Source organism: Argopecten irradians, chromosome 3, assembly GCF_041381155.1.
Source record: "Argopecten irradians isolate NY chromosome 3, Ai_NY, whole genome shotgun sequence".
NCBI lineage: Eukaryota > Metazoa > Mollusca > Bivalvia > Pectinida > Pectinidae > Argopecten > Argopecten irradians.
The window spans coordinates 51,909,834-52,399,157 of record NC_091136.1 but is presented as its reverse complement, the minus strand read 5'-3'; the positions used below and the strand labels follow the sequence as shown (position 1 = coordinate 52,399,157).

The 489,324-nt window shown below is 36.4% G+C and overlaps 13 protein-coding genes and 3 long non-coding RNA genes across 22 annotated transcripts; 5 read left to right on the top strand and 11 right to left on the bottom strand.

The window, feature by feature from the left end:
• Positions 1-2,565: 2,565 nt before the first annotated feature.
• LOC138319001 (uncharacterized) lies at positions 2,566-30,468 on the top strand. Its single transcript, XR_011207940.1, has 4 exons — positions 2,566-3,094; positions 6,765-8,461; positions 9,879-9,996; positions 30,332-30,468. It is a non-coding gene; the product is annotated as an uncharacterized lncRNA (long non-coding RNA).
• LOC138318997 (uncharacterized) lies at positions 16,373-20,625 on the bottom strand. The gene has a single exon (XM_069261875.1). It carries the CDS (start codon positions 19,315-19,317, stop codon positions 18,820-18,822), a length of 498 nt encoding a protein of 165 aa, XP_069117976.1. The 5' UTR covers positions 19,318-20,625; the 3' UTR covers positions 16,373-18,819.
• Positions 22,489-28,180, bottom strand: LOC138319000 (uncharacterized). Its single transcript, XM_069261878.1, has 2 exons — positions 27,326-28,180; positions 22,489-24,587 (listed from the first exon to the last, which is right to left on the bottom strand). Exons 1-2 carry the CDS (start codon positions 27,820-27,822, stop codon positions 24,149-24,151), a joined length of 936 nt encoding a protein of 311 aa, XP_069117979.1. The 5' UTR covers positions 27,823-28,180; the 3' UTR covers positions 22,489-24,148.
• On the bottom strand, positions 28,190-31,760 carry LOC138318999 (uncharacterized). The gene is made up of 2 exons (XM_069261877.1): positions 30,845-31,760; positions 28,190-30,686 (listed from the first exon to the last, which is right to left on the bottom strand). Exons 1-2 carry the CDS (start codon positions 31,393-31,395, stop codon positions 30,230-30,232), a joined length of 1,008 nt encoding a protein of 335 aa, XP_069117978.1. The 5' UTR covers positions 31,396-31,760; the 3' UTR covers positions 28,190-30,229.
• Positions 31,761-35,134: 3,374 nt separating this feature from the next.
• LOC138318998 (uncharacterized) lies at positions 35,135-37,834 on the bottom strand. The gene is made up of 2 exons (XM_069261876.1): positions 37,084-37,834; positions 35,135-36,513 (listed from the first exon to the last, which is right to left on the bottom strand). Exons 1-2 carry the CDS (start codon positions 37,602-37,604, stop codon positions 35,961-35,963), a joined length of 1,074 nt encoding a protein of 357 aa, XP_069117977.1. The 5' UTR covers positions 37,605-37,834; the 3' UTR covers positions 35,135-35,960.
• Positions 37,835-48,203: 10,369 nt separating this feature from the next.
• On the top strand, positions 48,204-56,830 carry LOC138319728 (cryptochrome DASH-like). Its single transcript, XM_069262866.1, has 6 exons — positions 48,204-48,436; positions 50,320-50,492; positions 52,276-52,375; positions 53,463-53,581; positions 56,144-56,246; positions 56,732-56,830. The coding sequence occupies exons 1-6, from the start codon at positions 48,371-48,373 to the stop codon at positions 56,828-56,830; spliced, it is 660 nt and encodes a 219-aa protein (XP_069118967.1). The 5' UTR covers positions 48,204-48,370.
• A 5,491-nt stretch (positions 56,831-62,321) lies between these two features.
• On the bottom strand, positions 62,322-78,311 carry LOC138318996 (serine/threonine/tyrosine-interacting protein-like). 3 transcript variants are annotated; one of them, XM_069261871.1, is made up of 10 exons: positions 78,128-78,311; positions 72,436-72,468; positions 71,925-71,978; positions 71,353-71,450; positions 71,003-71,063; positions 70,273-70,349; positions 69,877-69,927; positions 67,324-67,396; positions 65,490-65,553; positions 62,322-64,483 (listed from the first exon to the last, which is right to left on the bottom strand). In XM_069261871.1, the coding sequence occupies exons 1-10, from the start codon at positions 78,170-78,172 to the stop codon at positions 64,407-64,409; spliced, it is 633 nt and encodes a 210-aa protein (XP_069117972.1). In that variant the 5' UTR covers positions 78,173-78,311; the 3' UTR covers positions 62,322-64,406. The 3 variants fall into 3 exon arrangements, with proteins under 3 accessions (XP_069117972.1, XP_069117974.1, XP_069117973.1); XM_069261873.1 differs by having other exon boundaries at positions 72,436-72,539; positions 78,128-78,309; XM_069261872.1 differs by lacking the exon at positions 72,436-72,468.
• A 188-nt stretch (positions 78,312-78,499) lies between these two features.
• On the top strand, positions 78,500-100,315 carry LOC138318994 (uncharacterized). 3 transcript variants are annotated; one of them, XR_011207939.1, is made up of 8 exons: positions 78,500-78,616; positions 79,992-80,123; positions 80,327-80,447; positions 81,388-81,518; positions 90,382-90,615; positions 94,862-94,916; positions 95,501-95,723; positions 98,218-100,315. XR_011207939.1 is itself a non-coding variant. In XM_069261870.1 (8 exons), the coding sequence occupies exons 2-7, from the start codon at positions 80,059-80,061 to the stop codon at positions 95,609-95,611; spliced, it is 717 nt and encodes a 238-aa protein (XP_069117971.1). In that variant the 5' UTR covers positions 78,500-78,616; positions 79,992-80,058; the 3' UTR covers positions 95,612-95,619; positions 98,218-100,315. The 3 variants fall into 3 exon arrangements, 2 of the variants coding, with proteins under 2 accessions (XP_069117971.1, XP_069117970.1); XM_069261870.1 differs by having other exon boundaries at positions 95,501-95,619; XM_069261869.1 differs by lacking the exon at positions 98,218-100,315 and having other exon boundaries at positions 78,575-78,657; positions 95,501-96,764.
• Positions 100,316-100,494: 179 nt separating this feature from the next.
• On the bottom strand, positions 100,495-346,948 carry LOC138318992 (ALK tyrosine kinase receptor-like). Of its 3 annotated transcripts, none has more exons than XM_069261865.1 (31): positions 346,734-346,948; positions 345,608-345,997; positions 318,648-318,798; positions 317,361-317,530; positions 281,545-281,776; positions 269,222-269,355; positions 265,916-266,050; positions 263,204-263,317; positions 261,777-261,904; positions 248,028-248,185; positions 247,715-247,809; positions 224,110-224,208; positions 218,737-218,763; positions 191,015-191,174; positions 168,837-168,996; positions 167,194-167,316; positions 163,977-164,130; positions 162,034-162,225; positions 161,154-161,249; positions 160,272-160,424; positions 152,662-152,784; positions 149,978-150,206; positions 148,629-148,719; positions 139,084-139,148; positions 137,830-137,959; positions 122,074-122,174; positions 108,505-108,597; positions 107,577-107,678; positions 106,929-107,063; positions 106,561-106,651; positions 100,495-105,119 (listed from the first exon to the last, which is right to left on the bottom strand). In XM_069261865.1, the coding sequence occupies exons 2-31, from the start codon at positions 345,840-345,842 to the stop codon at positions 104,478-104,480; spliced, it is 4,518 nt and encodes a 1,505-aa protein (XP_069117966.1). In that variant the 5' UTR covers positions 345,843-345,997; positions 346,734-346,948; the 3' UTR covers positions 100,495-104,477. The 3 variants fall into 3 exon arrangements, with proteins under 3 accessions (XP_069117966.1, XP_069117967.1, XP_069117968.1); XM_069261866.1 differs by having other exon boundaries at positions 218,737-218,754; XM_069261867.1 differs by lacking the exon at positions 218,737-218,763.
• On the bottom strand, positions 144,493-146,940 carry LOC138320158 (jerky protein homolog-like). Its single transcript, XM_069263209.1, has 2 exons — positions 145,086-146,940; positions 144,493-144,830 (listed from the first exon to the last, which is right to left on the bottom strand). Exons 1-2 carry the CDS (start codon positions 146,260-146,262, stop codon positions 144,493-144,495), a joined length of 1,515 nt encoding a protein of 504 aa, XP_069119310.1. The 5' UTR covers positions 146,263-146,940.
• On the top strand, positions 179,992-182,455 carry LOC138318993 (uncharacterized). Its single transcript, XM_069261868.1, has one exon. The coding sequence runs from the start codon at positions 180,847-180,849 to the stop codon at positions 182,350-182,352; it is 1,506 nt and encodes a 501-aa protein (XP_069117969.1). The 5' UTR covers positions 179,992-180,846; the 3' UTR covers positions 182,353-182,455.
• LOC138318991 (uncharacterized) lies at positions 324,078-326,000 on the bottom strand. Its single transcript, XM_069261864.1, has one exon. It carries the CDS (start codon positions 325,889-325,891, stop codon positions 325,406-325,408), a length of 486 nt encoding a protein of 161 aa, XP_069117965.1. The 5' UTR covers positions 325,892-326,000; the 3' UTR covers positions 324,078-325,405.
• A 78,291-nt stretch (positions 346,949-425,239) lies between the features above and the next one.
• LOC138318990 (zinc finger protein 665-like) lies at positions 425,240-438,767 on the bottom strand. The gene is made up of 3 exons (XM_069261863.1): positions 438,682-438,767; positions 438,360-438,419; positions 425,240-429,509 (listed from the first exon to the last, which is right to left on the bottom strand). The coding sequence occupies exon 3, from the start codon at positions 429,479-429,481 to the stop codon at positions 426,713-426,715; it is 2,769 nt and encodes a 922-aa protein (XP_069117964.1). The 5' UTR covers positions 429,482-429,509; positions 438,360-438,419; positions 438,682-438,767; the 3' UTR covers positions 425,240-426,712.
• A 3,974-nt stretch (positions 438,768-442,741) lies between these two features.
• Positions 442,742-444,433, bottom strand: LOC138320082 (uncharacterized). The gene is made up of 2 exons (XR_011208090.1): positions 444,238-444,433; positions 442,742-443,417 (listed from the first exon to the last, which is right to left on the bottom strand). It is a non-coding gene; the product is annotated as an uncharacterized lncRNA (long non-coding RNA).
• A 6,215-nt stretch (positions 444,434-450,648) lies between these two features.
• On the bottom strand, positions 450,649-461,327 carry LOC138320081 (uncharacterized). Its single transcript, XR_011208089.1, has 2 exons — positions 460,938-461,327; positions 450,649-451,370 (listed from the first exon to the last, which is right to left on the bottom strand). It is a non-coding gene; the product is annotated as an uncharacterized lncRNA (long non-coding RNA).
• A 17,413-nt stretch (positions 461,328-478,740) lies between these two features.
• On the top strand, positions 478,741-484,461 carry LOC138318989 (MAD2L1-binding protein-like). Its single transcript, XM_069261861.1, has 2 exons — positions 478,741-478,964; positions 481,401-484,461. The coding sequence occupies exons 1-2, from the start codon at positions 478,758-478,760 to the stop codon at positions 482,214-482,216; spliced, it is 1,023 nt and encodes a 340-aa protein (XP_069117962.1). The 5' UTR covers positions 478,741-478,757; the 3' UTR covers positions 482,217-484,461.
• The last annotated feature ends 4,863 nt before the right edge of the window (positions 484,462-489,324 follow it).

The following is a 489,324-nucleotide window of genomic DNA, read 5'->3' as shown; positions in this document are numbered from 1 at the left end:
ATACTGATAATACCGTGGTTAAGTGTTTTATGACACAATTTTATTTAAAACAAACAGACAATTAAGATGTATTTAAACAAGACCTTTATAACTACTACCGGTCCCATCCCCACCGTTATCTATAATATAGTCGATGTCACCCGCCAAGTCTGCCTCACTAAACCTGAATAATATTATAATGTCCAAACCCCAAGTATAAGGTGACCTTGGGCCCAGCATACAATGCTATCTTAAAGTGGGTCGTCCGATGACGCGATCAAATGTGCCCAGGAGTGATGAAAAAATGTATGGAACTATTCATACTACGTAATTTACAATACTACAGCAAATACCACAAAATATGTAGTGAGTGAGAGAATACACACTGGTGACTTTGTTACTCAGCCGTATAGAGGGGCCCATCCCACTCTGCCTCGGCGCAATAGTTTAATTCTTAATTTTCTCCTTTATAAATCATTTTAACACCCCACGAGCGTCATGGATATTACTACAAATGATCAGCTGTGACCTGGCAGTCAAATTGCGACCTGATGGGCGTCACAGATCTCAATATTACAGACTATGGATCAAAATATATATAATTGCTAACTTTCATCCTTGTAGCGTGTACGTTACATATCCTGCTCTATTATAGATCTTACTAACTAGCAGTCCCACAGGGAACTGACATCAGGTTTTTATTCATACGTCCATGACCGTTAATAGGACAATAAACTATTCAAACCGAAGTGAACTGATGTAGGGTCTGTGGTCCATATTAGTACAATTTATCATAACCAAACTAGTACACTTTATCATATCCATATTAGTACACTTTATCATATCCATATTAGTACACTTTATCATAACCATATAAGTACACTTTATCATAGCCATATTAGTACACTTTATCATATCCATATTAGTACATTTTATCATAACCATATTAGTACACGTTATCATAGCCATATTAGTACACTTTATCATATCCATATTAGTACATTTTATCATAACCATATTTGTACACTTTATCGGAACCATATTAGTACACTTTATCATAACCATATTAGTACACTTTATCAAAACTATATTATTACACTTTACCGTAGCCATATTAGTACAGTTATATGAAAAGTCCCAGTTGTAATCTTTTCTCAGATTGATTCATCTCTTGTTTATATAATACTAAATGGCGACCTTTTCTTCAATAGATGTTTTTCAGGTTATCATAGTTTAACAACAATTTTAAATGACTATGAAGTTATTTCTTGTAAAACAAACTTGACAAAACTTTACTAAGTTCTTAATTATTCCATTTTTATGCGGCCATGATAAAAGAAAATGTTCAACCTAATCATCTTTTAAATAACCGGGCCCTAAAAGCAGTTCACCTATTTGCCTTTCCATATCCTCATGTATAGAATGATAGGTTGATCATATTGTTTTATTTATCAAAAATTAAAAGACAAACGCTCCATGACTGTATTCGATGAAATGTTACAGTTGTGGATATAAGATATTAAAAAATATATATATATAACATTACATGCCTTTACTTGTTTAGATTAAAAACATGAGTCGTAATTATTTGAAGATTATCTTAATCTTCTCAGATGTATTCTCAATTTTAATCGTCTGATTAAATGTATTTTAGAAGTACCTTTCACAGTGGCTAAATACACGCGAGTTCAGGGGTAACTTAAAACATGTTTATTTTTTCTTTAATTTCGTTCGGAACTTGTGACGTTTTTGTGGGTAATACATATTTACAACTCAAAACATGTTCAGGGCTACGTTATAAAGAAAATGAAAGTATAATTACATGACAAATAAATAATATTTCGTTGTATATTACATAGTGTATGTAGTGATAGGTGTATTACATACACCTGTCAGCGAAAAAACATCCCAGGTTATGCCAGTTATTTTAGCAATGTGCTGCATGACCCAACAATTTAACAAACCACAACCTCTTTTTTGGGACTGCAGAATAGTCGGGTTACACTTTAATGCATGCGTATGTTTATTGTAAAAATTACTTTGAAACACGACCAATCGAACTACGCCAGCAAATGGGAGTCAGGAGCCTGATATATCGTTTAATAAGTGTGAAACTAATTAAAATATTTATTGAAAAAATTCACGAATTTCGGTTGTTGTTGTGTTTGTTTTATGAAATACCAGCCCGAAATTCACATATATACACCAAGATGTGTATAAATTACGGAAATCCGTTGTGACAAAATCTTATCCGGTTTAAGTCCTCTGCTATGAGGAGTGGGTAAACATTACATCCCGTGGTACTTAGCGGGCTTCCTCCGGGAAGACAGAACAAACTAGATAGGCAGGCTCGAATCTATTACAATGTTTGTAATTATGTATGTACAATTATTGTTACACCAATATAATGCTATTTGCACGAACGGTGCAGATTTTCAAACATACCACATGGTGATATGATATGTAATCTTATGTAAGTGAAGGGAAGTTGACGATGAGTTTCATTATCGTCTATTGTAACTATCGTCAGATTATCATTAATAGAAACATCTACATGTCAAGTACTCCTGTAACATGAGAGTCGACTGGTCAGCCGTTTTTTTATCGGACGTTATTTTGCTGACTGTCGACTCTCATTTCCGAAGGGTTATTTCTTTGATGCAGCTTCCGACGTCAGATGAAGGCGGAAGGAAAAGTGCAATAATATCAATATTTCTTGCTCTATCAGTGATAACATTGATGTGTACTTACAGTTTAGGTATTAATTATTCCATTTATCTAGGAAAACCATAACTTGAGGCCTCATAAAATAGTATTTTAGCGGATTAGATATGACGAATCCTTTCCGTAACATTTTGACCTAGATTTAAATATGGCGGCTGGGTACTACAAAAAACGGAACGTGAATTCAAGCGGGCAGAATGCAAGTAAAAGTAAAGGCAGATCAAGCGTTTTGGGGACTTTGCAATTGGTTTTTTCTATTTACCGGCCGGATCGCTTTCATCATGAAGTTTTGTCTGGGTCATGAAAGTTTACGTTAGGAGATGTAAATATTTGTTTTAAATGGATTTTACGGCTGATTTTGTCAAAATACTTGTTGATTTATGAAAAAGAGGTAGGTATTTGACATTGATGACGATTTAAATATGATTTAAACGTTTTATATTGTCATAATCCAAACTTTGAAAATGTTGTCCTCAGCATCGGGTAAATGGCCTATCGGAAGTTAGAGATTAGACACGACGTAATGTTCCAAAAGTGTCTCGTCGTGCTATACCTCTAACATTGTTGGAGTTCATGTCAAGATACTATTACAATTATGCAAGTCATATTCACTTGAAAAAATGTATTAAAGATATAAATTTAAATCTAGTAATATCTAATGTCCGTATCCTGCTCGATCAAATTAATATGTGACGTTGTTCACTGAACATTAATTCTCTGAACCCTTTGTCTTCCAAATTAAAATTTTGTCATTATCACTGGCGCACATACACTCGGTCCATTTCCAGATACAAAGATGACGTAACTTGCACTGCACCATGTTGTGATGTCATTATACATGCGCATTACATCAATGTTCGCAGAGAGACGCAAATGTTTCTTGTTAGTTTTAGTTAAAACACATTTTATGGTCAAAACAAAAGACAAAAAGATCGTCTAAAATTTTATAAAAATCTATAGATAAGGGACAACAGATCTAGACAATATTAATAGACAGTAAATACAAATATTGCTTTTATCATAAAATCAGCCATTTTATTCCTAATTATTGACTCTCTTCCACACACAAATCCTTCTTGCCTATATTTAAAAACTAGAATGATTTAGATAATGACACCTTACCCTATTTCTACTAACAAGTTAGCTCCTTTCCAGTATATCATTTCTCGTCAGTCATGTAATTTTAGTTTTGAAGAGAGTAAATTGAATATTATTCACATCATATTGAGGCATCAATATAGTACTTTTAGAGACAATGTTTTACGTTCTGATATAGATTAGTTTGTTTGTTTGTTTGTTTGTTTGATTAATTAACGTCCCATCAACAGCCATGGTCATGTAAGGACGGCCTCCCATGAATGCGGTTTGTTGCGTGTATGTTGTGCGAGGTGCGTGTTTTGGGAGACTGCGGTATATTCGTGTTGTGTCTTCTTGTATAGTGGAACTGTTCCCTTTTTATAGTGCTATATCACTGAAGCATGCCGCCGAAGACACCAGGCAACACACCCCACCCGGTCACATTATACTGACAACGGGCAAACCAGTCGTCCCGCTCCCGTTATGCTGAGCGCTAAGCAGGAGCAGAAACAACCACTTTTATAGACTTTGGTGTGTCTCGGCCAGGGGACAGAACCCAGAGCCTTCCTCACAGGGGCGAGCGCTCAACCAAAGGCCAAAAGTGAGGTGGTGTCAAGGGAGACTCTAAGAAGAACAAAGTAATTTAGGGAGAAAGAAAAGATAAGATCCTAAATTTAGTCGCCTTTTACGATCGTGCAATAGGGGCAGCAGGTACAAGATTAGTCTCACTGTACAAAATAGAAATCATTGTGAACATGCAAATCATTTTTTTATGTTCAAATTTAGTTAATTCGTGAAATTAATTACTATAATCTGGATTATAAACCTAATTCTTGGCGATGGAAATTTGACGTTGGAAACGTTATTGAGCGTGTGCAATCCATCTGGAGTGGAAGAATCAGATATGTAATATGGTATACATGGTGTAAAGCTTTTCCCAGAAAAGCCCATGTATCCCCAAACTACGTAAGACATCAGATTATAAGCTTTAAACATACAAACACTTTTAATATAGACCTATGATTATATTTAATCACAGTAAAGTTCTTTGAATTGTTTAATTTGTATATATCTAAGTCATCACTAATAATCGTTTGTATCTCAATGATAACGTGTGCCTAATCCTTAGTATACATGTTTAAAGTCAAGGTACATAGAACATTTAAGATGTGTTAGGGATCAAGATTAAAGTAAGTAAAAACCCTACTCAATACATGCTAACTGAGCTTTCCACCATTCTCTGGTATACACCTTGTACAGTAATATTACCAATGTGCCATCTACAGGTCCCTATAAAACTCCTATGAAATGGCCTTTGGACCTTCTGGTACGTCCAAATATATAAACCATTTTTAAAAAAGAAATCAATATGTTATTTTTTCACCAAAAAAAGTATTTTACATGTACTGTAAACTGATTTTGGACACTTCAATAAACAATATCATTGTTTTGTTCTCATATCCCTCTGGTGTGCATCTGTGTAATTAATACGCCATATCCATTACATATTACTGATATTAAATGTGCGCTATGTTTCACCACTGTGCTATTTTAATACAACTTTCCTGTCTTGGTGTAGAAGATACAATCTCTATGAATGTGATCAAGTTTTAAAATAGGTATGTAACGACACAATACGTTTTTAGGGAAAATTGTGCAAAAACCCTAAACATTCTTACGTTTGGAGGTTGTTTGGTCTGTTCGTCTTATCAGTATATATATTACAGGTAAATAATATAAGACTCTTTCATATGTGGATATGAAGGATAGGGATATTCTACCCGAGGGTCACAAAATGTTGTCAAACCCGAGGCTTGCCGAGGGTTTTGCAACATTTTGTGATCCCGAGGGTAGAATATCCCTATCCTTCATATCTACTTATGAAAGAGTATTTTCTTTCAAACCTCGACGTTTTATTGCAATTTTACAACTATAATATCCCGCCACTTTGAAATAAATTCGAAGAAATCCACGACTGGAAGTCAATTTACATACATGAAAAATAACGTGATATTTTCAACACAAATTCCGTTGCTTGCATCTTTTATAGTAAAATCAGTCAATTTTGTGAAGAAAAAAAAAAGTTAATTTTACCGTTTGTTGACGCCGTGACGTCACGAGGCTTTATTGCACGGGTAGTCATGCAATACAGCCTCAGGCGACATGAGTGTATTGCCCTAGACCAGCCGGTATTACACCTGTAGGTATGAAAGAATATATAATCGCGCGTGCTCCTTACCCCGGTCCAGGGTATCATTACCATAACAATGTATTTGAACCTTCTGACAGTGAACCAAAAGAGCGTATACCTACCAAGAACAAGATTCTCTACTTCTATATTTACATTTGCTTGTCACAATTACCATATAAACTAACCGAACATGAGTGAAGTGTATAGCCATATAATTGACATCCAAAAAGTGACCATTCTGACGTCAGTGTTTCGTCTTTACATATTCCAGAGTTAGCTCCCTTGCGGGTAGGTATCCATTGTGACTTCATAAGTTTGTGAGGGCAATTTACGTCGTTTTCTCCGAAGAGTATGACGTTACGCTTGCAAATACATTGACGTCACAATCAACACCTACCAACAAGGGCAGATAATTCTGTAATAAATAGATACAGAATATTAGTGACATGGGCACGGCAACTGATCAACGTCAAAATGGCTGCTCAAGGTCATAGATAAAATCATGTTGATAAACAAGTTTTCTTGGTCTAACCTCAACAACTTGACAAAGACCCCCAAAATGAGTAAATAATTTAACCATAAGTATCGGGTATATATCGATGCCAGAGCTTTGTAGACAAACTTTACAATGCGCGCTGATAATCTTTATGGCATTTCTACATTGACAGTATATTGATTCAATAAAAATGCTTAAATAAATGTTGACAATTTTTACATAAAATGATTACACATAAAATTCTATACGAACAGGAACATACATGAAACAATATAATTGCATTGTATAATGTTTTAGTGGATACCCAGGACGAATGAGGAAGTTTGCTGGGATATGGTGACAGGAGGAAGCCAGGCTGTGATCTTTGGGACGGGGCCTGTAAGGGGATTACTCATACAGATGTGTCAGCCAGTGAGCAGATGTGGCTACAACGAGGTGTTAATCATGCTTAGTATACAGCCTCTTATAGCTCTCTGATACCATAACACTAACTCCACGATGTCATACACAAGATCGTTGTCTTAGATGTAATACTGACAATGGATTAGACTATATTGTGTGTCTGTTACAGATATAAGATTTATTTTATAGCTGTTCGATATAATGGCTCGTCATCCGTCGATATAAGTGACACATACTTGGATCACGGTGTAACTAGCATTATTGTCACAGTTATTGGTCTGATAGCATCACCAGTGACTCAGGGTTCATAGGTCAAGTCATCAAAGGGATTCTGGACCATTATTTCATAATTTAATCACCCTTTTCAGTATCGTTCAAAATATTCAATTTTTACCACGCACTACTTTTGCGTTTAAGCTTTAATAGTTTCTCTCGATTAATGATCAATGAGAAATTTGATCTGTAAAAATAATAATCGAAGGTAAATTATGTTTTACTGCTGCTATTGTATTCTTCAGACTTTATATATCATTTTCGTCGGATCATAATTCAGTTACAGATATTAAATGCTAAAGGGATTTTGGAACTTGACAAGAATAACGTGACTATCGGATCTGCAATGTATGTTTTGGTTACGGGCCACCAATCAAAAACTTCTTTCAATAAATCTATTTTGCAAGTTATCTGATAGACTAAACATTATATCATGTATACGTTGTCATTTCTTTAACATCATTTATATTGATGCTGATCTGCAAGGTTGGTAATTTACTGATAACGTTAAGAGATATATTTATGTAAACAAACAAATATAGTATCTGCATTGACAGTGTTTGAAAATGACCACTGAAATATAGAAAATTTGTTATTCACTTCACTATTGGAGCTTTTACCATATCCATGTACTTTTGTGTTTCCGATAAACTAATTTGCATAACTCTCTGAACAACATAAATAATGAAGTTTTTTCCAGAAATTCAGAAATGTGTGAGCATTTCTCAGAAACAAACAATATCTATTACTGTAAAGTGTAAACACAATTGTCAATTGCCTATGTATTTAACGTAATCCGGTCGATGGACCAGAGAGGTACTTTAAACCTTAAATCCTTGACGATAATGTGCTTATTGACCTTTGACATATGACATCTGGCTGAGACCTTCATCATATTTAAGATGACGTTACGTTGGCAATGTTGAGACGTGCTAAAGCTCCAGATCTGATTTTCACCAGAACTCATCTCGATTACGTCTTTATTCACGTGCTGAGTAAGACGGGGAAGTACGCATTTCCGGCTCTCGTGACACCTGTACAATTATGTCCTTATATAGAATATGCTGTCTAGGTTTACAGTGTAACATTTTTGTATTTGCATAAAGAAGATAAGGTAAAGTGTTTGTTTGTTTAAAGGCCGCCAGTCAATAAGCCCAACTGTACAACATATATTGCAAGATAAAGAGTAACCTACCCCGGGGTTTATAAGAACACGTATCTCATGATTGTAACTCCTTTAACAGCCATATAGAATTACGTCCGCATCGATGTGATTTGTTGGATTGTGCTTATTGAAGTCAAGGTAGATTTATAATTAGGTAGGTATAATTCCTTCTTGTTAAAACAAAATAAAAAGTAATGGCAAATAATGTAGTTCAGTTAAAAGTATTAGTCGGATTTGGTTTAGGCACCGAAAAGCAAAAATTGCAAATATGAGCAGATGTAGTGATGAATTCATTAACATGCATTTAGATTAGTAACTTTATGGAAACATACATCGAGTCAGAAATACCACTCTGATACATTCCCTCCACTTCCGTATTTGTACATCCGAAGAATAGGCCTATCATATTTAATTTTCGCAACCTTTCATTATCATTTAGATAGAAAAGGGTCTGCATAAGATGTCAGCGAGGTTTATTGAAACATCGCCAATTGTGCTCAAAAAAGTAATGCTGTAGTCAAGGCTGCCATGGCCAACCACAATCTATGACATTACATGATGCTCTACTAAGCTACTTATTCGTTATGGCCAATCTACATTAATTTCCTGATTCTAGTATCAACACTATGCAACAGCATTATTTGACTGCTATTTCCATTTCTAACATAGTCTTAAAAGGAACAATTGTCTTCAACCCTTAGCTAGATGCTATTCTGTAAAATCGAATCCCTATGAATATTCATTAAAATTGAGAAGAAAAAAAAATACAAATAATGTTCTTTCTTTTTTTCCAGACTGAAAAACATAATTAAAGAAGGTCCAAACATGATCACAACATTAACAAATTTTTATTTTGACCAATCAGGGGTGTTCACTTCTTTGACCAATCAGGGGTGTTTATTTCGGCATGGCAACAAAGCTTTTCAAAATTGTTAGCTATTAACCTTAATCATCTTAATTTCATCTATGAAAACCACGTATTTTGGAAGTGTTACAATGTCATTCAACATACCCCATAACACCTACATGTACCAATTTTCATTTTTATTTGACAACATCTTAATTTTAACCAATCAGAACTCGTCATTTTAATTACATGATAGCCAATTGCTTCGAAATGGTTACAATGATATCTACCATACCCATAGTCTAAATTTCCAAAACTCATCACAGGTTAAAGCACATTTCTTCACAATACAGTATCAAACCATCTAAATTTTCACTCAAGTCTACACTGAAATCGTAAAACTGTAAAGGGATATTAGGGTAAATTCACAAAGAAGTGTTCTTTGGCTACTTACAAGTGCTGTTTTCAAGACACTACAATACTTTTTTCGCGGGCCTTAATTTGGAAACTAATTAAGTCACAGAGAGAAAAGATCAAAACAGTAAATATGATGTTAGGTAAAATTGAGGACACACCTTTAACATGGTGAACTGAGATAAAAAAATCTTTGTTTCTAACAATTCTTCACATTTTTGTTGCGTTTGCTCAAAAACGCATTTCATTGTAAAATATTTCTTTTCAATTATTCTTTACGTCTGATATGAAACTGTGTACCTCATTCCAGAGCAGTAAATCAAGTTGTTAAGCCATTTTAACATATTATCTCTGGGCTTCGATGGGACAGTTGACCTCCACCACCTTAACATGGCAAGTCCTTAAATGGCCAACCCGACTGAACAAAGGTAGGAAATCAATATTAGTTCAGATTAAAACATTCCTTCACTACTTGTTCCTTTTATCAAGGTAAACATCATCAATTTTGAATAGCCACTTCAGACGAATGTTGTTGATTTTTTTAATCACAATGGCTAAATTTCGCAGATTTCCTTTTTTTAAATATCTGCTGATTAGATTATACAAATGATATACGAGATTTTGTATCCCTACACATTTCTCAGGTGATCACAATTCGCGAACGTTGTTAACCTCAAAAATGACTAAAATGCGTGAAAACTATATTGGAACTTTATCCAAAGGGAGGCTATCAGTATAGGTATTTCATCTCCAAACTGTATACCGATAAATGTGTATTTGAGCTACCAAATACCGAAATATTACAGTTCTAATAATGATAAAACATTTAACTCAGCTAAACGCAAGGTATCGATAAAATTAAAACTAATCAAACAGATACCGAAATGTCGTTAAATGTCCTAAAAATAATAATTAAAACTCATTAAACTGGTGTCTGTAAACTTAAAACTTATCATCAAAATCCTGAGCCGCGTGATATTACTTACTAAATATATCTGACAAATGCACGATAATTATTTCCAGGTTTAGGACTTAATCATTTAGACAGTTGTGTATTGTGTCATACAAAAAAACACAGAAACCAATATACATATGTATCTAAAATAAAAACCAAATATTTACATGGTACAACTGCGGTGGCCTTGTGGTTACCGTGGATTAAGTTCACCATGTAAATTACAGTAAATGATAACGTTGGTACACGTTTACTCGCTGGCATTTACATTTAATGTTGAGCAATAATCAACAAAAGAAAAACCAACAAAAGTTATTGAAAAACTCAATTAAAGATAAGTTGGAAATATTACTTAAAGATGCTCCACCGCTGACAAATGGTATTTTTCACTATCAAAAACAGGAGCAGACGATTTAGTATTTTTCTTCAGTTACAAAACTTACTTACTTTACACGATTACCACCATTGGAAAGTTTGAGCTTCTAATTTTACTTCATGTTGAAATTACAAAATATAATTGATTGCATCCCGAAAAAAATCCGTGGCACTATATCCTATATGGAATGAAGTACTGATTGCGCATGCACCAAAGGCAAAATAAATTATTTTATATTATTTCTTGTGTTAATTAGACATATATGTACATGATTAAACACTAATTATTGTTAAAGTGAGGGATATCATTTATGCTCTGTCGGCGGTGGAGCATCTTTAATTCTACGAGTTTATAATTCGTAATTACTCATTTATAGAAAATCTTGCCAATTTTAATTATATAGTGCTGTACGGTTAAAATCAGCTACAGAAAATGACTTTTCTCCAAAACAACAACAGTTCCAAGGTAACATTTAAATCCAACGAGCGAAGGTAGCGTTGTCTTATTTCACCATACCGACTACATTCTAGAACAAAATGTTTGCTGTATTCGACCATCTTGATAAAACCTGATAAATAGTATCAGAATCCTCATAATGAAGATATACAATTAATTGTACAAGTAGTAGTTACTTTAACTCTACTATTTACCTTGTATTTAATCTTTATGTCTCTGTTTTGAGGAATAAAAGAATTGATGATGATGATGATGATGATGGAGCTATACTCGGTAATCGTCGATTATGTATTTGAATACTAAAACTAATACACAGATGTTTTCTGTGAAAGTTGCTGATCAAGATATAATTTGAAAGCAGGAAATGGTGGATTTGAGCGAATTCCTTGTCTATTCCATTGATCTACAACAAAAAGAAGAAAAAATAACTTTTTAAAGGAGGTTTTTACATACATAGATATACTAAAAGTATGGTTTTCGGTATTCGGGTATGTAATGATAAAAAATTTCTAGAATTGAATCATTTTATTAACTTTCCCCCTATCAAATAAAATGATCCCTATTTATATTCATTTAATTAATTGCTTTTCAAAACTAAAAACTTAATTTTTCTTTATTTTCATACTAAATCTGGCATTATGATTGGCCTAAATTTTGTTTGCAAACTTTCATGAGAACTCACACAGTTTGTGAATAAAATTGCTTTCATACCCCGATGAAATTAAAAAATAGTGACACTTATGCTTAACCAATTTAGTTGCGCCAATAATTTATCTAGCTGCTTCAATATTTAACTCTTTTGTCTAGTTCGAAAGGTATATTTCCCACGAAATTATATCTACATACGAATGAATTATGTGGAAAAAAATTAGTTTGAAGGGTTTTTCTATCAAGTTTGAATTTTAGAAATCGCATAAAGTTTGTAGCCTCGAAAACCACAGTCTCTAACATGGGTAAGCGAGACTATAGGAATTATATATATATATAGTCGACATGATCCGACCACCTAACATTAGCAGGAAAATAGACTCAGAGGTTCTGCTGAGAGGCTGCGTCAATAATAGAGACATGGCTCATGTGTTATATTTAAGGTATTTAAGTCCTCTTTTATATCTGCAAATTCCTTGTGAGTTTATTAATGTTATTGAGTATATCTGATTTATGTGTGTAATATCCTTATCTTGTGACCAGATTCATGAGGAGGCGATCTGTCTCGGATTGGTAACAGTGAAAACTGCAAAAAGTGTTTCATTTGAAAAAATATAAACAAAAATTTACATCCGAATAACATACCAAAACGCGTGACATATTTATATTTTTATTTATGTACCTAGACCTGATATTTGGTCAGCACAAACCCGATCATATTAAGTTCAGTTAAATTAGGGTTTAACCGGGACAAAAATGCGACAGATTTTTTTTTGTTATTAAGTTTGATGCTTATAGTTTAACATGAATGTCTAACGTGACACTACCCAAATTGAAACGCTACCAAAAATGGAACACTTTTAAAACATGTGATACAGAATTTCTGTTTTACAAGTTAAACTAACAAAACCTGTCATGAATATTTGTAGAAGGAGAGACATTTGTACTGTTTAAATCATATATTTTCTCCTTCTGGAGTTTGTTTGAAAATTAAACTATTTGACTTCAAAGGTGGTCAAACATTCAATTAATTTTATAGATATCCACTATTCCAATTATGTATTTGAAAATAATTGCTGATGGAATTTTCTGCAGGTAAGGCCTATGAGATGGGCAACTCCACCGTTTTTTACGATCGGCTAATGTACCTTTGTATTTGCCTAGGGGTTTTTAGATATAATCCTAAATAGTTAAATATAAGAAGATAGATTCGATATGTTACAAAAGTTCAGATGGTTTGAGTACTATTTTGGAAAGAAAAATAATATTTAAACTTATATACTATTAAAACAAAACAAACCAGGTAAACCTGCTTATATTCATGTTTTCAAAAATCATATTAAAATATATCATTCGGAAAACAGGGTCATAGTAAACCATGATATTATGTTTAAACTTTATATTGATGTCAAAATATCATGTTTTAAAGAATACGCTTACAAGTTGTTAGGCAAGGGGAAATGGCTATAAACCGTAGGTTCCTTTGCCGTCAACATAGACAAAAAATGAGTTTCCAATCTCTATGCAGCATGCCTAAATAATCCTATCGGAGTGGCGTCCCCTGAGACTGCTAACCTTTTTTACAATTACTAACAACAGTTGCCTCCCTTTATATATGTACTGTACCTCTAACAATTTCTCACGATAATATTTGTAAATTTATTTGTCAAGCATTATTTTTCTTTCAAAATTTTATGATGAATACATGTATAGATATTGACAAATTCCCCGAACCACACACTCCAGTCTATTATTCCAGTCAAAATATCCAAAAAGCAGACGAAAATTTTGACAAAATGAATTTTCTTGATGTTAGAATGATGGATACCTGCACATTGACGAAAAAGTAATCATCAAAATTTTCCAATGAGAAATTGTTGTAATGAAAAATGTAGACACATTAAAATGACCAAAAAAAAAACCCCAGAAAACGCGAAAGTCGATTTATCAGCCAAGACATGTTTCGAAACCCACATTTAATGAAAATTATATATTTCTAGCTCATCTGTTCCATTTCTGTTAAATGCGAACACTATTTATTTCAATATTTAAAACACTCAATTTCTGTTTTATGTGTACTATTTATTCAATACTTACAACACTCCACTTCTGTTATATGTATGGACTATTTATTTCAATACGTAAAACATTCCATTTCTGTTATGTGTGTACACTATTTATTACACTCTATTTCTATTATGTGTGTACACTATTTATTACACTCTATTTCTATTATGTGTATACACTATTTATTTCAATTCTGAATTTGGCCAGGTTAACATGTTTAAACACTCGGAATTCCTTTATTTCTGGGACAATATCAATCAGATAACCAAAATATCTTTTCCCGAACTTGAATGCAATATAGATAAGAAGTAAACATTTGTAAAATTGAATAGTTTTAATGAAAATTCATAAAAAATTCTATTGATCATATTGGAAGGAATGATAAAATTAATTTAGCAAATGAAACCTTAAACATTGCAAAATGTCGTTATCTACAAGGTATGTACCGTATTTAAGATGGGCATGGCCGTTTTTAACCCAAACCTGCGAGAGAAGGTGACTTTCTTACGTGTCAGTGAAACAGCGATGTAACGTAGGACAACAAGAAAATGACGTTATGGTGGCAAATACCTACGTATTTACCTATTTTAAAGCAGTATTTTAAAGCAGTTTTAAAGCATGACTAAATGCAGCATGGTTAATACTAATTCGTGAAGTACGTATCACCAGTATCTTGCGGTACGTCAGATCAATTTAATACTTACTCTCATATCATTTCTTTTATATCATAGCTAGGCATTGTACCTACCTCGATGAATATAATAACATTTCTCCGTTTTGTCCTATATTCTTTGGTTGGAATATATAAATTCAGAGATCATTGAATATTGAATGTAAATACAAAACATAACAAGCCTCATTAATCAATTTACAAATTTAGTAACTACAATTGTAAACTATTATCTAATTTATTTTAAGATCAATAAGTATAAATTCTGCTTAACTTGCAGGTATAAGTACTTCTAATACATAAATGTCATAGAGCTACTATAGAACTATCGTTGGCGTAATTATAACTGTGATCATGATATCGGATAGTGTTAATATTATTACATCAAAACAGAAAGACAATGCGAAATCTGAATAATGAGTGAGAAAGTCATTTTTGTAATCTGTCTCTGCATTGTTAAATACATGTAGCTGGAAATAGACTGGGAAACTTACGTTTTTAACATAAGAAAGTTAAACATGTTAGAAATATTTCAATGTACATTGTAGTGGTCTTTGTTCAATCTATTGCTTTTAGTGATTTTGATGAAATGGCTTTAAACGCAAGTATGACCACCAATCACAAGTCTTTGTAAATCAGTTCTCCATTCTGAACATTGACCGTGTGGTCCGACACTCGTTACCCTTGTCATGATCGATTGTGTTATTACCAATCCACTACAATAGCTATAAATACATACATATATACCTCTACATTTATGTAACATACCTCACTTGTTTCGCAAGATCAACATTTTTTGTGTATGTTGCTTTCTTAGGATATATATTATTGCGGTTCCTGCGAATCAAAATATACACTGCTGCATTCCACAGCCCACCCGCATTACTAAAGAAAGTGCTGACGATGTAGAGTGAAACTGGACCTTTGTCAAACACCGTCCAACAACCGTACACGGCTATACCCCACCACTGAACAAAGAACGATATCAGAAACAGGACCATGTTCTTGGCAGCAACGTGAGTCCGTTTTATGGACGCGGTGGTACCTCCTAATGTTTTGGTAAGGCGATTGGTCTCGCTCCTTATTCTATACAACGTCAAACCGTATAAAACGGCGTTATGGGTGAAAACGAGGCACATCGGTAACGTTGTAAGGTAGAAGGTTATCTGTCTGGCAGTCACACTGTCAAAAAGGCAGCTGAAACAAAGACATACAAAATTATCCATACATGTTGTGAGCGCGGTCATATGCATATATCATTTACCATTATTCAGTCCTAAATTTACTTGAATAGATATCCCAACTCAACATTCTTAAATCAATTAATTTTACTAAAGATGATCTCTTCAGATTTGCAGATTCATTGATAAATTTTCCCAATGTATTCATTACGTCGTAGCAGCAACGTTACAAACAGCATCGTCATTTTCCCCTTATGGTCTGACAAAGTGAATTTTCAGCTAATGAAAATGCTCGTTACAGATATAATTGAATTATATATGGATAAGCAGTATGATGAGTTGTAACCCGTGGCCAATCACATCTGTACATACATTTGAACTGTAAAATATGTTCAAATCAATCCTCCAGAATTAATGGTTACATCGAGTGCAATGTGCTAACCCTATCTATTGAAGACCGAGCAAACCATTACATATTTTTATTTGTATACTTGACTAGAAGTCGTTTGATGACGTTTTAGATACGCACCGCAGTGTTTGAACATTCAGGTAACGTAAACCGATTAAAATTAATTATGATAGCATTACATCTGTCATGTGCGAGCAACCTTTCCGGCAATATAGTGGAGACAATGGTGGTTGGGCAGTGGATGAAAGTAAAAATCAAACGGTCACATGACCGCCGTATCCAGACAAGCCATTAGTAACCTTTAGTAAAGAATTGATCAATAGATGATATGCATTGTGTGCCTCCGACCACTCCATTGTCAGAGTAGTTAGTTATTATGTGGTGTGGCATTGATAAAATCACCATTTGTCGTTTGCTTATGATATAATCTCAAGACTACACTCATATGGCAAGACATTTAAAAAATAAAACAATATAATATAATATGATTGTGTTTGTAAAAGTGATATTTGATTTAACCGATCAAAACAATTTGAGTATTGAGAATTGCAATCTATCGTACACTTTTTATTGATTACATTACAAAAAAAGTACAAAATTGTTGGATAAGATAAAATCACTTATTTTTGTTCATATATTATATTATCCAAGTGAAAGCCCTGCGCCTTGTTTGCTATATAGATGGAAAAGGGGCTCAACGGATTCAACGTGAAAAACCGTAACATTATGACGGCCTAGTTCTACAGAAAATCAGACGTAGTTTGTTATTATATAACATTGTATTTTATTTTTGATTTTTAATAAACTGGATTTCATTAATGAAGATCAGTTCCGTCAACGTCTGTTTTCTTGCAACTATGATAATTTAAAATATCATTTGTTATGAAAACAGAAGCTTTTCATGAATTTTCCCCATTCAATGAGTTTGAAAGAATTATGCAGATTTACACTCGATAATCCCGGATAAGAGAGCGTGTGTGACAGTAATCTCTGCAGCATCGAGGATTGTAGAAAGCGGAAGTGTATTATATACACAGTTTGATTACATTACATCGCATCGTACTATAGGCGTTCAAATGACTATGAGAATTCGCAAATATATGATGAATTGGAAATGGGTGTGAAAAAGAGCAATAACAAAAATAAATAAAATAATAAAAACATATTAGAACATTATGTTACGTGTTGATTTTGTGATATTGGTCATAAAGATAGCTTATCATCTTTAATCCTCTGTTTACATTTACATATAACGTTCAATTCTGTATGAACACCCTTTGAAAGCCCAACATTGACACAGAGAAAGCATGATTATTACTATGTAAATGGTGATTAAGAATGATAAGAAAACCATAGTCACTAATCCCCTGGAGGGAAGAGATATACCCCTAGCATGGGTTAGAGAAAATCCGGCTCAGGATTTGACGCGGAAGGAACCATGTTCTTCATTGTTAAGGGCCAATCTCCGTGATTAACAGGCCTTTTACCTGAACGCCTCTCTCGAGCGGAATATTTTGTGATTTTTATATTCACTTGACCCAGATAGTCCAACTTTTATGTACATTAATGAACATAAAAGAAAGCAAAACAATGTGAAGCATACGTAATGCATGTATCTGGCCTCCTTAACGCAAAGGCGTTACCAGTGTTTGGTTGTTATGGAACACAACACACACATTAGGAATTACAGTACAGTAAAACAGCGAATCCATGGTTTTAAAGTAGTCATTTTCATTCCCCATTGATGATCTGCTCTGGTGAAAAGTCAACATTTTCTGATGACTAACTTTTTTTCTAATATAGATTTTTAAAAATAGGAATTCATACCAAGGATAAAAAGTTTTGATAACATGACACAGTTAACTCATCATATTTGCCCGGAATAGCTGTATATGTTAGCCCTATCCACTATTTTTTTTGTAAATGATGAAAATACCTCGTTTATTTTTACCATATTTGATTTCTTTCTAACAATTTGCAGTTCAAAAGAAAACAAGTTTGTTAAGTTTCTAAAACCATTATAAAATTTCACCTCTCAACGAATTGTAAGAAATATACCTTTTCAAAATGGCCGCCAAATTAGTCATTTCAAATTTGTATAGAAAAAAATCTAAAAACAATTTTTTTTACATATTTTCAATGTGGCAACTTGCTGCAAACTGAGACAATTCGTTTTTGAAAATCAGAAGAACGTTTTGATCAATGCTGAACGAGACTTCAACGAGACTGAAACCTCACCAGAGCAGATCCTTAGGGTTCTAATAGGATATATGTAACACGTGTATAGTAAACTATGTGAAGTGATTTCTTTCATCGGTCCCCACATGATCGTTACAATGGTGTTTTACTGTGCAATGTTTAATTTTTTATACATAACACGACACTTTCGGAAAGTCGCCTTTTCCACAGGATCGTTACAACGGTATTTTACTCTACAATGTTTAGATGTTTACAGTAACATGATATTCAATAACGTCTTTTCTTACTTACTAAGCACCGTTGGGGCCGATAATATTAGCGAGTAAAGAACTGACGCCAATGAGGAAAGGACACAGAACAACAGTGAGAAGCAATTTCCAGTCATATTTCCCAAACGAAATATTCTTATGTAGAAACATCAGAGTGAATATATTAACAGCAATGAACAAGACGAGGAAAACTTGTGCGAATCCTAGCTCCATGGACATCAGAGCATGAAGTCGACATATCTGTATAGGGTGGACATGGTTCCTTGTCACCACCATCTGGATGTGTTCAGCGGCGTGTATCACATTAAACGTGGCATCACAAATTCCCATGTAAACAACAAATCGCTCACTTTTGGTCCTCTCGAAGAAGCTTTTCGATTTCCGATCTCTTAGGGAATATCCTATGACAATTGATGCGCACACGAAGCTCATTGTCATGGACAAAAGAGCAGCCACGTGTATGGTGTAAAACTGACCAGTGTCCAAACCAAGAGGGGGTTCATCATAACCATTTCTCATCCTCAAAGTAGCAAGGCCAGTATTCACAACAAAAGCATGAAGGATTGCTGGTATTCCCTGGTGCCTACAGAATGAGTGTGTGAGGGATGTCAACCACAAAAGTCCAGTCAAGGAAGCGATGTATAAATGATAAACTTAACTTCGATGTTAGAATGAAACTGAATTCGTCGGCAAATGTGTACAAAACATACTTTCACGAAATGAAAATCACGTAGACTACATTATAACGAGCCTAGGTATTATGTGACCAGTAAATTGCTGGCTTGACATTATAGATAGAGAGTCGGTCTTCGTAAGTTATTGATTGTCCTTGATGTGTAGCAACCCTTCAATAATTACAACTACATTACAAACGCGCCTTTTCTCACAAGAGATTTAGTATGCGACTACAACATTTAGCTTGATTGGACTTTGAAATATAACCTATAAATAATGTTCGTATATGTCTTAAACCTACACGTATATTTCTATTTATATTATCTATAAAGATAAATTCGTACGTTAAATAGGGTAACGCCTGCAACAACATGTCCGACAAGCTGACAATCCTCAATCATATGATCGTCTCCCAATCCTTTTACTTTAATTAAATCGTTTTTACTAAATATCAATGTTAACAAAAGGGACATCCAGATCACGTTATTGCACAAGCATTTGTATTTACATTATTAATATCTAGTAACTTTAATTGCATGCATCGGACATGGAAGCGTTAAGATCACAAAACGCCCATCATCGTGTTTATTTCATTATGAATTTAATTATTCCTAGCATACAGTAAATAAATGTCGATTTAGGATCGTATTTCTTAGTTATTGGAGAGATTTGATGAAGTCATATTGAGGGAAGTAACTTTGATGGATCAGAGTGAAAAACGTTTTCTTTATTAGACATCAGCATCTTTGTGAGAAATACCTTCATCCACTTTCCGTAATTGTTAACGTATTCTCATGTGACTTGACGCTGACTTGACCTTGAAAGCATGGCTGGTGTCGTCAATGGGGCGGGCAACTTTCTCCTCCGAAGTACATGGTTCTGGAATTCTGTTACATTTTAGAAGTTTCAACACATGTTTTCTAGATAGGATTGTTCTGTTTTAATAAATAATGTATTAATTATTCTGTTCGTTTTAACATGAAAGTTATAAGATATTTTTTTTTCACACAAACATTTTATTCCCCAGACATGGTAACATTTGAGGGCTGCCAAGGTTGGGACCTTGGGGTCAGTCCTAATATAAATCATGTCCCCACACAGTGGCGCTCTCACTCACCTCACTCCTAAAAACAAAAACCACACACACACACACACACACACACACACACACACACACACACACACGTCCATACTTTTTAAACATTCTGTCAAATAAATTAGTTACACTAGTAAAATGATAATAATGAATAATTAAATATGTTCATGTTGTGTTTTTGTCAAGATGATAAATAAAATAATTTTCGCTTCATATACACACCTACAGCATCATCATACAAAGATTATATAAGTACATACACTTTCATACATACACACAATGTGCATACAAACAAGGTACCCGCAAATAGTCTACTTGTATATATAAGTTTTAGTGATATTGAAATTATGTATAGATATTACTAAGGAAGCAGCATGTTTTCTGGGAGTTTCTTTTTTCCTTAATATAAGAAATTTATTTTAAAACTCGATTCGTAAAACGCTATTAAATTCGTGCGATGATTTACAATTATTATCTCGGATTTTGTCCACAATGAATAACTCTATTGAGAAGCTAGTGCTGTATATATATTTTAAGTATGACTTATAAAATCGATCCGTGCCCAACACACTGAACATACCAAACAGGAAGATATACGGAAGTGCATTACTTACTTAACCCACATTGTTCGCTATAAGAACATAAGTTAATAGTCTGGGTTTTAAAGTTTGTGTGGGGGCATTAAGATACTTATTGTAGAGAGTTCTTACTAAGATATCTGAGAGAGGCGTAGTTTAGTCATTAACTTGTAACCTTGTTCAACCTTTCGTCAATGGAAAATTATGTAGAATATAGATCATAACAGTGACACTATATTTCCATGTTATTATATTTTGATGAGATAGACTAGCTCATTGCTTGTCTATATGTAATGTGGCTAGCTTCATCGTCCGACTTTCAATAGAGATATATTGACATGGTCCATATTTGACATGCAGGTATATGTTTTTATGAAGCAGACAACGCTTTCACTTCCGAGCTTTCTGGATCCATTCCCATGGTATATTTTAGTTCGTAGTTTCAGGATCTTTGTTTGTGCATACTTTGCTCTTTTTTCATTTACATTTTTGCATCCTATCTATCCGATGTTTTTCAATCGTATTTCTGTATGTAAAAACATTTATTGATGTTATCACACTACTAAATAAATAGTGTACTCAAGGTACCTGGTAAGTACTTAATGTTATAATGTAAATAGACTGCAGAACCATTTTCCCCATAAACGACAATATTAACATTTGTCACTGACCAGATTATCCTCTGATTAAACTCGTGGTATTTCCTATGCTTATTTATCACTTCTTAGGTCAACTGAACAGTAGTTGGTAGTTGTGCATGAAGCATGGCTAGGCCTTAAGAATTTGTAATGACCCGTTAATAGCCGTATAGTTTGTTGATTTTGGGAAAATCATTTTCAAATCCTGCTGTGCATTCTATGGCGTGATTAGGACCATCGCTCACATATTCAACCGCTATTTTTGTTCTTAGTTCAATGTGAATTAATTCTTATTATATGTTTTTTATGGAATAATGACCAAATGATACTGCCAAACATGTGTTAAAAAACAGAAGCGAATGTGATTGGCTGCCGGTTTACTCAAGTAAATGTGTAGTCGGCGGCATTACAAATGTGTGAAATAGAAGGGTCTCAGAGGTATTACTTTGTATAGCGTTGTTTAATTTAATAAATGGGATGTAACATGGGGGCAGTGGAATACATAATATCCCAATATATAGGTAGGTTTACGTTTTCCCGGCATTGCATGGACGATGTATTAGAAATATGGTCCCAATTTTGTTGTATTTTTTTTATAAATCAATGCAGTATATATATAGATTGTACAGTGTTTTGATTGCGTTAAAGGTTGTATGAACGCAATGGGATACAGACATATTCAATGTAGCGCGTTAGCGCTACATGTAGAATATGTCTGTACCCATTGCGTTCATACCACCTTTAACGCAATCAAAACACTGTTCAATCTTTATATTTACAAAAATAAGTCTAGTTTTACGTCAAATTTAAAACGGTGATTGTTGCTAAGTTGGGTAACTACGGTAGTCAGGATGACCGAAGATATAGTTCCGATTGTTGAATGTTATAGCTGCAGTTTGATTTGAAATATAATAATGACACCTTTAATTATTTTTAGATTATGTTTTTCCCCCGATTTGATAATGTATCAATAATGTTTTATTTCGAATAAAAATTGAGATAAGCGAGCCGTATGACTAACGGTATCGTTGTCAGGGTAGTGATGCGGTCTGAAGTGAAGCGAGGCGCCATTTTTGATTTTCAACCGAGGAAAGTAGCCTAGCCTTTTGATTAAATGGTATGACTGTCGAGCTGCTGAATGTTTGTAATGTATGTATCGGTCTACGTACGCGATATAGACTAAATCCTTCATAGTCACGACTTTTATTTTATTGTACGGATGATAGACAAGTGTTTGCATGGTGTGTAACTGACGTAACTCCTCGAACATTCCTGAGGAAAGCCCCCGGTTGTAGCCTCGACCAGCGATTCTTTTTGTTGTTTATTACCGTTACAATGCTTGAACACATGTTCTGTTTTAATGTCAAATACATTTTAATTGGATCTAATAACAACTCTTTAATATTATTTTGAATCCGACAACGAGAAAACTTTGTTGACACTTCACACAGTAGGCCAACCGAGTAGGCTAATGACGAGCATGATATACTTATTGTCTGTGACGCCTAAGGATCAGTCTTGAGACAAATAGAAGACCGAAATATTTTTTTAGTTTATTATTAATTCAAAGCAAATCTGTCATCTGAAAAGGTAAAATGTAAATTAAGTAATTAAAGATTATTTAGATTATCATATGACGCAAAATCTTACCGAAGCGTGAACTAGAAGTAGTCCGATCCTACTCTGGGTTTGTATTCATACGTCGTTGCGTTTACGCTAATTTGAACGCAACTCCCCTCCCATTGACTATATAGGGGCATATGTAAATACATCCTTATGAAATACATTTATGAGTTCTAAATGTTTTAATTACCAATGGTTTAACACCACTGAATTTATTAATATATATTTATATCGAAAAGAGTCGCCGAACAGTGCGTCATTATATGTTTAACGTTATTATTGCTAATGCTACGTAAACGTAGACTCCAGATAATTTAATGATAAATGGTTAGTACGTTATTGTGTGTACTACAGGATTAAAATGACGTGGATATGCACATTATCAACAGAATGTTATTGGAACAAATACAAATACAGTTTTAAAGTTTTATTATGTGATATTTGACAAAGAACAGAATTAACACAAATTGATAAAATACAATAAACAACTTTTTCATTATCTAAAAACATACCAATATGACTTGTATTCACATTAAAATAAGTAGAACTCGAACATTAAAAGAAATATACACTTCGTAATAGATATATCACTCTTTAGCGTATTGTATTTCATTCTAACGCTAAATACATGTTCTTAAACCATGTAAGATATCATATCAAACTAGGTTTCATGAAACATTTATCGAAATAAGCAAACCCATGCACCACATCTAGTAAGTTAGTAATAAAACAAAATACATTCATCTATCATTCCTTTTGCTCTTTCTTTGAATGTCGTTGACAGTTTTCGTCAGCTTGATATCCACCATTCTGCGACGTCTACGAATGATGATAAATACAATTCCGTTCCAAACGCCGCCCGCATTAGAGAAGAAGATATTGACAACATAGAGAGCGATAGGGCCCTCGCCGAACGCTATCCATATACCGTAGACAGACAGGGCCCACCACTGTACAAAGTACGATATCAGGAACAGAAACATGTTCTTAGCGGCAATGTGCGTTCTTTTCTTGGATTGAACTGCAGTCCCTAAGGTGTCAGCCAGCCGTTTTGTTTCCACCCTGATCCTGTACCACGAAAGACCATACAAAATGGCGTTGTTTACCAGTACTAGGCATAGCGGTAACGTCGTCAGATAGAAGTTCAGCTGTCTTGCCGTCACGCTGTCGAAGAAACAGCTGGAAATGAAATTTGAATAATGTATTTCCTCTGGTTCGGAGAAAAACCTAAATAGAACTATATATATCTGTATCTTCGTTGGTCCTAATATAAAAGCATAGTTTGTTGATACTAGAATACTTTTCTGTATAGGTCTTACTATTGATCGTACCTCATTACTACATAAATGCATTAAATTGATTTGTATGTTTTATGACAAATAGGTATATATCAACAAATTAATTGTGTCGTTTCTCATTTTTTCCAGAACCTGTCTCACATTTTCTTACATTTAATGTTCTCTTCCATTTAAGGCTTAGTAACAGCGAGGATAAAAACTGAAATTGTAAACCGACTCACCATTAAAATGTAAGTAAAGTATATTTGACCGTTTACACCCGTGATATTGCTTGAAAATCGTTACAAATATACAAATCCACAGCCACTTTTGACCGAGGAATTTCGTTTAACAGTCATACATCTGTCTATATGGTGTTGGGGCCAACCTTTCCATGGCCTTGTCCTCGTGAATAAGTTAGTTTTCGGGTTGGTTTCAACACTTTGGGATAATAGTTTCGACTTTTGACGTGAAACAACTGTACTGGCAGCAAGTGACCCTCGTTAACGTTTGTAGGATAGTTAACAATAAGAATTTGACAGGTAATCACTTTCGTACCGCTCGATACGCCCACCCAATTGTGTATCACATTTATTATAGGCCTATATCAAGCATTAAAGGTGTTCCACCGCTGATAAATGATGTTTTTTTCTCTATCATAAATAGAAAGCAGACGATTTAGTATTTTTCTTCAGTTCAAAAAATTACTTTCTTTACACCATTTTTATCATTGAAAAGTTTGAGTCTCTAATTTTACTTGAAGTTAAAAATATAAAAAATAATTAATTGCATCCCGAAAAAAATCCGTGGCACTATATCCTATATGGAATGAAGTCTGATTTTATATTATTTTTTGTGTTAAATAGACATATATGTACACGATTAAACACCAAATTTTGTTCAAACGATGAATATCATTTATGCTATGTCAGCGGTGGAGCATCTTTAAATCGACATTGTAGAGTATCAAATATCGGCGACATGTATGTCAAAACGGAAAAGGGATATTGATCGAAGCTGTCGAATCAATGTTAGAATCTGTCAAGAGGTATCGGACAATAAGTGCGAACATGTTCTCAATGTTTGATAGCTTCATTAAACATAAATTCCATGACATGATATCGTTTTAACGAAGCATGCAATCGATATCTGCGTTTGTTTCTGATATGATTGTAATGATATTATTATCCAACGGATCAATGACCATGATAAGACCTTATAAGACTTTATCAGAGTTATCTGCCCTTGCGGGTGGATATTGATTGTGACTTCATGAGTTTGCGCGCGTGACGTAATACTTTATTGCGTTCACAAAATAATAACGTAGCAATCAATACCTATCCGCAAGGGAGCTAATTCTGCAATATGCAAAGATGGAATATTTTAGGTGGAAAGTCCGCCATTTTGTATAATATCATCTTTATCATATCATCTTCTTTTGTAAAATGAAGACTGATTTCATGGAACCCTGACATATATTTCACACCAATATCTGAATTGTTAGATAATTACCCCGTCCGTATCAGCCGTGATCACCTATGCGCTCCGGACAAGCTAATCTAACAAATATGTATTGTGTGGAGGGAAGCAGATAATGCGTAGCTTTGGCATGTCTGTTCACACTTCTTGTAGCGCTAATGATGATTAATATGACACAAGTACCGGCGGAGCGACACAAAATGGCGGACTGGTGAGGTAGAAAAGTATCCCATTTGTTTCGCCAACGAAGTCGGATTTACGAAACTACTGTCGTCGCGTCGTCTTCGTTGGATTTTTGCATTAATTTTATTAGAAACATTAATCATAACATGTGTTTCCATTGCATATTTTGGTATATTGTGGTATTTTTGCAACTATTTTACAATCCATTCGTATCTTGATATTCATATATATATACCAGTACCAATATACGACATGTGCGACAGGGGTTTTGAAATTTGAAATCTAAGTGATCAAAATCATCATATCATGTTAAAATTAGAAAGGAATTTGTCTAATGTTTTGAGAAATGCGATAGTGATGTGTATAGTCCTGACTAGATTTCATAACCTATTGTGTGTATGATCAGCAGTCAAGTGTTGATTTCCCGTATAACCATGTCCGTCGTTGAATTAGAATAGGGTGAGCTGATCTTGTGGATTGGACCACAAAGCAAACGAATGCGATTCTATTTTCACTTTTCACTTAATAAGAAAACGGTTGAAATGTTTTCCATTTTCAATATTAAACAGATTTAGTATTGTCTTTAAGATTTGGTAGTTTAACATTCGTGTTAAAGTTCAAGTATGTATTCAAACAGGAAATACGTAATAGAGGCTAATTTAGTGTTGAGTTTTTTTATAGTTATTTTATGTGTTTTTGTTTGTTGTTGTAAAAGTGATGCCTATATAATTGTGTGTAAAATTTATAATTTTCAAAGCTCATAAGTATACAATTTTGAATTTATTTCGATTGATCTAAACTTATGTCGGCCTAATTACAGACGAAAATGAGTTGAATCCATTGAATTCCTGTAAGATCCACTATTCTCCTAACATTAAAACTAATAGAAAGTTTTATTTATAGACATTGCCATAAACATGGCACTGACCAAGTTAACATAAGTAATACTAATGAAGAAATTAATCAAACATAACTTACAAGGCCCCATTTGGACCAAATTTGTCAGCCGCCAGAATACCGACGCCAAGGAAGAAGGGAGCGAGGATAACTGTACTGGTGAGTTTCCAGTCATACTTCCCAAAGGATAAATCCTTGTGTAAAAACATCATGCAGAAAACGTTCACAGCCACAAAGATGACGAGAACAACTTGTGAGAGTCCTAGCTCAAGTGTCATGAAAGCGTGGAATTTACACAAATCTTTGGGAGTAATGTAATTTCTAGTTACCAACATTTGAATGTGTTCCGTAGAATGAACCAGATTGAAAGAAGCGTCGCACGCCGCCGCGTACACGACCAGTCGCTCACTTTTATTTCGGTCGTAGAATTTCTTTACTTTTTGCTGCTTAGCCGACATCACCATTATGGTAGAAGCACATGTGAAACTTGCGGTCATAGCGACCAGCGAGATGATATGAATGACGTAAAACATCCCACTGTCCAGTCCTTTTGGGGGTTCATCGTAACCATTCTTCATTTTGGTACTAGATGTGTTCTTCAATACCCGATATCCCGCTACTGTTTTTGCACCTTCTCGATTTAGAACTTAGTATGACCACACTTCAACCGATGGCAATAAGTCCGTTGTTACTTGAAAGCCATTTAATAACCCATATTTGTTATGTATCGATATTAGTTACTACAGTATATTATCAGCATATATAATAGCGTATCACCTCATATATATCCACGTGATAATAGCTAAGTTGAATGTACAAATTAGCTGGATATTGATCACTGTTTTCTTGTTCTTAGTGAGAAAATACACACTCACATCTGTCAAACGCTTACAAACTACCACAGGAACCTGCAATAGGTACAGTGTATACTGCATTTTCATCAAGGTCAAGCTTTGTTATGTTTTGGAAGTCTAAAGTAGATATCCTGGTAACGTCGTATACAATCATCTGGGCCCAGCTGTTCAAACGCGATTAAATGGGTAATCACATGATTGGTAAAATGTTCTTTTCTTATTTCCTGCAAACTTTTTATTACATTTTTCTCTAATATTGACAGGTATGTAGAGAATCAAATACTCATAAATAATTATGATTAAATGTAAATACCCTAATCACCTTTTGAAAGAGATCTGGGCCTTGATGAGTATATATTATTTTAGGGTATAATGTTAGCCCTGCATGTATGGCGTTAGAATTGTACCTGCTACCCCTATTGCATGATCGTAAAAGGCGACTAAATTTAGGATTTTTTCTCTTTCTTTCTAACATACTTTCTTAACCCTAACGTTTGTTTGCTTAAATACATAAATGTACATAAATGTCCTATTAACAGTCAGGTCTTGTAAAGACGACCCCCATGTATGCAAAGTGTTGCGTGTGTGAAGTGCGTGTGCTTTGTATTTTAGGAGACTGCGGTATATTCGTGTTGTGTTTTCTTTTAATAGAACAGGTACACCTCACCCGGTCACATTATACTGACAACAGGCAAACCAGTCGTCACACTCCCTTAATGCTTAGCGCTATCTACCAATTTTACAGAAGAAGAGAAAAGCTAACATGCTAAATTAAGTCGCCTTTTATGATCGTGCAATAGGGGCAGCAAGTACAATTCTAACGCCCTACCTGCAGTAACGCAGATGTCCTTATACATAGGTTCAGTGATTGCCAAAACACCTATGAAAAGTCACATAGAACACACAGATTCTACAATATATATTTATAAGTAGTATTTAATGTAAAATCTTTACCATAATTTTTTTATATAAAGCATATATCATTACCACAAATGTCATGTCAATCTGTACATTGAGTCAATTACATGAAGTCTTGTAATTACCCTTAATAAATGAAAATTAAAACATTTTTATTGAAAACTATAATTTACGTTACTGTGATTAATATTTACATTGTATGTTTCTAAAAGTTTTACTTACAATAATTAATTGACATCATCAATCCTGACGCATTACGATGTTCCTATGATCATGGCACACTCGAAAGGCTTATGAACAACTGAAATTTCATCATTCTTTTCGTTAAATTGTGGGAGAAAAGTAATCAAACATGTGACTGCCAAGTGGACAGGGATGTATCAACCTTCGTGTAAGATTTTAGCATTCTCCACTCAGCAAGCCTTGTGTTGACCATCCAAGATCTTCCATGAGATACCCTGTCCAAATGGCAGACCCATTAATCCGAAGTAAATGCGTGCATAGTCTACCTGATACATCTCCCTATAGTTAAAAGGTTCGCTTGCAATTGTATCTAAAAATTTTCACATTGTAGTAATTCGAACTATTTGAAGAAGTTGTTAACCAGCTGAGGAATGTGTAACTTTTAATCTCAGTACCTGCTTCAAATTATTTCAAAACTGATTCTTTTTTTATTGAAAGATACCATATTCAGTCTAAACCTTTACTATTAACTTGCCAACAATTTGTAAAGCATTTTTCTTCTCCATATGAAATCAACATGCTTTCGGTGTAAACGGTGAAAAGTATCCATTCGTGTTTGACTATCTATATTAGTGTTATCAATGATGTTTGCCTAACATCATGCCAGCATTGGCTCTTTATGAAGTTTGACTAACTCTAGTATGATCTATATGTCAATCTATGTACAAAATATAGACTTGAAGTTAATATTGTTCCAATGTATTTAAATGTATTTAAATTCAATTTAAAACGGAACACAAAAAATTCAAATAAGCCTATTTGGGGTCGATAGGTACGTGTATGGTTAACGTAATTTGCATTAGAAGGACCAACCGAAATGGCACGGAAAGCAAAATGGTTGCCCTATAAACAATGTTGGACGTTCGTAAACGTTAACAAATTTTGCTATGGTACTCTATCTATCTGTGTAACGCCAGTCTAAGCTTCCAGATGTACTTTATATGCTGATTTGATCGTTTCTCCTTTCAAATCAATCAACCCCCATGTGCAGTATTGCTGTGGTACTGCTAGTATCAACTCTCTTGTTTAAGTTTTCGATAGACTTCGTCTCTCCATTTTTGTCTCTTTGTAGGAACCTACGGCGTATGACGATGAACACCAACCCATTCAGGAACCCACCAATATTCGGGAAGGTTATAGACAAGTAGTAAACAATGACAGGGATATAAGGCGTTCGCAACTCCCATACGCCAACCAGAACCGCAGACCAATACTGGACAAAGAACGCCAGCAGAAAGAGGATCATGTTTCGCGCGGCGCGCCTCGAACGTGACGATATTCGGGAGCTTTCAAACTTGGTAGATCGAAATCGGAGACGGCAGTATATCACCCCATACAACACCAGGTTGACCGTGAAGACGATCAGTAAGGGGATTGTCACATACACCACATTCATCAACCTTCCTCTGATGGAATCCATAAAGCAGCTGCGATAAAAAATGGCAGATATCATAAGTTCATGTTCATAAATATAGTCAAAATAAAAGAAAATTAATGTATTTGATACGTTCAGTTTATCACATGCAATTGTAACTAATTTGCTTCAAAATACAGTGTAAAGGTTTATATAACAATCAAAACTTACAAAACTGTGTTTGATCCGAACTGATTCAAAGACACGGCAACAATAGATACTACCAGCGGTGTTCCAAAAGTCCAAATCAACAGGCGATGGTCATATTTCCCAAACGGAACGTCCTTGTTGAAAACAATTAAACAAAATGCGTTGATGGCTACAAGGTTAATCATCAAAATCTGCGCAGTCAAAAATTCGGAGAGCATAAATCCATAAAATACACAAAGTCCTTCTGGTTTCACGTGAGACCTGGTAATCAGTATTTGAGTATGGTCCAAACTGTGAGCGATATTGAAGAGGCCATCGCAAATAGCAATGTATACAACAAATCGGTCGCTCTTCGACCACGTAAAGAAATTCGTTTTTCGTTGTGTAAAGGACGCGGTTATCACAGTCATTGCACAGCTAAAACTAATGAAAATGCATAGCAAAGCTGCGATATGGATCCCATAGAAATGGCCTTGGTCAAACACGTCAAGATCATACCCACTACTGGGTACAAATGTAACCGACATGTTTCCGTTTGGTTGGTCCATGTTTGTGGTTGTACTTTTTTCCATGTTAAAACATATCAAATTGTAAGCTGAAATAAGATTTTTATGTAGATGTGTTTTAAATACACATGTGTATCGACTGCGTTACAGGGCCAATGACTATCAAAATCGTGATAGGTCAATTTTAGACCTAATCGCCTTGAATTTCCCAAAGATTCGTCATGGGTGTGTGGTAGGGAAATAAGCTCTAGGTCAAAGGAAATACGTCGGAAATAGTTACAGCTACAGAATCAGATAAAGAACATATTAAGCATTCCATGAAAAAGTAATTTCCTGTACACAAGATGGCAACATTTTTTTCGAATTTCCATTTAGTTCCCTCAAACGTCTAAATTTGCACTAAAATTAATAAAGGTCCAGGTATGTATAGAAAAGTAGCTGATTCATATGTCCCTGTTGAAGTAAGTACATCCGAAAGGAAGGCGTTGTGTAACATGATATGAAACACCTCCGATTCTATGTCCTACAAGGATTGGATGAGTAAATATTACGTACTTATTATCTAACTTGCTTCCGCGTATGGTAATTATTCTGGAACATTAATGTCTGGTATCAGTACCATAGAAAACACCACTGTGAACAGCTATGGGATTACCTAAACAAATAACGAATTCAATTTAAATGCGATTTACTTAGAGTACCATCGAAGTTTTTTTTATCTCCGTAACATAAAATATTTATTCAAGTTAATCCTTCAGCAGTCTGTTTTCTTGTGATTTATGTCTGTCCAAAATCTGGCCATGCCACTGTATGATTTTCTGTATTCTCGTGAGTGATGTCTTCCTCAACATATTTCAAATAATTCAATATAATTCAATATTGCTTGATAACGAACATTTTTATTGGCTTACAAATTTACTTTATCAGCCCATGAAGGAAAAAAAGTGTCGACAGTAGCCGAGACACTGGCGTAATTATTCCATTGGAAAAAAAAAGATAAATCGTAAATTGAATTATAAGGATTAATTTGAATATATATTTTACTATTTATATCACAAACCGCTATACAGTTTATTTGGAGTACACTCGATTTTTTGTGTTATATCTCCATAACATATTTTTTTTATTAAAGTTAATCTTTAACTAATCCATTTATGTAGAGGTGTTTTGTCATATTGTATGGGCTGTGACCTGCTTATTTCTGTGGGATGTGGGTGTTTGTGTTATGTTCGAGGTGAAGAAGCTCCACAAGTCTTCCACTGGTGTACGTGAAGCTACTATGTTTTGAATGTTGGTGGGTTCGTCATTTGTCGATATCTGCCGCCATGGTTACCGAGCTGGTAAAGTGGGCTTTCTTTCTATCTGTCTGGATTTTGGATGTTGCGGTATTTAGGCCACAGTATACAGTGTCATGATCCAAGAATCATGGTATCACTGGATGGAATATTGGTGAGTATAATCTAGGCTTATGATGCTCTTGCATCATTGCATCATAAGCTTATGATGCTCTAGGTCCTTCTGACATCTGTGATAGATCTTGGTCAACCAGGATGTTTCTTAACTTAAATGTTGTTGTGTGGAGTCGATGGCTTCATTGTTCTCGATGTCTAGTTCCATCCTGGTAGATTGAAGTCTAGACCTATGGTGGAGGAGTTGTAATTACAGCAATAACATTTACGCAAATCCCGTACGGCGACAGCGTCCTTTTCTTGGCTCATGGCTAAAGTACGTATTCTAATGTAATTCTTGGACGAGTAATTGTTTTTTTTTTAGTATTCCGTATTGTTTCAGTGGTATTAAACACTGACTAGAATTACTGGTACTGTTTGCGAATGCGCATATATAACGTTATTTCACATGGAAGTACACTCTCATTAGGTTTAGTGAATGAATCAAAGAAACGTCTCACTTCGAACGAAACTTAAGCCTTGCACTAAAATAAACCTTGTATTGTAAGATATTAACCATGTTTTCTCTATATCTGTTATTGTAGAATAAATACATAAAAGGGATATATTTCACTCCAGTCAAAGTACCAATTTTGATATTTTCAGTCGCTTTTGACAAATCGGAATGCGGCATTGAAAGTGAAAATATCATTTCGATCGTTATGTCATTAGTTCGTGAACAAAAATGCGTCATGATTTTACTTCGCACTCGTCAAAAATATCAAACTTTCGACCAAATCGATGAAATATAACTGGTATCCATTAAGAAACAAGGAATATCCTCTATATATCAAGAGCATAGTAGACACTTACTGAATGGGTATGAGGGAAATAGCACTTTTATGGTTCCCAGAGACACGAACTATTATCCTCATCGCACTTCTTTAAAAGGTACTTTTGCAATCCATACCTGATTGTAATCATGGATTTTTTAGTGTATCGGGATCCATCAACTATTTCTGTATTATAGGTTGATCGTCCAGTAGGGCTGTGGGTTATTGTATTAGAAATGTTTGATTTAAACAATTGATGGCATTGTAGAACACTCATCTATTGTGTTATTACAAATCATCATCACTAGAAATAAAAAACTTATTTAGAAAAATAGCATTTATTTTTCAAAATTCCCTTATTTTATTCATCATACTTTATATGTGAGAAAATGATAATCCGTACGCTTCGGCTATGATAGCGACACTGAATTAATATTCATTTTCTGAGACGTGGCGCCACATGTTGATTATTTCAAGTACTCGTTATATATGTTTTGGTATGAGATTAGGGATTTTATAAGTACAGTGCTCGATGTGGTACAGATAATTCTGATGTATACACTCTTTGAAAAATTAAAACGATATTAAACAGTCAATTGTTTCTATTGTTCAATTCATCGTTGTGTTGTTTTATTCAGGTGATTAAACAGTCACAAAAATAGCATGTTTTACTTTACTTGATTTTGCGGATTTTGTATATTGTTTTGTCCATGTAAAATATTTAGCTATACAGTTTATTATAAAATGTTTGGAATGAAAATGTAAATCTATTGTGATTTCGAGTGTACGTGAACTTTTTGGGTATCAAATATCTGAATGTGTGTATTAAAGAGTACATGCGTATATAGTCTAACATAAGGAAGGTATATCAGACAAAACATAATTGATTTGATATAACATAATCTCGAGATACATTGTGCATTGTGTCCAAAAACCTATTTGTATAATACCAAACCCTCGGTAATACATACAAAATTTGGGTCTATATTGATAAGTCCCTGTGTAGTCCGACTCTTCATTTCTTATCTTTGGGTTTCAGCTGATCAACCCCGTACTCCTTAAAATAAAACACTATAGAATCACAGAAGGATTCCAACTAAAGGAGAGGTATCTTATATATGAACAAAGAATAAATGTCCGCTTCTCAAACGCTAATGTTCAAATTTTGAAATGTGGAAATTTTATAAGGCTGTGTGTTGAATAAGGTCATCATGTGTAAGGACACGTATGTTATGAAACATCCTTTGAATTAAGAAAAAAATTTAATTTCGAACCCAAAAAGGGAGAGTAAGTACTGGGTAAAGGATATAGATACTGCAAGTAAAACATGGCATGTCATGTTGACAAAGCTAAGGTAGTAACCGGTAGTGGTTATCTATATAGGCCAGTGAGATACATATCCTATTGTCTGAGGCTGCTATTGACAATATATGATCAAAACAATATCTCAAAATATCAATTATTGCGCAAGATTATAGTTTTTGCGATATGTTGTTACACTCGTTTAATAAAGACGTTTCTAAAGCAGAATCCCCGTATATAATTTGAAACCTACGATTTATTGAAAGCTCCAAAACACAGAACTTTATGTTCACGAGATCCAATGAACTTTATTTAACGAATTCATATACAAAACATAAATTTTATACAAAATCTCCATCCCGTCTACAATTCGGTGCGTTCCTAAAACCCGTATAACAGTAAGCTACTGGATGTCTTACACGGAACACAGTTTGATCAAGCCTGTGGTTGAAATTCATGTAACAAGAGATTCCAGAAGGAACTCAGCGCCCACCATCGAATGCTTTACATGTATGATAGTAAAAGGAAATAGATAAATTTTATGTTTTCCCTTATCCTTTGAAGCATTTGATACACAAAGAGAAACAACACGTACATGCCACGTCAACATGGCAGCAAAATACCAGTGCTTCAATTATCAAAATTCATTATCGGTTCTAAAATGCAATACCGGTATGCATAACTAGGCACCAGAGGAAACCTACATATGAAATGGTACAGATCCCATTAGTTCTGCGAAATAGCGGTTAAACACACTTTATAGTTGTCAAAATCCATCATAGCTGTCTCTCAGCCATCTTGTTTTGGGATAGGTCCTAAAATTCAATATGCATAACAAGGCACCATGAGGAACCTACATATGAACATATGAAATTTTAGATAGAGATCCTTCGATACTGTCTGACAAATAGCGATAACGGGAGGGGGGCAGACCACGAAAGAAAGGCGATTTGAATACTAGTAATTTTATCATTTGTTGATGGTGGGCTGACTGAAAACATACGTAGGTATTCTTTAATCTGGCAAAATCACAAATGAGATTGAATAGATATATATATATTCCAACGTGAACTGTTCCTCTGTGTCACAGTAACGTTGACGTCTGTATTTATATAACACCATTGCGTACGTCCAATTGTCCTTTACATGCTGAAGTATAGTCTGACGCAAGTATGTTGTCTTTTGATTTGGCCAATTCTCCCTTCTGATTATTTACCCTAACATGTCTCAGTGCTGATGGACTGGCATCTCCTGATCTGTTGATCCTGTCTACCGAATTTTTCTCTCCGCTTTTGTCTCTTTGTAGGAACCTGCGGCGTATGACGATGTATACCAACCCGTTCAAGAAACCTCCAATATTCGTGAAAGTTGTCAAGAAATAGTAAATGACGATGGGGATGTTATAAGTAAACAACTGCAATGCACCAAACAGGGCAGCGGCCCAATACTGGACAAAGAACGCAAGCAGAAAGAGGATCATGTTTCGCGCCACGCGCCTCGTGCGTGACGACATCCGGGATCCTTGAAACTTAGAGGACCCCACTTTGAGGCGCCAGTATGTTAGTCCATACAATACCAGGTTGACCATGAACACGACCAGTAAAGGGATCGTCAGATATACTGTATTCATTAGTCTCCCTCTGATGGCATCCATAAAGCAACTGCAACATGTGAGATCATAATTAAAAGTACTTCATGTATTACAATATACTAGAGTAATAAATATGCTTACTAAATATCATACTCATACTTTGGTCATTTAATGAAAGATATGTTAATTTGCTTATAATGTACTTTGGTGTTATATATTATTTCTAATAACGGTCATCTCGTATAATTGGCATCATATTGCTTTAGCGCATGTCAAAGCGTTAACATTCAAAATCGCCAACATGCAAATATGACATTTTGAACACGCTAAATTTAGCCAAAATGTCAACAATCCAATCTGTCAACACTAAAAATGCCAATAATGCTAAGTTCTACATAATAAACGCCAACATGTTATACTGCTCTATCAGAGTTACTTCCCTTCGTTTCACATCGGGATGAAGCGAAGGGAAGTAATTCTGACATATGAGAATCGGCTAAATCCATCTAGGGTCTAACACTATATATATTTGAAAACTCACCAACGACGACAAGAAACCATCACGTTCTAGCGCCGAAGCGGTAACACTAGATGGTTGAAATCAGCATCAATCAATATTTAATTAAGTTACAAAACTTACAAGACTGTGTTTGGTCCGAACTGGTTCAAAGACACGGCAACAATGGATGCTATCAGAGGTGCACCGAAAATCCCAATCAAAAGTCGATGGTCATATTTTCCAAACGGAATGTCCTTGTTGAAAAACATTAAACAAAATGCGTTGATGGCAACGAGATTTATCATGAAAATTTGCGCAGACAAAAATTCGGATAAGATAAATCCATAGAATGCACAAAGTCCTTTTGGTTTCACGTGAGATCGAGTGACGAGCACATGCGTATGGTCCAAACTGTGAGCGATATTGAAGAGGCCATCACAAATAGCAATGTATACAACGAATCGGTCGCTCTTCGACCACGTAAAGAAATTAGTTTTTCGTTTAGTGAAGGAAGCAGTTATAACGGTCACAGCACAAAGAAAACTGATGAAAATACACAATAAAGCTGCTAAATGGATGCCGTAAAAATGTCCATGGTCATACACATCCAGATCATAACCGCTCCTCGGAGGTTTTGTCACGTTCCCGTCGGTCGTTTGCATGTTAGACTTCTATGTGCGATCGGGTCCTAGGTAAAGCTTCTCGGTTGGGTTTCATTACATACATGAATATTGTTATTTCTGTTCCTTTTATAAAATAAACACGTCCATTATCTCGTGTCACAATGGAACAGCATCTGCATGTCAAGGCCAATGACAATATACAGTCAAACTGAGTCTCCCGTGATAGGTCGTATCGAGAGTTAGTCAAGGGTCTCTGGAATAGATCGGTCATGTGGTGCGGAAATTAGAATTTCCGAGTCTGTCATCACTTAAATTCCTTCCTCTCCTTACACACAATGATTCAGTGTTATATCTTATAAAGTACTCTACAGTTGTCCGTGTACAAATCTTATGTCCAGTTAACCTATGGACCAATATATAATTACTGGCAGTCCGTGATGTCAAACAAAACAAGAAGCGTTTCCCAACAAAGTAGCACCAAGAAGATATACCTTGAATAACTCCTTTTTACATAATCACGCGTGTTATTTTGATATTTGTCAACATCATCACAAATAACTTTTTACAATAAAATTGAAAAAAGAGCCTCCTTCTCTTTTCTGGTCGTGTTATTATATTTCGACTAATTATCACAAGCCCTCCACATCTGGGTCGCGAGTTCGAATCCCATGGGGGGACAGTTGCCAGGTACTGACCGCGGACTGTGGTTTTTCTCCTGGTACTCCAGTTTTCCTCCACCAACAAACCTACCACGTCCTTATATGACCCGGGCTGTTAATAGGACAGTAAGATTATAAACTATGTTATTGTGATATTTGTCAACATCATTAAACTGCTTTAAAATGAATTGCAAAAATAGCCCGCTTCTCTTTTGTGGTCGTGTTTCGCTCTTAATATTATATTGAGTTTATCAGACACAATTAACTGCTTCTTGACAAACATCATTGCTACCTCACTGAACAGTAACCTGGCGGTCCAATCCATCCAAAGAGAAACAAGTTTAAATCGAAAGACTACATGTAATACCACACTAGTACAGACCGGGCATTTCTCATCGTTCCTGAAAGCCTAACTCGACTTTGTTTTATGGGTTTTTTAACATTTCTAACTCAGTGATGTCTCTGAATACCAATATAAATCACAGTATAGTACATCTTATCCATGGTAATAGTCTTGTTCTGGTTTTTATATCTAGAGTTACGGTCCTATATTTCAATCCGTCAGTGCGGATAGAATCAAAATTGGTTAGTACATTGGTCTGGTGTCATTTAAAGTTTTGGTTTCGGTTTGATTGCAAAGATATAACAAGTTTCTAAAAAATAGGAAATAAAAATATATCAAAATGGCTTTTTCCGTGAACGATGATTGAACAATATTTTTTTAATGTTAAACTGTCGTATTATTAAAACCGAGTAGTAAGTAATTGGCATCAACCAACATCATTAGAATTTGACTAGATTACAACATTAATGCAAAAAAAATATATATGTATTATGAAATATTATGTCAAATAAGCTGTTTTAACTTTATCTTAATTCTCTTAACTGATCAGCTATGTTCATGATTTTTATGGTATAGCACTATGATATAGCCACTTTACCATATCACTTTAATCCCATGATGTCGATTCCAATGTAAATAGATTAATAATAAATATAAATAGTGTTATTACATGGCGTATCTTTACTTATCTCTCAGAGTTACTGCCCTTCTGCTCTAAGGGAAGTAACTCTGGGACTAATTGAGTGAAACAATGGGGATACACCGATAAATCATATATATAATTAAAACTTCGTGAAGCCTTTTCGGTTTTCTTCGTTTATTGCAGACAATTATTCAACATTCAATTTGATCGAACGAGATGTTCGTTCAGGGAGTGTGGTATGAAGTTAATGGTTCAATGAATAAAAACAATTGTTTGAGTACATTTTAACCATCCATACCTTGGTTAGTTTTCTTGTTTAATATCTGGGGTTTCGATATCAATATTAAATGTTAAACTACTTACATCAAGTTATAGAATATATGCGTCGTATTTTACATACTCACTAACCAAGAAAAGCTTTTAATATGTTATTTATCACCAAAAGTAATTCTGATTTTGAGAACTACATTACTTTCAATACATAAGGTTGAATTTTACAAGAACAAATAAGAGCTGAAAATGAATTTGGCAGTACATTAATACATTATACATGTAATATGTATTGCATGATTTCTGTTTTGTAATTCTTAACGAGGGGAAATGTAATTTAGTTCTCTGATAGATCAGAATGCCCCCTCTCCCCAACCGGTAAAACTCGTTATATTGTTGTTTTTTTTCTCTTTATCTCACTTAATATCAATGCCATTCTAGGATTAAATATATTGATACTGTGCTTCGAAATAACCATAAATTTTGTAGTTTATTAATATAAAATTCTGTCCTGAAAGTCAGAAGAAACTTCAAACCGTTTCCATGTTTAGTCATTCGGTTGTTATTTTTGCATACGTATAATACAACATCTTATAATGAGTTAAAAACGACAATGCAAAGAAAAATAGTTTTACATAACCTGTATTAAACAAAAGTATTTTGCATACATAAACAGAGATCTCGCTGTCTAACACATGTTTCTGACATAAATAACAACAAAGAATTCAGAGATGTATCACGAATGTCCAAGTTCATATGCTTATTGTTCTAAAGTTATTATTTTTATTTCACAATGCTGATCCACAGCATGTTTATCACACGGCTATATCTGAGCACTACGTATGTTCAAGGATTTATAATATCACACATCGTAAACACTAGTCGCGGACAGCTGCGATAAAGTCAAATCCCATCTCCTCTGGATCATCAGTCTTGTTGACCTTGGCCTCACCCCTGTTGAAGGTAACATATAATTCACTAAATAGGTCATCACCATGGTAATGATATCGTGTGGTTGTAGACGGAGACTCGGAGTCATCTTCGTGCTTCCCATGCTTCAACTTATGGTGTGTTTTTGGACGCTGAAGTATACCGGTCGGACTGAGTAGGAGAAAGTCGATGTCGCGGAGAGCAATGGTTGATGAGGGCGACGATGAGTTGTAAATAGGGGTCAGAGGGCTAGGTGTCATATCGCCGATGATGAAAGGGTCATTTAACAAATCCGTCAGACTAGTGCGGCCATTAGACAAATAGTCCTCTTGTAAGGAGTTGGCTCTGTGCCCAACTGTAGGTGTATGATAGGCAGAATTCATCTCACTTGGTGCGTCTTCGAAAATTCCGCAAAACAGATCTGCTGAAAAAATAAAGAAATGAACCATGGTTAGATGTCCTCGGAAGCTCTTTAACACCTGCACTATGTAGATGCATGTATAGAATATCATCTAATTAACTCGGTACAACTACTTCTTAAGACTTTACCAGAAACATATAAATGTATATTCTGTATTTCTGAATTAAATGCTATCTTTAATTTAAGATTTTTTTCAGACGTAAAAAAACATCATTGAAATTTATTTAAAATGTTGTAACACATGCTATATGATATGTCTATGAACAATACTCGTTAAAGGTGCTCCACCGCCGACAGACCATAAACGATATTCATCATTTTAACAATAATTAGTGTATACGTGTAATTCTGTATGATATGTCTAATCAATATAAAACATAATATGAATTAATTTATTTGCTTTTGGTCCATGTGTAATCAATACTTAATTCCATATAAGACATAGTGCCACGGAATTTTTTCGGGAGGCAATTTTAAATTTATTTTTAATATTTTCATCTTGAAGTTAAATTAGAATCTCAAACCTTTCAATGGTGGTCATAGCGTTGAATAAGTAACTTTTGTAACTGAAGAAAAATACTAAATCTTCTTCTCCTATTTTTGACAGAGAAAAAAAACTATTTGTCAGCCGTAGGAATCTTTAAATGGTGTGTCTATTGTGATATATATTACTTTTCTTTTTTATTTGGACAAAGAAGTAATTCCAACCGTGTGGACAAAAATAAATTGTCAAATTTTCAAGGCTATCTGCCCCTTTATCAAGACACACAAAACGAACACGATTACATAATATGATACGAACAGTAATACGGGACAATGAAAGTAGACAAATATTAAGCAGAACAATAGTGCGCAATGAACCCCTCGCAAGTGGTAGCCGAAGGCCGGATCTATTCTTTTCATTGGAATTTACTAAAACATTAGCAATCAAAATACTGTAAGTACTGAAGGAGGCGTTGTTCAAATTCATGGAAAAGACATGAAATGTTCTCAATTTCAAAATTGTATGATACATGTATGTTGTTAATTAAGATAAAACAAATAACATCTTCCTCTAAGTTCATTCACATATTCTTCAATTATATTGTCCTAGTTTTAATGCATACCAAGTATAGTAATAACTACATCAGGTGTTTCTTAATTTTACTGCCATGCTGTATATTTTCTAGACTCTATCCTTGAAATAAATGTTATGACAATATATTCATCAGGTACTGATAATGAACTAAGTTATCCCGGTAATACTCCAACAAACTTTAACCCTTTTAGTCGTTTGTTTTAGATGATCCACCGCCAACAGAGCATAAACGATACTAGTTATTTGACAATATTTGATGTTTAACCGTGTGTGTGTATATATATATGTCTAATTAACACAAAAAAAGAAATATAAAATAATTCATTAACCTTTTGGTGCAAGCGCAGTCAGTACTTTATTTCATATAGAACATTGTGTCATGGAATTTTATCGGGATGCGATTAATTATTTTTAATATTTTTATCTAGGTTTAAACAATATTTTATTCAATTCAATAATGATTCAGTTCAATATACATGTCAAAAAGGTTGGAAATACAGAGATTTCAGAAACAAGTACGATGTACTTATGTTAATCCGTCTCCATATATATATAAAACTTATAAGCAAGAGGACAGTACTGATATTTTTATCTTGAACTAAAATTAGGAGCTCAAACTTTTCAATTATGGTAATTGTGTTAATTCTAAAGTAACTTTTGTAACTGAAGGAAAATACTAATTCGTCTGCTCCTGTTTTTGATAGAGAAAAAGTAGTTTGTAGGGGCGGAGCATGTACGATGTACACCTACCGGAGCAAAAGTCACGCATGTTCAACAAATGCAATACATAACCACTGAGGAGTTGGTGAAATTATTTTTAGTGAAGAACATGCATCTTAGAAGGTAAACACATTACTGTTCATGCATCTTAGAAGGTAAACACATTACTGTTAGAGCGATTTGAGTAGTTCTAGACAAAAAAAATCTGTATTACACCTGCAAGGGACAGGGTTCGGCATAGGCGGACAGTAAGCAATTTGGAACATTTCACAAACATTTCAATGCAGTGGGTTTTTCTGGCATATCATAGTAAAACAACAGGGATCTGAGAATTAGTTACAGATTATATAATCATGGACCCACCAGAGTGTCCTATATAGAGTATATAGTACTATGTAGAGTACGATTTTTATCGTTTTTAATCTAGACATCTAAAACGTCTAAAAATGGTCTTACGGCACTCTGGTGGGTCCATGATTATATAATCTGTAACTAACTCTCAGACCGCGGTAAATAAAACCAACTAATCTAATTTCTATTAAAACTGGTTTGTTTCCAATATATGTGCAAATTTCAATGTACTCTTAGACTTAATTGTCCCTTTAAAGGAATTGACAATACTAGACATTTCTAAAATTGCATGTAAGACAAGTTTATCATTCATAAGGACGAATTTTGATTTACTTAATAAAAACAAATATAATACTGAACAGGTTAAATATAGGGTCTTTAGCTACAGACGTTAGCTATAATATTGACATGAAGCTGTTCAAAATCACTTATTTGATTCCTGTGACTTTATTTGAATGATGGTCAACATAATCGAATAAATTATTTTGATATAATAAGAAGCCATGTACTTATGTTAATATTAAATGTTCTACAGTTCCTATAATTTATAAAGTCTATTGGCATCTTAGCTAATGACAAGAAGTCAATTAAACGTGTTTGCCTATTTGATCCCTGTGATCTTTTAGTTAAGTTTATTCACTTTTTGTAGTCATTCATACCAACATGTTACAAGCCCAAAGACCGGTCTGTATATATACCTCTTATTAATTAACAAGAATTTCTTGAAATATTTTAGACTATCTGACTCATGCGACCTCGAATAACTCTATGACAAGTTATTTTCATTTGAACAAACATGGTAGCCCTTCATCCTAGCTTATCACAGGCCTAATATCAGATATACATATGTAAGAAAAAACTTGTGTCCAATCCCATTGCATTTAAAGCATCACAATAAAACATGTTTGTTTTTCTGTGTTTTATTTTGGTAACAAAAAATATTCATCTATAATTCATTATCGAAATTCTACATTGACAAAGATATTTTAGCATTGACAAAGATATTTTAGCCAAATAGCCATATAACATAGCATATAATTACACTCACTTACATCAGAGATTTACATATAGTACTTATCTATCTAAATCTGTGCTTATATATAAAAAATTTGTTCATAGAACACCCATGTAAGCTTCAATATAGTTGATAATATACTACTAAAATTATATAATTAAATTAATTAATGCTTGTGGATGTAGATCACAATAGATAGACAGATAGTACCAGGTATGATCAGTCCTATAGTAATATTTGAAAAATACCAGGATTAAATTGACTTGCAATATCAATCTTTGTCAATCAGAATTAATAAGAAAGTGATTTATATATGTGCAATTTGATCAAATAAATCGCCCCTTTCGTTTCATTTTAAGAAACTATTATTTACCAGTTTTACCTTTTATTGACTATCATTAAAACGCAAGTCTTAAGCCTTCATTTACCGTTCCATAAGAAGTTCCATAAACATAATGTAAATAATATAAAACATGAAACATCATAAACATGTTTCTATAAGATTATACTAATAACGAAATTAAGATATTGTTGTTATTAAATCGAAGAACCGTTCTGCAATATGCAATCTCCATCATTCCATATCACGTCTGGTTCAATTGTTATATATATAGATATATTTTTATCATTATGATCTACTGTATATAACAGTTCTCTACGTAAGTTTTCAATACAAGTGAGGATGTGTGACAGGTTAGTCAATATAAATAGATATTTACCATTTTTTATTGTGGAAATTTCGACATCAAAGTCATCTTCGTCAGAAACCATCTTTGGTGTCGTCTGACAGACACACGATTCGGCGAGGTGTATCCTCAGTGCTGGCTGTGCTCGGGTGTCAGGGTCGTCCCAGCCCGGGAACATAGACATGTCTATATCGTATTCTAGATCACAGTCCACAGAGAGGGGAAGGACGGTGCTAGCATCCATCTGAGATAGCGACATTTTAATTGCTTACGGTTTTAATTATATATTTTAGTTTAAATATGATAATATCTAACTCGTCAGGTAAAGTTGTTTATCAGAGTGATACTAAATGTAATTATCCTAACAGTGGGTACATAAAGCGTCCTGCGCACCCTTCCCATTGGCCAAGATTCCCCAGGGGTGGGTCCTGTGACCCTTCCCAGTGGCAAAGACTCGCCATGGGGCGGACCGGGGTCTGGCTTCTTCGCTTCACCATGTTATTTCAGTTGTGATTTAGGATGTGTGTTTAGATCTGGTTGTCTTTTGATGAAAGTGATAGGCCGTTGTATCTTCAGCTGACCGATCGTGACGTAATAACGGTCAGTTCATATATGAAGGCGACGCCAATTAACACGCTAATTAACACTCGTTTACGCCCATCAAAGGCCCGACTGGGTAATTACAATTATAATTATACACAGACACCATAGAAAACTGTGATAGAAGCCAGTGACGATATCAAAGTTATTTCTGTGGAAAGAACATCGGAATCATACAATTCTCAAACTATTAAAAAAATAATAAAAACAAATATATAACATTATAGCCATGGACTATGTATATTCATTTATAAGAGAGAGACTCTTTTCCTTGATGTTGTAGACCTGTACGTTATTGAATACTTAGTCTACGTTAATTAAGTAAATAATCTTGCATCTTGATTATATAAGGCCTTTATTGTTTAAGGATGCTCCACCGTTAATAAATAATAATGGTATTTTTTCTCTATGAAAAACATGAGCAGAAGGATTAGTATTTTTCTAAGTTACAAAATTAATTTAATTTACACCATTACCACCATTGAAAAGTTTGAGCTTCTAATTTTACTTCAAGATAAAAAAATGATTATTTGCGAAAAAATAAACGCCTGCCCGTCTGTCCGTGACCGACAATTATAAAGAAGGGCAGATTCTGCCATGTAGCTGGTCTTTTGACCGGCAACTTTTTTGGTCCAGATAGAGTACTAGATATAAATAGCAATAGCATTGTAGACAGTTGAAGATCAAATTGTAAATTTGTAATTATGATACTCTGGTTTTAACCATCTTTGTTGAGAGCGTGAATTTTTAAACTACAAGGATGAATTTTAACTTTGTAAGGACCAGAAACTTGCAGTCAGGACCAGTAACTTTTAGGGTCAACCGGTCCTTAGGATCAGCTGGCAAAAATCCCCAAGGGAGAACACTCGGCACTTTGCACTATGCACTGGTTTTTGTGTGTCTTGAATTAAAAATACACTGTTGACAAAGAGTTTTTTGTTTGTTTGTTTGATTAATTAACGTCCTATTAACAGCTATGGTCATGTAAGGACGGCCTCCCATGTGTGCAGCATGTTGCGTGTATGTTGTGCGAGGTGCATGTTTTGGGAGCTGCGGTATATTCATGTTGTGTCTTCTTGTATAGTGGAACTGTTGCCCTTTTTATAGTGATATACCACTGAAGCATGCCGCCGAAGACACCAAACAACACACCCCATCCGGTCACATTATACCGACAACGGGCGAACCAGTCGTCCCACTCCCTGTTTGCAAAGCGCAAAGCAGGAGCAGAAACTACCACTTTTATAGACTTTGGTGTGTCTCGGCCAGGGGACAGAACCCATAGCCTTCCTCACAGGGGCGAACACTCAACTCAAGGCCAAAAGTGAGGCGATGCCAAGGGAGGTATTAGGAAAGATAAAGTCAGTTAGGAAGAAGAGAAAAGATCCTAAATTTAGTCGCCTTTTACGATCATGCAATAGGGGCAGCAGGTACAATTCTAATGCCCTATCTGCAGGGCGCACAAAGAGAAAGGCTGCCTTGGATTTGACAACAATTGATAAATACATAGCTATAACTTTCCTTCTGTTTTGAATAGTAATTCTAAAAATTCTTTGATAAGTGGCCTTAATAAAGATAAATTTATAATTACTGCTCTTCTTTTGGCTAACCCATGGCCATTGCAGATTCCAACCATTATCTTTAATCTTTTTGTTGTCATGTAATAACATTAACTTTAGAATTTATTTGTTTCTTGATCGCTTCAAAATCGGTATATGCCATGTCTATACATCATATATAGTTACCTGGCTCGTTTTATTTTTAAACGACATGTTTTAATACATGATTTTGATTCACATGACAAGCTGTAATACATTATGTATTACAGATGATCGTTTATTATTTTCAAGGCATGTGGAACTCTTGTTGACTTCAATTTCAATTTCAATTTCAATCCATTTTATTCCGAATGCAAACGATCATATAGGATTACCATAAACATACATATGACAACATATTAAATATGTGCAAGAAGGCGGAGAACACAGCCAATGTAATACAACACAAAAATATGATATACATTACAAAAAGCACATCTTATGTAAGAGAAACAGAATAAAAAAACCCCACACATTATAAAATATAGGTCTGAGCTCTAGATCTAATGTACCCAAGAAAGGCATTCAAGCATGACTCAGGTAAATCACCACGAGCACAGAGACTGGACAGTGCTCTAGTAGACGACTATTTTGAGCAGCGAAACAAGTGTATCGTATCAATATCAATATGATAATAAACACACTTTTATGTAACAAAGAACTTCAAAGTAATTTCACATTTAAAGTTCTGATGAAGTTAAGGAAAGTATTTATTACAATGCACCAAGGGCGTAAACCATCTCCTTGCAATAGTCCCAAGGATAATGAGCGAAAGTGCTAGGTACACCTGCTGCAGAGGATGATTTCATACCGGAAATTAAGTTTTTGCATGGGTAACCGTTACTACAAAACAATTCAATCATCTTGAAAAAAGATGGTCGACGATAAAGGTATGGTTTTGAATATTTTGCCTTTAGATCTAAAAATCTTGGACATAATAAAATAAAAATACAACATGTCATTGAAGGATAAAACGAGCCAGGTACCTACATTTGTATGTATGTACCGTACACTATGCGTTATGATTACGGTATTCGTTTGTTTATAAAAACAACTTTTATCAAATTGAATTTGTATCAGACAAATATCAAAATTCTGATTGCATTTGATTCATAAACATCAAGGACGTATATTTATAAATCCTTGATAAACATTTACAATTACTTGACAGCTTAGTTTTGCGTTCTTTGTGATCTCAATCGTCTTAATATATTGAGAATTGTTAAAAAAAAGCTAACCAGGCTTCTGTGAGAAGATTTTTACAGGTAGCAGAAACTAGAGTAGCCTCCCCTGACTGTTTCATAAACATTTCTTCGGAACATCTTGCTGCTAGGTTTATGGTCATTAGGCGATATAAAACTCCGATGAGTACCAAACAAGAATCACAGACGCACATGTTGTCTTTCATAACACCACGGAGCTGTGCACACCGACACGTGAAAGAAGCATAACGTCTACAGAACTTCGTAAAAAGAACAGAAGATCGGAAAAATGTCGACGAAAGTCAAAGTTATTGTTTGCCTACTTCGAAATGATTTGAGACTCCACGATAATGAGGTAAAATAAACGTAGCACTCGTCAGTAAAAGCACAGGCGTCTGCATCTGGTTTTGGAAAAATAAAATATCCTACCCTACTTTATGTAGGCAAGGATTTATAAGTGAGAAGGATTCGTGTCTGTCTCTTTACATTACTAAACACCACGCGAGACGCCTATGAACCGGGAATAAAAACCGTTTTTCTCAACAAATACTTGTCTTATCGAGTCAAACGAAACACCATTGTAAAGTTTATTAAATTTCACGACGTTTATAACTTGCTTTAAAGACGGAATATTTAGGGGATATGTCTTAAATTTTTGTTAAAAAAATCGACAGCTCATGAAATGACAGCACCGCTTCAGAAAGTAAGACGGTTACCCTCGCACCCGCAAGCTACATCAAAGGCTGCGCCGGCGGATATCAAAGGAAAATCAGTCGTCAGTGCACAAACACAAAAGCGCCTGCCTTGGACTTCCCCAAAACCCAGTGTGACTTATCCTTCTCATATACGTCCTTGATGTAGGGTAGAAGGGGTAGGTCATATAGTAGGGGTAGGTTATTATATTTTTATCAAACCAGAAGCAGACACCTGTGGCAAAAGTTTGTGTATTAAATAACTCGGTGTGGGGAGTCAGTCAGAAGGTGATATCTTTTCCGCTACAACAGTAGCTAGGGAGGGGTATGACCATAGGAAATGTTAAATAAAATGGGAACAGGAGAGAAGAAAATGTTGCGTCCAGACCGGGATTCGAATCCGGAACCCTCAGAACACTAGCCGAGTGCTCTACTGACTAAGCTACCTGGTCATCGATGGTCGACCCAGTCCAATCACACTACGCTCCTCCCTCCTTTCTCGAAGTTTTCACCCTCGAAGACATACGAGACCCCTCCAAACACCACCACGTACCATGGGTTGTTTAGTTGGGCGCCAATTCTGTAACAGGAGTGGAGAAAATGTAGCGGCCTGACTGGGATTCGAACCCGGGACCCTCCAAACACTAGCCAAGTGCTCTACTGACTGAGCTACCTGGTCGCCGATGATTGACCCAATCCAATCCCGCTTCACTCCTCCCTCCTTTCTCGAATTCTTCTTCACCCTCGAAGACATGCGAGACCCTTCCAAATCCACCACCATGGGTTATTTAGTTGGGCGCCAATTCTGTAACAGCAGAGGAGGAAATGTAGCGACCAGACCATGATTCGAAACCCGGGACCCTCCAAACACTAGCGGAGTGCTCTAGTGACCGACTGAGCTACATGGTCACGGATGATCGACCAAGTCCAATCCGGCTTCAGCTGATATCTGTACAAATGTTCCAGTACTCACTACTACTGGAACGTCAAGTATCTGAGAGTAATCGTAGGTGTGGTTTTATAGTCAGATAATTGATTGTTAGAGATATATCATCCTCAATATTCCAGGGGTTCCGATCACTTCCGATCCCTACACCCCTAGACTATCTCATTGTAAAGCTGAAGGAAGGGTAACAAACCTGAACGAATCACAGGCCTGCAAAAATTATTTTTGAAGACTACAAAGAGAGCAGTTGCAATATGTATAAGTTGTGAATGATTAAATCCAAACAAGGTTTGATGGCGCTGCCATTTCCTTCTTTGTCTATAGTAAAATGGCGTCATAAAAGTGACAGATGTACACTTAGATAGATTTATCAATAAATATGGCACATAAAATATTTTAGATAATTTATATAGGATGTGAAAATTGTTGTTAGCCAGTATATAGAATCTTGTTACGATTGAATGTAAAATAACAATTAAAAATTATGTAAATTTGCCCCTTCCTATGCCCCTGCTTACTGATTACAGATTTCATGGTACTATACAAGAACACAAATGTAGATCTCATGAGAGAATGGTAAATTTAGTGTTGTGCTTACAGGTGTTACACTGGGCATACAAGACAGCTGAATATGTATTGCCTCTATATTGCTTTGATCCACGGCATTTCCAAGGAACTTATCATTTCAATTTTCCTAAAACTGGTGCACACCGTGCCAAATTCCTCTTGGAGAGCGTCGCAGACCTTCAAAATACACTGAAGAAAAAAGGAAGGTATGTACCATATGGACAAACTTAGAATATTTCTTGGACTACTGCACAATTTAACAACACCTTAATGTTTAAGCTCTTTTCAAACAATTTCATGGCTAACGTTAATACTCAAAGCAATCAATTTTCCCATGAATCATCAGCAATTGAAACAGTCTAGCTGCCATCAATGATTCTTGATGATCCTCTATTAACTCAACTGTACACTTTAAATACATGTATATAATCTACCGTGAATCTCTCTCTATTTTCCAGCTTCGGCTATGATTTCACCACCACATTCCTGATTTCCATGATAACTAATCTTCAACTAGATTTAATTAACAACAGATAAATTAATCTAATCATCCTGTTAAGCAATCAAATCTCACATTCCTGATTTCCATGATAAATAATTTTCAACTAGATTTAATTAACAACAGATAAATTAATCTAATCATCCTGTTTAGCAATCAAATCTATATGCAATATAAGTAAATCATTTTCGATGTGTAATTTTGAAGAGACACATTGGAAACATTAACTGATCAGGGACATATTGTCACTATTGTGTGTTTTATTTTAAATAATTATCAAAATTTGATAAAAACCCAAAACACATGGATATTTTATACATGTATTTTACCTTTTTTTTGAAACTTTAACAAATTTTACATAATGTAAGGAATGTTGTATTAGACTAATATATGGACTTAACTTGATACGGAGATACACAAGTCGTGGATGATGCTTTAGCAATACAGATTCTACAGTTGCATGACTTCTTACCACTGTACCAGGAATTACAAATGTCTTGATCTCAATTGCTACCAAAATATATTGCACCTCCACCTTTAAGGACTAATAGGTCTTTATCATTCAAAATGAAAAAGAATGTTATAAATATTAATTACTAATACCATAACATAAAAACTGAAATTTACGCTTGATGATAGTTATATCTTTATACAGTGTAACTTCCCAAAACCGAACCTTCTCAAAACCGATCACCTCTAGAAACCAAATATGGATGTTATGTACGGAATGAATTTATCTTTATTAATAGTATATAAAACATCCCAAAACCGATCCCTCCCAATTCCGAATATCGGACCGATTTTGAGACCGGAATAGTCAAATGTAACTAAAATACACTTTTGAAAACCGGCCTTACCTGAGCGACACCGATAGATTGCATTGAGGTCTGATCAACCAACCGTGAAATACACACGTACCTGTACCATAGTTGTCGCATGTCATGCCCTGGGGCATATATACATATGTAAATGCTATAGGTACACGATAATTATATCCGAGATGGTGGTGTAATGATATAATCATGTCTATTGTTTAGATTTTTTAACCGAGGTCTACCACGTGCACGCGATTTGTTTACTGTCTATGAAAACAAGCAGAGCTAAATTATCTGCATGAAGAAGCGGTAACAAAGTCAAGATTGTTGTAATCCATTTCTTTTAAACGTATGATTCTCTCTTTTGTGATAACATTCACATTAACAATCAATATCGGTCTGTTTTGACGAACACTAGCCATACATGCGGTACACTAGTGTAAAAAAACGACTTCAGATCGATTAAATCCGGATCGTAATGATCGGTATTCGGTCCACTTCTCCAAACCGAACCCTCTCTAAACCGGCCGAAATTATATACACCGACCATGATCGGTTTCGGGAGGTTCCACTGTAGTTAGTGCTTGGTATTGTTGGGATTGAATGTTGTTGACTGTCAGAAGTGTTTATATAAGATATGATTAATTATATGCTCTTCATGTATTTTGTTGACAGTGGATTGGTGATCAGAATGGGAAAACCAGAGGAAATAGTACCACAAATAATTCAGACTGTTGGTGGAGACAAAGTGTCCTGTGTATGTTACCAACAGGAGGTAAGTACCACAGATCATACAGAATTTTGGTGGGGGACAAAGTGTCCTTCCTGTGTATGTAACCAACAGGAGGTTAGTACCACAGATCATACAGACTGTTGGTGGGGAACAAAGTGTCCTGTGTATGTTACGTACCAACAGGAGGTTAGTACCACAGATTATACTGACTGTTGGTGGGGACAAAGTGTCCTGTGTATGTTACCAACAGGAGGTAAGTACCACAGATCATACAGAATTTTGGTGGGGGACAAAGTGTCCTTCCTGTGTATGTAACCAACAGGAGGTTAGTACCACAGATCATACAGACTGTTGGTGGGGACAAAGTGTCCTGTGTATGTTACCAACAGGAGGTTAGTACCACAGATCATACAGACTGTTGGTGGGGAACAAAGTGTCCTGTGTATGTTACGTACCAACAGGAGGTTAGTACCACAGATTATACTGACTGTTGGTGTGGGACAAAATGTCCTGTGTATGTTACCAACAGGAGGTTAGTACCACAGATCATACAGACTGTTGGTGGGGACAAAGTGTCCTGTGTATGTTACCAACAGGAGGTTAGTACCACAGATCATACAGACTGTTGGTGGGGGACAAAGTGTCCTGTGTATGTTACCAACAGGAGGTTAGTACAACAGATCATACAGACTGTTGGTGGGGACCAAGTGTCCTGTGTATGATACTTACAGGAGGAAAGTACCACAGATCATACAGACTGTTGGTGGGTACGAAGTGTCCTGTGTATGTTACTTACAGGAGGTAGTTTTATGGAAAACTTAGGCAGACTTAATTAACACAAACATACATGATTATAAGAAGCATAGTACTTACCTTCTGTTGGTAACATATACAGAACACTTTGTCCGAATCAATCTCCTAATCATGCACAAAACCTTGAATCCATACATTTCTTGTAAACTATGGAAAAAATAATAATGCAATTCATGGTTTTTGGTCTTCATCAAAAACAAAAAAACTTTTTGTAAATTAACAACTACCCATGGTATTGTTTTTATAAATGATTTATACATGTGATATATTTAGTATATGACTTTATAATTTGTGTTACATTGTTTTTCATGAATAGGCCACCAATGAAGAGCTTGACGTAGAGTCAGGACTGCAGAAGAGTTGTGGGGTGAAAGTTCAAACATTTTGGGGTCACACATTGTACCATAGGGATGACCTTCCATACAAGGTTGAACAGTAAGTAAGACACCATCTTAGTGACTTCTTATCAGGCAATCAAGTCAACAATATACAGGCAACCAAGTCAACAATATACAGGCAACCAAGTCAATAATATAACAAGTTAAAGGTTAGTTCTTCAATTATCAGGCAACCAAGTCAACAATATAACAAGTAAAAGGTTTGTTCTTCAATTATCAGGCAACCAAGTCAACAATATAACAAGTAAAAGGTTTGTTCTTCAATTATCAGTCAAACAAGTCAATAATATAACAAGTTAAAGGTTAGTTCTTTAATTATCAGGCAACCAAGTCAACAATATAACAAGTAAAAGGTTTGTTCTTCAATTATCAGTCAAACAAGTCAATAATATAACAAGTTAAAGGTTTGTTCTTCAATTATCAGGCAACCAAGTCAACAATATAACAAGTTAAAGGTTTGTTCTTCAATTATCAGGCAACCAAGTCAATAATATAACAAGTAAAAGGTTTGTTCTTCAATTATCAGGCAACCAAGTCAATAATATAACAAGTTAAAGGTTAGTTCTTTAATTATCAGGCAACCAAGTCAACAATATAACAAGTTAAAGGTTTGTTCTTCAATTATCAGGCAACCAAGTCAACAATATAACAAGTAAAAGGTTTGTTCTTCAATTATCAGTCAAACAAGTCAATAATATAACAAGTTAAAGGTTTGTTCTTCAATTATCAGGCAACCAAGTCAACAATATAACAAGTTAAAGGTTTGTTCTTCAATTATCAGGCAACCAAGTCAACAATATAACAAGTTAAAGGTTTGTTCTTCAATTATCAGGCAACCAAGTCAATAATATAACAAGTTAAAGGTTTGTTCTTCAATTATCAGGCAACCAAGTCAACAATATAACAAGTTAAAGGTTTGTTCTTCAATTATCAGGCAACCAAGTCAACAATATAACAAGTTAAAGGTTTGTTCTTCAATTATCAGGCAACCAAGTCAATAATATAACAAGTTAAAGGTTAGTTCTTCAATTATCAGGCAACCAAGTCAATAATATAACAAGTTAAAGGTTAGTTCTTCAATTATCAGGCAACCAAGTCAACAATATAACAAGTTAAAAGTTTGTTCTTCAATTATCAGGCAACCAAGTCAATAATATAACAAGTTAAAAGTTTGTTCTTCAATTATCAGGCAACCAAGTCAATAATATAACAAGTTAAAGGTTTGTTCTTCAATTATCAGGCAACCAAGTCAATAATATAACAAGTTAAAGGTTTGTTCTTCAATTATCAGGCAACCAAGTCAACAATATAACAAGTTAAAGGTTTGTTCTTCAATTATCAGGCAACCAAGTCAACAATATAACAAGTTAAAGGTTAGTTCTTCAATTATCAGGCAACCAAGTCAACAATATAACAAGTTAAAGGTTTGTTCTTCAATTATCAGGCAACCAAGTCAATAATATAACAAGTTAAAGGTTTGTTCTTCAATTATCAGGCAACCAAGTCAATAATATAACAAGTTAAAGGTTTGTTCTTCAATTATCAGGCAACCAAGTCAACAATATAACAAGTTAAAGGTTTGTTCTTCAATTATCAGGCAACCAAGTCAACAATATAACAAGTTAAAGGTTTGTTCTTCAATTATCAGGCAACCAAGTCAGTAATATAACAAGTTAAAGGTTAGTTCTTCAATTATCAGGCAACCAAGTCAATAATATAACAAGTTAAAGGTTAGTTCTTCAATTATCAGGCAACCAAGTCAACAATATAACAAGTTAAAAGGTTTGTTCTTCAATTATCAGGCAACCAAGTCAATAATATAACAAGTTAAAAGTTTGTTCTTCAATTATCAGGCAACCAAGTCAATAATATAACAAGTTAAAGGTTTGTTCTTCAATTATCAGGCAACCAAGTCAACAATATAACAAGTTAAAGGTTTGTTCTTCAATTATCAGGCAACCAAGTCAACAATATAACAAGTTAAAGGTTTGTTCTTCAATTATCAGGCAACCAAGTCAACAATATAACAAGTTAAAAGTTTGTTCTTCAATTATCAGGCAACCAAGTCAATAATATAACAAGTTAAAGGTTTGTTCTTCAATTATCAGGCAACCAAGTCAACAATATAAGAAGTTAAAGGCCCCGATTTCTCGAAACAAACTTAAGTCAAAAACTGACTTCAGTAAAAAATATTCATATAAGTTATATAAGATAAAAAACTTAAGGTTTGACTTGAGTCGGAACTTTTGTGTCAAGAAATCGGAGCCTGCTGTATTTAGAGCTTTATTTGGGTTAATTTATTAGGAATACTCTGTTAACTGTGGGGCTTTGTGCTTTGATCTATATAAAAACAGGAAAACCAAATTTAAGCCGTTTTAAATTTTCGTGTTATGGCTATAATAAACATACTTGTATATATTATTCAAACATTTATAAAATTTGAGTTTAAATTTTTACAATCATAACATTAGTTCACAGAATTGCCAAAAAAATATCATCACTGTGAAAATGACCAGCTATACGGTACAGATTTGATAGGAACTATACATATCCAAAATAAGTAGCATATTTTATATAATTGTTTGATGATGGCTTTCAGTTTACCAGATGTCTACACACAGTTTAGGAAGAGTGTTGAAAGTCAGTCCCGTGTGAGGAAGTCGTTTACACTACCAGACCTGGTCCGACCCCTAGGGGCTGAGGTGTGGGGCCCCCAAAAGGGCAAATTTTCTTAATGTTAGCTGGCCCACTCCAATCTCAATGAAAATTGGTCTATAGGGGTTTAAATTAATGCCGAACAACATGCAAAACATTTTCATTAAGACTTTGGTTTTCCAAGATGGCCGCTGGCCCCTTACCAAATTTGGCCAGGGGCTACCAAGTTTGTTCAACGAATGACATTTACCTATTTCAGAAACTTACATATTCAACTAAGGAGTTCCTTGTATTGTTTATATTAATCGTTAACCAATACTTTATACTGTGACTTTGTTGTTTTGTGCAATGAGTCAGATGACCGTTAAGGCCCATGGGCCTCTTGTTTGAGCTATAATTAAGCTCTTTTTTTACCCCCAAATTTCAGCTATAATTAAGCTCTTTTTTAACCCAAATTTCAGCTATAATTAAGCTCTTTTTACCCCCAAAACATCATCTCCCAGCTGATACTAAATCCTTTTCTTGTGTACAGGGTGGAGGAGCTGGTAGAAAAGGCAGCAGTGAGCCCACAACACAGAAACAAAACAGGGGTATTGACTTCTACTTCAAAGGCGGCTCTCATCACAAATAAAGATGACTTCCAATTCCAAGGATTTCATGACACAAGTGATGGTGATGTAAGTCACACTATTACAGCAAGGAGGTATGGACAGTGGTAGCAACCACCAAATGGTGGCCTTCTAGACATTCTAGTAGCAGCCACAACAAAAGACTTGATGTTTGTCCCCTGTAGGATTTCAATTGGAATCTTTAATTAACATCCAAGAAAGGGAATCAAATGTGAAGCAAGGCATATGGTATAGATAGAAAAAACCCTTAAACAAGGATATTCCTATTGGGAGAGTTTCACTCAAAACAACTGAAGGAAGTGGTGGTCAAAGTTGAAATGGCACAAAAAAAAATAAAAAAAATAAATAAATGAAAAATTAAATTTCTTTTACATGCCACAAACATGGATGTTATTCTTTGGATCAGATGGCCCTGGGGTGCCCCTCTAGGCTGAACACATTATATTAACAATATACCCCACAGAACAATTGGATATACTGAGGTTGATAAATATCTACAATAGAACAAACAAATGTTGTCTATATTCTAATGCTGAATTAAAACATAGAACAGCTTCAGCACAGATTTGCCTGTGGAAGAGTTTTTCATTGATATATTTTGTTTTTATTACATACTCATTTCTGTAGACACATGTACTACTACCAGATTATTTATAATTTACAGGTTTCTTTATTCATGATCTTCCAAAAACTATTATTATTAGAGGCATTCAGTAGTTAATTAGTTAAACAGCTTCAATTGGAAACAGCAGATTTGAACAGGTATTTTTTTTGTTTTACACATATACATCAGTTTTGTTATAATAAAATGTGTTAATAAAAGTACACAAACTATTTCACAGCTGGTGTTTGTTATATTTAGATAATTAGAGTGAATAACTAGAAATATGTCTGTTAGACATTAAGTGCTCGCTAAATACTTCCTAACCTTAATTTCCAGTATGAAATCATCCTCTGCAGCAGGTGTACCTAGCACTTTCGCTCATTATCCTTGGGACTATGGCAAGGAGATGGTTTACGCCCTTGGTGCATTGTAATAAATACTTTCCTTTACTTCATCAGAACTTTAAATGTGAAATTACTTTTGTTACATAAAAGTGTGTTTATTATCATATTGATATTGATACGATACACTTGTTTTGCTGCTCAAAATAGTCGTCTGCTAGAGCACTGTCCAGTCTCTGTGCATGTGGTGATTTACCTGTGTCATGCTTGAATGCCTTTCTTGGGTACATCAGATCTAGAGCTCAGACTGATATTTTATAATGTGTTTTTTTTTATTCTGTTTCTCTTACATAAAGGTGTGTAGTTAAATAAATATTAATTAGAACTGCCGCAAATAAGGTCTTTGGTCACAGGCTTTAGTAAGCGATAGTGCAACGTACACCTAGAACCTAGGATGATGTGAAATAAATTAAATATGTAGCCGGTACTAAAAGTTATCCATTTCGTCACTTTCTTTTATTGACTATATATAAACCTGAATCGCATTGTATTGTTCCGGAAGTTTCCAAAGTCGATCAGATGCTTAGAATATCATGACTGATGCAAGAGTTTGTATGATACGCCGCTTGAAGTTTACACAAAACCAATGCATTTAGCACTGTATAATGTCACTATTGTTAATTTATAGTAGATTATTGCTGACAAGTATATCTTAATATATGTTTTTGAAAGTTTGGTGTCACTAAATCATGACGAAATCTATTAAACGGTATAAGACACTGACTTCCGGTATCGCATGTGCAGTTGGAATCTGCGCATAGCTAATGTACACGGACTCTACACCCGACATGCAAAATAATGATGCAAGTACCCTCGCACTAAAAATCAAAGTTTATCAAACTGCTAAATCAGTCTTGCAAAGTAGCTTGAATTTGCCTCAGATTGAACTCCCCTTACCTAGCAACCTGTAAATAATCACAAATGAAATATTAGATTATTAAATGTACAAGATACAAACCTAGATAAATATAGAAAACATGTACTGTAAGTGCACATTATTTTGTCAATGTCTGATTTTAGTGCTTTGTGCAGCAGAAATTCCACAAGATGTTTGATGCACATTGATTATTTTGCACATCATATTCATCACATGGATGAATAACAAAATTTGCAAATGGTGAAATCGTTTGAGGGTATTTGTCCAGGTTAGTGATTTATGACCTCAGTAGTGAAGAGAAAATTCCAATCTTATTCACATTTTATTACATTGATGGACACCAGCCCAAAAACAAAAAATACTTATGATTGCATATGTCAACTTCAACTTTATTGCTAAATGTATCATATTAGTACGAGTGGATAGTTCACAATGCATCTAGTGCATTTGATACAACAAAATATAACAACAAACAGTATTATAACATCATTATATCACATGACTCGCCACTAACCTCATAATCGTCAATCATGATAAGCTTGCATACATACATATCTAAAGTTTAACAGCAATTACAATGCGTGTTTCTGTTGGATTATTCTTTTTCCCTGTTCAGGTAAAATAAAACATGCAGTTGCAGTATGCACACACTGATAAAATTTGTCACAAACTTTGGATGGAGTAGACAACTTAAATAGGAAATATGACACAATAACAACTGGGCCTAGCAGCATAAAACTGTCTCGGACAGATTTTTTACTCAAGTTTATGTAAAATTCTGAAATAAGAAAGATGCTTGTTGTTATTTGTTTAGCTACTCCATTCCGTATAAGTTTGTTGTATGAACCACTGAAGTCAGTATTCCACCTACCGGAGATCAGGGTGCATGCCTATTATCATGACGATCATATTATCGTAATTCAAGTTTTTTTTTATGTATTTAAAAAAAAATCCAAAAACATCTGAAAACATGTAACCAAAATGATTGAATACAAATCTTATGATTTAGAAAATCACAATAATATGACCGTTATTGACTTTCAAGATAACGAGTTTCGACTGTACTTGAATTTTGAATCTGTTTGAGAATAGATTTATGGTGTCAGGCCCTGGATATATTACCACTCCTTGATGTTCACAATTCATTATTCCCGAATTAATATGTTTTGTTAAGCATTGTATGCTTTTTATTATTATACTAGGACATGTATGTACCATAATTTTCCTTCATATTACCTGTGGTCTATTCAATTTTTCTACATTAGAATTTTAAGACAGTCTTATGCAGGATTTCAAACTGAACAAGAGGCCCAAAGGGCCTTAACGGTCATCTGACTACCTTGGCAATAGTAAAATTAATTATATATGGTGTCACTTTGTCAGGACCATGTCAGGATCATTTTCAATTTCTTTCAACAAATTTTATTTCAAACAAGAGGCACAAGGGCCTTAACATATAGGAAATTAATTAGATATAGTGTCATGGTAGCCATCTTCGATTTGTGATCAACCAGAGATGTAACAATACTTTGTCGGGCCCATGTCAGGATCATTTCATGCAAGTTTCAGCCAAATCGCACCGGTAGAACTTGAGAAGAAGTTCGAAATATGTTTTCAAGATGGCGGCTGTGGCTGCCATCTTGGGTTTTGTATCAACCTAAAAAATAACAACACTTTGTCAGGACCATGTCAGGATCATTTCATGCAAGTTTCAGTCAAACCGCACCGGTAGAACTTGAGAAGAAGTTCAAAATGTGTTTTCAAGATGGCGGCTGTGGCGGCCATCTTGGATTTCGGATCGACCCGAAAAATAACAACACTTTGTCGGGACCATGTCAGGATCATTTCATGCAAGTTTCAGCCAAATCTCACCGGTAGAACTTGAGAAGAAGTTCAAAATGTGTTTTAAAGATGGCGGCTGTGGCGGCCATCTTGGATTTCGGATCGAGCCGAAAAATAACAACACTTTGTCAGGACCATGTCAGGATCATTTCATGCAAGTTTCAGTCAAATTGCACCAGTAGAACTTGAGAAGAAGTTCAAAATGTGTTTTCAAGATGGCGGCTGTGGTGGCCATCTTGGATTTCGGATCGACCCGAAAAATAACAACACTTTGTCGGGACCATGTCAGGATCATTTCATGCAAGTTTCAGCCAAAATTGCACCAGTAGAACTTGAGAAGAAGTTCAAAATGTGTTTTCAAGATGGCGGCTGTGGTGGCCATCTTGGATTTCGGATCGACCCGAAAAATAACAACACTTTGTCGGGACCATGCCAGGATCATTTCATGCAAGTTTCAGCCAAATCGCACCAGTAGAACTTGAGAAGAAGTTCAAAATGTGTTTTCAAGATGGCGGCTATGGCGGCCATCTTGGATTTGGGATCGACCCGAAAAATAACAACACTTTGTCAGGACCATGTCAGGATCATTTCATGCAATTTTCAGCCAAATCTCACCGGTAGAACTTGAGAAGAAGTTCAAAATGTGTTTTCAAGATGGCGACTGTGGCGGCCATCTTGGATTTTCGGATCGACCCGAAAAATAACAACACTTTGTCAGGACCATGTCAGGATCATTTCATGCAAGTTTCAGCCAAATTGCACCAGTAGAACTTGAGAAGAAGTTCAAAATGTGTTTTCAAGATGGCGGCTGTGGCGGCCATCTTTGATTTGGGATCGACCCGAAAAATAACAACACTTTGTCGGGACCATGTCAGGATCATTTCATGCAAGTTTCAGCAAATTGCACCAGTAGAACTTGAGAGAAGTTCAAAATGTGTTTTCAAGATGGCGGCTGTGGTGGCCATCTTGGATTTCGGAAACGCCGAAAATAACAACACTTTGTCGGGACCATGCAGGATCATTTCATGCAAGTTTCAGTTAATCGCACCAGTAACTTGAGAAGAAGTTCAAAATGTGTTTTCAAGATGGCGGCTATGGCGGCCATCTTGGATTTGGGATCGACCCGAAAAATAACAACACTTTGTCAGGACCATGTCAGGATCATTTCATGCAATTTTCAGCCAAATCTCACCGTAGAACTTGAGAAGAAGTTCAAAATGTGTTTTCAAGATGGCGACTATGGCGGCCATCTTGGATTTCGGATCGACCCGAAAATAACAACACTTTGTCAGGACCAGTCAGGATCATTTCATGCAAGTTTCAGCCAAATCGCACTAGTAGAACTTGAGAAGAAGTTCAAAATGTGTTTTCAAGATGTTGGCGGCCATCTTGGATTTCGGATCGACCCGAAAATAACAACACTTTGTCGGGACCATGGGATCATTTCGCAAGTTTCGTCAAATCGCACCGGTAGAACTGAGAAGAAGTTCAAAATGGACGATGCGCACGGTGGCGGACGATATGGGATCGACCCGAAAAATAACAACACTGTCGGGACCATGTCAGGATCATTTCATGCAAGTTTCAGCCAAATTGCACTAGTAGAACTTGAGAAGAAGTTCAAATGTGAAAAGAACCTAAAAAACGGCGGACGGCGCACGGCTATCGACGACGACGGACGAAACATGATGACTATAGTTCACTGACCCTTGGGTCAGTACATGCAGGCTATCGTGATGAGTTGTAAGTTTCTGATGTACACTAATTTCCATATTTTCAATGTTAATTTTATCATGGTTTTATATATCCATGTATAACCTGTAGGCAATCTGCCACTGCAGGTTATCTGTAAAATGTTTTTTTATATCATAAAAAATTGCTGATTTGTTTCCCATGGCTATACTCTGATGCGGGTAATACGCAGGAAATTACATTTATATGTTGAAGGCACTTAATTTGGTTATCTTTTGGCTTACTAGAGTCTATTAAGGCAAAGAAAGAAAGACCTGGCTTATAGTTACAATATGTAGAGAATGATCTAGATACCTATAAGTTAACTAATAGGTTACAAAATCTAAACACCACATATGCTACATTCCAAAACCATAGATGGAGAAAAAATTGTATTCAAATTTTGGATGAAATTTTGCACTTAGTCTGAGGATTTTCAATATTAAATTTTACTAAAAAAAAACTGACTACAAGAAGCATCACTATATATAGTATGCTATACATAAGTATATCAAATCACCAATTCTAGATTTCAAATAATTTCATAAAGGCTTGGTCATACTTGCACTAATAGTGTAGCATAAGGTACAAGGATACCAGTTAGTGTATCATAGCTTGACCTAATCTACTGTAATGTATCTGATTGCATAGACAAGCATACATCTACCCCTAAATTAATCCACGATTTAGCGTAGTGGGATTTTAAACTTGGAACATGTACAAAATTATGGTGCACTAGTCAAGGTTTGATATAGGAGCGTAACATAAAGTAATATAGAAAAATGTACCTTTGTGTAGCTTTATGTAATAATTAACAAATCATAACAAACAGATATTAAACATAGCATCACTGGTTTCATCCTACATTATGTTATACTACATTATCATACAGGTAGGCTGTAGTAGGCTTTGCCACGCTGCCATCACATACAAGCTATCACAGCATACCTCTACCCCCTCATTTTTTAAATATACTACAGTAGCTAATAAAGCAAGTATGACACTGCCTTCCAGTTGTTCTGTTTCATACAACATTGATATTGCTCATCGATTGTCTGATAAAGGTATTGCAATAGTAAAATCACCACAAAAAAGGAAAGTCATACTATAACAAAAGGTGTTTAAAACAAACATGCTTTAATAACAAATTCATGTTTATAACCTAGTAACTTCCATTCCTCATCAAGGTTTTTCTATACGATGTCTGATCAAAGTCAATCATTTATAATCACTTCATTATAAGCATAGTTTGTAACAAAATCACTTCCTTACAAATTATGCTTATAACGAAGTATTTTGTTCCCAGATGTTCGTTATAGAAAACATTGTTTAACCATGTTTAAGTATAAGTTTATAGAAAATTAAGAATACTGTGAAATCATTATTTTTTGAGAGGAATACATTTTTATCGGATTTCTTTTTTTTTTTAAACCCAAATCAACTAATTTACTTTCCCACGAAAATTTATCATTTTAATAATGTACACAAATGTCCGGTAAGTTCAGGTGTTCTTAGGATGATTACAATAAGGAGTAGGATAACAAGTTCAAAGCACCAGTCAAAGTATTGCTTATACAAAGATACTTATAGTTTCCACAATATTGTAGACTACATCCACCAATGAATAATTATTTGAGTCTATCATGAAATTAGCAATGCTGACACAATAATTGTAGCTGTGTTGTGTGGTAGAGCTTATTTCCGCCTAGGTGATCACACAGTACAGGTGAAAAAGGTCAATGGTATTTTCGACTGTAATTTGTAAGGTCTTCCCCACAAATTGAAGTGCCAATGAAACTGAAAAAAATTATAATCCACAAAAATGAGCCCAATGGAAATATTGAAATGATTTCACATTAACAATACTTATTCAAAGACCAACTTACAGAACAGACCTACTGATGAATGTGGTTGAATGGGGTCATTACAATTACATGTAACTTTAGATATATGTCTTTTAATATGCTCTGTTTCTCCTCTTGACTTCTCATATTTCAGCAGGTCGCATCGTACACATGAACACCCTGCACTGATCATAAAAGCCTTATGGCTTACATTGGCCTAGATTGACTGTCATCTCGGACCAGCTGTCATTGTACTGCCATCATTTTCTTCTCTTCTATTCATCCGTCATCAACTCTCATTTCTTTGAAATCCTCATCAGAGGAATCATCATCTGGATGCTTTCTCTTGAGGAAGGCTAAGCAAAAGACAATGCATATGAACATTACAGCTTGTGCATTCTCATTTTGCTCTGATTAATTAAAAAGTTTTCACATGTTAGTAATCATATCAAATCAGACTTAGAATAAACAACAAGAGGCCCATGGGCCTTAACGGTCACTTGATATTTGATACAAATTAGTTATGTAATTTTCTAGCCAACTGATGTCTTTTGTTCACGAAATAGGAACATTCATCTAATAGGTCTACATACAAAGTGTCATTAAGCTTGGTGCATAATTACTCGCATTACCGTGTTCACATGGTTCAATAATTATTATTGCAATGGGCAATAACTCCATAAATAAGTTAGAGTCAAATCAAGCTTATTTCAAAACTTGTTCAAAATATTTCCAATGTTAGTGTATATGCAAAGTTTCATTAAGCTCGAATCATATTTACTCAAGTTATCATGCTCACAAGATTCAATAATTATAATTGCAAAGGGCAATAACTCCATAAGTTAAAATTGAATAAAGCTGATTTTCAAACTCCTCTGAGATCTTTCCAATGTTAGTGAACATACAAAGTGTTATAAAGCTCGGTGCACATTTACTCAAGTTATCATGTTCACAAGATTCTATCATTATAATTGCAAAGGGCAATAACTCTGTAAGTTATGATCTAATCAGGTCGATTTTTGAACTAGTCCGACATCTTTCCAATTTGAGTCTAAATAAAAAATTTCATGCAGCTAAGTACATATTTACTCAAGTTATCGGGTTCACAAGGTCCAATAATAATTATTAATGAAAAGGGCAATAGCTCCGTAAATGACGGTTGAATAATGCTGATTTTCGAACTCATCCAAGATCTTTACAATGTTAGTATACATACTATGTTTCATAAAACTCAGTTTATATTTAAGTGATCCGTTCACAAGGAAATATTAACGGACGTCGCGCGGCGGATGACCACGGACAAAAGGCTATTGCATTAGGTCACCATGACCTATGGTCATGTGACCTAAAAACACAACTCACAATTATCTCTTGATCTGTCACCATATTGAAAGTTTAACTTTGCCCTATAGATGGGTTCGTATTCCTGTAAATCAAAGAAGAAAATATATACAAGAATATGAAGCAATTTGACCACACTATATATACAAAATGAATCTACAAGACAGTAATTTGAATTACTTTTAAATATAAGTTTTTTTTTTATAAATTTGCCCTTTAATTGACCTTGAAAACAAAGCAAGGTTATCACAGACCAATGCTCATTGGCTTGTGTTTATAATGTATCAAGTTATGTCATGTCTTCAAACTTTTAGGCCAAGATACAAGATCTGATGCATTGACTGAAGTATATAAAGCAGACTGTAAACTTAAACAAGAGGCCAAAGAGGCCTTGACGGTCACCTGTGTGCTGCTACAGAAAAGCATTGCAAAGTTGGTTCAAATCTATAAAAAGTATTGACGAATTAGAATAAACTTTAAAGTTGAACCTTTTAGAATTTTTATTTTTTGTTTTTCATTTTGATAGTGTATTATGTTACCAAACCTTATGCTTAAAATTACAATTTGCTTTGCCAACGTTAAACAACAAAACCAAACAAGAAGTCAGTCAATGTCAGTGATTTCATAAATTTCACTTTTTAATCTATGAAGATTATTTGGTTCCATCAAATCTGTGAATTCAGAATAAGTTTTTTGAAGTTTTAGCCTATTTGACCCCTTTTGGCCCCGCCCCTCTGGCCCCTGGGGGTCAGCCAGGCCTGGACAAATATGGATATGGTGTTAAATTCTATTTCAGGCTAATAATTCTAACCCAGTTTGACTAATTTCCTATGAAAACAAAGCAAATAATGTTCATAAATGTGTTTTTCCTATATAAACTATAGTAAATTTGACGCCCTACCCAGGGGAAAATCTGAGATCCCAGGGCGATGAAATTCACAATTTTTGTAAAGGGCCTTAAGACCTTCCAATCTATGAAGAGTATCAGGTTCCATCAAATCTGTAAATTCAGAAGAAGATTTTTGTCAAGTTTTAGCCTATTTGACCCCGCCCCTAAGGCCCCTGGAGGTCAGCCAGGACCAATATGGTTATGGCGATAAAATGCTATCTCAGGCTAAACATTCTAACCCTGTTTGACTAATTTCCTATGACAAATAAGCAAAAAACATTCATATATGTGTTTTTCCTATATAAACTATAGTTAACTTGACCCCCTCCCCAGGGGGAAACACGAGACCCCTATTTTTAGCCTATTTGACCCCTTTTGGCCCCGCCCCTAAGGCCCCTGGGAGTCAGTCATGGAAAATTTGTTAATAGAATTCAATGGCCATTTCATAGGGATAATTCTGACAACATTTGACTAATTTTCTATTATAAATGACCAAGTAATGCTCCAAAATGTGTTTTCACTATATAAACTATAGTAAACTTAACCCCCTCCCCAGGGGGAAACCTGAGACCCCAGGGTCATATAATTCACAATTTTTGTAGAGGGCCTTGAGACCTTTCTATCTATGAAGAGTATTTGATTCTACCACATCTGTGAGTGGAGGAGAAGATTTTTGAAATGTTAGTCAATTTTGCCCCTTTTGGCCCCTCCCACAGCCCCCTGGGGGGTGGGGGTCATATAATTCACAATTTTGATTGGCCTTATGCCTTCAAAGGGTTTGTGCCAAATTTCATTGAAATTGCTTCGGCGGTTTTTGAGAAGAAGTCGAAAATGTAAATTGTTTACGAACACACGACGGTCGACGCACGACGACGGACAAAAAGCGATTAGAATAGGTCACTTGAGACTTCGTCTCAGGTGACCTAAAAAAAAAAAAATAGAATATCTGACTACATAAACACTTACAGTTAACTGCTGAACAAAGCCTTCATTTGGGTTGATGCAGAAACGTCTTTGTTGTACAAATACAAATGCGTTACTGAAATATATATCAAGAAAATAAAGCAAATTAAGAAAATACAGTCATTGCTTGATCATTAATTGTACAGGAAACTGAAACATTGACCTATTTGATGTAGGTTATACATAGTCACAGTGATCTACTTCAGGTACATGATACTGCCTCTCCTTTATTACCAAATGAAGAAGTTTCAGCAGCAAGCAATATCAATTACAAGAGTGACTTTTTGACCAAAGTATAAAGGTCTAGTGAAGGTAATGTTGAACCTTAGGAATATCAAATACATCCATGAAGGTCAAAGGTCAAAATGCTTATTTTTGCATTGCCATACAGGTAATTACTTGTGTATGAGTCAATCAAAGCCTGTAGTCAAGGTCATGTGATAATATATACACAAACTTCTCATGGGATGATCTTAAAGGTGTAACTCATGGGATGATCTTAAAGGTGGGACAAGTCAAAATGGTCAACATCAAGCTTACAGGAAGAACAAGATCTAATTGTGATGGGTACCGTCACATAAAGTTCCCCCAATCTCCACAGAGCCTAATTTGACAAGAGTGACCTCCCCAGACTGATGGTCTGCAAAAATTACCCCCCCCCCCCAATAAATGACCTCGAAATAGTTTGATGTCACTAGTAACAGTATTATCTTTGACTTAAATGCAACAAAAATTAACTTGGACCTAAAACAGAACACTGCTGACTAGTAAATAAAGGGTGATAACTCTTACTGGTTTTGAAAAATTTGAAACAGTCCAAAATTTTGTTTTTTACTCATTATTATGGTATTTTCCACTTTAACAATTTATAATTTGATTTAATTTACATATTGAAACCGATTCCAGGCAAATCGGACCAGTTGTTAATATCTATAAGCAGTTCAATTTTTAACAACGAAAGGCTGTGGCTTCCATCTTTGATGCTGGTCGGAAAAAATGAAACCGGTCGACATGCAGGTCACCAGAATTGACCTCACAAAATTTCATGGCGATCCGATTTATAGTTTTCGAGAAAACTGTCGGACAAAGTCGCGACGGAAAAAGAAGAAAGAACCAGAAGAAGAAGAAGAAAAAGAAGAAGAATAAGAAATGGAGCAAACACATTAAGTTCCCCACTCTATTGGGGGAACTTAATTATCATCCATACATCCCATATTCATTATGAACTAAGCTGCTCCGAGGTACTTACCGAAATAATAACCATTATGTTTCCAGTATGTAAGCTTTAAGCTGCTCCTAGGCATTTACCGAAATGATAACCCATATGTTTCCATTATGTAAGCTGCTCCTAGGTACTTACCGAAATGATAACCCATATGTTTCCATTATGTAAGCTGCTCCTAGGTACTTACCGAAATGATAACCCATATGTTTCCATTATGTAAGCTGCTCCTAGGTACTTACCGAAATGATAACCCATATGTTTCCATTATGTAAGCTGCTCCTAGGTACTTACCGAAATGATAACCCATATGTTTCCATTATGTAAGCTGCTCCTAGGTACTTACCGAAATGATAACCCATATGTTTCCATTATGTAAGCTGCTCCTAGGTACTTACCGAAATGATTACCCATATGTTTCCATTATGTAAGCTGCTCCTAGGTACTTACCGAAATGATAACCCATATGTTTCCATTATGTAAGCTGCTCCTAGGTACTTACCGAAATGATAACCCATATGTTTCCATTATGTAAGCTGCTCCTAGGTACTTACCGAAATGATAACCCATATGTTTCCATTATGTAAGCTGCTCCTAGGTACTTACCGAAATGATAACCCATATGTTTCCATTATGTAAGCTGCTCCTAGGTACTTACCGAAAATGATACCCATATGTTTCCATTATGTAAGCTGCTCCTAGGTACTTACCGAAATGATAACCCATATGTTTCCATTATGTAAGCTGCTCCTAGGTACTTACCGAAATGATAACCCATATGTTTCCATTATGTAAGCTGCTCCTAGGTACTTACCGAAATGATAACCCATATGTTTCCATTATGTAAGCTGCTCCTAGGTACTTACCGAAATGATAACCCATATGTTTCCATTATGTAAGCTGCTCCTAGGTACTTACCGAAATGATAACCCATATGTTTCCATTATGTAAGCTGCTCCTAGGTACTTACCGAAATGATAACCCATATGTTTCCATTATGTAAGCTGCTCCTAGGTACTTACCGAAATGATAACCCATATGTTTCCATTATGTAAGCTGCTCCTAGGTACTTACCGAAATGATAACCCATATGTTTCCATTATGTAAGCTGCTCCTAGGTACTTACCGAAATGATAACCCATATGTTTCCATTATGTAAGCTGCTCCTAGGTACTTACCGAAATGATAACCCATATGTTTCCATTATGTAAGCTGCTCCTAGGTACTTACCGAAATGATAACCCATATGTTTCCATTATGTAAGCTGCTCCTAGGTACTTACCGAAATGATAACCCATATGTTTCCATTATGTAAGCTGCTCCTAGGTACTTACCGAAATGATAACCCATATGTTTCCATTATGTAAGCTATCACTAAAGCAGCACTGCAATAAAACATAAAATACTTCTATTGTCATGTACATATAAGTTATTAAGATAAAATAAAACGGTGTTACTATAGCAATCTTTTAATAAAGTCTAGGTTTTAGATTTCAAAAATTAAACAAAGATATCTTTAATACTTATAGGTATAGACTTTTCCACAGCAGGTACTTTGCAAGGTCATAGTGATATCTGTGCTCTGGAATCAATCTGACAGAAGAACAATTCCTATCCCTATATTGATGAGACTTTTCTCAAAACATAGAATTGGTGGCCGCTGCACTTTAGTTTGGAGTGTAGGTCTTTTATCTACTATCATAAATATCTTATGAACACTGTCAGCCTACCTTCTGGAGATTCCACCGTTTCCATGTACCAAAGCCTTCCCGCCACTTCGGAAACATTCATTCAAAAAATCTCTAACCTGAAAAAGATCATATTTACCACAAATCAGACAATTTCTCCTAGAGTTTATTGTGGTTCCTTGATTTCAGCTCTGTAAACATCCCACGAAAATGTTCAAGATTCTTGAAAAACATTCAAAAATTCAGATTCGGAAGCATAATGAATTCTTTCATATACAGATATTTTAACTTTCCTTTTGTATCATTTGCTTGGTAACAATTAACTGCTAGATATGGCAGATTATAGTTTTAAGCCAAACACTATGGATTATATTGTGGATATAATATATAAATAACTATAAGTCACGATTTGCATACAATGTCCATCGTTTCAAAAACAATTGTTGTGACATAATCTGCAATTTTACTACAATGTACAAAACAACTGTCTTGATATTCTTTCATCTCAGATCAACAAATAGCCAGTCCATGGGTTGTTGTCAGAGGTCGCAATGAACCTTGGGAGAAATTGCAAATCAGAGTGTAAATTTATACTGAAAACTTTAGACATATTTAAATGTTTGTCCAGAAGCAGTTGTAAAACTACCAACTATTGGTATTCATTCAGTAAGTTACATTATGATACACACAGCATTAATTGAACATTAAATTCATGACAAAAACACAGTTAATTTCTAGAGGTTTGTGTTTATCTGTACCCAAAGTTACTTACCTGAGAAAAAAACCTGATGATATTCTCAGTCATACAGTCAGCTATGTCTAACACAAGGTACCTGTAAGACATTCCTGTATGTGTTTTTATTTATCATCAATGAGAGAAAATAAATTTTACTTATTAAAGAAAGTAACAGATGTGTACATTTAATCTTATCTTATACAAGTAAAATAATAACATTATAATACTCATCAATATCATTATGAGACAAATCAAGATTAGTGTTGGATGACATCAATGTGTTTACAAGTGTCCTTACAAGTGTAGATTTGAACAAGTCACTTATGTGATTACTTTATATGCTGCAAAGCAAACATATGACAACATACAGCCGTCATAGAACTTACTTAAAATATTCTGGGAAGTTTGGTTTCACAAAGTTAGCTTCGATATTCTGCCTGATGCACACTATGTGTGTAATGCCATGTTGTTGTAAACACGGTAACTGAAAAGGACACAAAACTAGGTAAAAAGGTAAGTAACATATATAATTCTGTGACTTGTTATAAGTCACAAACAAAAAAGAATATACCGAAGTAAAACTTAAAGAAAGCACAAGAGAAAATGCTTAGGTAGTCCTCATTTAATTGATGTCCTGGTAAAGATCTTTTATGATTTTAATCAATTTGGCTTTGGGTTAATAATAACACAAACTAAACACCTGTATGGATCAGAACAATTGTCAGAATCTAGTGTTGTAGGAATCCCAGAGTTCCATGAAAAAAAGGACGGACCTACATGTATTAACCTGTAACATTATCATCTGTGTGTCAATATGAAAACATGGTAGGGAAAGGCATTGTTAATTATCTAAATTACTGGTACTTTATATCAAACAGATCCTAGTTCTCAGGGAGGTCTATGAACACTTTTGATCCTGATGAGCTTCCCCAGACAGTACAGACAAACCTTGACTAACCTGTGATTTCATGGCAGCTGCGTATGGCCCCAGGTATAGGTTTGGAACAATCTCCTGTTCATCAAAAAAAGGTCTGAATACATTAATATATTCAAGACAACTATTGATTAAAAACTCAAAAGTGATCTTTATAGCCAGGTGGTCTTTAAACACAGATTAAATTTGGTTGAAATTGGTCATATAGAGCCCTAAGTAACAGGGTCTTATATAAGAAGGTAGTCTTTATACAGATGTGGTCGCTAAAGCAGGTTTTACTGACATACTGTACTCTGTTATATGTAAATTCATGTTTAATAAGGAAAAATAAATAAGAAGCCTTGATTAATCTGTTCTTTTTAACCAATGATGCATCTTCGTTAATTTTTAGTATTTAAGATGCATTGTAATTCATATTCACCAAGATATAATGAGTTTATATAATATCCTTTGGGGAAATATTACAACATTTTACATGTGGTGTCATGAGTTTTATAGAACTGAATGTTAAGCTTTTAATTGTAGAAAGACTTACTTGCATCTGCCTTCTCATAACATATCTCCAGTCCTGTAAATCAATTCTACATCTTAGATATCGCAATATTAGATAGCATCTGGTGATGGTAAGCTAAAAAGCAACTGAGATGAAACAGTCTCATAATTTTCTATATAATTTAAAATTCTACTTTTCTTGATTTTATTGATTTCTGAAAAGAAATTGCAAAATAAAACAATCAAGAATGTACAGTAAAATAATTTCCTTGAATTTTTTATTATGGCCAATATTTTTTCAAATAACTGTAGGTCTAGTTCACCAACTTACATGAAGTTCTTATATAATACGCCGATTCCGGGATACAACATTCAGTCAGTTTAGTCATGTGACTTTCATCACCACGTGACTTAATATAGGGCACATTTGAAACAAAATGGCGGCATATGTAATGATTGTACACGGGTGGAAAATTACATATTGTGACAGAACATTTAATATTAATTATCAGAACAAATTGTATTAAATTTAATCCAAATATGCACGAAAATTAAATTTGGACACTTAATAAGGAAATGACATGTAAATTACCGCATCAAATGGAGCTGTCGCCTAGCAGTTGAAAATCAACGGTAGCTGACGTCTCACTCACATTTATTGTATAACTTACCTGGGTGCATTTTTCCAAAACTCAATAACAAATAAGAAACACAAAACATAACAGTTTATCTTAGTTCCGTTATCGAGCAAGTATTACCGACTATGACCTTTACCCGGACATTGATATTCTCTGCCTATAAGTGTCATCGTCATGGCGGAAAAATGTGCCCTAAATTTTTCGCGGTCACATGACCAAATCAACGTTTTCTACCTCCTAACCAGAAGAGTTCCTTGTATCCCGGAATCGGCGTATTACATGGATTTATATGTGAGAAGGATTTGTCACTGTCTCTTTACATTACTGAACACCGCGCGAGCCGCCTATGAACCGTGAACAAAAACCATTTTTCTCAACAAATACTTGTCTTATCGAGTCAAACGAAACACCAATATGAAGTTAATTAAATTTCACAACGTTTAGTACTTGCTTTAACGATGGAAGATTTAGAAAAAATGTCTAACATTTTCGTTAAAAAAATATGACAGTTCATGAAATGACCGCACTCCTCAGATAGTAAGACGGTAACCCTCGCACTCGCAAGCTACATCCAAGGCTGCACCGGCGGATATCAAAGGAAAATCAGTCGTCGCCCAACGTCACAGTCAATGCACAAACACAAAAGCTCCTGTGCCGTACTTGCCCAAAAGCCAGTGTGACTTATCCTTCTCATATACGTCCTTCTAAGGTGGTTGTTAATTGTAAACAAATCAGGATTTTTTTCTATGAATCATTTCTATCTGGTCTGTATTCAACTTATTCTTAAACTCTGGCACAAAAAAAGCACAAATTTAAAGGATGGAATATTGTACATCACTAACTTACTAACATACTGTTACAACAACAGGGCCATGTAAAGTCTCTATTTGAAAAAATAGCCAGAAATACAGTGTTTATATATATATAATTCAATTTTGCTTGTTACGAGCATTTTCATTGGCTTAAAAATATACTTTATCAGCCCATAAAGGAAAAAATGGCGTCGCCGTTTATAACGTTGCTTCTGATTGGCTAAGATGACGGCGTAATGATTTCATAGACAAAAGAGTCCAAAATGATTTTTGAATATTGAAGAGATTATCTTTAGTAAATTGAATTATAAGGAGTAATTTGAATATATTTTTTATGTTATGGAGATATAACACAAAAATCTGAGTGTACTCTCGTCATAAACCGCTTCACGGTTTATTTAGAGTACACTCAGATTTTTGTGTTATATCTCCATAACATAAAAAATCTATTCAAGTTAATCCTTAAAAGGATTAAAGTCTCTTTCTGGTGGTTCTATCGAAGGATAAAGTTGAGTAGGGTATCGATATTTGGAATGGACCGCAAAGCGGTCCATGAAACAAATATCGATACCCTACTCAACTTTATCCTTTCGCGGTCTATTCCAAATATCGATACCCTACTCAACTTTATCCTTCGATAGAACCACCAGAAAGAGACTTTAATCCTTATAATTCCTTATATTTACAGTCTTAACTATTATTTTCATAGCTCAAAATTTACCCTTAATAGTGTTTATGGCATTTATATGACTAAAATTGAATTATATCGTTTGGTTCCGACAGGCATTTGGAACAGCCACTCGAAGTGACGGAAATTCCCGCCAATTTATCAATGAACATACAAATAAAATGAGTTCCGTCTCATGAAACATATATCTGGGGTTTTCCCGGTATGAAACTATAAATCGTTTTATTTATCTGTTGTTAAAAACACCATGGTTCAAAGCACTTAGGTTTAATCTTTTACTTCGTATGATTACACACGCTTACACAATTCATAACGTGGCAGGATATTTAACGTAGTTGTGACGCGGCGTCAGATTCAAACCCCCTGTGTCAAGGAGGTGTGACAAACAGAGAGTTTCTTCAATTTTGTGATCACTTGAGTTCTACTTAATCAGTTCACGTTTGAAATTACTTAAATACACAAGTGTTTACATAGTTCCATGTCATTATTTCCGGACTTTGGAGATTTTCAAATGTATCGGACGTCGTTTCGAGGAACATGTACAAACACAGGTAGGCCCACTAAGTACTGTATTGTAAACGTTTACCGCTCTCAAATTGTTAGCTTATATTTATATTGTTGTTTCAAACACTTCAATAAATATTAGAGATATCTATTACAAGTATTGTAAAGCTACAATTGTAGGATTCCGTTTCATTGATATTTTGAAACACCCAAACGTACATTGTGTATGTAAGGCCTACTCTCGCCGATTCACAGTAGATAACGTACAGGACTTGTCTGTCCCCCGAGGTGAACAAAAATGCATTGTCGTGCTAGGTCGTTTTGCTTAAACTTATGCAACTCAAAGACTGATGTTGTCCTGACATATCTTCTCCATTTGCGTACAACCAAAGATGATAAAAATACAAATAGGATGTAGATCTACATGTTGTAGCGAACAACACAGACTCACCGACACACAATATGTAAACATTACGACGTCATTGGAATGTGCAAAACTGTACATTGTACAACATTGTTATTTATCATACGCACGGAAACATTGCTCAAAGAGGTACGGTAGTAACATAAACAATGTAGCTTTTCTACATTTTGTATTTACACATGCACATGTATATATGTGTTCAAACCTACTTGATACATGTACATGTTCAGCGAACGTACGTTCGGTACTGAAAACACCAAAAGTTTCTGATTTGTACCATCATAAATTCATCCGCGCGGCTCCAAATTGCGCGTGATATACTCAATTTATCGAGAAATAAATGTGGGAATATAGGTCACTCGCTTTATATATGATGTTAATTATTTTAGTGTGTGTGCCATAATTGCTGTGGTCCCTTTCCTTGTTTCTATCTGTTTGATATGACACCGGTAGGGTAGGGCTATGTATATAAACATTCCACGTGCGTTTCCGATTGTGTATTGTGATAGGCTTTCGTTTGTATCCTTGAGCAGTCTAGGTTATCTTGGTGTTTACCCTCGAGACTACAGGATATCGGTGAGTTGCCGGATGAGGTTCCGCGCTCTCTGCGCATATGCTATAGATTAGACCAATCAGAATGGGTGTGCGACATCGCAAATAAGACCATGGGAAGGGGGTTATAAAAGGGGCTGCACAGCTAAAATGGACGACTTGCATGGCCGGATAATCGGCCAACACCCAGGGGGAGACACCTCCCCTACCAGGCGTTGACAACAGTTGCCACACAGTGCTGATAACAGCACATGTACCTATGTACGTACTTGCGTTAGGACACTTAGGGTGTTAAACGTAGATTTGGGAGTGGGGCTGTTGTGGAGTTAGCTGGGAGGAGGGAGGGAATAGGAAGGGGTGTTGTCATCAGCTAGGCTCTCGGTAGGAACTTGTGGGGCTAGTGTTATCGTTAGGTACTCTCTGTAAATACTTCTTTTCTCTATTATTACTTTGTTATTGTTTACCTGTATATTATCTATTACTTAGTATAATGAATCTCCATTTAACCTTATACAATGTGTTTGTTGACATGTAATTAAATTGCTCGGCCACATCCTTCTGAACTTGGAATTGAGCTGTCTGTAATCAGCTCAACATGTGTGCGTGTCTCTACTCTCGGGATTCGTCTGCTGACCGGTGTCGTGGGGATTGTAAATCAAAACTATACGATCACTAGGGATGTCACGGTTCATGTTTTTTCAGCTCGGTTCGGTTTCAACTTTTTTTGATCGGTTTTCGGTTTTTTCGGTTCGGTTCAGGCAAATCTCAATTACACTTTTTAAGTCTATTTTCTATCAAAAGCAAGTTCTGCTTTAGATTTAAAGATGGTATATCACTTAAACAAATGGTTTTTTTTTTCTTTATCAAGATTTCACTTCTAATTAAAAACATATAATTTATTGCGCCCTGAAAAATTATCCACAGCACTATATCCTATATACATTGAAGTTCTAAAAGTGCATGCAGCAAAGAAATTCATTAATTATTCTATATCATTTTGTGTCTTAATTAGACATATAACATGATTAAATACCAATTTTTGTTCAAATATTGAGTATCATTTATGATCTCTCAGCAGTGGAACATCTTAAAAAAACATAATTGAACGTTTTCTTATCTTTTTAACTCTTTCAGTACTATTGACACATTAAACAGTCACAGAGAGATATATGTCCTCGTATCCTTTATGATACATTATTTCGTCACTAAAACTTTTCTCGTATCCTTCATGACGCATTATTATGTGATGATTGACATGTGAAAATCGTAAGTTTTACCGCAAATCAATACATCGGTATTATCCCAGAAAAATTGTTTTTAAAAAGTATTATGCATTTGAATTATAATAGAGATAAACATTATTACGTACCAGGTGCATGTTCAATCGTAAAATGGTTTAATTCACGGAATATTGGCCGACGGAAACGCGATTGTTTACAATCGGCAACACAATGGCGGCTTGATTTAGCTGCCGATATTCTGCGGGATTAATGTTATCGGAAAAATACATAATAAAAAATGATCAATTATAAAATATCAAACATTTAGTGAAATATATCATTTAGATATTATGTATGTGAAAAATCATGTCTGCAGACAGCAAAAAACGATCTTCTGAATGACTGAACTTGCACATGTGTTACACATATATGTCGGTCAACAGGTGTATTTCTCGGGATTCTGACAAACAACTTCGCCGTATTTTCAATGAAATAATCTGCAATACAGTTTATACACGTAAATTACAGGTATTATAGGACAGTTATTTTTTTAATGAACCGAACCGAAACTTAGAATTATCGTACCGAACCGAACCGTACGGTTGAATTTTTCGGTTAACGGTATTTTCGGTTAACCGTGACACTCCTAACGATCACACCTTTTGGGAACTAACGTCCCCTTGACGCTAGTCCGGGGAGTGGGGACGCGCTATTACATAAAGTTGATCGAGTAGCCTTTGGTTGAAATCAACGGGGTTTATACTATCAATTCACCACTGACTGTAAATATTTATATGTATTTCTGGCTATTTTTTTCGTATAGAGACTATACATGGCCCTGTGGTTGTAACAATAAGACAGTAAGCTAACTAACATTTGCAACTCTTGACAACTTACCACTGCTTCATAATTTGGAATCTGTGGGAACATAAAGTTATCCATGAAGCTATATTTTTCGTCTCATCAATTTGCGGCATTAGGGTAGGCATATCATTTCGTTAAAATGGCTATAGTCAGCATAACTACAAATTTAACGGATAGTGTGTTCCCTACTTTCTTTTTCTAAATATGGATTGTGTTCTACGTCATCATTTTAGTGTAGTTGTGTCTAAAACTGTAAAAGGACTTACAATCCGGAAATAATTATTACAACGAAACTATCGAAATTATTAGAAATTAAGTGATATAGGACACCTTAACAAATCATAAAGAGTAAATCGGACAGTTATTTTAATATGGAATTACTGTTTTACATTGGCCTATAGTGATATTTTCTTCCAAATATTTTTTTAACGGACTTTACATTATATCCTACTTAAAATATTAGTAGGCCTATGCCACTTCCGGAACTTATGTAACCCCCTCTGAAGGTTTCTTTCACGAAAGGTAAACAGACTAACTGGATACATGTAGCGTACTGGCTATAGGTAATGGTATCATATATTGACATGTTTTACTTTCCATTCACGATAAGTACTGTACAAACATGGTTTATAATAGAACGTTTTATAATAGAAGACATTGAATAATTGTAACGGTCTGATGTGTCAGGTCGGGTAGCACCGCTAAGAGTAAATCTCTGGCTATATAGCTAGATTTGACTACCTATACAGCCAAATCTGACAACACGTATAAGTAGACAATTGTAAATAAAAGTGACATACCTAGTCACAAAAGTGTACACATCTAAAACAGGTTGGGCACAACCCTGTATATGGGTAACAGTTACCTATTTGAGTAACAGTTACCTGTTTGAGTAATCAATAAGTTACCCAAATGTAAGAAAAATGCATGAAGTTGCTTTTAACTTTTTTATCAAAAAAGGGCGTAATAATTTTGACATGGCACCATTAATAACATAACATAGTACATTATCAATCAAAATGGGACAAACTTCGTTGTTTCAACTTTGGTAAAAGTCACTAAATAAACCACCTCCATTGCTTACTATGGTGCTAAAATAGAACACAGGTAAAACTCATTCAACCATGACATTTGCACTGAATTTCCCTGATAGCTATACATGAAAGTCAATGGAGAGCACCTAAATTGTCATCTTACAACAAAGTTAGACAACAGAATTTGATATTTCAATTTCATCCACAGAAACATACTGTCTTTTCGATAAGTTGTAAGGCATTCTAAAAACTATGACGCCCTTTTTTGATAATAATTTTTAAAACAACATTATGCGTTTTCTTTTCACATAATTACTCAATTGGGTAACTTATTGATTACTGCAAACAGGTAACTGTTACTCAAATGGGTTAAATTGTTTTAACTTGTAGATTAGTCCTGTCATGAAATTATTTTAGACATTAAGGACTTTTGTTTTAGATTTTGTCCTATAGTATGATTGCATTACTATATAATGTATAGAGGATCTTATATGAGTGACTATGTGATATGAAATTTATCAAAAGAGTTCAATGATTTGATATGCCATGAGCCTTTAAAGGAGTTACATATCAAATTATTCAATGAGTTTGATAAATTGCATATCACATAGTCACGAGTGTAGGATCCTCTATACATTATATAGTAATGCAATCATACTATAGGACAGTGTATAAAACAGTAGAAATCTGGCTGGGACGTGACGTTTCTGTCTACTGAAACAATCATGTGACATATCAAATCTATATGTGACGTCATAATAGTGTTACTACACATGTGCCTTATGATATTTATGACATGGGCATATGACATGGCTGGATGGGCCAGTTATATGATAAATATAATATATGCATATCTGTTTTAGACTTGTATGTTTTTACGTCCTGCTGGTTGGAGTTTAAAGTGTCATTATGGTGATGTGACCACAGAATATGCTTCACCGGAAAGGAAACCAATTCTTCAATAAACAATCAATGTTTCGTCTACATAAGCTACGGTAAGTAAATTATGGGTTTGAGTTTTTTAACTGATATTATGCATGTATCACTTGTAGAAACTGAAACTGTGTATAGATGAAATTATTGGACTTGTTAAAATTTTTATGTCTTGATTAAATTACTGACCATCACACAATAAACAATGAATATCCTTGTGTAGCTTCCTATTTAATTACAGACATGTTTTTACTTTTTTTGACAGGTCCTTGTCTCGTTTACATCATGTGCCACTCCGGGAGGCCTCTCTGTATGAGGTACTGGGTGTCAAAGAGGATGCTACTGATGTAGAAATCAAATCAGCCTATTTCGCTTTATCTAAAAAGGTGATACAATCAACCAACAGTGACAGTTTATACTGGTTGTCTAGACAATGAATCAGCATATTCATGTTGCAGACTTTTTCTTCTGACTTTCAAATAATGGTTTACATATTCATTAAGATTTTAATACAAAGAAAGGTTAATATGTTGAGTGATAAAGCACAGTAGATGGAAATTGTATGTAAGTTAAGCTAGAATTAAGCTAGAATTAGCCACCAATGTTTTATTTAAGTCTTTGTTTGTATGTTATTAACTTATATTTTTAGGTAATCTGACCCAAAGGGTCAGGATGACCTGTAGTCATCATGTTTCGTCCGTCATCATGTTTCGTCCACTGTCCTCCACTATGCCCTGTGCGTAAACTTTTCACATTTTGAACTTCTTCTCCAGTTCTGCCAGTCTGATTTGGCTGAAACTTGCCTGAAATGATCCTGACATGGTCCCGACAAAGTGTTATTATTTTTCGAGTCAATCCGAAATCTAAGATGGCTACCACAGCCGCCATCTTGAAAACACATTTTTAACTTCTTTTCAAGTTCTACGAGTGCAATAATTTATAAAGGAAAAACACATAAATGCACATTATTTTTTCAATTTTCGTAGGAAATGAGTCAAACTTGGTTAGAAATATTAGCCTGAGACATAGCTTAACATATCCATATCGGACCTCACTGACCCCCAGGTACTAGAGGGGCTGGGCTTAACGGGGTCAAAATGAGTAAAATTTCAAAAAATCTTCTGAATTCACAAATTTGACCTTATGATGAGCCGATATATATATATAGTGTTTATATGTCTTTGTTTCATTCTGTATCCAAACTCAGGTAAGCGATAAGGCCTATGGGCCTCTTGTTAAATGTTAATAACATGACCATAATCTAAATATTTTGATGTTTTAACATTGTATTTTGTAAAACATCACAGCATATGTTTTGGATTTCAGTTTCACCCAGATTACAACTTGGATTTAGATACAAAACTAGAGTTTATGCAAGTACAACATGCCTACAAAGTGTTGAGCAGTCCTCGACAAAGAACAGCATATGACAATGCCTTTACCTGTCTAACACAGAGGTAGGTTTTGTGGGTCATTTTTCAGTCTGCCTATAAAGACAATATAGTTAATGCATATGATACTTTTGTAGGTATACACGTATTGCTTAAGTATAGACATATAATGTGGAGAGTGTCATATAAATGTTATAAGGTCAGCTGACCCAAAGGGTCAGGATGACTTATAGTCATCTTGCTTCGCCCGTCCTTGCAAATGTTAAAGCACTACGCCTCCTTAACCGCAAAGTGGATTTCAACCATATTTGGTTCGAAACATCATTGGCAAAGGACAACAATTATTAGGTCATCTGACCCGAACGTCATCATGATTTGTCCGTCGTCATCCGCCGTGCGTTGTGAGCCGTCCGTCGTGCGTAAACTTTTTCCTTTAAAACGCTACTCCTCCTTAACTGCTATGCGGATGTCATCCATATTTGGTGTGAAACATTATTGGGGAAGGATCATCATATTTTATATAAATGAGCTTGGTCCGACCCCTAGGGGCTAGGGATGTCACGGTTCATGTTTTTTCAGCTCGGTTCGGTTTCAACTTTTTTTGATCGGTTTTCGGTTTTTTCGGTTCGGTTCAGGCAAATCTTAATTGAACACTTTTTAAGTCTATTTTCTATCAAAAACAAGTTTTGCTTTAGATTTAAAGATGGTATATCACTTAAACAAAAGGTTTTTTTTTTCTTTATCAAAATTTCACTTCTAATTAAAAACATAATTTATTGCGTCCTGAAAAATAATCCACATCACTATATCCTATATAGATTGAAGTTCTAAAATTGCATGCAGCAAAGAAATTCATTAATTATTTTATATCATTTTGTGTCTTAATTAGACATATAACACGATTAAATACCAATTTTTGTTCAAATATTGAGTATCATTTATGATCTCTCAGCAGTGGAACATCTTTAAAAAACATCATTGAACATTTTCTTATCTTTTTAACTCTTTCAGTACTATTGACACATTAATCAGTCACAGAGAGATATATGTCCTCGTATCCTTTATGATACATTATTTCGTCACTAAAACTTTGCTCATATCCTTCATGACGCATTATTATGTGATGATTGACATGTGAAAATCGTAAGTTTTACCGCAAATCAATACATCGGTATTATCTCAGAAAAAGCGTTTTTAAAAAGTATTATGCATTGGAATTATAATAGAGATAAACATTATTACGTACCAGGTGCATGTTCAATCGTAAAATGGTTTAATTCACGGAATATTGGCCGACGGAGACGCGATTGTTTACAATCGGCAACACAATGGCGGCTTGATTTAGCTGCCGATATTCTGCGGGATTAATGTTATCGAAAAAATATATTTAAAAAATCGTCAATTATAAAATATCAAACATTAAGTGAAATATATCATTTAGATATTATGTATGTGTAAAAAAATGTCCGCAGACAGCAAAAAACGATCTTCTGAATGACTGAACTTGCACACGTGTTACACATATATGTCGGTCAACAGGTGTATTTCTCGGGATTCTGACAAACAACTTCGCCGTATTTTCAATGAAATAATCTGCAATACAGTTTATACACGTAAATTACAGGTATTATAGGACAGGTATTTTTTTTAATGAACCGAACCGAAACTAAGAATTATCGTACCGAACCGAACCGTACGGTTGAATTTTTCGGTTAACCGCATTTTCGGTTAACCGTGACACTCCTACTAGGGGCTGAGGGGTGGGGCCCCAAAAGGGCGAATTTTCTTATTTTAAGCTTTAAAATCCTACTCCTCCTTCATCCTTGGATGGATTTCATCCATATTTGGTGTGAAAAGTATTGGGGAAGGACTATCATATTTTATATAAATGAGCTTGGTCCGACCCCTAGGGGCTTTTGGAGCCCCAAAAGGGCAAATTTTCTTAATTTTAGCTTTAAAAACCTACTCCTCCTTCATCCTTGGATGGATATCATCCATATTTGGTGTGAACCATCATTTGGGACGGACAATCATATTTTATATAAATGAGCCTGGTCCGACCCCTATGGGCTGAGGGGTGGGGCCCCAAAAAGGCAAATTTTCCTAATTTTAGCTTTAAAATCCTACTCCTCCTTCATCCTTGGATGGATTTCATCCATATTTGATGTGAAACAATCGGCAACACAATGGCGGCTTGATTTAGCTGCCGATATTCTGCGGGATTAATGTTATCGAAAAAATATATTTAAAAAATCGTCAATTATAAAATATCAAACATTAAGTGAAATATATCATTTAGATATTATGTATGTGTAAAAAAATGTCCGCAGACAGCAAAAAACGATCTTCTGAATGACTGAACTTGCACACGTGTTACACATATATGTCGGTCAACAGGTGTATTTCTCGGGATTCTGACAAACAACTTCGCCGTATTTTCAATGAAATAATCTGCAATACAGTTTATACACGTAAATTACAGGTATTATAGGACAGGTATTTTTTTTAATGAACCGAACCGAAACTAAGAATTATCGTACCGAACCGAACCGTACGGTTGAATTTTTCGGTTAACCGCATTTTCGGTTAACCGTGACACTCCTACTAGGGGCTGAGGGGTGGGGCCCCAAAAGGGCGAATTTTCTTATTTTAAGCTTTAAAATCCTACTCCTCCTTCATCCTTGGATGGATTTCATCCATATTTGGTGTGAAAAGTATTGGGGAAGGACTATCATATTTTATATAAATGAGCTTGGTCCGACCCCTAGGGGCTTTTGGAGCCCCAAAAGGGCAAATTTTCTTAATTTTAGCTTTAAAAACCTACTCCTCCTTCATCCTTGGATGGATATCATCCATATTTGGTGTGAACCATCATTTGGGACGGACAATCATATTTTATATAAATGAGCCTGGTCCGACCCCTATGGGCTGAGGGGTGGGGCCCCAAAAAGGCAAATTTTCCTAATTTTAGCTTTAAAATCCTACTCCTCCTTCATCCTTGGATGGATTTCATCCATATTTGATGTGAAACATCATTGGGGACGGACAATCATATTTTATATAAATGAGCGTGGTCCAACCCCTAGGGGCTGAGGGATGGGGCCCCCAAAGGGCAAATTTTCTTAATTTTAGCTTTAAAATCCTACTCCTCCTTCATCCTTGGATGTATTTCATCTATATTTAGTATAAAACATTATTGAGGAAGGATAATCATATTTGATGTAAATGAGCGTGGTCCAACCCCTAGAGGCTGAGGGGTGGGGCCCCAAATGGGCAAATTTTTTAAATTTTAGCTTTAAAATCCTACTCCTCCTTCATCCTTGGATGGATTTCATCCATATTTGATGTGGAACATCATTTGGGACGGACAATCATATTTTATATAAATGAGCCTGGTTCGACCATTAGGGGCTGAGAGGTGGGGCCCCAAATGGGGAAATTTTCTTAATTTTAGCTTTAAAATCCTACTCCTCCTTCATCCTTGGATGGATTTCATCCATATTTGATGTGAAACATCATTGGGGACGGACAATCATATTTTATATAAATGAGCGTGGTCCAACCCCTAGGGGCTGAGGGATGGGGCCCCCAAAGGGCAAATTTTCTTAATTTTAGCTTTAAAATCCTACTCCTCCTTCATCCTTGGATGTATTTCATCTATATTTAGTATAAAACATTATTGAGGAAGGATAATCATATTTGATGTAAATGAGCGTGGTCCAACCCCTAGAGGCTGAGGGGTGGGGCCCCAAATGGGCAAATTTTTTAAATTTTAGCTTTAAAATCCTACTCCTCCTTCATCCTTGGATGGATTTCATCCATATTTGATGTGGAACATCATTTGGGACGGACAATCATATTTTATATAAATGAGCCTGGTTCGACCATTAGGGGCTGAGAGGTGGGGCCCCAAATGGGGAAATTTTCTTAATTTTAGCTTTAAAATCCTTCTCCTCCTTCATCCTTGGATGGATTTCATCCATATTTGGTGTGAAACATCATTGGAGAAGGAAATCATATTATAAATGTGCCTGGTCCGACCCCAAGGGGCTGAGGGGTGGGGTCCCAAATGGGGAAATTTTTTTAATTTTAGCTTTAAAATTCTACTCCTCCTCCATCCTTGGATGAATTTTATCCATATTTGGTGTGAAACATCATTGGGGAAACACAATTATATTTTTAGCCCACCATCATCATTGGTGGGCTATTCAAATCGCCTTTCGTCTGTGGTCCGTCGTCCGTCCGTCCTTCCGTCCGTCCGTTCACAATTCTTGTTACCGCTATTTTTCAGAAAGTACTGAAGGGATCTTTCTCAAATTTCATATACAGGTTCCCCTAGGACCCTAGTTGTGCATATTACATTTGGGACCGATCGATGAACAAGATAGCCGACAGGCGGCCATCTTTGATTTTGATAGTTAAAGTTTCTTACTGCTATTTCTCAAAAAGTACTGAAAGGATCTTTCTCAAATTTCATATATAGGGTCCCCTAGGGCCCTAGTTGTGCATGTTGCATTTTGGGACGGATCGGTGAACAAGATGGCCGACAGGCGGCCATCTTGGATTTTGATAGTTAAAGTTTGTTACCACTATTTCTCAAAAAGTACTGAAGGGATCTTTCTCAAATTTCATATATAGGTTCCCCTAGGACCCTAGTTGTGCATGTTCCATTTTGGGACCGATCGGTGAACAAGATGGCCAACAGGCGGCCATCTTGGATTTTGATAGTTAAAATTTGTTACCGCTATTTCTCAAAAAGTACTGAAGGGATCTTTCTCAAATTTCATATGTCGGTTCCCCTAGGACCCTAGTTCTGCATATTGCATTTTGGGACCGATCGGTAAACAAGATGACCGACTGACGGCCATCTTGGATTTTGATAGTTAAAGTTTGTTATCGCTATTTCTCAGAAAGTACTGAAGGGATCTTTCTCAAATTCCATGCATAGTTTCCCCTTGTACCCTAGTTGTGCATAGTACATTAAGGACTGATCCATAATGCCTTTCGGGACTGATCGGTAAACAAGATGGCAAACCGGGCCACCATCTTAGATTTCATTGTTGAAGTTTGTTACCACTATTTCTTAGAAAGTACTATAGGGATCTGTCTCAAATTTTATATGTAGTGTGTTTGAAAAAAGTTTGAAAAGCAGGGAAAAGATACCTCTTTCCATTGTCAGACATAGATCATTCTTTGGTGGGCGCCAAGATCCCTCTGGGATCTCTTGTATATAAATGAGTCTGGTCTGAACCCTAGGAACTGAGGGGTGGGGCCCCAAAAGGGCAAATTTTCTTAATTTTAGCTGGCCCATTTCCTGTATTAAGGTTTCAGTCTCTGATCTCAATGAAAATTGGTCTATAGGGGTTTTAATTGATGCCAAACAACATGCAAACATTTTCGTAAAGATTTTGATATTCCAAGATGGTCGCTGGCCCACTTCCTGTTTTAAGGTTTCAGTCTCCGATCTCAATGAAAATTGGTCTATAGGTGTTTTAATTGATGCCGAACAGCATGCAAATATTTTCGTAAAGATTTTGGTATTCCAAGATGGCCGCTGGCCCACTTCTTGTTTTAAGGTTTCAGTCTCCGATCTCAATGAAAATTGGTCTATAGGGGTTTTAATTGATGCCGAATAACATGCAAACATTTGCGTAAAGATTTTGGTATTCCAAGATGGCCGCTGGCCCCTTCCTGTTTTAAGGTTTCAGTCTCCGATCTCAATGAAAATTGGTCTATAGTGGTTTTAATTGATTCAGAAGGGAGAACTTTAGGTAAGGACAATCATATTTTATAAAGGACCGAGGTAAGACCCATAGGGATAGTATGACCGAGGTCCAAAATGGGAGCTTTGCTGAAATTTGGCTTTAAAATCTGACTCCTCCTTATATTAATCCTTGAATGGGTTTCGACCATATTTGGATGAAGGGCTACCAAGTTTGTTCAACAAATGACATTTACTTTTTTCAGAAACTTACATATTCAGCTAAGGAGTTCCTTGTATTGTTTATATTAATCGTTAACCAATACTTTATACTGTGACTTTGTTGTTTTGGGCCATGAGTCAGATGACCGTTAAGGCCCATGGGCCTCTTGTTTTTTTGATGCTGTGAAACAGCATTCTTAGGTACCCTCGGCGAACCTGTGCACATCTAAACAATAAAACCACTCCGCGATGAAAATTAAATGTTGTTTTGTTCATTTAACATACTATTTGATGGTATGAATAAATCAAACCTTAGTATTCAAAAATATAAACTTTTAATTTGTACATACATATGCACCATAGACGGTGTGTTTTGAGTGTACAGTTATGATTTTGGTCTCACTACGCGTCATCTTGACTCCCGAAAATCATGAACAACGCCTTCTTCGATGTCTTCCTCCGCGGCAGACTTTCGGTTGATTTTGTATTGTGTATGTTTTTTCCAATATTACGTAATCCATGCTGCTGATCGATTAATGTAATCAAACATTAGGAAGATAATTGCAAAAGAAAGTTCTTATTACGTTTATAAAGCTTTTTTGTTGTGATTGCATTGATGAACTATATCTGATCATATTATTGCACAGTAAAAGTTAACAGTTTTGAGTCCGAGTGTCCTCCCTTGTTCTGTCACTGGTAGTTATGTCTTTTGTTTATCGAAAACTGTGTTATATTGAATGGGAAAAATTACAAAACTTATCAACATAAACTTACAAAATATAATGATAATATAGATCTATATATGTACGAGCAACTTGGTGACAAATGAACTTCTATTGCTGTGTAATCTATGCATGGTAGCCTTACAAAAACTTGTTTAAGTCCGATGAATTGCATTAAATTTTCTTGATGATAGCATTCTTATGAATTCAGAAAAATTTTTAGTGTTATAATAACCAACTAATGTACCTTTTATTTGGCAATAAAAGTATCTGGCCATAATTTATTATTAGTCAAAAGTGGACAAAGCAAAATTCAGGATAATATGTTCCAACTGTTAGGCTTACGAAGACTTGCTAAAGTCTGATGCATTACATGAAGTTTTCTAGCTGTACTAGCGTTCTTGTGAATTTAAAAGAAATCTAAGTGTTATACGTAACAAAATAATGTACCTTTTATTTGGCAAAGGTATCTGGCTATGATGTTATATTTTTCCGAAAATATTCTTAAATGTTAAGTGGATATTAAGATACGGATATGTTAACTTATTTTATTTTTTTTGTCTTTTAAGAGACATTGACGAATAAGATAATTTTAGTAATTACCGTATTCGACCCAATAAGCGCCCAGGGCGTTTAAAAAAATAGAAAAAATATGAAAAGGTGCTAATAAGACGGAATTATTGCAAATCTAGACAGTATTTTGTAGTTTTGGTCTTTATTTATGCGTGGACAATTGAAATCGAGGCATCGAAAATGGGGAGGGCGCTTATAGGGACATGTGCGCTTATTGGGTCGAATAAGGTAATAAAGAATTGTAAAAAATGACTCTCAGATTCTGACCGGATTTATTGGTGTTGAAATAATTATTTCAGAAATAATTTAAATATAAAATTTATTTCAGTTATTTTAGGAAAATGAGTTATTCAACTTATTGTTCTTGAAACAACTTTAAAATACATCATAAACTTCATAAAATAAATAAGGTATAGTCTACCGTATATATAAATATTTAACTCCAAAATTCAACACTGTACACTTTGTGTACTAAATTCAATATTTAAATGAAAAACCAATTTCTTTATTCCTTTGTTTGAGTCCTTCATTCATAGCATCTAAGAGTGGCCTTGGAACTTTGATTTATAAATGAGCCTGTTTCTTCCCCTAGGGGCTGAGGGACGGGGCCTAAAAAGGGGAAATTTCCTTAATTTTAGCTTTAAAATCCTACTCCTCTTTAACCGTTTGATGGATGGTAACCAAATTTGGTTTGAAACATTGTTGGAAAGGTCAATCATATTTTATATAAATGAGCCTGGTCCAACCTCTGGGAGCAGAAAGGCATGGCTTCAAATAGGAAATTTTCTTAATTTTAGGTTTGAAATCCTACTCCTTCATCCTTGAATGGATGGCAATGAAATTTAGTTCGAAACAATGTTGGGAATGACAATCATATTTTATATAATTGAGCCTTGTTCGACCCCTAGGGGCAGAGGGGTGGGCCTAAAAAGGGGAAATTTTCTTAATTTTAGCTTTAAAATCCTACTCCCCTTTCATCCTTAGATGGATAACAAACAAATTGGGTTTGAAACATTGTTGGGAAAGGACAATCATATGTTATATAAAGGGGCCTGGTCTGATTCTGAAGGGCAGAGATGGGGGGGAAAAGGCAAATTCAAGGTGGTAAAAGTACCATTGCATACAAGTGAGCAATACATGCCCATTTGGCTTCCTGTAAATACAGACTGCTATTTCTCTGAAAGTATTGAAGGTATCGTTCTTCAATTTAATATGTGTTTTGTAGGTGAAGTTTAAAAAGCAGAGAAAATATCCCTCTTTTTATTGTCAAACATAGATTTTTTTTTGTTGGTTCCAAGATCCCTCTTGGATCTCGCTAACAATACATTAAATGAATATTTTTCATCTTACATCAATATATCCACCCTACATTAAAAACTATAATGTGTTTCGTGTCACCGCTGTTTTTCTGTCGATTCTAGATAAGATAACATAGATAAGATTCCTTAATGAAATCAATGATGTTGATTGAATGAAAATGCTTTTAATCATATCACCATTACTGATGAGTCTGCAGGTTGAATATCATATTCAGTCTGTTTGATTTCAACAATAATTGAATTTTGTTTAATCTCTAAGCTTAGTTTCCATGTTTATCATGTTTTTCATTAAAAGAGGATAAGGGATGGAAAAGAAATGGCTGATATACATAGTCATTGGTTGAAAGCATTATGGTTAGCTAAATAGAAATTGTTTTTATATATTTTTACAGAGCAGTGTACCATGACATTTATCGCTCTCATGAACCAAAGCCTAGTCCTTGGGAATATGTCCGTACTCCAAGTCTATTCGAACAAGTCCAGCAGTTCCACAATTGTAGCAGAAATACAGCATCTGACCCACCACCTATCCAAAGAAAGGAAATGAGCCAGTGGGAAAAAAAGTGGAGGACCAATTATGTGACAGTCTTTACTGTCATAGCACTTACCTTCAGTGCTTGGGCTGGGTAAGTTTGAGAAACTTTTAATGCTTGGTCTTGGTAAGTGAAAGAACTTTAAGCATTAGGTCTTGTTAAGTGTAAACAACTTTAAATGCTTAGTCTTGGGAAAGTGTAAGAAACTTTTATTACTTGGTCTAGGTAAATGAAAGAAACTTTTAGTGCTTGGTCTGGGTAAGCTAAAGAACTTGTAGTGCTTGATCTGGGTAAGCGAAAGAACTTTTAGTGCTTGGTCTGGGTAAGTGAATGAACTTTTAGTGCTTGGTCCGGGTAAGTGAAAGAACTTTTTGTGCTTGGTCTGGGTAAGTGAAAGAACTTTTAGTGCTTGGTCTGGGTAAGTGAAAGAACTTTTTGTGCTTGGTCTGGGTAAGTGAAAGAACTTTTAGTGCTTGATCTGGGTAAGTGAAAAAACTTTTTGTGCTTGGTCTGGGTAAGCGAAAAAACTTTTAGTGCTTGATCTAGGTAAGTGTAAGAAACTTTTAATGCTTGGTCTGGGAGAGTGTAAGAAACTTTTTATACTTGGTCTGGGAGAGTGTAAGAAACTTTTTATACTTGGTCTGAGTAAGTGAAAGAACTTTTAGTGCTTGGTCTGGGAGAGTGTAAGAAAGTTTTAATACTTGGTCTGGGTAAGTGAAAGAACTTTAAGTGCTTGGTCTGGGTAAGTGAAAGAACTTTAAGTGCTTGGTCCGGGTAAGTGAAAGAACTTTTTGTGCTTGGTCTGGGTAAGTGAAAGAACTTTTAGTGCTTGGTCTGGGTAAGTGAAAGAACTTTTTGTGCTTGGTCTGGGTAAGTGAAAGAACTTTTAGTGCTTGATCTGGGTAAGTGAAAGAACTTTTTGTGCTTGGTCTGGGTAAGCGAAAAAACTTTTAGTGCTTGATCTAGGTAAGTGTAAGAAACTTTTAATGCTTGGTCTGGGAGAGTGTAAGAAACTTTTTATACTTGGTCTGGGAGAGTGTAAGAAACTTTTTATACTTGGTCTGAGTAAGTGAAAGAACTTTTAATGCTTGGTCTGGGTAAGTGAAAGAACTTTTAGTGCTTGGTCTGGGAGAGTGTAAGAAAGTTTTAATACTTGGTCTGGGTAAGTGAAAGAACTTTAAGTGCTTGGTCTGGTTAAGTGAAAGAACTTTTAGTGCTTGGTCTGGGTAAATAAAGAAATTTTAGTGCTTGGTCTGGGTAAGGGAAAGAACTTTTAGTGGTTGGTCTAGGTTAGTGAAAAAACTTTTTGTGCTTGGTGTGGGTAAGCGAAAAAACTTTTAGTGCTTGGTCTTGGTAAGTGTAAGAAACTTTAAGTGCTTGGTCTGGGTAAGTGAAAGAACTTTAAGTGCTTGGTCAGGGTAAGCGAAAAAACTTTTAGTGCTTGGTCTTGGTAAGTGTAAGTATAAGAAAATTTTAGTGCTTGGTCTGGGTTAGACCGAATATACGTACCCGTCCTACTATACCTTTCAGCTGGGTAAGAATTGGTGCCTATGTGTAGTAATGGAGCATTGCCTCAGAAAATCACTCGGGCACAATTTTCTGTACTTTTTTGTAAGGATTCCAATTATTTGAGGGTATACATGCATTTATATATTATTTTTGTCCAAAACAATCATTACGACCATTCTTTATATCTACTTTACTACTCATAAGGCGTCAAATTCATAATTTGTAGACTTGCCGTATAATTTTCTTTGGAAAAGGTCATCATAGTTATTTGTGAAAAAAGTAATGTCTGGCTGTGAATTTGATATTTATACAGTTCAGTTTTATTGCCTATTAGGTAAGTGATATAAAACAAGTACGATTTTATGCAAGCAGACGTTTTAATATTGATTTCCACTATCATTTCTTTGCTCCATTAGCAGTAATAGGCACCAACCGTAGCTCTAAAGACGACATCATTATCTGTCTGAAAGTCTTTTGAGCTACAATATTGCAGCTATTGGTGATGACACCTGCAAAGGAGATTGTGGATGAACACAGTTATGGATACTGTTTACCACCACAAGCGTAGAATTGGTGATTTTGGCTTAGTTTTTAGCTCACCTGTCTGACGACTTCTTCTTAATAACCAAACAGCCTAGGGACCTGATATTGGGCCTGTGGCATGCTGGGATGAAGGGCTATCAAGTTTGTTCAAATGAATGACCTTGACTTTCATTCGAGGTCACAGGGGTCAAATATACTAAAATCTTTTAAATGACTTCTCCTTAATAACCAAACAGCCTAGGAACCTGATATTGGGCCTGTCGCATGATGGGATGAAGGGCTACCAAGTTTGTTCAAATGAATGACCTTGACTTCCATTCAATGTCACAGAGGTCAAACAGGCTAAAATCTTTAAACAACTTCTTCTTTATACCCAAACAGTCTAGAGACCTGATATTGGGCATGGGACATGTTGGGATGAAGCGCTACAAAGTTTGTTCAAATAAATGACCTTGACTTTCAATCAAGGTCTCAGGGGTCAAATAGGCTAAAATGTTTAGATGACTTCTTCTTAATAACCAAGAAGCCTAGGGACCTTATATTAGGCCTGTGACATACTGGGATAAAGGGCTACCAAGTTTGTTCAAATGAATGACCTTGACCTTCATTCAAGGTCGCAGGGGTCAAATAGGTGAAAATCTTTAAACAACTTCTTCTTAATAACCAAGAGACCCAGAGACTTGATATTTGGCATGTTACATGCTAGGATAAAGGGCTACCAAGTTTGTTCAAATGAATGACCTTGACCTTGATTCAATGTCACAGGGGTCCAATAGACTTAATTTTAAATAACTTCTTGATAACCAAAAGGCACAGGGACCTGATATTGGCCCTGTGGTATGCTGGGATGAAGGGCTACCAAGTTTGTTGAAATGAAGGACCTTGACCTTCATTCAAGGTCATAGGGGTCAAATAGGCTAAAATCTTTAAATGACTTCGTCTTAAAAACCAAAAGGCATAGGGACCAGATATTGGGCCTGTGGCATGCTGGGATCAAGGGCTACCAAGTTTGTTCAAAAGAATGACCTTGACCTTCATTCAAGGTCATAGGGGTCAAATAGGCTAAAACGATCTCTTTTTAATAACCAAGATGTAAAGGGGCCTCTAATGGGCTTAGGGATGATATAAATTCTTATTTACTCTATTTGTTAAGTGTGAACCACACATGATTACCAAATTGCAGGTGAGCGATTCGGGCCCATTGGGCCCTTGTTTAGGTACCCATTAGAGCCCAGACGACATTTCGACCGGACAGGGAAATGTATACCTAGCATATTTGTCGTAAATTTCCCGATTCATCAAGCCATAACTTCGTCAAAACTTGGCCAATTTTGTTCATCAAGCACTCAATGGAAAGATAAATTATTTCTCTTTAAGGTAAGATATCCTTCAATGTTGTACAGAACCAATTTATTAAAATAATCACGGTTTTAAAAAAATAGGTCTGTTTTTCTCGACCACCGAGTTCATACCCTTGATACTATAATATATATATATGTATTCTGTTAGTTTTAAAAAATCGTGCCAGGTCCCTGTGGCTTAGATATGGTTTTCAAATGTTTATTGAATATTTTATTACAATGATTGGTTATTTAAAATGACAGGAAAACGTGGGGAATACCTACCCCAAAATTGATAAAAATAGACTGTCATATTCTATTTTTGGAACACAAAACGAAAGCTAACCGAAAGCGAGGTTATTATGAACAAAAATCTTGCTGACATGACAAGGAATATTAGTTTTCCACATTTTAAGATTATTTTCTTATTTACGATGATTGACAAATAAAGTTTAAGCCACATTTGTTAATATTTGTTATAAAACAATTTGTATATAGCGTAAGAATGATAAGTATGAAGTGGGAAGTTGCTCCTGTCTCTTGTATTTCAGCGATCCATTTGTATTTACCTACTTTCCCAATCGTGCATGTTACTGACTCTTGACATACTCTGTTTTCTATCGCAATTAGTTTGTGTTCGCTTCACCCACGTTTTTGACCCACCATTTTGTTTACATTCATTTATTGTGAGCAGTACATTGTGGGGGGTCACTAAAGTTCAACACTACAATTTTTATCACACTCAGTCTTCAAAATTCGACTGGGCTGGTTCAAAATTAAAAAAGATGGAATTTCCATTATATATATTTTATTTGATACATTTGTACAATAACTGATATATATTACTTCGTACGATATCTGACATGTCTTAATAATGTATTTTACTCAAATTTACATGGTTAATTTAGGCTCATGTCCCTTTAATTCCTACATATTTTGTTTCACAGGTATAGGCTATGGGAAAAGGTTGAAGGCCGAGAACTTTCCTCTAATGAATCACTAGTAAGTTTGTTTCTTTGTCGGTGGGAGAGAGTCTGCAAAAACTATTAATTGTACTTTGAATTTCTTCCAGTATGTTATCAACATTTTCCTCTAGGAGAAGAGATATTTTGAGATTCAGAGCTTGCATTTATTTAACAACGATCATTAGATTGTAGACTATTGAAATAAGTGAAATTGTCTTTTTATAATTGAATGCATCATTTCATAGGTTACCCATCACTCTTTACTGTTTCTTTTGACCTAGTTTTGCCAAGTCAGCAATCTTGACAGTTGCAGTTCATTGCCACAATTTCTCAAAAAATACTAAACAAACTTGAATGTTTCTCAGTGCTCATGATTAAGTTCCTTATTTACTAGTAAATAAGTCCCTGGACTGTTTTACTGCCTTGCTCAGTTTGTGATGTTTGATCCATTTTGAAACAAATCAGAAAACAACATGTAGTAAAGACAAACTGCCCTTTAATAGTACAAGTTTAATTAAATGGCATTGCTTGTTTTTGGACAGTTAAAGGTGACTGCCAGATTCAATGTAATAACAATGTGATTTTGATATCCATATTTATATTGATTGTTTGTCCTTACAGAAAAATGCCTACAGTACTGGTGTATCTCCCTTACGAGCTCAACAAGAGAGAAAATCAGCAGATCTAGCCCAGTTAAAGGACTTACCTAGGAGAGAAGGGGGAGATAAGTGAGAAATAAGGTGTATATAAGGACTTATCTAGGAGAGAAGGGGGAGATAAGTGAGAGATTAGGTGTATATAAGGACTTACCTCGGAGAGAAGGGGGAGATAAGTGAGAAATAAGGTGTATATAAATCGGCGAGGAGTTTTGAAAGGTGTTACAGGGACTGAGAGTGTTTTAAAAGTTGCATGTTTATCAGTATTAGACTGGTTCTAATTAAACTTGAGTAGCTGATATCACTGTGACCTGCCTGTGAATGTTTTCTGTTGTAAGCATGTACAAAGTAATGGGTAGCTCACTGATATTATAAATATGTGGTATCTTCTTGTAAACCAAACTGGAACCCACACCAGTGGAGTAAAGCACATTATGTCTAGAACAATACGAGTATTGACCTTTTCACGTGTATGATCTTGTCTGAAAGTAACTTTCTCTAATGAAAGGGGCTCTATGGTAGCTTTTTGTTGCCTTTGTATTTCTAATGGGAAGTAGAATTAAAACTATTTACTATGCTATGGAATTTTCAATATTTTTCGTTTAATTGAGGGATGTAGAACATAGTTTTAAGTAACATTTTGCTTTGTGGTGGTGAAGTCACCTAATTGTCCCATACTTTATGAACTACTTTATTTTCATGAGATACAAATACTTACTTTTGAATTCAAATGTGTCACACGTAATGGTATAAAACATATGTATGCATGAATGTGTAATTATCAGTAAGATTGATCCGTGATTGTGTAATTATCAGTAAGATTGATCCGTGATTGTGTAATTATCAGTAAGATTGATCCGTGATTGTGTAATTATCAGTAAGATTGATCCGTGATTGTGTAATTATCAGTAAGATTGATCCGTGATTGTGTAATTATCAGTAAGATTGATCCGTGATTGTGTAATTATCAGTAAGATTGATCCGTGATTGTGTAATTATCAGTAAGATTGATCCGTGATTGTGTAATTATCAGTAAGATTGATCCGTGATTGTGTAATTATCAGTAAGATTGATCCGTGATTGTGTAATTATCAGTAAGATTGATCCGTGATTGTGTAATTATCAGTAAGATTGATCCGTGATTGTGTAATTATCAGTAAGATTGATCCGTGATTGTGTAATTATCAGTAAGATTGATCCGTGATTGTGTAATTATCAGTAAGATTGATCCGTGATTGCAATAATGTAATTATCAGTAAGATTGATCCGTGATTGTGTAATTATCAGTAAGATTGATCCGTGATTGTGTAATTATCAGTAAGATTGATCCGTGATTGTGTAATTATCAGTAAGATTGATCCGTGATTGTGTAATTATCAGTAAGATTGATCCGTGATTGTGTAATTATCAGTAAGATTGATCCGTGATTGTGTAATTATCAGTAAGATTGATCCGTGATTGTGTAATTATCAGTAAGATTGATCCGTGATTGTGTAATTATCAGTAAGATTGATCCGTGATTGTGTAATTATCAGTAAGATTGATCCGTGATTGTGTAATTATCAGTAAGATTGATCCGTGAATGTGTAATTATCAGTAAGATTGATCCGTGATTGTGTAATTATCAGTAAGATTGATCCGGATGTGTAATATCAGTAAGATTGATCCGTGATGTGTAATTATCAGTAAGATTGATCCGTGATGTGTGTAATTATCAGTAAGATTGATCCGTGATTGTGTAATTATCAGTAAGATTGATCCGTGATTGTGTAATTATCAGTAAGATTGATCCGTGATTGTGTAATTATCAGTAAGATTGATCCGTGATTGTGTAATTATCAGTAAGATTGATCCGTGATTGTGTAATTATCAGTAAGATTGATCCGTGATTGTGTAATTATCAGTAAGATTGATCCGTGATTGTGTAATTATCAGTAAGATTGATCCGTGATTGTGTAATTATCAGTAAGATTGATCCGTGATTGCAACTTTATGTACTGTTTGTGTATTTGTGAATGTTTTGATAGTTATGAAGAAATGTTGTAAACGTGGAAATAAAGTGGTATACAGTGTGTATAATTGGATTTACTAAAGTGTAATCTTACCTAACTATTAATGTCATAACTTATAAATTACTTGTACATGTGAAATAACAGGTTAGTAATTTTATATTGAAAAGTACATGTCGTCCAAAATGAAAATTGACAGTCTTTTAGAAATTAAGCCATGTTATTTGAAATACAGTTTGTGTTACACATGGATGTGAAAGATATAATTTATAATAGTATCAATTTTACATGCCTTTACTTAGTGTAAGTGTGATATGTTCAGTATTGGACTATAATGTGATAGTTTGCGGTATGTTAAGTGATGTGATAGGTTATGATAGACAAGAACATGTGTGTTGTGTTTAGTTTTATAGAAGAGCGAGTCATTTTTTAGTAGACTATGTTTTATCATGAGCTTATGATTTTAGAGTAATCTGTATACTGAAGATTAATGTTGCATGGGTTATAGAAAATTCAGAATCCTCCAGAATATACCACTAAAATGCTGGTTCAGATAATAGCAGCATTCTTGTGCCAAACCATTACCATAAGCATTTATTAGCAGAATTTACTATACTCTTAAGGATGTGATGTAGTTTATAATTATACAACTTTATATTCTTACATCCGTCAGTTTGGTTGAATGGATGGACCCTTGGCATCAATTTGACTGAGTGTTTGTCCAACACCTGGCATCAAGAGAAGAATTGTTTACTTCTTATACAGGATCCAACACAGGACAGGAATTGGCAAGATTAAGATATCAGTGTTGTATCTTCCTTCTTAGTAAATACTTTTGATCTTGATGATGTTTATTACACAAGATTCAAGTTCTAACCTAAATGCTTACAGATACCTTTATGTGAATATACCAATAGATTTGAAAACAGATTTTTGTGATCTTTGTTGGCTTTTTTTTTTTAATTGTCTTTCTTTTCATCTTGAGATGAAATTTGAACGAGTCTCTAATGATGGTGGAGAGGTGAAAAAAGTGTGTTAATGTTATATAATGTTTTAGTTTTTTATGGAGTTGTACATCATGAAATAGATACACTCTACTACTGTCTTATCCAGATTTCAAATAATTCATAGAAGAAACCTATAACTAGTTTTAATCCTGAAAACAAGGACATAGTCATTCAGATCCCCCGCCAATGGAGATATCAATGCTGAAGTAAGTTTGATTGTGGAGACTTATGTGTATGAAAAAAAAAAAACAGGAAAAAGGAAGTTGAGCGGGGCTGCAATTGTTGAATCAGGTATACAGCCTTGACATTTATATTAGACTATATACACAAAGATGGGTGGAGTTTTGCAAAGTAACATTTTCCATTTACCATGATATTTTCAGCAATGTTTCCATGGTAACGGAAAAAGTGCAAAAAATGAAAACCTAAAAATACCAAAAGATACTACTAGACAATAAAAAGAATGTGTCTATGAAGTTTCGTGGAAATATCTCTGCTGGTTTTAGAGTTATGCTCCGGAAATGAACCTGCTAAAAAATATAATATTTTCAGCAATGTTTCTATGGTTACAGAAAAAAGCACAAAAAGTGAAAACCTTAAAATAGCAAAAGGCACTACTAGACCATAAGACCAATGTGTCAATGAAGTTTCGTGGAAATATCTCTCCTGGTTTTAGAGTTATGCTCCTGAAACGAAGCTTACACAAAAATCTGCCATTTTCAGCAATGTTTCCATGGTTACAGAAAAAAGTACAAAAAGTGAAAACCTTAAAATAGCAAAAGGCATTACTAGACCATAATACCAATGTGTCTATGAAGTTTCGTGGAAATATCTCTCCTGGTTTTAAAGTTATGCTCCGGAAACGAACCTGGTACAAAAATATGATATTTTCAGCAATGTTTCCACGGTTACGGAAAAAATGCAAAAAATGATAACCTAAAAATAGCAAAAGGCACTACTAGACCATAAGACCAATGTGTGTATGAAGTTTCGTGGAAATATCTCTACTGGTTTTAGAGTTATGCTCCGGAAACCATTCGTACGGACGGACAGAACCCATTTGTATATCACACGCCAACTTCGTTGGGCGGGGGATAATAAGTTTCTTAATTGTCATACAGTATTTTACATAGACATTCAAATTTGATGAGTATTTGTCTGGAATATTCTATGCATACTGTTAATTATATTATACTAGTACCAAATGGTATACGTTGTGTGTAGTTCGAAGCAACATTGTGATGTATTACCTGTAATTATTTAAAATCTAAGCATCTATATGTGGTATGGGATAGAAGTGTTGTATAATTGCATAGGTATGGTTTTATAGGTTATTACATGCAAAGATATAATAATTATGTTACACATCAGTGAATGATCTTAATGTGATGTGTCAATGACCAGTATGGTATGTACACTGTCACATTCATCAAACCAACAAACATGTAGCATGGCCATTTGTCTGATGATGACCAGGCACGGTACTTAAGTCGATGAAACATTACATGAAAACTATTCACTGGTTGTGTAGCATATCTTTATAAACCATACTCTCCAACCGGAGGAAAATGTCTAGAAATCATTTCGCACTTTGATATTTGCATTTAAGGTTATTTGAGTTGGAGGTAATAAGGCACTTATGTTATACATGTACCTATTTTTTTTCATAAACATTCAATTTTTAACGTAAAAAAGAGGTATTTTTATACATCAATTTTAATGCAGATATTATTTATGAATTTGAAATAAAGTATGCAATTCAAATCTTTTTTTGAGTTTTGATTTCAGAAATTGATCAATAACTGATACTTAGTCATGCTCACTCTCGAGTGTTTAAGTTGATGACCTGTTCAAGTCCTGCTCTGTTGTAGAGTTATCTCCCTTCATTCAGTAGACCTATAATGATGTTGAAGAAATCAGAAATTATACTCAACAACAACAGCTAACAAAACATAACCATTTATTATGTATTTTTACAATAGGCATTCTTCAATACAAGGTATAATGAGATAAATGTACAAACATCTTTGTTAATGTAAACATTTCTGAATTAAGATTTCAAAGAAAATAAAAATACTTTTTGTCCTTATACTAGCAAAAATAGAGATAGTAGATAAATGTTTGATCCTTAGAATTTATATCGATAGATGATTGCAGAAATGCATGGGTATTCACAGAAATGATATGCATTAACATGATATATCAGATATTCCATCCTATTTTAATAGTACAGGTGACAATTTCAAGATTATTGTTATTAAAGGACTTGAAGTGTCCTTTATGATTGGCTATGCGTCCTTTTTATGGACAATTATCAAGTAAAAACAATTACAAGATTATCTCCCCTTTGACTGACAACTACATGCACATGATCAGGAACATTCCTTCATTTGGAAATCAGGTACCAATATTGCTAAAAGCTGAAAAAATGGAGAGATGTCCCAATGGCTTTTAAATCATTTTCAAAATTGAGTCTCTAAAGTCAGTGGTTTTTTTTTTTTTTTTTTTTAGACAATTTGCACCTGAAAGACACTGTTTCAATTCTAAATGTACTTGTAATATATTATTACTAGAGAACTTGGACAGCTCACACAACCAAGGCAAGAAGACACCAGTATCTAAACCTCTATAAATATAGCTAGCAACACTACAAAGAACCCCAGTACCAGTGTAACTAGGTCATATCAACTATCACCTATTATTATAAGGAATGTAATGACAACAAATTAGATTTGTAACATTTAATTTTGATTTGATTTGACAACAGATGAGCCATTAAATGTTCTTTGTTTAACAAGAGATCCCAGAGGGATCTTGGCGCCCACCAAAGAATGATCTACGTCTGACTATCTTTTCTCTGCTGTTCAAACTTTTACTACATATTACTACATATTAAATTTGAGAAAGATCTTTTCAGTACTTTTTGAGATATATAACACTAACAAACTTCAATTATCAAAATCCTAGATGGCTACCTGTTGGCCATCTTGTTGACCGATCGGTTCCAAAATGCAATATGCAGGTCCTAGGAGAAGCTTCATATAAAATTTAAGACAGCTAGATCGCTTCGATCAGTACTTTCTGAGAAATAGCGGTAACAAACTTCAATTATCAAAATTCAAAATGGTGACCTGTTGGCAATCTTGTTGACCGATCGGTCCCAAAATATAATATGCAAAACTAGGGACCTAAAGGATCCTGCACATGAAATTTGAGACATATCCCTTCAGTACTTTCTGAGAAATAGCGGTAACAAACTTCAACTATCAAAATCCAAGATGGTTGCCTGGTGGCCATCTTGTTGATCGATCGGTCCCAAAATGCAATATGCAAAACTAGGGACCTAAAGGATCCTGCACATGAAATTTGATTCAGATCCCTTCAATACTTTCTGAGAAATAGCGGTAACAAACTTTAACTATCAAAATCCAAGATGGGGACCTGGCGGCCATCTTGTTAACGGATCGGTCCTAAAATGCAATATGCACAACTAGGGCCCTTGGGGAACCTACATATGAAATTTGAGAAAGATCCCTTAAGCCCTTTCCGAGAAATAGCGGTAACAAGAAATAATAACGGACAGAAGGACGGACAGACGGACGGAAGGACAGACGACGGATCACAGATGAAAAGCGATTTGAATAGCCCACCATCTGATGATGGTAGGCTAAAAATAATTTGAATGCAAGATTACAAGATGTTAAACCTGAGAAACCGGTTTTTGCTCATTTTGATTATTTTTTTTGAAGCTAAATGGGAAATGATAGTTAATGTATTCGCCATCATAAGTGCCCCTCAACTTTTCTGGAGAAGAGTTGAAGTTGTATAAATGCTCCCATACCATGAATTGAACAATGTTTTAAACATGTGATGCCTCTAACATCAGCATTGTTTCCCATATTGCATGAGATTGCAAGTCTTTTATATGTGAATCACGGCATTATACAACTCAAAGGATAAAAGGCATATACATGTTAACTGTAACAGATTAATGTTCGATAGGTAAAGAAAGATTTAAAATATGGCTGACTGTATTTGTCCATTGGTTCATTAATAAGCAACCTCCCCTTGATCGTGGAAAGCACTAAATACAAGAACAATACAATTAAATCACAATGGAAAAATATCTTAAGCAAATATTGTTACATTTTCACAAGTGTACAGATTAAATGAATAAATTTTTAAGTAGTTATTGTTTCAAATGTAAAATAATATCTTGGTAAACTCATACATTGTACAGTTGAAGGAGTTTTCGACTTATTTTGTTCGGGGTCCGTATTTTAGATGCGGCCTCCAATTGCTCTTAGTGGGGTGTGAGAATTGACCCGATTCGATCAATACCTTGCCATAGTGATTACAACAACATGGCGGAGGTGAGTGGTGAATTTGAAATTGTTGCAAATAAGAAGGCTAAAGCAGCCGTATGGCAGCATTTCGGGTTTCTAAAAACAAAGGACCAAGTGTTTCAAAGCAAGATTGTTTGCAGACACTGCAAAATTGCTTGAAATACAGCAAAAACACTTCAAATTTGAATGACCGTATGACAAGGAAGCACCCGTCTGTGACAAATGCGCTGTCTTATTCTAAGGCCGCTACATCAAGTCCCATAGATTTTAAACAGACAACACAACCCACTGATATCAAGATCTTTTTCCATAAAGTACCAGCAAATTCCCAAAGGCGAAGGAAATTACAGATTCCATTCTACAGTTCATTGTAAAAGACTTAAGACCGTTCAGTGTTGTACAGAATGAAGGGTTCAAAAACAAGATTATGACACGAAAACACCTCTATACACTCCGCTGAATATATAGGATAAACCCCAATCGAGGACTAAACAACAACTCTTGAACGTTAATTTATATGTCCATAATTACTTTCGAAATCTTGTTTCATTTACAGCACTTGAAAAAATATCCGGTTTGAAATGCTTACTGTCTTAATAAAGTATCAGAAAAGTTTGAAAAATTAGATTTTTTAAAGGCAAAATAACTATCGTGATAGTATCGCAATAGTCTCTAGACTATCGTGATAATATCGCAATAGTAATTTTACTATCGCAATACTAATTTTACTATCGCAATACTATCGTGATAGCCTTTTTGGCCACAATAGTCACCTCCAATCATATTTATAAGTCATATAATTCAAGACTGATCATCAGTGCACTTGAATAAATAGCATGTACAACAAGAAGCCCAGAGGGCCTGTATCACCTGGTTTGAAATATGCCAAGTAATGTTGTAAATGTTCTAAATACAGTTTCATCATTTCAAATCTCAAGGAATTAAATTTTCACCTCTAATTTCTATATTGGGCTCCTGGCACTCATTCTCCGCCAGGGGGTCAGAACCAAAATTTATATGAACTCTGTTCCGTATCCCCAGAGGATGTTTCTGGATAAATTTAGTTACAATACATACAGAATTCTATGACTAGTAGCAAATTAAAGGATTTACCTCTATTTCTCCTATTGGGCCCATCCCTCCTGCCCCTGGGGGTCAGAGCCAAAATTTATACAAACTCTGTTCCTCTTCCCTCAAAGATGTTTCTGACCAAATTTGCTTTCAATCCATATAGAACTCTTACGGACGCCCACCATGATATAGGCTCACAGGTCCTTTGGGCCAGGTGAGCTTATTAAATTCTACTGCTCTGTAACAAATAACGTATGTGTCCGGAAATTATAGAATCTTTGATACCCTGTTGTATGGATTATCTAAATCAGCTCACACATACAGTTTCTTTGAAAAGAAATTAATTGAACTGTTCTTCACTTGTGTATTATTTCAGAGATTGGTTAAAATATATCTTTCACCTATCAAACATGTACATACTACATTAATTGAGCATACATGCAATTCTCTAAACCGTTTTAGATATATAAAAAAGTGGCATTCACAATTGAAGATGGATTTATCTTGTCTCAGCTCTTTTTCATACTTCCTTTTCTCAGTCTTTCAAATATAGATGCAGCCATTTTACGATCTGTAGATTTGACACTGCTACTCTCCGACCTTGACCTTGTGTTACAATCGTTGTCATGACTACTCTGACTAGAGGCCTCGTCCTGCGACAGAAGAGGGCTACTTTCTGCTGAGAGGTGTTTCACATGAGCATTGTTTACTGACATATTGTTTGTTTTGGATGGCTTAGCATCCCCACACTGGGTTGTAGCATCCAGTACATCTGGACAAAAAGCATTGGAAGAATCGGACAAGGACTGATTACTTTTCTGATGAGTGGAACTCTCACTGGCTGATTTGGAGACACTGTCTGGTGGAGTTAGTCGGACCACCAGGCTAGAACACTGAAGTGCTGTATTGTCGTTGGGTCCATTATTGTTATCATTGAACATACAGTTCTTATCCTCCTGGTGACAGCTAGAAGGTGTGAGTAATGGTTCCCTGGAGTCGGATTCATGGACGTCCAGGTGGAATGTTTCCTCTGGAAGTGGCTGCATGGCCAGGGGAGGTAAATTATCTGGTGGACGAATTATTGTCCCCACTTTCTCTAAGGCAGGAATCGGATAAAATACAGGTAGTTGAGCATTGACAACATCTGGATTCTGCAAAAAAAAAAAAAAAAAAATAGACAAAAAAATGAAAACAATCATTTGCTTTGCTCTCTCCATTTGTATATATGCACATGTAATGTTAAAGTCAGTTTGATTTTTTTTTTAACTTTGCCAAAAAGTAGACATTCACACCAAAATTATTTAACTCAAAAGTATTAGAACCAGATAAAATGTAACCTTTGGCTTTTGTGTTCTGATGGATAGCAAGTGTATCATAACCAAGTCTCCAATAAACATCATAAAAGCCTTAATTAAGGCTTAAAACAATGTCAAGCAGGGATTCAATCCTCTCTACAACTGGAATTATATCATACTTATTCTAAAAATCCACTAAAATTAAGAGTTTTAGCCCTAAAAATACCAGAACTGGTTTAAATATCTGTCCATGTACTCCTACATTTCATTCTTACATCATTAACTACATGTATTTTAATAGCTTTCATTACATCTAAATGTACAACCATCAACCAGCTAGCTGCTATTGTATGTAATAGTCAAACTACATGGTTTTTTTGGTCTTTGTACATGTATGCATATTCACTTTGAGTCTATGTTTTGCCTCAGATCTGTAAACCCTTTTATTGCAACATGTAATTAGATTTTCTAAATGTCAACCAAACAAAAATGGGAATTTACTTAAAACAACACTTAAATTTGGGAGCTATGTCGATGTCTCCGGGGATTAAACAGCCAGAAAATTGATGAAATGTGAACATTTTTATTTTGAATTCTATTATACGTCAAGTATTTGTCACTTTGCATGCTTTTTTATTAAACAAGAAGCAAAAATATTTCCACAAAATGCTACAGATCAAATATCAGCGCATTCCTAATAATGGCCTTTTTGTTTTTAAGCGAAAGTCGTTCCAAAGAAATGTTACTATTGGCGAATAGAGTAGGACAATGTAGCACGATAGTATATATTGTCCTAACCCTTTGGTTCAGATGAACTAAAAAGATATTGAACAATACTGGCGAAAATCTCATTTGTTATCGTACAGAAAAAGCTAACCAAAAAGTCATGAGCTTCACATAAGAATGATGTTAGAATCCTATGCAAATTAGGTGAGCAATGTTACCTGAGGTTAGCTCTTGAAAAGCTCATCTGATTTGCACATGAGCTTTCTGAAAACTAACAAAAGCTCACATGATTTTTGGAAAGCTAGCAGACCATGTGAGCAATCTGAACTTAGAAAAATCAAAGGTACACACAAGTCTTAATACTGAAAAGCTACCATGTTAGCACTTGAGAAATTTTATGTGAGCTTTTTGTTTTTCTATCTTCATTCTGAAGAGTGGTCCAAGTTAACTAATGTAAAAGATCTTTGTTCCTGTCAAGAGTTTGAACTTCAGTTAAGCCATTTTTGTTGGTGTGTTGGTGTGGCTTTACTTGCATTGATATCCGACTGCAATATCAATTTCCAATAACTACCTGTATACATCTCTCCAAATGCTCCAGTAACTCAGTGAAGATAGGCCTGGTTTCTGGTATAGCTGCCCAGCAGATTGACATCAGTTGGTAGCTGAAACATTACAGGCAAATGAAACCTGTATTAAGGCTTATAAACAATTAATGTACCAATTGAAAGTTAATTTGAATATACACAAAGACATTTCAACAATGGTGAAATATGTTCGAAAATCCTGCATTAAAACAATATAATTTGATTACCATGGTATAAAATGGTGGAATATAATGTCTAAGACAACAGTATAAACCATGGTAATCTGTGTTGTAGTTGATGGGTAAAGGACAGTTGCCAGGTGTTCTTTGTGACAGGTACAAGTAGCAGTACTTACATGGGTAAAGGACAGTTGTCAGGTGGCTCTAACCTGCCACCTGTTGTCACAAATTGCATGACATCCTGATTTGTACGTCCCGGATAAGGCATGTAACCCATGGAAAAGATCTCCCACAACAAAATACCAAACGACCTGCAACATCAATTTTTTTCTTGTCTAGCAATCAAATAAACATTTAAGATTCTGATAGTACTAATAGGATTAGGATGATAAATGACATCCAATGATAGATTATATTGATGTGTTGTTACCTTATTTCATCCAATCAAAAAATCTTTTAAATGAAGATTCCGACTGAAATAGGTGGCTGTTGCCTTATGCCCACATACACATATTACAGAATTACTATGAACTCGAGGTGAAAAACCTCACAACACTTAGATAATTGGAAACATTATCTTCACTGGATATCTGTTTTATGCATGGTGACTTAAATTTGTGAGATGAGCATTATTAGACTTACAAGCCATTACAACAGAATACCCTATACACAATATTGTGTTAAATGTGATGTTATCTTTCAGCTTGTTTCCAAGCATCAGTTGATTATAGTTGTTAACTTTATAAAGGAAATATACCCCAGTAAATCATTTTGAGATCTCAATACAAGGAAATGATCTTGGAAATAATTTTAATAGATTTTACCAGACATCTGTCTTTGTTGTAAACAGACCGTCCAGGAATGCTTCCGGTGGCATCCATTTAATTGGCAGCATAGCTTTACCTCCTTTCTTATAGTAATCAGATCTAAAATCAACGTAAAAAAAAAAAACAGACAAAGTTAACGTAAATGTAACCTTGGAGCGATACGTAATGATAACCATGGAGTGAGACTCGTGTATTGGTAACCATGGAGTGAGACTCAGTTAATGGTAACCATGGAGTGAGACTCAGTTAATGGTAACCATGGAGCATGACTCGTGTATTGGTATTGATGGAGCGAGACTCATGTAATGGTAACCATGGAGAGAGACTCGTGTATTGGTAACCACGGAGTGAGACTCATGTAATGGTAACCATGGAGTGAGACTTGTGTATTGGTAACCATGGAGTGAGACACATGTAATGGTAACCATGGAGTGAGACTCAGTTAATGGTAACCATGGAGTGAGACTCGTGTATTGGTAACCATGGAGTGAGACTCGTGTATTGGTAACCATGGAGTGAGACTCGTGTATTGGTAACCATGGAGCATGACTCGTGTATTGGTATTGATGGAGTGAGACTCATGTAATGGTAACCATGGAGTGAGAATAAGTTAATGGTAACCACGGAGTGAGACTCGTGTAATGGTTACCATGGAGGGAGACTCATGTAATGGTAACCATGAAGTGAGACTCAGTTAATGGTAACCATGGAGTGAGGATAAGTTAATGGTAACCATGGCGTGAGACTTAGGTAATGGTAACCATAGAGTGATACTCATGTAATGGTAACGATGGAGTGAGGATAAGTTAATGGTAACCATGGCGTGAGACTTAGGTAATGGTAACCATAGAGTGATACACATGTAATGGTATCTATGGAATATTTCACCTCAGTCACATTGTTTTTTTAATTGCTTATGAGTTACCTGTATATATCTCTGGCCATACCAAAATCAGCAATTTTCGCCATCCTGTCTCCATTTTTACATGTAAGTAAACAGTTTCGAGCTGCAATGTCCCTGTAGAGAGAATAAAAATAAATAATAACACAATAAAACTAACTATATCATCATATAATCTTTTTCCAGTAGCAGTTTAGGTAGGAGATAAAGAGTCAAGAACATTTAATTCAAGGCAAAACAGGCAACTAGCTATCACAGTGATAAACGATGATAGAAGGTTCCTAGATCAACCTTTTACTCAACCACCATGAACACTTTATCTTTATGGCATTCAAATATAGGAAGATCCTACTTCTATAGGTAAATCAGCCAGTAAAATTTCCTTATAGAATTAGAACACACAGTGCCTATTCTAATGGATAGACAAAAGGAAGAATAGACAGATAGATAGACATGATGCAGACAAGGTGATTCTGCTTCAATAATCATCTATGGACTAACAGAATCCCAAATTCATGATATATATTAGACAGCGATATACAAAAGCGGAAGATTAGGGCTAGTCAGTGTAAGATTTGTGTGTGTCAGTCTTTGTCTTACCAAGTTAGTACTGGGTGACCAGCCAAAATCTTTTATTTAGGTTCAAATATTTTTATTTAATTGACAGACCCATGTCTTTTACCCACTATTAACAATTTTCTTGAAAACTGAGGCAGTTTTGAGTAAGTTTTCAACAACACACGTATTCCATTGATACAAAGATGTCACATTATCTATAAGTACAGTTAGAGACCCACAAAAATCAGGACATCGATAGTCTGGGAAGCTTAAACACAATCTAGATGGACATATCAGAAATCAGATTTGATAATTGACGATATGTAGATGAAATTGGACAGTCCAGAAAATTCACATTCCAACAGCTTGGACTATGGATGGAACTATCAGGACTATCGGAAGTCTGCTGTACATGCGAGTTGTACACAAGCAACAATAGAAAGGAAATCCTTGTAAAGTAAACTCCTTTCTCCATGTGTAATGGAGGGTCAATAGAAGAGTACAAAAATTGTATAATCAAAACAAATTATTTATTTTTTTTAAATAAGGTAGGTGTCTCACTGTGGCCGAGTGGTTTAGATGTCCCGACATATTACCACAAACCCTCCACCTCTGGATTATGAGCTTGAATCCCAAGTGGAAAAGTTGCAAAGTACCGAATGCTGGTCTGTGTATTTTCTCAGGACCGTTTTCCGGTTTTCATCCACCGACAAACCTGGCATGTCCTTAAATGACACTGGCTGTTAGTAGGACATTCAACTAATAAAACCAAAGCAAACAAATACGGTGCAATAATCATGCAGCTTTAAGCTTATAAACATGGCTATAAGCATGGCTATAAGCTTGGCTTACTTTTAATCTGCTTAGAATTTGCAATTGTTATTTAAGCATTGATGTCAAAACTTTTCAATTTCATCAGGATATGATAATAATTGTTTTTTCCCATAATAGTATAACAAGAAGAGGCCCAGAGGGTCTGTATCGCTCTCCTGGTTTATTTAGTATTATCAGAAAAAAACGTTTTTTTCCTCTTATTTGAAATAGCAAAATTGAAAAATGGCAAACCATTTGTACAATTTTGAATCCCCACTCCATAAGGATGCTACCAATGCAATATGAGTGTTATTCCAATGCTTGGTTTTTGAAAAAAAGTCCATTGTATGGAAATAGCCATATTTACACTTTTGGCCCCACCCCTCAGGCTAACGGATGTCAGCCCCACAATTTGTAGAATTTCACATCCCCGCCCATAAGGATTTAACAATGCAATACGCTTGCAATTTTTTATCACAATATAAAAAAAAGCCAAATTGAAACTTTATGCCATGCCCCTCAATTTTAAGTCCTCCGAGGTTTCAGCCCCACAATTTGTATAATACTGAATCCCTACCCAATAAGGATTCTACCATTGCAATATGAGTGCTATTGAATGCTTAGGTTCAGAGAAGTCGATTATATGGAAATAACCTAATTGACTCTTTGGCCTCGCCCCACAGGCCACCAGGGGGTCAGCCAAACAATTCATACATTGCTGAATTCCCACCCTATAACAAGAGGCTGATGGGCCTTAACGGTCATCTGACTATTGGCACAATACATCATAGTCATTTAAAGATTTTAGCCATTTTGACCCCTGTGATCCTGAATGATCATCAAGGTCATTTTTTTAAAAACAAGAGGCCCAGAGGGCCTGTATCGCTCACCTGGTTTTTTGTTAGTAATTATCACAAGAATCTGACAATTAGAAAAATAAGCAAAATTGACTCCCAAAGTTTAATTTTGAATCACAACCATACAATGATGCTATTGATACCATACAAATATGCTATCCAATACATAGGTTCAGAGACAAAGTAATTTATATGAAAATAGTAGCCTAATTGACCTTTTTGACCTCGCATCTATTGCCGTTTAAGGCCCCGGGGTCAGCCCTATCATTTGTACAATTTCAAATCCCAACCCTATAAGGATGCTACCATTGCATTATAAGTGCTCTTCCATTCTTAGTTGCAGAGAAGAAGTCGTTTATATGGAAATAGCTATATGGAAATAGCTAAATTGACCCCTTTTGACCCCACCCTTCAGGCTCCCAGGGGGGTCAGCCCCATCATTTGCAAAATTTTGAATCCAAACCCTATAAGGATGTAACCATTGCATTATGAGCGCAATCCCATGATAAGTTGCAGAGAAAAAGTCATTTATATGGAAATTGAGCACTTTTGATCCCGCCCCTCAGGCCCCCGGGGGTCTGCCCTATCATTTGCTCAATTTGGAACCCCCAGCCTACAAGGATGCTACCATTGCATTATGGGTGCTATACCATGCTTAGTTGCAGAGAAGAAGTCATTTATATGGAAATAGCCAAATTGACCCCTTTTGACCCCGCCCCTCAGGCCCCCGGGGGTCAGCCCTATCATTTGCACAATTTTGAATCCCAACACTATAAAGATGCTTCCATTGCATAATGGGTGCTATACCATGCTTAGTTGCAGAGAAGAAGTCATTTATATGGAAATAGCCAAATTGAACCCTTTTGACCCCGCCCCTCAGGCCCCCGGGGGGTCAGCCCTATCATTTGCACAATTTTGAATCCCCATCCTATAAGGATGCTACCATTGCATTATGGGTGCTATACCATACTTAGTTTCAGAGAAGAAGTCGTTTATATGGAAATAGCCAAATTGACCCCTTTTGACCCCGCCCCTCAGGCCCCCGGGGGGTCAGCCCAATTAATTGTACAATTTTGAATCCCCACTCTATAAGGATGATATCATTGCATTATGGGTGCTATCCCATGCTTGGTTTCAGAGAAGAAGTCGTTTATATGGAAATAGCCAAATTGACCCCTTTTGACCCCGCCCCTCAGCCCCCCCGGGAGTCAGCCCCATCATTTGTACAATTTTGAATCCCCACCCTATAACGATACTACAATTGCATTATGAGTGCTATCTCAAGCTTGGTTTCAGAGAAGAAGTCATTTATATGGAAATAGCCAAATTGACCCCTTTTGACCCCGCCCCTCAGGCCGCTGGGGGGTCAGCCTTATCATTTGCACAATTTTGAATCCCCACCCTATAAGGATGCTACCATTGCATTATGGGTGCTATACCATACTTAGGTTCAGAGAAGAAGTCGTTTATATGGAAATAGCCAAATTGACCCCTTTTGACCCTGCCCCTCAGGTCCCCGGGGGGTCAGTCCCATTATTTGTACAATTTTGAATCCCCACCCTATAAGGATGCTACCATTGCATTATGGGAGCTATCCCATGCTTGGTTTCAGAGAAGAAGTCGTTTATATGGAAATCGCCAAATTGACCCCTTTTGGCCCCACCCCTCAGGCCCACGGGGGGTCAGCCCCATCATTTGTACAATTTTCAGTTAGTAGCCCATAAGGATGCTACCAATTAAATTTTATTGAAATCCGACCAGCGATTATGGAGAAGAAGTCGATTGTTGACGGACGCCGGACGCTGGACGCCGGACGCCGGACGCTGCGGTATCCCATAAGCTCACCTCGGTCTTTTGGACCAGGTGAGCTAATAAATATGGTAGCCCTTCATCCCAGCATGTCAAAGGCCCAATATCAGGTCTCAGGACCTTGAATGAAGGTCAAGGTCATTCATTTGAACAAACTTGGTAGCCCTTCATCCCATCATGTTGCAGGAACAATTTGAGAACCCTGAGCCTTTCCGTTCTTGAAAAGAAGTTGTTTAAATATTTTAGCCTATTTGACCCCTATGACCTTGCTTGAAGGTCAAGGTCATTGATTTGAACAAACTTGGTAGCCCTTCATCCCAACATGTCAGGAGCCCAATATCAGGTCTCTAGGCCTCTTAGTTATTCAAAAGAAGTTGTTTAAATGATTTTAGCCTATTTGACTCCTGTGACCTTGAATGAAGGTCAAGGTCATTCATTTGAACAAACTTGGTAGCCCTTCATCCAAGCATGCTACAGGCCCAATATCAGTATCCCGGGCCTTCTGGTTCTTGAGAAGAAGTCATTTAAAGATTTAAGCCTATTTGACCCCTGTGACCTTAAATGAAGTTCAAGGTCATTCATTTGAACAAACTTGGTAGCCCTTCATGCCAGCATGCTACCAGCCCAATATCAGTACCCTGGGCTTTCTGGTTCTTGAGAAGAAGTCGTTTGAAGATTTTAGCCTTCTTGACCCCTGTGACCTTGAATGAAGGTCAAGGTCATTCATTTGAACAAACTTGGTAGCCCTTCATCCCAGCATGCTACAGGCCAAATATGAGTACCCTTTGGGTCAGATGACCTAAAACTACTACCATTGCAATATAAGTGCTGTTGAATGCTTAAATTCAGGGAAGTCATTTAAATGGAAATACCCAAATTGACCCTTTTGGTCCCACCCCTCAGGCCCCGGGGGATCAGCCCCATCATTTGTACAATTTTGAATCCCCACCCCATAAGGATGTTACCAATGCAATATGAGTGCTATCCAGTGTTTTGATTCAGAGAAGAAGTCATTTATATGATAATAGCCAAATACACCCTTTGGCCCCGCCCCTCAGGCCCCCGGGGGGTCAGTCACACCATTTGTACAATTTTGAATCCCCACCCCTATTAGGATGTTACCAATGCAATATCAGTGCTATCTAATGTTTAGTTTCAGAGAAGAAGTCATTTTTATAAAAAACAAGAGGCCCATGGGCCTTAACGGTCACCTGAGTTAGAATATATAATGAAACAAATTAAAGACATATAAACACTATATGCTGGGCCTTGAAGTTGGTCAGTGATTTATAAATTTGACTCTTTAGACTATGAAGAGTATTTGCTTCCATCAAACCTGTGAACTTAGAGGTATTTTTTGAAATTTTAATCATTTTGACCCTTTTTGGTCCTGCCCCTCTGGTCCCCCAAGGGGTCATCGAGGACAGATATGAATGTTAAAATGCTATATCTTCGGCCAATAATTCTTATCAAGTTTGACTAATTTCCTACAAAGATTGGGCAAATAATGTTCACAAATATGTTTTTCCTATATAAACTAAAGTAAACTTGACCCCCTCCCCAGGGGGTAACGTGAGACCTAAAGCTCATATAATTCACAATTTTTATAAAACACCTTAAGACCTTTCCATCTATAATTATTTGATTCTACTATATCCAGAATTTTAGAAGATTTTTGAAGTTTTAGCCTATTTGACCCTTTTTTTGCCCCGCCCCCTGCCCCCAGGGGGGCGGCCAGGACCAATGTGGATATGATATTAAAATGCTATCTCAGGCTAATAATTCTAACCAAGTTTGACTCATTTTCTATGAAAATTGAGCAAAAAAATGCTCATTAATGTGTTTTTCCTATATAAACTATAGTAAACTTGACCCCCTCCCCAAGGGGAAACAGGAGACCCAAGGGTCATGTAATTTACAATTTTTATAAACAAACTTTAAGACCTTTCATCTATAAAGTGTATTTGATTATACCATTTCCAGAATTTTAAAAGAATATTTTTGAAGTTTTAGCATATTTGACCCTTTTTTAGCCCCACCCCTCTGCCCCCAGGGGGTTGGCCAGGACCAATGTGGATATGATATTAAAATGCTATCTCAGGCTAATAATTCTAACCAAGTTTGACTCGTTTCCAATAAAAATTGAGCAACAAATGCTCATAAATGTGTTTTCCCTATATAAACCATAGTAAACTTGACCCCCTCCCCAGGGGTAAACGTGAGACCCCAGGGTCATATAATTCACAATTTTTGTAAAGGACCTTAAGACCTTTCCATTTATGAAAAGTATTTGTTTCTACCATTTCCAGAATTTCAGAAGAAGATTTTTGAAATTTTTGCCTATTTGACCCTTTTTTAGCCCCACCCCTCTGCCCCCAGGGGGTCGGCCAGGACCAATGTGGATATGATATTAAAATGCTATCTCAGGCTAATAATTCTAACCAAGTTTGTCTCGTTTCCAATGAAAATTGAGCAAAAAATGCTCATAAATGTGTATTCCCTATATAAACTATAGTAAACTTGACCCCCTCCCCAAGGGGAAACGTGAGACCCCAGGGTCATATAATTCACAATTTTTGTATAGGACCTTAAGACCTTTCTATTTATGAAAAGTATTTGATTCTACCATTTCCAGAATTTCAGAAGAAGATTTTTGAAGTTTTAGCCTATTTGACCCCTTTTGACCCCGCCCCTAAAGCCCCTGGGGGTCAGTCATAGAAAATTTGTTAATAGGATTAAATGACCATCTCATACTGATAATTCTGACAACATTTGACTCATTTCCTATTACAAATGACCAAATAATAAGCAAAAATGTGTTTCCCCAATATAAACTATAGTAAACTTAACCCCCTCCCCAGGGGGAAACTAGAGACCCCAGGGTCATATAATTCACAATTTTTGTTAAGGATCTTAAGACCTTTTTATCTATGAAGAGTATTTGATTCTACCACATCTGTGAGTAGAGAAGAAGATTTTTGAAATTTTACTCAATTTTACCCCTTTTGGCCCCTCCCACAGCCCCCTGGGGGGTGGGGACCATATGATTCACAATTTTGATTGGCTTTATGCCAAAGAAGGTTTGTGCAAAATTTCATTGAAATTGCTTCAGCAGTTTTGGTGTAGAAGACGAAAAATTGTTTATGGACATACGACGCACGACGGACGGCACACGACGCACGACGAGGGACAAAAGGCGATTAGAATAGGTCACTTAAGACTTCGTCTCAGGTGACCTAAACAAGAGGCCCATGGGCCTTAACGGTCACCTGAGTTAGAATATATAATGAAACAAATAATAAAACAAATGAAAGACATAAAAATACTATATGCTCTATTGCTGGGCCTTGAAGTTGGTCAGTGATTTATAAATTGACCTTTTTAGACTAAGAAGAGTATTTGCTTCCATCAAACCTGTGAACTTAGAGGTATTTTTTGAAATTTTAATCAATTTGACCCTGTTTGGTCCTGCCCCTCTGGTCCCCCAGGGGGTCATCGAGGACGGATATGGATGTTAAAATGCTATATCTTAGGCTAATATCTTAGGCCCATGGGCCTAATATTTGTTTCATTATATATTCTAACTCAGGTGACCGTTAAGGCCCATGGGTCTAATCAAGTTTGACTAATTTCCTACGAAAATTGAGCAAATAATGTTCACAAATATGTTTTTCCTATATAAACTAAAGTAAACTTGACCCCTCCCTAGGGGGTTACGTAAGACCTCAAGGTCATATAATTCACAGTTTTTATAAAACACCTGAAGACCTTTCCATCTATAATTATTTGATTCTACTATTTCCAGAATTTCAGAAGAAGATTTTTGAAGTTTTAGCCTATTTGGCCCCTTTTGACCCCGCCCCTACGGCCCCTGGGGGTCAGTCATAGAAAATTTGTTAATAGGATTAAATGGCCATCTCATACTGATAATTCTGACAATATTTGACTCATTTCCTATTACAAATGACCAAATAATGCGCAAAAAAGTGTTTTCTCAATATAAAGTATAGTAAACTTAACCCCCTCCCCAGGGGGAAACTAGAGACCCCAGGGTCATATAATTCACAATTTTTGTAAAGGACCTTAAGACCTTTCTATCTATGAAGAGTATTTGATTCTACCACATCTGTGAGTAGAGAAGAAGATTTTTGAAATTTTACTCAATTTTACCCCTTTTGGCCCCTCCCACAGCCCCCTGGGGGGGTGGGAAGCATATAATTCACAATTTTGATTGGCTTTATGCCTTAGAAGGTTTGTGCAAAATTTCATTGAAATTGCTTCAGCAGTTTTGGCTAATAATTCTAACCAAGTTTGACTCGTTTCAAATGAAAATTGAGCAAAAAATGCTCATAAATGTGTAAACTTGACCCCCTCCCCAGGGGGAAACGTGAGACCCCAGGGTCATATAATTCACAATTTTTGTAAAGGACCTTAAGACCTTTCTATTTATGAAAAGTATTTGATTCTACTATTTCCAGAATTTCAGAAGAAGATTTTTGAAGTTTTAGCCTATTTGGCCCCTTTTGACCCCGCCCCTACGGCCCCTGGGGGTCAGTCATAGAAAATTTGTTAATAGGATTAAATGGCCATCTCATACTGATAATTCTGACAACATTTGACTCATTTCCTATTACAAATGACCAAATAATGCGCAAAAAAGTGTTTTCTCAATATCCTTTCGACGGCCGGCAGGATTCGAACTTGACTCAATTTTGATAGTAGGTTATTACAAATGCCATCTATGAAAGCAGTTTGCATCTAGATTACGGTTTGATGCCATTTTCACGATGATAACAAACAGCACACACTACAAACAAGTAAAAACAGTCACCGGAAGTCCCCTAAAGGTCACCACGCCCGGGTCATGGAAGGCAGAAACCTGCGCGTGGGACTTTTTTTTTTTTTTTTTTGAAATCGGTGCTATTTTCCCCTTCCTTTCCCCTTTCTCTCTATTTTCTCTTACTTTGATATCTCTTCTATCGTTTAAGACCATCTGCATGTCTGTATCTTGATAATTAAGCTCACAACGACAGGTTTCCGGGCACACACTAAAATCCGGGTTTCAGACCTCAATTTTTGACTTATTTGGGCATGTTCAAAGGTGATTTGTGACGTCACTAATGCAATGACCGAATCGATATTGCCATGCTATATAGGGATGAACATCTTCTTTTCAAAAAACTAGTATTTTGTTTTCAACGGTCTCAGTGGGGCTCCAGAAGGGTGCATGAAACGGGGCAAATGCATAATTACGCATAAATACGTTACGGCCGTCCAAAGGATATAAAGTATAGTAAACTTAACCCCCTCCCCAGGGGGAAACTAGAGACCCCAGGGTCATATAATTCAGAAATTGTGTAAAGGACCTTAAGACCTTTCTATCTATGAAGAGTATTTGATTCTACCACATCTGTGAGTAGAGAAGAAGATTTTTGAAATTTTACTCAATTTTACCCCTTTTGGCCCCTCCCACAGCCCCCTGGGGGGTGGGGACCATATAATTCACAATTTTGATTGGCCTTATGCCTTAGAAGGTTTGTGCAAAATTTCATTGAAATTGCTTCAGCAGTTTTGGAGAAGAAGTCGAAAATGTAAATTGTTTACGGACATACGACGCACGACGGACGACGGACAAAAGGCGATTAGAATAGGTCACTTGAGACTTCGTCTCAGGTGACCTAATAAGCCAAATTGACCCCTTTTGGCTCCGCCCCTAAGGCCCTCAGGGGGTCAGCCCAATAATTTGTACAACTTTCAGTTAGTGCCCCATAAGGATGCTTCCAGTCAAATTTAGTTAAATTCTGACCAGCGGTTATGAAGAAGAAGTTGATTGTTGACAGATGGATGAACGACAGAGACCGCGGTATTGCATTATTTAATATTTATCCAGACCAGGTGAGCTAAAAATGAATGGTCAATCAGAAAGTAATAATTAGTATGAAAACAAGGACATAGTCATTCAGATCCCCCGCCAATGGAGATATCAAAGCTGAAGTAAGTTTGATTGTGGAGACTTATGTGTATGAAAAAAACCCAGGAAAAAGTGCAAAAAAATGAAAACCTATAAAATAGCAAAAGGTACTACTAGACCATAAAATGAATATGTCTATGAAGTGGAAATATCTCTGCTGGTTATAGAGTTATGCTCTGGAAATGAACCTGCTACAAAAATATGATATTTCCATGGTTACAGAAAAAAGTACAAAAAGTGAAAACCTTAAAATAGCAAAAGGCACCACTATATCTCAACCGGTTTTCCAGTTATGCTGCGGAAACAAACCTGGTACAAAAATATGATATTTTCAGCAATGTTTCCATAGTTACGGAAAAAGTGCAAAACATGAAAACCTAAAAATAGCAAAAGGCACTGGGCTAGACCATAAGAACAATGTGTCTATGAAGTTTCATGGAAATATCTCTGCTGGTTTTAGAGTTGTGCTCCGGAAACGATTCTTACACAAAAATCTGCCATTTTCAGCAATGTTTCTATGGTTACAGAAAAAAGTACAAAAAGTGAAAACCTTAAAATAGCAAAAGGCACTACTAGACCATAAGACCAATGTGTCTATGAAGTTTCGTGGAAATATCTCTTCTGGTTTTAGAGTTATGCTCCGGAAACGAACCTGGTACAAAAATATGATATTTTCAGCAATGTTTCCATGGTTACGGAAAAAATGCAAAAAATGAAAACCTTAAAATAGCAAAAGGCACTACTAGACCATAAGAAAAATGTGTGTATGAAGTTTCGTGGAAATATCTCTACTGGTTTTAGAGTTATGCTCCGGAAACCATTCGTACGGACGGACGGACGGAACCCATTTGTGGATAACTAAACAATATTTATACAAATTTGTGTGATATTCATGTCTGTGAAAAAAATAGTAATTAAAGCAAAACAAGAGGCCCATGAGCCTTAACGGTCACCTGATATTTGATACCAATTAGTTATGAAATTAACTAGCCAACTGATGCCTTTTGTTCATGAAATAGGAACATACATCAAATAGGTCTACAGTATAATTGCAAATTGCAAAGGGCAATAACTCCATAACTTGTAACAATTGAATCAAGCTGATTTTCAAACTCGTCTGAGATCTTTCCCCTGTCAGTCTACATACAATTTCATTAAGCTCGTAGCATATTCACTCAAACTATCACAATCACAAGGTCCAAAAGTAAATATTAGTAAATATTAACTCCGTAAGTTGCAGTTGAATCAAGTTTATTTTCAAATGCTTTTGAGATCTTTCCAATGTTAATCTACACACAAAATTTCATTAAGCTTGGTTTAAATTTACTCAATTTATTGCATTCACAAGGTCCAATAGTAATTATCATTGCATAGGGCAATAACCCTGTAAATTACCGTTGAATCATGCTGATTTTTTAACTTGTCCAAGATCATTCCAATGTAGTCTCCTCACAAAGTTTCATTAAGCTCAGTTTATATTTACTAAAGTTATCGTGTTCACAAGGTCCAATAGTAATTATTAGTGCAAAAACCAATAATTCCGTAAATTATAGTCAAATCAAGCTGATTTTTGCACTAGTCTGGGATCTTCTCAATGTTAGTCTACATACAAAGTTTCATTAAGCTTGGTTTATATTTACTCAAGTTATCATATTCACAAGGAAATGTTAACGGACAACGCATGACAACAGACAAAAAGACTATAGCAATAAGTCAACATGACCTATGATCAGGTGACCTAACAAAAGCTGTATAAGGCGAGCTTTATAGCAGAGATATGTGTGCCTTACCTGTGTATGGAGAGCTTTACAGCAGAGATATGCCAGCTTTACCTACGTATGGAGAGCTTTACAGCAGAGATATGTGTGCCTTACCTTTGTATAGGGAGCTTTACAGCAGAGATATGTGTGCTTTACCTGTGTATAAAGAGTTTTACAGCAGATATATGTGTGCTTTACCTGTGTATAGAGTTTTACAGCAGAGATATATGTGCCTTACCTGTGTATAGAGAGTTTACATCAGAGATATGTGTGCTTTACCTGTGTATAGAGAGTTTTACAGCAGATATATGTGTGCTTTACCTGTGTATAGAGTTTTACAGCAGAGATATGTGTGCCTTACCTGTGTATGGAATGCTTTACAGCAGAGATATGCCAGCTTTACCTACATATGGAGAGCTTTACAGCAAAGATATGTGTGCCTTACCTGTGTATGGAGAGCTTTAGAGCAGAGATATGTGTTCTTTACCTGTGTATAGAGAGCTTTACAGCAGAGATATGTGTGCCTTACCTGTGTATAGAGAGCTTAACAGCAGAGATATGTGTGCCTTACCTTTGTATAGGGAGCTTTACAGCAGAGATATGTGTGCTTTACCTGTGTATAAAGAGTTTTACAGCAGATATATGTGTGCTTTACCTGTGTATAGAGTTTTACAGCAGAGATATATGTGCCTTACCTGTGAATAGAGAGTTTACATCAGAGATATGTGTGCTTTACCTGTGTATAGAGAGTTTTACAGCAGATATATGTGTGCTTTACCTGTGTATAGAGTTTTACAGCAGAGATATGTGTGCCTTACCTGTGTATGGAATGCTTTACAGCAGAGATATGCCAGCTTTACCTACATATGGAGAGCTTTACAGCAAAGATATGTGTGCCTTACCTGTGTATGGAGAGCTTTAGAGCAGAGATATGTGTTCTTTACCTGTGTATAGAGAGCTTTACAGCAGAGATATGTGTGCCTTACCTGTGTATAGAGAGCTTAACAGCAGATATATGTGTGCTTTACCTGTGTATGGAGAGCTTTAAAGCAGAGATATGTGTGCTTTACCTGTGTATGGAGAGCTTTACAGCAGACATATGTGTGCCTTACCTGTGTATAGAAAGCTTTACAGCAGATATATGTGTGCATTACCTGTGTATGGAGAGCTTTACAGCAGAGATATGTGTGCCTTACCTGTGTATAGAGAGCTTTACAGCAGATATATGTGTGCATTACCTGTGTATGGAGAGCTTTACAGCAGAGATATGTGTGCCTTACCTGTGTATGGAGAGCTTTAAAGCAGAGATATGTGTGCTTTACCTGTGTATAGAGAGTTTTACAGCAGAGATATGTGTGCCTTACCTGTGAATGGAGAGCTTTAAAGCAGAGATATGCGTGTGTTACCTGTGTATAGAGAGTTTTACAGCAAATATATGTGTGCTTTACCTGTGAATAGAGAGTTTTACAGCTGAGATATGTGTGCCTTACCTCTGTATGGAGAACTTTAAAGCAGAGATATGTGTGCTTTACCTGTGTATGGAGAGCTTTACAGCAGAGATGTGTGCCTTACTTTTGTATAGAGAGCTTTACAGCAGAGATATGTGTGTTTTTTTACCTGTGTATGGAGAGCTTTAAAGCAGAGATATGTGTTCTTTACCTGTGTATAGAGAGCTTTACAGCAGATATATGTGTGCCTTACCTTTGTATAGGGAGCTTTACAGCAGAGATATGTGTGTGTTACCTGTGTATAGAGAGTTTTACAGTAGATATATGTGTGCTTTACCTTTGTATAGAGTTTTACAGCAGAGATATGTCAGCCTTACCTGTGTATGAAATGACACTCTTCTAGATGCTGGCAGCCCTTGGCAATATCTATGGACAGTTTGAGGAGGTCAGCCACAGTTAATGAAGAGGATACTGCTCCCTGTAAAAACATCCAACAGCAATCTAATAACCAGGTATTTGAGTATACTTCTATACGTCAGATCTCAATTAGTTATATCTTGTTATAGGGAAAACTAATTAGTTCTCCTTCTTTACCTCAGATAACTGTAACAGCATCAACTGGTGGATGTCAAAATTGTAATGACTGTTCCATACCAAAAACAATACTTATAATCCTGCATAAGGCAGAAATCAATGTCTGTTTTATAGAAATAGTACTTAAAAAAGAGGCCCATGGGCCTTTACGGTAATCTGACTATTAGCACAAAACAACATAGTCATTTTAAGATTTTAGCCATTTTGACCCCTGTGATCTTGATTGAAGATCAGGGTCAATTTTTTTAAAACAAATATGGCAGCCCTTCATCCCAGTATGTCACAGGCCCAATATCAGGTCTCTAGGCCTCCTAGTTATTGACAAAAAGTTATTTTAAGATTTTTGCCTATTTGACCCCTGTGACCTTGAATGAAGGTCAAGGTCATTCATTTGAACAAACTTGGTAGCTCTGCATCCTAGCATGCTGCAGTGCAGACCCAATATGAGTATCCTGAGCCTTTCGGTTCTTGAAAAGAAGTCATTTAAAGATTTTAGCCTATTTGACACCTGTGACTTTGAATGAAGGTCAAGGTCATTCATTTGAACAAACTTGGTAGCCCTTCATCCCAGCATGCTACATGCCCAATATCAGTACCCTGGGCACTCTGGTTCTTGAGAAGAAGTTGTTTAAAGATTTTAGCCTATTTGACACCTGTGACTTTGAATGAAGGTCAAGGTCATTCATTTGAACAAACTTGATAGCTCTTCATCCCAGCATGTCAGGGGCCCAATATCAGGTCTCTGGGCCTCTTAGTTATTCACAAAAAGTTGTGTAAAGATTTTAGCCTATTTGACCCCTGTGACCTTGAATGAAGGTCAATTCCATTCATTTGAACAAACTTGGTAGCCCTTCTTCCAAGCAAGTTGCAGGCCCAATATGAGAAACCTGAGCCTTTCAGATCTTGAAAAGAAGTCGTTTAAAGAATTTTAGCCAATTTGACCCCTGTGACCTTGAATGAAGGTCAAGGTCATTCATTTGAACAAACTTGGTAGCCCTTCATCCCAGCATGTTGCAGGCCCAATATGAGAAACCTGAGCCTTTTGGTTATTGAGAAGAAGTCGTTTGAATGAAAAGTTTACGCACGGCGGATGGCGCATGACAACGGACGGTGCATGATGGCAATAGGTCATCCTGACCCTTCGGGTCAGATGACCTAAAAACTTTTCCAAAACCTTAACCTTGTGCTTTCGGCTCATTGGGCCTTTTAAAATGACAAAAATCCAGCATTTACTGCCTTTCCATACCCATACATACATTTCCATGTACATACTTATACATTATAATGCTGACATTAATGTTGGTTGTTACAATTTTATTCAAATGGGGTCATTTCTAACATCTGTAACACAATATCATGTTGTTTGGCACTGGTTTCTGACTCAATAGACCTGTATGAATTGTTGTCAGTGATGGACGCAGCCATTGTACTCATCACTATCCTCCTTCAAATCTGAAGAGTTGTTGATTGGTTTCTATTCATAGGAATGACATCATTGAAACTAAATTTTATTGGCTGAGCTGACCCAAGGTGAAAGACTTGCAGCATTACTTAGTGCTATCAATCATGGGTCTCTTGAAGATGATCTCATGTATGTAATGATAACAGTACTGTATGATCGAATTTAGATAACTTTGGAAGTAGACAATAGCACAAATTCTCAAAATCCATTAAAATTCTTAATATATCACTCAAAAAGAACATAGAACCATTGTGATCAAGTTTGTCAAAAGGTAAAATTTAATGCAAATGTTGGTGTTGTCGCCACCTTTGCTACCGCCAGAAAAGTAATTCTTATAGTATCGCCTTCCTAATTGACTTCCTTCAAAAGCAAGGCAAAATCCATAGCTATAGGCATTGAACTGAGATTAAATCACAGCTATTTGGCACAGAATTAACAGAAAAATCCTCAAAGTAACGACAAAACCAAACAAATCACCGATGGCAATGACAGATAAGAAAATGAAATGTTCAAAGTAAAAAAACCACTACCATTTAGATTTTGGAACTGTATATTGTTTGATGTATCAATCATTTTATACTTATATCATGTACAGAATTCAGAAATCTTGTCAATAAAAACACATGGCCACTGACAGTCTAACCTACAAAATTCATTGGCAAACCTTTTACATGGAATTCTCTGGTTATTCTAGTCCTATAGCTCTGCTTGTAGATTTATGGACTTGTAATCTTTTTTCTTGCGTGCATGTTGTTATATATCAGGTATATGTTCCAAATAATCACTGTTCAGTCGCTCATATATTTATCAAGATTACATACCATCAATTTTTCATGTTGTTTTTTGTATTTTGCCTTGACACACTAAACTGTTTATGAGTAGTTTACTTATAAAATGAATAAGATCTTAATTGGTCCCCTGATTGTTAGAATAGTTAAACATAAATTTCAGATATCCAATATAAGGTACACGCATCAAACTGGAATGCAAATGAAAGTTACATTCAATGATAACATGTCAAAAAAGGGCATGTGGGCTAAAAAAATCCCACCAGGAATCTTAATTATACATTGAATCTTAATAATCATAATCCCCACTCTAATCATCATTATCAATGTTAATGGATCTAAAATAAAAGTCTGTCTTTGAAGTTTTTCAAAGCTCGGTTGTTTGAATATGTTATTCATTTCAACCAAACTTTAAATGGTATCCATCCATACAGCTTTAACCTACAAACACCCTCTACAAATACAGTGGAACTTGCTTGATACGAACTCGGATAATTCAACAACCAAGCCTAATACAAAGTACTTTGTCGGTTCCGACCGAATTCCTTCTTCAGCTTTGTTTAACAAACTCGGAAAATTTGATTTCGAAAAGCTTGAAAAACTTGAAACATATGATGTAAATTTTTGGTCTGAATGACAAAAATCATAAAATGTTTGTATAACCCAAATCAAGATTTTGTTGACAATGAGATCATCGAAAATGGTGATTTTTTTTCATAAACATGCCATGAAACGGCATTTCAAAAGCCGCTTGCAACTACAAAAACATGGAAAAACTGTTTTATGTTTAGCAATAACCCTACGTTATATTGTATGAGCAATCATCAGCGATAATCAATTGTCATAAGGCTGGTACAGATGGTGTCAGGATAATGTCCTTAGCGAGCTGGCAATCAATGTAGAGGAAGAAAGGAGAAGGAAAAGCCCAGAGTCAACACCTGGTGATATGAAGATATTTGTAAGGGAGGGCTAGACAGTGGAGCAGAAGATGGCAGCTACAACATCATTGCTGGATATAGGAAAGGACTGGGAGCTCAAAGTGGACCTGGATGGAAGGCTTGTTTTCCTAATAGTGGAGACTACATTACGTCCCGACATGGTTCTGGTATCTAATCAGTCCAGAGCTATCATTGTAGTGGAGCTCACAGTACCTTGGGAAGAAAATTGTGAAGAGGCTCATGAAAGGAAGAACTTGAAGTATGTGGATCTAACAGCAGACTGCAAAGAGAAAGGATGGAAGGCATGGCTATTCGCAGTCGAGGTTGGATGCAGGGGGTTACTAGCTCAATCAACAAACAGACTCCTGCAACATTTAGTAGTACGGGAAAGGGAATGTCATCAGCCTTGAGAACTGAGAAGAACTGGTGAAGCTGCTGTGAAAGCATCTTGCTGCTTATAGCACTGTCCGGTGTCAGGATCTATCGAGTAGTGGATTGGCCACCACTGCTGACCCACCAACTGGAGGATGTCGTGGTTTAGGGTTGAAACATCTGAGGATAGTTGGGGACCACCTGATGACGATGGAGACTTGGCAAGTGAGCACCGAGGGGCAGTAAACCAGGCATTTGAACCACATGGATGCCAGGAAGATGATGCAGCATTTAGATCAGCTGTGAGTGTAATATTGGGGTACATTTCTTACATAAACCTTTTTGACTGAAATGGCAATATGATACAAAACAGGTGCTTTCAGCTGCCTGTCACATGCATAGTGTGATCACTCGAGCAGGACTTAAATCTCTAGCCACCTCAGGCACTGTGTTCCAAACGCAATCACAACTTGGAGCTGTGCACAATCACAGATTTTATTGAGCGATTAAAATTTCTTAGGTGTGAACAATGTTAGTGCTTTGAACATTTTACTCGGCAAAATAGACTTTACACCATTCACCAGCCACCATCTTTTGATCATGAATTGACAGAATTACTTTCTACATAACTTCCTATGAACACAAGTGTCTCAAGTTATGTAAGTTATGTCTGTAGTTTAAATGTGCATGAAAAATTTGCTGAAATTCAGTTGATGAATCAATTTCGGTTTTATTGTTATAATTTTGTATCTACCATCGACGATTTTGATACCTTTTTGCTCACATCATTTTACGGCATGGAACAAGTAGATCTATTACCAAGTAAAGAGATCGTCAGTAGACTTATTTGGAACTTGCTTAATTCCAACACTCAGATAACTAGAAGTTTTATCATGGTCCCTGTATCCTCCCTTTGTGTTTGTATTAATCATGTTCCACTGTATCCTCCCTTTGTGTTTGTATTAATCGTGTTCCACTGTATCCTACCTTTCTGTACATATTAACCGAGTTCCACTGTTTCCTCCCTTTCTGTACATATTAACCAAGTTCCACTGTATCCTCCCTTTGTGTTTGTATTAATCGTGTTCCACTGTGTCCTCCCTTTCTGTACATATTAACCGAGTTCCACCGTTTCCTCCCTTTCTGTACATATTAACAGAGTTCCACTGTATCCTCCCTTTGTGTTTGTATTAACCGAGTTCCACTGTATCCTCCCTTTGTGTTTGTATTAACCGAGTTCCACTGTATCCTCCCTTTGTGTTTGTATTAATCGTGTTCCACTGTATCCTATCTTTCTGTACATATTAACCGAGTTCACCTGTATCCTCCCTTTCTGTACATATTAACCAATTTCCACTGTATCCTCCCTTTCTATACATATTAACCGAGTTCCACTGTATCCTCCCTTTGTGTTTGTATTAATCGTGTTCCACTGTATCCTCCCTTTGTGTTTGTATTAATCGTGTTCCACTGTATCCTCCCTTTCTGTACATATTAACCGAGTTCACCTGTATCCTCCCTTTCTGTACATATTAACCGAGTTCCACTGTATCCTCCCTTTGTGTTTGTATTAACCGAGTTCCACTGTGTCCTCCCTTTCTGTACATATTAACCAAGTTCCACTGTATCCTCCCTTTGTGTTTTTATTAACCGAGTTCCACTGTATCCTCCCTTTCTGTACATATTAACCGAGTTCCACTGTATCCTCCCTTTCTGTACATATTAACTAAGTTCCACTGTATCCTCCCTTTCTGTACATATTAACCAATTTCCACTGTATCCTCCCTTTGTGAACATATTAACAGAGTTCCAATGTATCCTCCCTTTCTGTACATATTAACCGAGTTCCACTGTATCCTCCCTTTCTGTACATATTAACCGAGTTCCACTGTTTCCTCCCTTTCTGTACATATTAACCGAGTTCCACTGTATCCTCCCTTTCTGTACATATTTACCGAGTTCCACTGTATCCTCCCTTTCTGTACATATTAACCAAGTTCCACTGTATCCTCCCTTTCTGTACATATTAACCAAGTTCCACTGTATCCTCCCTTTGTACATATTAAACGTGTTCCACTGTATCCTCCCTTTCTGTACATATTAACTAAGTTCCACTGTATCCTCCCTTTCTGTACATATTAACCGAGTTCCACTGTTTCCTCCCTTTCTGTACATATTAACCAAGTTCCACTGTATCCTCCCTTTGTGTTTGTATTAATCGTGTTCCACTGTATCCTTCCTTTGTGTACATATTAACCGAGTTCCACTGTATCCTCCCTTTGTGTACATATTAACCGAGTTCCACTGTATCCTCCCTTTCTGTACATATTAACCGAGTTCCACTGTATCCTCCCTTTTTGTACATATTGAACAAATCATTGGTAACTCTACTAAGGTGACCCCTATTAATACAGACAAAATGTGCAATTACTTCATGCAAGAATTAAATCACTCTCAATAATTTGTTTAAACAAGAGGCCCATGGGCCTTAACGGTCATCTGACTATTAGTACAATACAACACATTCGTTTAAAGATTTTAGCCTATTTGACCCCTGTGACCTTGATTGAAGGTCAAGGTAAATCATTTGAACAAACTTGGTAGCCCTTTATCCCAGCATGCTACATGCCCAATATCAGTACCCTGGGCCTTCTGGTTCTTGAGAAGAAGTCATTAAAAGATTTTAGCCTTTTTGCCACCTGTGACCTTAAATGAAGATTATGGTCATTCCTTTGAATAAACTTGATGGCCCTTCATCCAAGCATGCTACATGCCCAAGATCAATACCCTTGGCCTTCTGGTTCTTGAGAAGAAGTCATTTAAAGATTTTAGCCTTTTTGACCTCCAAGACCTTGAATGAAGGTCAAGGTCATTCATTTGAACAAACTTAGTAGCCTTTCATCCCAGCATGTTACAGGCCCAATATCAGTACCATGGGCCTTCTGGGTCTTGAGAAGAAGTTGTTTAAAGATTTAAGCCTTTTTGACCCCTTTGACCTTGAATGAAGATCAAGGTCATTCATTTGAACAAATTTGATAGCCCTTCATCCAAGCATGTCAAAGGTCCAATATCAGGTCTCTAGGCCTCTTAGTTATTGACAAGAAGTTGTATAAAGGATTTTAGCCTATTTGACCCCAGTTACCTTGTATGAAGGTCAAGGTCCTTCATTTTATCAAACTTGGTAACCCTTCATCCAAACATGCTGCAAGCCTTATATGAGTATCCTGGGCCATTTAGTTCTTGAGAAGAAGTCATTTAAAGATCTTAGCCAATTTGACCCCTGTGACCTTGAATGAAGGTCAAGGTCCTTCATTTGAACAAACTTCTTAGCCCTTCCTCCCAGCATTTTACATGCCCAATATCAGTACCCTGGGCCTTCTGGTTCTTGAGAAGAAGTCATTTAAAGATTTTAGCCAATTTGGCCCCCGTGACCTTGAATGAAGAGTAAGGTCATTCATTTGAACAAACTTGGTAGCTCTTCATCCCAGCATGCCACAGGCCTAATATCTGGTCCCTAAACCTCTTCATTATTCACAAGATGTTGTTTAAATGATTATAGCCTATTTGACCCCTGTGACCATGAATGAAGGTCAATGTCATTTATTTGAACAAACTTGGTTGCCCTTCATCCAAGCATGTCACAGGTCCAATATCAGTACCCTGAGCCTTCTGATACTTGAGAAGAAGTCGTTTAAAGATTTTAGCCTATTTTACCCCCGTGACCTTGAATGAAGATCAAGGTCATTCATTTGAACAAACTTGGTAGCCCTTCATCCCAGCATGCCACAGGCCTTATAACAGGTATCTAGGCCTCTTAGTTATTCACAAGAAGTTGTTAAAAGGATTTTAGCCTATTTGACCCCTGTGACCTTGAACGAAGGTCAAGGTAATTTATTTGAACAAACTTGGTAGCCCTTCATCCCAGCATCCTACTGGCCATATATCAGTACCCTGGGCCTTCTGGTTCTTGAGAAGAAGTCGTTTAAAGACTTTGGCCTTTTTGGCCCCTGTGACCTTGAATGAAGGTCAAGGTCATTCATTTGAACAAACTTAGTAGCCTTTCATCCCAGCATGTTACAGGCCCAATATCAGTAACATGGGCCTTCTGGGTCTTGAGAAGAAGTTGTTTAAAGATTTTAGCCTTTTTGACCCCTAAGACCTTTAATGGAGATCAAGGTCATTCATTTGAATAAATTTGATAGCCCTTCATCCAAGCATGTCAAAGGTCCAATATCAGGTCTCTAGGCCTCTTAGTTATTGACAAGAAGTTGTTTAAAGGATTTTAGCCTATTTGACCCCAGTTACCTTGTATGAAGGTCAAGGTCCTTCATTTTATCAAACTTGTTAACCCTTCATCCAAACATGCTCCAAGCCTAATATGAGTATCCTGGGCCATTTAGTTCTTGAGAAGAAGTCATTTAAAGATCTTAGCCAATTTGACCCCTGCGACCTTGAATGAAGGTCAAGGTCCTTCATTTGATTAAACTTCGTAGCCCTTCCTCCCAGCATTTTACATGCCTAATATCAGTACCCTGGGCCTTCTGGTTCTTGAGAAGAAGTCATTTAAAGATTTTAGCCTATTTGGCCCCCGTGACCTTGAATGAAGAGTAAGGTCATTCATTTGAACAAACTTGGTAGCTTTTCATCCCAGCATGCCACAGGCCTAATATCTGGTCCCTAAACCTCTTCATTATTCACAAGATGTTGTTTAAATGATTATAGCCTATTTGACCCCTTTGACCTTGAATGAAGGTCAAGGTCATTTATTTGAACAAACTTGGTTGCCCTTCATCCAAGCATGTCACAGGTCCTATATCAGTACCCTGAGCCTTTTGATACTTGAGAAGAAGTTGTTTAAAGATTTTAGCCTATTTTACCCTCGTGACCTTGAATGAAGATCAAGGTCATTCATTTGAACAAACTTGGTAGCCCTTCATCCCAGCATGCCACAGGCCTAATATCAGGTATCAAGGCCTCTTAGTTATTCACAAGAAGTTGTTAAAAGGATCTTAGCCTATTTGACCCCTGTGACCTTGAATGAAGGTCAAGGTCATTTATTTGAACAAACTTGGTAGCCCTTCATCCCAGCATCCTACTGGCCATATATCAGTACCCTGGGCCTTCTGGTTCTTGAGAAGAAGTCATTTAAAGACTTTGGCCTTTTTGACCCCCTGTGACTTGAATGAAGGTCAAGGTCATTCATTTGAACAAACTTGGTAGCCCTCCATCCCAGCAACCTACAGGCCAAATATGAGTACCCTGGGCCTCCCGGTTATTGAGGAGAAGTCATTTGAATGAAAAGTTTACACACGGCAGACGGCGCACGACGACGGACGGTTCATGATGACAATAGGTCATCCCATAAATGTACAATCCATTTTAGGTGATTGCACTGCTTTAGACACTGAGTGAATGTCTGGCTCATTAGTTTCTGCAGGGATCGAGCGTCATTATGATTTTTGTTTTTGTGGTAAATTGGAAGGAAGCCGAGTGTCAATATAGTTGTTTTTGAGAGTGCTGTATTCTACTGGCAATCAGCCCCTGTTCACTAGAAATAAATTTTGGGATTTTAAAAGGAGAAGTCTTATCACTGAATGTAGGCCTACGTTTTTTAATACCCCAGAGATGGCTTTTCATCAAACAGAAATGATGTGACAATACATCATATATATTTTGCCTGTAGTTTGTTGTGGTGTTGCTATCCATTAGCTTACAGGTTTAAAATAAATTTTTTGCTTCTATTCTTAAGGATTAACTTGAATAGATTTTTTATGTTATGGAGATATAACACAAAAATCTGAGTGTACTCTAAATAAACCGTGAAGCGGAAAAACATAAAAAATCTATTCAAATTAATCCTTATAATTCAATTTAATAAAGATAATCTGTTCAATATTAAAAAATCATTTTGGGACTCTTTTGTCTATGAAATCATTACGCCATCATCTCAGCCAATCAGAAGCAACATTACAAACGGCAACGCCATTTTTTCCTTTATGGGCTGATAAAGGAAATTTTTAAGCCAATGAAAATGCTCGTAACAAGCAAAATTGATTTATTTAAGATTAACACAAGATCCATGTTGGATCTTGACGCTAACCAAGGAATGATCTATATATGACAATTGAAAGAGGGATCTTTTCTCTGCCCTAGGGGAACCTACACATAAAATTTAAGAAAGACCCCTTCAATACTTTCTGGATAATAGCGGTAACAAACTTTAACTATCAAAATCAAAGATGGCTGCCTGGTATGGTGACCATCTTGTTGTCTGATTGCGGTCCCGAAATGCAATAAATTGCACAACAAATTTTGGTAGAAGGCTTGCGCTGTGAATCTACCCTCCATTTGGTCACAGATTGTAACGTTACTGGTTACAATGTTTCCTGTCAAGAAACAAATCTGCTTGAAGGCTCTCACTATTTTGGGAATACTAGAGAAAGGGACTTGCATTGAATGAATGGGGTAGTAGTCATTTGGGAAGGAAAGGAAGCCCAAGATTTGGATTTTGGGGTAAAGACAGTCACAGATTTTGACCATTGTTCCGAGACAGGTGTGAGGGTGGATTTCTGTGGGGAGGAATCCTTTGATGTGGAATGCTCCAGAGGGTCTGTATAGCTCAGGATGATTCATTTGATGTTATTGCTCAGCATGAGGAAGAGAAGACTGCTTATCTCATTGTAGTTTCCCCAAACCCATTTCTGTCTGCATATTTGATATTGTGCGCTTGTCTAGAAATCTCAGAGAATGTCTGAATACCGAAGACTGGTGGCACACGTGAATCATGGTTATATTTCACCATTTAAATCCAGATTGGTTAAGCCATTTAAGGACCTGGACGATGGAGGTTTGATAGAGCAGCAGTGCATGGCAGGTATTCTCAATAACTTCAACAATGGGTTGAATAGACTGCCAGATAATACAGCTCGTGAAAGGGCTATTGCGATTGGTAGTTCGATTTTGGTGCTGACAGTTTGAATCGATAGCATGAGTTTGAGCTGGAGAGTAGAAAATAGTGTTGAAATCAAAATGTCAATCGATAAAACGATCTTTGGGAAGGAAGTTGTTGATTCCCTTGTATTGAGATTGGGTCTTCTTGCAAGTGTATTGCCAGTCCGGTTTGGCCTTATAGGCTAATTACAAAAATACTACCATGCGATCAAGTTGCTCCTTTTTACCCTGTGTACAAAAAGATTATGAATAATAGGCTAGTTGTGGCTCAAATGGGATGGGTTGATGGAGTAAGCTTCATCTTGATGGTTGCTGGTACATGCATGCATTTCTTGCAAGAGACATCTTGTGTCCACATAGACATGTTCGAGTGGTGCCAGAACATTCCGTGCCTGTGATGTTCTGAAGTGTTGATAGGGAACTAGTGAACAAAGGTCTGTGCCGACAGCCTGGTCATAGGAAGGTTAACACAGATCACGAAGGAGCAAAGGCCTACGGAAATCGGGTCTATGGTGAGATTGCACCATTTGGAGAATGTCTCGCTTGGACGTTTTCGAAATTCAAAAAGGTGATGGTGCCAAGTGCAATGGTCCGCTCCAGCGTTGTCAGTCACCAGGTGCATACGGATCCCTTCTGTGTTCGAGGGGTGGGAGAGTTAGGGTTGCAAAGAGTTGGGTTTCACCTCTCAGGAGTCAACTTGCCCAAAGGTGATGTGCTGAATTCTGTGACCATTATCCGCGTAGTTAACACCAGGTCATGCTAGTATTCGGATGTATCATACGAACCCATACTCGTGTGACCATGACTACTCATATTGGCACTCGATGCACCACAATATCACTACACCAACAGGAGTTACAGCACAATTATGATCTCATAAATTCCCCTTTTGGTTGGTAAGGTTATATACTGTCGGTCCCAAGCAAACTTTTGTGAAATATTTGTGTATATATATGTCTGATAACACAACAATACAAAAAAAAAAATATCAGTCTATACTAAGATTGGACACCACCAGAAGAATCAATATATCTCGACATTGTTCTGCTGTTTTCTCTACATTCTCTACATTCAAAAACAAGGCACAGGAAGTGAGCCGGCTTGGAGAAAGCTGGGTTAGATCATCACATTTATAATACCACAATTTGCTGTCACTTGATGTAAGCCTCATTAGCCATACTAATCAAATTGTCTTTGATGACAGCTAGAGCAGTAGTTGACTATAACTGCGCCGTATGGCAAAACAGTGAAAGACTCTCAACTGTTATCATATGTTACGGAGGAAATCTTGCATAGTTTTGGTGTTGTAAGCTCATCAAAGGCCATTTGTATATGTTTTCTGATGTTATTAATGTTTTAAGAAACCTTTATGTTTTACTCAGGAAAGTTGTGGTCCTTTAAAGATAAACTAGAACTGTCGCCAGAAGAAGTCGGACTGAAGAAGGCCCTATAGTGGCTGAATATACATTCCATCTTAGATTATTTTGGCTTTTTATTTCGGATAATTAATATACTAGCTTTATACCGTTTTTCATCATTATGTCGCCAGAAAGGCCAACTAATTATATATAATATTCCCCGTTGCATAAATTTAGTAAAAAATCCATAGGGGACATTGCACCCCTATATAGTTTATGCAACTATTTTATGTCACGGTTCTGTGTACAAAATTTTAACAAAATCTGTGGAGTAGTTTAGGAGGAGTTCACCAGACAAAGTTGCGCCTGCAGACAGAGAGACAGACAACCTGATTCCAGTATTCCAGTATACTGCACTTTACTTTTTTGCAGGGGGGGGGGGGGGGGGGGTGGTGGTGGTGTATAATAACTTCTGAATATAACATGCTACAGTAGTTATGATATTACTAATAATGTAAAGACTCGCAAGATTATTTTTTTTTTTTTTTTTGCACAAGAATAATTAATATTGATGTGTAATTCCTAAAAACTTCTGATGGCAATTACAAAGGAGCCAGAGATTCAGTATTCATATGTTAAGGTTAACTGGGCAGTCGAGACGGGTGGCAACAATCATGTACCTGGGGCAGAAGCTTGTACCTGTTACAGCCCTCTTGATTTTAAGATAATGTATTTGAACGTATTCCTATACAACATGATATCAAAACTAGGATAATTTATGTAATTATTTGCTACAGGGGAAAGACATTTAATCTATCATTGGCGCCTATAATAGTGTGGTAAGTTGAGGCTGGTCTGAAGGCATGGTCAATATCAAAACCAGACTCAGTATTGATCGTACACTTGATTATAACGGTGATAAATAAACGTTGAGAGGGTTCATACTGCGGAAGAGATATTGTGTGATTGTCACTTTAAAGACAAACTCAGAATCCTTGATTGCATTTATCTTAAAGCTTCAAAATAAAGTTAAGAAAAATCATTTACATAAATGAAATGTGGTTGAAACTGGACAATAAATACTAAAGTTATCGAGCGGAAACTATGTTTTCAGGATTTTATACGTCCCGTAACTCTTGCAAATATTGACAGATTTTTACCAGGATCAAACCCATCTAAGATCTCATCGATATAAAGCAATACACCAAGTTTGGTTGAAATTGGACAATAAATACTAAAGTTAATGAGAGGAAACCATGGATTTATCTGTTTTGACAATTTTAAAGTCCCGTAACTCTTACGAATATTGACAGATTATGACCGTTATTGATCTCATCCAAGATCTCATTCATATAAAGCAATTTATAGAATTTGATTGAAATTGGACAATAAATCGAGCGGAAACCATGGATTTATCTGTTTTGACGATTTTAAAGTCCCGTAACTCTTGCAAGTATTGACGGATTTTGACCATTATAGAACTCATCAGAGATCTCATTGATATAAAGTAAGTTATAAAATTTGGTTCAAATTGGACCATAAATATCTAAGTTTTTGAGCGGAAACCATGAATTTATCTGTTTTGACAATTTTAAAGTCCCGTAACCCTTGCAAATATTGAGGGATTTTGACCATTATCAAACTCATCCGTGATCTCATTGATACAAAGCAATAAACCAAATTTGGTTGAAATCGGACAATAAATAATTAATGTATTGCACGGAAACTGTTCCAAGATGCCTCTGCCGACACAGTGATACCTAAGTGTCGCCCTTGCGTTGCAGGCGACACAAAAATAGTATTTCGATTTAACGAAATAACATTTGGTTAAAACGAAATATTATTTTGACAAAACAAAATAATATTTCGATAAAATGTTAAAACAAAATATTATTTCGATTAAACAAAATAAAATAAGTGTGTGGTATGTCAGTCAGGGGTCTCTAAAAAATTTAACAAAATCCAATATTTTTATTTAAGCTTGGTGAAATAGCCAAAAATTGAAACTGATTTGCAGTAAAATAGCTTACCAGAATTTAACAGAATATGAAGTTTCGCTTGTTACAGCAAGAATTAATGCTAAAAACGAATTCCACATCTTTGGTAAAATCACCTTGAATTTTGACCATGGTGCTAGAAACGTAATTCCAAGCAATCACTTGGACCAGTACATGAAGTTTGAATTTGATCAGCTAAAAAGGAGTCATTTAAAAAAAACCATAGGATTATATAGGCACTGGTCATTCCACTAGTTCTTACAGCCCAATATTGCTGCATGTACGCAACACAAAACTGAACTTTATCATGTTCTTTAATCATAAATAAAACATAAAAATGTCATATAGGCAACCAATATGGCATGATTTCATTTCTATTTGTGATTTTACGCCTACAAGTACTGTGTTGTAGTGTCTATATGGCGATCCGTTCTTTAAGACATCAGGAGAGAGTGAGACCAGTGGACCAAACATTCCACATAAATCAACCTATCATCTTCCTATTAGCCTAAGGTATAATAATGTGCACGAGTGATCAGATTTAGCCTGATTATTCCAGTACCTTGTCATGGACAGTCCAATGAATCACTTCCTAGGGAGAAATAAAACAGATCATGTCCTACTCTGTAGTCTGTACATGCAGCCACAATCACAGATATCACAATTATGTCATACAGAAGGAAAACGTATATTTTTGTTCTTGTGTAAAACCATTTTGATTCTATAAATAAGTGTTTCAGTAATGACATTAACACCTAAAATCACATCAAAGCTCTGCAAAATGACAAGAAAGTGCTTTTCAGGCATCCCCTTATTAAATAATATTGATTTCTTACTTTCTTTGGATCTCGTACGTGAATCCTGAATTATACTACCAATGGAGTTATAATCAATAGTACTGTACCTTCCAGTCAAATAACTCTACCCAGGTCTAACTTAGGGACCCTAAACATTTTATATGGTACCAATGGTAGAAATATACTGTAACTAATGGTAAAGATATCAAATGGTAGCCTTACAATTTCACACAATCAATTGTAGTCATTGCCAAATTTAGGCCAAATTTAGAAAATTCCTTTTAAAAGTGATCACATTGAAAAAAGTACATTGTAATGTACAACCTTTTGTGGTAATCATATGTCACCACTTTTCGCACCAGAAGCTTCACATTTAAATATGATTGGGAAAATTGCATCCAGACATTCCAGGTAATGAAATTAATATGGCAATTACTATTTTGAGCTTTTCAAAATCAATTTAGCTAAAATAATTGTGCTAATTTAGCTCAAATTATTTTGTGCCAAATAAGAAAATCAACTTTATGAATGAGACTTGTTTTCAGGCGAATCTACTGCAACATTAAACTTAAATCTATTAATTTGTTACCAGATTTGACTTAATTTTCCAAAACAACTTACTAATTGAGCTTTATCTATGGAAATGTTTACTATGAAGCTGGTCTAAACTGTTGATGCTGACCAATTTGGTTTGCATGACATCATCATGGCCAACAATTCCCTGTGGATTTACATGAAATGAATCTGCCTAAATAATTACATTTAAGTTAGGTCTACACTGAAATATGACTTTTACTTATTCTATTGACACAGAAAGACAACAAGGTTAGCTTTTATCACAATACTTCTAAAGATGCATCTACTTGGATAACCTACCGGCTTTGGACGACTCTCTCGTAGGAATGTTTTCAGGTCTCCCCCTTCTAGAAGCTCCAAGATGATGTAGCGTGGATGACTTTCAAAACACACTCCCAGCAACTTAACAATGTTTGGGTGACTGAACTTGCTGAAAAAAAATGATAAACAGTTTATGAGTTTCTATGACAAAAGAATGAATCCTCCATACTTCTCCCATTTCCTTTCTCATTAGCAGCCTGCCTAAGGAGATAAAACACTGATGACATCTAATGTGCTGTGGTGATGCAATTAGAAGAGAACAACATGAGGTAGTTGTAGAAAGGATGAAGAAATTTAGCTTATTTTAGAAGACATAAATGCCCTCGCCTCCATATATCAAGTTCACATAGACCAGAATGTGACAAAATGCATAGGTATATTTCGTCTTTGTATATTATCAGTTATCTGTCCTTGCAAGTAGGTATTAATTGCGACGCCATGTATGTTCCAGCACAATGTCATATTTTTCAGAGAAAAGAACATCAGTTTCGCTAACAAAATCATGATATATAAATTGATACTTTTTCGCAATGGAGACAACTCTGTATTATACTAAAAACTACTACATTTTGTATATGTCCGACCCATTTCATGATAGGGGCATAGAATATATAGCTAATGAATAAACTAATTACAAAGTAGTAATTAAATTTTTCTCAAACCTCGGACAGGGAAATCTTACATGATACCCAGTGCTAGATTTTTCTATCTCGTCTTATCTGTCTGGTACTTTTATGCGATTTTTGGCGGAATTTTACGCCATTCATGTAACAGTCCGCGCATGTGACATCATAGTCTCGAATCAGTTATGTCACACGCTTCAGACAATCAATATCATTAGAAATATGTACATACAGCATTTACCATGCATTGATATAACGTAACTATGATTTTACGCGGAATCACTAAATTCGAACAACAGATGAAACGGTCAATCGGCTTTGAACAAGGAGGCCCAAGGTGGGATAATTATACACTGAAGCGTTTATAGATAGTTTTATTATATCTTAGAGGTGCGAGAAAAAAACCTGTTATCTGTAAGTGATCGTGATATCTCAGTCGAGGGCTAAGATTTTGTAACATAATCCTAACCGAGGCGTTAGCAGAGGTTGGGATATTACAAAATCTAAGCCCGAATCAATTTATTAATATTAAAATTTAAAGCATGTTTTACACTTTCAAAACAAAAACGGGCTTGTTATGGTCAATGAACAGTAGACTTTATAGACATACCTCATAATCATTGCCTCCATCAGGAACTCCATCTCTGATTCTTCTGTACTGTACACAGGTAATGTCTGAGGAGAGAACATGAGAGACTCAGTTGATTTACTGTACACAGGTAATGTCTGAGGAGAGAACATGAGAGACTCAGTTGATTTACTGTACACAGGTAATGTCTGAGGAGAGAACATGAGAGACTCAGTTGATTTACTGTACACAGGTAATGTCTGAGGAGAGAACATGAGAGACTTGGTTGATTACTGTACACAGGAATGTCTGAGGAGAGAACATGAGTGACTCAGTTGATTTACTGTACACAGGTAATGTCTGAGGAGAGAACATCAGGGACTCGGTGCATTACTGTACACATGTAATGTCTGAGGTGAGAACATGAGTGACTCAGTTGATTTATTGTATACAGGTAATGTCTGAAGAGAGAACAAGAATGACTCGGTTGATTTAATGTACACAGGTAATGTCAAAGGAGAGAACATGAGTGACTCAGTTGATTTACTGTACACAGGTAATGTCTGAGGTGAGAACATGAGTAACTCAGTTGATTTACTGTACACAGGTAATGTCTGAGGAAAGAACATGAGTGACTCAGTTGATTTACTGTATACAGGTAATGTCTGAGGAGAGAACATGAGCGACTCGGTTGATTACTGTACACAGGTAATGTCTGAGGAGAGAACATGAGTAACTCAGTTGATTTACTGTACACAGGTAATGTCTGAGGAGAGAACAAGAATGACTCAGTTGATTTACTGTACACAGGTAATGTCTGAGGAGAGAACATGAGAGACTCAGTTGATCTACTTTACACAGGTAATGTCTGAAGAGAGAACTTGAATGACTCGGTTGATTTACTGTACACCGGTAATGTCTGAGGAGAGAACATGAGTGACTCGGTGGATTACTGTACACAGGTAATGTCTGAGGAGAGAACATGAGCGACTCCGTTGATTTACTGTATACAGGTAATGTCTGAGGAGAGAACATGAGTGACTCAGTTGATTTACTGTACACAGGTAATGTCTGAGGTGAGAACATGAGTGACTCGGTTGATTTACTGTACACAGGTAATGTCTGAGGAGAGAACATGACTGACTCAGTTGATTACTGTACACAGGTAATGTCTGAGGAGAGAACATGAGTGACTCGGTTGATTTATTGTACACAGGTAATGTCTGAGGAGAGAACATGAGTGACTCGGTGGATTACTGTACACAGGTAATGTCTCAGAAGATAACATGAGTGACTCAGTTGATTTACTGTACACAGGTAATGTCTGAGGTAAGAACATGAGTGACTCAGTTGATTACTGTACACAGGTAATGTCTGAGGAGAGAACATGAGTGACTCAGTTGATTACTGTACACAGGTAATGTCTGAGGAGAGAACATGAGTGACTCTGTTGATTACTGTACACAGGTAATGTCTGAGGTGAGAACATGAGTGACTCAGTTGATTACTGTACACAGGTAATGTCTGAGGTGAGAACATGAGTGACAGTTGATTTACTGTATACAGGTAATGTCTGAGGAGAGAACATGAGGGACTCGGTTGATTACTGTACACAGGTAATGTCTCAGAAGATAACATGAGTGACTCAGTTGATTTACTGTACACAGGTAATGTCTGAGGAGAGAACATGAGTGACTCGGTTGATTTACTGTACACAGGTAATGTCTGAGGAGAGAACATGAGGGACTCGGTTGATTACTGTACACAGGTAATGTCTCAGAAGATAACATGAGTGACTCAGTTGATTTACTGTACACAGGTAATGTCTGAGGAGAGAACATGAGTGACTCGGTGGATTACTGTACACAGGTAATGTCTGAGGAGAGAACATGACTGACTCAGTTGATTACTGTACACAGGTAATGTCTGAGGAGAGAACATGAGTGACTCGGTTGATTTATTGTACACAGGTAATGTCTGAGGAGAGAACATGAGTGACTCGGTGGATTACTGTACACAGGTAATGTCTCAGAAGATAACATGAGTGACTCAGTTGATTTACTGTACACAGGTAATGTCTGAGGTAAGAACATGAGTGACTCAGTTGATTACTGTACACAGGTAATGTCTGAGGAGAGAACATGAGTGACTCAGTTGATTACTGTACACAGGTAATGTCTGAGGAGAGAACATGAGTGACTCTGTTGATTACTGTACACAGGTAATGTCTGAGGTGAGAACATGAGTGACTCAGTTGATTACTGTACACAGGTAATGTCTGAGGTGAGAACATGAGTGACAGTTGATTTACTGTATACAGGTAATGTCTGAGGAGAGAACATGAGGGACTCGGTTGATTACTGTACACAGGTAATGTCTCAGAAGATAACATGAGTGACTCAGTTGATTTACTGTACACAGGTAATGTCTGAGGAGAGAACATGAGTGACTCGGTTGATTTACTGTACACAGGTAATGTCTGAGGAGAGAACATGAGGGACTCGGTTGATTACTGTACACAGGTAATGTCTCAGAAGATAACATGAGTGACTCAGTTGATTTACTGTACACAGGTAATGTCTGAGGAGAGAACATGAGTGACTCGGTGGATTACTGTACACAGGTAATGTCTGAGGAGAGAACATGAGTGACTCAGTTGATTACTGTACACAGGTAATGTCTGAGGTGAGAACAAGAACGACTCTGTTGATTACTGTATACAGGTAATGTCTGAGGTGAGAACATGAGTGACTCAGTTGATTACTGTACACAGGTAATGTCTGAGGTGAGAACATGAGTGACTCAGTTGATTACTGTACACAGGTAATGTCTGAGGTGAGAACATGAGTGACTCAGTTGATTTACTGTATACAGGTAATGTCTGAGGAGAGAACATGAGGGACTCGGTTGATTACTGTTCATTAGATTTATCAATTGAGTACAGTTGTTACGGCAGTAGCGGATCACTTTGCATAAAATCGCTGCAATTTTCGTTCACAAAACTTTTCATAATATAAACCATATATTTTCATAAAGAACATTTAAATGTCTATCAGATGTTAATAAAAAGAATTCATAGAACTGATCATGCAAAACGAAAGACGCAAAATAAAACCTACCGAAAAGTCGGCTATAGCGGATCAGTACGGCTATAACGGATCACGCCCCCTGGAGGGCCTCTCTGTCATGATTTAAGCGACAAGGGTCGTCTCAAAACCTAATTTTAAAGAGTAGTTATGACTGTGAACCGTTATTATAATTGCAAACTCGCTTAAACTGCAACCGGTCTTCATATGACAATCCTGAAAGGACGCATACAACGAGCAGCCAAACAGATGCGTGAGTACATTGAACAGCCTATTGACTTTTGTGACGTGACGTTAATCACGTTATTGTCCAGAGATCCGATGCAAAGATGTATTTCCATATCACTTCTCGTAAAATGTACTTGTAGCTCAATATATTTTGTTGTTCAAAGTCTCCACATCTTTATTTTAATTTGGTACATAAATACACATTTCTCTACCAAACCATTATCCGTATTGACTATAAGGAGATCATTTTAGCAGTAAAAACAAGACAAAATCTGTACAAGTTAAAGCGTAAATTAAATGTATTTTGTTTGAATAACGTTGTAAAACATCGTCACATTACCCGACATTTGTAAAGTTATTTATCTTCAATGTTTAATTCCATTTAGAAATTACAAAATAAATAAGAGCGCTGAATAATTAATTAAAAAAAAGTATACACATGCATGCATATGTTTAGTTTGATTTTATTTTTTTTTAATTTTCCAAGAGACTAACGGATGTGCATGCACTTTCCTTCAGGCATTTTAGACAGTGTTTCTGTTAACAGGTCCAAAACAAACACTCTGTTTGTATGTTGGATGGTGTAGTTACAGGGGACCACTACACCTCCCCCTTGCTCTTTTTGGGCTGGCCATGGCGAAAAACTGGGTATTGGATCCCCCGTCACTTCTGCTGTAATGCTACCGTTACCATCAAGTATCTCTCTAAATGTACCCGCCAGTGACCTTGGTACATGACCTACTGGCAGGCCTGCGACATCCTTTAGGTAGAGCTGTCGTGACCCATCCGTAAGTGTATCATGTAAGTTGGTTTCGTAGGATGTTAAAGGAGGAATCCATACTAGACACGCATTTTTATCTTTAATGTTAGTGTATTCTCTGTCTATGATAAGTGAGGGCGCTCCTGGAAACATAGGAGGCCTAATCTGATAAACATGGTAGCCTTTTATCACAGAGTTCTCCAACACGACTGTTGTTAGGGATATCTCCTCCTTGGTATTGGAACTTTGCTGAAAAAGAATGAATATCTTTTGATACTGATGTGTTCAATATGTTGAAATTATATTTCATTTAAAAATGTCATATCTGTCATATTTCCATTTAAACTGAAATCAAATGCATCAGTAAGTGATTAAATTTTGTTAATTTAAAGCCAATAGAAATGTGCAAGTTTCATTGAAGAATATTGAAAATTAGTAGACTCTATAGAATGACTTTTGTTTAATTGTATCTAATATAAATAGTCCGATGTATTGTTGTTAATGAATATTTCATAAAAGTTGAAGAAAAAAAACAAAAACAAAAAAACAACACACACTGTACAATCAGTAAAATTTAAATTTAATGTCATATTTCAATTCATCATTACTACTTTTCATATTTTAATGAATATGACTTGCAACAAATATACATCTTGTTGCCTTGATCAAGATGTCTGTGCCAATGGAGACCCACACGAGAGGTGGTTTTCATGGTTATCGGAGTTTCATGTTATGCCTACAGCACAATACAATGAAAAGCCAATAATACGATGTGTGTCAATGTACATGCATAGGTACACAGGTACTTGTAGTTAGTACAGCCTACCACATGGGCCTATAGACTAATCAACGACCCATCGTGCAGTCTTATGTTAGACGATCATCGACATTCTGGACACTGAAAGTGTTCATTGTGTTGGCCATCCTCATCAGAGCAGCAATCGGCATGAATCCATTTGTCGCAGTCATCGCACTGGATCCATGTTGAACCGTCACCAATGTCGATATCCTCCCCCCATGTCATGTGGCATCCCATGCACTGAATGTCTTCTTCTCGGACCATTTCTTTTGTCGTTTTGGTGTGTACCTGAACTTTTGATTTCTTTGATTGTCTGCTGGCTGATGCTTTTAGATAAGTTCTTTTAGCCTTTTCTTCCTTTTCAGCAAACACTCTAAGTTTCTCAATACCTTTCAGTGCCATTGTCCTGATGCACTCATTTGATGTTAAGTTGTCCGGCAATGCACTACTTAGTGTTTTTCTCTTTGGTGTTCTAGGTGAAACCTTCGGAAGGACAAGGGCCTCTTGTAGAACCGGGGATATGGGCTGCTGGCTTTGGTGTGGTTGTTCGAGTAAACTGGTTGCAGCTGCAGTGCTGGCTACAAATCCAGACCTGGTGTCTCGCACATAGGAATAGGAGAGGCTGTTGATACAGACTTTACTTTGAAATGCAGTTTTCTGTATGCATCAAAACAGGGCGAAAGTCCAGAGATGTCCCAGCCTTCATCTATCCTACATTGGTATCTGTCCTTTGTAGGAGTGTCGAGAACACTCTTCAGTGTATCCAATGCGTCCATGGCAGGGTTGGTAACTTCAGTCGTCTTATCAGCTTGTTCATCATTGTGTTCTGGTAGTGGTATGTCTTCAGTGGTGGAAAATGTCAAACTAGGTTTCACAACCTGGCAAGATATGACGGTACTGTCTACTGGATATATACCTGAAAAGAGGAAAGTCAATCGATAAAATAATAATCAATCGTATACCAGTATTCATATACATGTACGTAAATGATCAATTTACAAATATTTTCAAGGATGATTTTGGTCTTTATCAGTATATGAAAACAATTTATCATGACACTTTTGTCATTATTATGATCCCCATTATTATGATTCCCATTATGATGCATATGTTTTATATGTTACTGACACAAATATTAACTTTTATCAACAGTGCTGCTGTAAATACGTACCTGATGATCTGAAGCTGTTGATGACCGTCAATGGCTTGTAAAATAGAAGAAAGGCCTCCTTCAGTTTCTCTGCAAACGTTTGCTTGCCAATTGGACATCCCGGGTTCTCTCTGGTGTGCTTACGGACAACTTGATGCCATCTGGTTTTCAGAGGACCAAACACTCCTTTATCTAAAGGCTGCATCAGATGGGTGGCGTTGGCAACCAGTCTATACAGTTCTATGCCACGGCCTCGAGCGTCCTGGAACACAGATAGGTCAACATGACTGCTGACTCCGTCAACCAGAAGAACGACTGGCCTGTCCGTACCGGCATGTTCATCAAAATGAGAAAGAAAAGTCTTAAACGTGGCAGTGTCCATCCATCCTTTTTTAGTATAAGAAACTTTGCTCCCATCAATTCCTCCGGTCATTGGATTGTAACCCTTGGGTTTTGGCTCAGGATACACAAAATAAGGAGGAATGATATCACCGCTGGCATTCCCGCAAAACATCACCGTATGCCGCTGTTTACTGTGTCCTCCAGATACGTGGGGGACCTTATGACCGTTGCTCTTCAGTGGACCAATCACTCTGCCAGGCACACTTCCCATGCTGAACCCCGTCTCATCAGCATTCCATATTCTCTTTGGTTTGTCTAAGAGGTCGTGGTTTGATAGAAATTGTCTAAAGTTAACAAACCAGGTATCCAATTTGGTCTTGTTAACTTTAGCCCGGCACATTTCGAGAGGTGTCTCTTTCCTGGGCTCTACCACTTCGGCATTCCTGGCCATGAAGGCATAATACCAATCATGGCCAGGCCTACCATCCTTGAAATTATTTGGTTTTCCCTCTTTCCTAACAACTCCTTGCACGAAGTCCAAAAACTCCTGAGGTTTCAAACCCATCCCTCGCTCTGCCATCTCCCTCAACCATGTAGCCATAGCTACCTCCTCTTCCTTGTTAAATACAGGCCTAGGACCTTTCCTCTTGTCCACTTCAACTTCGCCCGAAAGCCTTCGTTGGAGAAAACCAAAAGAAAAACCATACTGCTTAGAAGCATCCCGCAATGATAACTTTTTTTGCTGTACCTCAAATAAGGCCTTCCTGACTCTGGTGCCTCTTCCAGGGGACAAGGGATATCCGCCTCGTAGTCGCTGGGGACGCTTTTCTGATATTTTCCTAGCCTTTCCCATCATGTGATTACTATAAAACAAACAAACTTCAATTATGAAATGACTTATATTTAGGTTAACTTCATGACAAAAATGTGTATTGGTAAGCAAATTATACTATTGTGAAAGAACTAGAGTCCTAAACTGAAGTGTGCTACTAAAACGATTTTGAATCAATGGCGGATCAAAAATAATTTAATGGAGTGAGGGCAGGAGGAGGTATGAATATATGTGATATTTGTCAGAGAGCATAAAAGTCCATATTATATGAATCAAAGTTCTATAATACGCCCATGATCATTAAAGGCACTACCTTTCCAAAAAGGGGAACATAACACGAGATTGTAAATTTTGTAGAGTTGCAAAAGTTATTAGCATACCGTTAATACTTCACTTATCATTATCCTCTGAACAATTTAAAGTGAATAGTCGGGCAAAGAAAACCAGTCTAAATGCGTTCATTGTCCTTTCAAAAGTTCAAAAAAAAACATCCTTGCCCGACTGTTCACTTTAATTAAAAAAAACAACAACTAAATGTTAATTTTTATAACGCGGGTCGTCTTATGTAATCCCGACTTCGTTATAATTACCTCACATTAGTTGACTATCACTGTGTCAGATGACTAAACATCGAAATAAATCTGCACTGTTAACATCAATTATTCAGTGAATTTTCTTATGTAAAAAAATTTTTTTTTTTTTTAAGAAAATTTTAATTTTTGTTTCGGGAAATTAGTGGGGCCTTTCAGGTGTATAGAAATTGCAATAGATTGTACTAATTAGTGTTTCATTTTTTATTCTAAAATATTATAAACTTCTAGAATTATATAAATGTACTTGATTTTTACAAACTTGTGTATTTTTATATTTTGTCTTGATATCAAAATTATTGATAATGTGTGATTAGTCTAGGTTGCCTTAATCATCTTTTAAAGAACTGTTTTATTAATAAATCAAATAAACTTAACAAGACATCTTGCAGATTTTTATTTGAATTCAAGCTCTCTGTAGAATTTTGTTTACAAATAATTTTAACAAAAGTGTTCCAATATTTCTTTTGTGAAGCGTCATTTCAAGACTTTTAATTAACATGTGGTGTAAGGGAAATAACTCTTCTAACTATTACATTCTTTTCACGTGTTTTTACGAATCGTCTCCAGAGGACAAATAAAGTTATTAACAATTGCCCTTTTGTTATTTCATTTATTTTGGAGTGGGTTAGGGCTCTGATAATAAGCTCTATATAAAGCTTGTCTACAACGGCGCTTTGTCGCATAATGAATAACCCAGTGCGTTTGAGTTTGAGACGCCCCCCTAAGAAAATATACGTCACAACCACGTCACATCCTGACAAGTGAGCGTTTTGCAAGTGACTAGATGTAGATATTTTGTGAGGAAACACTTTGGCAAACAATACTGTGTCGTAACAATTAGGATTTATATAATGTGTCGAGGATTGCGTGGATTATTCGTAACCAAGGACCATAGGCTGTCAATGACAACAGTGAGTGTTTACAAATATTACATGCATTGTTTAGGCTCACATGTGTTCGCAGCGACTAGACCAACTAGGCCACCGAAGGTAGCCACTGTAAAATGCATCATATTTGTTATAAATTTGAACAAGCACACACCATTAACATATGATGTTTCGACACTATTCATGAACAGTGAAAGAGTGTGCAACTTGCCTGCTAACAGAGATATTTAACCAACACGACCAATGTTTACATTCTATTTTTAGTGCAAAAACAATCACGTGACATTCTATTTTCAATGGGGCAACATTAGGGATAATTCATATTCAGCACTTGAGTTACCTGTTTGTTTCTCGTCGCGCTCCTCTTCTTAGCTATAATTCAGGTTCGAAATTCGAAATCGTGAATGCACGTGCTTGCTATGCATACGCCTGCGCACACGAAACACTGATCCGTTATAGCCGATAAATCTGACACAAGATATTAAATCATTACACATGTAAAGGATATGTTACATTACAAGTACATACGTGATTCTGAAACAAAACATCATCTTTCGTCAATTAATAAAAAAACATATTTACTGTCCAATTTGAATTATATTGTTTTTTAATTCTTTATCGAACCGTACATTTCCAAGATGGCGGCCATCGGTAAACAAGAGGACCCCAGTAATAAGAAAATAACCTATTTCTTGTCTTTACGTGAAACACAAAAGCAATGACTATTGTGAATTTACGTGTAAACAAATGCCCCCTAAATCATTTCAAATAATATGTTTATTAGATTAACCAATTCTGTGTAATCAGTGTTTATTTTTTGACTGATCCGCTATAGCCGATGATCCGCTACTGCCGTAACAACTGTATTGATTATTTATCATTAAGTATGCCCAATCTACTGTATTCCTACCTTAACAGCTACAGGTAATTCCTCTGTCATATGTGGTACTCCAGCTAAGTAACCTTTATAAACCTCTCCAAACGCTCCTCTTCCCAATGCCCTGTATCAAATAAATATCATTAGTAAAATATAAACAACAATACCAGATATCTATAAATTTGTATTACTGATGTAACATCCAATTCCCCTTGCTGAATGTTTTTTCCCTGTCAATTATTTCTAGGGGTAAAACTATTGGCTAGCTGATTCTTTCCCTCTCTCGATCATTTCTAGGGGTAAAACTATTGGCTAGCTCATTCTTTCCCTCTCTCGATCATTTCTAGGGGTAAAACTATTGGCTAGCTGATTCTTTCCCTCTCTCGATCATTTCTAGGGGTAAAACTATTGGCTAGCTGATTCTTTCCCTCTCTCGATCATTTCTAGGGGTAAAACTATTGGTTAGCTCATTCTTTCCCTCTCTCGATCATTTCTAGGGGCAAAACTATTGGCTAGCTGATTATTTTATTATTTTCTCCCTTTTGATTATTTCTAGGGGGCTGACTCTCCCCTCCCTCCTCTGGATTATTTCTAGAGAAAAAATATTTGCTAGATGACTCTTTCCCTCTGGATTGTTTCCAAGGGCACATGATACAGACAATAGATACCGACAGGGACATAAACGATCATTACAATTAGGGATTTCTCTCTTATCTCCATTTACGGTAATGCTGTCCTATGGAAAATTTGAAGTTAAAAGTCAAATTTAGTTTAGTTGAAGTGGCCTTGTTATATTGATACCTTAACTCACATTTTTAAAAATAAAACATTGTTATCATGTTAACATCAACAAATTCATACAAATATTTGACAGATTTAGATAGTTGTTTCTTTTTGGCAGAATGCCTGTTGATGTTATTTGTAGAGGGACATTTGAAATCAATGTGATATTATAAATGGTAGGATGGCCTGTACACTTATAAGGACATGATGAAGTTTGCAGTGTGAAGCCAGTACTTATGTGATCAGTGACCTTTAGAGGACAACACTTGAAGCTGGTATAGCAATTAATGAATGAGAGACTATTACACCTTGCACTGTGATTGTGGTAAAAAGTGAAGAATTGGAGGAGCTGAAATTTACAAGCTGGGCCCTCACATAGAAATCTCATTAGATCCTTTTGTTAAACAATATACATTCTTTATCGGAAATTAGGTCAACTATTGACCTCAGCCATTGTAGTTTACCATCATGGGAATTGGTTATTATGTGCCAATTCTTAGTAAATGCCCAATGGTCAAATCTTTCTGCTTGGTCAGTATAATGTCACATTCAGAAGCATTGAAATAAAGGGTTAGAATAAGCAATTAAGGATGACAAACCTAGTAAGGCGAAGTTTATGACGGTTTAGCTCTGGAAGGTGTTTTTCTGGATACTTGGCCCCTACAAAGTCATAGTTGGGGTTATATTCGGCCATCATGCCCATGGGCAGAGCAGTACGAGGCTGTATGGTGCCGTTATGGGTCGACGTGTTAACAGTATATTGACGGTTGGTACGTTGACCAAGTTCCATAGTAATGTTGCTCTGTTTATGTTTCTGGTGTTGACGATCTACAAACAAAGGAACAGTAAAATAATCAGAATCCTCATTGGTACAAATTCTCCATTAATAAGATCACTCACAACTAGAAAAGTATCATCCTAAGGGGCATAGAAAACATGACAATATCTGAAATGAAAGGCTCGCATTATTATTAGGTAAGCACTAGTTTCTATTTATTTACCTCAGTACATTGTAGTGGAAAACAATGTTTAGATATAACACAAAAGACCAAATGTTCTCAAAATGCTCATAATTTCTTTGACAAACAGTTATAACATCATATACGCAAGTGTGAGTACTTTGTATTTGGACTAAAATAACAAAAAATTAAAACCAGGTACAGATGTTTTCTAGTTTTGCAATATGGAAAAGAACATTTTTTATGTAAATCAAAAAGTTTTGTGAATCAACGCATTGTTTTATTTCCAATGTGCAGACTTCCGAGACTTGATTTTTTTACAGTTACAGTGACTGAATCCTACTGTACTTCACCTGTAACTCTATTGCTTAATGATAAGGAATGTAAAACTGCTAAAATTGGTTTTATTATCAATCAAACATTTATCAATATATAAGACCATTATTGATCTATCAATAAAAACAGTTTTATTGCAATTGAATCTTTTGCTTGTATCTAACTGGTGATTCATGGTCCGATCTGTGAATCGTCAACCCTGAATCGTGGATCGGATCGGATCGCCACATGTTAGACAATCCACAGCCCTAGACGAGACTGTCACTGTTGTAACGTATACTTACACAGACAGCCCATGGTGAACGAGACTATCACTGATGTAACGTATACTTACACAGACAGCCCATGGTGGACGAGACTATCACTGATGTAACGTATACTTACACAGACAGCCCATGGTGGACGAGACTATCACTGATGTAATGTATACTTACAAAGACAGCCCATGGTGGACGAGACTATCACTGATGTAATGTACACTTACACAGACAGCCCATGGTGGATGATACTGTCACTGATGTAATGAATACTTACACAGACAGCCCATGGTGGACGAGACTATCACTGATGTAACGTACACTTACACATGCAGACAGCCCATGGTGGACGAGACTGTCACTGATGTAATGTATACTTACACAGACAGCCCATGGTGGACGAGACTATCACTGATGTAACGTACACTTACACAGACAGCCCATGGTGGACGAGACTGTCACTGATGTAATGAATACTTACACAGACAGCCCATGGTGAACGAGACTATCACTGATGTAACGTATACTTACACAGACAGCCCATGGTGGACGAGACTGTCACTGATGTAATGTATACTTACGCAGACAGCCCATGGTGGACGAGACTATCACTGATGTAAAGTATACTTACACAGACAGCCAATGCTGGACTAGACTGTCACTGATGTAATGTATACTTACGCAGACAGCCAATGCTGGACTAGACTATCACTGATGTAAAGTATACTTACACAGACAGCCCATGGTGGACGAGACTATCACTGATGTAATGTATACTTACACAGACAGCCCATGGTGGACGAGACTGTCACTGATGTAACGTATACTTACACAGACAGCCAATGCTGGACTAGACTATCACTGATGTAACGTATACTTACGCAGACAGCCCATGGTGGACGAGACTGTCACTGATGTAACGTATACTTACACAGAAAGCCCATGGTGGACGAGACTATCACTGATGTAACGTATACTTACACAGACAGCCAATGCTGGACTAGACTATCACTGATGTAAAGTATACTTACACAGACAGCCAATGCTGGACTAGACTATCACTGATGTAACGTATACTTACACAGACAGCCAATGCTGGACTAGACTGTCACTGATGTAAAGTATACTTACGCAGACAGCCCATAGTGGACGAGACTATCACTGATGTAAAGTATACTTAGACAGACAGCCCATGGTGAACGAGACTATCACTGATGTAACGTATACTTACACAGACAGCCCATGTTGGACTAGACTGTCACTGATGTAACGTATACTTACACAGACAGCCCATGGTGGACGAGACTATCCCTGATGTAACGTATACTTACACAGACAGCCCATGGTGGACGAGACTGTCACTGATGTAACGTATACTCACACAGACAGCCCATGTTGGACTAGACTGTCACTGTTGTAAAGTATACTTACACAGACAGCCCATGGTGGACGAGACTGTCACTGATGTAACGTATACTTACACAGACAGCCCATGTTGGACTAGACTGTCACTGATGTAACGTATACTTACACAGACAGCCCATGGTGGACGAGACTATCACTGATGTAACGTATACTTACACTGACAGCCCATGGTGGACAAGACTATCACTGATGTAACGTATACTTACACAGACAGCCAATGTTGGACTAGACTGTCACTGATGTAACGTATACTTACTCAGACAGCCCATGGTGGACTAGACTGTCACTGATGTAACGTATACTTACACAGACAGCCCATGGTGGACGAGACTATCACTAACATAAATGTAGCTCCCAATGCTATGACGACAATATAATGCAGCTCTAATCCATCATTTTCTACAGTCTTCTGGGCATCTTTGTCTGGTTCTGTTCAACAAAAAAAAACTTTTACAAGTACATCATTTTCCCTTTATAACATGTATAGCAGTTTTCAAAGATTTTTTTGCATAAGATCTTATCTTGTAGTCTCTTCATATACATTATTTCAGAATGTTTGATATGGATGACCTTGAGAACAAACTTAAAGGTCACTGACTTAAATGTGGACAAATCAATAGCCATCCAATCTGGTATATTACTGACATGTAGTGACGCATCTCTGTAAAACCTCTAATTATCGCTGTAGATCAATGGACAAAGAATATTACATTCCTTTCTACAGAAATATAAAATGAAATTCATGCCCATTTTAAAATTTGTACCAGTTTCAGGTGGGCCAGTTAAAAATCAAGTCATGTATATATATAAAGTATGATTTTCTGCTCTTGGGTGAAAAATTGGTGCCTTTATATGTAACAAGAGACCCATGGGCCTTAACGGTCATCTGACTATAAGCACAACACAATGTAGTCGTTTAAAGATATTAGCATATTTGACCTATTTGACCTTGAACGAAGATCAAGGTCATTCATTTGAACAAACTTGGTAGCCCTTCATCCCAGAGTGCTGCAGGTCAAATATGAGTATCCTTGGCCTTTTGGTTCTTGAGAAGAAGTTGTTTAAAGATTTAAGCCTATTTGACCCTTGTGACCTTCAATGAAGATCAAGGTCATTCATTTGAACAAACTTGATAGCCCTTCATCCCAGCATGTCGAAGGCCCAATATCAGGTCTCTAGACATCCTACTTATTCTAAAGAAGCCGTTTAAAATATTTTAGCCAATTTGACCCCTGTGACCTTGGATGAAAGTCAAGGTCATTCATTTTATCAAACTTGGTAGCCCTTCATCAAAGCATGCTGCAAGCCCAATATGAGTATCCTGGGCCTTTTGGTTCTTGAGAAGATGTTGTTTAAAGATTTAAGCCTATTTGACCTCTGTGACCTTGAATGAAGGTGAAGGTCATTCATTTGAACAAACTTGGTAGCCCTTCATCCCAGCATACTACATGCCCAATATGAGTATCCTGGGCCTTCTGGTTCTTGAGAAGAAGTCGTTTAAAGATTTCAGCCTATTTGACCCCTGTGACATTGAATGAAGATCAAGGTCAATCATTTGAACAAACTTGATAGCCCTTCATCCTAGCATGTCACAGGCCAAATATCAGGTCTCTAGACCTCCTACTTATTCTAAAGAAGTCGTTTAAAATATTTTAACCAATTTGACCCCTGTGACGTTGAATGAAGGTCAAGGTCATTCATTTTATCAAACTTGGTAGCACTTCATCCCAGCATGCTGCAGGTCAAATATGAATATCCTGGGTCTCTTTGTTCTTGAGGAGAAGCCGTTTAAAGATTTTAGCCTTTTTGACTCCTGTGACCTTGAATGAAGATCAATGTCATTCATTTGAACAAACTTGGTAGCCCTTTATCCAAGCATGTTACAGGCTCAATATCAGGTCTCTAGGCCTCTAAGTTATTCACAAGAAGTTTTTTAAAAGATTTTTAGCCTATTAGACCCCTATGACCTTGAATGAAGGTCAAGGTCATTTATTTGATCAAACTTGGTAGCCCTTCATCCCAGCATGCTGCAAGCCAAATATCAGTACCCTGGGCCTTCTTGGTCTTGAGAAGAAGTCGTTTAAAAGATTTTAGACTTTTTGACCCTTGTGACCTTGAATGAAGGTCAAGGTCATTTATTTGAACAGCCTTGGTAGCCCTTTGTCCTAGCATGCTACAGACCAAATATCAGTACCCAGGGCCTTTTGGTTACTGAGAAGAAGTTGTTTGAATGTAAAGTTTACGCACTTCATATGTGTATGTCCTTACCCAGAAATACCTTTATATGTGTATGTCCTTACCCAGTATACCTTTATATGTGTATGTCCTTACCCAGAAATACCTTTATATGTGTATGTCCTTACCCAGTATACCTTTATATGTGTATGTCCTTACCCAGTATACCTTTATATGTGTATGTCCTTACCCAGAAATACCTTTATATGTGTATGTTCTTACCCAGTATACCTTTATATGTGTATGTCCTTACCCAGTATACCTTTATATGTGTATGTCCTTACCCAGAAATACCTTTATATGTGTATGTCCTTACCCAGAAATACCTTTATATGGTGTATGTCCTTACCCAGAAATACCTTTATATGTGTATGTCCTTACCCAGAAATACCTTTATATGTGTATGTCCTTACCCAGAAATACCTTTATATGTGTATGTCCTTACCCAGAAATACCTTTATATGGTGTATGTCCTTACCCAGAAATACCTTCATATGTGTATGTCCTTACCCAGAAATACCTTTATATGTGTATGTCCTTACCCAGAAATACCTTTATATGTGTATGTCCTTACCCAGAAATACCTTTATATGTGTATGTCCTTACCCAGAAATACCTTTATATGTGTATGTCCTTACCCAGAAATACCTTTATATGTGTATGTCCTTACCCAGAAATACCTTTATATGGTGTATGTCCTTACCCAGTATACCTTTATATGTGTATGTCCTTACCCAGTATACCTTTATATGTGTATGTCCTTACCCAGAAATACCTTTATATGTGTATGTCCTTACCCAGAAATACCTTTATATGTGTATGTCCTTACCCAGAAATACCTTTATATGTGTATGTCCTTACCCAGAAATACCTTTATATGTGTATGTCCTTACCCAGAAATACCTTTATATGTGTATGTCCTTACCCAGTATACCTTTATATGTATATGTCCTTACCCAGAAATACCTTTATATGTGTATGTCCTTACCCAGAAATACCTTTATATGGTGTATGTCCTTACCCAGAAATACCTTTATATGGTGTATGTCCTTACCCAGAAATACCTTTATATGGTTTATTTCCTTACCCAGAAATACCTTTATATGGTGTATGTCCTTACCCAGAAATACCTTTATATGTGTATGTCCTTACCCAGTATACCTTTATATGTGTATGTCCTTACCCAGTATACCTTTATATGTGTATGTCCTTACCCAGAAATACCTTTATATGGTGTATGTCCTTACCCAGAAATACCTTTATATGGTGTATGTCCTTACCCAGAAATACCTTCATATGTGTATGTCCTTACCCAGAAATACCTTTATATGGTTTATTTCCTTACCCAGAAATACCTTTATACCTTTATATGGTTTATTTCCTTACCCAGAAATACCTTTATATGGTGTATGTCCTTACCCAGAAATACCTTTATATGGTTTATTTCCTTACCCAGAAATACCTTTATATGGTGTATGTCCTTACCCAGAAATACCTTTATATGTGTATGTCCTTACCCAGAAATACCTTTATATGGTGTATGTCCTTACCCAGAAATACCTTTATATGGTGTATGTCCTTACCCAGAAATACCTTTATATGGTGTATGTCCTTACCCAGAAATACCTTCATATGTGTATGTCCTTACCCAGAAATACCTTTATATGGTTTATTTCCTTACCCAGAAATACCTTTATATGTGTATGTCCTTACCCAGAAATACCTTTATATGGTTTATTTCCTTACCCAGAAATACCTTTATATGGTGTATGTCCTTACCCAGAAATACCTTTATATGTGTATGTCCTTACCCAGAAATACCTTTATATGGTGTATGTCCTTACCCAGAAATACCTTTATATGTGTATGTCCTTACCCAGAAATACCTTTATATGGTGTATGTCCTTACCCAGTATACCTTTATATGTGTATGTCCTTACCCAGAAATACCTTTATATGTGTATGTCCTTACCCAGAAATACCTTTATATGTGTATGTCCTTACCCAGAAATACCTTTATATGGTGTATGTCCTTACCCAGAAATACCTTTATATGGTGTATGTCCTTACCCAGAAATACCTTTATATGTGTATGTCCTTACCCAGAAATACCTTTATATGTGTATGTCCTTACCCAGAAATACCTTTATATGGTGTATGTCCTTACCCAGAAATACCTTTATATGGTGTATGTCCTTACCCAGTATACCTTTATATGTGTATGTCCTTACCCAGAAATACCTTTATATGGTGTATGTCCTTACCCAGTATACCTTTATATGTGTATGTCCTTACCCAGAAATACCTTTATATGTGTATGTCCTTACCCAGAAATACCTTTATATGTGTATGTCCTTACCCAGAAATACCTTTATATGTGTATGTCCTTACCCAGTATACCTTTATATGTATATGTCCTTACCCAGAAATACCTTTATATGTGTATGTCCTTACCCAGAAATACCTTTATATGTGTATGTCCTTACCCAGAAATACCTTTATATGTGTATGTCCTTACCCAGCAATACCTTTATATGTGTATGTCCTTACCCAGAAATACCTTTATATATGTGTATGTCCTTACCCCCAGCAATACCTTTATATGGTGTATGTCCTTACCCAGTATACCTTTATATGTGTATGTCCTTACCCAGTATACCTTTATATGTGTATGTCCTTACCCAGAAATACCTTTATATGGTGTATGTCCTTACCCAGTATACCTTTATATGGTGTATGTCCTTACCCAGTATACCTTTATATGTGTATGTCCTTACCCAGTATACCTTTATATGTGTATGTCCTTACCCAGAAATACCTTTATATGGTGTATGTCCTTACCCAGTATACCTTTATATGGTGTATGTCCTTACCCAGTATACCTTTATATGTGTATGTCCTTACCCAGTATACCTTTATATGTGTATGTCCTTACCCAGTATACCTTTATATGTGTATGTCCTTACCCAGTATACCTTTATATGTGTATGTCCTTACCCAGTACCTTTATATGTGTATGTCCTTACCCAGAAATACCTTTATATGTATATGTCCTTACCCAGTATACCTTTATATGTATATGTCCTTACCCAGAAATACCTTTATATGGTGTATGTCCTTACCCAGAAATACCTTTATATGGTGTATGTCCTTACCCAGAAATACCTTTATATGTGTATGTCCTTACCCAGAAATACCTTTATATGTGTATGTCCTTACCCAGAAATACCTTTATATGTGTATGTCCTTACCCAGAAATACCTTTATATGTGTATGTCCTTACCCAGAAATACCTTTATATGTGTATGTCCTTACCCAGAAATACCTTTATATGGTGTATGTCCTTACCCAGAAATACCTTTATATGGTGTATTGTCTTTACCTGAAAATACCTTTATATGTGTATGTCCTTACCCAGAAATACCTTTATATGTGTATGTCCTTACCCAGAAATACCTTTATATGTGTATGTCCTTACCCAGAAATACCTTTATATGTGTATGTCCTTACCCAGAAATACCTTTATATGGTGTATGTCCTTACCCAGAAATACCTTTATATGGTGTATGTCCTTACCCAGAAATACCTTTATATGTGTATGTCCTTACCCAGAAATACCTTTATATGGTGTATGTCCTTACCCAGAAATACCTTTATATGTGTATGTCCTTACCCAGAAATACCTTTATATGTGTATGTCCTTACCCAGAAATACCTTTATATGTGTATGTCCTTACCCAGAAATACCTTTATATGTGTATGTCCTTACCCAGAAATACCTTTATATGTGTATGTCCTTACCCAGAAATACCTTTATATGTGTATGTCCTTACCCAGAAATACCTTTATATGTGTATGTCCTTACCCAGAAATACCTTTATATGTGTATGTCCTTACCCAGAAATACCTTTATATGTGTATGTCCTTACCCAGAAATACCTTTATATGTGTATGTCCTTACCCAGAAATACCTTTATATGGTGTATGTCCTTACCCAGAAATACCTTTATATGGTGTATGTCCTTACCCAGAAATACCTTTATATGGTGTATGTCCTTACCCAGAAATACCTTTATATGTGTATGTCCTTACCCAGAAATACCTTTATATGTATATGTCCTTACCCAGAAATACCTTTATATGTGTATGTCCTTACCCAGAAATACCTTTATATGTGTATGTCCTTACCCAGTATACCTTTATATGGTGTATGTCCTTACCCAGAAATACCTTTATATGGTGTATGTCCTTACCCAGAAATACCTTCATATGTGTATGTCCTTACCCAGAAATACCTTTATATGGTTTATTTCCTTACCCAGAAATACCTTTATATGGTGTATGTCCTTACCCAGAAATACCTTTATATGGTGTATGTCCTTACCCAGAAATACCTTTATATGTGTATGTCCTTACCCAGAAATACCTTTATATGGTGTATGTCCTTACCTAGAAATACCTTTATATGGTGTATGTCCTTACCCAGAAATACCTTTATATGTGTATGTCCTTACCCAGAAATACCTTTATATGGTGTATGTCCTTACCCAGAAATACCTTTATATGTGTATGTCCTTACCCAGAAATACCTTTATATGTGTATGTCCTTACCCAGAAATACCTTTATATGGTGTATGTCCTTACCCAGAAATACCTTTATATGTGTATGTCCTTACCCAGAAATACCTTTATATGTGTATGTCCTTACCCAGAAATACCTTTATATGTGTATGTCCTTACCCAGAAATACCTTTATATGGTGTATGTCCTTACCCAGAAATACCTTTATATGGTGTATGTCCTTACCCAGAAATACCTTTATATGGTGTATGCTTAGATATGGTTTCCAGATGTTTATTGAATATTTTATTACAACGATTGGTTATCTAAAACAACAGGAAAACATGGGGAATATCTACCTCAAAAATGATAACAATAGACCGTCACATTCTATTTTTGGAACACAAAACGAAAGCTGGCTGAAAGCAAGGTTATAATGAACAACAAACTTGCTGACATGACAAGGAATATTTGTTTTCCACATTTTAAGATTATTTTCTAATTTACGATGGTTGACAAATAAAGTTCAAGCCAATTTGTTATAAAACAATTTGTATTTAGCGGTAGAATGATAAGTCAAAAGTCAAACGAGACTTTTCATTCGACAGGGCACTGCGAAGGGAGGTTCATGACTTATTGCACATATGTACATCACGAAAGTATAAAGTGGGGAGTTGCTCCCGTCTCTTGCATTTCAGCAAGATCCAAATCGCGCACGTAACATCAGAATTTGTTTGTGTTTGCTTCACCCACGTTTATGACCCACCATTTTGTTTACATTTGTGCAGTGCATTGTGGGAGGTCACTTAAGTTCAACACTACTACGATCGTTACAAAATTTGAAATTATTCGAAATGTATTCGAAATACAAAATACAGAAAGATGGAATTTCCATTATAATTATTTTATTTGACACATTTGCATAATAACTGATATATATTACTTAGTAAGGTATCTGACACGTCTTAAATATGTATTTTACTCAAATTTACATGGTTTATTTAGGTTCATGTCCCTTTAAGCTACCCGACTAACAACACATATCTAATGGGAAAATAATGACTTAAATGAACATTGACACTTCAGAAAATGCAAAACCAAAGTATTGAATACATCCATACCTACACAATGGTGTTGGTCGGGAGCTAACTGCTGCTCGTCTTTACATTTGCAGGTGTATTTCTTCTTATCAAAGTCAGTAATGTTACACCAATACTGACAGCGACAGTTCATCAACAGTGTCACCTCCACCAGTCCATAGCCATCTCCCACTCCTGACAAACAGTTACACAACACAGAAAATAACACATTTCTATAACCAACCTTTATATCTTACACAAACCAGCATTTTGTGCTGTATCATAAATAGCTTTTAGAAAACAACATTTTGACATCAAGTTACCACATTTGGTTTATGCATGCAGATAATGTTCAAACTAGCAATAGCAGAACATACTCAAGTATTCAAAGGTGTTATTGGCACCTTTGACCTTTTGAATTTTGGAACATTCCTGAGTGTTCTTTTAGACATTGACTCAATTGGTACCAGAATGATCAATATTCCTAAATTTCATAGTCTGCCATACTTGTTTACATTCTGCATGCATTGCATGGTAACATTCACTGGTATTCTTCTGTTTTAAAAATATCTTCTGTTTCTGGAACGGTGCAAATTGAGTTGACCTCAGGTGTAATGATCCTTTTAAATTTTGGAACATATGAAAATGTAGTTCAGGTGTTAGGGTTCCTTTGACCTTTTGATCTTTAGAACACACCTGGATGCATTTTAGGTGTTAGCTAGGGTTCCTTTGACCTTTTGAACTCTAGAACATACCTGGATACATTTTAGGTGTTAGCTAGGGTTCCTTTGACCTTTTGATCTTTATAACATACCTAAGTGTATTTCAGGTGCTAGAGTTCCTTTGACCTTTTGAACTTTATAACATACCTAAGTGTATTTCAGGTGCTAGGGTTCCTTTGACCTTTTGAACCTTAGAACTTACCTGGTAGTATTTCAGGTGTTTGGGTATCTGGGTGATAGTAGGAGGTTCCTCTCCCACCGCTGTGCTCCAGGGCGTCTTGAAGTGACACATTACCACCTACATATAAACATTATACTAAGTAAGTATCTGATAAGACATAAAACATACATGTTACTGACTAAAGCTATCCTTGCATGTCCCTAGCACTATAATTTATTGAACATAAACCATGAAGCAAAGTAGAGTTGGTGTATCAACTTTAGATTACTGCAGGGTATATAAATATCTTAAACCTAACATGTTTGTTGCTGGGTCAACAAATATATGAGGCAATGTATTAAAACTATATACCCATAAACCTATTTTAACTTTTATAAGACCATAAGGAACTGCATCAATTATACTCCTACACTTTAATAAACATACTACACTAATTTAATGTGTGTACTTGTGAACAATTTAAAGATGCCTTACATGAAGATAAACACCTGAGGTGTCAGTCTTATTAGTACTAGCCCAATATATCAGGTCTCTAGGGCCTGTTTTTATAAGAATTCAGACTTTAACAATTTTTATAGTAGACACTTGCCGAAACACACTTTTTCACACTTTTTTAAGTGTACTTCAGACAATTGATTAGATATTTAACATAAATTGTAAGACTACTGTGAAAATTTAGGTAAAGGTAATTATTTTGACCAACTAATTTATCCTTCATGTTACTGTGACAACCTGTGTATAAAGACCAGCTGCTTATTAAAACCAATTTCTCAGACCTGGATCTCAAATTGCCATTTGTAACACAACATGACCTGTTTTTAAAGATAACTTGGTTATAGAGACCACTTGTGCCTTGGGTGGTCTTTTTTATCAACAGGTTTAACTATAGCTGTATACTCACCTGAATATCCTCCTCCACCTCCTCCTGAGGCACATGCCCCTCCTCCACCCCCAAACCCCCCTGGAGTGTTCCAATTAAGGGAGACAATAGATTTGTTACAGGAGCTGCCCCCTCGCGCCCCCTGTAGTAGGGACTGACCCGCCTGAGGGAAGGCAGCTGTAGTGTTACAGCTCACTGATCCTCCACCGCCTCCTAAACATATTAAAGGAACTATCAGAATGGTCTTAAATCATATACACATGCTATTACTTGTAAAACATAATAAAGTATGTATCTATTGAAAACTGATTTTATTTGTTGTTAAACTATAAATGAGCTGATGCACATGACAATTAAAGCTATCCTTGAATTCAGACACTTCACGAACATTATACTTTTGGCTAGATTAACATTGGTTTTTATAATTATATATTTGCATTTTGCCACAGCGACTCCTATTACTCTAATGATAATCGTGATCTGCATTATTAGCCAATAAATGCAGCCTAGACTTTGTGTAGTAATATCTACATAAATGGATGTGAGTCTTGTTAAAATTAAACCAACCCTAACGGGCGTTACTCTATTTATCTGCCACTCAGATTGCATTTATATCTCCAATAAATGCAATGTAACAATCCTTTAATTGTTAAATATTTCCCATGATGAATGCCCATAATTGTGAACAATTAACGGAAGGCAGAATCAGAGAAAGCTGGCTATGTTAAAATCTCAGAAATTTTGTCTTTCAAAAAATCCATGAAATGTGGATGTTGGGGGTATTTATTGTATATATATATTTTTTTGGGGGGAAGGGTTTTTTAAATATCATTTAAAATGTCGTTGGTATGTATTGTATTATCTGTACTGTGGAGGGGTTATTTATTACATCATTCATACTTTGTGGGAGGGTGGGGTGTATGTATTGTATTATCTATACTGTGGAGGGGTTATTTATTACATCATTCATACTTTGTGGGAGGGTGGGGTGTATGTATTGTATTATCTATACTGTGGAGGGGTTATTTATTACATCATTCATACTTTGTGGGAGGGTGGGGTGTATGTATTGTATTATCTATACTGTGGGGTTATTTATTACATCATTCATACTTTGTGGGAGGGTGGGGTGTATGTATTGTATTATCTGTACTGTGGAGGGGTTATTTATTACATCATTCATACTTTGTGGGAGGGTGGGGTGTATGTATTGTATTATCTATACTGTGGGGTTATTTTTTGTATTATTTATACTTTGTGGGAGGGGGAGTATTTATTGTATTATCTATACTGTGGGGGGTATTTTTTGTATTATTCATACTTTGTGGTAGGGGGTATTTATTGTATTATCTATACTGTGTTTTTTTTTGGTATTATTTATATTTTGTGGGAGGGGGGTATTTATTGTATTATCTATACTGTAGGGATATTTTTTGTATTATTCATACTTTGTGGGAGGGGGGGGTATTTATTGTATTATCTATACTGTGGGGGTATTTTTTGTATTATTCATACTTTGTGGGAGGGGGGTATTTATTGTATTATCTATACTGTAGGGGTATTTTTTGTATTATTCATACTTTGTGGGAGGGGGGGTATTTATTGTATTATCTATACTGTGGGGGTATTTTTTGTATTATTCATACTTTGTGGGAGGGGGGGTATTTATTGTATTATCTATACTGTGGGGGTATTTTTTGTATTATTCATACTTTGTGGGAGGGGGGTATTTATTGTATTATCTATACTGTGGGGGTATTTTTTGTATTATTTATACTGTGTGGGAGGGGGGGTATTTATTGTATTATTTTTACTGTAGAGGGTGGGGGTTATTTTTTGTACCATTTATACTGTGTGGGAGGGGGGGGGGGGTGTATTTATGGTTTCATTTATACTGTGGCAAGAAGAACTAACTGTGTTTCTGCTTTAGAATAAAGTGGTTATTCTGCTGATATTATACTCACCAGCACCGTTTGGGTTAGTGAAGCCACACCTAGGGGGCCCGGTGTCCAGCATCACTCCCTGATAGCTATTGTGTGAAGAATTAGATCTATACGCTAATCCTCCTCCTCCACCAGCAACAATTAGTGGAATCAACTCATCTGTAATGCTGTCTTTCTGAGGGAGTAATTCAATAAAACAAAGATTAATAGAACCTTTCCTTATAGTCCAGACAGAGGAGTCTCCAACAATGGTCACGGATATATATACAAGATTCTGTAGTGGACAAATGCATCAGGCTTATATAATTACTGTGCATGACAGACTCAGAATCACACGGTTCAGATTTCTTGTCTTACTCCCAACCAAGTCAAAGGTTAGCTTTCTTTCCTTACCTTTTCACTCCCTTATGTTTTGACTGTGGAAATATGTATTTTATAGCTGTATAACTTTCATTTAAGACCCCTAGGTGAACCTGCACATGAATTTTCAAAAGATCCCTTCAGTATTTTTCAAGAAAAAGCATGAACAAACTTCAATTATCAAAATTCCAGATGGTGGCATGTCGGTAACCTTGATCACCGATCAGTCCCAAAATGCAATAAACTAGGCCGGGCCCTAGGGGAACCTGGATATGAAATTTGAGACAGATCGCTTTAGCACTTTCTTTAAGAAATAGCAGTAACAAACAAGATGGCTGCCTTGCAGCCATATTAATTTTCCGATCAATCTCAAAATAAGCTTGACACTCCTAAGGACCAAGGGACCATGCATGTAAAATTTGAGAAATATCCATGGAGTACATAGAAAAAGCGGTAACAAGCATTGCATGTTTACAGACGGACAGCGGACGTACCACAGACATGGGACAAAAGATGATCTGATGATGGTTAGCTAAAAATGTAGTAAAACCATGAGCTTTTTTTGTGGTCTCAGGAGTAGAATAATCTATCTTTCAAATCTACAAAAAATTAAAAAACAGTATTTTTCTCCTTTTACTAGACTATATCATGGCAGTTTTTACCAATTAACACAAAAATATTCCATTGCTTTGAAGATTCCAAAGAATGAAATCTTCTTTAAAGAGTTCTGGAAATGAAATTGATATGACACATAAAAATGTCCACCGAATGTTTCCCATAAGATTTAAAAGAAGTCCTTTTATACCATTCCTTCAGCGAGTCATATTTTGAGGAAGACACTTTGGTTAAGATAGAGGATGAAATTTCCAATAGGATTTTAAATTACCCATTCATCCCAAAAAACTTAGAAATATTTGTTAAGCATAAAAAAGAAGCAAGTGATTTTTATAAGGTACTTTGCCAGAATACAACTGTTGCTACAGGAAGAAAAAAATGGGATGATATTTTTGGTTTTGACAATCAAAAATGGAGACAAAAATACATTATTCCTTTTATCAGTACCAGAAGCACAAAATTGCAGTGGCTTCAGTTTATAATTAATCAGTATATTTTAACCACAAATTCAAATCTGTTTAAAATAGGCCTTGTAGGCACTCCTTACTGTCATCAGTGTAAAACTGAAATTGAGACTATAGTTCATACATTATGGGACTGTGAACATGTTCAGTTATTCCTATCAAATTTTGAATCCATATTAGAGATGCTTTTAATTCCATTTACGTTTTAAAAGGAATCTTCTTGCATGGATAAGAGTCTATTTTGTGGATTTGTATTACAGATATCTTTCATTTTTGGACTCTCTAACTGTAAAAATTATACTTAGATAATGTTGTCATTTTAGTACTAAAGCAATATATTTATAGTGCTAGATGTCTCCAAATTGGTTTATCAACGAATGCTTTTAAAAATCTTTTGAAGGATATGTACAGGACTGAAAAATACATTGCAACCACCAAGGGTGAAACACATATTATGAAATTTGTCATTGAGTGGAGAAAATAGGAAAGTTTTTTAGAATAATGTCACTTTTTAAACTTTTTCTCTTAATATACTTTAATTGCTTTTTTGCATGATCTTGGTGTGGTATCTAATCTTTTTACATATGATTTTATAAATCTCATTGAGAATGATGAGCCTTGTCAGTCCATTGCCTCTTCTTCTTTCTCTCAGTGCTTTCTATTATTCTTCATTTTTACTTAATCTCTTCTTTTTCTTTTCTAAAAGGGTACAACTTGCAAATTTTTGTCATTAATCCTTCAATTAAAACTCAAGAAAATTACTATCATATTATATTATATAGGGAATACCTGGTACTGTAAACCACTTTGTCTACACAGCAACTAGTTTTTTTTCCAGATTTGATATAATTCAGTCGAGTATTACATCTATATGTATATATATGTGAAAACATATAATAGCTAATTAATATATATAATGCATATATACATATCTACAGAGAGAGTAAACTTTTTTCAATGAACACCTTGAGAGTGCATTATATCTAGCAGCCCGTGTAAATAACGTGGTTTACAGTATTAGAGAAATTCAAAGTTTATAAATGAATATTACGATTTAAATCATGAATATTGAATATCATATGTAAATGCTTTTTGTACCCATGTAAAATCTCTTCAAAAATACAAAAAAATACAAAAAAAAGATAGAGGACAGTCGGATCTTGTTGACACAGTTACACAATTGTGACATCTTAAATGAATTCCATGAATTGATTTAACACCTTTGACCTTATACTACACCATTAAGTGACAATTGCAGAAGTGCTAGGTAGGAGAGATATTGTACCCTGATGAGAGCTGAAGACATTTCTGTCCAGGTAAAGAGGAAACCTCATCCATATATAGGCATCAAAAGATCAAAGTCCAAAGGTCATTCAAATTAATTAAGCAGAAGTGATTTTCAAGGCAACACAATAATAATAACAATACCACTGATTGATACTACATCACAAATGTTCTTTAATTATGTATGAGTTTTTCATTTGATATATTGGATACATTAAAGTATTGCTTTATAATTGTAGAAACCTTTGAATGAAATTTGGGGCTTCTTTTGACCTTTTACACCAGATTCACGTATATCAGACAGAACACAGGCAATGGATGAAACTATAATCAACTTCTAAAACAGTAGATGAAATGTCCAAGGTTATAATTACTTACTATTCTGAATAGTATACAGAATTAACCATGAAGATTCAAATGTTCAATATTAGAAATTTATATTATATTTATCTTTAGAAGTATATTAAGCAGGAAACGTTAAAATATTGACCTTGAAAAACAACAGTAATATTGACCTTGAAAACAAACGAAGCGCCACCTCCACCACCTCCACCTCCCCCGTTTTCAGCAAAGAATTCCTCTTCATTTTCTGTGGCAGGTTTCCCTTCTCTACAGATATCATTCACCTTGTCTGAAACCTTTAGAGTACAAAGGACATTTATATAAACTATATGAGTTTAGATTCAAGCAAAAATTATATTTAATGTAAAAATCCACAACTAATTGCATAATTTTATGAAAACAAACTCATTTTAATTTCAGAGAATATCAAATACACATTGTATTCCTCCTAAAAACAATGGATGTAACATCATACAAGTGAAAGCCATTACAATGAGCCAGTGACTTTTTAACACTCCTGAGTCACATTCTGCTTATAGAGAGTAGGCCAATTGGGTCTTAAAATTCCTAAAATACTTCAATATTTTTTGCAGATCAATGCATCAGTTTTGTGTTCAAAAGAAGATCAAAGGCATTTGGTCTATAATTTATCATAGCTTGAATACTTTAAAGATGCTCCACCGCTGACAAACGGTATTTTTTCACTATCTAAAACAGGAGCAGACGATTTAGTATTCTTCTTCAGATACAAAAGTTACTTAATTTACACCAATACTCCCATTGAAAAGTTTAAGCTTCTTATTTTAATTCAAGGCAAAAGTATGAAAAACAATTAATTGCATCCCGAAAAAATTCTGTGGCACTACATCCTATATCCTTTGGACGGCCGTAACGTTTTTATGTGTAATTATTCATTTGCCCCATTTCATGCACCCTTCTGGAGCCCCACTGAGACCGTTGAAAACTAAATACTAGTTTTTTTGAAAAGGAGATGTTCATCCCTATATAGCATGTCAATATCGATTCGGTCATTGCATTTGTGACGTCACAAATCACATTTGAACATGCCCAAATAAGTCAAAAATTGAGGTCTGAAATCCGGATTTTAGTGTGTGCCCGGAAACCTGTCTTTGTGAGCTTAATTATCAAGATACAGACATGCAGATGGTCTTAAACGATAGAAGAGATATCAAAGTAAGAGAAAATAGAGAGAAAGGGAAAAGGAAGGGGAAAATAGCACCGATTTCCAAAAAAAAAAAAAAAAAAAAAAAAATCCCACGCTTAGGTTTCTGCCTCCTATGACCCGTGCGTGGTGACCTTTAGGGGACTTCCGGTGACTGTTTTTGCTTGTTTGTAGTGTGTACTGTTTGTTATCGTGAAAATGGCATCAAACCGAAATCTAGATGCAAACTGCTTTCATAGATGGCATTTGTTATAACCTACTATCAAAATTGAGTCAAGTTCAAATCCTGCCTGTCGTTGAAAGGATATTGAATGAAGTACTGATTGCGCATGCACCAAAAGCAATATAAATTATTTCATATTATTTTTTGTCTTAATTAGACATATATATACACAATTAAACACCAATTATTGTTCAAATCATGAACATCATTTATGCCCTGTCAGCAATGGAGCATCTTTAAATAGCCTTGATCAGTTTCACCCCTTTTGAACTTCATAATAGGGTTAAAGCTCATTCATCTAAAGGCTTATAATAGCTTGGAATCTCTGTTTTTGTAGCTTAATATATGACTTTAAATATGATTTTACAGAGGACATAATTTGACAGAGTTAATGAAAACGAATTGCTTACCATCTGACTACTACATGCATTGGTACCTTCCTGTCCTACAACAATGTAGAGTAAGTCTCCTGCCGTCAGGTTATACCGACCAGATACATAGCTTCCCATTAACTTAGAATTCATGTCACTCTTTACTCCAACACCACCAGCTGCTCCAATGGCTGTAATCCTACAACATTCATCGGATGTGTAAATCATCTCTTTCCATACATTACACAGGTGTGAAAATGATCACTCTGGACAAAGTAAATATACCCGTATTTTCTGGACAATAAACCGCACCTGTGTATAAGACGCAGAGGTCTTTTTTACGTTTTTTTCAGGTTTTGTACACGTATAAGACACACCGTTATATAAGCCGCACCCAAAAGTTAGGTCTGTGTATACGATCGATCTCTATTGAAGTACGGGTAATGCTTATATCGATCGTTTAGAATCACGAAAACTGTCTGTAAAGTTGTACTGTAAATATATAACAAATAAAACTCACTATGGTGTAAATATCTTTAGCAAAATGGACTTGGTCATTTTTTTGTTCTTTGTTTATTCTGCCATTATGTAAGCTTACTTGTGTGTAAACAAACATGGCGGTCGTACGATTTCACGCTTACTCTCTCTCATATTTGAGCATGCCGGTTAAAATACTTTCATCAGTATCATGCATATGATTTGATTTTATCTCTATTTTGATATATTTCGCGTATTTATTATATCGATTTGTAAAGGATTACTGTATTATCAAGGCTTGTATCATTAACCTAAAACTGACTTTGTTTAGAGTGTTCTCTGTCAACTTGCCATCCCATGATGCAATTCACCGAAGCCTTATTTTTGTAAACTTCCGGATATTATGTCGTGGTGTTTGCCGCTACAGAGATCGATTAAATAATTTTAATATGACTGTGCGATGTTTTACACTCGGTATAATGTTCTAAATTACATGTGATTTACGTGTATAAACTTGATTGCTGATTATTTCATTAAAATCACGGCGACAGGATTCCGGGAAATTCCCCTGTTGACCGACATGTGTAACACGTGTGCAAGTTTGAGTTCATGCTTACTCTCGCTCATATATCAGTACGCCGGTAAAATACTTTCTTCAGTAACGTTATGCATAGGAATGGGTTATATTTCGTTTTTGATATATTTTGTGTGTTAAATATATCTTGGTGTAAAGAGTTACTGTATCAATCGACTTCGTTTAGAGTGTTCTTCCACTGTTTGTTAACTAGGTATCCCATGATGCAATTCACCGAAGCCTTATTTTTGTAAACTTCCGGATTAAGACCTCGTGGTGTTTGCCGCTGCAGAGATCGATTAAACGATGTTTTATAGACTGTTTGATGCTTATAACATTGCTATAATGTTCTATATAACATGTAAAACACGCGAATAAACTTGATAGCTGATTATTTCATTGAAATCATAGCAACAGGATTCCGAGAAATACACATGTTGACCGAGTGTAACACGTGTGCAAGTTAGCAGTCATTCATGATCAGGAGATTGTTTTCTTCCTGTCTGCGGACATTTCTTGCACACACATAATATTTAAATACAAGAGGCCCAGAGGGCCTGTATCGCTCACCTGGTTTTTTGTTAGTAATTATCACAAGACTCTGACAATTAGATTAATAAGCAAAATTGACTCCCAAAGTTTAATTTTGAATCACAACCATACAATGATGCTATTGATACCATACAAATATGCTATCCAATACATAGGTTCAGCGACAAAGTAATTTATATGAAAATAGTAGCCTAATTGACCTTTTTGACCTTGCATCTATTGCCGTTTAAGGCCCAGGGGGTCAGCCCTATCATTTGTACAATTTCAAATCCCAACCCTATAAGGATGCTAACATTGCATATATGTGCTCTTCCATTCTTAGTTGCAAAGAAGAAGTTGTTTATATGGAAAAAGCTAAATTGACCCCTTTTGACCCCACCCTGCAGGCCCCCAGGGGGTCAGCCCTATCATTTGCAAAATTTTTAATCCAAACCCTATAAGGATGTAACCATTGCATTATGAGCGCAATCCCATTTTAGTTGCAGAGAAAAAGTCATTTATATGGAAATTGACCACTTTTGACCCCGCCCCTCAGGCCCCCGGGGGTCAGCCCTATCATTTGCTCAATTTGGAATCCCCAGCCTACAAGGATGCTACCATTGCATTATGGGTGCTATACCATGCTTAGTTGCAGAAAAGAAGTCATATATATGGAAATAGCCAAATTGACCCCTTTTGACTCCGCCCCTCAGGCCCCCCGGGGGTCAGCCCCATCATTTGAACAATTTTGAATTGCCACCCTATAACGATACTACAATTGCATTATGAGTGCTATCTCATGCTTACTTTCAGAGAAGAAGTCGTTTATATGGAAATAGCCAAATTGACCCCATTTGACCCCGCCCCTCAGGCCCCCGGGAGGTCAGCCCCATCATTTGTACAATTTTGAATCGCCACCCTATAAGGATGCTACCATTGCGTTATGGATGTTATCCCATGCTTAGTTTCAGAGAAGAAGTCGTTTATATGGAAATAGCCAAATTGACCCCTTTTGACCCCGCCCCTCAGGCCCCCTGGTGGTCAGCCCTATCATTTGCACAATTTTGAATCCCCACCCTATAAGGATGCTACCATTGCATTATGGGTGCTATACCATGCTTGGTTTCAGAGAAGAAGTCGTTTATATGGTAATAGCCAAATTGACCCCTTTTGACCCCGCCCCTCAGGCCCCCTGGGGATCAGCCCTATCATTTGCACAATTTTGAATCCCCACCCTATACGGATGCTACCATTGCATTATGGGTGCTATACCATGCTTAGTTTCAGAGAAGAAGTTGTTTATATGGAAATAGCCAAATTGGCCCCTTTTGACCCTGCCCCTCAGGCCCCCGGGGGGTCAGCCCCATTATTTGTACAATTTTGAATCCCCACCCTATAAGGATGCTACTATTGCATTATGGGTGCTATCCCATGCTTGGTTTCAGAGAAGAAGTCCTTTATATGGAAATAGCCAAATTGACCCCTTTTGACCCTGCCCCTCAGGCCCCCGGGGGTCAGCCCCATCATTTGTACAATTTTGAATCCCCACCCTATAACGATACTACAATTGCATTATGAGTGCTATCTCATACTTAGTTTCAGAGAAGAAGTCGTTTATATGGAAATAGCCAAATTGACCCCATTTGACCCCGCCCCTCAGGCCCCCGGGGGGTCAGCCCCATCATTTGTACAATTTTGAATCGCCATCCTATAAGGATACTTCCATTGCATTATGAGTGTTATACCATGCTTAGTTTCAGAGAAGAAGTCGTTTATATGGAAATAGCCAAATTGACCCCTTTTGACCCTGCCCCTCAGGCCCCTGGGGGGTCAGCCCCATCATTTGTACAATTTTCAGTTAGTAGCCCATAAGGATGCTACCAGTCAAATTTTGTTGAAATCCGACCAGTGGTTATGGAGAAGAAGTCGATTGTTGACGGACGACGGACGACGGACGCCGAACCCTGCGGTATCCCATAAGCTCACCTCGGTCCTTTGGACCAGGTGAGCTAAATATATTTAACTTATTGTTTGATATTTGATGATTTTTGAAGTTTTAGTTATTATTTTCTTGGTAACAATCCTGCAGCAAATCGATAGCGAAATCAGTCCGCTATTGTGTTGTGACTGTAAACAACCACGCTTCAGTCGGCCGATTTTCCGTGAATTAAACAATTTTAGGATTGAACATGTATCTGGTACGTTATTATTTTTTATCTTTATTATATTTTCATCACATTATATTGGTTTAACACTTTTACAGTGATTTTTCAGTGTATAACTTTACTAAACCGCCATTGTGTTGTGAACACGTTTCAGTCGGCGGATTTCCTTGAATTAAACAATTTTATGAATGAACATGCATCTGATACGTAATTATTTTCATCTTTAATATATTTTCATTGCATATTTTAATCTTTTAAACACTTTAACAGTGATTTGTTCGATGCATAACTTTACAAAACTGGCAATAAAACTTACGATTTTCACATGTGAATTACGCCATAATAATGCTGGTGTATTAGCCACACTCCCGATTTTCAGGGGAAAAAGTCGCGGCTTATACTCCGGAAAATACGGTACCCGTAAACAGGGGTGAAAATGATCTCTCTGGACAAAGTAAATATACCCGTAAACAGGTTTGAAAATGATCTTTCTGGACAAAGTAAATATACCCGTAAACAGGTGTGAAAATGATCTCTCTGGACAAAGTAAATATACTCGTAAACAGGTGTGAAAATGGTGGCTCTGGAAAAAATAAATATACTCGTAAACAGGTGTGAAAATGGTGGCTCTGGCAAAAATAAATATACTCGTAAACAGGTGTGAAAATGATCTCCATGGAAAAAATAAATATACTCGTAAACAGGTGTGAAAATGATCTCTCTGGACAAAATAAATATACTCGTAAACAGGTGTGAAAATGATATCTCTGGACATAGTAAATAATACCTGTAATCAGGTGTGAAAATGATGGCTGAGTGGACAAAGTAAATATACTCGTAAACAGGTGTGAAAATTCTCTCTCTGGACAAAGTAAATATACCAATAAACATGTGTGAAAATGATCTCTCTGGACATAGTAAATAATACCTGTAATCAGGTGTGAAAATGATCTCTCTGGACAGAGTGAATATACCGGTAAATAGGTGTGAAAATTCTCTCTCTGGACAAAGTAAAAATAAATGTAAACAGATGTGAATCTTATCTCTCTGGACAAAGTCAATATACCAGTTAACTTCTCCCAAAACCTAACAAGGTGTAATAAGATTATCTCTAGACCAAACAAGGGTGCGATTGAATTCTCTCTAGACCTAACAAGGCTGCAATTAAATTCTCTCTAGACCTAACAAAGGGACGATTAAATTCTCTCTAGACCTAACAAAGGTGTGATTGAATTCTCTCTAGACCTAAGAAGGGTGCGATTGAATTCTCTCTAGACCTAACAAAGGGGCGATTGAATTCTCTCTAGACCTAACAAGGCTGCAATTAAATTCTCTCTAGACCAAACAAGGTTGCGATTGAATTCTCTCTAGACCTAACAAGGGTGAGGTTGAATTATCTCTAGACCTAACAAGGGTGCGATTGAATTCTCTCTGGATCAAACAAGGGTGCGATTGAATTCTCTTCAGACCTAACAAGGGTAAGGTTGAATTCTCTCTAGACCTAACAAGGGTGCGATTGAATTCTCTCTAGACCAAACAAGGATGCAATTGAATTCTCTCTAGACCTAACAAGTCAATTGAATTTTCTCTAGACACAATATGGGTGCAATTTAATTATCTTTAGACCTAAAAAGGGTGTGATTGAATTCTCTCTTGACCAAACAAAGGGGCGATTGAATTTTCTCTAGACCTAACAAGGCTGTAATTAAATTCTCTCTAGACCAAACAAGGGTGCGATTGAATTCTCTCTTGACCAAACAAAGGGGCGATTGAATTCTCTCTAGACCAAACAAGGCTGCAATTAAATTCTCTAGACCAAACAAGGGTACGATTGAATTCTCTCTAGACCTAACAAGGGTGCGATTGAATTCTCTTAGACATAACTGGGTGTGATTGGATCCTCTAAAACAATTAAATTGGGAATGTACACTCCCCCCCCCCCCCCCCACCGCCGTACTCAATATTTGAAATATAACACTTTAGTAACTAAATAACAGGTTTGAAACCAACAAAGTTCCATCAAAATGATGACAATGACATAATTTTGCCTTGAGCTGAGAACATCTATATCCTCCAATTCTCACTTATTTGTGTCAAACCTAGCAACAATGGTTTATATGTGTAAGTAGTCAGTAAACGTGTCTATAGAAATAAAACCAATGACAATGACATTAATTCAAAGTGTTTATAGTTAAGTGTAATGAATTAAACTTATATCTATCTCACTTGGATTCTTTCATTACACATGTCTCCAGTATCTATTTAAATGTCACTTTGGTTTTGTTTTTTCACTAAATCACCACCATCCCATGATAGTTATTAATGTTATTCATCAGATTAAAACAGAATTAAATTGGCCTTATATAGACTTATTAACTACCCTATATAAGCCTTTGTCAGACATATAGTATGTCCAAGTCTCGATCTCGTTAGTATATCTTAAAAACCATAACAACTGAGCTTACTAGGGTATAAAAACATCCCTTGCTTTTTTGTCCACACGGTTGGAATTACTTTTTTGTCCCATATATAAACTAAACCATACAGAAAGGAAGTCTATACCAATATAATTGACATCCAAAACTTAACCATTAAATGATGTCACTAGTGTTGATGTGGACACATCAACTGCTCTGAATGTTCCAGCTTATAGATTAATAAACAGTATTCATGGTCTAACCTCAACAACTTAGAAGCAAATACTGGTACCCCAAACCTAGTAAATAATGTGAATATGTATATGATACTATCTTTTTAGGAAATCCATGGTCGATATAGATCTCTGATGCCAGAGCTGAAATGCAGACAATCTTCATAATAGGCTTACCGTAAATTTCTTGAATTCTAGCTTTTTATAATATAAAACACCCAATGCACTGTTATTACTAAAATACACTAATGATTTAATGAATGATAATTAAAGGTGACTTATCAGCGTTTCAGATATCTCAGCAATTTGTATGAAATATTTATATAGTGACCTTGACTATATTGACTGGCTATATAGGAGAATTGTGTCAAAGAATGTGTTGTAGATCAAATTACTTCTGAACCATACAATACATAGACAAAGCTTTTCCTGTTTTGTACAGACTGTAAACGGTGCCTTCAGGCCAACTATATTCTACGAAGAATAAACATACCGGTACACATCAATAAAGATTTTCGAGTCTATCCAGGAAATGAAAAATGGCTAGAATTGCATTGGATGTGCATGGGGAGCACATTGATTAATTCACTCAGACACACAGTTTGTTCAGTATAAGTAACACAGTTAACTGTACTTAAGCTATAAGATTGAGGAACATCCATCCTCGTATTGAATATTGGCATTTTGATTAGCTACAAATGTCTATTTCATATTATTATAGGGAGCTGTGTTTAAATAAGATGTATTTAGTCTCATTATGTGAAATATTGGACCAATATTTTCGAGGCAGGATAATTTGATGAAGGATTAATTCCATCAACCAAATTCACATCTAAAATGGTTCTTCCAGGACGTCAGCAGATTAAATAGAATAGACAATGTTCAGTTTGTTAAAAGGAATTTATATCACAGGTTTTTGGACAGATATTTGGCAATCACAAAAACAAACGGCTGCCATTGAATCATGTCTTAAAAGTGTCTTCCCTAATTATTTCACTAAGAATCTCATCCAGATCCTAAATGGTTTCTGGAGGAATAAATAGTGATGACTGTCAGCTTCCTTACATGAACTGGTCTGTCCTTTGATCACGTTTCTGGACAATATGACACAAACTTTAACAGGAGATAGCGGAATGGGATCTTAGCAACCACCATTGAATAATCTATGTCAATGGAATGAAGGATCTTTTGTCTGATTTTCCCATCTTTCACATCCCTCTTCCTTTGAAGCAATTGACTGCTGACTGTTTTGCCTTGATACAATCTGATTAAAATACAGATCCTAATAATCACTCTGTTCAATAGAGGATCTGACAACATCCGATAAGGGGTCATGTTCGGATGCCCTTTTTACCACGTGTACTTTAGGCCAAAGACATTTTCTACACATTGCTTTGTCAAGTGATAATGCCATTTTGTCCCAGTATACTATACATTTAGCTTTGTTGTGCTCTTTGGGCGATATGACTACATACACAAAAATAATTCAGACATCTTTTTCAAACTATTTTGTCCCCAGTCAAAATTCTTGCAGCAGCAATTTGATTGGCCATTTTTCAAAGGTCTTGACCCCTTATGGGATGTTGTCAGATCCTTTTATCAAATGTAGTGATAATAAAGGATCTGTATTTTAATCAGATAAGCCTTGATATAACAGATAAAAACTAATTGTTTATCTTCCAGGGTAACTTAAGGGAGCCTACAATACCAGATAAGTCATTACATACTGACAAAATACTTCAATTATCAAAACCACACTGATTAGTTGATGACCATGTTGTTTTCTAATCAGTCCCAGATTGTAAAACGCATCAATTAAATAGTATTACAGAATATGTTAAAGTCCCATTATGTTTTTGAAATATATTTAAACGTAAAAATTACCAAATTTCGTCAAATGAGAGAGTTGATATTATGTCAATATTTCTTAATAAAAAATACCGTAGTTAATCACGATTGTAGCATTGATGGGGGATTCTGTTGTTACGCTCTTTTGGAGCCACAGTCCACAAGTGGGAAAACATCACATATGAAAACCGCTTTGTAGAACCTTTGAACCAAGTATGTTGGTCAACTGATAGATATTGACAGACGAAGCAAATGCATTGTCATCTTATTTTCGTTGTTTTAATTAATTAATTAATTAATTAATTAAAATCCTACTTAAATCTTTAAATCTTTTAAAAACTATTGTGTCAGAGATTGGTTGTATGAAAACAGTTAGGGAGTAACCATGGAAAGTCAATTACGTGGGAATAAGCAAGTATTAAGTGAACTAACAGTTTTGCACGAGACCATACAATGAACTCTATGCGGGTAAGAGTGAAGCGTGTTACAAACGCTCAATTAAGGGCCAAATGAGGGGTATTCTCTACTTAGTAATACTTCGCTCTTTTGTAATTTTGGCGTACAAGTGCGTGTTTAAAGTCGTCAGAATAGAGTATATAGTTCTACTGAAGTATTGTGTTTTTATTTTGGAAAGAAAAACCATTTTTATGAGGATGAACATTGTACAACATTGAATAAATTAAACATCTAAATTTCCCCGTTGTGTCACTGAGTTTTACCTAGTGATCATCTGAGTACGTACAGGCACATAGGCTATTTTCAGACATACACATTTATGTTTTCTATTTAAATATATTTTTAATATGTATTTTTGTCAAAACTGTACATATTTGAACAAAATTAATTAAAGATGTATTAATAAGGACCATCAAAGTTTAGTTTGTAGAGCATTCATAAAAACATAATGGGAATTTAACCATGAACATCTGAAATCAATTTTATGAAAGAATCCTCAGAGTATTCTTAAAGAAATAATGACTTCCTGACAAATCACCCAACAGTAGGTGATAACAAATCATCTTTCATGAATGTCAAAATCAAAAATGGATGGCTGCCAGCCATCTTACTTTCCAATCAGTCCTAAAAATGGCCTATACACAACTAAAGGCACCATGAGGAACCTACATTAGAAATATTGAAAACAAACTACTGAATTAAATCCAAAATGGATGCCATCTTGTTTTCTGATTGGTCCTAGAATGCAATGATGCATAACTAGGCACCATGGGGAACCTTGAATATAGAATTTGAGAAAGATCCCTTTAGTATTTTTCCTTCAATACTTTCTAAGATATGAGTGAAAATACATGTCAATTGTTGAAATCAAATGGCTGCCTGATTAGTCCTAAAATGGAAAATGTATGATTCGGCACCTAAAGGAACCAACAAACGAAATTTGGGAAGGATCCCTTTGGTGTCTTATGAAGTAATAACATTGAGATTATTTTACAGAGGGAGAACAGAAAGTTGAACAACTGGTTACGGATGAAAGGTGATTTGAATAAGCTATAATAATGACCACCTGACAATGGTGATTTAGGCTAAAAGATATCATAATTAATCATCAGAATCTCAGATATCAAATGCCTACATGGAAGTTATATTGTAAACTGTCTTAAGTTGATTTTTTTTTAACCAGATAGAAACTATGAATATCATATTCAAAGATTTCTTCATTTTATTTCTTTTGCAAATTGATTTCTCCGAGTCTTGTGCAACATTATAATTTTGTAAATGCTGGTCTAAATTTTTTCCATTAAAGGGACAATTCAATCTAAGAGAACAATAAAATTTGTACATAAATCTGGAAAAAACCAGATGTAATGGAAATTAGATCAGTCGGTTTTACTGTGATATGCTAGAAAAGCCCATGGTGGTGAAATGCGTGCGAAACTCGCTGTCCGCCATTACACATTGTGGTCGAACATCTTGTATATACGCCGAACCCTGTCCCTTGCTCGTAGAGTAATGAAACTTTTGTCTAGAACTGCTCAAATCGCTCTGACAGTAGTGGTTTACCTTAAAAGGTGAATTGTCCCTTCTAAAAATCATTTTATTACCTCCTCGGTGGTTATTTAGTTCATTTGTTTAACGGGAAGTATTAATGTTTTTAATATGTTATTAAGATAGGGGATGGGAGCCAAGTATATTTTGTAACATAAGCTATCAGTGTAGTGAATGTACCACCCACCTTCTATCCCCTGGCTCCCTAGGGGATGCTGAGGAAGGGAGATTGTATCAGGTGCCTTTGCACTTAGAGGTGATGGTTATTACCACATTGACACCCCTGCCCCCAGGTGATGGAGGGGGGTATGGCACTTGAGTGACAGTGGTAAAGAGCCTATCAATGTTGTGGTCATTCACTACACTGACCAATCAAATCCTGTTGTAGTAAATGGAGTTTAGGACTCAGGGTCCATCTTAGACAACAGGATCACTCTATAGCAGCGAGGCGTGGCGATAAGGCGTTTATTCATAATGGCGTGCTAGCTGTAGAGTAAAAAATTTTTGGCTTAGATTCTCTAAAAATTAAACCAATAACTCCATAATGAGTGAAGTAGACTCAGATGACAGTTCATACCAGGTTGACATTGATGATTCAAAAAGAGTATGCATTTGGGCGGCTCATAAAAAGATATCAGTCTCAACTGTGAAAATTTTACTGGAATTGGGATATACAAGTTTGGAGGCCCTTGCTAATTTACAAGAAAAAGACTTGCAGGATGTAGGTCTGCCTATTGGGCAAGTACGTCTTATCATAAAATCAGTGGAACAGACTTTTCCAGCAAAAAATCCACGGAGGGAAAAAACCTGTGCTGGAAAAGATGATGATTCGCCTGTACATGCAGACTCATACATACAAGAGGTTCTAGGAAATCTTCATGAAGTACAGTCTGGCAGTTCCAGGGACTTACCAGCAGCAGACTCGCGGTTACCAGGTAACAGGGCTTTTAATGCAGACATTTTCTCTTGGCAGATTCCCCAAATTTATTTTAAGGCTCTAAAACCAAGGTCTAGTAATCACTTTCTTGATATATGTGAATTTGTTGGACATAATGGCACTCCAACTGATGTGATTGTCTCTGAGGGCGAGGGGGGAAAACTAGTTTTTAACACAGGACCAGCTCGTCCAAAATTAGAAAATATCAACCAAGCACAGTGGGCAATAGCTAATATGGCAATTTTAAATAAACTGTTAGAGGATAAAATCCTCATGCACACTGAGATGCTTGATTATTTATCGTATACAACCCGTATACACAATTTGTTTTTAAGTCACGAGCAAGTGTCTGTTTTCCTGTATGATCGGGAGTACAGAAAACTCCAGCATCAGTACTCTTTCCGTTGGGGAACAGATGTTCCACATCTGATGGTAGTACATCTAAAGCAGAGACAGCCACGTCAGTCTGGTAACCAAGGTTTAAAATCGGGTGGTCGACACCATGATTTTGGTGCTTATCAGCGGGGGACACATAAAGGAGGTGGCAATCCTGTTAAGTATGTCACTCATGATATAGATGGTACAGAAATTTGTAAGAGATATAATGCTCAAGCAGGTTGTCCTTTAGTGAACTGTAAGTTTAGCCATGTGTGTGGTGTACCTGGGTGTGGGCAGAAGCACACAGCTTTGACCCACACTAAGGCAAAAAACTTGTAGTTCCGAAAGCAGTCACAACAAAAGCCCTATGCCTTCCTGCCTGGAACGAAGAATTGATTGATGATATTGACAGGGAGTACCTCCTTAAAGGTATTCGTGATGGCTTTGACATCATAGATCCTGATTCTGTTCCTTTACCAGTTGAAATGCATAATCATAAATCTGCTCATCCAAATGGTCCGCTATATGCTGAAGCCACAAAGCAAATTCAAAATGAAATTGACAATGGTAACTACATTAAGACGGATAAAAAGCCGTGTATTGTTAGTCCCATTGGCGTCATACCTAAACCTGATGGTGGTGTACGTCTTATTCACGATTGTAGCAGACCATTAGGACAAGCTGTAAATGATTATGTATCAGGTTTTGATAAACAGTCATTTCAAACTTTAGATAGTGCTAAGGCTCTGATGACACAAGAGTGTTTTATGGCAAAAATTGATTTAAAAGCAGCTTACCGATCAGTAAATATCAGTAAGCATAGTCAATCAGTGACAGGATTAAAATGGAAACTTGATGGCAGTATTCAATACTTGTATGATTCAAAAATTCCTTTTGGGTCCAGATTAGGACCAGGCATATTTAATCGCTTAACCCAGGCAGTTAGGCGTATGGCAGAGCGGCGTGGGTTTTCCATTGTGGCATATATAGATGATTTCTTTCAGTGTGAGAAGACGCATGAACGTTGTCAAGAGGCTATGAATTTTCTTGTGAATCTTTTGCGTAAGCTTGGATTTCAAATTAGCTGGTCAAAAATGGCTGGTCCTTCCCAAACGCTAACATTTTTGGGTGTGGAACTTGATTCAGTACATATGGAAATGCGTCTTCCCCAAGAGAAATTAGTTGCTTTAAGGGCAGAGTTGGAACAATTTGCAAGGCGAAAGCGTGTGTCTAAACGACAGTTACAATCATTGGCGGGCAAACTTAGTTGGGCAGCAACTGCGGTGATCGGCGGGCGAGTATTCCTCCGCAGAATCATTGATGCTTTTTGCACCCTTCGAAATGGCGATCACAAAATGTATATGCGAGGCGACATTTTATCTGATGTTAATTGGTGGCGTGTAGGCTTGAGTGCCTTTAATGGCGTAGCTATGCTGTTAGATGACGATTCCCCTCCTGCGGTCATTTATACAGATGCGTGCAATGAGGGTGGTGGAGGTCACTGGGGGGATGACTGGTTTTATTGTAACTGGGATATTGACCTACCTCATGTCAGTTCTTTGCATATAAACCAAAAAGAAATTCTGTCTGTGTTAATTGGAGCACAGCGATGGGGACATCTTTGGTGTAATCAGCGTGTTTTTGCGTATTCTGATAACTCTGTTACAGTGGCGTGCGTAAATAAAGGTTCATCGCGAAATCCTTTTATCATGGAATATATTCGTAAACTCTTCTGGTTATCTGTAAAATATAACTTTAGGCTCAGTTGTCGTCATATACCTGGAGAGTATAATGTTAGAGCTGACACAATTTCCCGTCTGACTGAGGGGAATAATCTTTTTGAGGCATGGGCATATAATGTCCCATATCTTGTTCATGCATCATGGTATGTTGGCCACCTCTCGTCAGCGGTCCTTTCTTATTTCTTCTCCAGGTCGCTCTACAGCAATGGAGCAGTGCCTGGACCGTCGTGTGCTAGAGTTTCGGGGTAACAGCTTGGCAGAATCTACAAAACGTACATATCGAACATATTTATCTGCATATTTGCGGTTCTGCGCTTCTCTTCAGATTCCTTGTGTCCCAATAAGTACAAAAAATTTGGCGCGATATGTTGCCTATTTATCCAACACATGTGCCTTTTCTTCTCTTCGCAATTATTTGGCGATTGTTCGTCTTGTTCACCTTGAAGCAGGCTATAATAACCCTGTAGATTCTTATTATCTCAAGAGTATACTGCGCGGGGCAAGGCGTGTCCTAGGTGATAGCACCAAAGCAAAATTACCTATTACTGTACAGATGCTTTTTAGTATTTTTCATCAACTAGACCTCACTCAGCATTTTGACATTACATTTTGGGCTGTATACTTGACAGCTTTTTTCTCTCTTTCTTTCGAAAGTCCAATTTACTTGTTGATTCAATCAATAGCTATGACTCCTCTAAGCATCTTAGTAGACATCACATTACTTTTTCTCCAGAGGGTGCAAGAGTGACTGTAACATGGTCAAAAACTATTCAATACCAAGAGAGAGTGTTGTGTATCCCGTTGCCACGCATACCTAATTCTCCGTTATGTCCAAGTCAAGCCCTACTCCTTGTCACACGTCTCTGCCCATCCATCCATGCAGAAACACCAATGTTTACATATCATAGAGGTAAACATGTCAAAGCAATTACATACTCGCGCTTTCTTACTCGCTTAAAGCATGTGCTTACCGCCGCAGGGTATGATTGTAACAAGTATGCTGGACGCAGCTTTCGTCGGGGTGGGGCAACGTTAGCAATGGAATATGGGATGCCACCTGCAGTCATCCAATCACAAGGTGACTGGCGTAGCGACTGTTTTCGGCGTTATTTGCAGCCAACTGTGACATATCGTCAACAATTGGCTTCAGTTTTTTCTCAGAAATTGGCTAGTGTAACACATTATACATAGTTTTTCCTGTTAATATATATATATCTATAATTGTGTAGGGATCTTGCCATTTATCAAGCCCTGTTACTTTTCCTGACTATTAACTTTGCAAGTGGAATTCCTATGTGAGAGTGACCTTATACCTATACCAGTCATGTGACTTTACAGTACAGTGTTCAATGGATTAATGGTTACCTGTTGGATATGGCAGAGACATGGTTTCTTATGGAATTTTCTGCCAGGGGTGCACATGATGGACAAGGAGCTTGAGTGCACATGATGGACATTAGATTAAAAAAAACGATTTAAATGCCGTTTTGTCTATAATGCAGTCTTTGTGAATATAATGTTCTTCATACAAGTACTTACTTCCTACATCTACCAGGTTTGGGGGTATGGAGATTCAGAAGAATAATTTTAATGTATTATGTAATATCATTTATGATGTAATTGCGGTAATCATTACATAACATTAATAAACTGGATCTACTATCCCAAACCTGGTCTTTGTGTTGGTTTCAGACCCGTGATTAATGGAAGTATTAATGTTTTTAATATGTTATTAAGATAGGGGATGGGAGCCAAGTATATTTTGTAACATAAGCTATCAGTGTAGTGAATGTACCACCCACCTTCTATCCCCTGGCTCCCTAGGGGATGCTGAGGAAGGGAGATTGTATCAGGTGCCTTTGCACTTAGAGGTGATGGTTATTACCACATTGACACCCCTGCCCCCAGGTGATGGAGGGGGGTATGGCACTTGAGTGACAGTGGTAAAGAGCCTATCAATGTTGTGGTCATTCACTACACTGACCAATCAAATCCTGTTGTAGTAAATGGAGTTTAGGACTCAGGGTCCATCTTAGACAACAGGATCACTCTATAGCAGCGAGGCGTGGCGATAAGGCGTTTATTCATAATGGCGTGCTAGCTGTAGAGTAAAAAATTTTTGGCCCACCCTTGGCTACCCATTCCCAATGTTTTAATGTTAATTATTTCTTACTTCAATGTTATATATTCTTGTACCGGTACGTAGTTTATAGTCTATAGATCCAGTTTTACAATGCGTAGATTCAGAAGAATAATTTTAATGTATTATGTAATATCATTTATGATGTAATTGCGGTAATCATTACATAACATTAATAAACTGGATCTACTATCCCAAACCTGGTCTTTGTGTTGGTTTCAGACCCGTGATTAATTGCATGACTTTGTCTAGGGTATGGGTACAGAGTACATACTGTACCTGCTTATAATCGTATTGATCAACAATTTGTAATTACAACGGTATAAATTAAAATACTTAACAATGACGCGGAATTTGTCAATATATTATGTTATATGTTTCATAAGAAATGTAGAACAATACATTTATGCCATATTTTCTTCTTGGTTATGTAAAAGAATTAGCCTCAAGTGAATTGTCCCTTTAAGCATTCTCAATTATCTTTATTTAAGCAGATACTGGTAACAGTAAATGTAAAATGCTCACGTTATTTCACATTTAATTAGTTTTGAATTAAGGAAATCCAATGTCATCTCATAGCATTGTTGCCGAAATTTCATCATGTCAAAAATCAATAACAACAAAAGCTACTTCTGTTGCTTATAGGTAAATGTATGGCTTCACGCTTTAAGCTCCGAATTAATTTTAAATGTCAGACTGAAATAATCCTTGGGCTAAGCATGTCAAAATAGGTGATCAACTATCATGATCAACACAGAGAATATATATTTGTTATAAAGGATATACATACATGTACATCAAAAATAGTTGCGTTAACTTTTATTCTTTCATCAGCCCAACCATTTGTATAATTTGGAATCCTGACCCCATAGAGATATCGGTAAGAGTTCCTTTTGAACCCCCCTCTAGATGTTTATGACAAAACTAATTTTGGTGAAGAAACAAATGAATTCTCCACTTTATTCATTCTCAAATGTACTCAATAAGCAAAAACAAGCAGGATTAATTTTAAAGTCCTAGTTTTGTACATATTTTTTTGCCTTTGGTTCGCCAATTGACTCAGTGGTGTAGTGGTTAAGACGATAGACTTCAGAGGCGATGATAAGTGTCAAGAAAATGGGTTCAAATCTCGCCGAGAGTAAGATTAACAAAAAGATTATACCCGCTTGATATAACTGTCATATCACCTAACTAAGCAATATGTATGAGTGTTGTATGGATGCGACAAAGGAAAGTACGTATATGTATACAAGTTTTTAAATATTTTTTCTGGATTTTTAAAATTTGTTTGTTCTCATTTTAACCCCAAAAAGACCATGCCCCAATTTTTATTGGTATCCCTTTAAATCAACCCTTTTCAGCCACTTGACTACAGCAAGAATAAATAATTTTTTGAGGGGGGTTCAAAAGGAACTCTTTCCGAGATATGCTTCTAATGCAACATGAGCGCTAACCTAAACTTAATTTAGAGAGGTAGTCACTATATAATATATATATTATATATATATATATGGAAATAGCCAAACCAATCCCTTTAGGCCCGCCCCTCAGGTCCCCAAGCTGAGGAATCAGCCAAACTGTTTGTACAATTTTGAATCTGGGATGATACTAAGACTAATATGAGTGCTATCCAATGTCTTGTTTCAGGGAAAAAGTTGTTTTCATGGTTATTGCAAAGGCAAACTAATCCCTTTTTGGCCTGCCATTTAGTCTTCTGGAGGGTCAGTGGGTCAGCCAAACCATTTGTACAATTTTCAATATCCACTTCATAGTGATATGTTGTTAATACAAAATTATGAGTGTTTCAACCAAAGCTTATTTATCGTCTCTTTCATACTTAATCATTCACTTTAAAATGTTAGCTTTTTTTGCAGTAGGCTCAATGAATATGTTTTCTATAAGCTCTATACAGCGAGTATTAAGTTATTGATCACAAACACACAGTAAAATAAAGTTGAACCCTGGCAAATCAAAGCAACTACCAGTTCAGGAACTCTACAATCCTTATTTTAAACGTTTGGTCATGCATATGTCATACCTCGCAGAGTGAAAACCTGGTGTATAGACTATACACTACAACACGATACAGCCATATAACTGATCATTATCTATACCAAAAATATATATGTGTCAAAGTCCTGTTTTACCCTATGGGCTCCTGTACTTCCTCCATCTTCAGTCTCTTTCACACAACAACATAGGCATACACAATGATCTAAATTATCCTCAAGACCAAATTTAATCACATCCTAATGAGAATGACCATAACTGGACCTCACCACGAATCTCTAGGGCTTAAAATGATTACCCGCTATGATATTGAAATAATTATGTGGTAACCCTGCCGCCTTCTGTCCAAAGAGCTTCATATTTGGGTCATGGGTTCATGAAAGTAAAATTTTGTGTCTTGTAACCAAAAGTTATATAGGTCATTTGGCTTTTGGACCTTAATTGTTAATCCACATGCATAATAGAAGATCGCTGTCCAAAGCATTAAGTTTCTGATGTGTTGTGTAAGGAAAAGTGACTACAGACAAATGTACTGTTTTATGAAGCAATATATTTATCGGTTGAGTACAGTTTTTACTTATTATATCATTTTATTTGTTGTATATCAATTATTATGTATTTTTTATATAGTAAGGACATAGAGGTTTGCATTCTACTTCCATTTATTTAACGTATAAAATCATATTAAATTAAATCATTTTATTGATGTTTCCACCTCAAAAATATACATTATGAAAGTTTTATCATTGTGCATATTGCTTTGTGATAAAAATCTGTAAAAAATGATGTTATTCGCTTAAACGTGTCAGAATAATAATATTTAAAAGTGACACTACTGATTTGAAATTTAATTTCTGAAAACTGTATTAGATTTCCATAAAAGTTTGTATGTTGTGATAAGTTGGTGTTGCAAGCCTTCAAGCTGTTACAGAGATGCACCGTCTATAGGGGAGTAACATATGGTTCTAATCTACATGGTACCACTTTAGTTTGTTACCGTTAATAAAATTAAGTTTGATCAAGGCAAAGAGTCCTTCATGTAAAATGTTAACACATGTACATTGGCATTGCATATGTATATATTCAGCTCAAAACATGAGATTTATATAACACTAACAAAAGGTCCATGGGCCTTAACAGTCATCTGACTATTGGCACAATACACCATAGTTGTTTGAAGATTTTAGCCTATTTGACCCCTGTGAATGAAGATCAATGTCATTTAAAAAAAACAAAAAAATGGTAGCCATTTATCCCAGCATGTCACAGGCACAATATCAGGCCTCTTGGTCTCTTAGTTATTCACAAAAAGTTATTTCAAGATTTTAGTCTATTTGACCCCTGTGACCTTGAATGAAGGTCAAGGTCATTCATTTGAACGAAATTGTTAGCTCTCAATCCAAGCATGGCTGAATATCGAGTCTCTAGTTATTCTCAAGAAGTCGTTTAAAGATTTTAACCTATTTGACCCCGTGATATTGAATGAGAGTCAAGGTCATTAATTTGAACAAACTTGGTAGCCCTTCATCTCGACATGCTTCAGGCCCAATATGAGTATCCCGGCCTTTCTGTTCTTGAAAAGAAGCTGTTAACAAATTTTAGCCAATTTGACCCCTGTGACCTTGAATGAAGGTCAAGGTCATTAATTTGAACAAAATTGGTAGCCCTTCATCCCAGCATGCTGCAGGCCCAATATGAGTATCCTTGGACGTTCCTTTCTTCAGAAGAAGTGGTTTAAAGATTTAAGCCTATTTCAACCCTCTGACCTTGAATGAACAAATTTGGTAGCCCTTCATCCCAGCAGGTCATAGGTCCAATATCAGATCTCTAGGCGTCCTAGTTATTCTCAAGAATTTGCTTAAAGATTTTAGCCTATTTGACCCCTGTTACCTTGAATGAAGGTCAAGATCATTCATTTGAACAAACTTGGTAGCACTTCATCCCAGCATGCTACAGGCCAAATATTGAGAAAAAGTTGTTTGAATGAAAAGTTTACGCACGACGGACAGGGCACGAGTTACACTTGTCCAGACTGATGTTAATTAACAGCTTATGCTGAAAAATAGTAGATTCACACCTCAGAAAGCATTCTAAGACAGATTGCTTCAGTACTTTCTGAAAACCAAGATGGCAGCCAGTTGGCCATATTGTTGACCGATCAGTCTCAAAATGTAATATGCACATCTAGGGCCCTAGGAAAACCTAAATTTGAATTTTAAGAAGGATCCCTTAAAGACTTTCTGAGAAATAGCGCTAACAAACTTCAACTATCAAAATCCAAGATGGTAGTCTGTCAGCCATCTTTTTGACCGATCAGTCTCAAATTGCAATATGCACAACTAAGTTCCTAGGGGAACCTACATTTGCAATTTGAAAAAGATCCCTTAAGTTCTTTCTGAGCAGAAGCGGTAACAAGAATTGTTAACGGACGGACGGACAAAAGGCGATTTGAATAGCCCACCATCTGATGATAGTGGGCTAAAAAAACAGTAATTTGGTATTTTTGTCTAATTTTCCATGGTAACAGAAAACAAGAGATCCCAGAGGGATCTTGGCGCCCACCAAAGAATGATCTATGTCTGACAATGGAAAGATGGATCTTTTCTCCATTTTTTAAACTTTTTCAAACATACTACACATAAAATTTGAGACAGATCGCTTCAGTACCTTTTGAGAAATAGTAGTAACAAACTTCAACCATCAAAATCCAAGATGGCTCCTTGGCGGCCATCTTGTCGATCAATCGGCCCCAAATCGCAATATGCATAACTAAGGCCCTTAGGGAACCTACATGTGAAATTTGAGAATGATCCATTCAATACTTTCTGAGAAATAGCGATAACAAACTTTTTACTATCAAAAACCAAGATGGCTCCTTGGCGGCCATCTTCTTGATCAATAGGTCCAAAATCACAATATGCACAACTAGGGCCCTAGGGGAACCTACAAGTGAAATTTGAGAACGATCCATTCAATACTTTCTGAGAAATAGCGATAACAAACTTTAACTATCAAAATCCAAAATGGCTCCTTGGCGGCCATCTTGTTGATCAATAGGTCCAAAATCACAATATGCACAACTAGGGCCCTAGGGGACCTACAAGTGAAATTTGAGAAATTCAATACTTTCTGAGAAATAGCGATAACAAACTTTAACTATCAAAATCCAAGATGGCTGCCTGGTGGCCATCATGTGGACCGATTGGTCCAAAAATGCAATATGCACAACTAGGTCCCTAGAGGAACCTACATATGAAATTTGATACAGATCTCTTCAGTACTTTCTGAGAAATAGCGATAACAAACTTTAACTATCAAAATCCAAGATGGCGGCCTGGCGGCAATCTTGTTCATCGATTGGTCCAAAAATGCAATATGCACAACTAGGGCCCTAGGGGAACCTACATATGAATTTTGAAACAGATCCCTTCAGTACTTTCTGAGAAATAGCGATAACAAGAATTGTTAATGGACGGAAGAAAGGACGGACGGAAGGGCGGACCGAAGGATGGACGGAAGGGCGGACGGAAAGACGGACGACGGCCCACAGATAAAAAGCGATTTGAATAGCCCACCATCTGATGATGGTTGGCTAAAAATACCTAACATGGAAGGTCCGCAATAGCAAAAGGCACAACTAAGGCACTTGTCTGATATATGCAGAAAGTTTCATTGTGCTGTGTTAAACGGTTTTGGAGTTATAGCTGGGAAACAAAAGGAAACAGTAATATGGTATTTTTGACTAAGTTTCGATGGTAACAGAACAAATTCCCAAAATGGAAGGTCCTCAATAGCTGAAGGCACAACTAGGGTTCTTTTCTGATGTATACAGAAAGTTTCAAAGAGCTGCGTTGAACATTTTTTTAGTTATAGCCCGGAAAAGGATCTCGGACGGACGGAGCCCAAAACAATATATCCCGCAAACACGTTTCGCGGGGGATAATAATAAGATTACAGTATGTACAATGTTGTCTCATGAAGGTCAGGTACACACTGTACAAGTCATTGCAACGTCACATTCACTGGTTATGTAATAGATTAATGAAATCTTTCCCTATCTAGGTGTGACAACAAAATCACAATCCGAGGGGTTGTTTTCGTTGTCACATCCTCATAGGCAGGGAATGATTCTTTTTCTCCCATATACAATAGAAAAAGATGTTGCCGAAAAAGAAACATTTTCTCTTCGACTTGACCAGGATTTTTTCTACTGATCGTCAAAATTGATGGCGTCATTGGCAATGCACGCCACAGTTAAACCACCTGAAGTCATGACATTACGTAATTATTTTCAGGTTAAAAAAGATTAGCACGCACAATCTGTCATACTCTTGGGGTTGACCAATATAATCTTACATAAGTCTGTCAAGTGGTCTGGGATATGTCATTTTGGTTGGTCAACCTGAGGCTTGCTTTCACTCGGGTCCACTTGACAGACCTATGTAAGACTATTTTACTCCCATATTAAAAAAAAGATTAGGAATTATTTTTATTGTGTTGACAATTAATGGTGTCCTCGACAATAATCTCTGAATGTATCGATGACATCATTGTCAAGCGCATGTGATGCATCTTTTCCCTACCCCGGTAAAAGACAAAGTTATCTTTTCCCTAGCAACCATGGGATAACCTTGTCAGGTATGGGAGAAAAAGAAATCTCTCACAGCTAAAACTGGTGACAAATCAGTAAATAGTGGGAGAAGTATGGTCATTATTTTTAACCTGAAGAAAATGTTTGGAAATACAGTAAATACTACTTACAGGTATGTGCCATCCTCTGGAACTGTCCATATCTGAATGCCCTTCATTTGACCTTCAGCGATGACTTCTACCTTGATCGGTGTCGACTTATATGACTCATCACATTTAACTTGAGTAGGGCCTTCTGGTCCCATAGCATTACAAGGCTTAAATTCATAGCCTGTTGACAAAAAAGGCATTATACTAAATTTATTGGTTCATTAAATGTTAGAAATCATTCGGTTTACATAGAATTGAGGTATTAGTAATCAAGTTTGGAAGAAAACTATAAATATAGAAGATAAAGTAAAACTGACTAAGAAGAAGGAGCTGAAGCCATCCATGTCAAAACAAAACAGAGATCTAAAACAGCTTGGGGAAAATCAAGGCATTTACATTCAGAAAGAATTGAGGAAACTTAAAGGGTACTGTGGAAGATTTGATCCATGAAGAACTGAAATAGATAAAGAAGATTATTTCAAGGATGTCAGGTTCAAGGAAGTTTCTGATTAATATGCTAACCAACCTTAAATTTGGTTTCCAGTGTCAGATATATAAAATTGATAACAAACTGTCATTATATACATGAGACGCATGTCTTTTAGAATAGGTCATAAGGGTGTTTCTGATAAATATGTGGCCTAGCTAACTAATATCTTAATCATCTTAATGATCAGATTTATTGTTGTATGATTGTCTATTGTTTCTACATTACATGTATTGTTGTATGATTGTCTATTTTTTCTACATTACATGTATTGTTGTACGATTGTCTATTGTTTCTACATTATATGTCTTGTTGTATGATTGTCTTTTGTTTCTACATTATATGTATTGTTGTATGATTGTCTATTTTTTTCTACATTACATGTATTGTTGTACGATTGTCTATTTTTTCTACATTATATGTATTGTTGTACGATTGTCTATTTTTTCTACATTATATGTATTGTTGTACGATTGTCTGTTTTTTCTACATTATATGTATTGTTGTACGATTGTCTATTTTTTCTACATTATATGTATTGTTGTACGATTGTCTGTTTTTTCTAAATTATATGTATTGTTGTACGATAGTCTATTTTTTTCTACATTATATGTATTGTTGTACGATTGTCTGTTTTTTCTACATTATATGTATTGTTGTACGATTGTCTATTTTTTCTACATTATATGTATTGTTGTATGATTGTCTATTGTTTCTACATTATTATTGTTGTATGATTGTGTTCTATTACATGTATTGTTGTAGATTGTCTATTTTTTCTACATTACATGTATTGTTGTATGATTGTCTATTGTTTCTACATTACATGTATTGTTGTATGATTGTCTATTGTTTTCTACATTACATGTATTGTTGTATGATTGTCTATTGTTTTCTACATTATATGTATTGTTGTATGATTGTCTATTGTTTCTACATTATATGTATTGTTGTATGATTGTCTATTGTTTCTACATTACATGTATTGTTGTATGATTGTCTATTGTTTCTACATTACATGTATTGTTGTATGATTGTCAATTGTTTCTACATTATATGTATTGTTGTATGATTGTCAATTGTTTCTACATTACATGTATTGTTGTATGATTGTCTATTGTTTCTACATTACATGTATTGTTGTATGATTGTCTATTGTTTCTACATTACATGTATTGTTGTATGATTGTCTATTGTTTTCTACATTATATGTATTGTTGTATGATTGTTTCTTATTGTTTCTTCATTATATGTATTGTTGTATGATTGTCTATTTTTTCTACATTACATGTATTGTTGTATGATTGTCTATTGTATGTTGTATGATTGTCTATTGTTTCTACATTATATGTATTGTTGTATGATTGTCTATTTTTTCTACATTACATGTATTGTTGTATGATTGTCTATTGTTTCTACATTACATGTATTGTTGTATGATTGTCTATTTTTTCTATATTATATGTATTGTTGTATGATTGTCTATTGTTTCTACATTATATGTATTGTTGTATGATTGTCTATTTTTTCTACATTAAATGTATTGTTGTATGATTGTCTATTGTTTCTACATTATATGTATACATGTATTGTTGTATAATTGTCAATTGTTTCTACATTATATGTATTGTTGTATGATTGTCTATTGTTTCCAGTCATTACATGTATTGTTGTATGATTGTCTATTTTTTTCTACATTACATGTATTGTTGTATGATTGTCTATTGTTTCTACATTACATGTATTGTTGTATGATTGTCAATTGTTTCTACATTATATGTATTGTTGTATGATTGTCTATTTTTTTCTACATTACATGTATTGTTGTATGATTGTCAATTGTTTCTACATTAAATGTCTTGTTGTATACATGTAATTGTCTATTGTTTCTACATATGTATTGTATATATATGTATTGCTGTATTATTGTCTATTGTTTCTATGTTATACATATGTCTTGTTGTATAATTGTCTATTGTTTCTATATTATATGTATTGTTGTATGATTGTCTATTGTTTCTACATTACCTGTATTGTTGTATGATTGTCTATTGTTTCTATGTTATACATATGTCTTGTTGTATAATTGTCTATTGTTTCTATATTATATGTATTGTTGTATGATTGTCTATTGTTTCTACATTATATGTATTGTTGTATGATTGTCTATTGTTTCTATATTATATGTATTGTTGTATGATTGTCTATTCTTTCTACGTTACATGTATTGTTGTATGATTGTCTATTGTTTCTACGTTACATGTATTGTTGTATGATTGTCTATTGTTTCTACATTATATGTATTGTTGTATGATTGTCTATTGTTTCTACATTATATGTATTGTTGTATGATTGTCTATTGTTTCTACACTACATGTCTTGTTGTATACATGTGATTGTCTATTGTTTCTACATTATATGTATTGTTGTATGATTGTCTATTGTTTCTACATTATATGTATTGTTGTATGATTGTCTATTGTTTCTACATTATATGTATTGTTGTATGATTGTCTATTGTTTCTACATTACATGTATTGTTGTATAATTGTCTATTGTTTCTATATTATATGTATTGTTGTATGATTGTCTATTGTTTCTACATTATATGTATTGTTGTATGATTGTCTATTGTTTCTACATTATATGTATTGTTGTATGATTGTCTATTGTTTCTACATTACATGTATTGTTGTATGATTGTCTATTGTTTCTACATTACATGTATTGTTGTATGATTGTCTATTGTTTCTATATTATATGTATTGTTGTATAATTGTCTATTGTTTCTACGTATGTATTGTTGTATGATTGTCAATTGTTTCTACATTATATGTATTGTTGTATGATTGTCAATTGTTTCTACATTATATGTATTGTTGTATGATTGTCTATTGTTTCTACATTACATGTATTGTTGTATGATTGTCAATTGTTTCTACATTATATGTATTGTTGTATGATTGTCTATTGTTTCTACATTATATGTATTGTTGTGTGATTGTCTTTTTATCTACATTACATGTATTGTTGTATGATTGTCTATTGTTTCTACACTACATGTCTTGTTGTATACATGTAATTGTCTATTGTTTCTACGTATGTATTGTTGTATGATTGTCAATTGTTTTTACATTATATGTATTGTTGTATGATTGTCTATTGTTTCTACATTACACGTATTGTTGTACAAATGTCTATTGTTTCTACGTTATATGTATTGTTGTATGATTGTCATTGTTTCAACATTATATGTATTGTTGTGTGATTGTCTTTTTTATCTACATTACATGTATTGTTGTATGATTGTCTATTGTTTCTACACTACATGTCTTGTTGTATAATTGTCTATTGTTTCTATATTATATGTATTGTTGTATGATTGTCTATTGTTTCTACATTATATGTATTGTTGTATGATTGTCTATTGTTTCTACATTATATGTATTGTTGTATAATTGTCTATTGTTTCTACATTACATGTATTGTTGTATGATTGTCTATTGTTTCTACATTACATGTATTGTTGTATGATTGTCTATTGTTTCTATATTATATGTATTGTTGTATAATTGTCTATTGTTTCTACGTATGTATTGTTGTATGACTGTCAATTGTTTCTACATTATATGTATTGTTGTATGATTGTCAATTGCTTCTACATTATATGTATTGTTGTATGATTGTCAATTGTTTCTACATTATATGTCTTGTTGTATAATTGTCTATTGTTTCTACATTATATGTCTTGTTGTATGATTGTCTATTGTTTCTACATTATATGTATTGTTGTATGATTGTCTTTTTTTTCTACATTATATGTATTGTTGTATGATTGTCAATTGTTTCTACATTACATGTATTGTTGTATGATTGTCAATTGTTTCTACATTATATGTATTGTTGAATGATTGTCTATTTTTTCTACATTACATGTATTGTTGTATGATTGTCAATTGTTTCTACATATGTATTGTTGTATGATTGTCTATTGTTTCTACATTATATGTATTGTTGTATGATTGTCTATTGTTTCTACATTATATGTATTGTTGTATGATTGTCTATTGTTTCTACATTATATGTATTGTTGTATGATTGTCTATTGTTTCTACATTACATGTATTGTTGTATGATTGTCTATTTTTTCTACATTATATGTATTGTTGTACGATTGTCTATTTTTTCTACATTATATGTATTGTTGTATGATTGTCTATTGTTTCTACATTATATGTATTGTTGTATGATTGTCTATTGTTTCTACATTATATGTATTGTTGTATGATTGTCTATTGTTTCTACGTTACATGTATTGTTGTATGATTGTCAATTGTTTCTACATTACATGTATTGTTGTATGATTGTCTATTGTTTCTACATTATATGTATTGTTGTATGATTGTCTATTTTTTCTACATTACATGTATTGTTGTATGATTGTCTATTGTTTCTACGTATGTATTGTTGTATGATTGTCTATTGATTCTACATTACATGTATTGTTGTATGATTGTCTATTGTTTCTACATTATATGTATTGTTGTATGATTGTCTATTGTTTCTACATTACATGTATTGTTGTATGATTGTGAATTGTTTCTACATTATATGTATTGTTGTATGATTGTCTATTGTTTCTATGTTATATGTCTTGTTGTATGATTGTCTTTTGTTTCTACATTATATGTATTGTTGTATGATTGTCTATTGTTTCTACATTACATGTATTGTTGTATGATTGTCTATTGTTTCTACACTACATGTCTTGTTGTATACATGTAATTGTCTATTGTTTCTACGTATGTATTGTTGTGTGATTGTCAATTGTTTCTACGTATGTATTGTTGTTTGATTGTCTATTGTTTCTACATTATATGTCTTGTTGTATGATTGTCTATTGTTTCTACATTACATGTATTGTTGTACAAATGTCTATTGTTTCTACGTTATATGTATTGTTGTATGATTGTCATTGTTTCAACATTATATGTATTGTTGTGTGATTGTCTTTTTTATCTACATTACATGTATTGTTGTATGATTGTCTATTCTTTCTACATTACATGTCTTGTTGTATAATTGTCTATTGTTTCTACATTACATGTATTGTTGTATGATTGTCTATTGTTTCTACGTATGTATTGTTGTATGATTGTCTATTGTTTCTACATTACATGTATTGTTTTACGATTGTCTATTGTTTCTACATTACATGTATTGTTGTATGATTGTCTATTGTTTCTACATTATATGTATTGTTGTATGATTGTCTATTGTTTCTACGTTATATGTCTTGTTGTATAATTGTCTATTTTTTCTAAATTATATGTATTGTTGTACGATAGTCTATTTTTTCTACATTACATGTATTGTTGTATGATTGTCTATTGTTTCTACATGATATGTACTTTTGTACATCAATTGTCTATTGTTTCTACATTATATGTATACATGTATTGTTGTATGATTGTCTATTGTTTCTACATTATATGTATTGTTGTATGATTGTCTATTGTTTCTACATTATATTTATTGTTGTATGATTGTCAATTGTTTCTATGTTATACATATGTCTTGTTGTATAATTGTCAATTATTTCTACATTATATGTATTGTTGTATGATTGTCTATTGTTTCTACATTACATGTATTGTTGTATGATTGTCTATTGTTTCTACATTACATGTATTGTTGTATGATTGTCTATTGTTTCTACATTATATGTATTGTTGTATGATTGTCTATTGTTTCTACATTACATGTATTGTTGTATGATTGTCTATTGTTTCTATATTATATGTATTGTTGTATGATTGTCTATTGTTTCTACATTAGATGTATTGTTGTATGATTGTCTATTGTTTCTATATTATATGTATTGTTGTATGATTGTCTATTGTTTCTACATTATATTTATTGTTTTATAATTGTCTACATTATATTTATTGTTTTATAATTGTCTATTGTTTCTACATTACATGTATTGTTGTATGATTGTCTATTGTTTCTACATTATATGTCTTGTTGTATAATTGTCTATTGTTTCTACATTATATGTATTGTTGTATGATTGTCTATTGTTTCTACATTATATGTATTGTTGTATGATTGTCTATTGTTTCTACATTACATGTATTGTTGTATGATTGTCTATTGTTTTCAGTCATTACATGTATTGTTGTATGATTGTCTATTGTTTCTACATTATATGTATACATGTATTGTTGTATGATTGTCTATTGTTTCTACATTATATGTATTGTTGTATGATTGTCTATTGTTTCTACATTATATGTATACATGTATTGTTGTATGATTGTCTATTCTTTCTACGTTACATGTATTGTTGTATGATTGTCTATTGTTTCTACATTATATGTATTGTTGTATGATTGTCTATTGTTTCTACATTATATGTATTGTTGTATGATTGTCTATTGTTTCTACATTACATGTATTGTTGTATGATTGTCTATTGTTTCTACATTATATGTATTGTTGTATGATTGTCTATTGTTTCTACATTACATGTATTGTTGTATGATTGTCTATTGTTTCTACATTATATGTATTGTTGTATAATTGTCTATTGTTTCTACATTACATGTATTGTTGTATGATTGTCTATTCTTTCTACGTTACATGTATTGTTGTATGATTGTCTATTGTTTCTACATTATATGTATTGTTGTATGATTGTCTATTGTTTCTACATTATATGTATTGTTGTATGATTGTCTATTGTTTCTACATTATATGTATACATGTATTGTTGTATGATTGTCTATTCTTTCTACGTTACATGTATTGTTGTATGATTGTCTATTGTTTCTACATTATATGTATTGTTGTATGATTGTCTATTGTTTCTACATTATATGTATTGTTGTATGATTGTCTATTGTTTCTACATTATATGTATACATGTATTGTTGTATGATTGTCTATTGTTTCTACATTATATGTATTGTTGTATGATTGTCTATTGTTTCTACATTACATGTATTGTTGTATGATTGTCTATTCTTTCTACATTATATGTATTGTTGTATGATTGTCTATTGTTTCTACATTATATGTATTGTTGTAAAAATGTCTTTTGTTTCTACATGATATGTACTTTTGTACATCAATTGTCTATTGTTCCTACAGTACATTTACATACATGTATTGTTGTATGATTGTCTATTGTTCTTGTTATGTATTTCACCAAAATATCTTTTATTACAGAGCAATGGGAGGAAAGGCAGATAATTAAACACAAGATGATCTCAAAAATAACTATGGTCCCATCATAAGATAATTTATTTACTCAGTGTAATATGTGTCTGTTTTTTCTCCATAATCAAATTTTACCTATGACTGGGTTAATACTACATGACAAGAATGTCTGATCTTAATTGACAGCTGACCAAAGCATGCAAATGAGGCTGGGGACAAATGAAGGATTTGGAATCCAATGAGGCTGTACAAATACTGATATCAACACTAAATGGCAAGGGGACGCCCCCTGGAAAACGATAATGTTTATACAAATAGTGTTTAGTCCTTTACCTTTATCATCCCACTGATTTTGTTGGTTAGAGATAGTATTATTACACAATTTCTTAGCAAAAAAAAAATTCTGTCAGCCAACATATTTCATTTTATTCTTGCCAGTAACAGTCTAGTTAGCAATTTAAAGTCATATGGTTATGTTTTAAATACATGTACTCAGAAGATTTTTGAGACAATTAATTTTCGCAATTTCTTACTGCTCACAACATACATGAAATCTAGTCACATGGGAAAATAAATTGATTAATTTACAGTACTATCATCACTACCAAAGTGTTAATATACTCGTAATTACTCAGTAAATTTACTGTTGTGAATTGTATGTAACCAGTTTGCTTCCACTACAGTAGCTTTTGGTTTTCTACAGTATCTTCTTATAGAGACTTAACACTTAATACAGAATCTATCCACCCCAGCCAAACAATGCTGGTTTCAGGTGACAAGTTATACTGTATTAGATATTTTAAACAATTTCAAAACAAAACCTTCAATACTAAAGGAACTTTAAGGAGATAGAAGGACTGCAGTAATTGTAATGAAAGTCTATATTTGAAGTGTACGTGCGGGAAAAGAAAACCTGTTATGTGACGACCACAGCACGACTGATAATAGTGACTGACATTACTGTGTTATTCTGCTCTATTACCAATGGTGAGGCCATAGACGTGACAGGAATCTCACCCATCTATATAACATTTATACAACGCTCCGGAACCAATTCACCAATTGACATTTTAACTACCTAATAGACCCGCTGCTTCTACACATTGAGGGTTTCTGCTGAATTCTCTAGTTAAGTTGGTCAATTGTGAAGCTGCAGTTTTTCTATATAATCAATAATTTTGACAATAGATAGGGAATTCAAATCCATCATTAAAATCAAAGTAAAAACTTACATGCCTATTAAAGGGACTTCAAATCAATCATTAAAATGAAGGTAAAAACAATCAATATGTATCTTACAAGTCAATTATTAAAATGAAGGTAAAAACATGTACCCGGTATATATCTAAGTCAATCAATTAAAATCAAGGTAAAAACATATATGTATATATGGAAATTAAAACCAATAATTAAAATGAAAGTAAAAACATACATATATGTATGGAAATTAAAGCCAATAATTAAAATGAGGTAAAATCATATATATATATATATATGGAAATTAAAACCAATCATTAAAGGAAATTATAAAGCCAATCATTAAAATCAAGGTAAAAACATATATGTATATAGGGAATTAAAGCCAATCATTAAAATGATGGTAAAACATATATGTATACAGAGAATTAAAGCCAATCATTAAAATGATGGTAAAACATATATGTATACAGAGAATTAAAGCCAATCATTAAAATGATGGTAAAACATATATGTATATAGGGAATTAAAACCAATCATTAAAATGATGGTAAAACATATACGTATATAGGGAATTAAAGCCAATCATTAAAATGATGGTAAAACATATATGTATATAGGGAATTAAAGCCAATCATTAAAATGATGGTAAAACATATATGTATATAGGGAATTAAAGCCAATCATTAAAATGATGGTAAAACATATACGTATATAGGGAATTAAAGCCAATCATTAAAATGATGGTAAAACATATACGTATATAGGGAATTAAAGCCAATCATTAAAATGATGGTAAAACATATATGTATGTAGGGAATTAAAGCCAATCATTAAAATGATGGTAAAACATATACGTATATAGGGAATTAAACCCAATCATTAAAATGATGGTAAAACATATACGTATATAGGGAATTAAAGCCAATCATTAAAATGATGGTAAAACATATATGTATATAGGGAATTAAAGCCAATCATTAAAATGATGGTAAAACATATATGTATATAGGGAATTAAAGTCAATCATTAAAATGATGGTAAAACATATACGTATATAGGGAATTAAAGCCAATCATTAAAATGATGGTAAAACATATACCGTATATAGGGAATTAAAGCCAATCATTAAAATGATGGTAAAACATATATGTATATAGGGAATTAAAGCCAATCATTAAAATGATGGTAAAACATATATGTATATAGGGAATTAAAGCCAATCATTAAAATGATGGTAAAACATATATGTATATAGGGAATTAAAGCCAATCATTAAAATGATGGTAAAACATATATGTATACAGAGAATTAAAGCCAATCATTAAAATGATGGTAAAACATATATGTATACAGAGAATTAAAGCCAATCATTAAAATTATGGTAAAACATATATGTATACAGAGAATTAAAGCCAATCATTAAAATGATGGTAAAACATATATGTATATAGGGAATTAAAGCCAATCATTAAAATGATGGTAAAACATATACTATGTTGAAAATAGTAGAACACAAAGTTATTCAACAATTTGTTTGTTTGTTTGTTTGATTAATTTACATCCTATTAACAGCCAGGATCATGGAAGGATGGCCTTAGACCGATGTATGCGTTATGTTGTGTGTATGAACTGTATGGTGTTGGTTTAGGAGTATGCGGTATATCGGTGTTGTCTTTTTGTATAGTGGATCTGTAGCCATTTTTAGTGCTATATCACTGGAGCATGCTGCCAAAGACACCAAGCAACACACCCCATCCAATCACATTATACTGACAAAAGGCAAACCAGTCGTCCCACTCCCTTAATGCTGAGCGCTAAAAGCAGGAGCAGAAACCACCACTTTTATAGACTTTGCTGTGTCTCGGCCAGGGGACTGAACCCAGAGCCTACCTCACAGAGGCCAGGGCTCAACAGAAGGCCAGAAGTGGGGCGGTGTCAAGGGAGCATTAGAAAGAAGACAGTTACATTTTAGTTAGGAAGAAGAGCAAAAAATATGATCCTAAATTTAGTCGCCTTTTACAATCATGCAATAAGGACAGCAGGCACAATTCTAACGCACTATCTGCAGGTCTATATCCAACCATTATCATTATATCAACATAACAACCACGCCAGTTATACTGGAAAAAATAATTCATGATCATATGACCTTTCAATACAGGGGTTTCGAGATAAAAAAAACAACGTGGGTAAAGAACAATTTACCGTAGATTAGTCCCACCATCCGGTGATTTAATGACATCACAAAACAAATAATGATGTCATAATCACAGGATGGTGGGACTAATCAATGGTACTTTACCCTCGTCTTTTTGGGATCTCGAAACTCCCATATATCAAAAGTTTAGGCATCAAAACCTGTTTTGTGTACTTATTGACCCTGGAGTCAATACCGTACTATGATTAAAAATACCAATTTACACTGGCAATAATTCATCAAAAAGACATGAAAACATTGTGAGATTTGTCTTTAACCTAAAAAAAAATATATATCTGTGTGAACCATATACATGTTGAAAAATCAAATTTCAACATTATAAAAATCTTTAGTAGAAATAAATGGATTTGAACTAAATCCAGTAATCTACTTTTGTCAAGTTCACTCTAAAACAAGGCAGACATATGAAGCAAACCTTATTCCATTCACTTTATTCCATTTTTATAAGGGTGACCTTGACCTCTGAACTTATATATAGTTCTTGAAAATAATCTCTGACCCTCCAGCTCTGGGTCGTGATTTCAAATCCCATGTGGGGCAGTTGCCAGGTACTGGCTGTTGGTTGGTGATTTTCTCCAGGTACTCTGGCTTTCCTTCACCAACAAACCTGGCACACCCTTATATGACCCTGCTGGTTGTTTTCTGTTAACAGGATGTTATCCTTATAAAACCCAAAACCCAAGCAATTTCCTTAGGAAATGTGTAAGAGAAGTTTGAGTACGAATGAGCAGTCCAAGGGAACTTTGATTTATTGCACCAAAACAAAATTTCTATCTATAGCAACACTGTACTTGACCTTTGACCTTCAACTTTACAAAACTTCTAAAGTAAGCACTTTCCCTAGGTTAAGAAAGTGTTCATAAAACCAGATCCCACTCCAAGGGGCCTTGTAGGAGTATCACAACAAAGACTTCCTGTATGAGCAGGCTAATGACGTTACACATATATATACGGTATTTTCCGGACAATAAACCGCACCTGTGTATAAGCCGCAGAGGCCTTTTTTTACGATTTTTTCAGGTTTTGTACACGTATAAGACGCACCGTAATATAAGCCGCATCCAAAAGTTAGGCCCATGCACCCACATAACCATCTGTGTTTTATGTTTCTGATATGATCGATCTCAATTGAAGTACGGTAATGCTTATCGATGTTTATAATCACGAAAACTGTCTGTAAACTTATACTGTAAATATATAACAAATAAACACTCACTATGGTGTAAATATCTTTAGCAAAATGGACTTGGTCATGTTTGTGTGTTGTTTGTTCTGCCATTACGTAAGCCTACTTGTGTGTAAACAAACATGGCGCCCGTACGAATCCACGTTTACTCTCTCTCATATTTCAGCATGCCGGTTAAAATACTTTCTTGCACACACATAATATTTAAATAATATATTTAACTTATTGATTGATATTTTGATGATTTTGACGTTTTAATAATTATTTTCTTGGTAACAATCCTGCAGCAAATTGATAGCGAAATCAGTCCGCAATTTTGTTGTGACTGTAAACAACCACGCTTCAGTCGGGTGATACCAAGTTATCTTTGTTTAAAGTAAATTAAAGGCATTATAAGTTGCCAGGTTTTATGGACTAATCATTGCATTCACTGCAAAAATTGTATTTCCAAACCATATTTAACCCTACAGTTTTAATTTCCTTCAGGAATTCATAAATTAATATAACAAGAGATCCCAGAGGGATCTTGGCGCCCACCAAAGAATGATTTATGTCTGACAATGGAAAGATTGATCTTTTCCCCGGTTTTCCAAACTTTTTCAAACATACTCCATATAAAATTTAAGACAGATCTCTTCAGTACTTTCTGAAAAATATCGGTAACAATCTTCAACGATGAAATCCAAGATGGCGGCTGATTGGCCATCTTGTTGACCGATCTGTTTTAAAAGGCATTATGCACAGTTAGGGCACAAGGGGAATTTACATCATGAATTTTAGAGAGATCCCTTCAGCAATTTCTGAGAAATAGCAGTAGATATCAAAATCCTAGATGGTGGCCCGTCTGCCACCTTGTTGACCAATCATTTAAAAAATACAATACGCACAACTTGGGCCCTAGGGGAACATACAAATGACATTTGCAACAGATCCCTTTGGTACTTTTTGAGAAATAGCGGTAACAAACTTTTATCATCTAAATCCAAGATGGTGGGCTGTCTGCAATATTGTTGACCGATCAGTCCCAAAATGCATTATGTACTACTAGGGCCCTATATGGGAACCTGCATGTGAAATTTGAGACAGATCCCTTCAGCACTTTCTAGGAAATAGTGGTAACAAACTTCAATTATCAAAATTCAAGATGGCGGCCTGTCTGCCATATTGTTGACCGATCAGTCCCAAAATGTATTATGTACTACAAGGGCTCTACGGGAACCTGCTTGTGAAATTTGAGACAGATCCCTTCAGCACTTTCTAAGAAATAGTGGTAACAAACTTCAATTATCAAAATTCAAGATTAGGGCGGCCTGTCGGTCATCTTGTTGACAGATCAGTCTCAAAATGCAACATATGCACAACTAGGTCCTTAGTCAAACCTACATATGAAATTTGAGAATGATCCCTTCAGTATTTTCTGAGAAATAGAGATAACAAACTTTAACCATCAAATTCCAAGATTGCTGCCTGGCTGCCATTTTGTTGACCGATTCGTCTCAATATGCAATAATATATGCACAACTAGAGTCCTAGGGGAACATACATATGAAATGTGAGATAGATCTCTGCAGTACGATCTTTCTGAGAAATAGCAGTATCAAACTGTAACTATCAAAATCCAAGATTGCTGCCTGGTGGCCATCTTGTTAAACAATTCGTCTCAATATGCAATATGCACAACTAGGGCCTTAGAGGAACATATACATATGAAATTTGAGATAAATCATCTCAGTATTTTCTGAGAAATAGCGATAACAGATTTTAACTATCAACAGATTGACAGATCAGTCCCAAAATACAATATGCCCAAGAACTCGCTCCTCGGGGAACCTATATATGAAATTGAGAAAGATCCCATTAAATAGTGGTAACAAGAAATGTTAATGGACGGACGGACAGACGAATGGACCACGGACGAAAAGCAATTTAAATAGCCCACCATCTGATTATGGTGGGCTAAAAATATAGAAGTCACTCAATTATATCTCTTATGACCATTATATTGATACCTGTGCAGTAATTACTTCAGTGTCGACGAATCAGGTTAGCACTTAGGAAATATATATCAGTTTTGAAATATAAATCATACATCATTAAGCAATTATATCTATCAGAAAGTGATGAATATGGCTTATAACTAAAACACAATGACATTTCTGCACAAAGCCTGACATTATTGATGTGATGTACTGATGCACATTCAATAAATGAATCAATTAGCAAAGCATTAAAACTTCCCATAGCAAATGATGCAAGTGCCGAAATGTGGCCTGACAATAATCACTTACATATAACAATACATATTGTTTTCACTGATGATAACACCTATACTAAATCATAAGCAGGTCATACAATACAGAATTCACATTTTGTCAATTAACCTTTAAAAAGAATAGTCGGGCAAAGAAAACCAGTCCAAAAAGCGTTCATTGACCTTCCAAAAGTCCTCACATATCAAAACGACTGTCAAGTTCTGCTTACGTTGCCCAGTTCTGACCATTGAAATAATGGAAAAGTTCTAAATATAACTCTTTGAAAGCGAGGCTCCGTGGAAATGTAACCACGGACATAGCTAGCCAGGAGGACGTTTTAGGATTCCCACAATTAAAATTCATTTTTTTCGCATGCAGAGAGATGTTAACGAGAGATTTTATTTTTCTATTTCATAAGAAATTATACTCGATACATTCACACCATTTTTACCAACTTTAGCCTTCCTTGCCCGACTATTCACTTTAATTTATTGGAACAAGATTGTGCATTAAAATAGAACCTTAGAAACAATATCCCTTACATCTAATACTGTGTTGCTTGAATCATGCAGTCACATAACCACCCCTGTAATCAATCATAATTTGGGAGTCTTGTGACATTTGACATTCAATGCATTATGTACATGACTGAATTTCGCATTCTAAAAATCTTAAGCTTGTTCGTCTCCACAAGTGAATTTCATGTTTATTTCTGGCAAGTTTACTTTGTTGGATGTTGGCAGTTCTTCTGTGTAACATATCCCTTACATCTTACATTCAACTCCATCAGAAGTCTAATGCAGTGGCTATCCCTTTCTCCTTAAGATCTTTGATGGCCAAATTCCTAATGCGACAGTTCAAAAATTCCAATAACAGTGCCAAAGCTTTGTTGTCATAGAATTCACCATTTTTGTAGAGGGCCTTGAGGCCTTTCTATCTATGAAGAGTATTTGATTCTACCACATATGTGAGAGGAAAAGAAAATGTTTGAAATTTTAGTCAATTTTACCCCTTTTGGCCCTCCCACAGCCCCCTGAGGGGTTGGGGGTCATTTAATTCACAATTTTGATTGACCTTTGGTTATAGATGGTTTCTGCAGTTTCGGAGAAGTCGTAAATGTAAATTGTTTATTGTCCCACGATAGATGACGATGGACAAAAGGCAATTAGAATATGTCACTTCAGACTTGGTCTTAGCTAGGTGACCTAAAAAGTATAAAGAGGCACACATTCGTGTATTTTTGATAGGCCTGTATCCTACCAATCATGCTCAATATCAAGTCAGTCTGGGTTTCTTGAATATTGAATAAAGTTGAAAGACATTCATTTGGATTTTCTCTATAGTCCTTATCCTTACCATGCTTGATACAATGTCTCTCGACCTATTGAATATTAAATGAAGATAAAGGGAGTTAATTTGAATAAACTTGATAGCACTTCACCCAAGCATTAGAAATGATAACAGCAAGCTCAGTATGTTATTTGTCCATCCTGTGAACATGACTTGATGTATGGTCTCACCCAAGAAAGTGAATTGATCGAGAGTCAAGTCTGACAATTCCAGGCCTGAATAGGTCACTCCCCAATTATAGAATGGAGAGTCAAGTCTGACAATTCCAGGCCTGAATAGGTCACTCCCCAATTATAGAATGGAGAGTCAAGTCTGACAATTCCAGGCCTGTATAGGTCACTCCCCAGTTATAGAATGGAGAGTCAAGTCTGACAATTCCAGGCCTGTATAGGTCACTCCCCAGTTATAGAATGGAGAGTCAAGTCTGACAATTCCAGGCCTGTATAGGTCACTCCCCAATTATAGAATGGAGAGTTAAGTCTGACAATTCCAGGCATTTATAGGTCACTCCCCAGTTATAAAATGGAGAGTCAAGTCTGACAATTCCAGGCCTGTATAGGATCACTCCCCGGTTATAGAATGGAGAGTCAAGTCTGACAATTCCAGGCCTGAATAGGTCACTCCCCAGTTATAGAATGGAGAGTCAAGTCTGACAATTCCAGGCTTGAATAGGTCACTCCCCAGTTATAGAATGGAGAGTAAAGTCTGACAATTCCAGGCCTGTATAGGATCACTCCCCAGTTATAGAATGGAGAGTCAAGTCTGACAATTCCAGGCCTGTATAGGATCACTCCCCAGTTATAGAATGGAGAGTCAAGTCTGACAATTCCAGGCATTTATAGGTCACTCCCCAGTTATAGAATGGAGAGTCAAGTCTGACAATTCCAGGCATTTATAGGTCACTCCCCAGTTATAGAATGGAGAGTCAAGTCTGACAATTCCAGGCCTGAATAGGTCACTCCCCAGTTATAGAATGGAGAGTCAAGTCTGACAATTCGAGGCCTGTATAGGATCACTCCCCAATTATAGAATGGAGAGTCAAGTCTGACAATTCCAGGCCTGTATAGGATCACTCCCCAGTTATAGAATGGAGAGTTAAGTCTGACAATTCCAGGCCTGTATAGGTCACTCCCCAGTTATAGAATGGAGAGTCAAGTCTGACAATTCCAGGCCTGTATAGGATCACTCCCCAGTTATAGAATGGAGAGTCAAGTCTGACAATTCCAGGCCTGTATAGGTCACTCCCCAGTTATAGAATGGAGAGTCAAGTCTGACAATTCCAGGCCTGTATAGGTCACTCCCCAGTTATAGAATGGAGAGTCAAGTCTGACAATTCCAGGCATTTTTAGGTCACTCCCCAATTATAGAATGGAGAGTCAAGTCTGACAATTCCAGGCCTGTATAGGTCACTCCCCAGTTATAGAATGGAGAGTCAAGTCTGACAATTACACGCCTGAATAGGTCACTCCCCAGTTATAGAATGGAGAGTCAAGTCTGACAATTCCAGGCCTGTATAGGATCACTCCCCAATTATAGAATGGAGAGTCAAGTCTGACAATTCCAGGCCTGTATAGGATCACTCCCCAATTATAGAATGGAGAGTCAAGTCTGACAATTCCAGGCATTTTTAGGTCACTGCCCAATTATAGAATGGAGAGTCAAGTCTGACAATTCCAGGCCTGTATAGGTCACTCCCCAGTTATAGAATGGAGAGTCAAGTCTGACAATTCCAGGCCTGTATAGGTCACTCCCCAGTTATAGAATGGAGAGTCAAGTCTGACAATTCCAGGCCTGAATAGGTCACTCCCCAGTTATAGAATGGAGAGTCAAGTCTGACAATTCCAGGCCTGTATAGGTCACTCCCCAGTTATAGAATGGAGAGTCAAGTCTGACAATCACACGCCTGAATAGGTCACTCCCCAGTTATAGAATGGAGAGTCAAGTCTGACAATTCCAGGCCTGTATAGGATCACTCCCCAGTTATAGAATGGAGAGTCAAGTCTGACAATTCCAGGCCTGAATAGGATCACTCCCCAGTTATAGAATGGAGAGTCAAGTCTGACAATTCCAGGCCTGAATAGGTCACTCTCCAATTATAGAATGGAGAGTCAAGTCTGACAATTCCAGGCCTGAATAGGTCACTCTCCAATTATAGAATGGAGAGTCAAGTCTGACAATTCCAGGCCTGAATAGGTCACTCCCCAATTATAGAATGGAGATTCAAGTCTGACAATTCCAGGCCTGAATAGGTCACTCTCCAATTATAGAATGGAGAGTCAAGTCTGACAATTCCAGGCCTGAATAGGTCACTCCCCAATTATAGAATGGAGAGTCAAGTCTGACAATTCCAGGCCTGTAAGGGATCACTCCCCAGTTATAGAATGGAGAGTCAAGTCTGACAATTCCAGGCCTGTATAGGATCACTCCCCAGTTATAGAATGGAGAGTCAAGTCTGACAATTCCAGGCCTGAATAGGTCACTCTCCAATTATAGAATGGAGAGTCAAGTCTGACAATTCCAGGCCTGAATAGGTCACTCCCCAATTATAGAATGGAGAGTCAAGTCTGACAATTCCAGGCCTGTATAGGATCACTCCCCAGTTATAGAATGGAGAGTCAAGTCTGACAATTCCAGGCCTGTATAGGATCACTCCCCAATTATAGAAAGGAGAGTCAAGTCTGACAATTCTAGGCCTGAATAGGTCACTCCCCAATTATAGAATGGAGAGTCAAGTCTGACAATTCCAGGCCTGAATAGGTTATTCCCCAATTATAGAATGGAGAGTCAAGTCTGACAATTCCAGGCCTGAATAGGTCACTCCCAAATTATAGAATTGAGAGTCAAGTCTGACAATTCCAGGCATTTATAGGTCTCTCCACAATTATAGAATGGAGAGTCAAGTCTGACAATTCCAGGCATTTTTAGGTCACTCCCCAGTTATAGAATAGAGAGTCAAGTCTGACAATTCCAGGCCTGTATAGGTCACTCCCCAGTTATAGAATGGAGAGTTAAGTCTGACAATTCTAGGCCTGAATAGGTCACTCCCCAATTATAGAATGGAGAGTTAAGTCTGACAATTCCAGGCATTTATAGGTCACTCCCCAGTTATAAAATGGAGAGTCAAGTCTGACAATTCCAGGCCTGTATAGGATCACTCCCCGGTTATAGAATGGAGAGTCAAGTCTGACAATTCCAGGCCTGAATAGGTCACTCCCCAGTTATAGAATGGAGAGTCAAGTCTGACAATTCCAGGCTTGAATAGGTCACTCCCCAGTTATAGAATGGAGAGTAAAGTCTGACAATTCCAGGCCTGTATAGGATCACTCCCCAGTTATAGAATGGAGAGTCAAGTCTGACAATTCCAGGCCTGTATAGGATCACTCCCCAGTTATAGAATGGAGAGTCAAGTCTGACAATTCCAGGCATTTATAGGTCACTCCCCAGTTATAGAATGGAGAGTCAAGTCTGACAATTCCAGGCATTTATAGGTCACTCCCCAGTTATAGAATGGAGAGTCAAGTCTGACAATTCCAGGCCTGAATAGGTCACTCCCCAGTTATAGAATGGAGAGTCAAGTCTGACAATTCGAGGCCTGTATAGGATCACTCCCCAATTATAGAATGGAGAGTCAAGTCTGACAATTCCAGGCCTGTATAGGATCACTCCCCAGTTATAGAATGGAGAGTTAAGTCTGACAATTCCAGGCCTGTATAGGTCAATCCCCAGTTATAGAATGGAGAGTCAAGTCTGACAATTCCAGGCCTGTATAGGATCACTCCCCAGTTATAGAATGGAGAGTCAAGTCTGACAATTCCAGGCATTTATAGGTCACTCCCCAGTTATAGAATGGAGAGTCAAGTCTGACAATTCCAGGCATTTATAGGTCACTCCCCAGTTATAGAATGGAGAGTCAAGTCTGACAATTCCAGGCCTGTATAGGTCACTCCCCAGTTATAGAATAAAGAGTCAAGTCAGACAATTCCAGGCCTGAATAGGTCACTCCCCAGTTATAGAATGGAGAGTCAAGTCTGACAATTCCAGGCCTGTATAGGTCACTCCCCAGTTATAGAATGGAGAGTCAAGTCTGACAATTCCAGGCCTGTATAGGATCACTCCCCAGTTATAGAATGGAGAGTCAAGTCTGACAATTCCAGGCATTTATAGGTCACTCCCCAGTTATAGAATGGAGAGTCAAGTCTGACAATTCCAGGCATTTATAGGTCACTCCCCAGTTATAGAATGGAGAGTCAAGTCTGACAATTCCAGGCCTGTATAGGTCACTCCCCAGTTATAGAATAAAGAGTCAAGTCAGACAATTCCAGGCCTGAATAGGTCACTCCCCAGTTATAGAATGGAGAGTCAAGTCTGACAATTCCAGGCCTGTATAGGTCACTCCCCAGTTATAGAATGGAGAGTCAAGTCTGACAATTCCAGGCCTGTATAGGATCACTCCCCAGTTATAGAATGGAGAGTCAAGTCTGACAATTCCAGGCCTGTATATGTCACTCCCCAATTATAGAATGGAGAGTCAAGTCTGACAATTCCAGGCCTGTATAGGTCACTCCCCAGTTATAGAATAAAGAGTCAAGTCAGACAATTTCAGGCCTGAAAAGGTACCTCCTTAATTTGAGTTTCTGGGACATTGTCAGGAGATTAGATTTGTAAATTGCAGTGTGACAACACTATACTATATTTTAATTCCAAGATTATTGTTTTTACTTAATTAACAGCCAGTAATACTTTGTTTCTTTATTCTATTCAATCACTAAAACCTTAATTGAATTTCAACCATTCTGAAAACAAATATCGATACTTGATTATAATTTTCTTTTCCTTTTAACTGGCAGCACTTCAATTTGAACTGTCAGATTTATTGTGTTAACCACTTAGTAGTCGTTTTATTTTTTTGTCTCAATTAATGTTACTTTGACTGGCAAATCTTAAACCAGATATAAATTAGGATAATTAATTATCCTAAATCAGAATGGTCACAATAGAATGTTACAATCAACAATCAATACCATAAATTGTAATTATAGCTAGCTATATGACTCTCTGGAAATTGTAATTTTGTTGGTAAAAAGATAACAAAAAAAAATCAAGTCAGATGCAATAATTTTGCTTAGAGGCAGTCATTGTGTACAAGAACATGAGGCCCACAGGGCCTGTATCGCTCACCTGGTTTGAAATGCCAAGTAATGTTCTGAAGGAATTTAAAGATTAAGCTCTAAATACTCTGTTCTGCACTACTCTTTCTGCTACAGGAGGGTAAAGCCAAAATTTGTACAATCTATGTTCCCCTTCCCCCAAGGATGTTTCAGGCCAATTTTTTTAGAATCCATGCAGAACTCTATGACTAGAGGCAATTTAAAAGATTTACCTCTACTTACCCTATTGGGACCTGCCCCTCCTGCCCCCCGGGGGGTGGGTCAAATCCAAATCCAAAATTTGATACAAACTTTGTTCCGCTTCCTCCAATGATGTTTCCAGCCACATTTGGTTTGAATCCATGTAGAACTCTATGACTAAGTAGCAATTTAAAGGACCTCTATTTCCCCTATTGGGCCCTGCCCCTCGGGGGTCAGAGCCAATATGCAAACTGTATTCCCCTTCCCCAAAGAATGTTTCTGGCCAAATTTGGTTAGAATCTAAGCGGAACTCTATGACTAGTAGCGTTTTAAAGGAAGTGTTGACGGACGTACAGACGACAGACGCCACGCCATGATATAAGCTCACCAGCCCTTCGGGCCAGGTGAGCTAAAAATATTACTTGGACTGTTCTCATTCTTATTTTAATTAAATGACACTTTTTTCAAAGCTCAATGTTACACACTGTTCTAGGTGCTCTTTAGCTAAGCCTGTCAAATCTTTAGCTATGCCTGTCAAATCTTTAGCTAAGCCTGTCAAATGATTTTGCCATAACGCTGCAGTAATAGGCTTTGTTACATTTACACACAAGGTGCTACACCCAGTGTATACCTAAGAGACAAATATAAAGCTAGGTTATTTGTTTCTCTGCAACATGTATGTCAGAAAAGAATGTATTTCTAAAACATAATTCATACAAAGTATTTTTCTTTACATCATTAGTGTCAAAGAAACTCAAGACAAAGTATTGAAAGTAGTTCCGCACTAAAGGAAAACAGGTCTTTATATATGTTCATTGTATATTATTTTGCTTGTGTTTTTCATTCTATAAAATGCCTTTTTAATTCAATCATTGCCATTTCATTATTATTATTGGGTATTAATTACTCAATTTCAATGGGATTAATTCACATACCATGTGATACCTGATAATGTTTGTGTAGGACTATTGTTTCAATTGGTAATAGAATGACGTCAAAAGATGATATCCCGCATTAAAGTCATTTCAGCTGGAAGATTATAAAGAGTTACGTTCCTACTAGTCCCGCAGAAACGTTAACGGGTATCACGTGGTACATGAATTAGTCCCAGTACCTAGATGCTTTAAACATACAAACTTTAACAACATATCTGCAAAGACACATGTACACCTGTGCTGCTTTTATGATTTAATCTCTTCCTTTGGAGGACAATGTTTGAAAACATAATTTTTAACATCTTTAGCAGGTGTCAACTAGAAATATAATTTGTTTAATGATGGTATCTTTTACAGTTTCGATACATTTATCTTCTAGGTTATTTTAGATTAATTAGATACTAGGTGTATAGAGTTATAGATTTCTTTATTGGACAGCGATGACAAATTGTTTTTGATTGTGAATAGTTAGTTCAAAGTGAAATCTCCAGAGATTTCCCAGCTCTGTCTATTGCCTGAATGGACTGTATAGAGCCAGTTCACAGCTCCACAGCTTGTTATTACAATCTTTTGTTGCCCCGGCACTTCAAACCTACCATCGATCTCTACAGAGTATCCTCTAAACACTGACATATAGACATATATTCTATCAATGGACAAAAAAAAGAAACAAGTCAAAGACGACTCTTTTTCCTAACAGGCATGGCACCTACCAATAAACAGCACAGTATTTTGCAGATTCACAGTTTTTAAGTATATGCAAAGTTCAGTGGATTTCTTTGGAAACCGGGAACTCAAAACAACAGCTAAGGCAATAGTTGTGGTTTTGCATCCATGTGCTGACCGGTCAAAAAAATGTGCGTAATGGAAACTATAATGTTACTCTTTATGTAAAACCAATGAAAAAACACAGCTCCTCTCGAAATCTATTTGAAGAAATAAGTACATATCAGGTATCAATTTGAATACCTCAAAAGCTTTAGCGAAATCTTTTGTTTATTTTCTTTTGTGTGTTTTTTCGCCTTGCTTTTAATTATAATAGCTGGCTGCTACAGAATATCATAAGAACACTAAATACAAAAAACACAACTGATGATGGCCTAATCCTGACAATTAAACTGGTACCAGTATATTCACCGCTACACAGAATGGTACATTCTGCATTTTCAGAAATATTTGACTATTCAGTGATGTCCAGATGATAATAATTGTATCTAATTTGCCAGACCTGTTTTAACAATATACCTTAACTTGTGTGCGGCGATGTACAATAACCCAATAATAAACCTCCACCCCTTCCTAAACTTATCTAGAGTTTAATCTGTGGTTTAATCTCATTGTAATCCCATTAATGTTCTTTACTTTAAGTGTTGTGGTCACTTACTGGGTTGATTGTAGTATCTAAAATGGCTCGATTCCATACGCTATAACACTAGCGGCATACAAAATGTGACTCAATACATTTTATTGGTGCACTTAACAAATACAAGCTTTCAATCGTTAAAGTTGAAATGTGCAATTATCAAGATACAGGTTTCAGTTTTACAAATCCCTCCCAGAAGGCAATTGCTGCATCAAGACCATGCAGACACCCATCATCCTTTCTTTTTTAAATGTAGTCCTTTCCCTACTAATTCTTCTGAAGAATCTTTGAAAGCAAGTGTATACCCAAACTGTAGAAGCTTTGAACCTTTTCCAACTAAATTCAAGATGGCAGTCTGTCGGACATGAGACTTGTTCACCAATCAGTCCCAAATTACAATATGCACATCTAATGCCATTGGGGAACCAACATATGAAATTTGAGAAAGATCCATTCAGAATCGTCGAAGAAATATCAGTAACAAACTTTAACTACCAAAATCCAAGATGGCTAATTACTTTGTGAAACAATATTGTAAAAGGCTTAGGTTAGTTTTTTGGTACCAATAAGCGCCCCTTCAATTATCTATGCTTGTTATACAATATCAGTTCTTCATTGGATCTTTTGTTGAGGATTGAGCGGTTTTTTTGTGTATAATTTTGAGATAATTTGATATCTATTGTAGGAAAAGCATATAAATTCACTTTTCTGTTAAATATGCAGTCATCACACGATGGAAAAGGCAACAGCCATACGTAAGAACTATTTGTGTCTATATTAATAGTGGTACACACATGTTCCGATGTGAGCTGTGTGTGCACTTTATTAATTACTAACTTATTAACACTAATTCAGGTTAGAATTTCAGTTTTATAGTCCAAACTAGCCACTGGACAGTATTTTCAACCTCCCATTTTGAAAGTTTGTTGTTTATTTCCTTGTGAAATTGCAATGAGAATTATACATAGCATCAGAATTATTTTAGAAAGAGTATCGTTTTTTCAGATTAATCAGTTAATGTAAATCAATTTTTCTTCGCCTGAGATTTACTTTCACTAATTTCCCAATCTAAGGAAACTTGTAAAAGTTTATTTTTACAAAATAACTTTATACCATTTACAAATTTATGATGAAAGGAATTCCCATTCTATCTATGAATGTTAATCTTTGTGAAGTTACATTTGGAAATGGAAATCGTGAAATTTAGTAGTCATGAAAGACAGTTGGTTACACTTGGAAGTGATTATAGTCAATATGTTCAAGGAAAATAAAGTTCCTTGTTTATACACAACCATTATAGTTCTCAAGATTCTACAGTGTTAGATAATGTTACGTAATGATGATATGTAACATTTCATATAAATTTACATTTTCACTGCAGTCCCACTACGTAACCTTACCAAGCGCAGTTGGCAGTCATATAGAATATAATAGAATATGAACTTCAAACGTTTCTTATGACATCATTATCATTGTGACATCATAATTGGCATGCCAGCAATCACAGCTGTTCAAATGCCTGTTCCATTCGTGATGATAATGAATGATAATTCATTATAGATGCAAATCCCTTGTTATTTCAATATAAAATTGTAACTCAATATAAATATAGGCATTGAGCATCTTTTAAGTTAGCATTCATAGCCAATATGAATGCCAACTGGACAGAGGCAAATCAAACATGAAGTGGTATTGCGCATCAGGGAATTTGCCAGTCATGTTGGCATTCTAAAAGACGTTTAATGCGCTTTTTAAAAGTAAATACATACAATCGCTATAAAACACAATAATACAAAACTATGATCCAGTATTATTATCTGATTTATCACTCAAACCTCATCTTTACTTTCTGTTTAATTACATACACCTGCCTTACACGTTATAACTTTACTATCAATCTGGTACCATTACAGTATAGATAGGCTTCAGTAAACAATAGAAGCTGGCGTACGTGTACAATTAATCCATCATGCTGTCCATTTATATTGTTATGAATCATTTATTATAGAATTTAAAATATTTTATGAGAGCATAGTCATCTACTATTCGGTATTATGTAGTTTATTTACATAATTAAGTGTCTATCCTACATGTGACAGATTTACCTTCTATTTAGTAGTCTAAAACAATGGAAATGCAGCAAATTCATCCTTTCTGTTCTCAGCTACTGTTATCAATTTTTCTATTAACAAGATATGTATATGATTGACATCTATAAATGGTTGTTATAATGAAGATCATGGTGAATGTTATTGCCAATACTGTATAACATGAAATATTTGTGTGTTCTTTCTTTCATGATTTGTAGCTGTGATATAATTTTGTGGGTAAAAATATTCTTGGTTTTCCAATAGAGCAAAAATGAAAATAATAATGCAAACAAAATTTCACAGCAACCACAAAAACAATTGAAGTTTCTACACAATAATCAACTGATGTTATACAGTACATGTATCAATAGATTGTTAGCCTAACAATCAGTTTCCATAATTGGCAGATATGCATGCCTGTCATACTGAAGTCTGCAGCTGATGGGAATCATAGAAATATAAGTCAGCACGTTTCTTCTGTTTCTCACAGTATAGGATGCTAACACTAGAGGATATTTGGACTGAAAGACCTCTAGAATGCCAGGCGGATTATAAAATGCTGACAACACAATGTAAAAATGGCCAGAATTAATCACAGAAAGTTTATTGATTAAACAAATTTCTGAGAAGAGATAGCAGGTTTAAAGCAAAGTTTTTAAGATCATTGCTACATAACCATTAGGAGTTTATAGACTGACGCTGTCCTGCATAGTCAAGACAGAGAAGATGCATTTAACAATTATGAGAAAGAAAGGGCAAGATAGATCTAGAATATGATATTATATGACAAAGAAAGGACGATATAGATCTATAATATGATAAATATGAGAAAGAAAGGGCAAGATAGATCTAGAATATGACAACAAATATGAGAAACAAAGGGTATAAAAGCTAATTAATAACTATAACATGAACACTAAACAAAGGGTATAAAAACTAATTAATAACTATAAGATAAACACTATACAAAGGGTATAAAACGTAATCAACAACTATAAGATAAACACTAAACAAAGAGTATAAAACGTAATTAATAACTATAACATAAACACTAAACAAAGGGTATAAAACGTAATCAACAACTATAAGATAAACACTAAACAAAGAGTATAAAACGTAATTAATAACTATAACATAAACACTAAACAAAGAGTATAAAACGTAATCAACAACTATAAGATAAACACTAAACAAAGAGTATAAAACGTAATTAATAACTTAACATAAACACTAAACAAAGAGTATAAAACGTAATCAACAACTATAAGATAAACACTATACAAAGGGTATAAAACGTAATTAATAACTATAACATAAACACTAAACAAAGAGTATAAAACGTAATCAACAACTATAAGATAAACACTAAACAAAGAGTATAAAACGTAATCAACAACTATAAGATAAACACTATACAAAGGGTATAAAACGTAATCAACAACTATAAGATAAACACTAAACAAAGAGTATAAAACGTAATTAATAACTATAACATAAACACTAAACAAAGAGTATAAAACGTAATTAATAACTATAACATAAACACTAAACAAAGAGTATAAAATGTAATCAACAACTATAAGATAAACACTAAACAAAGAGTATAAAACGTAATCAACAACTATAAGATAAACACTATACATAGGGTATAAAACGTAATCAACAACTATAAGATAAACACTAAACAAAGAGTATAAAACGTAATTAATAACTATAACATAAACACTAAACAAAGAGTATAAAATGTAATCAACAACTATAAGATAAACACTAAACAAAGAGTATAAAACGTAATCAACAACTATAAGATAAACACTAAACAAAGGGTATAAAAGCTAATTAATAACTAAAAGATAAACACTAAACAAAGGGTATAAAACGTAATTAACAACTATAACATAAACACTAAACAAAGTATATAAAACGTAATCAATAACTAAAAGATAAACACTAAACAAAGGGTATAAAAGCTAATTAATAACTAAAAGATAAACACTAAACAAAGGGTATAAAAGCTAATTAATAACTAAAAGATAAACACTAAACAAAGAGTATAAAACGTAATTAATAACTATAAGATAAACACTCACGTGTTGTTCTGTTTGAGGCTGTAGACACTTGTTCCCAAACAGCACAGGAAGTTGTAGTTATAAAGAGAGAAAAACACACTTGATACAGGGACGACATGGCTAAATGTTCTCCTAGTTCATATACATAGAATTCATGAAATTCTGTCCCATTATTCAGTGTGTAACAGGTGCAGACACTTTGAATAGTCTGTAGTTCTTGGAATTGAATTAATAAACCTCTTTCAAATGAAGGTCAAGGCTTTTTGAAAAGAGGTCTGAAAATATCCACACAAGTTTTATCAGACAAGCTTTGAACACATTTAAGTATTTATAGATCAATTGTAATTACATAAAATGTGGTAGAAAAAAACAGTAAAGTAATTAAATTCCTGATTGCTTTGTTGTTAAATTACCAAATCCCTTCATTTAATTGGTTTAATCCATACTATTGGCATTAAATTCTCCCCAACACTACAGAACCAATCACAGCCTCCATGAGCTCTCTGTGTAACGGCAGTCCTCCTCGCGTCCCTTTAATCACATCACCACAGAATCAATGCTGTATATAACATTAGTTTTCATTCTCAAGGAAAAAAGGAGCTGGTCTCAGTGGTCCACTAGGTGGTCATTAATGCGGTTATTACCCTGACTCAGCTGTCCTTCTGATAACTGTCCAAGCTAATCCAGCCGCAGCACCAGCTTACAAACACTCATCACACACAAATTGTCAGCTCAATCAACGATCCTATCTGACATACTTTCACTTGGAACTGTTCTACTGCTATCATGTATTTATCATTGTTTCACCTTTCTTGTCATCATCATACCTATCATTTTATCTATCTGTCATCATCCTTCCACAGTCACTGTCTAAACTGTTGTCGCCACAACTGTCATCAGCCTAAATGCAGTATGTCAATCAACCCATGTGTCAATACTAGCCTCTATTGCTTTTAGCTTGACTGACAACACCCTTTCATCTTCCGTTTCTCTAACATAATCACATGACATCTTTATTCCTGTAATCAACACACCACTTGTGATCATTTCGTCATCATACAAACTGATGACCCCAAAATCTCTTAAATCACCTACTGGTCATATCCCTCATCTATCATCCATCCACCTGTCATCATCCTATATGTCATAAAGACATCCTACATACCATCATCTCACCTGTCACCCTACATACCGTCATCTCACCTATCACCCTACATACCATTATCTCACCTGTCACCCTACATACCATCATCTCACCTGTCACCCTACATACCGTCATCTCACCTGTCACCCTACATACCATTATCTCACCTGTCACCCTAAATACCGTCATCTCACCTGTCACCCTACATACCATTATCTCACCTGTCACCCTAAATACCATCATCTCACCTGTCACCTTACATACCATCATCTCACCTGTCACCTGTCATGTCATCATCTCACCTGTCACCCTACATACCATCATCTCACCTGTCACCCTACATACCATCATCTCACCTGTCACCCTACATACCATTATCTCACCTGTCACCCTAAATACCATCATCTCACCTGTCACCCTACATACCATCATCTCACCTGTCACCCTACATACCATTATCTCACCTGTCACCCTAAATACCATCATCTCACCTGTCACCTTACATACCATCATCTCACCTGTCACCCTACATGTCATCATCTCACCTGTCACCCTACATACCATCATCTCACCTGTCACCCTACATACCATCATCTCACCTGTCACCCTACATACCATTATCTCACCTGTCACCCTAAATACCATCATCTCACCTGACACCCTACATACCGTCATCTCACCTGTCACCCTACATACCATTATCTCACCTGTCACCCTAAATACCATCATCTCACCTGTCACCCTACATACCGACATCTCACCTGTCATCCTACATAACCATCATCACACCTGTCACCCTACATACCATTATCTCACCTGTCACCCTACATACCATTATCTCACCTGTCACCCTACATACCATTATCTCACCTGTCACCCTAAATACCATCATCTCACCTGTCACCCTACATACCATCATCTCAGCTCTGACCCTACATAACCATCATCACACCTGTCACCCTACATACCGTCATCTCACCTGTCACCCTACATACCATTATCTCACCTGTCACCCTAAATACCATCATCTCACCTGTCACCCTACATACCATCATCTCACCTCTGACCCTACATAACCATCATCACACCTGTCACCCTACATACCATTATCTCACCTGTCACCTTACATACCATCATCTCACATGTCACCTTACATACCATCATCTCACCTGTCACCCTACACTTCATCACCTCACCTGTCACCCTACCTACCATCATCTCACCTGTCACCCTACATACCATCATCTCACCTGTCACCCTACATGTCACCATCTCACCTGTCACCCTACATGCCATCATCTCACCTGTCACCCTACATGTCATCATCTCACCTGTCACCCTACATAACCATCATCTCACCTGTCACCCTACATGCAACCATCTCACCTGTCACCCTACATGTAACCATCTCACCTGTCACCCTGCATACCATCATCTCACCTGTCACCCTACATAACCATCATCCCACCTGTCACCCTACATACCGTCATCTCACCTGTCACCCTACATACCATCATCTCACCTGTCACCCTACATACCATCATCTCACCTGTCACCCTACATGTCATCATCTCACCTGTCACCCTACATGTCATCATCTCACCTGTCACCCTACATGTCACCATCTCACCTGTCACCCTACATGCCATCATTTCACCTGTCACCCAACATGTCATCATCTCACCTGTCACCCTACATGTCATCATCTCACCTGTCACCCTACATACCATCATCTCACATTTCACCCTACATACCATCATCTCACCTGTCACCCTTCATACCATCATCTCACCTGTCACCCTATCTCACCTGTCACCCTACATACTATCATCTCACCTGTCACCCTACATGCCATCATCTCACCTGTCACCCTACATGCCATCATCTCACCTGTCACCCTACATGCCATCATCTCACCTCTCACCCTACATGCCATCATCTCACCTCTCACCCTACATGCCATCATCTCACCTGTCACCCTACATGTCATCATCTCACCTGTCACCATACATACTATCATCTCACCTGTTTCCCTACATACCATCATCTCACCTGTCACCCTACATACCATCATCTCACCTGTCACCCTACATACCATCATCTCACCTGTCACCCTACATACCATCATCTCACCTGTCACCCTACATAACCATCATCTCACCTGTCACCCTACATGCCATCATCTCACCTGTCACCCTACAAATCATCATCTCACATGTCACCCTACATGCCATCATCTCACCTGTCACCCTACATGCCATCATCTCACCTGTCACCCTACATACCGTCATCTCACCTGTCACCCTACATGTAACCATCTCACCTGTCACCCTGCATACCATCATCTCACCTGTCACCCTACATACCATCATCTCACCTGTCACCCTAAATACCATCATCTCACCTGTCACCCTACATAACCATCATCTCACCTGTCACCCTACATGCCATCATCTCACCTGTCACCCTACAAATCATCATCTCACATGTCACCCTACATGCCATCATCTCACCTGTCACCCTACATGCCATCATCTCACCTGTCACCCTACATACCGTCATCTCACCTGTCACCCTACATGTAACCATCTCACCTGTCACCCTGCATACCATCATCTCACCTGTCACCCTACATAACCATCATCCCACCTGTCACCCTACATACCGTCATCTCACCTGTCACCCCTACATACCATCATCTCACCTGTCACCCTACATACCATCATCTCACCTGTCACAACCCTACATGTCATCATCTCACCTGTCACCCTACATGTCATCATCTCACCTGTCACCCTACATGTCACCATCTCACCTGTCACCCTACATGCCATCATTTCACCTGTCACCCAACATGTCATCATCTCACCTGTCACCCTACATGTCATCATCTCACCTGTCACCCTACATACCATCATCTCACATTTCACCCTACATACCATCATCTCACCTGTCACCCTTCATACCATCATCTCACCTGTCACCCTATCTCACCTGTCACCCTACATACTATCATCTCACCTGTCACCCTACATGCCATCATCTCACCTGTCACCCTACATGCCATCATCTCACCTGTCACCCTACATGCCATCATCTCACCTGTCACCCTACATGCCATCATCTCACCTGTCACCCTACATGCCATCATCTCACCTGTCACCCTACATGTCCATCATCTCACCTGTCACCATACATACATCATCATCATCTCACCTGTCACCATACATACCATCATCTCACCTGTCACCCTACATACCATCATCTCACCTGTCACCCTACATACCATCATCTCACCTGTCACCCTACATACCATCATCTCACCTGTCACCCTACATAACCATCATCTCACCTGTCACCCTACATGCCATCATCTCACCTGTCACCCTACAAATCATCATCTCACATGTCACCCTACATGCCATCATCTCACCTGTCACCCTACATGCCATCATCTCACCTGTCACCCTACATACCGTCATCTCACCTGTCACCCTACATGTCATCATCTCACCTGTCACCCTACATACCATCATCTCACATTTCACCCTACATACCATCATCTCACATTTCACCCTACATACCATCATCTCACCTGTCACCCTACATGCCATCATCTCACATGTCACCCAACATGCCATCATCTCACCTGTCACCCTACATGTCATCATCTCACCTGTCACCCTACATACCATCATCTCACATTTCACCCTACATACCATCATCTCACCTGTCACCCTACATGTCACCATCTCACCTGTCACCCTACATACCATCATCTCACCTGTCACCCTACATACCATCATCTCACCTGTCACCCTACATACCATCATCTCACCTGTCACCCTACATGTCACCATCTCACCTGTCACCCTTCATACCATCATCTCACCTGTCACCCTACATACCAGCATCTCACCTGTCACCCTACATGCAATCATCTCACCTGTCACATCCACCTGTCACCCTACATAACATCATCTCACCTGTCTTACTACAATTTGATTATCTTGCCTATAAACATTAAACTGTAAAGTACTACAAATGTGATACTTCTTCATTTTGATGACAATGACAAAGATAGATAACAACAGTACAAAAGGGACATAACTCTGTCATCACAATATTTGACAAAGGTTATCTTTATTAATAGATAACATGAAAGTAAGCCTGTCATATAATTCAAATGTTTATCAATTATACAATAAGAATACAGACCAAATCCTTGGCCATCTTTGAAGGGCACTTACCTCTATCTTCTGAGGTGGTATTATTGATCAGAACAGGAGTTGTAGTGATCAAATCACATGTTTCTGGTTCAACAGTGATGTTCCCCACAGCAGCCATTCCTAAAAACAAAAAGATTATTACAATACTTTTGGAGACATGTAAATATATCTTCTTTCTCATTCAAAAAAGAACAATACTTTTAGGAACATGTAAGTAAGGGTTATTACATTAGCTTTCAATTAACAAGAGACCCAAAGGGCCTGTAACACTCACCTAGTTTAAAATATCTAGTAATTTTCATACAAGAGGCCTATTGGCCTTAATGGTCATCTAACAACCTTAGCAATAGCCGTATAGGAAATTAATTAGATATGGTGTCATGGCAGCCATCTTTGGGATCAACCAGAGATGTAACAACACTTGGTCAAGATCATATCATGGTCATTCCAGGCAATTTACAGACAAATCACACCAGAAGAACTTGAGAAGTTCAAAATGTGTTTTCAAGATGGCGGCTATGGCGGTTATCTTGGATTCTAGATCGACTCAAAATATAAAAACACTTAGTCAGGACCATGTAAGGATCATTTCATGCAAGTTTCAACCAAATAGTATGAATTGAACTTTAAAAGAAATTCAAAATGTGTTTTCAAGATGGCGGCTAATTTTTGGCAGCAATCTTGGTTTTCAGATTGACCCGACGAATAACAACACTTTGTTGAGACCATGTCAATATCATTTCAGGCAATTTCATGGTCATTTATCGCACAATTTGACCAGTGTGTTAAGATCATTTGGAGTTAAAGGCCATCTTTTCCTTGTCCCTTTAAAGCTTCATTTCAAATTAAGTTTAAGAAAGAATGTACCCTCAGTATATTCTAACAAGAATATGTATAGTGATAAGTTTCAGAAACTATCTCTTAATTACAGTGAAAATTCAAGATGGCTACAAGTCAGGCATCTTGTTTTTGGATTAGTCTCAAAATGCAATATGCATAACTAGGCACCACAAGGGAAACCTACACATGATATTTGAGAGACATCTGAATCCCTTCAGTACTTTTTGAGAAATGGCAATAACAACTTTCATTGTCAAATTTTAAGATGGCTGCCTGTCGGCCATTCGTTGACAAACCAGCTGCAAACTGTAATATGCATAAGAAGATGTTCACACAAGCAGACAAAGAAATGTACTCAATTTAATAGGTGGTTTCCAGATACCAAAACCATGTGGGTAAAGTACAATTGACTGTCAATAAGTCCCACCTCGCTGTGATTATGATGTCAAAAAAATCTCATCAAACATAACAACACAACCAAGAGTAGGTGGGACTAATTAGTATTGATATTTATCATGGTTTTAACTTTCCTTTGGTTCACTTTCATTAAAATATCTATACGGTAGATGTACACTGCTTTACTACTTAATGTTTTGATAATTTTTTATGCGAATTTTGGATTATTGTACATCATATAACAGTATATCATGCATTTAACTTTTTATTTCATTAATCTATTACTAGCTACAGTACAGTAATGTGTTTAATCACAGACCAATGAAGGTTTTCAAAGATAGATTCAAAATGAACGTCATTGAAGTCTGTTATCTTATACAAATATTTGCAATGGACTTTAATTTTCAAACAACTCCCATCCAAATTAACTAACACTAAAGTAAATCCCTCGTAAAACATAAGTAATCATATATGTATTACTAACTCAAAATATACAGTAACCCCAAACAATAAATATAAATTTTAGCACAATCAAATTTCAGTGCATATATTTAATTTTCAAAGACTTATAATAATGAATTCATGTATTCATAATAACTGTTCTATCAAACAGCATGCAGAAGAAAATGTAATTTAACTTGATTTCTATCAATGATGTGAGGATCCTTAATTCAATGTGCATTAATTTCAACTCATTGTATTCAGAAAAAAATTCTTACGAATAGAACAGACTGGTCACACTTAATAACGACAACAAACGACAAGAAACGACAACAAACGACAACACGTTAAATACAAGGAAAAGTTAGTGACAACACAGGATATGTTATTCAGTACATTAAAATGAATATTTCTACCAAGTTTTATGAAGATTGGAGCAAAAATGAAGGAATTAGAGCGATTTGAATATTCTGAAATCGGCCGCTGGTCAACGATAGATCGAGTGACAAGAGGTTTGCCGTGACGGTATACCGACAACACATTGTAACATCGAAAATGTTTTGAAAACCTAACGACAACAGAAGATATGTTTTTTGTCATACTATAATGCATCTATGTACAAAATTTCATTAAGATTGGAATAAAAATGAAGACTTTATACCTGTTTTAATGTTACGAGATCGGCGACTGGTCAGGTTTATATCGTGAGTGTGTATGTTCAGTATTACCGACAACACATCATAGCATTAAAAATATTACAAAAACCTAACGACAACAGAAGATATGTTTTTTGTCATACTATAATGCATCTATGTACAAAATTTCATTAAGATTGGAATAAAAATGAAGACTTTATACCTGTTTTAATGTTACGAGATCGGCGACTGGTCAGGTTTATATCGTGAGTGTGTATGTTCAGTATTACCGACAACACATCATAGCATTAAAAATATTACAAAAACCTAACGACAACATAAGATATGTTGTTTGTCATACCATAATGCATATCTGTACAAAATTTCATTAAGATTGGAGTAAAAATACCGGAGTAATGACGATTTCAAATATGAAGAGACGCAGAGTGTATACATGTGTGTAAGCCAAGCTTACATGTACAGATCTAGATCCGACCGACAACACAAAATATTTTACGAAATTACGCAGTAATGTTACCGCAAATAATAATATATGTAACCTATATCTAAAGAAAGTAATTCATGCCAAGTGTAATGTATATTGATGAAGATTTGAATGAGTAATGATCATTGAAATTCTCAGTAGACCGACGGCTTGCATACAGTATACATAGAAGAAGCACACACGTGTGTATATTATCAGTGTGATTTCAGTTCGCGATTGTATTTATTGTTATGTAAACATATGGCGTTTATATATACTTCCCATATGTTATCTTAAGAAATACACTATTATATGTTTATTTTTTTTATTGTACATTTTTGTATAAAATATTTGCGTATATTTTCGAGAGCATGAATGAACGACAAAGAAAAAGCGCCGATAATGTCGTCTATCTTTGGCGAGGATGGACTGATCAATTCGGATACTATCAAAGAATTTGATTCAGTATCAAGCAAAATCGACGATATGTATGGTGAACGTATGGGTACATATTGGTCTGAAAAAACTTTACCAACTATCCGGCGCAGGGTGGTTGAGGCCCGAGTATGATGCCCCATATACCTAAAGGCTTGAAAAACAACAACTGTGAATCAATGAATGACATCATAAAGCTTGTTGGTGACTGGAAAAATTCGATTTGATAAAACGATTAGAGCACATACAAAACACGCAGTACAACCACGTGCGCAGATCGCTTCACGGAATAGGAGAGTACGAAATAACTCCGCATGCGCAACATTTAAAAATAAGTTCAGTATTTTGGAGAGAACTGCCCGTTGTAGAAAAGATAACGGAAAGTGCACAAGTTTTTGAAACTTGTGAAGCAGTAAAAGGAACTTATATCTTCCACTAATGGAATGCTAACTATTCCAAAAACTGCAGCCATCTCTAAACAAGAGGCCCAAAGGGCCTTAACGGTCATCTGACTACCTTGGCAATAGTAAAATTAATTATATATGGTGTCACTTTGTCAGGACCATGTCAGGATCATTTTCAATTTCTTTCAACAAATTTTATTTCAAACAAGAGGCCCAAGGGCCTAAACATATAGGAAATTAATTAGATATAGTGTCATGGTAGCCATCTTCGATTTGTGATCAACCAGAGATGTAACAATACTTTATCGGGCCATGTCAGGATCATTTCATGCAAGTTTCAGCCAAATCGCACCAGTAGAACTTGAGAAGAAGTTCAAAATGTGTTTTCAAGGTGGCGGCTGTGGCGGCCATCTTGGATTTTGGATCGACCCCAAAAATAACAACACTTTGTCGGGACCATGTCAGGATCATTTCATGCAAGTTTCAGCCAAATCGCACTGGTAGAACTTGAGAAGAAGTTCAAAATGTGTTTTCAAGATGGCTGCTGTGGCGGCCATCTTGGATTTCGGATCGATCCGAAAAATAACAACACTTTATCAGGACCATGTCAGGATCATTTCATGCAAGTTTCAGCCAAATCGCACCGGTAGAACTTGAGAAGAAGTTCAAAATGTGTTTTCAAGATGGCGGCTGTAGCGGCCATCTTGGATTTCGGATCGACCTGAAAAATAACAACACTTTGTCGAGACCATGTCAGGATCATTTCATACAAGTTTCAGCCAAATCGCACCGGTAGAACTTGAGAAGAAGTTCAAAATGTGTTTTCAAGATGGCGGCTGTGGCGGCCATCTTGGATTTCAAATCAACCCGAAAAATAACAACACTTTGTCGGGACCATGTCAGGATAATTTCATGCAAGTTTCAGCTAAATCGCACTGGTAGAACTTGAGAAGAAGTTCAAAATGTGAAATGTTAACGCACGGCGGACGGCGCACGGCGGACGGCGCACGGCGGACGACGACGGACGAAACATGACGACTATAGGTCATCCTGACCCTTCGGGTCAGATGACCTAAAAACCGTCTACGCGAAAAAGTGTGCGTGGAAATCGAACAGAATCGCACGGTCCGTCTAAACACAAAAAAAAAAAGAATTCATTTACCTTCTAATACTTTTCAAATGAATTACACGTATGTATGTGTGAGTAAAAATCAATCAATAAATGAAATATGTAAGTTCAGTAATAAAAAGTGTTAAATAAACGTAACATTTGTAAGCTTCCCGAAATTAAAACTTACGATACGCAAGCGAGATCTTGTGTGCCCGCAGGACGGGATTCAAGATAATAAAACTTAATCTTTCAAATAAAACGTATTAAATAAAGTCAAAGTTACCGCGTAAATAAAATAGTGAATTAATATAAAAAATATTTACGCAGCTAAAAATACACACACAAAAAAAACAACTAAATAGATTAGCTACACCAACATATAAAGGACCCTGAGTAGAACCACGTCCGTTCGTAGGGTCTGGAAACATATTCGTGTATTGAGTTCTACACCGACTATAATGATGTTTACACAACAATGGTTTAGACAAACACAGTATCGAGACTCTATGCACTCGTACACACGCGTGTACAGGTGTGTGCGAGTCGTCGATCTGTTGTCGGTAGTAAACCGGACCAGTCGCCGATCTCGTAACATTAAAACAGGTATAAAGTCTTCATTTTTATTCCAATCTTAATGAAATTTTGTACATAGATGCATTATAGTATGACAAAAAACATATCTTCTGTTGTCGTTAGGTTTTCAAAACATTTTCGATGTTACAATTTGTTGTCGGTATACCGTCACGGCAAACCTTCATTCCTTCATTTTTGCTCCAATCTTCATAAAACTTGGTAGAAATATTCATTTTAATGTACTGAATAACATATCCTGTGTTGTCACTAACTTTTCCTTGTATTTAACGTGTTGTCGTTTGTTGTCGTTTCTTGTCGTTTCTTGTCGTTATTAAGTGTCTGTTCTTGTGATTTCTACAAGTTATACAATTTGACAATAGTGCTTTGAACATGAAGTTGTTAGTTGAAATTTTCAGTCAATTAATAGAGAAGAGTTGAAATTTTCAGTCAATTAATAGAGAAGACATAACAACTCCGAGCAGGTGTGACATGGTATCCTTGCCCATCACCGTCTAATTAGCCGGTGTAGCTGACGTCAATCCATTGAGCGTCTCGACTAAAGTAAGGGATCAACTTAAGTACATTCAATATCACAGATGAGAGTTAAGCAGCGGTCAATAAGCAATGTACTGACCACAAGTGTCCAGTCTCAGCTTGCATGCTCTGCTAAAGCTGCATCAAGTGAATTCTACTCTAAGCTAGTTTAACATACATACAATAACATTTCTCGAAGCTGCATGGTTCCATGTTGCTTTGGTGTTGATACTTTTCTTACAGCCAATTAACTAAAAGTCAACATCTAATATCTGTTGGATCATTTCAGACATCTAATGTTCAACTACATGATGTCCTGCAAAGTTTCTATATCACAAAACGAGAAAAGTATGTAAGACAGTAAATATCCCTTCAACTATAAAAGCAGGATGGGCCACAATAACAGTAAACAGATCTATATTTCTATTTAACAAACCCACACTTAGTTGTGTTTATAGTAATTCAGTGACAAATGATCAAAGATGCTATCCAATTCAGGAAGATTGAACAAAAGGCCAAAGGGACTTAACGGTCATCTGACAACATTGGCAGAAGTCATATAGGAAATAAATTATATATCGTGTCACAGTGGCCATCTTGGATTTCAAATCCATCCAATAATTACCACACCTAATAGGTAATAGGATCACTTCAGGCAAGTTTCAGCTAAATTGTAAGGGTAGTGAACTTGGGAAGAAGTTCAAAATGTGGGGCCATGGCAGCCACCTTGGATTTCGGATCAACCTGAAAAATACCAACACTTGATCAAGACCATGTCAGGATCATTTCAGGCAAGTTTCAGCTAAATCGTACTGGCAGAACTTAGAGAAGATGTTCAAGATAGCCAATGTGGCAGCCATCTTGGATTTCATACTGACCAGAAAAAAATAACAACATTTTGTCAGCCTCATGTCAGGATCATTTCAGGCAAGTTAATCTTAGCTAAATCATGCTGGTAAAACTTAAGAAGGAGTTTAAAATGTCTTTTCGACATGGCAGCCAACATCGATTTTGGATCAACCCAAAAAATAACACTTGATTTTTTTCAGGCTTTATTGCACCTATGTAATGAGTAGTTCTAGACAAAATTTACTTTACAACACTGGAGAGAGTCAGAATTTGGCATTCAAGATGTCAAACCACTTTTGTGTAGACTGAACATTAAAGTTTTCATATTTCACAGTGGGCTTTTCTGACATATGATCATAGTATCACCAATTAACTACGCCAACTTCCATTAGAACTGCTTGTTTCCGATAAATATGCAAATTTTAATGCACTCTTAAACAAAATTGCCCCTTTAAAGATTTATGTTCGTAAGATATCTTTGTTGTAATATACGCGATTACATGATCGGAAGTATGACATATGAGCACAAAATAGGCTGTGAATGACGAGATCTTTAACAAATCAGCAGGTCAAGGTGTTATTAACTACTAAAAACAGTGGGAGGCAATTCCATAATCAAAGATTAATGTGTACAATACAGCAATAAATAAATATGTGTGTGACAAGGCTTTCCTGTGTAAATGTATCGTTGGATACATATCTGTTGATCTCTAAGTATGTAAATGTTGACAACTTTGGTCAAGTTACTAATAATTCATATAACACCTCCACAGCATACGTAATAATATATTTTGTGTGTTTTATTTATGTGCTTTATTTAAATATAAAACTATCTAACCATGTAATATTTGGTATAATGCCAGAGCTTTGCTGAAAATTTTCATAATGCATGCGTGTTAGAGCGACCACTGATCCCATAGGAAGATAGTTTAATACTATATATATTTTACATTAACTCATTTAAGGGGTCTCTGCATTAAAGTTGTTTATCAAAGACAATATACTTCCAAAGATGGAACAGCCATTTTGACGGTGATCAGTTGACATAACCATGTCGATATATGTGACGTCATAATGGTCACGTTTTGGATGTCTGAAGTTATGCCCTCACAGACTTTGGCTTGGTTAGTTTATATAGTAGAAAGTGAATGTAAATATACACCTTTTGAAGATACAACACGTAAGGAATTTGATTTTTCAAGAAAAAGAATGTATTTTGTCAGTGTTACTTTAAAAACTAAGCATGTGACACTTTATAACCAAGAGAAAATTTAACCGAATGAATCAAGATCAAGGTTAATCACTTACACAAACTAGGTATCCATTCATCCCAGCATGTCACAGGCCCAATATCAGTTCTCTTGGCCTTACAATTAGTTATTCACAAGAAATTCTTTAAAGATTTTAGCCTATTTGATCCCAGTGTGACCTTGAATGAAGATTAAAGTAATTCACTCAGCATGTCACAGGCCCAATATCAGGTCTCTAGGCCTCTTAGTGTTATTCACATGAAGTTGTTTAAAGATTTTAGCCTGTTGAGCTCTTTGACCTTGAATGAAGGTCAACATCATTTATTTGAAAACATTTGGTAGCCCTTTATCCCAGCATGCTTCAGGCCCAATATAATTCCTTCCCCTGGGCCTTCTGGTTATTGAGAAGAAGTTGTTTAAAGATTTTAGCCTATTTTACCCTTGTGATCTTGAATGAAGGTCAAGGTCATTCATTTAAACAAACTTGGTAGCCCTTAATTCTTCCCAGCATGCTACAGGCCAAATATCAGGAACCTGGGCCTTTCAGTTATTGAGAAGAAGTCGTTTGAATGAAAGTTTACACAAGGCGCACGGAGGACGGCGCACTACGACACAGACAGTGCTTGATGACAATAGGTCATCCTGACCCTTCCAGTCAGATGACCTAAAAACTAAAATTATTTCAACTCTCATAATGATGGTCATGAAGCAACTTACTGCACAGAAATCAAGAATCACTATAGATATGGAACAAGGTATAATGCAATGAGCCTCAATTAATATTACTGACAGATTTTCTCAAACAATTTTTCATTTGGGGTTCATTAAATTTGGTTCTTAATACTTTAATAAGCAACGTGATTACATTTATTTATTTGTACCGAAAAGTCATTCTATGATTTTCAGATATCTATATTAAGTAAACGGGAATGTCATTAAGTGGTCAAGGTCCCACAACTTATCACTAATGTAATTGTGATGGCAGCCTTTAATACTGCCACAATCTGTCCAGGTACAATACAAGCTAACACTGCTGATGATATCTTAAGCTTCCCAAGTCTAGCTGACAGCTGAAAATTCATGGAAGGCTGATCGAGCAATAATTCTACATGCAATGTTAACATTCACCCTGTATCATAATGGCAGCTAGAGATCATATCATCATGTAAAAATATTGACTTCTGTTAAATAATCCTTATCTATTCAAGCAATTATTATGCGAAACTAAATAGCATTACATGGTGTACTTGTATTATTTCCAAAATTGAAGTTTACACTCTAAAAATTAAAGTGCCAAGGCCACTCATAGATGCTGTGAATGAAGGACTCAAATAAAAGAATAAAGATTTTTTTTTTTCATTTAAATATTGAATTTAGTATACTAAGTGTTGAATTTCGGTGTTTAACAAAATATATTTACGGTAGACCATATTTATTTTATATTTAAAGTTTTTCAAGGACAATAACTCACTTTCCTGAAATAACTGTAATAAATTTTATATCTAAATCATAATATTTCTGAAATAATGACTTCAACACCAATGAAACCGTTCAGAATCTGAGTATCATTTTTCATAATTCTTTATTAATTACTAAATTATCAATTTCATCAATGTCTCTTTAAAGACAAAAAAGATAATATGTAAACATATCCGTATCTTAATATCAACTTAACATTGAAGAATATTTTCGGAAAAAATATATATCATCAGAAATATTTCCATTTCCGGATATCTTTTTGTTTCCTTTTTAGAAAACTAACATGGGTTGCTTTATTGTGGGTTGTGCTTTGCCGACTTTTGACTTAAAATAAAACATGGCCATATACTTTCATCAAGTAAAAGGGACATTATTTGGTTACTTATAACACTCAAATTTCTTTTGAATTCATACGAACGCTAACATCAAGAAAACTTCATGCAATACATCAGACTTTAGCAAGTCTTCATAAGGCCACCGTACATTACACGGCAATATAAGTTCATTTGTCACCTTAAGTTGCTGGTACATATATAGATCTATATGATCATCATATTTTGTAAGTTTATGTTGATATATTGTGTATGCATGCAGTTGTTGATAAACAAAAGACACAACTCCCAGTGACAGATCAAGGGAGGAAACACGTACCCAAAACTATTTACTTTTACTGTGCAATAATATCAACATATATAGTTCCTCAATGCTACCAACACATATAACTTTATAAGCGTTATAAGAACTTTCTTTTGCAGTTACCTTCCTAACATTTGATTACTAATCGATCAGTAGCATGAATTACGTAAAATTTAAATAAACATACACAATCCAAAATCCACAGAAAGTCTGCCACGGAGGAAGACAGCGAAGAAGGCGTTGTTCCTGATTTTCGGGAGACTACTGATCTCGGAGTAATACAGATATCATAAAGTCCCAACTGAACACTTAAAACACTCCATCCGTGGTGTATACGTATGTACAAATTCTATGTCTGTGGTTTTGAATATTGGGGTTTTATTTTTTCATACCATTAAGTATTACGTCAAATGAACAAAACAACTTGTAACTTTCATCGCGGAGTGGTTTCATTGATTTGATGTGCACAGGCTCGCCGAGCGTACCTAAGAATGCTGTTTCACAGCATCAAACACCAAGTACCCTCCATATGATTAAACCTTCATCAGACAGGACAGGATGGGTTATATTGAGTAACAAAATATCCCTCATCCCAAATCATGATGGTGACGAAACAAAACATTTATGAAGGAGTTACACTATTTAACTAATATTAAGTGACCATTATGACACTTAAAATGAATACACAAACAGTCTCGTAATCATGGACCTAAGTGATGGTCAAACAGTTTTTCATATCAAAATGTCTCCTTTTTTGTCCCAATATTTGAACCCTTTGCTTATTGTTAATATGTGCATGAACATAATTGACCGGACAAATTGGTCAGATTATATCTCATGCTTCACTTTTTGTTGTCCAATTGGTCAGATTATATCTCATGCTTCATTTTTCGTTGACCAATTGGTCAGATTATATCTCATGCTTCACTTTTTGTTGTCCAATTGGTCAGATTATATCTCATGCTTCACTTTTTGTTGTCCAATTGGTCAGATTATATCTCATGCTTCACTTTTTGTTGTCCAATTGGTCAGATTATATCTCATGCTTCACTTTTTGTTGTCCAATTGGTCAGATTATATCTCATGCTTCACTTTTTGTTGTCCAATTGGTCAGATTGTATCTCATGCTTCACTTTTTGTTGTCCAATTGGTCAAATTGTATCTCATGCTTCATTTTTCGTTGACCAATTGGTCAGATTATATATCATGCTTCATTTTTTGTTGTCCAATTGGTCAAATTGTATCTCATGCTTCATTTTTCGTTGACCAATTGGTCAGATTATATCTCATGCTTCACTTTTTGTTGTCCAATTGGTCAGATTATATCTCATGCTTCATTTTTCGTTGACCAATTGGTCAGATTATATCTCATGCTTCACTTTTTGTTGTCCAATTGGTCAGATTATATCTCATGCTTCATTTTTCGTTGACCAATTGGTCAGATTGTATCTCATGCTTCATTTTTCATTGACCAATTGGTCAGATTATATCTCATGCTTCACTTTTTGTTGTTCAATTGGTCAGATTATATCTCATGCTTCATTTTTTGTTGTCCAATTGGTCAAATTGTATCTCATGCTTCATTTTTCATTGACCAATTGGTCAGATTATATCTCATGCTTCACTTTTTGTTGTTCAATTGGTCAGATTATATCTCATGCTTCATTTTTCGTTGACCAATTGGTCAGATTATATCTCATGCTTCACTTTTTGTTGTCCAATTGGTCAGATTATATCTCATGCTTCATTTTTCGTTGACCAATTGGTCAGATTATATCTCATGCTTCATTTTTTGTTGTCCAATTGGTCAAATTGTATCTCATGCTTCATTTTTCGTTGACCAATTGGTCAGATTATATCTCATGCTTCACTTTTTGTTGTCCAATTGGTCAGATTATATCTCATGCTTCACTTTTTGTTGTCCAATTGGTCAGATTGTATCTCATGCTTCATTTTTTGTTGTCCAATTGGTCAGATTATATCTCATGCTTCACTTTTTGTTGTCCAATTGGTCAGATTATATCTCATGCTTCACTTTTTGTTGTCCAATTGGTCAGATTGTATCTCATGCTTCATTTTTTGTTGTCCAATTGGTCAAATTGTATCTCATGCTTCATTTTTCGTTGACCAATTGGTCAGATTATATCTCATGCTTCACTTTTCGTTGACCAATTGGTCAAATTGTATCTCATTTGCTTCACTTTTCGTGGACCAATTGGTCAGATAGCTTTTATGCATTGTCACAGAGATTTTATTAAAGGTTTCATATTGCTTGATACCTGAGATTTTGAATAAAACTTGTTGACACATGAAGTACGCTGAAAGCAGTCAGACATAAGGTGCACTTCAGTGCACTAAAAGAACAATCTTTCTATACATTAATTGCAAGATACATGTCATGTGACCATGGGTGCCACATCAGGAACATAATAGCCATTAAAAGGACATCGGCATCAACACGTACACGCTGTAGAATAATCATGACAGCATCTTAAAGTACTGAGAATTATAGGCCAGTCAAATGATTCCAACCAATACTAAAGTAGCCTGGTGGTGTATGTATAAGTATTTACCAGCCCTTTGATATGATGCTGCGAGGCCAACACAGATAAACACTCCAGTCAATCACAGTTTCTTTTGATTCTCAATATCAAAGCCATCAGACGGTATATTTGTCCACAAGAAACTATTATAATACATATATTTGTAATCACTGTAACCTGATCTGTTAACCAGAGAATTGCTTCCAAGATGATCAATAACAAAATATCTGATAGACTTCAAATAGACTGATTTCTGGCCATGAAGACATTATTATTATTAATTAGGCTGTTGGTATCATAAAGATACAATGTTCTTATAGGACTTGTTCATGTACCACATGATACCCGATAACGTTTGTGCTGAAATGACATAAGAATGGGATATTATCCAAATATTTCATCGATTAATGTTCTCTTAAGTTCATCATATTTACCACTCAGTGGTGATAATCATCTAGTGTTATGTTGCACAAGGCCGAAGGCAGAGTACAATACAACATTTGTTGATTACCAGCAACGAGGGGTAAATATTGTGAACTAGAGCACAGTAACCCAGAAAATATTTGTTTTATTACATAATTAATTTGTTATTTCAGTTGATTGCTTAATGAATACGAAAATCACTAAGCACTAAATAGAATTTTCAACAATGTACTGTTTGGAAAAGCTTCAAATCATAGTGAAGATTGACGTCTAGCCGTACATCACATTGTAAATACTCTTTGCCTATCATATTGCCTTCTTTTATATTATTAGGCAATTTGTTTTGGTAACTAGACCAGCAGAGTTTTAAACATTTTTAATGTTGTAGGTATGGAAAACATTGTGAAGCTGCTGGGTGTTAATATTGATTTTCTCTTAAACTTTGATTCACATATTACATGCTTACGCAGAAATACATCTTACCAACTTGCAGTTTTAAAGAGAATGGGGAATAATCTTTCAAAGAAAGGTAAAATTACCATTTATAAGTCTTTTATATTATCAAATTTTAACTATTGTCCATTAGCTTGACATTTTTGCAATCTCTCAAACACAACTTGATTTTTTACATGTAAATAGAGTAAAATATATGGCTGTTGAAGTTTTTAAGATTCTAAATGGTATTTCTCCGTCTATTTTAAATGATTTAATTGATAAGAAAGAAGTATTCCTAAGGTGAACACCTCAACATATGGGAAAAGAACATTTAGGTTTGTGGCATCTCAGGTGTGGAACAGTCTGCCGAATGACCTTAAACAAGAGGCCCAGAGGGCCTGTATCGCTCACCTGGTTTTTTGTTAGTAATTATCACAAGACTCTGACAATTAGAAAAATAAGCAAATTTGACTCCCAAAGTTTAATTTTGAATCACAACCATACAATGATGCTATTGATACCATACAAATATGCTATCCAATACATAGGTTCAGAGACAAAGTAATTTATATGAAAGTAGTAGCCTAATTGACTTTTTTGACCTCGCATCTATTGCCGTCTAAGGCCCCGGGGGTCAGCCCTATCATTTGTACAATTTCAAATCCCAACCCTATAAAGATGCTTCCATTGCATTATAAGTGCTCTTCCATTCTAAGTTGCAGAGAAGAAGTCGTTTATATGGAAATAGCTAAATTAACCCCTTTGACCCCACCCTTCAGGCCCCCGGGGGGTCAGCCCCATCATTTGCAAAATTTTGAATCCAAACCCTATAAGGATGTAACCATTGCATTATGAGCGTAATCCCATGTTAAGTTGCAGAGAAAAAGTCATTAATATGGAAATTGACCACTTTTGACCCCGCCCCTCAGGCCCCCAGGGGTCAGCCCTATCATTTGCACAATTTGGAATCCCCACCCTATAAGGATGCTTACCATTGAATTATGGGTGCTATACCATGCTTAGTTGCAGAGAAAAAGTCATTTATATGGAAATAGCCAAATTGACCCCTTTTGACCCTGCCCCTCAGGCCCCCGGGGGTCAGCTCTATCATTTGCACAATTTTGAATCCCCCCACTATAAGGATGCTACCATTGTATTATGGGTGCTATACCTTGCTTAGTTTCAGAGAAGAAGTCGTTTATATGGAAATAGTCAAATTGGCCCCTTTTGACCCCGCCCCTCAGGCCCCCGGGGGTCAGCCCCATCATTTGCACAATTTCGAATCCCCACCCTATAAGGATGCTACCATTGCATTATGGGTGCTATACCACGCTTAGTTGCAGAGAAGAAGTCATTTATATGGAAAAAGACAAATTGGTCCCTTTTGACCCCGCCCCTCAAGCCCCCGGGGGGGTCAGCCCTATCATTTGCACAATTTTGAATCCCCACCCTATAAGGATGCTACCATTGCATTATGGGTGCTATCCCATGCTTGGTTTCAGAGAAGAAGTCGTTTATATGGAAATAGCCAAATTGACCCCTTTTGGCCCCGCCCCTCAGGCCCCTGGGGGATCAGCCCCATCATTTGTACAATTTTCAGTTAGTAGCCCATAAGGATGCTACCAGTCAAATTTTGTTGAAATCCGACCAGCGGTTATGGAGAAGAAGTCGATTGTTGACGGACGCCGGACGACGGACGCTGCGGTATCCCATAAGCTCACCTCGGTCCTTCGGACCAGGTGATCTAACTAGTTGATAACTATATGTCGTTCCGTAGATTGCTTAGCACCTGGGATGGCCATATCTGTTCTTGTACCATTTGATCTAACCCTGCCAGTTGAGTTGTCCCCCTTTGACATCTTTCCTTCCAGTCATTGTCGCTATCCATTGTATGATTGAAACATGGGTTTTTTTACTCCATGTGACTATGCTTAGTTCAAATATTATAATATTTTCTGTGTCATTACCATTGTAAAGTCTATCAGTGTATAACTATGTCTGTGATATTTTGCCAGGCATTTCATTGTTAAATTACAATATACTTATGTTTGTCGCGAGAATAGCACTACAGTGCTAATGTTGTATTTATTTCTGATATGCGACGTAAAATAAAATTTCTTGAATCTTGAATCTATTAGACATGCAGCCTTTTCATCCAATACATTTGTCATGTTCGTTCTCTAACTAGATGAAGACTGCTGAGCACAGGGAGCAACGTCTATGACGTGCTTGATTCGCAATAGAGCTAGTGCTAAATTGAGCATGAAACTTTGTGACGCCATAATCATGTAATTCATTAGTAACTTTATAATTTTCTATTATACTAGAGATCAAAAGAGAGGTGTTCCTAAAGCAGTGCAATATAACTTCAAACTGTGCAATATAACAACATTTTATTGAACAAGAGGCCCATGGGCCTTTAACGGTCATCTGACCCATGGCACAAAACAACAAAGTCACAGTATAAAGTAGTCGTAAACAATTAATATAAATAATACAAGGAACTCCTTAGTTGAATATGTAAGTTTCTGAAATAGGTAAATGTCATTTGTTGAACAAACTTTGTTGCCCTTCATCCATATATGGTTGTAACCCATTCAAGGATTAATATAAGGAGTCAGATTTTAAAGCCAAATTTCAGCAAAGCTCCCAGTTTGGACCTCCGCTGTACTATCCCCATGGGTCTTAGCCTGGTCCTTTATAAAATATGATTGTCCTCACCTAAAGTTCCCCCTTCTGAATCAATTAAAACCCCTTTAGACCAATTTTCATTGAGATCTGGAATGAACCCGAACACAGGAAGTGGGCTAGCAGCCATCTTGAAATACCAAAATTTTTACGAAAATGTTTGCATGTTGTTCGGCATCAATTAAAACCCCTATTGACCAATTTTCATTAAGATCAGAGACTGAAACCTTAAAACAGGAAGTGGGCCAGCGGCCATCTTGGAATACAATAATCTTTACGAAAATGTTTGCACGTTGTTCGGCATCAATTAAAACCCCTATAGACCAATTTTCATTGAGATCAGAGAGTGAAACCTGAAAACAGGAAGTGGGCCAGCTAAAATTAAGAAAATTTGCCCTTTTGGGGCCCCACCCCTCAGCCCCTAGGGGTCGGACCAGGTTCATTTATATAAAATATGATTGTCCTTCCACAATGATGTTTAACACCAAATATAAATGAAATCCATCCAAGGATGAAGGAGGAGTAGGATTTTAAAGCTTAAAATAAGAAAGTTTGCCCTTTTGGGGTCCTGCCCCTCAGCCCCTAGGGGTCGGACGAGGCTCATGTATATAAAATATGATTGTCCTTGCCCAATGATGTTTAACACCAAATATAAATGAAATCCATCCAAGGATGAAGGACGAGTAGAATTTTAAAGCTTAAAATAAGATAATTTGCCCTTTTGGGGCCCCACCCCTCAGCCCCTAGGGGTCAGACCTATCTCAAATATACAAAATATGAATGTCCTTACCTAATGATGTTTCACACTAAATATGGATGAAATCCATCCAAGGATGAAGGAGGAGTAGGAATTTAAAGCTAAAATAGGAAAATTTGCCCTTTTGGGGCCCCACCCCTCAACCCCTAGGGGTCGGACCAGGCTCATTTATATAAAATATGATTGTCCTTCCCCAATGATGTTTCAAACCAAATATGGATGAAATCCATCCAAGGATGAAGGAGGAGTAGGATTTTAAAGCTAAAATTAAGAAAATTTGCCCTTTTGGGGCCCCGCCCCTCTGACCCTAGGGGTCGGACCAGGCTCATTTATATAAAATATGATTGTCCTTCCCTAATGAAATTTCACACCAAATATGGATGAAATTCATCCAAGGATGAAGGAGGAGTAGGATTTTAAAGCTAAAATTAAGAAAATTTGCCCTTTTGAGGTCCTGCCCCTCTGACCCTAGGGGTCGGACCAAGCTCATTTATATAAAATATGATTGTCCTTCCCTAATGAAGTTTCACACCAAATATGAATGTAATCCATCCAAGGATGAAGGAGGAGTAGGAATTTAAAGCTAAAATAAGAAAATTTGCCCTTTTGGGGCCCCACCCCTCAGCCCCTAGGGGTCGGACCAGGCTCATTTATATAAAATATGATTGTCCTTCCCCAATGATGTTTCAAACCAAATATGGATGAAATCCATCCAAGGATGAAAGAGGAGTAGGATTTTAAAGCTTGAAATTAAGAAAATTTGCCCTTTTGAGGCCCTGCCCCTCAGCCCCTAGGGGTCGGACCAGGCTCATTTATACAAAATATGATTGTCCTTCCCTAATGAAGTTTCACACCAAATATGGATGAAATCCATCCAAGGATGAAGGAGGAGTAGGATTTTAAAGCTTAAAATAAGAAAATGTGCCCTTTTGGTGCCCCACCCCTCAGCCCCTAGGGGTCGGACCAGGCTCATTTATATAAAATATAATTGTCCATCCCTAATGATGTTTCAAACCAAATATGGATGAAATCCATCAAAGAATGAAGGAGGAGTAGGCTTTTGTATAAATAGTCTTACGAACGACGCACGGCGGACGGCGGATGGCGTACGGCGCACGACGACGGACGAAACGCGATGACAATAGGTCATCTGACCGAAGAGGTCAGGATGACCTAAAAATTAGTATATAGTTGAAAATATTATATTTCTTTATATATAGATTGGTGTAAAAAATTATGTCATAACATCTTTTATCATCATTCCATCACCAAGAGAAACAATATAGTCCTGCCCAAGGGCCTAAATGGTCAGCTGACTACTTTCACAACAGTCATATGTAGGAAATCAATAAGTATCATGGTATCTTTGATTTAGGATCAATCCGAAATATAACAACATTTTGTTGAGACCACATCAGGATTATTTCAGGCAAGTTTCATCAGTAGAACTTGAGAAGAAGTCCAAAATGTGTTTTCAAGATAGCAGCTGAGGTGGCCATCTTGGATTTTGGATCGACCCAAAAAATAACAACACTTTGTCAGGACCATGTCAGGATCATTTCAGGCAAGTTTCAGCTAAATCACACCGGTAGAACTGGAGAAGTTCAAAATGCGAAAAGTTTTTGCACAGCGGACGGTACAAGAAGATGGATGAAACATTACTATAGGTCATCATGACCTCTTGCGTCAGATGAACTAAAAAGGTGTTACTTTGCCATTTTCGATTTATCAGCAAAATTTCATCTTTTATTACTATGATTTAAATATATTTTAATGAAGGAGCTGTCTACAACGTTTTCTAATCTAAAGATTTTAGAAAGACAAAATCAATTGCAACAAACACAATGGAGATCCCAGAGTGATCTTGAATCTTGGTGCCCACCAAAGAATGATCTATGTCTGATAATGAAAGGAAGGATTTTTTACAAACATACTACATATAAAATTTGAGATAGATCCCTTCAGTACTTTCTGGGATATAGCGGTAAAAAACTTCAACTATCAAAATACAAGATGGCGGCCTGTCGGCCATCTTGGTCACCTTTCAGTCCCAAAATGCAATATGCACAACTAAGGGCCCTAGAATAACCGACATATAAACTTTGATAATGATCCCTTCTGTACTCTCTGAGAAATAGCTATAACAAGTATTGTTAATTAATGGACGGACAGCTTAAGTATGGACAATTGATCACTGACGAAAAGCGATTTGAATAGTCCACCATCTCATGATGATGGGCTAACAATAGAATTTTGTATCGATAAATTATTGGCAATTATTTCAGAAGAAAATATGTTAAAACAATTTGCCATTTCCCTCTCATTAAAAGGTATTTTTGTCATGTTCAACAATCGATCAAGTACATACCGTGGTAGTAGGGGATCGATAAGGCACTTTTTCTAAGTGATTTGATTGATAACTTTCTTTAAGTATTTTTGGATTTTCTGTGTTACATATTCATTAATATCTTTTAAACAGGCCCCAGTGATGTATATTGTCAAGGATATCATCATGCATCCATTGAGACAGTTTCAGACACAATGTTCCTTTTTTGGATCATTTTGATCACTAAAGAACATCTGCTGCCATGTAGATAATGAGTAGTCAACATCCTCAGTATTTCTATTACAGACCTTCATGAAGGCATCAACGAATAGTCTAAAATCAAATTCCTTGAAATGTCCTGTCACAGGCCTAATATCAGGTCTCTAGGCCTCTTGGTTATTCACAAGAAGTCATTTAAAGATTTCAGCCGTTTTGACCCCTGTGACCTTGAGTGAAGCTCAAGGTCATTCATTTGACAAACTTGGTAGCTCTTCATCCAAGCATATCACAGGCCCAATATCAGGGTTAAGGCCTCCTAGTTATTCTCAAGAAGTTGTTTAAAGATTAAAACCTATTGACTACTGTGACCTTGAATGAAGGTCAAGGTGATTCATTTGAACACACTTGGCAGCCCTTCATCCTAGAATGTCACAGGCCCTATATCAGGGTTTAGGCCTCCTAGTTATTCTCAAGAAGTCGTTTAAAGATTTTAACCTATTTGATCCCTGTGACCTTGAATGAAGGTCAAGGTCATTCATTTGAACAAACCTGGTAGCCCTTCATCCCAGCATGCTGCGGGTCTACTTTGAGTATCCTGGGCCTTTCGGTTATTGAGAAGAAGTTGTTTAAATGACAAGTTTACGCACGTCTCGCGGCGCAGGGCAAATGGCAGACAGCACACAACGATGGACTGTCCATGATGGCAATAGGTCATCCTGACCGTACGGGTCAGACATGGTTCATACAAACTTGGCCATGCAAAATTCAAGGAGTTTTCCAGGAGTTTTCAAGCATATCTTCATTTGTTCCAGGACTAATATTAAAGTAAAAATGATAAGGTTCATGCTGTATATTTATGTTTGCTTTTCACATTTTAAATTGACTATTTATTGTTAGAGACCATCGGCAACTGTGTTGGTGGGGTGGTAATACAGATGATTATGGTATTTTTGACATTTCTTTCTCAAAAGATTTGTCTGTGCAATCACCACATCTAGTTTATAATGCCTTCACATTGATCCTGTCATACAGATGTATATGATATCATGTTAATTTTCTTTAATTTTGTTTAGACCCTCGTAGAGGTATCTTATGGCTGATATGGAACGAAAGTTGCGCTATGAACCAAACCGTTGTTCCTTGTCTTAAAATTTTAAAGAAATCATTTGAAGAAGACATGTCTATTTGACCCCTATGATTTTGAATGAAGATCAAGGTTATGTATTGAATAATACATGTTATAACCTGAACATGCCACAGACCAAATATGAAGTTTTGAGACATATTAGGTATTGAGAAGATGGTCTATTCAAATATGTTAATTATAGTGGAGTAGTTATTTAATTTAGCTTTCATCCATATCAACACATGAACATATACAATTCATAACATTGAATATGGATGGCACTAAAATTATTACAACACAAATAGAGTGAAAGTTAAGTTAAATTATCCACATTTACATGTGATCATTTTTCTGAATAAGCTTGGCAACTAAAGGAACAGACATATATAAAGATATCTAGCCTCTTAGGTTATTTAGAAGATGATTTAAAAGGAAAACATCTATCGGTATACCTGGTATATTACAGGAGGCACCGAAAGAAGAATCATGGAAAAAATAGTTGAAGACAATGTTGGCTGATCAGACTCAAAGGCAGCAACAGATAAGTCAAGCAATCAAAATACCATGATAGCCCACAAGATTTATTATTACAAGGTAGATAGGCCACATTAAAATGAAGGACAAATGTATCCAATGGGAATCAAACCTTTCTGTTACATACATTACAACCAACGGTGTGACATGTGCATCAATAAGTCAGATCGGAAACTATCCCACAACATTTGCAATTAAATACCATGCTACTACTAGTATTGCATCCTATTCATCACAGAACAAAATACGTCAAACAGGTACATTGTCAAAACTTGTTCAGTACAGTAGTCTGGTATTCCTCCAGGCTTTTAACTCTACAAGTCTAGAAGATAATTCATTCAAAGAATATGTGTCACATGTGTCCACTTAATAGAAAAGGGTGTAAATTTGGAAAAGTCATGGTTATATTATCACATAGCAAGAAGCCCATTTGCTTTGATATCTTCCCGGTAATGACACCTTAGTGATGTTGGGACCCCACTAGCTGTATTTAACTTACAAATTATTTCATCCTAATGTCATCATACGCTCAGAGGATTTCAACAAAAAATGTGCAATGAATTTCCCACTAATCATTAATTTTTACTTAGCAATACATGATATAAATTTTTTCATGGATTATTTGCCAAGGTTTCAATCAAATTGGCAATTAATTGTAGGGGCATAAACACTGTCAAAATAAATTAAATCAGCACCATTTTATCAATTTTATATCATAAACATGAGGCCAAAAGGGCCTGCATCACTCAACTGGTTTGTAATGCAAAGTAATGTTCAGAATACAGGATCGTTGTTTCTTTTCTTAAGTAATTTAAAGATATAACTCTAATTTTCCTATTGGGTCCCATTCTCTCTGCTCCAGGGGGTCAGAGCCAAAATCTATACAAGTCTGTTCCCCTTCCCCAAATGATGTTTCTGGCAAAATTTGGTTACATTCCATGTAAAATTCTATGACTAGTAGCAATTTATAGAAATTACCTATATTTCCCCTATTGGGCCATGCCCCTCCTGCCCCTGGGGGGTCAGAGCCAAAATTAATACAAAATCTGTTCCCTTTCCTCCAAGGATATTTGTGACAAAATTTGGTTACATTCCATGCAGAACTCTAGGACAAGTAGAGATTTATAGGATTTACCTTTATTTCCCCTATTGGGCCCCGCCCCTCCTGCCCCCAGGGGACATGCCATGACATAAGCTCAACAGCCCTTTGGGCCAGGTGAGCTAATTAAATGAAGAAAACACCTGCCAGAATACATTTTATTATTACATGAAATGTACACTCAAAGAATAGCAGGGCCATGTCAATTCCAGTAAACCTGCTGCTTTCCGTCACATCTCGTCACATCTCGCTAAATGAAATGTCACAACAGATAATTATTGATATCATGTAAATACCACTTTTGCTATATTTAGGTGCACCCAAGCCATTGGCCCATTGGAATCTTATATGTGACATCATTTAACATGACCCCACAATGCAAGATTTTTATATTTGGGAACGACCTGGGGGTTTTGGAATCTTATATCAACCTGGGTTGATGTCACAATGCATAGTTTGGAAATTTTTGGCGGATATCATGTTGTATCAAGGTGGGAAAGTGTAGTTTCAGCCAATCAGGAGCGAGCAAAACACACAGCAATATAATGAAATGTTTTGTCGCCCTGACATGCGACGTTTCTTGACCAATCAGCGACTGTGATTCATCGTTGAGGTATAAGTCTTTATTACTCTGAAAAAAAATCATTTACTTGACCAGAATAAGAATATACTCCTTTTTTAGTTTATATTGCTATTGGAAATATATCAGAATCTTTATAAACAGTTCCAGTAATCCTATTTTTAGAATTCAGAGTATAATATCAATGACACATATATGCAAATTAAACAATCATTCCCCACTTATTTACAATACATACATTAGCCATGAACCAAGACAAAAGTTGCTATTGCAATACGAAAGTTTCAATATCCCTTGAACCCCATCATGCTGCAAATCCAATATCAAGTCTCTAGGCCCCTTAGTAATTCACAAGAAGTCCCTTAAAAGATTTTAGCCTATTTGACCCCTGTGACCTTGAATGAAGGTCAAGGTCATTTATTTGAACAAACTTGGTAGCGCTTCATTCCAGTATGCTATGGGCCACATCAGTCTCTAGGCTTTTCAGTTATTGAGAAAAAGTTGTTTGAAAAGTTTACACACTGCGCACGACGACGGATAATGCATGATGACAATAGGTCATCCTGACCCTTTGGGTAAGATGACGTAAAAATCCTTTACATGTGGAAATTCACATGAATCATATTGATTGATAAAAAATTTGGTATTGATGGATACAGCAACAGTTTATCTGGCAGTACTTATTGGTCAGTATGTGAGACAGTTACAGGATAAATATGCATTCAAGCTAAATGAGGGAGGGATGTCCCTGTATCGTGGACAGGTCGTTGCTTTCAGCAAAGGTGGCTGCTTTTTTTAAGAGTAAATATGAATAATATGAATGACCTACCCTGCAGTGTGAAACACTCCTCACTAAGAGATATGTTGGCTATCTGTACATTAGGATATATCCCATTTCCACACACATTAAATTGTAAGTGGTAGCTGAAAGTAAAGAAACACGTGAAAACATGATGTCAACAATACTGATACACAATATGACAATCAATCAACTACAGAATTTAATCTATTTTTCAGTGATTTGCTTTATATTTATGCTCAGAGTAACTGAACCATTTATGGATTAATAATAAAATGAACAATATACATAAGATGTTGAAATGTATTGTTAAACTTGTCCAATAAATAATTTTAACACAAACCTTCCTTTTGGGTCTGCAAGAGGTACAACAACATATTCCCAATTTGTTTTGTCTCCTCCAAACTTATATAAAAGGGTTTTGGATCCTTGAACTCCGTCACAAAATGATGTCATTTTCAGATTCAATATTGTAGAAGATATTATAAGGTGAAACCTGAGCTGAAAAACAAGAGGCCCAAGAGTCTTAACAGTCATCTGACTACCTTGGCAATAGTCATACAGAAAATTGATAAAAGATATGGTGTCACAGAAGACATCTTTGATTTGGGATCAACCAGAGATGTAGCAACACTTTGTCAAGATTATATCAGGATCATTTCAGGCAAGTTTCAGCCAAATCACATCTGCAGAACTTGAGAAGAAATTCAAAATGTGTTTTCAAGATGGTCGCAAAGGCCGGATCGACCCAATAAATGACAACACTTGGTCAGGACCATGTCAGGATCATTCCATGTAAGTTCCAGCTTAATCGCAACAGTAGAACTAGAGGCGGCCATCTTAGACTTCAGATCAATCCAATAAATAACAACACTTTGTCGGGACCATGTCAGGATCATTTCAGGCAAGTTTCAGCTTAATCGCACAGGTAGAACTTGAAAAGAAGTTTAAAATATGTTTTCAAGATGGCGGCTGTGGCAACCATCTTGGATTTCGGATCGACATGAAAAATAACAACACTTGGTTGGGACCATGTCAGGATCATTTCCTGCAAGTTCCAGCTTAATTGCACTGGTAGAGCTTGAGAAAAAGTTCCAATGTGAAAAGTAAGCTCACGGCGCACGACGGACAAAACATGACGGCTATAGGTCATCCTGACCCTTCACAACAGATGACCTAAAGAGGTTAATAATTTACTCAATTTTACATAATTTGTAAGTAAACAAGAGTTTATAATGACCAAACACATCTTTCTGTATACGACCAGTTAAGAATTAGCCTGCAAAAATTAACAAAATAAAACAATCACTAAAATATTTACCTCTATAGGCTTTAGTTAATACAATGTATAGTTAAAAGGATTGATGTGCTATTTAATTGCCAATCACCTCAGTTTTGTCCCCCCTTAAAATCCAATACTGTTACAGGATAGGATGAATAACAAGGTCCTTAACTGTCATCTGACAACTACTAGTCGTATAGGAAATTAAGCCAGGTGAGCTAAAAATGGCAAACCATTTGTACAATTTTGAAAATCCTACTCCAATGCTTAGTTTCAGAGAAGTGGTTTATATGGATATAGCCTAATTGCCCCGTTTGGCCCCGCCCCTGAGGCCCCAGGGGGTCAGCCACACAATTTGTACAATTTTGTATCCCCAACCCCTAAGGATGCTACTATTTCAATATGAGTGCTATCCATCCAATGCTTACATTCAGAAAACAAGAGGCCCATTGGCCTTAATGGTCACCTGAGTTCAGATACAGAATGAAACAAAGACATGCATATAAACACTATATATTTGCCCATCAGGCCCTTAAAGTCAGTCAGTGATTTTATAAATTTGACTTTTTGACCCCTTTTGGCCCCACCCCTCTGGCCCCTGGAGGTCGGCCAGGACCAATATGGATATGATGTTAAAATGCTATCTCAGGCTAATAATTCTAACCTAGATTGACTAATTTCCTATGAAAACTAAACAAATTATGTTCCTAAATGTGTTTTTCCTATAAAAACTATAATAAATTTGACCCCCTCCCCAAGGGAATATCTGAGATCCCAGGGCCATGAAATTCACAATTTTTTGTAAAGGGCCTTAAGACCTTCCAATCTATCAAGAGTATCTGGTTCCATCAAATCTGTGAATTCAAAAAGAAGATTTTTGAAATTACCATTTTGACCCCTTTTGGCTCCGCCCCTTTGGCCCCTGGGGGTCGGCCATGACCAATATGGATATGATGTTAAATGCTATTTCAGACTAATACTTCAAACCAAGTTTGACTAATTTTCTATGAAAAATAGGCAAATAATGTTCATAAATATGTTTTTCCTATATAAACAAAAGTAAACGTGACCCCCCCTCCCCAGAGGGAAACATGAGACCCCAGGGTCATATTATTCACAATATTTGTAAAGGACGATCGACTTTAAGACCTTTCCATCTATGCAGAGTATTTGATTGGGTGATCGGGTGGTGTAGTGGTTAAGCCACTCGCCTTTCACCTAGCCGGCCGGGGTTCGATCCCCGGCACGGACGTGAAAAGGTTAGGGGTCACCTGCCCGATCACGTGGGTTTTCCCCGGGCACTCCGGTTTCCTCCCACACTAAGATCCCTCGCGCGCTTACATCCGGGCCATCGAGAGTGATTTACATAAGTTATATATAACTTGTTTCGTAATCGATGTAAAATAAATAAAGTTTATATTATATATTTGATTCTACAAGTTCCAGAATTTCAGAAGAAGATTTTTGAAGTTTTAGCCTATTTGACCCGTTTTGGCCCTGCCCCTAAGGCCCCTGGGGATCAGTCATGGAAAATTTGGTAATAAGATTCAAAGGCCATCACATAGGGATAATTCTGACTACAATTGACTAATTTCCTATTATAATGACTAAATTATGCTCAAAAATGTGTTTTTCGTATATAAACTAAAGTAAACTTGACCCCCCTCCCCAGAGGGAAACATGAGACCCCAGGGTCATATAGTTCACAATTTTTGTCAAAGACCTCAAGACCTTTCCATCTATGAAGAGTATGTGATTCTACCATTTCCAGAATTTCAGAAGAAGATTTTTGAAGTTATAGCCTATTTGACCCCTTTTGACCCCGCCCCTAAGGCCCATGGGGTCAGTCATGGAAAATTGGTTAATAGGATTCAATGGCTATCTCATACTGATAATTCTGACAATATTTGACTCATTTCCTATTACAAATGATCAAATAATACTCAAAAATGTGTTTTCCCTATATAAACTAAAGTAAACTTAACCCCCTCCCCATGGAGAAACCTGAGACCCCAGGGTCATATCATTCACAATTTTCATAAAACACCTTAAGACCTGTCCATCTATGACGAGTATTTGATTCTACCATTTCCAGTATTAAGAAGAAGATTTTTAAAGTTTTAGCCTATTTGCCCCTTTTGGCCCCGCCCCTCTGCCCCATGGGGTTGACCAGGACCAATATAGATATGATATTAAAATATTATCTCAAGCTAATAATTCTAAATAAGTTTGACTCATTTCCTATGAAAATTGAGCAAAAAATGTTCATAAATATGTTTTCCATATATAAACTATAGTAAATTTAACCCCCTCCCCAGGGGGAAACTTGAGACCCCAGGGTCATATAATTCACAATTTTTGTCAAAGACCTCAAGACCTTTCCATCTATGAAGAGTATGTGATTCTACCATTTCCAGAATTTCAGAAGAAGATTTTTGAAGTTATAGCCTATTTGACCCCTTTTGACCCCGACCAAAGGCCCCAGGGGGTCAGTCATGGAAAATTGGTTAATAGGATTCAATGGCCATCTCATACTGATAATTCTGACAATATTTGACTCATTTCCTATTACAAATGATCAAATAATACTCAAAAATGTGTTTTCCCTATATAAACTATAGTAAACTTAACCCCCTCCCCAGGGGGAAACATGAGACCCCAGGGTCATAAAATTCACAATTTTTGTAAAGGACCTTAGGACCTTTCTATCTATGAAGAGTATTTAATTCCATCACATCTGTGAGTGGAGAAGAAGATTTTTGAAATTTTAGTCAATTTTACCCCTTTTGGCCCCTCCCATAACTCCCTGGGGGGGTGGAGACCATATAATTCACAATTTTGATTGGCCTTATGCCTTAGAAGGTTTGTGCAAAATTTCATTGAAATTGCTTCAGCAGTTTTGGAGAAGAAGTCGAAAATGTAAATTGTTTACGGACATACGACGGACGACGGACGACGACAGACAAAAGGCGATTAGAATAAGTCACTTGAGACTTCGTCTCGGGTGACCTAAAAAGTCATTTATAAGAAAATTATGGCCAAATGGATCCTTTCTGCCCTGCCCCTCAGGGCCCCGGGAAGTCAGCATTTGTACAATTTTGAATCCCCACCCAATTCTATCCAAAGCTTAGTTTCATGGAAGAAGTCATTTATATGGAAATTGACCCTTTCGACCACACCTCTCAGGCCCCCAGGGGAGTCAGCCTCACCATTTTAGTACAATTTTGAATTCCCACCCCATAAGTATTCTACCACTACAATACAAGTGTTATTGAATACTTTAATTCAGAGAAGAAGTCATTTATATGGAAATAGCCAAATTGACCCTTTCGGCCCTGCCCCTCAGCCCTCAGGGGGATCAGCCCCACCATTTGTACAATTTTGAATACCCACCCCATAAGGCTGTTTCCAATGCAATGTGAGTGTTATCCAATGCTAAGTTTCAGAGAAGAATTCATTCATATGGAAAAAGCCAAATTTGAGGTTTTTCAATGTAAAACCAATTTTCATGATGTAATACTTACCATAACTTTAGTATGCAAATACGCTACCTACACCCATCTTTGTAGCCCCAACAAACATAAGATTTGAGAATCCCGTCTCCCTACCGTACCTCATCTCGTACTCGACGAGAGTAACATAGAGTGGTCTCCCTTCCTCAAAAACCCTTTATGGAGCAACAGGGGCAAAATGGCTGAGGAGGAAAGGGGAGGAAACAGAAGGGTGGGACTCCATAAAGTTATGGTAAGTATTACATCATGAAAATTGGTTTTACATTGAAAAACCTCAATTTCATTTCAGTAATACGTTACCATAACTTTAGTATGCGAATTCGTCTTACCGTAGTGGAGAGTCCGAAGCCAGGCAGCCCAATCAAACGTCAAATCCAGGAGACAAGCCCCAGTAGGGAGAATAAAAAGGGGTTCCAGGAACCCCCCGAAGGAAAGGGATAAACAAGAGGCCCAAAGGGCCTTAACGGTCATCTGACTACCTTGGCAATAGTAAAATTAATTTCATATGGTGTCACTTTGTCAGGACCATGTCAGAATCTTTTTCCATTTCCTTCAACAAATTTTATTTCAAACAAGAGGCCCAAGGGCCTTAACATGTAGGAAATTAATTAGATATAGTGTCATAGTAGCCTTCTTCAATTTGGGATCAACCAGAGATGTAACAATACTTTGTCGATCCATGTCAGGATCATCTCAGGCAAGTTTCAGCCAATTCACATAGGCAGAACTTGAGAAGAAGTTCAAAATGTGTTTTCAAGATGGCGGCTGTGGCGGCCATCTTGGATTTCGGATCGACCCGAAAAATAACAACACTTTGTCGGGACCATGTCAGGATCATTTCATGCAAGTTTCAGCCAAATCGAACCTGTAAAACTTGAGAAGAAGTTCAAAATGTGTTTTCAATATGGCAGATGTGCCGGTCATCTTGGATTTCGGATTGACCCGAAAAATAACAACACTTTGTCGGGACCATGTCAGGATCATTTCATGCAAGTTTCAGCCAAATCGCACGAGTTGAACTTGAGAATAATTTCAAAATGTGTTTTCAAGATGGCGGCTGTGGCGGCCATCTTGGATTTCGGATCGACCCGAAAAATAACAACACTTTGTCGGGACCATGTCAGGATCATTTCATGCAAGTTTCAGCCAAATCGCACCGGTAGAACTTGAGAAGAAGTTCAAAATGTGTTTTCAAGATGGCGGCTGTGGCGGCCATCTTGGATTTCGGATCGACCCGAAAAATAACAACACTTTGTCGGGACCATGTCAGGATCATTTCATGCAAGTTTCAGCCAAATCGCACCAGTAGAACTTGAGAAAGTTCAAAATGTGTTTTCAAGATGGCGCCTGTGGCGGCCATCTTGGATTTCGGATCGACCCGAATAATAACAACACTTTGTCGGGACCATGTCAGGATCATTTCATGCAAGTTTCAGCCAAATCGCACCGGTAGAACTTGAGAAGAAGTTTAAAATGTGTTTTCAAGATGGCGGCTGTGGCGGCCATCTTGGATTTCGGATCGAAAAATAACAACACTTTGTCGGGACCATGTCAGGATCATTTCATGCAAGTTTCAGCCAAATCGCACCGGTAGAACTTGAGAAGAAGTTCAAAATGTGTTTTCAAGATGGCGCCTGTGGCGGCCATCTTGGATTTCGGATCGACCCGAAAAATAACAACACTTTGTCGGGACCATGTCAGGATCATTTCATGCAAGTTTCAGCCAAATCGCACCGGTAGAACTTGAGAAGAAGTTTAAAATGTGTTTTCAAGATGGCGACTGTGGCGGCCATCTTGGATTTCGGATCGACCCGAAAAAATAACAACACTTTGTCGGGACCATGTCAGGATCATTTCATGCAAGTTTCAGCCAAATCGCACCGGTAGAACTTGAGAAGAAGTTCAAAATGTGTTTTCAAGATGGCGCCTGTGGCGGCCATCTTGGATTTCGGATCGACCCGAAAAATAACAACACTTTGTCGGGACCATGTCAGGATCATTTCATGCAAGTTTCAGCCAAATCGCACCGGTAGAACTTGAGAAGAAGTTCAAAATGTGTTTTCAAGATGGCGGCTGTGGCGGCCATCTTGGATTTCGGATCGACCCGAAAAATAACAACACTTTGTCGGGACCATCTCAGGATCATTTCAGGTAAGTTTCAGCTCAATCCCACTGGTCAAACTTGAGAAGAAGTTCAAAATGTGAAAAGTTAACGCACGGCGGACGGCGCACGGCGCACGGCGCACGGCGCACGGCGGACGGCGCACGGCGCACGGCGGACGGCGCACGACGACGGACGAAACATGATGACTATAGGTCATCCTGACCCTTCGGGTCAGATGACCTAAAAATGGAATACCTCCTAGAGAAAAGAGGAGTACCATCGTGATGCCTGCCCGCATACAGTTAAAACCAAAAATAAATACCATGTCTAGGGCGGAGGAACAGTCACAGACTGAGCCGCCACAACTGGACCCAAGGAAAACAGTCCCTCAGAATGAGAGGACAGGGACCGGAGGTAAAAGTCAGTGAAAGTAGACTGACCACGCCAAAAGGCAGCAGACATGATGTCCTGGAATGAGGACCCATTTAGGAGAGCCAAAGAAGCTGCAAGGGCTCTAACCTCATGAGCCCTCACCTTACATTTCGCCCGAGATAGATCATTAGATAGCTCATAAGCAATCTTGATCACCTGACATATCCATCTGGAAATGGATTGGGAGGAGATATCCTGCTGACCCTGTTTAATGGGCAAGAATAGACGAGATCGAGTACCTCGCCCCCCCCCTTAGTTTTATCAAGGTAAAACCTAAGTGCTCGACAGGGGCACAGCAACTGATCATTCTCCTCAGACTCAACAGAGACTGTCAAGGAAGGAATCCTAATGGGATCGGGCGAAAAACCAGGAATCTGATTCTTTGCCAAAAAGGCAGGATCAGTGAGAAGGGTAACGGCAGAGCTATCTCTGGCCCAACGAAGGCACGAAGAGTGAACAGACAAAGCATGGATATCACTCCTCCTACGGCCTGAGGCAAGGGCAAGCAGGAAGACAGTCTTAAAAATTAAAAACTTTAGGGAGACAGACCCCAAAGGCTCATAAGGAGCCCCCTTCAGTGACTCTAACACAAGAGCTAGGTTCCACTATGGAGCTAACTGCCGTACCCTAGGCCTGTCCAGACTGAAGCCCCTGATCAAAGCAGACAACGAGGTGGAAGAACCTACCTCTCGCCTATCATGAAAAGACAGTACACTGGCAATAGCCGTGCGGTATCCCGCAATAGCACCAGAGGCGAGATTCCGTTCCCTAAATAAATAGAGAAGGAAATCTGCAATCAGCTGGACAGAAGCCTTGATCGGATCAATCTTCCTGCCGATACACCAATCACAGAAGATCTTCCAGCGTGACTGGTAGACGGCAGAAGAGGAAGACCTAATTGATCGGGCGATGCGGGCTGACACGTCCGAAGAAAAGCCTGCCTGAGCGAGGCCTCCTGAGATAGCTTCCACGCGTGAAGGTGGAGGATCTCGGGACGTGAATGCATCGTCCGTGACTGAGGCTGGCGCAGGAGATTGGATCTGAGTGGAAGAACCAGAGGAACATCCACCAGAAACGACAATAGCTCCGGAAACCATGGTTGTCTCGGCCACAGGGGCGCTATCAGAAGGAGGGAGCAATGATGCGTCCGAAACTTCTGTAGAACCCTGCCCACCAGGTTGAATGGAGGGAATGCATCAGGCCTCAAAGTATCCCCTCCCAATCCAGAGATAGCGCGTCCACAGCCCAAGCCAATTGGTCTGGCACCGGAGAGACAAAGGTTGGCAGCTGATTGTTCAGGGAAGTGGTGAAAAGGTCTATATGAGGCCTGTCCCACACCTGACAAATGCCCTCGAAGATCGAGGGATTTAGTTGCCATTCTGTCAGAACCGGCTGGCGGCGCCTGGAGAGAGTATCCGCCAGAACATTCAACCTGCCTGGAAGATGCTTGACTAGAATAGTCAACTGCATTTCCTGACAGAGAAGAAGAACACGGATAGCGAGGGCACAAAGGACGTGGGACCTTGTCCCCCCCTGTCTCTCCAGATACGCGACAACTGTAGAGTTGTCAGTAGCCACACAAACCACCTTGGAATGCAGAATCTTTCGAAAAGCCTGCAAAGCCAACAGAACAGCCCTCATCTCCAGCACATTGATGTGCTCGGAGAGCTGATCCCCAGACCATTCCCCCGACCGGCAATGGCCATCGAGGTAAGCCCCCCAACCTGTCATGGACGCGTCCGTGAACAAGGTCATGGTGGGAGCTGGCTTGGACAACGGAACCTCCTGTAGAACATTGTCTTTGAGAGTCCACCACCGTGCAAACTCCTTCACGGACTGGTTGAGAGGAAGCCAAGCCTCCCATTCCCTGCTGGCAGGAACCCAGTTCGCGAGGAGAAACATCTGGAGAGGTCTGATGTGAAGTCTCCCAAGGGGGACTACATCTGCCAGGGAGTTGAGATAACCCAGAAAACTGAGAAACACACGCACCTGGACGTGTGACCAACTGATGAAGGTCAGAGCAAGATCTCTGGCCTTCTCGAACTTCTCCAAAGGTGGAAGGGCATTGCCCTGAACCGTGTTGAAACGGTTTCCCAGGAAGACAAAGTCTCGAGAAGGGGAGACCTCGGACTTCTCTCTGGAAGGAATGAAGCCGACTTTGAGCAAAAGTTTCAGGACCAGACGGGTGTTCTGCACCAAAGATTCCCGCACTAGGTGGAGCATGAGGGAATCGTCGAAATAGATGTGAACATCTATTCCCCTGGAGTGCAGAAACCCCACGACAACCTGCAGCAGCTTGGTGAAAACCAAAGGAGCTGTCGTGAGCCCGAAAGGCATGGCCCGGAACTGAAAAACCTTCCCGTTGCAAGTGAAACGGAGGAATTTCCGTGCCGACTTCTTGATGGGAATGTGGAAGTAGGCATCCTTCAGATCTACTGAAGTAGCCCACATCCCCTCTCTCACCGAAGCTATGATGCTCCGTGGAGTCTCCATCTTGAAGTGAGGAGAATCTACGTGCCTGTTGAAGGCACTTAGATCTATGATGGGAGGCCAAGCTCCGGACTTTTTCCGAACCAGAAACATTCTGGAATAAAAGCCCGGAGTGCATTCCACCATAGGCACCTCCTCGACCGCGCCCTTTAAAAGCATGGTCCTTACTTCCTCCTGGATGGCAAGTGCCTTTTCTGGATCCCCCGGAGGAGGAAAGAAGATAGGTCTTGATGCCAAGGGCGGATCCCGCAAGAGGGGAATGCCCAACCCCTCCTTGACCACAGACAAGGCCCATGTGTCCTCTGTGATTTCCTTCCACTCTGGGAGGAAGAAGGACAGACGACCTCCTACAGGAAGATCGGGACGAGGAAGATCGAGACCCTCCCAGGAGGGAGAATCGCTTCCTAACCCGAAACTGAATCCTGCGGGAGAAGGACCGGAATCTAAAACTGGAGGAGCGGAGTCCTCCAGAACAGACCCCTCGTCTGGAATGGCCAAGGAGGGGGAAAAAGAGTCAGGAACTCTTCTTCTTACCCCCAGGAGGGTTCTTGCCCTTCTTACCCTTCCCCTTGTTGCCCTTGAAGTAAGGCTTCGACTTCGGCTGCGCAGTAGACTGAGGAGCTGAAGTTCTAGCCTTCTTCTTGGGAGGCACGGACCCCTGCGAGGTACTGGCCTTCACGGTCTGCAATCTCTTCAAAAGAAGGGCAGAAGCGACCGAGTCCTCCTTCAAATCCTTCTGAACAGAAGGAAGTGTCCCTCCAAAAAGAGTGGACCCAGAGAAGGGGGCAGTCAACAATCGGGACCGGTAAGGTTCTTCGACAGGGCGGTTTTTCAACACAGAAAAACGCCTAGCCAACAAGGCATTGGCGAGCAATGACGCCTGTAAAGACGCTAAGGCTCTCAATGCCCTGTTCAGGGCAGAGGTAACTCTGTCCTGAATGTCGGCTTGCTCTGTCTCAGATATCCGACCCTCAGGCACATCGGATACCCTATATAGACTAACCTTCAGAAAGTCTATATAAGACAGAATTTGAATGGAAAGGCGCAGCAGCCTCTCCATCTTGTGGTGCTCCTTGGAACCGAACACCACCTGGTCCACTGACTTGCCGGGCCAAGCTGCCAATTCTCTAGACTCCAGCTTAGCTGGCTGAGAGGACAGCAGTCCATCGTGAATGGCATAATCAGAGGCCTGAACCTCTGATAAATCACCAACACTGAGCTGCAACCCGGCAAACCCAGGCGTGCGAGATGAAGAAGAATTCTTCTCCATAACTCGAGACTGGGCAGTGGCCAGAGCTGAAGACACAATAGTGCCTTCTGGCAGTGAGCGATCTGACTGAGCAGATACCCGTGGAGCCACCAAAGAACCCAAAAGGGTGGTGGACTCCGGGATGGATGATGCGGAAGGTGGTGGGCAAACCTCCGCCCCGAGAATCCGAGATACATCGGCCCTAAGGGCCCGCATCCCAGACAAAACCTGCTGGGCATCCACCTCAGCAGCCTCGAGGTCACCCTCCTCCTGGAAATCCTCAACCTGAGGATCTGCATCCGACAAACCAGATTGGTCAATATCGGAGCAGCCAGGGGAGAGATGAACAACATCATCATCCTCTGCCGAACCCACGACCTCACAGTCCATATCCTCCTCGTTGCCTGGACCCGAGGTCCCAACGGGGAGAAAAGGGCCAGCAAAAGAGACAGACTCAGGAAAACTCTCCTGAGCAGGCTCCAACAAGTGGCGTTTAGGAGCCGAACTCCTAACCACAGAAGCTGAGGGCTTCGACCTAACGGTCGAAGCTCGACCCTTGGACTCGGAGACAAACGGGACTGCACGAGAAGCAGAAGTCCTAAAGGTCCGGCGAACCTTTCTAGGACCGGCCGTAACGGCACCCGAAGCAGCAGTAGGTTGGGGGGGAGCAACCGAACCGCTCCCCCCCAAGGTCTCCGCGAGGGAGAGACCAAACCCCAAGGGTTCCAAGAAGGAATAGCCATGGGGTTAAAACCGTATCCCTGAAAATACGGAAAAGGTCCCGTGGGTTGGGAGTGACCCCAGAACTGGCCAAACTGGCCTGCCTGAGACTGGGGCTGGCCAACCTGACCAAAGGACGAGGTTGGACCACCACTCCCTCCAAGTGGAAACCCGGACATGTATGGGCTAGGCCCATAACTGCCGGGATGCTGCTGAAACCCAAAACCATCCGCAGGCTGGTTTGGGGGGCCCAAGGATGGTTGCCCGCAGGCACCCGTATACCCTAAGCCAGGGGGAAAAGGAGGCCGAAAATCGGACACCTGACCAACAAACCCAGGACCCTGAGGATGACCCCCTGGGAAAACCGAGCCAGCACACTCAGGAGCGGACCTAATAGGACCGGGACCAGGTAACTGGACGGGAGGGAAAGTTGGACCAGAATTGATGCCGGGATTAGAGAGCTGCGCATCACTAATCTCAGTGGAAACTGACAAACCAGAAAGGAAGTCTGTAGTCCCTGAACCCAAACTCGGACGAATAGGTCCGGCATCAAGACCGCCCCCAACAGCAACACCACCTGGAATGCCGGAGCCGCTGACAACGTCAGAGACCGGCGGCTGGTAGTCCCTACCCGAAGGCAAGCATGGAAGCTTACGAGCATTCCCAGCCAATTCGACCCTAGACCGAGAAACGTCAGGGTCAGGCTGCCCCTCCCCTACTCCAGGAACATCCTGGACAGGAGGGACCACCCCCTGATCTCGAGAAGAACCTGAAGAGACATGAACTACCGAGACAGGAACAGAAACAGAACTAGAAGCCTGCTTCCTTCTCCTCCCGTAAGATGAGGACGAATCCCTCTTACGGGAGGACGAAGATCGCCTTGGTGTAATGCCGGCCTGGCCAAGAGCCTCTCCAACTGGACCAAGTTCACAAAGAGAGGACTCATGACAAGGGCGACATAGGGGACATGCATCATGTGGGTCCCGTTCCTCATAGAAATGGGAACACCCATGAGCAGACCCCTGACGCTGACCCGAGCGGGACATACCAGGCATTACAACGACAATTACGTAAACAAGGTAAGAAAATTACGTCAAAAACGTAAAATATAAGCAACACACGCTAAACACATAAAAAACAGTGTTAGGTGACACAAATCTTACCTAATAACAACGGCAACGAAGCCTCAGCGACGAAAAACCGAACAAAAAACAAACGTAAACAAACCGGAAACAGCGAGACATCACCAGTAATGACGGATAGCAAGGAACACCGGCAAGCACGTGGAACAGTCAAAAAACGGCCGAAAAAGGCACAAAAAACGAATGACAGTACAAAAAGAAAACAACACAGGGCAGATGGGTAAACACACAACTGAATGTGTGAAAAATTTGACTAAAAACGTCAAATAAATGGACCTAACAGCGAAACGAAATAGACACAATGCAATTGCCGTCCGAGCTGTGTAGCGCCATAAAGGAAAGAGGAAGGGAGACCACTCTATGTTACTCTCGTCGAGTACGAGATGAGGTACGGTAGGGAGACGGGATTCTCAAATCTTATGTTTGTTGGGGCTACAAAGATGGGTGTAGGTAGCGTATTTGCATACTAAAGTTATGGTAACGTATTACTGAAATGAAATGACATTTTTGGCCCCACCCCTTAGGCTCCTATGGGGGTCAGACCCACAAAATGCACAATTTTGAATTCCCATCCTATAAGGATGTTGCCAATGCAATGCGAGTACTATTCCATGCTTAGTTTCAGAGAAGAAGTCATTTAAATATGAAAACAGTCAATTTAACCCCTTTTGGCCCTGCCTCTCAGACTCCCAGGGGGTCAGCCAAAAAAATAATTTGTACAATTTTCAGTTATAAGTGCCCTATAAAATGCTATCAGTTAAATTTTGTTAAATTCCAACCAGCAGTTATGAAGAAGAGGTCGATTGTTGATGGACGGACGGATGCACACAAGACAAACACCGTGGTACACATAAATATCCGCTCACCTTGGTCCTTCGGACCAGTTGAGCTAATAATATATCTATGCATGCATACGCATCAAATATTTGGAAACCTACAAAAAATTATAGAAAATTGTGCCAGTGATTTACTGAGGGAGTGCTCCACTAGGATCAATAGGCACCATTTCGAACACGGCGTAAAGGTATAGTAGGCGGTTATGTATATTCGTTCTAGTAGAAGGCGGACGGCACAAGACACACGGCAGACGTACGGCACACAACAACGGAAGAAACAGATCCTCTTGACGTACCCTTTGGGTCAGATAGCCTAAAAACCTACCTTGCACATATTGAAGTATGGTGAACTTGGATCAAACACCTGAGGAGGTGGACGGGCATAGGTGGCACTCTCCAGCACTGCATTGTCCAGGTGTAATGCAACATTTGGTGCATAGGCACGAACGTATCCTGTGAATGACAGTGTATTTCCTGAGACATCCTTCTAATTGCAGTACTAATTCCTAACACATATGGTATACTATGAATTACAGTGTTTTTCCTAAGACATCAGTCTTATAATCAAATTTAGAGTTTAGAATGACTCTTGATAGAACTTCAGACATCACTTCTGTATATCTTAATATTGCACCTTTACCTGACAAAAGATAAGGATGTTTACAGGTATCTCACTAAATAGATAACTTATATATTTACCTTATAAGTCTATCGCTTGACTACTTACCTGATACAGGTAAATCTAACTTGATGTCTTACCTTATACAGGTAAATCTAACTTATTGATGTCTTACTTGATATCTTACCTTATACAGTTAAATTTTCCTTGATGTTTTACCTTATACAGATGAATTTAACTTAATATCTTACTTGATATCTTACCTTATATAGGTAAATCTATCTTGATGTCTTACTTTATACAGGTAAATCTAACTTGATGTCTTATCTGACAGAGGTAAATCTTATTAGATGTCTTACCTTATACAGGTACATCTAATTTGATGTCTTACCTTATACAGGTAAATATAACTTGATGTCTGACCTTATACAGGTAAATCTATCTTGATGTCTTACCTGACAGAGGTAAATCTTACTAGATGTCTTACCTTCTACAGGTAAATCTAACTTGATGTCTTACCTTATACAGGTAAATATAACTTGATGTCTTACCTTATACAGGTAAATCTAACTTGATGTCTTACCTTATACAGGTAAATCTAACTTGATGTCTAGATCTTACCTTATACAGGTAAATCTTACTAGATGTCTTACCTTATACAGGTAAATCTAACTTGATGTCTTACCTTATACAGGTGAATCTAACTTGATGTCTTACCTTATACAGGTGAATCTATCTTGATGTCTTACTTTATACAGGTAAATCTAACTTGATGTCTTACCTTATACAGGTAAATCTAACTTGATGTCTTACCTTATACAGGTGAATCTAACTTGATGTCTTACCTTATACAAGTAAATCTTACTTGATGTCTTACCTTATACAGGTAAATCTAACTTGATGTCTTACCTTATACAAGTAAATCTAACTTGATGTCTTACCTTATACAGGTGAATCTTACTTGATGTCTTACCTTATACAGGTAAATCTAACTTGATGTCTTACCTTATACAGGTGAATCTAACTTAATGTCTTACCTTATACAGGTGAATATATCTTGATATCTTACCTTATACAGGTAAATCTAACTTGATGTCTTACCTTATACAGGGAAATCTCTCTTGATGTCTTACCTTGACCAGACACAGATATTTTATGTATCCATGTAAAATCTTTTCCATTGCCAACATTGTGCCATCCACATGTACTGTTTTCAAATGCACACATCATTTCGTCTGGCAGGGAACCTGTCAAACAATATACTTAAAAGACTAGAAATAATATTGACATTGACTCCAAGCTTTCATCAGTATGTTATCGAGAAGGGTATCATGAATCAAATATGAAAAACAAGAGGCTCAAAGGTCCTGTATGGCTCAACTGTTGTTTTTTTTTTTTACCCCCTATCATCAAATGGTGGGCTATTCAAATCGCCTTAGTTCCTTGGTCTGTCGTAAGTCCTTCCGTCCGTTATCAATTCTTGTTACCATTATTTCTCAGAAAGTACTGAAGGGATCTTATCTAAATTTAACATGCAGGATCCCCTAGGGTCCTAGCATATTGCATTTTCGGACCTATTGGTGAAGAAGATGGCTGACAGGACGCCAACTTCGATTTTGATAATTAAAGTTTGTTACCACTATTCCTCAGGAAGTACAGAAGGGATCTGTCCTAAATTGCATGTGCAGGTTCCCCTAGGTCCCTAGTTGTGCATATTGTATTTTTGGACCGATCGGTCAACAAAATGGCTGACAGGACACCATTTTGGATTTTGATAATTGAAGTTTGTTACCGCTATTTCTCAGAAAGTACTTAAGGGATCGGTCTCAAATTTCATGTGCAGGTTTTAATTTTGAATCCCAACTATCTAACAATGCTATCGATACCATATACGACTATGAGTGCTTAATTTCCAATACATATAGTTTCAGAGAGTAATTTATATTGCATTATACGTGCTATTCCATGCTTAGTTTCAGAGAAAAATTCGTTTATATATGGAAATAGCCAAACTAACACTTTTGTCCCTGCCTCTAAGCATCCGGGAGGTCAGTCCCACCATTTATGTAATTATGAATCCCCACACTATAAGAATGCTACCATTGGATTATGAATGCTATCCCATGCTTAGTTTCAGAGAAGAAGTGGTTTATATGGAAATAGCCAAATTGACCCATTTTGGCCCCGCCCCTCAGGCCCCTGGGTGGTTAGCCCCATCATTTGTACAATTTTGAATCCTCACCCTAAAAGGATGTTATCATTGCATTATGAGTGATAATAATTTGTACAATTTTCAGTCAGTACCCCATAAGGATGCTACAAGTCAAATTTTGTAAAATTCCAACCAGCGGTTATGCAGACTTTTGGACTAGGTGTGATAACAAGCTCAATACTCTTTCTACAACTGTGATCCACAAGTAATTTTTTTTTCATATTCCTTTTTATTCTGAAATTTTATGTTTCCATTCAATATTTGAGAGATTACATACCTTATTTACAAAATTCAATTGATACAAATGCTCTTTTATCAAATAACAATAAAATATTGTTGTTGGCCTATGCTTTATTTTTCAAGTCTCTATGAATAACAAATCTGAAAATGGCGTGAACACTTGACATCGTCATAGACATTACAATAGAGACATTGCCATTGCATATTGATTTGGAAATACAGTAATCCCTGGAAAAATCAATGAAATAAAAACATGAATTGTATTTCATCAAGTAGTCTGAAATATAAATAGCATAAAACAATGTCCCTTTTTTTTCATTTCATTGAGTTGTTTTCAATATTTTGAAAGAATCTGTTCACCGATTCACTGAGCTTGCAAACAACAATTATTTCACACCTTGATTGAATTTTATAGACTTTTAATAATGAATGCATGAATTCAAACTCCCACATAAAATATGATGCAATAAGTACAATTACGTGGAATGTCATCATTGATTTTTACTCACAATACTTTCCAAACCCATCGATCGAAGAGCAGCAACTCTTACTGATAAATAAAGCTGTTGTTCACCCTACCTACATTGAAAGAGTTACTGCCCCTTGAACACCTGTATACAGGTCTCTCGAGTTAACTCTTTTATACCAGTCAACAGGATATCATTCTCCTTCATCCTGTTGTCAACAATAGTTGACATTCAATATTTACATTCTTTCTTGAAGTTTGTACTAAATATTGCATTATGTTCAAATAAAGAATTATGAGTTATAAATAAATTATTTCGACCAGTTTACCTTTTTTATTGTCATAAGAATAAAAGAAAACAAGCAATTGTTATCAACATAAACAAAATGGCAGCTTGTAGCACTTTTGCTCCAGAATGCTTTATAATCATAAACTTCAGAAAAAAATAAAAAGACCAAAAACATTTCAATAGTATTTTCTAACTTTGTCAAAACGATTGAACTAATCTCAAAACGATTGAACTAATCTTTACATTTTTTTTTATTAAATAACTTAACATATACATTCAAACATCGATTCGAACTCGGATGAATCAAATTTCTCGCTGTAGCGAACTTTTTGCTTGGTCCCAAATTTCTTCACTGTATGACATTACTAACAAACCCATGTATGAATCGGAGTTTTATGAATCAAAGTTCTCGATGTATCAACCTTTTTTCATGGGCAATTTGTTATAGAATCATTAGTAACTGACACTCGATGATTTGAAAATTTACCTGTCAATTATTGGATTTTAAATTGTGTATCAGGTTTGTTTCTATAACTCCAGTCATACTTGACATATTAAGTTGAACTTCAAATCAATTAATTATTGGTCATATTAATTAGCAAAAGGATGTCACAGGTTCTGCAGGAGAGTTTACATACCACATGAATCCTCATCAGAGTATTTGGAGTTGTCTGGACAGTCGACCACTAAGTTGCACCTTTTGTGTGCAGGAATACACACTCCGGCCCCACAGTCAAATTCAGACAAGGCACAAATCTCCACAGCTAAATCACCTAACACAATAAAATTATTACATGTATTACATTGTTTGGTTATTCAGAAAAAAAAAATCAAATAATTTTTTTTCTTAGTAAGATAGTAAAATTATTTTCTTACAATTAGTAAAATATCAGCAAACTATCTGTGAACCAGAAATAAGTGCAGACATCAATGCTTCTGCCTCAAAACTTAAAACAAGGCAGGACGAGAAAGAAGTGGGTAACACTATATTAGTTCAAGACAAGAAGATCAAATTTTAATCTATCTACATAATAATATATTGGGTAAATTAATGTCGACATCAAGGGATGCAAGTTTGATTTAGTTAGTCTTTACTAATGGTCTGTGCCCCATGCATGTGGGTTTCAAACTTGCAGCCCAGAGGTAGAGATCTAATAGTAAAATGTCTAAACATCCTTACAATCGACTCAGTCAGTATATGGCCCTGCTAGGCAAAAGTATCAAGGTTGTGGAAGAAATGCAGCTGTTTTTTGTTTTAGTTTTAATTATATGAATGTAAAATAACTATTATGAATGTAAAATAACTACTGTCAATGTTACCAGCAACCAATCTTATCATTACATTTTGACGTGTAACACTTTAAAAAGGATATTAGGTAACCGAGAACAAACATTTTGCTATACTACATAATCATCACTCCAACAGCAGGAAACATAGAGTTGTCTGGGCACGCTGAGGAGGACTGATGCAATTATCTATCAATAAGACTGTTTGAACTGAGGAACCTTAATGGCCTAGACTATTGATGTAGATGTCAAAACGTCAATTACAGGGGTCTTATCAAACTGTTCACACTGGTCAATATTTCTATACCACCAGAAGTGTGAAAATCTATTTGTCAGTATCTGCCACGTACCACACATAGACAATACGGCAGAGACACCTTCAATAACTCATAATTGATTACTCTCAAACAAGTAAATCTTAAAATACAGATCATCAGACTCCCATTACCAGATAAGATATATACAGTCAAACCCGAATTAGCAACCAAATTTGTATAAAAACCAACTGCTAATAAGACCACTCTCCTAAAACACCAAATGGTTAATTTTAACACAATTTCCTCTGTGTATAACTACAAGAGATCCCAGAGGGACAAATTCCAAGATGGCATTCTCTTGGCCATTTGAGACAGATCCCTTCAGTACTTTTTGAGTATTAACAGTAACAAACTTCAACTATCAAAATCCAAGAAGGCGGCCTGTCGCCCATCTTGTTCACTGATTGGTCACAAAATGCAATATGCACACATATATATAGGGCCCTAGGGGAACCTACATGTGAAATTTGAGAAAGATCCCTTCAGCCTATTCTGAGAAATAGCGGTAACACGAAATGTTAACGGACAGAAGGAAGGATGGACAACGGATCATGGATGAAAAGTGATTTGAATAGCCAACCATAAGATGATGGTGGGCTAAAAATCTACCTATATATAAAGAAACCTTTTAAAGTCCCAGTTTTTCTGATTAAACTAGTATATTTAAAACACAACTGATAATCATATGATTCAGTTATAATGTCACAAATAAGCCATGAAATTATGTAAATCTTTCTTTAAACTGGAACTCTATTTCGAAACAGAAATCAGTACAGTTAATTGCCAGTTTTATTTACATTGATGACCTGTTGGTAATTCAGAGAATTCTATACCATCTAAACCCTGGTGAGACACTACAATAAAGCGATCAATTGCTGTGTAGAAAAACATTGATATGGCATGCTATTTATACATATCAACACATTTTTAAGTTCCCAGCACAGTATTTCCATAAATAAATTCAACTGATAATGAAAATACATTTAGTTCCTATCTAGGTTATTCATCTATGCCCTTAATTATGCATTCGGTCACATCGAACCGCCACGTTACCACAGAAAGAGCAGGGTTTTGATGAATGTATTTGAAAGCTAGATGTAACTGTGATATGATCTCGTTTACCAAGCCAAAAATAAATTGAAATCTTAACCCAAGGGACTGATATTATCCATGTCATTGTTTGTTTGACATGCTATAGGACACAATCCTACCAATAATTTCCGGAAAAGCCCACCTCCCCTCTGAAAAGATCACCATCATGAGGCTAACCAAATCATGCCAGTGAATTAATGATCAGAGTAACGACAACAACTTCTCTCGTAGACTGTAAATACTGGTCCCATTTGTACATGAATAAGCGGAATCATCAAAGGTATAATGTAGGGGGCCAATCCAACTTCCAGCGTCACCCTGGGTCAATACCATCGCCGTAAAACGAGGCATCTCCTTGGTGACTCTGTACAGTCTTGGGAAGCGTTGTCTTAGCCAAGCTAACAAGCAGTTATGCTGATTAAGCAATGAAATCTTGAAACAAATAAACTTACAAGTTTTTTTTCTCTGACCAAAAACTTGTAGTGAAGCGAGAGTCCTGCAGGGCTACAGTGGAGTGTGCTAATGAGTTGTCTGGACCTCCGAAGAGTTTAGATGTGATCTCTACCTCTTGTGGCCATGGATACAACATAAAACTTGCACAGTTCTCACGACAATCATAATTATTCTCTTCTTGTGCTCCTCATGAATATAAAACCAGTTTTCAGTAAAAACTAGGCATTAAACAGTCTCACTGTTCATATATATTAGATTCCTTGAGAAAAGCTCTTCATGAAGCTGAGTAAAAATATCTGGTAATTGTAACAAAGTTATCATCATTCTAGTATTTATAACCCTAACCCTACCAGTAGATCTGATCAAGAATAAGCCTGTCATTTCCATCAAAGTAAGCGTTTCAATCACTTAGCTTTCTGTCTCAATGCAAAGACAATGCAATGTAATTTCAGAGAGTTGTATTATGATTGCATACATGTGGTTCCTGAAGCCAAGGCTGTTTTGTCTTCTGAATTTGATCATTCATTGCAGAGATTTTTTTTTAAATTATTTTCATTTCTGTTATTTCCAGTCTCAAAATGGACAAGAGAATAAACCTAGGGATTAACAAGAATCTAAACATGATAAAAATATTCCAGTATCACTTATTATTGGTAGTCACAAATGAAATTGAATGTATGGCTATACATTGTTAAAACTGGACAGTGCAAACCTACTGGTACTGGTTATCTTACTTTATAGCAGTATTCACACCAGATATGCTACACTAAAATATGATAATACTGGCGGTTATACCTTGATCGGTGAGCTCCTCTAGGTTGATCTTGTCCAGTACGATGAAGCTGTTGGCAGACAGAATGTGTCCATGAAGTTGTAGGTAGAATTCCTCAGAGGTTTGTAGGGTAAAGTTGACCCTCTCAAGTGTCCACCTGTAAAACAGTGTATTATACCATCACATTATAGTCATTAATGGAGTTTAATTAATGAATAACAACATAGTAACCTTTTTTAGTGAAAGTGCATGACAATTCCTATGGCATTCAGGCTTTTTGGTTAGGACTAGAGTGTATATTTATAGTTAAATCACCTAGAGATTGGTTTGTTTAGTTTAAGGTTTTATTACCAGCCCAGGTCTTGTAAGGAAATGCCAGGTTTGATGGAAGAGGAAAACAAGAGTACCAGGAGAAAAATCACAAACCAGCGGTCAGTGCCTGGAAACTGCCCCACAATGGATTCGAACTCGCGACCCAGAGGTGGAAGGATTGTGACAATATGTTGGGACATCTTAACCACTTCGCCCCCACAGCCCCTTATCCAATTTTTTTTTTCACCCAAAGAAAATGATTATAAAAAATATAAGGGCAACTTAAATGCGGAGGACACGCACATAAAGATATTCTCCATTAGCATACAGTCTGCTGTTGACAGCTTAAAGATAATAGGTCAGCAAAAAATTTCTCCTAACAATCATACGAAGACAACACATACCTTTGGTTGTCAAAATAACAGAAAAAAAGGGACATCTTAAATAATGCATATGTTTCCGAGCAAAATCTGAAATAATGCATATATAGGTTTCTGATGACACCATTGACAAATTCTGTAAGATGTTAAAATCATGTGCAGTAATACATGATATATGAATAATGGCTTTAGAGAAAACACCAACATGTAAATGAGCTGAGATTTCCAGTGAAGACAGGAAACAGAACTGCCAAGCCTGTAGGATAAAGAACACAATAGTATAAACAGATCACTTGAGGCCATCACTGTCCTATTTGTACATCAAAGAACCAAGTATCTTCCAATTATAGAACTGTGTGGGACCTGAAGCTAGGAGACATCTTCCAGACACAATGTAGCCTGAACAATAGGTATACATAATTGGTTCAAATGGTAAACAGAGAGAGACTGAGTTTGAATATATAAACTGTACCTATGGTATGTCAACATATTATATGGCACGTCATAATCACTTACCAAATTACTATTCTAATGGTAATTAATGCATTAATTTAAGCATTAAATACAATAAATTTGCCATTGTCAAGTTGGCATTAATCCTCTTTTTAATTGCCAACTGAATGCTGTTTAATGGTTATATTCACATTTGACAACAATTTCATAATAGAATCTCAAGAATTTTTGAATCTATCATGAATAAACAATAAATTAGCGTCAAGGATGGAACAGTCACTTTAACAGCCAACTTCTGTGATTGATGGTGCCACAATTCTCATCTTAACCTTTCCATTAAATTTGAGACAAAATCCCTTCACCTCTCTCTGGTAAGAAACTATCAAAATCCAGGGTGCATGACTACCTGTCGGCCATCTAGGTTATGGATCGATAGTCTCAAGATGCAATATGTACAACTAGGGTCCACTGGGAACCTACATATAATATTTGAAACGTATCCCTTCAGTTCTTCTGAATAGTGTTAATAAGAATTGTTTTGAGCAGACGGATCAACAGAAGACCTGACGAAAGGACAGATGGAACGATGGACCACAGTCCAATGGTGATTTGAATCCAATAATGGTCTAAAAATAAAATGGCTGACAGCAATCATGGCCAACTGACTGCCATTGAAGTAGCATGAAAATTATTGATAAATATTGCCTTTTTAAACAAACTGAAAAGATCTGCAATAACACTAATATTTTGCAAAACTTCCACACGATTTCCCAAGACATGCCCTACAGGATAAGACCTAAATTATTTAACCCTAAACAGGGAGTGAGAACACAGACTACAATACATGATGATGTGATCATCAATAGAAGCAAGAGAATGGGTGGCCTTTAAGGTCCAGTTTACCCAAGGCAATGAGCCAGCCGTCTTAGAAAGAAGGCCCATCTTTATGATATTCACTTACAGGCACAGCTCTATCATTGTCAGGCTGTTAATTAGACGTAGTGTCGTTTTATACACAAGATTAATGAATGATATAAAATCTGTCTCCATCATCTGTCCTTTCAGACAGATCCCTATAGATTGATACTGTTCAATGGAGTCTCTACACTAGGAAGGAGAACCTTGAAAAACCTTCCATCAAAATCTAAACTTATTTTTATAGCTTAGTCGTAACACATCTGTCTAATTTTGAGAGTCACAATGGTCTAGTACTTAATATCCCAGCTCTCCACCACTGGATTGCAAGTGGGAATCTAATGTGGTACAGTTATCTGACCGAGGTACTGAATGCTGGTCAGTGGTATCTATATATCCTAAATCTGGCATGTCCTTTAATGACCCTGTTCATAGGAGTATAATTAAACCAAATTCCAAATTACTGGGCAAATGGTGTTCAAAGTAAATCGCATGAGCAGAACATCAGTATCGTTCATTTTTTTTTTTCTTACCAAGTTATTTCTCTTATACAGGTGATATTACTGTTTGTGAGCATAATGTCATATCCTTCATAAAAAATGATTGATAATGAGAAACAAAGTCCATCTGATACTTATGAATTACTGGCAACCATTTTGAATGATTTAATAATCTATTTCAATAAGAAATTTGAACATGCAATGCATTTATTGCTTTGCATCAATAAATCAATAAACTTTAATTATAGTTAGGTTTTATTTTCCATGAAATGTAGTCTTAGAAAAGGACAATAGGGTATTGCATTTTGAGACAGAAATCCAGCTTTACAGGAAGAAAATAAATATTGTATCAATATTGTACTGCCTCATAATATTGGCCCAGTCAATCAATCAACATGATTTGTTCTACCTCTATTGATCAAATGAAGCATATCTTCAGTAACCAATCCCATAGTCCAAAACAAATCATCAAAAGAGATCCACAGCCTCTACATAACGGAAGTTTTATATCAGATGTCGGTAAACATTTAGATTAATTATACGACGGTAAGATTATAGGAGTATATTTGATTGAATTAATGAAGCCACGCTAGATAACAAATGGAAATGTAAGATGATAATAGCAGACATAGAGGCTGTGGGGACATTAGGATAACAGTAATACTGAGATCAGGATTGGCCATATTCTATACCGTCTGTTTATGCTACTGATACTCCATAGCCATTACACAATAGTGTTTGTCGGAGCAAACTTCAAACTTATTGTCACACAAACTTTTATCTTGTGCAAATCTGCAGAAAATGTACTTTTTTTTATAACTTCACAACATACTAGGTTTCCTTGCACAATTTAATTTTATCTAAGATCATGATGATTTTTAATATCTAATGCATTGTCTATATAAATAAATGTACAAATGTACAACATTAGCATCTACGTAAAACTCGCATTTGATTTTGAGCTCGAATGGAAAAGTTTAAGTATACCAAATTCCCAAAACATTTATTTGAGCATGACAACAATTTGGTGATCAATAGCTTCCTGTTCTATGAGAATCAACAGTACATGTTTATCCCCACACACTTACAAATGGCGTAATGTACTTAATCTAGAAACTAAATCTTTACTAAATCAAATGACCAACCCTTTTCCCAAAAGACATCTAAGCTTCTCTTCAATTTCGTCAAAGAACAATTTGAGTACTATACATTAACTAGCTTTTGCTTTAGGATTGTATCATTCTGTTGGAATCTGTTAAAATGTGTAAGGAATTTACACACTGAGATTAGGATGGACCATGTTTAATCAGCAAAACAGATTGAAAATCTTTTGGTATTTGCCATTTTCTCCTAAAAAGAAAATTCATTGCTTGAAAAATAAACATGTCAGCTGGAGACATTTTAAAGAATTTGTTTTTCAATATTAAAGTATGATTGCTGCAGCTGTAATTCATTTACAAATTTTGATTCAGTATCAAAACTGGTTATGATGCAGTTCATGAACTGTTCATGAACTAAATATTCATGAACTGTTCATGAACTAAATATTCATGAACTGTTCATGAACTAAATATTCATGAACTGCCATCAATTTTTTTCATGAACAGTTCATGAAGCATTGTTTACTATTTTCATTTGGCCATTTAATGTTCATGAACAGTTCATCAAATGTTCATAAACTGTTCATGAACTATTCATGAACTGTCCATTAACTATTCATGAACTGTCCATTAACTATTCATGAACTGTCCATGAAACTATTCATGAACCTGTTCATGAACTATTCATGAACTATTCATGAACCTGTTCATGAACTAAATATTCATGAACTGTTCATGAACAGTGCATGAAAATGCTGTGTATTATTTCCATTAGGCCATTTAATGTTCAAGAACATTCATGAATGTTCATGAACTTAGTTCATGAACTTTTGATGAATAGTTCATGAATAGTTCATGAATGTTCATGAATAATTCATGATCGATTCACAGGGGAAATGTTTGTGAGCATAATGTCATATCCTTCATAAAAAAATGATTGATAATGAGAGATAATGTCCAAGTTTACCAATAAATCATTGGTATCTACCACCAACACATAGCACCCTTGGTTGTATCTACCTACATAGCTTACCCTTGGTTGTATCTAACCCACAATAGGCTTACCCTTGGTTATATCTACCAACATAGCTTACCCTTGGTTGTATCTACCCACATAGCTTACCCTTGGTTGTATCTACCCACATAGCTTACCCTTGGTTGTATCTACCCACATAGCTTACCTTGGTTGTATCTACCAACATAGCTTACCCTTGGTTGTATCTACCTACATAGCTTACCCTTGGTTGTATCTACCCACATAGCTTACCCTTGGTTGTATCTACCCGCATAGCTTACCCCTTGGTTGTATCTACCAACATAGCTTACCCTTGGTTGTATCTACCTACATAGCTTATCCCTTGGTTGTATCTACCAACATAGCTTACCCCTTGGTTGTATCTACCCGCATAGCTTACCCTTGGTTGTATCTACCAACATAGCTTACCCTTGGTTGTATCTACCCTTTAGCTTACCCTTGGTTGTATCTACCCACATAGCTTACCCTTTAGCTTACCCTTGGTTGTATCTACCAACATAGCTTACCCTTGGTTGTATCTACCCACATAGCTTACCCTTGGTTGTATCTACCAACATAGCTTACCCTTGGTTGTATCTACCCACATAGCTTACCCTTGGTTGTATCTACCCACATAGCTTACCCTTGGTTGTATCTACCAACATAGCTTACCCTTGGTTGTATCTACCTACATAGCTTACCCTTGGTTGTATCTACCAACATAGCTTACCCTTGGTTGTATCTACCCGCATAGCTTACCCCTTGGTTGTATCTACCAACATAGCTTACCCCTTGGTTGTATCTACCCGCATAGCTTACCCTTGGTTGTATCTACCCGCATAGCTTACCCTTGGTTGTATCTACCGCATAGCTTACCCTTGGTTGTATCTACCCGCATAGCTTACCCTTGGTTGTATCTACCCCATAGCTTACCCTTGGTTGTATCTACCACATAGCTTACCCTTGGTTGTATATCTACCTACATAGCTTACCCTTGGTTGTATCTAACTACATAGCTTACCCTTGGTTGTATCTAACTACATAGCTTACCCTTGGTTGTATCTACTACATAGCTTACCCTTGGTTGTATCTAACTACATAGCTTACCCTTGGTTGTATCTACACATAGCTTACCCTTGTTGTATCTACCTACATAGCTTACCCTTGGTTGTATCTACTACATAGCTTACCCTTGGTTGTATCTACCCAACATAGCTTACCCTTGGTTGTATCTACCCGCATAGCTTACCCTTGGTTGTATCTACCCACATAGCTTACCCTTGGTTGTATCTACCCGCATAGCTTACCCTTGGTTATATCTACCCGCATAGCTTACCCTTGGTTATATCTACCCACATAGCTTACCCTTGGTTGTATCTACCCGCATAGCTTACCCTTGGTTGTATCTACCCATGCAACATAGCTTACCCTTGGTTGTATCTACCCGCATAGCTTACCCTTGGTTGTATCTACCAACATAGCTTACCCCTTGGTTGTATCTACCCACATAGCTTACCCTTGGTTGTATCTACCCACATAGCTTACCCTTGGTTGTATCTACCCACATAGCTTACCCTTGGTTGTATCTACCCACATAGCTTACCCTTGGTTGTATCTACCCGCATAGCTTACCCCTTGGTTGTATCTACCCGCATAGCTTACCCTTGGTTGTATCTACCCCCATAGCTTACCCTTGGTTCTATCTACCCTCATAGCTTACCCTTGGTTGTATCTACCCGCATAGCTTACCCTTGGTTGTATTTATCTACATAGTTATCCCTTGGTTGTATCTACCAACATAGCTTACCCCTTGGTTGTATCTACCTACATAGCTTACCCTTGGTTGTATCTACCTACATAGCTTACCCTTGGTTGTATCTACCCACATAGCTTACCCTTGGTTGTATCTACCCGCATAGCTTACCCTTGGTTGTATCTACCAACATAGCTTACCCTTGGTTGTATCTACCCGCATAGCTTACCCTTGGTTGTATCTACCCACATAGCTTACCCTTGGTTGTATCTACCAACATAGCTTACCCTTGGTTGTATCTACCCACATAGCTTACCCTTGGTTGTATCTACCCACATAGCTTACCCTTGGTTGTATCTACCCACATAGCTTACCCTTGGTTGTATCTACCCACATAGCTTACCCTTGGTTGTATCTACCCACATAGCTTACCCTTGGTTGTATCTACCCGCATAGCTTACCCTTGGTTGTATCTACCTACATAGCTTACCCTTGGTTGTATCTACCCGCATAGCTTACCCTTGGTTGTATCTACCCACATAGCTTACCCTTGGTTGTATCTACCCACATAGCTTACCCCTTGGTTGTATCTACCCACATAGCTTACCCTTTAGCTTACCCTTGGTTGTATCTACCAACATAGCTTACCCTTGGTTGTATCTACCCACATAGCTTACCCTTGGTTGTATCTACCTACATAGCTTACCCTTGGTTGTATCTACCCCATAGCTTACCCTTGGTTGTATCTACCACATAGCTTACCCTTGGTTGTATCTACCTGCATACTTACCCTTGGTTGTATCTACCCAAGCTTACCCTGGTTGTATCTACCTACATAGCTTACCCTTGGTTGTATCTACCTACATAGCTTACCCTTGGTTGTATCTACCCACATAGCTTACCCTTGGTTGTATCTACCCACATAGCTTACCCTTGGTTGTATCTACCCACATAGCCTTACCCTTGGTTGTATCTACCTACATAGCTTACCTGTATACCCAACTAGCTTACCCTTGGTTGTATCTACCCACATAGCTTACCCTTGGTTGTATCTACCTTACACATAGCTTACCCTTGGTTGTATCTACCCACATAGCTTACCCTTGGTTGTATCTACCCTACCACATAGCTTACCCTTGGTTGTATCTACCCACATAGCTTACCCTTGGTTGTATCTACCACATAGCTTACCCTTGGTTGTATCTACCACATAGCTTACCCTTGGTTGTATCTACTACATAGCTTACCCTTGGTTGTATCTACCCATACACCTGTTGTATCACCGCTTACCCTTGGTTGTATCTACCCACATAGCTTACCCTTGGTTAGTATCTACCCAACATAGCTTACCCTTGGTTGTATCTACCCGCATAGCTTACCCTTGGTTGTATCTACCCGCATAGCTTACCCTTGGTTGTATCTACCCGCATAGCTTACCCTTGGTTGTATCTACCCGCATAGCTTACCCTTGGTTGTATCTACCCACATAGCTTACCCTTGGTTGTATCTACCCGCATAGCTTACCCTTGGTTGTATCTACCCGCATAGCTTACCCTTGGTTGTATCTACCTACATAGCTTACCCTTTGGTTGTATCTACCTACATAGCTTCTACCCTTGGTTGTATCTACCTACATAGCTTACCCTTGGTTGTATCTACCCTAGCTACCGTTGTATCTACATAGCTTACCCTTGGTTGTATCTACCACATAGCTTACCCTTGGTTGTATCTACCCAAATAGCTTACCCTTGGTTGTATCTACCCACATAGCTTACCCCTTGGTTGTATCTACCTACATAGCTTACCCTTGGTTGTATCTACCTACATAGCTTACCCTTGGTTGTATCTACCCACATAGCTTACCCTTGGTTGTATCTACCGCACATAGCTTACCCTTGGTTGTATCTACCCCACATAGCTTACCCTTGGTTGTATCACCACATAGCTTACCCTTGGTTTATCTACCCCATAGCTTACCCTTGGTTGTATCTACCACATAGTTACCTTGCTTACTTACCTTGGTTGTATCTACCCGCATAGCTTACCCTTGGTTGTATCTACCCGCATAGCTTACCCTTGGTTATATCTACCCGCATAGCTTACCCTTGGTTATATCTACCCGCATAGCTTACCCTTGGTTGTATCTACCTACATAGCTTACCCTTGGTTGTATCTAACTACATAGCTTACCCTTGGTTGTATCTAACTACATAGCTTACCCTTGGTTGTATCTAACTACATAGCTTACCCTTGGTTGTATCTACCTACATAGCTTACCCTTGGTTGTATCTAACTACATAGCTTACCCTTGGTTGTATCTACCCATAGCTTACCCTTGGTTGTATCTACCATAGCTTACCCTTGGTTGTATCTACCCGCATAGCTTACCCTTGGTTATATCTACCCATAGCTTACCCTTGGTTGTATCTACCCGCATAGCTTACCCTTGGTTGTATCTACCCCATAGCTTACCCTTGGTTGTATCTACCTCTACCTTGTTTATCTACCCATAGCTTACCCTTGGTTATATCTACCCATACATAGCTTACCCTTGGTTGTATCTACCCGCATAGCTTACCCTTGGTTGTATCTACCCGCATAGCTTACCCTTGGTTGTATCTACCCGCATAGCTTACCCTTGGTTGTATCTACCCGCATAGCTTACCCTTGGTTGTATCTACCCGCATAGCTTACCCTTGGTTGTATCTACCCGCATAGCTTACCCTTGGTTGTATCTACCCACATAGCTTACCCTTGGTTGTATCTACCCACATAGCTTACCCTTGGTTGTATCTACCCGCATAGCTTACCCTTGGTTGTATCTACCCACATAGCTTACCCTTGGTTGTATCTACCGACATAGCTTACCCCTTGGTTGTATCTACCCACATAGCTTACCCTTGGTTGTATCTACCCACATAGCTTACCCTTGGTTGTATCTACCCACATAGCTTACCCTTGGTTGTATCTACCCACATAGCTTACCCTTTAGCTTACCCTTGGTTGTATCTACCAACATAGCTTACCCTTGGTTGTATCTACCCACATAGCTTACCCTTGGTTGTATCTACCCACATAGCTTACCCTTGGTTGTATCTACCCACATAGCTTACCCTTGGTTGTATCTACCCACATAGCTTACCCTTGGTTGTATCTACCCTTTAGCTTACCCTTGGTTGTATCTACCCACATAGCTTACCCTTGGTAGTTGTCTTACCCTTGGGTTGTATCTACCCTACATAGCTTACCCTTGGTTGTATCTACCAACATAGCTTACCCTTGGTTGTATCTACCCACATAGCTTACCCCTTGGTTGTATCTACCCAAATAGCTTACCCCTTGGTTGTATCTACCCACATAGCTTACCCTTGGTTGTATCTACCCGCATAGCTTACCCTTTGGTTGTATCTACTTACACAGCTTACCCTTGGTTGTATCTACCAATCGATAGCTTACCCTTGGTTGTATCTACCCACATAGCTTACCCCTTTTGGTTGTATCTACCCACATAGCTTACCCTTGGTTGTATCTACCCACATAGCTTACCCTTGGTTGTATCTACCAACATAGCTTACCCCTTGGTTGTATCTACCCACATAGCTTACCCTTGGTTGTATCTACCCACATAGCTTACCCTTGGTTGTATCTACCCACATAGCTTACCCTTGGTTGTATCTACCCACATAGCTTACCCTTGGTTGTATCTACCCACATAGCTTACCCTTGGTTGTATCTACCCGCATAGCTTACCCTTGGTTGTATCTACCCACATAGCTTACCCTTGGTTGTATCTACCCACATAGCTTACCCTTGGTTGTATCTACCTACATAGCTTACCCTTGGTTGTATCTACCTACATAGCTTACCCTTGGTTGTATCTACCCACATAGCTTACCCCTTGGTTGTATCTACCCAAATAGCCTACCCCTTGGTTGTATCTACCCACATAGCTTACCTCTTGGTTGTATCTACCCGCATAGCTTACCCTTGGTTGTATCTACCCGCATAGCTTACCCTTGGTTGTATCTACCTACATAGCTTACCCCTTGGTTGTATCTACCTACATAGCTTACCCTTGGTTGTATCTACCTACATAGCTTACCCTTGGTTGTATCTACCCACATAGCTTACCCTTGGTTGTATCTACCCACATAGCTTACCCTTGGTTGTATCTACCTACATAGCTTACCCTTGGTTGTATCTACTTACATAGCTTACCCCTTGGTTGTATCTACCTACATAGCTTACCCCTTGGTTGTATCTACCAACATAGCTTACCCTTGGTTGTATCTACCAACATAGCTTACCCTTGGTTGTATCTACCTACATAGCTTACCCTTGGTTGTATCTACCCACATAGCTTACCCTTGGTTGTATCTACCCACATAGCTTACCCTTGGTTGTATCTACCTACATAGCTTACCCTTGGTTGTATCTACCCACATAGCTTACCCTTGGTTGTATCTACCCACATAGCTTACCCTTGGTTGTATCTACCCAAATAGCCTACCCCTTGGTTGTATCTACCCGCATAGCTTACCCTTGGTTGTATCTACCCACATAGCTTACCCTTGGTTATATCTACCAACATAGCTTACCTCTTGGTTGTATCTACCCGCATAGCTTACCCTTGATTGTATCTACCTTCACAGCTTACCCTTGGTTGTATCTACCCACATAGCTTACCCTTGGTTGTATCTACCCACATAGCTTACCCTTGGTTGTATCTACCCGCATTGCTTACCCCATGGTTGTATCTACCAACATAGCTTACCCCTTGGTTGTATCTACCAAAATAGCCTTCCCCTTTGTTGTATCTACCCACATAGCTTACCTCTTGGTTATATCTACCCGCATAACTTACCCTTGGTTGTATCTACTTACATAGCTTACCCTTGGTTGTATCTACCTACATAGCTTACCCTTTGGTTGTATCTACCTACATAGCTTACCCTTGGTTGTATCTACCAACATAGCTTACCCTTGGTTGTATCTACCCGCATAGCTTACCCCATGGTTGTATCTACCAACATAGCTTACCCCTTGGTTGTATCTACCCAAATAGCCTACCCCTTGGTTGTATCTACCCACATAGCTTACCCCTTGGTTGTATCTACCCACATAGCTTACCTCTTGGTTGTATCTACCCGCATAGCTTACCCTTGGTTGTATCTACCTACATAGCTTACCCTTGGTTGTATCTACCTACATAGCTTACCCTTGGTTGTATCTACCTACATAGCTTACCCTTGGTTGTATCTACCTACATAGCTTACCCTTGGTTGTATCTACCTACATAGCTTACCCTTGGTTGTATCTACCAACATAGCTTACCCTTGGTTGTATCTACCTACATAGCTTACCCTTGGTTGTATCTACCCACATAGCTTACCCTTGGTTGTATCTACCTACATAGCTTACCCTTGGTTGTATCTACCTACATAGCTTACCCTTGGTTGTATCTACCTACATAGCTTACCCCTTGGTTGTATCTACCAACATAGCTTACCCTTGGTTGTATCTACCTACATAGCTTACCCTTGGTTGTATCTACCTACATAGCTTACCCCTTGGTTGTATCTACCTACATAGCTTACCCTTGGTTGTATCTACCTACATAGCTTACCCTTGTTTGTATCTACCTACATAGCTTACCCTTGGTTGTATCTACCTACATAACTTACCCTTGGTTGTATCTACCTACATAGCTTACCCCTTGGTTGTATCTACCAACATAGCTTACCCTTGGTTGTATCTACCTACATAGCTTACCCTTGTTTGTATCTACCTACATAGCTTACCCTTGGTTGTATCTACCTACATAACTTACCCTTGGTTGTATCTACCTACATAGCTTACTCCTTGGTTGTATCTACCTAAATAGCTTACCCTTGGTTGTATCTACCTATATAACTTACCCCTTGGTTGAAGATGAGTTGAACGTGTGTATATGTCGAGTTCTGGTCTGTGTACACATGGACATGGTAAGGGTACACTCACTACCATACAGTATAGTGTAGAAGGATGCCATGAGTCTCTGTTTGGTCCCTGCTTTATACCAAACACTCTGGATAACACCTTTAATCTTCTCATCTGGTACCTCAGAATGGCTAGTCCTCGAGTCAGTACTTGATAATAATGCAAATGTATCTAAAAAGATAGAAAATAGATAGCCATATTAAGGTAATAGTATGTTATTATATCACAAAGTCACCTATATAGGTCTTTTCCCCTCCATCTTCATGTTCATTATGCTAATTAAATAATACAATACCAACTAATCCATAGGCAATAGAATTAGTATGTGATGCACACAAAATATATGCTTAGTAAATTTCAGTAAAATGAGAAGCATTCAAGGATTCAACAAGAGAACAAGTTGGTGATTCAATAAGTCCAAGAGATCAATAAAATTTCAATCTTGTTAGAACTTTAGTGATATAAAGCAATTAGTTGTTCTCAAAAGGATTTGATTCTTTTCTCATTAAGTGTTGTAATATGCAATATAAACAGTGATTTCTTTACACCCACTGCGTCAAAATCTTCATTGGCAATTGAACTGACAGAACTTCCCTAATGAAAACAAAAACATGTCAATATCAAGACTATGGTATTGACTCTTGAACATCCATTCTTACATAGAAATTTCTCCAAATTACTGATCAACTCAGTGGTATTTCATGGTCAACCTTTACAGTTATGAAATGCATAAAGGTTTTTGCAACAAATTTCATTGCTTTAATTTCGCACTTTTCTGCCAAATGACTTAATCATGTCAATAATTAATTTTAAAAAATTACTTGTTTGAAACAATTTAGCAGCAATTTATTTTTAACAATTTTCTTCTGCCCGCAAAATATTATTATTTGAAAATTAACCACAAAAGAAAACAAGAGGCCCATGGGCCTGAACAGTCATCTGAATACTCGCACAGTACAACATAGTCGTTTAAAGATTTTAGACATTTTGACCCCTGTGATCTTGAATGAAGATCAAGGTCGTTTTTTTAAAAACAAAAATGGTAGCCCTTCATCCCAGCATGTCACAGGCCCAATATCAGGTCTCTAGGCCTCTTAGTTATTCACAAAAAGTTATTTCAAGATTTTAGCCTATTTGACCCCTGTGACCTTTGATGAAGATCAAGGTCATTCATTTGAACAACCTTGATAGCCTTCATCCCAGGATGCTATAGGCCTAATATCAGTACCCTGGGCCTTTTGGTTCTTGAGAAAAGTCGTTAAAAGATTTTAGCTTTTTTTATCCCTGTGACCTTGAATGAATGGCGCACGGCGCACGGCGCACGGCACACGACGACGGACGGTGCATGATGGCAATAGGTCATCCTGACCTTCGTGTCAGATGACCTAATAAGAAATTACTAATGTATTAGTAAATGTATATCAGATTGTAAATGCAATTTAGTCTAAAAGCTGGTTCAAGAGAACTGGAAATCCTGTCAAAAAAAAAATGAGATTTTCTTGTTTATTGTAACAATAGCCTTAACTTTAGCCTTTTGCATAAGGAAACCAACAATCACAAACACGTAGCTCCTTTGGTAGGGAAGATAAGAACATATGAGCCGAGGATATTTGTGTTATCTCAGAGAACCTTCTGTGCTGATGACACTGCCATTGCTGCTGATGGCCTGGAGTCTGACATAGTGTTACCTATCAACATTTAGAACTAATGTCATATATATTTATGTATGACAAAAGAAAATATTGCTCTCTAACGTTGATCCTGTGTATGTAATGATAGACCTGATTGAGTCTCAGTAATTTTTCATTCCTATAATTAGCTTTATCATAATGTAGATAATATATCAAATTCTCAAAATTCATCAAAATTCCGAGTTTTTCACTATGTTAGGATTGATTAAAATAGAAATTCTATAAATCTACTAAAATCCACCATAATCCACTAAAATTCAGGCTTTTTAGCAACAAAAATACAGAACTGTTTTAAATATATTTCTTAATATCTGCCAATATATTCTGACTGATGAAAAGAAAACTTGACAAAATTCACCTTCAATTTAACTTGAAACACAAAATAATTAATCTTTTAAACTACTTGTATAAGGCAAGACATGTTTGTGTCTTTGTTAAATCAGTAATAAGATATACACTGGAGTTATCATACTTGTCATTCACTTTTTATTTTATATCAGTAATAAGATATACACTGGAGTTATCATACTGGTCATTCACTTTTTATTTTATATCAGTAATAAGATATACACTGGAGTTATCATACTTGTCATTCACTTTTTATTTTATATCAGTAATAAGATATACACTGGAGTTATCATACTTGTCATTCACTTTTTATTTTATATCAGTAAGTAATAAGATATACACTGGAGTTATCATACTTGTCATACACTTTTTATTTTATATCAGTAATAAGATATACACTGGAGTTATCATACTGGTCATTCACTTTTTATTTTATATCAGTAATAAGATATACACTGGTATATTATCATACTTGTCATTCACTTTTTATTTTTATATCAGTAATAAGATATACACTGGAGTTATCATACTTGTCATTCACTTTTTATTTTATATCAGTAATAAGATATACACTGGAGTTATCATACTTGTCATTCACTTTTTATTTTATATCAGTAATAAGATACACTGGAGTTATAACTGTCACATTTTCGGAGTTATCATACTGTCATCACTTTTTATTTTATATCAGTAATAAGATATACACTGGAGTTATCATACTTGTCATTCACTTTTTATTTTATATCAGTAATAAGATATACACACTGGAGTTATCATACTTGTCATTCGCTTTTTATTCTATTATATCAGTAATAAGATATACACTGGAGTTATCATACTTGTCATACACTTTTTATTTTATATCAGTAATAAGATATACACTGGAGTTATCATACTTGTCATTCACTTTTTATTTTATATCAGTAATAAGATATACACTGGAGTTATCATACTTGTCATACACTTTTTATTTTATATCAGTAATAAGATATACACTGGAGTTATCATACTTGTCATTCACTTTTTATTTTATATCAGTAATAAGATATACACTGGAGTTATCATACTTGTCATACACTTTTTATTTTATATCAGTAATAAGATATACACTGGAGTTATCATACTTGTCATTCACTTTTTATTTTATATCAGTAATAAGATATACACTGGAGTTATCATACTGGTCATTCACTTTTTATTTTATATCAGTAATAAGATATACACTGGAGTTATATCATACCGGTCATTCACTTTTTATTTTATATCAGTAATAAGATATACACTGGAGCTATCATACTTGTCATTCACTTTTTATTTTATATCAGTAATAAGATATACACTGGAGTTATCATACTTGTCATTCACTTTTTATTTTATATCAGTAATAAGATATACACTGGAGTTATCATACTGGTCATTCACTTTTTATTTTATATCAGTAATAAGATATACACTGGAGTTATCATACTGTTCATATGCTTTTTATTTTATATCAGTAATAAGATATACACTGGAGTTATCATACTTGTCATTCACTTTTTATTTTATATCAGTAATAAGATATACACTGGAGTTATCATACTTGTCATTCACTTTTTATTTTATATCAGTAATAAGATATACACTGGAGTTATCATACTTGTCATACACTTTTTATTTTATATCAGTAATAAGATATACACTGGAGTTATCATACTGGTCATTCACTTTTTATTTTATATCAGTAATAAGATATACACTGGAGTTATCATACTTGTCATTCACTTTTTATTTTATATCAGTAATAAGATATACACTGGAGTTATCATACTTGTCATACACTTTTTATTTTATATCAGTAATAAGATATACACTGGAGTTATCATACTTGTCATTCACTTTTTATTTTATATCAGTAATAAGATATACACTGGAGTTATCATACTTGTCATTCACCTTTTTATTTTTATATCAGTAATAAGATATACACTGGAGTTATCATACTTGTCATTCACTTTTTATTTTATATCAGTAATAAGATATACACTGGAGTTATCATACTTGTCATTCACTTTTTATTTTATATCAGTAATAAGATATACACTGGAGTTATCATACTTGTCATTCACTTTTTATTTTATATCAGTAATAAGATATACACTGGAGTTATCATACTTGTCATTCACTTTTTATTTTATATCAGTAATAAGATATACACTGGAGTTATCATACTTGTCATACACTTTTTATTTTATATCAGTAATAAGATATACACTGGAGTTATCATACTTGTCATTCGCTTTTTATTTTATATCAGTAATAAGATATACACTGGAGTTATCATACTTGTCATTCACTTTTTATTTTAAAAAGCGAAAAATCCCCCATGAATAACAAATCCCTTGCAACTAAAAACACCATTACAGTATTACGATATCAAAATATCATTACTTCTTGTTCAATGATGTTGTTTTGTTAGCTACGGGTTTGTTGACAAGGTACAGCAAATTGGATGGAAGTTGTTAAATCAACATTCATGAGAAGCTACATTAAAGTCTCTGTAAAAATGTTAAAACTGTTGCTTTAATAATCTCAGCCCAGAATCTATCCAGCAAACACATCATTATGAACAATTAATTTTCACAAAGGCATTAAATCGTGTAATTATCCAGCCATAATATTAGGATAGGATTGTGGTTGTATCAATAACAATTACAAACATCCAGGTTACCGACATCACCATTATTGATCTTCAGTGTTTTACAGGAAAATGTTGACTCATCTGAGATAACAACTAAGACTTTTAGCAGGTATTTATCTCATAATAGCTGTCTTCAATGTTCTATAAGCATTTGTTACAGGTACTGCCTGCAGAATGGTGGTTTTACTCCAGGCACTCTGGCTTTCCTCCAACTTCTAGCTTTATAACCTTGGCATTTCCTTATATGACTATGACACTGTTAATAGGAAATCATGAACCAAATTTAAAACCCTTAGATAAAGAACAAAGCAGAGGAAACCTCATTTTGTTGTTCAACATTTAGAATCATCCCACCATTCAGACATCAATTGTGACACCTTAAAAATGTCATAAAACAAGAGGCCCAGAGGGCCTGTATCGCTCACCTGGTTTTTTTTTAGTAATTATCACAAAGACTGACAATCATTAGAAAAATTAGCAAAATTGACTCCCAAAGTTTAATTTTGAATCACAACCTTAAAATGATGCTATTGATACCATACAAATATGCTATCCAATACATAGGTTCAGAGACAAAGTAATATATATGAAAATAGTAGCCTAATTGACCTTTTGACCCCGCATCTACTGCCGTCTAAGGCCCCGGGGATCAGCCCTATCATTTGTACAATTTCATATTCCAACCCTGTAAGGATGCTACCATTGCATTATGAGTTCTCTTCCATGCTTAGGTGCAGAGAAGAAGTCGTTTATATGGAAATAGCTAAATTGACCCCTTTTGACCCCACCCTTCAGGCCCCCGGGGGGTCAGCCCCTTCATTTGCAAAATTTTGAATCCAAACCCTTTAAGGATGTAACCATTGCATTATGAGCGTAATCCCATGTTAAGTTGCAGAGAAGAAGTCATTAATATGGAAATTGACCACTTTTGACCACGCCCCTCAGGCCCCCCCGGGGGGTCAGTCCTATCATTTGCACAATTTGGAATACCCACCCTATAAGGATGCTACCATTGCATTATGGGTGCTATCCCATGCTTAGTTGCAGACAAGAAGTCATTTATATGGAAAAAGCCAAATCGACCCCTTTGACCCCACCCTTCAGGCCCCCGGGGGGTCAGCCCCATCATTTGTACAATTTTGAATCCCCACCCTATAACGATTCTACCATTGCATTATGAGTGCTGTCTCATGCTTGGTTTCAGAGAAGAAGTCGTTTATATGGAAATAGCCAAATTGACCCCTTTTGACCCCGCCCCTCAGGCCCCCCGGGGGTCAGCCCCATCATTTGTACAATTTTTAATCCCCACCCTATAACGATACTACCATTGCATTATGAGTGCTATCTCATGCTTGGTTTCAGAGAAGAAGTCGTTTATATGGAAATAGCCAAATTGACCCCTTTTGACCCCGCCCCTCAGGCCCCCGGGGGGTCAGCCCCATCATTTGTACAATTTTGAATCCCCACCCTATAAGGATGCTACCATTGCATTATGGGTGCTATCCCATGTTTGGTTTCAGAGAAGAAGTTGTTTATATGGAAATAGCCAAATTGACCCCTTTTGACCCCGCCCCTCAGGCCCCCGGGGGTCAGCCCCTTTTTTTTTTTACAATTTTGAATCCCCACCCTATAAGGATGCTACCATTGCATTATGGGTGCTATCCCATGCTTGGTTTCAGAGAAGAAGTCGTTTATATGGAAATAGCCAAATTGACCCCTTTTGACCCCGCCCCTCAGGCCCCCGGGGGGTCAGCCCCATCATTTGTACAATTTTGAATCCCCACCCTATAAGGATGCTACCATTGCATTATGGGTGCTATCCCATGCTTGGTTCCAGAGAAGAAGTTGTTTATATGGAAATAGCCAAATTGACCCCTTTTGGCCCCGCCCCTCAGGCCCCTGGGGGGTCTGCCCCATCATTTGTACAATTTTGAATCCCCACCCTATAAGGATGCTACCATTGCATTATGGGTGCTATCCCATGCTTGGTTTCAGAGAAGAAGTTGTTTATATGGAAATAGTCAAATTGACCCCTTTTGGCCCCGCCCCTCAGCCCCCTGGGGGGGTCAGCCTCATCATTTGTACAATTTTTAGTTAGTAGCCCATAAGGATGCTACCAGTCAAATTTTGTTGAAATCCGACCAGCGGTTATGGAGAAGAAGTCGATTGTTGACGGACGACGGACGACGGACGGACGACGGACGACGGACGACGGACGCCGGACGCTGCGGTATCCCATAAGCTCACCTCGGTCCTTCGGACCAGGTGAGCTAAAAAACCAATATCATGTTTAGCATTAAGGACAACACTTAAGTGACAAGGACACCTTAATATATCTCAATGGAACACACTAACAACAGCCCTCTCCTTATCATCTTTTACTTTATGATTACGAGTATGTCTAAAATATGCCAAGTCTCAAACTAATTAGACATATAATCAGGAAGTAGAGTATTTTGTTCTTTTTTTTTAAATTTAACATTCAACGCATAGGTCGTTTTAGGAAAAAATGAATTTGTCAATTTCAATTTCAACACATTTTATTTTAACAGAAAATGGATAGAACCATATATATTAATGCCTTAATTAGTTCTCTTGAATGTGATATGTCAGCTCAGGAGATAAAAATTGATCATCTAAGATTCACTTGAAAGGAAACACATTTGATTCCTGGTTCAATATCCTAAGAGATCTTTCCACACACACAACGACATTCCTGATAACTTGTTCCAATCCTTATAACAGCACAAATGTCATTGAAAATCAGGAACCATAAGGAATACCAGCTTGTGACTTTCTCCAGACATTGGCAGACATTGTCCACACCAGACAATGTATTCACTTCCTTTCAGGAACTTTTTTCATCAGAAGTTTTTATTTGCTAACTGTGCATGCAATAACTGAATTATTTAGGTCTTGTGGCTATAGTACCCTGAAGTAGGCAGCAGTATGAATAACATTAAACAAAGGTAAACATTTTCTTGTCTACAGTAGTTGGTGATGTCTAGTTGTTTGCTGCTGGTCAGATTCAAAGCTTCAACCTTGAACAAGGTGCCACAATAATAGTGGCAATATCCCCTGCACCCCTCAGTGGTATATGCATTGTGATGTAGAACCTATCTATGGTTCATGGTTGCCTTTCTACATAGAGATTGGTGTTGTCCTAGATCAGATTATAATATTTCTATAGTAAAATGGGAGGACCCCAATAGCAAAAGGCACAGCGAATTAAGGCATCTGATATACAGAAAGTTCTAAGGAGCAAAGCTGAGCGGTTTTGGAGTCATAGTCCAAAAAAGCATGTTGGTCGCACGCACAGACAGAGCCCAATTCAATATCCACTTGCAGGAGACCACTACGTTAGAAATTATGTTTCTTTGTGAATGGTCACCATGATACAACTTTGACCTTGAGACAAGAATTCCACGGAAGTGAATGTGTCGCCTGCACAGCATAAAATATTTACAGTTGAAAATATTGTTAATAACCAGCTTGTTTGGTTGAAATCGGACAATAAATACCAAAGTTGTCAAGTGGAAACCATGTTTCGATTATTTCAAAGTCCTGTAACTCTTGCAAATATTGACAGTTTTTGACCATATAAGATTGCATTGATATAAAGCAACACAACAAATTTGGTTGAAATCAGACAATAAATCCTAAAGTTATCGAGCGGAAACCATGGATATACATGTATCTCGATCATCGAGAAAATAAGAGATGCAACTCCTGAGCCAGGTACTAAATGGTATATTTTAGGTTCATCTGGTGCTGCTGGTTACTGACATGTTTCGGCCTTAAAGGCAGGCCGTCATCAGGGCACAGCTTACATGGTTTACAAATAGAACAGTATGACAATAGAGGTCATGTGATAATAACAATGGATATATCTGTTTTGACAATTTTCAAGTCCCGTAACTCTTGCAAATATTGACGGATTTTGACCATAATCAAACTCATCCTAGATCTCATTGAGATATAAAACATTTTATGAAATTTGGTTGAAATTGGACAATAAAAATTTAAAGGGACATGAACCTTTTATAATTTGTTCTGTATGCTTAGATATGGTTTTCAGATGTTTATTGAATATTTTATTACAATGATTGGTTATCTAAAACGACAGAAAAACATGGGGGAATACCTAGCTCAAAAATAATAAAAATAGACCATCATATTCTATTTTTGGAACACAAAACGAAAGCTGGCCAAGGTTATAATGAACAGCAAACTTGCTGACATGACAAGGAATATAAGTTTTCCACATTTTAAGATTATTTTCTAATTTACGATGGTTGACAAATGAAGTTTAAGCCATATTTGTTATAAAACAATTTGTATTTAGCGTAAGAATGATAAGTCAAAAGTCAAACGAGACTTTTCATTCGACAGGGCACTGCGAAGGGAGGTTCCTGACTTATTGCACATATGTACATCACGTAAGTATAAAGTGGGGAGTTGCTCCCGTTTCTTGCATTTCAGTGATCCATTTATATTTACCTACTTTCCCATTCGCACACGTTACTGACTCTTGACGTACACTGTTTTCTATCGGAATTTGTTTGTGTTCGCTTCACCCACGTTTTTGACCCACCATTTTGTTTACATATGCAGTGCATTGTGGGAGGTCACTAAAGTTCAACACTACTATACTATCGTTACAAAATTCGACCGGGCCGGTTCAAAATACAGAAAGAAGGAATTTCCATTATAATCATTTTATTTGACACATTTGCACAAGAATTGATATATATTACAAGTAAGGTATCTGACACGTCTTAAATAGGTATTTTACTCAAATTCACATGGTTTATTTAGGTTCATGTCCCTTTAAGTTATCAAGCGGAAACCATGGATTTTTCTGTTTTGATGATTTTAAAAGTCTGGTTACTCTTGCAAATATTGACGGATTTTGACCATTATTGAACTTATCCAAGATCTCATTGATATAAAACAATTTATAAAATTTGGTTGAAATTGGACGATAAATGGAAACCAGGTAACCTGGTTGACAAGTCCCCTAACTTTTGCAAATATTGACCGATTTTGACAATTATCGAACTCATCTGACATTTCATTAATATAAAGCTAGTTGAAATCGGACAATAAATACTTAAGTTATCGCACAGAAACTGTTTCCCGGACCCCGACGCCGACACTGATGATGCCGACGCCGGCGATGTGGATGGCGACGCCGACATAGTGATACCTAATTATATATAAGTGTCGCCCTTGCGTTGCTGGCGACACAAAAATAAGATAATAGATATTATGATTCTGAAATTGGTAACTTATTACAACTTTGACCTTGCCTAAGGTTAGATAATAAATCAATATGCTACTTTGATACTATGGTAACCTTGATACAACCTTTAATTACCATGAATAGATTTTACATTAAATATTTCATGACTATAAGACTGACAAAAGTTTTAAAGTGAAGAACATTTTATCGTGATATTTCACAGCTTAAGGCTTGAAGGAACTGCGGGGACAATTTAGTGCAGTAAGCTGTGACTTTACAAAGCAAACAGATCCTAGAATAATGGTAAAAGATATAGCGTGAGGTTTGCCTTGTGAAGTATGCTGTAACAAAGCTAATTACAAGATAAATATGTCAACAAATCTTGTTAACATCATACAAAGGCCAGCTCAGGGAACAAGCCCATGACAATATAAACATTAGTGACAATTGAGACAAGGGCACTGACATTAATTATCAATTTATCGAGATTTCAGCCCTCAGAGCAAAGAAAATCATAAGTGAAGTGTGATGAATGTCTAACAGCAATCGCTAATCCTATCCCAATTGATAATATTATTTGTAACTGTATGTGATCGGCCTATTATAACACAAGAAGCACTCATCCTTTTAACGACTGGCTATAAGTGGCTTAGTGTCTGCTTTAAGTAATCAACAGGGTATTAGAAACCGTTGGAAGATGAGACAGTAATGGGGAAATACCCTTATGATTAAAATCATGGTGCAAGACATCTTAATTAAGGCAATATTTCTCTCTGTGCATCGACCAGCCAATGGTTGTCTCACAGAGGGTGGCCTTTGTACACTGTATGTAGAATACTGATGGAGAACGGCAGTACATCAGACAAACTGTTCCTGAGACTGACAGGAAACCATGACAATAAAGTCTGTTTGTGTCACAGTGGCTGAATACAGACTTCCTTAGGAATAAAACAAATGGCAATCTCGTAGAAACAAATGGTTCGGGTCATAATTGTTGAAAATTACCTGAAACTTTAATGCAAGCAATAACACACAACAAAAGCATCTTATGAAATCAAATCAATTGTATTCCATTAGATTTAGACAAAATCTAATAACAAAAAGATTTGGGTTTTGCACTCGGATCATCAAGATTTGACTTCAAGTTTGTAATTTCAATTCAATTTTGAATGAAATGCAATACCAAATCATGTGTAAGATCAAAACTGTTATGAACTTGACTTATATTTTAACTGCCTAGTAGTAATTTTCACATTAGGTCAACTCTATATATACCGTATTTTCCCTATTAAGAGCGCCTCCTCTAATAAGGGCGCCCTCACGTTTTTTGCTGAAAAAAATCAACAAATTTCATACAATTTTTGTGCCAGATTGTGACGATTTGTCTTTGCAGACGCTAATAAAATACTGTTTCACATTAATCTGATGCTTAACAGATATCCGACCAGCTTGTATAAGCACTAAATCTATTGCATTGGACATCTTTGCCAAGGGTTTACACATAGAAACAGTGAGAACACAATGTTCAAAATAAAACATGTCACTTGAATGCCCCACACACATGTATATTTACACTTGCTAGGCTTGATCACTATACGTAAGTACTAGCCGATTTTGTTTACCATAACTGCATGGTAACATTGAACTTTGAACTTGCGTATGAAAATATTCTATGCAACATAAAGGGGCTACTTTTTTAAAAAGAAACACATGGCTTTGTTTACATTTTGACGTAACATTACGTGTATATTGCTGTTTTTCATAGAATTTGGGGAAAATGTAAACAATACATATATGTTTTATATTTATATATGATACAAACATTTTTAAAATTAACAATTGTATAAAGAAAAGGGAAAAATATCCTGACCGCGGCGACGTGCAGCGCTTTCATTTTTGTTAAAAATGATGGATGTCAAATGTAAACATTACCTCTGTGTCTGTGTCCTACGAACGAGTCTTTTGGGTTGACGGGCGTGAGACCCACTGACAGAGATGGGTCAGTTATAAACATATTCTCTTGTCTTTGTTCTTTGAGAAATTAATCATGTGTATTATAAAACATGCACCGCTTGTAATCCACGTGTTGACAGTCACACGTCACCACAAATACATTGTATCCATCGAACACAAGTGAAGTTGTTTCATCTATAGATGGCGATGGATCTAAGCGTAGATTATATAATCACATGGCTCCGAAGGATGTAATATCGTCAAGTCAGACGACAATCTCAAACAAATTTAGCTACTTGAACATCGGTGTTTTGACAACTTCGGAAAACTCCAGTGTGTAAGCGTGCGTCAGCCTCGCCTCGCTTCACAATAACGGTCACCGAGTTCACACATGTGGCCGAGTACAAATACTTTATGTTATTACGCTATATATTGACTTTTAGCAAAATTGAATACCTATTTAAAGTTCTGATATGATTAAATAAAATTATCACTGAAATTTACTCTGTTTGTCATGTTCATTTTACATTAAAATATTGAACTTTTTTTCGTCGCGGATGAATAATTCTATCCTACGTGAAGAGTCATCATTCGCTGTTCAATTGAGTAAGCTCCTCCCACTTTTGACCGACTTTTATTGAATAATTACGTCACTTTCAAATGACGATTTTATTACATAAAATATAAAAGAAAAGTCTTGTGAGTGTAAATATAGGGATTGGATTTCGTTTTTATGTTAACCATGCTTTTATGGAGCAATTCCTCTAAGAATATATTCAATATGGGGCCCGTGCCCGGCGCCCTCATTAGGGAAAATTTGGTATACAATTGTATATGGGTCAACTCTAAAATCACCCATATCATTATCATCATGGACCTAAACTTTGATGTCACTGAGAAGAACAAGCCAAATTTGTTGTCAAAATATATTTATGTATCTACATGTGCATTACAAACCTTAGTTAACTTCCTGTGGAGATAAGGTCAAAGTCACCCTTGATTATGAAAAATAAGGTTCCAATATATATAGTAAGTTTAAAGCAAGTTTTTTTATCTTAATAAATTGCAAATTAATTGACAATATATTTCTATTATCTCCATCTTGAAAAAGGTCAACTGAGACTAAATGGTTTCTTGGTGATCTGCTTAATTAGGCATGGACAATTTTAGGGAAAAGAACAAAAACATCAGTAAGACAAAAAGAAGTTTAAATAGTTCCTAATATAGAGTTGTAGAACGAGAGTTTAACCATGCAGAATTTATAACACAAACAGATGGTTTTTTAAAGTTCAGTGCTACTTCACTTCTGACATTTCTAAGGATCCTAAAAGGATAATAATTCAGTAGATAAACCTGCTAAACACTCTTCTGGGACTCAGTAATGCCTAATTAGTTCCTAGGAACAGTATGAGGATAGTCCTGGTGGGAATCAGTTAGTCTTCCTACTACAGCAACAGGCTAGGAATACCTCCAATTTACAACATACAAAATTATAGCAAGTACAACAGCCATGATATATACAAACCAAAAGACAATGCAGTAAATAAGACACAGTGCCTGATAACTTCTGCAACAACTAATTGGTAACTGTTAGAAGACAAATAACCTTTACAAACCGGTATATCAGTACAATAAACCTCCGACAGTATGACATTAACGATTCTGAACAATACATATTCCCCTACAAGCATGACAATGAATTTAATACAAGTAAATACAATGAACAAACATCTATATTTTATTGATAACAAAATAATACTACAGCTTTATAATATCTTATAATTATAAATACCGTATTCAACACAATACCTACCCCAGTCCTTATGAATGCCTCTTTTTGAGGCATCAATTTCACTTCCGTTAACTTAAATACAGATTGAAACTATGAATACTGTATAGGTGTATATATTTGGTTTCTTTCGTAAAATGATTAGTGCCTTATTCTGAATAATAATTTTTTGTAAGATTAGCCCACATCTGTTTGTATAAGGGCCCCTTCATGTTTCAATGTTTTAACCGGTCTGGGCTCTTATTAGGTTCAAGACAGTAAATATTTGTCATGCATACCTTAATTGATTTGTACATTATGCACTTTTGGTATTAAAAGGCCCATATAGCATGAATTTTTCTCTCATTTGTTTCTGGGTTTTGTTTTTTTGTTTTTTTGTTGTTTTTTTTTCGTTTTTTTTTTTTTTTTTTTTTTTTTTTTTTGTGAGTTGTTCACTTCTCTGAATGATACAATTACTGGGTATATACTTCAGGGTCAAAATGGCAAAAAACATTTGGGGACGAGGACTATTGAAAGTCTACAAAGTTCCATTTACAACAAAACAGAACATCTTCTGTATACTAGCTATCAAATTCAAACATTATGTGAAAAATGATTAACCCCTAAGAAAAGAAACAAGAGGCCCAGAGGGCCTGTATCACTCACCTGGTTTGTAATGCCAAGTCATGTTCTGAATACAGGTTCATTGTTTCTTTTCTGAAGGAATTTGAATATTTACTTCTTATTTACCTATTGGGCCCCGTCCCTCCTGCCCCCGGGGGGTCAGAGCCAAAATTTGACTCAATTTGAATACAAGTTCTGTTCCCCTTCCCTCAAGGATGTTTGTGGCCAAATTTGGTCACAATCCATGCAGAACTCTAGGACAAGTAGCGATTTATAGGATTTATCTTTATTTCCCCTATTGGGCCCCGCCCCTCCTGCCCCCGGGGGCTCAGAGCCAAAATTATACAAATTCTATTCCCCTTCCCCCAAGGATGTTTGTGGCCAAATTTGGTTCCAATCCATGCAGAACTCTAGGACAAGTATTGATTTATAGGAATTACCTCAAATTCCCCTATTGGGCTCCGCCCCTCCTGTCCCCGGGGGGTCAGAGCCAAAATTTATACAAGTTCTATTCCCCTTCCCCCAAGCATGTTTGTGGCCAGATTTGGTTCCAATCCATGCAGAACTCTAGGACAAGTAGCGATTTATAGGAATTACCTCTATTTCCCCTATTTGGCCCAGCCCCTCCAGCCCCCGGGGGCTCAGAGCCAAAATTTATACAAGTTCTATTCCCCTTCCCCTAGAATGTTTGTGGCCAAATTTGGTCACAATCCATGCAGAACTCTAGGACAAGTAGCAATTTATAGGATTTACCTTTATTTCCCCTATTGGGCCCAGCCCCTCCTGCCCCCGGGGGGTCAGAGCCAAAATTTATACAAGTTCTATTCCCCTTCCCCTAAGCATGTTTGTGGCCAGATTTGGTTCCAATCCATGCAGAACTCTAGGACAAGTAGCGATTTAAAGGAATTACCTCTATTTCCCCTATTGAGCCCAGCTCCTCCTGCCCCCGGGTGCTCAGAGCCAAAATTTATACAAGTTCTGTTCCCCTTCCCTCAAGGATGTTTGTGGCTGAATTTGTTCATAATCCATGCAGAACTCTAGGACAAGTAGCGATTTATAGGATTTACCTCTATTTCCCCTATTGGGCCCCGCCCCTCCTGCCCCGGGGGGGGGGGGGGGGGGGGGGGGGGGGGGGGGGGGGGGGGGGGGGGGGTCAGAGCCAAAATTTATACAAGTTCTGTTCCCCTTCCCTCAATGATGTTTGTGGCCAAATTTGGTCACAATCCATGCAGAACTCTAGGACAAGTAGCGATTTATAGGATTTACCTTTATTTCCCCTATTTTGCCCCGCCCCTCCTGCCCCCGGGTGCTCAGAGCCAAAATTTATACAAGTTCTATTCCCCTTCTCCAAGGATGTTTGTGGCCAAATTTGGTTCCAATCCATGCAGAACTCTATGACTATATAGTAGCGATTTAAAGGAAATGTTATAGACGGACGACGGACGGACGGACGGATGGACGGATGGACGGACGACCGACGCCGTGCCATGACATAAGCTCAGGCTAACAAAGGAGTAGATATGATAGGACCAGTATTTGGCCTTAATTTATTAGGCCGAAAAATGTTAACTCTGATCAACATCAATTTCACATCAATAAATACTTCATACTTGCCATTCATCAAAACATAACTTTTTATAACCATGTACACGGTGTGCTCCACCTATGACGTCATCAAATTGATGATTTTCCTCTTCTCGCCAAATTTTGCTAGAAATTCATCATCTTTAGGTTAGAAAAGGCTTGAAATGGATTTGGCTGCCACCTTGGAGCAACTTTATATTTTGCATGGATATGCGTAAATACATGATACACAACGTGTGAAAATCTCTTTCTGCTCCACAAAGGCGGCCACATTCAATTTTAGAGAAAACCATTCAAAAAGTATGATTTTTCAAGGATTTTTGTGAAAAATGGCGGGAAACTGCATGTTGATGACGTCATAGTGAACATAATTGGCCCATGCAGGATATTTTCGGGATGTAATGTGTTAGCAAATGTATTCAACTGTTATATGGCAAAATAACGTAACGTACCTTCTCCTTTATGTTTCATTCTTTATGTTAAAAGAAATTCATGGAGAGAGTAAAAGGCCCATAATTAAAGGCCATAAACTGGTAGTCATGACTTATTCACAAAGATTACTGTAACAGCCCATTATCAACTGGTCTAAAGCAGGAAACAAAAACATTTTAAAAAGATTTCCCAAATACTGTGTAGTTTTAAAAATAACTTTACAAATATACAACATCTAACCAATTTTTTTATCATCAGCTAAGAACACCTTTAATTTAACACTGTATATATATGTATAGCAGATTGCATGATATGCTATACCCTCGTCTGGCAGTCTGTTTAACTAAAGTCTCACACAATTAAAGTATTATTTCCTATAGCAAATCAATACTTCAAAATAGTGCTTAACCTATAAAAACAGTTATATGTATATTATGGAGTCAAATATCTATATAGGACACAATCATTAAATAAAACCTGCTGACATATGTTCAAACTTATACAAATAATATCACCCAGTCTCATGGTAAGGCTACGTTATCAAAGCTATTACTAACCAATTCAATGAAAGCCATGGCCAGTATCAAAATCCCTCAGCCCTATTGTTATAAAGCAACTACTTTTAAAGGTCTCTGAATCATTCTTGGTTATTTTGAATTGACTACTGCTTAATGTCGATCTTTTCCCATCATGCTAAAGAGCTAAAAATCGGGGTTTTTTTTTTTGCTTGAACCTTAAAGTTATACATTGTCATGAATTAGCAAGAAGAAATCAAAACTGGAATGGAAATCTATACCCTTACATGACCCAGGTAAGCAATGAAAGCTGTGTGACTCCTGTGACCTTGAATGGTCAATGTCAACAAAGTGATCAGTCTTTGCCTTTACCCTAGCAAGACACCAGTCAAAGGTCAGGTCTGCCACATACTTGGCTTTTGTAATAATGTTCATCCACTGTAACTTTGAGATAAGTTTTTGAAGAGGAAATGTTGCTGTTTGTTAGGCAGACAAGTGATGGATGATGGAGACCACACCACTCACTAGGGACTAGGGGTGTAACAATACATGTATATTAGACCATCAACTGATTCCAGTTACCTATATGCCTTTACTTTGATCAATCGATTAAAAACTCAACAAGTCAACAACAATTGCTGATAGAATGCTAAGCTATCAATAATTTCAATAATCAGAATCTTTTTCATAATTTGGATTAAAATGAAACACTGTCTAAATGTAACAACAAAACAAAGTAACTTCAAACCATCACTGCACTAGATAGACGGCAGATTTGCCAGTTTTATTGTTTCTGTGTGGTATTTCAATAATCTTAGGTCACTGCTGTCACTCCTACACAACATCATATAAATTTGCTCATTCAGAGTCAAGTACTTTTTCCTATTTCTGGAAAAGAGAGACTGAAAACAAGAGGCCCATGAGCCTTAACAATCATCTGACTATTGGAACAATGCAACACCTCAATGAATATAGTAGTGGCACAATACAACACCTCAATGAATATAGTAGTGGCACAATGCAACACCTCAATGAATATAGTAGTGGCACAATACAACACCTCAATGAATATAGTAGTGGCACAATACAACACCTCAATGAATATAGTAGTGGCACAATGCAACACCTCAATGAATATAGTAGTGGCACTATGCAACACCTCAATGAATATAGTAGTGGCACAATGCAACACCTCAATGAATATAGTAGTGGCACAATGCAACACCTCAATGAATATAGTAGTGGCACAATGCAACACCTCAATGAATATAGTAGTGGCACAATGCAACACCTCAATGAATATAGTAGTGGCACAATGCAACACCTCAATGAATATAGTAGTGGCACAATGCAACACCTCAATGAATATAGTAGTGGCACAATGCAACGCCTCAATGAATATAGTAGTGGCACAATGCAACACCTCAATGAATATAGTAGTGGCACAATGCAACACCTCAATGAATATAGTAGTGGCACAATGCAACACCTCAATGAATATAGTAGTGGCACAATGCAACACCTCAATGAATATAGTAGTGGCACAATGCAACACCTCAATGAATATAGTAGTGGCACAATGCAACACCTCAATGAATATAGTAGTGGCACAATGCAACACCTCAATGAATATAGTAGTGGCACAATGCAACACCTCAATGAATATAGTAGTGGCACAATGCAACACCTCAATGAATATAGTAGTGGCACAATGCAACACCTCAATGAATATAGTAGTGGCACAATGCAACACCTCAATGAATATAGTAGTGGCACAATGCAACACCTCAATGAATATAGTAGTGGCACAATGCAACACCTCAATGAATATAGTAGTGGCACAATGCAACACCTCAATGAATATAGTAGTGGCACAATGCAACACCTCAATGAATATAGTAGTGGCACAATGCAACACCTCAATGAATATAGTAGTGGCACTATGCAACACCTCAATGAATATAGTAGTGGCACAATGCAACACCTCAATGAATATAGTAGTGGCACAATGCAACACCTCAATGAATATAGTAGTGGCACAATGCAACACCTCAATGAATATAGTAGTGGCACTATGCAACACCTCAATGAATATAGTAGTGGCACTATGCAACACCTCAATGAATATAGTAGTGGCACAATGCAACACCTCAATGAATATAGTAGTGGCACAATGCAACACCTCAATGAATATAGTAGTGGCACAATGCAACACCTCAATGAATATAGTAGTGGTACAATGCAACACCTCAATGAATATAGTAGTGGCACAATGCAACACCTCAATGAATATAGTAGTGGCACTATGCAACACCTCAATGAATATAGTAGTGGCACAATGCAACACCTCAATGAATATAGTAGTGGCACAATGCAACACCTCAATGAATATAGTAGTGGCACTATGCAACACCTCAATGAATATAGTAGTGGCACAATGCAACACCTCAATGAATATAGTAGTGGCACAATGCAACACCTCAATGAATATAGTAGTGGCACAATGCAACACCTCAATGAATATAGTAGTGGCACAATGCAACACCTCAATGAATATAGTAGTGGCACTATGCAACACCTCAATGAATATAGTAGTGGCAAACAATTATGGTAATACAAAGATCTCTTTTAATAGAAGAATTTAGTTTCTGATACATATTATGAATTAGACAATGAATGAAGGTCCCTTGATCCCCACCTTGCTACAAGTCCAATATCCAGTCTCTAGGACTCTTAGTTATTTACAAGAAGTCATTTAAAGATTTTAGCCTATTTAACCCCTGTGACCTTGAATGAAGATCAAGGTCATTAATTTGAACAAACTTAGTAGCCCTTCATCCAAGCATGTCACAGGCCCAATATCAGGTCTCTAGGCCTCTTATATTCACAAGAAGCCATTTTAAAGATTTTAGCCTATTTGACCCCTGTGATCTTGAATGAAGGTCAAGGTCACTCACTTGAACAAACTTAGCAGCCATTCGTCCAAGCATGTCACAGGCCCAATATCAGGTCTCTAGGCCTCTAAGTTATTCATAAAATTGTTTAAAGACTTCCGCCTTTTTGACCCCCTGTGACTTTGAATGAAGGTCATGGTAATTTATTTGAACAAACTTAGCTGCCATTCATTTGAACAAACTTGGCTGCCATTCATTCAAGCATGTCACATGCCTAATATGAATACCTTGGGCCTTTCGGTTCTTGAGAAGAAGTCATTTTAATATTTTAGCCTATTTGACCCCTGTAACCTGGAATGAACGTCAAGCCCGATGGAAAATGTGAGTGGGATCCCACTGGGACTGCAAATCTCACTGGGATTAAAGTGGGATATCCAGTAATATCCCACCGGGATTTTCGGAAACCGGGATCCCAGTTAGGTAAACCTGGATTCCCACCAGGATTCCCGCTGGGAATTCACATGACCGTGACCCCGGCTGGTCACAGAAGAGTTACTCCCATTTTTTGGAACCCTTTTCTCTTTGGGCAGTTCAAAATTAAGATGGAGGCTACCAGATTGGGTAGTCAAAGTTTTCTGCATTCATTTGTGAATTTTAGGGTATCAGCATTTTGGTTAAGTTTCATAATGTTACCAAAGTCATTTGTAAGCCTAAAAGAAAAGATATTCATAGATTGCGTTCACAGTAATGTTTTTTTAATAGACTGGGATTCCCAGTAACATTTTCCATGGGGAAGGGCATTCATTTGAACAAACTTGGTAGCCCTTCATAGTATGCTACAGGCAAAATATCAGTACCCTGTGCCTTTCGGTTATTGAGAAGAAGTCATTTAAATGAAAACTTTACGCACGGAGCACGACGACAGACGTTGCATGATGACAATAGGTCATCAAGGCCCATCGGTTCACTGATGACGTAATAAACGTTCCTTGTCAAATTCAAATAGAAGATGTTTATGTTGCTATTTTGTAACTTTATTAGAGGTAGGCGTTAAATTTGACAAAACAGCACCATCAGTCAACAAGAAATGATCCCTGACGTACCTAAGAATTGTTTTGTAATTAATAACTTTGTCACAATCTATTTTTGTTAAGCCCACGTACCTCATGTAATGAAAATTGATGGCTTTGGAGGTCATCATTAATACAATATGGACAACTAACAATCCTAATGGATGTTTGTAAACATTGGTATTCTACAGGTGATGACAATCACAACAGCTTCAGAGTGATGAGTTTCGTAGTTTTATTTTCCGTTGACCGGTTTCGCCGTGTAAAGGGCTTATTCAGGATCATTGGTTAGATCGAAAGAAAGGATGAAGATTTATAATTTGACAACACAATATTCATATATAGCATGCGCAGTTTGTCTGCATTTTCATTTTAACTCTTTCTGTACTTTGTATTCTTTCCAGATTCTGTACCTAAGTAGTTATTAGTCTCGCCCCCGGAAGTTTTTTGTGAAAATGCTGGACAAAATGTCCAGTTGTTGTGTGTTAATTTTTTTAACTAAAACATGTTAAGGTTCGTGCAATAAATTATAATTCATATCAACTTACTTAGTAAAATTAATTATTTAAAGCCTGCAACAAGATCTTATTTTGATATTGCAATTTGAAGCAAAGGTCCAATAAAGCGCCATTTTGTTGATGATGATCACTTTTGTTTGATTCATCATGTTCCTCTGCCATCAAAATACTATACATTGTCAAAATAAATATTTATTTAGCATCCAGAAAGTTTGTTTCGAACTTGAAATACTTCTTATATATCGATGTATTGAAAATTTGAATAGAATATATAGGTAATTTATTGTGAAGAAAGAACGTCAATATTGAGTGTCAACCATAGTTGACAACGGGGATGACAGAAGGTAACGGTACCGAAAGAGTTAAAACAGAGGTGTAATGCATATTATATATAATTATCTATAAGTAGACAAACTTTGCTAGCCATTGCAAACCAGTTGCAATGTCATGATAAATCCATCATTTGGATCAGATAGTAAAAGCTAAATCTATCCAACAAAGAAAATAAGATGTTTGAACAAGACTTATATTGACAGAACAACAAAACTCATTACCTATAGACATTCGAATTACACAGGAATCCCTCACAAATATTGCTTTTTAGCAAAAGCAATAACATTCAGTAACATTTTGAAATGCCAACCTAATAACTAAACTTGACAAATTGTCAGTCTTGTTTCTTCCTGATTACCAAACCTCAGATGTGAAAATCTCTTTTATTCCAAAATAATCTAAAATCACTTTGATTCATGGCTTAATTTAAATTCAGCAGACTACAAATATAACAGTGCATGAAATAAAAGCTGTAAGGGTTGAGTTTTAACCAACCCAATCATTTATTATCTGTGGCCAGCCACGTTCCCAAATCACACAAGCAGAGTGATAAGAGATTATCTTTCTGACATTCATTAGGGAAATGCTAATTCTACAGTCCATGGTATGGAGGGTTGCAACCTAGTAATCAGAACTGTCAATGCAAAGCAGCTGAGTGTCTCGTCAAAGCCCAGTTTGTTAATATTTTATGTCCAGCCTGGGTCATTTACGGAGAGGCTATGTTTAGGAGGTGACGTAAAGCCTGCCCAGTTTTAAAATAGCACTATCATTTAAATTGAGATTACACAACAAGTTTGATATGGAAGTTATCCAACATCAGGAAGATAATTTTTAGAAGTTACAAAAGACATGCATAAATGTTAAACAAGAGGCCAAGAGGTCCTGTATTGCTCACCTGGTTTGTAATGCCAAGTAATGTTCTGAATACAAGTTCATTGTTTCTTTTCTTGTTTCTCTTCTGCCCAAAAGGGTCAGAGCCAAAATTTATACAAAATCTGTTCCCCTTCCCCCCATGGATGTTTCTGGTCAAATTTGGTCACAATCCATGCAGACCTCCATGACAAGTAGCGGTTTAAAGGATTTACTTCAATTTCCCCTATTGGGCTCTGCCCCTCCTGCCCAGGGGGCGTCAGAGCCAAAATATATACATACCGGTAAACTGTTCTCCTTTCCCCAAGGATGTTTCTGGACAAATTTGGTTACAATCTAAGCAGAAATCTATGACTAGTAGCGATTTAAAGGAAATGTTGACGGATGGACGAAAAAAACGTACTCATTAATATTCAACAAGAGGCCCAAGAGGCCTTGACGGTCACCTGAGCACTGATACAGAAAGAGCATTGCAAAGTCGGTTCAAATCTGTAAAAAGCATTTATGAATATAAACTTTAAATTTGATCCTTCATATCACAATTTTTTTCTTTTGATAATTACTGTATTATGTAATGGTAACAAGACGTTCAGAAGGCCTGTATCGCTCACCTGGTTTGTAATGCCAAGTAATATTCTAAATACAGGATCATTTTTTTTTTCTGAAGGAATTTAAACATTCAACTCTTATAACCCTATTGGGCCAACTCTTTCTGCTCCAGGGGGTCAGAGCCAATTGCAAGATTTATACAAATTTTGTTCCCCTTCTCAAAGGGTCCGGTACGAAATTCAGAATCAGATTCTGATCGGAAAAACAGAAATTCCGATTGGAATCCAATCAGATTCTTTAAAATTAACCAAAAATTGGACACGGATTCTGTGTGCAATATCTGATAGGATTCTAAGAAGCAAAAATACCAGTCTGTAAAATCCTATTCTATATCCAGTTGGATTTTAGAGAATTGGAAAAATATTCCGACTGTGACACAGATTTCTGAACTTTGTAATATTGACAAAATCAGATTGAGTTTTCACTGACACAGATTTTCTGACTTGGAGTTTTCACTGAAATACAGATTCCAAACTTTAAATTTAAACAGATAAAGATTTTCAAGCTTTGAGTATATATAATCCCACAAATTCACTGAACACTTTAACATATTCATACAAACAATTATCTTCTTTTTAATTTTAGTTTCATTGAAGATTTTTTATCAGCTGATATTGAAATAAAACACATGTAATATCATCATACTAATATGAGCAAGAGGCCAGCAAACGTTAATTTATATGTCATTAATTAACTTTGAAATCTTTATTTCTGCACAATATAATTTTTTTCTACCATCCAAAGGGGTTTCCAAATTCAATTTGATTCTAGCAGCTAGTCTCTTTGGTATGGTGAACTGTTCCTGGCCAAATTTTGTTACATTCCATCTAAAACTCTATGACTATAGTAGCGATTTAAAGATTATTTCCCCTATTGGGCCCCGCCTCCTGCCCCAGAGGATCAGAGCCAAAATTTATACAAAGTCTGTTCCCCTTCCCCCAAAGATGTTTCTGGCCAAATTTGGATACAATCCGATGTATGCAGAACTCTATGAAGTCCTATATAGCAGCAATTAAAAGGATGTACCTGGACCCCCCCCCCTCCTGCCTAGGGGGTCAGGGCCAAAATTTATATGAACTCTGTTCCCCTTCTTTCATGGATGTTCCTGGCCAAATTTGTTTACAATCCATGCAGAACTCTATGACTAGTAGAGATTTAAAGAATTTACCTCTATTTCCCTTATTCGGCCCGCCCCTTCTGCTACCTAGGGGGTCAGAGCCAAAATTTATACAAACTTTGTTCCCCTTCCCCCTAGGATATTCGGCCAAATTTTCTTAGAACTCATGCAGAACTCTATGACTAGTAGCATTTTAAAGGAAATGTTGACGGACAGATGGATGGACGGAAGACGGACGACAGACATCGCACCTGATCTAACCTCACTGGCACTTCGGGCTAGGTGAGATAAAAATGATTTCCCCTATATAAACTATAGTAAACTTGACTCCATCCTCAGGGGAAAACTTGAGACCCCAGGGTCATATAATTCACAATTTTTGTTATAGACCTTAAGACTTTTCCACTTATGGAGAATATTTTATCCTACCATTTCCGGAATTTCATAGAAGATTTTTAAGTTTTAGCCTATCTGACCCTTTTTGGCCCCACCCCTAATATAAGGCCCCTACGGGGTTGGGACCAAATAATTCACAATTTTGGTTGACCTTAATTTGGCCATGAAAGCTTTCTGCAAATTTTCAGCAAATTTGGTTCAGTGCTTCTGGGGACGAAAACGAAAATGTAAATTATTTATCGTCGCACAAAAGACAATACAGGACGAGGGACAAAAGGCAATTAGAAGACCTAAAAATCTTAATGACATAAATATTGCATTGCTAACAAATCCTATAACTAGGGACAACTTTTTCATAGATTCAATCTATAGATTCAGAATAGATTCAGTAATAGATTCAGAATGTCTTTCTTTTAATTTAGATTTACATAGGTATTTGAACAATAAACTTGTTGTCAAGCTATATGCGGGTATGCTTACAGTAAAGTGCCATTTACTTTCCGCCAAATAATCACAAACCACTGTAGCAAAGTTCATCTCAGTCTAGCTCTTTTAATTCTATAAAAATCACTGGAAAGGCCCCCATACCTCTAGATATAACACTGATCAAACCACACTTATGAATATTGAATTGATTGTTTATGCATTGAATGGGAAAGCACAAAGGATTCCAGCACCAGCATACATCCAGTTTCAACAGCAGTTTGTTATGCAAGCAGTGATTGGAGTACAACAGTATGACGTCAATGGATTATTGAAAATGTTACAACATACTGTAACATGACCCTGAGAAATCAAAACACCAGAAGGTCCACTAGTAGAATATCAAATATACATATGAATTCAAATATATAACACCCAGCACGTTTATACAATGGCATTAAAGTGGAATAACATGATGTATTGTTTGCATGGTAGTTAATGCAGCACCACAAAAATAAAACATCATGAAAATGTGCTTATCTCAATGACTGAAGATATTTTGTTGATTTAATCATAAACCTATCCACCCAAACTATTCATTTTCGAAATACCTGGATGGTTGGGAATTTCCTTTGGGTAGTTACATGATGTCATTATATGTGATACATTAACACCCTTCGAAAAATTCTCTCTGCGCACCCTTTTCCCGCATATTACATCTTAAACCTTTGGTATGATATTGCTCATTATAACAAATAATAGGTGTCTGTATGTGGGAGCAGTCAAAATAGCTTTGTAGTAAATAAAGAAATTGTACAGCAGGCTACCAAACTACAGCACATAGCCACCAGATAAACATAAAATGTTCCATTTTTTAGAACGTTATACAACTGTTCCCACTTATTGTAATCCATGTTATTGACTGCAAAGTAGATCGATATGTTATTGATTTGATCCTTTATATCCGGACCCTCTTTACAGGAAAGAAGTTAATGCTATACACTATTTTGGAACTCTCCTGTGTTGTATAATGTACCATTGCAACAGTAACTATAAAGAAAACGAAAGTAAAACAAGAGGCCCAAGAGCCCTAACAGTCATCTGACAACCTTAGCAATAATCATATAGGAAAGGACCTCTTTCACGAACAATGGAATTTTGCCCACGAACCAATTTTATTGAAATTAAATGTAATATGTAGCAATATAAATGCAAATCATTGAAATACGTTAAAAAAATTCAAAAGGTCCCAGGGGCCTGTGCTATGGCCAAATTAATGTTGCCCAGTAGAGGTGTATGACAGGGTTCCCTTTTTGATCCAAAATGGTATAAAAATAATGTTTTATGTCATAAAACTGTATTATTTTCTGAAGAGTATAAATAATTACATATAATGATCACAAATATGTAGGCAAAATGGGACAAATAAAATTTTGGCTACATTTTAAAGACAGAAAATATCGAAATTTCGGGTGTTATTTTCGGCCATGTCAATTATTAACAATGGTGATTCACCCACTTCCAGTTTGAGTGCACCAAAAATATTTTCTAAAAAGTTGGCTCATTACCTGAAGTAAATATTATGAAAATTTCAGAAAAATTGTGGACCGGTAAATTTGTCGTTTAAAGGTTATAATATAGCATGGTCTATTTTTAGTAACGTTACATAATGTTAAGAATATGCTTATTTTGGATCATTTATCACGAATCTAACGGTGTCAACATTAATGTACATTGTATAATCCAATACTCATCTGTTACGCTTGATATGATTTCAAATTGATTTATTTAGTGATACTTTGTAGAAAAATTAAGTTTTACATAATCAAAATTACAAAACATTTGGGTGTTTTATGACCACAATAAGCTGTTTTGCATTTGAAGTAGCTTCACTAATATGTCCTGTTCTAATGATTTATTTTGTAATTATAGAGCATATTTACAGTGAAGAGAGTGATTAAAATGGGATTCTGTAACTGTGTGGTTTGAGAGGGAAGAGTTACCAGGTTACACGGGTCATGTTACAAACCTACAGTAGTTCAATTATTTGCAGGGCTAACACTTCTGATTAACATTTATGTTGATTCATGCTAAAAAATGTAAATCTCATCACTTTAACATATCGTTTTAGATTTTAAGTTTATTTTTTTCGGGAAACTCATTGATGTATCATTTCAGATTTAGATACATTAATGGCAAATACTTCTTTAATCTTGCAAAATAACTAACTGAATGTAGCAGTTTTAATAATGAAAATAGACATTACCTGTAAGTAGATCATCAAAACTTGATTTATCTTTATTGTCAATAATCATATTTGAATTCCATGTTAGTATTATTATATAATTAGAAAATTAAACAGCTTTACTGAGTAATAGACACAAAAGAAAGGCTTCAATCACAGTACATGAACATGATGTATATCCCCGTGGTAAAGAGTGTGTGGCGATGAAACCGTTTTATTCAATACTATAAAATTAAACTGACTTTGAGTTTAGAATTATATGAGTTTTATAAGTAATTGTAAAGTAATCCGTATGGACAAAAACATCTCTAAACATCTTAATTGGCGGATATGGTATTAATCATACAGAGATAATGGAGAAACAGTCAAACAGGAATTGAGAGTGTCTGATCAAACTGGAAATCATTTAAATGCAGTGTATTGCATATACTTTATGTTACTTAGCTTTGTGTCAAGTATAAATTTATTTATTTGGATCCCCCTGACATGTATAATTCATGTTGTGATAACCAAATTTCTTATAAAATCATTTTTTTTACCTGAAATGATAAACCTTATGCCATTTTGATTGATAGTATGATGTGTTTACGATACACAAAGCTAATTATGAAAAATAAAACTGTGGACCTCAAAAACTTTTGACTGTTTCATTAACCATAAAAGATGCTGTTATTTTTTTAACTGAAAAAAAATAAATTCTTAGTTAACTTTTATGGAATTCATGAAAATTCTAAAGAAAATTAAAAAAAAACACCTCAAAATCAAACTTCAGCTGATTGAACACAAATGTTCTGAATAATCTAAATATTTAACTGCTAAGAAATACTTATAGAGTAAAATTAATACATTTTTGAACGAAAAAAAAAAATCATATATCAATTTGTCTTTGTTTTTTTAAACAAAAACTTGTAATGGTGTGATTTGATGCCATTGCCGACACTTTGAAAGCACAATGTTTTGAAAAACAACAACATTATACATATATGCACTAATATACGGGATGTGTGAAAATTAGTAAAAACTTAATTCTCTTACATAATAATCTACTCCCACCCATTTTTTTCTAGATTTTGTTATTATTTTACTTTATATGCCTTTCAGCTGTAAATAAAAATAATATTTCTGAGAATGCAGTTGCAATCATCATCTAGCTTGAAAAGTGAATGATAATGCCCTAAATATTCCGAAATACTTTGTTATTGTGATTCAATATTTTGATTATTCTACAATATATAGGTTATAAAATCATATATTAATTTAAATTTAATGTAACTAATGAGTATTAAATAAGATTAAGAAATTAGTTTCTTTGTTTTCTCAATTTTATGATTGAAAAGGGCCGTGGTGCAACCACGGTATAATACTGCTAAAAATAGACCTTGCCTCATTAAGACCTTTAAACGACAAATTTACCGGTCCACAATTTTTCTGAAATTTTCACAATATTTACTTCAGGTAATGAGCCAACTTTTTAGAAAATATTTTTGGTGCACTCAAACTGGAAGTTGGTGAATCACCATTGTTAATAATTGACATGGCCGAAAATAATACCCAAAATTTCGATATTTTCGATCTTTAAAATTTAGCCAAAATTTTATTTGTCCCATTTTGTCTACATATTTGTGATCATAATATGTAATTATTTATACTCTTCAGAAAATAATACAGTTTTATGACATAAAACATTATTTTGATAACTTTTTGGATCAAAAAGGGAACCCTGTCATACACCTATACTGGACAACATTAATTTGGCCACAGCACAGGCCCCTGGGACCTTTTGAATTTTTTAAGCGTATTTCAAGGGTTTGCTTTAATGTTGCTACATGTAACATTTAGTTTTAATAAAATTGGTTCGTGGGCAAATTTCCATTGTTCGTGAAATAGGTCCTTTATTAGATATGGTGTCATGGTAGCCCTTTTCTATTTGGGATCAACCCAAAAAATAACAATTCTACGTTGTGACTACGTAAGGATCATTTCATGCAAGTTTCAGCCAAATCGCATGGGTAGAACATTAGAAGAAGTTTAATATGTGTTTTCAAGATGGTGGCTGCGGTGGCCATATTGGATTTCAGATCGACCCAAAGAATAACAACATTTTGTCATGACCATGTCAGGATCATTTCAGGCTAGTTTTAGCTAAATCACACTGGTAGAACTTGAGGAAAAGTTCAAAATTCAAGATTTTTGAATATTTGACCCCTGTGAAAATAGGTCAAGGTCATTCATTTTCACAACTTTGGTAGAACTTCATCCCAGCATGCTTTAGGCCAAAAATCAGTACAATGGGCCTTTCGGTTAATTATAAGTTATTCAAAGATTTTAGTCTGATTGACCCCTGTGACCTTGAATTAAGGTCAAGGTCATTCAGTTTCACACCTTTGGTAGCCCTTCATCCCAGCATGTTACAGGCTGAATATGAGTACATTTTTCTGGGCCTCTCGGTTAGTTAGAAGAAGTTGTTTAAAGATTTAAGCTTATTTGACCCCTCTGACCTTGAAAGTAGGTCTAGGTCATCATTTTCATACCTTTAATAGCCCTTTATCCCAGCATTCAACAGGCTAGATATGAGTACATTGGGCCTTTTGATTAGTTAGAAAAAATTGTTCAAAGATTTTAGTCTATTTGACCCCCTGTGACCTTGAAAGTAGGCCAAGGCCATTCATTTTCAAAACTTTGGTAGCCTTTCATTACAGCATGCTACAGGCCAAATATGAGAACCATGGACTTTTGAGAAGAAGTCGTTTGAATGAAAGTTTACTCACAGCAGACGGCGCATGGCTGACGCAGGACGGCGAACGACAACGGACGGAGCATGTTGACTATACCTGACCATTTGGGTCAGATGACCTAACTAGAGAATAATATTCTGATGTGATTTTCATCATTTTTTTATCATACATAGTATTGTTAAATGTACTTGTTAAAAGTAATCGGCGGACAAAATGTTACATATCCATGTAGATCATTGAAAATGTGTGTAAAAACATTGTGTGAACTGGTGCCAATAAAACACAGGATCTTTAAAGACTGATGTCATCATGACTTTATCTGATTTCATTTTGATGTTCGAAATGTTGATGTTACAACAGTGTATCTTTTGTAAATGAGCCTAATGATGGGCAGAATTATACTCCTGTAGTTTTAATTGTTTAACGTCCATTTAACAGCCGGGGTCATTTAATGATCAAACAAGAGATCCCAAACGGATCTTAGCGCCCACCAAAGAATGATCTACATCTGACAACGGAAAGAGGGATCTTTTCTCTGCTTTTCAAACTTTTAACAGATACTACATATGATATTTGAGAAAGACCCTTTCAGTACTTTCTAAGATATATAGCAGTAACAAACAATTATCAAAATCCAAGATTTTTGAATGATCGGACCCAAAATGCAATATGCACAACTAGACCTCTAGGGGAACCTGCACAGGCAAATCAGACAAATCCTTTCAGTACTTTCTGAGAAATAGTGGTAACAAACTTCAATAAATACAAGAGATCCCAGAGGGATCTTGGCGTCCACCAAAGAATGATCTACGTTTGACAAATGGAAAGAGGATCTTTTCTCTGCTTTTCGAACTTTTACTACATATTACTACATATGAAATTTGAGAAATATCCTTTCAGTACCTTCTGAGATATATAACACTAACAAACTTCAATAATCAAATTCCAAGATGGCTATCTGTTGTCCATCTTTTTGACCGATCAGTCCCAAAATGCAATATGCATAACTAGGGCCATTGGGGAACCTACATATGAAATTTGAGAAAAATCCCTTCAAACCTTTCTGAGAAATATAGCAATAACAAATTTTAACTATCAAAATCCAAGATTGCTGATTGGCGACCATCTTGTTCACCCATCAGTCCCAAAATGCAATATGCACAACTAGGGCCTTAAGGGAATCTACATGTGAAATTTGGGAATGATCCCTTCAGTACAAATTTTAACTATCAAATTCTCCAGTCGGTCCCAAATGTAAAATGCATAACTAGGGCCCTAGTAGAACCTACATATGATATTTGAGAATGATCCCTTCAGTACTAAAATAGCAATAACAAACTTCGAATATATCAAAATCAAGAATGGCTGACTCGCGGCCATCTAATTCACCAATTGGTCTTAAAATGTAATATGAATAACTAAGGCCCTATGGGCACCTACATATGAAATTTGAGAATGATCCCTTCATAAATTTCTGAGGAATATCGATAACAAACTTTTACTATCAAAATCCAAGATGGCTGCCTGGCAGCCATTTGTTCACGGATTGGTCCCAAAATGCAATATGCATAACAATGGGGCCTAGGGGAACCTACCTAAAATTTGAGAGAGATCCCTTCAGCGCTTTCTGAGAAATAGCGATAACAAGAATTGTTAACAGACAGATAGACAGGCGGACGGATGGATGGAAGGACGGAGCCCATCATCTGATGATGGTGGGCTAAAAATTCAAGATGGCTACCTAACGTCCATCTTGTTGACCGATCGGTCCAAAAATGTAATATGTACAACGAGGGACCAAGAGGAAATTGCATAAGAAATTTGAAACGAATCCTTTCAGTATTTTCTGAGAGATAGCGGTAGCAAACTTCAATTGTCAAAATCCAACTTCAGATGGCGTCCTGTCAGCCATCTTGTTGACCCATCGGTCCCAATATGCATAACTAGACCTCTAGGGGACAAATCAATTCAGTACTTTCTAAGAAATAGCGGTTACAAACATCAATTATCAAAATCCAAGATGGTAGCCTGTCGGCCATCTTGTTGACCAATCAGTCCCAAAATGCAATATTCACAGTAAAGGATTTAGGGGAACCTGCACATGAAAGTTGAGACGAATCCCTTCAGTACTTTCTGAGAAATAGCGGTAACAAGAATTGTTAACAGACATAAGGACGAACGGATGGACAACAGACCACGGACGAAGGGCAATTTGAATAACCCATCATCTGATGATGGTGGGCTAAAAATCCATATAGGTTAATGGTAGCAAACTTTTACCTATCTCCAATTGGTTGGTAATCACACACAGTATCATTTTTCTATGCTAATAATCTCTTATGACATTAGCTGTATGGCTTTCCATTAAGTATGTATTAAAAGAAGCCATTTAGAAGTTCAAACACACTGAACCTTTTGGCCTTAAAGGTGATAAAACAAGTTTTTAAATATGCTATTTTTGTGTTGATATTTGTTTATTGTGGTGCACTTTATGATTTCCAACAAAAAGTACAGGTTGTATTTGACGTAATTTCAATAAAATGTGCTTGAAACGAAGTCCACAACGACCCATGTCTAGAACGATCGCATCGCTTATCGCCCCTGATATCACCAGGTGGCCGTAGATTCGTGACATCATCTGAGACAAACAGCTGTGGCAAGGGCCAGGAAATTCAATGGGGCAGTGTTGCGGTATTGGCAATTATAAATATTTAAAACAGTCGCGCTACGTGTAATTGCTATATTGATAAGTGGAAATGTATCCGTATATATAATATACAATCTATAACATACCCTGATATAATAAAAACGATCATTTACTCATTCTAATCGTCATATTCTGGGCTATAAAATTGTTAACAGTCATGTTCTTTAGGTCAAAAGTCATTTGAAATCGTGTACGTGTGTGTCAACTCAGGTTCGAGGAGGTTGCGGTTGACTTTTGTCTGTAAATTAAAACTTTAAACATAGACTTTAAAGTTTATATCAACAAGAAGAAATATAAGTTTACAAGAAAATGGACCAAAACAACAATGACACTACATGCTACATGTACAGTAGACCCCGCCACCCTACATATATTTCGGGCCGCGGTGGCCAAGTGGTTAAGATGTCCCGACATATTACCACAAGCCCTCCACCTCTGGGATGCGGGTTCGAATCCCATGTGGGGCAGTTGCCAGGTACTGACCGCTGACCGGTGGTTTTTCTCCGGGTACTCCGGCTTTCCTCCACCAACAAACCTGGCACGTCCTTACATGACCCTGGCTGTTAATAGGACGTAAAACTAAACAAACAAACCCTACATACCCTTTCTAAAACCCTATCATACCGCGACAAACGTGCCCCTATCCCGACTTGTGTATGTACTACACACCTCTATTTCCTATTTGGAACTTAATCCTTCAGAACACCGCACAGAAAGTGTAAGGCTTATTTATTTTTTAAAGTTCTGTAATGAATTTTGCGGATTTATTCAACAAAATTTCAGGACTTTCCGTGTTCGAAAATAGAATAAAATGTACAGTAGTAATAATGCACGCACGACTGATAAAAAAGACGGGACAAAACACAGATACTAGATACAATGACCAAATATGCATGACATGTACTCCTGGACAAGATATGCATGTTTAATAGTTCAACTAACACAGGGCCATGAAACAACTTATTTCTTATAAAATACAAATCATTTACAAGACCGCTTCATTATATTATCTAACCGTGCACAGTTTTTGAAATAACAAACCTGTCGACCTTAAGTAAATTTCAAAAGTATACTAACAGTCCACAGAGAATTTGAGAATTAGTTAGTTTATATAAATATGGACACACTAGATAGCCTATTGACTATTACGAGACGATTTAGGGGTCTAGATAAAAAAAAATGATAAAATTCGTATTCTACATATACGCAAGTGTACTTATGTAGAATATAACAGGAAATTAATGATTACGCAAATTGGCCAAATTGGCAAGCATTGTGGTGTTTTGAGGGTTCGGAGGAGACCCCCGGGAAAAATATTACGATTTAGAATGCTGAGATATGAGTTTCACGATATATTTTAAAGATTTTGCGAGCGGCGAAGGCGCGATATTTTGGTGCTTGGAGGTCCGAAGTTCTCCCCTGAGAAGGAAAAAATATTACTATTTACAATGGCTGTGATGAGTTTTACGATGTATTTTGATGATTTTAAAGCGTTCTTAACATTGTAATTTTTCGATTTTAAATTACCTGCATTTATATAATGATAATATTGTGAATGTCGTCATACCATTATGCAACCCTGCTTGATCCGAACATACCGGCTTCACACCATCGGCACATTGTTGTGTAACTCGAAGTACAAAGAAATGTAATAATGAATTAATTGTCTTGCTAAGACGTATACGCATTTTTTGAAATACATGTAGTAGATTCCCAAAAAGGAAGTATGAAAACTGTGCAGGAGGACCGTTTTTTCTTTTAAATGCGCAGAGCATTTCAGTCGACAAAAAAAGGGGGCAAAAACACAACAGATAAATTATTGGTTTTCCTTTTAATCTGCATGTATTTTTTATGTCTCCGTATGTTTGTAACGGATGATTTTTTTCATCAAAACGTAGGTCTAAAGAGGTTGGCCGCAATAATTGTCCATTTTCACTACGATCTTATTTTGCACATAAAATTACCAGTATGTATATCAAAATTCCCCGGTTAATTTTATGTGTAAACTATAAATTACATACATGCACATGTACACAGTCGTATTACTCCAAGGTGGACTGAATTGGACAGTAATACTTATGCAGTCGTGAAAAAATGACCTTATGTTTAACCCCTGACATGATACTCCACATGATATATGTACTCGACATTAATGACATCATCATTTACATATAGTGACATCATTTCATAGGTTATGACCTCAATAATGTGTCATTAATACTAATTATGTAGGGGATAAACAAGTTACCCAATAAATCAAAATATAACAAATTTTTCTCCGTGTGTATTTCCGTGAGTACTAAGGCTAAAATCCACATGCATGTTTACAGTTCCGTGATCGGCGAACCGGCTTCCCCTCTAGTTGATTATCTCTGATGATATCACAACTCATCAGAACACAAGGGAGGTAAGTCATAGAAAAAAAATTGTCATCAAAAAGATGTGAAGATTGCTTTCATTAATTTTATTATTTAGAGGCAAAATATAAGCAAATATCAAACTGATATATGTTTTAATAGGACATACAAATGTTTCTAGCGTATTATCTCATTTTCCATGTCCCTTCTGTTTTTATCACCTTTAAAGTTTAAGATCATTCACTCCGCAAATGAAGTATGTGATAAAGTCTACTAATGCAGCAAATTCAATATTCAAGGGAAGGAATATCAAATAATGCAAATTGATAAATGATTTTAAATCATTTGAAGCAAAGGTAACACTCAAACTAGTAATGTAATACTATTAAAAAGACTTTATAATTCACACTATTTAGAAGTGTGTGTGCTTCAGAAGGAACTGAAAATATTCCAAAAGTAACTCTCATTATTATAAACCAATAACATACCTTTACACCTAATCAAGAGCCAATAAAATTCTTCCTGACTCCTTTTGTTTATAGAATGAAATAACATGCTAACAGCTTCAACAATACAATTTCCAACTAGTCTCGTTACATAATAACTTCTCCCCAAACACACGCAGACAACTAACCACTCACCTCCGCCACAGGAAACACCTGCGTCTTCGTCGTGGGAACAGGAGGTTGTGGATCTCTTGTCCTTACAGTCCAGGATACTAGATTCTATACCTTTACACTGTACTCCTTCCATCAGCCCAGCCATACCGGTCCCCCGCCCAAAGTGGGCTCCTTGGTACGCACGACCTCCACTGTTATAAAGGAAATGTGGTGTATTGTAACAAACCTACGTGTATATATCCTCTAAACCCCGCTCAGTTTTATAAATCTGTAAGGGCAAATATCACAATACACCCATGTAGAGGATTTTGATAATATTGTTCATTTGTTCATCAGCTTTTCTAGGCCTCTTAGGTACAAAGAAGATAAAGTTTTTCACTTATAATTAAATTGGTAATTTTTCCCATGTGAGGTGCAGAGCTTTTTTCACAACTTTGAGAAATATATATGATATGGGCTTTGAATATGGCAAAAAGTCTGATAAAACCTAAGATTAATTTTGGCAAAAATTATAAAACATGAAATAAGGCAGATTGAATAGTATCTATTTCCAGTTTAGTTTATGTACTTTTTATATGGATAGGGACGCTACTAATTCTAACACAATATGAACGATATCTTATGTTTAGTTTCAATGAAGAAGTCAATCATTTGATATAACTTTTAGCCTCTCCTCTCACAATGGTCAGACTGACCAGTTGTATAATTTGACTCCCCACCCCATAAGTATATATACTTCCAGTCAAATTTTGTTAAACTGTGACTAGCGGCTATGAAGAAGATTTGTTACATAAATATGAGACACGCTGACACCTAGGTATGGCATCAGCTCACTGGTGAGCTAAACATTTCTCTGACATCTGGTTAATTGAGCACTGCAAAATATTAACTCTAAAGTTAACAACAATAATAACCTGAACTGAAGAAAATAAAATATCAATTACAAAACTTTTTCGCTGAGTTTGCAACTTTTTAAAGTCTGAAAATAAACCTTTCCTTTGACTGTGTGAAAACGTAAATTTCATGAAACCATGCAATTACATGATCCTATATAGTGTTCACATCTTTAGTGATGCATCACAATATAAATCAGAATACTTTTAGAACTGACATATATAACAAATACAGCATTTTGTTTCAGCTTCTACCTTCACCACATTCTAGTTTTGTGTGCCAAACACTATAAAGGTATATATGATCCTTACAGGAATAAAGGGTTAACATAAAACTTTGATAGCCCAAATTCTGAAATATGATTTACCAGAACATTTGACCTTTTGAATTAATCAAGGGTGATAAACACCTTACCTGTATCCCAGCGTCCTACAGACAACACTCGCATCAGTATCATTCCATCTAAAATCACAAACTGTGCCCCACTTCCCATTCTTGTTGACCTCAACACTGCCTTCCAGTTGGGAGCGCTTCTTCTTTCCCACAAGTCGTACATGGTCATTACCTACGAAAATATATATCATTCCTTGTCTTACACTTACCTACGAAAACATATATCATTCCTTGTCTTAATTACAATTACCTACAAAAACATATATCATTCCTTGTCTTACAATTTCCTACAAAAATATATCATTCCTTGTCTTACAATTATACCTACAAAAACATACATCATTCCTTGTCTTACAATTACATACAAAACATTTGAACTTGCGTTTGAGGTCTTGCAAAAATAAAGCGATTACGTTATTTAGTTTATTAGTGAAAATTTTGATTTCTCAGATTTTTTCCCCATATTTATTTAAAGGGATAATTCTGTAACATAACAAAATATGACATAAAAAATATGATAAATGTGTTGTTCTACACTCCTTATGAAACATAAAACAAGAAATATTGACAAATTCCACAACATTGTTAAGTATTTTGATTGATACCTTTGAAATTCCAAATCGTTGATCAATACCATTAAGCAGGTATAACATGTATGCTGTACCCATACCCGAGCCAAAGTCATGTATGTTAAACAAATGCAATACATAATGACTTAGGAGTTGGTGAAATTATATTAAGACAAGAACATGCACCTAATATTGTAAACACACTACTGTTAGAGCGATTTGAGTAGTTGTTACACAAGTAAGTCAAAGGAGGAGTGTAGTCGGATTGGACTAGGTTGATAGTCGGTGACCACATATCATAGCTCAACAGTAGAGCATTCAACTAGTGTTCGGAGGTCCCAGGTTCAAATCCTGATCTCTTCTCCTGTTACACTAGGAAGTCAAATTTCCAGTCGGGCAGGTATGTTTTTGAGGTGCCCTGTTCACCTGCCCAATAGGGCAAGTCCTTAAAAAAAGTTAATGTTGAACCCCTACTAAAGTTTAGGCAACATAATCCAAACTAAAATTGTTTTTCAGTCAAGATCATACACCTAATATAATCTTAACACTACAGTAAAAGTAAATTGATGGCTAGACAATTTTCTTTAATCCACTTGATTTGTCCAGTGTTTATACAGGATGTCGGACCAAAAATTAATGTGTAATAGCAGACAGCAGGCAAGTTCGAACATTTCACATACGTGTACTGTTAAAACCACATAGCGATATAATTTTCCATTCAAAATCATCTTACACAACTATAAAGTGCAGTCACTAAGACGACAGCAGCCCCATTTTGTTAAAATTGACACAAAATATGTCCTCAATCAAGGTTTTGAAATCCATGGTACCATGTACTACAGGCATTTGGATGTTTTTTCTCTAACATAGGCTCTGCATTTCAACACTTCAGCTTCAGAAGAATGAGAGTTAAGTAGAAAACAAACTTACCAGTAGGTTTCTTTATATCTATATACCATTCATTTGCTCAACGCAGCCCTTTGAAATTCTGATTGATAAATTTGTGTCTGAAGCTGCGATGTCAGTATTATGTACATGTGTACATTAGAATTCTTAGCGGTGATTGGTCAATTAATTTTTGAGAGCAAACATGAAGATACAATTTACGTTTTAGTTGTTTCTTAAAATATATAGTGTTTTCAAGATTGTAACTAGATTGTAAAGTTAATAAACCAACGACAGCCACATACAAGTCATCCTCCATACTCTTTGGGTTCAGACGTTATACAATATCCATCCCTTGATTATCTCATAGTAAAACTCGAGGCAGCTCATGATCAGCAGGAAAACAAGAGGCCCATAGGACCTGTATCTCTCACCTGGTTTGCAATGCCAAGTAATGTTCTAAATACAGGTTACTTGTTTCTTTTCTGAAGAAATTTGAATATTTACCTCTTTTTGCTCCAGAATTTAAACAAAGTCTGTTCCTCTTTCCCTAAAAATGTTTTTGACCAAATTTGGTTTCTATCCATGCTAAACTCTAGGACTGGTAGTAATTTAAAGGATTTACCTCTATTTCCCCTATTGGGCCATTTATAATTAAGTTATAATCATATTACATGAAATTCATGTTATTGCACGTGTATATCAATTGCAACTTCGGGGAGTCTTCCAGGTGTAATTCACGACTAATACCAATATATCCAGGGATCAATCTAGGTTTTTGGGGAAACTACCCTTTTTCAAAATAGGGGAAAAGTTTGGCGAAATATATAGGGGAATTTGAATCTTCTTATTTTGGTTCAAAATTATGTTCATTTTGACGAAAAATTACTGTAAAACAACTAATTTTATTTTTAGATTTAATAAAGCATGATTTTAAGCTCAATTATGAAAAATTTGAGTTTATCATTAAATATGCAGTAGCTTTATGGTAAATATGAAAAAATTTGCAAACAAGTCTTAAAAAAATTAATGAAAAATAAGTCATAGGGGAAATTGTGTTACAAAAACGGTCATTTTTTAGCTTCAAATGGGGAATTTTTAATCTTCATGGGAATTTTAGGCCAGAGGGGAAATTTACCCAAAAACGGTAATAAATCAGAGCTAGATTGATCCCTGTATGTCTCAAAGGAAAGTTGAGGTATAGTATCTATGTTTACTGCGACAGATTAATGTGCTACTAGTACTTATATTTAGGTTCCATAATATCAAGCTGAAAAGCAACCCTTTAAACACCCTGGCCAGCATCCTCATTACTCCAGGGGTTCCGATCACTTATGATCTCTTCACCCCTACCCTATCTCTAGTATCTCATAGTAAAATTGGAGGTAACAGAACAGATAATTTAGTAGTTTGATGTACATCATAAGAACTGCATAACGGTACATAGTGGTTGACCTTGTGGCTTTAATGTTGGGCATCACTCTCTCTGTAGTCTTCAAAGGAAATCTTTGCAGGCCTGCGATTCGTTCAGCTGTTTTCCAGTGACCATGAGCTGTCTCCAATTTTACTATGAGGCCCAAGGGTGTCCAGGGGTGTAGAGATCTAAGTGATCAGAACCCCTTGAATATTGAGGATGCCTGACCAGGTGCTAATTACAGCAAATACTGTACTTCAGATCCATGAGTAAGTAGTATTTTACTATTATATATAAAGTAAAACACGGCTACAAGGAACCTGGGGACAAACCAAATCACTTGGATATAATTGTTTGTAATAAATATGCATACGTAACAGACACTTGAGAGGAATTTTGGTAGGAAATTAAACTACTTTATAGCATAAAATTTCCCTATTCAAAACTTTTGGATGTCCGAACTTCAGAAAAGTACCAGTACATAAACCTACACCAGAAATAATTACTCCTAATCATTGTGCTTTATTTCATCACTTTTCCCGACTCTTGGTTTTGTCGCACATTCCCAAAAATCAAACACCACAGCCCTCATTCCCCAAATAGTGAAAACAATTCTGGAAATTTATACAAAGGTAATTGGAAAAAAGACAAAGTCGCTTCAAAATTGTTTACAAAGTGGGCGCTCTAGTGCACCAAAATGGAAGTATGTGGACGAAAAATGTCGACCATATTTTAACTCTTTCTGTCATGACACATTATTTGTTGCAGTAATAAACATGCATATGCATTTAAATATTTGGGATGCATTGTTATATGTCGTAGTTCACATGTAAAAGACTTGCAAGTTCATGTAATGTGAGATACAATACTGATGTTAGAGGCATCACATGTAAAACATTGTTTAATTTTTGGGATAGGGGCATTTATACAACTTCTAAACTCTTCTCAAGAAATTAAAGGAGAGGGGCTGTAATTACGACAAATAATTATATTAATAGAAGTAGTTTTTCATGTAGTATACCGACACTTGATGAAATCCTGTCAAATTTTGCTCATATTATTTCCTGTATTGTGCAATTAAAAATACACTTAAAGGCCCTCTACCTTTCCGAAACGGCTCTTAATTTTTAAAATGGGAATGTAAAACGGCATCGATAATTTTGAAGAGTCGCAAAAGTTATTAACTTGTATAATTACTAGGGCTGAAACGATTAGTAATTTTTGTATTCGATTATTCGGTCACATGTAATCGATTACTAATCGATTAATCGTTTGAATTGAAGGCAACTATATTGTTTCACTACTGACTACTGAAAACATCCGCCATGTTTTGTTATCAACTAATAATAACACCTACCGTATAATATGACAGAGGACATGCCTTATATAATATAAGCCTACCAACAAATAAGAATAGATTTATTGACAAAATTAACAAACGTATTTTATCCCAAACAAGCTCTGAATTCCGTTCCTGTATTGTCTTCCGTAACATCGTTTAAATCAAGTCTGCTAACCCGCTGTTTTGACGTGACCTTCACACGTACGACTAATCAACCAAATCTTGATCGCCACGGAGCGACATGACAATAACCCATTGCACAATTTGATTAAAATAAATTTTAATTTTTATAATGCGGGTCGTCTTATGTTTCCCGCCGTCGTCCTAAGTACTGTGCGGTAGTTCAATATCACTGCGTCAGATGGTAAAACAGCGAAATGACTCCACTGTTATCATATATTACACAAGAAATTTTGCATATGCTTGGTGTTGTTACCTCATTTTAGGTCATCCATATGTATTTTCTGACAGTACTTCCGTTTTTTTAAGAAACCTTTAAATTTTGCTCCAGAAAGGTAGTGGGCCATTTCGTAAAGTTAGTGATCCTTTAAACAGTCCAGTATACAGCAATGTCAGACTGTCAGTGCAATAATGTCCAAGGTCACCATGCATGCACATCAAACAATCGTAACTAATTGTATTTTTTTATATTTGTGTACCACATTAATGTCAGTTATAATAACTTTTCTTATTTCTGTCCAAAACTATATTCATTTTGACGAAAAACTACCTGGCAGTCATTATGTAGGGATCAATCTAAGTTTTGGGGAGAAATACGTACCTTTTATCAAAGAAGGGGAAAGTTTGAAGAAATATGGGGGAATTTGACTTTTCTTATTTCTGTCCGAAATTATATTCATTTTGAGGAAAAAGTACTATAAAACAACTAATTTTATTTTTAGATTTAAAAAGCAAGATTTTAATAACAACATAATTAGTTGTTTGAGTTTATCATAAAATATGCAGTAGCATTATGAGAAATTTGCAAACAAATGTCTAAAAAATTAATTCAAAATAAGTCACAGGGGAAATTGTGTTACAAATCTCATTTTTTAGCTTCAAAGAGGGTAATTTGTAAATCTTCAGGGGAAATTTAGGCTAGAGGGAAATTCATTCCTTGAGGAGAAACTATATATGTCCATAAACGGTAGTAAATCAAAGCTAGATTGATCCTCGTTATGTACGTTAAAACATACAAAAATGTTGCAAAGTGCAAGATATAAATCAAAGAACAAATGTGATCATCTTCTACATTTAATTAAGTAGGCGTTTCCACCTGAACAATACAGGTATACCGTACACAACATTGGTACAACCAGACTTTTACAAGAAATTTAAAAAAATTCATGCACCGTTGAAGACTTCTTATTTGGTGATGAAGTTTAAGAGAGATAACGAAGGTTCAAAGTTTGTAAATCAATTTTTACACCAGATCAAAACACTGTAATCAAATAAAAAAAAAAAAAAACCTCTGAACAGCAGCTATATAAACTATGGTACAACCTTTTTAGTGTTATGTGCTAAATTTATGTCACAATCTGGCATTCATAACAATTAAAGATTCGATCAGAAATGATTTCAATCAAAAATTGCTTTAAAAAAAATTGATATTTCAAAGTTTCATGAGACATATACAAAAAAAACTTTCTGTAAGAAAAATATATACTAGTCTATTAATAGCGCAGTAAAATACAGAACATGTTTCATGGATTTAAAAAAAAAAATAATCCAAATTAAAAAAAAATAAAAATGAAACAATTCTTTACGATTACTTCAAAAACCCATCTGATGATAATTTGAGAATGAAAAAATGGCTCCTAGCTAGCATGAACTTATATAGACACTAGATTGGTCTGATCTGATGTCATACAAATAATGCCAGCAGAACACAGATTAAATGACTTGCAGTAATGTGTTGCATCTTAATGAAATAGTTTCATGTCTAATAATTCTTCTAACGGTCTTCAATTTTCCACGTAAGTTTTGGTTCACACAAGTTCAGAAAACATGATTAGCTGCCTGTCCTCCTTTCACAATGACCGCCTTCCCTTATTTTCATACAGACACTTCTTCAGTACAATGTTAGGGAATCGTTCATTCCATCTGAATCATTTGAGTGTACTACTTATTTTGGCACCTGATGTTGTAATCGAGATCCTCAAGTTTTCTTAAAAACCTGGCGATATCATGCACCAATAATGTTCAAAATAACTTGTTTCCGAAACTTTATTCCATGACCAAAGATCACAGGATCTCCAGTTTACAAGTAACAATCTTCTGTCTCGCCTCCATGTTCCTAACGGAAACATCTAAAAATGTTTTTGAATTGGTGGTTTGAATTTATTTTCCTCTATTCTACTGCTCTTAGCAGGAAATTAAATGTAATGTAGTCGTCGAAGTTTTTACAATAAAAGTTTAAGGTCGTCTCAGTTGGTAACAAATGGGGAAAGTTTTGTGTTGGGCCATAACGTTCGGCCTTGTTCAGTCCCATCGATACACGGGGCCCCCATTTTCGCGATCCGCTAAGCGAATCCAAAGTTTCCAATATCGAGGCATGGCCTGTAGAATTTTACCAGCCACCACCTTGACGACCATAATTATCTCCTCCTCGGTTTCCACCACCGTAGGCACCACCTTCGGATCCGTAACCACCATCTCGATTGTATCCACTACGGCCGCCGCCTCCGGATCCATAGCTGTCACGCTGCTGGAATCCGCCACCGCTATATCCACGGTCACCACCGCCGCGGCTAAAGCCTCCACGTCCACGTCCGCCGCCACCACCACCTCCTCGAGAATCACTTCTTGCCTGAGCTATTGAAACTTTTACAGCTCTATTATCTAGTTCAAAAGATCCACCTTCTACGGCAGCGTTAGCAGCTTCGGGGGTGTCGAAAGTAATGAATCCGAATCCACGTGATCGACCAGTATCTCTGTCCGTGATCAGTTTACAATCAACAACATTCCCGTACATTGCAAATGATTTGCGTAACGAATATTCTTCCGTTTCGAAGCTTAAATTGCCAGCATACACTCTGCAACCTTCTTCTGCCATCTTATTTGTTGTTCTGATGTTAAATTTACAATCTAAATGCTGCACTGTTTCAATTCCTTTGTGCTCCTCGTGGCCCGGTAAATCAAAGGAAGTGCGCTTAAATTTCCCACCATGCATCAGCACGGCACTGCAGCAACGATCGCTGAAAACAGACTATATTATCAAAGGATATTCTAATATCCAAAATCAAACATTAAATATTCTTTTATTTAATAAAATAATTTCTGGTGAAAATTCTGTGATGAAAACATAATAAATTTCAACTACCCAGACTATTTGGTGCAGAAACTACTTCCGCCTAATATGGTAGCAATGTACGGCAGATTTGTACAATTTAACAAAATAAAGTGTGCAGAAGGCCCATGTTTCGTAAATCTACAAACAGTGTTCAAATTTGGACAGATGTGATTTTTGTGGGTTTTCAAGCTTGTAAATACCATAGTAGATAATTACCTTTTTATCCAGAATACATTTAAAACATCAATATGGGATTCAACATCCCAAAGAAATAGACCGCCTTCCGAATTATCACCAATAATTAACTTACACGGAGTACGGTTAAAACCAAAACGGCCCACTGCAATAACAGCCCCAGTCGATACGGCCTCACTTATATATAGGCAGATACAAGACAAAGCTTATGACGGAACACATTGAGATTAATTAAAAGTAAATTTAAATGAATATGAAAGTGTTTGTTGTCTATCTTATTAAAGATTGTTGGTTAGGTTAATAATTTATACCTACATATACAAGTAGGCCTAAGTGATGTCGCAAATGATGATTTTTTTTACGTTTACGATCTCAACCAGCGTTTGATAGATCTGATATTCTGCAAGTAAGAAATCAATTAGAAATGTCTTTAAAATACTTTTAGTATTGATTTCTCATCGATTCATGTATGCTTGAGACGAAGATATTGTTGAAAAGGGAAGTGCTGGCATTTTACTCGGAAATAAGTTGTACTTGTTTAGTTGGAGTTTTTGATATTTTGACAAACGGAAAATATTGAGAATGCAGTTAAAGTAATAAATATATTCAAATCTTGTGTTGCAATATTTTCCAACATGTTCAGTGTTTTGATTATATATTTGTCTTCTAAATTTTCACTGTAAAATATGTGGTAAGTTTTGCTTGTAACATTATCTTACAAAACGAATTACATGTAGCCCACATTTCAGTATCTAATAAATTACAAGAAATATATTATCTTGCTCATCAATTAAAGGGACAATTCAGTCTAAGAGTACATCAAAATTTGCATATATATTGGAAATTAATCAGTTCTAATGGATATTCGATTAGTTGGTTTTACTGTGATATGTCAGAAAAGCCAACAGTAGTGAAATGTATATGAAATGTTCAAACTCGCTTGCTGTCCGCCATTACACATTGTGGTCGGAAGTATTGTATGCCGAACCCTGGCCCTTGCCAGTAAAGTAAAGATTTTTTTTGTGTATACGTTATTATGTGCATTTTTTTTTTTTTTTTTTTTTTTGTCTAAATATAATTTCAACAACTCCTAAGTGGTTATATATTGCATTTGTTTAACGCACGTGACTTTGGCTCGAGTATGGGTACAGCGTACATGTTATCTGCTTAATCGTATTGATCAACGATTTGGAAATTCAACGGTATCAATCAAAATACATAACAATGTCGTGGAAGTTGTTTTTTATTTCTTGTTACATTGTTCATAAGGAACGTAGAACAATACATTTATGTCATATTTTGCTTCGGGGATATGTAACAAAATTAACATCATTGAATTGTCCCTTTAAATAGAAAACGTTTAAATGATAGTATGTGAAACATTTGTTAAACTAATAGAAATCAAATGTAGATGTGTCAAAAATTTAGTGAATATGAGCAAATGTATTTTTCTTAGTTATGAAAAACGTTAAAGTAAGTTTTAAATATGTGAATTATGATAACATGCACTGAAATTTCGAAGAGAACGGCTTGAGTTTTAGATGAGACTACCAGAATGTATGAGGCAGAATTGAATTGTATCCTATATATATAGACATGTATTGTTTTACTGATATTCATGGTTTGATTTGTTCTTTCCCGTACAGTTAACTGTAATTTTGTGTGATATCAGCACCTTTACAATTTAGCATATCTAATGGACATTTTTCGCACATTCATGACTGTATGCATACGTCCGTAAGTGCAAATTATGTACAACATATGTTAAATATACAATTTATATTACAAAAGAGATGGAGAGTGATTCATGATACCATAGAAATTAAATTTCCTGCCAAACATCTCAACTTTTTAAGCTTTTTTGACCTTTTCTTAATCTTTAATCCTGTTGCTATCGAAACAAAAGGCCTATAAACTACATGTATATGTAACATAACTGTTTTGATATGCATCTTTTTATAAATCCCGTAAAAACCTATTGATTGAACATCGCTAATATCATTGTGATCGATATCATTGTTTTCTTCTGATGGATTGCATCTTTATTTTTATGGTGTTTGATAACTTAATAAATAACTATATACTTGTATGTATATAATCTTAATCCTTTCGTCTATCCGTTGCGTAATAGGATTACTACACAGTATACACTATATAATTACCACATAATTAGGTATACACTGACCACGGCTAATTAATCTTGTGGCGACACCTGTCAATCATAACTTGTTATGGGTTCAGATTCTCTATTTGCTTTGGGTTTACAGAGGCAATATACGCTTTCACACACACTCACACAACTTTGATAAAAACATACATGAAATGTATTGTAGTAGAGAAAGAGAGCACAAAATGGTCTAAATCTTAATTACAGTAATGTTCTTTTCTAGGGCTAATGAAATATAGTTACAAAGATTATTCTAATCTTTTATATTTTGTGCATTAAGTAATTGAACCAACTTAAACATGTTGGGAAATCGGACAAAATATGGTTTTCTAATATGAAATCTTAATACGCTTTGCATTTTTAAGGAAATAAAATTCACCCTCACTATCGTTAATTGCAAAATGCAATATTCTCTGATTTCTTCTCCTTTCTATATATATTCACACCTTATGCAGATAACCGAGATGTATGCAATTTATGTGTGTCTGACGCTGTTGCCCATTGTACTTTAGATTGTAGAAATATAGATATAGTCGCAATTAGAGATACGTTTTTTACAAAAGTTGTGAATATATATCCCGTTCGTGTATATGTTCTATTAGACCAAGTGGACAGGGAAGAACAAATACATATTATTCTTGGCCGCCCACATTAGAACATTATACTAGCTCTCGGTGATGATAATACTGTATATTCATTCGCTCAAGATTGTTTGTGTTTCGCAGATAAAGTGTCTGCATTGACCTTTCAGTAATTAAATGCTCTATATACCATTCGCTGTATAGTGTAGCTATTTGATGTCTTTTCTCATAACTGTATTTGTAAGTTTATACTTACTTTTCAATTAGTGGCAATACAGATTCAATTTAACATATTTGTTGGAAGTCAAAGTTAAACTGATGCTTTCCTGTGCATTCATATAGATTACAATTAATGATACTATTTCTATTCTATTTCCTTTTTACTTTTTTGCTTTGTGTTCTCCCTTTCCTTAATGCTATCTCACCTTTTTTGTTTTGTTATTACCTTGCACCTATTTTTGTTTGTATTCTTATATGTTCATGTAACTCTTCGTTTACGGAGGAATAAAGATATGAATGAATGAATGAATGAATAATAAGATGTTTGTATGAAGTTAATTCGAAAGTATTTCCAGCAAAAGCCATCTGTATTAAAGTGGTTTTTTTACCAAGGCTATGGAAAAATGAAATTAAAGCTTTCGAATGAAATATGATTGTGTTCGAACAATTTTTTGTCTATGACCCACAGTCCGTTCTTAGTCTCCGCGATAAACACGTATATTTCATTGACTATATTAAAAGACTAAATGTACATATCGCTATACAATTTCACGGCTATTTGCGTCCAATTTGATCATTCGTTGATCTAATAATAAAATATATCAGAAACAAAAGTATCCATAATTTTATATTTATTCTGCCAAAGAAACGTTTTAAAGAGGTGTATAATTTACAATATAGTGTTGTTAGAATAAACAGTTTGAAAAATACGTTGTACAAAAGAAAGAACAAAACACAGCAAGAACAAGAGGCCCAGAGGGCCTGTATCGCTTACCTGGTTTGTAATGCCAAGTAATGTTCTGAATACAGGTTCATTGTTTCTTTTCTGAAGGAATTTTAATATTAACCTCTAAGTCCCCTATTGGGCCCCACCCCTCCTGCCCCCAGGGGGTCAGAGCCAAAGTTCTGTTCTCCTTCCCCAAAGGATGTTTATGGCCAAATGTGGTCACAATCCAAGCAAAACTCTAGGACAAGTAGCGATTTATAGGATTTACATCTATTTCCCCTATTGGGCCCCGCCCCTCCTGCCCCCAGGGTACCAGAGCCAAAATTTATACAAGTTCTGTTCCCCTTCCCCCAAGGATGTTTGTGGCCAAATTTGGTTACATTCCATTCAGAACTCTATGACTAGTAGCGATTTTAAGGATTTACCTCTATTTCCCCTATTGGGTCCCGCCCCTCCTGCCCCTGGGGGGTCAGAGCCAAAATTTATACAAGTTCTGTCCCCCTCCCCCAAGGATGTTTGTGGCTAATTTTGGTTATAATCCATGCAGAACTCTAGGACTAGTAGCGTTTTAAAGGATTTCCCTCTATTTCCCCTATTGGGCCCCACCCTCCTGCCCCCGGGGGGTCAGAGCCAAAATTTATACATGTTCTGTTCCCCTTCCCCTAAGGATGTTTGTGGCCAAATTTGGTTACAATCCATGCAGATCTCTAGGACAAGTAGCGATTTAAAAGATTTACCTCTATTACCCCTATTGGGCCCCGCCCCTCCTGCCCCCGGGGGGTCAGAGCCAAAATTTATACAAGTTCTGTTCCCCCTCCCCCAAGGATGCTTGTGGCCAAATTTGGTTACAATCCATGCAGAACTCTATGACTAGTAGCGATTTAAAGGAAATGTTGACGGACGGACGGACGGACGGACGGATGGACGGACGGACGGATGGACGACGGACGCCGCGCCATGACATAAGCTCACCGGCCCTTCGGGCCAGGTGAGCTAAAAACTATCAAAGATGTTAAACAATTTCACTGTAACAAGCAATGAAGAATATCTAGGCATAAATTCTACATGTATAATGAAATGAAAAGTTACAAATAAGTGCCGTGTTTCGTATTTTTCTATCAATTCTTCAAAAATATCATAAACAAAATCGACGCTGAATATACAGTTGAAATAAACATATGTTCCTCGTTTAAACATTTTTTTGTAACGGGGCCGTTTTAACTGGGATTCAACTTACATGTTTAACACGCTCTGGTCCATCGTTTTCAAATAAATCGATAAATCTTCCTAATTTGTTCGTTACTTATATATTGGACACTTGCTAAGTACGTAATTTGTGGTATCTTCCTAACATGGACAGTTTTCTTTTTTTTTCCAAATTTTAATTAGGGCATCAATACTTGTTATTTTGTCTGCCCAATTAAGATTTGACCATACCTTTAAGTTTGAACCAAAGTGTATACCTAACGACTTGACTTGCTTAACCCAGTTTATACCCATGAAGGTAATATGACTGAAGGCAAGGAGCCAGATGTGTGTGAATATGAATCATGTACGGCATAGGAAGAGCGAAGCTCTACTTGTTTATTTAATTTTCTATTTCATGTAAAAGACATAATTTAGAAGTAAAAGGACGCACTTTTAACTTTAGAAGTATATGATGTAATAATTTCTAGCATAAGCTCAAAGAAATGAACTCAAAAATTCGGATTTCTCTGTCTCCATTCAAGGCCTGGAGTGCCGCGTATGCGAATCCTATGATTTCGCGCTATTTGTTGACGTTATGTGACGTCATGATTCCTTGTGCTCATCTTCGCCTTGGTGGATATTTTGACTGCATTCGATAGCTTTTAATTTTCAAAGTGTTGTTATTATTATTTAAAAAATAATAATAAAAATGTTCAATTTCTCCTAGCTGTTATGCATTTGCATTAGTTAAATATATATTTACTGGGGAGAGCAGTACCGGAGCAACGCACAACCTCCCCAAAATGGCGGCCGCAAACTAAAGCTGTCAGTGTGTACTGTAGGATTGAATTTTGAAGATAGTGTTTTTTCTTATGTTTTCTTGTATTCGTTACCTTAGAAGTGCTTCGCGTGCACGAAGGGCTGCGCCCTTATTATTTTTATTTTTGTTACAACCCAATCAGTGTTCTCCCTTAAGGAATGTTTTCCCTGCTGGTCCAAAGGACCGGCTGACCCTAAAAGTTACCGGTCCTGACTGAAAGTTACTGGTCCTTACAAAGTTACAATTCATCCTTGTAGTTTATATAGTTACTAGCAAAGTAATAGTTTTACTTATAACAAAGTATATCTGCATATCCGGATTACTATCATAGGCTCTCAACAAACTCAGTGGCGTAGGAAGATGAATTAAACGTAATGGGGGGGGGGGGGGGGGGGGGGGGGGGGTAAAGGTCCCCCGGGAAAAAAATTGACGATTAAGAATGGCTGAGATGAGTTTTACGATTTGTTGAATTTGTGAGCGCCGAAGTCATGAGATTTTGGTGATTGGGAGGTCCGGGGGTCGCCCCCAGGAAACATTTACAATTTAGAATGGCTTAGATGAGTTTTACAATGTATTTTGATGAATATGCACGCGCAGAAGGCGCGAGATTTTGTTGTTTGGGGGGTCCGAGGGTCTCCCCTGAGAACAAATATTACAATTTGGAATGGCTGAGATGCATTTTACCATGTATTCTATCGATTTTAAAGCGTTCTTAATACGGTAATTTTTCGATTTAAAGTTACCTGCATTTAGAAATGATAATTGTGAGTGGCGTCATACCATTATGCAACCCAGCTCGATCTGAAATACTGGATTCACACCATCGGCACATGAATTGTTGTGTAACTCAAAATAATAATGAATTGAATTTCTTGCTAAGACATATAAACAAATCAATCTTTTAAGAAGCATTTCTTGAAATAGTATAATCTCTTGATGGACATTTTTAGTCTAGTTCGTGTGTATTGAATTTTCATTATTAAAGAACATCTTGAATGTTTTAGTAAACTCACCGCGCAGCGGAAAATTTTCTAAAATGAAGTTTTGTACAGTTTGATCTTCGACCTTTCTACAATTCTACAGCCATTTTTGTTTGTATATATATCTTCTATCTGGACCAAAAGTTGCCGGTCAAAGGACCAGCTACACGGTAAAAAATGTCTGCCCGACTATAAAATTGCCGGTCACGGGCAGACGGACAGGCGTTAATTTCGAACGCTGAACCGAATAGACCATTTGCCGGTTTCCAATAGGTAAGCGATTAGAGTGATCTCCCTTGAAACACAAAATATTAAGTTGGGCTTTACTCATACTCAAATAAGAAAGTGAGCTCAGTTGAAATGCTGTGTTCGTTAAAATCAAATTGTTATTGCTTGTATTTGGTTGTTGAGTGCATTAATTTAAGCTCAGAGATATGTGAAAAGGCTGTCAAAATATTAATTTAGCAATAAATACGAATTTATTGTGCGCACATGCAGCCTGTGCAGTAGATAGCGAAATGTTTTATTTATCGGATTCAGCTTATCTTTACAGTACTTGATATATATTTTTAATCAGTATTTTTATCAGATTTTATGTCTCCATCTATAAGCCTATTATATAAGAAGTCATGTACTTTGATTTAATTTTATTACAATAACGTATGCAGATAGCGTTGATACAACGGAAGTAAGCGCTCCGATTCAAAGTATACATCTGACGTATATTGCGCTTTGATCTATAAACTTTACTGTACATGCTTACTCTATTTGTGTTGATATCCAAATAATTCAAGGTCTCAAATATATGCATAAATGCTCTTTTTTCTGGTTATTATTTTCAATATACCGGTTGAATGTTGAAAGAGACGCTTAGTCCGCTCAACCTGCCTATAAGGCATTTTTTTTTTAAATGGCCTATACATAGTTTATATATTAGACAAAAAAATAAGAGGCGCTATGCCCAGCACATGAAATCAAATTATATACATGTAACTTGTCCTTTATATTGACCTGGATTGATAATAAAAGTTTAACTTTAAATATTTAATGATGTAGATTCAGGCACGTATAAAAATTAGCAAAGAATTTTTATGTTCATTTTAGAATTAATAGAACGTCTACTGATTATGTTTATACACAGAATCTATAAGTGCTAATTATTTTACCTGAATCGCAAATAGTACCAATGAGAATTAATTAATACATGTGCTAAAAGTTGGTATTTGTAATTTTATCATTTGTGCAATCTTCCGTTGTTTCAATAGTAATTACACTATACATTTTTGTACATACAGTTGCATTACTTTATACATACATGTACAGTGATCAATTTGCAATAGGATAAATAGATGGTCCGCGCTAGAAGTTGATCCTCCGATATGCCCTCTATAAAAATCGGGGAAAAAACCCTGCAAAAATTCGCAAATCGCACGACTATGCAAGTTTGCTGTTGTGTAATAGATTATTTATTGGATTTTACAAACTGCTTTTTCACAAATACATTGTAGATCATATATATATTAGATGTTAAGTATATAAATATATGTATTTAGAAACCTCATATCGAGACGGGCCGATATCACGCGAGTGGAAGCATGCCTCCTTATAATATGAACAATTTTGGTTTTTCTTATCTTTTTCCCCTATATGTACATTAAGTTCATATACACTATAACTCACTTGTGCAGATAGGTGCAGTGTTTTTGTCTGTAATTCAATAGTTTTTATTCGTAGTGCTCATGTACTGAAGACTATAACGTTAGGCCTAGCTCTAACGTTAACAAAATAATGTATTGCCGCTTTAGTTCAATTGTTTGTTTTAAATAAATCATGACTGATTTGTGTTGTATTTGTGACGTTGATAATTCAAAGAAATGAAATATGGCATATCTCATTATTAAAGTAAAAACGAATCGTATTTCATAGAAGTATGCACTTCTCTTAGATAGCCGCTTCGGTAACTTGTGTGGTTGTTCCCATTGCTGCTTAGGTGTTTGCAAAGAAAATCGCTTAGTTACGTCATTGAGAACCAGTAAATCGCCTACTAAGTATAACTCCTCCATTTTAGATTTGTTTAATTTTAAACCAGATACTTTCCCAAACTGTTCAACAATATGTAATGCTCTATTGATGTCTCTATACTTCAGAAATAACGTAGTGTCGTCGGCTAGTTGAGAGATTATTATTTTCCTACTTTGTATTTTGATACTACTAACATTTGCATCAGTTTTCATTTTCTGAGCCAGTACTTCTGTTGCTAGGACGATATCGAAGGTCAAACATGAGAGGGGGCAACCTTGCCGGATACCACATGACACTACGTAACTTCAGGTTAACCAGTTATTATTTTTAACACAGCCTTTGATATTGGTATATAACACAGGGACCTAGCAAGAAAATTTTTAACCAATAGTATACATATATATATTATAGTATCGAAGGTATGAACTCGGCGGTCGAGAAAAACGGACCTAATTTTTAAAACCGTGATTATTTTAATAAATGGGTTCTATACAACATTGACAGATATCTTACCTTAAAGAACAAGAGGCCCAAAGGGCCTTAACAGTCATCTCACTACCTTGGCAATAGTAAAACTAATTATATATGGTGTCACTTTGTCAGGACCATGTCAGGATCATTTTCAATTTTTTTCAACAAATTTTATTTCAAACAAGAGGCCCAAGGGCCTTAACATATAGGAAATTAATTAGATATAGTGTCATGGTAGCCATCTTCGATTTGTGATCAACCAGAGATGTAACAATATTTTGTCGGGACCATGTCAGGATCATTTCATGCAAGTTTCAGCCAAATCGCACCGGTAGAACTTGAGAAGAAGTTCAAAATGTGCTTTCAAGATGGCGGCTGTGGTGGCCATCTTGGATTTCGAATCAACCCGAAAAATAACAACACTTTGTAAGGACCATATCGGGATCATTTCATGCAAGCTTCAGCCAAATCACAACGGGAGAACTTGAGAAGAAGTTCAAAATGTATTTTCAAGATGGCGGCTGTGGCGGCCATCTTGGGTTTTGGGATCAACCTAAAAAATAACAACACTTTGTCAGGGCCATGTCAGGATCATTTCATGCAAGTTTCAGTCAAATCGCACTGGTAGAACTTGAGAAGAAGTTCAAAATGTGTTTTCAAGATGGCGGCTGTGGCGGCCATCTTGGATTTCGGATCGACCCGAAAAATAACAACACTTTGTTGGGACCATGTCAGGATCATTTCATGCAAGTTTCAGTCAAATCGCACCAGTAGAACTTGAGAAGAAGTTCAAAATTAATTTCAAGAAGGCGGCTGTGGCGGCCATCTTGGATTACGGATCGACCCGAAAAATAACAACACTTTGTTTGGACCATGTCAGGATCATTTCATGCAAGTTTCAGTCAAATCGCACCAGTAGAACTTGAGAAGAAGTTCAAAATGTGTTTTCAAGATGGCGGCTGTGGCAGCCATCTTGCATTTTGGATCGACCCGAAAAATAACAACACTTTGTCAAGACCATGTCAGGATCATTTCATGCAAGTTTCAGTCAAATCACAACGGTAGACCTTGAGAAGAAATTCAAAATGTGTTTTCAAGATGGCGGCTGTGGCGGCCATCTTGGGTTTCGGATCAACCTAAAAACTAACAACACTTTGTCAGGACCATGTCAGGATCATTTCATGCAAGTTTCAGTCAAACCGCACCGGTAGAACTTGAGAAGAAGTTCAAAATGTGTTTTCAAGATGGTGGCTGTGGCGGCCATCTTGCATTTCGGATCGACCCGAAAAATTAACAACACCGCCATGTTCATTTGTTCCTCGGAACGCTTCTCGAGTTTACCAACAAGCACAACATTACATAATTTGCATAATGTAGTCATGATATGTAAAGTTGAGAAGTGTTCCGAGAGAAGGGAACACTTCCAAAACCTTTACAGATCCGGTGAGGAGCGACACCGTTATACGCTAGCAGTGTTGGGTCTCATTATTTTCTATCTTTATACTTAAAAAATTGCATGCAATCTATTTTCAGCACATGTAATACATTCCCTTCATAAATTATAACACTGTGGCAAGTGAATTCTTTGGATTTTTTCACAAGTCTAACAAAAACCATACAACAAATACATCCTCAATCACTAGTAATTGACGGAGAGGCCTTGAACATGTACCAAACTGGTATGTTTTTAACACTATATACCTCCTCATACAAACATCATCATACAGTCTCAAAGGTTCGGCGATATTATCATGTCCCTTGAATGTTTCAGCCGAGAAACTGAACTTTTCCATTAAACTGCCACACAGCTCACATATATGCAAGTGTTTGTCAATTACCATATTCGACCAAATAAGCGCCCAGGGTGCTTAATAGAAACAAATTTGGGCTTGCCTTTCATAAAATTATTCTACAAAATGAGCCATAAATCAATTTTTTTTAAAAATCAGTAAGAAAACCAACAAAGTTTGAAATTTTCAGTCTGCCTTTAATTAAAAGTAAGTGAAATTGAAGTCTGAAAAAGGGAAGGGGCGCTTATAGGGTGGAATATGGAAGGTTGAATACAATACAATCATGCATAAAAATGTATAGTGCCAATATATTTATGTACAATATAGGTTGAATTTTCATAGTACCAGTACATTATATTATTATAATGTGGTATCGCATAAGCTTACCTTGGTCCTTTGGACCAGGTGAACGAAAAACTCTTGACATTTTGCTCACAAACACAAGATGACACAATCAAAACCAGTGAGTAAGGACAGATAACTCTAAAATAAGCAAATACAGAATACGAAGTCATTAAAGAAAAGTCTCAAATTAAGAAAAGTACCTCAAGGTTAGGTATCTATACTCATCTGGAATATCGGTTTAGGTATAAACCAAATTTTTACATAAATATACATGTGAAATGAATGTAAAGGAGTGTGTGATCAATTAGTTAATTTTCATTGTGAGTAAAATATTGATATGGAAATTGGAATGAGAGCCCTTTTGCAGAAGGAAAAATGTATCATGATTGCATAAAGAAACAAGAGGCCCAGAGGGCCTGTATCGCTCACCTGGTTTGCTTTTTTATCACAAAGACTTACAATTATAAATAGCAATTTGAATCCCAACCATTTAACTATGTTATGGATACCATAGGACTGTGAGTGCTATCCAATAATAGTTTCAGAGAGGAAGTAATTTATATGAAATATGAAAATAGTAGCCTAATTGACCCTTTCGGCCCCGCGTCTCAGGCCCCAGTGGGGGGGGGGGGTCAGCCCTGTGTACAATCCCTGCCCTATAAGATTGTAATCAATGATTTATGAGTGTTATCCCAGACTTATAGTTTCTGAGAAGAAGTCATTTATATTGAAATAGCAAAAGTAAACAGTGACACTTTTGGCCCCGCCTCTCAGGATCCCGAGTTGGGGGGGGGGATTCAGCTTCACCAATTGTGCAATTTTGAGTGTTATCCCATGCTTATTTTCAGAGAAGAAGTCGTTTAAATGCAAATAGCCAAATTGACCCCTTTTGACGCCATCCCTCAGGATGAATTTGAATTCCCTTCCTATAAGGATGCTACCATTGAATTACGAGTGCTATCCCATGCTTAGTTTCAGAGAAGAAGTGGTTTATATGGAAATAACTAAAGTGACCCCTTTTGGCCCGCCCCCATGCCCCCAAGGGGTCAGCCCGACCATTTGTACAAATTTCAGTCAGTACCCCATAAGGATGCTACCAGTCAAATTTTGTTAAATTCCGACCTGCAGTTATGGAGGAGAAGTTAATTGTTGACGAACGGACAGACAGACAGACGCATGACGACAGACACTGCGGTCATAAGCTCACCAGGTGAACTAAAAGAAGTCTCTTTGTAAAGATAGACAAGTACATACTTTATTTAGCCCACCATCATCAGATGGTGGGCTATTCAAATCGCCTTTCGTCCGTCGTCCGTCCGTCGTCCGTCCGTCCTTCCGTCCGTCCTTCCGTCCGTACGTTAACAATTCTTGTTACCGCTATTTCTCAGAAAGTACTGAAGGGATCATTCTCAAATATCATATGTAGGTTCCCCTAGGACCCTAGTTGTGCATATTGCATTTTGGGACCGATCGATCAACGAGATGGCCGACCAGCGGCCATCTTGGATTTTGATAGTGAAAGTTTGTTACCGCTATTTCTCAGAAAGTACTGAAGGGATCTTTCTCAAATTTCATATGTAGGTTCCCCTAGGAGCCTTGTTCTGCATATTGGATTTTGGGACCGATCGCTCAACAAGATGGCCGACCTGCGGCCATCTTGGATTTTGATAGTTAAAGTTTGTTACCGCTATTTCTCAGAAAGTACTGAAGGGATCTTTCTCAAATTTCATATGCAGGTTCCCCTAGGACCCTAGTTGTGCATATTGCATTTTTGGGACCGATCACTTAACAAGATGGCTGACCAGCAGCCATCTTGGATTTTGATAGTTAAATTTTGTTACCGCTATTTCTCAGAAAGTACTGAAGGGACCTTTCTCAAATTTCATATGTAGGTTCCCCTAGGAGCCTAGTTGTGCATATTGCATTTTGGGACCGATCGCTTAACAAGATGGCTGACCAGTGGCCATCTTGGATTTTGATAGTTAAAGTTTGTTACCGCTTTTTCTCAGAAAGTACTGAAGCAATCTTTCTCAAATTTCGTATGTAGGTTCCCCTAGGACCCTTGTTGTGTATATTGCATTTTTGGACCGATCGCTCAACAAGATGGGCGACTGGCGACCATCTTGGATTTTGATAGTTAAAGTTTGTTACCGCTATTTCTCAGAAAGTACTGAAGGGATCTTAATCAAATTACATATGTAGGTTCCTCTAGGACCCAAGTTGTGCATATTGCATTTTGAGAAAGATCGGTCAACATGATAGCCGACCGGCGGCCATCTTGGATTTTGATAGTTAAAGTCTGTTACCTCTATTTCTCAGAAAGTGCTGAAGGGATGTTTCTCAAATGGCATATGTAGATTCCCCTAGGGCCCTAGTTGTGCATATTGCATTTTGGGACTGATCAGTGAATAAGATGGCCGACTGGCATCCATCTTGGATTTTGATAGTTAAAGTTTGTTACCGCTATTTCTCAAAAAGTACTGAAGGGTTGTTTCTCAAATGTCATATGTATGTTCCCCTATGACCCTAATTGTGCATATTGCATTTTTAGACTGATCAGTCAACAAGATGGCCGCCAGGCAGCCATCTTGTATTTGGATAGTAATCGCTATTTGTCTGCAATTACTGAAGGGATATCTCTCATATTTCATGCATAGTTTCCCCTTGAGCTTTAGTTGTGCATAGTACCTTTGGGACTGATTGGTCAACAAGATGGCCAACCTGTCGCCATCTTTGATTTCACCGCTGATTCTCAGAGAACAATAAAGCGATTTGTCTTAAATATCATATGTTGTATATTTGAAAAAGTTTGAAAAGCAGGGAAAAGATCCTTCTTTCCTTTTTCAGACATAGATCATTCTATGGTGGGCGCCAAGATCCCTCTGGGATCTCTTGTTTCTATAAAGATTCTAATAGCCAGGCAAAACTAACTTATCAAATATAGTAATTCGCACTCATCTTATTATAACCGAAATATATCAAACAGGGTTTTTTTCCCACTTACATGTACTTACTCAGCATGCTATGTTATGTTTCTTATGTTTTTTTGGGGTTTTTGGGGGTTTTTTTGTGATAGAAATTTAATGTATATGTCCTGTCAAGTTTATGTTGATGTCCCAAATACCCATGTGTTATATGCAACAAATGGGAAAAATTTTTTTAAAAAATTATATATAAAAAAAAAGATCGACTTTGGACTTTTCTAAAATCATGTACAAATACAACACATTAAATACCCAGATCTGACAATAAAGTTTCAGCTACATAACTAACACTCCTCTAAACAACCCGATGACTGGTGAATGCTTTTGAGACAGACATGTTAATTAAAATTGATCAATTAACTTACCGACAGATGTTTCATGGACTTTACAACTGAATTGTTGTACAACAAGAGGCCCCAGAGCCTTAACGGTCATTTGACTACGTTGGCAATAGCGGTATAGTATAGGAAATTAATTACATATGGTGTCATGGTAGCCATCTCCGATTTGGAATCAACCAGAGATGTAACATCACTTTGTCAAGATCATATCAGGATCATTCCAGGCAAGTCTCAACCAAATCGCACCGGCAGAACTTGAGAAGAAGGACAAAATGTGTTTTCAAAATGGCAGCTGTGGCGGCTATCTTGGATTTCAGATCAACCCGAAAAATAACAACATTTCGTTGGGACCATGTCAGACTCATTTTATGCAAGTTTCAGCTAATTTACACTGGTAGGACTTAAGAAGTTCAAAATTCAAGATTTTAGATTATTTGACCCCTTTGACTTTGAAAGTAGGTCAAAGTCATTCATTTTCACATCTTTGGTAGACCTTCATCCCAGAATGTTTGAGGCCAAATATGAGTACAATGGGCCTTTTGGTTAGTTAGAAAAAGTCGTTCGAAAATTTTAGACTATTTGACCCTGTGACCTTTAAAATTTGTCAAGGTCATTCATTTTCACAACTTTGGTAGCCCTTCATTCCAGCGTGCAACAGGCCAAATATGAGTACCCTGGGCTTTATGGTTATTGAGAAGAAGCCATTTGAATGAAAGTTTTCGCACGGCGGACAGCAGAGGATTGCAGACAGAGCATGACCATAGGTCATCCTGAACCTTTGGGTCATGTGACCTAAAAATCTATTGCTGTCGTCAAAATACTATTTCTCAGTTTTCACATGTAGGTTCATAATGCAGAACAGCTACAAGATGAAAACAAAAAATGAGGTTACAAATCACCATATATATCTTATAGTTAATGTCAATATTCCAATCTAAATGTCTTCAGAGACATCATTATAAATAGTCAGGTAGTTATAACCAAAATATCTTTGTAAACATGCTACACTACTTTATCATGTTAAAAATTCAGTAATAATGATAAATAAAGATGTCAATGATAACTGATATAATAAAAACAAACAATATATGTATACTGTACACTACTTTAGTCTTTGGTTTTCAAAAGTATGTCAAGTTTCAATTAAATATTTTCTTATAAAAGTACCATACTTGATTTAAACCATTGTTGAGTGTTGGTATACTTCTGTAGTTTTACATTCTATTATCAACCAGGAGCCAGGAATTACCACTGGCCTGCTCAAGGTTTCATAATTATATATAATATTAAATATACCAGGTAATAATCCAGCCATCAGACTGGGACATAACTAAAACAGTTTCCAATTACCGTATTTGACTCAAAATACCACATCCCTATAAGTGCCCCTCCCCCTTTCTGACTCCTCAATTTTACTTACCACAAGTAGATGAAGACTGTAGTGAACACTTTGTCACCTCTAATATCATTAGATTATTTATCTTTACTGGGTAGTGAACACTTTGTCACCTCTAATATCATTAGGTTATTTATCTTTACAGGGTAGCTAACACTTTGTCACCTCTAATATCATTAGGTTATTTATCTTTACAGGGTAGTTAACACTTTGTCACCTCTAATATCATTAGGTTATTTATCTTTACTGGGTAGTTAACACTTTGTCACCTCTAATATCATTAAGTTATTTATCTTTACTGGGTAGCTAACACTTTGTCACCTCTAATATCATTAGGTTATTTATCTTTACTGGGTAGTTAACACTTTGTCACCTCTAATATCATTAGGTTATTTATCTTTACTGGGTAGCTAACACTTTGTCACCTCTAATATCATTAGGTTATTTATCTTTACTGGGTAGTTAACACTTTGTCACCTCTAATATCATTAAGTTATTTATCTTTACAGGGTAGCTAACACTTTGTCACCTCTAATATCATTAGGTTATTATCTTTACTGGGTAGTTAACACTTTGTCACCTCTAATATCATTAAGTTATTGATCTTTACTGGGTAGTGAACACTTTGTCACCTCTAATATCATTAAGTTATTTATCTTTACTGGGTAGTTAACACTTTGTCACCTCTAATATCATTAGGTTATTATCTTTACTGGGTAGTTAACACTTTGTCACCTCTAATATCATTAGGTTATTTATCTTTACTGGGTAGTTAACACTTTGTCACCTCTAATATCATTAAGTTATTGATCCTTTCTGGGTAGTGAACACTTTGTCACCTCTAATATCATTAGGTTATTTATCTTTACTGGGTAGTTAACACTTTGTCACCTCTAATATCATTAAGTTATTGATCTTTACTGGGTAGTGAACACTTTGTCACCTCTAATATCATTAGGTTATTTATCTTTACTGGGTAGTTAACACTTTGTCACCTCTAATATCATTAAGTTATTGATCTTTACTGGGTAGTGAACACTTTGTCACCTCTAATATCATTAAGTTATTTATCTTTACTGGGTAGTTAACACTTTGTCACCTCTAATATCATTAGGTTATTTATCTTTACTGGGTAGTTAACACTTTGTCACCTCTAATATCATTAGGTTATTTATCTTTACAGGGTAGTTAACACTTTGTCACCTCTAATATCATTAGGTTATTTATCTTTACAGGGTAGCTAACACTTTGTCACCTCTAATATCATTAGGTTATTATCTTTACTGGGTAGTTAACACTTTGTCACCTCTAATATTTGTTCATTAAGTTTATTTATCTTTACTGGGTAGTTAACACTTTGTCACCTCTAATATCATTAGGTTATTATCTTTACTGGGTAGTTAACACTTTGTCACCTCTAATATCATTAGGTTATTTATCTTTACTGGGTAGTTAACACTTTGTCACCTCTAATATCATTAAGTTATTTATCTTTACAGGGTAGTTAACACTTTGTCACCTCTAATATCATTAAGTTATTTATCTTTACTGGGTAGTTAACACTTTGTCACCTCTAATATCATTAGGTTATTATCTTTACTGGGTAGTTAACACTTTGTCACCTCTAATATCATTAGGTTATTTATCTTTACAGGGTAGTGAACACTTTGTCACCTCTAATATCATTAAGTTATTTATCTTTACTGGGTAGTTAACACTTTGTCACCTCTAATATCATTAAGTTATTTATCTTTACTGGGTAGTTAACACTTTGTCACCTCTAATATCATTAGGTTATTTATCTTTACTGGGTAGCTAACACTTTGTCACCTCTAATATCATTAAGTTATGTATCTTTACTGGGTAGTTAACACTTTGTCACCTCTAATATCATTAAGTTATTGATCTTTACTGGGTAGTGAACACTTTGTCACCTCTAATATCATTAAGTTATTTATCTTTACTGGGTAGTGAACACTTTGTCACCTCTAATATCATTAAGTTATTTATCTTTACTGGGTAGTTAACACTTTGTCACCTCTAATATCATTAAGTTATTTATCTTTACTGGGTAGTTAACACTTTGTCACCTCTAATATCATTAGGTTATTATCTTTACTGGGTAGTTAACACTTTGTCACATCTAATATCATTAAGTTATTTATCTTTACTGGGTAGTGAACACTTTGTCACCTCTAATATCATTAAGTTATTTATCTTTACTGGGTAGTGAACACTTTGTCACCTCTAATATCATTAGGTTATTTATCTTTACAGGGTAGCTAACACTTTGTCACCTCTAATATCATTAGGTTATTTATCTTTACAGGGTAGCTAACACTTTGTCACCTCTAATATCATTAGGTTATTTATCTTTACAGGGTAGTTAACACTTTGTCACCTCTAATATCATTAAGTTATTGATCTTTACTGGGTAGTTAACACTTTGTCACCTCTAATATCATTAGGTTATTTATCTTTACTGGGTAGTTAACACTTTGTCACCTCTAATATCATTAGGTTATTATCTTTACTGGGTAGTTAACACTTTGTCACCTCTAATATCATTAGGTTATTTATCTTTACAGGGTAGCTAACACTTTGTCACCTCTAATATCATTAGGTTATTTATCTTTACAGTGTAGTGAACACTTTGTCACCTCTAATATCATTAAGTTATTGATCTTTACTGGGTAGTGAACACTTTGTCACCTCTAATATCATTAGGTTATTTATCTTTACTGGGTAGTGAACACTTTGTCACCTCTAATATCATATAATTTTAGATTAATTCTCTTATACTTTATATCAGTGAAGTGACTGTACACTGTACACCAAGTTTTAATGATAACATATTGAAAGTTTCCTGGTGTGACTTTATTTTAGACCATTTTGACAATGCCTCTCTAGCTAGGACACATTTTTTTTTATATTTTGTATCCAATATTGTATTCTCAAATACACTATATGTTCTACATAATCACATATACTTGATATTTGATGAAAATATAAAAACATGATAAAAAAATGTGGGGAACTTGAAATAAAGATATGTGACATAATTCAAATGCCATTATAGAAATTTTCTAAGGATTTCAATTATGATGATATAACTAGAAAAGTGACTATACCATGCAGAACTTTGCCATTGGAATTCATCATTTACATTTATCAAATAAAATACTTTAAAGATTCCACCCGTTTCAGTTTTTAATTTGAGAATGATAATGTCTTTTGAAGTTTTATACATTACCTTTTGGAAGTAATGGGTTTATATCCAAGACAGATCCATTCACACCTAGCTTGTCCACTTGCTGTCTCGTACTTAAAACAAATTCCTTCAAAGGCGACGGCGTTCCTTTCTTGGGAGTATCACTCTGTTGTATTTTCCACTGACAATCATTGGAGTTGAAATCACATAATCTGCTATTAACAGGCGTACACAGGAGCCAGATGAGAAGACCAGCGTACACAACCACTAGTAGCATGGCCGTAAGTGGTATGCCACTAGTCTCCTAGTTCTCCAACGATACTGGCCGTGACACCATGCATCCCATAGCCAAATCGAACCTGACAGCTATGTTGACGGACAATCTGGTAAAGTCATATATAACTTCAATCAATACCACAGTTGTATTGGGGCCTACAAAACATTGAAACAATTGTCAGACACCCCTTTTATGCATATATAACCATTTACAATGACATTCCTAGACAAGTTTGTCTGCAATGAACTTAAAAGGTATATCCTTATCTATTTTCCCATTTAAAGTTATTTACAATTTTTGCTGCCATTGGTAAATTTGATCATATTCCCCAGAGAAATGTTTTCTGAATATTTAACAATACAACGGTTCACAGCTTAGCACTGATCATGCATTCAGAATAAATTCATTGATCACTCCAAAACTGAATGGTCACATAAATGATAAATGTCAAATCACGTCTGCTCACATCTATCAGTAATTCAGCAGAAGCAAGACCACATACACTAATTCTTGAGGCAATTAAGATGAAAGAAATCAATATAATTGTGATAATGTTTTTCCCTAATGGATAAATCATTCATGATCAAAGACACATGACTATTTTTCAGTGTTTTCTAATACATTCATGATTGTCATAGTAATTTATCTTTTTATGTTCCTTGCCCTTGTTGATTAACTTTTATAAATGTTAGTAAAAGTTCGATACTCCCATTTGACACCATAGCTTTCTCCCAGTGACAGATATCATATGGCACAATAAAGTCTGGTAACAAATAAACTAAATTGTGTAGACTGAAAACTATAGGTAAATTGAAAATGTCCCCCCAAAAATAAGTTTTTAGAATGTTATTCTTACAAAAAACATATGAATAAAAATGATATATAACTTACACAATAGTACAGATGATATAAGAAACCAAGCACCAAATGTTAACAGACACTTTCAACTGTGTAAAGGAGAGCTTCCAAATATTTACAGGGCACTGCACTCAAATATTTCAAAGTTCAGAAATTCTTACAATCCTATAAGTTTTACATATGCTATAAAACAGCAACTCCTGACCAGCAGTACTGCCACAGCGGGTTACTGCAGCCACTGTCACCAATATTACACTGATCAGATATCTGTACCAAGCACTTTTAAATCTGTCAGTGCCCGTGCTAGTTCAATATCAATTTGAATTGAAACTGATGTCAAGTGACTTCATCTGGACGTTATTGGTGACACTACGACTTGTTGAAAACTTCACCATCCAATAGAATGCTTGGATCCTTGTGAATCAATATGACAAATCTGTTCTATTGTTTAACATATTACATAATAACCACAGTATTAAAGACAAGCTCAAATGCAGGCTGTGTATATTTTGTGTGTGCGAAAAATTGAACTAGGAGTGTAAATTATTCATCTTGTTCCCCTATTGATACATATAATAATGCTATCTTTAATATCTATTGATCTTGCTTCAGTTGGTACATTATCTGAGAAATCCTGTTCTCAAGAGCACACAGCTGTTTCTGTAACTGAATATCTTCTTTAATGTAGTAATGACAGGCTTTCAGTCAATATTCGAGACTTGAATGTCTGTCAAAATACCACAATAGCCCTGATTTCATTAAAATGGACTTCATTGGCCGATTAATCTCCATCAGATGTATATCCCTGTATGTAAAGGTCTGACACGTACATTCAACAACAACTTATGGGGAATCTTATATAATCCACCCCCAAGCCTGATTTGATTTATTCATCAGGTACCAGACAAAGGTAAGATATGTCAGTGACTTAGCAGACAAGTCAGTGACATAAAACTTGATGTGTTACATTTTATCATTTATCATGAAATAAATATACTGACTGACTTCAGCTGATCTATATATCCTACGGCCACACTATTATTTGCTCATCATCACCATCAAACAAACTTATGATCAGACAGATGACTATATCAGGAGAAGTCAGAGTTTCAGAGGAAAAGCTACCAACAAACTTCAGACTCAGTTCCCCAAAACAGATGCATAGCAACAACTTCATACCTTGCAAATAAAGGACTAAAGCAGCAGTTAGACAAATTAACCATTTGACAACTTGATTGAAACATAAAGGCTATCAAAGTACTTACATCTGATATCTTACTGTAGTATAACAACTTTCTTTTACATGAAAATAATTAAATATCTACCTTACTATTACTGAATGGTTTATTTCCATTAAATTTAATATTTTTGTAATCTTCCTTTTATTCAGAAATTTAGTAGCCATGATCAAGTGTCTGAGTTTACAATATGACAGATTAAAATACAGTGACAGAATAAAACACTGTGAAGACAATTGGATAGATCATATCTATAAAATGTAACATCAAATGGTGGCCTTGGCCCCAGTCAACCATGTAATTATCATGTATATATCCAAGCTACTTTTCATTTATTTTTTAACAACTATTTTTTCATATATATATATATAATACATGTATAAAGAGAGTATTTTTCATGTATAATTGGGGGCTCTCACTCTGTTACATTCACATACGTTTTGTATCTCCATTCGATTTGGCTCTTAATTTGGGGAATTTTTTACCCCCAATTCATTTATGCTTTGTGTTCAATTGTTTTTTATTTTTACTTACTTGTTAGCTTAGTTAGTGAGATAACTATGGGAATCGTCCCTCTAGTCATGTACATAGTTTAGTATGTTTTGATTTTATGTTTGTAATTGGAGAGTTGTCTAGCTTGTAAATCTGTCTTTGTAAGTGCCTGTTGGAGGTCACTCTGTAAATCACTGTACTTACCCAGATACTAGCTACGACTCGACTTAAGATCGCTTAAGTCTCTGAGGATTACCTCCCATCTCTCCTTAGCCACAGCTTAGGATCGCCTAAGCTTGGGGATCGCCCCAGCTCTTAGTGTAGGTCCGCCCAAGCTTGGGGATCGCCCCAGCTTCTCGACTTAACTTAGGATCGCCTAAGGATCCATCATATTTTTATATGTTTGCTTGTTTTAGTATTTTTGTTATGTATATAACGTATAGTTGTAACAGAGCAACCCCAAGAATGCCAAACCTTTAAATTTTTATTAGTACTTATGCCTGAACAAGTTACTTTACTGGGTTTAATAATTTTTTCTTTAAAATATCCTTGTTGTGTTGTGTTTAACTAATGGGATAAGATTTTAAAAGCCTTTGAAATTTCATGGAACAATATATATAAGATCTTACATGAATGTTCATTTCATATGAGATTTTATGAAACGAGTCTAAGATATTTTTATTTTTTTGTGAGCATTGGCGAGCAAAAAAAAAATGAAACTTCGAGACAAGTTTCTTAAAATCTCATATGAAATACTTCGAGACAAGTTTCTTAAAATCACATATGAAATGAACACAAATTTAAGATACTTTTTATCACATATCTACAAATATCTACATAACAAAGAATTTAAAGTCAAAATGTACCCCGAAAATCCAGCAGAGGCCGCCATTTTGTCCCGCTGTCCTCATAATCCTGACGTCACGTCATTTTTCCTGACGTCATGTCATTTTTTGTCTGACGTTACAATGAATTTCCAGCCAATGAAAATCGCTCCAGGTCATATTACACTAGCAACGTATGCAAAAATATTACACGGGCGAAATCACTGGATATCAGGCGGATTATGTGATAAATATATAACTATCTCACTTTGAATATCATACAAGTTTAGTCTATTTGAAAAAAACATTGGGTCCAAGGTAACTTCTGGGGAAAAGTTCTTCTTTGTGTTGTAACTTTGAATTATTTATTTCTTTTGTATTTTCTTTTCATTTTTCTATTAGATGCAAGTTTTTGTTGGCATTTCTTTTTAATGGGACTGATTCACATACCATGTGATACTCGATAGCGTTTTTGCAGGACTAGTATCTCCAGTGGTGATGAACCATAACTATTTGTGATTTTCTCTCTGAAATGATGTTAGGATGGGATATCCTGTTTTGATGTCATTCCAACACCAATAGAAGCAATAGTCCCATACAAACTTGTATCAGGAATCATGTGGTGCGTGAATTAGTTCCACAAAAACATGTATCGGGTATCACGTGGTATGTGAATTAGTTCCGCACAAAAGTGTATCAGGTATCACGTGGTATGTGAATCAGTCCCATTATTATTGGTCCTTTTTTGCATTAATACACTGTAAAATAACAAAATTTGAAACTATTTAAACAAGAGGCCCATGGGCCTTAACGGTCATCTGACTATTAGCACAAGACAACATAATCGTTTAAAGAATTTAGCCTATTTGACCCCTGTGACCTTGAATGAAGATCAAGGTCATTCATTTGAACAAACTTGGTAGCCCTTCATCCCAGCAATTTTTTTTGTCACAGGCCCAATAACAGGTCTCTAGGCCTCTTAGTTAATCACATGAAGTCATTAATAGATTTTAGCCTTTTTGACCCCTGTGATCTTGAATGAAGGTCAAGGTAATTCATTTGAACAAACTTGGTAGCTCTTTATCCCAGCATGTCACAGGCCAAATATCAGGTCTCTAGGCCTCCTAGTTATTCTCATGAAGTCATTTAAAGATTTTAACCTATTTTACCCCTGTGACCTTGAATGAAGGTCAAGGTCATTCATTTGAACAAACTTGGTAGCCATTCATCCCATTATGTCACAGGCCAAATATTAGGGTTCTAGGCCTCTTAGTTAATCACAAGAAGTCATTTAAAGATTTTAGCCTAATTGACCCCTATGACCTTGAATGAAAATCAAGGTCATTCATTTGAACAAACTTCGTAGCCCGTCATCTCAGCATATTACAGGCTCAATATCAGTACCCTGGGCCTTCTGGTGCTTAAGAAGAAGTTGTTTAAAGATTTTAGCCTTTTTGACCTGTGACCTTGAATGAACGTCAAGGTCATTCATTTGGACAAACTTGGTAGCCCTTCATTCCAGCAATCTACAGACCAAATATGAGTACCCTGGGCCTTCCGGTTATTGAGAAGGAGAAGAAGTTATTTGAATGAAAAGTTTACGCACGGCACACAGCGCATGACGCATGGCGAATGGCGCACAACGACGGACGGAGCATGATGAATATAGAAAAAGCAATGTTGCTTAGTTTACTTTTTTTCTGGGCAGTTGATACATGGAACGCACTCATTGAATCATTTTAGTGTACATGGAACTTGTATTGACCAAACTCTAGTCATTTAAAACTACTGGTAGTTGGAAATATAATATTTAAGAGCTTCGTAAATATTCATCTATTCATTTGAACTTGCAATCATCACCTATAATAAAGACACACAAACATATTCAATGAGCATTTTTTGAATTTCTGATGATCTCAATTTTAAAAAAGTTTGTAAAAATGACTTGTGTTTAGTTATTACAACACCACTGAAGTAGACTATAGCTACCAGGTTGTTGATATTGGCACAGAACCTGTGGTGTTTGGTTGGAATTCATATGATGAAATGAAACAAAACATTAAAATCCTTTAATTCTTTTCAGATATCTGACCTTTTTTTTACTGTAACCTAGCCCAACACAAAATCAAACATACAAAATTTCATGAATATTTTATAACTGCTTTGAATGTTGCAGCATTGACATGAAGGTCATGTATGCATGATAAAGGTCCATAGATCAGGGATGAAACATCCACTGGAAGTATAATGTATAATGTTTGTATACATCTGGGTGATAAAACAAAATGTTTAGTAGTACATATCAAGGAAATAATCAGGTGCACTTCAACAAGAGAAAACTAGAATACCTAGAATATTGAAGTCATCTGACTCATAAATAAGCAATTGGTCAGTATGATGTGTGTTTCAGATACAATACTCACTAAGAGTGATATAACAACTGGTGAGGAGAACTTCGCCATATACTGTGAATGAGTACAATGAAAATGCTACTTCTCCCTAAATCTAAAGTAGATTTCTACCAAATTTAGTATTGAGAGAAAGAGCAATCATATTGGTGGTCTGACCTCTTATAACAAAGAGGCAGGATATCCCAAATGGGGATTTTTGCTGAAATTCTTTTGCTAATGGTAATACATTTTACACATGTACTTATGAATACATGTATATGAAGTGAACAGTGTAGACTAACAAAATACTTAAAGTCAAACAGTCTTCAAGTTACTGTCAATATGGATTTAAATTCTTGAGTGGTTTTTATGTGATTTTCATGTGTAAAACATGCCTATTACTTTTAGCAGTATAGTTTCAATTACATATACAATTTTGTACAAGTATAAATATAGTGCATAGAGGGAAACTTTCACACTAAAAGTCCTTTTCCTAATAAATGTAAATTTTCACCTCGCATAAAATTTCAGGTATACCATACCATATATTATGCAAGTATTACATCTATAAATTGAAACGCCGATCTCATTAAAACGAGGGGTTCTGAAAACTCATCAGGAGAGTGACTGATAACCTTTATTATCTAGCTTTTATAATCTACATATATTCCAATCTCATATCATTAGGAATCAAATTTATTTGTAATTTTTGGTTTATTTTAGTTTCTGGGCTAGCAATACAGGCAATTAAATGCATTTCTAATTTGTAATGAGTCCCTAAAACTTCATCAAAATCCTGTTAACAACTGTCACTAATGTCTAAAACCAACCGTCAGTCTTCCATATCAAGTGTCTCGTATCTGATCACAACCAGCAACAAATCTGCCATCTTTTTGTGCAAATCCCCAACTTGACAACCCAGACGATTTCATCAAAACAGGATTTCTCCACGAGAGTGATAGAGGGATATGATATTTACGGTTTTCAGATGGTAAGGAAATCTTAATTAGCTCCTTGCGTCTGGGAGAGAGCTCAATGCATGCTCCGTTAGACACAGCCAAGCTTGAAATCTGTCACCTATTTGGCATGTTACAATCATCTCGTTTTCTGCAGAACACTTTGAAGTGTTCTCATTTTAGAAATGATACAAAGGCCACAATAAAATTGACATATATCAAAATATCAATCAAAATATAGATAATAGATTCTACAAGAGACCCATTGAACTTTCTGTATAATTATTTGCCTCAAAGGAAATTTTATATTGGTTTAAATTCTCTATAATCACCCGGTAGATCAACTACAAATTAAACATATTGTATCTATTTCAACATATTACTTATGAAACATATCATTGCCTTTTACTTTTAAATGTCATTATCATTATTCATTCATTCATGAACCAACTCTGAAGCTTTGGAGTCTGTATCATTATGTTATTGGCTTTTTTTTCCTTTTTTATTTCTTTTTGTAAATACTGTAACATCCATCAGTATCAGTTTGATATAATTCTATGTAGCTGAGACTTAATCATTCCTGCATACTTGGTACGACTGCTTCATTGACTTGAATTGATCATGGGGTCATTCTGATCCATGGGTTATCTTCAAAAAAGGAGCATAGGTAAAAGAGGAGAATTTGATAAAATGAATCTTCTTAAAAATAATCTTGATATAATACTAAAGTTATCTTGATATAATACTAAACTTACAAAGACAAAGAGCCTGCATAATACTTATAAAGTTAAAAATTGCCTCTTTAATCTTGGAAAAGGTCAAGGTATTTTCCTGAACAGACTTGGAAGGTCTTCACATCAAGGTGTTGACTTGCCCTTCATATGGAAACTTGGTCTCTCAACATTGAGAAAACATCTGAATTTAAATACTGATAAAGGACAAACACTAAGGTGTTCCTATAAGCAAATCACATCTGAAATTGATCAAATTATCAATGAGTGAATTCTCTGAAAATCTTTATAACTTTATGACAAAGCATACTGTGTAGTTTGTTCCGTGATATATTGTCCCATGGTTTATCGTTGTACTTCAAACCTGTATTGCTCACCTGCTTTGTAATTAAATGTTCTGAATACAGGTTCATTGTTTTTTTCTGAAGAAATGTGAATATTTACCTCTAATTCCCCTATTTGACCCCACTCTTTCAGCTCCAAGGGGTCAAAGCCAAAATTTATACAAATTCTGTTCCATTTCCCCCCGAAGGTTGTTTTTGGCCAAATTTGGTTTCAATTACTCCATGCAGGACTCCAGGAATAGTAGCAATTTAAAGGAAATGTTGACAGATGGACGGCAGACCGGCGGGCAACAGATGCTGCGCCATGACATAAGCTAAAAAGTATCATATCCATTTAAGCTAATACAAATATGTTTCTTTAAACTTTTATTACAGCAACCTTTGGGTAATGTCATTAATTTATTTATCTGAAAAAACAGTTGTTTGTATCTAGTTGACCTTACCAGAAATTAGCATGCCCTTCAGATAGAGCTTGGAGGAGTAGGATTGACTTTGATATCTATTTAGATAGCCCCTGGCTTCTGCTTCTTGATGCCGGACTCTAATCAATACCTGGAAGATGGCACTTGACCACAACATTGGATTGTCATTGACAGACAAGCCCTATTACCAATGGACAATGGAGGCAACTATAGTATCACAAAGGGATGAAGGAGCTTAATTTACAGAGAATTCACTTGATCACACCATCACAGCACACTGCAGTGTAAGAAATGAGCTATTAGCTATCCTAGGACCAAACCTTGTATACAGCTGTGTAGACTCACAATTGCTTACATGTGGGTGGTGTTCTGAGAAGCACAAGATTCTTGAAAATGTGAATCGGTATTGACTTCTACTTGTATAGATTGTAAATGTAACCAGATAAATCACCAGTAAAATTATCACTAATTGTAATGATCGTAACGAGAAAAACAGATTATTATCAGAGTGTACTTTAAGCATGGTTGTCCCATTGAGCATCAAGATAACCTTCTCTAATTACTCTAATCACAGGCGTTTGGCTCTATAAACATTTGTGTCTCTCTCTATATATGTGTATAACACTTTGTCAGTTTTACATATATATAGGGGAAAATGTCAACAGAGCCAAACGCCTGTGATCTAATTGTCACAAGCAAACATTCTCATCACTGCTTGCTGATAGAAATATAATCATACTTTTTTCAGTGCAGTCAAATTTTAGTGCATTAAAGTGTAAATTAGGATTTATTAGCATATTATACCATACCAATATGCTATCTAATACATAGTTTCAGAGAGGAAGTATATAGAATTCATATGAAAATAGTAGCCTAATTGACCCTTTTGGCCCTGCGCCATAAGCCCCGATGGGTCAGCCACATCATTTGTACAATTTTGAATCCCTACCCTATAAGGATGCTACCATTGCAGTATGAGTGTTATCCCATGCTAAGTTGCAGAGAAGAAGTCGTTTATATGGAAATAGTCTAATTGCCCCTTTTGATCCCACCTCTCAGGCCCCGTAGGGGTCAGCCCCATCATTTGTACAATTTAGAATCCCCATCCTATAAGGAGGATGCTAAATGCATTATAAATGCTTTTCTGAAAAGAAGTTGTTAATATGAAAGTAGTAAAATTGACCCTTTTGACCCAGCCCCTAAGGCCGCCTGGGGGTGGGTGTGGGGGTGGTAATTTAGCCCCATCATTTGTACAATTTTAATTCCCCACCCTATTAGGATGCTGCCATTGCATTATGAGTGTTATCCCATGCTCAGTTGCAGAGAAGGTTAAGTTGTTTATAAGGTAATAGCCGAATTGACCCATTTTGACGCTGCCCCTCAGGCCCCTGGGGTGGGGGGGGGGGGGGGGGGGGGGGCAGCCCCATCATTTGTACAATTTTGAATTCCAATGCTATAAGGAAGCTACCATTGCATTATGAGTGCTATCCAATGCTTAGTTTCAGAGAAGAAGTCATTTATATGGAAATAACCAAATTGACCCCTTTTTATCCCTTTTGACCCCTCCCTCCTCAGGCCTCGTGGGGGTCAGCCCCATCATTTGTATTTTCAGTCAGTAACCCATAATGATGCTACCAGTCAAATTTTGTTGAATTCTGACCAGTGGTTATGGAGAAAAGAAGTTGATTGTTGATGGACCGATGGACAAGGAACGAGGGACGCCGGACACAGACATCACTGTATCGCATAAGCTCATCTTGGTCCTTCGGATCACAGGTGAGCTAATAATAAAAAACCATAAAAAAGGAAAAGAAAAGAAAGTGTATTGATATTTATACATTGTATTCTTTCAACAAGGTAACAAGAGGCCCATGGGCCTTAACAGTCATCTGACTATTGGCACAATACAACATAGTCATTTAAAGATTTTAGCCACACGGCTCACTACGATGGATGGTGCATGATGACAATAGGTCATCCTGACCCTTCCGGTCAGATGACCTAAAAATGGATATTAAACAACCAAATATGAAGCTACCTTCTATTCATTTGTTCACTACCTCTGCCTTTTTCTGATAAATCTGTCTGTGTCCATACCATCCTCGACACTCCAGGAGATAGTCCAGGAGTGTATATGTAATGTCTGCAGTGATAATAACCCCTTGAGTATCAAGAATGTAGCCATACGTACATAACATATCTCTCACAGGGTGCGTAAAACACCCTTTTTATGGTCTTTTTACACTGACATTGATGGTTTTCCCCAGAGGTAAAAAAAATCAGAAATAATGGATAATATCATAGAGTTTGGCCTGAATCCATCCCATGGTCAGTATATATCATTAAATACATCAAGATGTATTAGCATTATACTAAAACTTGGTGGCCATTTTACCATACATAGACCTTTCAGCTTTAATATAGAACTATCCAGGAGGATTCTTGAACTGAAATTTGTGCATTTTTAGGTGAGTGTGATGGAATACTCAGGAATTCATCAGCCCCAATCTCAGGTCTTTTTTAATTGTTTTGAATGAATCAGTTATAATATTTTATATCCTCCGCTCAGTAAAGGGTTATTGTGATATATCACGAGAACATGTTTGTATTATGTATGTCTTGATAAAGGCCCCTGGTGGAATGCAGCCTTAATTGATAATTTGACAATACACATATGTATATTTTTTGTTCTATACTGTTGGAACTATTTCTATGGCCCATCTTAAAGATGCTCCAACGCCGTCAGAGCATAAACTATACTCATCATTCTAACAATAATTGGTGTTTAATTGTGTATATAAACGTCTAATTAACCTAAAAATTGAAATAAAATAATTTATTTTGCTTTTGGTGCATGCACAATTAGTACATGTACTTCATTCCAAATCATGGACATATAGTGCCACTGAATTTTTTCCAGATGCAATTAATTATCTTTAATATTTTTATGATGAAGTAAAATTAGAAGCTCAAACTTTTCAATGGTGGTTATTGTGTAAAGTAAGTAACTTTTGTCACTGAAGAAAAACACTAAATCTTTTGCTCCTGTTTTTGAAAGAGAAACAGCAGTGGAGCATCTTTGAACGCCTACATTTGTAAGATTCAGTTTTATCTGGAATACAACTGTTCATAAAGCTATTACTTATTTGACCCAATTATCACATTTGACCTGTTAACTAACTTTTACCTTGAATGAAGGTCAAGGTCATCCATAGTAACATTCTTGACAGCCTTTTTGCGTTATATTCTAGTCAATTAAGCCTATATTAATATCTCTCCGTTAACAAGACAAAGTTATAAATAACTTTTATTAAAATACGTTTTTCTAGAAATTCTCATCTGCGCCACGGTAAAGAAAGAGCAGCTAGCTAGGTTAAGACCAACTTGATATCTGAACTCTTACACTTATAATTAACTCTCTGATCTGACCTCAGCAAAATCAAGTAAAATGTTTTGCTACACTGATAAACAATTAATTCCCACTAAAAGCAATAACTTTATAAATATATATATATATACACCATAAAGTCAGTCCAGCTCAATCTAGTCTTTTAATGAATTTGGAGCCAGCTGTAGGACCACTCTCTGATAATTGAAAGTTCAGAAATATTTAAGTATAACAGTAATATTTATGAATATCAGGAGAGCTTTCAAGTGATATTTATCTATTGGGTCACTAAGCTTTTTACAGCTCAGCAGTCCGTGAACACAATGTTAATAACACGCATGACAATCACGAATTTGATGTGATTTCCCAAACCTATTTATACAAATTATGATATATATTAGGGAGAAAAACACGACCTCAATGGACCTGTCAGAAGAAATGCTTCTGGACAACTAATCATCTTTTGACAAGACATTTGGGATTTTAACAGGTTCCAGACTAACAAATTTTGTCATTGCAGATTCATTTTAAGAATTTTCCAGAAGACTATTGTGTTAGTAGATCTCAACAACTCTATTTACGGGTCAGAGAATGTTACCTCAACAGTACACAGTCTCACATACAAAGGTGGTTTTGAAGACAGATTTCATTTTGTCTTGATTAAACATACAGAGCCAAAATTTATACAAACTCTTTTCCTCTTCCCCAAAGGATGTTTCTGGCTAAATGTGTCTACAATCCAAAGTGATTTAAAGGATTTACCTCTATATCCCCTATTGGGCCCCACCACTCCTGCCCCTGGAGGGTCAGGGCCTAAATTTATACAAACTCTGTTCCCCTTCCCCCAAGGATGTTTCTGGCTAAATTTGTTAAGTTATTTGTTTTGTTTTATTTTGTTTTGTTATAAGTATTTGTTTGTTTGGCTAAGTTACGATCCATGTAGAACTCTATGAGAAGTAGTGATTTAAAGAAAATGTTGAAGACAGACAGACGGACAACGGACGGACGATGCGCCATGACATATATAAAGCTCACCAGCCGTTCCGGCCAGGTGAGATAAAAACTATGAATGTATCTATTTAAATATGTATGCAGTATCAAACAAGTCCCTTTATAATCAATATAGGGCTACATGTATAAAAACAAGATTTTAAATGAATTATAGCATTGTATCACCTTGTATATAGACCAATGGGCCCACCTGGTGCCTGTGTTATATCAAATAACATATATGATAAAAAGGTTAGTTATGACAAGGCTATGTCTTGAATTCTAATGAATAAACAATATCCTTATACCTCAGCAAGAGTGCCTTGCTACACGATCATTGCTTAAATAACAATTATAGATTTTTATTGAACGTTCAATTGTGCCAAAGATATGTCGTTCATATTGACTCAGAGCTAACAAAACAAACGCTGCAGCCACTGGTTTTTCTGTAATGTATAGCCATTTCACTGTTCTAACTTTCAATTTAACACTGATTGAATTGTGAATTATTGAATTTCACATACAGATTTCAATTATCTAAGCCACAATGTAGCTCCTTCTGCTATTCATCAAATGAAAACTAATTTTCTTTCTTGGATGTGATTTGCTGACTTACTGCAGTTTCATTTTGACTGTAGATTTTGCACAGATTTCAGAGATTAATTAGGTTTTCAATAAAATAGAATTCTGTAGACATTTCAAACTCTATAATCACAAAATATTGCATTACTATCTTCAACCTATTTTAACTCCTTCCCTTTTTAATTTCATCTTTCCTAAAAGTTCACGTTCTTATAAGTTAACCATCTATTTTTTCACCTTTGTCTATAAGCTCACCTGCCCCTACAAGTTTCTATAAGTTCACTTTTCTGCATGCCTTTCCATATTCACCTTCCTCTATAAGCTAACTTTTGGATAAGTTCACCTTCCCCTATAATCTCAAATTCTCCTTATTTTTCACCTTCCCCTATAAGCTCACATTCCCCTATAAATTCACCTTCCCCTAAGCTCATGCACCTTCCCCTATAAGCTCACCTTCCCCTGTAAGTTCACCTTCCCCTATAAGCTCACATTCCCCTATAAATTCACCTTCCCCTATAAGCTCACCTGCCCCTATAATCTCACCTTCTCCTTTTTGTTTACCTTCTCTTATAAGCTCACCTTCCCCTATAAGACATTTCCACCAACTGAGCGAATGTGAGAATGAGCTGTGAATGTGAACTCTGACGGGGGTCGTCTCAAAAGTTAATCGTGTGATATAAAGTTTGATATATGTCTGTATGTGTCCTATCCCAACCTCATTTCAATTGTTAAAACTAATACGTTTTACACGTATTGACAAATCATCAATGTAAATTTATACGTTATAGTTTAATAATATAATAGAGCCACATCAGTTTATTTGTCCGTTTACTTACATAATTCATGAATCAATCTACGGCAGTCAGAAGAAGTAATACAAATTAAATTTAAGAAAAAAAAAACATACACACACATTTACACGGATACGTAACTAACGTAACAAACCAAAAATCAATGATACTTCTACTTTTATTTTACTTCTGTGTCAATAAATTGAAGAGAAGCTGTCGCCATACAGCAGGAGCAACATATATCTCAACAATTGAGGATATCTCAATCAGACATAAATTCTGTGAATTTACTTACTTTTACAGTAAAACAAACTGAGATGTGGCACAGTGATATCTTATCCAATAATTCAATTTGACCAATGACTGCCGCTTTTAAAATTCCCCGCGAAACTATTTTGTATACTTGACGTAATACAGTTCTCTCGGTCTATGGAAAAATAATGTCATAGATCTAAGCAATAGAAATGAGCGTAACAAATGAAATTAAATCATTCAAGGATATTCCATGGTTGCTAAAGGAAAGCTTAATAAAATCTGTTACCTGTAAGTGATCAGCTAATGCCTTGGCTAGGATTTTCTTTTTTTATAATATGATATTAATTTTATCGATTTTTCTATCTCGCCTTGGGATAAAAAAAATTATGACGTCGCGACACAACTATCCCAACATAGCGGTAACAGTTGCATTACGTCTCTACACAAATTCAATGACGTCACAATGACGATGACGATTTATTCAGGTCACGTAATTAGATTTTCCTGTGTCACCCCAAAGAATGTGATCTATTCTCTTAGTCCCTTGCATGACATACTCACTGTACATTGGACACAAGATCGCTAACTAACCAATAATAGGTGTCCATACTGGTATTATCGACTGTACTCATATTTTATATGTATATTGTAGTGTGACAAGTTAAATTGTGCATTGGCCTTAATAAAATAAATCAGTTATCTGTTTTATATTCATTTTGTTAGAATGCATTATATAAAAAATAATATATTTCGTCCCCATAAGATGTGCTTCGAACTAGGGACCCTCGTGTCACTAAACGGCTGGCTAACCGACTGAGCTAAGCGCACTTTTATGTTCAAACAACAACATTACATAATATACTTTTAAAAGCATAAGAATAACAAATAACATATTGAGATGACCCCCGTCAGAGTTCACATTCACAGCTCATTCTCACATCCGCTCAGTTGGTGGAAATGTCTAATAGCTCACTTTCCCCTATAAATTCACCTTCCCCTAAAAGCTCACATTCCCCCATAAATTCACCTTCCACAATAAGCTCACATTCCCCTATAAATTCACCTTCCCCTAAAAGCTCATCTGCCACTATAATCTCACCTTCTCCTTTTTGTTTACCTTCCCCTATAAGCTCACCTTCCCCTTTTTGTTCGCCTTCCCCTATAAGTTCACCTTCCTCTATAAACTCACATTCCACTATCAACTCACCTTTCTCTATATATAAGCTCACTTTCCCTTTACACCACCTTCCTCTATAAACTCACCTTCCCCTATACACCACCTTTCCTTATAATCTCACCTTCCCCTATACACCACCTTTCCTATACACCACCTTCCTATATAAACTCACCTTCCCCTGTAAGTTCACCTTCTTCTATAATCTTACCTTCCCCTATACACCACCTTTCTATATAAACTAACCTTCCACTATCAGCTCACCTTCCCTTATAATCTCACCTTCCCCTATAAGGTCACCTTCCCCTACACACCTCCTTCCCCTAACCTTCCTCTATACACTCACCTTCTCCTGTAAGTTCACCTTCCTCTATAATCTTACCTTCCCCTATACACCTTCCCCTGTAAGTTCACCTTCCCCTATAAGCTCACCATCCCCTATAACTGACTTCCCTAAAACACTTCACTTTCCCATATAAAGCACTTAATTCACCTTTAACAATTATCATAACATAGGTATCATGTATTCTTCTCACATTTTTGTTCAGGTTTGAAAATAAAATCCAAGTTTTCCACCCAAATATAACTGCAGACAAGGATCCGCAAAGCATGGCAAAATCCCCCGTGCCCTGCAGTTGGTATAAATGTGGAAGTTGTGAGATTGTAGACCCGGCCGTGGCGGTGTGAGAGTGCAGTCTTTGTTGAATATTGTGGTACATATCTTTGACAGCTACCGGAAGGAGTGTTACTTCTATTTGTGTTCTACTTTCACTTTCAATCTGTTATCTCTCTTCTACATTGGCGCCCAACTAAATAACCCATGGTAGGTGGTTAAAGAGTCTCGGGTTGAGATTTAGGAAATCTCAAGAAAAACAGGGGGAGTAGTGTAAAAGGAGCGGGTCGGTGTGACTTGTACATAGTGTTAAATAAGCTAGGTCTCTGTCAATCAGCTGACGGAGCATGCTTCTTTGGCTGAGTCGGTAGAGCCATAGATTTCCACGCCGGAGACCCGGGTTCGATTCCTGGTCGGGGCACTCGACAGGAATGTGTATTTTCCCTGTTCTTCTACATAAAAACCCAAATACATCAAGGTCAAAGCAACAATTATACAAGCATAACTTTAATTTCATTTCAGTAATACGTTATCATAACTTTAGTATGCAAATACGCTACCTACACCCATCTTTGTAGCCCCAACAAACATAAGATTTGAGAATCCCGTCTCCCTACCGTAGCTCATCTCGTACTCGATGAGAGTAAAATAGAGTGGTCTACCTTCCTCTTTCCTTTATGGCGCTACACAGCTCGAATGGCAATTGAATTGTGTCTATTTTCTTTCGCTGTTAGGTCCATTTATTTGACGATTTTAGTCGTGTGTTTACACATCTGCCCTGTGTTGTTATCTTTTTGTACTGTCATTCGTTTTTTGTGCCTTTTCCGGCCGCTTTTTGACTGTTCCACGTGCTCGCCGGTGTTCTGTGCGATCCGTCTTTACTGGCGACGTCTCGCTGTTTCCGGTTTGTTTACGTTAGTTTTTTGTTCGGTTTTTCGTTGCTGAGGCTTTGTTGCTGTTTTTGTTAGGTAAGATTAGTGTCACCTAACACTGTTTTTTTATGTGTTTAGCGTGTCTTGCTTATATTTTACGTTTTTAACATATTTTTCTTACCTTGTTTACGTAATTGTCGTTGTAATGCCTGGTATGTCCCGCTCGGGTCAGCGTCAGGGGTCTGCTCATGGGTGTTCCCATTTCTATGAGGAACGGGACCCACATAAAGCATGTCCCCTATGTCGCCCTTGTCAGGAGTACTCTCCTTGTGAACTTTGTCCAGTTGGAGAGGCTCTTGGCCAGGCCAGCATTACACCAAGGCAATCTTCGTCCTCCCGTAAGAGGGATTCGTCCTCATCTTACGGGAGGAGAAGGAAGCAGGCTTCTAGTTCTGTTTCTGTTCCTGTCTCGGTAGTTCCTGTCTCTACAGGTTCTTCTCGAGATCAGGAGATCAGGATGTTCCTGGAGTAGGGGAGGGGCAGCCTGACCCTGACGTTTCTCGGTCTAGGGTCGAATTGGCTGGGAATGCTCGTAAGCTTCCATGCTTGCCTTCGGGTAGGGACTACCAGCCGCCGGTCTCTGACGTTGTCAGCGGCTCCGGCATTCCAGGTGGTGTTGCTGTTGGGGGCGGTCTTGATGCCGGACCTATTCGTCCGAGTTTGGGTTCAGGGACTACAGACTTTCCACTGGGATAAGTGATGTGCAGCTCTCTAATCCCGGCATCAATTCTGGTCCAACTTTCCCTCCCGTCCAGTTACATATGTACCTGGTCCCGGTCCTATTAGGTCCGCTCCTGAGTGTGCTGGCTTGGTTTTCCCAGGGGGTCATCCTCAGGGTCCTGGGTTTGTTGGTCAGGTGTCCGATTTTCGGCCTCCTTTTTCCCCTGGCTTAGGGTATACAGGTGCCTGCGGGCAACCATCCTTGGGCCGCCCAAACAAGCCTGCGGATGGTTTTGGGTTTCAGCAGCATCCCGGCAGTTATGGGCCTAGCCCATACATGTCCGGGTTTCCACTTGGAGGGAGTGGTGGTCCAACCTCGTCCTTTGGTCAGGTTGGCCAGCCCCAGTCTCAGGCAGGCCAGTTTGGCCAGTTCTGAGGTCACTCCCAACCCACGGGACCTTTTCTGTAATTTCAGGGATACGGTTTTAACCCCATGGCTATTCCTTCTTGGAACCCTTGGGGTTTGGTCTCTCCCAGGCAACGAGGAGGATATGGACTGTGAGGTCGTGGGTTCGGCAGAGGATGATGATGTTGTTCATCTCTCCCCTGGCTGCTCCGATATTGACCAATCTGGTTTGACGAATGCAGATCCTCAGGTTGAGGATTTCCAGGAGGAGGGTGACCTCGAGGCTGCTGAGGTGGATGCCAAGCAGGTTTTGTCTGGGATGCTGGCCCTTAGGGCCGATGTATCTCGGATTCTCGGGGCGGAGGTTTGCCCACCACCTTCCGCATCATCCATCTCGTAGTCCACCACACTTTTGGGTTCTTTGGTGGCTCCACGGGCATCTGCTCAGACAGATCGCTCACTGTCAGAAGGCACTATTGTGTCTTCAGCTCTGGCCACTGCCCAGTCTCGAGTTATGGAGAAGAATTCTTCTTCATCTCACACGCCTGGGTTTGCCTTGTTGCAGCTCAGTGTTGGTGATTTATCCGAGGTTCAGGCCTCTGATTATGCCATTCACGATGGACTGCTGTCCTCTCAGCCAGCTAAGCTGGAGTCTAGAGAATTGGCAGCTTGGCCCGGCAAGTCAGTGGACCAGGTTGTGTTCGGCTCCAAGGAGCACCACAAGATGGAGAGGCTGCTGCGCCTTTCCATTCAAATTCTGTCTTATATAGACTTTCTGACTGTTAGTCTATATAGGGTATCCGATGTGCCTGAGGGTCGTATATCTGAGGCAGAGCAGGCCGACATTCAGGACAGAGTTACCTCTGCCCTGAACAGGGCATTGAGAGCCTTGGCGTCTTTACAGGTGTCATTGCTCGCCAATGTCTTGTTGGCTAGGCGTTTTTCTGTGTTGAAAAACCGCCCGGTCGAAGAACCTTACCAGTCCCGATTGTTGACTGCCCCCTTCTCTGGGTCCACTGTTTTTGGAGGGACTCTTCCTACTGTTCAGAAGGATTTGAAGGAGGACTCGGTCGCTTCTGCCCTTCTTGTGAAGAGATTGCAGACTGTGAAGGCCAGTACCTCGCAGGGGTCCGTTCCTCCCAAGAAGAAGGCTAGAACTTCAGCTCCTCAGTCTACTGCGCAGCCGAAGTCGAAGCCTTACTTCAAGGGCAACAAGGGGAAGGGTAAGAAGGGCAAGAACCCTCCTGGGCCATTCCAGACGAGGGGTCTGTTCTGAAGGACTCCGCTCCTCCAGTTTTAGATTCCGGTCCTTCTCCCGCAGGATTCAGTTTCGGGTTAGAAAGCGATTCTCCCGCCTGGGAGGGTCTCTATCTTCCTCGTCCCGATCTTCCTGTAGGAGGTCGTCTGTCCTTCTTCCTCCCAGAGTGGAAGGAAATCACAGAGGACACATGGGCCTTGTTTGTGGTCAAGGAGGGGTTGGGCATTCCCCTCTTGCGGGATCCGCCCTTGGCATCAAGACCTATCTTCTTCCCTCCTCCGGGGGATCCAGAAAAGGCACTTGCCATCCAGGAGGAAGTAAGGACCATGCTTTTAAAGGGCGCGGTCGTGCAGGTGCCTATGGTGGAATGCACTCCGGGCTTTTATTCCAGAATGTTTCTGGTTCGGAAAAAGTCCGGAGCTTGGCGTTCCATCATAGATCTAAGTGCCTTCAACAGGCACGTTGATTCTCCTCACTTCAAGATGGAGACTCCACAGAGCATCATAGCTTCGGTGAGAGAGGGGATGTGGGCTACTTCAGTAGATCTTCCACATTCCCATCAAGAAGTCGGCACGGAAATTCCTCCGTTTTAAATGCAACGGGAAGGTTTTTCAGTTCCGGGCTATGCCTTTCGGGCTCACGACAGCTCCTTTGGTTTTCACCAAGCTGCTGCAGGTTGTCGTGGGGTTTCTGCACTCCAGGGGAATAGATGTTCACATCTATTTCGACGATTCCCTCATGCTCCACCTAGTGCAAGAATCTTTGGTGCAGAACACCCGTCTCGTCCTGAAACTTTTGCTCATAGTCGGCTTCATTCCTTCCAGAGAGAAGTCTGAGGTCTCCCCTTCTCGAGACTTTGTCTTCCTGGGAAACCGTTTCAACACGGTTCAGGGCATTGCCCTTCCACCTTCGAGAAGGCCAGAGATCTTGCTCTGACCTTCATCAGTTGGTCACACGTCCAGGTGCGTTGGTTTCTCAGTTTTCTGGGTTATCTCAACTCCCTGGCAGATGTAGTCCCCCTTAGGAGACTTCACATCAGACCTCTCCGGATGTTTCTCCTCCCGATCTGGGTTCCTGCCAGCAGGGAATGGGAGGCTTGGCTTCCTCTGAACCAGTCCTTGAAGGAGTTTGCACGGTGGTGGACTCTCAAAGACAATGTTCTACAGGGGGTTCCGTTGTCCAAGCCAGCTCCCACCATGACCTTGTTCACAGACGCGTCCATAACAGGTTGGGGGGCTTACCTCGATGGCCATTGCCGGTCGGGAGAATGGTCTGGGGATCAGCTCTCCGAGCACATCAATGTGCTGGAGATGAGGGCTGTTCTGTTGGCTTTGCAGGCTTTTCGAAAGATTCTGCATTCCAAGGTGGTTTGTGTGGCTACGGACAACTCTACAGTTGTCGCGTATCTGGAGAGAAGAGGGGGGGGGGGGGGGGGGAAAGGTCCCACGTCCTTTGTGCCCTCGCTATCCGTGTTCTTCTCTGTCAGGAAATGCAGTTGACTAAATCTAGTCAAGCATCTTCCAGGCAGGTTGAATGTTGTTCTGGCGGATACTCTCTCCAGGCGCCGCCAGCCGGTTCTGACAGAATGGCAACTAAATCCCTCGATCTTCGAGGGCATTTGTCAGGTGTGGGACAGGCCTCATATAGACCTTTTCGCCACTTCCCTGAACAACCAGCTGCCAACCTTTGTCTCTCCGGTGCCAGACCAATTGGCTTGGGCTGTGGACGCGCTATCTCTGGATTGGGAGGGGATGCAGGCTTATGCATTCCCTCCATTTAACCTGGTGGGCAGGGTTCTACAGAAGTTTCGGACGCATCATTGCTCCCTCCTTCTGATAGCGCCCCTGTGGCCGAGACAACCATGGTTTCCGGAGCTCTTGTCGTTTCTGGTGGATGTTCCTCTGGTTCTTCCACTCAGATCCAATCTCCTGCGCCAGCCTCGGTCACGGACGATGCATTCTCGTCCCGAGATCCTCCACCTTCACACGTGGATGCTATCTCAGGAGGCCTCGCTCAGGCAGGCTTTTCTTCGGACGTGTCAGCCCGATCAATTAGGTCTTTCTCTTCTGCCGTCTACCAGTCACGCTGGAAGATATTCTGTGATTGGTGTATCGGCAGGAAGATTGATCCGATCAAGGCTTCTGTCCAACTGATTGCAGATTTCCTTCTCTATTTATTTAGGGAACGGAATCTCGCCTCTGATACTATTGCGGGATACCGCACGGCTATTGCCAGTGTACTGTCTTTTCATGATAGACTAGAGGTAGGTATTTCCACCTCGTTGTCTGCTTTGATTAGGGGCTTCAGTCTGGACAGGCCTAGGGTACGGCAGTTAGCTCCACAGTGGAACCTAGCTCTTGTGTTAGAGTCACTGAAGGGGGCTCCTTATGAGCCTTTGGGGTCTGTCTCCCTAAAGTTTTTAACTTTTAAGACTGTCTTCCTGCTTGCCCTTGCCTCAGGCCGTAGGAGGAGAGATATCCATGCTTTGTCTGTTCACTCTTCGTGCCTTTGTTGGGCCAGAGATAGCTCTGCCGTTACCCTTCTCACTGCTCCTGCCTTTTTGGCAAAGAATCAGGTTCCTGGTTTTTCGCCCGATCCCATTAGGATTCCTTCCTTGACAGTCTCTGTTGAGTTTGAGGAGACTGATCAGTTGCTGTGCCCCTGTTGAGCACTTAGGTTTTACCTTGATAAAACTAGGGAGGGGGGGGGGGGAGGTACTCCATCTCGTCTATTCTTGCCCATTAATCAGGGTCAGCAGGATATCTCCTCCCAGTCCATTTCCAGATGGATATGTCAGGTGATCAAGATTGCTTATGAGCAATCTAATGATCTATCTAAGGCGAAATGCAAGGTGAGGGCTCATGAGGTTAGAGCCCTTGCAGCTTCTTTGGCTCTCCTAAATGGGTCCTCATTCCAGGACATCATGTCTGCTGTTTTTTGGCGTGGTCAGTCTACTTTCACTGACTTTTACCTCCGGTCCCTGTCCTCTCATTGTGAGGGACTGTTTTCCTTGGGTCCAGTTGTGGCGGCTCAGTCTGTGACTGTTCCTCCGCCCTAGACATGGTATTTATTTTTGGTTTTAACTGTATGCGGGCAGGCATCACGATGGTACTCCTCTTTTCTCTGGGAGGTATTCCATTTTTTATCCCTTTCCTTCGGGGGGTTCCTGGAACCCTTTTTTTTATTCTCCCTACTGGGGCTTGTCTCCTGGATTTGCTGTTTGATTGGGCTTCCTGGCTTCGGACTCTCCACTACGGTAAGACGAATTCGCATACTAAAGTTATGGTAACGTATTACTGAAATGAAATTGAGGTTTTTCAATGTAAAACCAATTTTCATGATGTAATACTTACCATAACTTTATGGAGTCCCACCCTTCTGTTTCCTCCCCTTTCCTCCTCAGCCATTTTGCCCCTGTGGCTCCATAAAGGGTTTTTGAGGAAGGGAGACCACTCTATGTTACTCTCGTCGAGTAAGAGATGAGGTACGGTAGGGAGACAGGATTCTCAAATCTTATGTTTGTTGGGGCTACAAAGATGGGTGTAGGTAGCGTATTTGCATACTAAAGTTATGATAAGTATTACATCATGAAAATTGGTTTTACATTGAAAAACCTCAAATTGATGTGAGTATTGTAAAACTGAAAATAAATAACTGCAGGTAACAAAAAGAACCAGTGACCTGATATATACACAAAGTTTCATGGAGCTGCATCAAACTGTTTTGGAGTTATAGCCGGAAACAGAAAGAAACAGTAATTTGGTATTTTTGACTAAGTCTCCATGGTAATGGAAACAAGGGCCCAATGGGCCCGAATCGCTCACCTGCAATCTGGTAATCATGCATGGTTCATACTTAACAAATAGAGTAAATAAGAATTTATATCATCCCTAAACAAATCAGAGGCCCCTTTGCCTCTTTGTTATTAAAATGAGATTGTTTAAAGATTTTAGCCTATTTGACCCCTGTGACATTGAATGAAGGTCAAGGTCATTCTTTTGAACAAACTTGGTAGCCCTTGATCCAAGCATGCTACAGGCCAAATATCAGGTCCCTAAGCGTTTTGGTTATTTCGACGAAGTCTTTTAAAGATTTTAGCCTATTTGACCCCTGTGACCTTGAATGAAGGTCAAGGTCATTCATTTGAACAAACTTGGTAGCCCTTGATCCCAGCATGCCACAGGCCTAATATCAGGTCTCTAAACCTCTTCATTATTCACAAGATGTTCTTTAAATGATTATAGCCTATTTGACCCCTGTGACCTTGAATGAAGGTCAAGGTAATTTATTTGAACAAACTTGGTAGCCTTTTATTCCAGCATCACTCGGGCCCGATATATATAGATTTTCACCTATTTTACCCCTGTGACCTTGAATGAAGGTCAAAGTCATTCATTTGAAAAAAACTTTGTAGCCTTTCATCTCAACATGTCCCATGTCCAATATTTGGTCTCTAGCCCTCTTGGTTATTAAAAAGAAGTCATTTAAAGATTTTAGCCTACTTGACCCCTGTGACCTTGAATGAAGGTCAAGGTCATTCATTTGAATAAACTTGGTAGCCCTTCATCACAGCAAGCCACATGCCCATTATCAGGTCCCTAGGCTGTTTGGTTATTAAGGAAAAGTCATTTAAAGATTTCAGCCTATATGACCCCTGTGACCTTGAGTCAAGGTCAAGGTCATTCATTTGAACAAACTTGGTAGCCTTTTATTCCAGCATGTCATATGCCAAATATCAAGTCTCTAGGCCTTTTGGTTATTAAGAAGAAGTCGTTTAAAGATGTTCACCAATTTGACCTCTGTGACCTTGAATGAAGGTCAAGGTCATTTATTTGAACAAACATGGTAGTAATTTATTCCAGCATGCCACATGCCCAATATCAGGTCTCTAGCTCTCTTGGTTATTAAAAAGAAGTCATTCAAATATTTTAGCCTATTTGATCCTTGTGACCTTGAATGAAAGTCAAGGTCCTTCATTTGAACAAACTTTGTAACCCTTAATCCCAACATGTCACATGCCCAATATCAGGTATCTAGGCCTTTTGGTTATTAAGACAAGAGGCCCAGAGGGCCTGTATCGCTCACCTGGTTTTTTGTTAGTAATTATCACAAGACTCTGACAATTAGAAAAATAAGCAAATTGACTCCCAAAGTTTAATTTTGAATCACAACCATACAATGATGCTATTGATACCATACAAATATGCTATCCAATACATAGGTTCAGAGATAAAGTAATTTATATGAAAATAGTAGCCTAATTGACCTTTTGACCTCGCATCTATTGCCGTCTAAGGCCCCGGGGGTCAGCCCTATCATTTGTACAATTTCAAATCCCAGCCCTATAAGGATGCTACCATTGCATTATAAGTGCTCTTCCATTCTTAGTTGCAGAGAAGAAGTCGTTTATATGGAAATAGCTAAATTGACCCCTTTTGACCCCACCCTTCAGGCCCCCGGGGGGTCAGCCCCATCATTTGCAAAATTTTGAATCCAAACCCTATAAGGATGTAACCATTGCATTATGAGCGTAATCCCATGTTAAGTTGCAGAGAAAAAGTCATTTATATGGAAATTGACCACTTTTGACCCCGCCCCTCAGGCCCCCGGGGGGTTAGCCCTATCATTTGCACAATTTTGAATCCCCACACTATAAGGATACTACCATTGTATTATGGGTGCTATACCGTGCTTAGTTTCAGAGAAGAAGTCGTTTATATGGAAAGAGCCAAATTGGCCACTTTCGACCCCGCCCCTCAGGCCCTCTGGGGGTCAGCCCCATCATTTGCACAATTTTGAATCCCCACCCTATAAAGATGCTACCATTGCATTATGGGTGCTATACCATGCTTAGTTTCAGAGAAGAAGTCGTTTATATGGAAATAGCCAAATTGGCCCCTTTTGACCCCGCCCCTCAGGCCCCCTGGGGGTCAGCCCCATCATTTGTACAATTTTGAATCCCCATCCTATAAGGATGCTATCATTGCATTATGGGTGCTATCCCATGCTTGGTTTCAGAGAAGAAGTCGTTTATATGGAAATAGCCAAATTGAACCCTTTTGACCCCGCCCCTCAGGCCCCCCGGGGGTCAGCCACATCATTTGTACAATTTTGAATCCCCAACCTATAAAGATACTACCATTGCATTATGAGTGCTATCTCATGCTTAGTTTCAGAGAAGAAGTCGTTTATATGGAAATAGCCAAATTGACCCCATTTGACCCCGCCCCTCAGGCCCCCGGGGGGTCAGCCCCATCATTTGTACAATTTTGAATCCCCACCCTATAAGGATGCTACCATTGCATTATGGGTGCTATCCCATGCTTGGTTTCAGAGAAGAAGTCGTTTATATGGAAATAGCCAAATTGACCCCATTTGACCCCGCCCCTCAGGCCCCCGGGGGTCAGCCACATCATTTGTACAATTTTTAATCCCTACCCTATAACGATACTACCATTGCATTATGAGTGCTATCTCATGCTTAGTTTCAGAGAAGAAGTCGTTTATATGGAAATAGCCAAATTGACCCCATTTGACCCCGCCCCTCAGGCCCCCGGGGGGTCAGCCCCATCATTTGTACAATTTTGAATCCCCACCCTATAAGGATGCTACCATTGCATTATGGGTGCTATCCCATGCTTGGTTTCAGAGAAGAAGTCGTTTATATGGAAATAGCCAAATTGACCCCATTTGACCCCGCCCCTCAGGCCCCCGGGGGGTCAGCCCCATCATTTGTACAATTTTGAATCCCCACCCTATAAGGATGCTACCATTGCATTATGGGTGCTATCCCATGCTTGGTTTCAGAGAAGAAGTCGTTTATATGGAAATAGCCAAATTGACCCCTTTTGGCCCCGCCTCTCAGGCCCCTGGGGGGTCGGGGGTCAGCCCCATCATTTGTACAATTTTCAGTTAGTAGCCCATAAGGATGCTACCAGTCAAATTTTGTTGAAATCCGACCAGCGGTTATGGAGAAGAAGTCGATTGTTGACGGACGGACGGACGGACGGACGACGGACGGACGGACGACGGACGACGGACGACGGACGACGGACGACGGACGCCGCCGGACGCCACGGTATGGCATAAGCTCACCTTGGTCCTTCGGACCAGGTGAGCTAAAAAAGTCTTTTAACAATTTTAGCCTATTTGAACCCTGTGACCTTGAGTCAAGGTCAAGGTCATTCATTTAAGCAAACTTGGTAGGCCTTCATCCCAGCATGTCAAATGCCATTTATCAAGTCTCTAGGCCTCTTGGTTATTAAGAAGAAGTTGTTTAAATGGAAAAGTTGACGCCGGACGGCCTTACAGACGGACGGACAACGGACGAACTACAGACGCTGTACCATAGCATAAGCTTGAGCTTAAGATTTTCATCTATTTGACCCCTGTGACCTTAAATGAAGGTCAAGTCATTTATTTGAACACACTTGGTAGTCGATTATTCCAGCATGCCAAATGCCATATACCAGGTCTCTAGACCTCTTGGTTATTAAGAAGAAGTCATTTAAAGATTTTAGCCTATTTGAACCCTGTGACCTTGAATGAAGGTCAAGGTCATTCATTTGAACAAACTTTGTAGCCCTTGATCCCAGCATGCCACAGGCCCAATTTCAGGTCTCTAGGCCTCTTGATTATTTAGAAGAAGTCTGTTAAAGATTTAAGCCTATTTGACCCCTATGACCTTGAGTCAAGGTCAAGTTCATTCATTTAAAAAACTTGGTAGCCCTTGGTCACAGCATGTCAGAGGCCAAATATCAGGTCCCTAGGCCTCTTGGTTATTAAGAAGAAGTCGTTTAAAGATTTTAGTCTTTTTGACCCCTGTGACCTTGAATGAAGATCAAGGTTATTCATTTGAACAAACTTGGTAGCCCCTGATCCCAGCATGCCACAGGTCTAATATCAGGTCCTTAGGCTGTTTGGGTATTAAAAAGAAGCCGTTTAAAGATTTTAGCCTTTTTGACCCCTGTGACCTTGAATGAAGGTCAAGGTCATTCATTTAAACAGACTTGGTAGCCCTCTATCCCAGTATGTCACAGGATTAATATCAGGTTCCTAGGCCTCTTGATTATGAAGCAGAAGTCTTAACAAGATATTTCAGCTTATTTCATCCCTGTGACCTTGAATGAAGGTCAAGGTCATTCATTTGAACAAACTTGGTAGCCCTTTATCTCAGCATGTCACAGGTCTAATTTCAGGTCTCTAAGCCTCCTGGTTATTTAGAAGAAGTCTGTTTAAGATTTTCACCTATTTGACCCCTGTGACCTTGAATGGAGGTCAAGGTCATTCATTTGAACAAACTTGGTAGCCCTTCATCCCAGCATGCTATAAGTCAAATTTCAGGACTCTAGGTCTCCAAGTTTTGGAGAAGAAATTGTTTAAATGGAAAAGTTGACGCCGGACGGCCTTACAGACGGACGGACAACGGACGAACTACAGACGCTGTACCATAGCATACGCTCACTTGCCCTTCGAGCAGATGAGCTAAAAATTCAAACAAGAGATCCCAGAGGGATCTTGGTGCCCACCAAAGAATGATCTACGTCTGACAATGGAAAGAGGGATCTTTTCTCTGCTTTTCAAACTTTTACTTCATATTACTACATATGAAATTTAAGAAAGATCTTTTCAGTACTTTCTGAGATATATAACTAACTTCAATTTTCAAAATCAAATATGGCTACCTGTTGGCCATCTTGTTGACAGATCGGTCCGAAAATGCAATTTGCACAATTAAAGTCCTAGGGGAACCTATATATAAAATTTGAGACAGATCGCTTCAGTACTTTCTGAGAAATAGCGATAACAAACTTCAATTATGAAAATCCAAGATGGCTACCTGGCGGCCATCTTGTTGGCCGATCAGTCCCAAAATGTATAAGAAGGGACCTAAAGGAATCTGTACATGAAATTTGAGAATGATCCTTTCAGTACTTTCTGAGAAATAGTGGTAACAAACTTCAATTGTCAAAATCCAAGATAGCTGCCTGGCCGCCATCTTGTTGACTGATCGTTCCCAAAATGCAATATGCACATGTAAGAGCCTTAGGGAAACCTACACATGAAATTTGAGAGTGATCCCTTCAGCACTTTCACAGAAATAGCGGTACCAAACTTTAACTATCAAAATCCAAGATGGCACATCTTGTTGACCGATCGGTCCCAAAAAGCAATATGCATAACTAGGGCCCTAGGGGAACATACACAGGAAATTTGAGAAAGATCCCTTCAGCCCTTTCTGAGAAATAGTAGTAACAAGAAATGTTAACGGACGGAGGACGGACGGAGCCCAAAACAATATCCCCCACAAACGCTTTAAATTTTCGTGGAGGATAATGAGTGGTTGTCCAAGCGACAATGCTTTTTGTTAATCAATGGGCTGTTTGCTGTATGTAGCATGTAGATCTGGTACACTTGGTTTCTTTGTAAGTTTTGTTACTTGGATTACATACATCATTATCAATGTGTCAGGTCTCATACTCATCGCAGGTTACTATTGCAGCTTTTAATTACACCAATGGCTCAGCGGGTACCCATAGATTCTGTTTGCACACTTTGATTTGTACTCTACACAAGATGATTTGTTCCATACAAAATTCATGAATCATTTGGTGATGGCGACCAATGTTTTAATAGCAACATCCTTGGGTCAATCACCCTTTCCCCCAAATTTCTCATAATAACATTCCAGTTGGCGTATAATTACACACAAAATGGCATCCATTACTGCTGTTTGGAATTTTGACAAGTGAAAAATTCATGAGGTTCAAACTACAAGATATGGCATATTCTGTGAACACTAGAAACACATTGTTTTTTATCATTTCAATTTCATGACTTTAATTCTGGGAGTGCAGTAAAATCCTTTCTCTCTCGCCAAGTTGAGAAGTGATAATAGAATTGAACAAAAAGAACAAAAAAAGATGAAACATGATAATTCCTATTTCCATTTAATAAATAAAGTGATCCATAAAAATGTCATGCTTGAGATACTATAAAACTTCCACCCACCACCTTTTACACATCTTGTTGGATAGGAGATCATTTATATTGTCATTGACATTTCCACACAGTATAGGTTATCACATCTGACGATTAATTTGCTAAAACAATTAGAAGTAATGTGTCTTTGTTAACACTGCTCCCACTTTCACAATTAAACAATACTATTTCAATAACAATACAAGACAATAATAATTAAAAGCTTCTCCCTTAATTTCCTCTAACCCAATTACCAGGTAATTTAATTTTGATATGAATCTGTCAGAAACCGGATATAGGTTTATTGTCGTAATGTGCTTTATTTCGATACAATGGCCATTGTTAAATTCATCATTCTTCAATACATAACATATATCCGTTTATAAATTATCCCTATCTCTTTCTGTTATTAAGTCACATCTATAGGTTAAAGCTATCAACCTTGCAGGTTGTCTCAGGCCTAATGTGCCTTTTGTGTATATTGAGATGTATTGTAAACAGTTGTAAGACAAATTTGTATAGATTTTGCTTTGAAAACTTAACACTTGTTTTGCAATCGACTGTGTAAATTGAATTCTTTTGAACTACACCCATTATTTGTATCATACAAAGATAACATATCAAGTTATAAATCCAACAAGACTGTTCTATTTTGCTGATCCTCGTTTATTATGATTTAACAGTAGGCAGTTATCAATCCTAATATACCTAAGGCACATCAGATCCCATGAAATGATACTTTCCTTATCCAACAATGCCAGACATATTAGTATATACGTGACATGCACATTTTTCTAACCTTAAGAGCCATCTCTTACTCTGTAATGGAAATAGATAATCAAGTTGTATGAATAACTCCATTGAAACCTGCATGTTCATATGAATTTGAAGATTATTACAAGCCAATACATAGGTAATAATTTATTTTGCTTGACTGTTATGGTGAGATTTCATTTCATGATAGATTATGTGTGACTTTTTACAGCCTTTGGTAGCAACTATTGAAACATTTCTAGTTTATTGTGACATCAGAAAAGGTACAAACATAGAAATAAAATTATAGGCAGTTTTAATTGTAAATAGTGATATGGTCTGCTTCTAGCTCTGTGCTAGGACGAATTTCCCTTTTGGTCAGTTGTGTGATGCATTTTAATGAGGGGAACATTTTAAACATATGATGAATCCAATTCATCAGTCCCCTTCCTGTGTATATACCTCTTCCAAGGAACAAACATGACTACCCTTTACCAAACAAAACAACAGACTCAGTATCAGGATTTATGGTCATAAAGAAGTAATTTCAATGACTTTATCGTGCATTGTATCTTCTTATATGAATGCAGGAATGTCAAAGTCAATTAATTGTTTCAGCTATTGCATCCAAGTATGCAAAATTTTCATCCAAACTCTAACCATACTCCTTTATTGGATCTGTACACCAAGTGAAGTGTCTCAAGTCTGACTTGCACAACAAATGCATGCAGGTACCAAGGTGCCAATATAGCAAACCATTTGATGATACTTATTTTGGCATTCCATTTTACCATACCATACCAATGAAGTCAATTAAGTTTGCACTCCAGAATAAAAGTTGTTCATTTTCCATTTTCAGAATTCATATAATCCTCATGTATTGCTCACAATACAAATTTATCAATTATGTACATCATAATATAGAAGGACGTTTGACTTACAACAGACACATTGTATTATCTGAACTTACATCTTTAAAGACAAAACTGCTCTTCAAGAAAGCATTTAATGGTTGTTGTTCAGTTTTGGGTGAAGTGCTGTTATAATCAGCGTGATGACCGGAATAAGAACACATGTGATGTAGGAGTTAATGACAGGTGCAAAAACTCAGCCTCATCACCACACTCTTCAAGTATTAAAACATCCGGTTTTGTTAAACAGACTACAGTTTTTGCTGTTTTCTGATCGATTGAATCCATTCGAACATAGGTCAATGACAAAATGCAATGTAAAAGTCCTGGTCACTAATGAACACCTGTGGTCAAAGGTGAACATCAGAAAGGTGAGCGTCAGAAAGGTGAACATCAGAAAGGTTAACATCAGAAAGTCTTTAATATAGTAACAGAGTTGTACATATTAATGGTGTTGCCTTAAATTCAGGATTCAGTTACCTTAAAGGTACAAACCCTTAACAAAAAGAGCTTTTAAATTTTAAATGGGAATGTAAATATAATTTTGTAGAGTGCGCAGAAGTTATACACTTTACCCATCTGAGCAATATTTTTGAAATAAATCAAATGTTAATTTTTATAATGCAGGTCATCTAATGTCTAAAACCTAATTATGTACCGCACATTATTTGACTATAACTATGCCAGACACCAAAACAGCTAAGATGAATCTTACACCAAGAATCTGGTATCTGTTCCTCATCTTTGGATTTCAATATCAATTATGTTATAATTGTTTTTAAAAAACTTTTAATGCTTGCTTTGTAAACATAAAGGTCTTTCATTAATTTATCGATTCAAATTGAAAATAAAAAGCTGGTACAGTTATTGACTTATTGTAGCTTATTCCAACCTTTACAAGAGATCCCAGAAGGATCTTGGCACCCACCAAAGACTGATCTGTGTCTGACAAATGAAAGAGAGATTTGTTCTCTACTTTTCAAACTTTGGCTATCAAAATCCAAGATAGTGGCCTGTTGGCCATATCCTGTTAACCGAGTCAGGTCCCAAAATACATTAAGCAAATCTAGTTGGTTTATGTGGAGCCTATACAGAAAGATTTGAGAATGAGGCCTTCAGTACTGTCCAGCAAATAGCGGTAACAAACTTAAAACTATCAAAATCCAAGATGGCAGCTGTCAGCCATCCTGTTGACCGATCGGTCACAGAATGCTATATCCCGAGAAGGGCCCTAGGGGAACCTACATATGAAATTTGAGACAGATCCCTTCAGTACTTTCTGAGAAATAGTGGTACCAAACTTCAGCTTCCAAAATCCAAGATGACGACCAGTCGGCCATCTTGTTGACCATTCAGTTCCAAAATATAATATGCACAACTAGAGCCTTAGGGGAACCATAATATGAAATATGAGAAGCCCTTCAGTACTTTCTGAGAAATAGCGGTAACCATGGACTATATGGACCACGGATGAAAGGGGATCTGAATATTATAATTCACCATCTGATGATCGTGGGCTAAAAAGGTAATATTCCTGTTGGCATCTGGCCTCGGGGAATATCCCATTTCTTTGAGGTTAAAAATTAATGCATCAAGTAAATAATTATAGTCGATAAACCATGAAACATAGCAAAATGATAACATAAACAAAACAGCAAACACATTATTGACTTTATCATGATAAGGACCTACTAATTCTGGATGTGAATCAATTCTATATATTGCCTAAATTTATCATGTTCACAAATTTTCACAAAAATATTAGTGCTGTTAAAAGAAAAGAGTGTGTGTTTTGATTTCATCTTTGCCTAAGGAGTGGACACATCTTTATTGTTCTATTAGGGTTAACTGCTTTTGTTTAAATCGTTACATTATACATAATTTGTTTAGGGTGTATTGAACACATTAGGATCACTTTTAGATATGGCAGGCTACTGGTGTTCAAAGATACGACTCCACTCCCAGTCTTACGCCTACAACTTTCTAAACGCCTACAACAATGGACTGAATATTACAAGCTGCATTATATTTGACAGTATTTAAACAACTGTCGTGGCACTATAGTTCTATAGTCTGACAAAATGTATTATACGTATACGGAGGCCGAAAAAAGTAATGTCTAGCTGTTAATGATACAAACTAGAAATGTCGCTGAGTGGAAGATTACTATTCGATCACCGATCGGTCCCAAAATGCAATATGTACAACTAGGGCCCAAAGGGAACCTAAATATGAAATTGGAGAAAGATCCCTTCAACACAGCGGTAACAAACTTCAAATATCAAAATTCAAGATGGCCGCCTGGCACCCATCTTGATGACAGATTTGTCCCAAAATTGTGCAGAACTAGGGCCCTAGAGGAACCTACATATGAAATTTGATAAAGATCAAACTTTTTTAGAAATAGCGGTAGCAAGAATTGTTAATGGATGGAAGGACGAACGGACGGACGAAAGGACAGACTATGAACCACATAAAAAGCCCAACATCTGATGATGGTTGGCAAAAAATCTGTTTCAACATCTCCTACCATTGATTTTACTTTAACCTTTACCCTTTTGTGATCATTGAAAACTACATGGATAGCCCTGACTAACCTCAATGGCAGCAAATTTACAAATTATATCAACCACATCAAATAGGGTATTGCATAATCAAAATGTCCATTTTCTATATGCTGTAATAGGTAACATTGGATGTCTAATGTAGAATACATGTACACTTTGTAAATCAATTTATCAGTATGATTGTAGGTCCTCGTTTTGTTGACTACATCCAAATATTCCACCACCTGTCACTGCACATCCTTTTTACTAAATAATATTGATAGCCACACAAGCATCTGAAATGGCAGTTTATATAAGTACAATATGGAAAGCCTAATAACTGTATTATCAACTTGATTCTTACAGTGGTTAATTTGGAAAATACAGGTAATTAAGGGTCAGATCACACACCTACTCCTTTGGGGGTTTCTACCATAACCTCAGATCGCGCCCTCTTTAAAATATGGGATGGGGCTTTCTACCATAACCTCAGATCGCGCCCTCTTTAAAATATGGGATGGGTGTTTCTACCATAACCTCAGATCGTGCCCTCTTTAAAATATGGGATGGGGGTTTCTACCATAACCTCAGCTGCACCCCCTTGGGATGAGGGTTTCTATTGTAATCTCAGATTACGCCCCCTTGAGGTGAGGGTTTCTACTGTAATCTCAGATTGTGCCCCCTTGAGGTGAGGGTTTCTACTGTAATCTCAGATTACGCCCCCTTGAGGTGAGGGTTTCTACTGTAATCTCAGATTTCGCCCCCTTGAGGTAAGGGTTTCTACTGTAATCTCAGGTTGCACCCCCCTCCCTTGCAGTGGGGGTTTCTATTGTAATCTCAAATCGCACCCCCCTCCTGCAGTGGGGGTTTCTACTGTTATTTCAAATTACACCCATCCCCCCACCCCCCCATTGTGGTGGGGTTTTCTATCATAATCTTAAATTTGCCCCCCTTGAGGTGAGGGTTTCTTCTGTAATCTCAAATTCATCGCCCTTGAGGTGGGGGTTTCTACTGTAATGTCAGATCACACACCCTTGAGGTGGGGGTTTCTACTGTAATCTTAGATCACACACCCCTTGAGGTGGGGGTTTCTACTGTAATCTTAGATCACACCGCCCTTGAGGTGGGGGTTTCTACTGTAATCTTAGATCACACCGCCCTTGAGGTGGGGTCTCTACTGTAATCTTAGATCACACCGCCCTTGAGGTGGGGTCTCTACTGTAATCTTAGATCACACCGCCCTTGAGGTGGGGTCTCTACTGTAATCTTAGATCACACCGCCCTTGAGGTGGGGGTTTCTACTGTAATCTTAGATCACACCGCCCTTGAGGTGGGGGTTTCTACTGTAATCTTAGATCACACCGCCCTTGAGGTAGGGGTTTCTACTGTAATCTTAGATCACACACCCTTGAGGTGGGGGTTTCTACTGTAATCTTAGATCACACACCCCTTGAGGTGGGGGTTTCTACTGTAAAGTCAGATCACACACCCTTGAGGTGGGGGTTTCTACTGTATCTTAGATCACACACCCCTTGAGGTGGGGGTTTCTACTGTAATCTTAGATCACACCGCCCTTGAGGTGGGGGTTTCTGCTGTTAATCTTAGATCACACCCCCCTTGAGGTGGGGGTTTCTACTGTAATCTTAGATCACACCGCCCTTGAGGTGGGGGTTTCTACTGTTAACTCTGATCACACCCCTTGAGGTGGGGGTTTCTACTGTAATCTTAGATCACACCGCCCTTGAGGTGGGGGTTTCTGCTGTAATCTTAGATCACACCGCCCTTGAGGTGGGGGTTTCTACTGTAATCTTAGATCACACCGCCCTTGAGGTGGGGGTTTCTACTGTAATCTTAGATCACACCGCCCTTGAGGTGGGGGTTTCTACTGTAATCTTAGATCACACCCGTTGAGGTGGGGGTTTCTACTGTAATCTTAGATCACACCGCCCTTGAGGTGGGGGTTTCTACTGTAATGTCAGATCACACACCCTTGAGGTGGGGGTTTCTACTGTAATCTCTGATCACCCCCTTGAGGTGGAGGTTTCTACTGTTAACTCTGATCACACCCCTTGAGGTGGGGGTTTCTACTGTAATCTTAGATCACACTGCCCTTGAGGTCCCGGGGGTTTCTACTGTTATCTCTGATCACACCCCTTGAGGTGGGAGTTTCTACTGTAATCTCAGATCACCCCCTTGAGGTGGGGGTTTCTACCGTTATCTCTGATCACACCCCTTGAGGTGGGGGTTTCTACTGTAATCTCAGATCACCCCCTTGAGGTGGGGGTTTCTACCGTTATCTCTGATCACATCCCTTGAGGTGGGGGTTTCGACTGTAATCTTAGATCACACCGCCCTTGAAGTGGGGGTTTCTACTGTAATCTCAGATTGCATCCCCTTTTAAGTGGAAGTTTCTACCGTAATCTCAAATTTGTTCCCCTTGAGATGAGGGTTTCTACTGTAATCTTAAATTCGCTCTCCTTGCGGTAGGGGTTTCTACTGTAATGTAAGATACAACGCCACCCTCCTGCAGTGGGGTTTCTTCTGTTATTTCAAATTACGCCCATCCCCCCCACCTTTGTAGTGGGGTTTTCTATCATAATCTTAAATTTGCCCCCCTTGAGGTCGGGGTTTCTACTGTATAATCTCAAAATCACTTCCCTTGAGGTTGGGGGTTTCTACTGTAATCTCAAATTCGCCCTCCCCCCCTTTCAGGTGGAGGTTTCTACTGTTATTACAAATAACGCCCCCTTGAGGTGGGGGTTTCTACTGTTATTACAAATTACGCCCCCTTGTGGTAGGGGTTTCTACTGTAATCTCAGATCACCCCTCTTGAGGTGGGGGTTATTACTGTTATCTCAGATCGCCCTCTTGAGGTGGGGTTTCTACTGTTATTTCAAATTTACCCCACTTGAGGTGGGGGTTTCTACTGTAATCTCAAATCGCTCCCTTGAGGTGGGGGTTTCTACTGTTATCTCAGATCGCCCTCTTGAGGTGGGGTTTCTACTGTTATTTCAAATTTACCCCACTTGAGATGGAGGTTTCTACTGTTTTTACAAATAACGCCCCCTTGAGGTGGGGGTTTCTACTGTTATTACAAATTACGCCCCCTTCTGGTAGGGGTTTCTACTGTAATCTCAGATCATCCCTCTTGAGGTGGGGGTTTCTACTGTTAACTCTGATCACACCCCTTGAGGTGGGGGTTTCTACTTTAATCTTAGATCACACTGTCCTTGAGGTCCCGAGGGTTTCTACTGTTATCTCTGATCACACCCCTTGAGGTGGGGGTTTCAACTGTAATCTCAGATCACCCCCTTGAGGTGGGGGTTTCTACTGTTAACTCTGATCACACCCCTTGAGGTGGGGGTTTCTACTGTTAACTCTGATCACATCCCTTGAGGTGGGGGTTTCTACTGTAATCTTAGATCACACTGTCCTTGAGGTCCCGGGGGTTTCTACTGTTATCTCTGATCACACCCCTTGAGGTGGGGGTTTCTACTGTTAACTCTGATCACACCCCTTGAGGTGGGGGTTTCGACTGTAATCTTAGATCACACCGCCCTTGAAGTGGGGGTTTCTACTGTAATCTCAGATTGCATCCCCTTTTAAGTGGAAGTTTCTACCGTAATCTCAAATTTGTTCCCCATGAGATGAGGGTTTCTACTGTAATCTCAAATTCGCTCTCCTTGTGGTAGGGGTTTCTACTGTAATGTAAGATCCAACGCCACCCTCCTGCAGTGGGGTTTCTTCTGTTATTTCAAATTACGCCCATCCCCCCCACCTTTGTAGTGGGGTTTTCTATCATAATCTTAAATTTGCCCCCCTTGAGGTCGGGGTTTCTACTGTATAATCTCAAAATCGCCTCCCTTGAGGTTGGGGGTTTCTACTGTAATCTCAAATTCGCCCCCCCCCCCCCTTTCAGGTGGAGGTTTCTACTGTTATTACAAATAACGCCCCCTTGAGGTGGGGGTTTCTACTGTTATTACAAATTACGCCCCCTTGTGGTAGGGGTTTCTACTGTAATCTCAGATCACCCCTCTTGAGGTGGGGGTTATTACTGTTATCTCAGATCGCCCTCTTGAGGTGTGGTTTCTACTGTTATTTCAAATTTACCCCACTTGAGGTGGGGGTTTCTACTGTAATCTCAAATCGCTCCCTTGAGGTGGGGGTTTCTACTGTTATCTCAGATCGCCCTCTTGAGGTGGGGTTTCTACTGTTATTTCAAATTTACCCTACTTGAGATGGAGGTTTCTACTGTTTTTACAAATAACGCCCCCTTGAGGTGGGGGTTTCTACTGTTATTACAAATTACGCCCCCTTGTGGTAGGGGTTTCTACTGTAATCTCAGATCATCCCTCTTGAGGTGGGGGTTTCTACTGTTTTCTCAGATCGCCCTCTTGAGGTGGGGTTTCTACTGTTATTTCAAATTTACCCTACTTGAGATGGAGGTTTCTACTGTTTTTACAAATAACGCCCCCTTGAGGTGGGGGTTTCTACTGTTATTACAAATTACGCCCCCTTGTGGTAGGGGTTTCTACTGTAATCTCAGATCATCCCTCTTGAGGTGGGGGTTTCTACTGTTTTCTCAGATCGCCCTCTTGAGGTGGGGTTTCTACTGTTATTTCAAATTTACCCCATTTGTGGTGGGGGTTTCTACTGTAATCTCAAATCGCTCCCTTGAGGTGGGGGTTTCTACTGATATCTCAGATCATCCCCTTGAGGTGAGGGTTTACACTGTAATCTAAAATTCGCCCCCTTGAGGTGGGGGTTTCTACTATAATCTCGAATCGCCCCCTTGAGGTGGGGGTTTCTACTGATATCTCAGATCACCCCCTTGAGGTAAGGGTTTACACTGTAATCTAAAATTCGCCCCCTTGAGGTGGGGGTTTCTACTATAATCTCGTATCGCCCCCTTGAGGTGGGGGTTTCTACTGATATCTCAGATCGCCCCCTTGAGGTGGGGGTTTACACCGTAATCTTAAATTCGCCCCCTTGAGGTGGGGGTTTCTACTATAATCTCAAATTTGTTCCCCCTTGTGGCAGAGGGTCAGTAGTAATATACCTGGTATAGATACGGGTAATAAATGGACCTTGTTACACAAGATAGATATTGTGGCATTAACTGTAGATAATTGGTCTGTTTAATCTAACAATTGAACCTCGGCAGATGAATTAGAGACCAATTGATTCCCATCTAATTGTAAACAGGATATTGAGGATCAAATGACAGATTGTTTAAAAGTCATTATAAATATCACATAGAATTATTTTGCTAAATCAAAATGCAACAAAATATCTACATGTCCAAGTTATTATTTTTTTGTAATTAGAGCATTATTCCTAAGATACCTTATTTGCAAATTGTTCAAAACGCCCCTGCATTCCTATAATTCTTCTTTATCAATGACATTTGTGCACATGGATAAATACAAACTGATCGGCATGAGAAATCGGCTAACATGTCAATTAAGGAATTGGAAATATGTCCTCAGAATCTTGCAAATGAAGCATAGCTCTTGGGGCTCGCTATAACAGTAGAGTATCCACATCAAAGATTTCCACCAATGTTACCAAACCTTTCAAACCTCTAATACAAATTTTACGCATTCACTTCAGTATCAATAGTTTAAAAATTAAGGCCCACTTAAGTCAGAGACATTTCAATTTAAGCTTGTTACATGATCATAGGCTATTCATAATGGCCAACTACAGATGTCAAATTCAGTGTGCATAATGAACCATAAAACCAGGGTGATCGATTTTATTCCAGATTCACATCAACATGTTTTAGATTGCCCGAGATTATTCCCTTTTCCTATATATGCGGATTACATACAAGGAATTTGAATTAGATTCTCAACAAAGGTACAGGTAGTATTAACATTTCTATATCCTAGTGAAAGGTCGTATTCAGCAAGCAACTGTAAACACAGTAATCGTGCTGAAAACTAAACCAGAAAACATTTCTATCTGGAACTTATATATATATATACTGTAAAAGCGGAAATTTTTCACAAGTACTTACTAATTATGAGATTTGTAAATTTTCAGACTTACAGCTAAACAGTATATACGTTCACAAAATGATATGCATATGGGAAATTTTTGCTTTTAACCAAGCAACCTTCACAAAATTATTCAAAAAAGTCCCCTTTGTGTTTTCAATTAATGTTTACAGTATATCAATCAGTTCAGAAAATTTTAAATTGTGAAAATCCATTCACAAATGAACTACCTGGCATAATTCATTTTTGAAAAAAAAAAAAAATCGTCATTTTCAAAAAAACACATACGTAGGAGTCGAGCTATTCACAATAGCAGCACATAACCAACCGAGTCCAGCTAAAGAAATATGGTCTGTCAGCTGAGTGATAGAGATCATACTTACAACAAGAGATCCCAGAGGGATCTTGGCGCCCACCAAAGAATGATCTATATCTGACAAAGGAAAGATGGATCTTTTCTCTACTTTTTAAACTTTTTCAAACATACTACATTTAAAATTTGAGACAGATCGCTTCAGTACCTATTGAGAAATAGCGGTAACAAACTTCAACTATCAAAATCCAAGATGACTCCTTGGCGGCCATCTTGTTGATCAATCGGTCCCAAATCACGATATGCACAACTAGGGCCCTAGGGGAACCTACATATGAATTTTGAGACAGATCCCTTCAGTACTTTCTGAGAAATAGCGATAACAAACTTTGAATACCAAAATCCAAGATGGCTGCCTGGCGGCCATCTTGTTCACCGATCGGTCCCAAAATGCAATATGTACAACAAGGTCCCTAGCGGAACCTACATATGAAATTTGAGACAGATCCCTTCAGTACTATCTGAGAAATAGCCATAACAAACTTTAACTATCGAAATCCAAGATGGCGGCCTGGCAGCCATCTTGTTCACCGATCGGTCCCAAAATGCAATATGCACAACAAGGTCCCTGGGGGAACCTACATATGAAATTTGAGACATATCCCTTCAGCACTATCTGAGAAATAGCCATAACAAACTTTAACTATCGAAATCCAAGATGGCGGCCTGGCAGCCATCTTGTTCACTGATTGGTCCAAAAATGCAATATGCACAACAAGGGCCCTAGGGGAACCTACATATTAAATTTGAGAAAGATCCCTTCAGCACTTTTTGAGAAATGGGGATATCAAACCTTAACTATCAAAATCCAAGATGGCCGCCTGGCGGCCATCTTGTTTTTCCTATCAGACTCAAAATCTGTATGGCACAAATAGGGACCAAGGGTAACCTCCATGTGAAGTTTGAACAAAATTCCTTCAGTAGTTCTCAAGAAATATCGATAACAAAACTTCAACTGCCAAAATCAAAGATGGCTGCCTGGCGGCCATCTTGTTTTTTCGATCAGCCTCAAAATCTGTATGGCACAACTAGGGACCAAGGGTAACCTCCATGTGAAGTTTGAACAAAATCCCTTCAAAATTTCTCAAGAAATATCGATAACAAACTTCAACTGCCAAAATCAAAGATGGCTGCCTGGCGGCCATCTTGTTTTTCCGATCAGCCTCAAAATCTGTATGGCACAAATATGGACCAAGGGGACCCTCCATGTGAAGTTTGAACAAAATCCCTGCAGCAGTTTTTAAGAAATAGTGATAACAAGCATTGTTTACGGACGGACGACGGACGACGGACCACGGACCACGGACGCAGGGCGATTTGAATAGCCCACCATCTGATGATGGTGGGCTAAAAAGTAATACTACCCGGTATGTACAAACTATACACTCAGACGCTGTGACCTGCTCCACAATACTTCTGTACCATTTGCAAATCTACCATTACCAAAAGCCCATACTTAGCCCAGCTGTTATGTGATATGTTTTGTCAGCAGACATTTCAGGAAATCCATACAGCCTTCTGTGAGGTTTCCTTTAAGTGTCAATTTCTATAGACGCAAGGCTTCATAGAAACCCTACTATACAATTTTACAAAGCTTATATCAATTGTTGAGAATGGTCTAAAGCGATCTACAAATTGAATATATTCTGTGTATGACAGAAATATGATAAATATTTTGCTGCTTCAATCACTTACAAATATTTTGCTATCTGTTGTCACAAATTTCATGATATTGACATGTTGAAGTAATGAATGCAGCATTGTCCTTCAAGATTCCAGTACTAGAAAACTACAAATCCTTAAGTGAATATATTCTGTTATCTGTATACAAACTAATATTGCAGCTTTCATCATGACTTAGTATACCCAATAATCCAGACCTGTGATTTCTCGAATGGTCGATTAACTGAAACTTGATCCTGCTAACTGGTCAAACTTACTAGACAGTTACCATCCGCTTTGTTGTGTCATTTCTTAAGACAAAGGATATTGCCGTAAACGATTTAGCTGACTACACCTGGATTTGATTTATAGACTCATAATAATATAAAAGTTGTTGTTGTGATTATATTTGTCATACAAAACCTAATTATCGAAAAATTGCCCAGTAAAACAATGCTTTTTTTACCATTTTTCAATAATTATTTGTGCAAAGGGCAATAACTCCATAAATAAGTTAGAGTTAAATCAAGCTTATTTTCAAACATGTTCAAGATATTTAAAATGTTAGTCTATATGCAAAGTTTCATAAGATCAGTGCATATATATATTTACTCAAGTTATCAATTAAGTTCACAAGATTCAATAATTACAATGGCAAAGGGCAATAACTCCTTAAAAACCGTTGAATCATGCTGATTTTTGAACTCTTCTGAGATCTTTCCAACGGTAGGCTATACACAAAGTTTCATTAAACTCAGTTTATATTTATAGAAGTAAATGCGATCACAAGGTCCAATAATAATTATTAGTGCAAAGGGCAATAACTCCATAAATTATATCCAAATCAAGCTGATTTTTTTTCCTGTTTGAGATATTTCCAATGTTAATCTATATGCAAAGTTTCATTAAGCTCAGTGCATATCTACTCAAGTTATTATGTTCACAAGATTCAATCATTATAATTGCAAAGGGCAATAACTCCATAAGTTACTATCTAATCAGGTCAATTTTCGAACATGTCCAAGATGTTTCTAATTTTAGTCTAATACAAAGTTTCATGAAGCTGATTGCATATTTATTCAAGTTATCGTATTCAAAAGGTACAATGATAATTATTAGTGCAAAGGGCAATAACTCCAAAAGTAACCATCGAATCAGGCCGATTTTTTTATCTCTTCCAAGATCATACCAATATTAGTCTACATACAAATTTCATGAAGCTCGATGTATATTTACTCAAGTTAATGTGTTCACAAGATTCAATAATAATTGTTTTAAGAGTTCATCCGAGATCTTTCCAATGTTAGTCTACATATAAAGTTTCACCAAGTTTGGTCTATATTTACAGATCAGACAGATCGCTTCAGTACTTTCTGAGAAATAGCGGTAACAAACTTCAATTATCAAAATCCAAGATGGTGGCCTATCGGCCATCTTGTTGACCGATCAGTCCCAAAATGTAATATGCACACTTAGGGCCCTAGGGAAACCTACATATACAATTTGAGACAGATTGCTTCCGCACTTTCTGAGAAATAGTGGTAACAAGCTTCAACTATCAAAATCCAAGATGGTGGCCTGTTGGCCATCTTGTTCACCGATCTGTCTGAAATTGTATTATAAACACCTAGACTCCTAGGGAAACCTTCACATGAAATTTGAGACAAATCCCTTCAGTACTTTGTGAGAAATAACGCTTACAAACTTCAATTGTCAAAATCCAAGCTAGCAGCCTGTTGACCATCTTGTTGACCAATCGGTCCCAAAATGCAATATGCACAACTAGGGCCCTAGGGGAACCTACATGTGAAATTTGAGAGCTGTGACCCTTCTGTACTTTCTGAGAAATAATGGTAACAAACTTTAACTATCAAAATCCAAGATGGCTGCAAGGCATAAGAAATTTGAGAAAGATTCCTTCAGTCCTTTCTGAGAAAAAGCGGTAATAAGAAATGTTTATGGACTGAAGGAGGGACCGACGGACGGAAGGACGGAGGGAAAAAACAATCAAAAATGTTTTCCTATTAGTTTTATAATTAACCCATTGACAACAAACTGTAGCGGGATGGACTAGGTGGATCATCAGTGACCAGGTAGCTCAGTCGGCAGAGCACTCGGCTAGTGTTCTGAGGGTCCCGGGTTCGAATCCCGTTCTGGCCGCTACATTTTCTCCTCTCCTGTTACAAAATTGGTGCCCAACTAAATAACCCACGGTGGTGGTGTTTGGAGGGATCTCGTGTGTCTTCGAGGGAGAAGTGTAGCGGGATGGACTAGGTCGATCATCCGTGACCAGGAAGCTCAGTCGGTAAAGCACTCGGCTATAGTGTTCTGAGGGTCCTGGGTTCGAATCCTGTTCTGGCCGCTACATTTTCTCCTTTCCTGTTACAAAACAATAAATTTTGTTTTTGCCTGGCATTATTTAAACCTTCACTTTCCCAATAATAACAAATGGATATTATTTTCCCCTCCAATTACTGATTAATGATAACTTCATGGGCAGATATCTAACCTCAATCTAAATGAGTTTTAATGAATTTTAAACAGATGATTTTTATCTCTTTGTTTGCTAGAGTATTTGGTGCATTTCAAAGCATTGATACCTAAAGTGATTTAGTCATTCTCGCCAAAAGTCAATAATTAAATGGTTTTCTTCTTTTATCCATTGCTTAATGCAGCAGAGGTAAGATTGTGAGCATAATCTGATTGAGATGTTTCTTTACAGACAACTTTCATTCTCAAAGTATAATCATTTATGGGTCAAACTATTGTAGATAATTTCCATTTTGTAACACAGCAAGTACAACAGACGATAAGAATGCCTTTGACACTTTGGCGTTGGACAGAATAATGTAGGATGTTATCACGGTTATCAAAATCATTTATCGAGTGAAAGCACCCAGATGCCAAATGGTCTGTGTAACATAAAACCATGATCAGAAGTCACCAAAGATGGCCAATCTACATACATTGTAACATAAACATTACTCCCATGATCTGAAGTCACCAAAGATGGCCAGTCTACATACATTGTAACATAAAATATTACTCCAATGATCAGAAGTCACCAAAGATGGCCAGTCTACATACATTGTAACATAAAATATTACTCCCATGATCAGAAGTCACCATAGATGGCCAATCTACATGCATTGTGACATAAAACATTACTCCATGATCTGAAGTCACCAAAGATGGCCAGTCTACATACATTGTAACATAAAACATTACTCCAATGATCTGAAGTCACCAAAGATGGCCAGTCTACATGCAATGTAACTTAAAACATTACTCAATGATCAGAAGTCACCAAAGATGGCCAATCTAAATACATTGTAACATAAAACATTACTCCAATGATCTGAAGTCACCAAAGATGGCCAGTCTACATACATTGTAACATAAAACATTACTCCAATGATCAGAAGTCACCAAAGATGGCCAGTCTAAATACATTGTAACATAAAACATTACTCCCATGATCAGAACTCACCAAAGATGGCCAGTCTACATGCATTGAAACATAAAACATTACTCCATGATCAGAAGTCACCAAAGATGGCCAGTCTAAATACATTATAACATAAAACATTACTCCATGATCAGAAGTCACAAAAGATGGCCAGTCTACATACATTGTAACATAAAACATTACTCCCATGATCTGAAGTCACCAAAGATGGCCAGTCTACATACATTGTAACATAAAACATTACTCCATGATCAGAAGTCACCAAAGATGGCCAATCTACATACATTGTAACATAAAATATTACTCCCATGATCAGAAGTCACCAAAGATGGCCAGTCTACATACATTGTAACTTAAAACATTACTCCAATGATCTGAAGTCACCAAAGATGGCCAATCTACATACATTGTAACATAAAACATTACTTCCATGATCAGAAGTCACCAAAGATGGCCAGTCTACATACATTGTAACATAAAACATTACTCCATGATCAGAAGTCACCAAAGATGGCCAGTCTACATACATTGTAACATAAAATATTACTCCATGATCAGAAGTCACCAAAGATGGCCAGTCTACATACATTGTAACATAAAACATTACTCCCATGATCAGAAGTCACCATAGATGGCTAATCTACATACATTGTAACATAAAACATAACTCCCATGATCAGAAGTCACCAAAGATGGCCTGTCTACATACATTGTAACATAAAACATTACTCCCGTGATCAGAAGTCACCATAGATGGCCAATCTACATACATTGTAACATAAAATATTACTCCATGATCAGAAGTCACCAAAGATGGCCAGTCTACATGCATTGTAACATAAAACATTACTCCCATGATCTGAAGTCACCAAAGATGGCCAATCTAAATACATTGTAACATAAAATATTACTCCATGATCAGAAGTCACCAAAGATGGCCAGTCTACATACATTGTAACATAAAAATAATACTCCATGATCAGAAGTCACCAAAGATGGCCAATCTACATACATTGTAACATAAAATATTACTCCCATGATCAGAAGTCACCAAAGATGGCCAGTCTACATACATTGTAACATAAAATATTACTCCCATGATCAGAAGTCACCAAAGATGGCCAATCTACATACATTGTAACATAAAACATTACTCCTATGATCAGAAGTCACCAAAGATGGCCAGTCTACATACATTGTAACATAAAACATTACTCCAATGATCTAAGTCACCAAAGATGGCCAGTCTACAAACATTGTAACATAAAACATTACTCCCATGATCTGAAGTCACCAAAGATGGCCAGTCTACATACATTGTAACATAAAATATTACTCCATGATCAGAAGTCACCATAGATGGCCAATCTACATACATTGTAACATAAAACATTACTCCCATGATCTGAAGTCACCAAAGATGGCCAGTCTACATACATTGTAACATAAAACATTACTCCCATGATCTGAAGTCACCAAAGATGACCAGTCTACATACATTGTAACATAAAATATTACTCCATGATCAGAAGTCACCATAGATGGCTAATCTACATACATTGTAACATAAAACATTACTCCCATGATCAGAAGTCACCAAAGATGGCCAGTCTACATACATTGTAACATAAAATATTACTCCCATGATCAGAAGTCACCAAAGATGGCCAGTCTACATACATTGTAACATAAAATATTACTCCCATGATCAGAAGTCACCAAAGATGGCAAGTCTACATACATTGTAACATAAAACATTACTCCAATGATCTGAAGTCACCAAAGATGGCCAATCTACATACATTGTAACATAAAACATCACTCCCATGATCAGAAGTCACCAAAGATGGCCAGTCTACATACATTGTAACATAAAATATTACTCCCATGATCAGAAGTCACCAAAGATGGCCAATCTACATACATTGTAACATAAAACATTACTCCATGATCAGAAGTCACCAAAGATGACCAGTCTACATACATTGTAACATAAAACATTACTCCAATGATCTGAAGTCACCAAAGATGGCCAATCTACATACATTGTAACATAAAACATTACTCCCATGATCAGAAGTCACCATAGATGGCCAATCTACATACATTGTAACATAAAACATTACTCCATGATCTGAAGTCACCAAAGATGGCCAATCTAAATACATTGTAACATAAAATATTACTCCATGATCTGAAGTCACCAAAGATGGCCAGTCTACATACATTGTAACATAAAAATAATACTCCATGATCAGAAGTCACCAAAGATGGCCAGTCTACATACATTGTAACATAAAAAATTTACTCCCATGATCAGAAGTCACCAAAGACGGCCAGTCTACATACATTGTAACATAAAACATTACTCCAATGATCAGAAGTCACCAAAGATGGCCAGTCTACATACATTGTAACATAAAACATTACTCCAATGATCAGAAGTCACCAAAGATGGCCAGTCTACATACATTGTAACATAAAATATTACTCCCATGATCAGAAGTCACCAAAGATGGCCAGTCTACATACATTGTAACATAAAACATTACTCCCATGATCAGAAGTCACCAAAGATGGCCAATCTACATACATTGTAACATAAAACATTACTCCAATGATCAGAGGTCACCAAAGATGGCCAATCTACATACATTGTTACATAAAACATTACTCCAATGATCAGAAGTCACCAAAGATGGCCAATCTACATACATTGTAATATAAAACATTACTCCAATGATCTAAGTCACCAAAGATGGCCAGTCTACAAACATTGTAACATAAAACATTACTCCATGATCAGAAGTCACCATAGATGGCCAATCTACATACATTGTAACATAAAACATTACTCCATGATCAGAAGTCACCAAAGATGGCCAGTCTACATACATTGTAACATAAAACATTACTCCCATGATCTGAAGTCACCAAAGATGGCCAGTCTACATACATTGTAACATAAAACATTACTCCCATGATCTGAAGTCACCAAAGATGGCCAATCTACATACATTGTAACATAAAATATTACTCCAATGATCAGAAGTCACCATAGATGGCCAATCTACATACATTGTAACATAAAACATTACTCCAATGATCAGAAGTCACCAAAGATGGCCAATCTACATACATTGTAACATGTAATATTACTCCAATGATCAGAAGTCACCAAAGATGGCCAGTCTACATACATTGTAACATAAAATATTACTCCCATGATCAGAAGTCACCAAAGATGGCCAATCTAAATACATTGTAACATAAAATATTACTCCCATGATCAGAAGTCACCAAAGATGGCCAGTCTACATACATTGTAACATAAAAATAATACTCCATGATCAGAAGTCACCAAAGATGGCCAGTCTACATACATTGTAACATAAAATATTACTCCCATGATCAGAAGTCACCAAAGATGGCCAATCTACATACATTGTAACATAAAATATTACTCCCATGATCTGAAGTCACCAAAGATGGCCAGTCTACATACATTGTAATATAAAACATTACTCCAATGATCTAAGTCACCAAAGATGGCCAGTCTACATACATTGTAACATAAAAAATTTACTCCCATGATCAGAAGTCACCAAAGACGGCCAGTCTACATACATTGTAACATAAAACATTACTCCAATGATCAGAAGTCACCAAAGATGGCCAGTCTACATACATTGTAACATAAAACATTACTCCAATGATCAGAAGTCACCAAAGATGGCCAGTCTACATACATTGTAACATAAAATATTACTCCCATGATCAGAAGTCACCAAAGATGGCCAGTCTACATACATTGTAACATAAAACATTACTCCCATGATCAGAAGTCACCAAAGATGGCCAATCTACATACATTGTAACATAAAACATTACTCCAATGATCAGAGGTCACCAAAGATGGCCAATCTACATACATTGTTACATAAAACATTACTCCAATGATCAGAAGTCACCAAAGATGGCCAATCTACATACATTGTAATATAAAACATTACTCCAATGATCTAAGTCACCAAAGATGGCCAGTCTACAAACATTGTAACATAAAACATTACTCCATGATCAGAAGTCACCATAGATGGCCAATCTACATACATTGTAACATAAAACATTACTCCATGATCAGAAGTCACCAAAGATGGCCAGTCTACATACATTGTAACATAAAACATTACTCCCATGATCTGAAGTCACCAAAGATGGCCAGTCTACATACATTGTAACATAAAACATTACTCCCATGATCTGAAGTCACCAAAGATGGCCAATCTACATACATTGTAACATAAAATATTACTCCAATGATCAGAAGTCACCATAGATGGCCAATCTACATACATTGTAACATAAAACATTACTCCAATGATCAGAAGTCACCAAAGATGGCCAATCTACATACATTGTAACATGTAATATTACTCCAATGATCAGAAGTCACCAAAGATGGCCAGTCTACATACATTGTAACATAAAATATTACTCCCATGATCAGAAGTCACCAAAGATGGCCAATCTAAATACATTGTAACATAAAATATTACTCCCATGATCAGAAGTCACCAAAGATGGCCAGTCTACATACATTGTAACATAAAACATTACTCCCATGATCTGAAGTCACCAAAGATGGCCAGTCTACATACATTGTAACATAAAACATTACTCCATGATCAGAAGTCACCAAAGATGGCCAGTCTACATACATTGTAACATAAAACATTACTCCAATGATCTAAGTCACCAAAGATGGCCAGTCTACATACATTGTAACTTAAAACATTACTCCAATGATCTGAAGTCACCAAAGATGGCCAATCTACATACATTGTAACATAAAACATTACTCCCATGATCAGAAGTCACCAAAGATGGCCAATCTACATACATTGTAACATAAAATATTACTCCATGATCAGAAGTCACCAAAGATGGCCAATCTACATACATTGTAACATAAAACATTACTCCTATGATCAGAAGTCACCAAAGATGGCCAATCTACATACATTGTAATATAAAACATTACTCCAATGATCTAAGTCACCAAAGATGGCCAGTCTACATACATTGTAACATAAAACATTACTCCATGATCAGAAGTCACCATAGATGGCCAATCTACATACATTGTAACATAAAACATTACTCCATGATCAGAAGTCACCAAAGATGACCAGTCTACATACATTGTAACATAAAATATTACTCCATGATCAGAAGTCACCATAGATGGCCAATCTACATACATTGTAACATAAAACATTACTCCCATGATCAGAAGTCACCAAAGATGGCCAGTCTACATACATTGTAACATAAAATATTACTCCCATGATCAGAAGTCACCAAAGATGGCCAGTCTACATACATTGTAAGATAAAACATTACTCCATGATCTAAGTCACCAAAGATGGCCAGTCTACATACATTGTAACATAAAATATTACTCCCATGATCAGAAGTCACCATAGATGGCCAGTCTACATACCTTGTAACATAAAACATTACTCCATGATCAGAAGTCACCAAAGATGGCCAATCTACATACATTGTAACATAAAACATTACTCCTATGATCAGAAGTCACCAAAGATGGCCAGTCTACATACTTTGTAATATAAAACATTACTCCAATGATCTAAGTCACCAAAGATGGCAAGTCTACATACAATGTATCATAAAACATTACTCCATGATCAGAAGTCACCATAGATGGCCAATCTACATACATTGTAACATAAAACATTACTCCATGATTAGAAGTCACCAAAGATGACCAGTCTACATACATTGTAACATAAAATATTACTCCATGATCAGAAGTCACCATAGATGGCTAATCTACATACATTGTAACATAAAACATTACTCCCATGATCAGAAGTCACCAAAGATGGCCAGTCTACATACATTGTAACATAAAATATTACTCCCATGATCAGAAGTCACCAAAGATGGCCAGTCTACATACATTGTAAGATAAAACATTACTCCATGATCTAAGTCACCAAAGATGGCCAGTCTACATACATTGTAACATAAAATATTACTCCCATGATCAGAAGTCACCATAGATGGCCAGTCTACATACCTTGTAACATAAAACATTACTCCATGATCAGAAGTCACCAAAGATGGCCAATCTACATACATTGTAACATAAAACATTACTCCTATGATCAGAAGTCACCAAAGATGGCCAGTCTACATACTTTGTAATATAAAACATTACTCCAATGATCTAAGTCACCAAAGATGGCAAGTCTACATACAATGTATCATAAAACATTACTCCATGATCAGAAGTCACCATAGATGGCCAATCTACATACATTGTAACATAAAACATTACTCCCATGATCAGAAGTCACCAAAGATGACCAGTCTACATACATTGTAACATAAAATATTACTCCCATGATCAGAAGTCACCAAAGATGGCCAGTCTACATACATTGTAACATAAAACATTACTCCCATGATCAGAAGTCACCAAAGATGGCCAGTCTACATACATTGTAACATAAAACATTACTCCCATGATCAGAAGTCACCAAAGATGGCCAGTCTACATACATTGTAACATAAAATATTACTCCCATGATCAGAAGTCACCAAAGATGGCCAGTCTACATACATTGTAACATAAAACATTACTCCAATGATCAGAAGTCACCAAAGATGGCCAATCTACATACATTGTAACATAAAACATTACTCCCATGATCAGAAGTCACCAAAGATGGCCAGTCTACATACATTGTAACATAAAATATTACTCCCATGATCAGAAGTCACCAAAGATGGCCAGTCTACATACATTGTAACATAAAATATTACTCCCATGATCAGAAGTCACCAAAGATGGCCAGTCTACATACATTGTAACATAAAACATTACTCCAATGATCTGAAGTCACCAAAGATGGCCAATCTACATACATTGTAACATAAAACATTACTCCATGATCAGAAGTCACCAAAGATGGCCAGTCTACATACATTGTAACATAAAATATTACTCCATGATCAGAAGTCACCAAAGATGGCCAATCTACATACATTGTAACATAAAACATTACTCCCATGATCAGAAGTCACCAAAGATGGCCAGTCTACATACATTGTAACATAAAATATTACTCCCATGATCAGAAGTCACCAAAGATGGCCAGTCTACATACATTGTAACATAAAACATTACTCCATGATCAGAAGTCACCAAAGATGGCCAGTCTACATACATTGTAACATAAAACATTACTCCTATGATCAGAAGTCACCAAAGATGGCCAATCTACATACTTTGTAATATAAAACATTACTCCAATGATCAGAAGTCACCAAAGATGGCCAGTCTACATACATTGTAACATAAAACATTACTCCCATGATCAGAAGTCACCAAGATGGCCAATCTACATACATTGTAACATAAAATATTACTCCATGATCAGAAGTCACCAGATGGCCAGTCACATACATGTAAAATGGCCATCTACATACATTGTAACATAAACATTACTCCATGATCTAAGTCACCAAAGATGGCCATCTACATACATTGTAACATAAAATATTACTCCCATGATCAGAAGTCACCAAAGATGGCCAATCTACATACATTGTAACATAAAATATTACTCCCATGATCTGAAGTCACCAAAGATGGCCAGTCTACATACATTGTAACATAAAACATTACTCCATGATCAGAAGTCACCAAAGATGGCCAGTCTACATACATTGTAACATAAAACATTACTCCATGATCAGAAGTCACCAAAGATGGCCAGTCTACATACATTGTAACATAAAACATTACTCCATGATCAGAAGTCACCAAAGATGGCCAGTCTACATACATTGTAACATAAAACATTACTCCATGATCAGAAGTCACCAAAGATGGCCAATCTACATACATTGTAACATAAAACATTACTCCATGATCAGAAGTCACCAAAGATGGCCAGTCTACATACATTGTAACATAAAACATTACTCCCATGATCAGAAGTCACCAAAGATGGCCAGTCTACATACATTGTAACATAAAACATTACTCCATGATCAGAAGTCACCAAAGATGGCCAGTCTACATACATTGTAACATAAAATATTACTCCATGATCAGAAGTCACCAAAGATGGCCAGTCTACATACATTGTAACATAAAACATTACTCCCATGATCAGAAGTCACCAAAGATGGCCAGTCTACATACATTGTAACATAAAACATTACTCCCATGATCAGAAGTCACCAAAGATGGCCAATCTACATACATTGTAACATAAAATATTACTCCATGATCAGAAGTCACCAAAGATGGCCAGTCTACATACATTGTAACATAAAACATTACTCCATGATCAGAAGTCACCAAAGATGGCCAGTCTACATACATTGTAACATAAAATATTACTCCCATGATCAGAAGTCACCAAAGATGGCCAGTCTACATACATTGTAACATAAAAACATTACTCCATGATCAGAAGTCACCAAAGATGGCCAGTCTACATACATTGTAACATAAAACATTACTCCATGATCAGAAGTCACCAAAGATGGCCAGTCTACATACATTGTAACATAAAACATTACTCCAATGATCAGAAGTCACCAAAGATGGCCATCTACATACATTGTAACATAAAACATTACTCCATGATCAGAAGTCACCAAAGATGGCCATCTACATACATTGTAACATAAAAATTACTCCATGATCAGAAGTCACCAAAGATGCCATCTACATACATTGTAACATAAAAATTACTCCCATGATCAGAAGTCACCAAAGATGGCCATCTACATACATTGTAACATAAAACATTACTCCCATGATCAGAAGTCACCAAAGATGGCCATCTACATACATTGTAACATAAAAATTACTCCATGATCAGAAGTCACCAAAGATGGCCATCTACATACATTGTAACATAAAACATTACTCCATGATCAGAAGTCACCAAAGATGGCCAGTCTACATACATTGTAACATAAAATATTACTCCCATGATCAGAAGTCACCAAAGATGGCCAGTCTACATACATTGTAACATAAAAAATTACTCCCATGATCAGAAGTCACCAAAGATGGCCAATCTACATACATTGTAACATAAAATATTACTCCCATGATCAGAAGTCACCAAAGATGGCCAGTCTACATACATTGTAACATAAAACATTACTCCATGATCAGAAGTCACCAAAGATGGCCAGTCTACATACATTGTAACATAAAATATTACTCCCATGATCAGAAGTCACCAAAGATGGCCAGTCTACATACATTGTAACATAAAAAATTTACTCCATGATCAGAAGTCACCAAAGATGGCCAATCTACATACATTGTAACATAAAAATTTACTCCCATGATCAGAAGTCACCAAAGATGGCCAGTCTACATACATTGTAACATAAAATATTACTCCATGATCAGAAGTCACCAAAGATGGCCAATCTACATACATTGTAACATAAAATATTACTCCCATGATCAGAAGTCACCAAAGATGGCCAGTCTACATACATTGTAACATAAAAAAATTACTCCCATGATCAGAAGTCACCAAAGATGGCCAGTCTACATACATTGTAACATAAAATATTACTCCCATGATCTGAAGTCACCAAAGATGGCCAATCTACATACATTGTAACATAAAACATTACTCCAATGATCTAAGTCACCAAAGATGGCCAGTCTACATACATTGTAACATAAAACATTACTCCCATGATCAGAAGTCACCAAAGATGGCCAGTCTACATACATTGTAACATAAAACATTACTCCATGATCAGAAGTCACCAAAGATGGCCAATCTACATACATTGTAACATAAAATATTACTCCCATGATCAGAAGTCACCAAAGATGGCCATCTACATACATTGTAACATAAAATATTACTCCATGATCAGAAGTCACCAAAGATGGCCATCTACATACATTGTAACATAAAATATTACTCCATGATCAGAAGTCACCAAAGATGGCCAGTCTACATACATTGTAACATAAAACATTACTCCAATGATCAGAAGTCACCAAAGATGGCCAGTCTACATACATTGTAACATAAAACATTACTCCAATGATCAGAAGTCACCAAAGATGGCCAGTCTACATACATTGTAACATAAAAACATTACTCCAATGATCAGAAGTCACCAAAGATGGCACAGTCTACATACATTGTAACATAAAAAAATACTCCATGATCAGAAGTCACCAAAGATGGCCAGTCTACATACATTGTAACATAAAACATTACTCCAATGATCAGAAGTCACCAAAGATGGCCAATCTACATACATTGTAACATAAAACATTACTCCATGATCAGAAGTCACCAAAGATGGCCAGTCTACATACATTGTAACATAAAATATTACTCCATGATCAGAAGTCACCAAAGATGGCCAATCTACATACATTGTAACATAAAACATTACTCCATGATCAGAAGTCACCAAAGATGGCCAGTCTACATACATTGTAACATAAAACATTACTCCATGATCAGAAGTCACCAAAGATGGCCAGTCTACATACATTGTAACATAAAACATTACTCCATGATCAGAAGTCACCAAAGATGGCCAGTCTACATACATTGTAACATAAAACATTACTCCATGATCAGAAGTCACCAAAGATGGCCAGTCTACATACATTGTAACATAAAAAAATTACTCCCATGATCAGAAGTCACCAAAGATGGCCAATCTACATACATTGTAACATAAAACATTACTCCAATGATCAGAAGTCACCAAAGATGGCCAGTCTACATACATTGTAACATAAAACATTACTCCCATGATCAGAAGTCACCAAAGATGGCCAATCTACATACATTGTAACATAAAACATTACTCCCATGATCAGAAGTCACCAAAGATGGCCAGTCTACATACATTGTAACATAAAACATTACTCCCATGATCAGAAGTCACCAAAGATGGCCAATCTACATACATTGTAACATAAAATATTACTCCATGATCAGAAGTCACCAAAGATGGCCAGTCTACATACATTGTAACATAAAACATTACTCCATGATCAGAAGTCACCAAAGATGGCCAATCTACATACATTGTAACATAAAAATTACTCCATGATCAGAAGTCACCAAAGATGGCCAGTCTACATACATTGTAACATAAAAATTACTCCATGATCAGAAGTCACCAAAGATGGCCAATCTACATACATTGTAACATAAAAATTACTTACCCATGATCAGAAGTCACCAAAGATGGCCAGTCTACATACATTGTAACATAAAATATTACTCCCATGATCAGAAGTCACCAAAGATGGCCAATCTACATACATTGTAACATAAAACATTACTCCATGATCAGAAGTCACCAAAGATGGCCAGTCTACATACATTGTAACATAAAAAATTACTCCCATGATCAGAAGTCACCAAAGATGGCCAGTCTACATACATTGTAACATAAAACATTACTCCATGATCAGAAGTCACCAAAGATGGCCAGTCTACATACATTGTAACATAAAAATATTACTCCCATGATCAGAAGTCACCAAAGATGGCCAGTCTACATACATTGTAACATAAAACATTACTCCCATGATCAGAAGTCACCAAAGATGGCCAGTCTACATACATTGTAACATAAAATATTACTCCCATGATCAGAAGTCACCAAAGATGGCCAATCTACATACATTGTAACATAAAACATTACTCCATGATCAGAAGTCACCAAAGATGGCCAGTCTACATACATTGTAACATAAAATATTACTCCCATGATCAGAAGTCACCAAAGATGGCCAGTCTACATACATTGTAACATAAAATATTACTCCCATGATCAGAAGTCACCAAAGATGGCCAGTCTACATACATTGTAACATAAAACATTACTCCCATGATCTGAAGTCACCAAAGATGGCCAGTCTACATACATTGTAACATAAAAATATTACTCCCATGATCAGAAGTCACCAAAGATGGCCAGTCTACATACATTGTAACATAAAATATTACTCCCATGATCAAAGTCACCAAATTGATAAAATCCCCATGATCAGAAGTCACCAAGATGGCCAATCTACATACATTGTAACATAAAAAATTACTCCCATGATCAGAAGTCACCAAAGATGGCCAATCTACATACATTGTAACATAAAATATTACTCCCATGATCAGAAGTCACCAAAGATGGCCAGTCTACATACATTGTAACATAAAACATTACTCCATGATCAGAAGTCACCAAAGATGGCCAATCTACATACATTGTAACATAAAACATTACTCCCATGATCAGAAGTCACCAAAGATGGCCAGTCTACATACATTGTAACATAAAACATTACTCCCATGATCAGAAGTCACCAAAGATGGCCAGTCTACATACATTGTAACATAAAACATTACTCCCATGATCAGAAGTCACCAAAGATGGCCAGTCTACATACATTGTAACATAAAACATTACTCCCATGATCAGAAGTCACCAAAGATGGCCAGTCTACATACATTGTAACATAAAACATTACTCCCATGATCAGAAGTCACCAAAGATGGCCAGTCTACATACATTGTAACATAAAAATTACTCCCATGATCAGAAGTCACCAAAGATGGCCAGTCTACATACATTGTAACATAAAACATTACTCCCATGATCAGAAGTCACCAAAGATGGCCAGTCTACATACATTGTAACATAAAAATATTACTCCATGATCAGAAGTCACCAAAGATGGCCAATCTACATACATTGTATCATAAAACATTACTCCAATGATCAGAAGTCACAAAATATGGCCAATCTACAAACATTGTAACATAAAATATTACTCCCATGATCAGAAGTCACCAAAGATGGCCAATCTACATACATTGTAACATAAAACATTACTCCATGATCTGAAGTCACCAAAGATGGCCAGTCTACATACATTGTAACATAAAATATTACTCCCATGATCAGAAGTCACCAAAGATGGCCAGTCTACATACATTGTAACATAAAATATTACTCCTCCATGATCAGAAGTCACCAAAGATGGCCAGTCTAAATACATTGTAACATAAAATATTACTCCCATGATCAGAAGTCACCAAAGATGGCCAATCTAAATACATTGTAACATAAAACATTACTCCATGATCTGAAGTCACCAAAGATGGCCATTCTACATACATTGTAACATAAAACATTACTCCAATGATCTGAAGTCACCAAAGATGGCCAATCTACATACATTGTAACATAAAACATTACTCCATGATCAGAAGTCACCAAAGATGGCCAGTCTACATACATTGTAACATAAAATATTACTCCAATGATCAGAAGTCACCAAAGATGGCCAGTCTACATACATTGTAACATAAAATATTACTCCATGATCAGAAGTCACCAAAGATGGCCAGTCTACATACATTGTAACATAAAACATTACTTACTCCAATGATCTGAAGTCACCAAAGATGGCCAGTCTACATACATTGTAACATAAAATATTACTCCCATGATCAGAAGTCACCAAAGATGGCCAGTCTACATACATTGTAACATAAAATATTACTCCCATGATCAGAAGTCACCAAAGATGGCCAGTCTACATACATTGTAACATAAAATATTACTCCCATGATCAGAAGTCACCAAAGATGGCCAGTCTACATACATTGTAACATAAAATATTACTCCCATGATCAGAAGTCACCAAAGATGGCCAGTCTACATACATTGTAACATAAAACATTACTCCCATGATCTGAAGTCACCAAAGATGGCCAGTCTACATGCATTGTAACATAAAACATTACTCTTATGATCAGAAGTCACCAAAGATGGCCAGTCTACATACATTGTAACATAAAACATTACTCCCATGATCAGAAGTCACCAAAGATGGCCAGTCTACATACATTGTAACATAAAATATTACTCCCATGATCAGAAGTCACCAAAGATGGCCAATCTACATACATTGTAACATAAAACATTACTCCCATGATCAGAAGTCACCAAAGATGGCCAGTCTACATACATTGTAACATAAAAATAATACTCCATGATCAGAAGTCACCAAAGATGGCCAATCTACATACATTGTATCATAAAACATTACTCCAATGATCTAAGTCACAAAATATGGCCAATCTACAAACATTGTAACATAAAATATTACTCCCATGATCAGAAGTCACCAAAGATGGCCAATCTACATACATTGTAACATAAAACATTACTCCATGATCTGAAGTCACCAAAGATGGCCAGTCTACATACATTGTAACATAAAACATTACTCCAATGATCTGAAGTCACCAAAGATGGCCAGTCTACATACATTGTAACATAAAATATTACTCCCATGATCAGAAGTCACCAAAGATGGCCAGTCTAAATACATTGTAACATAAAATATTACTCCCATGATCAGAAGTCACCAAAGATGGCCAATCTAAATACATTGTAACATAAAACATTACTCCATGATCTGAAGTCACCAAAGATGGCCATTCTACATACATTGTAACATAAAACATTACTCCAATGATCTGAAGTCACCAAAGATGGCCAATCTACATACATTGTAACATAAAACATTACTCCATGATCAGAAGTCACCAAAGATGGCCAGTCTACATACATTGTAACATAAAATATTACTCCAATGATCAGAAGTCACCAAAGATGGCCAGTCTACATACATTGTAACATAAAATATTACTCCATGATCAGAAGTCACCAAAGATGGCCAGTCTACATACATTGTAACATAAAACATTACTCCAATGATCTGAAGTCACCAAAGATGGCCAGTCTACATACATTGTAACATAAAATATTACTCCCATGATCAGAACTCACCAAAGATGGCCAGTCTACATACATTGTAACATAAAATATTACTCCCATGATCAGAAGTCACCAAAGATGGCCAGTCTACATACATTGTAACATAAAATATTACTCCCATGATCAGAAGTCACCAAAGATGGCCAGTCTACATACATTGTAACATAAAATATTACTCCCATGATCAGAAGTCACCAAAGATGGCCAGTCTACATACATTGTAACATAAAACATTACTCCCATGATCTGAAGTCACCAAAGATGGCCAATCTTAATATTGTAACATAAAACATTACTCCATGATCAGAAGTCACAAAATATGGCCAATCTACATACATTGTAATTTACCACAATATTGTCAATTAAGGCGTCATAGTATTCATATGAATACTCTCATCATAAACCGCTTCACGGTTTATTTAGAGTACACTCAGATTTTTGTGTTATATCTCCATAACATAAAAAATCTATTCAAGTTAATCCTTAAAAACAATACACATGAAACAAGTAAAAAAGAAGATACTTACAGAAAGTTATTAAAACGATATCCCAGGGAGATCTTGGCGCTAATCAAAAAATGATCTTTGTCTGACATTGAAAATAGGTTTTTTTTTCTGCTTTTCAAACTTTTTCAAACATACACTACATATAAAATTTAAGACAGATGGCTTTGGTACTTTTTGAGAAATAGCGTTAACAAACTTCAATTATCAAAATCCAAGATGCCAGGCTGTCGGCCATCTTGTTCACCGATCAATCCCAAAATGCAATATGCACAACTAGCTATAGGGCCCAAGGGAAACCTGCATATAAAATTTGAAACAGATCCCTTCACTACTTTCTACGAAATTAAGCGGTAACAAACTTAAATTATCAAAATCCAAGATAGTGGCCAGACGGCCATTTTGTTGACTGATCTGTCCCAAAATGTATCATGCACAACTAGGGACAAAGGGGAACTTACATATGAAATTTGAGAAAGATTCCTTCAGTACTTTCTGAGAAATAGCAGTAACTAATTTTAACTATCAAAATCCAAGATGGCTGCCTTGCATCATGTTGTTGATTGATCTGTCCCAAAATGTGACATGCACAACTAGGTCCCTAGGGGAACCTGTATATGAAATTTGAAACAGATTCCAACAGTACTTTCTGAGAATCTGACATCTGACATCTGTACTAACTTAATCCTTTAGCATAGAGATCACATTTGTATGGCTTCTCCCCTGTATGTTGTCCTAAGACATCTCTTAACAAAGTACTATTCCTACTAAAACTGTTGTACTGTAGTCAACTTCTTAAAACAAAAAGGTCCATAGGGTCTGTGTCACTCATCAACATGACAATACAAAACACTATTGCTAAAGGGAACGGTTTACAAAGAAATTCATATTTCCTCTATCAGGATATATATACACAATATCACTCTACATTGGATGTCAGATACAGTATCATTTTAAACCCACCTTTGATACTATTGCTTTCCAAGGTAATCGTATTATGGAAGGCATACACGCCTCCATAACAACCAACCATGGGACAAAGAACAAGAGGGCCTGTATCACTCAACTCAAAGGTTTCCCATCCAAAACATACACCTACCCAATAATATGGATGCTACCAGGTAAATAAGAGTGATATCTATAAAGTTTCTCGAAAAAAACAACCCGTTATTAAACTTGAAATTGAACGAAATGATCGCTTATTGACATTGTCCCTCTAGAGTCCCGTTAGATATTCATGAGGATTAAAGGTTTAAACCAACTATCTGAACAATTTTGAATCTCAGCATTAATCTCATAGGCATGTGACAATTAATCAAATATGAATATCATACATACTTCAAACAAGAAGTCATTCTATATGAATATAGTAAAGTTGATCAGCCCAATATGGTCTCGACCTAACCATTTATTCAACGTATGAATCCTCATCCCAATAAGGATGCAACTATCCCATGCTTATTGTCAGAGAAGTTGTTGTTGCTATCCAAGCTATTTATGCTTAGTTTCTGAGAATACGTCATTTATATGGAAACAGCCAAATTGAAACTTGCACTGGTGAAACTTGAGAAGTTTAAAATGTTAAAAGTTCAAGGCGCATGGCGACAAACCAAACACAATGACTATAGGAAGGGTCATGATGGTCATCAGATGACCAAAAATGATCTTTATAGCCAAGCGGTAACATACAGTGCAAATTGTGTTAAAATTGAATAAATGGGACCCAGTGTTTTAAGCAAATGCAAATGTTTTATGCAAAGCTGTTGTACTGTAGTCAACTTCTTAAAACAAAAAGGTCCATAGGGTCTGTGTCACTCATCAACATTACAATACAAAACACTATTGCTAAAGGGAACGGTTTACAAAGAAATTCATATTTCCTCTATCAGATGACCAAATATGATCTTTATAGCCAAGCGGTAATATACAGTGCAAATTGTGTTAAAATTGAAGAAATGGGACCCGGTGTTTTAAGTCACTTTTCCCCTGAAAATCAGAAGTGTGACCTATTAACCAGGTGATCTTTATTCTACTATTGGAGAATTCTCATAAACCTGCACCATTAGCTAGCTAGTCAAAGTATTTTTTAGCAATTCTGAAACTCAAAACAACTAAGCCATTGCAGTGTCAATGACTTCTGTTTAATCTTTGAACACTACACCAAACATCATAGCAGTGAAATGAACCACCAGGAATTTTAGTAAATATATGAGAAAAAGTTGTGACATGTAATAGTAATGACCATTAAAGTGCTACTGAAGGCAGTCTTTCCATTGTTTTTTATTACATTAATTTCTTACAACCATTTATAGAGTTACTTTTTATGCAAATAATTAAGGTCATAGTGATACATATTTAATGTATGGTTTCCCATTCTATCAGGCACCAATCACATCCAAATTCAAGCCATTTTAAAGTTTCTGATTCAATTAATATCATATTTATTCACGTCAATGCCACATCAAACATGTACCTAAAATATTAAAGTGTCTTTTTTTTTTGTTCTCAAATGCACTCTCCAACTTCCTTAATGATTCTCAACCACAATTAGCCAACTCCCTTCAATTCTCAATTTTATTGTGAGTTATATAATATCCAGCTTTTTAAACTTCAACCTAAATTCTTATCAAACTTCATTTTTCAACTCCTATTGCAACCTTTAAAGATGCTCCCAACGCTGACAGAACATAAACGATACTCATCATTTGAACAATAATTGGTATTCAATCATGTAGATTTTAGCCTATTTGACCCCTGTAACCTTATATCTGGCTAAATTTGGCCATAATCAATGCAGAACTCTAGGACTTGTAGCGATTTAAAGGATTTACCGCTATTTCCCCAATTAAGCCCCGCCCCTCCTGCCCCTGTGGGTCAGAGTCAAAATTTATACAAACTCTGTTCCCCTTCCTCCAAGGATGTTTCTGGCCAAATTTGGTTACAATCCATGTAGAACTCTATAGAAAACAGTGTACGTCAAGAGTCAGTAACGTGCGCGATTGCGAAAGTAGGTAAATATTATAAGACTCTTTCATATGCGGATATGAAGGATAGGGATATTCTACCCGAGGGTCACAAAATGCTGTAAAACCCGAGGCTTGCCGAGGGTATTACAACATTTTGTGATCCCGAGTGTAGAATATCAATATCCTTCATATCCACGTATGAAACAGTATTTTTCTCTCATACCTCGACGTTTTCTTCCAATTTTACTTCTATCAATTTCCGCCATTTTGAAATAAATCTGAAAAAAATGTGACTGCAAGTCAAATCTCCATACATAAAAATTGCGTGATATTTTCAACGCAGATCCCGGTCTTTGTAAATTTTCTAGTAAATCCAGCTTAATTTCAAAAAGAAATTTTACAATTGTGCCTAGAAAATAGTAATTTTGTTGACGCTGCAATACAGCTTCAGCCGCCATGGCTGTATTGCCCTGGACCAGGCAGTATTACACATGTAGGTATGAGAGAAAAATGGATTGCTGAAATGCAAGAGATGGGAGCAACTCCCCACTTTAGACTTGCATGATGTACATATGTGCAATAAGTCAGGAACCTCCCTTCGCAGTGCCCTGTCATGATCGAATGAAAAGTCTCGTTTGACTTTTGAATTATCATTCTTATGCTAAATACAAATTGTTTTATAACAAATATGGCTTAAACTTCATTTGTCAACCAATGTAGATTAGAAAATAATCTTACAATGTGGAGAACTAATATTGACTTGTCACTTCAGCAAGTTTGTTGTTCATTATAAATGAAAGTCAAAGTCATTCACTTGAACAAATTTGGTAGCCCTTCATCCCAGCATGCTACAGGCCAAATATCAGTACCCTGGGCCTTCTGGGTCATGAGAAGAAGTCGTTTAAAGATTTAAGCCTATTTGACCCCTGTGACCTTGAATGAAGATCAAGGTCATTCATTTGAACAATCTTGGTAGCCCTTCATCTCAGCATGTCACAGGCCCAATATAAGGTCCCTCGGCCTCCTATTTATTCTCAAGAAGTCGTTTAAAGATTTTAGCCTATTTGACCCCTGTGACCTTTTATGAAGGTAAAGGTCATTCATTTGAACAAACTTGGTAGCCCTTCATCCCATCATGCTACATGCACAATATGAGTATCCTGGGCCTTTTGGTTCTTGTGAAGAAGTCGTTTAAAAAATTAAAAACTATTTGACCCCTGTGACCTTCAATGAAGATCAAGGTCATTCATTTGAACAAACTTGATAGCCCTTCGTTCAAGTATCTTACAGGCCAAATATAAGTTCTCTAGGCCTCTTAGTTATTCACAAGAAGTTGTTTAAAGGATTTTTTGCCTATTTTACCCCCTTGTTGGCCCTTCATCCCATCATGCTTCATGCCCAATATGAGTATCCTGGGCCTTTTGGTTCTTGTGAAGAAGTCGTTAAAAAATTTAAACCTATTTGACCCCTGTGACCTTCAATGAAGGTCAAGGTCATTCATTGGAACAAACTTGATAGCCCTTCATCCAAGCATCTTACAGGCCAAATATAAGTTCTCTAGGCCTCTTAGTTATTCACAAGAAGTTGTTTAAAGGATTTTTAGCCTATTTGACCCCTGTGACCTTGAATGAAGGTCAAGGTAATTTATTTGAACAAACTTGGTAGCCCTTCATCCCATCATGCTACAGGCCAAATATCAGTACCCTGGGCCTTATGGGTCTTGAGAAGAAGTCGTTTGAATGAAAAGTTTACTCACGGCGCACGGCGCACGACAAACGATGACGGATGGTGCATGATGACAATAGGTCATCCTGACCCTTCGGGTCAGATGACCTGAAAATATTCAATAAACATCTGAAAACCATATCTAAGCATACAGAACAAATTATCTAAGGTTCATGTCCTTTTAAAAATATTACCAAAGCATAATGGGGCTTCAAATGTTGTTACATACAATTGTTTACACTATTGCAAATTGTGCTCATGTGTGTAGCCGATCAGCATCCAGAATTCTGTCCGTGATGTACTAATCACTATTGTAATATAAACAATGAACATGTTTTCAAGGGTAGATAACTCTGCAATATATATGTTGGGCTTTAATTTGTCTATGCCACACTATGAATATTCCTTCTAAAAGTGATGAAAGTAGAACCTCTATTGCTTCAGTCATAAAGTCATTCAGCTCATTCTATGGTGTTAAACTTGCTATTAGAGGTGATGGTTATTACCACATTGACACCCCTGCCCCCAGGTGATGGAGGGGGGTATGGCACTTGAGTGACAGTGGTAAAGAGCCTATCATTATGTTGTGGTCATTCACTACACTGACCAATCAAATCCTATTGTAGTAAGTGGAGTTTAAGACTCAGGGTCTATCTTAAGACAACAGGATCACTCTATAGCAGCGAGGCGTGGCGATAAGGCGTTTATTCATAATGGCGTACTAGCTGTAGAGTAAAAAAATTTTTGGCCCACCCTTGGCTACCCATTCCCAATGTTTTAATGTTAATTATTTCTTACTTCATTGTTACATATTCTTGTACCGGTACGTAGTTTATAGTCTATAGATCCAGTTTTGTATGCGGAGATTCAGAAGAATAATTTTAATGTATTATGTAATATCATTTACGATGTAATTGCGGTAATCATTACATAACATTAATAAACTGGATCTACTATCCCAAACCTGGTCTTTGTGTTGGTTTCAGACCTGTGGTTAATTAATAAAATCACACAGTTTATTACCTGTAATGAAATCAGGCATGGCTTTCAAATAACTATAAAATGATTTGATTACAAAATTTTATTAACATTCCTATTGGGAACGTTCTATGTAACATGAAACAATTTGAAATATTTAAGCAGAAAATTTTGAAAGCACTTTTTTATTTTTCTCAATGGATTCATTAATGGCCCATTACTTCCAGTTCCGCTGTAATCCATCACTGCCAAGCAGACTACATTTGGATGGAGGTGCATTTGATGCTTTTTTTAAATTATGAAGACCATATTTTCTAGCTTTGGTTTCTAACATCAGCTCAGCTGTAACAGTACTAGCCACATGGGAACAGAACTGGCATCACATGTGGCGCTTCATGTCACCGTGTTAGTCGTGTTAGTTGGGGTTGAGGGGATCATGTCGGCATGACATTACGGTTTTAAACCTTATTTACATTCCCATCAGTTCAAAAGAGAAACATCCAAACTGATCAGAGGAAGCCGAGCAGATCAATTATCAAACCTTTCACTCTTCAATACTAAAAGACAAATTCCTGAACACCATATAAAAGTGCACATAAGTAATTCTACTTAAGGAATGCAGTAATCATGTGTGTAAGTCAACAAGAGGAACATGGATCTTAACGGTCATCTGACTATTATATACCATGTAGTATACTGCTGTGGCTAATACAAGGAACTCAATACTTGAAGCTGTAAGTTTCTGATACATTTTATTACTTTGACCGTATAATTAACAGTAGGACAAGGGCATTCATTTTAACAAACTTAGTAGCTTTTCATTCTAGTATGCCACAGGACCAAAATCAGTTTTCTAAGCCTCTGAATTATTGACAAGAAGTCATTTAAACAGTTCAGCCTATTTGACCCCAGTGACCTTGAATGAAGGAACTTGGAACAAACTTGGAAGCCCCTACCAATATCTGGGCTCTATAGGCCTCCTAGTTATTCATAAAAAGTTGCTTACAATTTTTAGCCTATTTGACCCCTGTTACCTTGAATGAAGGTCAAGGTCTTCATTTGAACAAACTTGGTAGCCTTTCCTGTTACAGGCCCAATATCAGATCTTATTGACAGGAAGCCTTTTTGATCTTTGTGACCTTGAAGTACAAAGTTATTCATTTGAACAAACTTGGTAAGCCCTTTATCTCAGCATGCGACAAGACAAATATACCAGTACCAGGCGATCCTTTTGATTATTGAGAAGAAGTTATTTAAATGAAAATACGCACTACGCACGGACAATGCACAACGACATATGGAACATGTTGATAATTGGTCATCCTGACCCTTTGGCCCGATTTAGATCAGATGACCTAAAAACACCAACAAATGGTTAGTAATGCACCTGTCCCCCATGTTTTTTTAACCTTACTCTCTAACCTTCTGGTCTTTCTTACTTCAGACTCTTTTATGAAACAAGTCTTTTGTTAATTTATGTAAATAAATATTTTTAAAGGTGTGAACTATTAGTTCAATGCTATGTCAAATAAACTATCATCCATCAAATACAACATATCATATCGGCTAGTGCCACTGATCGGCTCAGGGGCTATCAGTCAACACCTCCCGAGTGTTAATATTTGGGTTTCAGAGCTTGTCTAGTCCCAATATACCACTAACTGTCAATGTCATTATAGTATTACATATCACAGTAAACCTAGCTTGATTTATTTGTAGCATGAACACCAATTTCTCCCAAAACAATTACTTTATTGAATGATATTAAGTAAAATATAGCAGGAAGCTATCAAATCGTAATGAATTTCAGATGAAATCTGGAAATTTGAGGAGAAAATTAATATAGAATTCGATGGTCAACTATGCTTGAATGAGCATCACCAACCCAATATAGTATCGCATATTTAACACAACCTTGAAATGCAATTCAAATTTTCATTAGACTAAATAATAGAAAACCGTTTTCACAGAATTTGATATCAGAGGCAGATATATACCATTAGAGATGATGGAACTTTCATAATAGCTATCAAGTATCATTAAGCATCAAACATTCAAGTTTTACTGCAGAACATCATATGAGATATCAGTAGTTTCTAAACATTAATGACTTAAAATAGCTTTTCCCAGTTACAAGTGCAATATCAAGTCTCTGGGTTTCTTGCACGGTCATTTATAGGGAACAATGATAATGCTCACTGACAAACACTGCACTACAGCCTTAGCCTGTACCACACAGCCTATGGTTGCACCACAAAGCTTAGAGTTGCACCACACAGCGTAAGGCAGCACCACACAGCCTAGGGCTGCACCATAGTCTAGGGCTGCACCAAATAGCATAATTATAGGCTGTATCACCCAGCAAAGGGTTGCATTACAGATCATAGGGCTGCGCCATAACGTAGGGATGCAACTTAACGTAGGGCTGCACCACACAGCATAGGACACAACCACAGTTTAGAGGCTGCACCACACAGCATAGGGCTGCACAACAGCATAAGGCTGCATCACACTGCGTAAGGCTGAACCACACAGCGTGAGGCTGAATCACACTGTAAAGGGCTGCACCACACAATATAGGGCTGTACCACACAATATAGGGCTGTATGACATGGCATAGGGCTGCACCATAGTCTAGGGCTACACCACACAGCGTAGAGCTGCTACACATAGCGTAAGGCTGCACCACACAGCATAGGGCTGAACCACAGGGACCTGGCACGATTTTTTAAAACTAACAGTATACATATACATATTATAGTATCAAGGGTATGAACTCGGCGGTCGAGGAAAACGGACCTATTTGTTTAAAACCGTGATTATTTTAATAAATGGGTTCTATACAACATTGACGGATATCTTACCTTAAAGAGAAATAATTTATCTTTGCATTGAGTGCTTGATGAACAAAATTGGCCAAGTATTGACGAAGTTATGGCTTGATATATCGGGAAATTTACGAAAAATATGCTAGGTAGACATTTCCCTGTCCGGTCGAAATGTCGTCTCAGCTCTAATGGGTACCTCAAAAACCAAGCCAAAATCACAAAATCTACGCTTGTGGTGGTAAACAGTACCCATAACTGTGTTCATCCAAAATCTCCTTTGGAGGTGTCATGACCCGTACTTTGTAGAAACTCCATTAAAACATCGTGTAGCTCACTTACTTCAACCGTCACCGCCATGTTCATTTTTCTCTCGGAACGCTTCTCGACTTTACATATCGTGACTACATTATGCAAATTATGTAATGTTTTGCTTTTGGGTAAACTCGAGAAGCGTTCCGATGAACAAATGAACATGGCGGTGACGGTTAAAGTAAGTGAGCTACACGATGTTTAAATGGAGTTACTACAAAGTACGGGTCATGACACCTCTGAAGGAGAATGTGGATGACCACAGTTATGGGTACTGTGTACCACCACAAGCGTAGATTTTGTGATTATGGCTTGGTTTTTGAGGTGCCCATTAGAGCCGAGACGACATTTCGACCGGACAGGGAAATGTCTACCTAGCATATTTTTTGTAAATTTCCCGATTCATCAAGCCATAACTTCGTCAATACTTGGCCAATTTTGTTCATCAAGCACTCAATGGAAAGATAAATTATTTCTCTTTAAGGTAAGATATCCGTCAATGTTGTATAGAGCCCATTTATTAAAATAATCACGGTTTTAAACAAATAGGTCCGTTTTCCTCGACCGCCGAGTTCATACCCTTGATACTATAACATATATATATGAATACTAAAATTTTCGTGCCAGGTCCCTGTGGGCTGAACCACAGCGTAGGGCTGCATCACAAAGCATAGGGCTGCACAACACAGCGTAGGGCAGCACCACACAGCGTAGGGCTGCACTGTAGCATAGGGCTGCACCACACAGTGTAGGGCTGCATTATAGCAAAGGGCTGCACCACACAGCGTAGTACTGAACCATAGCTTAAAGGCTGCATTACACAATTTATCGCACCTCGGACAGAAATGTCCCCAAATGATTGGCGGAGAGCCGTCACGTGGTGACCCCCTATCACTTTATAGGGGGTCAGTAAATTTTATTATGGTGCAATATGGCGGCTCTCGCCCTCGCTTCAAAATTTAAACACATTATCTTCAACTAAACATACCACTTTATTACCGTAAAACTATATATTTATTGTTAATTTTTGTGTAAAAATAACTTTAATCGTTTTAATTCTTCAAATTACATGAAATGCATTTTTTAAATACGAGTTGCTTCCCCTACGCCAGTTTGAAAGTTGATGACGCGGTGAAAGTCAAACGTAACAATTCAAGCGTTTTCTAGACTGTGATTATAAACAAATGGAGGTGTTCGTACCTACAGATCAATCTTCACTCTACAATCAATTTATCGGCATAACTTTTAAGTGATTATCTCAGCGAGAATGCACAGATGACAGATGATCAAGGAGATTGTGCTTAAAATGTTAGATGGATGTTTGTGTCACTCTTGTTTGTGATATTTTCAATATACAGACGGTCTGGTGTCGTATTGAGGTAGGCCTACTGTGCACATAGGAATGTCGAAATTATTGTTAATTTATTAATTATTTATTATTATTCTGCAGGTTCCTTATATAGTATATTTGAAAATTCTTGAAAGAAATACATAGAAAAATATGTAGCCCAGGCAAAATATTTTAAAAGTGTCGATTGTTGGTTATCATTCGCACAAGTATGATTTAAGTAATAAGTTTGATTTCAGATTCTTGACCAAACAAATAGGAAACAAGAATTAATAAAACAAATAAATGGTCCTCGATGCGATAAATTCGTTATATAGTCAGTTACTGACCCCCTATAAAGGCATAGAGGGTCAATAAGAAGTATAGGAGGCTCGGGCTACGCCCTCGCCCCCTATAAATCTTACTGACCCTCTATGCCTTTATAGGGGGTCAGTAACTGACTATATAACTAATAATATGGCTGCACCACACAGCAAGGGCTGCATTACACAATAAAGGGCTGCATTACACAGCGTAGGGCTGCACCATAGCGTAGGGCTGCATCACTCAGCGTAGGACTGCACCACACAGCGTAGGGCTGCACCACATAGGGTAAGGCTGCACCACACAGCATAAGGCTGAACCATAGCATAGGGCTGCACCACACAGCGTAGGGCTGCACCACACAGTGTAGAGCTGGACCAAAGTGTAGGGCTGCACTAAAGAATAAGGCTGCACCATACAGCATAGTGCTGAACCACAACTTAAAGACTGCACCACACAGCGTAAGACTGCACCACACAGCGTAAGGCTGCACTATAGGGTAGGGCTGCACCACACAGCGTAGTGCTGAACCACAGCTTAAAGGCTGCACCACACAGCGTAAGGCTGCACCACACAGCCTAGGTCTGCACCACACAGCGTAGGACTGAACAATAGCATGAGGCTGCACCACACAGCATAGGGCTGCACCATAGGGTAGGGCTGCACCACACAGCGTAGTACTGAACTATAGCTTAAAGGCTGCATTACACAATATATGGCTGCACCACACAGCAAGGGCTGCATTACACAATATAGGGCTGCATTACACAGCGTAGGGCTGCACCATAGCGTAGGGCTGCATCACTCAGCGTAGGACTGCACCACACAGCGTAGGGCTGCACCACATAGGGTAAGGCTGCACCACACAGCATAAGGCTGAACCATAGCTTAGGACTGCACCACACAGCATAGGACTGAACCATAGCTTAAGGCTGCACCACACAGCGTAGGGCTGCACCACTAAGCGAAAAAGGCTGCACCACACAGCTAAGGACTGAACCATAGCTTAAAGGCTGCACCACAGTAGCGTAGGGCTGTACCACAGTGTAGGGCTGCACCACACAGCCTAGGTCTGCACCACACAGCGTAGGACTAAACCATAGCTTAAAGGCTGCACCACACAGTGTAAGGCTGCACCAAATAGTGTAAGGCTGCATCACACAGTGTAGGGCTGCACCACACAGCTTAAGGCTGCAATTCACAGTGTAAGGTTGCACCACACAGCATAGGGCTGCACCACACAGTGTAAGGCTGCACCACACAGCGTAGGGCTGAACTACACAATATAGGGCTGCATTACACAGCATAGGGCTGCATCACACAGCGTAGGACTGCACCACACAGCATAGGGTTGCACCACATAGGGTAAGGCTGCACCACACAGCATAGGGTTGCACCACATAGGGTAAGGCTGCACCACACAGCATAGGATTGAGCCACAGCTAGGGCTGCACCACAAAGCATAGGGCTGCACCACACAACGTGGGGCTGCACCATACAGTGTATGGCTAAACCACATAGGCTAGGGCAGTGCTAAAGCATAGGGCTGCACCACACAGCATAAGGCTGCAACACAGAGCCTACGGCTGCACCATAGCGTAGGGCTGCACCACACAGCTTAGGGCTGAACCACACAATATAGGGCTGCATTACACAGCATAGGGCTGCATCACACAGCGTAGGACTGCACCACACAGCATAGGGTTGCACCACATAGGGTAAGGCTGCACCACACACCATAGGGTTGCACCACATAGGGTAAGGCTGCACCACACAGCATAGGGTTGAGCCACAGCTAGGGCTGCACCACAAAGCATAGGGCTGCACCACACGTGGGGCTGCACCATAGCATAGGGCTGCACCACACAGTGTATGGCTAAACCACATAGGCTAGGGCAGTGCTAAAGCATAGGGCTGCACCACACAGCATAAGGCTGCACCACAGAGCCTAGGGCTGCACCATAGCGTAGGGCTGCACCACACAGCTTAGGGCTGCACCACACACCGTAGGACTGAACCACACAGCATAGGACTGCACCAAACAGTGTAGGACTGCACCACACAGGGTAGGGCTGCACCACACAGTGTAGGACTGCACCACACAGCTTAGGGCTGTACCACACAGTATAGGACTGAACCACACAGGGTAGGACTGCACCACACAGTGTAGGACTGCACCACACAGGGTAGGACTGCACCACACAGGGTAGGACTGCACCATACAGCATAGGACTGCACCACACAGTGTAGGACTAAACCACACAGCGTAGGACTAAACCACACAGCGTAGGACTACACCATAGCAAAGGGCTGCATCACAAAGTGTAGGACTGCACTACACAGCGTAGGACTGCACCAATCAGCGTAGAGCTGCACCACAGCATAGGCTAATTTGCACTTCGGGTGAGGTGACAATGCAATGATAGATTTTGCTTCAATAGAATTTGTATCCTGCTATATTTATCTCAATATGCGTTTAACAATATTACTGTATTCGTTTCGGTAACTTATACATACATTCCATTTTTGTACTGTATGTATCAATTGTAATGTACTGTTGATTACAATTGTATTTCAAATATTATATTGGGAAGATTTAAGTATCACAATTTGATCATATTGTGATGTCCATTTTAACAGCCAGGGTCATTCAAGGACGTGCCAGGTTTGTTGGTGTAGGATTTAAGCTGGAGTACCTGGAGAAAAACCACCGACCAGCGGTCAGTACCTGGCAACTGTCCAACATGGGATTTGAACTCACGACCCAGAGGTGAAGGGCTTGTGGTAATATATGTCGGGACATCTTGACCACTCAGCCATCGCCGCCCGTGAACCACTGATGTTCTTTGATCTGAAGGTGTATGTAATGTTGTTTGTTCATTTGTTATACTTCATGGTTTTTTTTATACTTCTAAAACTTTAGTGTTATTTATGGACATACCAGGAGATAGAGGTGGAGGAAAGCCAGAGTACCCAGAGAAATATATTGACCTACAGTCAGTTAAATACCTGCCAACTGTCCAAGTGGAATTTGACCATGGAGAGCTATAATATATACTTATATACATCAGAACACAGCATCAACTTTACATTATATTAGCCTCTATGGCGGGCCAGGTTTGTCATGCATCGAAATTAATGAACGAGTGTCAAATTAATTATCTTTTTCACACGTAAATGACAACAGATTTCAAAGATTCACATCCCTTGATTGATATTATATAATATATATTAGACCATAAACTTATGTATATTTTCATAATGCTCTTTATTTATTCAGGTTTCATGAGAACATTCTGTTAACATAATGAATACCCTAGTCTTATGTAGAAAATCAATCTTTACAGGGATATAGAACTATTTTTCCATCAATTTCAACAGGCATGCTTAAAGGGGGAAAACTCCTTCAAACAAGTTTCTTAATTCTGTCTCTGTTTATCTCTTCTAATTTCAAAATTTTGCTTTCAGATTACACACTATTTTTAATATGGATTTTGATTTTAAAGTATGTTTATGCTCATTGGTGATATTCCGTAGAAATCTAATTCACTTTATGATTGCACATATTAAAACCATTTGCTAAGGTTTGGATTTTCTAAGCAAAATAACAAAATTTGAATTAGGTAAGATCTATGTACATGTATATGCATCAATCCATGTATGATAACTACATATTTAACAGATGAGTATTATGACTTTTGATTTTCTTTTTTAAGTTCAATGATTTCTTTCACTTTTGACCTTCTTGCTGAAAAATGGGCACATTAATAAACTTAACTTCGAAACCTTTCAGATTTATTAAAAGATTAAACTTTTCAACATAACCTCAGAAAGTCAGAAAAATAAAACAGAAAATAAATACAAAATAATGTACCAATAAAGATCACATCCAACTATGGAATGTTTAGTTTACACAGAAACAAGTAAAATAGAATTCTTGAAAAATATTAAAAATTTAAATACATAAAATGATAAATTGGGTATTTTTGTACAATTGTTTAAAGCATTAAAACATTCTTTCTATAATTTGTATTCCTTAGCAATGTAAACCACATGATTTAGACAACATATATTAGAAAATATATATTTCTAGAGCAATATATCTCGTACAATCCATCTAATAAAACCATGTCACCTACAAAGATCTTAGCCTTTATTAACAGTTCTCAAATCTATATTTCCTAAGCTATGAACACAAGTTTAGCACTATAACAGATAATGAGGACAGCCATTACACCCATGTAAATAGCATGACAATTTTATTTCTGGCTGTGCAGCAGAATAACAATGGAGATCTTTGATAAATTGTTCACTTTGAATTAAGTACTGAATTCACCTTGAAAATGGACACTCTACAATACATTTTTTAACACATTTAACACAAACGATCTTCAAGTTCAAATAGTTAATTATAAGTCATGACATGATCAATACTTAACAGTTCTAACAGTTAAGCCATCACATGGTCAACAGTTGTTCTAATGATTGACCCATGGTAGGTCTACTGGTGATCATCATCACTCAGTGAAATGTCCTCAATTTTGACCTTGTTAATGCTATCATGTGTTGGTCAGATACATATGACTTAAAGTGGTCCGATCCAAATGGTTTGTTAGAAAGTCTAGTTATTGACCCTGGTCAGTATCAATATTCCAATGACATTATAGAATCTGTTTCCTTAACTTTAAAAAATTAAAGATGCTCCACCGCTGACAAATGGTATTTTTTCATTATCAAAAACAGGAAGAGACGATTTAGTATTTTTCTTCAGTTACAAAAGTTACTTACTTTAAACCATTACCACATGCAATAATTAATTGCAACCTCGAAAAAATTCCGTGGCACTATATTCTATATGGAATGAAGTACTGATTGCGCATGCACCAAAGGCGAAATAAATTATTTTGTATTATTTTTTGTGTTAATTAGGCATATATATACACGATTAAACACTGATTATAGTTCAAATGAAGAATATCATTTATGCTCTGTCGGCGGTGGAGCAACTTTAACATTGCATGGAGTTTTAGTAAACAATCTTGATTTAAAGAGCCTTTCTTATTATACGTAATGCTTTCCTATTGAGAATTTTAAGTTAAGGAATTTCTGAAAGTTAAGGAATGCTCGTGAAACTGGTCTGATATTTGACCTGCCTGCATTAATATAATAATACTCTTTTGAAAAATGTCTTATTCATCTATCTGCTATTAGGCCATGGGCAAGGAGGGTCCCACATGCACCCCCCCCCCCCCCCCAAACCTCCGAACCAATATTTTTCTGAACCCTTATGACCCACTGATCACAAATCCAAATGTTAACATTGCATAAGTTGGGATGAACTTCCAGTTATGACGTCATCAAGATGGCCGCCATCTCGAATTTCACTAAAAATTGAAAAATAGTCATAACATTAACATTTTTCAACTGAAGTAGACAAATGAGGTATCAAAATGACCACATTAGAACAACAAATACATATCAGGACCAAAAAATACAATATATGTAGTGATTTCTACGCAGGAAATGAAAAAAACGGATTTAAAGCTCAAAAATGGTGATTTTTCAGCAAATTTTTCATATTTTGTTTGACGCAGCAAAAATGTTTCCCAACAACAATCTATTATTTCTAATAAGTTTTTTGACCACTTGTCAATCAGTTTAAGCAATAAAAACAACAAAAACCAATGTTAACATTGTATAGGTTCCGGTTATGACGTCATCAAGATGGCAACCATCTCGAATTTCACTAAAAAATGAAGAATAGTCCTAACACTGATATTTTTCAACTAAAGTAGACAAATGTGGTATCAAAATGACCACAATAGAACGACAAATACATATCAGGACCAAATAATCCAATATGTGTAGTGATTTGTGCGGAAGAAATAAATAAAATAATCTTTTAAGCTCAAAAATGGTGATTTTTCCGCAAATTTTTCATACTTGGCTTGACGCAGCAGAAATGTTTCCCAACAACAAATTATTACTCGTAATCAGTTATTTAAACTCCTATCAATCAGTAAATTCAAAAACAACATCAAAAATATATAGAAATGCAAAAAAAAGAATTATTGTTATACCCTCAATTTTGTAGATTAGCATCGTCTAAAAATAACACAACACCTACTGATAGCGTAACAAATGTAACCTAAGCTAAGCCTGTGTTTCCGTTAATATCATTAACAGTTCCCAAAGTGTTTGTGTCTTTGAAAATGAGCACATTCATTGTTTATTTCCTGTGCATAGCATAAGCAAAATGTCAGATGGTTACTACAATGTCACTAAATAATATGTCTTTCACTGGTTCTTAATGATAACCATTATCATTGTGCGTGCTTTCTCGCCTCACTGACCTATCCACTGAAGAGACTCGGCATATCTGGTAGCTGGTACATGCAGTCCGAATCAGAGTACTCGAGATATCAGTATCCAATTCGTCGAAAGCCAGATCGACGTTTTCGATACCGATGAGCTTATGTGACACTGCATTACCAGTGTTGTTCTAGCCTTTTATGACCCATCCATGACCAGAGTTCATATCAGAAACAACAGGTTCAGAGATGTGGGATCTCTTTCAGATTCTAACATATCGTATGTATATGCTGTTTCAGACTTCTCCGGCATAATGGAAATTACACCAGATGCACATTCTTCCAATGGTGGAATTGGTTCTCCTTAGCACATAACTCCATAATTTGTATGAAGTACTATTCATCAATCTTGTGGACACTCGTGCAACCATAAATGGCACAGGTGATATCATTGAGGTCATTAATGAGGGCATAAATGTTAAATGTTTTTCATTGGTCTGACTTTCCCCACTCCGTGTAAGGTGCTGGTTGTGTCACATCTGGTATATGCGCAAAGAGACCATTGAAGACTCTCCAGTAAAAAAGTTCTCTAAAGTGCTTTCCAGACTTGGCAAAGAGTGAAACTTCACTGCAGACCTCATTTATGACCTCAAAGAATCCGCGTGTGCCACCTATGGTCACTGAGGTTCACAAGAATGAGGAATTGTGCTTCATACGAATTAAGGAGAACCAACTCAACCCCCAGCAGAATGTTGATCTGGTGTCTTTTCCATCATGCCGGGGAAGTCTGGAACATAATATAAGATATGTGAATCTAGGTGAAACTAGGTTGGAAACAGGAAGAGCTCCCACATCACTGAAGCCGATGTTTCTGATCTTAACTCTGACCATGGACAGTTGACAAGTTAGAACCACGATGGTAACCCGGTAATGTAATGTCACATCAGGTCACCGAGGTCGAAGACGACACACTCTGGCAAGAAAGCACGCACAACGAAAATGATTAGCATTAAGAACTAGTGAAAGAAATATGTGACACTGTAGTAACCATCTTATATTTCCTTGCGTTATACACAGGAAATAAACAATGGATGTGCTCATTCTAAAAGAACACCATATGTTTCGAAAAGTGTCATGGTATTTACGGAACTTTAATTTGATACCCTATAGCTATTAGTTAGCGTTTTGCTGTAATAATTCAGTTTGAGAGGCTACTAATCTACAAAATTTCGAACATGAAAATGGATTATTTTGAAGTCCCACTTAGATATTCAGCCAACTTTAAATTCAAATTTGTAAAGATATAAATTGTCAATAGCCAATGTTATATTCAGGAAATTCCAAGACACCAGGAAACTGTAGTGTTAGCGGTTTGGAAAAAATAACAATCATGTGCCGCATCCGGTGATGTTTTGCAAACCAAATGATGGTATAACATTTCTCTTTTGCATTTCTATATATTTTTGTTGTTGTTGTTTTTAACAGATTGATAAGAGGTCAAATTACTGATTGTGAATAATAATTTGTTGTTGGGAAACAATTTTGCTGCGTCAGCAAGCCAAATATGAAAAAATGCTGAAAAATTACCATTTTTGAGCTTAAAAATTTTTTTTTTTTTTTATTTCCTGCGTTCAAATCACTATATATATTGGATTATTTGGTCCTGACATGTATTTGTTGTTCTATTGTGGTCATTTTGATACCTCATTTGTCTACTTCGGTTGAAAAATGTCAATGTTATGACTATTTTTGATTTTTCAGTGAAATTCGAGATGGTGGCCATCTTGATGACGTCATAACCGGACCTTATACGATGTTAACATTGGTTTTGGTTGTTTTTATTGCTTAAACTGATTGACAAGTGGTCAAAAAACTTATTAGAAATAATAGATTGCTGTTGGGAAACATTTTTGCTGCGTCAAACAAAATATGAAAAATTTGCTGAAAAATCACCATTTTTGAGCTTTAAATCCGATTTTTTCATTTCCTGCATAAAAATCATCACATATATTGGATTTTTTGGTCCTGATATGTATTTGTTGTTCTATTGTGGTCATTTTGATACCTCATTTGTCTACTTCGGTTGAAAAATGTCAATGTTATGACTATTTTTCAATTTTTAGTGAAATTCGAGATGGCGGCCATCTTGATGACGTCATAACCGGAAGTTCATCCCAACTTATGCAATGTTAACATTTGGATTTGTGATCAGTGGGTCATAAGGGTTCAGAAAAATATTGGTTCGGAGGTTTGGGGGGGGGTGCATGTGGGACCCTCCTAGCCCATGGCCTATATTGTCATGTCAATGGAAATTGAATTATCATAAATAGAAGTCTATATAAAAGGATCTAATCTTTAGCACTTGTTATTTATTTTCTAATATGAACTTTAAAAATTAATTGATCATTAATGTTAAAGTTCAATAAAATGATAATGAACTATGACTTATCTGTCTATATTACATCAGGTAGGCTGGTCATAATCAGTAATAAATGATAAATAATATGATCTTTTGATATCTCATATAGTTGTCTACCTGTTGGATATGTGTAACTTAAACACAATTCTATAAAATCCTAATGACTATCCTTTCAGGTCCAGCTCAATAGTTCTAGAAAGTGACCGGTCATTTATCTGGATTTAAGATTGTAGGTCTAGAATTCAACCTTTTCATGTAATCATATAGGCAGATCTAGAGTTATTTCCCCTCGTTTACAGTTACATTTTAAAATACATGATCAATGTCTTCAATACTTGAAAAACCTTCAAAGATTTTTATTGTAGATGATTACGCTAAGTAGCTCACCCTAGATTGGGTCAAATATATCATATTTGAAACGAGAATAGAAACATTCTTCAAACACAAAAATACAATAACTCAGAAATTAAAAATTTTAACAAGTACTTAGTTATAAACATCAGATCTTAATACAAAAGATTCATTCTAATTCATTTGAATGTTTTTTCTCACTGAAAAAAAAGCAACTTAAATTAATGATACCAAATTGTGTTAGCTTGTACGGAGGACTCCGAGTAAATAACCTTACTGTCAGACATACAGACAGGTGTCTTTCTCACTTATCTAAACTTCATGAACTATTTCTTGTCAATTAACTTGAATATTGATAGTCCTAACAATGGTACTTCCACACTCCAGATTACGTTGGTTTTTTTGTGTTTTTTTTTGAGGTTTCTGATTTCTTGCAGCCAAGCTTTGGTTGCTGTCATATTGTAACATTTATAATACTCTATACAACCCACATATTAGAAGTTGCTTTCTGGACAATGTGCAATTAACTTCATATCATGAACAAGCAAAATGGTATAAACAATTAATAAGAGGCCCCTAATGGCCTGTAGCAGTCATATTAAAAACAACAAATTTGCATCAAAAATCTTCAAGTATAAAGACATTTTAGACTAAATATTGTGTATCAACAGAAGCAGGTTAAGGGAGGTATTTCTGAGATTCATGGCCAAGTCAGGACTCTTCGCCAGAATGACTTCCATGATATTAATAAAAGCCTACTGTATTTAGACTACTTGGATTAAGTAAAATCTAATGAATTAATGTATAAGCTTCACATGCTAGACCTGCGAGTCTTTACAGATTAACAATAACAGTTAAACATTGGACTTTATGCTAGGGTTTAAAAATATGTGTACATTGTATATGCCCAACAATTCATTTGTGGCCCATCAGGTGAGCTGTCAAATAGCTTTTGATAGCAAAACTTTTCCCACAAATTTCACAGCTGTATGGACGAATTCCAGTGTGAATGGAAAAATGGCAGCGTAACTGAGTATTTGTTTTAAATTTTTTTTCACAAACTGTACAACTGTAGCGACGTTCCCCGGTGTGATCCATTATATGGCGGGCCAAGCCAGATCTAGTCTGAAATGTCCTACCACAGGTCAAGCATGGAAACAGTTTCCTGTTCATAGAGTGTGTCTCCTTGTGTCTGTCTAGTTGCTTCATGGTCTCGAAGACTTTTGAACATTTTGAACATTTCAGAGACGATTTCTCATAACTGTGAATTGCCCTATGATAAACAAGGGCAAGCTGATTTCCAAATGTTTCCCCACATGTTTCACACACGGTCTTTACCGGTTCTTTGTGAATGAGTTGATGACTTGTCAAGGAAGACTCCAGATAGAATACCATAGGGCATTTATAGCACTTGTGCGATTTCTTCACAGAATCACGGTTATGAATCAGTTTATGATACAGGTAAGCCATGTGAGATCCAAATTCCTTACTACACTGTGAACAACAGTAGGAGATTTTTTCACAAGGTTCTTTCTTTTCTCCTTCATTCGATTGCTTTTTAATTGGAAAGGTTGACTTTACACTACCCTGTTCCTTTTTCTGTTGATATTCCTCAGACTGTCTTGACTGAAAATTCCTGTTAGATTCATCTGCATTGATAGCAACAGAACCTTGTGATTGCATGTTGTCATCCAATTCTTCAGACGCTGACGGGTAATTAAAAGGTGGTTGAAGTTTCTCATTTTCAGTTTTTGAAACATCCAATTTTTCTTGTGAATGATTTTCACTGCCATTGCGTTGACAATCGTTAACAAACTCTGGTGAGCCGGCTTTGTCCTGATGAACTTTTCTACGGCTCTGAAGAAGCTCTTGCGAGTTTAGGCTGTTGGCACATGTTTTATCAAGTGTCTTTGAAGCCTTCAAAATGGCATCAACTTCTTTGTCTGTGTCCATGGTGTCATGCATGGTGACATGTCTCTTCATTTGACCGATAGTTGGGAATCCCTTTGAGCATACATGGCAATAAAATGACATCTCTCCAGTATGATACACATTATGAATGGCTAGCTCATTTTTGGTTTTGTACGAGCTTAAGCATTTACTGCAGGAATAGGGCTTGTAGCCGGTGTGATCATACTGGTGCCTGAGCAGGCCAGTCTTTGTCTTGTAGCATCTTCCACAAACTGAACAAAAGAAAACATTGTGAATGGCTCCATGGATACAAAGATTTTCAACTGAAGAGAAAATATCACCACAAACCACACATCGATACATGTCATAACAGACATTCAATGACCTATGTAGCTCAAGGTCACCTTCGGATTTAAAGTCCATGTGACATGCCATACACATGTAAGTTTGTTGAATAGATCTGGGTTTCCTTGGCACATACTTGTATGCTTTCAGTTGCTCATTTTTACTTTCAGAATCACACTTTTCTACAAAACTTTGTACATTTTGATTTCCAGTAACACTTTGTCGATAACTGTCTTCTGTTTTCCTCAACTTTTCATCTGTTGGATGTTTTTTTATTTGCTTTGTGTGGAGTTGGTATGGGACTTTTTCCTCCATGAAGTCTAGCTGGTCCTCGACCCATTTATCTGTGTCATAATACATCTTGAATGATTTGCTCTTTCTCTTTCGAAGAGAATACCGTTTAAAATCTCCACTAACATTTTCATCACCTAGCAACACTAAAGCTTCCTCACATGACTGCACAGAGGATGAAGGAACAGAACTGGTTTCATTCTCACTCAACTTTTCACTATCATTCTGAACAGATGAAGCAGAGTTGGAATTTTCTGCGACTTCCGAAGAGGAGCTACTATGGAAGATCTTTTGGACTTCAAATGATAGATCATTTTGTTGTCCAGATAAGTCTTGTGAAGATAAAGGATTCTTCTCATCATGGCAGTTATCTAACGATAGTGAACCATCCAAAAAGTCCAAATACTCTTCAGAAATGTATTTTTTGAACATGTCCTCGATGCTTTCCAATTTTTTCTTGCTGGCTTTCTGATTTTCACTATTCTCTGCACAATCAACAGACCTTTTGCTGCCTTTTTCGTCTGAAACTTTACAAGTGAAATGTTCATCAGTCTTCTTAGATGATTCCACATCAGGAATATCAGAGTTGTTCTTGGGAAACTGAAAAGGTTTATCTTGAATGACTTCATTGCCAGATGTCTTAGCTGGTTTTATTTGAAAGAGATAAATAGTCTTCTGTGATGGTTCAACTTTTTGCTCCACTTTAATGACTTCCTTAGCAGGTTTCACTTCAATGACTTCTTTCGTTTTCGTGGAAAGTTTCACTTCAAGAACTTTAATTTTCTCACCAGGTTTCATTTCAGAAGTGTTCTTAGATAGTTTACCTTCAGTGATGTCCAAGCTTTTCTGCAATTGTCTCCCATCAGTTGTTTCCAAACACTTTTCAATGTCCATCAAATTGGCATTAGCTCCAGCAAGATCTATGCTATCAGAAACTTTTGAATTCTTTACCTCTGTAGTGACATCACAAGCCTGTCTTCCTAGGTTCAACTTGTGACCTCCGTTTTTAGTCACTGAATGTTCCTTGTTCTCTTCTTCATCTCCCATGTGATTCTCATCATCGAGAGATTTTCTGGTCATTGTCCATGGGATATCATCTAAAGGTTCTACTGCAGGGCAAAATATCTTCTGATCCATTGGAACAATAGCTTCACAACAGGTTTTACTGTTAAAAGATAAAACAGACTAGTTAACTTCTGGTGACCAAATAGAGGTAGATTTTTTACTCCAAAGCAGTAGCATTGCACGCAGCAGTTTTTGCGGCTCATCAAAGATATATATAGATATCAATAATATGCTAAAAAACAAAATATTTTGTTCACCATATTTTACTTTTAATCATCATCATATATAGGCCTTGGTGGCTCATTAAGCACTAATGTTAATCAAGACATTTCATTAGAAGAAGAAACAAGAGATACCAGAGGGATCTTGGTGCCCACCAAAGAATGATCTATGTCTGACATTTGAAAGAGGCATCATTTCTCTGCTATTTTTGACTATCAAAATCCAAATTTGCTGACCGATCAGTCCCAAAATGCCTTAAGCATAAAGTCCTATGTGGAGTCTATACAAATGAAATTTGAGAATGAGCTCTTCAGTACTTTCTCCAAAATAGTGGTAACAATGTTAACCTTCAACTATTAAAATCCAAGACGACAGTCAGTCCGCCATCTTGTAGACAATTTGGTCCTGAAAATGCATTATGCTCAAAAACGGCCCTAGGGACACCTACATATGAAATTTGAGACAGATCCCTTCAGCACTTTCTGAGAAATAGTGGTCACAAACTATGATTATCAAAATCCAAGATGGCTTCCTGGCGGAAATCTTGTTGACCGATCCGTCCCAAAATACAATATGCTCAACAACGGCCCTCAGGAAACCTACATATGAAATTTGAGAAAGATCCCTTCTGCCCTTTCTGAGAAATAGTGGTAACAAGAATTGTTAACAGACGGACTATGGATAGAAGGCAATTTGAATAGCCCACCATTTGATGATGGTTGGCTAAAACTGTCATACATATATACATTGTATAATGGATACATGTATTTCAATAATATTAATCACCTTTTTTAAATACACATTTTGTACATAGATTTTCATTTTTTATCTATTTATTTTTTTCATTCATACTGGACTTATTTTAGCAAAAACCAAGAGATCCAAGAGGGATCTTGTTACCCACCAAAGAATGATCGATGTCTGACAATGGAAAGATGGATCTTTTCTCTCTTTTTCAAACTTTTACTACATATTATAATAATTACTACATTTGTACATATGAATTTTGAGACAGATCCTTTCAGTACTTTCTGAGATAAATTAGAGCTGTCATTGATATAAATGTTAAGCATATCAATATATCAAAAGGAAAATATCACGATGTATCAATACCGTATATATATATCAAAACAATGATGGTGTTGTTGAGAAAAAGATGAAATCCGGAACAACTACATACTCTATTCTATACACGAAACACATCACATGTCATTTGAGAACTATTGCTGAGTATTTCATGTATAATTTGTGGTAATTGTGAAAAACTCATCGAGATGAAATGATTAGGAACCTTACAATATCTATAGTTGGTATACTGTAAACAAGAGATCCCAGAGGGATCTTGGCGCCCACCATAGAATGATCTATGTCTGACAATGAAAGAAGGATCTTTCCCTGCTTTTCAAACTTTTTCAAATATACAACATATGACATTTAAGACAAATCGCTTTATTGCTTTCTGAGAATCAGCGGTGAAATCCAAGATGGCGACAGGTTGGCCATCATGCTGACCAATCAGTCCCAAAGGTACTATGCACAACTAAAGTCCAAGGGGAAACTACACATGAAATATGAGAGATATCCCTTCAGTAATTGCAGACAAATAGCGATAACTATCAAAATCCAAGATGGCTGCCTGGTGGCCATCTTGTTGACCGATCAATTCAAAAATGCAATATGCACAACTAGGGTCCTAGGGGAACATACATATCACATTTGAGAAATATTCCTTCAGTACTTTCTGAGAAATAGCGGTAACAAACTTTAACTATCAAAATCCAAGACGGACGCCAGTTAGCCATCTTATTCACTGATCAGTCCCAAAATGCAATATGCACAACTCGGGCCCAAGGGGAACGTACATGTGAAATTCCCACCAGCACTTTTTGAGAAATAGTGGTAACAAACTTTAACTATCAAAATCCAAGATGGCCACCGGTCGGCTATCTTGTTGACCTATCGGTTTCAAAATGTAATACGCACAACTTGGGTCCTAGGGGAACCTACATATGAAATTTGAGAAAGATTCCTTCAGTACTTTCTGAGAAATAGTGGTAACAAACTATAACTATCAAAATCCAGGTCGGCCATCTTGTTGAGCGATCAGTCCCAAAATGCAATATGCACAACTAGGGTCCTAGGGGAACCTACATATGAAATTAAATTTGAGAAAGATCCCTTCTATACTTTCTGAGAAATAGCAGTAACAAGAATTGTTAACGGACGGACGGAAGGACGGACGGACGGACGGACGGACGGACGGACGGACCACGGACGAAAGGTGATTTGAATAGCCCACAATCTGATGATGGTGGGCTAAAAATAATATACAAACTTCAAGTATCAAAATTCAAGATGGCTACCTGTCAGCCATCATGTTGACAGATTGGTCCCAAAATGCAATATGCACAACTACACCCCTAGGGGAACCTGCAGATGAAATTTGAGACTGATCCTTTAAGTACTTTCTGAGACACATTAGAGCTGTCATTGATAGAAATGTTAAGTATCGATATATCGAAAGGAAAATATCACGATGTATTGAAATATATGGAAACAATGGTGTTGTTGAGAAAAAGATGAAATCCGGAACAGTCGTTTTGTGTACTACATAATTGGTTCTATAAACGAAACACATCACATGTCACTCGAGAACTATTGCTGAGTATTTCATATACAATTTGTGGTACCGGTAATTGTGAAAAATTCATTGAGTTAAAATGATCAGGAACCTTACAATATTTATACAGTTGGTATACTGTAAAAAATAATATACAATTCAGCAGTATTTGAAATTCCACATGAAATTTGAGACAGATCATTTCAGCACTTTCTGAGAAATAATGGTAACAAACTTCAATTATCAAAATCCAAGATGGTGGTCTGTCGACTATCTTGTTGACCAATCAGTCCCAAAATCTAACATGCACAACTAGGGCCCTAGGGGAAACTATACATTATACAATTTCAGACAGATGGTAACAAGCTTAACTATTAAAATCCAAGATGGCTGCCTGTCTGTCATCTTGTTCACCAATTGGTTCGAAAATGCAACATGCACAACTAGTTCCCTAGGGAAACTGCACATGAAATTTTTACAGCAATTTGTGCTGGAAGGTTCAGACAAAGGTTTGGTCGACATAAGAATCACTGCATCATTAACAATCATTTTTTGTATAAATTCTGTTTTTGCTGACTTGTCTCTGTTTAAGTTTAAGAAATGAATTATTAACTATGTAAAGGTTAGATGGGTTGGGTTAGGGGGAGACTAACAGCTCAAAACCTAAAAGAGCACAATTATTGACTAACATCTTGTTGCTTTATCAGTCATCTGAGTTATTGACCTTAAGCTCCTCCCTGTCTCCCCCTTCCTTCCCCAACTTTTTAATTCTAAACCTTCAAAAGATAAAAGATCCCAGGATATTTATCCCATTCATAACCTGTTGTGGTCAAGACTGTCTCTAAAAGAGGTAGATTAGAAACAAACAGGTCTGTGTATGCTAAAGCGATTAAAGTGAATAGTTTTCCGAAATAGTACAATGCAAATGACATCTTGTAAGAGAACACTAATAAGGAAACTAATTACAATGAGGAAACCACAATCCTGGCACTACTGACTAGTGACATCTGACTGCATACCTACAACCTATGTGTGTAGGTCAAACCCACAGGGACCTGGCACAAATTGTTTTAACTAACAGTATACATATATATATATATTATATTATTATATCAAGGGTATGAACTCAGCACTAAAGAAAAACAGACCGATATCTTACCTTAAACAGAAATAATATATCTTTCCAATGAATGCTTAGTGAACATAATTGGCCAAGTATTGACCAAGTTATGGCCCGTCGAATCGGGATATTTACGAAAAATAGACATTTCCTTGTCCAATCGAAATGAAAATTTCCACTTTTGGGGCCCCATCTCATAACCCCTACAGATCAGATTAGGCTCATTTATGTACCATATGACTGTCCTTTCCAAACATTGTGTCAAACCAAATTTGGTTGCCATCCATTCAAGGATGAAGGAGGAGTAGGATTTTAAAGCTAAATTTAAGAAAAATTCTCCCTTTGGGACACCACCCATCAGCCCCTAGGGGTCAAACCAAGCTCAGTTATATAAAATATGATTGTCCCTTCCCTACAATACTCCAAACTAAATTTAGTTGCCATCCATCCAAGGGTTAAAGAGGAGTAGAATTTAAAAGCTAAAATTAAGAAATTTTTCCCCTTTTGGAGCACTGTCCCTCTGCCCCTAAAGGTCGGGTCAGGCTCATTTATATAAAATATGATTGTACTTTCCCATCAATGATTCAAACCAAATTTAGTTGCCATCCAACTAAGGGTTAAGAAGGAATAGGTTTTAAAGCTAAAATTAAGAAAATTTCCCCTTTTGGAGCCCTGCCCCTCTGCCCCTTATAGGCGTCAGACTAGGCTCATTTATATAAAATATGATTATCCTTTGCCAATAATGTTTCAAACCATATATGGTTGAAATCCACTTTGTGGGTTAGGAAGGAGTAGCGCTGTAAATGCAAAAGTTCGCACACGGCGGACGACAGACTTTGGACAGTCCACACAATGCCCTCTTGATCAGATGACCTAAACAAGAGTCCAATGGGCCTAAATAGTCATCTGATTATTGGCACAATACAAAACCTCAAAGAATATACCAACAGGACTCTTAGTTATTTACAAGAAGTCGTTTAAAGATTTTAGCCTATTTGGCCAATGTGACCTTAACTGAAAGTCTGAGGTCATTCATTTGAACAGACTTGGTAGCCATTCATCCCAGCATGTCACAGGCCCAATATCATTTCTCTAGGCCTCTTAGTTATTCACATTAAGATAATTAATTTTTCTTTGTTTTCATACCAAATCTGGCTTTCTGATTGGCCAATATTTTTTTTGCATACCACTATGAAAAAAAATCCAAGAATGGCGCGAAACCTCGACGTTATTGTGACGTCACAATAGAGACATTGACGTTGCGTATTGATTCGGAAAAAAGAATCCCTTGAAAAACCACTTTAATGTTACATTTAAACATACGTCATTTTATCAAATAGAGTATAAAATTAATTATAAGTATTGATGTCACTATTTTTTAACTTCATCGGGTTATGAAATAAATTTTGTTTGCAAACTTTTGTGAGAATCCGCTACACAGATTCACACAGTTTGCAAACAAAATTTCTTTCATACTCCGATGAATTAAAAAATATTAACATCAATGCTTTATTTAAAGATTTTAGCAGATTTGACCCGCGGATTCTCACAAAAGTTTGCAAACAAAATTTATTTCATAACCCGACGAAGTTAAACAAAGTAACATCAATGTTTAATTATTCAAAGATTTTAGCAGATTTGACCCCATTCATTTGAACAGACTTGGTAGCCCTTAATTCATTACAAAATACTGTTTTTACAATACAATGTAAATTTTTCAGCCTAAAGTTGTTATAGTAATCATCCAAAATATGCATAAATTAAGTAAAATAAAAATTTTGTAATCTTCTGCTATTTTTTTATATTTTTTTTTTTTTCTAAAATAACCATAGAGAGCAATATTGAACAGACTAACATTTATTCAAAACATGTAGGTACCTCAGACACATCTAAGAGATTGAAATACAACTTTTAAAAGTTTGTTCAAGGATGCGCTCTATGGTTTCTAGATGAAAAACATATAAAAAATGGCCAAAAATGACTAAATTTCCACATTTTTACAGCTTTTGCATATTTAGGCAGGGATCAATCTAGCTGATTTATTACCATTTATGGCCTAAAAAGATTTAAAAATTCCCCATTTGAAGCTAAAAATGACCGTTTTTGTAACACAATTTCCCCTGTGACTTATTTTTCATTACTTTTTTTTTTTTACTTTTGTTTGCAAATGTCTTCATATTTATCATACAGCTACTGTATATTTTAAGATAAACTCAATTTTTTCATTATTTTGCTTAAAATCTTGCTTTACTAAATCTAAAAATAAAAGTAGTTGTTTTACAGTACTTTTTCGTCAAAATGAATATAATTTTGGACCAGAATAAGAAGATTCAAATTCCCCCATATTTCGCCAAACTTTTCCCCTACAGTCAAACCTCGATGATTCGAACTTCGATGAATCGAATTTCTCGCTGTATCGAACTTTTTGTCAGGTCCCGAATTTCTTCACTATATAACATTACTAACTAACCCATGTATGAATCGAAGTTTTATGAATCGAAGTTCTCGATGTATCGAACTTTTTTCATGGACCATTTGTTATAGAATCATAGGTAACTGACACTCGATGAATCGAATAAAAATTTACCTGTACAGATCAGGTGTTCGCCGATACCCCGCGGCATGCTGTCACACCTAGCTGTCTCGCGACGGCCCTTCGCCGGACAATAGGGATTATGACAGCTTGTGTTGCTAGCTTGATTTCATCAAGATAATTAATATCACTAATCAGGCCAATACCCGGTGCTTTGTTTTTACAAGCTGCGGTGCTTTGTTTTTACAAGCTGCGTTATTAAATCATTAGTACGGCAAAGATACAGTTAGCCGTTTTTGATGTTCGCCGCCGCCATTGGTAGCGGTTTGTAGAATTTACGGAACGGTAAATAGCGAGCCACATTATTAGTAACTCATACTCAAAACTGTTACATTGCACAACTTTGGCATAAATACTTGAGGAAATCGATCATTCTAAATCGAAGTATTTTGTAGGTGTTGTAGCGCTTTCGGTTCCTCCTTTTTAGTTTCGTTTTTACAACGTGTTTTTGTTTTTATATTCATTCCGTAATATTAACCATCGCTTAAATAGTCACCAAACGAACACTTGTACATGGGTTAGGCCTAGTACACGTAAGTCTTGTTTATAATATACGTATATGTATTGCTAACGATAGCAATACACGTGATTAATTGCATATTTCGTTTTTATTTTGTTTTGCTTGTGGTACAATGATTATAAAGTTTACGGAACGGAGACGACATGTACACAACTACCACAGTTGGTCATGGTAAAAAAAAACATCGGTCTAATTTCAACCACGAATAATTCGAAGTCTCGATGTATCGAAGTTTTTCTGACGGTCCCTTGAACTTCGATACATCGAGGTTTGACTGTATTTCGAAAAAGGGTAGTTTCCCCCAAAACCTAGATTGATCCCTGTTAGGATGGTTATATACCATATCAACTATAGCTACAATGATACATAACTATCATACCTATTCTATCAAAGATATACCGTATTTTCCCTATTAAGAGCGCCTCCTCTAATAAGGGCGCCCCACACGTCAACTATTTTCATACAATTTTTGTGCCAGATTGTGACAATTTGTCTTTGCAGACGCTAATAAAATACTGTTTCACATCAATCTGATGCTTAACAGATATCCGATCAGCTATAAATGTATTGCATTGGACAACTTAGGACACCTTTGCCAAGTTTTACACATAGAAACAGCGAGAATGCTATGTTCAAAACAAAACGTGTCACTTGAATGCCCTACACACGTGTATGGATGAAGACTAACTGGCAACAATATTTAGCGATATCTATACAAGTTTTATGAATACTTACTGTATATCTATGATAAAAGTTCCTAAATTACAGGAATATTATCATTTCTAAGCATTTTATTGTGTGCTCTTGTCGGTATTTCCCATCTGCCACAAAACAAAAGTAGCGATCGAAAGCACCGTCCGCCATTTTGTGTATGGATGGTAAATAAACAGGCTAGCATGAAATGCCAAAAACAGACATATTTAACCAATGTTTAATACTTCTGGTGCAAACATTTCTTCATGATTATGTAATTTCAATACTTACTTGACTTCAAAACGTAAGTTGGTTATAGTAAGTTTCAGAAAAATATGAAACTAAAGGCAAGATGACTATAGTCTGTTTCAGGAAAAACATCTAAAAATGGTCTCAAATAACGGCACCCCCCTAAGCCATTTACCCACGCCCGGTGCCCTCATTAGGGAAAATACGGTACTCCATATTTGATATTCAATAATTTAATCATTAAATGACAGGTTGAATGTGAAAGCTTTTAAGTTATCAGTCTTTACATTGAATGTGAAAACATTTAAATAATCATTCTTTGCATTGAATGTGAAAGCATTTAAGTTATCATTCTTTACATTGAATGTGAAAGCATTTAAATTATCATTCTTTACATTGAATGTGAAAGCATTTGAGTTATCAGTCTTTACATTGAATGTGAAAGCATTTAAATTATCATTCTTTACATTGAATGTGAAAGCATTTAAATTATCATTCTTTACATTGAATGTGAAAGCATTTAAATTATCATTCTTTACATTGAATGTGAAAGCATTTAAATTATCATTCTTTACATTGAATGCGAAAGCCTTAAATTATCATTCTTTACATTGAATGTGAAAGCATTTAAAAGTATCATTCTTCAAAATGAATTGTCATTGTCAATATGCCAGCTAACTGTGAAAAGAACAATTCGCCAAGCTTTCCTATCATTGCTTCTTTATAAATAATGCGGTATGCTGTAATTGTATTATGTTTATATGTCGTACATGTACGTACACTTGTTAATCGTTACATAGTATTAGTATACGCCGTCGACATACAGTTTCAAACAAAATCAACTTGGCATTTATTTAATATTAAAGTTTACAAACGAGGATGCGTTGGTCTCGAACACCAAAATTGCACTTTTCCATTTCCATGCATACTGACCTTCGGACTAGATGCTGATTTGATCACGGGCTCTGATAAAGGTCATATCACTGGATGCTCCTACAACATTTTACAAACCGGGATAGAAGAATATTGACATTGGATACGTTCTTAATGAATCTCAAACAAAATACTTCTTGAGGCATTAGATTTAATCACAGATTTTGACTGTGCCTAAAGCTAGATCTACATGTAGGCCTACATACATTGTATGCATGTTGATGATGCGAATTAGTGTCGACTGGCAGCTTGAAATTGATCAACAAGACAATGTAAGACAATTATAAGTAATTCTGACATCTATATGATTTACATAACTTACCTTACAATACAAAGTCCGCGAGGATAAACAACAGTTTCTTCCCGGGAAAGTTTTGATCTTCTCCTGTGTGAGACACGAAAATCGGGAGCTACATTTGTACGCATGCGTAATATCATATGACGGAGAAAACGCGCGCTTCTATCCAAACGCATTTTGCCCCTGATTGACATGAAACAGGAAAAACCAATGATTACTAACGTAAAAGACATTAAGTTGGTCGGAATAATAGAAAAACTGTATTAAAACGTAAGTAAGCCTTTTATTCCGTGCGTTTCTCTTTTTTTTTAGTTTGGAGAACAAAAAATGAACTTGGGGTCGCGGTGGCCGAGTGGTTAAGATACATGTACCGACATATTACTACAAACCCTTCACCTCTAGGTCGCGAGTTCGAATCCCATGTGGCTTTTCTCCGGGTACTCCGGCTTGCCTCCACCAACAAACCTGGTACGTCCTTAAATGACCCTGGCTGTTATCAAACCAAACGTTTGAAATGAAAAATTCCTGAAACAACAGTCTGTAATTATTATTTTCGGTCTTTACGATAGGTCCAAATATGATACATACATGGGCCCAGGTCCTTTTGTGGTCAAACTTCACATTATTTCTGTCGAAACAAATATGTTTTCAATATAAATTTATTCCAAGGACGTCAGAGATGTAGATAGCTATCCACATTGCATGTCTCTGAGGACGTGTAGGTTGTTGCATTTATAGATCTAGATTTTTTTTTACTTTTTAAATTATAAGATCACCTCAGACGAAGTCTCAAGTGACCTTTTCTAATTGCCTTTTGTCCGTCGTGCATCGTATGTACGTTAACAATTTACATTTTCGACTTCCTCTCCAAAACTGCTGAGGCAATTTCGATGACTTTTTCGACCCCAGGGGGTTGTGGGAGGAGGCAAAAAGGGGTAAAATTCACAGATGTGATGGAATCAAATACTCTTCCGAATCATAGATAGAAAGGTCTTAAGGTCCTTTACAAAAATTGTGAATTATATGACCCTGGGGTCTCTCATTTGCCCCTGAGGAAGGGGTTAAGTTTACTATAGTTTATATTCTAACTGGGAAAACACATTTTTGAGCATTATTTGGTCATTTATAATAGGAAATGAGTCAAACGTTGTCATAAGTATTAGTATGAGATGGCGATTGATTCCTACTAATACATTTTCCATGACTGACCCCCAGGGGCCTTAGGGGCGGGGTTAAAGGGGTCAAATAGGCTAAAATTTCAAAAATCTTTCAGAAATGACAATTCTCAGATTTCTGAAATTCTGGAGATGGTAGAATTAAACATTCTTCATAGATAGAAAGGTCTTACGATCCTTTACAAAAATTGTGCATTATATGACCCTGGGGTCTCACGTTTCCCCCTGGGGAGGGGGTCAAGTTTACTATAGTTTATATAAGGAAAAACATTAGTGAGCATTTTTTGCTTAATTTTCATAGGAAATGAATCAAACTTGGTTTGAATTATTAGTCTGATAATTATAGCGTTTTAACATCATATCCATATTAGTCCCAGCCGACCCCCTGGGGTAGAGGGTTGGGACCAAAAGTGGCCAAATAAGCTAAAACTTCAAAAAAATAATCTCTTCTAAATTTCTGGAAATGGTATAATCAAATAATCGTTATAGATGAAAAGGTCTTAAGTGTTTTATAAAAATTGTGAATGATATGACCTGAGGTCTCACGTTTTCCCCTGGGTAGGGGGGCAAGTTTATATAGAAAAACAACACATTTATGAACATTATTTGCTCAATTTTCATATTAAATGAGTCAAACTTAATAAGAATTGTTAGCCTGAGATATAGCATTTTAACATTCATATCGGTCCTCGCTGGTCCCCTGGGGGGACCAGAGGGGCGGCGCCAAGCAGGGTTAAAATGACTATCTGAGTTCACAGGTTTGATGGAAGCAAATACTCTTCATAGATTAAAAAGTCAAATTTATAAAAATCACTGAGCTGCTTCAAGGGCCAGCTATATATAGTGTCTTTATTTCATTATATATCTATAACTTTATAAGTCTATGACTCAGGTGACTATTAAGGCCCATGGGCCTCTCGTTTTTACTCTTCATGTTTCGTCCGTCGTGCGCCATCCGCCATGCGTAAACTTTTCACATTTCGAACTTCTTCTTCATTCTACCAGTGCATATTAAATTGAAACTAGCTTGAAATGATCCTGACATGGTCCTGCCCAAGTGTTAATTTTCGGTCGATCGAAATTCAAGATGGCCACCACAGCCGCCATCTTCAAAACACATTTTAACGTCTTCTTGAGTTCTAGTTTTATGGGTATGATTCAGCTGAAACTTGCATGAAATGATCCTGACATGATCCCGACAAAGCGTTGTTATTTTTCGGGTCAATCCGAAATCCAGGATGGCCGTCATCTTGAAAATATATTTTTAACTTCTTCTCAAGTTTTACACGTGGGATTGAACTGAAACTTGTCTAAAATGATTACGACATGGTCCCGACAGAGTGTTCTTATTTTTCTTGACAATTCGAAATCCAAGATGGCTACCACAGCCGCTATCTTGAAAACAGATTTTGAACTTCTTCTCAAGTTTGGCTTAAACTTGCCTTAAATGATCCTGACATGGTCCCAAAGAACATCTCGGGTTGATATCAAATTTAAGATGACCACTATGACACCATATCTCATTGGTTTTCTATGCGACTGTTGCCAAGCTTAGTCAGATGACCATTTAGGCCCTTTGGCCTCTTTCTTGTTTTTTTTTGTTTTGTTTTTGTTTTGTTTTGTTGTTTTTTTTTTGGGGGGGGTTGTGGGGGGGTTCTAATAAATATATACCTGTATATTAGGGAGGAGCCTAGTAATATAAGCAGGTTTAGCGGACTACAGTTTATATTGCAATGTATGACAGCGCTGTTTCTTGAAGACATGTACATGTATTAGTATTATTGTTGAGATTACCAACAAGAGTTGTTCCCCTTTGGGTGAGATATCACCATCTGAATTCAAGGTACAACGTGATTAAAATCAATCCCAGGTCAATTGGCTAAATTATTTTCAAATATTTTACTATTAACCTAATCTTCATATAAATTATAGAAAAAATAAACATTCAGACACAAATGAACAGGGGAGAAAATCATGCTATTGATAATAAATTCACATTTGTCTTCTTTTTACGGCGTGAATATTTGTACGAGTACATACTGGCATAATATATAAATCAGCGCACAGTACCTACTACATGTACAGCTTTTTCTAATATAAAACAATCAATAAACATGTAAAACGAGAGATAAAGGACATTCATTTTCAAAATGTCTATGTGTACATCTGCATTTGATGAAATACAAGTGTCTACTCTAGTAAATCCTGATTTGGTGTCGCTACTTACCAGTCAGAAGACGAAAAGTTGCTTTTGAAACCTGTTGTTAATTGAACTATCTATATTTCTGAAGACATGTAATGGAATTCCGGGCAAGATATAAAGGACGTTTAGTAGATGATAAAATAAAAGGCTTCTAGTTATAAATTATCGATAAATGTACTTTTTCCCGGTTCAATTTTGGATAATTTAAACCTTCAAGAAGCAAAGGCAATAGAGCTGATCTGCTCTAATTCTTATAGTTAGTATTCCCTACCAACAAAAACATGCTTAATGAACCAATCGGAGAAACTGGTACATAGAAGGAAATACACTGTATAGATCTTCTATATTCCCGATGACCTTGAACTTATATCGCTTGTCAGCAGCACTTGAGATATTCATGATTCACCAAAAAAATACTTTATTAACTATAAAAACCAATCCTCAACAAATACTAAATGTAAATTAGTTTAAGGCGATTTTCGTTTCTAAAACACTATGCGCAAAATGCTAACAGTCAATGGCCAGCATTGCAGTGATTTAATGTCCAGTCAAATACAACAAGAACTTTGAGTAATACATCGTCCGTTTGAAATGATGATGATGGCAAGAACGTCACCAAAGATGCTGTTCGCTGCAATCACATTCGTCTCCAACGAGACGATTCTCAAGTTTTATTGATGTAGTAGATTTCAAGAAAACTCGCAAATAGTTTCAAGCACTTTAATATACATTGTATAAGATAAAGTAAAATTCTGACAATGAAATGCAAAGAGTGTTCAGTCGCATTTACGACAAGCACACAAATTGTTCATGTAAGGAAATAAAAACCAGATTCGGTCACTTCACGATCAAGTATTCAATATAAAGTTTCCAGAAAAAAAATCCGTAAGTATCTGATAATATACGTCGCATATATCAGAAGAGATTATATCCTCCGAAAATAGTCCCTATACATGGCAAAACAAGCAAGAATAAAATCCAGCGTCCCGCCATTCTTCGGTCATGAATCCTTGGCGCCATTTCATGGGTCGACCTGCAATCCTCGCGCATTCTCTGGTAATGTTTAATAAATAAAAGAAGATCTTGCACTGCCCGGTAAGTTTTGAGTGTGGAGACTAATGTCACCTTTTACGATAAATGTCGTTACAGAAGCTAGCCACACGTCGGACCTCATTACAGCACTCTCCGTACAGTTCCATGCTGCCAAACTGTCGTCCACACATGTAACACATTGTGTTGTAGCTGTTGCTGTCCGCACACTTGCTGTCCTCGAACAGGCGGTCCACGACAAAATGACGTCGGGCGATGACGCGGCCGTTTACGCACGTGCACGTCAGGTAGAGGGTAATTGTTACCACCGTTAGGAGTGCTGTGTATTTCATCTACAACGAGAAAAATAAAACAAAATTTTTAATAATTTCGAAAATCTCTGATTCCAACTGCATTCTAAGCCATGGAACTATAGGTACCTCTGAGAAGTTCACGAATATTCGACAACGCACCAGATAAATGATGCAATTACCAAATATCATATAAGGAATTGTGTGCATTCATTAAGAAGGTCAAACAAAGAAATGGCAGAAACATAGGAAATCCATCGCAAAAAGAACTTCACTGTTATCAATATCAATGTAGCAATATAGAATTCATAAAAAATATATGCATCTGAAATGATAAGTATGCATCGCTAATATCAACATAGCAATAACATAATTTTGTCGAACTAGTGCGTATTATATCAAATTGAGTTTCAAACTTATCGCGATGTGATCATTACGAGACAAATTTTATTGTATTCATTTTACCTTTGGTAAAATAAAGGTTATATTAAATTTTCTTTCTTTTTTTTCCTAAATTTTCTCCAGAAAGATATAATATCTATCAAAGCAAATGACGATGTTCTGATACACTTGTAATGCGCACAGACATGTAGTAAACTATAAAAATAACACTGGCGAAATACAAACACCTATTTTGACAGAATTTCATTCAATACAATCCCGTACGCCAAGGGTCTATATTTTTTCATACAATTAAAATGGCAGTCAATATCAAGTATAAATAATTTTATTAAGAACTGAAAAATTTAAAAAATTGAAGACGAAAACAGATAATTTCATAAAAAAAATATGCCAAAAATGAATTTACTGTATAGTTTAATAATGAATCTTCAGTTATAATTTCAATAACGGTGTAGTTTACCTGTATTGAACTCTGTATATTGATGAAATCCTGGTGATTTTAGAACAGCCACAAGATGTACTGCTATCTGCTGAAGATCTCGCTTTCAAAGTGAGGAAATTTATGACGGGAGTTCGGTAATATTCACGCTTCTTCTGTCCGCGACCAATCAGAAACCTGGGAGTAAAGGACAAAGTACCAGATTGGATAACACAGTGTGCCGATAGACTATGGGTGATATGACATGTGTTAACCTGGAGATCGGAGGAATTTAATCAGTAACCATAGTACAGGTATGTAGGACGGCCGAGTTACGGGTCACCAGGTACCATATTTACTCTAATTGATTTCGAAGGAGTCGGAAACCAGTCTTACCGGTACTGATTTCTAAAGAATGTCAATATAAAGGACAAACTATTGCTTATCAAACCAATCCCTTATCGACTGATTTCCAAATCACATATAAGGTTTATCCGTGTCATATTACCTAAAGTTATACGATTTAATGGAATTTTACATCTAACGGTCCCTAAGAGATTTTACTTACTATTTCAAGTGTGATGTTGTTGGTTTAGTCATACTCCTAGATATTTTCCCTATTCTATAAATTCGTTATTCCTTGACAGCCATATCAATGACTTCACAAATATCTAGTGTATTAAATGATAATGGACATGGAGATATCACGTCAGCGTTATCACCTTACACCTTTAGCTGTGGTATCAAAGGAATACTTAAAACATTTTTTATTTGTTTCTTCACAAGTTAATTTGTCACAATCATGACTCGGAAATTGACATTGATATTTTCCCCATTTTTGACTTAGATTTGTTTGGTTTAATCCATAACGCTAGCAACGCTTGCTCTTCTTAAGCACCTGGTCCCACACCCTGTCTGCTATTTTTCACGGATCCTTATTGTTTAATATATATGTTACTATATTTGAATGTAGTTTGAGTTGTGATTTAGTTACAATATCATTTGCTATATATTTCAATCAGAAATGCTAACATTTCACCATGCCCAATACTTGAGAGAACAGGTAAATTAACAGGAAAATTATCCACACTCAATCCCGTCTAAACAGGTAACACTATTAACTCCTTGTCAAGGTATAATGTGATGGTCACTCCAGCAAAATGCAAAGTGGAGCAAGGGGCTCGACGAGGAAGCGTTGTCTGGTTCATGGACGACATTTAAAAAATAACGTTTTAGATTAAAGACATGATCAATTATAGTCTAAAGTAAGAATTATTCTACCAAGTTTCACATAAAGTACATGTTAATTAAGCACCGAAGAACTGATCTCCTACCACAAAAGATAAAGCATTTCCAATAAACGGTTTGTTTCTTATAGCAAATTACAATTACCGTAATGTCACATTTATAACAATAATATTGAATCACTATTACTGTTAATAATCTAGTTTTAAGCCTTCAAAAATTTGCTTCAAGTAGCATTAGTCCTTAACCTTTCATCAATACGTGACAGTTTAATGCATAAGAAGAATATAGGGCTTGACTACACTAGTTCGAGAGACACCTGTTGTCACACGAGAACGATGCGTGTCTCTTCAATAAAAAAAGATTTTAAAGGGTGAAAAACTTAAATCATACCAAGGGGGTTTGTTTACGTGTTTTTTTTCTATGTAAATTGAACCAAAATCGAAAAAAAATAATGAAAATGTTTTTCTCCACTCCACATTTTGTTGACGATGCATGCATGATTCCCACTCCTTTTAGGCATTATGTGCATCCTTGTGACATGTTAAAATGTCTTGCTCCATTACCAGTTTGCAAATTAGCGCGACATTTTGGTATAAATAGTCACACATTCAGAAACGTATATGGGAGTACCGACATGGGTGCCGTTAGTTCCCCATCCTTTATTTGTTAGGCGTCCCCACGAAAGTTCTTCAACGAAATGACTGTCTTTTGTCAATTATCACTGATAAGGGATTCAAACAGTCATAGAATGGGAGGGCCAGTGATTTATCTAGCATACCTCTACACCACAATGTTCACTGAGCCGCGGTGGCTGAGTGGTTAAGGTGTTCCAATTTATGACCACTAACCCCAACCTCTGGTTTTCGATTTTAAGTAGTTGCCAGAAATGGCCGTGGTTGTTGATAGGACGTAAAACATACACGAATATAGAACATATATATATATAAAAGGGAACTATTCGGACATTTGATATAACTTATGCAATAAATTACTCTTTGGAACAGTTGTAAGTACTAATCGCATATGGGAGGCCGTCCTGACATGGCCCTGCCTGTTAATATGACGTACATTTAATATACCAAATCAAAACAAACTGATTTGTTACATTAAAGATGCTCCAGCGCTGACAAATGGTATATTTCTCTATCAAAAATAGGAACAGACGATTTAGGATTTTTCTTCTGTTACAAAAGTTACTTACTTTACACCATTACCACCATTGAAAAGTTCGAGCTTCTAATTTTTCTTCGAGATAAAAATATTAAAAATGATTAATTGCACCCCGTAAAATTCTGTGGCACATGTACTATATGGAATGAAGAATGCACCAAAAGCAAAATAAATTATCTTATATGAATTGTTCAAATGATTGAGTATCGTTTATTAACTGTCAATAATGGAGCATCTTTAATGTTTGCTGTGTTTAAATATTCTTTCAACAGGGCGATCATTATAATTTATATAGCAACTTAATGACGGAAATTCAAGACGACTATATGCAAATGTACGTCATCCTTTCTATTACTTTAACTACCATAACCTTTATGAGATGAATTGTAATATTTTATCAGCTGAAATTATCTTTATATTAATCTAAACTTGAATTTCACGTGATGACAGCCACGACCGTTAAATAAAAAGAAATTTATATATATGTATAAACATATATATGTTATTTCTACTAAAATCATGCAAACAAATTTATCAAACGTCAACAGTCTATTCTGAAATGTGGCACGTAAAGGTTAATATTGTGAATAGAAACCCAAGGAAGAATTTTAAGTCTTACAGGTCTGCTCTCGGATATCCTCCAACACTAAGGTCGGGTATTCGGGTATCCTCCCACGCTAGGCATTCTCTGGACGCCAAACAACAGTAACTAATATTAGTCGACATAAATTATGTCGCAATTGCTGAGCAAATATTATGATTTACCATGACGATAGTAGAGGCCAATAGTTAATTCTAAAGATCTGAAGATGCCGATCACAACGTGGGGAGTGAACTCAGACGACACACGACCCAAGTCACGCGTGTGGTTTTTGTAGTTTGTTAGAAAGTTTTCATTAATCTACAACCGGCAATGATTAAAAGATTTCTGTGCAAATTTTGAAAAAAAAAAAAAAAAAAAAATGTATAAGAAAACATTTTCTGTACGTCATACAAAAGTATGTAATATGCTATTCATAATTTATCTGGCCATGGTTTTTTTTTCTTTCACTATATTAGTTTTTTTTATCAGTTTTCGAAAACCAAGTACATACTTTTTTATTTATTATTTTTCGAGCAACATAGAAGAAAATCTAAAAAGGATAGACAATGTATGATGCAATATACTGGTATTCTGTAATGTTAAATGAAAATATCTCTCAATTTGTCGTTTTGAAATACAAGGCGGAAAATATGCAAACAGCCGAACCTATTCATCTGTATACTTAACAAATGTTTTAATCTATATTTCAGCATTACCGGTATTATTTTCGATATTCAGTCGTATGCTGGCTGCTGTAAAGTTCCATGTAAAGTACATATCCTTTTATTTAGTATATAGCAGTATGTGTAGCGGGTTTGATTACCACACCTTCCGGTATATTGTCGATGATGTCGGTTTATTTGAAGACAAGTAAATTACCAGCCTGATAATGGCATTGTCTAGTATACTTTAGAATTGACTATAGGATTAAGAGTGGGACTCCCAGGCGAGTGTTACAAGTAACAGTATTAAAATCACACACCCACTGGATCAGTAGTGGTAATGGAGAGCTGCAGTCCTGATGGGCTCTGCTGTCAACTATCTCGTAAGATTTATGTTTGAGCGTCAATTCACTTTCTAAAGAAGATTTAAAACCTTAAATGGAAAAGGATAGAAATTATAAGGTCATAAATACGATTTTGTGCTTCACGACATGTTAAGAGATGACGTCAAATACCACATCTTAGCAGATCTTTTTGGTTTATTACTACAAATAAATACGCGTCATTTATTTATTTTCTTTTATTCTACTGTCGTTATCACGTTTGGTTGAGAATTCCATTTACGAGTCAATTTTCAGTCGTACCTTTGTCTACTAATTTCCCCCCGAACTCCATATCGCCGATGACAATCTATATAGACAAGGGGTCCCTTAGATAGACTGCACAAACAGTGAAATAATACATTCCCTTGCATATCAGACATGAAAACGTCTACCAGAAGGTACGCAAAGGAATGCTACTAAATAAAATGATCAGTTCTAATTAGAAGAGATTAATCAATTCAGCAGTCTATGGGTGAAATACAATAAACGCCACAAATGTTTGAAGTTTCATAAAAGTTCTAGCGTTGTTTGATTATTATGTGATAACCCTAAACCGACAGATAAATATGATTATTTCATTTGATTTTTTTTAAATTTGTGAATTAGATTATTTGTATGTACAAAATTTTACAAATTCGAACCGAGTTTATTTTTGACAATATTTCCAATTATTAACTTTTCTGAAAATGCGAGTGGTTCTTTGCAAAGCTATGTGTTATATCAATTTTCATTCATCCCAATATTGTGAATCATATCAAGTTTTACTCATTTACTGAAAATGTTTAACTTTAATGCAATGTTGAGCAATGTAAATGGATATTTTTTTTTTACTTTGAGTGTAAAGTTCCTCTAATGAAATAGTAAATGATCCTTTAATGGCATGTGTTTGGACATCCCCTGTATGTTACCATTATAAAACTAAGGGTGTATGATTAATAATGAAATATGTATCATATACAGTGGGTATCAAAGGAGGAAAGATTAGTAAAAAACGGCATGTCAGTAGTATTTCCAAACCTAATGGAATTTAATATAAAGTTTCAAACATATTGAGTTCAGATATAAGCATCGTTCGATACGATCAGAAAACAGCTGCTTTACGCAAAGGACATATATTTCTTGACAAACATTTTGTTGCTAATTTACTGCAGTATCCAGAAAAGTTTGAGAAAGGTAGGAAAATCATATATACATGCGTATAATGTATTAGTTTATTTTGGATCAGACAATCTAACTCCTCTTGAGTCCGGTTTTCGATTCAAAATTAATTAATCGTGTGCTGAAGAAGTTTATAAACCGATGAAATGGTGGAAATTAAGGGAGATTTCCAGCGTTATTTTATATTACAATGATTCGTGGTCATGGAAATCTAGATTCGTGCATCATTGTCTGATCCAAAATAAACTTTTAAAATGCATTATACGCATGTATGGTTTTCCATTTTGGATCAGACAAAATCTAGATTTCAATGACCAAAAATTATTGTAAAATGAAATAACGCTGGAAACCATTCTTAATTTCCACCATTCTGTCGGGTTATACATTTCTTCATTACAAAAGCACACGAATAATTAATTTAAATCGAAAACCAGGCATAAGAGGAGTTACAGAATCTGTCTCTTTACACGGTTTTGTGGTACATGCATTAATGGTTTCTCAAAGAATGAGCATAGCTTGAATGGGTTTCGATTTGACATTAGATTAGCTCCGCCGTATTTGTCATGTACCTGTATACATAATATCCATGTATGATATCCTCTGATCACGAGTGATATGTGAGTCGAATAATCGGCCGTCAGTAGTGATGGAGAACATCGAACCATAATGTTCATACTAAATGTGGAAATTTTTGCACGTGGATATTTTCGCAAAGTAAACTTTCAGATTAGTCGCGATGTGGTAATGTTCGCCCTGTACATCTAGTGTAACTTGTCAAACGATTTGCACCTGTTGATATGTTAGCGGAGATTTACTGTAAGCGAAATTCACAAAAAAAATCACGCTGTAAATAAATGTATTTCACTTATACAGACCAAAACAACCATTTCCCGTGTCTTTTTGAAAGGATTGAATTTTTGTTTTGCCTCACACATTTCCATTTATTAATTATAAATTAAATATATCAGTCATATGTACACGTGTTCTGTAAATGACTATGGGCGTCCATATATTGGAAAGATAAAGTGTATGCAAACTAGTAGATATTGGCTGTGAGCTAGTATAACTAGTAACAGTTGTAATACACAATCGTCAGTTTTCGCACCTTGACATATTTTAGCGGGAGTATTTTTTCAATTAAAAAATAAGGTAATCACATATTATGAAAATTGAGGCTTGTTATATCGTATATCATGTGGATAAACGGCAGATCAACGTAGCAGGTTTCATTAAAGTAACAATACAAAGATACAAAAACGAGCTTAATTTTAATGTATAAAATAAAATAACATAAAACATTTCCAATGAAAGCCATTAAAGTGAAGTCGTGGTAACATCGAGCACACAAAACGTCCAGACGTGTCTGATATAAGTATCAATATAAAAGTTTTCAGATTCGGTCATTCAACAAGGAGTTTCTTTCAGGAAACAATACCTAATATCTGTAACAAACAAGTAGTCCACATCTGGCAGACGAGATTCTGTCCTCCGGGCGAGAGAAAACGTCCCTGATGTTACATCACAGTATTCATTTGCTGTATAAAACAGTTCATTATATACTTTCGTTTCGTTTCGGCACACGGATATGGTGACGAATGGTGAGTTAAAATGTCGTTATCATTTAAAAATGGAAAATATTCTATCATCGTGTTTGTTGTCATGAAGATCTTGCACTGCCCCATATAAGTTTATATTCTGATGATTAAATCATCGTCATCTGCCGTAGATCCGACTACAGAAAGCCGCCACCTCCGTTTCTTCATTACAACAATGTGTAAAGAGTTCCATGCTGCTGAACTGTCTTCCACATGAGTAGCAGACGGTGTTGTAATCTTGGTCGTACGCACATCTGCTGTCCTCGAATTGTCGGTCTATGACGAAATGGCGTCGGGCGACCACGCGACCGTGTACGCACGTACATGCAAGGTAGAGGGTAACAGTCATGATTGTTAGAAAAGCTGTGTATTTCATCTGCAATGAGATAAAAGTAATACCAAGGTTAGAAAAAAATGTCTTTTATGAAAGAAGAAATCTTTGTACGGACCATTTCTGGATGAAGTCTATTAATACGGTAAATCCACTATGAAACAGCAATGATTTTACAAAAAAATTATACATTATAGCACCTGTTCTCGCCACACTGTAATACAAAAACAAAAGCTGAATTTATACAGTACACCTCACAGTTAAGTTTCAGAGAAACGAGCGAGTCCCCTAACATTGAGCTATTCTGAATTTAAGGAAGTCCAACACATTAATGACAACCAAGTAATTTACCTGTAACGAGTTAAGTCTATTATTTCCAGTTCTTTATCATACGCCTAAGAGAGTGAATGGTCACGGTTCAAGCACACTCCTGTTAGTTCTATCGATAACTTTAAAGTGATTTTAACCCAGTACGAAATCTCACAATATTCGCTCTCCATCTTTTCTTGACCAATCAAACACACGAAAGCGTGTGGAATATGACCCTATTGGTCCACACAATCTGAGTGTGACTAGTGATGTGAAGATATGGGGTATTTAATATGTTAAGTATGTAAACACAGATAGCTGTTCAGGTATGTCTGCTACAGTAAGATAATGTGTAGTACTTTCTATAAATACACGACGTTACTGCATTCTTGTAATAAGTTGGATTTTGATGATATCATAAATTGCACTGAAAATTAATTCAGGAATTAATTTGTTAATCACAAAATATCAGACAGCCATCGATCTTTTGTAGTTACGCGAGTCCCATTGCGTTGACAATCCCAAATGTTTTTCCTGATTAATCTGAGATTGCTTATCTTCCAGCACGTTTTTAAATTTGATTTTTACATACAGAATCTGACGAGGTTTTTCAATTTAGTATCAGACATTGCCCGTCATGTTTTTGAAACCTGAAACTACATCCTGCTTATAATCATCAAACGTTTGTATTGACAAGAACGGACAACCATCTTATCGGACATGCCTATTTCGTTATTAAGATTTAGTTTCTGTTATTATGACCGATGATCAAGAATGTGTTTTCCACATACCAGGTATTCATAAGGTCTTCATACAGATTCAATTTTCAATTTTCAAAATGTACATAGGGGTTTTAAGAAATCTTTGCTCTTTTAGCGAAGAAAATATAATCATTTGTTTGAATTATGAATGTCCTTTTCGTGTATTATCCAATTTTGCTATCTGTTGGTCAAGATTTGCTGGTCATCGTTTCCGGTCACACGATCGCTATCTAAATCAATGAGAAAGCGGAATGTCCGGAGTTATCACTGGACATAGCCAGTGGGGTAAGAGATAACAATACGATATATAGATAAAATACACCTGTACATCTCAGCAGGGGACAAAAAGGTGTTTCTCAGCAGGGGGTAATATGAGAACGTTAGGGATAACCCAGAAACACGACACATTTTTAGGTTAACCTTTGTTCTAGAAAATTCCACTCGCCATCCTTTAGTTGATAATAGAGCAGTTCATGACCATGACGCAATGTATGTTTTTGAGACAATATGTATGATATTTTCAATTTGGTTAGATCTACTAAATCGTCATTGGATTATATTTGCCAAGAAAATCTCATTTACTAGAACACTTATTAAATGAGTAACAGTAGAAAAGTGGTTTTATTAAAGCTCTGATTAACAGAACAATCAAATCGAAAATAATTGTAAAAAGTGATGGAAAAGGCTTTAACTTGTCGAGGAAGACCACTTAGTGAAGATGGCTACCATAGGCTTTCCCTGGTGCCAAATCCACTTGTTTTTGCAATACAATATGTTGAAAATAAAAAAAATATGAAATGGGTATTCTTCCATTTTACGTCTTAAATAAATTTTAACATTTTTGTTAATTCCTCTACAACATACGCGCTAATCATTATCATTGAAGTCTTATATTTTCTTTTTGATTTCACGGCGTTGTATCTAAAGTTTAATTTCTTTTATATTATCAGTAGAAGTATACAAACAGCTGAAATCGTGATTTATTCCTAAGCACCCTAAAGTAGAAAAACTGTTTTGATTATATTTATTTATCCACTGAGAGTTGCAATATACACCCAATCCATCCCTTTAGACGATACATAACGTACGCAATACCTTCCTGTGCTCTAATGTCTAAATATAGTCATGTTTCCATCAGAGCTTAGTTTAATGTCAAACACATCTAAAAACCTCACTTAGTACTAAAGCTCAGTGGGTTGACAATAAGGAGTTCTGCGTTCGTGTTTAAAGCAAGTAATTCGGTACACAAGGGACCATATTTTGATCACAGTTTTTCAGAACAAATGTTGAAAGAGGCAATAACCACGCACGTTAAAATTTAAATATAAATCGTAAACGTCAAAGTTCACAAATGAAACATGGATGTGTCACAATCTATAAAGATGAACCTGTGTAATCAAAATTGAATGTATTAAAAACACCTTCTCTAAAAAACATAGCAAAATGATTTGTTTCTTCATACTTTTAATCATTACTTTCGTATAAGAATTGAAACAAAGTCATACTTATAGTGTTAGTATGTCTCTTATCAGACTGTAGCACCATGCTTGATATTGTCTCATGACTGCTTTTAGATTGCAAAATGGTCCTGAACAAGCATTTGTAGTCACTGTTCTTTGGTCTAACTTGGTTTAAAATATTCTCCATTTTGTAAAGTATTTGAAACTAAGACAATATTCTTATATTTACAACTTGTTTGTTCGTCAGAACTTTTATACGAGACTATAAATTTTATTGTAAAAATTGGCAATATAAAGTTTTGGATGTTATTCAATGCTACTTCGAATATGATGTTTACAATTACAATTTGCAATTATTAGAAAATGCAAATATGTCATTGTTTTTGTGGTTTGTTAATGATTACGGTTGATTGCAAATGCTAGAAATGGGTGGATAACATATTTAATTATGACTTTATAGACGTTCTGATATATTCAAAATTGAAACATAGGGTAATCCGTATTAGAAATTTTAACAAGACATTACATTACCGCCATGTAAATGTGTCGATTTGTTTCCGGTACCATATGCCGAACAAATTTCTCTCAGTAGCACTGGGATTTTTTTTCACTCCGATCTAATCAGGGTTAGTGAAGTGTTTGTGTGGTCGTTCGCCACGGACACCTACCGGCCCTGATCAGCGGCCTCTCTCCGATCTCACGTTTAAGGAGTGTCCATTTGTGTTACTACAAACAATGTTGTATTGGCTATTGTAGAAAAGATTGAGTCTCGAGTGTAACTTAAATAATGATAAAATACCCTGGTCAAGAAGGTGCATCACGACATTGAATGAAATGAGGTAACATGACCCGTATTGTAATGGATTGGATAGTCCGAGACTTGTTTCCATTGTGTTAATGGCGTTTTTTAGTTACAGATAGATGCCAATCAATTAAATCTTTAATACAAACATGTTTGCTATATTTGGCTTCCAGCTATACATGGCTTCTATGTTTATAAGATAAAATCAAACAGCAGTTCTAGATTGAACGCTATTGATAATCTGATGAATGTCTAACCGGCATATTTGTTCGTAGTAAGGATGCCACTTTCGTGTTCAACATCATATGCAGTTTATACAATCGAAGAATTATCCACCCACCTGTACAATATTATATTCTTAACTTGTTAACTTAATCTTCATATAGATGGATTCGAATACCATACCTTTATTTCAGTGTAAAGCTTGAAACTGAAAAATGTAGAGACCAGAATCAAACCCCACTTAGTTTGACCTAACAATTCTGTGTAAATCCCTATTTTTGCTCTGGCCATCACGTGCAGTAGGTATACGCCCTCACGTGTCTCAAAGGAAAATGTGACTCACACAATGTAACAGAGGAACTTTGACCCATATATTCCAATAAATCTTATAATATACTGTGTTGCCACATCTCACACTTACCTGCAAGCCATAACTGTCTATCATTCATGTTGCAACTGTATTTATTGTAAAATGCAACACAGAGAGTACTTATACGAGCACAATGGTTTCGTCGTTTATCGCCGGGGTTTGTCATGATCAACAATGAGTCGAAAACTTAATAAAGTGAATCAAATTTGCATTTTGCAATGCTGCAGTTTATTCTTATATAAAAATCATGCATGAAAATGATTGTATACAAACGGATTTGACATTAAAAATTTAAAACAGAATCCACTGTTTGAGCTATGAATTGTTAAATATACTGTTACGTTGTGAATCTAATATCTAGAAGTTTCGAGTGTGGCTCACGAGCTGAATCCCGGTTTGCTGTCGTTATAAGCTAGGGAAGTTGCTTCAATACGAATCATATAAGGTTTCCGTTCTCTCACGGGATATTACCTTCCGTAAGTCGTATTACTACATGTATCTTAAATCGCTAAAACACAAATCAGCTGGGTAAAGGAAATATAATTTTCAGATTGCCTCTCTATGGCAGAATTTGGCTTCTCCAACATTGAATAAATCCTGCTTTGTTAGAAAACTCCCAGAATGAAATGGACGCAAACATAGTCAAGGGACGTTTCGGCGCTATAACGTGTTCCCCTGATTCTGTTGCAGTACATGAGATTGAATTATCCGCTCTTCAGCAATGGGAAAGCTCTTTTGCGTATCTTTTAACGGAATTAAAATCTCTATTAAATATAAAAAAACGTCTAGTGCAAATTCTATTGTCTAGAATCTTAATTTTCAAAGAAAAGCATCGAAATATTGAGAGTTTTTTTGGTTCATATTTATATATATTTTTTATGACCCTTGGCGTCGTTCAGTCAGATGTATAGAACGGATTTATTTGATTTGGTCTGAAAGGTTCTTAAGCTCCCGACGATGTCTTAAATTTTCTGATAGCTTACTATACATTTCTTCTGTGAAATACCTACACAAAAGAGTCTTTCAAGAGAAACCTTAATAATTTTTCAAGAAAGAAGTATATTTAAGTTACCAAGACATTTTACACCATTTGATATATGTTGGACTCAAAGCAATGCGATAATCAAATTCCCATATCAAAAATAAAATATCAAACGGATGACTGTTAATCTGTTTTGTGTTCTATGATTGTGGATCGAGGACACATTTTATAGCCATCAGGGCATTTGAATGGCTGAATTCTTATTCAAGTCTCACGGTATCAATTTGTAAAAAGCAGATGATAATTTGTGATAATAGTTATCTATCGATGACTTCCCATTCCCACGCGTGTCTGTGGTATGGAGTAACAGCTGATATGACACACGTGCGCGTGTTCACCAAACTTCCATTATTTTTTCTAAACTCTAAAACATATCTGCCATCACGATTTGGTATTCATGTTTACATATCGGATTTCTAGTTCAACGAATATCACGTTAATTCATTCATATCTTATGCCTTTAAGATTGAATCACGTTTCAATTAAATTTGAATGAAATAAATGTGTTTTTCCCTCCAGAATTGGAATCACACGTTTCTTTCCAAGGACAGATACATTGAAAGAGTTACTGTCTATCATATCTATTTCTATTCATCAAGGTTTTAATCTCTTTTATCTCTTCACTATAAATAAAAGCAATTAATATCATAATATGATTGCAAATGCCAATTACATCACAAAAATGACATTGATGATCAGTAAGAGTGGGTAAATATATCATTTTTGCTCCTGGTGTCTTGCTGCATGACACATATATTTGCTGATAGGTTAATGCTGCAAAAGTAGTCCATCAGATCCTAACCTAATGATACGCAATAAAATGTTAATGATCTGTTACCACCTTACAAACAGTTCAAAATGGCCCGTTGACCATTTGTGTCAACGACTGTTTCAATCTAATAAATGGCCATTCAAAGTTCTCCGCATCATTTGTTTTACGATATCCACGTCGTACCAGTATATCTTATATTGGACACATCTTACCATACCACTACCATAGGTAAGATAGCACATGTCCTTGCCTCTGGCCACCGTTGGATCCTAGAGTTAACTGATGGGGTCTATTATGGTTACAGTCCTCCGACGCCCAACAACAAGATACATGGTTTATATAGTGTGATGTCCAGTCCCACTGCCACGTCATTTGGCTTGTATTACGTACTCTCCGACATTTTTATACTCTCTAGCACGATCCTCTCTCTTTAGATCTTTCTACATAGTAAGTTTTCACCACTTAGTTCAAGAATATGATTTACAGCTTAATATCTCGACATTAAAATCTTTTAGCCATTATCTCGACATTAAAACCTTTTAGCCATTATCTCGACATTAAAATCTTTTAGCCATTATCTCGACATTTAAAACTTTTAGCCATTATCTCGACATTAAAATCTTTTCACCCATATAATCATCTCGACATTGTACACCACATTCAGTGCATGCATTGACGACCACATATATTATTAACACATTGTCCATTTACTTCAAAACCAATATCTTAGCTGGTATCTTACTAACTATGTAATTAATATCATGAATAAAATAGTTTTGCATTCATGTTTTAATTGAAAATTTCAAATGGACATTTCCAAATCTTATCCATGAATTATGTCTGTATGTCATATGAACATGTTTCACTATCAGCTTTTTGTAGGCACGTTGAACGCGGTTAAAGAGGAAAAAGGGATAATAAGCAATCAGACATCCGTGAAAATTATAAGATTTAAATCAGTCAATAAAATATGAATACTAAAGCAATAACGAGTCTTCAAGTAATCTGAACAGACCATTTAGATGAACAAAGTAAATTACAATGTACATGAATTAGGTGTCAGGCATGCTTTAGACATAACATATGGCAAACTATTAGTAATGGTATTACACTTTAACATGTCAGAGTAGTACACGTCAGGCATTTTAACATCTAAACAATTTTATGTAAAATGTCACTTTAAAAGTGACATAACTGAAGCCATATCTTGTTTCACTTCTACTAGTACAAAAAGCGATAAGATATAATATTTTTTAAATATTTTTTTTTTACTCTGAGCACCATTTACCAACTTTCGATATGGAGAAAGAACTGTAGCGAACAACAATCGCCAGAAAAGGTTAAATCTGCTAAATGGTGCTGATGGGAGAAAGCACCTGTTCGGATGTTGTCTAATACATTAATTGTATAAACATTCCTGGTAGCGCCGTTCTTGAACGATCTATACCCTAATGTTAACAGATATGTCAAATATTTACTATAGCAGAGTGATGAAAATGACTCACTCGCATTACGCACCTCTCTTGTCAGAAATAATAGCGAAAATAACAAATTTACAATAGGCCGCCAGTACCCACAACATAATAAAATGAATAAACAGAGATATTTTCATATTCATTTCCATATTCATTTCAGTAATCTTCTTAGGGGTGCTCGTCCTATTTCAATCACTTATTGTCTCGTCAAATCGATTACAATATTAATAAAGATCCCCGCCCACGCCTCCAATTAAACCCAACTGTAAATCATTGTTATAGAAATTTATGATTTATGGACTTTTGCAATCAAAATGTTTATCTAGTACTGTGAATCTACTTGTCATCGCTGATAAATGGTGTACATAATGGATTTAGTCGTGATCGATGTCGATGTTTAGATGTTCAGACAGATCCCATGTATATTCCACACCTTTATATAACCATTTGCAAACCACATGTATTAATAACCGGCCATATTTAACCTTGACTGGACAACGAACGGTCCATATCAGGAGCTCCAGGTGTGGGAGGCAATGACGGATGTCTGTGGTCTCAAATATTACAGTAAACGTGTCCAGCATTGGAGACGGACATTCGGCCATAAGTTCGTTAGGTAGTATAATAGATTCATATCAAAGTGTCATTGAACAACTTGCATATCCGAAACGAAATGTTAATTGATAATGGTTTTATATATGCTTTTGCATGGTTTTATATATACTTTTGAAATTTTCAGGCTGCCTAAAATTTATAACTAAAGTATGTTATTCAAAGCACAAGAAGCATCCTCAACAATGGCTAGCGGTGCAAAAAATGTATTTCCTAAAGTATCAATGTGTACTTCAAGGTCATTATTTAGTTTGAACCATAGGTTGTATCGCATCTCTTTATTATAAGAGATAAATGTATTTGTAAGATAGAACTGTTAATCCTTAGATTTAATACAATAGTATTTTAGATGAGTAGATGGAATTTTACCGAACAAAGGACTTTGCTACTGAATATTCTATTATTTGTGACATAAAAATTACTAATTTAAGTCCAAACGATTATAAGCTAGACCTTATCATACATTTGATGGTTACCTAGGTCTTTCATCAGTATCGAGGAAAACCTTTACCACCAAACCATCGGATTTCTATCAGTAACCAGTCAGCATATCATTTCTTAGGTCAGATAAGTGTTCAACCTCCCTTTTAATGATCCTAGAGTATATTAGTACCCCACTTACACCACAGGAGAAACAACTGAAATCACTTATTACATACGTATAAAGGAACATAATGCTTAGTTTTAACTAAAGTAAACCAACTATATTTCGCGACTACATTGAAAACATTTGCGGACTTAAAAATCGAATGAAAATTCCTTTTTATATTATTATCTATTTTTCGCGGAGATAAACTTTCGCAAATTTACGCTGATGGCGAAATTCGCGACAGAAAGGTGAGGTGCCAATATAGTTACGTAAATGTCTGTATACAGTGGTGTTAACATCTCTATTATCGTGATATAGACATTTTCGTGCAATTGTGAAGGATTATCATTTTGAACCCCTGATTCCGTGAATATATTGTAAAAATAAATTGTTTACAGTACATATTCACCATTAAGTTTACTCCAAAGGATCACGTTTTGCAATTTATTCTATCTTAAACGAGAAAATCAAACACTCGGTTATATTGCGACAATAAGAAAACCAAGTACATTATAACATATGGTTCTAATGAAGGATTCAATAGACAATTGCTATCTAGAAAAATAATCCAAATGACACGTACATACGAATAAATTATATTTAAGGGGGAGACAGGTGCGTGATTTCCCATAAATGCCCAACAATAGAAATACATTCAGTCTTAGGATTAATTCTAGCCTCTCTTAGTATGGATTCCGAAGGACAATTCTTAATATTCAAAGAAATTATAGATTCCGGAGGACAATTCATAATATTCAAAGAAAGTAAAACACAATTTGTCAAATTTCTTTGGATAATGCAACATTGAAAATTAATAAATCATTTAGGAATTAGTTTTTGCATTCACAATATTGATTTCGAAGTTTGTGTTACAGTCATCGTAAAATACTATAGGGTAACATTTAATTATTATATTTTTTACATATGCAATTATGTATTATTGTTACTCTGCAAGGATGAATGCTTAAGATCACACATTGCTAGAAAATATTGAACTTTGGAAATACAATACAATAATTACGGTTCTAAGAGGAGTTGCTACCAGGAAGCCTACATACATTAGAATAAGAATTGGATGCACATATATCATTGAAAACGAGCCATGTGCATTAGGCAACGGAAATTACCAAACAAGCATCTTATAACAAAACTAACACTTGTGAACGGAACAATGGTAGGTGTAATAAGAGCTACTCACTGTTTGCTGATGTGTGTAGTAGTCTCCGCTGTAGTAATCTCACGTTCCTCCGTCTGGTGTAGTATTGAAACAAACAGCTAGATTATATACCTAATACTTTCTCAATCGGCGACAAAGGTCAACGCCGAGGTCAAACGCTAAGGCACCACGTGGGTAGTAATGTATGTGTACTCATTAAGTTAATATACACTGTTAAAAGTAATATCTAAATAGTGATTTATCATAAATTCTATTTGAATAAGGTATGCAAACTTAAAAACTACATAGCTGGGATTGTGAATTCTATAGACGTTTTTGAAATAGAACACCCCTTTACTGATGACGCTGATTGTCTGATACGCTCACGCCTCACGATCTCCAGTCAATGAACGCCATTTGATACGCTGATGATATCGTCTGTATTGAACGTTAGATATGGACTTAATTGAACGTATGACCAATGTGGTTTCCGCTAAAACTTTCTGTTAACGATGGCGTAATACAACGGCCGGGTTATGAAATGATATCTTGACACTAAGGATTATCTTGTCTATTAACATAGGGAAGGTTTCACAGCTTTTAAACATAAATATTTTAGAACTTCAGCTAAAGATCTCTTCACCAGTGAGTAATAACAATATAGAATATTCTCTTCATTTTCGAGGGATTGACTCTTCCGTGCATATAACAGGTCATCCTCGATATATCCAGGGATTACCTCATCTCACAGTAAAACTGAAATCAGTTGAGGAGGAAAAAACCCGACCAATCACAGGCCTGCAGAGATCTCCTTTGATATAATCAAAAGAAACGTATTGTTATCAGCACTAAATTTACTGTATGGAAGGTTAGAAAAATTGTGAAGTACCAAAGCAAAAATATAAGTGTCCAATGTTCACTTGTTATCTTTAAAAGCTTTATTATAGAAAATATTGGAAATTATTTGAAATGTCAAAATTCAAGAAAAAAGGAACTGTACAAAGTGTTATCAAATGCCTTAGTATAGTTCAAAGTATTAAAATCTTCCTTTTCATTACGAGATACAAATGTAGCCCAGGGGTGGATAAAATGGTAGTGAAAGAAAATAATGTTAGGAGTATGAGGATGTTCAAAAGGTAACGTTCAAATCTTGTTTTAAAGATGAAAACAAATTCCATGGTATATATATTTTATAATAATAATCAGAGGCATTTTTTTTTATTTAGAAAATTGCAATTGGGATGTATTTTATCAACTTATCAAATAGTCATTCAAATAGAAACATATTTATGGTAAATACGGAGAGCACACAAATCACGAACGATCTAGAACAAAACTGGAAACTGTAATATAACAGTATATAAAGTCGAACAGTCAGGTTGTAGTGTCTAAACTATTCTTGATCTTAATTATTATATTAGTATTTCATTTACTTTCCGTTTTGAAGGTGGCTTGTTGATGAATATAATTGCACCTGAAGAAAATGTAACTGAAGATGTTCAAAATTACGTACAATGTAGGTAACGCGCCGAACAAACATGGGGAGTTTATCCGTGTAAACCTCCGTGAGGTCGGTATAAGTCATTATCTTAGTATTATATTTCCGAAAATATAACCCTTAGTAGATGTCTATTGATAAGACACGTGTGGCTACCAGATGAGTATGTTCAATACACTGATGTAATACAACACTGTGTAATTTCAGAGTCCCCAAGATGATATAACTACAATTTTTTTTTAGAAAATCTAATATTGTTCCATGGTGTTATATTATCATCTCAGTAGAAAACCTCCCCATTTATGGATACAGCTTCAGATGATGAAATAAATGGATTACTCAGTCTCACATTGATTTTATGATGTTGCCTGGATTTGACCTAGATTTTACGTTGATAAAGTAAATAATACTTCCACTTCCGAGACACTAGGTTCTAATCTCCTTGTGGTCTTCCAGGAGTGTTCACTACGTTATATATATTTTTTCTTCTATATGTGGCATGTTGAAACAGCATTTTCATATCATAAAGGTGCAATCATATTTGTTAAGATAACGACGTGTTAATTGAATGTTTATTTACATAATTCATAGAATATATAATTAAAGATGTTTAACCTCGTAATACGATGCATGTATCAAGTGGCCTGTATTGGAGTGTACTTTTAAACTGTAATATTCACTACTAGCATTAATGTTTTCCCGATAAAACAAGTATTCTTATTGAAAAATACAATTTAACGATTACTGGATATAAATGAATTTATTTCTGAGATATTGATTACCGTCTCTGATTAAGTCCTTTCATCCAGTAAAAGATCGATTTTATATAAATTGCACATGAATTAACTATGCTAACAAAATTAATCACGACTTTATATAAAATATTATTGCGTTTTACGGAGGGCAACGTGGTAGGTCAACACAAGAAGCTTATCAATAATTTCAGCACCGAATCGGGATGAACTCGGATGTAATTCGTGCTAGATAATGACCTATGTCATTGTAAGAGCAATTCACTATAGTATGCCGTTTTTTAATGTGCTCACAAAAGGTATGCACATAACATAAAATTGTGAAAATAATAAGTAATGTTGGAAAGGTAAATTTAAGGTTTCAGATCTTTCATCAGTTTTCATTTACACTCCAATGAAATTTTTTTAAAATGTGAACACGATTTCAGAATATATGAATATGATTTTGGATCTCAGTGTAGGACTCATCCATGTTCTGTAGGAAAAAGCCGTATTAACACTCGATCACAATAACACTTGTGTTATACAGTATTGCAATAACGATTCCCTTGGGACCAGGAGAAATAATTTCTTATAACAGAAATTCGCTATAGAGTTTCTGAAACTATAAATTAATTAAAGTCATAGGCTGATTGCATCCTCAATCAACGTGGTTAATATGCTAACTAGCAAATTCTAAAGTTGGGAACAATGTGTTCTTTGGCAGATTTTCCATCATAATCATATTTGATTGTCTGTCAATCGATTCCTTTTCACTTAAAACAAAAATGCTGCTACATTCAGCACTTTCAGAACAAAATTTTGGAAAAATTGCTACGAGATTACTTCGTATCATAAGCAAATCCGTTTTACATTTCTCACAAATGTATAAATAAAGAGGAGTCAAAACCGGGGATTTCAATTTACGTCGTAATAGGCAGAAATACGTATCAAGCAGAATCGTAACAAGTTAATAATTTTAAGAATTATTTATAGGAATACAACGAAAGTCGATTGGGCTAATTTTGGTAGAAGAAAAAAAATCGCGTTATTACGCAAAACTTTTGGCGTTATTACACGAAACTTTTGGCGTTATTACGCGAAAAATACAATATCTAATTACATTGTTTGAGCCTTGGAAGCCACATTTTGATTCCGGAAGCCACATTTAATATGGTCAAACTTTGTCATTTATACACATGACGTTTTCCGGAATGTTGAAGTTCACTCCAAATATATGTTGGAGCATCGTTCAATTCTGAAAATTGTTTCCATCTTGTTCATTCCAATTGATTTAGATACCGCTTTACAATTGATTTGCTTTTAATAACTTTCAGGCGTTAAGCTACCATATACTCCCGTACTCATGTGCATCCACATACTCTTTATGCTCATTATAAAATAGGTTCTGATTACTTCTCTGTAGAAATTATAAAATCAACTGAAACAAGTTGTCTTATAGAAATCGTTTGGTGTCAATACAACACTATAACTAATTTTGTTTGATTACTTTTTTATTTCCTTCTGTCCTTTCTGATGAGTGTATTGGTTTATTTGGATGTTACACTGTCGAGTGACTATCATCACGTGCTCTTTGTAGGGCCATCGCACTTTGAAGCTTCGGTCACAATTTATTATACAGATTTCGGGTTCATGAATATTAGTTCGCACCTTTGGATAGTGACATCTAAAATTGGTCCGTTGTATTTAATTCAACAAAACACAACTATCACAGTTTTACTACGATTGCATTATTTGCTTTAAATCTTCAATGAAATGAGCCTAGTATTTGATACTGAAATTCGAGAACAAAGTTCATTTTAACTAGACGCGACAGTCCCTTGACCTGTGAGCACGTACGTGCTGTTCATTCAAGGTTTGTCTTTTACCTTGTACAGATAACCTTGTACTTACCTGTGTAACCTTGCAATGATAACCCCGTATTAACACCTGTCAGTTGTATATCAATGACACCATACTTTAGCCCAGCTAGTGACAGCTATGGATAGGACTATATATATGACGTCAGTAAAGGTACATCTTGTACGTACATCCTCATCTTCTGTAAATAAGTAAGGTGTAACACGACCTCAAAATATCCTCAGTTGTTACAGTAGTTGAACTTAGGATCTTTTCTGTTATTGATGTCGCTCTTAATCAAAGTAATATAACAAACTCATGAAAAATTCCAAAACTGGTAGTTAAAGGTTTTATATATGATTTGGAAACTGATGTAACAAATTCAGCAAATATTTTAATTAAGTCTTTGGCAAATTAATATATTTGAAATATTTAGTACAACACCGATTCAATTATACTGAAAAGTGTTCTTTTATTGTACCTCTGCATTATGTAGTTACCATGTCAACCATCCGTAATATGCACATATTAAAAAGAGCACAACCTTGAACTCTTGAACTCTTGAACCAACTTAATACATTGTACGTATTTAAAGAGAATATACGCAAGCACTAACGATTAATATATAATTCGCAATGATTTATTATCACTTAAAAACAAATCACGGAATGGATACATACAAGGCCTAAACCATACATACTCTTTTCATATTTTTCTAGTAAAATAAAAATAATGAATCAGGAATGAAATAAAAACGTTTGACAGTTTTGAATTCAATCATTTTTTCCGATTGATCCTTAATTTGAAAAAGGTTGCGTTGATAACTTATTAGATATAAGTGTCTTACTTTCAGCTGAACAAGTGTCTAATCACTGTGTAACTTTCTACCGAGCCTTAATTCCCAATGACCTAGAATGTGGTGAGTAATGTTGATCTGTTCATTCTGTTATCCTCGTCATAGTGTACATCAAGTTACTACAGTGTAAGAACAGGACAATATGCAACTATTCGTGCAGTGCACTTGTTTGCGCTTACTGACTTTCTCTAACTTGCAACAGTCTGTTTTATATATAGCTCATACCCTCCTCAAAATGAAACGTGATGAACCTTGACAAAAGGAAAATGAACGCGTGGTTACCGAAGATAAAAATACTTGATGATCAAATATATAACGTATACATATTTTTACATTAAAACATTTCTGAAGGGTTAACTGTTGTCGTAGCGTGAATATGAACTTCGGCACTTGAAAAGTTGTCAAGTTAATTTAGGATACAAACAGATATGGACAGAATGACCTTGAAGTTTGAGAGCTTACCAATGGCCTTATGGTTAGATATGAACTAAGTACATGTGAAAATGCGTCATCATTCCCTGCCGACGAATACCTAAATCCTGGCCTTGACATTGACTTTAAATACAATACATGCCTTGTTGGTTGTTTTCCAGAATGTTTATTTGAATAAAATAACCTTGAAATATCTATTAAAGCCAGCTAGGTCTTATAAATATTGTTTATCCATTCTGCTGATTTGTCATCACGTGACTGCTTTGGCCTTAGATCGTCGGTACAAAGAGGCACTAGGGGAAAAAATCATAATTCTCCTGATACAAACTCTTATATAGAGAGTTATTTACACTATAAAATACAATGTAAAAGATCTTAAAGTGCAGCAGTTATGATATAATTTACATAAAACAATGATTATATTCACAGTGGTGAAAATGACATTATTTTAAAAGGCTATATGCACACGTAATACAAGGTCCCATACAGTCACGTACACCGTTGACAAACATACATTTTTTCCTCGTACATTTCAAAAGACATATTTTTCGGAATGCATTATGTAATGGAATATTAACATTGACTGTTCAAAACATTCTTTCCTGATATTTTATCGGTGTCTTACCATGGAACTACAACAAATACAAAAAAAAAAAAAAAAAAAAAAAAAAAAAAAAACATAAAGGTTTTACTTATTTATTTTGTACTCTGGTAAGATTTTGCATGAACTTTGGCGGTAACGGTATTGTTCCTTTAAGACAGCAAGAATAGGTTTCTTCATTCGTCATGCCAAGGGAAGATAGAGCAATGGAGGGTATTATCGTCAGGTTTAGCATCTCCGGAGCATAGCAAAGTCATGTCACACAGGCCCATTTACAGCATTGAAGTCACCCGAATGTACACAGAACGCTAGTCAATTTAGCAGACGCTTTAGAACTTGTCAGAGATCATGTACATTCTTGAATTTGTTTTACATTTTTGATCTCTTAAGGAAAAATGTTTTTGACTGACGTTATTCAATCACGTAAGACGAACCGAAATACAGCATAGAAAACATATTAAAGGTTTGAACATCAAAATACAAACAAATAACGCTTAACCTGAATGATCGTAGGGTCAGAAAAGTTCCAGAAGAACAACAGTTTACTTTGATAAAAATTATAGCAACCGGACTGTACCATTTATCAAAATAATGTTAAATTAAGGAAAAACTGGCGATAACTACCCCCTGACGATAATACTCTCAATTGCTCTAATCGCAATAGTAATTAAAGTTATATATTTACACGTGTTGTTCATGGGAAACATGCATTATACAAAGTGTGATGATCACAGTTACTTAAAATATTGTTACAATATTTCGACTTGTTTTCTATTTCTTTAGTTTTTATTGACCATTAAACATCCCATTATCTATCGCGTACCTCGGTCTTTAATGGCATTACAATTAAAGGACCACTACCTTTCCGAAATGGCTTTTATAATTTTTATAATGAGAATGTAAAACGAGATCGATCATTTTGTAGAGTCGCAAAAGTTATTAACTTACCGCGGGTCGTCTTGTGTTCCTCGCCGTCGCCCTAAATACCACGCGGTAATTGACTACCACGGCGCTAGACGGCAAAACAGCGAAATGACTCTCCACTGTTTTCATATATAACGCATGAAATCTTGCATGTTTTTGGTGTTGTAACCTCATCTTAGGCCATCGGTATATATTTTCTGATGCTATTTATGTTTATTAAGAAACCATTATGTTTTGCTCTGGAAAGGTAGTGGGCCTTCAAATATCACTTTAGTTTATAAAAATGCCGATTTCTATGGCAGGTCATTTTGGTGGAAAATATTATGAAATAAATCCTTTGCTAACTCAGTTCTTCCTATACGCGGTATGAAGACAGGACACCCAATATAGGTCAGCAACAAAGCCAGCTGTGTTGTTAGACAATATAACTGAAATGTCTATCTATTTTTTTTATTTCGATAATGTCATATCGGATTTAATCATTATATAATCTGATGTTAACGTTTCAAATTCAAAATGTGTTCTTCTTCCTTTGAACCTGTAAAAATGCAGTCGTTGGGGCAATCGTTCAACTATACATGTCGGATAATGTCACAGCACATCTTCTAGAGCGTAATAGAAGCAGCCCACTTTCCTTTCTATTGGTGTCCTGAAGAACTTTTGATTCTATTTGAAAACCTTATTGTTCATTTGCTGTTATAAAAGACTTAAACATAATCATATAAATACGTTCAATAACAGCTTGACCTGATTTTAGCCACACAAATAATCCGAAAGTGGTTATTTAATAACACTTGGTGCCAACGCCCGATAAGTTTACGACTTAAACCAACATAGGAGGAAAACACATTATAGGGCAACGTGAGCTTTGTATACTTTCTATGTATAATGCATTGTACATGTTGCATATTAATGTATAACTATTACATACACGGAAACCAATGAGCCTTAAAGGCTCACTACCTTTCCGAAACGGCTTTTAGTTTCTAAAATGGGAATGTAAAACGAGATCGATATTTTTGTATAGTCGCTAAAGTTATTAACTTACCTTTAATACTACACGTGTCATCACATTCTGAACAATATGATTAAAATAAATAAAATGTTAAATTTCATAACGCGGGTCGTCTTATGTTTCCCGCCGTCGTCCTAAATACCGCGCGGTTGACTATCACTGCGCCAGACGGCAAAACAGCGAAATGACTCTCCACTGTTATCAAACATTACGCGGGAAATCTTGCATATGTTTGGTGTTGTAACCTCATCTTAGGCCATTGGTATATATTTTCTGATGTTATTAATGTTTTTAAGAAACCTTTATGTTTTCCTCCGGAAAGGTAGTGGGCCTTTAAATGTTGTTTCTGTTAAAACGTCGTGATGTGCATATGTCAACAAAACAGCAAAGCTGAAAAAAAGTATAGTGTGTAGTACATTAGTCTGTAGTAAACGTGTAGGCATCAAAATATGATTAACGACTGACCTCTGACTTAATTGAAATATCTGAGTTCTTAACACTTTTACAGACTTATTTGATCTAAGATAAAATTATACATGCTATTTTGTGTCTTCAACAAATGGGATAAAGGCGAATGGGGAGGAATCTGACTATATCATGTGTCGCATTTCAACACCCATGGGTAGTCTGACGCGTGCTTTACCTGCTGTACTTCCTTGAGACATAGCCACACAAATAAATCTGTGTAGGATGATGCTTTAAAAAGATGGTTTCCTGTTTTCTTCATTAGCGTTCAAGTTTCTTTTTTCACAAACATATTTTTTTACTTCTTGTATATTTTTGGCTAGGATTTTTGATAAATTTAGTATTTTCGCAAAGCTTATAACGTATGCAGCACAGAAAAAAAATAAAATGGGCAACTTCAATCATTGAGTGGAGAATGAAAATTTGAGCACAAATACTTCGGGAACCATCTTTTGTAAAACAGTGAAGTAAATTGTAATAACACATAGAAAATCCTCTAATGATTTTGTTGATGGTGATTCCATTAATTAACTTGTTTCTCTTCGAAGATTTCACCTTGACTTACAATGGTTACATGTAGTAGTTTTCACAGGCCTTGATAAAAAAGAATTATTTTATTAATATTTCCCATTGTTTTATTGGCTTTTTGTGTTTCATAAAGTTTGGGGAGGTGTTCGACATTTTCTTTCGCTGACATTTTTGCACCAGTACATCTTAATTCTTCATTCGGAGGAGACATTTCACTAAGGCATTATTTCTTTACAAAATTATGACACGTTTCAGTGATGTTTTATGCAGTCAAATTTAACATTTGTAAACAACATTTTCAATAACCCAACTACCCTTGTGAAGGGTCTCTCAGACCCTCACAAAGGGTCTCTCAACAAGTGCTTGTCCTGGGGAAAATATAAAATATACAGTGTTTATATAAAATACATTGTAAATATAACGAAAATTGGAGTTGTCAAAACAAGTCAATAACAACCTTGACCCAATAGTGAATGAACGGAAATACATGTATGGAAACCCAAATCACGCACAGGTCCAAGGAAGGTAACTCAACATAATAATAAAGTAACACGTACAAAGACAGCGCGAAACAGCAACAGCACGCATGATACATATTACCTGCAAAGCCCCTTGGCGCGGGGCTAGATTTAGGACAATCAAAACGTTATTTCGTCGACTACGTTGGTACTATCAGTGAGTGGCTATCCGTGTATCGTCGGGTGTATTTCCCACAATTGTTTTGCAGACTACGGATGAAACAGCCATTTGAAGATCATTTAAGAAATTCACCAAATGCATTTGCATGTTTTCTTCAACTTAGGGTAAACAAAAAAAAAATCATGACTTAAGTTTTTTGTTTCAAAAATGTTGATTTAACTTGACGCCAGTCGTGGAATGCACAAACATAATGAATGTCAGAAAAAAAATAACGAAAAATTATTAGATGTAATAACGTCAATTCACTTTCCTTTCTTATTCCCTCTGACCTATATGAAAATATGTGTGAATTATTTAATGGCCATCAGAGTCGAATTTAGAAACTTGGCTAACTGAAGTTGATGGCGTCCCTCCCGCTTCCCAACTCCTAAACCTGCCATCATATAACCCGGGCAGTTGGTATCCCCTGGACTCCAATCTCTTTTTGACCATGCCATAATGTATTTTGTACATCTATGTTTGTTTTATTCTCCTATCTTCCGAAATCGGAAAACTGTAGCTGATTTCTCGCAATGAAGTGATTCCCATATTTCCGGTAAAATGTAAACAAACTAGTCACACTACATGTCCCACAAAGAGAACGGAAAAAAAGAACTGCCATAAACGGCTATACCGATACCATTTACGGACATTTGACGTCATATCGTATCGAGAGGGAATCATCAGGAAAGCCTTATAAATAATCGTGTTAAAGCAGAATTGTCAACTCTTAGTTAAGTAAACAATACGATGATGGCTAACTCTTGTGACATGTGTCTTTTTTTCTCGAGGTCAGAGATTTGTGGAAAGCCTGCCTGGGCTTATCAAAAGCTTGTTATCTGTGTCTTATCATGCATGTTTGAAGCTGACCTCTCCAAAACCAAAGCGGGCCTTGAAATATGGATAGCAAATTATTAAAATAACAATTAAACATAGGATTTCTTCTGAAAATATCGACTAACAATAGAAGTCGAATGCCGAGGAGTACAAAGAAACTTGAAAATTACATACAGTCAACCTATATTTAAATCTACCCAAGTCTTTAGAATTTTCGTATGTGCTTAAGTCTAGACCATGGCAAGCATGCGTCCGCCGTAATGTTAAGCTGTATGTGCCAATGCTGATTTTGCTACAATTATAAAGAGCATTGACCTTCATGAAACTGAACCAGCTTAATATTACCAATTTGTCATGACGGGCCTGGGCATAACCGTGAATACAAACCGATTTCATTAGTGATATAGATAGCAGTTATATTTGGTGCACGAAATGGTGAAACAAGGCCCAATTTTGTTAAAGGATATTTTAGTTGCCCAATAAGTATTTTTTAACCGTAAATGATTGTTAAATTGCCTACATTCAACCATAGTATTGGTATTACCCTGTCTGCCTTCCGGAACACTATTTTACTTGGTCACAACCTGAGACAACCGTCCAAAGTCACTATGGATGGACATGCATTTATCATAAAATTGCCGTGTGTTAGACATTTGACAGTATAAACAGCAACAAAGCATGGCAACGGACGTTCAGGATCCAATTTATCCACTTCCTAAACAATTCTTGTGGAATATTTTACCAATATTTGATCACGTATCAAATACCGATTTACAGACAATGGCGATATTTTGTCATCGCTGCATCACGTGAAGTGTCCACACTCGACACGCCTAGCGTCACTAATGGCCATTGTAGTCTAGCTTTCCGTTGTCGGCTCGAGTCAACACACAGGGCGGTATTTCGAATGGTACAGCTATTTCCTAGTTTGTTTAATCAATAATAAATAACAACCATTTAAAACATGTATCAGTGAATACCGAAATCCGTTGTTTGAAATCAAATTCTAAAGCAAAATCAACACCACCAGCAGTTACGACAATAAGAAGCAGACATCATCGTGATCAGGTGATGGTATCCCACAATAACTCCAATCACGCGCAGAGCGCGAGGTAGCCAGCTAGGTCCAAGGTCATAGAGTGCAATAGAAGTAAACATATTTTTCATTAGATATGAATGTGACATACATGTATTCACATTTGAATTAGGATTTTGCCCAGCTATCGTCTATCAAAAGATTATATCTTACTGATGACCGTATAATCGTAATTAATCGTATGAATTCTATCTTAAAACGAAGGGACAGTCGGTGACTTCATTGAGCGGATTAACATTACGGATTATACTGATTAATCGTATGAATTCTATCTTAAAACGAAGGGACAGTCGGTGACTTCATTGAGCGGATTAACAATACGGATTATACTGATAGCCAAGCATAATTATTGGGCACTTTTTCTTTGAATCGAGTGACTTAGGCGCCTCGCCGGGTCGCCAGCGGTCGCCTGCTCTTGACGAATCGAGCATATTAATTTAACAGTACTAATTAAAATAGAAAATATATTCTACACGAAAACTTAGACATTGGTAGTCTATGAACCACGGCCGCTTATTATGACGTCATTATTATTGTGACATCACAATTGTCGTACCAGCTTTCACGGCTGTTCAAATGGCTGTTCCATCCTTGACGAATAACGAAAGATTTATTCATTATAGATACCAAAATCCTTTGGGGTCTCATCATTATATTGTAACCAAATGTAAATATATCTGTCCATTCGGTATTCATATGGGCTATGTTACATGCAAAAATACAGAATAGTGAACAGTGCCAGATGTTGATTATACAGTGATGAAACTGTTTCTATGGTAAAGAAGTTCTAGACAATCTAACGTTGAGCCGAGACTGGTTCTCAGATGCCGAGCTATGGATGCAAAAATTATTGCAAGCAGTACTATCATAATTTTATTTTCATTTGTATCCCTCTTAAAGTAGCTAGTCATGCAACATTCTCTTCTCGTCTAAAAAAACATTCCTATAGTTTCAATGACTGAAAAGTGCATTTTTATCATAACTCTTATTACATTTTTTTATGACCGGTTTATTAGAAAATTCGTTAACAGTGTAATGCTGCATAGCACAGTACATTTCATCACAGAATCTATCACATGATTCGCCTGATATCACGGAGGTTTCATGAAGACACAAATTCGTACACCGCATTTTTCTATTAGTGCGACTTTTTATGGCCTATTAAATAATGCGCTGGTTTTTTTTATTATTATTATTATCTATTCACTATTTTTACATGTGCATAAATCGGTTTTTACATATGTAAAGAATTCCGTAAAGAAGTTTCTATATTACCATTTTTCAAAATGGGTCTTATGGTAATGTAAATTGGTATTTATCTCCCTACGTTTTGAATAATTTTAATTATTGTCAAATATTTTTCAACCAATTAGTTGATTTGGTGGTTGATTGGGCCTAACGTTCTTTTAACAACCATGATCCCACATGTAAGACGTTTGTTGCCTGTATAAATGTATGTTTTGGGAAGTTGTTGTAAATTCGTATTGTGTCTTCATGTTATACTGAAAATTTTTCATTTTCTATAGTACTTTCCCACTAAAGCATGCCGTTTAACATTAAACCCACCAGGTACTATTGTACTGATAATGGACAAACAGTAGTTTCATTCTCTTAATGCTAAGCGCGTAGCAGCACAAAAGAAAACTATCACCTTTATAATAATAGCGTGCCTCGACCAGGAGACAGAAACCAAAGCTTTCTTGACGAGGCGAATGTAAACCTGAAGGCAATGGTGAGGTGGTGTCAAGGGAGACGTTGTGAAAAAAGATAAGATCCCCAAATTTAGCCTTCTTTTAAGATCACTTCTAACGCTTTATCTACAGTACGGGCATTTATTAATAATATATAATATTTATTGATACGTTTTTAAAGGCACTTGCTGTGAGACATTTATCATAGTTTTGCATTGAGTAACTTTTCTCTCCAACGCTAACCCTATTGATCAGATTGGAATAAAAATTTCATGCAGACCACCATAATATAGATCTAGTGTAAAACGATTGACATGGCTGTTGTCAGTGTGTTTTCGGGTTAGGTGTGTTTTCGGTGTCTTTTGGCTGTATGCTTATAATTCTCAGTCTCCTAAAGTATACAGATGTTCATACATAGACAATGAATTGCATATATTACAAACAGAGATGGTCATTTTTCAATGACATTAACTGTTATAAAACTATAGTCATAGATCTATATCAATATCTAGAAGATATTATCGAACAGTTTTTTTATGAATGGCAATGGATGAAATAAATGTCACAGTTTCTTGATTTTGGTATGTAGTCCGCTGACTTCCCGAATCCTGCAACAGGTATGAAATTCCAGTGCCAAATGGAAAAGAAAATATAGCCCAAACAAGTTTTATTTTGTTAAATTGCATGAGGTCAAAAATATGTTACAGTGATTTGATTTTTGTATGTCATTAACAACCTTACCAAGGTGAAACCATGCATCACATTATAAGTTCTAAATGCTATATAGTATTGGAGATGAAAAATCAAGTGGTTGAAAGACAGCTGACGAAACAACACGACATGCATGCCTTTGTCACTTGTTCGAAGTGGAGGACTATAAAAACAACGCTGTAAATAGTTTTTACTCTTGAATACTTCATAATAGAATTTTTTAAATCACAAAAGGATGTCCATATTAAAACGGATGTTGCCGAAAGCCATTTTTACATTCAATAACTTTCATGACGGCATTGACGCAATATTTAGGATTTTACGTCAATCACGTTTCAGAATATTACACTTAAATTAAACTTTTCTGCGGTGGTCAGAAAAATAAAGTAAATGATTGTGAAATTAACTTTATAAATGAAAATTGTTCATCAATTGAATTACGCATGATTACTATATTTTTACTAATGTACGCGGATGATTCTGTTTTGTTAGCCAAATCGCCAAGTGCCCTGCAATCATTGTTAGATGCATTGCAGAAGTACAATGATAAATGGAAGCTTACACATAATATTCAAAAAACGAAAATTATAATTTTTAGAAATGGTGGTCATGTTAGAGAAAATGAGAAATGGTTTTACAACAATAACGAAATCGAAATTGTAAATGAATTTAATTACCTTGGAATGCTGTTTAATTTCAATGGTAAATTTAATAAAACACAAAAGCACGCAGCCGAAAAGGAAGGAAGGCTTATTTCAGAATCATGAATAAAATATAAAAATAATTATTTCAATGCAGAGACATTATGCTCAGTTTTTGATACATACGTGGCTAGTGTTTTATGCTATGCTAGTGAAATATGGGGATATCACAAGGCACAAGATGTCGAGAGGGTACACTCGAACTTTTGCAAAAATATTTTAGGGGTAGGTAAAAAGACTTGTCATGATATGGTGTTTTGTGAACTAGGAAGATTATCATTACAAAATAAAAGAAAATTAAAAATTTTGAAATATTGGGTTAAAGTCAAAAACACTGAAAACTGCATTCTGAAAGCCTGTTACGAAAATAGACTGTCTAGCAACGACAATTGAATTGTAAATATAAAATTAGAATTAGATAGGTTAGGCTTAGGATACCTCTATAATAGTTATTTAGATGGGAAAACAATATACAAGATAATTGAAAACAAATTTTATCTTATATATTTTCAAGACCTGACAAGTGATATCAGTAATTCCTCTAGGGGTTTTTATATCAGCATTTAGTAGATAATTTTGATCTACAGTATTATCTTAAGAAACCTATTGAACAACGATATAAGAAGTGTATTTCTAGAATAAGAATGTCATCACATAATCTAAAAATTGAAAGCGGAAGATATATCAACACTCTAAGAGAAAATTGAACATGTACTTTTTGTAACAAAAACGAAGTGGAAGACGAGTTTCATTTTATATTAAGATGTCCATTTTATTCAGATATTCGGAAAAAATATATTAAACCATACAATAACTTTCATGACGGCATTGACGCAATACTTAGGATTTGACGTCAATTACGTTTCAGAATATTACACTTTAAACTTTTCTGCGGCGGTCGGAAAAATAAAGGTATAGACGCAAAAAAAAAAAAAAATAGGATTTTACATATCAGTTAATTTAAAGATAAATAGAAATTAAGTATATCTACGGTGGCCATTTTGAAAAACAAGATGGCTAACAACAACGTTTACCGATAACTAACGTTCATATTTGCATTCAGTTACCCTAAAAATATAGGATTAAAACAAAATTTGGGATTCTATATCAAACAATTATCAAGGTATTATATCTCGGCCATTTTGAAAACCAGGATGGCCGGAAACAGTACTAACGTTCACATATTTGGTTTATTTATTTTTACGTCCTATTAACAGCCAGGGTCATGTAAGGACGTGCCAGGTTTGTTGGTGGAGGAAAGCCGGAGTACCCGGAGAAAAACCACCGACCAGCGGTAAGTACCTGGCAACTGCCCCACATGGGATTCGAACCCGCATCCCAGAGGTGGAGGGCTTGTGGTAATATGTCGGGACATCTTAACCACTCGGCAACCGCGGCCCCAACGTTCACATATGTATTCAGGAACTTGAAAATATAGTTATTAAGGATGTATTCTTCTGAGGTTTCAGTCCCGTTGAAGTCTCGTTTCGACAAAGATCAAAGAAGTTATGAGATTTTCAAATATATTTTATCAATATCTGTAGCAAGTTGTCAGATGCAAATTTCGTCAAAAAATTACATTTCTATTTTCAGTAGATTTTTTTATACAGGGATTTTAATAAATGGCCCATTTGGCGGCCATTTTGAAATTGTGTCTTTTTTCCTCTTTGAGTAGAGCCATAGTTTAACCACTTTTTGCTGAAATTGTTTTTACTTAAATCATCACTGCACCAGCATTTTTAGCTGTATCGAGCTATTTTTTGCTGTTAATCTTTACTAGGTTAGTGGTTATTAAAATATTGAGCATTATTGCGTGAAGTGATACGCTTTTGTCACTTTATTTTTACATTTAATGGTAATTTGAGCACTTTTATTTTTTACTCTAAAATACTGAAAAATAACACATATTCAAATGGGGCAAAAAAGTAAGCACACTGACCCCCCATTTTTCTGCCTAATTTAAAAAGAATAACCCATTCCCTATTGATATGCAAAATATTACAGATGATCCACCGCCGACAGAGCATAAATGATACTCATCATTTCAACAATAATTCGAGTTTAATCGTGTATATGTATGTCTAATTAACACAAAACACAATATAAAATATTTTGTTTTGCTTTTGGTGAATGCGCAATCAGTAATTCATTCCATATAGGATATAGTGCCAGGGAATTTTTTCGGGATGCAATTAATTATTTTTTATATTTTAAACTTTAAGTAAAATTAGAAGCTCAAACTTTTCAATGATGGTAATGGTATGAAGTAAGTAACTTTTGTAACTGAAGAAAAATACCAGATCGTCTGCTCCTGTTTTTGATAGTGAAAAAATACCATTTGTCAGCGGTGGATCACCTTTAACAAAAGTTTAATACCACAACTATTTCCATAAAGGAAAATGGTTTATTTTGTAGCTCAAAATTAAGGGGTAGGGGTAGCATATGTTGTTATTCTGAGAAAAAATATGAGTCTTATTAATCAAAACTTGTATATTTTTAAAGAAGACTACAGGAAAATAAATTCTTCAAACTTCCATACATATCAAACATCTCATTAGGAAATTATGGCTTTAAACTCTTGTGTATATGGTCAAAACGGCAAAATTTCCATAAAATCCAATATTTTGTCAACAAGGTGTCTTTGAGTGACAAAAGCTCAAAATCGAGCACACGAACATATGTTTTTCTTCCATTTTCTTGTATGGTATGAACTCCTATTTCCAAAAATCTATATGAGAAAAAAAAGTTTAAAACAAGAAAATTTTGACTTCTCAGAGGTGTACATCCTTAAAACAACATTATGATTAAATATCGATTCGTTTTCAGGATACTATTCTATGTTCTATACAATATAAGTTTTCAAGATAGGCCAATTAGGCCTAGAATTCCTAAACATTTCTATGTCGGCCATTTTGAAAAATAAGATGACCTACAGCTTTTACAAATTACTAAATGCTCATATTTGCATTCAGTAGCCCTGAAAATATGGTATATAACAAAACAGAATCTTATATCATTTAGTTTTCAAGATATTAGACTTTAGTGGCCTAGGCACAGGGCCATGTATAGTCTCTATATGAAAAAATAGCCAGAAATACATATAATTTATATGTATTTCTGGCTATTTTTTTCTTATAGAGACTATACATGGCCCTCATGTGGCCTAGGCGTAAAAAGACATGCATCATCTAACATTAGAGTGATCTCCCTTTACCGGTTGTAAGTGGGAAATTTGAAGATGGCGAAGCGTAAGGGGAAAGACGATGACATGTTGTCATGTACTTTCGTTTTTGACGGTACACTGCAATCAAGAGTGCGGGGATCTTTGGTTATAGAGTTGATCAAGTATCTACTTTACGAACGACAACAAATCCCTCTGCCTGTTGACTACGTGAAACAGGAACTGAAAAAATTATCGGAAAGTAATTCTGAAAACGATCAACAGGTGCTCTATTTAAATACATGTCTTCTAAACAATTAAAGTGTAGAGTCAATTGTATGATTTGTATTGTATGATTTGTATTGTATGATTTGTATTGTATGATTTGTATTTACATTTTGAACTTTATTATAAGTCTACACGTAAACGTGCATGCATCCTTTTGAAACGAAAAGAAACTCGAGATTTTGTGACAATAGTAATTTCATAATATAAGAAACGAATGTGTTAATTTTCATGCACTGTAATTATGTGATTAGTTTGTGCATGTATAGTGTAACAATTTAATTGAAGCAATGACGTATAGTTGGAGCGGATTTAGATTTAATTCCAATAAGTAAAGGGAGATTATCCTTATAAAATTTGTCATATCTTACCATTAAATATGGAAACGTCATTTTTTTCCATTGGATTCAGTGATTTTTTCGATTTCTTTTTACATTTTTATTTATTTATTATTTTTGTATTGAGATTTGCCATCTAATAGCAAACAAATTGAGTTAAAATAAAAAAAAATCTAAAGTTAATTTTGATAGCAACAGAGTCAGATCTGTATATATTTTTTTGCAAAGTCAAGATGTCATTTTTTGAAGATGAAGTTAGTGATGGGATTCGGTTTCATTTTCATAATCGATAATTGGAATGTTTAAATCTATCGATTATAATCAGTTTAAATAATAGCTCTAATTGAAACACTATTCCAAGATTATTGTGATGTAAATTGTATTTAAATATGTTTATAATTTAATCTTACACAATGTATCAAAATTTATAATTGAATCAAATCGACTCATGTAAACTTTCTTTACATCTTGATTATATATATATATTAATGATTTACAATGTATTTAAGTTCATACCCTATAAAAAAGTAAAAGGGCTATACACAATCTATTTTCTCACTTCAATAGTAATGAAAAGGGCTTATATACTATTTCCATTTGTATGTGTGTAGGCATCCTCGATACTCCAGGGCTTCTGATCACTTACAATCTCTGCACCCCTGGACTATCTCATAGTAAAACTGGAAGCAACAGTATAGAACAGGTAATTTAGTAATTTGATGCACATCAAAAGAGCCGTATAACAGTACACTGTGGTTGACTGTGTGGCTTTGATGTTTGGTGTCGTTCTCTCTGCAGTCTTCAAAGGAAATCTTTGCTAGCCTGTGATTGGTCAAATGTTTTCCGCTGAGCTGCCTTCAATTTCACTATGAGATAGTCCAGGGGTGTAGAGATCGTAAGTGATCGGAAGCCCGGGAGTATCAAGGATGGTGTGTAGGTTGCAAGAGGTGAATGTATAAGTAAATGTATGATATATATTAAGTAGTCTGAAGTCAGCATGTATTTATAGTAATATATACATGATTATATATGATGATATATTATGGTAATTAACTTACATATGTATGTATTGTTGCTAGAGGTGGAAGTATATAGTATGAAAGGAGTATGTGTGCTTGTTTATTTTGATCAATTTCCTAGTATGAAACCTTAATTTGATATTAAACTATCAACAGGTATTTTTAGAAATTTACTGTAGATATATTTACAATATACTTATAGAAAAAAATTGTCTAAATCTAAGTTAATTGTTCATAATTTACCGGGTAATAATAATATTATAATGTATACCATTGTACCGGATTCAGGAAAGGATCAATATAGGCACTACCTGCCTGTTATACTATCTTTTTGTTGATCAATAAAATATTTTGACTTGAATTGTATAAATATGTTTATAAACTGGTGAGAAATAACTACAATATCACTTGAATCAAAAGGTAATAGCTAGTGTGGTAAGAAAGCATGTCCACTGCAACGGATGAATGTGTCCTGATGGATACTGTACTGTATGGGAACAATGTATGTGGGTAATGAAAATAGGCTAATTATTCAGTTGAATTATGATAAACAAAATCTAAAGATTTAGGATGACTTTAAAAAAAATTCTGATTAACTGGTTTTACAATTTCTTAATCCATGATAGGTTTAATTTTTTTTTGATAATCTGCCTATAACTAGACGTTTTCTGTGTATATGCATCTTGAAAACTTAATCACAGAAAAAAAATATTTGAATTGAAAAGAAATTTCAGAATGTTTCCATTTTTATCAGGTTTTTTTTTTTCATTGAATGGCAAACCCCATTAAAATCAAAGTTTCAAAAAAGGTGAAAAAGCCCTGAATGCATTAGGAAAAATTATGTTGTTTCCTTAGAACTGAATATATGTTACAGTAAATATGTATGGTATGGTAATGTACTACCACAAAGTCCTCGTATTGAAGAAACAAAATGCTTTATTTCAAATCTAATGATTTAAACAGACAATTAAAGTTGACTCTTTCATTAGTCTTTGTCATCCAATTTGTTTTTACAAAATGTGTATTGTCACAAACTTTTTTATATTAATTAATGTTGGAACCACTGTTTATCTTTGTAGAATGGTGCAAAAAAAATCAAAACTCGACAATTGAACAAATTAGAGTTAAAAAGAGCCACAAATACAGTGAAGAATTTAGATGAGCTATCATCACGAGTACTGCAGGTTTTCGAAGTGTGTCCAGAGATCCAGCAGGTTGTACTGATGTTTGGTGGCACATCTGTCAGTCCAAAGGAATCCTATCTGGTAAATCTACCTGGGATCAACCCGGAGGCTGAAGGCCTGGCCCTAAAGACTTGTGTTAAGTCCCTATACAGGCAGCTTGTTTCACAAGACATAATGGGAAGCTCCAAGCAAATTGGACCCACATGTTTGAGGGTATTACTGCGTGCCCCTAGGGAGTCAGGAATAGAATGGTTTCTCCCCAAACCAACATTCAGGGTACCAACAAGGGGAAAGAAATATGTGATGAATATTTGTGGGAAACACACCCACAATCATTACAGTCACAATATCACAAAGGATGAATATGAGATAGAAATATCCGGGATTGAACCATTGGAGTGTTCTGGTATGAGTGCTGCTCAAGATGATGGTGCTGACAATACTCTGTCATCCTTTTCAACTAAATGGCTTCATGACAGCACAGACAGTTATAACAATCAGTCAAAGGAGAGTGTGTTAATGAGCTGTACAACTGACATGATAACGCAGAGTGTCGAAAACATGCAGTTTAATGATGTTACTATAGACCAAGATGAAGCTGTATTCATGCTAAACGAAGAGCAATATATGTGGTTCCAGGCACCACTTGTGGTGAAAGGATATAAAGACAGGACTTCAAGGCAGGCCTCAATGACTGATGGTTTGATGTAACCACTGATGATAGTTAAGCAGAGTAATAAAAACATGATTACTACAACACAAATTATGTCATATATGATATTATTATTATCTGGGTTGCATGTGTAACGAAAATGTAAGAAAAAAGAAGATAATACATCAAAATGCTGTTCTTTATATTAAGTACCAGCTAGTGTTGTGAAGATTTCTGTGTTAAGGAGATAACAATTTAATATAAAACTAATACCCTCAACACTGGTAAATAATAATTTAGAGGTTATATTCTACAATAAATAGGCTCTGGATCCATGACTATTGAATGATGATTTTGATACAACAATTATATACAGTATTTTGTATTTGACTGATTAAAAAAAATTAAATGATTGCATTCTCAATTGGAAATGATCATGTATTTTCCAAATTGGTTGCTACATTTCCCATTGGAGACTTACAGATATAAAATTATTAAAAACCACAAAAGAATATCATAAATACTGCCAAATAGGTATAAAGGATTTCTTATGAGAAAAAATGGAATTACAGTATACTGCCTTATAAGATTCACAGTTTCACCATTTCAAAGGGTCCTGTTTTTCAAACTAGTTGAGAATAAGAATAGGCCCTGACATTTAGTTTGTTTAGGTCATGGTTGTCTGATGTTCTAGCACTAATGACCCCCGACCCTTCTAGCCCCCAACTCTTGACTGTGAGGTTGAGCTTAATAAACTTTGGTTTTAAGTACGTCAATATGGTCCCATCAACATTGATAAACATGCAGTTGTTTGCTTCTCTAGCTATATGTAAATTTCAGCTGTAATACTTGTTGGTTCATATAACTTATAAGATAGTATAATAATATAATATCAAATGTTTGGTGTATTCTTAAAGATATATGCTCCACCTTTGACCAATGGTATTTTTTTCTCTATCAACAACAGGAGCAGACAAATTAGTATTTTTCTTCAGTTACAAAAGTAACTTACTTTACACCATCACCACCATTGAAAAGTTTGAGCTTTTAATTTTAGTTAAAGATAAAAATATTAGAAATAATTAATTGCATCCTGAAAAAAAATCCATGGCACTATGTCCTATATGAAATTAAGTTCTGACTGCACATGCACCAAAAGCAGAATAAATAATTTGACATAATTTTTTTGTGTTAATTAGTCATATATGTATAATTTTAATTGTATTTAAGGATTAACTTGAATAGATTTTTTATGTTATGGAGATATAACACAAATATCTGAGTGCACTCTAAATAAACCGTGAAGCAGTCTATGATGAGGGTACACTCAGATTTTTGTGTTATACCTCCATAACATAAAAATCTATTCAAGTTAATCCTTATAATTCAATTTACTAAAGCCAATCTCTTCAATATTAAAAATTCATTTTGGGACTCTTTTGTCTATGAAATCATTACGCTGTCATCTCAGCCAATCAGAAGCAGCGTTGCCATTTTTTCCTTTATGGGCTGATAAAGTAAATTTTTAAGCCAATGAAAATGCTCGTAACAAGCAAAATTGAATTATATACAATTAAACACCAATTATTGTTCAATGCTGAGTATCATTTATACTCTGTAAGCTGTGGAGCATCTTTAAAGGTTACCAGTATTTAAGACATTTTGACACAAGCAGCTTTATGAAATGGTTAACGTTTGTTTTAGCATTTGTTGTAAATTTCCAAAACAATTAAATAAAACCATAACAATATTAACAACCTGTATAGCAAGTTGCATTTGCAGATAGAGTTATGTAATTTGTATTAAAGCCCCTCAATGAGGACACTTCTTGATAAATCATTTTCAATGTGGCAATTTTTAATGGCTCAAATTATACCCGATAGATATCTTTTTGATTCGATCATATTTTCAGGGCATGCTTATGACCATGTTTTTTACCCTCCAATTTAATTTGAATGTATTGATTATTCATTCATTACAGCTATTTATACTAACAAAAAATTCAAACATTAATGTCTTTTTCATATTAATATTTTTTGTTGTGAATATTTTAAAATATGTATTTAAGTAAATGTTTACATGTATTTTATAATAAAACTATTTATTGGGCAAAGAAGTAATTCCAATAGTGTGAACAAAAATGTCAAATTTTTATCAACATGTATTTAGATTGATGCATAAGCTTATCACTAAATCTTGATGATTTCATTTCACAATTATTTTATTTTATTGATAAAAATGAACATGTATGCGAATATGTAAAAGGCAAAGCATATTTTTATTTAATTTAATAAATGTCACAAAGATGCAATTAAGATTGATAGTTTTTTGTACTTATATATATATATATATATATATGCTTATATAGATCTCTGTGGTGGCCGAGTGGTTAAGATGTCCCGACATATTACCACAAGCCCTCCACCTCTGGGATGCGGGTTCGAATCCCATGTGGGGCAGTTGCCAGGTACTGACCGCTGTCGGTGGTTTTTCTCCGGGTACTCCGGCTTTCCCCCACCAACAAACCTGGCACGTCCTTACATGACCCTGGCTGTTAATAGGACGTTAAACTAAACAAACCTAACCAAACCAAAGATCTATGGAAGTGCAGTTAAATATTATATGTACATGTATAATATAAGATGGGAGACTGAAACAAAAAAAAATCTACATTTTCAAATGCTATAAATCTGAGTGTTCTCTCATCATAAACCACTTCACGGTTTAACTACAGTATAGTGTTGGAAATCGGTTGTAAAATGGTAATCGATCATCAGTTTAGGACAATTTACTAATTATCGATTTTATAATCGGATACTATTTATAGAAAGCTCTCCTATATTTATATATTTCACCTTTTAGTTTTTCTGAAGAATTTTAAAAAGATATCCACTGAACGAACAGTCATGAAGAAGTATTTTTTTTAATTCAAATTCTTGAGTATCTATGATGTTTAAAATATTTTGATGTGATTTTGCCCTGATATATATATCTTAATAAAGGTTCAGAACAGTATAAGATAAGCATGAGTTATCTCCCATTTTAATAATCGATGATTACCTTTCATAATCGATAGTCTTTGGAAAAATCATAATCGATCGATCATCGATTAAAATCGAGAATCGGTCCAACACTACTACAGTACACTCAGATTTTTATGTTATATCTCCATAATATAAAAAAATCTATTCAAGTTAATAATTAATAATATACAAACGCGTACATCATAAAAATTAATTGCATCTAGGATACATATGTAGTAAATGTTTATAAAATACATGTACTTCAACAGAATGCTAGAAATATCCAGAATAGAAGATCAAAAGTAATCACTCAGAGATTTAGATAATATATGTCAATTACAAAAATGTAACCCTATATAGATCTAGAGTAATGATTATAATACTTGTGGAGAATAATATACATATATATGATATCATTATTCATTGGTTACTTACATGTATCAAGTAATACTAATAAAAACAAACTTTCCTTCACATTGGATCAATTTTGTTCCATAGATGGACATGTCATTATTGAAGTTTGGGGCCAATTATAGTGCTAAAAATACAATTGATGCATATAAAACGAAACAAAATTTCCAGCTTATATGCACAGAAATATATGTTACTGGTAAGCATGCTTATTTTCTTCTTCTAAATTTATATACATGTATTGAAGAAAAAAGCATAGGCGCCTGGAGGGGGATCCCCCCTAAGAAACAATAGCATTTAGAGGACAGAAATGAATTGTATGTTTCTGATACGTAAATTAACAGTGATTTTTTTCTGGACAGAACATAAAATTGTTCCTACTCAAGAGAAATCACTGCCAATATGTCAACATCAAGATCATTCTTGATACTCCTCCACCTCTGAACTATACATGAATCTCACAGTAAAGCTGAAGGTTGCTCACGAGAAAAGAATGACCAATTACAGGCCTGTATAAGAATAATATTTTCTGTCTCTTCCGTTGCCTAAGTTTTGCAATGTTTACTAGGGTGATGTAAAATATATAAGTTAACAGTACTGTAAAGTTTATATTTTTACAATGTCGTTATGTGTGAGATTAATAGAATCTTTCACCCCCTTTGGGGTGAGACAGGAGATTCTCAACCTGAGCTTTGCAGAGTGTTGGACGGCTTAAGAATCTTATTCCGAGGGTTGAGATCTCCTGTCTCACCCCAAAGAGGGTGAATGATACTTTTTCTCTTACCCCGTGTACCACTTTGTCTCTCTAATAATATTATTTTTCACATTGCATTTGCTTTCTTTGCTTTTTGGAATACAACATTAGTCAGAGTGTAGCTGAAACAGCTGCATTCATATTGAATTTTACTGAAATATTTAGTAATGAAAGTTTCTAACGTATATATAGAGGTTACACAACGAGTGGCTGTTGGATATGGGATTTATTTCACACGAGTGAGTTATTTTTTAAAAGTTACAATAGACATGAGCTTTAGCGAGTGTCTTTTGTAACTTTTAAACAATAACTTACGAGTGTGGAATAAATTCCATATCCAACAACCACGAGTCGTGTGACCTGTTTCTACCACAATTATATCCGCTTTTAGCCGATAGAAATACGACGAGGATACGTACGCTATCCAACAACAGTTTTGGCATTAAAAAAAACCTAGAGAATTGTTATAGTAGTAAACAAAACATATTTTAATCTGAGAGAGAAAAAAAAAGTAAATTTCTGTTTAATTTGATTTATTTAAATTCAGTAACTAATGATACTTTTTTATTATTAATATATTTTTTCCATTTTTAAAAACGTGGTTATTAGGAAATCGGGAAATTCTATAAAATCCGGATCCTCTATTACAATTACCCAAAATGGCGGCTATTACGATTGCAAAGATTGTGACATACGGATATAGATAGGCCTATTTAACATTAAAAACGTGAGTAAATCATTTACAGTTGGAAGCAGTATTTGTTTTGTAGTAATTGTCACTAGCTGTACTCATAAAATTTATTGAAAGGCCAGCTGATTGTTTTCTAGGCGGCCGATCGGCTGCTTGACTTCAACCTACCTTTAATACACAGACGTGAGTGAAAGTGACACCACAAGCCAAGGTGGAAATAGCCCAAGGCTGATAATTAGGGCCACTGGGGTGTTGGTCAGGGGTCAGGGAGTGGTTACTCTCGTGCTAAAATTAACCTAGCATGTACACAAATATGGCGATGAAATTAAAACGGGAGGGGTTTACAGAATACGGGAATTTAGACTCTCCTCCCGGGAGACAATAAGAGGCTTTAAAATACGGGAGGTTTTGTCTCCCGCCGGGAGGTATGGCATGTGCTGTATGTTAAATATAAACGTGTCACTTATGCAAGCGAGGATGACGTGACCTCAATAAGTCGCCGTCTTTGTGACGTCATTTCATTGTTGTCGTGACGTTGTAATATATTAACGCGACGTCATGATACTAGATACAAGATACAAGAAGTTTTATTTAGTGTCGTATACATACAATAAAATAATATTAGCTCTGTAGAGCTATTCTTACGACAATCAAAGGTATACACATTTTATAACAACAAAGGAGATTGTATTAATGTAAAAGATAAGATAGTAATAATGATGTCAAGTTATAAATAGTTTAAATTCATCACAGCATGTAGTTTAGTTTCAAAACAGAAAACACACAATATATAGTAGATACATTCTATGGGACATGTTAAAAAAGCAAAACCTAAACGAGATGCTGTATGAAAAGTTCCATGCTACATTCTACCAACCAAGCTAAAAAAACCCGCTGGACAGGGTTCGTATATACATACAATACCAATATTGTATAGGTTAAAAATTGACAGAACACATGCTAATATAGCATAATCTAAAACAAAAGGAGCACGTTTGTAATACATACAATGTGGATAGTAAGAAGAAAACCTAAAAGCGCTGATTATAAAATAAGACAAACAAACAGAGACAGGACAATAAAAAAGTGAGCACTATAAAAGGATTTCAGATATAGAAAGTTTACATATGCATGTGGTATATGATAAAGCACTAAGAGTAGAAAATTATGTTTTCTCACAGATAGCACAAGAACACAGCTGGCTGTCGGCAGACTGTTCCACACCTGGGCAGCCTCAAAACGAAATGATTTTTTCCATATAGAGGTTGAGTTAACTCTTGGTGTTCTGATTGTGTTCTCTTTTCTGAAATTATACATAGGGTCATTTTTAATAATTAGGTCACTTAAAAAATCTTGTGCTAAGCCATTTACAATTTTAAAAACCTCTGAAGCCATAGACTTTATTCTGATGACATGTAAAAATGTAAGTTTGTTTCTGCGTAAAATATCTATCACAGGTGAGGTAAAATAATTTTCAATAAAACGCAGAAATCTTTCTTGTATCTTTTCCATTTTTCTTGTGTAGCTGAGGCTACAAAAATGCCATGCTAAGGGACAATAATTAAAATTTGAAGCAATAAAAGATTTGTAAATAGTCATTTTCCAATTTTGGTAAGGTTTCCTCCTATTCTTTTCAAAATAGCTAATTGTTTTGAGGCCTTTTTGCATAGTTTGCAAATGTGGTTGTCGAACTTCAAAAATGAATCAATTCAGTCGACACCTAATAAGGTTACAGAGTCATCGCATTCAATCTTCTGGTCTCCAAAATGACTTTATGTTATCATGCGACTTCTTTCCGAAACATATTGCCTGGAATTTACTAGGGTTTGCTTTCATTCCATTTCTGGAGAACCAGTCAATCAAAAATATGCTTTCATTTTCCAGGGTACTTTTTAGTTGGACTGGGCAGTTGCTGATGTAGGATAAAGTGTTGTCATCAGCATAGTTATACAATACACAGTTTTTTAAAAAGCTAAAAATGCCATTAAGAAAAATATTAAAAATCAGTGGGCCGACTATGGACCCCTGAGGGACTTCCTTTCTGAGCAGCTTCCAGTCACTGACCCTGGGGCCGAGCCGAATCCGCTGCTTTCTGTCACTGAGGTAGCTGCTAATGAGACTGATTGCAGCCTCATCCAGCCCATCCAGCTTGCAGCTTCCCCAGCAGCAGATTGTGGAGGATGCAGTCAAACACCTTGGACAGATCCATCAGTATTGCACCAACACATTGATGGTTGTTCAAGGCCTGACGCCAATCCTCCAGAAGCCGCAGCAGAGTGGACTGGCAC

Excerpts from the sequence above, each read along its gene's own strand:
- LOC138320158 (XM_069263209.1), bottom strand. The coding sequence starts at position 146,262 with ATGATGGGAAAGGCTAGGAAAATATCAGAAAAGCGTCCCCAGCGACTA. Across the intron at positions 144,831-145,085 it reads CAACAGCTTCAGATCATCAG|GTATATATCCAGTAGACAGT; the intron begins GTACGTATTTAC and ends TCCTCTTTTCAG.
- LOC138318993 (XM_069261868.1), top strand. The coding sequence starts at position 180,847 with ATGCATAATCATAAATCTGCTCATCCAAATGGTCCGCTATATGCTGAA.
- LOC138318996 (XM_069261871.1), bottom strand. The coding sequence starts at position 78,172 with ATGGATAACTTTATGTTCCCACAGATTCCAAATTATGAAGCAGTG. Across the intron at positions 72,469-78,127 it reads TTCCAAATTATGAAGCAGTG|GACTGGAGATATGTTATGAG; the intron begins GTAAGTTGTCAA and ends ATTGATTTACAG. Across the intron at positions 71,064-71,352 it reads AACTTCCCAGAATATTTTAA|GTACCTTGTGTTAGACATAG; the intron begins GTAAGTTCTATG and ends AATGTCTTACAG.
- LOC138318989 (XM_069261861.1), top strand. The coding sequence starts at position 478,758 with ATGGCGAAGCGTAAGGGGAAAGACGATGACATGTTGTCATGTACTTTC. Across the intron at positions 478,965-481,400 it reads ATTCTGAAAACGATCAACAG|AATGGTGCAAAAAAAATCAA; the intron begins GTGCTCTATTTA and ends TTATCTTTGTAG.
- LOC138318994 (XM_069261870.1), top strand. The coding sequence starts at position 80,059 with ATGCTTCACCGGAAAGGAAACCAATTCTTCAATAAACAATCAATGTTT. Across the intron at positions 80,124-80,326 it reads TTTCGTCTACATAAGCTACG|GTCCTTGTCTCGTTTACATC; the intron begins GTAAGTAAATTA and ends TTTTTTTGACAG. Across the intron at positions 94,917-95,500 it reads TTTCCTCTAATGAATCACTA|AAAAATGCCTACAGTACTGG; the intron begins GTAAGTTTGTTT and ends TTGTCCTTACAG.
- LOC138318991 (XM_069261864.1), bottom strand. The coding sequence starts at position 325,891 with ATGGCAGAAGAAGGTTGCAGAGTGTATGCTGGCAATTTAAGCTTCGAA.
- LOC138319000 (XM_069261878.1), bottom strand. The coding sequence starts at position 27,822 with ATGAAGAATGGTTACGATGAACCCCCAAAAGGACTGGACAGTGGGATG. Across the intron at positions 24,588-27,325 it reads TTTGGTCCAAATGGGGCCTT|CTGTTTCTTCGACAGCGTGA; the intron begins GTAAGTTATGTT and ends TTTCATTTCCAG.
- LOC138318997 (XM_069261875.1), bottom strand. The coding sequence starts at position 19,317 with ATGAGAAATGGTTATGATGAACCCCCTCTTGGTTTGGACACTGGTCAG.
- LOC138318998 (XM_069261876.1), bottom strand. The coding sequence starts at position 37,604 with ATGCAAACGACCGACGGGAACGTGACAAAACCTCCGAGGAGCGGTTAT. Across the intron at positions 36,514-37,083 it reads TTCGGACCAAACACAGTCTT|TTGCTTTATGGATGCCATCA; the intron begins GTAAGTTTTGTA and ends CACATGTTGCAG.
- LOC138318992 (XM_069261865.1), bottom strand. The coding sequence starts at position 345,842 with ATGCTACTAGTGGTTGTGTACGCTGGTCTTCTCATCTGGCTCCTGTGT. Across the intron at positions 162,226-163,976 it reads CACTAACCCAAACGGTGCTG|GAGGCGGTGGAGGATCAGTG; the intron begins GTGAGTATAATA and ends TAATATGTTTAG. Across the intron at positions 108,598-122,073 it reads GAGTGTCATTTCATACACAG|GGACATTGCAGCTCGAAACT; the intron begins GTAAGGCTGACA and ends TTCTCTCTACAG.
- LOC138318990 (XM_069261863.1), bottom strand. The coding sequence starts at position 429,481 with ATGGATCAGAAGATATTTTGCCCTGCAGTAGAACCTTTAGATGATATC.
- LOC138319728 (XM_069262866.1), top strand. The coding sequence starts at position 48,371 with ATGTCGACGAAAGTCAAAGTTATTGTTTGCCTACTTCGAAATGATTTG. Across the intron at positions 53,582-56,143 it reads CTTCCATACAAGGTTGAACA|TTTACCAGATGTCTACACAC; the intron begins GTAAGTAAGACA and ends GATGGCTTTCAG. Across the intron at positions 56,247-56,731 it reads TCCGACCCCTAGGGGCTGAG|GGTGGAGGAGCTGGTAGAAA; the intron begins GTGTGGGGCCCC and ends TCTTGTGTACAG.
- LOC138318999 (XM_069261877.1), bottom strand. The coding sequence starts at position 31,395 with ATGGAAAAAAGTACAACCACAAACATGGACCAACCAAACGGAAACATG. Across the intron at positions 30,687-30,844 it reads TTCGGATCAAACACAGTTTT|CTGCTTTATGGATTCCATCA; the intron begins GTAAGTTTTGAT and ends TTTTTATCGCAG.